The sequence below is a fragment of the Kwoniella shivajii genome, chromosome 6, assembly GCF_035658355.1.
Source record: "Kwoniella shivajii chromosome 6, complete sequence".
Lineage (NCBI taxonomy): Eukaryota > Fungi > Basidiomycota > Tremellomycetes > Tremellales > Cryptococcaceae > Kwoniella > Kwoniella shivajii.
This window is the reverse complement of record NC_085913.1, coordinates 1-541903: the sequence shown is the minus strand read 5'-3', so window position 1 is coordinate 541903 and position 541903 is coordinate 1. Positions and strand designations below refer to the sequence as shown.

The following is a 541903-nucleotide window of genomic DNA, read 5'->3' as shown; positions in this document are numbered from 1 at the left end:
TATCAATAGGAACACGTACCTGTCGATCACTTTGGTATGGCCCTGAGAATGCGTCTCTTCGATGGCAAACATTCCGCTGAACATCACAATATGGCATGGAAGCCACTATCCGCTTGAACGAATCTGCTACAAATCGTAAAGAAAGGACTGATATTCTTTAGGAAACGCCTTTATACATGGCTCAGACGTACGGGAACTTCTAAAAATGGATCTGATACACGCGTGCAGAAAATACAATGCGTAATATCAATCTTCCAAAAACGTAAAGAATAGCTGGTGGAAATTGTGAGATTTACGTTGCAGCGTTCGGGGATAGGACAGCCATCTCCCCAATCAAGATGAGGAGAGTGCTTATGTAGCATTGAGATCTCGCTCAGATACAACGAGGCATTGAGTCCACCTAAGAATGCTATTTTTGCTCGTGGCAGCAACGTTGTTTACGTTCTTTACTGCTCTGCCATGTTTCTTCCCAAAGTTTCGGAACAAGTGGTTACCCTGAGTGAATAACGTTGTGACTACTCAACAAGGAAATGTTACGCCGCACCCGAATAAGATGAAATGTCCTATCGGTGAAACATTTTACGGATTTGGTTCATTTTTAACAATTCAGGGTAATATGTATGTCGATCCCATGGAATGGCCGATTTTATATCATTTTTGATGAGGTATTCAGCACTTCTTTAGAGTTGTTCGGGCGTGTACCTGATTCAAGGAATTTTCATACAGGCCTGAGCCACCGCATAATCTGAGTGTATGTCAACCATGTTCTCTTGCGAAGCAGTAGGACTAGAATGATCAAGCAATACTATATTACGATCGAGAATTCAGTCGCTCCACGAATCCGCCCCTCAACTTCGTCAACTATAAATATACAGGTACCCATTTGTCGATCCTCAGAAATATTCAATTGTACATCGCTGTGATTGATCACCTCCCCTACTATTGAATACTACATCGCTCAACATGGAGCACAGGAGGTGAGTTATCAGTTTTCAAAGAATATTGGCATTCGCTGATCGGCCGTCAACAGCCAAAGAAATCAACAGTCTCGATGGGCTCATCAAGGTCCAACTCTTACTCCAAATACTACCAAAGCACTGATAGCTTCTTTTGCTACTGAAGTACCGTCGTCTACCACTTCGCCTGACTCCTTATATTCAGCCAACTCACCAACTTTCCGATCTCCAACTTTTCCAAGCGATGCAGCTTTTGAGTATGATAATAGTCTTGAGGAAGTGCAGGCTGAAGCGTACGACGAGATGAGAGAGCCTATCGATGTGGACGATGATGAAAACTTTGATAGCCCCCGATGGACCGGACAAGGTAATAGACGGCCTTCATGGGCTTTATCGGCCGTAGGCTCTGTCATTTCACTCTCACCGAGAGGCAGTTTCAGTGGAAGTATAGATAGCAGAAGAGGATCGGTACCAAAAGCACCTAAGATACCACATGAATCACGAAGACCATCGACTGCAAGTTTCCTAGGATTTGACCTGGCAAGCAACAGACGGCCGTCAAGTGCGAGAAGCTTTTCAATGAGACGACGATCAAGTGCTTATTCTGCTGGCTCTGGATCCCTTTTCGACCCAGTCGAAGATTCAAGGCTGAGAAACATAGCAAGTCTCGAACTATTGCGCAGAAGGTTCTCAGAGGTCGTCGACGTGGTTTACTCGAGTGACGAAGAAGAAGAAGTCAGAGGTGCTTGGGCATATCAATGGTCGCCTGCTACCGAAGAAACAGACTATGATGAAGACGATTCCGAGATCCACACGGCTCCTTATGTTCCAACGCCTGATTTGCGTACTGGATCAATACCTTCTTTGTACTCGAATTTCCCACTCGAATCAGTGGCAATGGTTCCTGCTCATCCTCAAGAGGACAATGAGTCATCCCCGTTGGACTCATCACCGCTTCTACAAGCACCTCGATTCGCTATTCCAACAATGCAAATGATTGGTACACCCCCGCCTCCAGCTCAACCCAACGCGATTCTAAGAAACAGGAGTCGGCCTGTCTTGAATCGTTCCGCTACTACCTATGTTCCACCTCGATCTATAGGTGTTCCACCTGGTGCGGCGCCTCCTCGACCAGGACTAGCTAGATCAGTATCAAATCCATTTTTCTCCTCCTCTACATCCTCTCAAGAGGCTGCAAAAGCCCTTGAGATAAGAGCAGCAGGATCGTTTCCCATAGCCAGAGCCACTCCACTCGGAACTTCGCCACTTCGAGAATCTATGAGACGCCAGTCAGTCGTTTCTGATGGTGAAGCTCTCAGAAAAGGCTCTCTAGATGACCGCAGACGAAGCTCCCTTGCGCCGATAGGCCAGCGAGATCGGAGAAGTGGCTCAACTACTTCTGATAATGAGGCTACTCGACGCGCTTCGTTGGCGGAAAGAAGGTTATCCTTGGTTAAGGAAAGTGCTCTTCGACGTATGTCAGGAGATGTTAGGCGATCTTCGAAAACCACGCCAAACTCGCGTAAATCGTCTGAAATCAGTTTAGGGAAGCAACAAGCTCAATACGATTACAAACGACCGTCAAGAGATTCAAGAAAATCCTCAGTGGTCAGCATTGGTGAATATGGATATCTAGCTCCCCAGATCGTCATCGATGCCCCGACGATATCACCTCCCCTGCAAGCCACACCAACGGTGCCGTCTACAAATCTAACCAGTGAATTACCCCGACTACGAGCAAATGCACCTCCTTCAATCGTTCTCCCAGCTTATACATTTCCATCCCCTGCGTCAACATTCACAACGAGTCCCAGCAGTAGTACCCCCAGATTTCATCCTTTGGCTCATTTCTTAAATAATGCTTCACCAACATCATCCAGCCCTCAAGATCCATTGACTCCTAACACTAGTAGGGGGTTCTTCCCGGCCGTAAACACCACCTCTCCCAAGCTGAATATGATCAATCGAGGTAGACCGATCGCTTCACCAGAGTTCGCATCGTCATCTTCATTGCCCTTCCGGTCACCTCAACCACCTTCCCCCAAGTCGTCGCCAGTCATTCCTGTCCAGGATGTCCCTCCTCTCCGCCGACCAGTGGAAGCCGAACAACCGTCCCCCAAAACTGTTGGAACTCAGCGCAAACCCGTTCCACAATTATCCAACGAGGATTTGAGAGCGAAACGAATGGAAGAAGAGAGATTACGCTCGCCTAGTGGAGACATGGCACTCAGACAGCTTGAAAGTAGGAGAGGAGCGACTTCTTTTGCTGTAGGTCGACAATTGGCATCATCCAATGAAATAGCCAGAGTCAAAGGAGCGGATCACCGAAGAACCATCAGTATAGAAGATATGCACCTGGTTTTAGCAAATGAACGGTCAGGTGAACTGGGGGACACGACACGGCCGAATTTCAGGAGACAAGCTACTTTATCCCCTCAAGCGAATAAAATTTCGAGACCAACAATGACCAGAGGTATCTCTGTTCCTGTACCGATGGCTTCTGACTATACTTTCCCTTCTCATTCGTCTTCTTCCGAAATCAGACGCGAGAGAATAGCGGGAGAACCGCTGTACCAATTTCCTCAGCCATTATCCAGGAAAACCCAGGGCATCAAGTACCCTTCACAACACCTACCATTGGATCAAAGAAAATCTATAACTTTTGTTGAACCTCCTTCACCTAGAAATCTAAGCGCGAAACCAAAAATGGACAGAACATCCTCTTTCACTAGATTTTTCCAGTCTATGTCCAAAAATCATTCGTAGTAGCGGTTATTTGCTTTCATCCATTTCTCGCAGATCATTATGTATGTTTGTAGTCCTTGTATTGAGCCTTGTATGCAACATCTGTGTATCAAGATAGTCTCGATAACCGTATGCATGGGGTTACAAATCGGAACCTGATGTACAATTGACGAAAATCCCTCTTGACAGCCTCTCGCGACTAAGCTTTATACAATTAAGGGGGAAATCGCAGTTCTGGACATTCATTATATTTCATTAAACTCGTATACCCTTATTCCTCTTTTCGGTTCCTCCTATAGCTTCACCATATCCTTGCGTTGCTTTACTATTATGCGGCTCCGATTGTTCTGCATCATCTTTCCCAGAGTGAAGTAATTCTAGTAAACGTGGCAATAAACTATTCTGTCTGCAAAGTAAAACCAATTCTTTCCCAGACTGGATGTCTAACAAGCCAGATTGTCGGTCCAGTAAATGATGGTTGGATTTAGTCGGTAGCAGGGGTCCCAAATCGGATTCTTCTTTCAATGCGTTGGTATATGATATACTAACACTGCCAGAACGTCCTTTGTCGTTCGAACCTCTCTGGCTTGATCCTACTCGACCACGCATTGTTCCAGGAATACCTTCGGCGGTAACAGATGAAAGAGATTTGTCTTCAAGTGGAATCAAGGCGTCTCTAAGCACTTGTATAGAAACGTTTTCAGCAGTTAGCCGGATCTTTTGTTGCAATGTTGTAGCCGAGACATATTTTGACTGTTGAGTCGAGGTGATTTGACGTGACAGCATTTTACCCCATACTCTTCTGGTGTCAACATCTGGTACACTGAAACAATACTTCCTTCTCAGACCAGTATGAGAGGTGAAAGAGACATGAAAAGTATGCTTCATGAAAGCTCTCTCAACCGTGAATAGCCTTGTATTCCCTAGGTTACCATATGATGCGCTGAGGAGTTCATCAGCTCGTACACGGCCCTCCTGCGAATACATCTACTTACGCATTGATTCCAATTCTGTTGAATAACAGTGGATGTATGCCCAGGCTTGTTCCCCTGACTCGGAAGCTCTGTTCTGGTGTATGTGCGAAATCTAATACAGGGGGATCAAATTCCAAGCCCTGCCCATGAAGTTTGACTTTGAAGGAAGGATCAGGTGATGGTATCGATACAAGTATCTCTTCAGACCAGACATTATAGGTAAGTTTAGATGGGATTCTAGGAGTGATCGAAACTGGTTTTTCTAATTGGTTTTCATCCGACTTTAATGCCTGGACAAGTTGAGAGGTTGAAATTGAATCGAAAATATCACTTAAAAGCTCGGTTGGCACTAATTGTTTTGGATCCTTGGATTTGAATGCTGATATGAACGTGTCTATGTTTATAGAGTGGTTTGGTAAAGCGAAGCCAAAAGTACCATACAACGCATCGTTGAATTGCATGATCGCTAAAACCAATTCGGAAGCTAATTCACGGTCATAGGAGATGTGGCTGTGGTTCGCTTCGAAATATCGATAAGCGAATCCTCGTAACAAAGCTTCGCATGCTATTGATTCGGTAGGTAATCGAATTGATAGTAAGAACATTCGTAAAGCTTCGTCAATCCTTACATGTAAAAAGTTGAATCGACCGATGAAATGTCGCATGAGTCTGTCATTGTCCGCCAGAAGGTGACCGATTTGAGCCCGATCCAATTCCGGTGTCTTGAAAATCAAGGAAGCGAGAGTAGCAGTATCGACTTTTGGGTTACTTCTCTCTACCAGATAGGAACAAGCGGAAACCGGATCCTGCGCGAATTGATCGATGAATTTGGTAACCACAGGGTGACGAGGAGGTTCTTTAGTTGGTTCCTCAGTAAGACCAGAGACTGCAAGCTTATCGAGGTTTACAATGGATTTTACGATATACTTCATGTCAAGGGTGGCATGAATGCCGCGTGTTATCATGGGTTTAGCGATGACTAAGATGTCGTTGAAGAGGAAGAGATACCGATCCTTCACGGTCTGTAGAACGAGTTCGTGGTCAGCACGAGATAATGAGAAATCTGTTCGGTACAACAGTAACTTACGTGCGCATTGACGACCTGTAAGATCTGTGTCGACAACAACAATTTCCTTGGTGGATCATCCAGGATGTCTGGTCTATCGGGATCATCAGGACCTAGAGCCAAAACGGCGTCCATACGAAGTAAGACGTCTTTAGACTTCTTCGTCAATCCTTCCTCTTCTTCTTTGGAGACAGCCAGGGGTCCATTTTGTCCTTTCATAGAAAGAAACCTTGTGAATCTGGACCCTTCTTCACTGACTTCTGGGACGACAGACACGGTTGGAGAAGCAGATCTGTGTCGAGCAGGCTTGACTGCTAATGTCTGAGGAGGCGAAGATGGTGCAAAAGGATCTACGTCTGAGGATATTATCCGAGCACCTTGGCCCAACGTACGGGACTCTCCAGCAACGTCGAGTATGGAGCTCTTGCGTGAGACACTACCTGAGGATCGAGGGGAAGTTGGATGGCCAAATGCTTTGGATAACCAGTTTCGCTTAGTGGCACTGTCGGCCGAGGCTCTTCTATCATCGGGATGAGTGGGAAGAGGTAGACTGTAGATCGATTCCTGTGGTGCTGCGCGTTGTATAGGAACAGCAGAATCAGACTTTTGGTGAAGGAGTTTCGGTGCTTCTCCCACAGTCAGGTTTCCATCTACATGCTTACGTTCAAGCTGAGCAATACCAGGGAAAGGCGATAGCTTCGGACTCATGATCCGAGGATCATTTAGATTGGCTCTTGGAAGAAATGAGACTTGTGATGGATCATTTGAAAGTTGATGTTGGAATATTGATGTCGCCTGAGTATCGGACTGATCGACTGATGAAGCGGCCAAAGAGCTGACAGAAGGTTGGTGTCTGGGTACATGCTCTTGAGAGAAAGAATGAGAAGCAGATGATTCGGAACCTCTTCGAATGAAGCTACCTGGTTGATGAAGCATGGGACTACCTGGTGGGCTCTGAGTGAAACTACTGATTGACGTCCTGCTTTTGTTCCTCTTTTTCATAGCAGATCTCACGCTACCTTTGAGTTTAGCAGAGAAGCTACCTGTCTTCTGGTTATAGATGTTATCCGATGGAACCCGTATTTCTTGATCGTCTTTTCCTCCCACTTCTTCCCAAGACATCACACTGTCGGTGCGAATTGTAGATCGGGATGGCGATGTATGATCGACCTCGTGATCTGACGGAATCCCATCAGCAGAGGATAGAGCGTGATCAGATCCGGAGGGGCTGCGAATAATGGGAGAATCGTTGAACGTTGCTTCTGTAGGCAAATGACGATATCAACATTGCCTCTTTCTGCAAAGAGGATGACTGTCTCGAGAAGCGATGACAGAACTCACGATGCATGTCTTTAGCAGGCGTACCCCATTCACTGCCATCAAGAATTTCTTGTGGCCATGGGTGAGCGTTCGTTCGCGGTCTCAAGCCAGCTGAACCACCCATGATGAACATCATTGAATCCAAACCACTTAGAGTGGATCCGCCAGGAGAATGAGGACTTCGGATGGTACTTTGAGTCGACGTTGAGCTATGGGGCATGTGACCACGGGGCGGTGTGGCATAATGAGGCTGCGGAGGAAGTAAGGGTTCATCATCAATATGAATGACTGGATGAGATTGAAGGCCCGAAGCATGACCGTCCTGTTCGGTTGTAGTGATCACAGGTAGTGGGTCTTCTCCACCCGTACCACCTCTAGCTGTGCGACTTGACAGACTTCGCCTAAGATGTGATTCATATTCGAAGGGTTCCTGGGAAGATGCCAATGTCCCTCTTGATATCGGTCGATCTGCCGTACTGAGATTGAGTAAATCGGCTTGAGGTCCAGGTGGAAACGCAGATTGATGTGGTTCTTGAGGTGAATGTCGTTTGAATGAAGGGATCTCGTCAAACATTCCTTGAGGTTGAGCGCTGTGATGAACGCCCAAATCGTTGACATATGCAAAGTCCTGCTGATGTTCATCGGATTGAATCTGATGTTCTTCGTCGAATTTTGCCTCATATGATCCTTCCGCGTCTTCCTGCGCAGCATCATTGTCCTCAGATCTCACTTCCTCAGTCTCGAGACCGACTCTTCTTTCTTGCCATAATCTCCTGACTTCTTCCTCTTCTTTCTGCCTTGCTGCTCTCCTCTCTGCTAATCGTTCCACCATTCTCCTGCCTACAGCACTCCTTCTTTCCTCTCCCATGTTAGAGGAAGAAACAGTGAAGCTTCTTTGGAGCCTTGGTCTTGCTTGTGTCAGCGCCAGAGAAGGAGAGGCCAAATAAACAGGAGCTTCAGCAGCTGGAGGCCTATTTGCGGCTAGATCCAACATCCTAGGTCCACCCAATGTACCCGCTCTAGTCAAGTTGACGCGTGTAGGTGTTGATAACGTAAACTCATCCTCGGCTGGAGTATCCCTTCCACCAGTAAGCTTAGACATTGCTTTAGCTCTTGCAGCATTGGAGTTGGATCGCTGGAGGGTAGCGAGCTCACCAAGAGTAGGCAAGGGACTGGGGGTATTTCTGCCCGCTCCAACACCGATCGGGACGGAATGGGGGTAAGGATTGGGTGACAGACCCGTTGGTGTCAGAGAAGGTAAATAAGACTGAGCAAGTTGCATGGGCCCCCAGTCACCTACCGGTGGGGTATTGGGTTGATAAGGGGAATTGAGTGGCATAGAAGACGTCATATGGTAAGACGAAGCTGGAGAAGCGGAACGCTGCATTTGCATCGGCGTTGCTGAAGAGTACACGTTTGAGTGATCGAACGACGTTGCTACAGGTGAAGGGGAAAGGATTTCCTGAGTGTCTGACGGGCTTGGAGATACGCTGAGCGAAGAAGGTTCAGCAGACTGTGGTGGTGGTGGCTTGTTCGACATGCCGACTTCGTCAGGATGGGTTGATGGAACATCTGACTCGATGGCCTGTGCGAGAGAAGGTCTTCTGCCATCCGGGCGACGAGGTAAGGAAGCTGCTCTTTTGAGCTTGGCAACTGCTTGAGAGCGTACTTCAGCTGGTGTAGGTGGAGATACAGGTCTAGAACCTGACCTGGACGATGACCTTGATGCATAGAAATATTGTTTTGTTGGTGAAGAGGACATGTTGAGTGAAGGTGAAAGGCGGAAATAAGATTCGGTAGGATGAATTGGGTGGTCGTCGCGTCAGTGCGAGATTTGTTTATACCATATTATGAATCTTGAGGCTGGATTCAAGGTCGCAAAGGTGAGAGCTGTTAGATGAGTACAGAAGGATTGCAAAGGGAAAGAGATAGGTAGATCAATGCGGTTATATAAATGATTTCTATGTCAGATACGATGAAAAAGGCGAAGACGATCCCGCAAATGGTTGAAAAAGAATTAAAATGGGTAAGTAACTGTTGTTGTCTCAGGTTTTATGTTATATTTTACAGGAACAACCGATTGAATCCCTTATTCCTAAAACCTTTCTTCTTTCACCTCTACATTTTGTTGAATAACTCTAATCAGGCTATCGTCCAGACTCACCTCGACGATACAGCGCATAACGATCTTCTTGCAGTCCAGACAGAACGACCTCACCTCGACTCGTAGAGTGCATTCCTATTTTGGCGTGCTCAAAGGACCGTCACTTGAGGTATGATCACTCTTACTCCCCTCTCGTCCTCAGCTGCGGCCTCGTCCTCGTCTGAACCAGTATGCTATCTCTTGGAGCTGGATGACGCAAGGATCCTGTTGGATATGGGACAAAAAGACTATCGTACCAGCTCATTGCAAACCTCATGGGACTACGAAGAGAAGGTCAGAGAGTAAGTTGTCACTATCTTCCATTCCATATGGAGCGAAACTCAACGACTCATGCGTGTCCCTGCTTACTCGAAACTGCAGACTTGCGCCTACACTATCCCTCGTACTTCTATCACATTCTCCTACCACTTATCTTTCCCTTTATCCTTATGCAAGAGCGAGATGGGGTTTATCCTGTCCTGTATATGCTACCCAACCCACGGTGGAGATGGGCAGAGTGGTGTGTTTGACAGAAGTGGAATCATGGAGAGCAGAATGCCCGGTGGAAGATGCGTCTGATATCGCAAACGGTAATCGAGCAGAAGGAAGTAGACCGAACAAAGGCAAAAAGCCACTGCGAGGACCTTTTGTTCCTACCATGGAAGAAGTTCACGAAGCATTTGATTGGATTAAAGCAATTAGATATAATCAGCCCTTACATCTCGGAGGTATGTAAGACATGGCGCTTGCTCGAGAATTTTCTGTACTGAACACTGCCCGTTTGAACAGGTGATCTGTCACATCTACTTCTGACACCATTCCCGTCTGGACATACATTAGGGGGAACGCTTTTCAAAATCCGTTCACCAACTTCAGGTACTATCTTATATGCTGTCGGTATCAATCACACTAGTGAAAGACATTTGGATGGAATGGTTGGCGGTAAGTACATGTCACTGGTAGTGGATGGAATTGTCTGACTTCACACATTTGTAGGACAAAATGGTCCAACTGGGTATGCCGAAGGCGTTATGCGACCCGATTTGCTTATTATCGAAGGTGGCAGAAGCGAGGTGGTGAATGTCAAGAGGAGAGATAGAGAGACTGCTCTACTGGGTTGGTATTCGCGCCTTTCATCCGAGTTGCAGAGCTGAAACTGGCATCTAGATCTTGTCACCTCCACACTTGAGTCAAATCATTCGGTCCTTCTCCCGTGCGATCCTTCACCACGTCTACTCGAGTTACTCGTATTATTAGATCAGCATTGGACATTCAAGCTCAATCCTACTACCAAGCGTCGGCAAACGAGTTCAACCGATCCATGGTCATATCCGCTGTGTCTGGTCAGTAGGACAGGGCAAGATATGGTATCTTTCGCTAGAAGTTTGATAGAGTGGATGGGAGGTGTAGTGAAAGAAGCTGGAGGCGAAGAAGTCGTGGGTGATTTGGCCGGTAATAAGAGAGGTGGAAAGAGGAGGAGAAACGCAGGTGCTACTCTCGGCTCGGAGTATGGAGCTTTGGATTTTAGGTGAGTCACTTGCCATTTCCTTGAGAACCGCAAGAATGTTCAACTGATGAAGCCGTAGACATGTTCAATTCTTCCTATCACCTGCGGATCTGCTTCAAGCTTATCCATTAATGAAGCCAAAACTGGTCTTGGCAATACCATCGACCATGTCTCACGGCCCTTCGAGATTCCTCTTTACCACGATGGCGAGTACCGAGGGGAACGTAGTGCTTCTGCCCTCTAGGGGAGAAGATAACACTTTAGCCAGAGATTTGTACAAGCGATGGGAAGTGGAGCAAGATGAGGGATCCAAGTGGTCAAGAGGTAGGATTGGAAGGACAAGCGGATTGAAAGGTCAACTGCAATTGAAAGTGAGCCACATCCGTCTCAAAATATGGACATGAATTGATGACGTTCAACACAGATGGACTTCAAAGTCCCGTTAATCGGTTTAGAACTGGAATCACATCTAGAATCTGAAAGACTTGCCAAAGAGAGAGAAGCTGCACATCAAGCCGCTGTTGATCGATCAAAGCGGATGTTGGAAGCCGACGATCTTGATGAATCTGAATCCGAAGGGTCCGAAGATGGAGAAGAAGCAGATGGAATAATAGTCAGGAGGCGTGATGAGAATGTCAATGCAAACGCATTTGCAGGAGATGGAGAAGATGTCAAGACAATGTCTTTTGACATCTACGTGAAAGGTCAGCAGATGAGGGTCAACAGAGGTGTCCCAGGAGAAATGACGAGGTTTAGGATGTTCCCTTTTCTAGAAAGAAAAGGTAGAAAGGTCGATGCATATGGAGAAGGTCTCGATATCGGCCAATGGGTCAGAAAAGGTAGAGAAATCGAAGAAGAAGGGGAAACTGAAGAAGTCAGGGAGAAAAAGAAACAGAAAGAGGAAGAAGAAGAAAGACAAGTGAGTTTGGAGTTCAGTCATCCCCTAAAAGCGGTGTCGTTGAGCTCAGTTTGGTGCTGATATCCGTATCTGTTCGGACCACGCAGAAAGTACAGCCCGAAGCCCCGTCGAAATACATATCAGAAACTTTCACTCTTGACTTAAAAGCATCAATCTTCTTTGTGGACATGGACGGTTTACATGATGGTCAATCGATCAAAACTATAATAGCGGATTTGCAACCTCGTAAACTAGTGTGTACTTGATCTTTCTTGGTGTTGGTATTGGATTACGGAAGTTGATAGTGGGCTGATTCACCAATCCACTCAGATATTGGTTCGATCGAAGGAAGAGTCTACTTCGTCCTTAGTCAAATATCTCAACTCTACCTCGGGCATAACGAATGACATTTACAGTCCGTCTACAGAAGAACAGATTAAGATAGGTGAACACGTACAGTCGTATTCCATTACTCTAGGCGATAGCATCTCTGTTGGATTAGCTAAGAAGTGGTCCAAGGTAAGATCGATCGTTTCCCAGCGTACCCTGCCGTACCTGATCGTGAAGTGTTTGGGCTGATCAAGAACGCACAGTTCGAGGGATATGAAGTAGCTATGATAGATGGTAAAATCGCTTTTGCCCCTGGATCAACTGTACCGGTCTTAGAAGCTGCAGAGATGGTCAAGCCACTGCCCATCGAGACAGCTCCTGAGGAAGAGCAAAATGAAAAGAAAGTCATGGTAGAAGCTTCTTCGATGGAAAGGAAAGATGATGATGACACTGAAATGACAAGCGAACCAGCAAAAGAAGCTACTGTGGAAACCGCTCAAGATGAAGCCAATAACGTCTCAACTAAATCTGAACCGGATGTCGCTGAAGAAGCCATAGACCATACCAAACTTACAATTGCTGCCCCTCAATTGCAACCCGTGAAAGTCACGCCTAGTCAACTGCCTACGTCATTATATATAGGTACATTGCGACTGTCCTCCCTCAAATCATACTTGTCAACACTAAATCCCCCTATACCAGCTGAGTTCGCCGGTGAGGGTATATTGCTATGCGGTCCAGGATTACAAACAACCGAAGGGGAAAAAGTCAAATCTGGGAGTATAATAGTTGTCAAGAAGGTCGGTGAAGGAGGAATTGTAGTCGAAGGAACAGTAGGAAAGGTATATGATTTGGTCTCAAAAAGTGTGTCTGAACAGCTGGCCAGAGTCAATGCTGCTTAAATCATGCATCCCTCCAGTAGTAGAAATCTTAGTCCTGCTCAGAATGCCTAAAACTAAAGTATTCACACCCCGTCATGCGAATGAGGAATCTGTATTCTCCCTGTACTTTCTCTTTGTTCGCCAATTGACGCCGGCATCATTTCTTTCTGTCAGTCCGTCTTTTGTAACTATATCACACTGAACAGTTTTCTCTCTCTCCTTTACATCAGCTTCAAACATCATCTTAGCAGTGGTAATTATCAGAGCATCTCTGTCTATACCTTTTGTACTGATCAGCTCCTCTCCTTTCCCGATTCTGATCGCCCCATTCTCGCTATGTGACCCTCCGGCAAAGGCATTTGCTGAATTCCATAAGGCGTCAATATAAGCCGTATCAACTGAGTTGTCGATGGTCGACATAAATCGTTCCTTCGCTGATATACCTGCAGCTGTACCGATCGTCGAGAACTGAGATAAGTAAGACTTGAATCTGCTGGTATGCGATTCCGCAGTAGGCGAACGTGCCGTTTTAGATCGACCAGCGGAACCCTTTTCGTGCCGATATATTCGCGTTGAAGTTGAGGGTAGGGCCCGGGAACATTGAGTCAAAGTACTGCAATGACCATGCAGACGATCTCTAAGGCGAAGATAAAAACTAGAATTCATAGATGGAGTACGTCTGCGTTTTCTACCAAATGTCGAGGTTGATAATCTCTGGGATTCCTTGGAGTTGCTGATCGTAGAAGGTCGATCGCTAGCGGACAATGTGTCAGAACTCGCATTCGAATCATCCTTGTCGATGCGATCGAACCACGAAGGATGCTGTCGCCTCGATAATCCAGACGGTTCTGTCGATCTGGAGGGATGAGATGATATGCGCCTCTTTCTCGATGAAAGCACTGTACGATTTGGTCTTCTGAACATGGTGGCGAATGCTGTGAACCGTTCAACCGACTTTGATAATAAGTATAACTGGTTCAAGTTGAGTTTCTAACAGTGTGGAAAGAGATTTAGGAGGATAGGGACGGTAGGTTTGAGGTCTTATATAGAAGCGCTCCACCAGGAAGCTAGGTGACCGCTACTCCCTTAAAGGATTCACATTCAAAGGATGATGAAATCCTTTGAGGGACGTCATTCGCATAGCCCTATCCGTTACATAGAGAATTGCAACTTGCTCGAGTCGATCAGGTCTTTGAATGGCGAAGAAGGCCCTTTCCTATGATAGCATGCCTCCACGTCCTTAAAAAAAAGGTGTACATGCTCAACACTTTCCTGATCTTTAAGTGAACAATACTACTAATAGATATTATAACCTGTTCAAATTCTGATCAGCATCGGATCCTAGATTTATGATTGTCTCAAACTCACCTCCGTCAATGACCAGATCACTTCCAGTCATAAATCCAGCTCCAAGTCCTCTGTCGGCACACATCATAACTACGCTATCTCCGACCTCCTTGGCTTCTCCGAATCGATCTACGGGAGTCATGTCATGCCATTTCTGAACCCATAATTCTTCTCCTGGAGGTGGATTGGCAATCATGTCTGTTGCGATATATCCTGGAGATATCGTATTCACGGTGATCCCATATTTGGCCCATTCGCCAGCTAAAGACTGAAACAGCATAGTCAGCATTGCATTCTTTCTTATATTTATGAGCATTCGGGACGCGAACTGTTTTTCGTTCCATCTGGGATGGAAGAACACGAATCAGGCTAACGACTCACCTTGGCAAACATTGTCAACCCAGCTTTGCTAGCATTGTACGCTGATTGAGCCTGAGGAGTCATAGCTACTAGGCCAGAGATTGATGAAATGAATATGATTTTCTTCCCCAAATTCAGCTTTTCGTCCCTCTTTCCTCTTTCCTTGGATTCTGACGAGATAGCGATGGGCAAATCAAGCCAATGTCTGACAATGGCTCTAGATAGGTAATAAGGAGAGAAAAGGTTGATTTGCATGATTTTGTCCAGTTCCTCTATTAGCATTCAACTTATTAGCAAAGCTTCAGAAGAACCGAAAATCAAAAGGAACTTACCGTCAGTCATATCGATGGCTTCTCTCCACAAGCTTACGCCTGTTCACACATCTCAGCTTGAATAGCTACTGGAGTAACATGTCCAATTCACTCACCAGCATTGGCAATGACATAATCTATTTCCCCTACATCCTGCGAAATCTTTTGAATTAATTCATTGTTGCGAGAACTATCTTCCGCTGGACAGTGATATACATGAACGGGTGACTTGAACTCCTTGGATACAGATTCTGCTACCGATGATGGATCCTTGGATGTATAGGTGATAACAACGGTTGCTCCAGCTGAGGACGAGCAAACTCGTCAATATCCATAGTCGACCCGTTCAAACCGGCTTCAGGCAAAAGGGACACATCGAAATCTCACCTTCTGCAAGTGCACGAGTGATAGCTAATCCGATACCTCTTCCACCACCTACACCGGCTCAGACTTTAGCGTTAACACAACGTGAAGGAGGTGATTTCAAGCATACCAGTCACCAAGGCTACTTTTCCCTTGAAGTCTATACTGATCATTTCGATGTGCTCGTGTTGAAATTGTGTTGCAAGGAAAAAGGTGAGCGTTCTCGAGAGACTTCATGTTTATATATTAAGAATAAAAAACGCTCCGGCAAAAATAGCCCGATCTTTCCGTTTGGTGTCACTGAATTCCGAGAATGCGGAAGGCTGCAATCCGAGCTTATGAACCCTCAATGTACTTCGTGACAGATCTTAAAAATTGAAGAATACTAGATAAGTTAAGGAGTGTACATACACGATAGCGTTGATATGATACATGGTACAACGAAGCTGATACAATGCTTCAACTCCCCAAAGCAGACGCGAGGTGAAAGTAGAAATCGGACATGGCATTATCCGACATTTGCCTTCCTCCAGTAAGATTATACGGGTCGTCTCCATTGCCGTTCCATGTCACACCCGCCGTATTGCCGGATAACCCTGCTGATGGAAAGACATTCCCAGCCAACGGCTCGGTAGACAAAAAGCTGTTCCACGTCGTGTTCTGCTGGTGTTCTGTCGCGGTGTGATGATTAGCGCCTTCAGGTCCGTTGGACCATTGCAAAAAGTCGGTACTTCCACTAATGCCAAGAAGCTGGTCGATGTCGCTAAAAGGTTGCGGAGCTGGATCTGCCATTGAATGCAAGTTCTGTTCGATGTGATTCTCTTCCATCATCATCGAGTGGTCGGACACAAAGCTAGCACCTTCGTTGTAGTGGACATTCCTCATATCATCCGAAATTGGTCCAGCGATGCCACGATCCACTTCTTTGCTTAGGCTATTTGATGTCAGCCAAGTAAACTCAATGAGAAAGATTACGAAAGCGTACCAGAGCATGTTCAGTATCTGATATCCGTTGTGTGTGGCGTAAGTCATGACATCCTCCTGCCTTGGATCGCCCGCTAGCCTCAAAGCCACCCTCAAAATCAAATCACGTTCTTTCGCTTCCTTGCCCGTCAGCTGTAACAGAATAGCTGCGGCGAAGACGATGGGTGAAGTGGGTCTGAGCATATGCAGGGATTTCTCGTGAGATAGACATCCTTCCATGAGCTCTGTAGAGACCAGTACGAGATCCGTTTTCATCTGGTCCGTCCAAGGACCAGGATGTACTCTAGCTTTTGCGACACGCAAGATGCCGACGAGGCGCGAACGTATCGATAAGTAACGAAACCACCATTGGCGAAGGGGATCAGTCTGAGGTTTGACCCATGTATCCTCCCAAGAGGAGAGATGAGTTCGAATCCAGATCCGCTCGCTGTCCATCGCGATTGTTGATCGAGTGGTTTGGATAATGCGAGAAAGCCTTTCCTTCGATTCAGCCTGGAAACAGATCAGCCGCGTACTCATACACACATTGAGCGAATGTCGGGCTATTTTTACGTACTTCGAAACGATACAAAGCATAATCACCAGCCATAAGCGCGATCGCACTCAAAGGATCCGAGCGATCGAGCTCTTCTGCTTCAAATTCCGTCAGGTCAAACCCCTGGCACGAGATTTCCTGCCTATCAGCAATTGATTCCCACCTAAACTTTGGTCAATACAGTATCGCTTCTCTCAGACATGTTACATACCTGCTCTCCACAAGCACCAGGGATAGACGGGTACGCAGATCATTCGTATTCGATTGTTCACCAGGACTTTTCCCGTGATGTTTGGCCAGCTGAAGCCCAATTTGACCCGCCATTCGCACAGCCATACCCAATCTTGTTGCCCGCTGATCATCAACTAATCTTGGCGACCTCAATGCCCACATTTGTGCCAGCTTAAGGAAACGCAGTGTCATCAGATTATCCCGTTTTGAAAGGCAGCCCAGACTCACCAACATGCCTTGAACAATCTCAAGCGATTTAGCTGCCGTAGCGCAGATCACTAATTGTAATTTCTCAAGATGTGCCCACAGCTTAAGAGTCAAAAGACGGTCTTGAGGAGTGGATATTGGGCTGGTGGCTGCAGTAGTCGCACCTAGCGCGAGTATGACCGTGAACAAGAAGGACGAACGCGATCGTACAAACGATGGGGTGTGAATGTTTCTATCCAGCATTCCGCATTGCACATGAACGTGACAGAAGTAGCTGTACATCATGGTCAGTCCCGCAAGCGGCAAGCTGATAAGCACTAGACATATCGAAGGTTGCTCACCTCGCGAATAGTTCTTCAACCTGTTCTTCTCGTATTACATTCTGGTATACCGGATCCAAACCAATACTGACGTCTCTCTTGGTACCATGAAGACCATGCTGAAAGTACTTTCTCTGATCGGCCATGATTTTCCCCAAATTTTCCTTTGACCATCTTCCCAAACGGATAGCATCATCCAGAGGCAAATTGCTTCCTGGAGCAGGCACGATCATTGGATCCCTCCATTCTGACGCGTCCGAAGCATCCCACCCTCGCCGCGCACATTCAGCCAAAAAGAGAAGTGGATTGTGCACATCTTTTCCAGTGGAGAAATCGGCACGAGGTACAATTTCAGATAGTGACCGATCAGATCCCGTTGGGAAAGACCCTGCCATAATCTGGACGGTTCTGCGAGTCATCCGATTTTGAGCAGATGGTGGATCCAACCCATGCTCGCGATGTTGTTGATGTACGGGAGTGACCAGTCCAGATGTATTGGATACAAAAGGGTCTAGAGGACTTTGAGCGCGTGTTGCAGACACCCCTACACTTGCAGGGTGTAAGCTCTCTTCGACCTGATTCACGGAGGGTTGAAGACCTGCCGTCCAACCCAAACCCAAATCTTGTGTTATGGGTTCGATGCTGGAACCTGTGGAACTGCCGTTCCTGTAGACATTGCGATCTCTATCCGCGAGCTTCTGCAGAGTTTTTCGGCTACATCATTCAGCAACAATCCGAATTGAGACTGACTCACTTTTTACTGCCCTTGACTCTCCCGCGACGAGCAGCAGTGAAAGTACATGAGATAGCCGCGCTTTGACAACGGACACATATTCCTATCCCAGAGATGATTTGACAACGGACTTTAGCCTACAGCAGGGTGAGCTCGGCATTGACAGATAGCAATCAACAGAAACCACGTACGATGCGACACCTAATCAAGCGATTCAGATTAGCGAGATAACCCGAGAGGTGCTTGTAATCTGATTGTTCAAAGCACAGCTCACGCAGTGCAAGCTTTCAGTCCTCTTTTCTCCGTCAGGACTACGGTGGAAGGTCCCGCTTCAGATTGCATATCCAACAAGAGTTCTTCTGATTAATCACAATCTGATCAACCCAAAGACAGGTTGAATTGATGAGCGAGCTTTGGTCTACCGGTTATAAGAAAAGTAGTGACCGTTTCTTCAGATATGGTTTTCTTGTTAGAATTGCTCGTGTATATATATACATGAACCCCGGGTCAGACCTCCACAATCTCGTTGTTGGATTCTTCAGTTGGCCTAGTGAGTTCGCCCTTGAATGTGGTTACCCTGAATTGCAAATTAGATTTCCAGCCCAATCTTCCGCCTGATAAACATTGTTCCGTGATAGCTCATACAAAGGAGCTGCCCCTCACGGAAGGACCCCTTGGATCTCCACCCCAGGGTCAGATTTGGGCATAGCAGACATTTGCAGCGAGAGGGAACAGCGAGTGGATGCGAGGTTCATCAAGCAAAATAAATTGATAAAGTCAGAGCTAAATGTAGTATTTCGGACCGCGTGAACAAATCTAATTGCCGAGAGTTCAGACAGCCAAAACGTCAAGATAAGCGGTGAACGCAATTGGGTTCTGTCGAATAAATATGGGTGCACTTTAAGATGACTCGGCGATGCAACAAGTTAGTACAAGGTATTATTATCATCAGCTTTTCATTGACAACCAATATCAGCAACTTTAGTAGCAAATATGCCTGTTCCCACAGATACTCCAACGATAGTTCCTCTTTCTGACGAAGAGCGAACCACTGGTCAATTGACCAACGCTCACCTCTTCGATGCGGTAGACGCCCTCTTTAACGATGGACTCGTTGTCCTCCAGAACGCGATTGATATCGAAGTCATTGACAAGCTGAATGAGAAGATGAAGTCTGATACCGAAAAGATCGTGAATGGAACCATCAAGGTGCATTGGAAGTGAGTGCGATGATAATGCAGATTGCAGAAGGTCAAATGCTTACAAGACACAGCCAAGGTGAAGACAAAGGCAATGTCTCTCAAGTTCCTCCCATATTAGAAGGTGAGTAAATATTAAAGTCGACCAAGCTGATATGTTTACAGAATACCTTTTCCCTCAGATTTACGCAAACAAGCTTGCTTCTGCTGTTCTGTCCAATGTACTCGGCCCACAACCGGAATTACATTACATTAGGTCTAACACTCTCTTAGGAAACACTTCCTCTCGTCAAAAAGTACACAAGGACGTCAGAGGAAGACACCTTTCGCACGCCTACGCTATCGCTATGAATGTTTGTCTCATTGATGTCACTCCAGAAAACGGATCTACTGAACTGTGGCTGGGAACTCATAACTCATCTCCTTGGACCGACCACGAAGCTATGAACTTAGGTTTTGTGAGAGGAGACAAACTAGAGGAAAGGCGACAAGTCAGACCTCCTGTTTATGGCAGTGTCAAGAAAGGTAGTTTGATCTTGAGAGACATGAGAATGTGGTAAGTTCGCAATTCCGATTTATGGTCATCAAATAAATTTAAAAGCTGATTTGAGGATTGCTCAGGCATGCTGGTATGCCAAACCATACACCCGAGACCCGAGTTATGCTTGCGTTGGTATACATGGCCAAGTAAGTCTTTGCCTTCTTCAGCTCGGACTTTTGTTAGCTTTGTTGACCGTACTGCAGGTGGTTCGATAATCAAATGAAGCAACCTTTCCCACGTTCTCTGCAGCCCCTTATCGAGTCATTCGAAAAGGATAGTGACACTAAAATCGTACTAGACTATGTCGACGATAAACTCGTCGAAGATTATCTCAGTGTCGAGTTTTCAACCCAATTCCAATCACCTCATCATCCTACGCAAGAGGTAGCATAAAGAATATGTTTTGTATTTTGTGTTTAATATGATGTATGAATTTCGTCTGTTGCATCACCGAAGAATCGCATCTCTTCCTTGGATCGGAGAGCACTAATGAGGAGTGCGCAAACAAAACCCAGTATAGGCTTGGCTTCGTGTTCAAGCCCAGGGTCCAACATCATGATTATTTCACCCACTAAATAGGCCCAGGTAGCTCTGGGTGTCGATTTCACAGACTGTTTCCGTACCCGACGCCGCGGCTTGCAGCGTCCAGTGGTTGCGCAAGTGTTAATTTGATTGCCCAAAAACGCTGGCTGCCATTGTAATGAACGAAATGATAACGGCCCTCTCGATCGGGAACAATTACCGAATCTGATTGTAACGTTAGCTTTCTCACTTGGAGAGGCGGATGAAATTATTCAGACTTCTACTACAAGGGTTAAATGAGGGACAAACACGTATCTATTTTCTCTCCGTCATGCCGGAAATCACTTTTATAGATTGTGCTCGATTAGGTAGGTGATCGCGTCGTTTCCATCCCAAAAAGTCCTCCGGTTACTAGACAATTGGCAAAACAGAATTTCATATCTTTGTAGCCAATCGCCTGAAGGGAAAATACTCGAGTATCTCTCAAACTTATTGGATTTGCTCAGGTCATGTGAGTCAACCTTATTTTATGCATCAAATAAATTGAATTTCCTTCGACGTCTATCAGAAACATCTCTTGCAAAGCTCTCTCTTCATAAGCGTAAACGCAGAGATTTTGCACGGTTCTGGAGAGTATCTATAATCTGAACTTCCGGAAATCAGATATGTATTTGGCTGGATCAGGTAAAAAGCGTTATCGTCTAAATTTAACGGTCCGGGTACTATTTGTTATCACCCCTGCACGATTGGTTCTTCCCCTCATCTGAGGAGAATGAAGGCTTAAAAAGGGGTTAAGCTATCGAATTACCTCTTCTTCGTTTGGAAATCGCATCGAAGTCGCCTTTCATACGCATCCTTTTCACGATAATATACACGATGGCTGACCTCGAAAGATCCGAAACCAAGAAAGAAGATATCCAGACAGATACTCTGGATGCCAACAAGGGCGAAGCATATAACGATCATGTCACGGCCTTTGCCGGTTTATCACGGATCCAGGCTATGCGCAAGTTCTGGAGAGCTTGTCTGTTTTGCTTCATCACCGCATTTGGTGTCATCATGGACGGATATCAGACGTCATTGCCAGGTGAGTGGGTCCTCCTCGTGTCAGCTTTGCTAGGGGAGCAGGGCAACATAGGATCTTTGCTAAGACGGGATTTTAGGGAGTGTGCTTGCCAATGCTGGGTTTATTAAGCAATTCGGAACCATCGTCAACCCTACAACCGGGAAGATAAGTGTAAACGCCAAGTATATCTCTATGTGGAGTGGTCTGGTAAGCCTACTTGCCATGAACTGTACACAAGAATGAACTGACAGTTTCTGACATCCTCCTTCGAACAGGCATATCTCTGTCAATTTATCGGTAATTGGTTGGGCGGATTCATCAGTGATCGATTTGGACGAAGATTCACTCTTTACGCGCTTACCGTTGTGTTTATTGGCGTAAGTTCGTCATAGAGACAGAGTCGAGCGTAACCTGGATTGGGTGCACAATGTGCTAATGGTGTTGGATCGCATACAGGGTGTTATCACCGAGATTGTAGCGAGAAACTATAGAGATTGGCTCGCCGCCAAAATGCTCATGGGTCTCGGTCAAGGTCTTATCCAACAAGGTGTCCTTACCGTGAGCAGTTTAAGTTTATCAAGGAGACTTCATGAGCTGACTCCGAAGGAATCAGTACATTTCTGAGATTGCGCCCACTCAACTTCGGGGTGCACTGATGAGCACCTACGGCTGGTCTTACGCTTTAGGTCAACTCTTTGTTTCTATCGCTCTCAATGCCTTGAACAAGGTAAGTAGATATTGTCGCAGCCTCGACTGTGCCACAGCATACTGACAGCATTCGCGCACTGCAGACGGACCCAACCAACTACCTCAAAGCTATTTACTCTGAATTTGTATTTTTGGGTCTTTGGATCATCGCACTTCCTTTCCTTCCTGAAACACCATGGTATTACGCCAGAAAAGAAGACGAGGTCAATGCCAAAAAGGTCATGTCCCGGATCTACAAAGGCGTGGAAGGTTACGATACCGAGAGAGAGTACAACGCCATGTTGCTCGAGATCCAGGAAGAAAAGGAGAAGAGCCATTCAAACTCTCAAGTAGCCCTCAAAGACATTTTCATGGGTCCCCATCTCGTGAGTCACCTATTGTATTTTATGGCACAATTGGGTCGAATGCTAATCATTTTTGCCGATCGTCTATCAGAGACGAAGTTTCGCTTCCGTCTTTGCTTTAGTAATGCAGAATTGGTCAGGATCTCCAATTATCTTCAACTACACCGTGAATATGCTTTTTCTAGGCGAGAATATTTTAGACTTCAGCTAACCAGAATAACAACTTAGACTTATTTCCTTCAACAAGCTGGTCTCCCTGAACCGTTCCAAGCCTCTGTAATCATCTAGTGAGTCTATCACCCGAGATCCTGACTCTTGACTTGTATTTGAAGGATGACTGATCTTGTTTTGCACAGCTGTATCCTGATCTTTTCTTTGATGGTCTCTTTCTATGGTATTGAAAGGCTCGGAAGAAGAACCTTGATTCTCACAGGTGGTTTGGCTTGTACAGTCTTCAACGTGGCCATTGCAGGTTTAGGTTTCGCCAAGAAATCAGACGCCACTGATAGCGCTACTCTCGCTTTCATCTGTCTTTGGGTTTTCATGTACGCTTTTGGATTCGCCGGAACAGGATGGACGTGTGCTGCCGAGATTGCCACACCCAGATTGAGAGCAAAGACAACAGCTTTTGCAGCTAGTACCAATGCTATATCCGGTGCCATCTTCAATAGTACCGTACGTCTAATCATCTTGTTTAGATCGGCTGAAGTCCTTCTACCTCACAATCGTTAGAGAGATGGAAAAGCTGATGAAATCAATCTCAATTCGTAGGTTCCTTTGATGATTTCCGCCACTTCAAGGAATTGGGGTGTGAAAACACTTTTCATGTTCGCTATTTTAGGTGGATTCGGTACTGTCATCAACTTCTTCATGCTTCCCGAGGTAAGTACATATCCTTTATATTTACTCAGTGGAATTCCCTTATTTACTGATTGGTTTTTGATCTTGTAGACCAAGGGAAGGACTTTCGCCGAGATGGATGAGATGTACGATCTCAAAATCGCACCAAGAAAGATGAAATCGCATGTCACTTCCCTCGAACAATCTGGTCTTAAGAACCATTGAGAAGATTAGACCTACAATACTGTATCTTACATAGAGGTGGTGGAATAGTATATAACATAGTTGCAGGAATACATTTAGCTTCGTAGCCTGATCTGATTTGTAGGGCGCTTAGAAGGAGCATGATGGCAGAGTACCGTTTCCGAATTTTTGCCGGTGTTATTGGTAGATGGCTGGATGTATAGCATGTACATAGAAACCACTTGAGTCGCACAAACTCATGCTTTACATTGCAGTCCATATCGTACAGAAATGATATTAGCAGTAAATGGGATATTCTTGTGGGGACCGACAAAATGTGACAAACACGTGGCGCGATGAGGATACCACGTGGGATCATTCGGTTGTCTAAAAGTTTGAAACCAAAAGATCAAAATAAATAAAATCAGGTCTGCTATATGAGAATCTCCATTCTATACGACTAGTTTTACCCGCTCACAGATAGCTCGAAATGCCTAAAGCTACCAAGAAGAAGAAGGAGAAGCAGGCTGATTTCACTGTAAGCGTCAGCTTCAGATATGCTGCCGATCTTGAATACATAGCTGATCGTGTCCGGTTTCATGTCTCTTGTGTAGAAAGCAAAGCTAAAACTTGGTAAGGGGAAGAAACAAGCTAGTAATGCTACGGATACTTCTTTCAAAGCAAGATGTGAGTTGAGGTCTCACATATATCATTACGAGATTCACAGCAATACCTCTGCTGTCTTAACACGCTTGCTAATGGTGTCATTGTTGTGGCTAGCAATCGCTTTACCGGGTCAACAGAGTGTCTCAAGAGCTATTCTCAATGATGAAGGTCAAGGTCCAACAGAACCGACTACGGCAAATGGCTTGACGCTGGAGGACCTTTGTATACGTTTCCGACATCCGAATGCTGGCGTGAGGAAAGATTCTATCGGAGGTGTCAAAGATATATTGGGAATCGCTATTGGACGAGAAACTGGAAAAGTCCTTAGGGCTTTAGGAGGTTTGATATCTGATGATGTAAGTGTCATGGCACTCTCTAGATCGACTGAAATACACAGAAGGTTTTCCAGAATGAAGGTCATGATACTGACTACATTACTACTGGATAGGATGCAACCGTACGAAAAGCCTTGCTTGGTTTACTAGCATGGTATTTACCTCAATTACCTGTTGTAAGTGTTTCTAGTCCTTGTCCAGGTGTCGATAAAAAACCTAATCATCTTCCTCTTATCTATGGTTTCAGACAACATTATCCCCTCATCTTCCCCTATTGATACTCCAGACATCATCTTCACTATCGCATATCTTTCCGGAAATCAGGTTGGATGCATGTAAATTGGTCCATCTCCTCCTCAACCATGTCCCATCGCACGTTGTAGGTGATTGGCCCCGGGAATCATCAAACATCTTAGAAGGCTTGAGATTGGCAGTAGGGCTGGGAGGTGAGAAAGGTGTTAACAGTCAAATTGGAAGACTGACTGGTGGAGCTAAATTGGTCACTTTAAGAGCTATGATGGAATTCGTTCGAAAAGGTTTGGGAAAAGAGGAACTGGAGGAAGAATGGCTAGAAGGATGGATCGAGAAGAAAAATAAAGGCAAAGGTATAGAAAGAAGAATGAAAGGTGAACCTACTCTGGAAGATCTAGCTGAAGAAGGCTGGGTGCTCGGATCTAGCTTGGATTTACATAAGGAGAATGAAGATGTGTGGGAAGTAGGAAGATTGAATGGGCAAGGCAAAGAAAGCGAAGATGGCATCGTATCAGTGCTATCCGTGAGTTACTAGCTTATCTCCAATGGTATTACCAGGTCAAAGACTGACTACTGCGTTTTTTCGCCTTAGCAATTATACATATCCCTCCATCCACTATTACTATCAACATTCCTAGAAAATGCTCCTACGGCTTTCTCACCTTCATCGACATCGACTTCTTTATCTTCAGCAGGAGAGGACATTCCCTTGGCGTTATGTACAACTACCGCTGCACTTACCGAACTACTTGCGCGAGCAATCTTCACTCGATCACCTACGAACCCCTCATCCGAGATTAGAGAAGTGCGAGGATGTGTATCTGATTTCTTGAAAAGAATGGCAGCTTGGTTCCCTTTTTCGTCACACAGGTTATCAGTGCCAACTCCAAGTGGATTAACAGCAGGTTTCGAATTATCATTGGTGTATTCCAACTTAGCTGTATTACTTGCCCCTAGACCTGTCGAACTCATCTGGCCGAAGGAGAACAAGAAGGAAATCAGCTGGAAAGAAAGAGTAAAAGCTATTGAAGTAGCTTGGGAAAGTATGAGGCAAAGAGAGAGGAGTAAAGGAAAAGGAAAAGGGAAAGGAAAGGGTGACGGAGCAGATGAATGGGCAATGGAAGAAGTTGCGTCATGGGTTGTGGATATATTAGTGAGTCATCTCATTCCAATTGCCAGGCATATTGTAGCCCAATTCATCTGCTGAATGTGATTTTTGATAGGCACCTAAGAAAGATATATTATCGCCAAATCTCACTCCAGCGGCTTATACAGCTATACTCCCGATAATATTCGCATTGGTCACTAGACCGCCATCGTTGTCTCAAGACGAAGAAGATATTCCTGTTGTAGTAGGGGAAGCGTTCCTATCTCATCTTTTACGGACGAGTTCGACTTCGTCAATACGTTCAGTCGGTGATGGTTTCTTGATATCTCTCATCAAATTGCACGAACAACGTTATCCTTCTTATCCATTTTTCATCCTGCCGTCGAACATGGAACTGAGACAGAAAATAGGTGAATGGCTAGACAGTCTACCTAAGGTTTTGTGGGAATTGGGTAATAGGGACGAAGAAGCTACCAGTAAATTACTGGATTTCCTACTGTATTTAGGATTGAGAGGGAAAGGGTCTCTGGAACGAGGATATAGTATAATTAATAGCGAGGTAAGTCTGATCTTTATATGTTACTTCTCCCTCAACACAACCGCTGATAGATGGTGAACTCAGACATTCCCTTCGTTAGCATCCAAATTGGCTCCCTTCTTTCACCTGCAACATCCTTCCAAAGGGTCGATACCCGGACCTTGGTCAAAGTTGACCGATGATAAAGTAAGGAGATTAGGTCTGGATGTTGCGAAAGTATGGGTCGAGTGGGATGATGCGAGACTGAAAGATGCAGTGCGACAGGCAGTTAGGGGAGGAGAGTGGGCAGAATACTGGAGTCGTTGATACTAGAACGAACTCAATGACATATACAGGATGTATGTAAAATCAACAAACCTGTTCTGATTTGGGGCATACCGTCTTCCGCGTTTGTTAAAGTATGCGCTGTTACATGCCGCTATGCAAACAAGCGAGTCTTTCTTCTCTTCCTTCTCTCCAACTTCATCCAGATGCTCATGAGTTGAATCTGTGCATCTGGCCTTTGTAATCAGCAATCACCTTGGGGGAAGGGGGTTTACAATGAAAGTATGACGTATGTAGATTGATTGACGCGGACCGGCATTTCCGATCGTCATCCGCCGCTTATCTCTCCTCCTCCCTCACATCCCAATGCATATCCTCCCTCACACGACCTGTAAATCGGTTATTCATCATCTCTTGTCTGTCTATGATCACCACCTCAAGAAGGAAAGCACAGCAGAAACAATGGTAAACTCAGAAGTGTTACATAAGCAAGCAGTTGCTGTCATCACTGGAGCTGGGTAAGTTCGTTTCTCTCGTGATTGAACGTGGTGTCGATCCTTTCATGTATGTGTCAACTGGGTCCAATGTAAGATACAGGTAGGAAGTAGATCGAAGGTCATGGTGAATGAAGATGATGATGATGATGATCTTTCACGCCGTATCAATCATAGCCCAAGGGTTTTGTAAAATATACTGCCGTCAACCGCATGCTGACTCGCTTTCTTATACACAGCTCCGGTATAGGTTTAGCAGCAGCCTTGAAATATGCCAAATATGGAATGTCAATTTTCTTAGCAGATATAGATGAAACATCATTATCGTCTGCGATGGAAAAAGTAAAATCTATAGATGGAGTTGGAGAAGTGTTCGGAGCAAAAGTTGACGTCAGTGAGATTGATCAAGTCGTAGGAATGAAAGATAAAGTTTTAGAAGAATTCGGCGAGGTAAGTGTCCCCTAATACAATATTCAGCCAAATAGTCAGAACATCTCATTTTCATCCACGAAAAAAGTAAGAAGAAAGATTGATTAATGACTTGATTGATTGATAATCAGATTCACATCTTGATGGCAAACGCAGGAATATCACGTCCTACACCTGCTTTCTCGCTTCAAACTTCTGTTTCAGATTTACAAGATCAATGGCATCAAGTTTTAGATACTAATTTCTTTGGAATCTTGAATGTCTGTCAAACCTTCGCTCCTATCATGGCAACACAAGAAAACGCAAGTGCGATCATCACAACAGGTAGTAAACAGGGTATCACTTGTCCACCGTAAGCTTTCTTTATACGATGAAAAGATAGTAGGTGAAATCGTAACACAAGCTAACATACAAATCTCATAGTGGTAATGCAGGATACAATGTGTCCAAAGCAGCAGTCAAAACATACACTGAGCAGCGTAAGTGATCACCTTGATAATTTGAACTTGGACTTGCTCAGCTAAAAGGTTTACGTCATTCGTCATTTCTAGTCGCCCATGAACTCCGTAATGTTCCCGATAGTAGATGTTCAGCTCATCTCTTTGTGTAAGTACCAATTTCCTGGGCTTCTTGATTGTCGCCAAATGATTTCTAGTTGGTCCGTGCTGACGCTTACATGTGTATGTACGTACAGCCCAGGATGGGTACATACCGGTCTCACGGGAGCTAGTACGGGGAAACCAAAACCTAGCGGAGCTTGGACACCAGAACAAACTGTTGATTACATGGTCGAAAGGATATTTGAAGATGGTGACTTCTACGTTATTTGTCCTGATAACGATACCAGTTCAGTAAGTCTTACCTTTCAATCATACACACCTAAATATATTGGCCATTCTGCCTGTGTCGATATTTGAATGATACTGACTTGATTTTTGGGTAATCTCGTAGGCTTTAGATAAAGCTAGAATTCAATGGAATTTAGATGATATAATACAGAATAGACCTGCTTTATCAAGATGGCACCCAAATTGTGCGTACCCCGTTCTCCTCACTTTCCTTTACAATTTCACTTAGATGACCCAATCTTCCTGTACCGTCTCCATACCTCACGCGACTCTTGGGTGAAATTTGACTAATTGTTGACGTATCGTATTACAGATCAAGCTAGATTCGACGATTTCATAGCTGCCAAACAAGGTTTATCAGCTGGAAGAAGTCGATCAAGAGGTAGAAGAGATGTTGGATCTCGGGAAGCAGGATTTCCTACTCAGGCTGATCTGTCTAGGTTTTAGACTGTGATGTCGGTGAATAAATTGGGAGTATTTGGCAGGTAGTAGGTAGTAAGTCGTGAGAGGTTGTACAGTGCATGTTATCGTTGAGTCGGTTGTATAACTCGAGGACTTGGCTATGGAGATGAACGTGATGAAAGAGCATGATTTATATACATAGTCACTTGACGATGATATATATATAGAGATGCATCACTTCTATGGTATGTAGGAGAATGTCATTGTGTGTTATGTTATATTCCTCTTGACTGTGACTGTGATTGAGCCCAATCATACATTCTTTTCTCCTCATCATCAATTTCTTCCAATCTCTTATCGATTTCTGTCCTTTTCTTTTCCAAAGTAGATATATATTCTTCATTAGTTAATTTCCTAACTGGTAATATTTTAGTCAAAGTACCCATCATCTTTTCAGGGAATGAAGGATTATTGTTATGATTGATATCGTTGGTATTTCTGAATGTTATTGGATTAGAAGACTTGAGTATTGAATCGTCTTGAAATTGTCTTGATATATCTTGTGAATGATCAATCTTTGATTGTTCTTGGATTGTCAATCTCGTTTGATCGACTGTTGACAAGGATGATTGAACATGTTGATTTTGATCTTGATCTTGAACTTGGACAGGAACAGGATTCAGATCCGTTCGTTTAGCTAAAGCTTTTAAACGTATTACGCGAATTTCATTGATGGATAATTGTAATATCGTTGCTATTATTGATGAAGTTAAAGTCGCTCTAGGAAAAGTAGCTCTTCCTCCTATACCATCAATACCAACATCAACATCAACATCAACATCAACAACGATGCTACGTTTAGCATGAACCCTCCCACCCCATGACAGATTTCCAGGAATTAGAAGATACCGGTTTACTCACTGAATGCAGAAGACAAGATACCACCCGTCAATCCACCTGCAATAGCAGAATCTGATATCCTATCCCATCTCACTTCGGATAACGACGACGACGACGACGACGACGACGATGATGATGATGATGCAGTAGTAGGACTGACGTCGGAAGTGGAAGTGGTATTGAAAGTGGAAGGTAATTTCCCAATCTGATTTTCTGACAATCCTTGTTCGTAATATGATTTTTCTAGTAGATTATTGAATCTTTTCGAATGGGATGAAGTAAGTTGTAAAGAAAGTAATAATGGTGATACAAAGTATTCTCTTATACCTACGATAAAATTAATTCCCATATTAGCAGGATTTTCACACAATTTCGTTCAACCGTGATATCGTATATGTCAAATTGATACCTTGAGAATGGAAAATCAAAAAAAAAAAAGACGGTTCACTCACTGAAAAAAGTCAATCCTGCTATAGACAAGTTAACAGTCATGTTAATTGAAAGTGCAAATGGGTTTTTAGACTGAATGACTCCTATTGAAGCTCCCGTGATAGCTCCCAATGTACCTATCTCACATCTTTAGTATCAGCTGCACAGATCCCAGCAGGTACAGCGGGTGATTCACCTGTAGTCACAACTCCCTTGGCTACCAGAAGAGGTGAATTAGGATCGAATGGAAGGAAGAATGAAGATGCATTTCGATCTGAGGTGGTCGGGTAACTGGTTGACGAAGTTGAGGACGATGATGCTGATGCTGACGATGAGGTGTTCATGTTTGATCGTTCCGTTATCTTCTAGATGCTCCCTTCACTGAACATCTGTTGGACTTGTGAGATATCCATTCGACTACTACTGTCTACTTGTAATTGAGCGATGAAATGTTTTAAACGCAATCTTTCAAAGTGGAGGTAATTTCCTCATTTGGTAATTTGTGTACCACGTGGTCAAAGCACGCGTCAGTACGCGTTCAAAAGCTGATGTAATTCAAAATGATGAAAACAAACAAAATCTCATGAGTATCTGAACCATTTGACTTGGGTTCAACAATGACAGATCACTCGATCACTCTATAGTATTCACGAAATATCATTGCTGAACCTGCCCAGATCAGTACGCTGTCTACTGCCATACTTCTGTGCAACTACAAGTGGACATTCCGTTTCGACCATAGTATTTAACCGACAACACAGCACACTTCTCACGATGGACACTTCAGCTTAAATCCTACGCAACACATCACCCCTTTAGAATATCTCTTCAAACCCATCAGGCGGAATAACAAAGATGGCCCCGTCGTCCATGGCCGCACTGATGGCTTCTCCAGCTACTTCAGGCGGAGATGCGACTGTCCTAGCTCACGGACAAACCCTACCTGACATATCGTTGGGTTCATTGGGGTCAAGTTTCAGATCAGAGGATGAGGAAAGGGAAGAAGCTGAGAGAGCATCCAGAAATCAAGCTGGAGCTAGTAGGAATTCAAGAAGTAAGCTCAAGCAGTTCCATCTCTACCAAGGTTAAATCTGTATGTTGTATATAGCTAATATTCGCTCAATTAGCACAACGGTTCTCAAATCGGTCACCTGATCCATCATCTTCTTCTTCACAACTTTCCCCACCAAGATTACCTTCATCAGCTTTATTGTCACTTTCACCTCCCACTACGGTCCGTAAATCATCTTCACATTCCGTTTTACCTGAATCACAAGCACCCAGACGTTCAAGAGTATTGAAACGGCATACATCACAATCGAGCGTATCTTCTTCATCTGATATTGATGGTCCATTAAAAGCTAGATATGGCGATGGTGGAGACACAGATGATGAATCCACTTTATCTTCACTGAGTCTAGCTACCAGTCCACAGAAAATGGGATATGGTGGGGGTGCACCTAAAAAAGAGTCATATCATGGTGGAATAAGTAGAAGAGGTGGTAGACATAGTGTCGCAACTGGCGATTTGGGTAATGGTCCCATGACACTACGTGATCAAGAGAAGGTGAGTCGGCCGCTCACTCATTAATACACTGTCACTCCACAGTCTCACTATCGTTGCAGAAGAAAATAGCTAATATCCGAGTAATTGTAGCAACTCGAAGAATCGAAAAAAGAAGTATTCAACCTTCAATTAGAGAATCATTTCCTGAAAGAACGTTTGTCCAACATGGCACCCGAACACATCGAAGCTGCTTTGAAAGAAAACGTAAAGTTGAAACTTGAGATACTGAACTTATCTAAAGAGTTGAAGAAACTCAAGAAGTTGGTCTTGCAACAAGATAGAGATTTAGCTTTTGCCTCACGGAACGGTCATGGAGGTGGTGAGGGTGGAGGAGGTGTCTCAAGTGGGGAATTGAGGGAATTAGAAAAAATGTGGAAAGATGAGAAAGAAAAACGTAAATCTCTGGAAGAATCTCTAAGGAAATTGAAAGAACAAAGATCGGTTGAAGACAACGACGAAGTAGAAGGATTGAAATCACAATTAGAAGATATTGAAGCATCTGAAAAGGTATGGAGATCAAAAGTCGATGAATTAGAGAACGAATTAGAAGATTCCAAAAATCAATTAGATGATCAAAATCAAATTATATCGAATCTACAAGATATTTCAGATAGAGCGAATGATCAAATTGAAAACCTGAAAGATGAAATTGAAAAAGTCAAAGGATTAAATGAATCTGTTGGTTTAAGTAAAGGGAGAGAAGGTAGATTGGCTTTGAAAATACAAGAACTTGAACAGGTATTTTCGTTCCTCTTCTGTTCCTTCATGACGATATGAGTATTCTGGACTAATTATCTTTATGTTCGCCTTTTTGTGATTGTAGGATAACGCTTCGCTTCAAGCGGATTTATCAATGGCTAAGAAAGGTGCTTTATCAGAATCAGATGCTGAATTACTCGAAGAAGTGAGTGAGCCTCTGATTTGATTGAACGACACTCGTGACATTACGTCTCTGTTTACATCGATAACCCAATTTGTCGCGTACTGATTCCATGATATCTACAGAAACTGAACGAACTTCAAGATCAATTGGCAGCTGCTCAACTGGATGTGGAATCGCGTGATAGGGAAGTCGATGAACTGAACAACGAACTCGATGCGAAATTGCGTGATCATGAAAGAGAGTTGCAACAGGTCGAAGAAGAGTGGCGGGATGAAGTTTTAGAAGCTAGAGCGCAGGTTGATGAGCTGAAAGATGTAAATGCAGCGTTCTTCTTCCATGTCGAAACAACCCGTGCGCTAATATATGTGATTGACTAGGCCCTCGATTCTCGTGAACAGGACACGAAGGAAACTCTCGAAACTCTCCGTGAAAGAGAAGAAGAACTGGCTGTGGCTTTGGATAAGATACAAGATCTTCAAGCTGTACAGACTGAGACTCACGATAGACTAGAAGAGACTTTGAGGAATATCGAGAACGATAATCGAGAGAAAGATGGGGAACTTTTAGCTGCTAACAGGGAAGTGGAAGAGGTCAGTGATTTGCATTACGCTGCAAGGTACATCTCACTAATTCATTCTTCATGCAATGTAGCTCGGTCAAAGGGTATATGAGCTGGAAGAAGCGCTTGAAGATCATCGACTCAAAGAAGCGGACTTGAACGCAGATTTGAAATCTGCTGATGAAGCGTTCGAGAATGCTAAATCTCATTATGAGAATCTGGTCACTGCCTTGAAGGAGGCAAGAAGAAAATTACAGGATGAACGTGATCAAGCCATCTCAGGAGGAGAAAAGGAAATCGAACTCCGAAATGCTGAATTACATAAGATGGATAGAGACAGAAAAGGTGATGAAGAGAAATTCAAGCGGGCGTTGAAAGAGAAAGAACAAGTGAGTATGCTTTCTACGTCGTATCAGCTGCGTCACCACATCAGTACCGGTCTGAAGCTGATCATTCGTGATTAGATGGTATCTCGTTTGCAATCAGAACTGGATTCTGCACGTGATAGAGTATCACAGAGAGATCAAGACTTGGCTTCAGTCGAATCTGCTTTGAGGTCCTTGGAAGATGAGAGGAAGAAGATTGGCGATGAACATACTTCTGATAGATTCGGATTGGAACTAGAATTAGAGAGAGTAAGAAGAGACTTGATAAGAGCCGAGGAAGATTTGGAATCACTGAGAAGAGAGTTGGCTGATAGGGAAGAAGGTCTAAGAGAGAGAGATCTGGATCTAGCTAGAATGGTACGTACCAATCCTACTCGTTGGATCGAGACGGTCGACCGTGCCATTTTACTGTTCCTTAGGGAACGTGGGATGTTATGTTGACGATCGCAGCTGATTTTTATGTCGCCGTCACAGCTCGATAAACAAAGAGATCTCGAAAATCGACTCGCCTCAGAACGTCAAGGCAGATTACACATGTCTGATAAACTTGATCAAACCAATAAGGTGAGTCATCTGTTTTGCATACCCAGCTTGATTGTGGCTGATGGGTGTACGATTTGAAAGGCTGCCAAACAGCATGAGAGAGAAGCTACGAATCTCAGAGAACGAATTGAAGAACTTGAACCTCTTTTGACCGAAACTCAGCAAGAAAGATTCGCACTGCAGAAACAATCCGAATCTCAAAGACAGGAAAGAAGCGAATTGCTCTTGAGAGTTTTCAGGGATGTCAACAAGTTCTTAGGCAAGGATGTGAGTTTTGGGTTTCATCGATAGGGTGCAAATCATATTTGAGAAGATTTTGGGGGTCTGCAGAGGCTTTATCACTGATGAACATTGATCATAGGATTCTACAACGCCTGCCAATTTCACGATCTTCCGTGATACATTAGTCCAAAAGTTGAAATCTATGATCCAAGTTCGAGTGGACTTTGAAAGAAAGATCAAAGACACCGAATCTTCAGTCGAACAACGCATGGCGTGAGTGATTATTTGAGAATCTTGCTCAACAGGGGGTTTCAGAGGTGGTTCGTCGACTGATAATCCTCTCGATGCTGCTATTCAGTGCGTTGAAGAAACAACTCGAGCAAAAATGGCGTGCTTTGGACAATTTCGAAGCTGCAGTCAAGAAATTAGAGTTGACCAAATTGCAATGGAAGAGTAAACTCGCTATGAAAGAAGGCGAATTGGATGCGGTCAAGGTGAGTCTGGGATTGCTACTCTGAAGTGGTGAACAATTGTACGGAAAGTTGACCAACATGGTGATTCCCAGGCAAAGAATCAAGAACTTTCTTCTCAAATGACATCGAATCGAACTTCTACAATAACATCGTCTTCATCAGAAATCCGATCATTGACTCAAAGGGCAGAATCGGCAGAAAAGAGAGCCATGAACTCATCCAATCAATTAGCTCAATTGGAAGCTCGATTGGCTGAATTGCAAAGTAAATCAGGTCAAGCGGAGAACAAATGGGAAGCCAGAGTGAAAGAATATGAAAACAGATTACGGATAGCAGGTGAAAAGATCAAAACTGAAAAACAAGGTGGTAAAGAGAGAGCTCTTCAATTAGAGGCTCAAGTCAGAGATCTAGAAAGGCAGATCACTGAAACCAGGAAAAGGAATCAAAGGGTTGAGAACGTTGTGGCTACCACTGCCAATATACCTGAATCTGATCAAGAGTATAGAAGGAGATGGTAAATCTCATCTGTGGCTATTCATGGTTTGGGAGTGATGTCTCTTTTGTGTATAGTACGAGTAGTGGTCCAGTTATCGGGGTGTGTTATGTAAGAACGACTACAGAAGTATCAAAAGTTCATTCCGGGATTATTAATTCATGGGTTGACGATGCTATGACCATGTATACTCCAATTCACTGGAATCTAATTTAATAGTCCAGACCCCCGTTCTTATTAGTAGTGGGTGGTCCGTGCATCGGAGAATTCACCCTTTGATAAAACTCCACCCCCAACCCTTTGACGTCACCGCTCGTTAAATAATTCATCGATGAGATTATAATAAGGATTCAAACGTCACATTCGTAGAGGGATAAAGAAAGTATGCGAAACGATGTCTTGTCTTTCTTCTTCTTCTTTTTTACGAGTAAAAATCATAAGTAGATCAGCATCATCAACATCGTTCAGAACGATCAAACAACCACTGCGAATACTCACACCAAGACTCAACACTACCACAAGACAATTCAGTAGAACTTTAATCAAAATGGGTGACGATAAACCAACTGTTATTACCGCTTACAAGGTGAGTACGCACATATCAATTTTCTTCCTTTTGCTTTGGAGTCTATCAGGATGATCTTCTTTCGATTGTCTTTCCTTATTCGGGTCATATTTATGTGAAGTATTCAGGTCAAAATGTTCTTCTGCTGATCATGTCTCTCCCTTATTCTGGTTCGTAGGAGATGAAGGAGATCAAGAAGCAGGAACAAAACTTGCCTGGAAAAGATACCGCTATGGATCCTTTGGCCGAATTCACTCAGCTGGAATGTTGGGATGATGAAGGTAAACCATATCTTCAAGAGGTAAGTTCAATCCTTTTACAACGGAAAGAAGGCTGAGCTGACGTGATCATGCTGTAAACAGTACAAAGGATCTGGAAAATTGAAGGGCAAAAAAGCTATCATCACCGGAGGTAAGTCACAAAGGTCATCTCCATCCTCACGCAGACCGGTCTTCCAAAGAATTGCAACCTTACAATGTTGCTATTGAAATTGTATAGGTGATTCTGGTATCGGAAGAGCCGCAGCCCAACAATTCGCAAGGGAAGGTGCAGATGTTACCATTGTATACTTACCTCAAGAGGAAGAAGAGTAAGTATATGAAAGTCTTGGTGTTGGACGGATGATGACGCTGACCTGTGCATGATTTCACCATTCACTTGCCTTCTGCTTCAACCATCGCGCAACGTGATATGATCTGTTGTCATTTTCCCATTACAGTGCTCAGAGAACAAAGAAAGCTATCGAACAAGATGGACAAAAGTGTCTCACACTCGCTCTCGATTTAATGGTAGCTGAAAACGCAAGGAAGATAGTCGAAGAGCATATCAAGGCATATGGTAAACTCGATATCTTAGTTAATAACGCCAGTAAACAAATCATGGTCAAGGATTTGGCTGACATTGACGTAAGTGTACTCACTGCTTAGTAGAGTTGTTCCGCTTGAGAGCTAATGTGGTTCCCCCCTCGTCAGCTCGAGAACGTTGAAAGTACTTTCAGATCTAACATCCTTGGAATGTTCGCCCTTACCAAGTGAGTCCGGACGTACCCTTGTGACCTATTAGTGTATCCAATCTTTCCGACATATCATCCCCACAGAGTATATGCTGACGCTACCGTTGCACCTACAAGATTCGCCCTTCCTCACCTTAAACGAGGAGCTTCCATCATCAACTCTTCCTCCGTTACCGCCTTCAAGGGTTCTCCTTCCATGATGGACTACTCTTCCACCAAGGGAGCTATCGTAACCTTTACTCGATCTTTGGCCATGCAATTAGCTCCTAAGGGTATCAGAGTCAATGCTGTTTGTCCTGGTGGGTTATGTTTTATCGTTCACGGCCGATATATCTCGAATCGCGCATTTTGATGATGAGGCTGACTTGACTTTGACTCCATCAATTCCAGGACCTGTATACACTCCTCTTCAACCCGCTTCTAGACCCGCTGAGCAAATGGAGGAATGGCAACTCGGTGCACTTCCCCTTCACGGAAGAGCTTCTCAACCCGCTGAAATGGGTCCTGCTTATGGTGAGTCAACGATCCCCATGTTCTTCATGGCAATATGAGCTTACTTTGACATGAATCTAGTGTTCCTCGCTTCACCAGAATCAAACGCCATGACAGGTCAAATGATGCATCTTGTGAGTATGGTGGACTTGGCTCTTGGCGATCTTGAACTGTCAGCTAATTCAATCATGCTTAGAACAATGGTCAATGGATTGGTTAAATCTGTGAACCGGACAGAAGAAACGAAGAAAACGGGTGTAACGCGTCCGTATGTAGCCTAATGATAGTGTATGAGTATAGTCAATTTATAGCACTGAAGACTGAAAAGGAGAACCATGCATCGAGTGTTTGATATACAGCTGATTCTTCTGAACCTGTTATCCTTTTCCCTATTATCCAAATCGATACATATACATGTGCATTCTCAGTCAGAAAAGTATCAACAATCAGTAATCGATCAACCTGGTTGGTGTGGAATGACTTGAATACAGTCTCTGTATAAATCGAATGAGTGTAAAGTACAAGAATTTCCATTGTGTCGACCTACCTTGCGATTCCCTCGTCAACCATAGTCCCTCCTTCTTTGTTTGCTCTCTGGACCGTCAATTATTTTTAAATTCCATTCCCATTCCGATTGATAATTCACATTGACACTATTGCCATTGAAACCAGTTATGAATCAGATGCTGCGATACATCTTCAATTTCGAGACTGACACCCACGTTGGAACACGAACAACAATATGAGAAACCGTCTTTACATTTTTCCCACTTGTTCTTGATCCATTCGTCCTTCTTCTTTGTTTTTCGCTCAGGGGGCAAATCAGCTGACGAGATTTCTTTTTTTTGGATTTAAGAAAAAAGTATTTGTGAGTTTCAGCTCTGTGTAATAATCAACATGGGAGAGTATAAGGGGGGAGGAAGATGGGACTTACCCATTTGGGGTATCGTATTTGGCTGGGAGATGATTGTGGCATTGGTTGGGGGAGTAAAGTGATGTGTAGTTGAGGTCGATGTGGAAGTTGAAGTTGACGAAGGCTGGGAATGGCCGGGTGCGTTGTTCATGTCTGGTACATTTGATGGGGGGAGTAGTGGTAGTAATGGAAGGTGACGGAGGGACGAAAATAGCTATAGGTGAAGATCGATCTGGATCTGAAGAAGTGAAGACCTTGAGAATCGAGTGGACGGGCTGTGATACTGATAGTGGACTCAAAGTAAGTTCGGTGGGAGTAGAAGGATTTAACGAAGGTAATCTAGCATTTGACATGGTCAACATACCTGCTTATCAGCAGTGAAGAGCGGGAAGGGTTTCTGTCTTTTCTCTTCTCTTCTCAAGTGATTGAGCACTGTCCATAACATTGGGATACATGTACGACTCAATGAGTTTGAAGGATCGATTGCTCAATCTTTTTGAAAAGCGATACGACCCAATAGCTGTGCTCGTTGTTGTGAGGAAAAGGTACCACCATCCATAACATGCAGTGTTTGTTTGTTTTCGTTCTTCACTCGTTATGAAAATGGTGCCTTTGACGGGCACATCGGCGATCACAAAGAGGTTGATACAGTAATCGTAATCTAAGATCAATCTCCAACTGATGACCTTATCGACCCCCTGAATCAATAGAGCTCCGAGTCCATCACTGCAGTGATCAAGCGAAGAATATGTCTTGTGCGGTTTTGGTCCTACATACTCGATTGTCGAGAAGATGTCAGAAATGCCTTCGAGCTTCGAGCCAGGTTCTGACAATGGACATTATATGGGCCTTCTGTTGCAAGTCAGATGGTGATTACGAACCTAATGGCGTACAGTTGCCAAAGAAACCTCTTACATCTGGTCAAACAGACTTTCTCACGAAGGCACGGTACTTCGTTCGATTGATGTGCGAACAAGTATTATCAGTACTTCCAACGGCCAGAAGGGAAATACAAAGGAAAGAGTAGTTGCAACTCATCAGACAAAGAGCGCTGGCTTGGTCCAAGAGGTTACATTCCTGGATTCCAATACATGTCCGATGTCGTCTCAGTGGGCTTACAAGGGATGCGCTTTCAGTGTGTTCGAGCGACAGTACTAATTGCACCTTCTCTGGTAGACCTCATCTTAATGATTTAGGGAAGGCTTCAATGCATGGCGAAATGGAGCGTATTTGGGATTTGGGATTTGGGCGGCAGAATCGCTATCATTCAGTCTCAAGTGTGCTTAAGTGCTCAAACAAGTCACTTAGAAATGTCGATCTTAACGTATACTTTAATCTCTTTTCATCTTCATACAGTCAAATATCTCATCGGCTTTTTTTAATCTCTCCTCATATCTTATAGACACATAGACGATACATCGCTACTGTTGAAAACCTCTGCTTCATGTCTCGATCGACAGCCCAGTCTCGTACTTTCGGCACAATTTTAGGCCTAGACAACAGTCGTGAGTGATCCTGCTTCTTTTCCTGATTTTATTGGTTGAAAGGGCAGTATACTACTGTGTGTAATCATATTTCACTAACTTACGACACAATGCTGTAGGCATGGTCATTTGTACACTACATATGCTGTGTCAGGAAAGGGGACTCGACCGCAACAGGGCACAGCCTGCAGAAGGTTCTCTTACGCCTGATGGGAGCGGTTCTGAAAACAAGGCATGGTGTCGTTTCTTGTGATGCCGACTTGGCAGGTATCATGATTGATGTACATATGCCCGGCAGACAGAACGTTCGGAGGCGAGTACATGTTGAATGCAGACAACGAGCTTATCAAAAAATGCTTTTATCATCCCAGTCCACCGGATCTGTTAGCGGTGTTCGCATTGCACTGCATGGGTGCCACTCGTGCGTGCGACACTCTTCAAGACAAAAACGCTGAGAATTTGAAAGGTAGCTCCGTTGTGAACATGTGAAGGGAAGGTATGTAAGTCAATGGAAGGATATGGAATAATTCTGGCACCGCAAAGAAAGGTACTGGACGTTCTGTGGGCAATCTTATGAATACTGTGCCAATTGAAAACCTGTACTAGTCTTTGACAGCCTCAAACAGATTACCCACCTCAGCCATTCACAATCAATACTGCACTCATCCTGCTAACCTTCAATACGATGTCTGCTGAGCCTTCGAGATCAAGTCTTATTGGTCCCGACACTACTCCAGGGGCTCTCCCGCTTACCTGTGTCTGTGGCCATGAGGCAGGAATGACCGCAGACCACAGACAAAGAGGCGTCAACATGCACGTTGTCAACAAGCAACCCAATGAGGTTTTCGTAACTGAGCTTTCATCGTGTACCTGTAATCAATGTGTCACTCCCGGATCTAGGTGAGTACATTTCGTATATTCGAGAAAGTTATAGCGACTCTCTGGATCGCCACCGATCCTTGATACAAATACTGTATCTATCAACTAATGCCATTGCCATTGATGCCACTCTAGTGAGGTTCATTACTATAAAACCGACCACAGGTCTTCCGGTTTGATCCTATCTACATACTGCCCTCAAGCCTTATCGCATCTGAATCTTCCTGATATCGGAGGAAGCGCGGAATTAGCTCGAAGATTCCCGAGAAGCTTCGCAGCTTTCGGCACACCCATCCCAACAGCTAGCGAAAACGACTTGCGAACGTTCCTGGAAGAGTTACACATAGACATGTTTGCTTGTCAAGAGAGCCATGAAGATCCTTGTCACACGTGTGAACAATTTAGGCTTTGTTGAATAGTGTACGAGTTGCATATATAAAGAGAGAAAGAGAGAAAGAGACTATGAAAATTTTAAGTCGTACGTGCCCGCGCAATCACATTTCAACAGGCTTTTGTGAGTCAACTTGCAATTATATCACGGGTGACGCTGAAAAGTCACTTTGATCACACCTCTAATTGATCACCATATCGTAGAGACACCATGGTGTCTGATGTACTACAAAGGAGCAACGCCACCTCCTCCTGCCTCAATGGTATGTGACACGAGTTTATACGTATATTGCTCTGAAAGCCTTAGTCAAGCCTAAAGCTTGATCGCATTTATCACTTTCTCTCTCTTGTTTTGCGTTGTGACGGAGAACAGAATACTGAATACTCACTTCCTTTTCCCCATCATGTCAATGCATCGTCACCTTTTCTCGCCCCTCATAAAATTGTACCATCCATAACGAGATTTCATTCTTGAGCGGCAGATCTTCGTATCAAATGATATGTCGATTGACTAAGCCCATCCGAAATACATCACGTGTGATCGAGGGTGGCTTTGCGAGATCATGTACTGTCGAAGGTCTTCGGCATATTCGTTTGAGCACTGTAAGGCTAAGGGAACACCTGTTGGGTTGAAATCCTTCAAAGGCAAAGCAGCGTATACTGCTCGTTGTATATTCGGAGAGACCCACTCCGGAAAGATCAGATCTGAGACAATCAGAAATGGTTCGAACGGATCAAGTGAACGCTAAAGCACACAGTGGTATTTCGATTTTAGCTTCTTGTTTTGTGATGGAATGACTTACTGGACGGGTTGTAGCTTTTATAACTTGATCAACGAAGTATTCCACCAGGATCCATTCATATGAATGAAGATAAGCAGCAGTGGAAGGGGGAGAAGGATGTGGCGGGAGTGACTTGGTTCTTCGTAAGCCACAGCACATTTTCCGGACAGCCTATCGATGCTAGATTCAAGTATACAAACCAGCAGAATAACGAGCATGAATGATGAAACCGTGGATGAGTTGGTATATGAAAGAAACTCGACTTTGATACAAGCACGTAAAATGCGTGAGGTCTCAGTTCATAGTAATCATGACTCTCAACACGCGGAGATAACATCTCGCCAACACGACTTCAAGGCGTGATTTCACTAATCCATAACAGCACCAGGGTGTTGTGGCAGAATCGTATACGTCATGTGTGTCCACTGGAAATAGTGCCCTGCATTTGAAGGAACAGCATACAATGACTGTGTATACCTGTGCATAAATGGACATGCAGATTTAGTTAAGGTCCAATGTCACGGGAAATCGATCTGGGAGATACTACGTCTGTAGAACGTCGATAACGTTGTAATTTTGATGCTCCAACATGAAACTTCCTATATGTGTTCTCGCATCTATACTGAATCTTCTTGTTCGAAAACATTAGCATGCAACTACTCTGCGCTTCATAAACTCATTGTGACCACCTTCTTTGCGAAAAGAGAACACTCTTCAGCTTTGACAGGTTTCAGAGGCAAAGATTACCGTGTGTTCCGTCACTGGTTGGACACCAACAATCCAGTATCGTTCATCTGCTTTGTTGCCACAATTTCTCGGGTGCGGGGAGGGCCTAGATGTTGGATTATTACGAGTATGTAGGCATCTTTTCGATATCTTCAACCCGTAAAGCTCGCTGAATTTGACCTCGATCCTGCGTCTCTCTGTACTTACACGATGAGAAATTGACCAGCGCAACCGACCCTGTTACAGCAGCTAGAACCTCGCTATGGATCTCACGGATGGAAGATTCCAGGTTCAGGAAGCAGAAGAAACTCATTGCTCCTGTTTCGTCTGCCGCACAGCACTGAAAGAGGATGTTGAGCCACCTATGACTGCCTAGTGAGCTTCTTTGGGTCGAGTGCTTACATATATGATTTGCAGGTACAGATGTAGATCTACAACATTTACCGAAGTCGATGGTTCCCGTGATGGTGCTTCGAAGCGGTCGTTCAAGAGCTGGATTCCTAGCACTAAGTTTTGTACCGAGGGTGGTGAAAAGGACCTGAATCGGTACTTGGAACGCATGGACGCAATGCGGTCAGTCATCCAGTTGCGAAAATAGGAATTTTGTATTGATTAGTATCACTTCGATCATACAGTAGCAGTCTCGTTTCTTTGAATACTAGTATAATACTAGTATTCTCTCCCTTATCCAATGATTTATATGGGGTACGCCTGTCTTATTCATTTACTCATGCATATACTACTTCCTCGATTCCGCTTATATCATGTGACGTCAACCTTGCTACAGCATGATATATATGTTCGGTAGATCACAGGTCTTGTCTGGACAAGGTCCCTCAATAACCTCCTAATCAATCGAATCTCGCTACTCGACGCTCGAAGCCCCTACCAAGCCTACCGTTCAGGCAATGAGGGCGACAGGAGCGAGGTACCTGTATTAATGCCCAGCCACGGTCAGCGTACTGTCGCCCTGAACCTGTCGTCGATGAATCGTGAGAACAATCCAGGATCATCACGCCCTGGAGAACCCCGATGTGGTTCTGGGCTTTTGACATGCACGTCGATCGCCTATTGGCGAATCACCGGAATTTAGAAGTCTATCGAAGGCTCTTTCATTCCGCTATCGTTCACTCAAAGGAGCATGCATTGAAAGTAGCTACTAATCGATTTAGCAATGTTACATAGATTTGCAGAAGATCTGCTCACCGCATGGTCCCGGTGTTGTCGCAGAAGACAGATCAAAGGAGGTTACAATCTGTCTATAGTAAGATGAAAGGATAGAATGCAAGGAGTTGCTGAAGATAAGCTATGAGAAAGGTTTGCAAGCTTGCTCATCTCTCGCGAAAGACTATAGTAACATAAGGATGAGTTTCCGCGATCTTTTCATGCACACTGTTAACAATCTCAGCATTCCAACTCATAGATTTCACTTTAATCCCCTCCATTTCTGAAAAAAACGGTATCAAACTCAACCATGATGATGTCTGAGCATACTGAAAGTCCCAATCAGGACGGAATGACCTCGAACGTGAACTGCAGCGAGTGTGCCTGTGAATCTCGAAATGCTGGGATTCTGACTGTCAATACTTGTCCGACCATGACGCGACAATGAATATTATGAGGGCTCTGAAGCAGACGCCACTCTCTGCACTTGCTTATCATGCGGAACGGAAGACAAGGAGTACGTCATCCCAATTGTCATTGCATTCACGTCCAGTGCTTACACTCTGCTCGCAGGAACAGATGCAGATTGGCAAGATTCACCCAGAGGGCGATTCCGGTCTGAGCAAGTCCAAGCGCTCGCTATTGAATTGGGTTCCCTCTCGTGAGTTTTGCAGTAGAAATAGCATCAAGAACCAGAGGCTCTACCTTGAGATACACACCCCATCGCTTTCTGACAAAAAGTCGCAAGCTTGAGCAATAATCCCAGTCCTATCCAAATCAACGGATGTTGAAGTTATACATGCCGCTTCAAATGGAAAAGTCTATTTTGTGTCTGAATATACCAGTATGCATCATGACTTCCCAATTTTAGCTGCTCTGTACATACCACCTATTATGCATCTCAGATATGTCTTCAAGTTCTCTGCTAGTCTGGTCCTCTGTTAGGAGTGACGACTTACGAGTAATTACCTCCTCCATTGTAGTTGGCTAACTGAAATCTGGTAAATAGTCCATACCATCTCGACGACCTCCCTCAACGGCGAGAGCTGCTTGGACTATCGACATCATCTTCGGCAGTTGGAAATGGCTTTATTGAGCAGGCAAGATCAGGTGGTATATTGGCCTGGCCTCATCGGCAGATGAGCATATTTTCCGAATACACCCCTGTCACTGTAAGTGGCGGAGAAGTGGATCACAAAGAAGGACCTCGTTCTGTATTTTAGTCTGTCCATTAGCATTAGCATACAGTACATCGTTACAAACAGCCATGACCGATTCTTATACGATAGGTCATATTTGCAAAATGAAGCTTCCGTATACTGATAGTGAGGGCTTCTATCTATAGTAGTCTTACCAAACCGAAGGAGAGCGATTGAGTGTCTGAACGACGCATGTATGTCATGTTCATTATACAGTACATCAGAACTTCTTTACGGGTCCATACTACTACGTGGCGTGTAACGTTTCTCCTCTCGAAAAGCGAATAGTAAATATCATCTTGCCCACCGTGCAGCCATATCTTGGTCTACCTCTTAGTCATATCCTTTCTGTATCAGTATCTCAGGCCGTGCTAGATACTGCAGACATTTGCTGTTTTGGCACGGGAGGGTACAGTAGACATTGCTACGTCGTACATACCGCAAGGGGAGCAGACTTTCAGGTCTTAGCTCATTGATCTCGAAAAAAGGCTGGGCTAGAGTCCTCTCAGCTTGATAACCGGCAACGCCGGCCGATATCTGATACGTTAACGAAAAGAATGTCACTGTATCAGATAAAGGCAAAGTCTCTCTGACGTAATTGCCGATGAGCCGTGGCTTCATCCTCAGCCCAATAAAAGACGAAGAGGACGTCCCGTGCAACTATACCTTAGGATTACGATGTTGCATGATTCGTAGTGTATTACAAAGCCGTTTCAGCCGGCAATACCGAGATTCATCTGACATCATCATCATGGGGGTCGTTTCGTGAAGAGACCTCTGAAAGGAGCAACGACATGAGAGCATTTCGTAGGGTAATCAAAGGAGCTGAAATACTGACTGACCCTAACATATAAGAACCACAAGCTCGGCCAGAAACTGGATATGCAACCATCATCTCATTTTCCATACTTCCGCCTCCCAAGTACACTGCCACTGTCACTGTCACCGTCACTGTCACTGACCACAACCTAATTGTCCCCTTTGATTCTGCCAGTCACGAACCGTGTGCGCCTAATATCAATAGCGATGTCTGAATCCGAAGAATCACGAACCTGCCCCAGCTTCCTCACTGTTTCTCACTGTCCTGGGGGAAGTTTCACGGTTGCCATGTCAAAGATTCCAAATTTATCTCACCAAGGTTTCTTTCGCGGATCTGAGAGTGGAGTAGCACAGCCCGCTCAAGAAGGACGTATCTTCTGCACATGTGACGGTTGCTCAGAGCTTGATCTTCAGTGAGTATATATTCCTCTGAAGCTCAGTTATCTTCTACCTATCATCATAGTACAGTCAGAAAGTTAGTTACTATGAATGGTCCTGCCCGGGCACAGAGGAGAAGGGTTTCAGGTTCTATCCAGCCGATTCTACCAGAGGAACGGCCGCCCAGCCTCAACAGACCGACACATCCTAACTGGGATGGATTATCGATCTACTAGCTGCTTGCGGAAAGCTATGGTGCTCTGTAGTCTTTTTTAGTCTGCTTCATTGGTTGCTTGTAATGTGTCACGTGAGCTCATAGGGAGTTATCGAGTTGTTTCGTGGTCAAGGAATGGGTTGAGGGAAGTCGGCGTCATGCATTTGTTTCTGTTACGAGATTGTGTACAGTAGCTCAATTACAGTATACTGTATGTATGCCACTGTTAGTATTTTCCTATTCTTGCAGATATGTGCTGGAAATAGCCTTTCCACAGTATTTGCCTACATGGTGGGCTACTATACTATGTTCGGCAAGTCCCCGAGTAGTAGCCTTTGAGCCCACCTTCAAAGTATGACTGTTATTGCCCTCCCTATATTTTACTCGTGACTCCGTCTCTAGCGGCATACTCGTATTCCACAGTGGCACTGCCATCTGTTGTGCAATATAATATGTTTATACCGCTTCGTTTTAAACTTTAGTTCGCATTCTCAAGAAAGGAGAGCAGCAGTTTTGATTTATTTTGAAAGTATCAAACCTCACAAGCTCGTTCGGTGCGTCGGCTGTACATCGGGGTCAAATGGGAATACAAAATAGGCTCGACATTCACGAACACTAAATCGGGCCATTCAGGTGATTACCCACTGGTCAAGACCTGGCCTCACGTGCTGGGAAGTGTAATTGAAATGAAACGCAAGAGAACGATACACGTGCGATGTTGTTTCATATCAGCTCGTAACTCATGGTCATCAAACGCCTGCGTGGTGTAGAGAGTGTGTGTTGCATGTTATCTCCCAAATCGGCAATGCTCTGACGATCTAAGATCAGTTTCCAACTGCTTGCTGCACAAAGGGCGATGACTAGATCCATGAAAGGATATATGTTGTCTTTAGTTTGATGTTTCTGCTGGTGTACTTTGCCGGAAGGAGCATTCGTATTGGTAGAAAGTGTTAGCTTTTCCCCATCTAGTTGAATCCTTTTTTTTCCAAACTCCCAACTCCATTTTGTTTATTTCCCACAAGTAAGGGAACACTTAGCAGCCGTAAATCTTGTTATCAGGCAGATCATTCTCATCAACAAAGATGCCTACCAAGGGATTATCAGACGTATGTCCCAGTTTTGGTACTGTCTCCGATATCTCAGGACACAATGTTACTATCATAGACACAGCCGGTATGACCTTGACCCACAACAACACCTTCAGGAAGGACAACGAAGGCACTCGACGCCGGGTATATGCGGGAACCAAATTCTGCGATTGCGTCAGCTGCAAAAACACCAACTACCAGTGAGTTTCCCAGATCCACATAAATTATGTGCTCCCGGAGAGCTGATAGGAAATGGAGCAGAGACAAATCTTACTTGACTATCATCAGGTGTCCTGGTACTGACTTACAAGAATCCCATTATTTCCCTTCAGCATCTCTCAAACCCTTGTACTCCGAAGACTCTCGAAGAGGTAGCAGCACGAATTAGCGGTTCTCAGGCTGAGATGAAGGTGTCAGCAACTCGTATAATTGCTTCTTCAACGTAAGGTACTTGATCTTTTCATATATGCCATAGTCTTAGGTGAAGTGCTTCCATAATGAAAACGGTAAGAACGTATTCACGTTGCAAAGGGGCTCTGTGACATGTCTGATCATATGTATCAACGATCAAAGACATTTGCCGGTTCACGTCCCAGCTTTCCTTGTGCATCTTGTGGGTGACATTGCTATTGTCAGTAACCAACTCGTAGAAATATGCCGGTAGAATACCGACTCATCTAGCCTGCATGGTTTTGCTAATTCTTTCATCAATCAATGTTACAACTTTTGAATATTCTACTGTACATGCTTTGCCAACTTATGAAACTATACAATACATGAATGATATCCACCAGCTCCTGGTCGCCTCCCAATCTGATTAGTCGAAATCTTCCTCATCTTCAAGAGCAATAGTTTCATCAGCTTCCTCTTTCTCTTCCTCTCTACGTTTTTGACGTCTGTCAAATTCGTCCGCACGTTTTTGAAGACTTGGATTGGCCTGTGAAAAACGAAGTCAAGGTTTTGCATTAGCCTTTTTTGCAGATCGTCAAGTTGCTGGCTCAGGGCACCCCGTCAAAAGTTCCATTGCTTCCGCCACCAGACTCGACAAACTTTTCACTCACCTTCAGATCAGTCTTATCGAGAATAGCTGAACATCCCGTCACAGGACATTTTGATGCTCTTTTGGCCTTACGCATATTATCTATCAGATTCATTATAGCTTCTCGAGAATAGTTGTGACCACATTTAGAACTGAAAGATGAATCAGTAATCAGATATCGATACCGAGCGGATCGCAAAGAAAAGGAAGGGACCCAGGGATTCAAGATCATAAAACTCACCTGGTAGTAGCGTCTTTGAAAAGCATTAGAGTGATAGGACATTTATAACTTTGAGTAGCTCCACCCATATCGAAATCATCATCATCCGACTCTTCATCCGCATCTTTTTCAAGCCATTGAGATACAGGTGGACATGCTGTCGTATGGTTAATTTCCTATGTTCCACATCGTCATGATATCAATATCAGTACAACAGTCAGCAAGAGAGGAACAAGGAGCCAACTTACCCATAAAGCCGAACGGAAATCCGCATATTCTTTCAAATTCTTGTCTATTGAAATCAATTTCGTTTCGTTAAAAACGACCTGATTATGCACTGGAAAATTGAAGGCCTGACGACTTACATTTCGCTCGTTGTGATTTAGCCATATATTCAGTTTCTCTCGTTGTTACCACTTCCTGATAAGCAGATTCTATATCTGACTATATCCAAGGGCTCGTATCAGCTATCACACTTGATTCCACTCCAACGCATTGGACGGAGAGATGCATACATATTCTTCCCCTGCTCTGAGTTGATTGATCATATCTTCCAAAATCTCAATCCTGATTTGAAGTAATTGTCTTTGATCTAAAGCTCGAAAGAAAGCAGTTTCCACTTCTGCTATAGACTGTTTACATGGCAGAAGATCAGCTCCTACGAGTAGTACTCTCGAATTTACGGGTTCATCTTGTTTCGAATCTTCCAAAGCTACAGCTGTCTCCTTTGCATTGTCCAATCCTTCTTCTATACGACTTATAACATCCTTCAACTTGTCCATCATTCCTCTCAGCTATTCACATGTCGTCAGCTTACAGCGATGCTGCGAAGGCTACGCGCTAGCTGACATACCATAGGGATAGCTGCTGTGGTATTCTTACTTATCGTTCTGTTCTCGAAGGTATCTCTAGTCCAACCTTCCTCTTCGATCAGTTCATCCTCCTCATCTTCAGATGAGGCTGGTGCTCGATGAACCTGCGATTTTCGTGATGGGCCAGCTTCTAGCGATGACGCTGGCGACGATATCCGAACGGGCATGATTCCAATCGTTTGGACCTTGTGCTGATGGATCGAGCGCCTTTTCTTTAGAGATAGGATATGTAGATTGTTAAACAAAGATGGTCTCTATACCATCAGTCACCCGAGGAAGCGTATTTTTCTCTACGCGGGGTAAAATTGATTCCGTTCCCAACATTACTATGAAAAGTTGACGCGTCGAAACATCAACCGAATCACGCGAATCCCACCATACAACGAGATGAAAAGTTGACTCAACCACACATTTCTCATCTTTCATCATCTTCACCTCCCATTGCTCGTAGCATTCACATCATCGCCATTCTCGCTCACCTTCCACTCGCCCCAACCAAAGTACAGAGCGCGCGAACATCATGGCAAGTCCACTCACAGCTGGTTTCTGCGAATTGGTGTTCAACTCCGCAGAAGCGCCAGAAGGTGTTCAACCTACTCTTCAAGTATTAAGTGTGAAGAAGATCAACGCTCCTGGAGCTTCTGGACAAGACAGATATAGGTGAGTGTACCTGGCAGCTGCCAGATCTACCAAGACTTAAACGTAGCTGACCTGGTGTCTCACTCTCAACGTAGACTCATATTGTCCGATGGAAAACACTTTATTCAAGCTATGATTGCCACTCAGCTCAATCATATGGTAGAGTCGAAAGAACTAGACAAGAATGTTCTGATCAAAATGACTGGATATGTCACAAATGCTGTTCAAGGAAGAAAGTGAGTTTTCTGTATCCCCAATCTCAATAGCAAAGCGATGAACATCAGCTTACGTTCGATTCAATCAGACTGGTTATCATACTTCAATTAGAAACAGTTCCATGGAACGGAGAAAAGATCGGTAATCCCACTAATCTCGAACAACAGCAAGGGGCAGGAGGGACCTCAGCACCGGCTGCAGCTGCAGCTGCACCAAAACAGGAAGTAGGAGGATTCGCCGCTAGACAACAGTCAAGCGCTGGTAGAGGTGGTGCTGCTTCTAAACCTGGCGCAAGAGGAAAGCAAGAAGTTGGTCCTCTTTATCCTATAGAGGGATTGAGTCCTTATCAAAATAAGTGAGTGATCAGTTATCTGAATTTGCTTCATGGGTGACTCAGCTGACCAGGACTTCTCAGATGGACTATCAAAGCTCGTGTTACTCAGAAGTCAGATATTAAACATTACTCCAATCAACGAGGAGAAGGAAAATTGTTCAGTGTTACATTTATGGATGAGACTGTGAGCTGCATGATAAAGAGGCATCATTATAAACCCAGCTGATTATGAGTTTCAGGGAGAAATCAGAGCAACAGGTTTCAATGAAGCTGTGGACAATTTCTACAACATGCTCGAGGAAGGAAAGGTGAGTTATGGAAAATCAACAAAATATCGATGTAACTAACGTATATCGTGACCTACTAGGTGTTTTTCATCTCTCGAGCACGTATCAATATTGCGAAAAAGCAGTTTAGTAACGTAAATAATGAGTATGAAATCATGTTTGAGAATCAGACTGAGATCGAACCTGTAAGCTCCTGTTTTGCAATCAAACAAAACAAGCTGACGTGTCCTCATCAAGTGTGACGACGATACTGTGCCTCAAGTGAAATACAACTTCAAAGGAATCGGTGACCTAGGGGAGTTGCAGAAAGACGAGATCTGTGGTAAGTTTGTTGTGTAAAATGTCATGCGATGTTCATGAGAACAGGAGTACTGATCGAACACCGCGCAGATGTTATTGGTGTAGTAAGAGAAGTTCATGAACTTGGATCAGTGACGTCAAAGGCTACCAACAAACCTGTAAGTCAGCTTTCAGAGAACCGATGACCATAGAGCTGACACTGTAGTTACGCAGTTTGCCAAACGAGATATCCAGCTTGTTGACTCTTCGGGTCAAAGTGTTAGATTGACGTTATGGGGTAAACAAGCCGAAACCTTCCAAGCGGATGATCAACCTGTCATTGCTTTCAAGGGCGTCAAAGTCGGTGATTTCGGTGGCAGATCGCTATCAATGTTCAGCTCTGCTACGATGTCGGTCAATCCTGATATTTCTGAAGCTCATCAATTAAGGGGATGGTGAGTGCATTCTACGGACTCGTCATTGATTTCCTGTGGTACTGGATGGAAGAAGGGAAAAGCTAAGAGCCGATTTCAGGTTTGATGCCGAAGGACATAATACTCAATTCCAAGCATATACCAATCAAGGCAATGCCAACTCTACATCTGGAGCAGCACAAGGAGCCAAACCTTCAGAATTAAAAACAATCGGAGAAGCTAAAGATGAATCGTTGGGAATGTCTGAGAAAACAGATTATTTCACTACTTCGGCAACAGTAGCTTTCGTCAAGCAAGAGACTTTCAGTTATCCAGCTTGTGCCAATCCTGAAGGCTGTAATAAAAAGGTGGTAGATGATGGTACTGGTTGGTTATGTGAGAAATGTGATAGGAAATGGGATAACCCAATTCATCGGTGAGTACCCGGGATACATGATTTGAAATGTCTCGAAAGCTAGACGATTGATCGTGTAATACGGTCAAGCAAGATCGACGAGTCAGACATCAATATGCAATAAAGGACTGTACTGCGAGATAATACGCGGAACGTAAGCTGATCGCTCAAATCCCATAGATACATTCTTTCGATGAACGTGATGGACCACACGGGATCGTTCTGGATCACCGCATTCAATGAACAAGCTGAACAGATCATGGAGATCAGTGCAAACGATTTGATGAAATTGAAAGTAAGCTGGATGATTACATCGCTTACATGGACCTTATCAAGCTGACTCGTGATTGCTAGGAGGAAGGAAGTGATATCAACGCACCTTTCCAAAAAGCTACTGGTAAAACATATGCTTTCCAGATGATGGCTAAGCAAGATTCCTTCAACGTGAGTATAATCATCTCAACCATAAATTAGCTTTTGTCTTTTCATCCACCGCGGTCGCGCAGGCTGATAATTGTTCGTCTCTGCGGTAGGATCAACCAAAAGTACGATACCAGTGTAGAAGGGTCTCTGCACCTGATTATGTATCCGAGAGTGCTCATTTGAGTCAATTGATCAATCAAATGAATGTATAGGATTGTATATGGGCTTCTTAGTGTAGATTGAATCAGGAAGGGTACTTAGGTATTCAGTGGACAGAAGGACTTAGAAGGTGACCAGTCATTGAAAATTGATCAATATACATCATTATTATGTGTAATAGTTCTTTCTTCTTTTCGCAGTCCTGCAATATGATTATGAACGTGAATGAATATTATGTCTTTTCGTATATATGGGTATGTACATGACAAGTGAACAGGATATTGAGAGCTAAAAGTTACAAAATGTGAAACGTTGTTTTTCTTTCGACTTTCAGAATGAGGTGTGCCAGATGACTATGCCAACAGCTTTCCATCTCGAATCGACATTGAAAGATGTCCTATGCTCACACACACACACCCTATGATGATGTCTGTCACCTTCCGGGTGCTTCCGTCTTACTAGACCCACCGACCTAGTCCCATCAGACTTTCCATCTCTCCATCCTCTCTCTTAAATTTTTGACTACTTCTTCATGCACTTTCTCTTGCACTTTTTTCTGTTCCTCTTTCGATACTCCACCTTCTTCTAATTCCCTTTCCACTCTTCCGGGCGTCAGGGAGAATGGATTAAATGAAATGATTCGTCCGTCACTCAGTTCAACATTTGATAAAGGTTCATCTGAATCTTTTTGTGTGACTTGAGGTATGGGCATTGCGTTTGGGTTTATTGATTGTCTGAAGATTAATGAAGGACCACGTTTTTTCTTCGATTTGTTTGAATTGCTTGATGATTTTGAATGCGGTGTTTTGGCGAGTAATTGAGCTTCAAGTAATTCAGGATCAGGTAATTCGTCTGAATCACCACTGGCATCATCATCATCAGATTGGTGATTTGAGTCGTCATCTGAATCTGAAGCTGATGTACGAGAAGGTGATGTGAATTGGTTGCGCATGGAAGGTTGAGATAAAGGTGATGTCGGAGGTCTTGATTTATTTGAAAAGAATGGTGTGGGTGGTAAACTGGGATTGAAGATGTGATTTTGAGGTAAAGTCTGCGAATGATTTAGTCAGCCTTTCATCTTGGGAGATTAAGATCTCTGATATGGAAAAGACTTGTTCAAGTTGCAGGAAGGACACTCACACTTGGTCCTTTTGACGAACTAGAGGACGAGGGAGCAGCAGGTTTACTCTTTTTCGCTGCTGACGTAGGAGCTTTACTTCGTGTAGCTGATGAAGGCGCTGCTCTCCGTGTGGAAGAGGGTGTAGGGGCGTCTCGACGTGCTATCGACAAAGGTAAACTGACAGTTCTAATGCATCGTTGGGTAATGATGATGGAACTCACGGTTTTTACCCCCTCTTTCGGGAGAATTATCAGCAGTGGTAGTACCATTTCGTTTCCTGATTCATAATTGACAAGATTCAGCGACCTGTTCTATTCAGTGTCGCACCAGAGTTTGGGACTGACCGTTTGCCTTTAACGACCTCTTCCCTTTCTTTCTCCTGTATATCCTCTCTTACTTTTTCTTTCTTTTCGAAACTTTCCCTTCTAATCTTCTGCAACGTCCCTGCCCAACCACCGCCCCATTTATCTTCTAATTCCCCTAGAGTCATTCCTCGTAATTCCCTAGGAATGGATAATATCTCTGATTCTTCTCTCATTCTGAATGAAGCTAATGTCCGAGAAAGGATTGAACGGAAGAATAACGTTTTGTCGGCGACTATTTTATCAGTTTTCATAGAGCAGCATCGAGTCGAGAAGAATAACGTTCATGGGTTGACCAAACAGATAGACCAATGGAAGAGACAGTATAGCAAGTAGACATGGTATTTGTCAGTTGAATACAACAGTAATAGATTAACAACGAACCTTCAATATCGAAATTCGCCAATAAACCTTGTTTCTCAATCTCACTATACATACTCTTGTTATTCCTACTCTGAGGTGGGGGTGTAGACATCATCACTCCTTGAGGAGCAGGTCTTCGAGTTTTGGTAGATGCCATCTTGGGAGTGTTGGCTTCACTATCAATACCAATAAAGTCAAGTTGTTTGCGGGTGTTGCTGAACAACGCTCTATTGTGTACTTGAATGCAAGGAATCTTCTCGTTGATATATATATTTATACGCTATTCGCTATTCACCGTCTACTCTGCTGTGGTGTCAATCAATGGATCTATGAGGATTTGAGAATGCGGGAGTTGAGAGGTGTGATATGCTTTTTATATCCTTTCAAAGTGATTTTATATGGATTGAAAGTCGCGCGTGTTTATTGATTTTTGTTTTCATACGAGTATTATGTTTGTTTGATCTTGACAGGGACACATATTACGTAATATGTTCATCTCATCGTACTCTGAGATGTTATGCGTTTATACACTTCCTGCTTTCAGAGGTGAGTATTTCATCTCATCACACTACTATCAGACATGACCCAATACGAGATCGAACTCATGCATGGGCAAAATTCGACACTATGATCGTAAATCTGTATGGAGACCGGTGGTCATGTTCACTCTTATCACAATTATCAATGAGTGCATGGCTATCCTCTCAGTGCAGCCCAACGATTCTCTTGACCGAAAACATGCCTGTCATATACTTCTTTTGGGAGAATTCCTGTATTATCATAAGGATCGCGTGTGGAGATATCTCATACCGACTGTATACACAGCAGCAGTAGTTGAAAACCGCCACAATCCCGATTTCTGATTGTGAACAACAGAGACCATATGATCACTGGTCTCTCTGATTTGTGGTAGTATAGTATAACATGTCGAAGATAACAGGATCTGAAGGGACAGCTTCACCCTCTCTATCTCTTTATCACATGATGCATATGTGACGTGGTAGCATTATCGCTCTTTACTTCTTCCCATGAAAATTGATGTCGGACGCGTTCCATTCCAACATGATTTCTTTCTTTGTTACATGTGATTTTGTTTCCCTTTTGACGCGTTTGATCGTTTTATAATAATAGTTTATTCACCCCTGAAATTAATGTCACTGGGTAACTGTACTGCACTCTCTCTCGTATTGTTCAGGCATTCTTCCATGTACATTAACAGCCTGGATGAAGTGAATGGTGCATAGCACACCATCTAGACCAAGTATATCATAGCTAGCATCACATCCAGACCACTACAAGGCTGGTCCTTTCATTCGATATACTTTTAAATCATCACTATCACAACGGAGGTGGCTTGTGTGTAGTGTAGTCCTGCAGTCATACGCTCGAGTCCCTTTGCTTCGACTACCTTCCCCCCCCTTGAAACATCCAATAATCATCAACATATAAATTATAACAGCATCGTAAACTTATCTTGGTATCACCGTCTTATCTAGCAGAATATCCCTTCTGAACACTTCTTCCGCCCTGTCTTTTCGAATAAACCAAATAACTATAAACCCTCGATGGTCTTCCGATAGTCGACGTTCAACCTTATCAAATAATAACATACGAAATTTGACGATCATACATACCATAAGTTCGCTCTAGTTTTCAGTCGGCTATCTTCAATCACCAAGAACTCACCTATCTATTACGATATAAACGGATGGGTTTCTAGCTGAATTCTTCGCGACTCTCGATCGACTAGAGAAAGAAAAGTGGGGTTCGATAAACGGACTACAAATGTCATTATTCAAAAGAAAACAATCAAAGGAGAAAGATGTCGGAGGAGGATCAGGAGGAGGTGATATGGGTCCGGGACAGAGTCAGCCTACACAGTGAGTGACCAAAAATCAGGATCAGATAAAGTAAGGTATACAGAGGGAAAGAAAGCCAGTCTTCGAGAGGAATGGAATAAGAGCATTTCAAAATTAGAAAGAGGGAGGAACCGTGATATCGACTTGGGTAATCCTCTGCTGTCTGTTTGGAAGATCTGAATGGGGATATGGTCTCAGCCTCTTTGGGAGATATGGCGTCGTATCTAATTGATTAGAATCTATATCCCATTGGCAAATCGCGTCGACCTTTTCTTCATACTGGAGCTCCATTCAATGTCTCACTCATGACCTTGAATGCTTTACTCTCTTTGATTTATGACCCTTGAGGACGATAGGCGAATGAGAACCCAATAGCTAATGGATTGTTGTGTCTTTCTATCTTTTCTCATCTTCACCATTTGTCATCTGTGATCCGCATTCACCACCACTATCACAACTCGCCGTTCGCCTGGCCAACATGACAACTCCTTCACCACGACGTAAATCTTTTTCGAGATATAGTAATCCTTCAACGATGAATGGGATGCCATCACAACCTCAACGACCGTCCGTTTATGCTGGTCCCGGACCTGGACCTGGGGCTGGGTCTCAAGGACAAGCTACACCTCCTATGGTAAATGGAAGAAGGATGACTTCTGGTCCTGTAAGTCATTTTACGTCATCGAATCTTGCACAGTGGTGGGAGCAGGACAATATGTGGACTCGTAACTAAATTTAATCTGTATAGATGGCTCCTGGTCAAGCTCCAATGATGAATGGACCAGGATCACATCCTAATGAATCTTCACCACAAATATCCCAATCAGGACAAGGACAAGGACAAGGATACTACTCACAATCACAATCACAACAACCACAATTCCAACAACGTATACCAAGTAATGCGTCTTCATCGCCAATAGTAAATTCAAATACTGGTAATAATCCGAATCAGTATCCATCTGCTTTAGTCAACAATACTTCATATCCATGGATGATCAGACCATTAAGATTGTATCATCCACAAACATCACCACCATCCGCACCACAATCACCTTTTCCAAGATACGGATTGAGTGTGCCTGCATTCCCAAGTCATTCGGGGCATATGTTGATTTTCGGTGGACTGGTACATGAAAGAGTTAGAAACGATTTATGGTCAATGGATATTAGAGGATGTGAGACAATGCCAGTTAAAACAAAAGGTGATGCACCTATTCCGAGAGTCGGTCATTCTTCAGCTATGGCAGATAGAATCATGATAGTTTGGGGTGGCGATACGAAAGTTAATGTTGATGATCCGCAAGATGAACGTTTATATATCCTTGATTTGAGTGAGTAACACTCGTCCATCTGGCTCTCAGGGGAACGAGGTGTAATCATCTGATTAATGCTACTTGCAATGTATAGGATCACAAGAATGGACTTCTGTCCCTGTACAAAGAGGTCCAGTGGGAAGATATGGTCATGCCGTTTGTTTGATAGAAGGGAAATTCTACGTTTTTGGCGGTCAAGCAGATGGAGCTTTCATGAATGATTTGTGGATGTATGACATCAAACAATGTAAGTTCACATTCCCTTTTTGGCCCGCATTGGTTCCGTTGATTTGATCAAACGGAATGGCTGCAGTGTCTGGAACAACGCATAAATGGGAACAGATAAACTATTCCACCCCTGCACCACCAAGAAGAACGGGACATATCTTAGTTGCTGGAAGTACTGGCAAATTATACCTGTGAGTTGTGGTCCTTGGAATACAATACGATTTTCAATTGACTTATTTTGGTAGGTTTGGTGGTACGGATGGTAATTACCATTACAACGATACTTGGTCTTTCGACGTCGCTACAGGAGCATGGACAGAGTTATCTTGCATCGGCTATATTCCCTTACCAAGAGAAGGTCACGCAGCTGCTATCATTGATGATACAATCTATGTGTTTGGTGGCAGGGATGTTAAAGGGAAAGATTTAGGAGATTTAGCTGCTTTCAAGTTATCCAGTAAGTCTAAGATCGTTTTCCCGCTGCTTGGTAGACCAATTTTGATGATCAAAAACCTTTCAGACCAACGATGGTATATGTTCCAGAACATGGGTCCATCTCCTTCACCAAGATCAGGTCATGCGATGGTTGCTGCTGCTGGCAAAATCTTTGTCGTTGGTGGTGAAGCGAATCAAGCTTTGACTGATATCAGAGATGATCCCAACATGATACATATTCTCGATACTACAAAAATTAAATATCCTCCCGATACGCAACCTCCAAGAGGACCATCAGCAGCATCAAACCATCAAATATCGACTCAGCCTTTGCAAAACATATCACAACCTCATCCTCCAGGTCACATCCAAGGACATGCACAACCACAGCCACCACGACCAGCAGCAAGAGAGGGATCTCCACCGAAGAATCCTCTGCAGAATGTCGTTGTCAATGATACCCCTCAATCTGTAAAAAGGACTTTACCAAACTCAAGTTCAGTGGATAGTCTCGCTAGAGCAGCTTCTCCTCCTGCCATTGGTGAAAGAGCTGCATCAATTATCCCACCTCTAGCAGCTGCTCTACCTCGATCTGAATCAGGTGATTTGGGCCAGATCCCTCATACAGCTACACCTCGAGCCAATGGTGGACCGCCCCAAAGACCTCGAAGAGAAGGCGACGAAGAATTTAGGAGAGCTTTATCACCTATAAATGGACCTACATCACCTTCTAATCCCAACTTCCCCAACAATCGAGTGACTTCCCCAACTCATAATGGTCCTTCCTCGCCACCGTCTAATCCTAAAACAGGTTTCAACCCGTCCATCCTGGGAACCAGAAGTCCTTCACCAAGACTGAGGAATCTGGATTCCGAGAGACCTGCTCCGCCACCCGATGCTTTCTATTATGGCAGATCGCCCACTTCCAATGGTTTCGGGAACAGACCTTCCTCGTTGTCAAATGTCAATGATCTAATGAGAGAATTGAAAAACAAAGAGAACGAGATTGAAGTTGGGAAGAAGAGAGAGTTATCTCTGAAAGTCATTCTTGCTAGAGCAGTCCAGCAAGGCTTTGTAGCGACCGAAAATGAAGACCTAGATCTGCCAAACAGAAATATAGAGGACGAAGGAAAAGATACGGAATTGATACATAAGTTGACAGATGCGCTGGTCAGGCTGAAACAAGAGAAAGCGGTCATTCAGGTAAGTCAATCATTCGATTAGGTAACAAGCACTCGAAACTGATGAGAATTTCACTTCCAGAATGATATGATATCCCAGATTCGATTAGCATCTGAAAAAGCCATGGAGGCTGAAAGACTTCGTCGAGGAGCGATACAAGAGGCTGCCTTCTATCGGGCAAAGATTGCTACTTTAGAATCAAACTCTCCTATCGATTTGGCAAGAGTCGAGAAAGAACGTATCATCGAACTGGAACGACAAATTGGAACACTTTCAGCCACTCACGCTTTCACTCAAAAGGAATTGGAGACAAGTCATAAATCGATCGAATCAACTAAGTCGTTGCACTCCGCTGCATTAGAGAGAGAATCTGAAACTCTCAAACGTGCTGAAGAAGCTGAAGAAGCCCATCGTGAAGCTGTAGAAGAAATTGAACAATTACACGAAAAAGGATTATCGAACGAACAGACGCTCCGTGAACATACAGAAAAACTTATCACTTTGTCCTCGACTGTTCAACAGAGAGAAGCCGAGAAAGATCACTTGCATTCTCAATTGGAAGAAGCTCAAAAAGCTAGAGATGAGAATATCAGTCTGATCGAACAAGCTCAAATCGCGATAAGCGCAGCCGGTGCCAGAACATCAGAAATGGAATCACTATACGAGAAAGCCAACTTGAGAGTCTCGGCCTTGGAAGAGGAATTAGCAGAAGTGAAAGCTGAATTAGACTTGAAATCCCGTGATGCGGAATCTGCAGAAGAAAGATATCATGAAATTGAAAAAGCGTGGACACAATCACGTGAAGAAGCAGATTCATTGAGATTGGTGACTACTTCCAAGTTAGGTGAATTCTTGGATTCACATAAGGAGATGAGAGCGGATGAATCCAGACATACAAGAGGATATCAAGATCAGATTCGAGCATTGGAGCAAGAAGTTGAATCTTTACGAAAAATGTTGAAAGAAGCTGGACAAAGAGTAGATTCTGCAGAGTCTGGTGTATCCAATCATCGATCGAAATCAAGAGAGCTCGAATCCAAGTTACAATCTCTACGCGTTGAGTTGAGAACATCAAAGACTAAATTACTTTCTCATCGAACTGAATTGAACAAGTATAAAGATTTACATGATTCAAGAGATAATGAATTGAAAGAAAAAGATATCGCTTTAACGGATATTGAAACTCGTGCGACTGTGTTAAGGAACTTATTAGCAGATCATGGAATTGCCATTTCAGATAACGATTTGGATAACTCTTCTGCCAACATCTCTTCTTCTGGCTCATCCGGTAATTCAGGTCAAGGACCTAATTCTTCAGGTAATGGTTCGAACGGAGATTCTATCCGACAATTGGAAAATCAATTGAGGGATAAAACTAGATCGAACGAGATTGCGCAAAGGGAAATTGAAGATTTAAGAATAAGATGTGATGAAGCAGAAGATAAAGTTGAATCTCTAGGTAGATTGATTGAAAGAATCAAAGATGCAAGATCGCCAACTTCATCCTCAATGAGGTCACCTACTCCGACTGGTGATCGTGATCAAGATAGAAGAGTAGGTGAATTAGAGAAAAAATTGATGGATATGGAAAATCAACATAAAGAAAAAGTTAAAGCTGTTGAAGCAGATTATCAAACTGCTGTTAGATATGTCAAAGGTACCGAAAAGATGTTGAAGAGGATGAAGGTAGGTTGATTTTCTGTTTGAGCCATTTTGTCATTCGGCAGGAGTTGCCATGATCAACTTCACGACGGGACTGAAAAAGCTGATCAACGTGAATTTCTGAATTAGGACGAGCTGAATAAACAGAAAGCAACAAATGTGACATTGCAAACGGAATTGGATTCGATAAGAGGTCAACCTGGAAATCGATCAAGAGATCTATCAGGTAGATCAACACCTTCGTCTTCAGCAGGGTTGGAAGGTGAATTGACTAGGAAATTGAATTTATTGACGAATCAACACACTAAATTACAAGAGGATTTCCAAGCTTCACAAGATGTCTTGAATGCGCGTAATAGGGAAGTTGAATTACTTAGAATGAGAATTGAAGAATCGGAAAGGGAAATCGAAAATTTAAGAGATGATTTAGATCAAGCTAGACAAAGAATACACACTCTTTTAGCTGTAGGTGTGACTAGTGATAATGAGGATCATGATCATGATAGATTGAATGGAATGGATGATGATGATGATGATGAGAATGATGGAAGTGAAGAAGCGAGTATGGCTTTTGATAAGGTAAGTTAGAATGTTCTTTGATCCTGGTTGTCGGACGAATTCTGTCTTCTACAAAATTGTGTAAAATAAGCTGATTTCGTTGAATAAAAACAGTTCACGAAAGAATTAAAACAATGGGAGAGATCAAGATCGCCAGGAAACGAAAATGACATTGAGAGAGATAATGAATCAGATGACGATACTGCTCAATTACCGTCACTTTCAAATCACTCAAATGGTCACAACAACGCTGCCGCCGCAACAGCGGGATCACATATGAACGGTACTGGTAATGGTAATCGACATCAAAGACATAGTTCGGAATATTCAGGTGATTGGGTACAGTAATATCCCATGACGAGTGAGGTCTTTCGTGACTTTATAAAATGATAGAAAATGATTTGATATCATCAATTCTTTCCTATCTCTGCGTTCTTTTTTTTTGTCTTTTTATTCTTCTATAGGTTTATTGATTTTTGTTCGTTGTTCCCTATTCCTCACCTATATATCTTTGCCGTTTGCGTATCTTCTGCTTTCGTTTCTGTCTCATCTTTTTTTTGTTTTTTTGCTTTCTTTGTGTCAAGTTCTGAGCTTGCTTTTTGGATGGTCTGATGATTAACGAACGATCTTGGAAATGAATACATAAACTATCAGTATATATATATATATATATAGGCATATACATATGAATGAAAATGAATTAGTTATATTTGATGACTCGACTTGGGCAAACAAAACGAATTTGTGCATTTACATCCAATTCAGTCTCCATGTAATTGTCATCCGTCAATCGTCAATTCGAATCGATTTCGCGGCGTATGTTATTCGAGATCGACCATTCATTCAATTTCAGTAGCACAATTTTTCATACAAGAGAAAAACAATCGAAATATTCAAGCTTTTCCAAAAAAAGAACTAGAAATCTACAACCTAAATGACTAAATCTACAAACAAACGGTGCGACCTGGATTTTTTTTTTTTTTTCGATTTGAGTATTATCGGTGCGATAGATCTGCTGAACTCGATCATAGAGAAAAGAAAGAAAAAAGAAAACAACGAAGTACAAACAAACCAGGATGACTGACACCCAGTATTTGCCAATGTAATTTGTGGCAGACGGTAGACTTCGATGAGGAACGAGGGATAAGAAGGATCGATACACATCCTAAGGTACTTGTTTCCATCCTTTACCTTCTAGACTTGATCTTCCATTGGTTTCCGTCTGTTCGTGATGATTGTGGGTGGTATTGACAGGTGGAGCTAGATCCAATCCATTAAATGAGTGATCAACTTGATTGACTTGTACATTGACGTTGGCGTTTTCTTCATGTTCAGTCTCTTGTTTACCTTCATCGCTCAAAACGAATTGAGGTCTTTCATTAATCCTAGTGGTATCGCCATTATCACTCTCGATATCGTCTACATCTGCATCTGCATGGGCTGGTCTCAAGGAATCAAGCATCCTTTCTGCTCCATCAGGTAACGTAGGTGCGATAGAAGGTGCTCTCATTGACCTGGCTGTTCTGGTAGTTCGGACTGATGCAGCTCGAGACGGTACTCTGCTCAATTCGTTTGTGGATGGTTTATCCGATTCAGGAAGTGCTAATCGCAGCAACGATGTGTATGCTATCATAATCAAAAGTCAGCTTGATATTTAAGTGGGATGTTCAGGTATAGTTCAGGCTTACGCTGTCGACACACGGGACAATACCATCCCTTGACCTTCTTCTTTCTTCTCTCCCTTCCTGTTGTGGTCGTTCCGCCTGCGACTTGCGGTTGTCCAGCAGTGGTTGCAGTAGTGCCTGCACCATTCGCGGCAGTGGTGCCGGTACCACCATTTGATGCTTCTGCTCCACCTGCAGTTTCTCCATCTTCTCTTCTACCTACTTTACCTCCTGCACCATATTCTACCATTCCAACCGCACAGTCTCTACAGACTACCAGATGTCGACAAGGCAATAAGACAACATCTCGAGGTGAAGTCAAACAGACAATACATTCATTCGGTGTGGATGCATATGGATCATCTTGGGTTGGTGGATATTGCGAATTGGAAGACGAGGTAGTCGAGGTTGACGAAAGTCCATATATTTCCTTGAGGAGGAAAGTGTGTGAACCAATCTATTTAGAAAAAGAAGAAGATTAGCTCGAATAAAAACGGACTGGACGAAAAAGGGGTTTTCATTTCACTCACAATAGCTTCTCTTCGAGCAACTTTGACGACCCATACTCTCTTACCAGCAGATGTGGCTTGAACAGGATTGATTGAAGCAGTAGCTGTATTCTCAGCTGCCCAAGTGCCACTGATGAGTATATGAGTGAGTTGAGCGTTTTTTCGTGGTAATGCTTGACCTAAGTGTCAAAAGAAGCGACCGGTCAGTCCTCTGCTTAATAATGACGAATGAAAGAGCAAATCTTTCGAAAGGGCATATCTGACATACCTTCGTTTCCCACACCATCAATCCTGATCAACAGTCTCATACCTCTTTCGTTTTCTTTCTTCTTTTCAGCCTCGTTTTGGTGTTGACCTGGAACGTCATTTATCCCATTTTCATTGTTGATGATAGGGTTGATAGGTTGACCATTTTCATCGAGACGATTTGTTGTGTTTGTCATTTCGATTCCATTTGTACCTGATTCCAAATCATCTTGTCTGTTCCTTCTGAATAAACCTCTTCCCCATCTTGATTGATTTTCGTCATTTGAAGTAGTCACTGGTGGCGGCACTTGACTGTTGGATAACGTGGTACCATTATTACCATTTGAGTTGTTAGTTGTATTCTGTAATTCAGCTTCATTCTTCATATTCTGTTCTTGTTCTTCTTGAGGGATGATAGCTGAGCTTAAGTCCAATGCAGAAGTATGAGGTAAAGTGAAAGATTGATTAAATCCACCATTATGTACACCTGAATAAATGATTTTAGGTTCATGATCTTCTACAATCGATTCTTTACCTTCTATAATAGCAAGTTCGGGTTGAGGAGAAGGATAAATCTCCAATTGAATCCTTACTTGAGGTGTTGTCGCATCATATTTGAATGTTAAGGTGTGTAAAGGTGTAGTAGAAATTGTCGAAGCTCGTTTTCTAGGACTTGAAATAGATATGGGTGATGAAGATACTAATGTGATGTCTTGTTCTTCTTCGGTTGTACTTTCAATGGAAGGTCGACCACTTGCTTCATCAGAAATCGGTTGTTCAAGCTGTTGCAAGAGTAATGTAGGCCTTTTAAGGTTTACAAGTGCTTGGAGCGTTGTTGTTGCGTGAAGGCCCTGTGTTTGTGAATAGAACAGTCAGCATGAGTTTCCTCTATGGTGTTTACACTGAATGTGGTATATAGGTTGGCCTCCTTCCCAAGCCCTTGCCCTTATATAGATGGAGACTTACCTCTTCATTCTTACTTTTCTCTACCCATTGTTTGATCTTCTCGACGCCAATCTCTTGACCTTTATCTTCTGTCCACCCAGGTTCGTCGTCTTCACCCACGTCTGGACCGAATATAGTCTCCCTTCTTCTGACATTTGCGTTATCTTCATTGTTGTGATTATGATTGTGTGCAACGTCAACAACCAAAGTCTGTTGTACGGGTATGACGGTAGGTCTTCTACCTCCTGGAAGTAAAGAAGGTGCTCTCAATCTACCTGATCGGAATGGGCCGGAACTGCGATGACAGTGTTTATCAATATGGTAGAATCAAAAATGCATGGGATCAAGAGAGGAGAAGTGGAAAATGAGGAAACACTGAAAAAGTAAAGTAGAAAAGAACTCACTAAGCATTCGTATACCATCCTGAATTCAATACGGCCCCAGAAGTGACGGCTGCACCAGACATCTTGAGATATTATGAATCGTACTTGATGAAGTGTTTTGACTTGTACGTTTATGTTGAATGTTTGATTGGCTTGAGTGGATTTGGTGAACGATTGAGCTTTTGTGAAATACGAGTGGGATGATTATTCGATTCGAGGTTGAAATGAGAAAATGAACCAACGATCGATTGCTTGATCTTTTATTCGGTCGGTCCGGTGTGATTGAGGACTACTCGACTAGTACTTAGTGATCCGATGACCGAGAATCCGGAAAGTGAATAACCAGTAGGACAAGCAGGAGAATCGTTTACTCTGGAACTGTATCTATATAAATACAACGACAGCAATGATACTACTGTTCAGGTGGGAGATGATGGATATGAAGAGTGATACGATGATGATGGTGATGATGAGTGAGCACATGCATGCATATATTTATTCTAATTGAATAGATCATATCGCAATCTTCCCATACTACCTCTCTCTTCTCCCTCCTTCCTATATTCTTGTCATTTTCATTATTGTCATTTCATTCCCCGCCACTCGATTGATATTGTAGAACTCAGTAGTTACGTAATTCCTCTCTATATTGCTCCGGCTGACATAAACGCCGGAGTGGCACCACTTTATATATCATGGGATGGGATGCATATATATATATATACAAAATGAAATGGGATGAATATGTTACAAGTAGAAGGACAGGTGTACAAAAGGTCAAATACAAAGACATATGGTATATCATACACAGATGGATAAATCAGAGTACAAGTAACAATGACAAGCAGTCGTGACAAGCAGACTCGTACAGCTAGATCCATTCAGAACCATCATCATCCAAAACTGTATCGATACAGACGTCAGCTTAATGGCACACACAGTTCTCGATATCTAGGAGAAACATTTACTCACCTGGCTCAGATCTACCTACGACCAATCTGGCACCACCTAAGCCTTCATCGTCGTCACTCTCCTCTTCCTCCTCTTCGTCATCATCGTCATCATTGTCATACGCATCACCTTGAGCCAAACTTTCACCTAGTAAATTAGCGAATTCATCTACTTCTTCTCCTTCTGCGTCTCCTTGAATTGATTCAGAAGCTGCTATCTCCTCATCTGAATCTTCTATATATTCAGCGGATTTGAATTTAGTTGGCGTAGCAGGTTCGATCGTTTTCGTAGTTGAGACTTTTTTACCTCGTCCAATTGATTTTGGAGTAACTTTCTTGGTAACTTTTGCTTTACTGGATTTCTTTGCGGTAGTGGAACTAGGTCCTGACAAGACAGGTATAGGTGCGGATTCCATTGGCTTCTTTCTTGGTAAACCTTTACCACTTTTTGTTGCTCTGGGTAATATGGGAGGTGGTGGAGGTTCGATTGTTGAAGGATGACTTTTCTTTTTAGGTCTAGGTGTATCGTCTTCTGCGGCGACATTCTCGTCAAGTAAAGAAGAAACTTCATTTCTTCCATCGCCTGATGAAAATGAATCATGATTTTGACTTTCTTCGCCATCGTGTTTGCCCCTTTGTTTGGTATTAGGTTTTGATAATGGTACTGAAATTGAAGAGGTAGTTGAATTAGTTGAAGATGATATTGAGGCTGCTTTGTTCCTCGTGGCACGATTGAGGGTTAGATGAAGTGTTGATGGGAGTGGGTGAAGAGTAAAAGACTACATGAATAATGTAGGTATCAGCTTGGAGAGCATCTCGAATGCATGCAAGCCATAGCTACTCGTGTCTCCCTTCTTTACTCCATAAGAATGCAGGTCTCAAAAGTCACACATACTCACCTTGGTCTCGTCATTATATATCAATACACATTCTCTAGGCTTGGAAGATTCCTCTCTAACGTCGAATACTTGTTGACCGCCCTGTTGTGCGAAATACAGACATAAAATCAGCGACAAGCGGAAATTTGTTAGTCAGCTACAAAGTAGACTCACACTAGTATCGAACACTACTTCTCCACCATTACCTATTCCAGCTGAGATATCATATCTTCCTGGAGTTTGTTCGTTCACAGATCCAGGTTTGAAATTATCTACAAGTTCTCGATCATTTAGTAAGCTGAATCTCTCATGATCGCTTTCATTGTGAAAACAGGGTGTCCTCCAGATTTCAGAGTTGACTAAAGGCGGAGATGGGAGTAAAAGATTAGAGCTTACATCGAAATGCAACAATTTCATTTTCATCCCTTCTGCGTTTCTTATTTCCCCATTGTGAGGATAATGAAGATGAAAAAGAGAGTGGGAATGTCCCTTTAGGTATATTCGTAGTCATATCGAATGTAAGGCCCGTTTTAGTCCAAGGTCGAGTTGAACTTCTCTCAATGAGTATGTTCAAGTCAAACTTGACGATGATTGTTGGAATACGAATGATGAAGTTGTATCCCGGCTGAGATTGGAATGTGGCTTATATATATATATATATATATATATAATATATATACGTACTTACAAAGGGTAGCATCTCCGCTTATCATGTTATTAAGGTTGATCATCTCCACGTGGCACTTATTACATAATATATGTTCAATCCCCCTAATTCAATCCCTGAACGCGTCTTTGATGGTCCACTCATCCTCTGCAAATAGAAAAAGTTAGAAATTCATTTGTCTTTGGACAATTTCGACTTCAAGCAGCTTCATCTCATTGGTCATTCTGAAGGAATCATCGGCTCAAACTGACTATTACAGCGGTGTGGGGTGGGATAATACCGGTCTCAACCAATCAGCTCCCTTAGGTACTCTGAAATCGTTCAAGGACTATCTTCCATCAGCTCATCCGCCACTCATTTTTCAATCTTATTGACCTGTCCATCTCACCTCCATTTTGACAATTAGCGGCAACGACCACTTGAACCGTCGTGATAACCTCGTAAACTTATCATCTCGTCACCTTTTACGTCCTTCTCGTCAAGAATCCTTTCTTTCCATTGTCCATTCGTAACCTCTACTCAACGACAACACAACTTTCGTATATCCACCTCATCTAGCTGGATAGGATGCCACCTCGTCCAGCCTCAGGTCCAGGTATGGCCTCCAAAAGGATCAAAAAAGAAATAGCAGATCTATCAAAAGAGAATCTAGGTTCAATAGCATTACAACCTAATGAATCTAATATATTTCAATGGAAAGCTGTATTACCTGGACCTTCTGGAAGTCCATACGAAGGTGGTTTATTCGAAGTTGAAATCAAAATCCCAGAGGATTATCCGTGAGTCCCTCTATAGATGATTGAGTGCAAGATGGCTCCTTCTTGCGAGGAACGGTCAAATAGCAGCTGTCTGCAAAAATCACTCAACACCTCTCGAGATACCCGTCCCATTGGGAGCTGTGATAGAATATCCTTAATCAATCATTCGCTAACACTGTTCCTAGATTCTCTCCACCACATCTACATTTCATAACTAAAGTATATCATTGTAATATATCAAGTACAGGTGCGATATGTGAGTGCGAAAAGGCTAAATCACCCTCGATTGTTACTGTTCAAGTCGCTGATGATGTTTGATGCTCGCTTTTTTAGGCCTGGACGTAAGTTTTTCGCATTACTTTACAAGGTCGAAGGACCTTTCGTCACAGTCTTTATTACTAGTTCATATAAGCTGACTTGTCATGTTAAGTTACTGAAACACGCTTGGTCACCCGCTTTATCCCTTTACAAAGTAGTCTTATCCCTATCATCCTTACTCACCGATCCGAACCCTTCAGATCCGCTGGTACCTGCAATAGCTCAAGAATATAAGAGGGATAGGAAGAAACATGATGCTACCGCTCGAGAGTGGGTAAAGTTGTGAGTAAATCATGATTACTACTGGTGTGAGACTGCTTCGGCGAGGAGAAAAGTGGGGACACAACAGATTCTGTCCATTGCCATACTCTGCGGAGTCATCCATCAACGTCTGCCATCCATGTCACCTCTTCCTCGTCTCTCGTTTCTCCTCGTGATCAATGAGCTGCATTCGTGAGAGGGCTGACCCACTGCAATTCTAGATATGCTACTCCTAAACCCGTCCCAGCAGCAATACCAGCCAAATCCTCATCTTCATCATCGCGCACTCGCCCACGTCCCACTACGAGACCATCGACAACGCAATCAACTCCTGCACCTGTACTGGCGCCAATACCACCAGCTCAAATAGCAGGTACGCGTCGAACCATATCGTCGAGAGATCCTATCGATTTAGTCAATTCCGAATCGGATGAAGAAGGTACAGTACAACTTTTACCCGCGGGAAATAGCAGACCGTCAGTGAATGGTATAATACCTGGAATCAACCGTGGAGTGAATGGCGGGGGTGGACCAGGGGAAAGAGCAGTCAAGAGAACAAGGTTGACAAATCCAGCATCAACAGCAGGAGGTGGTGGAGCAGGGGCGAGTGTTGGAGACGCGATAGTGATTGACGAATAACTCAAGTGTACGACATTTCAAGGAATAGACGTAAGTAGCGCATAGGGGGGAGATATCAGCAGTCTTAACAGACGGGGAGGCGAGGTAGAATCAGATGTTATTGGGTATCTTGTTTGTAATATCCACTCATTTCTGTTTCTTTTGGGTTGAATCTGATCTTAACGAATTAATGTACGAAACGTTACATGTCACGTTATCTGTTATTTGTTATCTTGGCACTCTATCTGAATCGGAATTAGAAGTACAAGTATTCATATTATCCCAATTACATTACACCGACGGCCACCTCATCGAGTAATCTATCGAAGCAGCAAAAGAAATACAGAAAGCATTTCAGTTAATCGCGAAATTAAAATTAAAATCTGGAATCTGTTTTCCCTCGTTTCGCCCATCTATCAGTACAATAGCTCAGGCCATTCAAAAGATCATCGATGTGACATTTCATATTCACTGCTTGTCGGTCTTTCACCTGTAAAAGGAGGAGGTAATCTCCTTTTCGGATGGGTAGGTGGTGGAGGAGGTACATAACGTGTTTCTGGCTGTGATTGTGATTGTGATTGTGATTGTGATTGTGGTGTTGGGAGTACTTGACTTTGGGGCTGAGTCACACGCTGCACGGTGGGATTGGCCTGATTATAATATTGCGAAGTGGGTGGAGTTTGTTGTGCTGTATGAGAAGGACGATTAGGTGGAGGGGGAGGGGGTGGTAATGATCCGTTCGAAGGAGGTAATTTCCCTTGACCGATATTCGATGCCCATTGACGTCTCTCGTTTTCCAATTTCAGTTGTTTGGGAAGGAAATACAATCCTCCGATATATGCTATTGCTGTTATCTATAACAAGGAAGTGAGATGATCAGTCCCGATAACCACTGATTGGAAAATGACAATATACAGCGTATAGCGAATCAATGTGGAAAGAATATGTGTTCCCTCTTAACCCCTAGATCTTGTACCACTCTCTTCTCTGTTCAATCGTGGCGATGATACTTAGAACTTACAGCTACGATCAAACCCCATCCAACTTTCCAACCAACATTAGGATTTCCAGAACCTGAATATTGGCCCCATTCTTCTTGAATACCTTTCCATACAGTACCAAATCCGATTCCTACGATTGTTAAACCTAAGATTATATGTAAGAAATTTGATGGACCTCTTCCACTTGAGGTTTGAAATTTATGATTAGGTTGCCAATAATGTGTCAATATTCCTAGAAGAGTCTGGATTAACGCTAAGATGAATAAAGTCAAACCGAGTTTCTAGACGAGTTCACAAGTTAAAACAAATTCGAAATCAGTGTTGTTCTACACGGCTAGATCATTATGTATCAAAATAGCAAATGCAAATGCAAATGCAAATAAAGTACTCACTCGATGGGTAGAATTGAAACCACCTTCGAACTTGGAAACAGCAATTGCGAAAGCAGCCGTGATCAATCCAAAAGCGATTATCCCATTCAAAGCTCCATGGAGAGGGAACCACCATCTATCTATAGTGAATGCTCTAGCGATTCTAGGGACTAGGATACCTATAGGAAGAATTGCCATTGTAGCTAATGATCCACAAACGACATGTGCTATCAACACTTTTTTGTTCGTACCACCAATAATACCTGATCCTGAACCGGATCCAGCACCGGAATTAGAATTTGAAGTTGAATTGGAACTGGAATTGGAACCACCGTTCGTTGATGTGCTTGAATTGTTATTTGTCAGAGTTGCCAAAAGTGATAATTGAGTATTTCCACTCGCTAAATGTTGGGTAAAACTTGATGAAGAAGATGAACTTCCAGGATTCTTAGTACCATATGCCCAAATGATTGAAGTACTATTCGTATTAGAAGATGATGGGAGTGTAAACGTTATTGATGTTGTGGTTTTATCTGAGAATGATGATGAAGTGTCCAAAGATGCTTTTCGAGGTGGATTTGAATCGACTAAACACGTCCTGTAAGCGAATGTAGAGTCCTTATAGATGACCAAACAAATTCAATCCTTTCTCCCGAGGTATGTTGACTTGCGTTAGGACATCGACTTGGAAAGTTAAACTCACCGGTGGGAGTTACGTGATTAGTAGCTTTTCGTTGTGAGAGCGTGATGGATCCATCTGAATTAGGCCACACTATCACCATGGGACTGTTAACTGTAAATGGACAGATATCTGGCATTAGCAACTCTAACCTTCCGATCGGATGTACGTTGGATATTGCTCACTCATGGTACTGCCGAAACCACTGAATGAAAATCCAGATTGAATGTGAATCAGTACAATATCCTTCTTTCCTTCCTCGATTTTCGGATCCGATCCGAACCCATCCGAAGTACTTGAAAAATCTCAGAACTCACATCGCTATCCATCCAAATGAACTTTGTGGGATGTTTGTCCCGCTTGGAGGTTCAAGTGTATCTACATACACAACAAAGTATCTTGTTTAGCAATTCTCATCAACAAAGTTAGGTTTGGAATATAGTATTTTTCAGCAAAAAGGTTTGTATACATCGTACTCACATGTATCTATATTCTTCACATTATCATGTTTACCCGTCACGCACATGTACTAATGAATTCGATGCAAATCAGCAAAGCCTGTAGTAGAAGTAAGGAGATCGCTGACCTTGTTACAGTATTGTTGGCCCGTTATGGCCGCTTGAACATTGACGATCAAGGTGAGACCCAGAAATACGAGGTAGAGAGTGATTGAATTGTTCTTCATCTTGTCTCGAATGTAGATGGGTAGATTGGAAATGATGAAGAGGTTGGAGGTTAAAGTCAAGAGATGAAGATCACCAATATATAATGGAGTCCAAGTATTTAGAATATGAGATATTGAAAGACCGAGTAGTTATGGCTGAGTCTTAAAGTGACATCAACGCATATCTCACTTATTGGCGTTTCACTTTGACTGAAGAAGCAATGAAGGGATTGGGATGGGGTTGTATGTTTTGCTTTTTGTATGGTATCAAATGGTGTCTGGGCCTTTGAGTCTGGCCTTGTAATGCACCACTGAATGTCACTGCTTGTGATACTGATGAGTTTGAATGTTTGCCAAGACCTTTAGCAGTCCCGTGAGATTATTATGTGAGGGAGATGGTACGTATTCTCACCTTCCCGATGATAAATTATTAATATTATTGATAAATAACACAGCAGCCATTCACAGACACGCGATTTACAATAAACATTAGTCACATTAATATTACGTAAGTAACCTTATTATATGATTTTTCATCCTGAAAGAGGTGGAGGTGTCCGCTATTATTTCACTTTTTCATATTGTGATTCTGTGATTTCGGCAAGTTATCTATCGATGGTGCTTTGAACAGTAATCAATCTTGATATAGACATCTCCTCGCTATCCAGCGCAGCATCAATCTAATAGAAAGGAACTATCAGACGTCCGTCACCTGAAGCTTGAATCATTGCCAATTTATAACAGAGATAACCATCATTCTCTATCATGTCTTTTCCTGCGTCATTGAAACCAGCAGCAAGATCAGCATATCGATCTATGCTTCGAGCGTCTAGAATAACGTTCCAAGGTGAGTGAAATCACCTGCAGACTGAGCTGGATGTTCGTGTGTCTTGTACTTGTCGGTGGCTGACGTCCGTTGCACGAACATGTAGGCGATCCAATAAGACATGTACAGATGTTATCAGTTTTACGACAAACTTTTTCTTCACCTTCTCTAACACCGCCTTCGCCTGGTTCAGCAGAATTATCAACACCATCCAAAGCTTCGTTTGACCCTATAATAGAGCAAGATAAAGTGAAAGAAGATGAAATTCAACAGAGAATACAAGAATGGAATGAAGCCGCTAAATTCTTAAGGCAAAACGTCGTTCAAGGTGTTCAAGATCAGGATGGTACATGGAGTGAGTAAATCCTCTTATCGACCAATCAGAAAGGGAAGATTGCAGTGCTGATGACATGGATCTTCTGTATTCAGAACTAAGAGTAACGGACGAAACTGAATTGGGAAATAACGAAACTATAAAAGAACCACCTCAACTACCTACAACACCATTCCCAAATAGAAACAAAAGAAGATGTTCAGATTCCTAATTGACTTGACCTTCCCAGTGACACGAGTTGATAAATAGCATTCGCATAGCATAGTACAGTATATAATGACATATACCCAGATCTCACATCTCATTCTGTGATTCTTTCGGATTGCAACTTTAGCGATTGGGCTACGTCCAAGCAAAGGTATGGTACAATCCTGATCAATAAGCTAACCTGGACTGTGACACGAAAGTGACAATGCTGAGCCTTAACAACAACACCACTGAAACCAATCATGGTCAGCAAATACTAACCTGTTCTGAGGAGCAGGGTACTCACGTCGCAAAATAGGAAGGTACAACACTGGACATGTTCAACTGATTAGCGATTCACTTCGATACTCGGGTTTAATCACGACTAACAAATCGACTTGTTGTTGTTATATTGGAAATCACTTACACCGCAAGCTAGGGCGGATAAACATCCATGACAACCACCTCTTAATCTGCCTACGTCAGCTTCGTTGGTTTGCTCACTTTCTGCAATGGAAGGTTGAACACCTGATATGTTTGAAACGAGTTGTTCACAACATGGTTCAGGGTCTCGTTCTGTAATTCACCGAGAAGAAATTAGGGCTCACTCATATTAGTCTTCCAGGCTGGTTGCCGGGTTGTAGCTTCCATGTTGGTAAATCAGCTTGGTACTTTATGATAAATGAAGAAGGAAGAATATACGTATCGTCCAACATCAAAGCGAGTGCACAGAGAATGTTTATCGCCACTTTTTGCTGAGATGACTATTGATTACTCTCGATTGAGTCGATGGTAGATGAAAAGAGATAGTACGTCATGAGCCCACTCTCCTCCTTTGACGGTTCTGCTCATCATGATGACTACTTTATAGGCCAGGCCTGCCCTCCTTTATTGCTCTCAGGTCATGTATCACAAAATCGTCGGACGAAACAAAAGGGTTCCAGGTCATCAAATACGAACCTGTTTCGACGATTTCTTCATTCAACATCCTTCATGTTTGCTCGCCCCCATAACATACAGTCTCCCTCTTTTGGTGACTTGTTTTCCCGGTGATGAGATATCGCGAATTAATAAAAGGATTTTGACTTTCCCCCTGGAGCTTATCACAATCCGAGATGGACTTCCAAATCAAAGGGTACTTTTTCCAGTCACTTCTTTTCTTCTTGGACTTGGAGTTCTACTCGACGATGATATGCTTTGAGATTGTAAAGGTATTCACAGAACAGGTATATGTGCTCTTTTCCAGGCAAGATCCAATCCCACATATCGCACTTCTCCTCTCTCAGATTATTAGCCAAATCTACCATATAAGCTTACTTGAGATTGGAAGGTGGCCTCTTCAAATCATATCACAATCCAATGCCTTACTTCAGCACTCTTATGCTTTCATCCGATACTTCCGTGGTACTGGCCACTACAGCTAGTCTGGCTGTTTTAATTACTTATCTCTATACTCACAGTTGTACGATCAAGGGAACGAGATTTAAAATCGGTCGATGGTCCGCTGTGTTCACACATTCCAATATACCTACTTTCACTTTGACTCGAAATGTCAGTGCGTGGGGAACAGGTCCCGAAGAAGAAATTACACATCATATACTTTTATCGAAATCTGAATGTGAGAAGAAATCAGTCAAGAATGAAAATACCGCTTTGATCAATCGAAAAGGTAATCCTATCGTAAAGTGGGATACGAATAGCCTACCTGGAAATATAAAGTGCGAAGATGAGATTTCTATTGATCTCCTATCAAGGTCTGATATTCTCACACTCAGAGATGGTGAAGAAGGTGTTATCGGAAGAATAGCAGAAGCTACATTTATGATCATTCAACACTGCGTGTAAAGGCGACCTGAGTCGTCATTATTGGAATCAAAACCAGAAACACGTTCCAATTTCAAAGTATGTCCCTTGAGACCCGAAGGCGTCCTTTGATTAACTCATCATTCTGTCGTCTACATTGACGTAGTATGGCATATAACCAATCATCCTTTGTCTTGCCTTGACGTATATAAGTCAGCCGAGAAACGTTGCAAGTGATTGGTGTGAATTGTTCGTTCCATGGGAACCAGCATTCATTTCATATATTAAGATCTAGACCGAATCAACTATCCGTTTCTCATCATCGTCAGAATTCACATCTTCTCCTACCTAAACCGAACTCTGCACAATGACTATTCGCCGTTATTCCTTTTTCTGGGGTACGTTCGCTCTCTCCTCGTCATTGGGACTAGGTTATCTCCGCCGAAGAGGATTGACCCAATTTGACAAAGAACAACCTCGGGCAATCGAATCACCTTCTCCCGTATCAAGCTTGTACGAATTACCACTACAAAGAGATATCAATCCTGGATTACAATTACCGCCGAAGATAGCTCAGAGAGCACAGGAAGAAGATACTTTGATTGAGAACCTGGTTTTGTATCTTGGCTGAAATTGGGTTTGTGCATATGGAGATGGATAAGATAATTCGGTAGCGTCTTGTCATTATGTGTTCATTCTGTATGAGAGAAATAGTGAATGCTGCCATTCAAGGTTAAACAATCGAAAGCGAAAGTTGGACGTTTATGGATCACAATGGATTATGGTGTCCTGATCGATTGTGGTTGAAGTATTGTTCAAACGTAACCTTGCCACAATTTACACCCTCCAGATCATTGTGATTGCACTTTGTTCATTTTGGCAATCTCCGTTACAAGAGATACATGAATCCTAACTTACAGTACTCTCTGAATCATGTGAAATAAATGACATGTGTATTCTGTTCTTGGTATCCTTTCCAAATTCCGTTATGATCTATATTGGATTTGTAGTGAAGTAGTATGCAGCCCAGATCCAGCCAGTTCGCGACTCTTATCGTCTCGTACTAAAGAGCGATCTTGCTCCGTCTTCTCAGCCACGGTCCCGCACGATATAAAGCGAATCTACGTAGACCGATCAATCAGAATCTCACTTTTATTGTAAACTGTCATCATCATGAAGTCGGATGATATACTCACGGTATGGGTATCATGCAAACTGTCAAGATACCAATCAAAGTATTTCCCCAGTCTATTCCGAGATTTCCAAATAACGGATGAGCGACAACGGGCATTCCGGCACCTATAAATGGAGCGTCAACCCATGTCAATATAGTAACTCGTTCGAATCGTCACTTGTTAGTGAAGGGAAGTATACGTATGGATTGAGATCTCCATGTTTAGACTCACCCATCATTGATCTGAAGAAGTCATTTGACGCCAATGCCGATGCCGCATATTGGGGGTATGCTAGAGGAAGAAGAATTCACTAAGTGTTCGGTCCACGAAACGTTTGCAAGAGATTCCTCACCATACGGCAGATACGTCAGAAAGGGATTGAACCTGATTGGTGAAGACATTGCTTTGGTCAGCGCTCCTACTCTGCTGGAAGGTTTGAGCTTTATAAATCAGCATACTCACACTAAGGTAGATCCTATGCCAAACGGTATTCCAGCTGAGATAGGGACGATCCAATGTGTTCTCACAGCTGTCCATGCGAGCAAGAAGATACATACCTATGATTGGAACTGCTTAGTCCAAATTACAAGTTCCCAATTGTTGCAGGAAGGGAAGTTGAAATCTCGCAACTCACAGGAAAGCAAAAGGCTCCAAACAATGCCAGGGGAAGACGAGTTTCAGGAAGAGACATCGAAGTTTCTTTCGGGTCATAGGGCTTATCAATGTATATCCTACGTTATGTGGATTCGACCTGGTCAGCTTTTCCCTCTCGAAAAAATTTGCGATATTGACGTATTGTCAGTGGTGCAGTAGGAGACTTACCAATTCCATGTACAATATATCGTGAAACCAAGGAAAGAACCTATGAATAAAGCTGCAAAAGGTAAAGTGGATATACCCAGATCCCATCCATAACCGTCTTCATAAAGTAAAGGGAAACTCTCGAAAAAACTATAGAGAGTGGCATATACTAATCCGATATAAAGATTGATGGCGATGATAATAGGTTCTGTAAATGTCAACGAGAGAGGACGTAGGAGGGATTTGAACAAGATATCGGAGAAGGATAATGATGAATGCGTTATTTCAGATTCAGATTGATATTTGGAATTTCCAGTTTTAAGTCGAATTCGTTGAGCTCTTCGTAATAATATCGTATCGGGAGATGTCTATCGTAGGTGATTTAAATCAGTGAGCAAGTGGCGATGACATGAATTAGATCAGAAAAGATCATAAGGGAGAACGAACGAGATATCCTCATAAACTTACTTCTGGTAAAGTGAAGAAAAGAACGATCAAACAAAAACCTGACAAGAAAGTCATTTCCCAAAATGCCCATGTCCAACCTTTAGCTTCGACAGCGAAACTTGATACTATAGGTGCTAAAGCCGGTGCTGCTTCGGCTGATAAACCCCATAATCCCATTGAATAAGCCAATTTATGAGCTGGAAACATATCGTCTAGTGATGCGCCTGTACATAGATCCCATCAATACATCAAACTCATCTTTCAGTAGTTGGTAATGCCAAAATATAAGGATATAGAGAACTCACCTCCTGAAGCAAGAGCCGGAGAACCCATAAAACCAGCTATAAATCTTAATATACAAAATCCAGCGAAATTGTTCACTGTAGCAGTAAGGATTTGTACAATCAAAAAAATAACTAAAGTAATTATATAAATTGGAGTTCTACCTATAATTGGAATTTCCGTTATACCACTCAAGAAAAGCGGACCAATACCATATCCAGCTACGAAAAGTGATACACCCAAAGAACTGACTGTCGTTGATATATTGAAGAATTCAGATGCACTTTCCGAAGCAGGTGCATAGATCGCTGATCCAAGATATACAGTTGATGTCAATAACATTATCAATGATGTTACATATGATTTCTTGAACAGTGACCTAATGGAAATAACAGTGAAGCAGTCAGTATATGCTTCAACAAACAAAATGTCGTGCTAAACTTCTCGCATGTCTTGACTTGAAAAGATGGGATAAATAATTCACCAATTCCTTGGATTCTCATTATCGTTATCAGCATACCATGTCACGATCTCGGTACTAGTATCAGGAGATGTATTGTTACAAGACGATTGATCAACACTCGTGTTCTCCGCAGACCCGTTTGCCTAAATCCGATTCAATCAGCGAGACCAATCACTATCGTGCTGTATGGATGAAATTCACCGATCGATCGAGTTTCGGTGTAACAAAGTCATTTCGTTCTTCGATATAAGACAGACGATGAGGTCTGGTCACAATTCGAAGCAATAATCCAAAGGACTGAAGCATCCAATCAACCAAGATATTCACTGCGTTTCATTCCATATGTTGACTTACCGAGTCCCTTATCGTCTCCATCATATCCTGTTGTACAGTCCGTTACAGCTTTACTCGCTAGTCGACATGCGTATACACACAATACAGTTCCGTCTACCCAGCAGATATCACACCCATTTTAGGCTCCTATATATACGTCTGCTAGCTGAACACAAAGTGAGTAACATGAAGGTCGTCATGCTCGATTGATTGATAAGCATGTGTCTTGGTGACGACCAATTTACACGCCGGCGTTCACGATGACGACCTAGAGATAAACGCGAGTGACGACCACTCGAATACCGATCACATTGTTTCTGGCGGCGTTTAGCGAGAGTTCCAGATACTGAGACTGATATTGATTCATTAGGAATAGTACTAGCCTCATGAACAAGAACAAGACAGGGTGTGGACAGCTAATGACTACACATGACTGTTTGCTAATTGATGCATGCATATGCAACGATAGTCTGCGTCTTCTAATCGACGTTTTTTGATAAAATCCCTCATTCTTCACCTTTATAATTTTAACCTAGCAGATCGGCATTACCCGACGCACTTATAGCGATGATAGTCTATGTACAACACGACAAGTCAGCCTGTGCCCAAAATACATCGACCAAATTTGGCAAGAAGCTGAGAATGATATGCTATACTCACCTCATCTTCCAGATACTTGGCAACTGCGATACTATCACTCAGACCCTTTCTTCTTCTAGTTTTCAATACTAAATCTCTAGCTAATGATTGACCTGTTGCAGGCTCCAAAGGTCGAAGTTGGATTGAAGAATCAGTTGGATCTCCAGGAACGACTGACCAATGGTCAAAGGACATTTGTACAAATGCTTGACCCATCGTAGCTGTTCTCAGATCAGTTTCGAACCCGTTGGCGTCTAGCACGGGTATGTGAGCTTTGACTGTATATAGAGGTGAGCCGGGTTTGGGTATATCTCGAGTCACATGACCTCTTCGACGTGATAAAACAGTATACACCGCTGCTACACAATCTGCTGGCGCTTGAACCTCGACGTAGTAGACAGGTTCGAGAAGACGGGGTGTCGCCTAGCACGATCAACCTGATCAGTCCCCGAACTCTGCGACGATAGAGAGACGATCTTAACTCACAAGAAGGAATGATGAATAGCATACTCTTCGAGCAGTCGGAATGATTTGACCTCCACCACGATATATTGGCTCTGGTGCTAAATTCGCATCGAGAATCCTGAATTTGACGCCTCGAATAGCTGGATGGCAAGAAGCGTCTCAATCAATCAGCTCCGCATTTGCAAACGTCGATAGCCAAGCTGACTTACGTTCATCACACAGTGGTCCTTCCCTGGTTCCCCATTGGAAACCTTGTTTGACGCTCTCTCTTACGCTGCTCAATAGTTTTGTGTCAACCTAATAAAATATCGATGTTAAGCTCATGATGCATGGCCCAATAGATCTTGGAAACTCACCTCAGAAGGCAATGTGTCATTAATCAAAACGTTCGCACCATTCTCCTCAGGACCGAATGCCCATATATTCCTAGAAGCTAACAAATCCCACTGATATTTGCTTTCAAAGAATTTTCCTCTTTCCTTATTGGTCATCCGCATTGATACCTTTCCGGATTCAATGTCATTTGCAATTCCAGTTTCGAGAGGTTCAGAGATCATGGTGAGTTTATTTCTGTAGAATCGATAATTTGTCAGTTGTTATGTATTGACCGAGAAAGGAATGCAATAACGTACTTTTTGTTAGGAGTTTCAGCATAACATTTCAAGGCAGAAGTTTCCACCACAGTCTCACAGAATTTAGTGACAGGATCTGATACTTTGATTTCGATCTCCGAGAACAATTTTCGAAGGTCGTGTAAGACACAATCCATGTACAGCTCTCCCGTACCGAGAATTATGTGTTCACCTGATTCTTCAACTTTGGTGGTTACCAGAGGATATGACTTGTTGATCTTCCTCAACCCTTCTAACATTTTAGGTAATTCTGATGGTGAGATTGGTTCAACGGCAACCTTTAGCACAGAATTTGTGATGTGTTTGATTGGTCGGAAGATATACAGGTCGTCTTCAATGCCTTTTGAGACTATCGTAGCGGTTTTTGATATTGACGCATCTACACCAGAGAGTAAAACTAAATTACCAGCAGAAGCTTTCTCGATGTCCAATGTGTACCTGTTCATAGACGTCAGCTTCTATATCTCGACGCCTTTCCCATAATATAGTTGTTCACCTTGATTCGTCGATCAAGACACCCTCTACTACGGCAGATACCATATCTTCCTCGTCTTCAAGCGAATAGCCCTCCCCTAATACTTTTACAGATTGTCCGACCCTTACAGTTCCGCTCATAACTCTTCCAAACGCTCTGAAAGTCTCGGCGTCTGTTGTATGATAAAGCTTGGCAACATGCACTACGGTGGGGCCTTGAGAGTCACACTTGACCATTGAATCAGCAAGGTCAGACGTCAAAGGGCCGGTGTAGGTGTGCCGTATCTGCGGAATGAAGTTAGCTTTCGCATGATTCAATATGCGAATACTATCTTACCTTTTCTTCCGCATTTGCTACCGGTGAAGGGACAAACTCCGTTATCATATCTACCAATCCTATTGAAGGTCCAAAGAAAGCCTCCAATACCACTTTCAGTAAAGGTCTGACATCCATCTTGTAAGCGGAAGGTTTTAGTGTTATCCTCAGATCCGCTAAGGTTTCTTTCAGAGTCTCTGAATCCTCACTTAATACCTATACACCCCAAATATACACCAATCAGTAAATGCTCTTACTTGGGAGTGAATACTTACCTGTGTGTAAAGTTTATATAGTGGTTCCAAGATGAAATGTACGAAAGATCTCTTTGATTCCACATCTACGGGTTTACGCGTGAACTTTCTCTTTTCGCCATCAAAGTAGATATTGCCCCATAGCCTTAAAGCAAATTCATCAATATCGAAGGAACCGAATGTATCCGAATACATGGCAGCGAAAGTCCGAAGAGTGAAACACCATCCCATTTGAGTGGAAGCAAACGCAACGTTTCCTCGTTCAGGTGATAGTCGGTAAGAATCGTCTGGATCGATAGAGCTGTTCGTGAAGTGTCAGTTACGCTTTTGTAAAGGACAAATACGTGGGACTCACGCTATAATAGAGTTCACCTCCTCGATTGTATGTTTGATTTTGAAGAAAGCTTCACTTGGTGGTAATCTCAACTCCAAGATCAATCTATCCATTTTGTTCACCACCAGAACTATTTTCAATTTCTCCTGCATAGCATGTCGAATGATTTGCTCTGTTCCGTGCATGACACCTTCGACAACATCTACGACGAGTACTACACCATCCACAAGTCGACCGATAGAAGCTACCTCATCAACGAAATTTACATGTCCTGGCGTGTCGATGATATTCACTAAACTAGATTTGCCTTTTGAGTTTTGTAATACTAGCGACATGGGTCCTGACTTGATGGAAATTTCTCGAGATCGAGTGAGGGTGTGAGTATCAGTGTAGCGGACCTATTTTATACTGCTTTGTCAAAAACGATGATGCAAAAGAAACGATATTGAACGGTCGAGCTTACGGGTTTATCAACATCATACGTCATTTTATGAGTCTCGAATACCAGCATATCTAATAATGATGTCTTTCCATGATGAATATGTCCAGCAACCATGACGTTTCTGATCATATCTGGATAATTCATAAGATCAATCATAAAACTGCAAAATATCGATCAAATTTAGCTGCATGATTTTTCTTTTTGACGAGGGATCGAGCTCACTTTCTATCAAATCTAGTTTCTGGTAGACCCTTTTCTTGCAGTGTGAAAGCTTTGACTTTTATAGGAGCTACTATAGGTTCAGATAAAGGTTGCGCATCTTCTTCTTGAACCATGGCTTCTACATCTGCTCCATAAGTCTCTTCTGCTGTTGCATAGTACTTCTTATCCTCATGTAGAATCACCTGGTTCCCTGCTGTGCCTGCGTTTCACGTCACTATCAGCTGGGATGTTCGTTCGATGTTAGACCAATGTAAAAGTGAACTTGCCATCAACACCATGCAAAGTCATCTCCATCCCCGTGTCTTCATCCATATCCTCATCCTCATCTTCTAATCCTTCTAATGGCGCGTAACTTTGCGAAGGCCCAGAAGGTCCAGACGCTGAAGGGGCAGATGGCGCAATCTCCACATCGGAATCGTCATCGGATTCGAGATCTCCACCAATGTAATTACCAAACTCTGAAGAATGTGTCAGGTCAACTGGCAACATTGAGAGAAGCAAATCAACTTACCATCGTAATCTTCCGTTGACATGATGAGCAAAATAAAGATGGAGAAGGTTGATTTTCGCGCAGTATAGGATTATCCTTGAGCTGTGAGGGCGTGCTCGAGGTTTTTGTGATAGAAGAATGAACAACCGATCAAATGGACAGTAGCCATGTACAGAGATGATTTGATATTGTTGCAACTAGCAAGCACAAGAGAGGTTTCAACAGAAGAGAGAGAGACAGTATTATTAGACAGTTGTGAATGTGGCACTTTTCGATAAAAATAAATGAGTGACTTTTATTCCCTTTTATCCCAGAAAGTTGGGGGAAATATCACCACCATAGCGACCACTGTGAATGAATGATCCTCTATCAGCATATGCATAGATATATATATATTCCAACAGATCATACAAGATTATACATCATTCAGAGCATCAAGCACGTCTTCAACTCTAGACAAAGCATCGGTAGCGAAATGTCGTTTCGTGCAGCAACTCTGTTACTCCGGTCAGCACGATCAGCCAACTTCCGAACTCTTCACACCTCGATTTCTTCCTTCAATTCCGCTGACTTACCCCCTACACCGAGTTCAGCCGAAGCACTGGGTTTCAAGACGCAAAATAGGCAGCGTGTATTACCTGCAGATCTGAAGATCAATATCTCAGCTTCCGGTAAAAGGGATCTGGTCCAAGATAATGAGAAAAAACCTGTATGTTCTGCTTATCATGAATGTAGAAGCAAATTATCCTCTTTTGGCTTGCTGACTGTTCAACGATTTTTTACCGCGTGAGCAGAGACATGACAACAAAAGATCTGGTCGTATTACTCTAGTCCCTCGGCCGCAAAAGGAGGTTTTTAATTCCTCATCACAAGAAGCAGATTTCTTCTCTGGTTCAGATCTTACTTCGACTTCTACTCCTGAATCACGACGGTCGTCTTCATCCGCACCAAGATCAAGACGAGCTTTGAAAGGTGTCTCTATGGATGTGGTGGATTCCGCGTTACCTCCGGATGTAGCCCGACGTCAACGTCGCGAGAACAATTCTCAACAGAGAAGTCGACCCGGGCAAGGAAAAGGAAGAAGTGCAGGTGGTAAAGATAGAAAATCAAGGGATGTGGGGATCAATGTCAATTCAAGAGAGAAGAGAGTAATGCTACCTAGAAGACAATTGACTTTGGATGTAATGGACCATTCGGAACAAGGGTTATTTGGTAAAAACCCACTTGTCATTCAGTCTCAAGGTAATGGTATCTTTAGTACTGGATTAGGTCATCGTAAGTCTAAGCTTACCTACATGTACTATTCATGACATACAATAAGCTAATTCGAAAATTGTTATAGCCCGTAAATCTTCGTCTATCAGACAAACATCTTCTACTTCCGCATTCCCAACATCACCTATTCCTATATTATCTACTATACCGGCTAGATCAACAGAACAAGCTATTCAGATCGCAAGCTGGTCAGCAGCTCTGAATGGGTCAATAGCTCCCAGAGTCAAATCAAGATTATCAGATACCGTTAAAGCTCAATTGGGTCGATAATATATACAAATACTCCGTAATTAGCGGGACTCGGATGATTGGATCCAATGTCCATGTAGTTCACTTGAATATGCATACGGTTTAATCGCCACAGTGTCGAATGTAGAACCGAATTTTGCTGTAAATACTAAGTGGCATGTGAGCAAAAGCGGTCGTGCTTTTGACGCTTCCACAGGTAGAAATCATTAACTGAACTGGTGGGTTACCGCAATGTTAGAGTATCTGAAATAATAATGGTCCCAAGGTTATTTTTGGATCAGGTACATATACCCCGAAGGGATGACGGAATGACGGATTAAGGCGAACAGGTAGCATGTGGGCAACATTAATTGCTATCACCAACGTGGGCAAGATGCAAGTTGACACTATGAGTGATACAGAAAGCATCAAGATTGACATTTGATGCATTGCTGATCGCTTTGTTGCACAATTTGTAGCAATTGACCGGAGAGCAGAAAGAAACTTTTGACGCAGCAGAATGAGTCACAAAGCGCCCGAACCGGCTGTGTTGATGCCATCCCGAAAGGCATCTTATTCCCGACTTTCCAGATCTGCAGCAATCGCCCTCGTAGCGTTAGGTGTTCTGTTCACGGTCATCTTACCTTCGTCTGGTATTTATAGACTGGTCACTGATCGACTCGTCAAAGGCAAGAACGGGATCTCAGACAAATCATGCGAACAAGCTGAACCTATACTACCATCTTTCGAAATATACAATACTTCGACTGTGTGGGATCACAAAGATAGAATCATCAAATGGCATCAGGGCGCTGTCAGAATTCCTACTCAGGTGTATGATGATATGGATTTACCAGAAGTAGATGAGAGATGGAAGATATTCAATAAGTTCCATCAATGTTCGTGAGGATCCCACTATCACCATCCGCGTCTGTCCGGCTAACATTGGTTTTCCTTCGATTCCTTCAAATGAGAAGATCTAGAAGATACATATCCGAATGTGTGAGCTTTGCCCTCTTAAGTTTTCACTGGCCTGAGCTGAATTGTCCTGAATGAAAGCCATCAACAACTTAAAAGAACTAAAGTCAACACTTATGGATTAGTCTACGAATGGATAGGCAGTGATACTTCGCTACAACCAGTTGTGTTGAACGCTCATCAAGGTAAAGTTGTACAGTCAGGGTTCTTGGCTTGTATGTCTGCTAATTTATCAAACTTCTATTAGATGTGGTGCCTGTTTTGCCTGATACCAGAAACCAATGGTCCCATGATCCCTTCGGAGCTGAGTATGACGGAGAATACATCTGGGGCAGAGGCAGTGAGGATGACAAAGCAACTCTCACTTCCATCATGTAAGTTGGGTCTCCTTATTTTGGCTGATCTGAATAAGAAGCCGGAATTGATATTGATCATGAATCCTCTGCCTATAACGAATAGGGCCGCTATAGAGCTCTTATTATCAACATCAACCTTTCAACCTCGCCGGACAGTCATACTCGGATTCGGATTTGATGAAGAGATCGGAGGGCCAAACGGAGCTCCAGCCATATCTAAATGGCTAGAGGATAAGTACGGTCCTAATTCTATGGCCTTATTAATTGATGAAGGTGGTTATATCGATAAAGTGTGGAATCAAACTTATGGATTAATAGCAACAGCTGAAAAAGGAGCTTTCAATTTGAATTTGACCGTATCGACTTTAGGCGGACATTCATCTGTTCCACCTAAACATACAGGTATAGGAATATTATCAAAATTGTTATCTGATTTAGAAGATAATCCGTTTTCTCCAACTCTAAAGAAAGATTCACCGATCTGGGGCTTCCTCAAATGTGCTTCAAGTTTCACGACTTCAGGTTCAGATTCCACTTTACCAGAGGAACTGAAGGGGAAAGTTAGGAAAGCTATCAAAGGTGATCAAAAGAGCTTTGAGCAGATACCTGAACTGTTCATTAAAGATAATCTGGGTTTACAAGTCGATAGCCCCGCTGGTTCAGGAATGGGTAATCATGCTGAAGCATTGTTGACTACCACACAAGCTATAGATGTTATATATGGAGGTGCGAAAATCAACTCTTTGGTAAGTTTCTTTTTGTTATTATGTCTTTGCAAAAGAAATGACTTGATTGTTAACGTCAATCGGTCAGCCTGAGTTAGTGAGCTCCTCAGTCAACTATAGGATTGACGTATCATCTTCCATCGATGCTACCAAAAGTCATATCTACTCTATCATTGAGAAACGTGCAAAGACGCTTGATCTGTCTATTTCAGGTTTCGGTAAATTCTGGTCTCCTCCTAATGGTACTTCCATCAAGGGTCATGTATATCTAGATTCGGTCTTTGGTCAAGGTTTGAATCCTGCTCCCATCAGTCCTTCGTCCATTGAATCACCAGCATGGAGAATCCTGGCTGGGACAAGTAGAGGTTTATGGGCCAGTAGGAAAGCAATCAGTGAAAATGGAGAATTAGTTACAAAAGCGGAGGATCAATTGATTATGACTCCTTTCATGTCCACAGGAGTGAGTGTATTACAGAGCTCCTCTTCTTTTCATTGTGACCGTATCAAGTCAAATGAGTTTTGTGCAGATCAGCTAACCCTGAATCTTATGCTGTATTTTCAGAATACTGATACCAAGGCTTACTGGAACCTTACCCGTAACATATACAGATACGAACATGTTATGGAAGGTGACAGTCAAGGTGTAAGTAGAAGTTCCCGATATATCTCGGAAATGTGATCCGTATTTACTCACACGCTTTTCTTCGTCCAGGAACATACTGTCAACGAGCGCAACGTAAGTGTCCAAGGCTTGATCGCAATCTCCTCCATGAATGTTATTGACTTGAGCCTTTGCAACGCTATACAGAAAGCAGATTCCATCATAGAATATACCAGATTCTTCCAGGCCTTGATCTTGAACGTCGATGCCAGCGAAGATTTGTAGGCATCGCCTCGAGAAAAATGTACATCAATCGTTCCAAGATGAAGAGGGCAAATTTTGCAGGGTATATAAAACGCAGGGCTGACCTGATAGCTTCGTCGATTACGAAAGTTAGCAATCTAGGTTAGAATGGACTATTGCAATGCGTCGGTCAGCTGTCTCTTCTAAACACAGCTTTGTTTCGGTACAAAAATCTACATCATTAAGTACATAAATAGTACTACATCTTATTAGTCGTAATTTACATAATGTCATATCGTAACAAGTGAAGTCGAGGGAAAGTCGTTCACTTCCGGTTATGACTAATCCACATCCCCTCCGCCCTCCTCGTCACTGGCCTCGATTTCGTCATCTGCTGACGTCCTTCCTCCCTCTCTCCTGTTCTGTCCCAGAGTACCAATCTGTACTGTCTGTTGCTCATTTGTCATTTGACCTTGTCGTTGATGGTTCGTGTTGGGTGATTGTGGTTCGTCGTATGTCTCATTTGGGACGGGAGCGTCAAATCCCTCGTTTGGTATTACGGGCGAAGATCTCTGGCGCTCGATCAGCCTACGTAGGTGTATTGATCTTGGCGCAGGTATTGAAGAGGGATGTAATGCTGGTGAAGGAGGTGAAGGAGGTCGTTTAGCTCCCTGCGCATGATTTAACCTGTTAGCATTGGATTCTCTGTCAAATACTTGGTATGATTGCATTATTTGAAGTTGAGATTGTTTCCGGAGGATGACTTATGATGAAGGGAAGACTGTGCATACTCACGGCCATACCTGGGGGTACTTCTCTTCTACCTTCTTTCTCTTTAACATCTTCCAAGCCCCATTCTTCCCATCGTTCTCCTCTCCCTCTCCATTCCCCACCTCTCATATCCATCCCACTTCCTATTGTCCCTAACAAGTTCCCAACTCCTCTTCCTTTACTACCCTTCTTACCCAGACTAAGCGGTCTGCCATAAGGATAAGAAGGATGCATTTGACTTGGTAATGTCTCATCTGTATCAAATCTGGGCGGTTCCAAATGGGGAGGAATTGATAGCGATTCGTCAAATCCTGGCATTACTGACCATCCAGTCTCTGCAGGTTCATCGAATAACAATGATGAGGTGTAAGAAGGGGTGTGGTGAATGACATTATATCGTGCATCCTATAAAAGACTCAGCCGGGCTTCATGATTGTAGTTTGAGTACTCGGCAAGACCATGTCCGAGAAACTTACTGTTATACTGGTAGTCATTCCAACGATCTCAATTCGTGTCAACAGCTCACATGTAAGATGCACTCAGAAAAGATGCTTGATGAATGATTGCCTATTTGGCGCATAGCATGCGATCAACTTCCCGAGGTTGAACAATCAAAACACGCGAAGTGGAGGCAGGTGCCGCGAAAACCAAAGTGGCATTTCGAAGGCTTCGTCTCATTCATCGATTTGACAGCTTCGCGCTGGAATGTTCAGTCCACATATGCAGTTTTGCTGAGGATTGTAGAGCTGCAAAGACCGACATGATCCGGCTTTGGGTGGTATAGAGCGTTGAAGAATCAAGTGTGGAAGTAACGACACTGACAGAGATAACCATTGGACGTTGAAGAGGCCCCAAAAAGATAATGTTTGGCCCAAATAAATGGGATTGGAAAGAAATTCGAACGCGGGTTCGTGGGACGAATACACGGTTTACTCTAGTAAAAGGCGAGAGTATAATACGACTTGTGTTCAACCCCCCGGTGAAAGAGTTGAAGTGAGCTGTAACTTTATATACCCATTTTTACAAAAACAAGCCTCAACATCAATGCTGAAACTAACATCAATGCTGAAACTAACATCAATGCTGAAACTAACATCAATGCTGAAACTAACATCAATGCTGAAACTAACATCAATGCTGAAACTAACATCAATGCTGAAACTTGTCATTCCAATGGCTGAGAACAGTTCAATGGATTCTATATGAATAGAGAAGCGAATGTAAGCTCACAAGGAGTGGTATAAGGAATGGTCTCTATTGACAGCTAATCAGTAGAAGGTACTTGAGACGGCAGAAAGGTGAAATGTAGTCAGAGCGAAGGGGGAGATGTTTGGAAGTTTCTATTTTGCAGCATGGCAGCAGGGCGCTTCGAAACACTTTTGATGCCGGGGCATTACCATGATAAAAAGATTGCCATATTCGATCGACAAAAGTAGCCCCCTGTGCGATTCTCTGATCTTGTATGAAGTTGTTGTGGTCATCACTTAAGAGCAGGTGGCCCGATGTCCTGACTCGAGATTCGTGGTGAAGCTCTATACTGGAGATCATTGACGGCAGAATTCTTATGCTGCTCCATGTCACAGTGGCAGAATTCTGGTAGCTTTGCAGGTACAGGTGATGACGTGACTTGGGTTTTCAAAAATGCACTGCCCTAGCAGTGATGATAGACTCACATACGCAATTTTGCAATCTCGCCACTTCTGGAATATATCAATGTTCATACCTTCTCGCTCGTCAAGTTACACTTTGAAGTATGAGCTTGACATAATCTAGCGAATGGCTGTATCCCTTGCACGCCTTCGCCAAAGCTGCCCCAAGTATTTAAAACAATGTAGTAAGCTATCGCAGTGGAAACCTAACTGGCCAAGATTTCGACGCCCACATTTCTGGTGCACCAGCATCATGATGTTAGTGATAGATACATATTACATGCATTGTACACACAGGTTCCACCGCCCTCGCTCTTCTAGATATCTCTCAACAGACCCTTTCCAGCTCTTCTCGATAAAGATTCTGAGAGGTTCATTCCACTTTGTTGCTTGAAGAAACCAGCACTAGCTTGTTCTTGTCCATATTTAGCTCTCATTTTCTCGTCTCTTTCAGTTTCGCGCTGTTGCTCTTCTGCACGTTGAGCAAGCGTCTTGGTTCGTTGATCGTACATTTCAGTAGCGGAAGATTGCATTGCTGCTAGTCTAGCCGCACGCATCTCGTCGAGAGATTGACCACTTCCATTGGTCGAAGAACTACCATTGGTAGGTACAGGACGAGAGGAGGTCGGACGGTCAGCCATGTCCATTGCTGACGGTCGTGTCGGATGGGGTTTGATATCTCTTGATTCGGACGAACCGTTAGGGTAAGGTCGAGGTGGTGGTATTCGAGGGTCATCTCGCTCTCGATCATGTCGATGATTTGCCATGTCCTCATCGCGTCTTCGATGTCCATCTCGACTTCTATTCCTATCATCTCGTTCATAATTGTTCTCTCTAGACCCATTACTTCTCCTAGGACTGTCATCTCTGTGGGTTCTTCTGGATGACTGATCTCTCCTGTAATCTCTTTCATCTCTTTCTCTCTTCGGTGAAATTGATCTGGACCTATCCCTGTCGTAATCCCTTCTCCTTCTATCATCCCTATCATAGTAATCCCGGCTATACTTTCTATCCCTATCCCTTTCGTCTGAGTAGTCCGACCTAGGGGATCTTCCATCTCTTCTCTCCCTCCTATCATGCTTCTTTGCCCTTCTTTCGTCCTTTTCAGCTCTCTTCCTAGCCCTTCTCTCCTCTTTATCTTCCTTACTCTCGGATTTCTCCTTTCTGGCAGCTTTGAGTTGTTTTCTAATGTCAGGTCGATTCATCAATGCTGCTAGAGCCGCTTGTTCTTGTTTCCTTATGGCCAATAGGGGATCTTCTCCAATCTTGGAAGCGGTATCTCGAGCTGAATTAGCGTTCTGTACAGCGATAAAATCTTTGTGTGTTGCACCAACCTGTAAAGGATTTCGGTCAGTTACAGTAGAGTCGAAGAGACTGCTAGCTAAGCTTACATCTTTGTCGCCTCTTGCCAAGACTTCATCTACTCTTTTCTTACCCAATAGATACTCTTCCATCTCCCTCTCACCTAGTTTTTGGCCGCCTAACGCACCGCCTTCGGCACCCGGAGCAGCGTACATCCAGTCCATCTTCTCTACTCGTTTCTTTCCAGTTGAGGATTCTTGAAGCCTTTGTAATTCCGCTAGTTGCCTTTCTTCTTCCCTCTCCTTACGAAGCTGCGCTAACATCTTCTTCTCTTCATTCGCGGTTTTCTCAGCTTTCCATACCCGCTCTTGATTGACTAAGAGCACTGGGTGCCAGGACTTTTTCCTGCGTTAGAAGCATGGTCAGCAATCGTTTGGTGACAGACTTGGATATGCCTGCGTTGGAGTGAAACTAGCACCTACATGTTAAGATCTCCACCACCCATTTTGCCTGTTCTCTTTGGTGTTAGTGGCCGAGCCGGATGAAGTTTTCAGACTTGATGATGTAGGATATACTACAGCCGCGTGAGAGCGGTTGATGCAAGAACAGCTCGCAACGAGTTCGTCGTGTGATAGATGAGAAGAATGAAGAACAAGAGATGTGAACTATCATGGGTTTTTAGTTGTTGAATTGTGGAAATCCAGGTGGCAAACGGCCGTCTCTGCTTGAAAAACCATGCGCGCCTACACGCATGTCGTAACCCCAGCTAGGCACGTGTAAATTAATGAATGGTGCTCAATAGGGAAATGATTACATTTCTTGTACAAATACAATTAATTTCGTTCACTTAAACGTATACAAGACTGACGATTTACTACATCCGAACGAGGGTTATGAATCGATATTAACGCCATGCTCGGACAGGACCTATATTAAGTGAAAGCTCAAATTCAGCATTGCGCATTGTCATGGTATGTCACAGAGACGTCGACTCACTTGTCGAATATGCGCTTTTGTATCTTCACCTATATTGGGGTTTCTCAGAGTAGCTTTGTGCGTTGCGATCATAACATCCTGTGGGTGACATCAGCACCTAAACGACACCCAGGCCAGATTGACGTGGTTGTGATCACACTCACCTCATCCCTGTGTCTGTCGTCAATATTTTGTTTTTCGTCCAATTCATCAGTATCTACGAGTTCGGGCAGGACCCTACAAATTCGTGACACCATCTTAGATAACACTTGACCCACTTTGAAACAAGCAATGCCTTTGGACTTACTGCTTGGAATTATTTATCGACGGTCCAGGATCAGAAGCATTATTCAGAGCGACTGTGTAGCCAGTAGAAATTTGTTTAGAAGACATGGTCGAAGCTGTTGGTGGTGCTGGATAGCTACGGATATAAGAAACGACCACAAACTCGACTGTCTGTATTAAGTCTTTTCCTCTTCCTGAGGAGAAGATCTCACGCCATATAATGGTACTGTGATCGAGATGGGTGATTCATGCTTATAATTCCAACCGGAATAAGTCTGACTAATCGCCCTTTCTAACGTTATACCGAGAAACTTTAACACTTTTGTAGTTGGCACAGCCTGCAAGGGTTCCCGTCATATTTGGTATACCTGATGTGAGAGGATCAGAATCGAACAACTTGAAAGGTGATCTCATCATCCGATCGATTGGATTGCGATTTCGGATGACCCCGAATAACGATGCCGTTGATCTGAACCCTCAAGAACGACAGTATGGGGATCGGTCGCCAATACGTGATGTGTTTTTGGGTTAATTTAGTTTCGTTCACATGCCCATGTTTCATTCAAACCTCGAAAGCTGCCGGCGGAGATCCATCACACTCGACGCCGAACACAGCGATTCTGGGTTGAACATGGTATCGTCAGTACAGAAAGTTAGGCCGAAAGGTGTACATCTTATAAACGATGGAAGTTGTTGTTTGGCACATTGCAACAAGGTTGATCAAAACAACAAAACCCAAAATTCTGAAGTGCCATAGAGACCACCAAAGCATTCTACTTCAATGTGTTTCTACCCCGATGCCGAGGTTTCGAAGACTCGTTCTACAACGTTGACGATAGACTTGTATAGATAATATCGGAAAAACTGATATGGATATATTTATTCCGTGGACGTTATATCAAAAATCTGCGTTGAGTGGGCAATGGGTGATGAGTGACATAGATGAATCCTCGCATCGCGCATGAGTTCAGTCGTCACCCACTAAGCTAAGTACTCTTTGACGGCATTCTCTACATCTTTTTTCTCGGCTTTGATCTCTCCGCTATCCACGCCTTCAATAACTCTCTTCACGGCAATGGACTCAGAAACCGTCTCCGTCTTGAACCATACCCTGCCATTAAGCCCAACAGCTATTTCGAATGGGACAGAAGCCGCAAGAGCAGGAAGTAAGGGGAAGTTAGGGTTGAGCAAACTGAGCGAAAATACCACGGTATCAACTTTGACTGTTCACTACCTTGGAAAAAGGCGAAAGAATTCTCCGAAACTCACTGTCGACATAACTGAAGTGAGCAAGTAAGCATCAAACCTCCCTTAAGTTCTCCAAATCCTTCTGCTTTTCCGGTATTGGGATCAAAACATTCTATCTCCGGCTCCATGTCTCGATTAGCCAAAGATACTCGAGCGTATACCAGTGTTCCGACCTGTTTGAGCTTATCAGTATACTCTAGAAGGTTGATAGATTAAAATGTAAAATAAGACTGACCTTGAGATTGGGCTTGCTTCTCTTTGTTGCTCCCTCAAATGCTAATCCTTCCAAAGAAGCCATGTGTGCAGATCCCAAATCCACTCTGAAACCTTCAGCGTGCTTAGCTATGATGGTTCCGAGTACCATGTCCTTCTGTGCTGGTATATACTGTTTGCACAGGTCAGCGATTTGCGATGCGTGAGTGAACTGATGGGATAAGTTGAAGTTGCCGTTTTTGAAGGACGATCAACTCACCCTTTTAGAGCTACCTTCTACCCAGACTTGCTCGCTCTTCTCCTTGCCCTTCAATGAGCTCAGCAGTCCTAGCCTAGTAGATATACATGTAGGTGTTGTTCCCATATGAGGTGCTTGAATTCGAGAAGAGGATGCGGCGATACCTGGACCCAAAATGACGGATTTGGAAGATGAGGGGAGAGGGATTGAATCGCCAGGGAGAACAAGAGTCGAAGACATTTTGGCGGATCTTGGTAACTGGTATGCTCGAGTATGATCTCTTATGTTGCCGACGGGTGAAAACTGCAACTTCCTTTTGTAGATTTGATTTCGATGATGATGATCGTAGAAGGAGAGGTTTCTTGAAATGAGAGGATGAAAGAAATGAACCGAGCGAGAATTCAAGGATCCCCCCGCTAAATTTGCTTCCGCCGGAAATAAAAGCGCAACCAAATGCACGTTCGCAGAATGAAGTTCATCATGATGATCAAACAAAGACAGACTGTACAATATCAGTTCACTTGTGCATACACAGTTGACTAAACGTCGCTACAGGTTGACAGTGGGAAACAATATGGACTGTTTCTGTATTCGCTTTCTTTGCCTTAGCCTAGAATCGCAACGTGATGTGGTACTTCTCGACCTTGAAAATTTGAAGATCTGGAATCCACTCAAGGCTTCCAGTAAGTGTCGAACAGCTTGACCTACACACTCAAAACAGGCGAGGATGGCTAGATTATACGCCACTTGACCACCAAATCGACGCCTATGACTGAATACAAAGGAAAGCCGCAAAGGAGTGTCAGCTCTTACACAACCAGGCTAAATACTGACGAAAGCCTGAAGATGCGAGAGCAAAAGGTCATTATTTCGACCAAGAAGACCTTGTCCAAAGGGTTTGAGACTTCCATACTATTGCTTCTGCTGTGCAGTGATCCCTTGTAGCTCCATCGTGAACTCTTCACTGCATCATAGCACCGTGCCCCTCTTTTCATGAGTGGAACTTGTCAATGGAAGGATATTTCGGTGGTCAAATGGAAAATCGAGTCGAAATCATAGCATAAAAGGCGCTCCGGAAAGGTTACAACAGTCGTCTTTATTTAAATTCGCCACTATATCTCTTTCCCTCTATCACTTCACAGCTTGACATAACAACAACTTTCCCACTAATCACCTTGAAACAATGTCTACAGCTATGGTAATTGCTAATCCTGCCACATTTGAAGGTTCTTCTCATGCGACAGATTACGATCCGTCTGGCTATTCCGAAGCCGATTATTCTCAACAATCTCGCGGTCAAGATATCTTGTCCGAATTCGATCGCTTGACCAACCAACTAGGCGCCAGTGCGAAGGACGATGCTACTCGAGAATTCACCAAATATCTAGCCAATCGTGTCGCTGATTCCATCAATGGTCAAGAGCTCACCAATGATCCGACCATCAACCAAAACTTCCAGAGATGGTCAGAAGTGGACCGTCAAGGAGCTGATACTGCCAGCGGAGCTTACGATGGTCTCTTAGCTATCAAAGACGAAATGCGAGCAGTCTTAGGTCGTGCACGTCTTTCGGTGAGTCCTCTTCTACTCCTCAACGATAAAGAAGATACAGCAGACCTGACAATTCAGTTTCAACTTATCTTAGTCCGCACAAGACAGTCACGCCCTCACCGGTCCACTCCCACAATCTTGGGAGACCCCTTCCGGTACTTCTAGTGAGATGTCCTTAGTTCCCAGAGGCAGGGCAGTCGAGGAAATTGACGACGACCCATCTCAAGGTGATGAAGATACCATAGATGAGATTCAAGATAGGCTTAAACAAGATCTACGAATCAGAGGATATACACCCCACCCTAGTGTATATGGTCAGGGGGACGGCTCAGATTCGGAATCCATGATTACCAATGAACCTCACTCTGTTCAATCAACCTTCATCGTTCCGAGATCACCAGCCAACCAAGCAGGACTCCATTCGTCAAACAAATCGCTTCTAACCCAATTCCCCACCGGTCGATTAGCTCAGTATATACCTGGAGTACCTAGACCCCAATTCAACAGAAGTCAGATTGGATCAGAGTTGAATGACCTGATGTCCAACCTTCCTTCCGGTAATCAGTCTAGAACCACCGCTGGGACAGGAATAAGTGCATCTCCTTTCGCTTCAGACTTCCAATCTCAAGCATCTAATATCTTCAGAGCCCTAACAGAACAAATGGACAAGAAAAGATCTGACATTGTCGAAGTTAAGGACGAATTACCCCAAGGACAAGGTACAATCAGCGCTGGTCATGCCAGTGGTTTCTTGGAAAACGGCGCCAAGAGAACAGTCTCATATCAATCTGGGGCTAGCAAGGATGGGACTTCCTATTCTTACTCCAGTATGACTACCACTGGACCTCCATCAATCGCTTCTTTTGCATAGTCTCCTGATAGCGTCAGAAAGATCATGCTCAATTCTCATTCCGAAGATAATTTTTTGTGTATGCGGTTACTGTAGATTAGGAAAGCATGATGAGATGTTAGTTCACGTACTTTACTCAATCGGAAGTGCAGTATCCTAAGTATCGAATGGAATATGGAGTACAAATATGCATATAGGTAGAAAACTTGATATTCTTGCTTGTAGACAAAAAATCAAGCGTAGCCGTGAAGTGGAAGACGAATTGATGAACAAGCATCTCGCTATACCAGTCAAAATCTGACTCAATCCATCCGTCTCCACCAAATATCATTATGCTGTCTTCACCGGGAAAGCCAAAGAAAGCATAAGGGAGTGTGATGAACGAAAAACCCTTGTCCTCGCTACGGGAAGTGTTATCCGACAAGATAGCGTCTTCTTGTTATGTGACATCATTGCAGTATCTCGTCGACGGTGTTTCCAGTTACAAATATGAAAGGAGCCAAGATCAAACGAGTTGGAAGTCACTATAAAGGATGTGTCTTCGTGTCTCTTTTTGACATACATATATATTCTCCCTTCTCGAAGTTGGCCACAGGACATTATGTAGCTGGGGTTAATCGTACAGCGCAAATCCTATCAAACAGTCTTCACCAATTCCTTCAGGACACATTGCTACTTCATACTTCAGCATACCATAATCAACATGAGTTCCACCTGCCTATCATTGAAGTCACGAGCCCAGAGCATGATCCCCAGGATCGTAGCGGCTTCAGGTATGAACCAGAGTGAAATAGCCAGATTTGAAAAATCTATACATACCCTTTCTAAGTATGGGGAATACCTTTCCGGTGCCAGTGAGATTGATATAGATTACCTCGAACATAAAGCTGCAACTGCACTTCACGATGAAGGATACACAAATCTCCCAAAAGGAAGATTAGCTGCTCGAAACAGAATGTTCGATGAGTCCAAAGTTACCCAAACTGCGAAAGATCTTGAACGTGACGTTGGAACTTTCGTAAACAGTTTTAAGGGAGTCTTCTCAAGGATGGATCTCGACGATGAGAAACATGGAGATCTCAAGAGAGAGGTCTGGAATCTGCTTGCTGATGGATGCAAGGCAAGATACCGAGAGAATGATGATCGTGGGAGCGAGAGTGTAAGTGCTACTAATCCCGCTCGTCGTGATTGGATAGCTTACAATGCCTGGAAACCTTTGCTGCAGAGCTGTGCGGATAATTCCAGCGATTGGTCCTCGATTGATTCTCCCTGTATCCCAAACGATGTCACTAGCTCCTCGTTATCCATCCCCGCAAGTGATTGCGACACGTGCAGCGATCATGGTTCAGGCAACGATAGCTGTCCTTCTTCATTTCCTAGTTCCCACTCCACAATCACAGTTTATTGATATGCTGGTAAGGTTTGCCATCATCGCATAGCTTCACATTTCATTAGTCATGCATCATTCATAAAATCCCTTCTATCCCTTAATCCCTTTTAATGCTTGCAGTCGTCTTTGTGTTTCTTCCTCTACGACCTTAGCCTTTTGTTGTACATTCTTCTCCTCCTTTTCATCTCCTTCTTGTGCCGCTGCTAATACTCTATCAATAAGGTTGTACGGTATGTATGTTGAGTCTGATTTGCCAGGTGGAAGTAATTCAGGTGGTGTGGCCTAGATTATGGAAGGTAAATGATCAGTCTTTGAGCTGTTTCGAATTTTCGTGAGAGGGAATAACTTACTTTTCGCAACAAGTCTATTGTCCATGATAATGCTTCTTCTATCCAACCGAATTTCAAGGCTTTTCCAATCCATAATTCCGGATCTCTATCCATTTCCCACTGTGACAACCAAACTGGCATTTGCCATCCTTTCTTCTTATCCTTGTTCATCTCAAATAACGTATCTGCCACCACTTGTCTATATTTCCAATTCGTTTTGGCGGAATCGTGCCGATTTAATGCCGATTGTAGGTATTTCATAGATAATGCGGAGGGTGAACCTCGAAGTCTCGCAGTGATCGGTGATGATTGGAGGAAAGTAGCAGCGGAGAAATCACTAACAAACATATCTTCAGCTGATGACCATGATATCACATAAGTTTGTCCATGAGCTAACTTACCCGTTATGTGCTGATAAGCGGGATAATTCAACACATCTACCTGCTAGAGCTTGAAAGAGATCTGTCATGTCCACTTGCAGTGATGCCGCTGCTGATTGGGCAATATCGAACATCCCTCTCTGAATGAAAAGTCCAACTACTTCTTCCGGAGAGACAGTGATACCTAAAATCACTCGAAATCAGCGGAATGCCTGTACACGTCAAGATGAAGGATTACATACCATGTTCATGCAAGTTAGGGATGTGACTGGACAACTTCAATTGCGACAGGACAAGAGTATACTCCATTTCGATATCAGCCAGTGAAATGATATCGACTGGTCTTTTCTCTTTGGTGAATTTTTCTTCCGGGATATAAGACGAAACCTTTCTTCGCTTGATACCCTATTAATTCGAAGTTAGTCTGGCTTATACAGCATTAGATTTGTACTCACTCTTAACGCTTTACTTGGTGCACCTGGTACAGATACCCAGGCATTGCGTTTTTCTACTAACGAGAGAGCGTTTATAGCGGCAAGATAACTCCGAGCTTGCATAGCAGATAATTCAAATGCTGGTATTTTCGAGCTACTGCCTTCTGAAAATCGTCTACCTTGCAAATACATGATCTCGCCGGCTACACAATATGAGTATCAGCTTATCCGGTGAAATGCAGCGGCTTGATGGTAAAACTTACCACTCCGATAATCTCCTCTAGCAATATGCCACGAATATAGCACTTTGTAATAATTAGGGAATCGGAGCGGATCCGAGTTTCTAGCTTTAAATCGAAGCATTTCCTCCACGTCTTTCTGGAATCCAATGAAGCCCAAAGAATTAAGCCTTCCAACTTCATTATTCTCGCACATAACCGAAATGAGTTGGCCGAGGAAGTCTCGTTTGCTTAATAATCCAAATCAGCATCACAGCGCCCCTAAGACAGATCACAGAGGAAAGGGGAGACTTACAGATCCATAAATGGGAGACTTGTCAGTATAGAGTACGCATCCTCGTACCTTCCGAGAGCGATACTGGCAAGGAATACTTTTGTCCACAAGTCTTTGGTCGAAGCGATGTCGCCTCTATTTGACTGTATGGCTAGCTGACCAAAGTATACTACAGGCTGATCTGCACCTTGCTCATCGAAAACTCGGCAGATGTGACGGTAGTATTCGCTCAATCCGTTGGATCCTGAAGTCGAAGCTAGTATAGGTTCAAGAGATCCATCTGACGGGATCATTGAGTCAGTGTGTCTTCCTCTCAGGACCGCGAGTGAAAGTCGACAAACCTTTGCAACCGGCGGCAGCTTTTTCCAGATATTTCACCGCTTCTTCTATCATACCACATTCCAGATAGGCTCTTCCTTTTACATATGAGATTCCGGATGATAGAGGGTACAAGTCCGTGAACGCTCCAGCGAGTTGAGCATGTCCATCTACCAGTATTCTGTAGGCAAGTTGGATATCAGACATTTGAGCGCCTACGTCTGTTTGTCCGGGTGATATAAGATCGATTTCGGATACGAATCCAATGGCAGTTTCCAGTAGTCGATTCAATGTACCGGTCGTCACTGGTTGAGGTGATTGTCTTGCGAGTAAAGAATGAAGAAGAGAATATCCCACGTCAAAGGCATCTGAATCCAATCCAAAGTCTTCATCGCCTTCCCGCATTTTCAAACTTCCTAAACCTTCAGCCAAGACGTCATCTCCACCATTTACTTTCCGTTTATTTGTGCGTCGAAGTTTGTTTCTTTCCCTAGCTTCTTCCCCCGTTTGATCTGCCACCCATTTCAATACTTTATAACGGTGAAAAGTGGCCATCGCTCGTGCAAGAATTTCGATGAGCTCTTCACCTTCGTCATCTTCGTATGAAGGATCTCGGGACTCGAACAAATGGAAGAAGGAGATCAGAAGGACATTGCGCGAAAGTGAGAATCTATACTCTATGTTTTGGTCTATGGTTGCGGTGAGAAGAGCATTCCCTGATCCAGACCATTTCAGTTCTCCAAGCTTAGGCGATGTTATAGGGAATGACGGTTGTTCGAGGAGTTCGAGGGATTCATTCAATGCTCTAGTTGTCGAGGCACTCTCGGATAAGATACGTCTGACGGAAGCACGATCCTCCTCACTTAGTAGCTCCTCCACGTGGTCATCCCAGATACCTCCAGCAATGACTTCGGGTGGCTCATGCGTGTTGGTAGCCAGCCTCTCCGCAGTAACATGGAGGAAATCGTCTAAGGCAGTGCCGGTACCTTCTGCCGCGTCATGACCTTTGAGAACATTGCTGATGTAGGTCCCGGACATGGAGATCGCGATAGCTGAAGCTCGGGCTTTTGGAGGAGCGAGAGTTGGGTACAATTTCCGTATAGCACCTTCACTCAATTGAAGGAATTGATTTGGGTCAGCGTCAGACTTGCCGAGTCGATCAACCAGTCCGACTGCATCATCAGGTATAGGTGCTGAAATACCCTCTCGAGCCAGGACGAGTATATCGTCATTGAGAAGAGTGGCACCGACAGGCCATCGTGCTTGTTTATCAAGATCCCTAACGTTAGCCCAAACTCCAAGCCAATCCAACTTGAGGTTCTTTCTATACACATCTACGACCGGGGCACCTGTTTGCGGACTAAACTCCATTTCAACTTGACTTCCAACCACACCACCAAAACGTTTCGAGAGAGAAGCATATGAAGTTGCCACTTGTTGTGCTTGATTCTTCCTCGAAAGCTGATGGATATAATCGTCCAGAGCAGTAGTGAGGGTGAGAAGGGAGAATCGACCGGGATGGAAGAGATGCTGAATGAATGCTGCAGGTATATCGCCATTATCTTCGGGATCAGCAGGATTCGGTGGATCTGAGCTAAGGATGTTGTCGAAATATGCTGCGTCGAAATTTTCTACACCGTTACTGAAGGTTGCTTGTTGCCAGTCAGATAGTATTTGCGCATCATTTGTTCCGATATACGTGGTGAACTGGAAGACATCGTCCATGATAATGTTTTCGCAGAATGTCGAACCTTTCTTATCCCATATGGCCCATAACCTCCACCCACTATCTATACCATCTGATTTGACAGGCGGAAGGATTTCAAATCCTCTTAATTCAGCACCGACAGATGAAGACGAGCATGATCTGTTCCCCACTAAAGCAAGATCACTAACGTTGTGACTTGATGTTGTCGCTCGATATATTACGAATGAACCTGCCGACGAAATGCTGTATGGTGTCGATTCGAAAGCTATTACCAAATGAGAATAACGGGATGAATTTGATGGGTGAGGTATTACTCGTATCATATTGACTGAACCATCTTCTGTTATAGATGAACTGGAAGCTTCTTGAGACCCTCTTACAGCCATTTCTTGCGAAGCTGTTCTAACATCTACTGTTCTCAAACAAGCACCGGTAGAAGCATTCCATGTTCGCAGTTTTCGATCGCGAGAAAGAGTGTAAAGTAAAGGGATATGATCTGATTTGTTGAAGTCAGCAAAAGAGATGATCTGTTCATCTGTATTTGCAGAACGTGAAAATAAGGAAGGTAAACGGAGTCTGGATGAAGCTCGATGATGTGATGCTGTCCAATGTCCAGAATCTGACAAAGTCAAAATACAAAGTAGTTAGGTTAGACTCGCTAGGTTATGGGAGAGAATCTGAACTCACCTGGAGACCAATGACCAGATCTATGTATTTTGACAATACCACCATCTCCACCTCCTAGGATAATTGTATTTTCATCTAAAGCTGTCCATGCTCCTGTACCATTACAAGCTACAATAACGTCTTCAGGTACTTCCCATTCTTCATACCAATCATCCTGTCCCTTAGTGGTGAAGACAAATCGATCTTCAGTGTCAGGTCTGAACGTTCCAAGTGGGAAATTCAGTCTATATACGATATTCACTTGTGACACCAATGTGATAAATAATCTTTTATCCTTCCGAGAGATAGTGATACTTCCTTGAGCTAGAGGTCGTAATTGTTCAGGGAAGAATATCCTCAATATCTCTGATCCATCTAATCCTCTAGGTCTTGCCTGACCAATGACAGGGTTGAGTGATCTCATTTCAAGTACATGGCCGTTGTAAATGCTTCTCGCTAGGATATTGGTTGACTGGTCATGTATCACCGAAACGGCGTGATCAGGATGAAGGGGTTCGGCATAGTCCTCATCGGTCAGAGGAATAGCCTGATCAGAGACGATGCGAAGTTCCGGGATGGCATTGGGCACTGAAGGAGGTGAGGGAAGATGAGCGTGAACTAGATGATGGGGTATAAAGGTGCTGGGCATCTTGAAGGGAAAACACCGAGAATTCTTTGGACTTCGCTCTTTCCGTATGAGTGCCGCCAGGATTAGCGGAGCTGTACAGCCTCAGGGGGTACGAGGAGGGTCGGGAAGGCGTGAAAGAAGGAGATGGTCGAAAGATGTGAGTTCGATTGTACTAAGCTGGAGAACACCAAAAGAAAAGACAGAAAGAAAGAAAGAAGAAATTGGGAATTGAGTAAACGTTGAACCGCGTTTTTTTTCCTGGTGAATAGAATTGATCCTCGTAGAAAAAGTCAACTTTGAGCATTCACTCTTCATCTACATTGTCATCCAATACATGAATCAAGACACAAGACAGTGATGCATACAAAGACTCAGCAATAGCAACATCACAACAAGTTTTCAAGATCGTACGAAAGAAAAGGGCGAATAGAAAATTGACAAAATGGATCCTCGAAGGCGTAATAACAACTACGCTCGACCCTCTCCTTCATCCTCCCTTCCTCCTGCCCCTGTCCCAAACACATATAATCCTCCTACGAACCAATATGGATCTATACCTCCATCAGCAGATCCCCGAGGATACGGCGTACTACCACCGCCAACATCATCATCATCATCTCAATCATCTTTTCCACCTTTTCCTCCAAGTAGTAATATGCAATCTCCCTTTCCTGGTTCGACAGGAAGTTCGACTCCCCCTTTGCAAGGTATAGCATCAACGGGAATTGTCGATCCTCGAACGATGAGACCTCAAGATCCAAGAAATCGTTATAGACCTCCGCCTCCTGCTAGTACACCTACTCCTCCTCCACAATCTTTCGCTACACCCCCTCCTCCGTCATTTTCAATACCCACGACTGTACCCCAATCAGTAGATGTCAAGCCCAACGGAACAGCTTTATCGGCTGCAGATGGAGATATAGCGAATGGAGGGGAAGCTTATAAGGGTAACCGAAGACCGTTATTCTGTGTCGTTTGTGCAAGTAACAATGTGAGTACTCTTTGTGGTCTCACTCATGTACAGTCGAGCTGACATGATCATTCCTCAGAATCGATCAATGGAAGCTCATATGGTATTAGAGTGAGTCTCGACCGGGATTCATAAACTAGATCTTTCAGAGATGTGCATAATCACAAGAAGCTGACAATACCTAACTCATCTTTCTTCTATTTTACTTTGACCCCATTATTCGCCAATGGTCTCACAGCAAAAACGCCTTTCGAGTCATATCAGCAGGAACAGGTTCCGCAGTCCGATTACCTGGACCAGCAGTTGATAAACCAAATGTTTATCGATTCGGTACACCATACGATGATATTTATCGTGATTTAGAATCAAAAGATCCAATATTATATTCAAGAAACGGTTTATTACCAATGTTAGATAGGAATAGAAAAGTTAAAAAAGCGCCTGAAAAATGGCAAGAACTGAAATCTGTTAATGCTGATGTTGTAATTACTTGTGAAGAAAGATGTTATGATGCTGTTTGTGATGGTACGTCTTTCTTCTTCATCCCCATTCCCCTTCCCCCCTATGACCTGTTTCCTTCTTCTCCTCTGGCTGCAAGTTCATCTTGAAGAGGATCATCCGAATGAAGAGTAACTGATCTATATCCCATCTTCCACAGACCTACTTACTAGAGGAGGTGAATACAATCGACCAATACATATCATTAATTTTGAAATCAAAGATAATCCTGAAGAGGCTTTAATTGCAGGTCAATCGATTTTAGAATTAGCTAGATCTGTGAGTGCTCATAAAAATCTAGCCTATTGTTAACCTTGTACTAACGTGAGTTATATTTGGTTGCATTAGATTGAAGCTGCGAATGATATAGATTCAGAGATAGACGAAATCCTTTTATCTCATGCGGATAAACATCCCCATGTCCTCTTACATACCGTAGGGTTTTATTGAAATATTATCGACGATATAATGACATGTAAATGAAGCATATAGTCTTTTTCAGTGCAATCAACGGATACCAAGCATGGTTTGGCTTCATGTATACGACCTTATTACATATTATTATTTGCATATATGAGATTTGATTAGATTTTTTATTTGTACGAGTATATTATAAGAACAACAGTTGAAGTCACCAAAAATAGATTGTAGATTTAAGTTTATTCAGATATAGGTAATTTTCAAGTCAGGTTGAATGACTTTGTTTTGGGTTTTCGAGAGAGAAGGAGATTGACTGTTCAATGAAGAAACGAGATGATTTAAGGCGAATCGTCGATTAACGAACTGGAGTCGCTGTGACAGCTTCAGTCTCTTTATCTCCAATTTTACCAGTCTTATGAATTTGAGATCCCTCAATGTCGTTGACGGTATCTTTAAGACCCATTCTATTTTATTCGAAACAAACAAAAAATCAGCTTTGAAACGGTGTTTAATGAAAGATATCTTTGAACTTACTGAGAAGTGTCGTACCCGTTAGCTTCCAAATATTCCCTGAAGAGAATATCCTCGTCGTGCATGGCATCAGGTTTGATATTGGGGATGAAGACCAGAGTGATAGCTGCTGAAACGAGAGCTAATCCACTACCCAACCAGAACACACCGGTACTGTTTCCGTATGATCCAGGAGCACTATATGAATTATGAAAGTCAGTGTGGAGATTTTCATACTGAACCCAGTCTAGACATGTACAAGAGGAAGAAAGAAGAAAGACCAAGACATACCCGAAACTGGCTTGGATTTGAGGGAAAGTATAAGTTCCAATGAAAGCTCCAACCTTTCCAACAGCAGCTGCAATACCGTACAATTGGCCTCTGGTAGCTGTAGGGCCGATAGCTTTTGAAGCTAGAAGACCGAGGTTGTCTGTGGAATGGAACGCATATTAGTTTTTACAACAAATGTATGAAGATGGGTAATCGAATTCAAATACTCACTTCCAGGACCAAGTTCCTATCCATCATTGACAGATCTATCAGTCTGGCGATCCTTCACGATTCGTCAAAAGCGGGCAATGAGTTTGACACTTACACCGAAAGATAAGAAAAGACCATAAAGAATGGCGAATCCAGCAATTCGTCCAGGTTCAGTCAACCTACTCAAGCCATAATCAGTAAGATGAAATTAGAATGATCATTCGCGATGTATTGCAACACATACAAATTGTAAGTACCTGAGAGGATGAAACCGATCAAAGCTTGACAACACAAACCAAAGATCATGGTGTATTTGGGACCCAGATAATCTACCACAAAGGCTCCAGCTAAAGTACCGGGCTATATAAGGGTCAACCGGGAACAGTCAGTCATGATACAACCAAAGACGATGTTACACTTACAACGTAGAAGAAATTGATAAGTGTTCCCCATCCAATGGAGGTGTATAAAGTACCGTTAGGATCGGCTACATCAGTGATAGGCGTAGCGTATAAACCGAATGGATAGGTGATCCAATCGTATAAGAACCACTGCATATGATCGTTCAAATAAGCTCACGTCAGAAGCACAGAATACAACACGCGCTTACGGTGATGGATACAGCAGCGAGTTTCACCCAACTTCATGACTATCAATACCAGGTTTTTTTAATCACAGTCGAGGAAGAACTCACTATCTCTTGATAATCAACCAATAACTACATTCCAGGTGATAGATCAATACTTCTTCAAGATCGTCGATGGAATTGCATGAATACTCACGGAATAGAGGTATGTCTCATGGAGTTCTTAGCGTATGCTTCAGGCTCTTTCATCTTCAATCGGAAGTAGAACAAGAACATGGGAGGTACCACACCCAATCCAAGTGTAATTCTCCAGACGGCATTCAGGTGGTTCATGCCGAAGATCCATAAACAAACGAGACAAACGAAGTAGGCTATCAATTCTACTTTATCAGTCTGGCACCTTTTCCCCTAAATTATGTTACTATCAGAAAACTCACAGATGACGAAAGCAAAGTCAATCATTGTGTTGGTAGCTGTTTGAAATGTAGAGTCAGCCAGAACAATGTTGCAATGTCAAGATCCTCACATACCCAAAACGAATAACCTTTGTTGTGTCTTTTTGGGAATGTCAGGATCTTCGGTGTTTTCGGCAGCAGCTACTGAACCAGTGGGATATTCACCACCAATACCAATACCAACGAGGAATCGATAGGCTCTACAGTACGTAAGGGTAACCGTTGAGTGTAAGAAGAGATATGGAGCAAAGGTTGGAGCCCATGTCAGCAAAGTCGCTCGTGCAGGCCCTACCGAAGTTTTCCAATTTCAAAAGTCACATCGAGAGAAAGTGCACTCACAACAAAGCATTGATAGTTCCTTGATCTCCGGGACCCTTTGAAGCCGCTTGAAGAGCTGAAAACACAAAGACGATGCCGGTACAGAGAAGCATACCGAACTGCAAAAAGCAATCGACATCAGCGCAATATACGAGCACCCAGTCATCACCGCCCCTCTCTTCTTTCCTCATTGTGATAGTATCCGCAACCTTAAGAGATGCTAATTACTTGAACAGCTCTCTATTCTCCTCGAGCCGTTCAGCTATCAGCTTCTCGATGATAGCTTGGGATCGCTCGAGCATCCCTTTGACCACTTTGATAGCCTACACTCAATATTTGACGTTATCAACTCACTTTTCTTCCAATCTTATCACTGATCCAACCAAAACTCAATTGACCAACAATGATACCAGCGAAAGCAATGGCAGGCAACAACCTTCCATTCACAGGATTGTTCTTGAATGTATCCGCGTATATGTAAGTTTTGATGATTGTTCCTGCGGGACCGATAGCGGCATTGGCGTAACTACGATGGTTATTCTTGGTCAGCCATGTACTCGCTCACATGACCGCATGATATGGATCTCCCGGCTTTGAGCTTCGTTTGGGCCATCAAACATCAAAGCACTTGATGATGATTGTAGGGAAGGATGGTGTCAAACAAACAGAACCAAAGATTCAAATCACCTACCCATCGGAGAAGAGCGATGCTCCCTTTTCATCATGAAGTTTGATCTGATTAGCACCATGATTGTACGGGATAATGCTGAGTTGGGTGAAGGAGCAGGTGTACTTACAGCAGCGAAAATGCTACATTATTCCCAGAGAAGAAATCAGCACGCAATTCCAAATGATGAGTTTCTTCCATCCTGCTCGTTTTTCAAATTGGATTACGGAACGAAAAAAGGACGAAAACATGAACGAGGGTGAATAGACTCACGCTCCCTTCTTACTAAGACCCAATTTCTTTTCAATGATGTTGGAGTCTTTTGGATATTCACCGGTTGTAGGTTCAAGATCTGCATTTTTCTTGGACCAAGGTAATCTCATCTTAGATATGAATATGTGATGTATTCGCTTTCTTCCTTGAGATACAAAGTTAGTATATACTCAGATTAATAAATAAGAATGATTGCTGTCTGAATTATATAAACTTACAAGGATTGTTTACTTGCTTTCGATGAGAATGATATGCAGCAAAGAGACCGACACGGAAAAAGAGAAAATTTCTACAGAAAGAGTATTTATTCACTTTCTGTTTAACGTCGACTTTTTTTACCCGCTGATTTTGATACTGCATCATGTGGTAGATTTGCATTTCTCATTCATTTCATCAGAATAACATATATATCTCAGGTAGGGGATCATCCCAACTCTGCATCAGGAACAAGACCTAGTTCCTTGCATCATCACAAACAGATAGCCAATAGCATTTAGCATGTAGCTTGGAACCATATGCGCTTCCAAGGGCGGCTGATATATATATGACGAGAGGAAGAAGCAGGGCGGGGACAAACACGATCAACCTGCAGGAGAAGGAGATGGGCTATGGGGTGTTTAGACATATACTCGTAATCTTTCACCTGGGTCCTGAGTCTAGATAGGGGAGGGAAGTGCAATCTGGAGAAGTGAATAAGAAAGGGAAATTGATGACGCCACTTTATATTTTTTATCATTTTTACCATCTCTTTTCCCTCTTTACGTACCTGTCATGGAAAGTACTATTTTTGGACAAGGGAACGTGTGGAGAGAAGACACCAAAGCAATATTACTGTGATTAGCTAATTCCCGAATCTGATACCCAGGTCAGAATCTATTTCGGTCGAGGAGCGAACATGCATACGTTCGTATCGTTGGGCAGCTCAATCTTTCTTTCAATTCTATCATTTGAGTGGATGCAAACGTGCGTTCTATTATAAGCGACGACGATCTCCAACGATTCGCGTCCATCGCATGCATCCTCAAAGAAATTTTAGTGGCCAGCTCGGCCTTGGATTCCAGTGACGACGAACGTGCACATAATTCACAAGAACATCTTGATTTGTGGTACGACAGACGAGTACATGATTACACAATCCTGCAATAAACCCAGAATCACACAATTACACATAACTCTCTACTCCTGAATGAATGAATATTTCGGCAGGGTTGGAAAGGGAACATTTTGCTACGTCAGAGGAACCATACACTAAGACTACTTCCCATTCTTCAGACCTCTGATAACCAACAGACCACCAAATATCAATATGCCTGTGAATACGTAGAAAACTCTTCCCTCTCCTTTTCTATCACTTATGGGATCTCTTGGATCCACTGGAGTGGATAAGAAGTCTCGAAGAGGTAAGAACAAGAGTGCTATGAGGAAGTTGGTTATCCAATTGGTCGACACCGCCAAACATGAAACTGCCGGTATAGCCTGGGAACACAATCAGTCAGTTTCTGAGAGTTGCACACATATTCATTCTGGACGTAGTATAGGAACCGTGATAACGATTACTCACTGGAGAAGGTACAAGTTCTGAAACCAACAAAAACGGAACTGGACCTAATCCGATAGAGAATGAAGCGATGAAAGTGACTATTGAGACTGCTGATAACGTTTGATGTCCACTATCAAGACCTATAGCCAAGAGAGTACTTGTGATTGCCATTCCAGCTATCGAAGCTAGTAACAAAGTCTTTCTTCCCAAGCGCTACACATCAGGCATAAACAAACCTGGTATCAGCTGAGCTCCTCATTGCAAGTGCAAGTGAAATTCACTTTTTCGAGGGAACGAGGGTAACTCACGTCCATCAAGAATATAGCTGGTAAAGTCATTACAGCATTGACGACTGTGATACCTATACTCATCATTCCAGCTGAAGCGGGTAATATCGGTTTGAGTACAGGAGTAGAATAAAATACCACAGCGTTGACCCCTGATAGCTGTTGGATTGCCATGAACGTAGCTACTAATATTGCTGGACCTTTGAGTGTCCGGTTACCAAGTATGGAATGAAGGGTGAGCTGCTCGGATGGGTTGACTGAAGAGGTAGATGAAGATGTAGATGAAGATGGCAAGAGAGGTGAAGCTGCTATACGCCAAATGTATATTTGATGAGCATTTATTCTACATCGCTTCCTCAAATAGGTGATAAGTAGAGCTTAAACCGACCTTCATCTGTCTCTCTGGTTCTTGTCACGTCACCTTCTTCCACGTCCCCACCTTCAGAGTTCGGAACGACATCTGCGGGTTTCTCATTAGGAGCGACGATCTGTCCTGCAGTAACGATCTGTACAGCAGCTACTATTCCTGAGATCGCAACGACATATCTCCAACTTCCAGGAACGTTTCCTTTCTATCGAAGTGAGATTTATCATCAGCCAATGTTTTTGATACTGATGACACGCCTACAAAGCGACTTACACTTCCAGTTAAAATAAGTCCCGCAAATTGAGCTGAGAAGATACCTAATACAATAGCTAATTGATTCATGGACCCTATTTGACCTGATTTTGCTGCTAATTCGGGTGATGATCGAGCTATCATAGAAAGGTATGGTGGGACCAAACATATTGCTATACCTGATGATATCCCTACAAGTAATCTATCATGATGATCAATGCATTATAAGCTATGATCTTGTGCAAGTGTGACAAGCAGCTTACCTTCCTAGAGCAAGTAAGATCCAATGAGGTGCTATACCCATTCCTAATACTCCCATCAAATTTAGATAACCTGTTAAAGCTATGCCACCTTTGATCCCCTCTTTCTCAACGATCCACGAGCTCGCTAAGCTTCCTATCAGTCCCCCAACAGTGAAGATAGCCGTCACCACGCTGTACAACGTCGCATCTAGGTTCAGACATAGGGGTAATCTTGAGAGTGGAGGATAGGCGGGCGTTATACATGTGAGTGAATCTACAGGGAAGTTCAATTCGGACAGATGATACCCATCTAGGTTGATCAGGCATCCGAGTCAGCTTTCAAGATTCGTCCGTTGGAAGACGTGGTCAGAAAACTGACTCACAATACCATGATGAGCTATAAATCCCTTCGATTATCAGCAGCCATACTATCTGTCTGATGCGAAAGACAACTTACACACACGCCCAGATGATGGAATAAATAGCAGCCTTGTCGCTCATCTTACCAGGACTTATACGCAAGGTGTATTCCTCTCCTGATCTGACCGTCTTGCGTTCACTGTCCAAGGTGAATATATGTTCATGAACACCTTCTCCTTTCTTTATAGTTTCAGACATTAACTGTTTTCATTCGTTCCGGGTAATTTAATAACCAGATCTAACCCATTGCCCCCCCCTCCAAGTGCCACATTCGTTATATTCCCGTTCATAACACCGCTGCAGTCATCTTTCTTCGCTTCTTCGCTCCTACAATCCCTTCCGCTTCTTCAATAAGATCGTGTTTCTACTTATATTCATCTTCCTTCAGACCTTCACTTCAAAGCACAGAACCACGACACACAGCAAACAATGTCCGACCCCAACGACGGTATGTTCTCGCTTTCGCTTCGCTATATCTCAGCTCTTCAGCCTTTCGGATAAGTATCACAGTCGAAGAAGACGATTTCAACTTGAGTCTCACGCCACTTGCAACTTTACGCGTCTGTCGCATTTCCTCATATTGCTCGTCGTTCCTCTATCGATATACCTCGCTTTTATCATGAAATCAAAGGATCTATCTGCCTTCATCACTTGATCACCCATCTTCATTTCGATTCCATTCAGTTCAGTTCACGTCTCTTGCTGGTCACCAGTCAATTCGGGCGGTGAATTGAGGGGCCATAGCGAATGTTTTCCTGTTCTCTCTCAACTTCGTTGCAATGAAAGACATTTTAACCCGGCCTCGGCCTCTTCTACCGTTCCCTTTCGCTCGGTTCAATCGTTATTCATCACAAGAAGCTCTGTAACGCCTTATTTGGATTGTGTTCACCCTCATGCTCAAATTCCTATACTTCACATCTTCTGGCTCTTTTCGCCTTTTCAGCCATTGCACCGACTAACCGACTCAATCAACTGACACCAACTCAATTTCGACAGTATGGCAAAACTCTTCTCGAGACCAAGAAGGTTCTCCCCGTCGAGATGACGGTGGTCGATCTCCTCGAAGAGATAGATCAAGAAGTCCAGCTGCTAAAGCTAATGGTAACGGTGACAACCGAGGTCGGTGAGTTATACTTTCCCCATACACTCAGTGTAATACAGCGACCCCATGTCGGAAGCTAATGACTTGTTTTTTCGCCAATAGAACCGAAGATGGAGCTACTCAAAACCCAGGTAACAACCTTCATATTAGTGGTTTGTCCAGATCCGTAGACGAACCCAAACTCAGGGAGGTTTTCGCCTCTATCGGTAAAGTGAGTCCCAGAGTAGTATGTGACGGCGTAGAGTGAGCTGACCGAAATGAACTGTAGGTAACTAAGGTTCAAATCATGCTTGATCCCCACAGTCGTGAGTTCTATCTGCGCCTATAATGCCATGAAAGGATTATGGAGTCTGACCATATTGTTTTCACAGAGGAATCAAGAGGTTTCGGTTTCGTCATGATGGAGGCTGGTGAGGATGCTCAAGCTGCCATTGAGAAACTCAACGGTCAACCCCTTGAGGGTAAGACCCTTACTGTCGCTCATGTGAGTAACACTTTCCTGAACTAGCCAAGCTGGATATTAATTAATCTTTTCAATGTGTTTTAGGCTCGAAGAGGTCGTGCACGAACCCCTACTCCTGGTAGATACCATGGTGTCAAGGTTGATTCTGCTCCTCGGTCTTACGGTGGTGGTGGCGGTGGTTTCGATAGACCTTACCAACCTCGATCATATGATTCTCGATACTCTGACCGAGGTCCTCCTCGAGGCGGTTGTAAGTTGACCTTTCATCATTCAACACTCATGATTTTATGCTGACTGTGATGTATCATTAGACGATGACAGAGATAGACGATATGAGGACAGACGCGTAGACGACAGACGATATGATGACAGAAGATCTTACCGAGATGATCGAGGTGGCAGGGACGATTATCGACCTAGAGAAGCACCTCCCAGAGATTCGTGAGTCTTCTATCTCTACTCTCCCACAAATAATGTGGTTTAAATAATTCGTTATTTTCGGACACTGAGTGATATCGTTTCTTTACGTCGGGATTTACCTGACCTCGCAGATATTATTCTTACCGTAGTGAACGAGATGCTCCAAGAGGTGGTGGAGGTTATGAGAGAAGAGAAGAAAGACCTCGTTACGAGGAAAGACCTCGTTATGACGAACGACCTAGATATTAGGTCAAACCTCTCAGTTCATGTAGAAAGTCCATGTAGGATGTGGTCCCTTGCGAAATAGCATTCTAAAAAAGTGCTTGCGGATCACGTTTCTTATTCCTTATGAGTGTCAAAAGAAACGGTTCATGTGTTATACCTTTTACGTTTTCTGTAATTCATCATATGGCATGCAAATATGGATACTTTTCATCTGTGTTGCAATAAGTTTCCGGTATAAGTTGGTCCAAACTGAATACGGACGTTCGAAACTGATCTCTTGACTTTACCGTCAAGAAATTCAGACGGATTGGTTGTCACCGTTATGTGTCTCTATTCGATCTTGTGAACTTGTGTGAATGTGTATACGTGGATACAATACACGTATAGATGAAAGGTAGCTCTACAACGAAGAGAATCATGGAGGTAAAACATACAAATGCTTTTCTGCAATGCATGAAATGTGATGTACAACTGTTACATTATTTCGATGCAGTACAACTTGTATTTCCTTTCGGTTCTCTTTTTCCTTTGTCATAAGCGATAACCAAACATAATGCAGTTATAACCTCTCCTCTATACCTCTAAAAGGAGGAACTGATTTAGCTCTAATATTCATGTTCATTGCTCTTCCATAGCCACTTCCACTTCCAAGTGCGATACCTAAAGAATTATGATATTGATATCCCAATTCTTCTTGATTCCTACTATTATTATTACTGTTATTACTGTTATTGTTCGTGCCAACAGATGTAGTACCAAATATAACATCTAACAAACCTCTTTTTTCTTGAGGTAGCTGTTGTGGACTATCAACACTTTTCACTTCTAATCTACTTTTTGACGATTTCGATTTGATTGAATTGGTCGATTTGGTTTTATTCGAACTACTATTCGTTGATTGACGTGATTTCGTCTTGTGTAAATGATTGGTTAGGGTTGATATATCTTCTTTTGATCTTGGTCTACCTCTCAACTCTTCTTCTTCTTCTTCCTCTTCCTCGTTATTCCGATTTCCATTCACTTCAACTTGTTCGAGATCATGTTCTTGTATGATTATCTTATCGGGATTCAATTCTCCAGTTATTCCGACCTTGATCTTTCCCTCTGGATCAGGGATTTGATCATTCTGCTCATCCGTTGGAGATACAATCAAACTCGGTGCTAAACTGTTTCTTCTAATTGTCATAGGTGACAGTAATAGTAAATCATCATGTTCAGTACTGCTACTGTGATTGTTGTTCATCTTATATGGGAATGGGTTAACGTTGAAAGCTTTCTTAAGTGTTTGGAAAGATCGTGGATCTGACAAATGTATTATGATCTTACTTTCGTGTTGACTGGAACCATATCCATGAGAATGTTGGTGATGGTGATGATGTTGGGAGGGGACTAGACCACTTGTCGATCTTCTGGATTTACTGGAGGCTCTACTTTGTGCTCTTGAAAGGGGTTCCATCGGTGTCGGTGGAGGAGAAGGTGAAGAAGCTAAAGATACTTGTCGACTTAAAGGTGATAAAGGTGGAACGTTGATGTTAGACATAGTAGTCACCCTGTTGAAGGAAGGTCTAGTAATTGATAGAGCAGCAGCGTGGGAAACTGATCTTCTATTTGCAGGTCTATTGTTGTTGTTAACAGGTCTGGTAACGGAAGAAGATCTGACTGGGTATATATAATTCTTTCTTGCTGTTCCGTCGCTGTTAATTTGGGGTTGATTTTGAGTCGATGATGATGTATTCGTTTGTGTACTCATATTCGTTGTAACAGGATGCAAAGGAGTTAAAGTATTTCCCCAGCCATCTTTATAAGTCTGAATAGTTTCCAATGAACCTCTTCGTTTATCAGTCGAAATCGAAGGCGATATTTGATTTACAAATTCAAGTTTGATATAACATCTTAAAACCTTTTTGTTGGATTTAGATGTAGTGTCTTTATTTGGTGAGATGGGTGGTGTAAGAGGTTTTTCTGATCTTTTGGAAGGTGGCAATGAGACTGATCGTTGTTGAGGTGAAGTTGAAGGTGTAGGTGTTTTTCTATGAAAATTGAAGAAGGAAGGAAACCAACCTGTTTGAGGATCATTTGGCGCATGAGTGTGTTGATGATGGGAAGATGAATCGATAGGTGTATCCGGCATGTCTAGGACTAATTGCAGTATGGTATCTTCTTTCGAAGTGGTAATGGTCTCGTTCCCGTTTGAAGAAGCTGTCGAAGAAGCGCTACCATTCATTATTGATGATGAAGATGAAGGGGGTGGTAAAAGGTGATATAATACACCTGACGAACGTAATAGATATTTGATATAACTTTTACATCGTCTTTCGCTTTCACCTTGAGGATTTCTCAGTGTAATAACGTTTTGATTTTGGTTTTGTGTTTGAGTTTTGTGGTTGTTTCGCTTCGGTCTCGATTTATCATTACCACCATGACCCAAAATACGATGAGATGATTCGGCTTCTCTATAATCATGTTCAGCTTGATCATCGTTATCTTCTTCTTCCGATTGATCCAGATAAATAGGTAAAGTATATTTGATTTCAGTCTCGATGAAACTAGTAGATTTAAACCTTGTTGAACTTGAAAATCGGGTCTTTTCATCTTGAATCCAATTGTTTACTCTTTGATTTATCTGTTCACCTAACGTATAAGCATTGAAATTTGACATCCTCTTCTTGCCGTCCAATTCGAGGAAATCTCTCATCGCATTTCTAACTCTTCTCCATTCTTTTCGTTCAAATTCCAAATTCACCACGTTACTGTTCGCAGAACCCGAACCTGAAAAATCATTTATACGTGATGATCTTGGCGGTTTCCAAGGTGAATGACGTGGATACATTTCATCAAGTTCTTGTAATCTATCCCTCACCCTTTCTCGCATTACATAGGTGGATGTATGTTTAGGTCCAAGTGGGAAGCGAACTTGAAGTAGTAAAGAGAGAAGCGTTAATGCTATACACCATATGTCTAGTTCAGGTCCATAGTAAGTGATTTCTCCTGGCGGGCGAGAGAGAGCATGTACTATTTCAGGACTCTGCGAAGATAGAAAACTGAATCAGCTGTTTTCTTCACTATACCACTGGTAAAGGTCAATCTACGATTCAGTTACTCACATGAAACGCAGGACTGCCGCAACAGGTGGTTAACTTTGGTTCACTAGCTGAAAATCTTGTCGCTAGACCCAGGTCTGCATCGAAGACAGAACATCAATAGACGCCTCTTAACAAAAATTGCGAGCTCACTCACCGAGAATCAGAATTTCTCCAGTCTCCACATCAACCAAAACATTGTCACCTTTCAAATCCCTGTGACATACTCTTCCTTTCTCATGTAATGTATCTCTGATGACTGAGACCAATTGATCTAAGATATATGCCGCTCTTGAAGGCTGAAGTGGTAATGGATGAGCAGGCAGAGGCACGTGAGACGAAGCGTATTGTTCTATTGTATATAAAACATATTAATCAGACAAATTTTCCTCTGCATACGGTTCGATAAGAGAGATAGCTTACCGATGAGATAAAAATGACCTTGGGTTCTTACCCATCCTTCAACGCCTATCAAACAAGGATGACTCGGTAATTCAGCCAATAAAGTAGGTTCTCTTAGTAATCTAGCTGATATCAATGGATGGTGAGGATATAATGGCGTGTGTTTTAGAGCATACTGTATTTGAACAAATAAATCAGAAACCACGTCGACCCAGATTATCCAAAACAGTAGAGGAGGGGGAAAGGTAAATTAGCGACTCACGTATGAACCATCTATACCTAAGACTTTATAGACGGTACTGAATTTACCTTTACCTAAGACACCTCCTGAAGATATTGGAATAAAAGTATATTCCGTTATACCATGTTTCAATAATGAATCTGGATTAGGTGCGACAGTAGGATCTTCATGATACTGATACTGTAGCCGCCAAACATCGTTTAAAAGGTTAGTATGGAATCCTTTTACTACACAAAAACCTTCGTCCATTGGAGAAAACAAGTACACAAATGTTTGGAGTACAGGAACTCACTTTGATGAGATCATCCCACTTGGTCATAGGTAACCCAATTGGAAAAGGGGAACCATCTCTTCCTCTCTCCTTTTTGGATATTCTTTCTTTCGAACCTAGTTTGGATCTTGATCTTCCTGAACCAGAAGGAGATGAACCTCTTCCTGATCCATAGACGTAGAAAGTCCCCGCACCAGGATGTTGGATCTCTTCTCCTCGTGGCATGATGATTTCTATCCTTGTTTGTCCTATACTACTACACTATCCAATCTTCACACCGGAGATAGATTATATCGATCGAACAAGATTGATGTACGTTATATTAGAAGCCTCATTTTTTTTGGAGCCATCTTTCCTTTGATGTTTACTTGTTGAAAGTCAAAATCGACCTGTATACCGGTGAATATGGGACCTTGGGAGAATGAACCTTTGTTTCTTATATTGAGATAGTATGATTTATGTTGTTCCAAGTTAATTACTTGACTGTGTATTCTCGTCTTCTACGATCTCGTGAAATTATTACAGCTATGTTTGCTGAAAGGTAGAAGTGTGAAAGAAAGGATCGTCTAATAATCTTTCACGAGCCTAGAACTGGGAGGTAAGGTTAAATCGAGGTTCAACGAATCAAACCAAGTCTTGACATGTGATAATAAGCGAAGTGTGAATCAAGATAACCTTGTCTTTCTCCCTTTGTTGCTTTACTCCGACGAAGTTTCCAAGCGAGAATCATGTATGTGTGGATGATTCGCTTATATGTTTGCTCGTGTGAAAGGTCGGTTATCGTCCTATCTTCGGTGAATTACTTGATTGTTGAAAGAGCGTGATCTATACAAGCTGAGATGTAAACAGTCATATACAACTACTGGTGATATGTGTGTGCACAGAGTTATGCTATATGAAACGAGATGACTGTCAACAAATGGAAGATTCCATGTCGCTGTTCTATGAGATCCATTATGGGGTTCTGTCTCTTGTCAATGCCGGCGTTACCGTTACCGAGACAAAGAAGGAGTCGTCTCTCTTATCTCTGGGTGCCAGTTGCCAAGCTACCATTGGTTTACGGGGTTAAGCGTTTATTTGGATCCTTATCTCTCTTGAGCGTGTGGGATTTCTCGTTTAAATGACGTATTTGAGCAGCTGAGACGTTCCTCTCCCATCTTCCTGTTCTGGTTTCCCAACGTCTGCGGCTTCTTCTTTCCTTACTGATCTGAACCCTGATCCAATTATCCAATTCACGATGAACAATAGTGATGTTCCACCCGGCACATTATTGGCAGCATCTGATTCGTCAGAAAGCAGCCAGGAATATTTTATACTTTTACGCCACCACAATAACCCATCGTTCCTGTGAAGGGGTCGGATCATGTTCTAGCTTCGGAGTAATGAAATTAAATTGAACCGAGAAGAACGGATTCTCGATCACTGACGGAAATCATATCGAGTCATTCTTTCGCATCACTTTCATATGGCTACGGATATATTTCTGCTTCTTACGATTCACCTTCGTGCGCATCTAGGCAGCATCTGCATGATGCTCTTTAAGGACTTCTTTAGCGTGTTCTTTAGCATCGGCGGACACGTTGGGGTTGTGTAAAGCGCTAAAAGTGACCATCCGTAACAGCTTATCAGTATATTCATCGATTTTCCAGGGAATCTCTAGCAAGTACTGAACTTACGCCTTGTATCCACCCAGAACCCTATGTTCGTGCTCGTCGTCCTTGTCCTCGGTTTGTCCAAGGACTTCTTTGGCGTGTTGTTTGGCTTCTTCTGAGACATTGGGGTTGTGCAAAGCGCTGAGGGAGGCGGAAGACTTGTAAGCAGGTGTTAAGGGGTATATTCACCAGCAGAAAGACATCCCCAGTACGCTAGCTTCTAAGCTACCACGAACAGGGAGAAGGAAACAAAGAGTAGGAAGACCAAAAGGGAATGAGACAATGAAGCCACAATTGAGCAGGACAAGTAGAACAACCCAACTCACGCTTTATAACCACCTAAAACCCTGTGTTCATGCTCAGAAAGTTGATCGTTCTTATGAGCATGACCATCATGAGCTTGGTGGTTCCCAGAGTGGGCATGACCATCATGATGTTTCTCGGTAGATTGATCGTTTACGTCGATACCATTTTCTTCGAGAATCTCGGCGGCATGCGCTTTCGCTTCGGTTGAAGCCTAAACGGTCATCTCGTGAGCTTTGCAGTACTCCAGAATGAAAGAGTGGGGCACGTAGAAAGGAAGGAAGGAAGTAAGTAAGTACAATGGATATAAATCGTTGTCAGCATGGTGAAAGAGAGGAGAGAAGGAGCTGACGAGAGAGATAATACTTACATTGGGGTTATGGAGTGTACTAAGAGACCAAATTTCAAACATCAGTATTGGTTCTATTCCTTCAAATACTTCCTTTGAAAGGACATTACATTCCCTAGAACATCAAAAGACCATCACTCATCACTCACGCTTTGTAGCCACCCAATTGTCGATGTTCGTGTTCTGAAGACATTGTGTTCGAAGACAGGTGTGAAAGTTCCTATTGAGTCGTCCGTTTGTTGCTCGTCGAAGTGATACGATGAGAAGGAAAGAAGAAGAAGAGAGAAACATTCAAGATGCAAGGTTATATATGTGTGCACTAATATCTCTCAAGGGTGACCACCGGTTGACTGGACTACCAGCAAGACCTAACATGGGTGATGATGGAAGATGACGTGTATTGATGGTGAAAGTTGAGTCAATGCGGTTCGTACGATGACGACATGATGCCCATGCTTGTCGAGAGGAGGTCCGTGTTGAAGTGTGTGTTTGTGTGTTTCATGTTTCAAGGGGAAAAGGCAGGATAATGCTACATGATGATGCATGAAATCGTAAATTCCTAAATTTATATTGTACAGGTACAACTCCTTCAAATGCAGACAAGCTTATCAAAAAGCAGTCATGCCACTACTCCATCCACCTCTTGCGCCTTCTCTACTCAGCTTTTCAGACTCAATCTTGCCAGTCAAGTATTCGAGCTGAGATGACATCTCGTTGAGTGCATTGTATCGATTCTTAGATGCGGCATTACTGATCATCATTGGAAAAACAAATCATGGAATCAGCCCGACACCATGGCAGTAATACAAAGGTTAATGCAAAAGAACACGTACAATCGATCGAGAATTAGGAGTCCGTTGACTTGATCTATCTTTCCTTTGATTTTGCCATCTAAGATGAGCGATACAACGAGTGATTCGACATCGCCTCGAGGTATGTTGAGTGTCTAAAGAAGTAAGAACTGTGAGCTGGGCAATTCGGCGGACATTCACATTATAGCTTACTTTGGCTAAAGACTCCAATTCCATCCTTGTATATGGCTTGATGATATCAATTATGTATTGAGTTCTCAACGATTTCAGAAGATCATCCACAAAGAAATTGATAAATGGATCTCCGGTAATAGTCGCTCGGTTCGCTACAAGACGTTAAAATTCAGTTTTCCGACACATACTAAGCATGAAGAAAGAACATTGTGCTAACCTTTCAGTATCTTCTCAGCTTCTTTGACGTCTCGTCTTTGATAAGCAGTGACCAAACTTGTCATGGCTATGATTTGCGGATCATTCTTATACCTAATATCAAGTTGTACATTAGCTTCATAGTTCGAGAACGATTCATAAACAGCTAACGGTTTTGTTTCTTGAGAATCAAACGGATTGATCTCGCTTCCCATTAACATATATGTCAACACTAGGTATTTGAGCACTTGTATACGTTGAGTAGAGCCTGATTCGTCATATTGTCTAAAAGACTCGAATAGATCTGTAGAAGCTTTCGTCCATGCCTCTGTACGTTTAAAATATTCTCAGCTTACCGTACTAGAGACGCTTCCTGAATGGCTGCTGACTCACTTTCCATCATCCACATTTTCCCTCCACATTCTTTGATAGCACCCATAACTCTTGGATGAGGAATAGCATTTTTTACTTGCATTGCTGCATTATATATTTCCTGTAGAGCAACAAGTCAGTAAACTGGGTCCCAAAGAAAGTCAGTCACGGATTTTTCTACCTACTTTGAGTTTACGGTTCTCTTTCAGATCACTGTACATCTGAATCTCGATTGCGTAAAGCTCGAGCACTATAACGAGTTATTAGCGCCCCATTTTGAAGCGTACGGCCTAGCGTAGCTCACGAAGAGATCCTTTCGATTGATCATCCGACGAACTTGAGCCACTCGAAGGAGCGCAGGTGGCATGTAGCGATCTCAATATCTGTTTAGGGTGACAGTCAGCTATTCAATCGCACTTTCGTTACCTTTTAGCTCACTGGTGCCAACCTATCATATTCCTTTCTATCTAACCATAATTTAGCAAGCTTGAGATTAGATTTGGTTGATAACCTCTATCATATGCCACAAAGTCAGCTCCTCCGCAGGAGCGAATCAGTGGGTGTTAAATGACGAACCTCATTTTTAGCTTCTTCACAAGCAATCCTAGTAGCTTCATAAAACTGTTCCAACGTATCTAATGGTACTTGAGGTGCTAAGGCAGCATGCTATAGTGAACAGATCAGCTTGATCCACTGCTCGTGATTGGTGGGCACGATAAGCTGACCTTTCCTTCACCTCCCACATAATCAAGTATATTGTTAATCGACTTTTCAGCGTAATTCCTCGTAACGTGAGTCTGATGCATAGATGCCATAGTCAGCTTTCAAAGTCTTTAGATCGTGGTAAGGGACAATAAACAGATAAGCTGACCTTTGTATAGCCTAGTAGTTCCTTGTATGTTTCGAAAGCTTTTTCAGGTTTATGAAGATGTAGGTAATTCATCTTGGTCATTTGCTTTAATGCTTTAAACCCCCTACTCTCGATATATAGGTATTTGTCAGCACAAATATCAGTGCTATCGGAATGAATCATTCAATCCAACTGACCATTCCCCCTTCTCAGATTGGTCTTTCACTATCTGTCTGAAAGCAATCAAAGCTCCTTCCGCGTCATCTTCTTTCAATGCTATATCCCAGTTGAAGGGGTTATCAGCTTACTGCCGCAGACCGCTAAGTGCAGATATCATGAGCTTACCTTTAGCTTTATAATACTGGTTCTCAGCATCACCGGAACCATCCATATCCTCCTCTTCTTCATCATCGTCATAATCGAAATCATATTCCTAAACGACGAATGAGCTATGTCTGAATGATAGCCTCGGCAAAGCTCACCTCATCATCTGCTGCATCCTAGAAGTGCTCTCTTGTCAGCCATAGATCGTAAGAAGTAACAATGAGCAAAGAAATAAGATTAGATGGAGTGGGTACTTGTAACCATGAAAGGGAAGGGGAGGCGGAAAGTGTAACCTACTTCCATCATAAACTCATCGTCTGACATTGTGGCCTTGTGGAACTCTTTTGCTACTTCTACCTAGCTTGCTTAATGACTGGTCCAGTAATTTTCGTTTGATATCCCGATCGTGAGCAGTATTTGAGCTGACACTGGATGTGTTGGCACGGTAGCTGCTTGCGTCAACTGTTGATGATATGGTGATGGTGATAGTGATATGAAATCAGGAATGTTGAATAATGAGATCAATTCAACGATACAAAGAGCGGGGTAAGCGGTATTCACATTTCAGGCACGCATCAATCATCATACGCAAAGCTATAAAGTGAGGGTGATAATTAGATTTAGATCCTGTACATCCGGCAAAGATAGGTTCGCTTAATGCCGCCATAGTGTATGTAACTATCTGTATCATCTCCTTCTCTGCCCCCCCCCCCTCTGTGTCTGTTGATATATAGATCCATCCACCTTCATCCTCTCCTCCTCATATCCTAGCCATAATACATCTGGCATGGCACCTCAATAATACATCCAGAGACAGAAGGACAAATACATCGATCTTGCCCCTTTTCAGATAATCAGTAATCTTCAATAATGGCTGAACCACCTTCATTGCCCTATGCTCGAGATGAGGGATCCACTTCTCAGCCACATTCTGCTTATCCACCTTATCCAGCAGAAGCCTATGAACCCCATGAAGGGTTCTTAGATGAGGTGGAAGAAGAACATATAGAAGTAGCAGCTGCGTTACAGTATTGGGCAGCAAAGAGACATAGAGGGAAAGGAAAAGCTAAAGAAGAAGAAGATGATGATCCATGTGAGTTGAAACGAAGACGTCCTTATCCCCAGATGCTCGTGACAAGCTCTCATACTAAGTGATCTCAATCATTTCATGCTAATTTGATTGATATGGCGGTAGCAACGAAAACACCTTGGAGACTTCGATCAAAGCTTAAAACAGTCACGGCAGGTTTATTCATCTGTTTGAATATAGGTGTGGATCCTCCAGATATAGTGAAGACGAATCCATGTGCAAAGACGGAATGTTGGATTGATCCTACTCAATTACCATCAAATAAAGCAATTGAAGCTATTGGAAGAAGTAAGCTGAGTCTCTACAGCTATAAACTCCAACCATGCATGAGGTTTAGCTGACTTTGGTGAGGATGTACCAGATTTACATCAACAATTCGAAACGCTAAACCCTAAAGTCAAATATAAAGCTGTAAGTTCACTTCCAATCTTTCCCTTTGAGAAATCATGTGTTGATATAGCGATCGTCTCGCAGTTCCTCGATCCATCAATAGAAGAGACAAAGAAACAGAGTATAAATATGCGAAGATCATCAAAGGATGAAAGAGTAGTATTTTACTATAATGGTCACGGTGTACCCAAACCTACTCCTTCCGGTGAAATATGGGTTTTCAACAAGAGTAAGTCATATGGAATTTTACTTTGTTTAAGATACGCAAGCTGATTTAATTTTCAAGATTATACACAATATATCCCGGTCAGTCTGTATGACCTCCAGGAATGGCTTGGATCGTGAGTTCCAACTAATCAAGCTGTTCGGGAAGAAACTCACTTGGAACTGTTGCTGATGTGATCACTGTAGGCCGTGTATATACGTCTGGGAATGTTCAGGTGCAGGGAATATCCTGAATAATTTCGCCAAATCCGCTGAGAGACGAGATAATGAGGCTAAAACAGCGCAAACTCAAGCTGGACATACTGATGGGTTACCAGGAACGCCTTACTCCGAAGCATTACATCTAGCGGCTTGTTCAGCAAATCAAATCCTTCCCATGTCACCAGATCTTCCCGCAGACTTATTTACATGTTGTCTCACCTCTCCAATCGAAACTGCGTTGAGACATTTCGTTCTCCAAGATCCCTTAAGACGGAATGGTGGATTAGATCCCAATGATCCAAGATCTAGAATAACGGTAGATATGGTTATGAGAATCCCAGGTGATCTGAAAGATAGACGTACACCTCTTGGAGAGTTAAGTTGGATCTTCACGGCTGTCACGGATACTATCGCTTGGTTGTCTTTCCCTAGAGATGTCTTCAATCGTCTATTTAGACAAGATCTATTGGTCGCTGGATTATTCAGAAACTTCTTACTTGCCCAAAGGATCATGTCGGCGTATCATTGTACACCTACGTCAATACCTGAAATACCATCAGCACACAATCACCCCTTATGGCATTCATGGGATTTAGCAGTTGACGCTTGTCTTGCCCAGTTACCGGAATTATTAGATCTCGAAGCGGCTAGAGAAGCTGGACAATCAAATGTAGCGCCTTTGAGCGTTTACAGACCCTCAACATTCTTTGCGCAACACCTACAAGCCTTTGAAGTATGGCTTCAACATGGCGGAGCTGTTCCTAACCGTCTGGCACCAAAACCGAAAAAGGATGTACCGATACCACGATCACCTCCTGAACAATTGCCCATTGTACTTCAAGTCTTACTTTCACAATCTCATCGTCTTCGAGCATTGATACTTATATCAAGATTCGTCGATCTTGGACCGTGGGCAGTACATCTATCCCTATCAATCGGCATCTTTCCCTATGTTCAGAAGCTGTTAGCTTCCCCCGCAGTTGAACTGAAACCTGTTTTGATTTACATCTGGGCTCGAATACTGGCTATCGATCGAACGTGTCAAGTTGACTTACTTCGAGATTCAGGTTTCACCTATTTCACGCAAATACTCGCGCCTTTCCCACAAGCGGGATCTTTGGTCATCCCGAATGCAAATGAGCATCGTGCGATGTCAGCTTTCATCTTATCGATCTTATGTCGAAATTTCAAACCTGGACAAACAGCTTGTCTCGGCGTACAAGTATTCGATTCTTGTGTAGCGAGGTTAGCTGAAGATGATTGGCTTCTGAAGACCTGGTGTCTCCTCTGTATTTCACAATTGTGGGCAGACTACGATGAAGCAAAGGCGTTATTCATGCAATCTCAAAGACAGAATGAGCTCCTCGCCGCATTAAGGAGTACGGCTGTGGAAGTTAGAGCAGCGGCATTATACGCTTTTGGAACACTACTTGGTGCATCGAGTGCTCCTGTTGAGATGGATGCTAAAGGCGGTGGAGGTACAGGAGCTCAATTAGGATTATCTGATATACAACAATTGGAGATAGAAGCTGGATTAGCATTCGCTTGTATGATGTCAGTGAAAGAAGATGCTTCGCCAATGGTGAGAAAAGAATTGGTAGTGGTGATAAGCTGCGTGGTCAGAGAATGGAGAGGATGGTTAGTGTGTGCCGCATGGGCATACTATGAACAAGAAGTTGCAATAGCATCAGCTGAATCAGGGAACAAATCTGCGAAAGAAGATAATGTTGAAGATGTAGTGGCAGAGGCTTTAGATGAATGGACCAAAAACCCAGATAGACAACCTCACGAACATCAACATAATTTAACGCTCTTGAGCAGTTTCAAAGTCCTTTTTGAAACCTTACTGGATCTATCGGTAGATCCACATACGGAAGTAGCTTTAATGGCATCGACAGTGGTAGATTACATAGTGGCTCTACTACTCGATTCAGCGTTCACAAGAGTGAAAGGATCCGCAATAAGGGATCTGTTGAAAAAGCAATCTAGACCCAAAGCATTATCGAGACAAATCTCGACGGCTTTCTCGGATGCAGGAGGAAGTAGAATAACTTCTAATGGTCCTATACCACCTCAAATGCAAAGATCAAATACTGCTCAATCGATAAATGGGAATACTTCTACAAATACAAATGGAAATGGAAGTCCAAGTCACCCAGGATCAAGTAATTTGAAACGAAATAGTAGTGTTGCAAACGCTTTAAGAAGTCTGGCGACTATGACAGGATTTATACCATCCGATTCACCAGATCTGAACAACAGTACTCATTCACAAAATTCTCAAGACACCTCATTCAAAGTAACTCAACCTTCCACGCCTACTTATCCAGGATCGAATTCAAATGGATATAAATCACCTTATCCAGATTCAACACATGAACGCATATTACCTGATACTCCTGGATCAACCTCAGGACCAGGAACATCAGGATTAGCATCAGGAATAAATCAAAGAGGTCATTTAGGTTTATTGAATAATTCGATAAGATCAAAGTCAAATTACGGTACAACAAGTTTATTATCTAAATTAGATCAATCTCTAGTCAAAGCTTCAAATGTATTAGAGGCTTTAACTCAAGAAGATATGGAAAGACTTCATTATAGAAGATCAAGGAATTCAGAAGCTAATCAAGATGAAAATGGTAGATTTGGAAATAATGGTTTAGCAAGATTGAATGATCTAGGTTTAGGTATAGTGGCTAAAGAAGTTAAAGATGATGTGTTACCTCTAAGAAGTGGTTTCTTCGATTGGGCCATGGAATATTTCAGAGAACCTCAAATGAAAGTGAGTATCAACGAACGCTATTTCACCTTCGATCCATTGCTAATATGCGTACTTTCAATTAGGCACCTGATGCAGATGAACCTGGATCGACAACGTATAATGAACAAGCTTGGAAACATCTTCGTAATGAGGCGATGGTAGAGAGCAGTAGAGCAGCAGAAGGTTATGCTGGTGAGCAAATCTTTGCTAACGGCTGTACCTCTCGAGGGGTGATGACCTTGATTGACTCGGCTGACATTTATTTTCTACAGCCACTCATGTCTGGAATGTCGAAGCCGGTACTTTGCAAAACGATTCATGGCCTCTTCAAATGGCATTCCATTCTTACGATCCAGTAATGGCTGTGACGGATGATGCTGATAATGTCTGGTAAGTCTTACCTTGCCTCTTCCATCCTACTTTGCATTGTCATGGAGGACTGATAGAGTCATGTTTTGCAGTATTTGGGATTGGCAAACCAAGAAACGGTTGAACAAATTCAGTAACCAGAACATAGCCGGAAGTAGTATATCTTCCGTTCATTTCATTAACGAGATGGCAAGTAGTCTGATGCTCACGGCCTCTAGTGAGTACCCATTACTATACGAGCTGGACTTCGCTAGTCTTCATTGAGTTTTGTTTATTCGAGGATTGGCTAAGTCCTTTTCGCTTGTCATAGCTGAAGGAAGCGTTCGGATCTTCCGTGATTATGAGACACCCAACGAGACTGCTTTAGCTTCAACATTCAGAGCCGTCTCTGAGATCCATCCTGTAGCCCATAGCAGTGGTGTTCTGACTGCTTGGGAACAACAAAAAGGTCATTTGCTAGTTGGAGGTGATATGAAAGTGGTTAGATTATGGGATGCGACTGTTGAAAGACATTTACGGGTGAGTCACGATTTCTCCGCAAATGTAGATCGATCTGTGAATACTTACCTCAATAATGCGTGTAACATCTCTAGGATATCGCCACTCAGGCAGGAGCGAATTTGACTGCTATATCATCCGATGAACCTGAAGGGAATGTATTCGTAGCTGGATTCGGTGATGGTGTAGTGCGACTCTTTGACAAACGTGCAGAAGATGCTGGTGAAGTCGTGTTGCGGACTTGGAGACAACATAAAATATGGATACAATCAGTTCACTTACAAAGAGGTAGTATGAGAGAATTGGTTACTGGAAGGTGAGGATTTGACTCTCCTGTCATTAGTATTAGGTGAAATTTGCCATGATGTGTGCTGACGATTGACTTTAGTATGGATGGTGAAGTCCGTGTATGGGATGTGAGAAAACCCGACGAACCATTATATACAATCCCAAGGAGAGACAAAGGTTTGATGGCTTTAGCTGTACATACCGGTGCGCCAGTCTTAGCGAGGTGAGTATCATCCATGTCATCTATAACAACACCTTCCTGTCGGATCTCTAATCAAGCACTAAAATTTGTGCTAATCGTCTTTTGTACTCCATGATACAGAACAACGGCTATAACATCACATTCAACAAGACAAGAACTTGAAATAACAGGATTCAGTGATCCTTTACATCCAATCAAATTAGCTAAATTAGGTATCCCATTATCACCTTCATATAACAATCCATATCACAATCACAGAACGACTGGATTCATGCCTTCTGCTTCATCACTAGTGTTCCATCCTGTGAGTATGGCTTTCATCACAATCACAAAATTCAACGATGGCGGGTATAGGAATGTCGTACTGATGAGAAACAATCGTTCCAGGTCGAAATGATGATCGCAGCAGGAGGATTCGATTCTACAGGAACTGTCAAACTGTTTAAATGTCCTACACCGAAAGCAGCGATTCAGACTTGGGAACAAATGAATGGTAATGCTAGTATAAGCTCTTACGCATGAGCTTTGAAAGAGAGATAGTCGGAGGAAGTCTTGAACAAGCGAAGGTGTACCTCGGAAGACTGGATGGACGAAGGAAGAACAGGAGACGAAGTGATTTCATCACAACAGCAGTGATGACAAGAGGGACAGAAACGGAGAAAGGACGAAACAAGTGGTTTCATATCGAACACCATCAATTCTTGGTGATTACGTTCCCATACAATGCGACAGGATAAGGAAATAGGAAAAGCGGTGAACTTGTAATGACTGGAATAAACACTGGATATATATCATCTTGATAGTCGGATCAAATTGCATGAAAAGCAGTGCCATGATGATGCATGATCATGTGTCACCAGCTACTTCCTACGAGTAATGATAGTAATACAAATAAGTTGTATTTGGCATTACAAATTCTCCCTGATTGTGTAATACCCCCGTTTCGTAATGAAATGATGCTCGTATTTCGGTCCATCCTGCCCTTTTCGGATACTGCACTCTTTTTTAACAAGGTTGGAGAGTGAACGTAGTACTGACCCCACTCACAACTATCCCGCTTAAATCTTAGATATCGATCTCATGGGCATCACTCACTCACTCGTATTGTGTATAGCATCACACATTCTCATTCTCATTCTCATCACTCAGTCCCACCATCATCAAACTACTACCCGAACGACACGTATAAGCAAGAGGATTAAAACGATACATTCAAGCGGGATAGGTATTTACATCACACATCGTAAGTTCTAATCTTCAGTCTGCAATCGACCCAAATCGAAATCATCGAAATCTGAAATTTGGGAGTGAGGAATCCTTTTATATTCATAACTTTACCTCACCTTTCCTTTCTATCCTCACTTCATATCCTGTATACATTCCACTCCATCTGGACTTCGTTCCTTACATCCTCCTACCCCCTAGACGCGTAGATCTTTTCATCTTTTTCAGTCTGATTAAAGGTGAATCTCATTACAACCATCTTTCATCTCATTCATTTGTATGACTTGTTGTTCCTTGTCTTCCAACCTTCATATTCAGATTCGGTAACCGGTATTTGCATTTCGGTTCGATCATCTCATCGCTATTCTTATAGAGAGAGAGAGAGAGAGGAAAAGGAAAGGGTTGAAAAAACACTCAATTCAGAAAATCGTCTTTCAAAAAAAAAACATTCCTGTCCTCCTGTGGCTTGTTACATTTCCACCCAGAGTATCAACGTGATACACACACTCAATCTTTCATTCCTGAATACCTACTACATTCTTTTTAGGGTTATACACATTCTTGGCTTCCATAGACTGAGGACTAACCCTATCGTTTGATCTTCCCGCAGAAATACATTCAACACTCGACAACCAGCAAGAAACGTTGTTCATGTTCATGTCATAATTCCATCAACCTTCTTTTCCGACAACCTTAATATCTCAAGCCGGTATACGCCACCTAAGCTCGCATACGATTTGGCCACTTTCAATCTTTCTCGAATATCTTCACCACTTCTTCTCGTCATCTAAAATCAATCAGAAATAGAGGGAAAATCGCTGTGTTAAGGCGGTTTCACGAAGGCTGCAAAGATGCCAGTGATTGATCTAACGTCTGATAAGAATCCTTTCACATTAGACACTGCTCTCCTCAACTCTCCTCCTCGCCATTCCGAAATCACTCACTCACAACCTATCGATGATGGACAGTCGAAATTAGGTATAGATACTGGAATGAACGCGGGTGATAATTATCCTACACCTACTTCTCCTTTACGTCAACCAAATCACAATTCTCACCATCACCATCACCATCACGAAAATAATCATGGAGATGGACATGCTCACACCCATCATCATCACCACGAACTTGGACATGAACATGAACATCCACATGCTGGACCTTCACATGGACATAGGGCGATACCTCCTCCACCGAATCCTAGAAGACACAGATCAGGGATCCTGATGTCAAGGGTCAGAGCCGCATCGAGTGGATCAGCAATCAAATTCGGATCAAATACAAGTGGAAGTAAAAGTCACGGAGATCTAGCATCCTTCGGTGGATTTACAAGTCTTAATGATGAAAAGGATACCGAAGACGATGATTACGATTGTATAAACAATGAAGAAATAGATGATGAACCGCAAGATGAAAGAAGACGGTACAGGACTTTTAGTAGAGATGGATGGAAAAGACATGTCAGCGACGGTCAACAATCACATAGAAAGGCTAGCGTGGATGAAGGTGGTGAAGATACTGTCTGGGATAATTCGTAAGTCAATTTATTGATGACAGACCTTTTATATCGAAATTCTGAGCCAAGCTCATAATCAAATATAACGCAGCGCACGATACTATCACCATCTTCACTCTCGCCCACCTTCTAGATCTGGATCAGCAGCTACATCACCTGAACATTCCCCAACACTTCACGCTAGAGCTGTCTCTTCCCCTCAGACTTCTCCCATCTTTGTACGGCGAAATCTGACTTTACCTACGAATGGCCCAGGACCTCCTGCTCCAGGTGCTGGCATGTCGAATTCCCTCTCACCGAATCAACATTTCTTGCAAACACACCTTCCTCCAACTTTTCAACACAGCGGATCAAGTCCCGAAAGTTCCATCATAGAACACCACCATCATGCTTCTGCTATGGTTTTCACCCCTACTACTCAAGAATGGAGGGAATTGCAGACCACACCTGAATGGCAGGAAATACATACACTTGGCACCAAAACCTCAGAGATGGAACCTTCCTTTAGTGGATCAAGTTCTGAAGATGAAGGGAAAGGATCAATGGATAGCGGAAGTGCGAGTGGCAGTGGAAGAACTCGATCTGCATCGTCAAGTATGCTTTTTCGACCTGACAGTCACAATTCGCCTCAAAAGCAGTCCAATCGACGTCCAGGTTTACATACTGCTATATCTGTGGATTATCTCGGATCGGAGAAACAGCATACACCTGATCCCGGTTCCCCTATCCTGAGCCCAGCGGATGAAGACGAGGGTACTGGATCGCCTGGTCGAGCTGGTATACCTATCTTCAACCCTATCATCATCGCTCCAAGCCCTATTATGCCCGTATCTGAGAAGGTAGACATAGCTCTGGAATCGCCAACTAAGCAAAGTACACAATCTGCTCCGGTTACACCCTTGATCGCAAATCCGAAAGATCACGGAAATGTTTTTGACAACCACGCAATCGATGATGAGGATATCATTTTGGCCAACCCTGATTCAGATAGCCCAGCCCGATTCGCTTCAATCGGCAGACGGGATAGTTTGCGTGCTATCAAAAAGCCTGGTGACCCTCCACCTTTACCTCGAACCAAGACCAAGCGAGAATTGGAGAGGGAAAAGCTGCTCTCGATGGTCGATGAAGAGCTCGAAGCCGACAAGCAATCGCCGACGCTCGATGAAAATAATAGATGGGGAGGCGGTGTCCACGAGATTGGCTCAGGACTCGGTTTGGGATCAACACCACCTGTATCTTACTCAGAAGTCAGGATAGATCCAGATGTGACCACTCGATCTAATTCGGCCGATCCAATTTTAAACGGTAAAGCAGAACCCGTCAACCCATTCGAAAGTACTTTTGCCCAAATGAAAAGTGTTTCGTTGCCTGGGAAACCCAAAGGCCCGCTAAACGTCCCATCTTCAACATTCAAACCGTCACCATTACAAGCTTCACCCGTCAATGCTCCCCTTGGACTTGAGTCACCATCATCAGCGAACACCTCACCCGCAGAAACACCCAATAACGTGTCTACTACACCCACTGCCATGCCTGGCCCTTCAACTTTAGCTTCTATAAGGGATTACGCAAGAATCATATCACGCTCAAGGCACCCATCTGTAGAGAAACATATCAACAAAGACGCTTCTCCACCTATATCACCTAGATCCCCTCGAAGAAGAGATACAAATCGAGTATCCCTTGTAGCTGGAAGAGTCGTCCAACCATTCGCCATACCGCCTTCAACTTCCCTTCCGCCTACAGGTACCCATATGGACAAGCAACCATCCTTACAATCTTTCTCACCTTTCAGATCACCAGCTTTATCTCCTTCAAACAAGTCGCCAAGCTCATCTAGTATCCCACAATTCCCTCGTTTAGACTCGACCATCTCCATCGCTCCCTCCATCTTTGCGCCCAGTGGGAACACCACTCCCACAGACGAGACTGCTGGAGGAATCGGAGGAAGAGGAATAGAAGATTACGTTATTCTCAAAGAAGCCGGTAAAGGTGCTTATGGATTGGTCATGAGAGCTAAAGTTAAAGGACCGAAAGGGGAACCTGTAGGGGTGAGTTTGTACAAAGTCATCAGCGTCGATAGTAACTGACGATCGAGCCCAGGACGAGGTCATCATCAAATACATTATTAAAGCAAGAATCTTGGCGGACTGCTGGAAAAAGTGAGTCCAGCTTCGACGTGTTTGATTCTCACAAGCTGACCCATGTGGATAGGCATAAAGTGCTTGGACCCATCCCAGTAGAAAGTGAGCAATACCAACAATTAAAAATATCAGTGTGGGATCTTTGCTGATCTTGTTCTCTAGTCCACGTAATGGATCAACTCCGACACCTGCTCTACAACAAACCCAATCAACCCCTCCCTTGGGACCCATCTCGAGCTCGTTCAGAGTTCTCCCCTGCCCTTCCTACAGCAGATAGCCCTTCAAGTCAAGGTAGTTCAACTTTCAAGACTCCCGAGACCAACTGGGACAATGCTCATTCAGATAAAATCGTTGATCCGTTTGTTTCTACTCAAAATTACATTGCAGCGGAAATCAAAACCAGTCCGGAAAGAGGCCATCCCAATATCGGAAAATTGTTGGATTTCTTTGAGGACAGGGAGTTTTACTATCGTACGTGCCATCTGTTCACCGTTTTTATAGGCTTCGTGGTATCGAGCCACAGCTGACCTGACTATATCTATCAGTGGTAATGCCTCGATTCGGAACTGGGTTAGATCTGTTTGATCGAGTCGAATCATCTCCCACTGGGTTGGAACCATTTGAAATACGATCATTACTTGGACAGTTATCTGACGCGGTCAAATTCTTGCACGCAAATGGAATTGTTCATCGAGATATCAAAGATGAAAATGTGATTTTAGATGGTAAAGGAAGATGTCAACTGATTGATTTCGGTTCCGCGGCACATTGGAGACCTGGTAAAAGATGGGATACATTTTCTGGAACGTTACATTATGCTTCACCTGAGATACTTCGAGGAGAAATGTATGGCGGGAAAGAACAAGATGTATGGGCATTAGGAGTAGTTGGTTACGTTCTATTAGTTGGTGAAACACCTTTCTCAGATCTACCAGACGAAGTCCTAGAAGGTCTTTCGGAAGAATCAAGAGCTTCAGAAGTGTTAGAAGAAAGGTGTGGAAACGGTCATCAAAATGAAGGTACAGAAGATGATCAAGGAGGTAAACTTTCTGAGGCATCTGATTGGGTAAGAAGATGCTTGGAATTGGATACCAACGAAAGACCCTCAGCGGAAATACTATGCGAACATCGATACCTTAAAGGAAAAGGTGGTTGGATAGGTAAGAAAGGTTGGTTGAACGCGGGTGTGGCGAAGTAAACTGAGGAGGAGTAGAAATACGTCGCAAGATGGAGTGAAGAAGTGCTTCACAGGTTAGAATCCAAACAACTTGATTTGTCTGGAACATGTAAACGCGATAAACCAGCAACCGAAACAAAATAACACTGCATTTCAAATAAATCTCTCAAAAACCAACACATTTTCTTGTCGGGAAAATTCATCATAAATCACAGAATCCATGTCCTTCATACTAAATTGTTTGACTTTGAAATCAAATTGTCTGTTACCTACTTCATCGAGATTCCATGAAATACGAATTCATCATGTCATTGTCTATGTCTCATGTGAGAGAAGGAATCGCATATTCCTCCTCGACTTGCGTTTTCTTTACCTGATATACTGGTGTCGATTTTGTTATACATTTATACGTCATGCATTGGATCTCTCATATTCGCTCGAGTCTACTTGCTTCTGCACATCATAGTGTTAATAAAACTGAATATGCGACATAACACCGATGCAGGATGGGCATTGCGAACTCTCATACATATACATACATAGAATCTATACACGGAAAGCTACACCTTCTCGTTTCACCTCTGCCCCACCAGCAGCTGCGAAACCTGTACCTTCTTTACCTAAAGGTATTCTACCATCATCGTTTATTTTAGCTTCACAAACACAACATCTACCTTGAGGTTTAACTATTGTATCTGAACAAGTTTGACATATTACATGACCACAAACGAATGGTTTTTCATCTTTATCTTTCTTTTGTTTCTTCTTTTTCCTACTAGCCTCGCCATCTCCATCCTCCTCCTCGTCATTCTTGACGATGGTTGAAGAGGATAGTGGTTCGCGCGATGAAAGGAGTATGGATGATGTCGAATTTGACAATTCCTTGGTACAAGTTGGGCAGATTGGTTTGGATGATAAAGGCGGATAAGTGAATATTACAGGTAAGAGTGTTTTTCGACTATAACCGAGGAAGAAAGGAAGGATCATTAACATTTGATCACTTATCAATGCACATTTTGACCAGAGATGCAGTCAGGATTCTGAGAAAATGGATGGATCATGGACGATTCACTCACGAAATAGGATGTGGTAATCCACCCATATGACAAAGCGTTTGCAGTTTGACATCTTTCAATGGACCTAATTTCGCTTCAGGTGTTAAAGAAGGTAACCAAAAAGCAGCTAGTTTTGATTTTCTAGATTCAATCTGTTCAATTTCAATTTTAGCTAAAGCTTTCGATTCTGCTTCTGAAGCTGCTGTCTCGACGTGATTTTGATTCAATTCGAATTTTCCTAATCCTATTCCACTTCCATTTCCATTTCCATTGGTTGACTTTCCTTTCTCTTCTTCGCCTATAGGTATTCTTTTGATCGTTGATCCTCCTGACGATGTAGAAGAACCATTTAAACCTAGACCCATTCCTTTTTCAAAATCAATTATGACTCTTTCTCTTGCTCTTAACATTGCTTCTTGTTTTTCCAATTTTTCATTTTCATCCCATTGTTCCATTTCTCTTTTCTTTATTTCGATTCCAGCTTTTTGACTGATCAAATCTGATATGCAACATCCTTTACAATATACGTGACCTGATTGACACGCGACTGGATCATCGACTGTTGATAGACAAAGATAACATGAATCTAACGGTTTGAATGAATCTCTTCCTAATCTCCTTGCAGCTCCATCTTTACGTAGAAGTGTACGTTCGTAATATGATAATGTCGATTGAGTCGTATTGTTCTTTGCGTCTGTGAATCATCCGAATCAACTGGGGGATCCCTGAATGTCACGAGCGAGTTCAGAGAGTACTCACGAGATCGGGTCATTGTACTTGCTGATTTCTTTCGCTTTGAAAGATATGCAATGAGGTTAGCAGATGTTCAAGAATATTCACGGAAGAACAGCTGAAGACATCGAAGAATCCAAACGTACAAGGTGAGCCTGATAAACAATCCACCAAACAAGGAATAATATCACAACGTCATCACTTTCTGCCCTTCTTTCGATTCCGTCACTACTCGTATCCACTGGCGAAATATATATCCTTGAAATCGTCTCTACCTTCAACAATCTCTCATACACATTCACAGCATTGCATAGGGGCTCGTCAAGTGGGCAAGAGATACCCGATATTAATATGTCTTCCACCAAGAAAGCGATCAAATCAATCAAAACACATTTAGAAGCAAGAGATTCCGAAACAGCGTTATACGAAGCGACCAATCTACTTAAATCGATCGGGGAAAGTGCACCCGAAGCAGCTAGCGTGTAAGTGTTGAAGACTGTCGTTCAGCATTCAGCTTCTCGTCCAGAGGAGAATGGTCAGATGAAGCTGATAGTCTTGTGATAGGTTGATATTCAGAGGTTTAGCTCTTACTCAATTGCAACGCAAGGAAGAAGCTGAAAAGGTGGATATCATTACAATCACTATCTCCTGTCATAGCTCATCTCAGATCTGACACCTTGTGTATAGTCGTACCTTCATGCATACAAATTACAACCAACGAATCCGTTAGCATCCGTAGGGCTCAGAAAACTGTACGAAAAGAATGAAAGCTGGGAAAAACTGGGATCGTTCCTGGAAGTACTGGTACAAGCAACTTATGACGAGTAAGTTTATCTGTTCATTCCTACAGACAAGACAATGCTCATAAAACCCTTGGTACAGTGGTGATGGAGAGAAATGTGCCGAGGCATTACAAGATCTATCGGAGCTGAGAGTCAAGCATGGGCCACCGGAGAAAGTAAGCTGGATTAATCGCCTTCCCGATCGACTGGTGCTACGATTGCTGACCGTGATCTAACATATAGTTGTATATAGCATTGGATCAACTTTTACCTTCCTCGCCCCTTGTACCTCTTCTACAATCTTTGCCTCCTCCTGGAGGCTCATATGTCCCTTTCCCCGCTCCCATATATCCACCTGCATCAGCAGCTATCTCTCCATCCCTTCCAACACCCTTACCACATGCATTACATCTAGTGGCATCATTACCTCTTTTAACCAATCTCCTCGTTCGAGCCGAATCATCAGTATACACAAACGTTGAAGCAAAAGTCAAAGCAGGAAGATCCAGGATAGGTGGTGGAACGGAGAAAGAGGTTAGACGAAAAGTGGAAGCTGAAGTACTTGGTGGTGAACTGGGTCTGAAAATGGTGGAATTATTGAAAGAAGTGGGATCGCATCCTAATGTGGCTGAGGACGTAAGGAGAGAAGTTGAAATTAGAGAATTCAATTTCTGGAGAAAATTGGGTTCATGTTTACCGTAAGTGAGCTTGCTTTCTTCAGTATTTTTCCTCACTAACCACAAAAGTTTGCAGACATAAAAAAGACGATAGGTCAGCACCTACAAAACCGGCCAAAAAGCCACCAACTCCAAAATCAGAGTCGACAGATTTGACTACTCCAGCTCTCTTTCAGCCTAAGGCATATCCACCATTCAACAAGGAAGACGCCCTCGCACGAGCTAACAATCTCGCTAACGGATTCGTTCTCCTTGAAATTACCGGAAAAGGAGCTGAAGAAGGCTGGTCATGGGTGTTGGAAGGAAAAGACGAACCTACCCTTTGTGAGTTATTATACATGCTCTGGCCTTCACAGTTGGTGTGCTGACATGATTCAACTCGTTAGTCTATGATATTGAGCTGCTACATAAATATGCCAAAGCTTTCCCCGAATCGAAGATGACAGATTTCATCGATGATTATTGTAGATGGTTCAAACTGCCTTTACCGGACCCAGAGGAGGAAGCGGAGGCAGTTGCATCGACTGCAAATGGAGAATCTGCCCCTTCCAATGTCAAGCAAACCAGAAAGCCTAGGAACAGAAAGGGAAGAAGTGGTATGAACGCAAGGGAGCGTCGTAAAGCCCGTAGAGCCGCCGGTAAAGAAGGTCTATTGACGGAAGATCTCGATCAAGAGGAAAGAGAGGAGTTAGTATCTGGAATGACGGTGAGTACAGATTGATAATTCAAGGGATGCGGATGATGCTGATCGCAAACGCGCAGAAACTGCTTGATCAATTGCCTCGTTCGATATTTGCTCATCGAGTTATGGCAAGAATCTCTTTACAAGAGGAAGACTGGTCAAATGCAATCGCATTCGCTGACAAAGGTAGACAACTACTCAAAGAGCTCGAAAGTGAACGAGGAACATCAATGGCAAAGTGAGTACATGCCATAATTAAATTTCATTGCGATGTGTCGCTGACGTCGATCTCCCGCAGTGTTCGAGCATCACTTGAAACCAATCTTGGTATGGCGCTCGTGCCGTACTTTTCTCCAAAACACCATCCTCGTGCAATCCGACTGCTCGATGGTGTTCTCAAGAGCTATCCGAGCAATGCCGAAGCGCGATTTGCAAGAGCGCAGATCCACCAAGCTGCTGGCAAATGGGCATATGCGAGAAAAGAGTTCCAGACCCTCCTTGACTCTGGCGGAGATGAAAAGGATGTGGTTTCCTCAAAAGAGGAGCTGGGTTGGTGTTTTGTGAATGAAGGCGAACTCGAAAAGGGTCGTGAGGTATTGGAGGAAGTAGTAGAAATAAGGGATGCAAGGAAGGAGGAGCAAGAAGGCAAAGATGATGAAGCATTTGCACGAGCGAGAGCATGGTGGAGACTTGGTAAAACCGAATGGATGATAGGAGGTAAGCCTTTAGGGAATTTAGGGGGAGAAAATTGGCTTGGCGCTGATATTGTGCTGGACTTAGATCAAGAAAGTCGTCAGCATGCAGAAGAATGGTTCATGGCATCTATTCGGGCTTTACCCACCTTTCCCTCCGCGTATACATCGCTCGGTATATGCTATTCATCGGCAATTCCTCCAGATGAAGAACGAGCCCTCAAATGTTTCCAAAAAGCTTTCGAATTAGATGCTACCGAGACTGAAGCTGCGCACAAGCTCGCCATCGGCTACGCCAATGAAGACGAATGGTCACTGGTCAGAACGATCGCGGTCAGGGTCATGGAAGGTGAAGGTGGTGTAGATGGTGTGGCAGGTGGTGAGGTCATGAATGCCAAAGGAAGGTTTGCGCCTCAAAACGGTTGGGCATGGAAGGCGCTAGGTTCGACAGAGGTGGTAAGTCATTCGTACCTTTCAACGACTCGTTTCTGAAGCTTTACATTAAATAGCATTACAAAAACTATGCCAAAGCCGCGCAAGCTTATCAGATCGCGCTTCGAGCGGATCCAGATGACGTCTCAATGTGGGTTATGCTTGGGGAGTCCTACGTCAAAAGTGGTCGACATGTCGCAGGTTTGAAGACTTTGACGCATGCTTTGGAACTACAACCCGACAATTGGAGAGCACTATATAACATCGGTGATACTCAAGCTCAGCTCGGCGTCTTCGATAAGGCCATAGAAGCGTACGAAATGGTCATAGTATTGACTGGAACCAAGGAGGTCGGGGTTACTGCCGCTCTTGCTCAGGCAAATCTGTCATTGGGTCGTCAGTCTGCTTCAGGAGGGTTCAGACAACGATCAAGAAATGCTTTACATTCTGCGATCCACCTAGCTACCGAAGTGCTTAGGGATGGACGAAGTCATCGAGCCTGGGCATGGAAAACCATTGGAGACGCGGCATTCGTGCTCAGTAACGAGGAGTCAAGTCTGGACGAAGCCTTAGCCTCATCTGAAGTGATACAACCTGTCCTCCAGTATCTCGTCGAGGATGATACAGATCGACGATCCCAAGTTGTGGGTTTAGGTCACGCAGCTAACCTACTACAAACATCCCCTGACCTCGAATATACCCTGAAGACATCTATATTCGCCTTCGCCTATCGGGCGTATCTCCTAAAAAACGAACCTCGAGTGGCGGACCCTGCGCTATACGACTTGGCTTCCTCCCTTCATTCACTCGCTCTGAGATTATCCGATGGTGAGACGAAGATATCATGCCTGAAAGCAGCTATTTCTGCTATTAGGTTAGCGTTGGAACGAGACGCTGGAGATGAGAGGCTGTGGAACGCATTAGGTGTCATTTGCGGTACAGCTGGACCTCAAATCGCTCAACACGCCTTCGTTGTGTCTTTGGAATTGTATTCTAAAGTGAGTTGCTCTCCTCTCCCTTCAAACTATGTATGTGAAGCTGATTCGTCACGATTAGGATCCTGTCGTGTGGTCCAATCTGGCGTATCTCTATCTGCGATTGGACGATCACGAACTAGCCAATCAATGTTTCCTCAAAGCCCAAATCACCGATCCTGATTATGCACCCGCATGGTTTGGTCAAGGTATGTTAGCAGAGAAAAACGGTGAAAAAGATAACGCAAAAGCACTCTACTCTCACTCGGTTACTCTGTCGGCGGGATCTCTGGTGAGTCAGGGTCTAATTCTCCGGTATGAGGGGTTGAGGCTAATTTACCAAAACTACTCTGCAGCTTGAAGCGGATCTTGCTTTGGCAATAACAACTTTCGAAAAATTCCTCATCCCCGGCGTCCAAATCGAAACTCATCTCTTGCACCAGCCTGCATTTGCTCTTCGTCACTATTGCCACCAAAGGCCAAACGATTTCGCTGCCGCTCACCTTTACGCGCTGATATGCGAGCGACTCGGACTGGCTGATGAAGCTGCTACAACGCTTGAAAGAGCCGCTGGACTGCTCGAAGAAGAGTTTGAAAGAACTGAATCTGATGATATCGAAACCAAATACGCAATTGCACTGTGCAATCTTGGAAGGCTACAACTCGCTGCTAAAAAATATCAACCTTCTCTGGAAACGCTCAACAATTGCTGGGAATTGATATCTGAGACTACGGATGGGACTATCGCCGCACTAAAAATACAATGTAAACTGTTACAAGGTTTGACGTATTATTGGCTTGGTCAGATTGATGAATCCCTTGAAGCGTTTCAAGGTAGTTTGGACGAAGCCTCTGCATCGCAAGATATCAAGTCAAGAGAAGAAGTGGCTGTACTTCTGAGTAGGACACTATGGGGTCTTGGAGGTGAAGATGCTAAAGAAACTGCTAAGAGCAACCTAATGGAGTGGTTAGTCTTCCTCATACCTTGATTTGACAATTGTTCGGAAGGAAAGCTGACATCGTGTATCTGTCTTTGCAGTTTATCGCAAGAGAAGCCATCCCTCAAAGTCATATCTACCTTGGCTGCGATTTCGATCGTTTCTTCTGATGCTGATCTTGAGGAAGCGGCAATGTCGGAACTTCTTTCACGACCTCTCGAATCTCGCATACGAGAAGATCCAGCCGGACAGTCAGATCTGGTACTCTACCTTCATGCCTTACTGGAAGGTAGAGCAGAAGAAGCTCATGAAATTCTTGAAAAGGCTCTGCATGCTTCTCCGACGAATATCAAAGCCAGAAACAGACTTGCAGAAGCTCTGATTCAAACTGGACACGCCAAAGAAGCAGTTACTACACTGGAAAACAGCGGGAAAGTAGACGAGGTGGAAAGTAAAGCCAAGATGGAAAGATTGAGAGGAACAGCGCAAATCTTGGATGGTAATGATAGTGGTATAACAAATTTACAGAAGAGTGTCATGGTCACTCCTTGGGAAGAAGACAGTTGGAATGCTCTGGCATGGGGCAGGAAATTGGCAGTGGAAGCTGACGGAGAGGAGGATGCTTAGCCCATTACCTGACCGTTCACTCCACGATTAATGAAGGTTGAAATATGCATATTCTCATGGCCTCATGACTGCTCCTGTTTGACTTGAATACTGCCAAAGCTGTGTTGAGGACTCTGTCTCTGCGTCTTCCACCCGACGGCTTACATGAAGTACGATGAATCGTTATCTGGGGTTTCACTATGACTATGATAGCTTCTTTGTCGAATGGGTCATAAGCAGCAGGTTCGAATGGATCACTACTTGGTAGTTGTTCAAAAAATTGAAAAATCGTCGAAATTTACTTTTCCCTCAAGATTTACGAATTCCTTCTCTCTCTTTCGATCGATACACTGATTTGAGGAGTTTGGACACTATGCGGCAAAATTGGTCAATACATGATCGACATCAATTACAAGTCAGTTTGGTCGCGAAATCCAATTCAGTTGGGAATGGAATTGGAAACGAAAGACTCGATTTGCCGTGCGGAAGCAGTAGACATGATAGGTTATGGAGTGATTTTGAAGCTGAGGAACGCGGTGATCGAGGATAGGATGTATTTGGATGGAAAAACTGTAACAAGAACTCACAGAAATTTTCGCCTTCTTCGCTATTCCTTCACATCTCTTTCGATTCGATCTCGATCAGCGTCAAGCATGAAATGGAACATTTGATGGTGTAATAGCTGGGCTGAAGGCATAACAGCTGAAAGTGTCGAGGAGACCTCTCCCACATGTTTATTGCACCTCGTCCTCAGAAGCCTCAGTTATTTCCTGATTCAGAAACGATTGAGGGTATTGTAGGACTTCTTGCTTTAGTTCTAGTTCTTGCAAAAGAAGCATCCAGTTGCATAATCCATATACAGTATACCAACTGACAAGTATGATGTTTATATACTGTACTCCAGTACATATGGGTATCTACTGAGAACAGCTTGTAAGTCCAGAGGATCATATATCTCTAGAGTCTCTGTAATACTATAGTATGTTTTTTCAAAATTCTGGGAGATGTCCTCAAGAGCCATTGCGTCGCCACGCAATGACAACATCTTGGTCGGAGAGAAACTGTAACATGCCTGAGCGATTATGTCAATGTACAATCAACATCAAGAACTGGTCCACACTCACTGTTTTAGTTCGGATCGTGGGTACTGGACACAGTGGATATGATTTTATAGTGAAGAACGAGAGCAGTTTTCGTGGAGCTGGTCTGCACTATATATGCACGAGTCAGAGAGTATCTGATCGGTGAGTGGTGAAGTCCAAATTCAGATGACGAGGACATGAAGGATTGGCCTGGAAGGATTGGCATTTCCGTCATATGATGGAGCCAGACAGCTTGTAGGAAGCTTCGAGACTTTCAAATGATATTTATGGCGTCATGTGTTATACTGGAATCGACAAAGCAGCTGAATGACGCACATCACCGGTGGAGTCGGACGTCTACGCTTGATAGAGAGTAGGGCGAGACATAACGGGTTATGAGATGGTATGAGATGGTAGAACTGATTGGAGTATCAAATCAGCGCCGAGTTGTTCATAGAGACAATCGGACATACCAATGTTGATATGTCTTCTGACCGTTGTGTGAAGCAATTTTCGAACCTGTCAAGTCATTTCAGTCCTGTACATGTTCTCTAACGAAGCAGCTGCAAGTAGCATAATGGAGATAGTCATCGAAGTGAGCCTAGGAGAAATATTCTTGCACTGAAAAATTTGGTACTGCAGATGAGGTGCAGAGTCTACAGGCCAATCGCTATTACCCGACGTGGTGATTATACTTATCTTCAATCATGGCAACAGCATGTTTACTCGTGCATAGCCCTTTGGGTATGAGATTGATCTAATGCCAGCTTGTTGCGATCCACGGATCACAGCATTGTATCCACAGGGGCCAATTAGCAGTTGTGCATCAATCCAGGCTATTCGATCTATCCCCATCAATCAGGCAACGAGTATATAGCAAGAGGAGATCGAGACCGCGCCTCTACAGCAGTTGTTCTAGCGAGTCATGGCGCACAATGATGAGATACAAAACTGGAAGCGTTACATATATATTTATAGCTTTTTGACCCTTTCTTAAGCTGATTCTTCTCTCAGCGTGCGTAAAATCCAATTCTTCCCATCTATACTATTCTTGAACCTTAGTCCCCTGATTTTCACTAGATGAGCATATTTTATGGGGGCGTGTTAGACCTCACTTACCATGCCAAGGGGAAGCAGTGCATCTGGCCTTCTGCAATATACCAATCGCCTGAAACCCCCGAGGTATCGCATTTTCTCATAAATTTCATTGCATCCGGAGCAAGGACGTCCCATGTCCCGATTATACCATTGACCTTGATGCCATGTTCCGCTAATACCGAAAGATCCGCTCGGACCGGAGAAACGATGGGATCAGTCGCTGGTACATCGGCTCTCCACTTATCTGCGATTTCACGACATGTTTCCGCTGTCACTACGGGATCCACTTTATCTACCACCTCCATTTCTGGGTTGTCGTTTACGCAATCCATGACCGGAGAAATAAGACACAGCTGGTTTGGTGCAATACGAGTTTTCTCCGAAGGAGGCGTCGTACGGAGGGTATATAAAGCCACAGAAGTTGCGATATTACCTCCAGCACTGTCACCCATAAGAATGACATGCTCGTCATCTAGTGCCGACTCGGACAGTAATCGAAGGTATGCATTTGCTGTGTTGGGGATAGCTGTAGATGGATTCGCATGTTTACCGAGAGGCCAAGAGATGAGTGTAAGACGACAATTGGGCGTTTTTCTCACTATCTCGGCGATCAGACTCCAGTGAGGGGGTCCTGCCGCCCTGAACGATGATGGACATATTAGCATTCAAAGACTATAGGATGATTTTGTGATCACTTACATTTGAAAAGCTCCGCCTGCAAAACTTCAGAGAAAAGTCAGCTTGACTGATAGAGCAAAACGGAAACTCACTAGAACACTCTTTTGACTTGTTTCGATGTCGATGTATTATCCCTGGACTTCGACTTGAGATCTACATCATAGCACCAGATATCATCCACACTTCGTTCTGTGATTAAGAGCTCTCCTTCCATACGAGTTGGAATGTTTAGACGAGGGGACCCGACGCTGGACCATTCATGCTTGGGCCATTCCCGCTTCGACGGCGCATCGTCTTGAGGGGGTTTGATCAGTTTCCCACGAAAGAGCCGGAGCACCGCCAGGAAAGCGCGCATCCAAAATGTCCGCTCCGAGATAGGGTGAATAGTCACGTTGATCATCTTTGTAAATGCACTAATGATTTCGATGTTGTGGAATCACCGCGCAGAAACATCAATTCTATTCTTGCATGATGTGTAAACATATATACATAATCTTGTAGCATTCAAGAATGTTTTTCGAACTGCGCGGTGTCTTTTTGACACACACCGGGTTCTGCGCAGGTATAAATGCCGCAATTTACTGTTAGCGCGTGATGTCATCTTCCATGTCCCAAGGTGATGAGTCTTATCAGAAGTAAATACATGGTGGTTAAACAAAAATACACATTCATAATTGAAGGCTCGCTGAATATATCTCACAAGAACACGAGGGACCTCTCCTAAGTATTTAGCTGGAAGCTAGATTTCTTTCACGCTTGCTATTCCCTACGAGAGTGTGCGTAACGACCACCCATTTCCCTCACGCACTTGGGTCTTCTGAGACAGAAGCCTGATCCTCAGATAGTAAATCACCTGATCCAGCTCGTGCTTTGTTACGTTTACCACAACAGCAACTCATAAAGCCAGATAGAGATTTGAATCCAGGAGCAACATCGATATTCTCTGTATCAATCAGTGGTGTTTGAGAACCAATGGAATTAGCAGAGCTATTGTGCGACTCGTCTTCTTCGTCATCAAGACTGAATGGAGTCGCGGATGGGATCCATGTAGGAGCGTTCGATTCCAAGGCTTGGTTAGCACTATCGATTAGATATCGGGATAACCAAAGGTTACTGTTGCTGAAGAGGGAGTCCTCCGGCTGTGGGTTCCGGTGGTTCTCAGAGAGCAGTTTCCAGTGCTCACTGCATTGCCACAAGAGTGCGTCGTCAGGATCTGGTGAGTTCAAGGTCTCACTGGTATTCATACCATAAATGTGAGGGATCGAGATATGTGGATCTGTTCCAGAATAGATATCCTGAAATGTCCGTCGAATGCTTAAAAGTATATGTGCTTTGACACCTAAGTCCGTCAAAACTGGCTCTGTGACGGCCGGGGTCCTTGTGGTAAGTGTTTTCAACACAAGAAGTGCTTCTTCATCTTCTGGAAAATACATTCCTTGTGATTCTAATGCATTCGTTCGTTCTTCTGGTGAAGTTCTAGCCCAATCATCTACCATACTACTCCATAACATAGCTTTGGGCTGTTGATTATCAGGCTTGGTGAGATAACCAAACATCAACCTTGCAGCATGGGCTTTAAAGGCGTCTGTTGTATCTTCCTTTCTGCAATCAGTAACCAGGGCCAACTTGCATAAGGGTTTGTATTCCGCATCTGATATCGTATAATCGTAATGCCGTAGGAGAGGCGAGGTTATATCGTAGAGAGAGCTGATCTTATACATGGACACATCACTACTCTTCCTCAGCTCGTCCCGCCCCGCCACTGATTCCTCTTCAGAGAATGCTGAGCTTGTACCTTATAACCAAAACATACTTATTAGCCCAACGGACCGTTGATATACGAAGCAAGGAGTCTACTCACCAGGTTGAATGACACTCGACATCTCGGTATGCAAGTTTACTAACGTGAAATGACGTTTAGACTGTGTAAAGGAGTGGCGCGTCTTTATCTGGTGATTATGAATGAGAGCAATGTATAAGTAGAGGTAAAGGCAAGAGTTCAGCACTTCATCTGATATGTATCCAGAACTATTAAGGGTAGCTTAAATGGTACAAGCAGACAGCATACTGCCTTGGACGATCCTTGGACGATCTTTGGACGATCCTTGGACGAGAAGCCAAAATCCTCCTTTGTAATCTCTTTCCTTTGACATCCATGGATCCCTACACCCTTCACCTGCGTTTTCACAACCCTACGCACGATACAAAGCTTATATAGGAAAGTATGATAGTGTATCATCAGTAGAATGTGGAAGCACGGCTTAAGGTGATCTGAAAGGCTCGAAGGACCATGCCGATGCTCGCGGAAACCATTGAAACCCCTTATTTAGGGTCCATGCCCCCATCGAACGAGTACACTCAGGGCTCAGCAGTGACCTTTACTCTGTTTCTGATGAGGAGCGAACGGCTTTTCTCTCGCAACGAATTCCGGACTGAGCGAAGTCCTCTGGAACTAAGCATTTGATCAAGGTAAGGATTTCATTCTACCGAGGATGCCCATTTTTATGCCACCTTCGCCAATCTCTCAACCGTCGGTCATCATTTGATTTCATTTGCCGGAAAATAAATCGTATCTCAATCGAGATAAACTGAATTCATTTGATTTTTGTACGCTTGTTGTACTATCTGTCATCTTGTTTATCACCCATTCCACAGCATAATCATATCACAACCCTTGTCACTCCTTCCACCTGTATCTGGAATATACATTAAGCAAGTGCAATGTGTAAAAGAGTAGATTGTCCTAACGACGGTAAACCAACATGGTGGGGATGTGGTGAGTTACACTCGAGGCCCGGGCCCTTCCTCGATTGTCCAAGAGTCGTTGCTGACAGTCATGCCATAGGCGCTCATATCGAAATTGTCAGTATTACATCTTTATTTGTCTGCACTGAACTGACCACCAAAACTGATATACGTGTCAAACAGGCTTTAGCAGGTGTCGCAGAAGAAGAGAGATGTCAATGTCCCCATGTACCAGTAGAAGGTCGACCTGGTGTTTACGAAGTGCAGAAGCAAGAAAAATGAGTAGTTTGAGGGATGGTTGAATTTATATCCGAAATGGCAGAAGCTAAATCTTAGAGTGGAGGAACCTTGGAGAATCAACGGGGGTCCATTAGAATAGGTTGGATAATCTGTAGCTGTAGTTGTGGTAAGTAAGTGCACATGCATCAGACAGGGATACACGATGTCTTCTTTAGGCGGATCTGAGTACGTAGACACATATTCATGTGAAATAGGATTGAATGAGTTGTCGATAATATATGGATGGCTATACTCGACTTCATACAGACGCTGAAATTGCGGATTGCGTCTGCAATGTTCATGCTAATATCAAAGTATACATACATTAATCTATTGTACATACATAAATATCTTTGTCTCGTTGTATCTCTTGCCCCCGATGTATTCAATCCATACTGACGTAAGATCTATTTCACCTCAACTTCCATTTCTTTCTCTGACAATCCGGTCCAATCTTCACCTTTACCTTCTACTTCTCCAGGTAACGGAACACCCATGCCCATTTCCTCCGCTCTTCCTTTCTTGGTCACTATTATCTCTCCGTGAGGTGATATCCTGATATGTTTGAGAAGATCAAGATGTGATGCGCTCATCGATGTATCAGATGTAAGCCATGTATACATCAATCGTACGGTTGGTGCGTGCGTCAAGTCTGGGACCTCTATAAATGCCATAGATGAAGTAAGCCTCTATCCCACTCTATCGAAGCTCAATAGTAGATATACTCACCCATTCCCGTCTCGTACTCCTTCGTCTCTCTGTGTTTGATCTCCTCTAATTCCAATAATTCCTTTGGCTTTGGCCTACCAGGTCTCCTGTCCGCTATCAACTCATTGATCCTACCATCGTATCTACCCAGGTATACTTCCGTTATTAGTGACTTGAGAGAAGGGAGAGACAGTGGATGGGGTGATGATAGTGAGTGCAGGAAGAAGAGCGGTCTTTGAACTGTAAAAACACAATATATTAGCTTAAAAGAATTCTAGTAAGATATTGTTCGGCTACTTGTGATAGAGATGCAATTCGACTCCGAGATACTTACGTTTGGCGTCAGCATGATCTTTCCTTGCCTTTGTCTGTCCTTTCAACTTGTCCATACGTAAGTTCACCCTCGTAAGTTGAGCAGCTACAGAAGATCCAAACAGAAAAGTCAGATCTCTTCGTGCTGCAGTTGATGATTTAAGAAGTCAAAAGAGATGATCATGACTCACCCTTCCTTGACGAGGGATGTAAATCCGCTTTTCCCTTGATAGCTTTCTTAGTCAATCGTCTATTTCCCATCTTTGCGTTTCTTTCCAACGTAGCGATACTTTGTAGTAGACAAGTGAGGGATGGGAATGATCTGAGAGGTAACGAGCTGACTTTGATGAAGTCTCTTTCCAAATATTCAGGTGGACACAAATAAATCCAACTTTTGATGAAATTTAAAATGGTAGTCATAAATAAGTTTCACCGTTCAAAAAGGGGTTTATTTCAACAAAAATCACCAATATTCATGTCCTTTTCCTGTCGATGAATCCGGCCGAAAACATCATTAGGTATACACGATTGTCTTATCTGAACAACTGTCTGAACATCGTGATACTGCTCGTACACTCCCTACGTCTAGACGTATCATCTGGTGGAAAAATCAGGAAAGATGAAGCTGTCGCTTCACATACAAAAGTTGGCTTCTACGCCCAAGGGAGCTTTTCGGTGAGTGAAAAGGTTTTCCCCCAAAATGACATTCGTAGCACTTCACTCATGCTGACAACTACCTCGTAGCGTCACGCCTAGCCTGAGTGTTTCTCGCCATGCTTCTACATCCACTTCCACATCTGCCTCAACAGCGTCAACGACAACAGCGAGCAAAGACCTCACATCCACATTTGTCCGTGACCAAACACCTCATCTGACTACGACCGAATCAGTATCAAAACCGTTACCTAAAATATCTAATTCAGATTTTTTCAACTCTTCTTTACCACCCAATTTCCCAACCCCAAAGGCGAGTGAACGTGAAAATGATGCTTTATTGGAGTTACAAGGATTGATAGCTCTGCCGCCAAGCTTTAGAACTGAAATTGGCTCTGCCAAAATATGGCAAAAGTACATATCACTCTCACCTTCTTTTAGACGTTCATTACCCATCGATTTCCTACAAAAAGTGTTTCAATATGTTATACCTAATCGAAAACATGTCAAAGACTTATCCTCATTACCTGAACTGGAAAACCCGAAAGATGTATCGATATCCAAAGGTTCAGTATTGAGAGAAAGGTTGAAACATCATTCATCGTTAGGAAGTAAATGGGAAAGAAGGTTAAGGACAATCGCCTCTGATATCCTATCATCACCACTATCCAAAACTATCGATCCTCAAATATTCATCAATGGTTTATCTAAATTAGCTATGGTAGGTGATAAACAAGGATGTGAAAGTATAATAAGAGAAGTCATCATTCGATATGAAGATAAATTGACTTTTAGACAATCAAGGATAATGTATGGATATGGTTTAAGATCCGTATCAAAATGGTTAAAAATTCATGGACATCGATTTAGAACAAATCAATCAGAAATTCAAGAAGCTGCTGAAACTTCAAAGAGATTAATCAGATCAATGCAAGAGAAAAACGTTAAACCAAATTCAACAACAGCTGAAAATCTTTTGAATATATCCAGATTAGTTTCATCCACTTCCAATGATCAAGAAAGCATTAAATCTTTTGATAATCTCACAGAAGCAATATTGACTAATGGTTATTCATTAGATTTGGCAAATCTGTCGTTTGAATCCGAGGAAAAGATCTCACAGTTGAAACCCAGTGTCAAATTAGCTATCATCGATTTATTAGGAAGAAAAGGAAAATTATATGAGATGGTGGCTGCTTTTGAGAGCTTGTTCCCAGGTGACATAGATAGATTACCAAATAGATCAACCGATGATTCGATATTAGGACGAGGAGAAGAAGAAGAAGAAATACCGACGTTGTCAAGGTTAATTGCGGCTGAACAAGCTGAAAGGGCTGAGCGGGGTTGGTTTGGTGTAAGAACTGTCAGAGAAGACGAATCTTCAGGTGAGTTCTGTATAAGGATCATTCTATTAAAAATGCGGAGGACTTATCTTGTTCTCTCAATCCCATAGATATCTCATCAAGTCTTCTTGACGATCAACCTGGACCTCAACCGCGTCAATTCAATGATTATCTCCCACCAATCCCGACACCCTATGAAATCATCCACCCATCCGCCCTTTCATCTTCTTCGTCACTACACACATCCATACTTCATAACATACAATCAAGTAGCTCGACATCAAACTCTAATTGGGGCGTAGACGGAGAAGGAGCAATAGTTTCTTCAATCTTTTCTATGCTATCGAGAGCATGGCAATCGAAAATCAAAACATCATCGAATGATACAGTATACAAGGACATCGCAATACACACTCTACGAATAGCTCTTCGTGCGGCTCATACTGAGCAGTCTAGATTCGTGTATGCGCTGAAAGAAGGAAGTGAGGTCATTCCCAATGGACCTGCATTGAGAATCGAAGAGAACTGGTTCAAAGCTGTTTGGAGAATAGTGCGATGGACTAGAAGTACAAGTAGGAGAGGAACCAAATTCTCCAAAATTATCTTAGAGGAATTACAAGATGTCAAGCAAAGAATAGAGCAAGAACGAGTTATTCTTTCGTCGCTGTTATCCAGTCCAGCTGATCAAAGCGAGCTCCCAGAAGCGCCCTCCAACCCAATATTAGCTATTGACATTCCGAGGATAATCGAAGAAATAGAGAAATTACAGTTATCGTTGGCGCAAGTGGAGGAGACAATACAGACTAATGTGGGTATCGCCATCGAAAGAAAAGCAAGATCGAATTCTGCTCGTTTGGTAAAGCTCGAAGAAAGGAAAGAAGCTCTGCTACCGAACAAGGGGAGGAAGAAAGGAGGCCTAAGTGGGAATCTAATGAGCATAAATAAAGTCGAGAGGGACGAAAAGAGTTGGGCAGGCGAGGGGGCTCCCGTTATTGCTTAGATGAGGCGAGAAGCAAATGCATTATTGTGTTGTAGCACTAGATGTATACTGAGTATATCACGTTCGCAGGCATAATGAGAAGAAAGGGCGACAATTTTCACGTGTCACATTCATTGGATGATCATCTCGACATCACCCTGATCGACAGATGCATCCGAATAGCATCCGGGAAGAGCATGTGTATTGGTGTTCAATCCTTATTATGCCAATCACAGAAAGGTCTATGTCCAGGATGATGATCGAACTGACTCGCCTGTCCTCATTCCTTAAATTCATTTGCACATCATAAGCTTTTCAAACAACTGTATAAAAGACGAGGATCACGATGTCGAACGACAGATATAATATTGAATTAGAAACGAGATTAATGGATATTAGGCAGTGAGCTGGTTGGCATGCCTTGAAAGGGATCTTCAGTCAATGCAACAGACCTTGACGATCATCAACCATCTTGATAGCGTTCAGAAGAGAAGGAATGATGCCATCAACACTATCGAAGAGGTGAAACCAAAACTTGCGAAGGCCAAAGTGGAGAATAACAAAGACGATGTCTATGAATTTGTAAGTTGGACTTTGCTCCCTCCATTTCGTTGACATGCGAGAATTGACACTCGGTTCTATCTCTGTTACTTGGCACTTGAAACTTTGTGCTCATGAGGTGTTACAGAATTCTGAGGGATTCAAATCACTTACAATAGCTTCCGCAATGCAAGAAGATTTCAAGAGAAAATTAGCTCAACTAGCGCAGATAGTACAATACATTCGTGAGGACCCCAATCTAAAGGGAGAAGAGACCAAAGAGAAACAACTTTGGAATGAAGCAAAGGAGATGAGTGAGGATTATCGTTCGAATGGGAAACAGAAATTTGACGAAGATCTGAAGGAATGGAAAAAGACTTTTTCCCCTTGGTAGAGAGTATCATCCTTATCCCCTATGACAAGTCAGGAATGGCCAAAGTGATCAGAAATACCATCAATGGGGGTGTACATGGGCGGATGCTATCGACAAATCTGCATTGCCAAATAAGCATAGACTATAAGTCAACGTAAATCCAAGGATTTTTGGTATTCTCAATTCATAATTTGACGATTTTGATGAACATGAAAGTCATTCACGTCGTCCTTTACCACTTTGTCATAATCATATTGCGTGTGATGTCTTCCAACCAAAGCAAACACTCAAGAACACTGTGGAGTCAACCTCACAGCTGAGGCGTTCATCGCATGTACTCCATATGCATGCATAGATTCCGTATAACTGTACTATTTGACCTTTGTTTGGTACTGATCCGCTTGTGGGATCCAAACACGTGATTGCCACGCCACGTCGTAAGAGACGCGCTCGAGGTCATCCGTATCCGCCGTTGTCCATTCCAGGTCGACCATGAAATCATGAGACATGCAAGAGGTTTCGTCATAAAGATCTCATCTCATAGACCAGAACAAAGCCTGAAAGCGGAGAGAAGACGATCAGCTTAGTTAGAGCGGGCAAAAAGGATATCGTGTTTACTCGACATAAGATCTCTTCAAGTAAAGATCAGCCCCATATTCGATTCACCGACAGTCCGTTTTCCACGACATTTCAGTATCGATGAATTCACCATAATCACCTCAATCCTCAAGGTCTGACGCTTTGTTAACTGGGATCGTGACGACGATGAATCCTCCCACTCCCCTTTCATCCCTCACTGATCCTGCATCCTTATCTAAAATTACAATCTTACTTGTACCCGTTCATCAGCCTTCTTCACCAATCCCACAAAATATCTACACGTCCTATTCAAGCTTCATAAAGCGGTATCAGACATTACGAGGAGATGATTTATCTAGACCATTACAATCGCGATCTAGGACCCCAACCGGCTCGGCTGATCTACCTCCTAATCCAAGATTGAGATTCTTCCCTCCATCAACAGGAAATAGTATATCAGTTTCAAGAGGATCAACTACCAATCAACTGCATTTGACATATACTGGAAATGCACCACCAAGGCATACTTACCCTCTGAGTCTTCTGCGTATGGCAGGCTTCCCTTTGATAGTTCTAGGTATAGCTGTTGACCCCGCAGAATCACAATCAGGTGAAAGTGAAGGGTACCAACTAGATCTAGATGAAGAAGAAAACGGAGACATTGGTAATAGTACATCTTCATCTCAAATACCGACACTCTACTCGGATCGTGCTTCATCGTCTTCAACATCACATAATCCTGAACAGTCATTCGATGAATCAATTTCATCAGTCTTTCCACCTACTTCGCCGTTCCCTTTGGTAAAGAGATTATTGGTCGTACCTAATCAATTACCGAGATCACCTTCATCTCCCAGAAAACAGAACAGTCCACCCACGTATGAGGGAAGAGGTAAAGGGAAGGACAAAGGTTATATGCGGTATGCACCTGAAGATGGAGTCGAAAGCTGGATCGGAAGAGTATTGGGGGAAGTAGTTGGAGAATTGCTGGGAGAATTGGGCGAGATCGTAAGTTGGCATTGTTCATGGACGCGATAAACTTGGCATGGAAGTATAGTGTATATTTAAGTTGCGAAGGGATCGAGCTGAAAGCCTGAATTAATGTCTAGGCAACCGCTTTGGAAACACCCGCAGGCATGCGTACATTGTCTGCAACGCTTCTACCATCTCTCACGTCCACTCTCCCCCATCCAGGCTTGGACAACATGATTTCTTCTCATCGATCTTCTACACCTAATGAGTATCCTTCTCGACCAAGTTCATCTACTCCAGTTGGCCTACCACACTCTCAATCTGTTTCATCTCTCGAACAACCCAGTGGAATGGGTATATCTTTGACTCGAGCATTGACACCTGGAGGAAGGCCCACATCCATTCAACCACCTTCATTACCTCCCCTTCAGACTAATTCGATATCGCCTGCACCTCAGTCACAACCAGCAGCCTCCTCAAATCCGTTTCGACGGTCTACAGCCATATCCTCACCATTCACTCGAACTTCGTCTGCGACGTCTGCTCCCTCCTCATCAACTTCTGTACCCCAGCTATCTACAACGAAATATACCAATGCAGCCTTATCTGGTGTAGCCGGCGGGAGATTGATGAAGCTATTAGGAGATATGTATCTCCTCGCGGGGCTTTATGGGGATGCAATCAAGTGCTATGAAGAAGGAGCGGAGAGATGTAGAAGTGTCGGTGACGTTCTATGGGAAGGTATGGCAAGAGAAGGCAGAGCTGTAGCTGGTATCGGTGAAGCATGGGAAGGCAGAGATGGTTCGGTAAGCTATCCTTCGTATTCCCCGTGGTAAGAAAGCTCAATCAACAAATACTGCCCTCTAGAATATGGTACAACCGTTCCCCTCATCTCCCATACCGGTTGAGATCCTGTCCCATTATCTATCAGCACAAGCATGTCTCGCAAGATCACCTCTTCCTTATCCGCCGACCATACTCTCTCCTTCTCCTCTAGCAGTATCGGGATCAATATCTTTTTCCGCCCCATCAAACACAAGCCCTTCCAGTGTAGGAACAGGGGAAGGTCTATTAGCATATCTTCATACTAGTCTGTCCCTCAAAATAAGTCATTTCCTGTTACTTATATGGGCATCCGGAGGATGGGGTTCAATAGCTTTATCCTCACTCATGATTCACAACCTACCGAGAAGCTTTATCGCTCCACTCCAGCCACACGAAATGCCCGATGCCGTGTTGCGAAGAAAGCGTAATCGATCGCTGCTTCTGTTATCCACCACAAGTCAAATATCAAAACAATCAATCTTGGCTCATGCTGAAGATGCTCTGTCACCGTATCACAGGGCTATGACCAAAACTGAACAACTGGTCGTTCATAATGAGTTTATTTGGTTAGCTAGATGGCTAAATTTACCAAGAAAAGAAGCATCAGTAACTAGGGAAGTGATGAAACGATTAGCTATGCTTGTTGTGGAAGGCAGAGAAGAAACGAGAAAACTTAACGGAGCTGGATTCAATTCAAAAAGGCCGAAGTCCCCACCTCGAGGGAGTCTGGATTCAGCTCTAGCAATCGAAAATCGAAGTGATGCAGAAGCTGCTTCTGCTTCTGCTGCTGTAGGATTAGGATTGGGTTTATCAGTCCCAAATCAAACTGTTGCTGTCAGAAGGAAGGAATCTATAGAAGGAAACAATGGAATTAAGATTCTGTTCGAAAGAGTAGCTGGGATACTGGGAATCGATCTGTTGACCTTGAACAATGCAGATAGGAATCAGTCAGGTCATAGACACACTGAATCTGCGATTAACCTTAGTACAGAAGTAGAAATAAGGGAGAATTTGAAATTTGGTTGGCCGGAATTACAAGTCGAATTCATAAAAGAGGGAATAGCAATAACTGAAGCTTTACCTGATCATCCCTCCATCATACGTCTATGTCTCTCGGCATTGAGAAACCTGAGCGGATATTTGAATCCGCAAAGTCAAGCTGTGTTGAATAGAATGTATCCTACTTCGTTGGCAACATGCAGGAGAAGAGGTATCGACATCGGTCAAATACCTTGGTGGGTGGGTGGAAAATTAGTGCTGAGCGTTGAGATAGCTAGGTGAGCTGTGGTTTGCTCAATAACATTTCTGAGATCACCGTAGCTGACAATATTACACGACTCAGTCTCCCGCCGAACAAGTTCCCAATCGAACATTCAAAGGATGAAATCATAGTGAAAGAAGGGAAGAAAGATCCTTTCCTCTATAATCCACGTTTGAAAGCTGCCGAAGCTGGCAAGGTGAGTTTCTAGATCACCGACTCCCAAGTGTTACAGCTGATAAACGGTTCAGACGATACTTGTGGCGAACGAGCAAGTTGATATCTTCGTAACAGTTCGAAATCCCTTTGCTTTTGACCTTGAGGTTCAGGATTTATCTATATTGTAGGTTTGTCTCAAGACGGTAGGAAGTGTCAAGTTCAGCTTACGTTGTCGATTGACAGGACAACTGGAGTACCGTTCATCACCTCTCCTCTACCTCTTACACTCCCTGCTACCTCTGTTCAGACAGTTCGAGTGACAGGCCATTCTCCTGTTCCTGGTTCGATGTCCGTCAAGGGGATTTCCATCCGTCTGACAGATGGATCGTCGACCGAAATTCTTATACCCATCATCGATTCCAAGGAGAAAGATAAAAGGGATAAGAGGAAATCTCGTTTGAAAGCTGATTTGAGTAAAATCAAAAGACAAGGTATTGACGCTCGATATGCCTTGATCGAGAAATCGAAAGACGCTCAACGAGATAGCATAGAAGAAGGAGGTAAATGGTTAGAATGTAAAGTTGTTGAAGAATTACCACTTGCTTGGATCAAGAGAACCAGCTTGACTCACGGTACAGTAATGTTATACCATGGTGAATCGTAAGTGCGCCGCCTTTGACATAGATCAGGAGGGTCGAAGCTGATCCATTTGGATTTCATAGATCTATCATACGGATTACGATAGTAAACTCATCCTCTGTGCCAATCGATTTCATCAAATTGACTTTTGATGATTCCACCTCGCGCGATTCACAAGCTATTATCCAAGAGGGTGAATTGACACCTGAACAGGCATATGAAATCGAGTTTGACCAACTGAATAAACCAGTTTTCACTTGGGAAAAAGAACATCATGACCAAATTGATATCCAACCTGGTGGCAGAATGAACATAAATGTTAAATGCTTAGGAAAAGTCGGTTGGTGAGTAAAACTCATCACGTTGGACTTTTCAGAAATTGGGGAAGCGGAGCTGACGACTAGACCAATCTCGGTTGTTAGTACGGACGGTATGATCAGGATTGATTATGGAAATCTGAATCAAAGAATACGAGCCAGGTCACTTAGCATCAACGACTCAGGTTCTTCCCAGATTGAAGGGGATGGAGATCTTTCAAAGACGTTTTATACTCGTCAAATCACTTTCCCTGTATTATTCACTGTATACCATACGATCGATTGTCATTCCCTCGACCTCATACGACTGGGCTCGTCAGATGTTTCACCGGTCGCGCTGAACAACGTGAAAATCAACGGGTTGCTTCGACCTAGATTGGAAAGACTGCCCTCAACGTCAGCGGTATCAGAAGAATGTCTTCGGAACATACTAAACGATGAGAATGATGATGATCACTGTTTACTGGCATTGAGCGTGAGGAACGTTTATGGTGTACCGTTCGGAGTCAGTCTACAGCGAAAAGGGGATGAAGGTAAGTTCACTCACCTGATTCATGTTCGACCGTAATTAAGGAGGTATGATTTTTCTACAGCTGTTGAATGTACGAGATTAGTCCCTCCTGGCGCAACAGAACGGTAAGTCTTTCGATACCCAACATTACTTGGGAAATGGACTACTAATAGTAACGATCGGTCGGCTGTTCCAGGATGATTTTACCTCTTCCAAGGAAATCAATATCTCAATCACTCCTCTCACGTCCCATACCTTCTCTTTCATCGAAACAATACATAGTTGATAAAGAGAAGAAATCGGATGACCGATTAAAGAAGGAAAGAGAATTGTTCTGGTATAGAGAAGAATTGTTGAATTCGATTAAAGCGATCTGGACTGAAGTGAGTCACCTTAAGACTTTAGCAAAAACAACATTACGATCCTTGTAGCTGATGTGAATGCTTGTGAAACAAAATAGCCAGGATCAAATAGAAGTGGTGAATTGAACCTTAGAACTCAATATCTCTCTTCATCGTTATTGGACATAATCAGATCGGATCAGATAGAAATCAAATTAGCCTTGAAAGGTTTGAAGGAAAGCGGTGTTGTTGGACCAATGGAATTTATCGACGTGCAGGTTGAAGTTACTAACAAATTAGGTATGTTGAGCGTTATTCTCCAAGTTTCACACTTGCGCCCTTCGGAGCTGATAGCATTGTGGTTTTGTCTTGATTGAACAGAACGTCCATTTAGACCTTATTTACATGTATCACCACTACCTTCTTCTCCAACTGATCAATCCTGGACTCAACCAATATATAATCAAAGACACTCGATTCAAGCTATGAACACCTCTAGCATGAATACCAACGCCAACACACCTAAAAACGTTTTATTCGATGGACTATCCTCGGCTCCACTACCTCTTCTCCAACCTGACGAAACCATCACCTATAACATCGGACTGACGTTCTTGTGTCTGGGTAAATACGGTTTGAGAGCTGCCGTAGAAGAAATTCAAGATGAGGCCGTCAACAAACAGGTTGGAATACAAGGTCATGATGACATTGATGTGGAAAAGAAAATATGGTTTTCACCTGTTTTGAATGTTGACGTACGATAGAATCTGATTGATGTAGAGAAACTGAATTTATATACCTAGCATATGATACATAATATGACATGATTTACATACTCGTCTAATGTCATTAACGAAAATGAATCATCATTAGTCATTCATACGACTCTTGAGAGGCGAAAATTGCTTCTACGCTACGATTACACTTTGTGCAAAGGGCAGAAAATGAGATAGAAAGAACAGCGCGTGAAACCCAAATATAAAAACACAAACGGAAACTTGGCGTGAACATCATCGTAGTCATCTACCATTCTAATTTGCAGGTATGGAATGATTCTTTGAATATGTCTTCAAACACGCTGAGAGATCCCCATATCTCTTAGTAGCTTGTCTTGAATCAGGCACTACGTATACAGGGATGATTAGTCAAGGATCAGATTTCAATAGCAAGTACCACTCTTATCTCCCTATCTGTTGGCGCTGAGGTTCCGAAATGGAAAAAAAGTGTATGGTGCAACAATCCACTTACACCATGTTCCATTATTGATTATCAACACCTTCATTTTAGGATGGTACGTCAATCCGGTCAGTAATTTAGGTGTGATCAGGAAGTACCTAGAGAATAAAATGAATTGATCGTTAGTTTATTCGTTGGGCCATTCTGAATGAACATCCGTCCAATGAGAAAAACTTACTGTCCTGCATCTGCATCACACGTCACTTCGACCAATTGATTATGAACTGCTCTCTCAGCTCGTTGATCCATACCCTGTGTTATCACGGTCAGTTGTCAGTTACAATCCTCATAACGCATCAAATAACTAACCTGATTGATCTCATCCACTAATGAGAATGGGGTTCTTGACATCTCAGAAAGAGACATGAGATAAGTGACGGTAGCCAGGGAGCGTTCCTATATACGATCAGAGTCAATAGTTAATTTTTGCAGATGGATTGCAACCGATGTGCAGTCTGATTTCCTATTAACAACTGAAGTGGAGAAAACTCACGCCTCCAGACTGATGTGAGCCAGTCAGGATAGCCAAGTTATCTTCATCTCTGTAGGACACTAGGATCTCAATTCCCCATGCTGCAAAATCACCTTCTACTCTTCTTATCCTTACTTCACCCGTGCATTTGACACCTGGAAAGCACTGTGAGCCATCATGGTCATGTTGCGATACGAATGATAAAACTTACGAGCAAAAGCGGCTGAGAACTTTGCGCTAACAGCTTGCACGAGAGTCTCGAGGGCAGGATCGAACATGTCCTGTAATGCGCAGAGATGCCATTAGCATTGGCTCATTCAATTCGGACCAGCAACTTACTAAAGTCTTTTTGATGTCCCTCTTGAGACCGTTCAATTCACTTTCCTCTTTGTCAACAACACCTTGCGCTAGTTCAAGCTAGGAAAACACCATTAATCAGTGGTGACCAATCAAGATACTCATTGCAGCGGGATGGACCTACTCTATCCTTGAGGTCATTGTATCTTCCGACGACGTTACCAGGTATGTTGACCGCTAATTCCAATTGAGCTCTTAAAGTTTGAAGAGAGTTTTGAGCTTCCTCGAGCGAAGGCAAGTCCTCGACCTGAGTTGGTCTTCGTCAATTCGGATTCTGTATTCTTACTTGAAAACTTTCAGTATCAGACTTACTACACGAGCCCTGTTCCTCACTTCTTCTTTGATTTCCTGAGGTGCACTGGAAATTGCAGCTGTCATTTGGGTCCATTTGTTCGCTGATCGAGCCTTGGCATCCGTGTGACGTCCAGCAGCTGAACAAAAAGACATCCATTGTCAGTGATTCGATATGGCTGCACAATGTTTTAGGAGTAAAAAATGGAGTTGGCGATAAACTTACCAGCTGTGTATTCCCTGTGAGCTTCGTTCAGAACCTCATTGCCTTGATTCAGTCTTTCGGAGATAGCTTGCTTATTAACAGATCCTTGCAAAAAAGCACAATTGGCTGTCATGAGGTCTGAGCAATGACTGATAATATCGTCGCAGGAGGTCTACCACATCATTAGTAAACGAACACGAGAAAAATGTGAAATCTTATGACTCTACTCACAAGGCATGAATCAAGGGGTCGCAATCTCGCTTTGGCATACTTCAGTTTCTCGGCCTTTAGCTTTGAACGCTCCTCTTCTTGAGAAGGTTGTGCTTCAATTTTTCGAAGTCTTTCTCTGAAGGACTCTGCGATTCACATTGTCAGCATCCAATTCTAGGTGTCGTCTTGAACAACGTGACAGGTCATACGTACCGATGTCTGTAGCGGCCTTTTGATATCTCCTGAGCTTTTCCTGTAAGTCTTTTATTCGTTTTTCGACTTCTCCCTGTGAAATCCATTGCGATAAGCCGTGCATTTGAACTCAGATCGTAAGCAGGACTTACCCCTGCTCGTCGGATTCCCTCTCGTTCGTTTTCTATCTCGTCCATCTTGTCTTTGAGAGCAGAATGAGGAGCTTCGCGATCCATTTTCGTTTTCTTCTTCTTTGCGATTTCATCTACTATTCTTTTCACGGCATCTCGATCGACTGCACATGGGTAACATTGGTGAGCACTTTTACGTCAGTCTTGCCAGGAACATGGAGTATAAAATTACTCACCAGCCAGGTTGAAGGCTTTGGCTGGTTGTGGAGGATTCGTCCTTTCAACGAACTCCCTTCTTCCGTAAGAACTCTGGATAGCGTTGGTATTGGCATCTTTCGTAGCCCAGGAGGCGATACCAAGACTTGTGAGGCGTTTACTGTCAATCTCCATGGAAGTTTTCTGCGTAAGAGCCTTTGGTATTACAACGGATCAGCACCTCCGGTACGCAAGAAAGCATAGATCAGAATGAATGCCTCACGGTCAAGTGTAATCGTGCTTTGGCACACAAGTAGGCGATAACTGCGGGGGCAGCTTCCACGAAATCAATCGCATAACCATCCATACCGAGATCTCTCAGCTAGAAATGAATTCAGCAACGGGCTCGTGATGACAAGAGCTTTTGTCACTAAAAATGAGACTCACCGTCTCAGCATCACAAGGACGACGAGGATTGACTGTTGCGTCTGAAACTTCCTGATATGCCAAGAACAGAGATACTTTGCCTCCATCTACTCTCCTTCCATCGGATCTTATCCGAGGAGGATATTGGGTACCATTTAGCTCAAGTAAGCGATCGAAATCGGCTTGAGATGTACAGATGAAAGTCTACTAGTAGATTAGTCCTCGATCTTTCACACAGTACTAGGATATCGCACATACAGATCTATGTTGCCTGCTTGTGTTTTGCTCTACTTGCCACGCATAGGTCCTATTGGGAACACTGACTGATATCATAGGTGGTTTGTGCACTTCGCTCTCAAGAGTATGACCGTTAACTTTCAGCCAGTCGAGAAGGAACCCAATTGAGGGCTCCAGATCTCGGGCAGCATTCTCTTTTTGGATTTCAATGTTTTCAAGCATCGTTTGTCTACATTCAAGTCAGCACATTTCTAAGTCTTCGCGAATTATGGAATGACCTACCTTCTCGTCAGTTCGTCAAGTTCATGATTCAACTCATTAAACATCTTCTTATTGTCCTCGTATTCATCCTTGACTTCTTCGAGTTGATGTCCCTTTTCCCGGTATTTCGTCTGTAGGGCCGCCTAGGAGAGTTGTAACTTCAGCGGTATTCTCGCTAACGGCTGGATAGCAAGTTACTCACCTTCTCCCTTCCTTTGACTTTCATTTCCGAGTCGACTTCCTCTCGAGGTTCCTCCAAAATCTCTTGACACTTCTGAATTTTTTCCAAAGTAGAACGCTTATCGTCTTCTCTACGCTGAAACACCATTCTTAACATATCAAGTTTATCGTTGACTTGGGCACTTCGATCCGCCTTCAAGAAAGATTGTCAGATATCAATATACAAGCTGCATGTAGGAAAGCATATTAGAAGATTACGCACCACATCTCTAGCAGAATTCATCTTATTCCTAAGCTCTTTCATACCATCCTTGTATTTTCCTTCGACGGTTTGAAGTCGTATTTCAGCTTTGTATGCTTTTTTATCCCAATGCCTAATGGTCTCGTTAGCTTTACATCATTAGTCGCCTTCGACAATGATACTTACTCTTTCAATTCTTTGAGAGGTTGTCTTCTGTTGGATAATTTCGTGACTTTGGCTTTCCATTGATCTCTCTCTTTGAGAGCGGCTGTGACTTCTTCTCTTATGCGATTATGTTGAACGACGGAGACGATGTGTTGCATTATTTCGGCCTGCGAGTGTACACTGATCAGCGGTGCATTCGGCACGGATAGATAGACAATCCAACTTGCCTCTTTTTCCCTTGCCTCCCGTTCTTGTACATGTTCGACATCGGGCGCAAGGCCATCCACTTGGATTTGTAATCGGTCTCTTTGGTTGACGTGACCCTCCAGAGTCTATGCTAGTTCTCAGCTATGATGAGCTGACCTGTAAAGGCAGAGCTCACGATTGACAGATCCTTTGAGTTCACACCTTTTTCAACCAACGTTTCATGCCATTGTGTCAGCCTAGGATCTCCTGCAGCTCTCATTGTTTCTTTCAGCACTACCTCAGGTGCCATCTTGGCGAATTCCGCTACTTTGTCTTGTGGCAAGAAAGAGCTGTGAACAACCCTTATTAGCTCCCTAATGTCTGCTAGTTCCCGGGGTACCTGTCGAACACTAGCGAGACCTACCATAAGTTATTGGCTTGTATACCAAACCTTTGAACACATTCCAGCACTTCTTTTCGTGTGCAAGTTGAGCCTAATGGATTCAAGGATCAGCAAGACTCCAAGACAGCGGCTTTCTGCCATTGGGAGCGCCATCCGAGAATCGACTGGTACAGGTGAACATACCATTCAACTTCCACTCTGACTTTTCATCCTCTCTATTGAACTTTCTCCAGATTTTGGTATTTCTTTTCCCTCTTTTTCCTTTAAGTTCAATCTCGACTTGAGCTTCATCTGCACCTTGTTTTACATATGCTTTCAGTTCGTTTGCTCGACCCATGACCTGGATGATAGTAGCAATCAGCCAGGGTCGGAGATCACAGTAGAGCAGCGATATATGTAGGACTGCACTTACTTTAGGTGGGAAGCCTAGTCCAATAGCTATAGCAGCTGCTATACTACTTTTACCAGTACCGTTTGGACCTAAAATCATGTTAAGATGAGGTCCAGGTCGGAATTCGACATGATCATAAGTCATGAAATTAGTCATTTTCATCCCTGTTACGGATCCAGTGACATATCTGCAAACAATGAAGACCAAGATTGTCAGCTGAGATCGTTCCCGGTCTGAAGCGATGAGGCTGGAAGAGGAATCATGATTTACCCATCATCGCCCCGCTCATATTCAGGTCTGAAAGATACTTGACCTCTTACTACTTCACCTTCGACTTCGTTCCCATCCCCATCAACCGCGATGTCATCAGCTTCATCACCGACCAGCACTCCATCTGCGTCTGAATTCAGGTCATCCAAATCTGAATCTCCCCCTTTCCCTTGAAAGTCTTGTATGACTTGTTTCCTTTTTTTGTTCGGAGAGACAGATAAATTCGGGCGTGGATCTTCTTCGTCTTCGGATGAGTCGATCGCTTGTGGCCTTTTCCTGGAGGAAGAAGCGAAAGGCATTCTGAGACTGGCCTAATATCCTATCAAAGAGTATATGCCGTTCAGATGATTCTTGCTGGTATCACTGGAGAAGATGAAGAAGAAGAATGTGAAGAATGAGAGGAAATCACAATGTTGAACATGACGCGAATTGTCTTTCTTTGATTTTAACGCGTTATCTTGACCGGATTCAGGCACTCGCCACGTGGTTTCATTCGATATCTAACCCTATAAAACCACTCTCGGTCGTCAAGTCCACCTTGTTCTTCATCATCCAACGAGACATTCCGAGGGACATAACAAGCGATATCAGGATCAGATCGATCCATCCGCTCTCATCAATATCACTTCGGTCATAAGGAGATCCTTGCCTATCACCTCCGACTTCGTTGAGATCACGAGGGCACCTGGTTGCTCCGGAAATGTCATCTATACCACCACCTTCCCCTCACATTCAACACTCATCTTTGAACCATGCATCCTCTTCGAACAGTCATAGACCACCACCTGTCTCTCAGCATCTTCCATTCGAGAGGATAGATACTCACTCGATTAAGCAGCAACTACACGATTCACTGGGAGAGGACGGTCTTCCTTACTGGAAAGCTCTCAATGGGTATCTATTGGGTCAAATTGGTAGGGGAGAATTGGAAGCGATGGTACGGAGTTGGCTCAAAGGTGACAAGTGTGAGTCAGGTTTTCAAATCACGTATCAATGTATCCTCAACATACATGTATCCCGTTATATGACCTTATACAGAAGATATCTCCTGTTTTCATCTTATTTGAACAAGCAGGGAGTTAGACAAAAAGTCTCGGGCAAAAAGTCTCGGGTCATACTGCTGTATCGCCTACTCTCCATTTTGTTCTTCTCCGAGGTAATGCACCTCACGAATGCTGATTTACATGTCTTATAGTGGAACTACATAATACTCTCCTTCTTTCGCTACTGAATAATGCCTCGATCCCACCTACTCTATACACACCTATGACTCCTGCCAGTGCCAAGAAGAGGAAAAGAGTATCATACGATAATCCCGAGTTTGACATTGACGATGAACAGGTCGAACCTAAATCGAGGGTTCAAACTTGGATAATGGGTATGGGAGGTAGAGAAAGAGCCAGGGTCAGAAGAGCTATTTTTGGTAAAGCCACTGCTAATGGTGAAGAAGAAGAAGTCGATGATGAGATTGTTGGTAAAAAGTTAGGTGCTTGGAGTACTTATTCACCTAGTAAGTCTGACTTTCCGTCCTTGTCACCTTTCGATGGGTTTATCTGGGATCAGAAAAGTCTTGCTACCTCCATTTGTGTTCCCGTGTCGGGACATTGTATTTCTACCGCTTCGACGGGACAAATCCATCGCATGCTTTAAGCTGTTCATATCTCGCCTCATCTCGGTATCATCGCGATACTATATCGAATAGTCTATTTAGCTTACCTGCGGACTTTACTCAGGCTCCCTGATACCACCAATCGCCATCCCCTCAAGACACCTACCTTCATCTCATCAACTATCACTTCGACTATCACAATATGCTCAAACGCATTCTCTATCGCTGGCACAAGATACTTCTGATGAGATAGGAGATTTTCTAGCTGTAGGACTCGACACGCATGTGGAAGATATCTTACATGGTATTGTGCATTTGACTGGACGTGATAGACCTGGTATAGGTACTGTTCGGATACCCAAAGGTACCGTAAACGAAGTGACTTTGCCTTCAATTGATCATCGCAGTCACTCGAGCCTGGGCTTAAATGGTATAGACCGTAATATTGGTGTCGGCCATGATCCAAAAGGAGGACCAGATTTACCTAAACCAGATTTGCAAACTTTACATCATCTGTTATTGTTAAACCAATCTTTACAGCCTCAAGTCTCCCCTGCAATCTACAAATTAATGAATGGTCAAACGTTCCATGAACAGTACACAACCACACCGCTCCGATCACAATCGCAATCTGATCCTATACCTTCTTCAATCTCTCAGAAAAACAGGCGCGATACAAGTAGGATTGGAACAGCGAACGGGATGACAAAAGTAAAGATGAATGGAGAGGTGAAATCCGACCTGGTCATGAACGAATTGATGGAAAGTGGTTTATTGAAATTGGATAAAGCAGGAAGACAATCTGAGATTGATGGTGGTGATGGTAAGAAAGAGAAGAAACATAATCTGCATTGGAAATACGAAGATCCAGCTGTTATATTGAAAGATATTCTGGGGTAATTTGTGCTCCGAAATAAAGTCAACCTCAACAGTCTGCAGAGGCACTAGAATGAAAGGGAGTGGGAATGATTCGGTGAGAAGAGGAAACATCAAAGTAAACTACAGAAGACGTCAATGGAGGTAGGCTTGGGAGAACCAGGTATCAAAAGCCTTGGACAAGAATTCTGATGTGTGCGCGAAACTATTGTGCTCAAACTTCGATGTTGGAAAAGTGAGAGACATCGTTGAAAGTTGTATGATTTTCATTCTGATTGTAAATACACATCGATCGCGCATTCTGTTCATATAGCACATTTTGTAATCTGACTGGGATGTACACAGCATGGCATATATGTCAGCATACAGTGTCGACAACAGCTCTGAGACCTGACCATAGCATGATACACTTTTGAAACAGGCATCTGCAGTATTTGGCGGCGTCATCATGCGATTACAGATGTCATCATGCATACAGAAAATGTCAACCAGCTGCGGAAAGCGACGAGGTTGTCGGCGATAAATAAACGCCGATGACAACTCGTGCATGACAGTCGATTCCGCTGGAGTGCCACATTGGCTAAATCCTGTACTTTTCACCGTGGCGTTATCACTTGCCCTCTTGCCACCATAGCTTGATCCAGGGTTTTCCACTCTTCCATATACTCACTGTTTTGCTGTTTTGCCGTCTGGGTTGGGTTGGATCGTCCACGCTGGCTTTGCTGCTCACCGTTAATCATCATCTGCAAAAACCTTCAATTGTTTAATAACCTTCTACTTCATCCATCAACAAAGACACACAAAATGGTGAGTACTATACCTCTTGCATACTTACCGTGCTATCACAGTAATGATCAAAATGATGTGAAAGGAATGACCCGCTGATGTTATCTCTTTGACATTAACAGGAAGCTACCAACAAGCAACCCGTCAAGCTTGCCCGTGTTCTCAAGGTTAGTGATATTTCCGATTGAATAGGAACCGTGCAGCAGCAGTATCATAGTGATGGATAAACGTAGAGAAGAAACGGAGCTGGAATATACGGTCTATCAGGATGGAATGACTTTGGGTTAGGGATGTACAGGATAGAAAAGGGTTGATGGAACTAAAAGGGGCGAGAGCTATGTCTGATTGCCCATGTTTTCCTCAAACATGGGTGATTATGACAATGCCTAGCTGGCTTTCGTAGGCAAATTGGATTTGGAAGGCATGAGAAAGAAGTGGGAATTGCATAATTCATGAAAATCTGAATTTGTCACGGAGGGATGTTGTTTCGCACCATTGCGGAGGAGATGTGAACTCATAGGAAAGGGAATGATACTGCTGCTGGATGGAAGAGTCTGTTGAATTGCTTTAAGGGATCTTATGCTGACGTCTTATTATACTTGAATCAACTCTCATCATCAAACCTCAACTCGATCTCATTCGCTATAATGTCATCTCGAAATATACCTGTTATCCAACGTCGCTCAATCTATCCCTTTATCACTTTTCCATTGTCCTCACTTCGTCTACACCAACAGGTCCTCGGCCGAACTGGATCTCGAGGTGGTGTCACCCAAGTCCGAGTAGAATTCATGGACGAATCTAACCGATCTATCATCCGAAATGTCAAAGGTCCCGTAAGAGTCAATGACATCTTGGCTCTTTTAGAATCCGAGCGAGAAGCTAGGTGAGTTTTATGATTCCGATATGGGGAGAAGGTATCACCCGTACTCAAAAAGGTTTAATACGATCCTGGGTTTTGTGTGAAAAGACTGGTCGTCATCTCACATGGGAGTAGAGTGGAATTGGATCATTCAAGATAATTGCTAACTTGTTATCCCATTCACCATAGACGACTCCGATAAAAGGTTCGCCGTTGCAGATTTGGTGGAGAGGAAAGATGGGATGCTTTTAGAGACAGAAAGTGGTTTTTTCAGGTTCTCTCAAGAAAGGACTAGAGAAAAGAGGATGATTGTACAATCTCTCTAGGTTCTGTGATGACATTTTTGACACATTCATCTGGATTTATCGTAACGTTGAAGACGGAATCGAGATTTTGGGCTTCGCATACTTATTATGAGTGTCTGGATTTGGGATAGAGCATATAGGGATTGAAGGGGATGACAAAATCTCAGGAAGTGATCTGAGCGAAGCACTGAAAAGGACGAAGTTCGCCGGCGTGCTTCAATCTGCGATTGGGCGACGTTGCACTTTCGTTAAGTGCACAATCAATCGATTCTAAGACGAGCAACGATATTCCATAATTGCATAGCAGATTGTATTCCATATGCTTGTTTACCTCGGTTTTCCAAAAAAGTATGTGTAACATCGTCTTTTACGCGTTTAATAGAAAGTTATCCGAGATGTCTTCGCACGCAATGTCACTGCATAATCTGAGCGCGATATACATGTTCGAATATCCTTGCCCCAACGTTTGTTCGTGCTTTGCAGTTCGCATTCGACCTCAATGGATCTATGGCATCACAGTGTATACAGTCGACAAATAGTAAGAAGAACAACGACAACGTTACAGACTTCGATTAGTGACGTTCCTCAACGTAATTGGAAGAATTGAAGAAGAAGTTCATTTAAGCTGTTGTTGCGCCTTGCTTCTTTCTCTTTGCCTGCCCATACAATCTAGTGATAGCATTATGGCTCAACCTATCATCATCGACTCTAACGTGGGGAATTCGACAAGTGGTGAAGTAAAGACCTATTGGAGTTTACCTAATACCATTGAACCTGTAGAAGTATTACCTGACCGTGAGTGATATCTGTTACTCATATCTCCTATCAGAGATGGCTTTCCCCTACCTCGACGATTGAGCTGATACTCTGTGACTGTGACTGTGACTGTGACCAGGTTATACGAAATCTTCACAGCTTTTACCGGATAACATGAAAGGTAAAGAATCGGATCCTGGTAGAATGGGAATTTATGTTTGTTTACTTGATGGTAAATCGACATTTGATCTTTTTCTGGGACGCGATTTAAACATCAGTCATCGTACAGTCTACAAAGCTAAAACCGGATTGCATTATAGATAAACCACATCTACATCCATCACTTTCTGCACTTCATAAACATCGTTACAACATTCACAGGATACCAATACCGCCTGATCCTACGAATGATCTGCCCATAGCTCAACCTCAACTTCAACCTAAACCTAAACCTGATTCTTTATCATCTTCAGTAGATGAGATGGGTGATTCAGGAGTAACAGATCCAAGTGGGGATATACAAATGTCTCCTCCTCCTCCTCTTCCGTCATTCGTGATAAATCAAGACGTATCGACGAGTGGAATGGAGAATCGAGCGGAATGGTTCATGTGGAAATTCTCTGAAGAAGAGCTTTTAAGAAGGAAAAGTTATTTACCTCTTGCTTAAGTCTGAACTATTCACTCTGGTGTGAGAGATCTCTAATTTGTCAACAGATGCTGAGGCTGGATGAAAGATCCCAAATGATCAAATGTTGGATCTACTAAAACGTGTAATGTATATATGTATCAAGTTCCCAAATCCCCCTTCTGTAACTAATCCACCAATTCTTCCAGTGAACCTCTGTTCGATCCTTCTGAACAGTCAAATTAGTACGTCATCGACAGTATCGCAATCAGCCAGTAGATACCTGTCACTGTTGGCTGATTTTCATAAGCTTTAACGCTGCGAATCTGTTTCCGTAAACTTCTTGAATGTCAGAATAGGTGGTCTGGAAGTTTGATCTAGCTTCGGATTCTGCTCGTTCTCCAGAAGCTAGAATCCAACGCGCTCGTGCATCTCGAAGCTTTTGAGCACTCTGTTGAGCACCGGTATCACCTTGATCAGCAGCTAGAGACTCAAGTTGCTTACAAGTGTCTCCCGTGGTGGTTATGGCTGTAAGGTTCCGTTCCGGGGTGTCAAGCAGATTCAGCAATGTTGCGAAAGCCTCTGACAAATGACAGCCGACATACCTTTAGTGATGTTGGTAATCGTGGCGTGCGATGTCATGTTCGGCAGTCCTTGATGTTATGCTTGTAGCCGATTCACGTAAGTGGCAGATCAGATTGCTATGTAAGTGTGGGTGATTCAAGATGTTGTTATGATTACGAGGAGTTTTCAGCATATGAATCCTACTGTACTTATGATCACCTATAAACAGAGGGCACTGAGCCTGAAGGGTCGAGTCAATGTCTCCCACATCTGACTCGGAGCTTGACATTGACTGTTTGTCCTTTATTTCTATCCTTTCTCTCGCAATTCCGAAAAGCTATGTCGTTTAAAACAGAGTCAGAATTACGGCGGAAGGTGATATTGACGTCTGCTAGCATTCAGCACAGACTGGCGAGAAGAGCGAGAAGACGCTTGACCTGCGTCGAAGCCGTTTTTGAACGATTTCAGATATCATTATTCTCGATTCTCGCCTTCGACGACTTCGATCTCGACCGAACCGCTGTGGTTTTGGTCTCGGCCTTGGCATACGAAGACGCAACTATGTCTTGCAACACAATGAGTGCAGTGCCACAAATTGTTTGATAACAACGGAATGGAGAACGAAGAAAGTGCATACTCAGAGAGAAATCAAAATTTCGACTAGCTTTACATTTCACGCCGACTACCTCTTCTTCTGCCATCTCGGAGATACCAAGAAGCTGTGAAATATCATGGTAATGTGTGCCCACTTGAAAGTATTGACGTCTCACTAGGTGCTAAGACGTGTACTGTCGAAGAAGTATCTCACTGAGACTTATACTGGGCAGGGTTGCGGCAAAGTCCTCTAAGCGATTCAGAGAGAAATTTTTGCTGATACTTGTCGGCAGTGTCTTTTGCTGTGTCTACCACGTTATCCCAAAGCACCTCAGTCTATGAAGCTGTCTGGGCCATGTCAGACACTTTAGCGGTCCCAGAGGATTCGTCTGACTGTTTCAGCTCGTCCCACAATTTGTACTCCTTGAATGACTTATCGAATATGGACTTTTCAGTTCGAGCGCTAGTCAAGTGGTTGTTCCTGAAGAAATAGTCCCATTCGAGACCCAATTTGGCTGAGAGCATAAAGTGAATCAGACATACCATTAGTCATGTACAAGGCAGTCGCTCGTTCCTACACATGGATGGAAAGGAAGTTTGCTTACTACGCTCTGCCATGGTAGTAGGTCTAGAAGAGGCGTTTGTGTGGGTGTCAGGCATGTCGATTAAGTTTGAAAGTATGTCTTCAATGGTTGATGTAATTGTGTAAGTGATCGATTGCGACTGAACAAAATGGGTGTACGATGAGGTGTGTGGAGAGACAATCACAATCGAGAACCGAGGGGGTTTATATCTCTTCCAGGACGGAGGTAATCACTGATAAAAATGCCACTTGAAAAGTTGCTTTTTATCTGGGGGCGTTCTGGACATTTTGGATCCTTTGTTTCGTGTCATGTCTTGAAAAGGGTTTCTATTACCCTCTCTTCTACCTGTGTTCATCTTCTGAGCGCAAAGCCTTTAGTCTTCGCCGTTAATCGTCTTGCATTGTCACGCTTGGAAGCCCTTTCTAGTGGTCTTCGACTTGCTAGGGAAAAATAGAGCAACCTGTCCAAGACATGAGTTCCTTGCACGTTGAAAATACCTCAAAGACTAGGCCTAGTGGAGCTGTACATTATCGTGGTCTGGATGATATTGTCCACAATTTCTGGATCTTCTTGGGCCTGGACCTTTTCGACATTTCATCAGTCACTAACATTTGACTGGAGGTCTCGTATAGTGCGAAAAATTCATCTGATACGGCACGAACAAAAACGCCACATGCTTTCATCGGACCTATACTCCTTTGCTGTATTAATAAGAAATCATCCCGCGTTGTGCATCTCATCGTCAAAATCACCTTTCTCCCAACTGTATAGAGGTCAAACACCATTTCCAATAATCTAAGGTCGAACTCCAAAGTGCGCACTTAATACATCAACCATTGCAGGTCAAGGGGTAATCCGGCGAGTGGTGTGACATGATGAGATCCGTCCTCGGCTTCTGTGAGAGGCACGCCATATTTGGTCGAGGTTCCCACTAAGTTCTTGTCGAACTTGACGAGATAATCATGAAATCCGCTCATGTTCGATCGAGATCTAAAACTGACATCATACTTGGCTTTGTACAAATCGCTGAGTTCCTGGGAATTGGTAAGATCGACTTTCTGGGATTCAAGGTGCTTTTCAATGTTGGTATATTGTTGACAGCCTGTGTTTTCATTGAGGATAATTTCATGTCGTCCCGGAGTTGGATAATGGTTTCAAAGCATCGTTAGCTCAGCCACAGTACGCTGTTTGTACTTGGGGTCTCTTGAAGTAACCTACAATGTTTCGTGAGTCGCAACATATCTTGACGAGAATAGTACGGTGATAAACGCGTTGTGGCGTTCAGATGACTGATTTCGCCAACAGATAATGGTGAAACACTGTCGCCAAGATATGTAGAGAAAGTACGGGGTAAGTCATGTTTTCTTTCAAAGTTACTAGCTCTCAAATGAAAGTCATTTATTCTCTTGATTGAACCAATTGCACCTGGTTTGGTCATGCCGATGTCCCAGTAAGCTGTCTCCATTTCTTCCCCATCATTTCTCATCTGATCAGAGAGAAATAGACCATCGTCCGTCAACTCTTCCAATCCCGCGATGGTATCGTGAAGTCTGGTATCGCCTATACACAGTGTCGTATGAGTAATTCGGTCATAATCGCGACGGCAATCAGCGAGACGCAGTCCGGTTCACTGGAACATGAGACTCTTGTACGACAGACAGGGAAGGGATGAAGGCAGAGCTGATGAGTTACTTACAACTGAGTGTCGCTTTATTCCATTCGGCTTCACTCATCCCTGTAGGACCATGCCCGTCGATTCCTATGGTATTGGAACGACAACTATCTAATCTTGCATTGAGAGACCCGATTCGATCCTTGGTTGATTCGACCTTGTCCACGCCGTGGTCATCGGTAGAATTAGAAGTTGAACGACATTCTCCTCTAAGAGCAATATACTCTGCCGATGTGTCTGGGTTTAGTCCCAGTTCCTTGAATTTGGTAGCGATTTCTTTCAGCGATTCTTTGACTGAATCGGACCAAGTAAGCAAATAAGACATAGGCCGCAAAAAGTTTAGCGCCAGCAGTGGATTATTGGGTAGAATGCAGGAGCCGTGTTCACTCTTCACTCACCTGTGCTACGATAGGCCTTGGACCCGCCATCTCTTTCCAAATTGATGATGTCCCTGAATCGTTTCTTAAACGAGAGCTTCGTGTGTGCTTCACTCTCGGGGGAAGTCAACTGAGTGTCTCTACCATCCTGGGTGGTAGCATTATCCATCTTGGGTGCATAAATATACTGCTTATTATATAAAAAAAACCTGGATGAGAATAAGCGGATTCAATGAAAAATGGCAGATATCTATTTGGTCGACTTCAGTTCGGCAAGTATTTATAAGTCCCGAAGGGAAGAGCCAAGTGCAGATACAGCCTGACTTGGGAAGTTCGGCCTTCGATGATTTGCAATCCCCAAAGTTGGTTCGAGTAAGTATCCTTTGAGATCTGGTGACAGAATCGATGAGAAGGCAATTGGAAATTTTGGATCCGATCAAACGTCATACTTTGGGTACTTCTGGTAACCCTCCATACATTGATTGATGATGCGTCGAGAAGGCTCAATGTCAAGAGTGCTGTACGTACTGTACCATCAATTGATATACTGAGTGAGCGTGGGACACCCACATAATCCCATGCCATCAAGCTATTATCTCACTGGACTTCCGAAATCTGGAAAAAGCGAACAGAATAACGAGTGGCGAATGGACTTGCACGAGACTTTGCTCACAAGGCCACCATCCAATACGACACAAATGGAGTTCAGATACCTGATCAGGATTATACGAGTAGTACAGTATGCTAACCTCTACGTCACATTCTTGACTCCGACAAAACATGAAAGAACTCTTGTGGGATTTCGGGCATTCTCGACAGCCGAGGTGCTTCCTACTATGACGAAGTGAAAAGGGACAAATGGCTCGGTTGGCAATCCTGATTGTTCCAGACTTTCAGCAAATTACAGACCATATATCGTCTTCTACTTGATTCGATCCGGTTCTTCAAGTGATTGTTTCTTCGAATAATCTGTTGTCTTCGCAGACTCGATGACCAGCCACGACCGGACTTCATTTAAGTGTTCTACTCCCGCGCATTTTTATGGCAATTGTAGTGCTACCCTCACTGTAGTATTCATGTCCATCAGCTGAAGAGTATTCTAAGTAGTCCGTCTTGGACTATCCTCTGATATTTCCTATCATCTGATCTCTCGACTTTCTCAGTCAGTGACTTCTTTCACCTAAAAGAAAGCGGACGTGCCAAGTTTGAAGTAAAAGTACAGTCAGTAATGTATCCATTGATTGTAATGCATTCAATTCGCTTCCAGCTATGTATTCAAGTGGACCTATATGTCAATGCGAAAAACTTATTTTCCGTTATTAATCGTCATCATGTTTTTAAGCTTTGATACCATTTTTTTCATCATCAACTCTAGCTTCTTCCAATTTCTGCTTGAACAGCTTTTCTGCGTTGGTCCACACTGGTTCAGAGGTTCTTTGAGGGAATTTAAGCAATGAGGGTAATAAATCCGCTGAGAATTGTTCTGAAGCTTCTCGAGGTAACTACACATACACCATTACACATCAAGTCAGCTCCCATACTCAATCTCGATCACTATCATGCCTGTTATTGATGGAGTTGATGACTTACAAGAGTAGGTAAGTGGTCAATTGAAACTACAGTACATCTTCTACCTACACCCTTGGTATCAACCGCAACGGTAGGTTCAGGGAAAGTGGTGTTGATATCATAAATTGGGATAGGGTTGTGAGGGTTGGTAGTATCGCATGAAACGTCAACGACGACAGCGAGCTTTCGACTGTCTCCTGCTTTGGCCATGAATTCAGAAGTTATGAATTTAGGAATTGGCTTGGAGAGGTAGATACAGTTGACGAAAATGTCGACTGTAACACGAAGGTAGAATTAGCGAAAGATTATACAGACCGATATCCAAGAAGCTTACCATCAAGAATTTCTTGGAAAGGTCCACCTTTAGCAGTTTCAGCCATATCCCATTTAACGATATTTTCCCTACACATGACATCAACGCAGATCAGCTACCCAGCTATCAGGTGATCTGAAATAAAGCCATTTCACTCACTCAGTCAAACCGGCCTTTCTGAAAAGGTCAACAGCGCCACTTCCACATCTACCAAGAGCACCTATGACGAGCACTTTGACGTTGTTCTTTCCACCTTCTACGCTTTCTAATGCTTCGGATACTTCAGCTACCATAGCGTCTTCGTTCTTATAGGGCTTCAATCCCTTCAAGACACCTTTACCGCCATCTTTCTGCTGAGCTGCAAGAGCCAATGCACCTGCGGCAGCACCAGCGAAACCTGCATGGAAACCGAATGCTGCTACTCGTCTTCTGGATTCGGGATCTTCAAGAAATTCAAGATCGTACAATGTTCCTTTGCCTTGTTGGAATCTTCGAAGAACATCAGTCCAACCACCTTGTTGCTTGTAACAATGGGCGAATTGGATATGAGTGTGAGGAAGGGGGTCACTGTGATGAATAGACTGTCAGTATTGATTTCCTAACACGAGGTAGGTATATGTGAACAACAGGAATTGACAGTAATGAACGGATGAGTGATACGAGGTGAGGACATATGATAGAATAGCCTTATACTAACGTGGACTCGGGAAGCTCCTTCAAACCGATGATAGGAACTTCGACGGGGGCACTGGGCCATTCGTTATTGGGAACGAGCTTACAGCCGACGCTACACACATGAAACATCATCATCAGCTAAGTGCATCACTGCATCACTTGACATTGAGCACGGTAGCTTACGCTTCAAACTCAGCATCGTCGAAGATTCTTTGAGGATCTCTCTCGACAAATACTTCAAAGTTGTTGTCGAGTAGAGTCTTAGCGGTGGTAGGGGTCAAAGCTGATCGATGTTCGAAAGGTTTCTTCTCGCATCTCAACCAGATGGGTTGTCTAGGTTGGGTTTCGGCTGAGGTGCCAGCTTGTTCGGGGGCGGTAGCGGCCATTTTTGGATTTGATTGTAAAGCGAAGTGAGGGAACTGGGGAGTTGATGACTCTATAATATATAGCTTTGGACATCCTGGAAAAACCCACTTCTTTTTTGACCAAACTACTCTGAACTATATCGGATTAGTGCGTAAACCAAGCGAGTCGATCACCCCTTTCTAATTTGATCCCGTGATAACGAAATCATCGGATCTCGCCGCACAGGTTAGCATGACGTGGATATTGGGAGTGGCCAAGCTCACTTACGTAATAGAGTTCACTGACATCGTTAGCCGAAGTTTCAAAGTTGGGAATGACTCGTTAATGACATTACAGAGAATTAAGTGCTATCTATCTTGTGTTTCCCCTTGTCAGTCACATCTATAACAAGAACAAAATATCTAACATGTCGGAGCCAATCCCCACAGAAGCTCAAGCTGCTTCCACTCAAGCTGCACCACCAGCTGCTAGCGGTGAGGAATCAACCGCTCCAGCTCCTACAGAAGGTGATGCTCCCGCTGGTCCATCAAAAGCGGAATTGAAGAGACGAGCTAAAGAAGCTGAGAAAGCCAAGAAAGCAGCTGACAGAGCTGCGAGGGAAGAAGAGGAAAAGAGGAAAAGAGAAGCGAAAGAAGCTGAAGATCATGCCAAGCAAAACTATGGAAAATTACCGTTACATCAAAGTCAAGAAAGGAACGGTAAGTTGATTCACTTGAAATTCGAGCGAAAAGAAGGAGGATATGTGCAATAGCAGTGAAGGCGTCGTTGCGATACGATATGAATGACCAATCAACGGGGAAAAAGGAATTAATAAGCTGCTGGTTGAATGCTTAGGTCGAAAATTCCTCAAATTCTCTGAACTTTCTGAAGAATCTGTTGGTCAACGAGTAGTGTTCCGAGCGAGAATGCACAACTCTCGAGCTCAAGGTAGGTCACCCTTCCTCAGCTATCATCTGGGCTATAAGTTGACTAGCTGATATCTTTGTATGAAAACAGGTGCCAAGATTGTCTTCCTCAATTTCCGACAACAAACTCACACTCTTCAAGGTGTACTTGTCGTTTCTGGTGAAAAGGATGAAAATCAAGTTTCCAAACAAATGCTCAAATACGCTCAGCTTATTCCCGTAAGTGACAGCTTCTTGTCTAACGAATCCGCGAAGGACTAGCTGACGTAATTGCACAGTCTGAATCCATAGTCCTCGTTGAGGGAGTCATCAAATCCGCTGAAGTCAAAAGTTGTACCATCACCAACTACGAGGTTGGCGTTTACAAAGTGAGCACTATCAGCTGGACCGTCTTCAATAATGTAGCTCAGGTCAGCTGACTCTTGTAAACTCAGCTTTTCACTGCTGTCGAAGTCGGAGATCTTCCCTTCTCCATTGACGACGCTTCTCGAGCTGAAGCTGATTTCGAGAGAGTGAGTAGGAATAAGAGATTGATCTTACGATAGTTCAGCTGACAAGTTGTCTCTCGTCATAGGCTGAGAAAGACGAGAACCTTCAGTTTTCTCGAGTATCGCTTGTCACCCGACTCGATAATCGAGTTATGGATTTGAGAGTGAGCTGTCGGCTCCTCATTTTGAGAAATAAACAGCTGACAAAGGGCTAGACTCCATCCAATCAAGCTATTTTCCGAATCCAATCTGCCGTTGGCCAATTATTCCGAGATTATCTTAATTCTCAAGGATTTATCGAAATTCATTCTCCTAAACTTCAAGGTGCCGCTACCGAATCTGGAGCAAGTGTTTTCAAAGTACAATATTTCAACTGTTCGTTGAGCGTCCTGGCTTCCTTTGACATGGAATAATTTTAGCTAATGCGGTATCGCTATGAAATTCATAGCAACTGCTTTCCTCGCTCAATCTCCTCAATTAGCTAAACAAATGGCTATTGCTGGTGACATGGAGAGAGTATACGAGATCGGACCTGGTGAGTGATATCTGATCTTAGCGGTCATACATCTTTTATAACGTCGCTATCATCATCATCTGCCTTCAGGGGAAATTAGGCAAATTTGGAGAATGATACTAATTGAATGCCTATCTTTGCCCAGTTTTCCGAGCGGAAGACTCCAACACTCATCGACATATGACCGAATTCATGGGATTAGATCTCGAGATGGCAATTGAAGAGCATTATCACGAAGTTCTCGATGTTCTCGATTCGATGCTCAAAAACATCTTCTCAGGTCTTAAAGAGAAATACTCACATGAGATTGAAGTGATCAAGAAACAGTTCCCTCATGAAGATTTCCTGTTCTTGGATGAGACTCTCAGATTACCATTCAGCGAAGGTATCAAGATGTTGAAAGAGGCAGGAGCTAAAGGTAGTGACGGAGAGGAGTTGGGTGAATTGGACGATTTGAGGTGAGTTTTCGGTAAAGTGACAGACGCACCCATAATCGTCACTGGCTGATCGCTCGATACCATGTGGTCAGTACTGAGAATGAGAAATTCCTTGGCCGACTCGTTCGTGTGAAATACCAAACGGATTATTTCATTCTTGATAAATTCCCTTTGGCCATTCGACCGTTCTACACTATGCCTGATCCTGTTGATCCGACTTTATCCAATTCGTATGATTTCTTCATGCGTGGAGAAGAGATTCTATCAGGAGCTCAAAGAGTACACGATCCTACTTTCTTAGCTGAAAGGATGAGATCAGTAGGGATCGATCCTGCTACCATGACTGGTTATTTGGATGCATTCAGATTAGGTGCCCCTCCACATGGAGGTGGTGGTATCGGTTTAGAAAGAGTCGTAATGCTTTTCTTGAAATTAGGTAACATCAGAAGAGCAAGTTTGTTCCCTAGAGATCCTAAACGATTGAATCCTTAGAATTTTTTCACAGGTGACAAATGGATGGATTGTTCATTGAGAGTGCGATGGGTTTGTAGATAGAAAAATCATGGCTCATGCATTGATACCGTTTCACAATTGGATTATGAACACACTATACATGCATAGGTAATATAGGGATGTCGAATGATTGTGAAACGTATCAGAAATGCAAGGTATCAGTCAATGAGAGTGTATGTGTTCAGCCTATAGCAAAGCACCATAAAACTATGTGATAATGTACAAAATGTGGATTTCCGAAAAAATACAATAGAATACTGACCCACCCCTTAAAAGCTACTTTCTTCCGTCCTTGGATCGCCAAGAGTAGTCTAGCCGTAATGAGCTATCCAGTCTCTCGTGAGATATCTTACTCGACAGTATATCCAACTAGTTTACTTGGTGTTCTGACACTTTTGATTTTCCCATTTTCGTCAGTCTGCCATTGTACTTCTCTACACGTGTCAAAGACGTCATGAAGTCATCATCAGCTGTCAATTCGCTTCTGAGTGAACGCCAAACCTGAGAGAGGTAGCTGAAAGTCTCTGAGGGATCACAGACATGAGGTTCCACCTCTTCTTAATAAGGGAAAGTCAAATACACGTCAAAACTTACCGTAATTGATTCCTTGATATTTTCCTTTTATGTTTTGGTCTCTCTCCATGTCCACCTGTCGCCCCTGGTACTCCTGAAGTACCGGTAGATGTAGATGTAGCTGTGGTGGGAAGTCCTAGTTGAACATTCAGAGGTATGGGAGGAGGTGGCATTTTCTGTTTATCGATTTCTGATCTTGAATTTTTGGATGTAGAAGTTGAGATTGAGACTGATCGAGATAACGTTGATTTCTGTTGTACGATCCCACCATCTATTGAAGATATGGATCTTATTGTCGATGGTTGTTGACGATCATTATTCGATGTCGATGGATCATTCGCAGTGGTAGAAATAGTAGTAGTATTACTGGAAACGCCATTTTCAGAATACGTTCGCCTCATATTCTTACTTATCCCATTGCCATAAACCAATTCTCCCGCTCTACTCTTTACACCCGAATCATTTCGTTCTCTTGATTTATCAAGTCTCGATAAAGCCAATGGATCAGGTGAATCGTTACCGAATAACAGACCAGGCAGGACTTCTTTTGCTAATTCTCTAACAAGTACAGCGGTATCCTGTCTACTTAACCTGTCTATTATATCTGCTAAACCGAATCTGGAGACCAGAGTAGCTCGATCAGGATGAGCTTCACAAACCACTTTAGTCAGTCGTAATAGGTTCAACTTGATCACTGCTTTTGTAGATTTCTCAAGTGTCTCTGCTAGTCGGGCGTAAAATGGTGGATGTGATATGGAAGACGTCAAAGAAGCCGATAATCGAAGTATTTTGAGGAATCTGAGAAAAGGAAGGAAAGTTTTCAGCTAAGGTCACGCTCGACGTATGCAACCAGAGCATCATTCTTGAAGCTTCGTTAACTGCGAACTCACGGATCCAGAATCCCCTCGAAGGACACGCCGGAAGCTTGGACGAAACATCTGGCCAGGCTGTCCGAGGCTGACTGTTCCAGTAAGACATCTTCAACTCTAGCTGTTTCATCTTGCATCCTTGATTTACACAAGACGTCTACTCGTCAGCGCTCAATCAGCTTGGAGGATTGAAAGATAACAACTTACCAAGTCAAGATGGCATCCAGGGCAGATACTTGCCAATACGGATCTGAAAGTAAGTCGAGGTATACTGGAAAGCAAGGATCAGTCCTGTGCTATCGAGACCAGATAGATCGCCACGTGAAGATCATATACCTAGTAAATGGCTGCAAATTTACTCACGATTCATCCCTTCATATTTCCAAAGTAATCTCCTACTGACCTTACCCGCATTAGCCAGATCACAGAATATCGGTAGAGCGAATCCTTTTAATTGCGATTTCGACTGAACTACTTTCTTCAATAATGGTATTATACCACTTGATGCAGCTTCTTCTTGACGTGATTTGGACAATCTAGTCATTGAATAGATTGTTTGGAATAGGTTTGAACTTATATCCTAGTGGGATTGTAAATAATGTCGTCAGGACAATCAGCGCCGTGAACGCATTTGCGGTGAGAGTTTACTTACAGAAGAATGTACACCTTTCATATTCCTAGCTAAGACTCCCACTAAGACTTCCATGGCATTGGAATTTTGTAAGATCTCAATCAATTGAGGTGAGGTGGAAAGATGCTTGATAGCTTTGATAGCTGTTACCAAAGCTTTTCCGCTCAACAAATCACACGCTTTGAGCAGACCTATATTGTGATAGTGATCAGCATGTGCTGTTCCTCCCTTTCTCCCTCGCAACCTCTGCACAACCCCAGATCAAGCAAATCGCGGTATTACAAACCAGCAATTCCAAGGAGTAAAGTAAACGGTTTTATTTCATAGGCAAACGATCACTCACGGGACATTATACTTCTATTCGCGAAACTGTCTCTTACTCTCTGATCACCTTGAGCCACCTGACAAAATAGTAATAACGTATTAACAGTACGCGAAGAAGCGATTTCCAATTCTTCTTTCATGTCATCAGAATGTTCTTCTTTCACTGCGATGTCATCATCTTTGAGGATCGATAGGATAGCTGTAGACAGTGGATCCAGTATACCTTCTCTAACGAACATCCTTACGAAATCAGGTTTTGGCGTAGGTGACTGTAATTCGAACACTGATGATATACCTTCTAAAGAAGATAGCACGAGAGTTTTATTCAGAGCGTAATCTTCATCTAAAAGCTCAACAAGTATACGGAGTCCTCGACAGCTATTGATGTTACAAGATCAGTCAGATTATGATTGCTGTGAGCAAGTATCCAGGATAGATAGATTTGACATACGAGATGAACATTTGCAAAGTCAATGCTGAGCTAGTGAGCTGCTGGATGAAGGTTGAAGCTTCTAACCTCGTTTCCAGAGAATGCTTCTTCGATGTGAACGGCTAAATTGGATTGCAGGAATCGTCAACAAAGGGATGTGCAGCTGATCATGAGGGGAGACAAGTCGGTGTTCAAAAAGAGAGATACTTACGATGATGACGGGTATCCCACCAATGAGACAGAATGATTCTAGCATCTCTACATCTGAAGTGACGATCTGTGATCATGTCAGCTTTCAGTTTTTTGGCTTCCCGCCCGAAAAAAATCGATTGCAGACATAGCCTACGGGATACTCACCAAGTTGACGATTTTTAATAATCGTACAGCTACGTCTCTACTTAGTCTCGACTCAAGTACCTCGAGGATCCTATCCAACACAAGGTTATGAGCATAATGTAACAATTCTTCTTGAGAGTCTTGCAGTATACTCACGCTAACATTCCATGCTGAGCTACAAAATGAGCTTCCAGACCCATTTCACGGGGTGTATTCTCCAGTAATGACAACTAACATTTCAGGATTTATCGTTAATATCATACTACTTGATGTAAACCATCTGACTCACGAGTTCGTCACAGCCTTGTTTCAATACCATATGTGGGGTATTCGGTGTCAAGCCCGCTACTAGCTTGTTTACATTGGAACATAGTGTAGCTCTCTTATCTCTAAGTAAGATAGCTTCCAGGTCTTCAGTGACGAAATCATCTTCAATCTCGGCAAATGGATCTTGATCGTCATCCAATTCGTCTGATTCCCATGAGATATTTGATCTTCGAGTAAGTTGAAGTGAATGTGGCTGGACTTTTGAGCCTGCAATCATTCGCTATAATCAGTATAAAATAGGTTACGAATTGGGTGGTGCGAGTAACCCACCACTAGCTTGAGAAGGATGTACACCTTCGAATATATCTTCATAATCCTCTTCTTGTTCCATATATTTATTCAACTCTACTGTATTTTCACTAATCTCCGTGCCTCCAGGTGTGGTCGCACCCTTGCTTCTCAATGAATTTTGTCTTGAGGAAGGCGGTGAGCGCACTTGCGACTTAGATGTGGGTGTGGCATTCAGTGTGGTGTGCTTTGATGGCGTTGAAAGGGCTTTTTGGTGTGCTGACGACGGCTGAGGTGATAATGGTATTTTATGTATATCGTCAGGATGCATCAATCCTCTCCTTCCTTGAGATCTCAGCTATTCAAGGACACGATCAGCTTTGGGCTTACGCGGCATATCCGTATACACATTCAACTAACTTTCAGCTTTCTCAATTTACTTTCTAAACCAGATTCATCCTCTCCCAGACCGATATCAGAGTAATCGTCATCATGACTTTTCTGAGTGAAATCTGTGGTAGTTGTTATCGTATTTTGCCCTTTCAACGATAATGAAGAAAGGGGTTTCATAGGTAATACAGGTGATTTAGTAGGTCTCAAGGTCTTTTGATTGATATCTTCGTTTACTGTAGATTCTTCTCGGCGGTCTATGATATGGATCGCTTAGTCAGCGGAATTACCTTCTATGGCGTTGATCAGTGATACACTTACGACCTAATTTTTTGGATAGAGTGATATCTGAAGCGAAATCATCATCCCAACTTTCACCATTACTTTCAGTTTCTTTCGCTCTATTAAGTACATCGCTGACATGTAAATTTTTGCCCAACATACCAGATTGAGGATGAGAAGGTTGCGATTTCAATCCTGAACCTGAGTTTGATCCTGATGCTGACCCGGATTGAGGTAATTGGAATTGAGAAGATATTGATTCACCTGATGATCTTGATGGCAAAGCGAAAAAACCTTGTCCCATGGGAATAGGACCATTTGATTCACCTCTTTGACGTACGTTTGATACCGATTGTTTACGCGGTTGAGGCAGTGGTAATTTCCTCATAGTTGCCATGGCTTTTGGCGAGGCTACACGACCAGAATTTTGTATGTCAGCATCGGCTCATGGACATATCGCATTTCAGGGAAAGTATCAGTAGATTGATACACACCATTTAGAGCTTCATTCCATTCTTGAACTCTTTGAACAGCCTCATCATATACAGTCATAGGTTTCTTGGCTCTAACCGTTCCACCACCCCCTGATCCTGAACTGGATACATTACTTGATCCCGCGTTGTCGCGGTTCTTTTCCTCTTTAGATCGAACGGTATCTTTGCCTCCTGATGATATTCTTTGAGATCCAGCGCGGGAGTGAGGTCTGCTCCCATTACAACTAGCATTACCATTACCAGTAGTCACTGATCTGGGCTGCGAAGGGGGATTGACTGATTCGGTGGATCTCTTGACGCTCATCATCCATGGATGACGAAGTAGCTTTTTCGCTGATACTCGAAGATTTGGATCTTTCTGAAAACAGTGATACAGAAAATCTTTGACGATCTAGGGGTTTGGGGAAGGGTACATGGGAAAAAGTTGTTGAAAGATGAGCGTTCTGCGTGTAGGAACAAAATATAAATCACTCACCGGACTTGCACCATCAGGTATCTTCATACTTTCATCTTGAACGATTCTCCACAGAGCTTGCATTGGAGCTAGATCACCATAAGGAGGTTTACCTTGTAATAATTCAACGACTACACATCCCACTGACCAAATATCACTTGAAGTCGAAGCACCATTTTGTTCAATGACTTCAGGTGCCATCCAGTATGGTGAACCGACTACTTGATTTTCATTTTCTTTCTCTATATTTGAGGTTGAGTTTGAGTTTGAAGTTGAAATCGAGGTTGCATTTGGTGTTGAAATTGAAGTTGAATTTGTTGATGATATGGGTATTGAAGATCTTGAAGAAACGCCAAAATCAGCTAATTTCACAGAACCATCTTTGTTCGTTAATATGTTCGCTCCTTTTATATCACGATGAATGACACCTTGTTCATGTAAATAGATCAATCCTTCCAACACCTGATGTATGTAAACAGCTATCAGACTTTCAGGAAATTTACCGAATTTCTTCAAGATACTTTGCAGTGAACCGTTTTCACAATATTCCAATACGATGAACAGGTTTTCTTTATCTCTTGCGAATCCTTTGTATTTGACTATATTGGGATGATTGAGATTCTTCAATAAATCAATCTCTGACATGATATCATTTAGTGGTGATGATGGTGAATCAGACGATGATGTCGATGATAAAGATAGTAGTGAGATTGATTTTATGGCTACTGTCTCTCCCGTCAGAAAGTTGAGTGCCCTGTAGACCGATCCACTGGCTCCTCTGCCTATCACATCCCCCAGCTGATAATTCGACAGTGCGACGGCGGCGGCCATGTTGCATGCTGAGACTCCGAAGTCGTCGGGTGTGAGCTCAAGTCAGATGAGAGAAGAGGTAGTGGTGATATTTGAACAAGTCGAGAGTCGAAGTGATGACACTGGTAAGCAGTGATAAAAGTACTTTTCTCGTCGTCTTTACTGAGTGACCTCGAATGAAGAAGGAGGAATGAAGGACCGTGCGAATGATGGAGCTCCGAATTACGAGCGGTTTGAAGCGATGAATGATGGGCCAAGGAGTAGCGATGCGATGATGAGAGATGTGTTGGATGTGTCGGATGTCACAGCATCATGTCATGAGGTCCATCGATCAAGCTTACACTGCACTCAATTGTTGTGGTGTGACATGGTCAGGAGTGCAGACTAGAATATGAGGTTGAGAGATGAATGACAGCTGAAACATCATTGAATGGGATGTTACGCTACGACGCGTCCCAAATGGAAAAATCAAACGTGAAAAAGGCATTCACGTGTATTCGAGCGTATAAGAACAAATCTTCACATTAATACTACGAGCACTCAATGCAAAAGGGATGTGTTCTTGGATTGATAAGTGATGATTGCAATGCATGCTAATGTGGCTATTTCCCTCCGTTCATGATGTTCTTTCTCCATGCTATAATGTCTATCAAGACTTGCAGATATTTCCCAAAGCTTGAGCTATAGAAGGGGCGAATCGGAATGCACCTAACGTAGGTCCGAATTTCTCTCCTATCCGCCTGATTGCATTTTCGCATGCTGCGCAAGGATCGAGAGTCAGCTGTCAGATTCGCCATCATGACGGAATGCGCAACGTGATATGAGCGATAACTCACCCCCTCTAGCTATACTCAACTCTGTTCCTACTTCTCTAATGGCACCTTCCCTCCCTTGACCCAGAATACCAGCTTGGTAGCTCAATCTCGCTTCTAACGACATGATCGATGATCGTAATCGGACTATAGCTTCTAGGGAAGCAGGAAGCACTTGCTGAATATATCCATACGTATCTTCTTCTATTGATGCTATAGCCAGAGTGGTCATTACTGCGATTGGCACAAATGGTCAACATCAGCTCATACAAAACAACAATAGAAGGGAAAAAAAGTTCAAATGAACTACTTACTTTCAATTATTCTTTGAGCTAATAACCAATCTTTGGCATTGTTTTTCAGACCTCTTTTAGCCCAATCTTGACCTATCCACTCATAGAAACCCTTTTTCCAACCTCTAGTTTCTTTTAAAACGGTTTCTCCAATCGGGGTAGTTTCGATTTTACCCACTACTTGAGACTGTACTTGTTCGATTTTCGATACGGCTAAATTAGTCACTTCTGTCGCTTTTGCTATGGGTGCCGGAGGTATCGATTTTATAGGTCCATCTAATACTTCTTTCAGCCCGTATGTAGATTGTTTTTTAGTTATAGGTCTGAAGATATCCGCTTGTCTGATCGGGATTGATCTAGGATCTGGCGCATTGGGTCTTGATGGAGTAGACGAGGTTGGTGGTGAATCTTGAGATGGAATAGCCGAAGAGAGCGATACGTTAACTTGTCCTAGTTGGAGTAGAAGTTCTTGCCATAATTCGATGATGAGATTGGGAGATTTGGACACATCGGAGAACAAGGCCTTTCGATGTGAGGGGATGTGAGAGATTCGTAAAAGTTCCATCAATGTAAATTGCTAAGTGATAATTCGATCAGTCCAATAGCTTCATGGTTGATATGTGCTTATCAGCTCGAACTCACTAGGTAATATGGATCTTGAGATTTGAGAGCGGTGATCAGGTATCTTTCAGGTGTCAGAGGTGATTTCTTGTAAAAAGCGTCAAAGTTGAGAGGCTAATAATTTTTCCGTCAGCTGTCCATCGTCTAAACTTTGATTCTGAGAACTGACTTGAGTGACATAAGGCATCATAGCTTTCACCGGTAACTGTAATATTATCAAAGCTACTAGATCCAATACCAGTAGTTGAGGTGCTAACGACCATGCACCAGGAGCTCGCGTGGACGGTCTCGCAAAAGAGCCAATGAATGGTCTGTTCAGTCATAGTCAAATCAGTATCAAATAGTACGATATAGAATGATACAGTATGATTTTGAAGAATATCAAGAAAGCCATTTTTCCTATCAAGTGAATGCAGACAAGTGACGTACCGAAAGAACAAAGCCCATATTCTCCAATTAACCCATTTCCAAACATAGCTTCTTAGTACCAACTTGTAAGCAAAGGGAACGAGGGTTGACCATATGAGCGTTGTGGACAATGAGTTGGAAGTGTCAAAAGTGAGATTATCAAAAATGGAATTTTGGACTGCTCGAGCGAATGGGATCTATCCAAAAAGAAGGATTATCAATCGGTGTTTCAGCGTTATGATTTGATGCGCTTTCGTACTACGAGTTGAATGGACTAACCTTCTTTTGCGGCCAAGTAGGTCTCAATTTATCACCGACACCGAAGATATCTTTGCTTCCCAAGAAAAGGAAGAGGATCAAATTGGACGAACATAGGACGATCCTTCTTTCGTTTAAAGCGAGTTTATTTCGACTAATTTGAGTACGATCTTTTGCATCAGCTGGCTGACTGAGTGACTGAGTGACACGGGTATTGTCTTCTTCATGAAAATTGGGAACAACCTTGTTCCCGCCGAGCGATTCAGAGGATGAGGTGTCACTCACGTAGTAGGATTGAAAAGAGCTAGTTTGTCAGTGCCGACTAGGGTACACCATACGTTCGAAATAGTCAAGCTGTAAACTGCATAAGTGAATAAGAGTGTGATGGATCTTTCGTTCCATATTGAAGATATGATAAGACCTGATATCGTTGATCGAGGGATAGGTTTTGGTGGTTCTAATATAGCATATACAGAATTTGGGGTAAGCAGTGTACTTTACTGACTATCGAGTGATACTATATGAAGTCGGGAGTGAATGATTGGGTGGGCATCAAAGGATGGATGCGTAGAGATGTTATACCAAATTCGAGCCATCCAGATAGTAGTGATCACTCTATAATGATGGTTCTGAGCACTCACGGGTAATATACGATTTCCTAACCCTCAGCAATAGAGCTAGAGATACGAAAACAGGTAATGAAAACAGAATGGCCAAAGGTATTTTACCAAATGATCCTGTAAAACAATAAAACCATAGCACATGTCACATTAGCGATCTTTCAGATCTAATACATAATACAGTGAACCGTGTTATTCTTTTTGTTGCAATGAATCTCTAACTCACCTGTGTATAAGAATATAGATGATGATAATATTGACGTTATCCATATTCCTGATCTCCATGCGAATGATATATATCTTTTTGACAGGAATGCCTAATGGTAATTTGTTTCCAATCGGATTCGAATCAGATTAGCTATATAGTCGCAATGATTCGATATGTCTAAATGACTATTCTCTGTTACGAGTTTTTCGAAGAAAGACACAGTATCTCATATAGGTATATATGATACTCTCCCTGGTGTCGGTAAAGACAGTTCAGAAAGCAAGTCGACTCACCCTATATTGTTTTTCAATCTTCACCAAAGGCTAATCAAGAGTGTGCAATGAGTTGTGAGCTGATTTTGATAACACTCTTGTACAATTAGGTTCAGAAATGAAAATGAGCTTACTGAGACGGGCGCTGATGTCGTTCTGGAAGGTGCATTGGTAGAATCTCGTTGTGGTAGTGGCTGAGCTTGGATTAACGACATTTTAGGGCGATATGCGAATGAAGGAGAACCTTTTGGTGTCTTATGTTTTCTGTTTGGTGTTTTGTGTTTTGTGTCTTGTGTTCGTGGGGAGTATCGTGCAGGTTTTAACTTTCTCGGATTGAATTCTATGTCATTATCTATCGTTGTATCCTGGGGCTATGTGTTCCGCTTTCCGCTATGGGTACTTGCTTGGAAGCAAGTAGGAGAAGCTATGAGCAATGACAAGTGGGAAATGAGGCAACTTGTGCCAGAAGGTAAAATCAATGAAAATGTCCATTTACGCGTGTTTGGAACAGACACGGTGAAGTGGCAGTTCAAGTCATATCGAGAGCACTGATTGTATCTCTATGGATGCATGTGTGATGATTATCATTCTACTATCTATACGAGTCATGAGATGTGATGCTATCTCTAATTGGAAATGGTGTTGAATTATGACTATAAAAAGGATAATGCTAGATGGAAGTTGAAGTTGTATTATATTTGATTCGTATAAGAGCGAGATCCCCTTGTCTGTCTGTTCCTCTAGACCCCAACGAGATTAACGATCTCCGTTGATTCAGTGATGTCTTGTGTACAACCGTCACTGGAGAATATACGTCCTATTGAGCAACAGAAGCATGTCCATTCTGTTTATGTTTATGTTTCGAGTCGATCTTGAGCTTCTTTTGTTGAGCAGAAGATACGGGATAAACAACTGGGAAAATATCTTTTTCGTTGAACGTATATGCGTCTGGAGATACTTTTATACAGAGGTGCAGTACTGGATGGAGGGTTAGGGGTGGAGAAAGAACGTCAGCTCAATGTCGCAGTCATGTGTATTGTAGATACCTCGCGAGAGGTATTGGAATAGATAGAAACGATGGAGCAAGGATGACTCACATATCGATGCAGTGAAAATCAGGAACGATCCATATCCAGTCATCAAATGCCAATATGCGTGGCCTGGTTTTTTTTTTGTTTTTTTTTTCGATTTTTCGATAGAAGACAAAAGAGTATATAGGTAATCAGTGATCAGTGGTCAGTGATTAGTCATCATAACTTATGCTTTAAATACCAAGATACGAATAATTCACCTTCAACGAAAATACCTAGAGGACCTAAAAAACTCCTTATTTCCCTCAAATAAGTACAAAACAAATTATCGACATTCCAAATGGCGAAACCGACGGCAAAAGTGATCACGCCCCATGTCATTGTGTTACCGATTTTCGCCTTTGAAGGATGGTTTGAAGGTAATTGATAGATCAGATAACTCGTTCTGAACGTGGTTGATATGAGGATTATAGCGAATGCTATTTGATGATATACTGGATTTGGCAGGTATATACTATATTTCGATGAAGGGTTAATTTATATTTGGAACTTGGAGGATGTAAAACAGAAAACAGAAAATCACTCACTAGGAAATAGTAACGAATATATCCCATGAAATCATTATGGCAGCACCTATGATCCCGAATCTCCAGTCCATTCCTGGTGAAGTTTCCAATATGAGATAAGCGGCGTATGAGACGACGTATATCTGCCGGGGGGGTTTAATGGTTCATCAGCCTTCCGATCTGAATCGTCATTTGCTCGAGCTCGACTGTATCGATATGACCGTCTTCTTTTCCATATTCGCACTTGTCCATTCGTCGAGGAGATATGAGGTGGTTGTAAACCGCCCCCTGCCCACCCCCTTCCCAAAGGCAGAAACTCACCATGGGCAGCTCGTCCATCAACTGCCATTCCCACCTCAGACTCATATGAAAGCCGAAACTCCCAATCCCAATTAAACTTAAGCCCAAATAACAAAAAGCGAATCTTGTCGGTAAACCATTTTTGATCACTGATAAACAGCCATATAAACCTAGTAGTATACTGGGTAGATTCGTTAATGTATTTATCGTTTCTGCTATATAGGGTGTATGGACGTAGTTGTTTTCGCACCTAAACAAAAAAAGTTATATATGATCAGTGAGTGAATTCAAAATTTTGTAACAAATATATACAGTAAAAGACAAGACACATACCAATCTATAGTACTGGTATGTTCACCCCAGACTGGACAACGAACAGCACAAAGATCAGCTCCATCATCAATATCATCATCAACATCAACATCAACAGATCAATCTCTCTCTACACCTCAGACCGCGGCCCTCTTCGAGATATTCCACCAGTCCCAGCTATCCTCCACCTGATTCGAAAACACGGACTTACATCCGTGATTCACTTGATCCCCTCTTAGCGTATCGAACGCCCCATCAAAAGCTCCCATCGTTGAAGACTTGCAACTTTTCACCAATGCTATATGTGTTCAATCTTATGTGTTCAATCTTCTTCCACTCTTTCCCGTGTGTGAGGCCTTAATAGTTTATATTGAATATCTCTTTTGTTCTCGGTGCTTGGTCAAAGCTTTGAAATTCCAGTAAATGGGAGATGACGTAATCCGATATTCTGATATATGATTTATGTTTATTTATATACAATAAAATTATCCTTTACCAAGCCGAAGAAAGAGTTTTAGATGAGATGATGATGGCTATTATTGTTAGGTGAATATGTATCGTGCACAGAAGAAGAAGAAGAAGGAGAAGGAGAAGGAGAAGGAGAAAAGAGATCAAAGAAGAACAGAGTGATATGGGTATATGTGGTCTTATGTTTTAAAAAGAAAGGATACACAGTTGGAGTGTCCAATAGTAGTAACATGCCATTATAAATATGATTGGTACTGGACGCTGACTAAAACAAAGTGTCCCCTCCATTCCTATTCGGCCAACAATTTTGGACATTTTTAACGCGAAAATGACAAAAATAACACCCACGTAGTCTGCCAATTGGGAATTAATAGATATTGGGAATGGGAATACGAGGTTCCGGGATAACATCAAATGAAAAGGTGAGCGCCAAAAGTGCCTTGAAATCCCCCCCCCCCTCCCCCCCCCCCCCCCCTCCCCCCCCCTTCCATATGGGAAACATATCATGGACGATCATATCCTGAAAACACAAGTTATATACCCTTTGGTGAATATCATTTCAACCGTCGGTCATGGAGATCAACGGACAATAACGAACAAATCCCATGAATCGTTTCTACGTAAGCATTACAAGTCATACATATGTACGTAGACTGAAGTGACAGATGACCAAGGAACAGGGAAAAACACCAGATGCTATGACAACATCCAGTATCCGGTCAACATTATAAGTGTATTCATGTGATTCTGTATCTAAAAGGCTTTGGTCTGGTTCGGTTCGATTCGATTTGCAAGCTATTGAAAAAGGAATAGCTATATTTGAATATATATTATTTGAATATATATATATATTATAATGATATTATGCCTTTTAGATTATTTGTAACATTTTTCTCCTTGTCATCCTCCTCCTCCTCCTCCTATTGTTTGTTATATATCGCGAGAGATAGATAAACAACATTCGGGAGATTCGCCTAAACTCATCTTTATCAACTACCACAGCAATGTCCGTTTCAACTTTCTTCCTTCATTTTGGTTTATATACACCATCTGGCGCTCTTCTTTGCTATTGAATAAGACTATTGAATAGATTAAGCCAGTTCACCACTTAATCTATCACCTCGTCTGACGGCACCAATACCGATGAACAAGATTGCACCGAAACCAAGGGAGATCAAGATGGTTTCAATCCAACCGAAAGCTTCGGCGGAAACGTTTTGTGAACAATAAGTTAAAGTGGACGATCCACATCTTTGTCCACCTCCCAGAGCGGCTGTGAAAGATGCTGTGGAAGCGAGCCAGAATAACCAGCTGTGATAATCCAAAAGGTACAATCAGCTCATGGATGAATAGATCGTGATCGAATAGGATAGAGCGAGGGCACTGAGGATACAGGACACTATGGCACTGACCCCCAAATGTTCACTCTCATGGATGAAACGAGTACTCACGTTAACGCCAACCAAGCTAAATGACTGGCAATAGAAGCTACGAAACTCATGGAAGCAGTGAAGAAAGCGGCCTATCGAAATCGAAAGGAAAAACGAGTCAGCTAATCCACTCTAACGATCAAGACAAGGCCACTTGGGGTGCAAGACCAAAGGGAGACTTACAATGTACGCAGCAGAAAAGAAGACCGTCCACCATGAAACGAACACCAAGAACTTGAGTCTATCTCGGATAGAGTGGTTGGGGTAGCTGTCATTGCTGCGAGACGAAAAAGGATTAGCCCATGTCGTATGATGTAGGAAGTGTAAAGAAGGAAAGGAAAGGCGAGTGATAGGATTGAGCATAAGGTGTCGATCGGGATTTGAAATGATAAATAGTAACAGCCCAAAGAGCGAACCGCCATCAGCTCTGGAATACTCACTTGTTGTATTTAGAGACTGTATATGCAAATGAAGAGATTTAGATGATCAGCCATAAAATCATCTCTAATAGTCGGACACTACCTCGATAGCATTAAGAATCAATAACTCACCAAGCCAAGCGGTGATACAACCTTCGATGAAAGCGAAGAAGAGTAATAAACCGAAGAAGATGGGATGTCCTCTTTTGATGTGAGCGGACTATGGCGGTTGATTTGTGTTTGTGGTCACAAGGAGATCGGAAGGCGGGGACGAGTACGATGCGCAGGTGAAGGTTTGCATATGAAAGTAAGCGGAATGATCTCGCTCTAGGTGGCAATATTCATTTTGGGGTCGGGGGTCGGGGGATGGGGGCCAGGGGATATGACTTACAGTGTCAACCATTGTGATGTGATATTTGATGCTAGATTATACGGTTGTTTGTATTGTGTTTATAGTGAGGTTTGTGATGAGATTGCAGTAGAGAGTGATGAGATTGCAGTAGAGAGTGATGAAGTGATAAGAATGAATGTGAATGAATGAATCAGAACGAGAGAGAGAGAGAGAGAGAGAGAGAGAGTAAGACTCCACTGATGATCCCATAAGGAGTAACTTGGTTGTTTGTCGATGTAAACCCTGTAATTTTCATCTTTTCTTGTTGATAATTGTTAATTGTAAAATGAAAAGGGCGGGACGGAACGACGTCATCATTCCAAAATAATGACAAAACCCATACGTGGGAGATTTACGTAATCCCGTTCCGTAGCGTCTAAAATGAATGAATGATGAATGATGAGGCATTCCTCAATGTTCAGTGTGAGGACTACCCTACACCCTACACTGTTCACTGCTCACTGCTCACTGCTCACTGCTCACTGCTCGAGACAGAGACAGAGACAGACACAGACATAGAGAATACGTGTATGAATATGTGTATGACTGCAACTGGAAGTGGAACTGCGACTGACTTTATCCCGTCAATTCAGGCTATACCGCGGAATGTATACCGGTGACTGATGTTCTAATTTTCAAGTCATCAATCTTCTCTTAAACGAACGAATCGCTTTGTAATACCCATACGTCGCTTGGGTCTCAGAGTGCATTGACATAAGCAGGGTATCTCAAGGTGTTTCTTCACTTGATTCATGTAATCCCGTTTATATCAATGCATATGCTAAAATATCAATGAAGGCGAAAATACAATAAATTGACTGATCACATCCCAGATGATCAACGACTATACTATGATGACTATGATGACTATGATGATGTATTGGATGTGGATGACTTCGTGACTCGATTCCATCTCCTCCGCTCTTTCCTAAAAATCAAAGCCTGTTTTCCAACATTACCAATCAACGATTTCTTGATACCATTGTTCCTTTTAATGGATCTGATAATCCTCCTTCGTTCCCTACTTCTGACACGCTGATTTCCTCCTTCCTCGTGAATAATCCCTTCAACACCATCGCCAACTTCATCCCCGTTTTTATGTCTCGCACGTTTCCCTAATAATGCACCTTTGATTCGCTTTCTCAACATCTTGTTCAATCTTATCCACCTTCTGAATTCTATAGGTCTTGATTGGTCGTCATCCTCGAGCAGCTTTTCGGCTAAACTCAAGATTTCTTGATCAGATTTGAATTTTTCAATTTCTTTGATGGTTTTAGGTCTGTCATCTTGTTGGATCAATGTATACAGAGCTGATTGATCCTGAGGTTTCGTCGTTGAGAGTGTTCCTTCCAATATCAATGAGGCAGAGGAAGAAGAAGGAGAAGGAGAAGATGACAAGTTCAGACCTAGAACTTTCCGTTGATAATTTCTAATACCTTTAACGATCCTTCTGGTTATGGGATCTAACGAAGGACCATGTTGTTTCAACAAATCGAGACATGACTTGAAATCACCAAATCCCCTCAATGCTTGTGAGACTACAACGATAGCTTTTCGGTCTAACTTGATATCTAACTCTTTCAAATCCGTATAACAAAGTAATACTGATTCTGAATATTTACCACATTTGTTGTATACTTGGATCATCGCCGTTATGATCTCCAATTTCCTTCTCTTGTCGTCACCGTTACCACAGGAATACGGATTACCAACGGTATAATCATTGTGAATCGAGCTACCAAATGCTGGATATGATTCTGATTCCGAGTCTAAATCCATATCTAATAATTTGATTTGGTCATATACGATTTTGGCTTCTCTAGATCTCTGTAATTTACCCCAGCCAACCAATAGAGTGAACAACATTGATTTGTTGATTGGTATCCCAACTTGTCTAGCGAGTAACAATAAATCTTGAGCTTGATACATCAATCCAGCGTCTGAGTAACCTCTTATGAGAGCAACGATATGACGATGATCAGGTTTGAATCCTCTTTGAATCAATGAGTTCCATACGATTCTGGCTGAGGGTATATTCGAGATCTTAACCGATGTCATGGCGTCGAATCGAAGTCGATTGATTAACGATCTAGAAGACGAACGAGAATCAATTGATTCTAGGTATTTCAATATATCTTCTAACAATTTCTGGAATTTGGATGAAGGTATCAATCCAGCTGTAGATGAAAATGTATTTCCTGAAATGGGCGGTTCTAGTTCCCTAAACATAGTATTCGACCGACTAATGGCATCTATAGCATCTGCCACGATCGTATCCAGTAATGATTGGGTAGGTCTGACATCCGAGGATCTCATAATCGTATTAACCAAAAGAGCGAGTTCTTTAGGTTGATGTTGAGTCGAACTCTTGATATAGTCAACGACGATTTTCAGTGTTAGATCATCGGGTTTGACATCTCTTTCATGGAAGAGTTGCAACCCAGCTTCTAATCCTTCTAAACCATTTTGGCGTGCCAAAGAACCGAGTAAGAAGTTTAACGACTGAATTCCAGGTTTGACATTTTCAGGTAGTGACCATTCCGAGTCTGTCTCGTCTGAAGTAGTTGTTTTCTTCAAGATTGAATAAGTTTCTTCATGAAGACCAAGAGACTCCAGCGATCTTAAAAGTATTTTGATAACGTCATCATCTACTCTATTCGTTATTTTCATTCCCGTCCAAACTTGTTTCATTGTGTTGATATCACCTGTTTTACTTGATAATTGAAAAACTAATTTCGCAGTTGCTGATGTTGGTTTTACGCCCTTTGTTGCATTTACTTCTTGTTCTGCTTCCGAGGTAGATTTAGATGTAGACCAATCTTCTAGATTAAACTTTTTCAATAATCCTTGAGCACCTTTATAATCTTCACTTTCCATCCTTAATCTAATCAAAGCATTTAACAATCTACCTTGTAACGGTAAACCCAATGTCTCAATATCGTTCAAAACTCTTTTTTCCAAATCTAGATCAAACCCTAACGCGCGATAACCTCTCAATATTGATAATTGTTGAGTTGAGTAATCTGATATACCAGATATATTGGCTTTCTTAACTATATCTCTTGCGGTAGGTAGATTACCTGTTTCAAGAAAAGATTGTATGAGATGATTAAATGATTCTGGGGTGGGATTCAATTTCAATTTATTATATAATTCGAATATACGTGGTATTTTTGATCCTTGATGTATACCAAAATGAGCTTGCATATAGAACGCTATTATTTCAGAAGTAAACAGTTGATCTGGGAAATGTTCAGGATCGAATAGTTCTATCAATAATTTCCATTGAAACGTCCTCGCTAAATTTAATGCTAATACATCAAAATTGATTACATGTCCATCTCGCAAATGTTGAATGGATGATGGTGATGATGATGATGCCGATGATGATGATGATAACTGATGTCTTAGCCTTTCTTGGTAGATTGATTTGAATAGACGATTTTGATTTAATCTTAAACATAATTCAAAGAAAGTAGACAGTATTTTACCTCTTAGATAATTTCCTTTATAAGGGTCTTTTGATGCTTTGGCACTTGGTAAAGCGTATAGAATAGCTCTTAATATTCTCAATGATTTTGTCATATCATCTGAATTCCATCGATTGATGATAAAAGGTCTTGATCTCAATACTTTGATACAACCGTGCATTAATCCTTTCAATTCGGCATGCTTGATATATTGATAATCGGACGGTGATAATCTTGTTAACGTCAATAATGCTAATAGAGGTTGCGAAGGTATCAATCCACGGAAAGTTTCTAGCGGTGGTAAAGGTGATGGAGGTAAGCTTGATAAATCATACGTGTGTAACAACCATGAATCTAGCCACTCAGGTGAGGGTTTGTCGTTGATACTATCTCTATTCGAACGTGGTTGTGATGTGTATTCGTCTGATTCGGAATACGTTGAATTCTCTTTTCCATTCCATACACCATAATCATCTTGATCAGAATTTGGATCTTGATCTTGATCTTGATCTTGATCTCTGATATGAAGCCGATCGTACTCATCATTATCATTACTATATCTTGAAGACAGATTATCATTTCGATGGTGATTATTATCTTGAGATTTCAGTGCTAGAGCAGCTGATGAGGTGGCGCCTGATGAGATGCCTCTTGATTTCTTACTGGTGTGTGCATTATGATTACCGTCCCTGATGTTCCTCCTTGAATCCGATTGAACGCATCTCACTGAGCGGGATGAAGTAGCACTAGCACTAGCACTAGCAGAAGAAGCAGTGGCGCGTAGGAGAGCTTGTTTGGACGATTCAGCAGGGAGACCTGGAGGCAAGGATGAAACGAGTCGCCTCGTACATGCTTGACGAGCTGACGAGAGCATTTAAAAGGAAAGGGGGAGAGGAATGAGATCGTGTCTTTTTATATTCTGTTGGAAAGATGGGAAACTGATGTTAGATGTGTAATGGATATCAAGGATGAACCAATGAACCAATGAAAGTGGAGGGAAATACGATGAAATTCATCTTAAACTTTACCTTGTATAGCCAATCATGTGAATTTGTCCTTTCTTCGTTCTTTTCAATCCAATTTCACCTTGCTTGTGCTGTTCCAGATCTGAGGGACCTTCTATCTGTTATGGATCGTTGGTCGTTGATGTATGAAGAGGGTTGATTTTCTGTGATGATTTTTCAACTTTAAAGAGGGGGAACATGTCGGAAAAAGTCAAAATACGGAGTGGTGCGGCATTCTTTAAAATGGGTGACTGAAATAAAGTACCAGCTGGGGGGGTGGAGGGTGATCACCTTGGTCGTCGAGTAGAAGAAATAAGATGATGATGATGATAAAGATATCAATGATGATGATGATGAAGAACATATATCAACGAGCCTCTTGGTGTGATAGAGAAAGTCGTGCTTCCTCTGTATCAGACACATAGAAGGGTGAACTGTCACAGCTGATTCTTCAACTCAGAGTAGACCCTCAAAATATCAAAAACCTCTTAAAACATGTCCAGTATACTGAAGCGTCCAGCCGAAGAGGTAGAAATACCATTCTCCATCCTCGATACTGATTTATACAAGGTGAGCATGCAATTGTCAGGAGGCCCTTCAAGTTGAAGTCCCAAGCGCAGTGGACTAATGTAGCTGACAGCTCAATGTGCATGCCCCAACTAGTTGACAATGCAAAATGCTGTTTTACACCATTTCTATGATTCTCAAGTAGTGATCAAGTTCACCAATCGTGCGCCTCACATGTTATTCAACAAGGAATGTTTTGATTGGGTAGTGAAACATGTCAACAGTGAGCTGTTCTCTTGATCTCTTGTTCGTTTTAGAGAAGATGATAGCTCATTCTTATTGAACATTGAATGCAGGACTAAGTGAACTCCAATTACAACGTGAAGAAAGAATTTCACTCCAAAATGCATATCCATGGTTCAACGATAAATATCTTGATTATTTACAAAATATGAAGTTGGATCCTAAGAATCAAGTCAAGTTGACTTTTCATCCTAAACCTCGTCTCGATGACAATTCTGGAGATAACGATAATGAAGAATATGGTGAAATCGAATGTATAATCAAAGGTCCTTGGAGAGATACTATCTTATATGAAGTACCTATTATGTCAATATGTGAGTTTACCTTATTACTATATTACCTCTCTCTCTCTCTTTGTCCGATAATGAGAGAGACATTCATACGGCTGACCATGATCATGTCTGTATCGCCTTTTTATTATAACAGTGAGTGAAGGATATTTCAAATTCGTAGATACAGATTGGGATTATAATGGTCAATTCGGTGAGTCAAGTCATACATCTCGAACATACATTAAGACTCTTGGATCTGTGGGATCCGCTGATCTGTTGATATATCTGACAATACGTATTTCCACAGAACTCGCGAAACGAAAAGCATCGGACCTTCTTTCACCCCCAAAACCAACGAACCCACTTGTATTTTCAGAATTCGGTACCAGACGTAGAAGAAGTTTCTTTACGCAGGATACCATCATCAGAGGATTGATAGCCGGATTCGACGAATATAAATCGAATGGTGGACAAGGTGGTCTGCTAGCTGGTACTAGCAATGTAAATTCTCACCTCTGTCAGCTGGGAATAGTTATCTGAAGCAATCAAAGTAGCTGATGCTATCCTCATTATAGGTGTACTTGGCATTGAAGTATGGATTGAAACCTGCAGGTACAATTGCTCATGAATGGATCATGGCTATTGGAGCTACGTATGGATATCAAGGAGCGAACGGAAGAGCTATGGACATGTGGGAGCAAGGTGAGTTAAGATTCTACTCTGACCCTCGATTGATCGAAGGGGTTTCGATACATCTAAATCTAAGCTGACCGGTTCTGTTGAATATAAATAGTGTATCCACCTGGACCCGATGGAGCTCCATTGACGATGTTAACAGATACATATACGGCTCAAGCTTTCTTTGTAGATTTCATTTCATCTCCAGAAAGAGCATTACGCTGGTCAACGTTGAGACAAGATTCAGGTGATCCTTTCGCTTTTGTCCAATCGGCCAAAGAAGCTTGGAAAGTTATAGAAGACAAATCTGGTATAAAGAGGGAAGATGGAGTAGTGGCTAAAGGTAGAAGAGTCATTTTTAGCGATGGATTAGATATCCAAAAAGCTATTGAATTACAAAAAGGTTGTGATGAAATTGGGATGTCGGGTGAGTCCAATCTGAGCTAATCTGTCACTCGGCGAAGTATGCTTAGTGGAGGGAGAATTACAATACTAACCCAAACCTACGATGGCAAATTGCAGCTTCGTTCGGTATCGGAACTTTCCTCACTAACGATTTCAAGAAAGCTTCCAACCCTACAGAGACTTCTAAACCACTCAATATAGTGATCAAGCTCAATCAGATAGATGGGAAGAACTGTGTAAAGCTCTCGGACGATAAGGGGAAAGTCAGTTACACTCTCCATCTTCGACTGTGTGAGAAGGATGTAGAAGCTGACTTGTGATCTTGCAGTTCACTGGCGACGTGGAGGAAGTTAAGAGGGCTCAAGAGGAATTACATTTACCGCGTGATCATGAGGAGAAGAGGAGAGGATGAACGAGAATCTTATGATGACATGAAAAAGACGAAAGATATAGATTGAACGGGAATTGCATAACTGGCACGGTACATCATACATAATCAGAAGGAATCGATGACGTTGTATAGACTATATAGATAGATGAAGTATGTCCAAGTTGATACACAAACTGATTAGTCCTCTACCTATCTTGTATTCTCCAGTCTACCAATCAAGCTACGGGCTTGTACAGTTTACTCACGAGATCAACCATTGCGAAAAAAAAAGAAAAAAAAGAAAAAACGTCTTCCTAATAACGACGATCAGTCTCCATTCCCTGTGCTCTCCTATTCCTATGAAATTCATGGATCATCGTAGATTGATCACTACTAACCTTTCATTTCAAGATGAGATGCGCGGGATTGAGGGGAGGGGTCAAGATTTGCCCTTTTGCGTTCCGGGATAAGGAGATGCGGAGCATATTCACCAAGGAAGTAGTTTAGCACTCGTAGGGCTAAACCAAATGGTCCTTTCATACCTTACTGTATACACCTCAAAGGATACAGTAAATCTCCACAATCAATGATCAAAATTGTCTTCCACCTCAAGTCAAAAATAAGGTATATATATATATATATCTACTCTGACAGACGAAATCTTCAGAATATAGATTTTCCAACCAGTCTGTGACTGATTTACATTATATACTTTCAAGTATCACCGATTTACTATCAATTCGAATTACTTTCAAGAGACATTCAAACAATACTACAATATACTTAACTCAACCAAACTCGCCTCTTGTCAAGTCGGACAATGATCACTTACGCGCCTAGGACTTTTTCAGTCTATAGGTTATCTTCTTTATGTCGACAAAGGTTAGTCCCTCATTATCATCTTCATTATCAGTTTCATCTTTTGTGCCCTTATCTCCTCCGCACAACCCTTCTCCACTTGGCCTATACCATATCAGCTACACATACACCCTTCCCTCACCCTGAATCGATGACCCACCACAACACACACGGAGGTCTCAAGTTCCCTTGGCCGTTTGGTTGGCCTCTTCCAGATGGGAATCCCGATGCCAACGAAGGGGATCAAGGAGGACATTCACCTCTTTCCCTTCCTGCTCCTGCTCCACCGCCACCACCGCCACCAGAATTCAATCACAAGGTCATGGAAATAGGAACAAAGAGAAGGCAACTCCAATCCCAATCCCAATCCCAATCCCAATGGATCGATATTTTGCATAAACTCATTCCCATTCGATCACATATCTCGAAAAGAACCAGAGCTGACATGTTGATACTTTGATCTTTCCTTATCGTCTCTGTTGCCTGTCACTCCATTTAAAGACCAACAATCATCCATATTGATCATGTTCCACTCTCACACGGACACCGGATCTCACTCAATACGATCTATTCCGACCGTGGTGACAGCTTCACGTCCCCCGGTTTATCTTCAGCTGGATCAACTAGAGAAATCCTTGATCATCCTTGTCTAATCACTAAGTCTTTTTCTCATAATACCAACTTCAACGAAGGTGTTTTGAGAAATAAGATTGAAAGAGCCAGACTCTCGGGTTTGAGAAGAAATGGTTTGGCTTGATATATACGTTCCTCAAATATCGATTACGTTAGGATCATAGGAACATCTGCTGCAATCTCTAAAGGTGTGAGAATGGTCGTTTGTTCTTGAAGAATGATATTAGTACTTTAAGAAAATGTTGTGTACGTTGTAACAGTATGATTTGCCTGTATTATGTCGATTTGTCCTTTTTGAATTTCGTTGTTGTGATCGTAATGATATATGTTATGCATGATGCCTTGTACCTCTAAAACCTTTATATATGCAGTACTCGTACTCACTTTGTCGTCTTGATCCCAAAATAAAGTTCCTATAATTTCCCATTACTTCAACTTGATCGGATCGAGAATCATATTCTTTAAGCCAGGACTTTAGGTTCCCCTTGATCATTCAACAGACTTTCCTCCTTACTTAAAGTTCTGGGTCCATCTCCTACTTTTGTATGAATCAGACTTTTGACAGCGCCTTTTTCCCATCCACCTTGTCTTACTACATTTTCGTTAAAGTCGACTGGTAGTTCTTCTGGCTTCGTGTTGAATGGATCAACTTGATTATCTTCTTCTGTGGGGAAGAATTTCTTTATGGCGCCAATCACTTTTCCGATATTTTCTTGTAGAGAATAAATGACTGCGTTGGGTCCAGCATCAAAAGTGTATGCGGCGATAATTTTTCCCGACGATCTATTGAGTTCTTCTATCACTTGAATGATCGATTTCGATACATCATTCAGGTAAAAGATGGGTGGGAAAGTATCCAAACAAACTGAATGGAATGAATTTGAGTCTTTCATAGTTAGGATTGCGAATTTTTCGAAATTTTTAGATCTGATAGCTTGCGAAATATCATTCATTCTTGATGGGACCAGGTTTAACCTTTCTTTTAATAAAGTTGAAGTTTCTACCGTTCTTTGCATACCTGATGTTGATGAAGTACCTTTTTTAGCATCACTCACTACACAAATCAATGCGTGAATTTCAGGCCAATGCGTTTCACTTTCGATTTGTTCAGCCAATGAATCGGATCCATCTTTTTCAGTTCCTTCTCTCCATGCTACGTATCCACCGAATAGCGATCGACATGCTGAACCTGATCCCTGTCTCGCGATTATCGATAATTGTGATGCGTTTTGAGGTAATTGGAATAATTTAGCTAAAGATGCCACCAGTGCAGCTAATCCTGATGCGGACGAAGCCAATCCTGCTGCAGTTGGGAAATTGTTATAGGATGCGATACGAAGAGGCCATTGTGAGAGCTAAGTGATGTGATGTATAGCCATAAAGTCAGTTGATATAATTCTCTCCGTGGTTTAATACATCATTCAAAATTGCGAGATAGGGAGGAAGACGAAAACCAAGATTGAGTTCACTCACCTTGGGCAAACTGGAATCTTTGTCTTCTTCAATTTTCCTCCATCCTCTCAACTCTGAAATGCAGACACCTAATCTACCACCTTGCTTGATAGTTTCTTCTTTACCATTCAACCATAATCTATCTCCTTTCTCGAATGACTCGTCAGCTCTTGATGTGGTCGTTGATCTGAGATGATCTTGATCTAACGTGACTGAAAGGGACGAGTTGGTCGGTAATATCAGTTTGGTATCGCGTTTACCCCAATACCTAATCAACATGAAGAGTCAGCATTCAGTCGCACTCTTCGTCTGTCATTGAGCCCAGGAGGGAAGAGGAGAAGACCACGTCGGACTCACTTGATGCACGCGATATTGACTGGAGCGGAGACTGTAGCTTCGTACATATTGAATTAAATCCTCTTGTACGACTGTGTATATGTGTGAAGATAGTAAACGTGGTATGTCAAGATTGTATCGATACCTTGAAAATGTAAACAAAACAAACGAAAGAATGATGACTTTTTTTGGTCAATGCGGGTTACCGTACGATGAATTTGGTTTTCAGGGTTAGAAATAACGAAAATACGATTATGTGGCATCCAAATAACCAAGTCATTTGTGTACGGTATCGTTGCCTGTGTATATAGTAGTATACTCTATGCATATCATGGGATCCCTTTCTTATCTTGATTTACAGTCGAATGGAGTAAGAGACGCAATCGAGATGATTAAGAACTAATGTCGAAAACGATTCATCAGAAAACACTCAGCAGTCTGGTGTATACTGTATCGCGAATAAGGACTACAGTATTCTCGGAATTGGAATTGGAGGCTCACGAGATCTGATCGCGTAACGTCCATCACACCTAGAATGAGGCGACAATCCTCACTCAATAGACTCGTATGATGGGGTTCGAGAGAGTTGGCGCATCCCAAGACCCACAAACACGTCGCTTCTTTCAATTTATGACACCCACAACAAGGGGAATGTCGAAGCAGGAAGGGCTTTTTCTCCCTTTGCGATTTTTACCTTACTGATTCACCAATACTGCCGGTATCATAACGGACGCCTTCAGTTTGTTGGTCGTGTTATGCAGGAATTCTCGGACGATGATGAGCTATTGACAAGTCGGGTCGACGCTAGTATTACAATGTCCTCATTGCAAACACTGCTGACATTGCTTGTTTATAAACTTTCATTCGAATTTTTCTACGACTAAAACCCCGATACATTACAGATGATCTCTGTTAGATGATGGATTGGTTTTAATTAATTTTCTCTACTGTTTGTTCGACTATCAACGCTATATACAGTTTTTAAAGGAAGCGGAATCACCTTCAAATTAAGACAGCCGAATTGAAAAATTGAAAAATGAAAACTCGAAACATCCTCTTTCACGACCTCACCTTCCAGCTTTCAAAAGTATAAATAGCCCTTTATTGATCTTACCACCCACCAGCATCCTCTCCTTTTTCTGCAACATGCCCATTTCTGTTCTCACCTCGTTTGTCCCCAGTCATGGCATTCTGGGGGTTGTTCCCTTGCATCCCTACATCTCCTGTTTGATATCGCACAGATCTTGGCATCTCCGGATTATCGTTCTCATTGACAACTGAAGAGACGTTCCATCGCTCTTGATCTTGGGCTGTCAGAGCTCTAGTAACGAGTGGTGTCACTGTGGATCGGTCATTTGATGATTGTTGATTTTTGTTCGATTGCCAATGTCCATGTAACACAGTTAGATTCGATGTATGGCTGTAAGGAATGGGGTGATAAACTGGGTCCGGAGGCGAAGTGATCTGCCCTTGTTGAGACCACGGACGGATTGTGTGTTGAGGATTGAGGTCTTCGGTTGGCATAGGGAGTTCTTGGTATCGCTCAGCAGGACTGAACGGAATACGTGCGGGCACCGTTCTTGCCTCCGTAAAGAGTGGTACTGAGCTCGCCACACCCATCGATTTCTCGATAGCATTATCTAAGTGTCGCTCAATAGTCATGTTGATAGCTTCCCGTGGCTCTGCTGAACGAACTTCGTGTGTATCCACAAAGATATCCTGTTTCTGCACTGGATCATGTCCTCCACTCTGGATGGGAAGTAAGGTTACTTGTTCTTGCTTGATCTTGGATGAAGAGCTAGATGTCTCTGGTAAAGTGATGTTGTATTCGTTGCAATACTCTCTGAGATCTTCTGGATCATAAACGGGTCTGAGCATTCCTTCTTCATTTTTGAATCCAATTGGTTTGAGCTTGCTTCGTGATGACAGCCCATCCGGGATATCGAATGAAGGCGGAGAGTCTAGATCAGGTATCTCCGTAGGTAGCGGTACTGGAGTTCGAGGAGGTGTAAGGTTCCCGGTCGCGCCGACTGGAACAGTATTATCATCGGCAGCTGCTGGAGCATTTGTATGATAGGCAGGGTGAGGATAAAAGCCCATGGGTGCAGTGCCTGGAGGCAGGTAGCTGATACCCCAAGCAGCGCATAGCATCTGAAATGCTCGTCAGCAACAAAGACACTCTGGACAAGCGTTCGACACTTACTGGCAAAGGTATTTGAGAAGCTGAGCAAACCATTTGATCAAGACCAATGGGACCAGTAGGAACCGATGTCGTCTGAGGGTGAGGAGTGGTCACTCCTGGTTGAGGATGCTGAGGAAATGATTGGAGGCTGTACGGAGTGGGCATCCAAGGTGGAGGGTGGTACCATAAGCCGAAAGGTTGATGCGCCAATGAAGGATACATCGGATGCATGCCCGGGTGAGGATTTGGTGGAGGAGCAGGAGGGATATTTGGAAGCGTTGAGGGCGGGGGTTGAGAAGTGATCGTGGGACTATATTGGGATACCATCGAAGGGCTAACAGCTCGTCCATTATCGTCAATGTACAATTCCTTAGTCTGGAATAGCAAGACATTAGCAAGAAACAATGCATAGTTGGTAAGATCCTCGCTTACATGTACGTCCATTGGGAGGACTCTTCGGACTGCTACCATAAGTGCTGACCCAAATGAGATTTGGTTGTTCTACATAAACAGAACTTATCAGCTGTGGGTGCAAAACATCTTACAGGTAGTGTCATATAGGCTCACCTCGTGGGCAATCGCTCGGTCTGCAGAATCCTTATCTTGGTAGAGGATCCTTGCTGTCGTATAGACGGAAGGACTCGCTTGTGGGTTGTACTCAATCGTTGCCTGTATTTGCTGTTAGCTACTCCATGTTCATCACACCTAATAGAAAGGCGGGCTTACAATCTTTCCATACTTTTCAAATCTATTGAAGAGTGTTGATCCTGTTTCAGAGGTCTTGACTAGTTTGCCTACAAAGACTGCTCGTTCGTCGATATACTTAGGTTCGCTTGAGGTTATATCTTCTATAAGAGGTCGACCTTTGTAAGTATGAACCAACGATCGTCGAAGGTGTGGGTGATTTGGACTGTAACCGCTGGGCGCATAGCCATACTGTTGATTTGGGATTGGAGTGTGAGAGTTTGGGGTAGGACCTGAGTTTCCAAGCACTGTGTCCTTGTCTTCAGCAACGTGCGATGGTAAAGTCTCAATGGAAGTCTCGATTCGGGTGGGAAAGCTGGTATCGGCCATATTATGTTGGTGTTGGAGAGTATGCTTTGATGACAGACCCTTCATATCGTTGTGCATGCGTCGGATGGGAGAGATGAACTCATCCGCGACAGTGGAAGGGGCAACTTCAGGACCTTCAATCGGATAAACACCATCGGCCTCATCAGCCCAACGAACGAAGAAGCCAGGGATCTTTTGCAGCTCCTATGAACATCTTTAGTTTACCTCAATTCAGACGATAAATGCTGATATATCACTCACGCTCATCAAGTTTCGAGCATCAATAAATCCACTGACTGTCACCCGCCAGCCTTGGCCTTTCAATGTCGGAGGATATATTTCGCACACTTCGACAAAGTAGTCACACAATCGAGGTATGATCTAGGAGACAACCGTTAGCATGGGGGTCTCGGTAACTCGATAGAAGATGGTATATCCTAAACTCACATCCTTCTCCGGGAACCTCCTACTAAGATCGATCTCCCCAATGAATTTGGGTTCTTGACCTGTCTCTGCCTTTACCTTTCTCACATAAGCGTCGTGTTGTCTGGAATTGGGTGATCGGATCTTAGCCGACCATACCAGCTTCAAGCCGCCTCTAGCGAAGCGGGGTACAGCATCCAGCAGAAGAGAAGCTGGCAGCGTCGCCGTGTGATTCGGAAAGAGACGGTCGCCACTTTCAACAGAGGTCAATGTTTGTGGCTGGTAACGTGGGTCAATGGCAGGGGACGCTGAGCCTGATTGATCATCAACTCGAGGCCCAGTCATGCGGATCAAAACAGTTCGGCTCAGGTTGAGAGCCGAAGAAGGCTTGATGTCCAATTCAAGGAAGGTTGGGGCAGCTCTAGGCGTTGCTTGAAAAGTGCATTGACGTGAATTGGGATCCCTGAGGACTGTAACTACGCTATGTGCCTCCTGAGCAAGATGACAAGGCAGTCTGTCAGTTCTGAAATGCTTACAGGACAAGATGAAAGGAACCGATCAAAGAGATAGCGAGAATTCGGTCTTGTCTTCAAGCTGATGTCATGGAGATGGCCAAAGTCATTGGGGTAAGAGAAAAATACTCCTGATGTCTCGCTTACTTGGAAGATCACTACGCCCTTCTCGCAAGAATTGCCGACGGCTTCGAAGTGATATCTACCTTTTGTTCATTAATATTCGAAGTGGATTGTGAGATGATGGGGTCACTTACACTGCCCTGATTTCGCCATATTTCGAGAAGTGATCGGTCAAAGTTGGCTTCACGTGCTCTATGCGAATAGAACAAGGAAATCTGATACGACAGGTAAGCGCATTCATATGCAAGGTATGAAGAAGGCAAGCGACTTCACTTTATGTATATCCTTTGAGAGGCTAATGAGGGGCTGTACATCGGATGCGGAGGTCTCTTCCACCAGTGTGATCGACGAGTATCCCAGGACTTGTCTTTGCTGGTCCTTTGACCAAGAGCTCTTGGTTGTTGAGGCTCGCTCGTAGGACTCGATGGGAGTTTATTCCCTTTAGCGTCCACTGTCAGAATGTTCGGAGCCTTCTCTACCTTGATTCTGGTAGAAAAGGATGCAGGGTCGTTGACTTCACTCTGCTGGGGCGGAGAGGGGGAACGATTTGGGGAAAGAGGAGGTGTGGCTTCTCCGTGTTCATTGTTGGACTTTTCAGGATCTGACAGCTTTCCTGCACTGCCCGGTCGCGTTGTTGTATTATTGCCTTCGGAAAAGTTTACATGAGGTGAGTGAGGGGCAGATAGAATCTGAGAAGCTATGGGATCGCTAGGTGCTGAAGGATCAACAGAATTCACCCAGCGCTCGACATGGAGATCTTGATCCCAGGCAGCCTGAGAAGGACTGCCAATGTCACTCCACATCGGAGCTTGTCGATGATGAGAGACAGCATTAACGTGTTCCACGGGCGGGTTAAATTGACCTTCTGGATGGGGGTTAGCTTGGTTGCCCCATTGCTTGGTATGCGCAACAGGGATTCTATTGGCATCAATCAAAACAGCAGCTTGATTTCGGGGACCGCCAACGATTGGACCGGTATATGTAGGAGCTTGAAAAGAACTGACCTCTTCTGATCGAAGAGGACCATGATTGGGTGAAATGGTATGAGCAGAAGTACGAGCTTGAGTCGGTAATTCAGAGTTTCGAGCTTGATTGTGGATAACACTTGAAAATGCTCTCTGAAAGCTGCGAGAGTCACCCAATTGTATAGGTAGAGGCCTCTGACGAGCTTTCCCGACATCTTTCTCTCGGTGAGTGTCCGATTGTTCATACGGTCTGGAAGGGAAAGGAGGAGAATGTTCATTTGCATCGCTGTTTGATTGGGGGTTTATCTGAGAAACATTTTGTGAGTCGGATGGAATAATTGTGTGAGAATCGAATTGAGAGGAAAATGACATTGATGATCCTCTGTTGGTTGAGAAGGTCGAATCAGGTTGAGACATCTATTTGCAGACCTTTGTCAGCTGATGTGAGCAACGTTGGAAGGGAGAAATGCTACTCACATTGACTTGGTGGAATGGTTGGGAAGGAGGTGATGATATGGCCTCCTTGTATCCAGACACCCATCCACCATCGTCATTAGCATCGATTGATCGATGGATCTCGCCTTGTGCACCGTTATTGGTTGACAAGGAAGGAGGAACCTGAGCCACGAAGGAGTATTGTATCAGCCCGAATACAAAGGCGCCAGGAATGAGTAGCATAAGGACAAGAGAGATGGATGGGACAACAGCTCACAGGAAGGCCTGTGTCAGATGGCAATCGTGATTTTTCTTGGGACAAGCTCGAGGTAAGCTAATCGAAGTGATGGCGAGTCAGTCGTACGTTACACTTGATGCTGAAGGACCAAGTTCAAGCAGAGGATCCAGAAGAAAAACAAGTCTTGCGAAATAGTGGCGCCGACGAAAAGTGAAAGAAAAAGCTCACTCTTGCCTCGACAGGATCATCGATCTCGCTCCAGTTCAGCTGGATATGAAAAAATCTCGTCAGCTTTTAATCCATATATTGTGTTGACCAAAAGAGTGGGAACTGACCTTTTCATCAGCTTGATGACCGTTCCAGTTTTGTTGATGGTTATGACCTGCTTGATTAGCGGAGAGAGGCCGTTGAGATTGGTTTCCAACGCCAGCGTTAGGTTGATGTGGGAAGGCTTGGGTACGAGAGTGAGCTCTAGGATGAGGGCCGTTACCACCAAATTGGATGGGAGGGTAATTGCCGGACATTTATGATCGCGCGTTCTTTTTTTCCAAGTCGAGTGTTTAAGGCTGAGGGGATGTGAGGAAGCAGATGAGTTGAAGATGAAAGGGATAGAATATTGACCAGATAGAAAGAGATGGATCGATGAAAGGATGAAGATGAAGATACAGAAGACAAGAAGTAGGAACGAAATGGGCTTTTCTGTTGATGGGGAAATCCACATGGTGAACAGATGGATAGTGAGTTGAGTCAACCGTATCAGGTAGATTTAGTATACATGCCAATCATTCTGTTATCATTCTCAAGATCCACTTTGTCCTGATTCTTCCCATCAAAGTATGTTTAGACTACACACGAAGGTCAGTGCGTTATTCGTGACTTGATTTCAGTTGATAGGGGAATTTTGATGAATCGATTCTTGGCGAAAGGAGGGGGGAAAGTAATAAAAGGGGGATCAGTGCGTCGAGTGAGTCGTTTGATTGGATGGATCAGCTATGAGACATGTTGTTCGTCTTACTAGCATAAACAGCATTGCGACTCATCCTTATGCTCGAGGTTCATTCGGGATCATTCTTCATATCAAGATGACTGAGAGCCTTTGTGGGAGAAGAGGCCAGAAGTCGATAAGAGATCAATAAGCGATTATCAGCACGTCCACACCCAAAGGATCTTTCTGCAGTGATACATTGTCACCATCAAAAGCGTCAAAGCGACCATCACTCTGATGTCATAGATCAGTCATCCTCACCATGATGGTAGAGTCATACGTGTGATGAAAACGTGATTCTCAGAGTGATGGATGTATACAACAAACAGGATGAGACAAGCTAGGTCATGCACAATAGTCGTAGTTTCTATAAATCCGTATCTTATGGAAAGCAAATAGCGACGCGTGAACTTGGGATTCCGCTTGGACGTCTCCGACATGTGATCGACGCGTGTAACATCAAAATGTACCGGTACAAAGTGCTGAATTCAGTCTAGTCGATTCAAGATGTCTCAGATCTTATTTTTTCCATCTTTTTTCGAAACCTTCATTTCTTTTAAAGTCTACCGGATCGAGTATATTCATGTATGCTTATTTCGTACGATGCCACGAAAATCAGCCAGAGAAAGAGTTGATCAGTTCAAACGTCATTCTGATACCACTCTACAGTAGATCGAATGGGTATCCTGTCATTTCGCCTCAGAGATTGTACATCAAGGTGTTATCTATCAAACCGTGAATGAATACAAGAGTTAATCTCCGTAATTTACTGAATGCGAATAAACCATCAGTATCGTCGATCAGGATTCCAGGGATCTTGTCAGTACCTTGGAATCTAGATCGGATCATTCCGTTGTTCTGGGTTCTGCCTAGGAAACCAAGTGAAATATTACAAGAGTTGAATGTCTCTGAATTCCAACTATTCAGTTGATTACCTGATGGAGAGGCGTTAAAAAAGGACAATGATGGAGTGGCGCTCTTCTCCTTTCGTTCCAGAGCCAGGAGGAATGAGAGGGACCGATATACAGTTGATGGTGCTATAAATTGGAAAAAGGGGAATGCCCAAGGACAAAAAGATGTGACTGAATAGTCTCGGATCGCCTTGGAAGCTCTGGCAGAGTGATAAAGTGGGCTCTTGACCATGAATGAGTATTCAGAGGATATATATATATACGTTGCTGCAAAGTATCTATTGTATAGAAGGTTTATTCCCATCTTGATCATCCTCGTCCCGAATCGTTCTAGTTTTTCGTTATTTCCATTCACACTCTTTTAACATACATAATGAAATTTTCAACTCTCTCCATCATCTTCTTAAGCGCTTTACCAGCATTCTCTACTCCACTAGAAGAACGAAGTGAACCTCATTCACATCAATTAGAATCCAGAGCCACTCAATCTAGTCAAGGATGGTATGCTTACGGATGTTATTTTGGTGAGTGATGGGATGTTCTATTATCCATCGCAACGGCATATATATGTGTAAATCGGATTGGAATTTGGGTGACAGATCCTGATGCCCATTTTTCACCATGGTAGATTGCTACAACGGGATGAATCGTAGATTACCAATACTTGCATATGTAGACCCCAACAATAATCCAGATATGTGTGTTCAATATTGTCTTGATCACGGACACAAGTATGCTGGATTACAATGGGTACGTTTAATTCACAGCTCACAAGTCACTTCCCAATTCCAACTTGATCCTAATCGTTATCCACCTACTCCGGTCAATCACTGTCTCAAGTATGCTGACAAAATCCCCGTTTCATCGTTGATAGGGTAAAGAGTGTTATTGTGGAGATTCATTAGCTGGAGAACCTGCCAAACCAGATGAGTGTGATCACAAAGTGAGTCTGCTGTAACCTCGGGCATTTATCTGTACCTACGATGATGAGCGTTAGCTGACAAGTGAGTCAACCGGAATAGTGTGCGGATGGAAAGAATAAATGTGGTGGACCATGTAGGAATAACATTTGGTCAGCATTAAGAAAACCAGGTCATTAGTGATGATTCTACTCCTATTGAGGATCTCAATGTTTTAAGATGACTTCACTTTTCGTCTTGGTAGGACAGTGAGAGTTGACAAGATGGGACATTAGACACGCTCGTTTTATCAATTATTTTTCATATTTTTTGTATCGTTGTGGTATTCGGATATTTCAGGTAAATTGACGAAATTAGTCCATAGATAAACATGTTCATTTGATATATTGTTATTTTGTTATTCTGGGTGATATCCTCCTCCTACACACGCTCTTTTTGTACGACGATATTCTTGCTTTTAGTGAAATTCTTATATACGATATACAGTACGCTTCTATAGATGCCATGAATGAGTTCAACAGACAGATGCTATATACTTGCATGCAGTGACGTGGCATTTTCTGTTGAAACCCCTTTGAAACGAGATATTATCATCAGATGGAATAATTGATTCCGCTCATTTTAGAGATTTTGCGATTTTCTCGTTTTTTGAGGTTTGCTATCTAAACTTTGGAGACCTTCCTGTATGATCAATAGATCTTCAATTAAGACAAGCAAGAACCCATATAGACTCTATCACCCATCCACCTAACAGCAAATAATCACAAAAAAGCAAGATGCATTTGATGTACACCCTTGACGAGCGGGGAAACCGGTAAGTCCGCCAATCCCTTTCGGGACATATTGTTTGGAATGTCATTTACTGACATTTGATGTATGTCATAGACTCTATACCCTCAAAGTAAGTTCTCATAGTTTGCATTACGAACAACGTTGAATACTTCGATCCTGTCGAGATGAAGTCATGCTCGAGGGGTAAGGTATTCAGAACTGACTTTGTATATCTTGTGGAAAATAGAAAGTGACATCAGCTGGAAAACCTACCAAATCAGCGCATCCAGGTCAGTCTTTAGTCCATTTTCAACTCACATCGTTATTTTCACCTGGAAATATACCCATTAATCGTTTTTACGAAAAGTGATTATGCCCAAAATATACCTCGTACTGATCATGACGTTCTTTACTCCAAAACAGCCCGTTTCTCACCTGATGATAAATTCTCAAGACACAGAGTAACGATCAAAAAGAGGTATGTGATGCGCAATCCCTCTTGTTTCCCCGCAATCATACACTCGTTCAGCATCCTCAAGGGAGACCATCCTTCGTCAATTGAGAGCGAATTCTTCCCCTTCCTCTTGCATCAACTGGAATCACTAACCCATACCTCGCTCTATCAGATTCGGTATCCTCCCCACTCAACTCCCCAGTAAACCATTATAATCCCATTCCACTACTTTCTTCCATCAAACGGACAAGAGCAAAACATACTTTCAGGACAAGAACGGGTCAGACCTAAACAACTGTTCTGGAAGATGGAATGAAAATGTCCTAAACCTATAGAATTTGATTATGATCTCTGATCTTTGGTATATTTGGAAAATGCATGTTGTATTGATACTTTCCTTGGAACAATTCGGCGTTCCAAGTATATTCAAATCGTTCACTACTTTTGAATCCTGTGAATACTTAGGACACCAACTAAACATATATCATCCATGAGAAACCCCAATTATATGAAAATGATCATTATTCATTAAATCGTATATAGTACATTATTGAGTCTGATTATTGTTTCTATGCCAATGTGAGGAAGCCCATACGATCAACCGATTGGGCCCATATCAACTCTGGGCATCTTCTTCTGGAAAATAATTGGATTTCTCGCTTTGTTTGCGTGCATCCTTTCTCAAACCCTTGATTTCGATGGTATGTGATTAATCCAAATTACCACCTACATCCCAACCTAATTCTTTTTGTCTCTGGTGTTCTTTTTGAGCTCTTTCAGGTGTTTGTTTACCTTTTTCAATACTCAATCTAGGTGATATTCCATTGTCAACGTCGTATGGTTTGCTTGCATTTGACCATATTTGAAGCAACCTATCATGTTGTTGTTCTACCCATTCATCTAACTTTAACCAATCTATCATCCAATGTCATGATCAGCTTCCATCGTCGATGACATTACAGTTGATCCCAGATTACCCTTCCAGCTGATATGATATGACAATCGACGGATAGTTCACTTCGGGGAAGGGATAGGGAAAAAAGGCTCAACTCACGCAGAGCAACGGTTTCTATGCCAACATCCAATTGATTCCAATCACCCATAGTCCAACCCATATCTATCCTTTTCACTGGATCTGTTACAGGATCCAAATGTCTCAACCATTGACCGGTACGAGCGTCTTCAATTTTCATTATATGTGCTAAAGGCATGTCGGCGCTACCTATCCAAGAGACCTGTAATGATTGTTAGCCAGGTATACTGAAGTACGACGCAAATGGGTTCCAGCAGGATGCCCGATCCTAATCTGAAGGTGAGAGCCTCGGACTAGGCTGGCATACTCGAATATTCGAAAAATTTATCCCGATGGTGTCTAGGTAGCACAAGGGATCTCACTCACCAATGGCCAACTCATTGCATACGCTAATCCTCTAAAGTAGTCACCGAAATAATGAGATCTTCCGGCTGATGTACCCCAATAGATATTGTGCGCGCAATTCAGATCTTTGAATCCAGATATCACATTTGGCAGTACCAATATCGTCTATTGTCAACAGAAACGGGCGATCAGCGATATTCTTTACGGAGTGGAGTTTCTGCCCCGTCGATAAGGAATGTGATGCTCACATCATCGTCTGCTTTCCTGTTAGTGGATTCATGTTCTGTCAGTGAAAGAACTCTCGCAGAAAGGAAGTGCACTCAACAGGAGTTGCGACTTACATTATGAATTTAGGACGTCCCTTCACTCTTCCTTCTCCACTGTATTCTTTAGCTACCCATTTGAAATATTCATGAGTTTTACCTAAATCGATATTGTCTAACATCTATTTACACATTTGCATGTACTCGTTAGCAATGATTTTTCCCGGTATGATAGAGGATTGAGTGGACTGGTTGGCTGGTTAGACAAAGTGGATCTGAAACGTTATTACTTACCGGTAACATAACCATATCACCATAACGATCCATTTCAGCCTCTATTTTGTTCATCAACATACTTCTTGAAACAGCTTCTGGACCCAAGGGATTTTCTGGATAAGCCGGTATTCCTAAGATGAATTTCACGGTGAACAGATCTGGAGGGAAATCAGGTATTATCACTCGACGATATCTAATCAATCGTAATTTTATTTAGCACTTCAGTATCGGGATGGGCTAAACCTCCTCATGGTTTTAAGCGAAAATGGATGACTCACAAATCTCGTCTTTCCCTTTTATCAGCGGCGGAGAATATACCCAAAAACATGAATACACCTTTATCTTCACCTTCTAGAGGAACATCACATCCTATTTCATGAGGTTGTTTCCCACTCAAAAGAGCGAAATCTGGTTCTTCGAAACTTCTCTGTATTTCTTGATCGACCAGATGTGCGTCTTTCCCTTTTGCTACATCTTTTCCTTCTCCTGAATCCGCCGGTGAATCATGTGATGGAACAGTATTCACATCTGTTGGAGGCGTCGTCGACGGTGTTATCGTGGCATTCAAAGCTAAAATGACAAGTAGTATTATTGTTATTGATAATGTGTAGAGCGATGTTTTCAATCGTATTGAAGGCCGTAAGAGTAATTGTGGGGAAGTGAAATAACGTTGGATGGATGGTCGACTCAATGGATATGCTTTAGCTGGATGCGAGGATGTCATATTGAGAAAGATGAGAGAGCGGACAATGAGGTATCATGAAGAAGGTATACAATAGAAGAGAGATCGATAGGACTCCAAGGTCAGGGGTGTATTATGATTTTGTCGAACAGTACTGTTAACCTCTTGATGGTAAATAATCTGGTACAATAGGTAGGCGCATTAGCTTCGAGATTTGTGAGGTTTCAAGTGCTTTTTGATAATATCTGAAGTGTCCAGATGAGGGGTTTCGTGTTTCTTCCCCTTCACTTCTAATCACTTTGGTTATGAGCTGATCTCGGTGCCCAGAGCGTTTTTAACCTTTTCTCCTGAAGTTGACGACCGATGAGCACACCACGGATTTGTGTGAATCTTTCGTTTCAAATTAGAAAAGAATCTTGGTGGGTGTCTCTGCAACCATTCCAGACAGAGTAGTAGCAAATCGTAAAGTAGGTCAAAGATGATGTATACAATGAGAAAAGGATTTGTGGTCCTTCATCGGAATTACGAGATGAAAATGGGTTCAATAAGGAAAGGTGTGTACGAACAACATAACAGTAGTAGTGATATGATATTCCTGACAAAATAAGGGACGAGCGTCGGGAGGGGTCTTTGTTCAGAAATGATTAGGATAATTTCGTAATCATTGGTAATGAACGATAAATTGATACCGCTAATAAACCATTACAAATTATGGAGTCAATCGTAATTCTCCTCCCTTAAGGTTATCGTAACAGAAGCCCTGTTCCTGTTTCCTGAATGAAACCTTCAAAACCTCGAATTTCGCCAAAATGCTGTTCTTGGCAAAGTGCTACCCAAAAACTCTGTTTATGTTCTTCATGAAAGCGATGCTGATGGTCTTTGCACATGCAATACCTCCTCACTGGACCAATAATGTATCGCGATACCATCGTACGGATGTTATAGGTCCGACCTCGTGTCTGGTCCGGGTCAAGGTCACGAGACATGCAAGAGGACTGTGATAGGGACTATACTTCGCTGCTATCCTAATCGTCTTTGGCACGTTATCGATAGAAGTACCAGCTTGAACAGACCAGCCCAAAGCTATCTCACCCCAGCTGACAGTAGGACTCTTCAGTGTTCTATCAACAGGCGGGTGAGGAAGTGATGACTTGATCTCATCGATAAGATCAGAAATGACCATTTGTAAGGTCAGGTTCAGTGAGGCAGTGCAGACACCTTAAGCTCTCCGATACGCATCCCAATTAACGATAAGATGTAACTACATGTTATTCATTCCATCTTTCGCAGAGCAAGCATAAGGTATCATGCATCCACAAGAGGAAGCAGAAGCAACAGGAAGTCTACGTGATTGTTTCTCACACGTGATATTGAGCTGTTGAACGCGTTTTGACCTCCACTTTCTCACTCACCCACTTACAAACTCAATTCCCATTCGAGCTTGTTATTTCGACTTCTTCTTCGCATACTCTTGACCAATTTACAAAATCAAGTTCATCAACCATGTCAGACTCTACAGCTCAATCTATCAGACAACTCAAGATCAAAACAGGAGTTGTCAAACGGTAAGTCTGCTGTCACCTTCACCCTCTACTCGCAATCTTACTAATGTTTGCTTAATTGTTCTCTCTCAGCTTACATAAAGAAGAATCTACTTATATCCAAGAAGTGGTAGATCAGAAGAAGGTGGTACAGAAATACAAGGATGAAGGTAAAGATGGAGCTGATATAAGAGCAGCGGTAAGCTTACCGAATCTCTCTCACCGGGTAGAAAGCTTACAAAATATATTGATCAATAGGAGAGAGTTTTAAGAGATTCGGAAATGATGGTTCCTAGAACTAGGAAGCAGCTGGAAGAGGCATTTCAGACTCTTGAGGACTTGGTAGTGAGTTCCTAATGAGCAAGATCACCGCGACCCCTCTCATAGCCCTGTCGAGATACCTCTCTAAGACCTCGAACGCATTTATCCATGAAGGCTGTTTCTCACAGGTTGTACCCAAGATAAAACTGATGACTGCTCGCTATCGTCGTGTGAAATAGAACGCCCTTCGACCTGAAGAATCGATTTCATCCTCTCCAGAATGGCAAGATGCTTTCAGTCAATTGCAGCAAGTGGAGACCGCTTGGAAGTCCGAAGGCAACTAATTTTGTACTTGCAACTCATCCAAGTAATATGAATATGTATGATTTAAGGTCAATATTCGGTATACGGTGGTATGTGACCTTGGGTAGAACGATATCGACCTTCTGTGCAGTAGAAAACATGCAGCACGATGTTACTCAACATTACTGCATAAAATCGATCTGCGGAAATCCCTCCGCCTATTCCTCCCGCTGCTGGTTGATTTCATCGCTCAAACACGAGAGGAGCGGTTGCGCTTCATTTTTCTCTGAAATACATCCACCCTCTTCCGTTTTCGTCATGGTAGGTATCCACAAGACCTTCCGGCACTCGCGAAGTACCTGAAAAAGAGTGCCCACTGTAAGCCTTACCTTTGGGTGGAGCTTTCCAGACTCTGTACGTAAGAACAAATGAGTTTAGTCACAGTAAGCCATATTTCCCGGCAGGGTAGTCAAATTGAACATACTGTTTTGGGAGATTAGTGTAATCCTTTGTCTCCCCATTGCTGTTTACGAAATGTAGACTCGCAGAAATTTCCTCGTCTGAAGCATTATTCAATCAGGTGAATCGCGACACGTAAAAGAACTTACCATTCTTATTGTAGCATTTCGTCAATTTAGTCTCATCACAAGTATTAAGAGATTTGGAGGCATCGGTTTCTGTTCCAGCTCTGGAGTCGAGTGCCATTTTGGTACTGGCTGCAGTCTCGGTGGCGTTCGCGTTAGATGACATGATGTGAGCTGTCTGATCAAGTGAATGAAAAAGTGTGATTGGTGGTAATAAGGAAATATGGAATGGTATACAAAATTACAGGGAATTAGACAGGACAGTCACCCTTTATATACGCAAAAAGATCGATGAATTGGCGACAGTGGACTTCATGTTCATACTGTCCCTCCTTTCAAGACGCCTTCTATACTGTAGCAGCGAGGCTCTCCTTTATACAAACCTTCCGTTCATCGCTCCTGGGGGACATTTCAAATAATTTGACAACACCTTTCAAAATCTGAAGCACATTCGTGTCATCATTGTCAGAATATGCAATGCTGTTCATGTTCATACTGTCCCTCCTTTCAAGACGCCTTCTATATCGTAGCAGCGAGGCTCTCCTTTATACAAACGTTCCGTTCATCGCTCATACATAGGGGACATTCCAAATAATTTGACAACACCTTTCAGATCTGAAAGCACATTCGTGTCATCATTGTCAGAATATGCAATGCTGATAGCTCTCGAATGTGTCACCTCGGTTTACACATCATTGCGAAGATCATCCGTCAAAGGAGCGTAAAAACAGAGCTCAAATTGCATGTCAGTTTCGGTCTAGAACAGGCTCCTCTGTAGAAAGTACTCATGATCAGAATACTATGTACACTTCGAGCATTGGAGCTCTCACCAATCATGGCAGAAGAATATCCTGACCCATTCGCTTTCGATTCTCTTAGCTTCTCTGTTTTTGACAGTCCTGCTATATTTGGTCATATAATGTATACTGAAAGTGGTTTCGACATTCCCTGCGAATGATATTGATATACATTAGTATTGCTGTAAATTGTTATACGTAAGACAACATCATGCTGTACTTCCGAGATCTCTTGAGCACGAATTCCCTGGTCCCTCATGGCTTTCCTGCTGTGTGTCAACTTGGGAGTTATCGGTACACTCAGTCGCAGTTGCCTCTTCGCCATTAATGGTCGCTCCACAGGTCGAAGTCGGCGCATCGGCTAAGTCAAGTGGATCAGCAGAACACTTCGACTGTGAAAAATTGTTCCCACTTCGAGAAGCGCAAGAGCGCTCGCCATTGCTATATGTGCTGCCTTCTTTGGTTTGCACCTCTGATACTCGACTGCTCAACGAGGCACTCTACCATTTGATCGATGAGCCTTTTATTCGCCGGGTCGGATGTGGATTTTACTTTACTCACAAAATAATGACTGTGGCCCTTGGTCAATTTTCTTTCGACCATAATGCTCAATGCTAAATCAAGTGGATATGCAGTATGGAAAATGGAGCCTGTCAATGACTTACCAAAAAAACATATATGGACGCGGTTCAATTGATCGAGGCTTTATGTGCGTGTAAGATCTGATGCATTGATATGCAAGGATAGTTTTGTATACTCGTCATTCCCTGGAGTACCATACAGTACGATGAGGGGGATTATTGGTTCACTCTGCTACTCCCTTCATCGAACCGTATTGTGCTATTGGCTTCATACAAAACTCATTAACCACCCAAATTCTGATTTCCTTTCTATGCGATGATGCTCTTTTACGAAGCAAGGTAGTTTTATTTTATTCTACGTCATCGCATGGTCACTCGCTTCCGAGAAATCTTCTTGAGTAAGTTATGCCGCAATGCATCCGCACAAACCGGACAGAATCCTATATCAAAGTCGAGTCAGTATCTAGCCGAAAAAAAGCAGAAAGGATTTATTACTTACGTGGATAGGTGACGTTCCTCATTAAACATTCTTCATTCGTCTTATGGATTTTGTCACCTCATAGTCTCCTTATTGAAGAATGGAGGTGAGTGGCAAGTAAGACTTACTGGTCTCAAGGTCACTTTTCCATTCATTGAAAAAGTACGATATGCTCCTATGTGTCCTAAGGTGTGGTTAAACCTATGGTCGACAGACATATCAGTTGACTTCCCATTGTTCCTTTTTTCAAAGAAACAAAACAGATGACTAACCTTCCTTGTCCGCCGTATTCTATTACTTCCAAACTGGTGATCATCTTGCCTCCTTGTCCAGCTTTCTCTTTTCTGCCTTCTTCCGTCAACGATACCCTTATAACATTCTCTCCTAGTTCCAGCCCATCGAGAAGAGATATGTCTAGCCATCTTCTATCTAGAGAGTTTTGCCATTCCGTTGGGAAATAGTTCTTCAGATCAAGTGGTCTGCCGTTGAGTGTCAGATTTACGTGCGAAGGATGAGGAATAGAAGATAATGATGTACGGAGTAGAGCAGTAGGATATGACTTTGTATGGCTTGCGAAATCATTGAAAGACATAAAGGTTGAATTATAATCTCCTATATCAAGATCGTGCCATCTATACGATTCGCGTCAATCACATCCGGCATGATCATAAAGTTAAAGAGAAGAGAGAGCTCACGGATAAGCCTGAACAGCCATTCGAGAATCCTCTATTCTTGTCTCACCAGGATTTGCTAAGTAATTTTTCCACTTCAGATCATTTAGATACGTTATCTTATCTGAATTGACACCGGAGTATGCATATCCTGTTTCCAGATTCGATTCCGTTGTCAGCTCGATCGTCTGTCTCGCAGTCACATCACTCACCCCCATCATATTCCTCCCCTACTGGTATCAAGCTATGTCCCAGTTCATGACGAAGTACAAGGGGACCGTTGAGCTCAGATGCTGTGATGATACTACCATCATCACGTAATTCAGCTCTAGCTCGCACCTCGAGACCAATAAAGGCAATAGCACTCACGTAAATTCGCCTCCTAGACCTCCATATAAGGGATCATTTCCTGAGCGACATATCATCACTCGGTCAGCCAATCCGCTGCAGCTGTAGGAGTATTGGCTCTAACGTGATGCGGGCGGACTAACCCAATAGAATAGCCTGGTCACAATCTCCATCACCCGCACCACCCTCTCTGAACCACTTGCAAGCTGCTCTCGCTATTTCGGGGTGTTTCACATATACAGCTCTGAGTTCCGGCCCAGGACGATATAACCCTAATGCTGCACCTGGAAGGGGTTGATCATGAGTTCCTATACCTGACTAGATCAGAAGCAATCAGCAATCAGCAATCCTCCCTAGATAAACACGGCTTACGATACTGCTTAAATTGAATTCTATTGATGTCTCATATCAACTCACATGTTCGGAAGGGACGAAAGTCGCCCAGATATTCAATAAATCCGCTACGTGTCCCATAGCACCATGAGGTGAGATGATATCGTCTTTCAACTTGTTTACATCTGATTCGAATTTACCCAATTCCTGCATGGTATCTGTTTCTCTACTCAGTCAATGCTCCTGCCTAGCGTGGGTAGTGAGATTTTATAAAGCTCACATCCGTCGGCAAAAAACATCAAGTTGACTCGCTTGTCCTTATCACCTGAAATGTGGACAGCTTGAGTGATCATCCCTTCCGGAGGGGGAGTGGGATGCGACTCATCATCGGGATCGCATTTTTGGTAGTCTACCCTCGGTGGAAACAGAGAGTGCCCAGCGAGTGCGCTTGAGACTTGATCCGTCTTTAGTAATGATGACAATGGAAGCTGGATTTGTATGGCGTTCACAGGCGGCACGGATAGATGAAAGGTCAGGTATATTATTGGAATTCCTGTAAAGCTAGATCCTGTTCAGCGCAGCCCTGTTCAATGATTTTTCTCTATAACGCATAGTGTATAATCTCACATGGACAGCAAGCCAAACATCGTGAGGCGTTATCGAAAATCACTCAGATGAAACGAGATTTGGGAGAAGGATCTGAACATAAAATTGTAGTAGATGTTCAGGCCTGTTATGACAGCCTGCCCGCGAAGGCATATTACGTGATCGTCTTCGGTGATCTGCGACATCGGTAATGAAACGATCAACGCTCGTGACAAAGAGATTCAAGCCCGACAGTCGTGCAGTTTGTAGGCTGACAGGTGAGCTGAACGAAGGATTACTCCATGCTGCTGAGTGGACACAGTTGATGTCATGTCTCGGCGCAATATTCGGCAATTAGGAAGTAGAAGATGTGAGCAAGCTCAATTTCTTGTCGGGCCGATCGTGAGGCAACGCGGACCGTTAAGCGTCTATTCTTCGTGAAAGCATCGACTCCAGCTCTACCCTTCAACAATCGGACAGTGACCGTGAACATGCGATTGAGGACGTCCCGCAAGCAGTGAGGTCTTCCTCATGACAGGGTACAACAAGATGAATTAGGCTGGTACCTCACTTTATCGTTCATTAAAGTTCCCTACTTTCATGGTATTCTCTTTGTTCATGGAGTTTACCCGGTCAATCCTGCAAGGCTTTGATGCCAAGCGTAAAGCGCACGCTAATTTTGGAACGATATCTGAGTGATGTCAAGGAACACAGGAGTGACACAAGAGGCGTTCATACCCCTATGCATCATGACAGCGATTTTGACCTCGTGACCTGTTGTATTCCCAGAGACGGACCGCTAACGGACCGTTGCCCGGGGCCTTGTGGGGCTTCATGTGTGGAGGTTGTCCATTTCGTTGACGAAAATTAGCTCATGAGCATTGGGAAGTCTGGAGAGCCAAAAAAGTCCTTGAATCGCACCTATAAAACCAGAGCTACTCCCCTCTATTCATTCGCTTTGTCGATGAGATTTTAAAATACAAAACAGGCGTCACATTGATACTGAATCAACATGTTGACCGGTGCTCTTTTAACCCTACTTTGTCCCATCGCCACTTTGGCTGCCTATGCCCCTCATGGTAGATCATCCGAACCTCTAGTCAACAGAGCTGACGGTGGACAGACATGTACCGTACAATCCGGAGGTTCAAATTCTACAGATGACTCTGCAAGTTTCCGGGATGCCGCCAAACAATGCGCCAATGGTGGTCAACTTGTGTTCAAGCAAGGAGTAGATTAGTGAGATTATATTCTATCAATATCAATCCCTGCTTGGTCCCATCAACTGACGATCTTACTTTTCTTAATAGCTATTTCAATACACCTGTAAATGCTACACTCAATAATGTCAATATTCAACTTAACGGAAACATCCATCTTCCTCAAAACATCACTTATGTACAAGGTATCGGTAAGCTACAATCCTGCCATTCTCAGGTGTGAGGCCATGAGCTAAATTTGTGCGTTAGTGAACGGATCAACTGGTGGCAATGTCTGGTGGATCAACTTGACCGGTGATAACCTGAATTTCACAGGTACAAACAATCTGTCCACTGGATGGGTTCATGGTATGTAGCATTATAGCCTTCCTTCTTGAGGTGATGCTGATAGACGTGGAAGGCTACGGTCAACAATGGTGGGATGCTAATCCCAAAAACGGATCTGGTATCGCTTCTCGACCGCATTTGTGGAGATTCAATGTCACCAATAGTTACCTGAAAAATATCAAGATCAGGAAGCCTATTGCATGGTGAGTACAGTATGTGGTCGATTCAATTCTAGGTTATGATTGACTGACTCGCTTTGTTGTATTAGGGTAACTACCTTGAACGGGAAGAATATTGATGTGGAAAACGTATTCATCGATGCTTCTACCACTCCAAATGGCGGTTTCCCTTTCAACACGTATGTATCCTGAGACTTCACGCCAAATACTTGAAAACATCTGCTGATTCACACTTCAGTGATGGTTTCGATGTAGCGTAAGTTACATGGACCGCGTGTCATACCCGCCATATCGAAAGGACTGATCAAATATGTTTATAGTGCTAAGAATGTTCGAATCAATGACTTTACCATTTGTAGGTCTTACTCGACAACATCTTGATTCATCGCTGATCCGATTTTAGTCAACGGTGATGATGCGGTGACCATCAACAACGGTGGTGAGAATGTTACCGTGACCAATGGCTTCATTGGTGGTCCCGGCTGTCATGGAACCAGTATTGGAAGCTTAGGTCAAGCTCAAGGTGTATACCAGACCGTCAGGAACAGTGAGTTATATTTGCACCTGCACCAATTTGAAAGTAGAAGCTAATGTGCACAACCGGTCAGTCTGGTTTGAGAACATCAAGGTGCATGGTTGTGTCTACGGGTCCAGAATCAAGACCTACCTTGGTGGTCAAGGTATCGTAAGTGTAATAGCTCAGCGCCGCAACAAGATTGTCAGCTGATCGATCCCCAGGTTCAAAATGTTACCTTCGCCAATTATGATGTATCCAATACTACTTTCCCCATTTACCTCACTCAAAACTACTTCAAGTGAGTTTCTGTGTGTATTTACCAATAAACATGACGAGAACTTATATCGTTATCTCGTTTAGTCAAGGAAGTGCCCAAACTCAAAATGGTGCAGGTGTCCAAGAAGGAGGTAATTTCGGAGGAAGGGTTGATAACTCTTCAGTCCTCATCGATGATGTTACCTACAAAGATTGGATTGGCGATATTAATACGTAAGCTGGTACTTGTAAAATCCGTTTGAGAGTCGCACTGAACACTTTGGATAGTTACCACCCAGGTGATGGGTCTTGTGTTACCGATCCTGTAAATTTCCCATATTTTCTGAATATCTGAGTAACAGGATCGAGCTGACTTCTTAATCTTTCCTTCACAAGTGTTGGTACAATGTTCCAGGAGCCGATGGTACTCAGGCTATCGTAATTGGTTGTTCCAATTCTACTGCTTGTTCAAACTTTGAATTCCAGAATATCCAAGTTATTCCTCAGGTCAGTGGACACGATCATTCTGACCCATTACGATTCGTCAAGGACTACTTGCGTTTACCTATGAGAACATGAGATGCTGATATTCATTTCGACTTCACAGTCTTACGCTGATACCAAAATCAACTGCACAAACCTTGATCAAGGCAGTAATCCCAATCTTGGTATCGTCTGTACCAACGGTACTTTGATTTCCACATAGTAAAAAATCAGTATATCAGGGGAAAAGGTGAAGAAGGAAAGCGTGAACTAGGACATGTAAAATACATGAAAAGAGTCTATAGTCTTGCTACAGTATAATAAACAATCAAAATTGGGGCAGAATGTATCGGCCACTCACAGTGCCGTTTAGGCAGGAATCTAGTCTTCGTGGCTTCGATCAGCTCAGCCTGTACCTAACATCCACATTCAGGTTTGATGAGTGTAGGCACTCAAGCTTTGAAACGTAGCGACAAGGTCAATTGATTGATCGGACAGAGACACACAAGCTCTCGGTCTCGGACTTGGAAGCGCTTACCTCAGACAGCACCCCATGATGATGACCATGATGCTGTGTTCGATTATATCTTCTCGGTGAACTGGACAATAATAAAGACAAAGTAAGGGATTTAAGGGGACTCACGTACCTGTGCCGAGAGACAATAAATTTACTCATTGCTCGAGTATCTCTCTCACCCTGAAAACCAAACAAAAACGCCTCCACCTATAAAAATTTCTCTCAGCTTTCCTAAGATTACCGTCCGCACCGCTATCTGGGATATTCAAAAATATCAAACACTTCCCGCTTTTTTGTTCTCCGAAACGATATCATACCGACCCTAAACGTCATTGCTATTGCCCAGTCATCTGCGGTACATATGGGGTCTTTTCTGTTAGAGTCCCGCTTTTACAGTTGTTGACTGTATGTATTAACACCCGAGACATCTTGATACATCAACGTTCTTTCATCCTTACTTCTGGTTCACGCCGAAGCTCCCAAACGAACAATGCTGAGGGCGTATCATCAAGGTAAGGTACTGAACAGTGCCTTTATACTCCATTGCGATGCGATCCGCTTTTTAAAGCATCAGGAAGCATATTAGACCACATGTATTGTCACCCCTCACCCTCATTTCTAACCCTTATTCAAATTTTACCCATAAAATAAAAACCTTTCCAGGGGTTATGAACGGTGGTGTGTTTGAGCTTATTGAATAGACCTTTCTATTGTTGCTTTTTTAGGAGAGAGGGTCTGTGCGGGGTAAAGGCTGCACATCTATTCGCTCATCGACCGTTTTTCATGGGAAGAAAACAGAATCTAGACCCGAAACTGAGGTAACGTAGACGATGACCGAAGTTTCGCAGATATATACATAGCATTTGTTGATGAGTTGTTGATCTTCTTCCCTTCTGACATCAAAAGTAAGAAGCTTTCCATAACTGTATCTATCAATCAATAGAACCAAGTCTATAATCCGCCTGTGCAATTTCAATCAATCAATCACTCAGAATGTTATTTTTATACTCACTCAGTATCCTATTGTTGTCCCTATTCGTTACTGCTGCACCTATATCAGAATCTCCCAGACGACACTCGGCACAATCAACGACCTTCGAACCTTTACGCTGGTTGACACGCTTTGGTGCAAACATACCTGCAGACTCTACAGTGGATTTACAATGGGAAGGTGGAAGTGGACAAGGAGTTGACGTGTATTATATCCCACAATGGCCTGAACAGACTGATTACTTCGTGAGTGTCAGTGCACAGGCTCCTCGAATAATGGCCGTATCGCTACGTCAGGTTCGTTCAATGCTGATTGGTGGTGATGACATTATAGCCTGTCGAAATCATAGCTGGAACTACAGCAAATCATTTCACTTGGCATACACCTAAAAAGGACGCTTACCCAAAAGGTACCACTTTGTGAGTCTTGATTTCAGCATTCATGCGTTTCTCTTGACCAGAGGTTCGGCTATATAGGCATGATTGGCTAATCGATTTTACCTCGCAGTATTCTTGGTATCAATGACGCAGTAACATCGCTCTCATCAGAATGGTACGATATAACCGGAATGCTACACTTCGGCAACCATTAAATCGACATTCTTCACACAAGTTACCCGTTCTCTTTTTCCCATTCTTTCTGTGATGGACAGCATCAAACCTGTATCTACATTTCAACGCATTCATAACGATCTCATTCACATGGACATTCACGACAAAACAGTCTCTCAGCCTTCCCGTCATGCACTTCAACAAACAACGGACAATGTTGATTTTCCTTCAAAGGTCAATCAGATATACCTAGCATATACTATTTTAATCGTTTTTACATATATAGACGAGATGACCATAACCATATAACACATTGTCCACGTATCAAAGACGATAAGAACCGAGATCAAAGATATCGTTTTCTGAACTAATCACCAATTACTAACTAGCTTGGGTATTCCTCAACGTCAGTGTATATATATAAAACTCTATTTCTGACCAGATCGGTGTTTCGCTTATCGCTCTTCGTCCTACCTCTACACATTCGTCGCTCTGGAGACTTTGGTTGCTGGGTACGTGGTACTCCAACCCGGTAGAAGGGAAGTCCAAGACCAAGGTGACGTGGTCCCCCCGTTACCTGGTCCTGAACTGCTACCGGGTGCAGCAGTAGCACTTGCCGATGGATCCTGGGTAGCGCTTGATTGTGCAGATACAGAAGTAGCTGCCGTAGATGTGGTCTCAGTGGATCGCAACGGATTGCTTAGAGGAGTGGTAATGGCAGATGAGCTACCTGGCGATGTGGAGCTTGTTGAAGGTGTAGCTCCACTTGATGTAGAATCTGTTCCATTGGTACTTGCTGACGAACTTGAAGGTGATGTTGAACTCGCTGTGCTGGTAGAATTGGTACCCGTCGTTGTATTACCAGAACCACCAGTATGATTTCCGACATCAAATGGGCCATCTCCTAGACTGACTAGACCTTGCAAGAATATAAGCTGATGACTGTTCTGATAAACCTCTTCTAACGTGAACCCATCTGTATAACCCCAACTATTTCTTGCCCAGATAGTTTTGGTACCATCACTATTTTCAGTTCCGTTGTAAACTGCGTAATCATGATCATGACCTAATTGAGGTTCTGTTGTACCCATATCTTCCTTTGGAACAGTGTTGAATATCACAGGTGTGTGACGTTCTCCCGCTTGTTGACAATACCAAAAGAATGTACCAATATCAATTTCTTCTTTTAATTTGAAAGCAGTGTCATGACCAGTCAAAATCTTTAAACCGGTTTTAGCTGAACCTGAATTAGGATCGAAATCTGGGTTTTCTCCACTTAAAATACCATTTACTGAATCTGTTTTGCCTAATGCTTTGGCGCCTTGGCCTAATGCATCATGCCACCAATTCCCATCTGGATGATCTTCAGTTTGTGAAATCAGATTATGGTCAGCGGTGAAAGTTTCTTGTTGACCTGAATTGGGGTTCCATACCGTGACTTGTGAAGTGGAATCACTAGGCGACGCAATACCGATTATGGAAGTCCCATTACCTGTTCGAACCAATTGTTCTATCCATTTTTGAGATGACATGAGTACGGCAAGTGAACAAGCGGCCCACCAACAATTGAGTACCTTGACTGTTTTGCATTGAAGAGAGCGTGCGATGATTAGCTCGATTCTTTGACTCAATCCTGGCGTTACTCACGCTGTATGACATCTTGTACTCGCGGTCCAGTTTCATACCATATGGGTGCAACACCTCTTTTCTCAAGAGTTTCTGACTCAGATATCGGTGCGGAGGACACTATGTGTGTACATATAAGCTGACACCCGGGGAACGTTTGTGTTCAGGGCATGGTGGGTGAGACTTACCGCTTGCGATGAGGATCGGAAGTATCCCTAGTAGAATTGTGAGAAGACCTTTCATTGTTGTTCGCTGCATAGGTATTATAAGTCAATCATACAAAGAAGAGGAATGTCGATGAGGGAAAGGTTCGAGAAGGAAGGAGAACAATTGTCCGCGGATATAAATCAGAGAGAGAAGATAAAGAGCGAATTGCAATAATCGATAAAGAAATAAATGATCGACTGCTAGAGGTAAGTATACCAGTACTTTTGCGTATGAACGTAATTTACTAGCCAGAAATGATGAGGATGAGTTATTGATCATTCATGATACATTTTGTATCTTATGACCTATAGCTTTAGTCGGTAAGTAGAACAAAGGATAACCAACCAAGCCAGGGGTAAAATGGCTGATTGATCCTTTGGCACTTTTGGTTTGCAAGTAATGTTAGAAAGGGCTCAAAGGACACTTTGGTATACTAATACCAATGTAATTATCGTCAAATTGAGTGAAAGCGTGTGAGAACAATCCCACTTAAAGGTATCAAAGCTGATGATGCATGTCGTAGAAGATGATAATTGATGCAACTTTCTCACACCCGACATGACTCCGTTGATCAATGAGCATCGTTGATCGTTGTCCAGGTAAGATGATGTATGCCATCGTCCTGTTTGCTGTGCGGCCAGAATCTTGCAATTGTTATCTGATCGGCTGATGGATCTCCCCTCTCTTTAATCTACCTGGATGAATGAAGTCCACATTGGACTTTAATCTACATCAAGCTTTTGTTTTTATACCGACCAACCATAATGGACTAATCGTCCTACGAGGTCTATTCTTGATTTACGCTTGTCCTTCTTTTTCCTTTAATTGCATTTCTCGATCTTCTTTTAGGACATCTTTGATTTCGGCATCTTTAGACCAGCCTCTCCAATCCCCGTCCCAATCATCTCCTGCCCAACGTGGTAAAGGAGTCTCCCATGTTCCTAAAGAAGGTGTGGTATACCTTAGAGCGTGTAGGTATATGAAGAGAGTTTCGGGATCAGGATCATCGGGTAATGGTACGAAACATTCTGGACAGAATCCAGGTGGTAGGTATGCTGGTGCTTTCAATGGCGAAGGAGCGTGAGGATCAGGTAGAGGTGGTTTAGCTGTATATATCTCTGAAGGACCTCTGTTTGGTGGTATATATTTTGATGTTGAGTCGTCCAGTTCAATTTTGCTTTCGGTCTCGATTTCAAGATCATCTCGAGCTTGTTTCACTGAAAATATCACTTCTTTCCATCTGTGATTTGATCATCAGCATCAACCTGGTTGGGATCGCTCAAAAATCCTTTAATAGAGATGGATAACTCACTTTATCCAATCTTCAGCCTCATCTTTTTGTTTTCTTAACCTCCCTATTATACCTCTCGCTTGTTCACTCAATAAAATAGGACTAGTCAAATCTATATCGTCATGTTCCCTATCCACAGATTTAGATTGTGGAGTAGACGTTCCTACTCGAGCCTGTAATGCTTCTGCTCGAGATGTTCCAACTGAAGAAGGGGTAAGATCTACACCACCTCTACCCAGGTGTGGACCCCATATATCAGAGGTGGAATACAATGGATCATTCGCTATGGGATGTCCGAGGTATTGAAGATGTACTCGAATCTGGTGAGCTAAATTTAAGGAAAAGGTTTTAACATTGGCCACAGGGATACTAGGAAATACGACTATGACTCACTCCTTCCTGTCTGTGGTCGACCTGCAGTAAATATCGTACAGCATCAGCGAAGAGTTGCTATGACGATAGCGGATGCCACTCACACCTAACGACACTTTGATCCCTTTCTGCATCATACGACATTCTCTTGAATATAGTCACAGCGTCCTATGAATTGGATTGTTCAATGTTTATCGCGACATGTCATTCACTATATTGCAGCTTACCTTTCCTTCCGGAGTGATGATCACTAAACCCATTTGCCTGTCGACGGTTAAGAGTGGCTGATCCACTGTGACTTCCTCTCTGCGTATTATAGTCAGGTCCCAGTCAAACTCGTGTTTCACTCCCAAACCTGTAACAAAGTATAGAGAACGACGAGGAAAGTAGCACTCACTCCGGGAACCTTCCTTTCACTCTAGCAACATATTCTTTCTTCACTGATCCTTCCGCAAATTCTTTCGATATAAGTCCAGCTTTTTTCCCTGATAGAGCGAGAATCATAAGTCCTGAAGTGAGACGGTCAAGTCGATTGACAGCTATCCAAAGAATCAAGGTTAGGACTTCGACGAAAGCGTCCACATCTAATTTAAAATCCTGGAAGACTTGCAAAAACATTTTATTCCATAATCCAGTATCATCATTTCCAATATCGAATGTCTGAAATAACGTCCAGTAGCATGTACAGGCTACGATATGATTACTGTCAACTAGATCCTCACCCAGGATGCCAACAGGAGATGGATACATACCACACTCCCGGGTTTTGAAATTACGATAAATTCCTTCTTCCTATCGATATGAAGTACCAATATAGGATCATTCGTTATGGGCGGTTCATGACGATGTACAGTATTACTATAACGTCCCAAGCTTCAGTTTCCATATTCGCAGGGTACAGTGTAGTTCTGGTTATATGTCGAGCTATGACTCACTCTATTCTGTCTCCATTTCTCAATACAAAATCAGGTTTTGCAATAACTCCATTTACTCTTGTGACTCCAGAATCTAAAGCGTGTTTCTATAGGATTATATCACCCATAAGCTCGAGTACGACCGCGGAGCCTTCTATTGCCAAGGCTCACATAATATTCCATCGACCTATCTCTGAACTCGGTAGTAATAACTTCCAATAATTGTCGACCCAACCATCTGGATTCACCCACAACGTACCATATCAGTTTTTCCATTTGAGAAGGAATCCAAGATATAATGATATGGGAGAGGCGAAGCTGTTACATACCGTTGCTTTACAAAAGTCCTATAAGGCCACCAATAAGGCTTTATATATCTCAATTTCGGATTCATGCCTTTGGGATAACTTGATTTCGTTAATCCTACTCCTACTTCCGCACCAGGTGTCGATGTCCCACTTGACCGATCCAAGTCGTCGAGATTCTTCAAGTCGGCCAGTCGATTTATCAGTGTGTCAAGTTTTGGAGAGGACATTGTCGTTCCTCTGATATCGGCCCCTATATCGATGTTCTTGCTCAAGAATAGCTGTTGGATCCCATGTTGAAACACTTTCAACCCACATCTCATCTCCAAATTCGTCCTGCGAATTCGAACTTTTCCAACTTTTTTCTTGTTTACAGGGGCCCCGCGTACATTCCATCTTTCTTCAATTTCTATTTTGAAAATCAATCTCTTCGACAACGATAATTGTTGTTCTGCCTTTTTCATCTGATTCTTTCTATCATCTGAGCATCGTATCGCGATAGTATGGGTCCGAAGAGAGGCAATGAAGCGCCTGTGTGTCAAATATGCATGACCCAGCCATCGAAGTACAAATGCCCATCTTGTCCAGTACGCTAGTAAGCTCCTTTTTGCAGATGATTACCATGGACTAGCTGACGATTATTGATATAGCTGTTCCGTAGCATGTTATAAATCCCATAAAGGTTAGTTGACTAGCTTCATCCAGATGTTAGACAAGAATGGACTGATGTAATGACGTAGTATCCCATGAAGAGCCTTCTGCTCAAAACGATCAAGCTCCATCCGAAGCCTTACCGTTAACACTTCCGGCCACACCAACTGTAGAAGATCCTCAACCTCCAATCTTAGCAAACGAGGACGACGAACAGTCACAGTCACTACGTTCATTGACATCGCTACTATGGCCGCCAGAACCTGATCCGTCGATATTCACTGATCCCTTAAAGAAGGAAGATCCAAAGCCACTACGGCGGGAGGAACTACTGAGAATCGGTGAGTAACGTACTCACACTTGCATTTATTGAGCGCCGTACTCGCTTCGTTCCAAGTGATATGTCATCGGTATTGAGCCAAATAAGCGTGAGCTAATCGGTCGGCATGTCATGACAGCTACTTCTCCTTCACTTCGAGTCCTGCTTAATCAACCTTCCTTACCCCCCATTCTCCAAGCGTTAGATTCGCTCCCAAGTCATAATCGACATACAACATTATCGAGATTACTCGGATTAGATACTAAATCACTTTCGAATACGGATGGAAGTTCAAAATCATTCATAACAGGGAGAGATTCACCTCCACCTTTGGAAGATTTGCTATCTACCCTTTCAGGTTCAAAGGAAGATCAACACGTCGTGGTGGAAGGTGAAAATGGTTGGTGGTTGAATTACCCATCTCGAGAATCAGGAGGGGGAAGGGTCTGGATTGGCGAAGAAGAGAAGAAATTGGTTAGATTATTCGCTGGTGCAGTTTGTCAAGCTATAGATGGAACTCAAGAAGGTCAAGAAGAACTGAGTTGGGGTGAAGGTGCATTGGAATGGCAAGTGTAAATTTAGCCAAAATACCTTACTTCGGAATGTCCTCGTCATCTCAGTCAAGGCGATTTTCCGCAGACTTCGATACTCTCAGGATATAAGTGGATCATTTGTTGTACGATTACAATGTATTGGTACCATTAGCATCTCACGCCTCTGTGATTTCAACGATACCTGTCAAATGATTAAGAAACCACTCATCATTTGTGCAGAGTGCAGATGATCCTGCCTACGTCAGCATAACGTCAAAATGTGACGACGTGGATCTAGTTGCAGCAGAATACACTTATAACAAGTAACATCCCTTCTATTAATTTTCTACAGATATCAAATGTAAAATGCCAAGTTAAATAAGCTACCTATGGTTGGGAAGCTATAATCGATTATTGGGTCTTCCAATAACAGAGAAGAGAAAACATGATACCGTTTTTATTGTCCCTTTTTTCCGAATCGTGTTTATGGAAAGACAGAAACAGAAAATGATTGTCCATGGAATTAGGTATCTTTGAAATTGATTATAATTGATATAAGGGAAAACACGAAAAACATGAAGATTCGGCGAAACTAATGAAATATATTGTCCCTATTCCGTCAAATTAGAGTCCTCCTTGTTTTCTTCACATCTCGAGTTCTATGTCGAAAGAATGATATACAGTAACCTTGTGTGCTTAGTGTTAAGCCAGAATTGGTTGGACTGGATTTGTAGTTCCAGCATGAATGGTTTTATTTGAATCACCACTTCCTAATCTTTTAGGATCTTGTTCGAAATCTTCGTTGGTACTGTTATTGTTGAATGAATTGTCATCTTCAGGTGAAGTGATTGGGGTGATTGAAGTCATATGCGAACCGTAAGATTGGATGTATGAACCTGAATCACCTGAGGTTGAAGGTGTCACAGGTCCGAAATTCTCTTGAGTTTGATTTTGACCATGTCCAGCAAGTTCTGACGAATGAGTCATCACCGATGTGGGCCTTGATTTGTTGTCAGGCATTGGTCTAGGTCCGTGTAGCGAGTTTCTCTTGCGAGAAGGTGATGACGATGCTTGTTCACGAGAAATGGTTTTGGCGAGGTTGAAATTGGGTGATGAGGGTGATTGTACGTTTGGGTCAGAGATAGAACCATTATCTTCAGGTCTGATGGCTTGACTAATCGAAGTCGATGCTGTTAATGATTCACCTCGAGGTGGAAGAGCAGTCGCATTCGATGAGGCAGGTGATGTCACTATGTCAGTTCGCTCCTTTGACACCACCGGGGAAGAAGGGGTGGGTGGAAGCTTTGGCACAGGTGGAGCACTGCTATTGGATTGAGCTCCTTTGTAGTCGGATCCACCAACAAAGGAGAATCTCTTTTTCATGGTACCGAATAATGAACGTTTTGGTTCTATAGGCGGTCGGGTCGAGGAGGATGGGGTAGGAGGCTTGTTTGCGGGAGCAGTGGCATTGAGCGGCATCGAATGATGTGTTGCTCGAGGTGTTTCAACCGTATCGCGGAGAGGGATTTTGTAAGCGCTTTGAGACGATTGCGCTGGCTGAGGGAAAGGCGTGCCAGTGATGCTTTGAGCTGAATCGGTAGCGTCAGTGGTTGCCTGGGGAATAGGAATCGGAGTAGGAGCAGGTGGGTTACGAGAAGATATTTGCTGAGATACTGGTGGAGCAGTCTGCTTTGGTTGAATAGGTTGAGTTTTCGGTGGCGCAGCCGTAGCTGAAGTTGAAGAACTACTGGAAAGACCAAAAATACCTTTTCCCTTTTTAGCAGCTTTCTTCTCTGCTTTCAATCTAGCCTTATCTTCCTTCTCTTTCCTCTTTGCTTCTTCCCTTTCGGATTGTTTCCTTAACGCCTCTGCTCGAGCGGTTTCAGCTCTTTGCCTGGCAACTTTCACCGCCTCTGCTTTTTCAGCTGCTTTCGCATCTTTCGCCAGTTGTTTCTTGGACTTCTTGGTTGTCAAAGCAGGTGGAGGAGCGATGTTGCTGACGGGGATTGGAGGAGGAGGGGGAATTGCAGATCGTGAAGGGAGTTCCTCTGCTGTTGGTGCTTGTTGAACTAAAGGAGACCGACTGGGAGGTGTGGTAGAGATGGGTATAGATGGTCCGGAAGATGTTGAAGGGGCAGTGTAAGCTGGCGAAGCACCTTCAGGGAGATAACGAGTACGTTCTTCCGCCGTGGGTGAAGGTTCAGCCGAATTGATTGGTGGTGCGGATAAGTTGGATGAGGTAGTCGCAGCCGAAGCAGTAGCATAAGGTCGACCAAAGTTCTGAACAGACTGGTCAATATTTTTCGTCATGGTTACCTACATCGAAGTTACTTACCTCGCCTCCATCCAAACTCCATCTACCCATACCTGCAGATTTTGAAGGTGGCGCTCTTGAACCCATTGTCCTCGATCTACCATCATCTACTATTGTACTTCTCCTCTTCTCTTCCACGCTCATCGTACCTGCTGCACCTAGACCACCACCCATCTGTGCAGCAATGGCATATCCACCCTCTCTGGGCGCTAAACTGCTTAAGAAGTCTCTCGAGTAGTAGGTCGAGGGAGGTCGATTTCCGATACTAGAAAACGATTTATTAGGTGGTAAGGCTTGAGAAGTCAAAGAGGTAGAAGACGAATGAGCCGAAGATAAGACACCCATTCCGTTGACTCCCGGCGAATTGGGCATCGGTCCTCCATTGTTGTAAGGTCCATCGATATCTTTGGGCGAGGTCATATCGATGGAAGATTGACGTGATTTAGATCGACGCGACATCCTTCTATTTGACATACCCAACGAAGCAACATTTGTGAAAGATTTGGATTTGATAGACGGTGAGATCTCTTGTACAGGTGGTGCCATAGGCCCTATAAAGGTTGATATTAAAGTCCACTTCCGTTAGCTGATAGACTTTTTACTCGAGTTGATAACGCAAACTCACAGATTACATCTCCTGGTAATCCACCGTGATAAGTCTGATCTGATTTATCAACCATTCTGCTCATTCTTTTTACTGTGTCCAAAGGAGTTTCAGCAGCTTGACGCATGGGATTACTCATATCTGGGATATCTTGATCTTGACCTAACGCCCATAATTCTTCACTTGTCAAACTACTTAAATCTTGATTCAAAGCTATCGAAGATCTATTTGAGCTTGAGCCGTTTCCATTCACATTTCGTCTACGGAATGCAGGGTTCGGCAAAACCAGTTCGCCATCGTGCAAAGAGGTCGAAGAGCCATTTGGTGATTCATGTAAGAACATGCCATTCGGTAGACCCACTGGGTTCCGCATAGCTGCGGTAGTTGTCATTGTTAGATTGGACGGTGGATATCTACGATTATTACTGTTTATGGAATGACGAGATTTTACAGATGTTTCAGAAGGTGATCTTGGACTTCTTGAAATCGATGCGGAATCAACATCCACAGGTGAGTAAGGTTTATTTTCTACGTTTGTATTGATATTACTGTTTTGGTTTGGACTTCTAGATTGTCTAGTTGATACGGTTGGTCGACGTTTCCAAGCTGGAGGAGGCGATTCAGGATCTCCAGAAAGTTGGCGATGAAGTGTATTGACTGTATTCACTGGTGAAGGTGGACCTGATCCCCTTCGACGCGGGGAAGATGAAGAACGAGAAGCTAACGTTGTTTCGTAAGGATTGTCGGTGGTTTCTGTAGGCGAGGGTGATTGATGCTGTGAATAAGGAGGATAGTCAGCCTTCAGCGATGGTAAATGTATGCGAGAGGTGGAGATTGAAAACACATCTGACAGGTGTACACGAACTGCGGAGCGATGCAAACAAGCGCTGTGCACCCCAACAGCAACAGTGTATGTGAGAGTAGATAGCAGACGAAATGAATCAATACTATGTCAAAGAATGATGAAAATTTAGAGATGCGAAGGGGTTAATAGAGATTTAGCTTGGACGGGGTTGCTTTTTATAAACCATTTGAGAATGAAAGAGACCCCGTGAGGCCACATCACCACGAAGATGATAAGGGGAGATATAGCGGGACCCAAGGAATGAGAAGATCGCAGCAGGTAGGGAAACGGCAATGAGAGACCTAGAGTACCACAGAGCTGGAAAATGTGTCCAAGCAAAAGGGAGAAACTTCATTTAGAGGAACGTGTCTCCCGCTAAGACCACTTGGATTGGGATAGACAGTCTGCGCCATCAAGAGGTATACACCACTCCTCGACCGTCTTCCTTACATCTCATGAACCTCGACTGAAATAAAACTTTCCTTCCTGAGAACATCGACCTGATCTACTGCTTCCAAAAAATCAAAGGGCAATGACGACAGAAAAGGATTCACTCACCTCCTCGAACGGTTCCAGTTGACTTCCATATATATTTGACATGATGATATCTCAAAACCCAAAAGTTGATCTAATAGATGAATGTTGCGCTGTCCTCGCTATACAGTCCCACTCCTAGTCCGTATGTCGTTTGGCGTTTGATCTTTCCGAAGTACTTGGAATACGGTTTGTGTTGTTCGTTTTATCGAGGGTAAAAAGGTTTTTCCTCTCGTTACTTTGACGGTAAGGACGATGCTGTTTTACCCTGAGAAGCGGAAAGGTCAAAAGGTCCAAAAACAAGGGCGTATGCAGAGGAAAGGTGTTTTGTATAAGGGAAGACCAAGTTTGAACATGCATATGCAATTAATGTCGATAAACGAGCTGTGTTCGAATGTGGAAATGAAATGGCGAAACGAAATGTATGAGAATATTATTATCAGTGGTTATGAGCGTAACGTATAGACACTGATGTGAATGATTAGAATAAATGATCGATGATGAAATGATGCTGATCTGTAGTAACCCAGGGATGATATCGAAGGAGGGCGATGCAGGAAGATGCCGAAGTGCTGCAAAACAGAAGGAAGGGGAAACAAGGAAGGGGAAAAAAAAGGCTGGTGGTGATTCTCAACCGATAAGGGTGAATGTGAATGAGAGATATAAAATATTATGATAATAATAATATTGATGTGCTTGGCACTTCCTTGGTACCGAGGAATGGGAAAATTGTAATGGATGAACAACTACTAGTGAGATGTGATTTGGTAAAAGGTTATTGATTTGATGGTTGGAGGGATTGTGTCTCGGTGAATGCGAACTGCGGTAACACAATTTGACACTGAAATAGTAGCAAAGAGAGATGAATGGCTGTGCTAAAGATGATAGTATTTGGCAGCAAATAGATATAATAGGATTGATATCGAATTTAGCACGTTATAGGAACAGTCAGCAGATTCAATTGGTGTGTATATCAAATAGACTACGTAGGATTGCATAATTCAGTAGACATAATCCCTTCATTACGATTCCAATGTCACATTCCAGTAGGTTTTCTCTACATCTGCCATTCCATTCAAGGAAGATTCACACCGAGAATAGAATTCTGATACATCATGATTATCATACGAGTGCTTGTAAATAGCAAACGTGCAGGAACGAGGGGGTTTACATATGGCTTCCTATACCTCCTTCTTCTTTTTTACCCTATGCGATCCTCTCTCTCTGACGTCAAAATTCACCGTTCCTAGTCCGTCCGTCCACAAATTCCCTTGACGGCAAAAATAAAACATGTTGATTTCATCCTTCTTTGTTCCCATATCCGTAGAAGAATACATGAGATACTCAGGGTATCGTCTAACGCGAATGGGAATAGAGAAGATTGTGTGCGTTCGAATGCCATGTTTTGTGATATAAGTATGAACCGATTGCAGGAATTTGGTCGCAAGGGCGGTCGCTGTAGCCATGTAGCCTTTATTTATAGATGGCGTTCATGAGATACTCAAAGGTATGTCACAATAAAAAATGATAGAGAATTCGATATACCCGGATTCAGGAAATAGAAGCTTTTCGGACAAAATCACCGTACGTAGTTGACCATGGGGGCGTTTTCTTGGTAAATGTTCGCCAGTCTCCACTGCCGTTTTCTTGTGCTTAGATATGCAGGAAGAACATCTGCTCACTCTCTGTCTAACAAAGATCAGTCCACGTCTAACTGCAGTAGGTGAATGCGTTTCTTTGATACTTTCAAAACAGAGTACTAGTGATTGCTCTCTGGATTCTAAAACGGGTTTTACGGGATCTAACGTTGATTACTCCAGGATGTCCGAGATTCGCCCGCCATGATAGATAGTCCCGCAGTTGATTTTCATCATTACATAATCAACTGGATGGGGTATATCCACGTTCATCATATTTTGCACCTTCATCCGCTATATGAGAATGCATTCGTGCTTGCTAACATTCATCGACATCTCTTTTGTCAACGATGTCAACGATGCGTCCATTTGTATCCTCAGCACCATGAATCCTGTCAAGAGGGGTTCCAACGTTCGTCAGGGTGATGAGCGGCATCTGATCTGTAAATCAGCCTTTGCTTGTTAGTATATCTCAAACTAACGTATGAACATTCGACAGCAGAAAGCGAATTGGCTGAGCAAAGCTTGCTATATACAGTTCATCCAGTACTCAACTGGTCATAGTTCATCTTCAGACCCATTGTTGTTCATCTTCGCTGCCTATATCAACGTCAGCAGTCGTGATAATCACGAAATCCAACTGACTCCTATCTGCACCGAATTGGAAGTTCGGTATACATTCGACTTTAGTCAAACCGGCAAGATAGCTGCTTCAGTCCGAGAACAGAGGCTGACACATAATTGTAGTACATCAGATTTGGGTCAAGTATGGATCGAAATTGATTTCCATTATATATGATTAGGGCGTAGATGGAAGGGATCATTCACGAGCGGAGTTTCCTTCCACCGGAATGCGTTGAAAGCTTTCCAATAGGTCGGCTCATATGCATCTCTTCAGTGAGATATCGTGAAGAGCTCATGTAGCGATGCATGGAACATATGTCACACAGATTGATATCTGATGAGAGGACGCCTGAGATTGCAGAGTGCCACTTTGATGAAACCGCCGACATCGGATGTGCATCAGCGCGACAGACGAGGGGGAGTTGTTCGGACACGTCCACGGTTCAACATCTTTAGGTTATTTCGACAACAAATGTGATAGTAGCTTATTATCATCAACATATGTATCACTAGTCTATCTCTACTATCGCTCTCTGCTACCACACGATGGGCGACGCGCATCCAATAGAAAATGGCTCAACACATACTCCACCTCCCGGATCAGCAGAGGTAGTTGATGTTGGGGATTCTTCCCCCGGTTTGATGGAGACACCAGCAAGAGATTTACATGTAGGTTTAGGAATACAAAATGGACCACCTACACCTGTAAAAGAGCTACCTCCTGCTCCTTCCCCATCCATTCCTCCTAAGGATTCGGCAGAATCGCACATCAATTCGTCAGAGATCCCTTTGTCACCACCTCCACCCCCACCGCCTAAACCAGGACGAGGTATTCCTGTACGAACAAATAGTAAGGACACATTGGAAAATATCGATTTGAGTAGAAATAGAACTCCAGTCAGATCTGCCAGTGTTGTATCTTCACAAGTGCCTTCATCGGTAGGAAGGGATAGTGAAGGACCCATTTCTGATCCATCGACATCGACCTCTAGAAGAGTTTCGAATCCAGCTTCAACATCAGTAACGTCATTACAATCCATCACCTCAACTCCTTCATCCAGACCACGCTCCACGAGACCTACAACAGGAATGAGTGAAGCTTCACATTCACGTAGAACGAGTACAGCAACATTCGCCATGAGTCATAATATATCATTGCCACCTAATACACCTGGAACACATCAGTTATCGACGGTGATCATTATGCCTCCTTTACAATTACTGGTTGATTCTAAAGAAGCGAAGAAATCAGCATCGTTCAGGGCAGCAGCTCAAAAAGCATTAGATCTGTGTCAAGCAGGTGAAGGAAGTTCAAATACAGCGTATTTACACCCAAGAGACATCTTCGAACCTCTAAGATTGGCAATATCAAATCCTCAAACTACATCCGTACCAGTATTGATCACTTCATTGGATCTGTTGTCAAAGCTGATTTCACATTCCTTCTTTTCCGAACCAAATGGTCCTCCAAGAGGAATGTCACCTTTACCGGATCTGATCACTCACACCATCACACTTTCATATTCTGAAACTTCACCTCCTCAAGTAGCTTTACAAGTGGTGAAAGCTTTGATGGCAATTGTTCTTTCAACCGATAAAGGAATGTTAGTACATCAGTCTTCGCTATTGAAGGCAGTCAGAACAGTATACAACGTCTTCTTGCTGTCCAATGATGGTGCGAACCAAGTCGTAGCACAAGGTGGTTTGACTCAGATGGTACATCACGTCTTTGGAAGGGTAATAAGACCAGAAGCTAAAAGTGCTGGTTTATCGGGAAGAAGAAGTACAATGGGAGAGAATGAAGCTAGAAGGTTGGGACTGTTAAATAGGGAAGATTCGGGATCTCAACCGAGTACTTCTGCCCCAGGTCAAGAATCGTTCAAAGAGAATGGAGAACCTGAAACAAAGTTGACTCTGTAAGTATTTCCGAAGGTCTTTGCCCTCTCGTTGGCGCTGACACGCTCGTTCTAGTGAATCTTTCGCTGAACCAAACCCTAACGATGATATACCTACTGCCCCAGCTGTCATAGCGTCTGATGCAGAACCCTCCATGTCAACGCCATCCTCTCCTCCTCAGCTACCACAAAACACAGTATCGATTCCCGTGCCCAATGGTGACGCTCTAGATATTCCTGAACCAACCGATGCTGCACAATCCGCCCCAATGCAAAATGGCCAGACCACTGCTATGGACGAACAAGAAGGCACTTTAGATTCTCTGGGTCGACCCATCCCTACCGAAGAGCTATTTGTCAAGGACGCTTTTTTGGTGTTCAGAGCTTTGTGCAAGTTGACCATGAAACCTTTGGTCTCGGAAAGGTGAGCATAATAGTTATTTCTTGTGAACTTGGGCTGACCCGTTGTACAGTGAGAAGGATCTACGATCTCACGCCATGCGATCTAAATTGTTGTCCTTGCATCTCGTCTTGACAATCTTGAAATCTCATGCGGATCTCTTTGTCAATCCCCTTGTTTGCATTCCTTCGAACACCTCTGTGGAGATGACACCTTTCCTACAAGCCACGAAACAGTATCTATGTTTGAGTCTGTCTAGAAATGCTGTCAGTTCTGTCAACCAGGTATTTGAGCTCAGTGTGGAGATCTTCTGGTGTATGTTGAAGCATATGAGAGCGCAGATGAAGGTGAGGATCTTCACTTTTTAGCTGGGAACGCGCTGATAGGAATGTTCCCCGCAGAAAGAAATCGAAGTCCTTCTCAATGAGATTTTCATCCCGATACTGGAAATGCGACACTCCACAATAAGACAGAAATCGATCATACTAGGTGTGTTCATTCGACTATGTCAAGATCCTCAAGCGTTGGTCGAAATATACATCAATTACGATTGTGATAGAGCGGCCTTGGATAATATATATGAGAAATTGATGAATATCGTTTCAAAGATCGGTCAAACCCATTTTGCCCCGCCGAGCAAAGAAGAGCTAGGTCAAGGTGGATCTTCTAAACAAGCATCCGGATCGAATGGACCAGCTATCCCTCCGTCACTGAGTACGTCTGCTTTAGCTGGAGATCAAGGGCACAACGCCCCTCATTACGCCGGATTATCACCTGAGATGAAGCTTCGTCGACAATCACTCGAGTGTTTGGTGTCTGCCCTCAAATCACTCGTTGCGTGGTCCACCACCAATCCGACGACAAAGGCAATACAGGAAGACCAACCTAGAGCCAGTGAAGATGGAGTAGGACGACATCATGCTTCCGAGTCGATGTCAGGCTCAACCTCCCAACTCGCTGCTCCGACACCTACTTGGCCTACCGACCCCTCTGGAAGGAATTCCGTCTCTGGAATCGCGTCTAACGGCTTGAACACTCCAGACATTGGTGAAGATGATGTCGGTCGATTCGAATCCGCTAAGCAGCGCAAAAACACTCTGCAGGATGGTATAAAGAAGTTTAATTTTAAGCCTAAACGTGGTATCGCTTCTCTCATCGAACATGGCTTCATCCGATCTAAGTCCCCTCAAGACATCGCTAGATTCCTGCATTCAAATGAGGGCCTGAGCAAAACGATGATTGGAGAATACCTCGGTGAAGGTGATGAAGACCATATTGCTACGATGCATGCGTTTGTGGACATGCTCGATTTCTCCAATATGAACTTCTCCGACGCTCTGCGAATGTATCTCCAATCATTCAGACTACCTGGTGAAGCTCAAAAGATTGACAGGTTCATGTTGAAGTTCGCCGAAAGGTATATTCACGGTAACCCGGAGACATTCTTCGCCAATGCCGATGCCGCTTATATTCATGCGTTTGCTGTCATCATGCTGAATACCGATGCACACAATCCCAACATGAAGAAGAATAGAATGACAAAAGCGGAATTTGTCAAGAACAATCGAGGTATAAACGATGGAAAGGATTTACCTCAAGATTACTTGGAAGAAACCTACGACGAAATCCAAAACAACGAGATCAAGATGAAGGATGAAATCGAAGCGGCTCCCACTAATACTGGAGGAGGTTTATCAAGTGTCGGAAGGGATCTGCAGAAAGAAGCATATGTAGCTCAGTCTGAAAATATGGCATCAAAGACAGAATCTATATTGAAAGCGATGGTCCGACAGCAACGGAGAGGATTGGTCAGACCCACAGATCAATTTCACACTGCTTCAAAATTGGAACATGTTCAATTCATGTTTGAAGTTGCATGGATGCCTTTTTTAGCTGGAATATCAGCACCTTTACAAGAAACAGATGATTTAGATATGGTGAATCTCTGTTTGGAGGGATTGAGATGTGCTATTCGAATAGTATGTCTGTTCGATATGGAATTAGAAAGGAATGCCTTCGTGACGACTTTAGCAAAATTCACTTTCTTGAACAACCTGGGTGAAATGAAACCTAAAAATGTGGAAGCAATCAAGAGTCTATTGGATGTGGCTGTTACAGATGGGAATAACCTAAAAGCATCATGGAAAGATGTCTTGGTATGTGTCAGTCAATTAGAGAGAATGCAATTGATTTCAAGTGGAATGGATGTTCCTGATCTCAACCGAACCACGTGAGTTGGAAGTTACCATTAACACCGCGGAAAGCTGATCAATTTGACCGTAGTAGCGCCGCAGATAAGAGAAAATCAAGCGTCTCGACAAAGAAGAGAGCTCCCGCGGATGAGGTGGCCGAAGAGTCGAGATCATCTCAAGTGACTGTAGCGGCAGACATGGTATTTTCGATGAGTAAGAACTTGTCAGGTGTGAGTGAACTTGCGGGTCACGAAAGGTGGAAGCAACTAATATTCTCACCGACTTAGTCCGCAATCGTCGATTTCGTCCAGGCATTGAGTGAAGTTTCATGGGAGGAAATACAATCTTCCGGCTCTTCTGCCAGACCTCGAATGTTCAGTTTACAGAAGCTTGTGGAGATTTCGTATTATAATATGGGCAGAATCAGATTGGAATGGTCACACATATGGTCAATTCTAGGGGAGCATTTCAATCAGGTAAGCTGGCTACATTTTCTTGGGTTGACAATGAATACTGACGAGATATCGGATAGGTTTGCTGTCATAACAACCCCAATGTCAGTTTCTTCGCATTGGACGCATTGCGGCAGCTAGCCATGAACTTCTTGGAGAAGGAGGAACTTTCACATTTCCGATTCCAAAAAGATTTCTTGAGACCGTTTGAGTATACCATCGTGAACAACAAGAACTCTGATGCTAGAGAAATGGTAGGTCAACCATTTTCACTAAGATGAGACTTTTCGCTTATTCCTTCTCAGGTACTACAATGTCTTCAACAAATGCTCCAAGCTAGGGTACAAAACCTGCGATCTGGTTGGCGAACAATGTTTGGAGTATTTTCAGCAGCATCAAAAGTCTTGACAGAACGAGTAGCGAATTATGCTTTTGAACTAGTACAGTTGGTTTACAAAGAACATTTCTCCCTGGTGGTGAAATATGGAAGTTTCTCAGATCTCACAACCTGTATAACTGATTTCTGTAAAGTTTCAAAATTCCAAAAGATATCTTTACAGGCTATCGAAATGGTCAGAGGATTGGTACCTAAGATGCTTCAGTGTCCTGAATGTTTGTTACCTCAACCGACAACGGATGAAGACGGTAAAACGATACCTGCTCCAAGTCAAAATCTCTTACCAGCAGATGATCCAATGATCAAATATTGGTTACCCGTCTTACATTCCTTCTACGAGATTATAATGACCGGTGAAGATTTAGAGGTTAGACGACTGTAGGTTAACCTCGTTGGACTCGTTTAATGTGATGCTGATGTCTTGTGAATCATGTAGCGCTCTAGATTGTCTGTTCGACACGTTGAAAACGCATGGTACTGGATTTTCCGTGGAATTCTGGAATACAGTCTGTCAACAGGTCTTGTTCCCCATATTCGCCATTTTACGCGCGAAATCAGATGTCAGATTCAAATCTGCAGAGGATATGAGTGTGTGGTTGTCCACAACTTTGATATCTGCTTTGAGAGATTTAATCAATTTGTATACCGTCTACTTTGAAGTACTGCAACGATATTTAGACGGTCTGTTGGATATTTTGGTAGCTTGTATCTGTCAAGGTGAGTTGCCATCGCCCTCTTCAAGGGAGTGAGTTGATAGCTTACTTATTTCTCACTAATTTGGCAGAGAACGATACGCTCGCCAGAATCGGTACATCATGCTTCCAACAATTGCTAGAAAGTAACGTACGAAAACTCTCACCTGAAAAGTGGATGTCGATCGTTTCGGCGTTTGTGCAGCTATTCAAAACGACCACAGCTTTCCAATTATTCGATCCTATTCTACATTCTGAAGTGGAACCTAGCGGTACACTCGATGATGCGGATGGTGAGTCGACTATGCTCCAATCTTCTGACAATTTACTAATCACCAATGCTATAGCACCGTTCCAAAAGTTTGTTGCTCCTGCACCTCTTGAACCAGCAACAGATAACCCGCCTTCACTACAAACGATAACGTACGGTGAACAACGAAGGATATTCAAACAGATCATAGTGAAATGTGTGCTACAACTACTATTGATCGAAACTACTCATGAGTTACTCCAAAATGATGAAGTGTATAACACGATCCCTGCGGAACATTTACTCAGGTTCATGGGTGTATTAGATGATAGTTGGAGATTCGCTAGGAAATTCAACGCAAACAAGGAATTGAGGATGAAACTTTGGAAAGTTGGTGAGTATCAATTCGCCTCATGGATATCTGGTCGAGGTCAAGTAAGACGCTAAACCACCTTCGACTCTTTAGGGTTCATGAAACAATTGCCAAACTTGTTAAAACAAGAATCAAGTTCAGCGGCCACATTAATCAATGTACTGCTGAGGATGTACCGAGATCCAAGAGATGCCCATCGAGCAACAAGGAATGGTGTCTTGGAAAGACTAGTACCGTGAGCTGGCTTGGATGGATGCGTATATGAGGTGGAAGCTGACTCGATGCGATTTGAATAAATGTAGATTGGCAACTGAAGTCATCAAGGATTTCGTTGCTTTAGATCCTGAAACTCAACCTAGGAATATAACAGCTTGGACACCAGTTGTGACTGATATTTTGAAGGGATGTTATGGGTTCGAGAGCGAAGCTGTGAGTATTACACTCCTAAATACATCACTAAAGCCTGGTACTGATCAAATCTGACAAAATAGTTCGAAACACACATACCAACGTTTTATCCTCTGGTAACGGACATCTTAACAAAGGAAGTAGCTCAGGAAATGAGATTATCAGTTAGGGATTACCTAAAAAGAGTAGGTCAGGTTAAAGGTTTCATTGGACCTGCATGAGAGAACTTTGATCTTGCAGTTTAGTCGGTTTCTCTGGAATGTGTATTAGTAGGAATTTCGCCATAGATTACGTTTGAAAAAAAAGTGTTTCCTCTTCCTAGGCGGAGACACAGTAATGATATGACATCAAGTGCTTGACGATGGAACCTATTTAAAAAGTATATATGACGGTTCATCAATGAATATGCATATACATAGAGTTCAGCGTGCGCCATTTTGGTGCAAATGACCAAAGAGATTCTTCGTTCCGGTCAATCAGTACTACTCATAGCCAAAAGCCACATTGGGGTAGCAAAGCATTGTTATCGATAGTATGTCATTTTGTCCGTCCTCAATCATGATAGCGGCTGTGCCGCACTGAGATCGTCTTGCGAAAGTACCCCTGAGAACGATGATGACGATGTAAATGAGCTTTCAAGCGCGAAATCAAACTGATATGAGATATGATAGCAAGATGACGTCTGGTGTCGTCGGTATTGCCGTCGTCGAGACTCAAGATTGGATGATAAGCAAGTGTCTTTCGTGCTCTAGCGAGTCCTGTTGATCGAAACCAGGTGTCTTGGTAACGATATTTCAGGCATGGAGTTTCCGTCCTGAGGATAGGGTCGAGGTCGTATCGTTCCGATGACATCTCGCTTAATAGAAACACCTCCAAAAGAGTGTGAATCACTTTATTCCCCATGGAGAACCACAGGCTCGCTTGCAGGAATCGATGATTTCGGTATTACCGAGTGTTTTTCAGGTAATCCAAAGAGGCAAAAGCCGGTTATCTGCAAGAACCTGTCTGCTCCCAGATCTTGACTCTGAATATCGTGATAAGGGGGGATGATGTGCTCGTTACGTCAAGTTGACAGTTTCTGACCGGAAGGAAATTCCCTTAATGGGCAGTATAGATTCCCCCGATTTTCCCAGCGCGTGATACGGTTTATTCCGTTAGGAGTAAAAGAAACTTGTTTTGCCGCTTCTCTCCATTTGCGTCCTGAAACGATAATTAAGAGAGGAAAAAAATGGTAGCATGTGGAGCGAATTGATAATTTGGCGAAATCCGGATTGAGCGGGATGATCGCTATCAAACAAGAACAAACGAAAAGAAAAAACTGTTCATGCTTTTGTTACCGTGTAAGATTCGGTCCGAGCGATCGCATCAGCAGCAGCGAAGCGAGCTCCTAATGCATGCTGTGGGAGACCAGGCAATACAAAACCTCTCTAGTCTTTCTTCTGGTATCTCATAAGTTGCCGGCATCAATCATCGACGTTTTTACCGAATATCCAATGGAAACCTTTCACGACTTGAGATCCCCGCAAATTCGCTTAGCAAAAATCCTGAACAGAAGATCATCAATCGGGTTTGCCGTGGTCCTGAAGTTGTACCTCTGATTGAGACATTTCCTTGAAGGAACCTGTTTCATTGTGCAGTCAGATAGCTAGCTGCGATGAATGATTCAGATTGTTGAGGAACCGTTCTCAGCAATCGATAATGGGACACTGCGCCATCGTGAAATGCAGAAAGAAGTGAATCCACACAATGGTATCACAGACCATCAGTATGAAAACACTAGTCAAACCTACTGGCCTCCCTTCTTATCGTATGGGATGAATTAGACTCTCGCCTCATGAGCCTCCCCTTCTGTGGCCTGTATTTTCCCATTATATTTAGAACTCCGTTCTCTTGTCATTCAGGGATATCATTTATGTAAATCGTGCCTGTTTCTCTCGTTTCTCTGTCTGATCCAATGAAATAGTGAAATAAGCGAAATAGGTTGGATCACAATCAGCCCTCTGCTTGTCTTCCTCCCTTCGATTGTTGTTCTGGCCTTTACCGGTCTTAGCCTGCTCTTTTCCTTCTGGCATATTGCCTGTTGTGGGGTCGTCAATCACCTCTTATCTCCCGTTGTTACACTTCGTTTACGGCTTATCTTTTTCACTCCCCTTGTATCCCAAAAGCCCCCCCCCCCCTCCTTTCACTGATCGTTTTGCTATATATAACCCATATAATATTCAATTTATCCTCTCTTTTCCATCTCCCATCAATCCTTTATCCCCTTCCATCCTCCACGCCTTCATCATGAATCTCGAGCCCGAATACGACGACAAGAAGCATGGGGATGTTTACAACCAGCAGGTCGACGGCACCCATGTGCCACCTGTGTATGAGGAGGAGGTTGTCGCCCACCAGGGTCTTCAACGATCGCTCAAAGCTAGACATTTGGCAATGATTTCCATCGGTGGTGTCATCGGAACGGGTCTTTTCTTGGGTACCGGTTCTGCATTAGCCCACGGTGGTCCTCTTGGTCTTTTCTTGGGTTACGCCTTGATGGGTAGTATCTGTTATTCAGTCATGGTGAGTGCCACCACGTTTTGGCTCCTGGCTGCATTCACTGATCGTTTCATAGATTTCCCTCGGAGAGATGATCTCTTTCCTTCCTATCCCCGGTGGTCACATCAAACTCGCTGAGCGATTCGTCGATCCCGCTCTTTCTTTCACAATGGGATGGAACTATTGGGTGAGTCACTCGATCGAGTTGTCGATCGATTATTTGCTAACCCCTTTACTAGTACAACTGGGTTATCATTCTTCCCGCCGAACTTTCCGCCGCTGCCGTCTTGATCAATCTTTGGAACAAAACAATCAACAACGCTCTTTGGATCTCCATTTGTCTTATCGTTGTCGTTGTCATCAACCTTCTTGGTGCCGGTGCTTACGGAGAGGCTGAATTCTGGTTCGCTTCTATCAAAGTCCTCACCATTGTCGGTTTAATCATCCTCGGTATCATCATCTCCGCTGGTGGTGGTCCCAACCACGAGACCACCGGTTTCCGATACTGGAGAGACCCTGGACCTTTTGTTCAATACTCTGGTATCCAAGGATCTCTCGGTAAATTCCTCGGTTTCTGGGCAGTTCTCACCCAAGCCGCTTTCTCTTATATCGGTACTGAAATCGTTGCCATCGCTGCCGGTGAAGCCAAGAACCCCAGACGAAATCTTCCCCGATCAATCAAGAAAGTTTACATCCGAATCTTGGTCTTCTACCTTGGTGGTACTTTCATCATTGGTATCCTTGTTCCCTCCAACGAAGAAGGTCTCGCTCTTAACTCTGGTACCGCTCTTGCCTCTCCTTTCGTCATCGCTATCAGAAAAGCCGGTATCCCCGCTCTCCCCAGTATCATCAACGCTTGTCTTTTGACTTCCGCTTGGTCCGCTGCTTCTTCCGATCTTTTCACCTCTTCCCGAGCTATCTACGGTCTTGCCATCTCCCGAAAAGCCCCCAAGATCTTTGCACGAACCACCAAGAATGGTCTTCCTTATGTCGCCATCATCTTCTGTGCCATGTTCGGTGCTCTTGCCTACATGTCCCTTCAATCTACCGCCGGTAAAGTGTTCGGTTACTTTGCCAACTTGACAGCTGCCGCTGGTCTTATGACATGGTGGGGTATCTGTTTCACCTACATCAGATTCGAAAAGGGTCTTAGAGATCAAGGAATTCCCAAATCATCTCTTCCTTACACTGCCAGACTCAATTACCACGCTTTCGCCGCAAAGTACGCCATTGTTTTGATCAGTATCATCCTCTTCTTCTCAGCTTGGAACGTATTCCTCAAATCAGATACCGGATTTGACGCCGCCACATTCATCACCAACTACCTTCCTTTGTGGCTCTTCCCTATTTTGTGGGTTGGTTACAAGTTCATCAAGAAGACTCGATTCGTTCGATCAACCGAAATGGACTTTGTATCTGGTTTGGATGTCATCGAAGCTGAGTCATACGAGGAAGAGCCTCCCAAGACTATTGTAGGAAAGATCTGGGCTTCTATTATGTAGAGACTGGGTTGTGACCTAGTTGACTTGCATTGGATGGTGCGGATGAGGAGTTTGTTACAAAAAGTACCATATATATATATACATATAGGTTGTTTATCACTTTTAATGCTTATGCACCGACTTAGACATAATTTGCTGTTTTGACCTCTCCATGATCTACACTGACAATCGCTTTGTCTGGCTTTTCCAGGATGCCCAAAGTGGATCCTCTCATAGGTTCAACCTAAAACTTGGTCCAATCAGGCATTCACGACGGGCTAATCTCTCTTAACCAAACTTCAAGATCAGCTTACTCAGATGAAGGGGTTGCAATAAGGCACAAACAAGCATCAGAAGCTATTCCCGAGTTAGTTGCAAGTTATGAATAGAATGGAGGAATCCCCGAAACATCTGAGTTTGCTTTTATCTCCAGACCGAGCTACCGATTGCATATCGTATGACAGGACTCGGTATTGTTTACATGGGCAGGGATCATCAGGTGATTCCGTTGACGTCACCTAGTGTACATGCGGTATCAATGCACCTCGTGCTCTTTCAATGTGGGTCGAATTTCAATGTGGGTCGCAAGCATGTGAAGTCAATCTGGCGAATGATGTTTGATCGCGCAATCAGTCATGTTATCATAATCAGTACCAAGATGGATATCCATATCTATTTTAAGCAACCTCAACGAATCAGCTGTTGCAGATAAATATATATTTCAATAAGAATACACATGTAATGTGAATTTAGCATAAATTACCATATGGTGACTCGAACATACTGAGGTGCCAGAGGAACATATGCATCACAGTATGTCCGAGTGCCACTCGATCAGATTTGGGCGCCACCCGAGAGGAAATAACGTTAACATTACAAGTCCGCATGCGCTGATGACCCATGCGGTCGGGATTATGTTAAAGGTTTCACCCCTGTATTTTGCTTTGTTGTCCCGGACTTTTTGTTGTCCGGACTTTACGTTTAAGGCAGTTAAGCTACGCGACCTGAAAGTTTTAGCTTTTTTCAAGCATTTGCCACCCATTTTTTCTACTGATCTCTTCGGAAAAATGTTGCATCTCTCACTGAGTATTCATGGCACGGCGTGTCCTGCTTACTAGGACTATGCTTTGGTATATTCCTCCTCGCCCGCGCCCATCGCTTGAGGCGAAGTTGATTGGATTGCACTACGACGAGATTCGAGTGGACGAGCGCTGAGCGAAACTTCTTCGGCATGCTGAAATATAAAGTTGACGCTATATTTGGAATCACACAGTCCTTGGCACCAAGTGTCCAGCTGGAATGAAATGGCAAGGCGTCAAACCCAGAAGATCACAGAGCACATGCAGAAACGTAAAAGGAATTATTAGCTATGGTGATTGTCAAGACCATGCGGTTTCAGCTCGTTTCGCTTGAAACCCTTATATGACCCTATTTCATCACTCGGAAATATTTCGTTTCGACTAAACCAAATTCGCTTTACAAGTACAACTTCAGCGTAAAAAATACATCTTGACCTAGACGACTCCACCCGACCGACAACAAAAAAGCCTTACACATGGGCCCATTCAAGGGAATTGACTTTTGTCGCCATGAGGTTCTGGATACGGCATATGGGGTGAAGTTCTGAATGGTAAAGTAGATGAATCGACTCGGAAGACGCTGTCTTTGAATGAGGTAGCCTATCAGAGACAGTCCAAATGGCGAACCATGCGGATGCTGTCGGATATTACCAGGTGGAGCCAACGATGTCGTGCTGATAACGGATTGACTCGTAAATCAATCTGACCGAGATAGATGCCTGCTTTCTACATAAAGATCAAGACAAAGACCACTTGAAATTTACTGATCTCTAATCTTCCCTCAATAATCGTTTTGCCACTTGACGAAACAAAAGCCTTGAATGCAAAATGGGTAAGGATTTTAAGCTTCTTTCGTACCTTCGTACCTAATCATGTCGTTGCTGAACTCGTAAATACAGCTTCCCAACAACCTATCCTTGACATGGAGTCAGCTCCTATCCCACCCACTGGTCTTCCCGCCAGTACCACTACTCCCAACGATATGCACAAGGACAAGACTTCGCTCGATCCTGAGATCGCTGTCGCTGCTACTGGTGCTCTCGACTACGTCACTGATGACGTTGAGCCCACAGATGAGGAGTTCTCTACCTTGAGAAAGTGAGTCTGCTCAGTGTGGTACGTATATGCGCTGACGAATATGTAGGATTCCCGCCAAGATGAAGTGGGTTAGTGTCTTGTTGTGTGCCGTGGAATTGGCCGAGCGGGTGAGTGGAGAAGATGCCTGTAGTGTGGTTGCGTCGCTGACCTGTAATCTAGGCTTCATACATCGGTTGTTCAACTATTACCAAGAATTTCGTCAACCGACCACTTCCTAAAGGAGGTAACGGTGCTGGAGCTGTCGCTCCAGGAGAAGCCGGTGAAAATCAAACCGCTGGTGCTTTGGGTAAAGGTTCCGTCACTACAACAGCTGTTTACAACGCTTTCACTTTCCTCGCCTATGTCATCCCTATCTTGGGTGGTATTGTCGCCGACACCAAATGGGGTCGATTCAAGACCATCGCTGTTGGAACTGGTGTCGGTATCGCCGCCCACTTGTTATTGGTCATTGGTGCCATCCCCAATGTCATCCACGGTGGTCACGCCATCGGTCCATTCCTTTTAGGATTATACATTTTATCATTCGCCTCTGGATTCATCAAGCCTTGTTTGGCGACATTGATGTGTGATCAAATCCCAGTCAAAAAGCCTACTCTCAAAACATTACCTTCAGGTGAAAAAGTTATTGTCGATCCTCAAACTACCGTTCAGCGATACCTCCTTGTCTTTTACTTCTGTATCAACGTTGGTGGTTTCTTCGCCATCGCTTCATCATACTCGTCTCGTTTCGTCGGTTTCTGGCTAGCTTTCTTGGTACCAGGTCTCGTCTACATGGTCATGCCTCTTGTCCTCTTCATCTGTTACAAACGACTTTATAAAGCTCCTCCTCAAGGTTCAGTCACGCTCGAAGCTTTCCGAGTCATCAAAACTTGTTTGGCCGACGGAGGTTGGAAACATATTTGGGGAGGTGACAAATTTTGGAATCGAGCTAAACCTTCAAACCTCATCGCTAAAAACGGTTCAATCGATAAATCCAGAATCAGTTGGGACGATTTATTCGTTGATGAAATGAGACAATCATTATCTGCATGTGTCGTTTTCCTCCTCACACCTATTTTCATCATGGCCGACGGTGGTATCGGTGCTCAAGAGAACAACTTGTCTTCGTCAGTCACACTCAACAATGCTCCCAACGATCTCATCGATAACTTGAACCCTCTATCCATTATCGTCTTCACTCCAATCATCACTTATTTCTTCTACCCATTCTTTGAGAAGATTGGATATCCATTAAAACCCATGACTCGATTATCGATCGGTTTCATGCTCGGCTGTATCAACATGATTTACGGTGCCGTTATTCAATGGAGAGTATACAACACTTCTCCCTGTGGTTACGCAGCTTCGACATGTGAAGATGGTGTTTCATCTATATCCATTTGGGCTCTGGCACCACTTCAAATCGTTCCTGGTATCGGTGAAATCTTCGTCATGGTAACAGGATACGAGTTGGCTTATACTCGTGCTCCAGCAAGGATGAAGGGATTGGTTTATGCCCTTTGTCTTTTCTCCTCTGCCATTTCAGCCGCTATCGGTTTAGCTTGCGCGAACGCTATTCAAGACCCTTACCTTATCTGGCCTTACGTCGCCCTCGCTGTGGCTTGTTTCATCTGTGCTATTATTCTCCCAGTATGCTTCAGACATCTCAATGAACCTACTCGAGTGTTCGCCGATCCCGCTAGACAAGCTGGTGTCCTCCAACCTTCCGAGGGAGAGAAGACCGCCGTGGGATCTGTCGATGAGAAGATTTAGGGCTCGTCATCTCATGGGGGTTGATGGTTAATAAACAATTCAGTATAATCACATATGTCTCGTTATAGCCTCATGTTTGTAGTCGGAAAAGGATAATGGTAATAGAATTGAACATGTAAGCAAATTGCCTAGTTGGAGTGTTTGATCCATGCATTGTTACCTATCGTTTTAAATCGACTTTGTCATCCTACGTAGCCTGCTCAATTGTATATTCGTTATCAGGAAATACGTTATCCATTATCGCAAGGGTTTTTGAAACATTTGAAAAAATACTAGACCATAATGATCGTCGTGGGCTAAGGAGAACCGCGGACGTACTTAGTATATGTGCGTATCTGTACTGCATGTCCAGGCATATACGATCATCGGTCAAGAGTGTCTGTTTACGTCCCGAGGAATCCTTCTCCCACGACAGAGATCATAGATCTGTATCACTCTACAAGATTGCAACAGCCGACACTTTACCTGCTTACGCCCTTACATCTTCTCACTTCCCCATCTCCCCCTTTTTACAATTCCTCTTTCATCCCCCCTGCTCCTGCTCCTACCTTCCCCCTGCTCCTTCCGCCCCCCACTCATCCCTAAAGCAGTCTCTTAGGACACTTTCGATTAAGTTTCACGACAAGCAGCAACTCCTACCTATCGAGTCAGCGGACAAACTGACCCTTCTTATATTGCTAGGATCTTGTTAGTGAGACTTAGGTGTGAAATGTGCTACTTGGTATAATCAAGCACAACCCGGTGCGTGACAATGACCAGCGATCGCTCTTGGAGTAACGCACAACCCGAAGGACTTCGGTAAAAGAGTTCGACAAGTGAAGAGGTCCTATGTGTAGTGTAGATAGCTTTCATCATGTGATCATAAGAAGTGAATCGTAGTATTTCTTGTTATAGATATAACGCAGAGCATGTCCTCTATAATTTGAAAATGTATGTTGATATGGGTATGGCAAAAATGGTAAAATTGTCCGTAAAACATCCCCTTCCTTTCACATCCTTTCTCGACATCCAACATTCCGATATGTTACGCACACAGTCGATATTTCGCTCTCCTTGCTGATGGTACACAATACACTTGAAGATAACAATATAACCAGATTATGTACCACTTCCTGCGTTGCCTGCCAAGTTGGTGGCTGTGCCAGTCGCATCGGGATCAATACCATTAAGTGTGATTGCCCATTGTTGAGTTGGGTTAGGAACGGTAGTGAGCGATGCTGTAACTGTCGCCGTTGGTAGATCTAAGAAGTGCGGGTTAGTAAAATGCGCAACAACGCTTGATCGAAAAAGGATTATAATGTAATAATGGGTTGACAATGGAACTTACCAGGTGCAGTGTAATTGGCAGGTTGAGCGTCGTAGATTGTAAATCTAGGTGACTAAAACGAACAGAGTCAGTTTGCCATTTCGTCAATCCAGATCTCGCGAATGACAAAGCGACTTACTTTAGCATAAACTTCACCGTGATAGGTGTTCATGAAAATCAAGAAAAAACCTTCTCCAGTAGGTAAACCATTGACTAAATCAACTTCGATTTCACCACCGTAAATTTTCTTCCCAGGTAATTTCTCCATCGGTACTCTCAATGCGATAGGCAAGAAACCGACCATTATTGATCGATTGGAATTATGTAATTGAATATCGAATGATTCAATCCCTGTTCCACCTCCTGTTGTCCATGCTACTAAATTGTTATTTCCTATCACCCATGGATTCGTCGCTGATGGATTGGTCACCGGCCAGTAGATCGTAGAGAGTGAGAATGCTACAGAGAGAACAGAAAGTCAGCAAGAAAGGATGTCTACGCTCAGAAGATAGGAGGGAGAGAAGGGAATAACGCGTACCTATGGGTAAGAAAGGTAGAAGAAGCGATAAAAGCTTCATTTTGTGTATCTTCACTCGTTGTCCTGCCAATAATAGTTTGATCTGATACAAGGAGACTTGTGTCGATGAAGTGATATGATGTTGAATAAAGTGTTTCTCAAACGAATGGAAATGAATGACCCGCGTAGGTTCAACTCTCTCCCCCCTTTTCTTTTTCACATCACATCTCATCACAAACAAAAATAGATCACAGTGGACACTGAAAATTACCGCAAATGGCAATTTCATACCAGTCGCACTCCCATTTCATCCTTGACCGTAGCGCGTTTATGGTTTCCTCACTAATCATTCATATTCATATCAATTGAGATTCAAAGTGGAATGATATGGTTGCCATGATAATGATAGACAATACAGAGACAGGTATCATCTGCATAGCCGTCGTAGGATTGAAAGCGATGTCATCTGTCCTATCAAAAACCCATAATCCCTTGTATATTAACCATCCAACATGCCCGAGTGAGGCTGTGTCATCGCTTCTGTCATCTTGTATGCGGGATCTCCATCTTCCTGACACATGCATACGATTTCATGCCATGTCAGTCCACTTGTACGAAGGGGCGTTCGCGAGGAGATGAGATCCATGCATAGACCACAAAAAAATGCAGTGAGAATATGCACCAATGCTGTTCCTTTGAAACGAGCCAATGACCCGGTCAATAGGCGGTGCTCAACTATTCTTTCTCTCTTACGACATTCAGAAATCCCATTATAAACAAACATTCAAATAATTACATTCCCTTTCATTTCATCTCTGTCTCTCTTTTTCTCATATCTCTTCACTCTCATTCATAATACTCAGTCTTTCCACACGACACACTCTGACGACCTGCACGATCATCTAATCGACTTCCCACGAAAAAGACAATAACAATCATGCTTTCCAAAATTTTACTTCCTTTCGCTCTTCTCGCTATTGCAGCTCAAGCTATCCAAATCACCACACCAAACAACTCGACAGGATGGTCAAGCTCCGGTTCTCAAATGATCGAGTGGGACGTAAGTGAACTTCTATCGATGATATGGAAGCTGTCCATGATACTGATATTGCTTTATCCCCTTTTCTATTTCCTACCGATATGACATATCCGCATGACAACCCGCTTGAACACACTTGCCTACCATTCTTTTGCGCCGTCTCACTATGCGATGCTCATGATTACCCCTCCTGTCCGCATCCTGGACTGCTTCTGATCAAAACATCTCCTCATGAATCAACCATCAACCATCTGCCAACCTATCACCCACACTGTTCCCGTGTTAGTCCGTTTCCACTGACCCTGGAAACTTCTCAATTTACATCTCACAACCTGGCTCGTCAGCCAAACAAGTCATTCAAAAAGATGTCATGACTTCTGAAAAGTCGTTCATCTACACTCCTTCTAAAGATATCTCGCCTGGACAAGGATATCAAATCTCTTTCTTGGGTTCTTCAGATAATGGTATTTTAGCTCAGAGTAATCAATTTGAAGTCAAGGAAGGACAATCGTGAGTTATTCAGTCACTTTCGTACGGTCCAATTCTCAAAATCAAAGATCATGTACCTTCCCTTTCCCTGTCTTGATACTTGTGGTAATCATAAAACGGTTCGCTTAGCTGATTTTGATCTTCAACCATACAGTACTCTCAGTGCCACTTCAACCGCTTCACTCACCACTACAGCTGTCACTACAGCTTCCCCAACTGGAGGTGCATCAACCACTGCTGCTGGATCAGGATCTCAAACTTCAGCAGCTGCTAGTTCTGTGAGTTTCTCATACCTGCTTGATTATTGTATTATTGTCTCTTCTATGTCCCGTCTGCAGCTTCAGCTAATATGCCCCGAAACGTAGGCCGCTGCATCTTCTGGATCTACTTCCGCAGGTCAACTCGTTACTATCCCGTCTGGTGCTCTCCTTTTCGTAGCTGGATTACTTGGCATATTCGCTTAATCCTCTTCTCACCTTTTTACCTAGGTGATGAGCCTAAAAAGTGCTTTGAAATTACGGACTTTCCCTTAGATGTTCTATAGTTTATCAATGAAATGTTCACGTCGAACGTTGACGATCGGATTTGAAACTTTCTTATGCATTGTTCACGGACACGTTACTATGATGAGTTCCGTCCAGATAGCACATACGCCCGACAAAGGCTCAGAATCTATCACAGGTCGCCTTAACCGGAACCTATCACCCACAAGGACACGACAATACATGCCCAGCTTGCACCTTCCTCTAGACGTGGCCCAGTTTCACAGATCATATTCTCATGAGCTGAGCACTATACTGTGCCAGCAATCTACTTTGTGCAGTCTGCCAATTGAATTGAATACATCTAACATGTCATTTTTCGGACCGCATCTAACCGATGATACGAGATAATTCCGGTTTGATCGGTTCCTTCTCCCATTCGGCGCGATAAGATACCACTCTTACCATCGTTGCAACGTATCCTCGAACTGAAGCGAGTCATTGCAAAGTCATTCGAAAACGCATACCAGTACACGTAGGAGTACGCATATCAACCAACTAAAGCACATTGTGACACCGAAGCACAGGAAAACGACATCTTACCGTCGACAAAACAAACATCCACAATGTCATATACACCAAAACAAATTCCATTAGAAGAATTTGATTCTACCGTTAGATCAAACTACGTCGGTGAGTGCCTCTAACCTATTTGCTCTGTCTATCCGAAACTTCGTGGACCGGAGGTGGTTGGCTGATTGCTGTATGTGCATTAACTTGTTAGAGGTATCCTCAGCTGCGCTGGGAGGTGAAGTCATTGCGTGCTCTGATGATTTCTTCGCTGCAAAGGAGAATTTGATCAAACCCGGCGTGAGTGATTTTCATTGTAAACAGGCTAAGCAGAGGAGATATATATAAGAATATTATATACTGGTTGAAAGATGAGGCATGTCTATATTTGAGTAAGTTGCTGATCCCTTATGCTATAGCCATCAATCTCTCTCAAAGGTCAATTTGGACCCAATGGGGCTCTATACGATGGATGGGAATCTAGAAGACATAATCCTGAATTTGACTGGTACGTGTAGCCATTTCTCTTTCTAGCCCTACAATCAATATGCCGACCTCAACTCTTTCTGCCTTCTCGACACCAATGATGACCTCTTTGTGTATGCGCAACAGTAGTAGCTTACCTGACATGAATTCATAGGGTCATTATTCGTCTCGCTACACCTTCAAGTTCAATCTCATATGTGGATATTGATACATCCCATTTCAGCGGGAATGAAGCACCTCAATCTCAGATCTTCGCTCTATCGTCTTCTACTATCTCTTCCTTGAAATCAAAGAACAAGCCGGGGAAGATTACACCTTTTACTGAAGGCTGGGAAGAGATCTTACCGGTCGTAGATCTGGGACCTAACAGTAGACACATATTCGAACTTGATCAAGAAGGCAAAAAAGGTCAATGGAGTGTATTGATGGTTAGAATGATGCCTGATGGAGGTATGGTCAGTTCGGATCACTCCATTTTGATGATGATATGTGATACGAACAAGAACTGAAACCCACTGACTCTTCATTCTTGCGAAACGCTTTTTTAGGCTAGGTTCAGAGCATTTGGAATTCCAACTTCACTTGAAATACCAACTACCCTACCTGAAAACTACAAATCAACTGAAGCTATCGATTTATTGTCTCCTTTGATAGGAGGGAGGATAATTTCGTGTTCAGACGCGAATTTCTCTCCACCTCAAAATTTGTTATTACCCGGTAGAGGAATCGATATGTCTGATGGATGGGAGACTAGAAGATCACAACATCAACGTGGAAAATACTCTTCCTCTGGTCCATTGGCGAACCAAGAAAGGAAAGAATGGGTTATAGCTAAATTAGGTGTGGAAGGTTTGATCAGTTATGTTGAAGTTGATACTGCTTTCCATCCTGGAAACTATCCTGTTGTGAGTCGAGCACCTCGTTATAGAACAACCTCATTATAGGCGAACTCTGCGTTATCATGTCCATATCCTCTAACCCCGAAATCGCAATGTTCAGATTTAGCTGATGGATCACCCTAAAAGGCATGTGCAATCGAAGCTACATACATCACCAACGACACAGATATACTGAATGCAGAATGGACGACTATAGTCGAGAAGAAACCTCTTGGTCCTCACAGACAACATTATTTCGATATTGAGCGAAGCGTGAAAGAAGGTAGCGTATGGAGTCATATCCGATACACGATTTATCCCGATGGAGGCAGTAAAAGAGTACGAATCTTTGGATATCCATTATCACCTTCAGCAACCATCACGCCTAAAGATGAACTTGCCTTACCAGTCCTGCCATTAACAGTAGAAGCATTCAAATCGTTCGGACAGGTGATACAAGGATTCTCATTACCTACTTCAGCACCAAAAGGTATCCCTGTAACTATGGCCAATCAAGGTACAGCGTTTAAATTCCATCGAATGGGTAAAATCAACGAATCATATCCTGATGGAGTAGGAAAACCAGGAGGTGTATTTGTGGGTAGTGTCAAAACTGCAAACAGGTTAGATATCTCTGAGGGGGTTAAGTTCAAAATCGATCTCTTGGAAAGGTAGATATCCTTTTTCCACGCCGTCCTAGATACTGTTAAGCTGACTCGAATAATATAGACACCCTTACACAACTCAAGCTTTCATCCCACTGGGCCGATCTGCGAATTCACCACCTCCAGGATCTTATATCGTCGTAGTCGCACTGAATGGTACAGATGATAAACCCGATCTAAAAACTGTTAGAGCATTCTTGGCTACCGCTGCTCAAGGAGTTTCCTTCGATGCCGGTACATGGCGTGAGTGATACAATCCATACAATCCTGTTCCAATAAGTGTGACATGAAAGAGGAACTGACTGGCGTCAATGCACATAGATCACTCGCTCTTCACTGTTGGTGGTGTAAGTTATCTTTTCAGTTGCTGACATATGCACTCCACTCTTCCTATTCTGAATCCGAGGTCTGAGCGCTAACGTTTGAAATTTAGGATCTTGAATACGCTATCGTTGAGCGCGGTACACCCGATCCATCTAGTTTAGCCTATGTTGAGAAAGTCGCACCATCGATTTCTACTTACATACAGATTCCGCCGTTCCCACCCAAAACCGTCCCTTCACAAACGACATTGACGGCACTAGTCCCCCACCCTGCTACTGCTCATTTGAACGCTACTCTGGTCTCACCTGAAGTAATCATTCAAGCCAACGGTGTCTTATCATCAAAACCTCCTCAGTCTCAAAGATCGCTTACGAATGGGTCAATCTCGGTATCTGAGCCAGTCTTGATCACTCCTGAAAACTTCTCTACTTTCGGTCACATCATCACCACTTCACCTTCTTCTACTCACAAAGATTCCGAGTCATCTCCAGATGGTAAAACCACCAAAAACAATTGTTTAGCACCTGTTATCTCAACTTATCCTGAAGAAACTGGAGCCATCACCGGCATCTCCGTTTTCAGAGCTACGAAAAAAGTAGGTTTGGAAAGAGGAAAAGTATTCGATATCAGATATTTGGAAAGGCATCCATTTACAAGTCAAACTTTCTTGCCCATGGGCAAAGCTGAAGTGAGTGGTTTATATTGTTCTGTAGATAATGACGTTGTTGCTGATATCCATGAATCAACAGTGGGCAGGAAAGAGTGAAGAAACCCTGGAGACAGGCGGTGAATTCTTAGTTATAGTAGCTGAAGATGCACCAGGTGAGCCACATCGACAGTACAGTCCCGCCTGAATTCTAACACTTGCTGACGACGAACTCGGATACAGATGGTAAACCGGATCCCGAAACCGTAAAATCATTCATCTTACCTCCTAATATGGGATTATGTTATGCACCAGGTATATGGCGTGAGTGTCCCATTTTTCCAATATCACTTTCGGATACGGAACTAAAGATCCCATCTCTTGGATTGATCAACAACGCTGATTTCAACGATTGCCTCTCAGATCACCCCGTTTTGATACTTGACTCGACGATCGATTTGGCATGTATCGAAACTCAAATCGCTACAGGATTACATGATTCAGATGAACGAGATTGCGAATTATTATCCTGGGAAGGTACTGAGATATTCGGTCAAGTATCCGTACCACTTTGATAACAACTGCTTAGAGGGATCAAAGGTGCCTCATATCAGGTCAAGGATGAAACTGCATGCATATTTTGGACTAAAACGGTGACTTTACGTGTTATGGTTTGGAGCTAAAAGATATGAAGGTCGCATGTGTCGGAAGTACAAAGACGGATTTGAACGAAGATGCATAGCATGATTCAAGGTATATATACATGCTGGATGGTGATATGTGCTGATACAAGAAAACACAATATGTATGATGTGATGAGTATAAAATTGATACTTCTACATTTATGGTCATGGTTGATATACCATTCGTGAGCTGCATTCGTTAACCTGTCATATAAGAATAAGTGAAACCAAAAATATCGATAAGATTTGTGCATTCTCTCTTTATTTATGACCTAATTCCAAGTGAAGAAGTATTATCAGCGGATATATTCCTATCCATTATGATCATCAATTTTACATACCTATTCGAACTTTTGCTAAACCGCAATTCGTCTTCAACTACTTCTATACGATCTCTTGGATCATACCATTCCAAGAACCAAAAGAAATAATGTTGAACAGCTATTATACAACATAATATCGGACCGAAAATAGGTCCCAACGATAGGTATCTGTAAAAAAAAGCTGTTGATCAGCTCCCATTCTTCCCTTTCTCTTTGCTATAACAAGACACGGAGGTGCTGTTGAAGTAATCGCTGGCTAACCTAGATAATCTATCTGAGAGAGACTTCGATTCCGTCTTCGTAACTCTGTCGTAGACCAATTGAGTTCTTTCAGCTACTTTAAACCATGAATACATCGTTTTAACCCTCTCATGAGCTTTTAATGGATCATGTCGACCTGCTTTTATAGTATGTATAGCATGTGTTAAAGCTCGTATCACATCTACACTCATAATTATCAGCTACTGAGTGGTTAGAAAAATTGTTGTAAAAGTCACAGTAATCACTCACCCTCCTCATCTGCTCGAGCAAATTCGATCATATCCTCAGGTAAGATCTCAGGTACACCTCCAACTTTAGTTGCTACCACGAATAATCCTGCACATGCAGCTTCGATTATACTTATACCGAAGGCTTCAGTCAATGAATTGTTCAGATATATTTGGCCTCGAGTCAGTACCTGAGCAGGATCAAGAAGCATTGTTAATATCGCTCCAATTTCATCTTACATCGGAAGATAAGTCGAGGTGGAGAGATGATACCTCAATCTCACGATGATAAAACACTTACATCTCTAACGTCACCTGGGCGGATGGTACCTAATAATTCCACTTTATCCTGTAATTGATATTTCTCTCTCATCTGTTCAATCTCAACCATCTTGGGTCCATCTCCACCAACAACGAACCTGACTTCTGGGAAAAGAGCGCAAACATGTGGACAGGAAGCTATGAGTAGATCGATACCTTTTCGATAAGCAAGTCGGGATATGACCACGATTGTTACTATCAACGTGTCGATGCGATGTTTTCTTTAGCACTTGTCACTGGCATGCCATGAATTAGTCGACTCACTGTACTTTGGATCTACATTAGATGGATCAGGAGTGAAATCTTCTGCTACTAAAGCATTCGGTATAACAGATACTAATCGAGGATCTAATTGTGCTCTCAATACTGTATTCTCCCGACTAAGACACCCGAAAGCCATGTCATTTAGCCCAGATATTTCATCGGTGAGAGAGAAAGGTTACTTACCCAGTATTACTAACGCAGATTATACCTTCAGCAGATCGAAGTGCACCGACCAATAATTTATTGGTAAGTACCCCAACGGCATCTCCAAATCCAAATAAACTATGATCTGTAAATACACCTTTTACACCCAAAAGATCTTTATGAAACATAGCTTCATGAGCTAAAGAACTTAAAGATCCATGTCCATGAACCAGATTAATCCCTTCACTCAATATTATATGTCGAAAATAAGGTAAGAATAATAAGTAATTTGGTAATGTTGCTGAAGATGCTATTGGTATGTAAGGCAAGTAATATACTTTCAATCCAGGTGATATATATCGGATTCCAGTTCGATGTGGATGTGAATGTGTTATCACTATAACCTAGACATCACGAAGCGATAAATTAGCTTCTCAATTGTAAGTAGAACACAACTTTCGATGCCGCAACATATTATTCCGACCTCGTTCCGACTAATTCGATAACGCTTCCCACTCAACCCACCTTATGTCCCCTTTTCATCATCTCAACGCCTAGTGAATAGATATGACCCTCAACACCACCAACAACAGGTAAGAAGAAGTCGGATATCATACTAATCCAAATAGAAAAATGGAAAATACATTATAAGCCTGTGTGATGCATGATAACCTATAATATGAAAATCACTATAAAAATACGACTGAGCTTACGCTATGGAGAGCTTCTTTTTATTTCCTTCCTTCTTCCCTCTTTTCGGTTTTGAATTACTGTCTGAAGAAACTTCTGATTCAGATCTTAATGACACTTTACTTCCATCCTTTTTCAAAGATACCTTTGATCTTCCTGAATCTGCTTCTTCTTCACCTACAGCAGCTTCTACTGCTTGCTCATCCTCTACAGCGAAATAACTCGATCTGTTCTCCTGGTGTGCTAACAACGGGGCGGGTGATGCTAACACCGACGTTGGTGATGGAGCGGAAGAAGACGATATTTCCCGAAGCGTTTGTAGCATCATTTCACGTGTTTTCTCCATCAGATCGGGAACATCAGCAGCCGTAAGTCCGGTGGTAGGTATAGGTGGGAGCACTAGCACAAACACTGATCAGCTAAAGCGAAGAGAAAAGATACGGCCAACGTGATACTAACCTTTGATTTTCAGATTACCTCGCTTGAAACGAGTCTTTCCGTCAAACAGCCGGTGGTAGTTCTCGCACACAACAGGTACCACAGGTACTCCAGCTATAGATGAAGCGCTTCTCATCAGCTCTCGTCCTATCCAAGAAAGCCCACAGCCGAACGCACATTGTACAGCAAGGTAGAAAGCTCCTTTTTTAAATGACAGTAATTCGGGCTCGGGAGACATATGTCTTGTACCTTCCGGGAATATCCACAATGATATCTGAGCATCAAGACGTCAGCTTCACATTCATGTATGTGCTCAAACGATATTCACCCTCTTCCTCTTCATGTCATCTCCCGCTTGAGTCATACTTGCTACAGCTGATTTGTTGTTTCCTCGATTTATGAACACTGTCCCTGACATCATCACTAATCGCGATCCCAACATCAGCTGCGATCATGAGACATTTGGTGTTCACACTTACTCCACCATCCTAACCCAGGTATCCACTTGATACTTTTTTTCGCCATAATAGCAGCGTGTTTAGGGAATATCCGACCGAGGTAAAGGATATCGATCATACTAATGTGATAAAGCGATTTGATCAGCTCTCATACTTTTGGTTGCAAGAATATGCGACAGCTATACATGCGACACCTCTTGCCACTCACCTTTGATGGTTTCCAACCATCACCATACTTCTTCCCTTTTTCCCCGCTTGACCACCACCTTCTCCTTCCAACTTCCATAGGTACTCTTCGCCTTCGACATCGAACTTCCATCCTATTGCAGGCCCAGCTACACCATAGAATACTCTCGCCACGTAGTAGTTGGTATTGAGTCGCCGACCTGTCAAGGTGCATACCAGACCTATCAGGATAGCGAAGAAGGATACGGCGAGAAGAAGGATTGTGTAAAGTGCCAGGCGTAGCCTATAAACGATGGCCATTTTGAAGGAGTGACGATGTAGGGGTGAATGAGATTTGGGTCAGATAAAAGGAGTGTGATCTTCTCGAGAAGTGTTACTGGGCTATTGAGCCATTATTTTTGCGTTGAGCACAAGTATATTTGAGATGTAGTAGAGCACGGATATTTCAAGAGTTCAATAACAAATGTCGAGGGGTAACAGTGAAATTGCACGGATATATCGACCAACTTCGTCTGATGACGTTGTCATATAAATGCCACACTCGGCAATATGACTCACAGCATCAATGATAATCCCGGTAGCATGAACCGATGCCACATGGCTGTGAATGGGGGTCCGTGCCACTGTCCAATGCATTGCATTGCATGTCATCGTCACTGACAGCACCGTTATTCGATCCCATCTCTCATTTCATCTCCCTTTATCATCCTCTTGCTGCCAAAGTATAACCTGCGTTGCATCCCCTCGGAGGCTCTATCTCATCACTGTGGGCACCGGCAAGATGTCTAGCAACTACCCTTCTCTCTTCCGTAAGTCTTGGTGTTCCCGATTTACGGTGTATAACTGACATGACAATCTATCATAGGCTCGGAGGAGATGTCCCTTGTTCAGCTATATATCCCTTCTGAAGTAGCTCATGATACCATCTCAGAACTAGCGGAAATGGGGAATTTCCAATTTAAGGATGTCAGTAGACTTCTCCTCTTCCACTGTAGCAGATTAACCGACCCGCATCTTCATAGCTCAACCCGTCTTTGACCTCTTTCCAACGGCCATTCACACCACGTCTCCGTCGTCTTGCAGAGTCTTCACGAAGACTTCGGCTCTTCCGATCTCAGATCACTGGTCTCTCACCTACACTTGGCATCCCCCCCCTCGCTGCTGTCCCACCTTTCACCACTGTTGGCCCTCGAGCTCAGAATGCGTATGACGAGTTGGAGGATAAGCTAAAGGAGCACGAAAGACGATTGACCGATATGAACAAGTCATGGGAGGAATTAGGAAAGAGAAAGTCAGAATTAGAGGAGAAGCGATGGGTACTCAGAGAAACTGCAGGATTCTTCAACGAGGTGAGTCAACTCTCAATAAGAAATGGTTGATGGCAACACTGATTAAGATCGGATCAGGCCGAACATCGCCACACTGAAATCAGAACTTCTTTCGACGAGGGTGACAATGCACCTCTTCTCGAACACGCCGCAGAGTATGGTAATCTACCTGGTGAGACTGGTCTGTCAGGCTTCGATCTCGAATTCGTATCCGGTACAATTGAGAGGAGTCGAATGCCAACCTTTGAGAGAATCCTGTGGCGAGTCCTGAGAGGAAATCTTTACATGAACTACTCTGGTAAATTTCCATTCATTAGTCGAAGTAGGGGTCTTATTACTGACAGCAACCTGTGCTACAGAAATTGAGGAACCTTTCGTCGACCCTACTTCAGGCAAAGAGACCCATAAAGACGTTTTCATCATCTTCGCGCACGGCGAAGACCTTCTGGCAAAGATCAGAAAAGTGGCCGAGTCCATGGGTGGCACTTTGTACAACATCGATTCATCCCAAGATAAACGATCAGATGCTTTGCGAGAAGTCTCCGCTCGACTTGAAGACGTTGACACTGTACTGTACAACATGGGTCAAACCCGAAGAGTGGAGTTGAGCAAGATTGCGGAACAGCTAGAAGCTTGGTCAGATGCTGTTAGACGAGAAGAAGAAATATTCAAATCTCTCAATCTTCTCAGTTACGATCAAACTAGGAAAACTCTCGTTGCCGAAGGATGGTGTCCATCCAGAGATATCACCGCGATCCAACTCGGACTACGAAGGGCCATGGACACAGCCGGAACCTCAGTGCCCGCTATCCTGTCCGAATTGAGAACTCATCAAACACCTCCAACCTTCCATCGAACTAACAAGTTCACCGAAGGTTTCCAGACCTTAATTGATTCATACGGTATAGCCACTTACCAAGAAGTCAATCCTGGTTTGTTTGCCGTAATCACCTTCCCCTTCTTGTTTGCCGTCATGTTCGGTGATATTGGACATGGTATCCTCATGTTCCTGACTGCCGCTGCCATGATCTTCTGGGAGAAACAAATCGCAAAAAACGGTGTCAATGAGAATTTAGAGACTTTCTTCTTGTAAGCACGCGTTTATTCGTTTCTTGGTCACCGACTGATCAATTGGCTTCCAGTGGTCGATACCTCATCGTCCTCATGGGTACATTTTCCATTTACACTGGATTCATGTACAATGATATCTTCTCAAAATCCCTTCACATCTTTAATTCAGCTTGGGAATGGCCTCACAATGCTACCGGTCTTGTCGAAGCCATACCCACCGGCCATCGTTACGCCATGGGTATGGATCCCGGATGGCATGGGGCCGATAATGCCTTGATTTTCAACAATTCTTACAAGATGAAATTGTCAATCATCTTAGGTGTTATTCACGTAAGTAGTCTCATCTCAAGTCAACGTTATGAACGCTCACGAGCATGCGTCTTCAGATGACCTTTGCTATATCGCTGCAAGTACCCAATCATATCCATTTCAAGAAGTACATGAACATTTATGCCGAATTCATCCCTCAAATGCTATTCTTCCACAGTATCTTTGGTTACTTGGTCATTTGCATTATTTACAAATGGTCCATTGACTGGTCTCAATCCTCCACCTCACCTCCTGGTCTCCTGAATATGTTGATCTACATGTTCCTTTCCCCTGGTACTATCGAACCTGGAACACAACTTTTCGCCGGTCAGGCTTTCATTCAAGTTGTCTTGCTCTTAATCGCTTTAGTATGTGTTCCATGGATGTTAGCTCTCAAGCCTTACTTGCTTTGGAAGGAGCATAACAGGATCAAAGGTCAAGGATACCACGGTCTGACCGGACAGGAGAATGGAGAAGGACACTCTACTACCGAACATCTTGATGAGGAGGAAGAGGAAGTTGGGATGGCCGTCGCGGAGTCCACAGATGAAGACCACGTAAGTCAGCTGCCGTGCCTCTGAAGTGAGTAATCAAGCTGATGATCGCATTTATCAGCCATTTGAGATGAGTGATATCGTCGTCCATCAAGTTATCCACACTATCGAGTTCTGTCTTGGATGTATTTCCAATACGTAAGTTATCTTAAATCGATATCTGGGGGATGTTTACCTAAACTTACCACATTTTTCGATTTCAGTGCATCCTATCTTCGTCTCTGGGCTCTTTCGCTTGCACACGCTCAACTGTCGGAAGTGCTGTGGCAAATGACTCTTGATCTGGCGTTACAATATGAAGGTGGCGTGATCGCTGGGGGCTTATTCTTGTTTGTCATGTTTGCTGTGTGGTTCGCGGGTACCATCTGTATCCTCTGTGTGATGGAGGTAAGCTTTGTCATATTCAATGTGCACAACTCACAGTTCCGGGCTGACATATCGTTTTGTTAGGGTCTTTCCGCCTTCCTTCACGCTCTTCGATTACATTGGGTTGAGGCAAATGGTAAACACTACATGGCCGGAGGATATGTGAGTACAAAACTGATTATATCCAATTCGCACCAATCTGACATTCTTTCCGCTAGCCTTTCACTCCACTCAGCTTCGCCACCTTGGGCGAGGAAGACGAACAGTAGCAGATCCAGGCAAGGTTGATATAAATGACCGTGAATGCTTACACTAGTATGCATGATGTACGTCATCTGCAGGGATTCTCGTCGACAAGCGCAAGAATACTGGAAACTGAATACGCGTCATTTCAATGTCGACTGACTAATCCGCTGGTTGTGCGGACTATCGTACTGACTACAATACCGCGCGTGAAGAAGAATTACGCTGAGGCTTGTGAATATGACAAGTATACTCGCTTGGTCGATTTTGCAATCTTGCTTGATGCTTGAGGGGCTTTGCACGTCTAAACTTCACGAACGTACATCGGCATTTACTGGACGAGTGCGCAAATATTTCCTTCACTTGTGACAATGGATATGTTTAATGTCATGTAATCTTATTGGGTTTTTTTTTCTTTCCTCCTACGTTCTTAGATAACTGTTTGACCCACAAAGTATCGGTAGTCGCACTGCACTCTCTGTGTCAGATAGATAAGATGAGTCCAAGTCGTATTCCTCGACCTGGTGGATCCGCATTTGGGTCACCAACAATAACATCTTCACCCCTTTCTCAGACCACTAGACCTGCATTAGGTACATTAGTTCATACGAGTAAGAACCCTTTCGCTCAATTGCACAATAAACATACCCAAGCACAGGCGCAAGCTCAAAGTCAACCACCAGGTCATGGATCACCGACTCCTTCTAATGGATCAGGTAATTTGAATGGTCAGACCAACAATAAGAATCAGACATTACCAAGTAGAAGAAGACCCAAACCACCTTCACCTGATTTAGATGATGGATCAGTGTCTGGATCACCTGATCATACTAGAGGTACAGGAGGTACAGGAGGGCCGCGAAGAGCACTTCCAAATGGTGAAATAAAACCTAGACTACCATCTAATCCTGGACCTGGACCTGGACCTGGAATGGGACATCGATCAATTTTAAGACAACCTTCTACACCAGCATTAGTCTCGAATAGATCATCGCCCATCACACAAAGTCGACCAAGAGCATTATCATCCACAACCGTTTCCAAACCTGTCATAGTACATAGAAATATTACTCCATCGCAGGAGATTGACATCTCTCCCAATATCAACACCAATACCAATGGAAATAGCACTGGAGCGGGAATGCGATCATTACCTTCACAAAAGTTATTCGAATCTTCTTTTTTGGAAAGTCGTGAACCTCCTGTACCACCTCATATAAGAGTACGATTAAGATTAATTCATCAATTAGGAGTAGTACTAGGTATCGACGCAATTGGGATTTCGGCTAAAATTGATATTCCAGGTTTATTAGCTAGAGTAGACCAGGCTCATGATAGAGGATTATCAACAGCTACAGGAGCCAATATTAACGCTACTCCTTCACACGGGAATGAGATTACAAGTTTGAAAGCACAATTGAGTGGAAATGGGCATGGTCAAAATAGAGGTGTTTTAGGAATGTTCAAAAGACTAGGTGGTGGAAATATGAGGAAATCAGATGAAATAGGATCAATAGGAAATACGATCTCGCCTCAAGAAGGTATGTTTTCAACACTCTCACACGCCAGGTGGGAACCTCCTGCTTGTTCCATACTAATTGACTTACTACAGGTCCAGCATTCGGTGTACCGCTTTCGGAAGCTCCACCAGGAAGTTGGTGTACTTCCCTTATAGGCGGTCAGAAACATGAATTACCTTTGGTAGTCTTCACAGTTGTCGAAGAGATTTACAGAAGAGGTGCGTGATCGAATCTGCGTTGTTCGTCTAGAGAAACAATTATCACTTTTCAATCAAAGATCAGTAGCTCAACGCTGACTGCCTGATGCAATTAGGAATGTCGCAACCTGGTATATTCCGATTAGCAGGTGATGGAATTCGCATTTCTCATTTGACAAAAGTGTTCAATCTTCCACCTTTATATGGTGACTCATTAGCTATCAATCAAGAACCGATTCATAACCTAACAGGGTTAGTCAAAAGATACGTCAGGGATTTACCAGAACCCATCTTGGACGAAAGTCTCTTTCCTGCTTTTTTGGCTTTTTGCGTTGAGAACGATGAAGACAACCTCCATGATGGAACGAAAATTGGTGACCTTAGTGACAGCAATAACACCACAATCAACGAAAGCAAAGAAGAAGAGAAGAATGTATCGACCTCGATCATGGAAGACCTAACGAAATTACCACTAGAAACCAGGATATTAGCTGCTCAAATCCTGTTAAAGCTGTTGCCACCTTTACAATTTAGTTTATTCATATACCTCTTAGCCTTTTTAGGTCAATTACCTTTATTCCCTGATAATCGATTAAACATAGAATCGATATCGATCATTTTTGGACCTGCCATGTGCGCAGCTAGAGGTAAAGGTATTTCAGGATTGGGTCCAACTGTATCAGGACAGTCTTCAAGAAAAGATGGGTTTGATCCTGATCAAGTATCGGACTTGGTATCAAAATCACAGTCTGTCCTAGGCTGGTTACTAAGAAACTGGAGTGGAATAAGTGAGAAAGTTTTGGAAGAAGATGACTCTTTTTCAGCAAATCCAATCTCAGCTATACATGGCTTTGAAGATGTGGCTATAACCGAAAGAGAGAAAGAGAAGAAAATGAAGAAAGAAAAGTTAATAATTGATCCTAGGTTACTTAGTCCGATCGATTTAAGAGGTTCAAACGACGGAATGAAAGCTAGAAAACCTGATTCAAAGACAGTAGCCACTAAAAATGAGGATAGTCCAGTCCGACTATCTATCTCTAGAGGTTCAACTCCATCTTCTGAACCAATATCACCTATTTCACCCGTAATTCAAACTCCACATACACATATTCAGATGGGTCTACGTAAATCTACTTCTTCACATACCCTTAAAACCTCGCATTCTTCCTCGGCATTGAGATCGTCTCCTTCTTCAGGAACTGTAGGACCGGGAATGAAGTCTTCCCCATCATCCGGAGGATTATTTGCAAGAGCTTTCAGTTCAATGTCAATCTCCAGTCAAGCTCAAGGAGATGTGCCCAGCAAAGGTCCTAAGCGAAGTGCTAGTTTCACTAGCTTAAGTAGTTTGGTGAAGAAAGTTGGCAAAGACGGTAAACATTCTCACCCGATGCGTGAGTTGCTTTCTTCGCATATGATATTCTTGGTGATAAAGTGCTCAATTTAACATTGATTCGCCTCAAATAGCTACGAGATCCATTAGCGATGATAGGGATAGTGGTAAGTCTCTTTCGGTTGCTCTCAAAACTGATTGGCTTGAGCTAATTGTAGTGACATTTGCCATAGTCCACTCAAGTGTCAATCCTCAGATCACAACAGTCCTTGGATCACTCCATGATCTTCTTGTATCTAAAGACAAGCAAATAGAACGCGATGCGAGAGAACTGGCTTTACTTCGACACACATTATTGGAAATGGATGAAAAGCTACAAAGAGCAACTTTATCTTCACCTTTACCTGGACCGATTGGTATAAATGGATGCATATGTCCTAGTCATCCAAACGCTACTCCTTCAACAGTGATAGTAGATAAAGATGGTACACCACCTGAAATAACTATCACTTCAACACCTTCATCCTCGACTTTACCAACATCAAATTCAGGCTCAATCGTCAATTACAACAGTCTAAATAAGGAGATAAGCGATTTACAATCTCAACTGTCAACTTCTTTAGCAGGATTGGAAAATTCAAGGTTGAATACAAGGAAACAAGCTGAAAGGATATTGGTTTTAGAAGCTAAGTATTCAAGAGCTGAAAGTGAAAAGAAATTGGAAATCAGTAAATTACAAGTAGCGTTAGCGTTAGAACAAGCTAGATGTGTTGGATTGAGTGAAGAGAGAGATTTGGCTAGAGAACGATTAGAAAAGATTAAAACTACCTTATTCAGTGTCGCTTAGGCTTGAAGCAGATTTTTTCCCAATGCATTTGTCTGTTATCACTGGATGATTGGTAATTTCATCCATTTCAATATCGCACAATCTGGCTGTCTTCGTCGCTCCATACTAATTCGATGTCAGACATGGCCCATCTCCTTTTGACATACCTGCTTCTGATGAAACAGTCTTTTGTCCCATTTATTCGATGCAAGGAGCTGAATTATGATATCACTTCGTATCTGAAAATACAACCCGCTAAGTAACGTCATTGATAACGCATAGGAGCGCAAGCGATAGTAGAAAGCCGATCAAAGGAGTAGTCATGACCAACACCACAATTTGCGTAGGAATGAGAAAGGATGTCTTGACCTTCGATAGTATAGCGTTCCGATTAGCCTGTTCATCAGACTATCACTGCTAATGTCTGATAGCTACAGCTTTTTCGAGAGGTATATAAAGCACTTGCCAGCTCAATCGAATCAATACGAATTCATTCACACAAATATTCCCAAATAGCTATTTCTACCTTCATCGCAATTATCTAACATGTCTCAGTCACCTGGAAGTACTTTGGTATCCATTTCAAGATCGCCTACTGTTGAAGAAAGTGTGCAGGAGAAAGCCACCTTAGAACGCACTATCACAGGTGAGTACGTCTTCAGTCGGCCAACTTTCATTGCTTTGTATTGATCGCCTTGAGACGATGGGGGCATTTTAAGCCTTGCAGTTCATGGACGATGTCAGAAAGAAAATGCTCAGCGGCGTAACAACCATCAAAGAGAAGGATGAAGTCTACGACAGAATGGATCGTTTGGAAGAGATGTGCACTACATATACCACAGAAATGGGTACCGATAACGAAAGAAAAAACAGGGACAATTTTGACAAAGAGGTCCGTGCCCTAGAGTCAGAAAGCAATATCACGTTTGGATGGAGAACTAGAAAAGAAGAAGAAGAAAAGGACGAAGACTTGCTTATCAGTAACTTTGGTCATACATTAGACTGTAAACTTCCGTAAAATCACATTGTGATGGAACGCTTATACTGTGCGTAGTATCGTATCGTCTGGAGTATATGTAAACAGTAGCTGCACCTTGTCAGTCTTGCGCGCAAGTCGTCAAAGTATGCTATCCTGATCATGATCTCGACACGTGTGATAGTTGTAACTCTCTTTCTCCGTGTGTCTGTATGGTGAAAAGTGCAGATACATTTGATGCTCAGACCATCAGAAGATATTTGTAGGGACTCAATCGTGCAAAGGTGGGTACACGCGTGACTTCATAAATTGCAGAATATGGAATACCACAGTACATCCTCATCGCCTTGAACAGCGATCAATGCTTGGTCTAAAATGAGTCCGTATGAAGGATAAGCTTGAAATATTGGGCGGGTCACTTTGACTTCGATAAGCTGTATGAATCTCGCGAATAAGATTAGTAAAATTTTTCCTAATTTTGCCCCTCGTCATTGCTTATAAGCCCCGACCAGAGCGCCTTTCACTGAAGTCGAACAGAATTTTCAGAGAAGGCTGTGTCGGCCTGTGAATTTGAGCAAGAGCGAGTCTGCGAACTACAATGTCTTAAAAGAGCGATAGTAGAAAGCCGATCAAGGGAGAGACTACAACACGTTTCTACGTGGAATAGCAAAATTGGAGATCTGGATTCCTGGATGATACACAGTGACCAATGTTTCGCATGCCTGTCCGCGGGTTTCCCTCTGATGCAGGTCGACTATTTGGCTTTCTTGAAAAAGCAGTATACGAAGGACTGACCGACTCGATTGAATTATCAGCTTCTCATGCAGACAGACCTTTCCAGCTAACTATTTTGGCCTCAATCACAATACCTCCACACATTTTAACGTCTGAAAGTAGTGACATGACAGGTCCATCCTTTTTATTCTGATAAGGCTTCAACCCTAGACCTCAAGAATCTAGATCATCGGTATAAAGGATTGATAAAGATCGAATATTAGCCCTACTTCATTTCCAAAGCAGTGTAGCTTCTGATGCAATTAGAGAAATTGGACTTCTCAGTACCGGAACATTTCATCATTCATTCTCAGCTCTCGTACAATTTCAAGAAGAAAGGACGACTCTCTTTGATCGACAAGCTGTGCTGGCGTGTTAAAGGTAAGCAAGCCGGAGGTTGATAAGGGAATGAGGTTGAGATATGTCTACTAAAGAGAAGGCTCCCATCCTTTCAAGGGCTATATTCAAGTGCTTAATGGACCTTTGTCACGTATGCTTCCGACAATCGGCTCGGAATAGGTCATAGTGCGTTTTTTCAAGGGAGACCGGCCGCCGGCATATATGTATCTATCGGATTTAGAAACGATGCCTTCTCGTCGATTTCATTTGAAATCCCTTACTCTGATTGACGGTGTGTGTGAATTAGACCAATCCATTCCGCATTTCAAGGTATAAAGAGCTAGACTCTAGAGCGCACAATTCTGATTTTTCCATCTCTTTCACAGATATATTCAATCCTTAGCAACCACACCTTGACATTTCTAAACTATACTATAAACTAGCACGGCCAAAATGTCCGAAAATTTTGAACTAAGTGAGGTAGACTTGAAAAGTCTTGCCCCACATGTGCGAGATGAATTGATTTCTGGTGAGTAATCATCAGCTTATCTCTCATCTCCAAGCCCCTGGTCTGCAAGTCGTCCGGCAGAAGGGAGAGTCTTTACAGTAAGCTCAGTACTTATTGTATTGCCACAAAATGTGTTTAGTCCTCACTGCCACGTCCGAGCTTAACCACACCTTGGAGGCCGACCCTGAGCAGCTGAACAACCATTCGGAAATGCTGAGAGACTCTGTCAAATTCACTAACGCATCTGTAAGATATCTGAAAGCGCTTAGCACCGGTGAAAGAATGTCTACCGATACTGCCAAGCGTTCGTACTAATTACATAGGAAACAGCTTCGGCACAAGTACTGTGGCGAAGCAGCCCCATCAAAGGAAAAAACAGCCATAACGTCTTTCAGTGAGTCAGACCTCCCGTTCTGTTCTTCAGGTCATGCAAGCCTACCAGTTTGGAGCGATAGATTTCTAACGGAGCTAAGTACATCGTCTGTATCAGTCGATGAGAGTCGTCAGGACGTTCAGACATCGATGGAGAGGATGCTACGAAATCACACCACAAAAGAAATCATGGAACGGGACGATTTCAAGGCTTTCTGTGAGGCTGGTGAGACATGTAAGCAAGCAATTGGCTCAGAAATGGAAAAAGACCTCACAAACACCTTTATGAGCATGGCAGGAGAGCTAGCAAGGCAACACGATCTTTAGATGATCTCCCAGTGAGCCATGTTATCATAGCGGACGTTGGAGTCAGATAGATCTCAGCGAAGGATTAGAATTGCTACAAGTATTGAGGCGTACATATGTCAGAGGGGGTCTGAAATCAAGGAATTATGCAGATTGTACACAGGTGGCAAATATGTTTGTCTTCAAATCCTCGATTATGTGTCGGTCTCCCTGGCATCGTACTAGTCAACCCGCTTGCAATTCTGCCACGAGTGCGTTGTTCCCCGTTCCTTTTGCATGTTGAAGAAAAGTTTATATACTTATGATAAGCTGTCCGTAAGAAACAATTTATTCGTACACAATCCTGCGAAGCGACAGGATGGACGCTAGCCCGCTTCACAAATATCAGATCATGGAGATTTGCATTTCTACAATACTTCATCAGTGTCAAATAAAGAGATGAGTGCTTGATATAAATAAAGTGCATAAAGTCTAGGCTTAAAAGACCGAGTCGGTCGGCTTTACTTCGGTAAGCTGTGTAAATCTCCATGCAATGAGACAAGTAAAATTCTCCCAATTCTGCCCGTCGTCATCGCTCACGAGCCCCATTCGGAACACCTTTCAATGCTAAAGAAGTACACGCAAGTGGAACAGAACTCATAGAGAAGGCTCAAAGCTGTGTCGGCCAGTGAATTTGAGCAAGAGCGAGTCTGAGAAATACAATATCTGAAAAGAGGACCGCCGGCCGGATCATCTCGAAGCAGAGTATCAAGCTATGCCTTCGATACATTCTTACATCTCCAGAAGACTCGAATGGCAAAAATGCCTTTCAAATCCTAGCTTCGAGGTATAAGCAGTCGAACCCCTGCGTCTGAAGTCTACTTTGCCTTCATCGCCGCCAACACTCCACACATTACAAGCCCCCAATCATTCAGACTTTCAGCTAGCTATCTTGAAGTAAACCATAAACCAACGTAGCCAAGATGTCCTCGGAGTTTGATCCCAGCGAGATAGACTTCGATAAAATGACCTGTCATGAGCGAAATAGGTTGATATCTAGTGAGTCCCCTTTCATTTGGCACCTTCTCTTCGCCCCTCGACAGAGAACGATAAATGGCGAGCCTTGAACTGTGACTACCATGTAGACCTTGATGGTCATCAGGAAATATCTACAGCAATAGGCGAATACAGTTCGAAAGAAGCAGCCAGCCAGCTCGACATCTTAGCCGGAGAAATGACTAAGCTGATGTCAGCAAACAATCGAAATCGTGACGCCGTCGACAAAGCTGAAAGGTTATACAAGACATCCAGAAAAACCAGCTCACTCGCTTGTAATGTTCCCAGCACGACGCTCACAAATGGACAGTGGGATAAAGCCGCAGATGGTGGGTTTCCGGGTTCTCTTTGATCCGCTTTACCGTTGATTCGCCACGGTCATCCGTGGTTTATTGCAGATCGGTGATAACGCTGTGACTTCTTCTGTGACAGCCACTTACATCAAGCAGTCAATTCTCGGTTGGGTGAGGAACAAGAAGAGTTGGACACTTAACCAGCATGCTCAGGCGCCCGAGGATATCTCTCGCTTCGAGGTGATCACCCAGAATTATATTGATGGGATCGGCACAGCTTCTGAAGAGGATCTTAAAGCTAATTTCTTGAATGAGGTATCGAATATGCGTACTTCGTTCGGGGTTTGATCCAGTGATCGTGAGCCATAGTCAAACAAAGTGGTTAAGAGTGTCATCAAGGATATCGGTCTTACGAGCGAGGAAACAAACAGCTTGAATTGGAATCTTGCTCGGAATCATGCTATATTATTTAGGTGGCGTCTTCTCTCTGTTACAATTCAAGTCTCATTCGACCGCGTCGCCAGCGGTCCGATCTTAGCAGTCTGCTCTTCTGTGGCTTCGTGCTCGTTAAAGAACGATTACCACTTCGCATTTTATGTTTGACTTCTGAGCCAGAAAACTGACTTGCATCTCACGAGTCGGAATGTAAAGATCGTCTATTCAGACATGTAAAACCCTCGCTTGAACTTCTGCCAGTAATAAGATGTCCCCCTGTCCAATACCTTTTCATTCTCACATGAGTCATGTTTTTTTGAAAGTACTTGCTACAACCAGCTGTCGTATACCAGGTGACGGAGCCTCTACGGTCAAGTGAACAAGTATTAACCCGCTCGCTCGTTTATTCCTTCAATTCCAAAGCAATCGATAAATTGACTAGGTATAGAAGCGCTCGTCTCGCACGAGACACGCTGACTGAAAATATGTGCAGATCCACTTTTAACTGGAAGTTGTTCCTTGTGGCATCGATCGAGAGCGACCTTGAATTAGCGGTGCAGCTTGCAACATAAGATATCAGAAAAGGACACCGTCCCTGAAGGTTGGGTATACATGACGAAAGCATTAAAAGCTATGATGAGTTGGAGCAGCCGTGTCCAAAGTGTATAAAGGAAATCTACATGATTGTATCCGCTGTATAAATAAAATCAAACCTAGAGAAAGAAAAGAGAAATGTCTATTGAAACGAAGAAAGAGATAAAACAAAGACATATTTGACTATGACTATAATTCTTCATCCGTGAAAACTTCTTCTCCTCTCTTTCTTCTAGCCATTCGATCTTTCTTGGCTTTTCGTTTATCAGCAGCTGATACTTTCGCGACCTTCTTAGCTTTGGCAATTGGGTTACCAAGAGCATCGTATTCTACTTCGTCATCATCATCCTTCTTCTTGTCAATTCTCTCACCGGAACCTTGTCCCTCGACCCAGTTGTGTCCGGAAGCTTCAAGGTAACCATCTCTCATTGCCCACACTTCTGAACAGATAGATTCAGAGAATTCTCGGTTGTGGGTGATGATCAAGACACCACCTTCAAAGTTCTTCAAGGCAGCGATAAGAGCAGCAAGTGACTCTCGGTCCAAGTAGTTGGTAGGCTCATCCAAACAGATGATGTGAGGTCGTCGCCATGTAGCGGCACCGAGGACAACCTTGACTTTTTGTCCACCTGAAAGACCTCTCATAGAGTTGTGAGATACGAACTCGGACTCGAGACCGAAATCTTCGAAGTGCTTCTCGATTTCTCGTCTGACCAAAGGTCTCATGAGACCCAATCGTTGAGCTTCTCGGGTATCGAGCTCGATGACCTTCTTCTCGAAACCTCGGGTAACAAGTTCGTCTCGAGACAACCAGATGTTCTCGGCGGAAGAGAGACCCTTGAAAGAGACCTCGTATTCGTAAGACTGCTTAAGCTTCTTTCGGGCAAGAACTTCGTCGATGATCCTCTTGACACCTTCTTTGATGAAAGTAGCACCTTCCTTCATCTTTTGTAATTCCTCCTCGGTCATGACTCTGTTGGCTTTGTGCATCTCTTCCAGATCCTCACCGGTTTGGTATCGCCAAAGCATGTACTCGAGAGGGGTAGAGTCGAGATGGTTGTCGATGTGGTGGAAAGCGTGTTGAGCAACGTAACCAATGACCAAATTGGGGTGCTTCCATACTTGACCACCCTTGTTAGGTTCGGTCTCACCGGTCAAAAGTTTGACCAATGTGGATTTACCGGAACCGTTAGGACCGAGAATGGCGACTCGAGAAGAGAGGGAGACTTGGAGATTGATGTCGTAAAGTTGTTGAACGGGAGAACCGACATACTGGAAGTTGACGTTTCGCATTTTGAGCAAAGATTTCTCTTTAGTCTTGACACCGTCAAGAAGAGGAGGAGCAGGAAGCTTGAATTGGTATTCCTCCGCAACATCAAGTTGGAAGTATGCCTTAGCCTCGGGAACCATCTTAACGAAGGCTTCGAGGTTACCGGGATATCTCTTAAGCTTGAAGTTGTTCAAGTGGAGCACATCGGTGATAGATCTGTTCAAGAAGTCGGAATCGTGAGATACGATGATGGAGGTACATTGGGTAAGGGAAGTGAGGTAGTTAATCAACCAGTCGACGTTAAGGACATCCAAGTGATTGGTAGGCTCATCAAGCAAAAGAATATCGGCCTTGAAGAGAATGGCTCGGGCAAGAGCGAGCTTCATCTTCCAACCACCGGAAAGGGAACCGATAGAGTGCTTTTGTTTAACGGGGTCGAAACCGACAGACTCAAGGGTAGATCGGATCTCTTCCTCGGAAGCAAGTAATCGCTTATCAGCGAGGACCCAGTCGATAATGGAGATCTCAGCCTCGGAACCGTCGATATCGTGTTGTACGTAGAAAGTTCGGACTTCAGTGGGAGGGGGGAAACCATCGACTTGGTTGTTGATGATGGCGTTCATGAGGGTAGATTTACCGGTACCGTTTCGACCACAAAGACCGTATCGGTGACCTCGCTTGAGTCGCATAGAGGCGTGGTGGAGCAAGATCTTGGCACCGTAAGCCAAGTTGAATTGCTCAATGTTACAGAGATCCTCGCCCTCTTCCTCATCGGCGAATTTGATATCATCGGTCTCCTCCTCGTCAGCCTTCTTTTGGAGGAGTTCTCGAACGGCGGGAAGAGCATCGTAGGTAGGGAGAGCAAGTTTGATGTATTGAGGAAGAGTGGCTTCCCAAATTTGTTGTTGATAGTTGTGTGCGTTGACGAGAGAAGCAGCAAGGACACCAGCGTAAGCAATACCAGGGTTGGCTTGCTCAACGGAGACACCACCGAATTTCTTGATCAAAGCAACAAAGTTGGTGGCAAGGTTGGGACCTTCGGCGATTTTGAGAGGGGGAAGATCGGAACCGTCGGAAGTCTCGGGGACTTTACCGATTCGTCGAAGGGTAGCGATAGCTCGGTTAGCAACAGATCGAGCTTCGGGGTCGGCGATGGTCTCAGAACATTTGATAAGACCAGGGAGCAATCGAGGAAGGAAAGGTCGGACAGTGTACTCAGAGTCGACCAATTTGGACATGTTATCGGCGATAACACAGACCTTTCGCTTGGTGGCAGTGGGTCGTTCATCGAGACCTCTGATAAGAAGAGGAGCGATAAGGGAGATTGTGGGAGCAGTGACCTCGGAAACGAAGGTGGTAGCAGAAAGGAGTGTGATGGTCTTGGGGACCTCTTCGATGGGGTTAAGGAGCGACTTGATCAAAGCGGGAATGAATTTTTCAATCTGATAAACGTAGTCAGCGATAATTCAACGATGATGAACGAAGGCAAGAAACTCACATCTTTGTTCTCACATAAAGCACAAGCTTTTGTGAGGGTGGTCTTGGCAGCCTTCTTGACTTCGGCCTTGGTGTCCCAAACAGCTTCGGCAAGGACAGGGATAAGGTCAGGCATCGCTTGAGCCATTTGGTCGTGAGCTGAAGAGATGAGTTGTTGAAGGACGTCCAATGAACCAGCTTTGACTTGCCATTTACCGGCGGTCTTGATTTGGTTAAGCAAAGCAGGGAGGATGACAAAAGTGGCCCATGGGTTCATGCTTTGTACAAGAGCTTTTACAGCTGCGAGAGACGCGGCTTGAACCTCTTTAGCCTTGTCGGCGAAGGCCTCAAGGAGGACGGGGAAAGGAGTGTTGGCAGCTGAAGAAACGATGTATGGCTCAAGTAAAGGAGCGGCACCGTTCTCGAGAAGAGTGGAGATGGCACTAGCAGCACCTTCTCGGGCAGCAGCGGATTTTTTGTCGGTAAGAGCCTATGAAAGATCAAAGGAATACAAGTCAGCCGCCATGTCATCTACACAGCATAGGTCGGTGCAAAATTTCATTCGCGCGTCGCCACTGGAAAAAAAGGAATAGTTTCCAAACTCACCTTTACGAGGGCATCATTGAGACCGATTTGACCGAAGAATTCAACACCGTTCTTCTTAGCGGCGGTGGCGAGATCGACAGCAGCCTCATCTCGGGCAGCTTTGTCGGCGACGAAAAGGGTGGCGAGGTCGAAAGCACCGGCCTTGGAAGAAGGAGCAGCAGCGGCAGCAGCGGGAGCCACTACAAGATGATGATTGTCAGCACCAAGCTCATGGCTACGAACAACGCAGATTGTGGTATCAAGAGGATCAGAAATGAAAACTCACTATCGGAAATCTATCTATTGAATTGAAACGGGGAAGAAGACTATAAGAATTCTATTTTATGTCTTTTTTGTCTTTTATTTCTAGATCGTTGTGACGTCTAGAATGAGTCAACGGCAGGTCTAAAAGCAACGAGCGTTTGCTTTACGATGATACAAATGAGTCGTAAGGAAGTGATAGCCTGAAGGCTTGTATGAGGGATAGGGAGAAAAGAGAAAGAGGGAAAAGATGGAATGAGATTGTGAGATTGTGGATGATAAATAGATGGAGATAGTAGGACGAACGTGAAACTGGCAATGCAATACCAGTGGACTGTGTGATACGTCGGTTGGGATCCAAAAAAATCTGATAGCGGCGAAAATCAGAAAAAAAAAAAGTTTGAAAAAAAAAAAAGAAAAAAGATTTGGGTGAGCCCCCCATTGAATGGGTTGATTCAAATCCACCACATTCGGAAATATCTCTTATTATGCTCACACCGCTCGGCATTATCATGTTTGTGGCACTTTATGCGGAGATGCTAAAACCAGAGCTCGATCCATCCGCGGCCGGTGTCTCACTGTACGGGGAAATCTCCTCTCAATAGCCCTGTTAATCTCATATCAATCTCATCCTGTCGAAAAGGTACGCATCTCAGCGTGCCGATACTCTGTTGGAGAAGATCGGCATTGAATCAGTGAATTGAATGAGCTGATGACATCTCACGAGACCAATGTTGTCGTCCTTGCCTTGATTGAAAATATGCTGTCCTCTGTTCGCTTAAAGTTCGCATTGTCTGATCCTTTGACAAGCGCGTAGCCCTGCTACTCAAGATACTGCATCAATGCTATGCTATGCTACATACTAAAAGGTGCTACAATGACACAAACCACTAATATCGATGATACTTCTACTCATCCCCATTTTCTGACCTCCCCGCAGACCTCACAACTCCATCTCTCCGGTTCCATCGGACCACCTTGACAGAACCCGCAGAACCATCCTTGATCAGTTTTGATTCCCTCGCCTGCAATCTTGCCTGTCGGAATTGGACGAGGAGTGAGGCACGCTCCGCAAGTCATCGAAGTAGATGAATTGATCAGTGTGCATGCGGAGCAGGTCCACTCGATTGTTGTCGAATGCGGAACAGGGGTGATTCTGTTCAGTGAGCGAGACAAAGAAGAACGAGATTGTCCATAAGAATTTGAGGATGAGGTGTCTTTATGAGATTGTGGTTGTAACGTTCGGGAAGAAGGTGAATTTGCAGCTGTTCCTATCGACGGGATGACATCTTCATTTTTCACTCTGTCAGCTGAACTGGGTGTATCTTTACTTCCTGAAGCAGGAAAATCATCGTCACTATCTCCAGTCAGATCAATTACAGGATCCTGCCGCTGTTTGCTTTGTTGCTGATGATGTGATGTTGTGCTTTCTTCTTCTTGGACCATATTTGTATTACTGGAGAGATCGGAGGCGTTTATACCTATACTTTCTTTTTGGGCTTTTTGGATCTCTTCTTCCACTTCGACACCGTGCCCTGCAACACATGATTTATCATCTTTCAATCTTCTTTCCGCTGCCTGGTCACACGGGCGAAGTTCAGCGCCTGTCCAACACTCATACGATTAAAAACAGAAGGAGTATGATCGCACATACCTCTACAATCAATTCTTTCATACTTTTCCCTTGAACTGCCTGTCCACCTAAAACCCCACCTCTACCTATCAATCGCTGTTGATTCAACCTCTTCTGAGCTGCAGCTAAACCTTTTGCCTTTCCTTCGTATTCTGATACTCTCAAACCTGATAGATGGTTTCCTTCGCTGTGGAAACCTTCACCTATGGATATTGTCATGATAGGGATTAGCGAATCCGTCTTGTATATGGTTTATATTTGGGGAAAGACATCGTCGAGCGAGTAAAAGAGCAAAACCAGACCGGAAAGGCGTATTATGAGAAGTAGTCAACATACCTGAATAACCTTTTCTCTTTAGATCATAATACTCTTCTTCCAGCTCCCCTAACAGTTTGTAGAATTTAGCATCGTGTGGTCCATGCGTATTATGAGTGAGCTATGAGAAAGTTCATGTAAGCTCGACTCGAAATGCATCTTGCCATTTTAGTATGATAACTGGGAAGAGTTAGTTTCCCCTACACTCACCTCATGCAACATCACTAAAACCAGTTGATCATATTCATAAAAAGAATTTTCCGCTCCGGGTGGTCTTAAACGTAAATTGATTCTGTGCCCCGAGTCTTGATTTAATCCTAGCAATGATGGATTGGAAGGTAAGAACTGTTCGCAAAATGAGGATATACATTAGTGAATCAAAGGAACATTTAAGCGATGATAGGAACTGGTCAGAGGGAAAATGCAAGCTAAATTACCCACTTCTGATAAAGTACCAACTTTCCATCCTCTCTTTTTCATTATAGGTTTGACTTGACTCGCTATTTTTTCCAACAAGGGTCTTGAGAGAGTGGACAAAGTGAGCTATGTCAGCTTCGTGTAGCTTGACTTGTAGTGGATGCGCATCATTGTATCATTTGGTGAGGTATGTTATACAATCACTGCAACGCCTTACGAGAAATAAGTGCACTTACCTCGCTTCATCAGACTTAGGTCGCCCAGGAAGATGTTCGAATCGACCTATCAACGGGATCGTATCTGTATTTACCATTTTGCAATATGGTATCACTGATCGATTTCCTCAAAGTTTGTGATCAACAATGACACCAAACAAAGCTCTGAAAAGACCTGTTCAGAGAATCGAGGCTGAACGGTATATTCTGTGGACGATACTTTGCATGCTGACTAATGTAGGTAGGTTTTGATGTTCAGCTTGTAATGAACAGTCGATGATGAAATTACGCGTCGTCAATACAACGATGTAGTTTGGTCAATGACCGAGATCATCTGTACCTGAGACCGAGGATGTACGACATTTGATCCCGTTAGGACCATTTCTTAGGAAGGAAGTGGTCGATAGATTAGATGCTGCATTATAGGACATTATTGCACAAGCTGAGTACTTCCCGCTGAGTACAACCACTGCTGCACACAGCAAAAGAAGTTCGACCCAGGATGACAAAAGTCGTTGGCCAAGTACTGGTAGTGGTGGCTGTTTTAACTTTGGTTCATGGTAAGTTCACCAACCCTTCTTGAAAGGATCAAAGTACGATGGACTGATGCGAGGCCATAGCTGCATTCTCGACGTATGAATGTAAGTGAATGATCATCCATGCGATTGGCTATACTTTCTGATCGCGTACATGAAGATTGGACTGATGAATTGAGATGATCCAGATCTGTCGACTCTGAAAGCTTTGTCTAGACCAGCTACTTCGTTACCCGCCTCTGTGAGTCTCAACATTTCCCACATTCCTTCTAGTCACGACAAGAAGAGCTACTGAAACAATAGGGATCGTGACAGATCATCGTAGAGGCCTTGGTTTCGTTAGGATTGTTTATACCTGGAATAGCTTTATCTTCAGAAAAATTAGAAGACGTAACGTACCGAGGAGAACTAGCCAAACGGTGAGTCCGACAATCGTGCCAGGATCATCACGTAGGATGACCCACAAACCCTCCGATCACATCCAACCTAGATTAGTTCGCATACTGACCGGTTGAGTGACCTGATAGGAGCATAAACGATCAAAACGCAAATATGGCTTTTATGATCCCATCGAAACGTGGAAAAGCGATATTTGGTGATACACAATGAATGACTTGCGATATATAGATAGGACGTAATGCTATATCTCATCAAGGTATGAGATGGTGGATATACATGATATGAAATAGATAAATGCATATGTACCAAATAAAGCAACAAACACGTTACAACCATAAGGGATGGTATGATGGTTTCCTAGTCGTGATGAATGTGTGTCCGTGATTCCCCTATGATCCTCCAGCAAAGAACCAAATTATCTCTCCCTTAAAGCCCACTTCAATCCACCAAACCTTCTTCCATCTCTTTCCACACCAAAATTAACACTCTTCTTCCCACCTATTCTATCTCTTTGTGAAACTCCATTCCATCTGCCTCTCCCATCTACCCATTCTTGTACCCTCAAATTCGATGGTTTATTGGGATGTACAAGGAGGTGATCGGATGGTGAAGGTAGTTGTGACAAGGGCTTCGTTATTGGGAATGCAGATAAGGGCCGTAAGTGAGGTACGAGTGGGGAAGGCAGGGTTGAGAGTGGGATATATCGCGGCATCGTAATTCTATATTCTTGGATTTTTATCGACTATAGATACCATACGTATCAGCTTGATATTATGTTGAGAGATACGACAGGTCATAAGATAGACATGGTGGATACCCGGTAGAGAGGAAGGTATACGATACTCACCAATGCAGAGGTTGTCTATTGCACCTGAAATATGCCAAATTCAATCTGGTAGTGTTGAAGATGACTTTTCAAGTGTACTTGTGTTACGACGACGGATCACTATCTAGCGCAATAACTACTCTCCAAATCCTCAATACGTTCCAGTCTGCGTGATAATCTCTTGAGAGTGTTATGTCTGACTTGGAGTATGTGATTAGTGGTTGTTTTCTATATGATTATATGGGACTTGGTTCGACTTTCTGTTTTCTCATGTCTTCATCCTTGAGTTTTCCATCGTTGACGGGATCAAATTCTACACCGAGGCGGAAGTTGCCGCTAATCATCCTATACTCAAGTACAACGGATAAGGATTTGTAATGCCCAATTACAAAAGCAGATATTCACCTCCTATTCATCATCACTACAAATAGCAAATCCTCATTACAAAACTGATTAACTTACTTGCTCATGATTAAAATCGGTGACGTCGACCGCAAGTTTCCCGGACCTTTGCGTTGATATTTATCAGTTAGTTGACCGAATTATGTACAATTGGTGTGACATGGAGAATGATTATCGAGCCATATCGTCAACTTTTATTCTATTCACGAACTGAGACCGATTATTGTAGGAAACCAAAAGCTACAACTTATCCGCAGTCAGGGTTGCTTGAGAACATCTTGTATCTATACTGAAGTACGACAGCTATCGGCGGAGTGTTGACTACCCAGGTTCTTGCCGAACCTTCTTTCTTAGAGGCTCAATTGGCCAAAGTGGAGGATTAGCGATACTAGCTATTGAAGGGTATCATGTCTATAAGAATTAAGGTGTGTCGCTCAGCGAACCTTAGATGAGTATATCATATTAACCTTGTTTCATCTGGTAAGTCTGTCTTAGCCAATCTCTTACTCCTCTTTTACCATATATGACGAGTGGATCATTTGGTTCATCAGCGGAGGAGGATATATCAACGTTACTTCTCTCTTTACCTTTCTCATCTCTTCCTGCTATTTCCTGTTATTTCCTGTAACTCCAATCGTCTTGCTTGAGATTACTGCTGATTGATACTCATGCTCTTAGCTCGCCCATTTTATCCTCTACTCTGATGTGCTGAAAAGGCTCATCATAAGGGACTTCACATCATGATGATATCCGAAATTACTCCGTCACGGATATACCTCTTACCAATACTGGCCTTGTTTGTTTTCTCGTGGACATATAGTCTCTCCCAAATCATCAAATTCCCTTTCGCTCTCATCAATCAGATCGTTCATATAACATGGAGCATCATTTGTTTCAACGTCAAATGGTTCGTTTACCTTGCCATCCCGTCTCTTATACCGCAATATTACTTTCTATGGCCATGGATCATTCGACGTGTTCCCCGACTTCGCGCTTCTCGCTTCAGCGTCATTGGAGCTTTCAGAGGATTGGAATGGAGATCTTCAATCGGAGGTGCGGATGACCAACCTACTATCTATATAGAAAGCGGTGCTTGGAGATGGGGAGGGTTGAAAGGTGATGGTACTGGTGTCTTTATCTATCGTATTGAAGATGTCACCATAAGACTTAGAAAGAATGATTTGAATCAACCCACAAAGCACACACATCAATCTTCTGTAAGTCCTCTGTTTCCGGAATTATCGAAAAATGCCATAATCTCATCTCTTCATGGTAGTCTTCTTCTTTACCTTGGATCGTTAGATGTCCACTCAACAATGTTCAGACTTATCTCAAGCGGTCAAGGTCTCGTTTGACTCGGTCCATGACAAATCCTAATGGATACTTTGCCAGATCAGTAATATGGATTACTCAAGTGAACATTCATTACATCCCATGGCTCGCTAGAATAGTGTCATTAGAAATGAAGAATTGTCGTGTCATCTTTCAAGATTTAGATAACATGGAGCTTGTATTTGACGAATTTGGGTTAGGTGCAATGATTAATTTTCAAGGTGAAGTCGAATCGGATCAAATCGTACAAGTCCCTACTCCATCCTCTTCACCCAATCCAGCATTTGAAGCTTTCATGCGAGAAAATCCACTTTGTACTTCACCAATTGTGGAAAGAGGTCGATCAAACTTTTCCCCACCCAACTCTCCTCCAACCTCTCCAAACTTTTCGCCCACTACCTCTCCACCCTTATCACCCACATTCGGATCATTAGCTCCTCCTGATCACCCATTCATGTCTCCTTCACCTATGTCACCTATGCGAGGTGAAAGATCATCATCTCGTTTGGCCGATGCTCGAAGAAGGGCTTCTGTCTTGGGTACCAGTACCAGGACAACAGCCGCTTACATATGGAGTAGAGGTACCGGTCGATTGTACGGATCTCTCACAGCCACTGGATATCTAGTGAATCCCCGTGTAGTTCAACGCAAATCAGCAAATGCCCCATCATCGACTAGCCCATCCTCGGTCAGTCCAACTCATTCAACCATCACTCCCACTTCCATACGCTCGATACATACTCTTCTACGATCGAGTACCTCCTATGTCCTTCCGACACGATCTAGTATAGATTACGAAAGCCTTATCAACCTAGGTGGTCGCACGAGAGCTTCTATCAGTCTCACCTTCGGACCTAAGCGGGGTTTATTTGGGGAGGACACCCTAGATGCTGAATTGGAGTTAGGAGAACTCAGTAGTAGTGTTGAAGCAGTAGAGCAGCTGCAAGAAATGGCAAAAAGACTTACCCGGCGACAAGAAAAACGCCCTTCAGCAGTCGTCAGAACAGTCAAAGCTCCTTGGAGTGCTCGAGGATGGCAAAGGGTTAGTTGTTATCTTGTAGTGCTTTACCCGTGCTGACCTTACTGCTAGATCGGTCTTCGAGCCTTCAAATCTGTCGATGTCAATGTCCGTAACTTCAGCATTGCCCATCGTCTATCCTCAGTTTTCGGACCAGCTACTCAACCATTTCCGACTACTTTCACTTCATCCACGGACGAGAAATACACCGTCTCGCTTGACCTGAAGAGTGTTCAGCTCACGATCGCTGCTGCCGATGCTTCCAATAATGATCGAGCGAGAAATGCCTTTGGTACCAACTCGGCTCCGGAATCGAAAATCCGCGGTATAGGATTTGAGATCAAATGGGAAGCAATCAGTTTAGATTGTCTCGCTCCTCGAGAAAAGGTTGACGAGAAGAGCCAATTGCTGGTTGTTCGAAATGGATCCTTTGACGGATTCTCTTCTTGGCGACCAGCTGGGTGGAAGAGAGAAGAGTTGTTGTTCTCTTCTGATCCCAATCTAGCTTTAATAGTGTTCAGAGGTGAGATTGGTTCCATCAATACTGCTATCGATCTTCAACTACTTCATGAACTCGGGGCAGCTTGGCGGATCACTCACCCGAAGCGGAAAAACCAGGAGGACGGTGTTGCTTCCGCCAATATGAGGAAGATGTACGGTCTTCCGCCTCGATCGCGTGTGGTATTTGACATTGGGCATATATCTGCTCAATTGGCAGACCGTTTGTCAGACAATAAGACAACCCTGACTTTCGATTCAGATGGTGTACATTGTGGATGTTTTACTGGATTCACAGAGCTTTCTGGCCGAAGAAGAGATAAACCTACAAGTCGGAAGGCATTTGAAGACGAAGACAAGATACGAGAGCAACGCGCCAAGATGTCAAACTTGGATTACGCTCTTCCTCCTGTCATGCTTCCTCGTCATGTCAGACGCTCTGAAAATCGACCGTGCGCAACCCTCTCGGACGATTTTTCCATATCATTGAAAGGTGATGCCCAGATGAATATCGAACCGCTGAGGATCAAGATAAAATTGTCCGATGACAACTTTCACGACTTGGCAAATGTTGGTCGTATACATGGTACAGTATCAGGAGATGTCTTGGGTCGACATGAAGTGACCGACAGCAAGACAGAGACCGCTTTCTTTGATTGGACTTCTCTATCGTCTAACTTTGACATGGGTATCGATGAGGGTATCAACATAGAACTTTGGAAAAAGGAAGTTATTGAAGCACTTATAGTAATGGGGGAAGCGCACCAATCCAGCTCACCTCAAAATCCCCGATCTTCCCGATCTGACGATAAGAAGACTTTCAACCGCTTGCCATCCGGTGTATCAGCTCGTTTCTCACTCGGTACCATTAACTTGTTCATTGGTCATGAAGATATCAATCCCGCAATGAAAGGCAAACACAGTCCACCTGTACGAGGTACGTGGATCCAGACTTCCGCTATATTCGAGTATGCACTATACAGACACCAAGCCCAAGCTTTCCCATGGAGACACCATCTCACAGCGCCGCAAAGAGCGAAACTTCAACTTCCTGAAGATATCACTGTTCAAGCATTGGCTTTCGCTACCAAATACAGATCAGATGGAGGTACCGCAGCTCTCACTTCCCTTGTAGTAGAGGACTTTATCGTCAGACCCATCTACAACGGTAATACTTTTGTAGCCAACGGTGGCACGAAACGAAAGATGATGTTCAGCCCTTTACAGCCTGCCAAACACTTTGATGACACTCATTGTGGTGCTTCTCAGATCCTTCGCACGCGCCTCAAAACGCTGAGAGACAAGGAATTCCCATACACGGAAGAAGAGTTGAAGCATAACAAAAAGCGTCCCTCACTCGAAAGTTATATCCCCAAGCTTGAATATCCCGTACCTCCACTTGAAGTGGGCATTATGGAGCAAGCTCAACGACCTTGGCTTAGAATACGCAACTCCAGAGTACATCTGACAGTCCAACAGACCAGAGCCGATTCCGACACGGAATTCAAGATCACTAGTAGACTCGATAACGTGGCCTTGCTGAGCAATTACCCTCATCTCTACTCCAACCTTCACGCTGGTCTCACTGTCAAGAAACTCATGGACGCCTGGAAGAAGTCCAATAAACCTGCAGATGCACCTCGGCGAGAACACAACCTCAGTATCGGCATCTTGATTCCCAATCTTACTATCCACATGGCGTTCCCACTGAAGGAACAACTGTATTTTTACTCATCAAATGTATCGATCAATATGCCCCCATCGACGGGTCTATCATTCTCTGCCGATCAAGCCCTGGTTTACGTCCCCAGCTTTACTAAGCTTGGAGACTGGGAGGAACTCGGTCGTATTAAGCGATCATCTGTTTCTCTCTCTGAGCCTGGTATGCCCCTTGAAATCAACCCCAAAGTCGAAGCCATCAGAGTAAGGATCCCTTACAAGTACGAGATGAATAGCCTTGTCCTGGATGTCAGTGTCACAATCAAAACGCTGAAACTTTTATTCCGAAACTTCTTCGGGTATCGTGAATTTGTGGTTCGACATAATTCAGCAGCTGAAGCGCCTAAAAGAATCCCTAAATTTCGTTTCGAAATTGGTTCAGTGTCCCTCGAGGCCAAAGATGATCCAGCTGACACAAACTTGAATCTCATTTGGCGAGCTGGATACCACGAGCAGGCCAAGAGGAACGCTCTGGAAGATACTTTTGCTAAGAAAACAGCTCTTTTAGATAATTCCAACACCTCCTCTGAAGAAAGCTTACATGTCAATGGAACGAGACCGGATCCTAAACTAACCAAACGAGCCACAGTAGATCTGGAAGACGCCCGTGATAGACTAGATAGGTATATATCGGGTGTTTGGATCAAGCGAATGCGCTTGGCAATACATGAGCAAAAGAGAAGAGAAGCCGCTACGCTTCGACCGATGCATGGTTGCGGTCCCAACATCAAACTACCAATCAACATTTTACCATCGAGTCAGACTGCTCCTCTCTTCCGGTTTACTCTACAAAATGTTGATCTCACCATCTCTGATCCCGGCTTGAATCGTACCGAAATCATCGATTATATGGGCAAGGTTTCATCGCCTTTTGACGACGGAGTGGAGTTCTCACTTATGGTACCTCTCAAGATCGAATGGACAATGTCGGAAGCGAAATGTTCTCTACGAGATTATCCATTGCCCTTACTCCGAGTTCAGCCTACCGACAATGTGATTCCTGCTTTCCACATGTCAACGCGATTCATCATCGCTGAGGAATACGCAGACGACGACTCAACAGCTTTCATACCTGTTGAAGTATTGCCCAAAGGATGTGGTGGGTCAGATTATCCCGCATTCACAGTGGAAGTTGCCAAGACTATCATGCCCGTGAAAATGTACGGTGAACCAAGATTCAAGATTTATTCCAAAAAGACAACAGAGTTTGCTTGGGGTATGGCTTATCAGTTCGCTATTCAAGATTTCGCCAAAGTAGTAGAAACGTTTGGTCACGCTCCAAGAGATCCAAGTCCCAAACTTGCTTTCTTCGATAAGATGCGATTAGTTTGTCATCTGAAGCCTATCGTAGAATTTGAAGGACCTGTACATCTTCACTTGAAAGGTCAGTCAGAGTCCCACTCCCGTGAATGATTGTAATTGACTTGATACCCTGTATAGGTACATTTGATCCTTATTCAATCACTGGCCTCGGGGCGGGATTTGCTCTTGCTTGGAAAGGCAATACCAAGTTCTTGATCAATCAACCTAATGAACACCGTCAAGTGATACAGATTGTTGCGGACGAACTGCTTGTGGTCATACCAGAGTGAGTGATAGTGGCTTCTTCTTGTACACACCAGCTAAATAGCCTTGATCAGCTTGACATCATTGAGTGATGGTGCGGCTACTGGTTCACCCACTCGTTCGGAAGAAGCTGGAACGCCAGGTAACGAGCTCGACGAGTCAGATTCTTCTATGATCAGTCGTCGATATACCAAACCATGCGCCAAGTTCGTCAACGGTACGAGGGTAGGATTCGGTTTTGCTTTTGAGCGAACTTGCAGACCATGGAATTGTCAAGAAGGGTGTGGAGATACGGAAAATCACTTACATCGGAAATGTCGTTTCTTCGATTTCTTACCACATCAAAAAGTCATTCTCAGATCCGCTCAAGCTCTCAAGAAAGAGTCAGATAAATTAGGCAGAGTGAGTCAACATCATGGTTCTGTTGTCCATCCTTTTCAGATGCTGACTATCTGATCATAACTGCTCACAGAAAGTCGACTCTTACGAAGGGTTCCGGAGTGACTTTAGCCATTTCTCGGTTTCGCTGATTAGCCCAACTCAACATGTACCACCAACTCGACCGGAAAACGAGATTTCAGAACATGTTAGCAGTCTCCATTGTGCACCAAAGGCAATGTATCATTTCCTCAGATGGATAAAACTATTCAACCACGCCACATGGCTGCCCACGCGTGAAGGTGGTCAGTATGGTAGTTTGTATCCTGGATCCAAGCGAAAAACCAAACAGGAAAGCAAGCCACTTGCTACCATCAAGGTGAGTAAAGGATAAATACGAGCAATAGCTGATACGATGTTAGTATCATTTCAACCTGGCACCGCTATATGTGTCTCATGTGTATCCACAAGTAACCAAGGAATTATGGGCTCAAGGCAAATCTGAATCCTTGGGTATCAAAGTACGAGCAGGTCGGTTGTTATTCGATGCCCATCAACGATTGCAAGAACGGGTACAATTCCACGAAGGATACAACACAAGCAAGATTGTTGCACATAAAACACTTTACGCTGCCGACATTGTTGCAGACGATTTAACGATCAAAGGTCTCAGAGCTCATTTCGCTGAAAGAGTTAGACTTGATGCTCAGTGTCGTGATAAATCGCCTCGCGCTTCGGAACTTCCACAAGAATTGAAAGTTTGGTTTGATCTGATGGATTATATAGATGCAGATCGAAAACCATTAGATGAAGATCCTCAAATTGAGATTGTCGATTTTGGAGATTGTCCCCATGTTTACTTTTGTATCAGGAAAAAAGCTAAAGTGATAGCGGCGAATACCAATTTACAAGACAAGAAAGGTAATGATAATTTAGTCGGCATAGAAACTACTAAATTCGGGTATGAGAAAACACATCATTGTTATCTTGATGAAGCGGAAACTAGGCAGCAAGTTGAAAAAAGAATTGTTCAAAAAAGGATTGATGAACTTCAAGCAAGATTAGAGTGTTATCCAGTTTCACAAACAGGGGAATATCAGGTAAGCTTCTGATCGTGCATATCAAGGAGCCCATATTTGCTAATCAGACGTACCGCAGAACGATATGGCGGCCACTCAAAGTGGAATCAAGCGTCTACAACGTCATCTTGCGGACATCGATAGGGAGGAGAGTCAACAATTGGATAAAGATAACTTATCCCAACATGGTGCTCAAGGTGCAGCAGCGAAAGGAGCAGAAAAGCCCTTTGAAACCACAATCGAAATTCATGATCCCAGATTATCCTATAACACCTTGAATAGGGAGATTTTCTGGACTTACGTGTATTCAGTATCTGATCGAAGAAAGGAGGAGTATTATACTTCTCACAAGTCAGTCTTCCGACTTGCCCTAAACGCGGAGACTTTGCTGATTCATAGTTGGTACTTAGATATCTTCGGCAGTATCGCAAAACATTCCAAGAGCGTATGAGGCGACTATTACCTCATCCCGGGGATCACAGTAATTCACCAGATAACGATACTGTACCCAAAAACATGGTCGGAGAATTAGTCAAATCACTCACGGAACAAACACCTGCATCCCTCTTCCGGTTCATTGATCTCGACAATGAAGATACAGCTTTCAAGAGAGCTAATCTTGGTCTTCCCCCTGAATGTACAGTCAGACCCTCAATGCAGATTCTTGTCTACAAACCTCAAATCGCCTTACGAAGTGATGCCACAGAAAATGCGATAGTGCTACTTGCGGTTCAAGAAGCTTCTGTCAAGGTCTTCTCGGCAGAAGACACTAATCCGGTCGACAGTGTAACCGCAGCAATTCTGACCAGGTGAGCCCACTTCTAGCAGTTCTGTGATAAACATGTGGTGCTCATTATTCAATTATAGAAACTACGCGCAGATGAAAGAAGTTCAAGCATTCTACCCCACAACAGAAGCACTCAATCGAGAACGATCGCGTCATACAACTCGCGGTCTAGACTTTGTACCTCTGGAGATCTTCCTCGATGAAAAGAGTCAGGCAACGGATTATGATCGAATCCTTCTTAAGTCCAACCTGTCCGGCTCTTTTGACAAATTCAATCGTATCAGAATTCCTCAAGGTGTCAATTGGCCTATGAATGCTGTAAACGAAAATGGACAGCCTATCGAGCATCTCAAGATTCATCAGGTCAGTGATAAGCGGTGCTATATAAGAGGCGCTGTGACTTAGCTGATACACCTTGCAAAACGTTAGGACTTGATGACATTGATAACTCCCCAAATCAATCTGATTGCGACTTCCAAGCATTATGATGCGTTATACACAGTGGTGACGGATCTGCTTGTATATGTCGATCCAGATCATAGTCATCGAAATCAAGCGGTCAAAGACTTTAGTCGACAATTTGATACTGCCGATCGTGATCCCAATCGATTCATCGTCGATATTCACACTCTCCAACAGACCATGAGACACCTGATGGAACTGCAACGAGGCTACGAAACCAATCTCGAGCGTCTGGAAGAAGCCGGAAAAGATGAACTGTTCAAGATCCGTGCTGATTTAGCAGAAGGTTACGAGAGTCTCTACACGATCAACGCCCTTATATCAAACGCATTAGCTAAAGATGACGCCAGAGCCGCCTTGAAGAACGCCTTGAAAGTGGATATCCGAGTTCGTGGTGTCGCTTGGAAAATGCTCAAAGAAGATGCTGTGTCTTCCCTTGCCCAAATCGAGATTCAAAACGCGCTATTCTCCTACAATATGAATAGAAACGGTTCAAATGATGTAGCTGTCGTCCTTGGTAATGTTCTTGCTAACAACCTGGATCCAAACGCTTCATATCCGGAAATCGTTAGTAGTATCAGCAAAGAGACAATGAGTGCGACGGGGAAGCGAAAAGTGGTAAGTCAAATCCTGATCATTGAAGGCTGTACATATTGACTAAACCCAAAATACAGAAACCACCTTTTGCACAACTCTATTGGTCATCTTATCCCCCTATCGGAGGTATACCGGTATTCCCAAAAGTCGATATTGCATTTGCCGATGTCCGATTCAAAATTGAAGAGAAGTTTGGACATCAAGTCGTTGATTATATCTTCTCGGACAGAATCAGACGTCGAAAAGATAAAGTCAAGAAACAACAGACTACAAATGGGCATAGTATTACCAAGACAAACAACACCGAATCTCGATCTATGACTCCTACTTCTTCAACATTTCGAGGTACCGCTCAAACCGGTCCATCAACCTCGACTGAGGATCTCCAATTGCCACCTTCAAGGGGAGATCTGTTCCCATTGTCGAGATCGAAATCACAAGTCTCACTTGTTTCCCATACGGAACCTGATCCGTTGTCAATCCGAAACAATGGGGACACGCTTGAAATGAGATTAAGAGCTGCTACCAATAGGTACTTTGGGGAGATCCGACTACACCAGATGACCTTTGTTCTGACTTATACCGTGAGTTAAATCAAATTCGATAAGTAACATAGAGAATCATGGTATGCTGATACATATTCCTTTGTAGGCGGACGACACGAGAAAACACGGAACGCTGAGTATGCCGGACTGTGTAGACTTCAAGTTCAAAACGCCTAATTTAGTATATACTGGCGAGTATTGGGTAGTAGAAGAGATCTTTGAGCATGTCAAGAAAGGTAAGTCAACCGAGTAGTCAATTAGGGTTGTGATAAAACTTACGTATTGATAATTCTGAAATGTCTTAGATCTCAGAACGGCTGCTGTTTCTCAATGGAGAGATATCATATCTCAACTATGGGGCAAAACTTCCTTGTTCAAATCGAGAAAGACTTTGACCAAAGTTGCCGCCCAGAGTCTGCCTTCACCTTTAAGGCATATAACCACTCATTCCTCAACAGTGGCAGCGGCCACCGCGCATAAAGACGAATTCCAACCCATTAATGATATAGAAAGGGTGATTTCTGGCGGTCATAACCATAGTCATAATCACAATAACAGTCGCAGTCGATCTTCTGATATTGGCTCACCTCAACAAGCCTTGAGCCCACAAGTGATTATCAGGGATACAATCGATAACGGAAATGGCAATGGTAACTTGATGACTTCACCTTCTTCAATCTCGACGCTAAATACATCAAGTACTAAATCAGAGCACGATTCTGAGAATGATGAAGAGAAAGCAAGTGTAAGCGGAAGTAGCAGCAAACTGAAGGATTTCTTGGGCAAATTGAAGGCTAAACATGGGAACAATAAGCACGATTCAAATGGGAATGGTAATAGCAACGGACGTGAAACAGATGAGGTTAGTATTCTGGTACAATGTCACAATTGATCAGTCTCACTCTATTCAATGTAAAACTCAAACTGATGTGCGTCATGTAGCTCGCCAGATCGAAATCTAGAGGGGGGTCGATCGAGAGAATGCTTCATCAATCAAGCACTTCTTTAGGTCTAATCCATAATCGATCGAAGGATAGACTGTAGCTGTGTTCCGATGGCAATGTCCAGAGGGAAGCGGAAGGAGATCAGGATCTTTATTGCTGTCGCATGTTGGACTGGGATGGTTCTAGGTGTGATTAATTGCGTTTGCGATTGATTTGGATTATATACTTGCATTTTTTATACTTTTTCTCTTTCGACTTTGATTCGACTCATATTGGTTTCAATTCCATTTTTTTATTGCTTTTTTTCAATATGTTGTATATACTTTAGGATAGAATGGCATATTATGAAATGATTTGGTACATTCCAGACGAAACATCTCGATTTACAAATCTACAAACAGGCGTGTTCCTACAATTTGGCTTGAGTAGCTACTAAAGATCCTCCATCAATGGGAATAACGGTTCTGCATCGAACTATAAGTCAGTATGCCACGATCGTATGAACACTGATGCGAAAGACCATGTTGCTCAGGATGTCTTAGGAGTGTGTGCTTACCCTGTGACCCACTGCCCTCCTTTGCCAGATAACCATAAACAAGCAGCTGCTACATCTTCCGGAGCACCGATTCTTTTCATAGGTAACGAATCCGCTAACTCAGATTCAAAATTATCTAAAGTGAACTTCATCATTTTACTCCTGAACGGTCCTAATGCTAAAGTGTTCACAGTGATCGAAGGTCCCAGTCGTGTCGAAAGATGTTTTGATAATCTACCAATCGTGCATTACAGTGAGAAGGGCTTTAGCACATGTTCTCCTCTATTATAACGATTGTACGCAGCAATTATTGTTCGCTCATGGCAGCGAAGAATGTGGTAACTTGACAGGAGAGGTATACTGACTGATGAAGGGCAGCTTTGGAAGCTGAATATGCGTATGTCTCCAATCCAGGTGGCTTGATACCGTTGATTGATCCAATCTGCGACAGGTGATCAGCGTCAATTTATGCAGCATCATGACCAGAGGAGAGGGGTGGTAAAGGTGGGTCCGAGAGTGGGCAATGGATGAGGACGAGTGAGATCAAAGACAGCCTGCTCACATTGATGATTCTTCCCACATGACCTTGTTCTTTCGCATTATTCAGTAAGGGAATCAATTTCTGAGTCAAGGTGAATACTCTCTGTATATTCAGCGTGAGAAGTTTGGTAAATGCCGAATCAGGATATGTGGACAGTTCTTCTCCCCATGTCACGCCCGAATTGTTCACCTATTTGAATCTCACTCTTCAGCGTCGTTGATATCTGAGGTGCTAATTGACGATCACATACCAAGACATGTAAGACTAGAGACGTATGATCAGTGATCATATACACGAGTTATGTGCAAGTTGAAGATTTCGGCCTCAACTCACCCTCTTCTCTCTTCTCTAATTCCTTCACTAGCCTCTCACACTCCTCGTAAGTAGACAGATCTGCGGGTATCGCTATACATTTTCCTGGTCCGTCTTTCGTCAAACGCTGAGCAGTTGATTCACAAGCCTTGACATCTCGAGAGGAGATATAAACCTATTGTAGAGTAATCGAGGTAAGTATATGAAGAGCTGAGGAAGACCTAATCTTCAGGACTTGCCTTAGCTCCATTCAGCACATATCCAGCTGCAATCTATTTCATCCACCTTGTAAGCCTTGTAGCCTTGTATAGCCAAATCTTGGACTTTTACTAACCATCTCCCCAACACCCCTTCCCCCGCCGGTCACGAGAACAACCTACAACGAAGGTCACGGTCAGTACTAAACAGACAAAAATTCACCGCACATCTACCCTCACCTTCCCTTTCACATCGAAAAGATTGTTGAGATCCATGTTGCAGTACGATCTAGCAGACTGTGCAGTACGATCTAGCAGACTGTGGTGGCTGAAACCTGTAGACGGGTGCAAGTGTGAAAGAGAAGAGGATTGTACTCGTATGTATCTCGCTAGAACGAAGATGTTTTTCCATTCTACTCCTCGCACGGTTACTTCAGCAACCTGAATAACCGGTCAATTACGCTGCTCATCTTCACGACCACCCTTAGGATGATGAGGTGAGCGCTTTCTTACGGTTGTCTATTATACTCTTATGCTGAGAGGAGACGCCAGACAGTAGATTGACAATGGAAAACCTACTGAGGAGTGATGGAAAGACATATCTTTGCTCCTTTCTCCAGTGACCTGCACTTGTGTCTGTAAAATGAGCCAGTTATTTTCGCATCTTTCACCCGGCATTTAACACACTAAGATTGCATTGTAAGAAGGTACTGGAAACACAGCATCTGATACAATCGAGGTCATACATTTGTAAGAGGCACTACAGTTGCGAAACCTTCTTATCATGCTCCAGACGATGAATACGAATTCCCAAAATCCTGCCATTGTCCACTTTGTTCTCCGCTAAACATCATCCCCCATATATCTTGCATGTCGTTGAAGGGATCAATCCAAGGGACAGCGACGGTTGTAGTATCTATGTGAGATGGAGGATTGCTTCTTGGGATCTCGTAATCTGATTGAAGGGTGAGCAAGATATTTCTGGCGATACTAGCTTCGACCCATGTTAGACTCAATTGACCCATAAAATCGACCTGTCAAATCGGGATCCCGTTAGCAGCCCGCAAGAGCAGAAATCATGTGGAAGAAACCCACACATTGTTCAAAGTTTCCTTTGCTTTCATCGGTCGAATTGGCCAAAGAGGGCTCTGCAGCTTGAAGAAGGAATATTGTAGCAGCTCCGAAGATGACATTGACTTCAATCAATGGATGAGTTCCACTCTGACATCTGAATGACACATAAAAGGCGCACACAACTCACTCAGATTGTGATGGGCATAGCGCAGACCATGGGTTCGCTCGAAAATCTGCGGCCTTATAATAAGCCTCAAGACCTTTATGACAGAGAACTGACTTACTTGTAATGTACCAAGGATAGATTTTGCCGCTTGATTGCATTTTTCGGCTGATTCACGTCTATTCGATCTGTATAACGGTCGATGTACAAATATCATCGTCATGTTGTAATACATATGTAGTATCAAAATGTGGGGAAGTGGAGTCAGTTCCGCAGATCGAAAGGGGAATTGTCGATACCATTCATCCAAATTACGCGAAACGTTGGTTACAGCTTCGTCTTGCCTGCTTCCTCTTGCGGCGGGGGAGTACCTATTCGCTTACGGATCAGCCATAACAGATATTACGGATATTTCTACAGGACTCACAACGTCTCCAATACGACTCGACATACGTAAGCTAATCGTGCCGACCAATGAAATGTTGTGGATCTCATCGATCTGACTCCCACAGCGACGATTCCAGCAGGAGCATGAGATATCGTTGAGTTCGGGTTGTTGGGATTTATCCATGGGACATCGTCCATCTTATGGTCGATTGTGGGAAAAGGGACTCCCGATTGATCAACCAGCATAGGCTGTCGTCCAGCGGCCAAAGCTCGTAGCTACAAGTAGCAAGATGCGGTCAGCCTCACGTTTCCGGCTGGTCAAAAGTCATTTAGCTGAATAAATTTACAGTATCATGTATATATGTTGACCAGAAAGCATATTCTCGTAGGTTACGTTCTTTTTCACTAATCAAACCTCTACTGACGTAATCTTGACACTGTTAAACATCATCAACACGCGAAATATAGAGTAGAATGGGAAAAACGTACATTGATGTTCAGTCCCAGCTAAAAGACATTGTCAACCATCAACCAGGATCAGGAACGAGAGTTACGGTGTACTTACTGCGTGCACGCCAGCGATTGCCATGCCACTGTAGAGGTAACCAGTGGAAAACTGCCGTTGGCCTAAGTCTACTTGGGCTTCGTTTTTCGACATTCTTACGAAGTGGATGCATCTACAAAATGATCAGTACATAGGTGATCTGATACTCGACTTACGTTGAAAACAATCCATAAGCACGTAATGAGCTCAGAGCAGTGTGATCGCATTCCTCGAGTAGCAGCGTCAAGCAATGTGAGACAAAGATTGACTCGTACTGACTCATCAAGACAGGATGTTCATGTCTGACCAGCCGAAGTCCAAGGTAAAGCACGCAACAGTGCAGGAGTGGCGAATAACTCGCCGTGCGGGTTTGATTGGGTTTACTTTGAGTGGCAGCTCTGACCAGGTTGCATGTGTTCAGGTCGTAGAGGAAAGCAGGAATATCGACTGTCAATCCCCAAGGTGCGTAGAAAGCATCAACGTAGCTCATTACTTGATCGTGAGTGGTTCGACTGATGTTGAGCGTTGGGGGAAGACTGTGCGACCAATCGATCCAATCTCCACTTTGCAAATCATTAGCAGAAGGTAAATCTGATTGGTTTTGCCGAGGGCTTGTGACAGTCCATAGTGAAGTCGGGCCGTACTGCAGAAGAGCTCCGGCGGCAGTCCCGACCCTCTAAACTTATACGTAAGCTCTCATCGTGTTCAAACAAGGACTATATATACCTGAAATCGCTCATAGTCGTGTGTTCCGCCAAGATTCTTCAGACGCGTAGAAGCGACGGGTGATAAGCTGGTTTCGGGGTAGATGTACGTGCTAGAGGACGGTAAATTGGGAGCATGCTGATCCAGACTAGTATCGATAGTCCAATCAGGCACGGATATACGTGTACTCGAATCAGGTCCACTCTGTTCTACAGTAGGGACTACGATGGTATGATCACGAGCATTCGTGCTCTCATTGGCGGACGATGGCATGGGAGGTGGTACATTTTGGCCAACTGTCTGAGCATGTAATAACTCCTTGATAAGACGTTCGAAATTGTCCATCCGAGTGTTGAGGTCTTCCATATGCTCGGTGTGAGTCCTTTATCGAAAGGAATCCCAATTGAGCAGTGTTTCACTCAGCGTTGTTGAATAACGTGCTTACTTGCGTTTGTCCTCGTCTTTGTACTCGCAGGCGCAACCTCTTTCCTTGCACACTGTGCACTGTGGATACGATCCATCACATCGGATTTTCCTAAGGGTGATATCAGAGATATAAACAGACTATCTCGTGACGACTGCGATGACGCATACGCACCGCCGTCTGCAGCTATCGCATGCTCTTGACGTGTGGTTCACCGACCTCTTAGCTGGAGGCTGAATGGAACCCGCACTGGTCTCGGACTCCGTCGCTTTCCGCTTGTTAGCAGTCATTCCTATCTGTGTTCTTCAAACGGAAAGGAGGAAAAAGAACATCAATTAGAGTGATTGAGTCGGGAATCATGGACCGTTTCAATTGAGATAAGGCTTTTTCACGTTTTGTGCTTGTGGACCAGGGTGGAAAACGGTCAGCCGAAGCAAGTCCTTGCGTCTAGCTTCTCCAATGAAGAATGAATCTCTAGCAGATCGGAAACGATGCTCCGCTTGAACCAGTGTGACAGGATGACAGGATGACATAAGAGCTCTTACCCTGGGAACGCCTAAGTTGCCAGATACGGTAACACAAAAAAAGGGGTCCAAGCGCGAGCGGGTGGTCATCGCGGCTATCAAACCGTAGTTTCCTATGCGAAGTATTGCATAATTCTAGCTATCGGTTCTCTGAGCAGTTGTCTACAATCTAGAGTTATCCATCCTTCCAGCCAAGTCAGCCACTATGGCATCTCCGTTGATGTCACCATCGTGGCACCAGCCTTCTTTATCTGAAAGATCTTGGGGCTTCAACCCCTCTCGTCCTGTATCATCCGGGTTTCTGCCTTCTGGTCTCCATTTCCATCGTTTCTCGTCCTCTTCCGAAAGCTGTACATGCTCTTGTCAGTCGATTGAATGTATCTATGTGCAAATTGGGTTGACGCTAAACGTACCTTGCCTTCGATCAGATCGGCTACATATTTACCAACAATTGGAAGCATCTTGAAGGTATGTCCACAATCGCCAGTTGCCAAGATCAAACCCTTGTATCTCGGATCGTCACAGAGTAACCAGTTGCCATCGTATGAATCAGTACACCAACAGATAGCTGTGTCAAACAGAGGTCTGTCGGCGAACTGAGGGAAGCATGTCTTCATGAGCTTTCGAATAGCCAATTCTCCCTCCTTTGGGATTGTATCCGTCGGGTGTAAAGCGTGCGATCGGGGTACAGACATTCTGATGTCTTTATCTGAACCGAAAGGACGACATGTAGCCATTCTAGTGTAACCTTCGAACTCGTTGACGAATTTCATAACTCCGTGTGGGGATGGTTCCATGAAGAAGCCCTGATTATCTTATCAGCTACATAGCACTGAGACAGAGTTGAAGACTTACTAGCTCGCCAGTATACATAGAAGGTGTGCCTTGTAAAGCCTTGGTCTCCTCCGGAGTAAGTTGGATATGACCAAATTGCCAGCACTGCAATACACCCGTCAGTCGGTATATACAATCCCTTGGGCTAAACCGTTGACATACCTTGGACACACATTGATCTTCTAGGTCTATCAATGTAGGTGACCAAGCCCCTGTAGCGAGGATGACAAGATCTGCTGTCCATTCGGTACCATCGATGGTTTTGACTCCCAGTACTGTTTTACCGTCATCGTGCAGAATTAACGACTTGAAGGTTCCCGATGTACCGAACGCGCTCTTCACACCGATCTTTCTCAACTCCGCTCCAACAGCTGTTAAAGCGTCTCGAGCAGCAAGCCATCCAGCATCTTTGGCCCATAACCCTGTCCAGCCCTTGCAACAGACGAAGGTCAGAACAACGATCACGTAGCTGTGTGAGTACTCACCTCTATATCAGCATCTTTCATATGTGGACCCCTTTTCAGTATATCTTCCTTTGTTTCCAACCATTCAACTTTATCTCCTCGCCCTGCTGTTACACTCAATCCGTATTGATGTTTAAGGGTCTTGATTCGTTCCTTGTCATGGTTTGCCAAATCCAGCTACACGCGCTGGGTCAGCATGATTGCAAATTTTGCCGAGAAAAACCCAACCTACCCGTCCGACTGGATGTATGAACGGAGTGAAAAGAGAATCGCTCATCCATGCATCAAAAGTTTCCAAAGCCAGTCGACCCCATATACCATCCATATAATGAGTACTAATCATCTGAGAAGTTGGTCAATGAACGCGAATTCTTAAATGCATCAATTTCCAATATAGATTGGGTTATGGCTCACTTTGTTCATATCATTACCGGCTGAGTTGCTAGATGGCGGCTGAAACATGTCCAATATTCTTATATCGGTATAGCCTCTTCGCGAGAGGTGAAGCGCAGTTGAGGACCCCATTGTACCAGCACCCCCGACAACGATGATCTTGGCATCCTTCGCGACCATCTTTCTGCAAGTTAAATTATATTTGGCACACTTAACAGAGAGGAAATATGACTGATTTGTGACACGATATATCAATGCAGCTGAATGATCATCATATATATATATATATATATATCGACAAGTTGCAAGAGAAGAGCCCGACACAGCGGACTCGGAGACTTTGAAATTATAGGTCAACGATGAAGTCGCGGACTTCAATCCAGCACGGCGCTCAGAAAGGACATTTTAATGTGTTGTTCAACTGGGCGCGCTTTATTGTCAGAAGACCACATGTTTCGATACGTTATCCAACCAATTGGCTCCATTCATTCGTGACATCGTTTCCGATCCCACGGATAAATAGACTGATGATTACGTTCTCTACAACATTTCATGTAGTAGGACTTCCAGATCAACTCCACACAAGCTGCTATAACCACATTTTATCCTTATAACGGCGATGAGACGTCGGAACGCTGAGACGAAGTGATGAAGAAAGGGATCCATCTCATGGTAATGCAAAATCCTTCTTATCGGACGAAACATTGCTTATCGCGACAAGAAGTATTGGGCCGATTGCCGAACTGGAACTAGAACCCCAGACGTCAAGGTCAAAACCTTTTCCCGGTTCCTCGTCTCGTTTTTAATTAGGGTTTTCTAACTTTCGGTCCGTGTTCATTTCCCTGATGGTTTTAGGAGAGAGGTGGCAATGACACGGGAAGTGCATTCCGATTATTCCTGGTCATTGATCTCAAGTAGAATGTTATAAATGACCCAGGACAGCATTGATTGTTATCTGTTCCCTTTCAAAGTTCACATAATCATCGAGACACTGGAAGTCATGGCAACTTTACATGACCAAGAGAAGGGCGATGTCCTCGCTCATCAACATGCGATCAGCCACGTCCCCGACGAGCCTATCATTAATACCAAACATCTGGACGAGATCAAGAACGAAAAGGCGGTAAGTGATCTGGCGACACGTGATCTTGAGCACCGGCTTACATGTGAGTCGAAAGTATGACGCAGGTGCTCAATTCTTCGCCGAGCTTGCCAGCCGTCCAGATGCGGACGATCTGATGGCTCCTTGGACTGAAGCCGAAGAAAAAGCCATCGTTCGAAAGGTGAGACGACATTTGGCTTTTCTTGGAAAACAAAAACTGACCGCAATCCAAGCTCGACTGCATTATTTTACCTCTGACTATGGTTTCTCTACTTCTTGGTGGGCTGGACAAGGTCATCTTGGGCACCACGGCAACCTTTGGTCTTCGAACCGATCTGCATCTTGTAGGACAGCAGTACTCGTGGAGCAGTTCTATCAGTATGTTACTGATGTCATGCCCTGGATAACGAAGACATACTGACCGGTAAATGAACAGTCTTCTTTGGCGCGATGCTTACCGTGTTCCCCCAAAGTTGGCTCTGTCAAAGGTTTCCCACAGGAAAGGTGAGCCAATTTCGCTCCGAGTAGAACTTTCGTTTACGTCCGTCACTTTTAGGTTTTCGCTACGAATGTATTTTTCTTCGGTGTTATGAGTTTCGCTACCGTTGGGGTCAAGAACGCAGGACAGCTGCAAGCCGTCCGATTTATTCTGGGTATGTTTGAAGGTATGAACACATCGGGTGCCGGTCTTGTCGTAAGTTTAGTAGCTAGAGAGGACTGCGCTCATCGCTGATGTGACGCTGCACAGATTGGGATGTGGTGGAAAAAGTCGGAGCAGGGCTGGAGGACTGTGCTCATTTTCAATACGTTTTCTTCCGTATTCAACGGTCTCTTGTCGTAAGTGATATTTGATGGCATTGACGTACTACGCTGACGATACATAACCTGTAGTTACGCTGTACAGTTTTATCCTGCTACCGGGGCTTTGCACAAATGGCAACTCTTATATCTCGTGGTAGCGTAAGTCATACCGTTTTGGAGGGAAAATAATCCTACTAACTACGATCCCTTTTTAGTTGCGTCTCCTGTCTCTTCGGTGTCTTGGATTGGATTTTCTTTCCCGCGAACCCTACCAAAGCTTGGTGGTTAAATGACCGACAGAAGTTCATCGCTGTCTCTCGACTTGCCACCAACCAAGGTATGGTTAATCATCAAACTAAAATGTATCAAGTCAAGGAAGCTCTTCTCGATATTCGGACTTGGTTGTATTTCCTCATTTCTATCACCCTCAACATTCCTAACGGTGGATTAGGTGGTTTCTATTCCATCGTTGTGGCTGGGTTACACTTCAACGTCAAACAGTTGACTCTCCTCAACATGCCAACTGGTGTTTTCGGCTGGGTGGCGGCGATGTTCTGGATTACCCTCGCTAGATATACGCGACAGCCACTCTTGTGTGCGATGGGCTCCGTGATCGTGTGTCTCGTCGGTACGATTGTCCTCAAAGTGGTTCCACACTCGAACATTGGAGGATCCTTGGCTGGATTATATATCGTTTACATGTACTGGGCGCCTTACATGGTATTTGGCCAATTGATTATGTACGCCAACGTCGGTGGAACGAGTAAGAAAGTCGCTGTCTTTGGTATATCTTATCTTGGATACACCGTCGGCAATCTGATTGGACCGCAATCATTCCGTGCCAAAGAAGATCCTAGTTACCCTACAGCTTATACTGTCATGATGGCGGGGTACTGTGTTACTTTAGGGTTGATGGCTCTGTATGGTTTCTTGTGCTGGAGGGACAACAAGAGAAAGGTGACTCAAGAAGAACAGTGGCGGGCTTCAATCGCTGGTCAAGAGCAGGATGTTGGCGAGGAGTGGAAAGACTTGTCTGATAAAGAGGTATGTCGATAAGACTGAACGCTACTTAGTTTCACGACTAATAGTTCCTGCAGAATCCCAAATTCAGATACACCTACTGAAAGGTATCAGTCAAATCCCGAAGTCTTGTTTCCCTGACGAATCTTGACTGCTTGACGCTTTCAACAGCATTATGCACAGCTTGAACAAAATTAGGCTTACTACGGCTTGTGGTATATAGTAGCGTTGTGAAAATGGTTATTCATGGGAAAGTAGGCAGTTTGTTGAATGTCTTTCAATATTGTAGATCGGTTCTTATGCAGACCTCTGTGCTATGTAAATATTGCTTATATCTTCTCGGAACGTTGAAGTTGATCTCACACTCAGTTACTGACCTCAGCATCTGTTCTCTCGAGATCACTCAAGTTCTAGGACCACAGTCCCGCTCGCCGGGAGTCCACTCGGATGAGACAAATTGATATGTCGAAGAGGCATTGCGGAACGACTCGTCTCGTTGTTTCGATTCATACGTACGTCTAAAAAAGAGTAGTCGGTGTTGAACACAGACACAGAGGCGAGAAACACGACTATCGCAGATGGTTGTTTCCGCCTAGCTCGCAAATTTGGATGTTCAACTGTGAAAAATTCTAAAATGCATCACACGTATCATACACCTAATGTCCATTGTCTAAAACACACGTCATATCAATCACACTCAGCCTGAGTTTGTCCCCATTGCGAAACACTCCCATTTGCCCTTGTGAATGGAGGGGGTCGACTTGATGGTTTTGAAGACACATAAGGAAACGATGTACCTTGTAGTCCATTCACCTTATTGGGGGGAGTACCCCATCCTCCAGCTCCTGCTGTATGCACGATGAGCTTCTCGCCGGCAAGCATCCTATGCTCAGATTAGCGCATGTTATCTTTGATCAATTCTAGAAGTGAACTTACTGGATCTGATGAGCGGGCTTTAGCTTGACTGTTCGGAATCCTCCGGCTCTTCTTCTCTTGACGAGATATGAAGCTCCTCTAATTCCTTCCTCTCCACCTTCTGTTCCGTGGGGTGCGATGACCCTTCGTTGACCATCATGACTTGCGTCCATGTCTACTCGAGCTTCGTAAATACGCACGATACCGTCACCTCCTCTGTGTAGACCAGCTCCGCCGGATCCACGTCGGATACTGAATTCCCGTAAGATGGCAGGGAACCGGCTTTCTAACAGTTCCAGGTCACCAATTCTAGTGTTGGTCATATTGGTATGTACAGCGGATTGACCGTCCCATGTGGGTCCGGCAGAAGCACCGCCACAAGCTGAAGGCGTCGATCAGTATTGAGTAATATGTTAAAAGAGAAAACTGCTACTCACTGGTTTCGGCCCAAGTGTGTTTCTTGTACATGAGATGTGTACCGTTCATGGACCCGTGAGATCCAGACATAACGTTGAAAGCGGTGAAAACAATATCAGCTACTCTTTGTGCAACCTCACCATTTCTATAGTATTGTCAGCTGTATGTCATACCAGTGAGATTGACAGGTGTTACTTACCCTTGCGATACCGCAGCGTCTTCTGAGGCGGAGAGGACGGATGCTTCGGGGATTATGATGTTGAGTGGAGCAAGGACACCTGCATTCATGGGAATGTCGGTACCTGACATGGTTCGAAGACAATACAATAGACCAGACCGAGTAATGGCGGGAGGGGCATTGAAGTTGGCCAAAACCTCTGGACCAGTACCAGTAAAGTCGAAGGTGGCACTACCGTCTTCGTTGACGTCAATTTTGACCTTGACCTCGGTACCATCGTCGAAATAATCGGTCGCGGTGTAGCTTTTACCAGCGTATGGTCTAAGAGCATCTCTGGTGCAAGCTTCCGCATTGTTTCGAATAGCTTTACAGACAAGGTGCACGTCAGTCGACTGCACAACAAATGTTCACCATAGACTGACTTACCCTTCATATAGAAGTGTACAACATCCTTTCCGTATTCTTCGAACAAGGCATGTAATTGGGAAGTGCCGACAGCACAAGCTGAGCATTGAGCTTTGAGATCGGATAAGTTGTGGTCAAGTCGCTTAGTAGCTTTGCAGTTGGGGAAATCACCGGCTTTCATGAATGTGTCAACAATCTCTTTCTCGTTGAAGACACCGTCACGGACGATAAACATGGATTCGAACGAAACACCTTCCTCCCTTCGATCAATTTGATTAGGATGATGCGAATTACCCTCCAGACCTCCTATATCAGTATGGTGTCCGCGGGCTGCGACCCAGAAGACAATTTCTTCGCCTGCATCGTCAAAGACCGGTTGAATGACCTATGTCAATTATCAGAATTTAATTATACCATTGTACACAAAACTCACGGTGATATCAGGCAAATGTCCACCACCTGCTTCAGGACTATTGGACAAAAGGAAGTCACCAGGACGAAGTTCTCCCTTTCTTCTGTTTTTCTGGTAAGTGACGGCGTATTGCATGGATCCAAGATGCGCAGGGACGTTAGGGGCATTTGCTACGAGTTCACCTTCGGCGTCGAAAAGGGCACACGAGAAACTACCAAAGAAGTCAGATGCTGTCATCCCTAGAAATCTGATGCTAATGCTGTACTCACTCAAGTCTCTCTTTGATGGAAACTGATACAGCAGTTTTCTGTAAGGCTCGACACATCATCTCTGCCACACTGGCAAATCGATGGTTGAAAATGGAAAGCTGAATCGGATCAACAGACGACAAATCAATTGCCTTTCTTGGTCCCAGGCCAACATCGATGCTAATATCGCCTATGAGCTAAATGTCCGACATCTCTTGCAGGCGATACTTACAAGACATGTGATTTCAGGATTCTGGCATTATTTTGCGGATGGAGAACGATAGTTTGGGTGTTGTCCAGGATGACAGCCGGACCAGGGACTTTCATGCCCGGTCGTAAATCGTGGAGCTTGTACAGGGGAACATCTGTGAATTCGCCTAATTCTTCAAAGTAGATCGAGTTGGAGGCAAATGATTTGGGCTCCGGAATTTGGAGTTCGCTTGATTCGAGCTGTTGAAGCTCTTCGACCCAAGGAGATCTCTCGCTCAAATCACTAGAAGGGGATTTGGCGGTCGCTCTGACTCGTACTGCTGCTACCATTATGGGAGCATCAAGCACAAAGGCGAATTCTCGTCTGTGTTCTTCGATGAAAGCTCTAGTGAAGTCGTTGCCTTCCGGACGAAGAATCATGAGAGTCGTGTCCGAGCCTGCGTATTGCATGCTAAGATAGCAGTCATACACAACTAAGTCTGCAGATTCTCCTTGCTCTACCAGTCGACGAGTAGCTTTCGCTTTGAGACCATCAAATCGACCTTCGATCGTTGGGATGGAGTTTTGAGAGAACTCTTGGACATATGGCTCAGAGACATCAACAGCTACATCTGCTAATGCCATACCATACGCGGAAAGGATCGATGAGTATCTGGGATCAGGTCAGCATGTATCTCTCCACATAGTCATGACGCAACTCACTTGTGGACGATGACGTTATGCATACCTAACAACTGAGCAATGGCAGTTGCATGTTGACCACCAGCTCCGCCAAAACAACTTAAATTGTGGGAACTCGTTCGGAAACCCCGCTGTTCTGTCAAAGCTCGGATCGGTCGGGCCATCGAGGAATTGGCAACATTGATGAAACCAGAGGCTACTTCGGCAGCAGAAAGGTTTGATCCATTCTCCTTATTGATCTCGTTGGTGAGAGCTTCGAATTTCTCTTTGACGATGTCATAATCAAGAGGCATGTCCTCGCTCGGACCGAAGACTGCAAGATATTAGCCGAGTAGTGATTGTTTCAAGCGATAGCGGGCTTACTCTTGGGGAAAGAGTCTAGGTGGAGTCTGCCTAGGAACAAATTGGCGTCGGTGACAGTCAAAGGACCACCTTTTCGGTAACAAGCAGGACCGGGGTGGGCACCAGCGGACTCGGGTCCAACGTTGAAAATCTGGTTTCGATATGTAAGGATAGAACCGCCCCCTGCTGCGACAGTATTGATATCAAGTTGGGGGACCTGAATGGAGATACCGGCAGTTGTCGTTTCAAAGACATGCTCATAAGTCCCGTTGAATCGAGATACATCGGTAGACTAAGTACGAATCAGTCGGCGAGGTTCCTAGCGAAATTCGTAAAAGACTTACTGTACCACCCATATCGAAACCAACCACCGGAGATCCGTCCAGAGGGTCATATGATGTCCTTGCGAAACCAACGACACCACCAGCGGGTCCAGCTATGCCTGTTTGTCAGCCTTGTTCAATTGAAATTCTCAGTGGATGCGAACTTACACAATATGGCTCTCAAACCAGAGAACTTCTTGAAGTCTGCCAACGCACCATCAGATTGCATGAAGGATACTCTACAGTTGCCATCCTCAAGTTTTCCCTTGAACCCCTTGGCAAAACCGTTTAGGTATCGTTTGACCTCGGGAGTGAGATATGAGTCGGCTGTGGCTGACTGTCCACGAGCGATGAAACCAATTTTGGCTTCGATTTCAGCGGACACGCTGACGTTTTCGAAGCCCATGTCTTGGGCAATTTTGGCAACATGTTGCTCGTCCTCAGGCCATAGGTAAGAATGGGCTAGTACAATGGCCAAAGAACGGTATCCTTCCTCATATAGACCCTTAAGAGACGCGGTGACCTCGCCGATATCTAAGCTCCATCAGCACGAGCGAATACACTTCTGCACAACGGAATCTCACCAAGGGGTTTAAGTTCTCGGATTGTGACACCACTATTCGTCTTGATCAGTCTATCACCGTTATCCGCAACAGTTTTGCCTTCTTCAACGAATTCGTGCCATTCAGGAATAATCCTTTCATCGATCTCCACTACTTTGGAGTACAGCACATCAGGCTAGACAGGTTGTCAATTCGCGGATATATCGGGCTGCTTCACGCGGCTCACCTTCTTCACAGCAAGTTGGAAAAGGAAAGGACGAGTTTGAAATGCGATTTCCAGCGCATCGGCATGACCTTTGTTCTGGATGAGAAATCAGCTCTTGTCGGCAGAAATAGTAATAATAGAACCAATGGTAAAACCTACAATGAGCAAGGCACATCTCTCTCCCTTTCGCTCTAGCAAAGCATTCGTTGCTACCGTTGTACCCATACGCAGAAATTCAATTTTTTCTGTATCTATAGGTTGATTTCGAGGGATTTTCTCTCCGGTGAACCACTCCAGGACACGCCGCACACCCTCAGCAGGTGCATCTGGGTAGCTGAAGATGAAGCCAAATGTGAGCCAAAAGTCGAGAAAGTAAATATCTGAATGGACTTACTTGTCAGGATCCACACTCAGAAGCTTGACCAGATGGTCACCTTTCGTTTCACTTATTGCGATCACATCCTAATCTTGTTATCAGCGATTACCTCTTCCCCTCTGTACGGACAAGCGGTACTTACACAGAAAGTACCTCCTCTATCAATACAGATTTTAACTTTGTCACTGACTGGTGCTGGCATGATGTCAAACGTCTTTATTGACGTTGCAACGTATGGTATGAGTAGAGAATAATACAGTTTTGACAACGCTTCTCAAGCTGATATATGACGATAGCATCTGTAAGTTATGTCGGAGAACGGTTCCCGGCAAGAAATGACGGAAATGTTGTGCCCGTAAAGACGGGAACTTAAACTCCTCTCGTATGCCGCTAGCTGGATGCTCTTACTTGACACCGGTCCGGGCGACAGAAGTCCGTTTAGTCTAACCACATTTGTGAGAAGGGCACAAGATGAAGCGAAAGAAAGGCCGATGGTCGCTCGGACTGAAGAAAGGAGGACGAGACAATACGTCACGGTCTTCTCCGAAATCCTTGAATCGCAGAGCAGAACTCTGCTGTGATAGGTCAACATTGCGGCATGCGGTATGAAGGAACGCAGCAGACCTTCCATGGATTATCTCATGATCACAACCAGAAGCAACTGGTCTCTGCGGACTTGCTGCTCTACAACGCAATGCAGAATAGGAGTTTGACGCGAGCACATTGGACTGACATACAGATCGCACAAAGTCGGCGCATGGGCTGGTAGGACTCATCACTAAGCGCATGCATAGTTCTACATCAAGCTGACCCGTGTCCCGGTCCCTCTTCCAAGATCTCCATTGCCCATCTTTCCATCCCGTTCATTCACAAAAGATCGATAACTGTCAAATGACAGTCAGTGGCAGGCTCGACTGATTTATGATCCGATATCCCACTTACATCGATTGTAAACGCCTTCTATCGGCAATAGGGACTGAAGGTCTTGTGCTAGTAAGCGACCGCATGAGGTGCTCGTGCGTGATGAGTGGCTACGCCAAATCGTCAGCTTTATTTGAGCTCGGTGCTTGGAAGATCAATATACCTTGACAGTCTCTTTTCTCCGGTTATCCTCAATGGAATCCGTGATTCTGCGTGAGTTATTCTTTGTCATAACCTCGATCTGTTCGACTGTCAACTTGATACGTCTTGATAGAAGAAGGATGAACTCACTCTGTCTGACATTTCTGCTCTGATAGCTGCGGAGCCAGGCTCGCCGTCAGGTACAAGCTGTTTATACTTGTCTTTAGCTTGCGTTTCCACGCCATTTGCCATGGCTTTTCCTGTTTCCTGATTATCGGGTTTTCGATCGTCCAGTGTCGAGTGGATGACCTCCAGATGAGCATTGTAGACCACAGCTTGAAGATCTGCACCTGACATTCCCTCAGTTTTTTCAGCTAATTCTTCCCAGTTCACATTTGCTGAAAGATTCAAATTCTTGGCGATTGATTGGAGTATTTCTCTTCGATCGTTGCTTGAAGGCATATCACAAAGTATCGATTTATCTAGCCTTCCAGGACGAAGTAGAGCAGGGTCGATCAAGTCCGGTCTTGACGTGGCCGCCAATACATATACACCGCTTAGTCCTTGTGCACCATCCATCTCCGTAAGAAGCTGGTTAACTACTCTATCTGTCACACCTGTCGAATCGTGGCCTCTGTTGGACCAATCTCCGATCAGTCCTGGTCCGTAAGATTATTCCGCTGGCTGTAGCGGGGCGAGTAATTCAAGGTATGGCTTACCTTTTCGGTGCGACACTATCAAACTCATCAAAAAACAGAACACAAGGTTTCGCTCCAGTGGCTCTCTCAAACAGATCTCTGACGGCTTTCTCACTTGCCCCGATATACTTGTTGAGGATTTCCGGACCTTTCACGGATATAAAATTGAGACCACATTCTCGAGCAACAGCGGAGGCAAGAAGTGTTTTACCACATCCAGGATATCCGTACAGCAGTAAGCTGACAAAGGTTTCAGTTTGCCGCGCTCGAAAGTGGACGAGGAAGTTTACGCACCCTGACCTCAACCTTAACGGGCAACTAGCGAATATTTGCGCATATTTCGTTGGCCATTCAAGCGTTTCTCTAAGCACTGAACGGGGTTCATGCAGCCCTAATAGCGAGACACATCAGCTGAACGTTGCACGAAGGATGATGTACACTCACCGCCGATATCGCTCCATTGAGTATCGCTCTTCTGTAAACTCACACCTCTCAGACTGAGGGGTGTGAAAGATTCTTGAGCAAGAACGAAATCTTCCATTACGAGCTGCGCTGTGTTTTCAGATTTCGTAGACCGTATTATGCTTTGTTGAGTCGCATTTCCAACTAAATCCACTAAGTCGGCGATAGAGTATCCCTCTGTGCTGCCTCCCAATGAGACGTAATCTAGTCGCTCTTCACTATATCCGTCCACAACCTGCGGATAACCCAAAGGATTCCGCGTCTCAACTATAAAACGTATGACGTCTTGTCTGACTTCCTTTGTTAACGGCGGTATCTTCATCGTTCCTCCGAACAGATGTTTCGAATTCAAGATTGGATGAAGGGAAGTGCTGCTCGTTGATGTGATGAGCACCAGTACACCTGAAGGTAGATTGCAGCCAGAGAAAAGGCGGCAGAAGTGATCGACCAGTATGGCAGGATTGGAAGAGGAGTTCAGCTAAGATCAAAAAATTTAATGAGCTCTTCGAAGCCAGTCTTCGAGTGTCTCGCTTACCTCTGATTCTGGTCCCAGTAGGATATCCAATCCATCCAAAATCAGACAACACGGTGCTCTCGACTGAGCATTCTCTATCCACCCTGATATGGTCTCCTTGATAGTCCCCAATCGACCTCCAGGATCTAGTTTTCCAACGTCTTCATACAAAGTTTCTGTTGATCTTATGAGCTTAGTCACATACAGAAATGATCGCAGACGCTTACCAGTCAATGTCGTCCTTTCTCTTTCAAGCTGCTCGGCTATCTGTTTAACTACGGTTGTTTTTCCCGACCCCTTATTTCCTAAGATTAAAAGCGGTCTGTTCGATCCAGATGACTTGGGTCGAGAAAGAAAAGTGACAGCATCGTCGATAGTTTGCTTTGTGCCAGGTAAGACTGAGGTGGGCAAAGTTTCAGGCCTGAAATACGAAGTCAATAGAATGTCTCATGATGTTTGCACCAATATGTTTTGTTGACGCGATGTCACTCACAAAGCCGAGGCTACTTTACTTTTCCCGCCTTTTCTCTTTCCTTGGCCAACTTTTACTCTGACTTTTCCCCAATTGCTCTCCCACTCTTCTGTTCCACCAAGAACAGTCATACATCCATCCGGCATTTCCTGCCATCCGACAAGCTGAGCATGTGATTCTCTGACAGTATTTTCTTGGTCTGGACCGTCTCCAACAGGGACAGGGATAGACCTATCCGCCTTCTCTCCTCTATCGTTCTCACCGATCGAGGTAACTATGACATCGAGTACGTCACTGTCGAGTTTCAGTCTGCGCTTGATCGTCTTCAGTGTGCCAGGAGAACATAAGACTACTTTATCACCTGCGACTTTGGGAGGAAGGCTTAAGGCACCCCATCCAGAAGCTATACGAGGTGGAATCAATCTTATTTTCATTCCCTTATCCGTCTTTTTTATGCCGTTGACTTTCTCATTCTGTATCACAGTGTTATCTGAATTAACAGTCTTTGTGTGAGCCATTCCTCTTGGTCTGGGAGCGACATAAACCTCCGTGTCAATATTGACCAATACAGCATCTTTGATTGATGGGGAAGGACTGGTCTCGTCTATGATCATCAGTCGTTAGCGTTGAGAACCGGCAAGGAAGTTCCAGACAAACTTTTGTGCGGAGTAGAGTGGGACACTTACCGACTCTAATCCTAATCTTTGTCTTCCCCGCGACCCAAACATCGATTTCTTGACCTTTTTGAGCGGCTCGCAGCTGAGACAGAAGATGAGTCTCTAGAAAAGAAGCGTGTTGTTCCTATGTGGACCAAATGGTTTAGTTGATGTAGTAACATCATGACACACGCAACGCACGAGTATTTCCCAGTCATCTGATGTCAGCGGGGTGACCGAAACCGAAAGTGCTTTCGTCGGATTATGTATCACACTAATTTCGACCTACACCCAGTACCCATAAGTATCTGTTCGCATATGACGTGCAGGAGAGAAGCTCACCAGAGTACCTTCTGTCCATCCAAGTGACAAAGCTACCTCCGGGTCAATCTCGATACTTTCAAGTCCGTTGCCAGCTTGCGAGAGAGATGAAGAAGCTGCTAGACCTGACCATCCTAGATAAGCTGGTTTAGGTTGACGTGAGGAGGATGATGAAGGTGAGAGGGGTAATAGGTGCAGGATCAGAGATTGGGGGCGCTGTCGTCATAGGGCTTAGATTGTCAGCGCTTGTTCGTTTAGGGTCCTCCTCTAATTCAGCGGATTCTAACAGAGTTCCACGACAAGACAGTGATGACGAGTAGACGGACTTACCGCTTGTTGTTGAGCCAATTGAGCGAATAGCGAAAGGGGTAGATGAACGAGGTTTGACCGTAAAGAGCGGTATTTTACCGCTGCTTTCCGAGCCATTATGTAGGGTAGAATAGCACTTTGACCGGTTCCCTCCTATTCAGGACTTCAAGGTGTCTGGGATTAATCAAATTGACATGCTCTTGTAAGTATGGAATATGCAAATTGAAGACATCAACATCGTTTGTGTCTCGCTTCTGTCTTTCAAGCTAACTTCGGCAAATGGGATCACTAACTCAAGCGGACCACGTGGGATCTGATTCCGCCGATTCCAAAAACCACAGTGCGAATACATGCATCAAATGAAGACTTTCACATCGTACAGAAAAAATACATTGTCCGTTTATCGTACAGAATCAAAGTGTAATCAGGGGTAAATTGCAGGGGCAGAACTAGGGGCGTATCGTTGATATGAACATCACACAGAAAAAGAAAGGGACAAAGAGCGGCATTTCAAGGCTGGTATCCAGTGATCCCTTAGAAGGCGAACAAAGCCGCCCCTTTCTTTCGTCCGAAAGAGTAAATCAATAGACCTGAACCAAATAGACCAACCTGCGCGAATGATCACATTAGTCTACAGCTGCTACCACGCTCGATGGAGAAGGTTGTATCTTACGGTGATACCAATTGCGACTTGAACCATTCTGAAACCGATGATCAAACCTTGTGAATACGAATCACTATGATGGGGATTGGTCGTCATTGCTAAACCACCGGCAGCTGCTATACCGGACTGTCAAAGAAAGGAGTGTACTGTTCAGCTGGATGTTGTGGAAGCATCTAAATCAGCCTGGTGGAAAGACACTCACGGGAACCAAGAACAAAACACCGGGTACCATCGAAGTAAATGCTGTTCCTCCAAATACTCTCGAATAGATGTTACCCATAATACTATAATTGCATCAAGTCAGCCCTTTCCTGAGGTGTATATGCGACAGAGAAGAGATGGGTTTGTGATTAAACTCACCCGATAACGAAAGCACCTAGTGCAGAAACAACATCACTTCTATCGAAGATATAGTGATTTGCCAAGGCGTTGGTCAAATATCCAATACAACATATAAAGCACATGACAGGTAACTGCCTACTTCTTAGTGGCTGCATATTCCACATACTTAGCAGGACACTGAATATGGGAATGAACAAGATCAAATAGATCTGCGGCATTCCTTGTCTCCACCAAGGCCAATCTGGATCCCGTACACATATGACCGCTCCTTGGTTGAGGTTAGAAGTGATTTGATCCGTTGTCGCATTTGAGAATGTGAAGGTTCCATTGAACAAAGGCATTGGTAGACCGGTAGTATCCGATGTCATATTCAGCATCGTATCGGATAAAAATGATCCATGGATAGTCACGTAAGACTGTGCTGCTCGAGCAGCAACCTGCGAGGCCGTTCGAGCGGATTTGTCAAATACGTAGAACAGATCAGATCCAATCGTGATACCGAAACCCTGTACAGCAGCGAGTTCAGATTGCACAGCTCGACCGAGTATAGTAGAGGGATGAATAGCTCACCAAGAACAGGGAGTAGATGATCGCGTAAACCATTCGAACGGAACCTGACATGATATTTTTCGAAGCAAGTTCGAGCGATCCACATACTGATGTTAAGCGTCGAAAGTAGGGTAGAATCAGCGTCAAGGACAATTTTATAATCCAGTCCGCTCAGTTCTGGAACTCACGAATAGTATATCCGGGCAAAATCAGCACCACACCGGCCGATACTACAGCTTGATAGCAGAAAATACCGGTCGTTGATAACCCTCGCGCCGTGAATGAGACGATAGTTGCAATGGAGATTCTATATGGTATGAGTCTTCAGTGTTGCTCGATACGATTAAAGATGAATCACTCACTCGAAGATGTTGGAGTACATAGCACTCTTGCTTGCTACATGCAATTGCATGAAACTCAACAGGATACCCAAAGCACCACTGGCCAATCCGTCCACAAAACTTCCGCCAAAACCAACTGGAGCGATCAAACCGGAACACAAGAAAGCAAGTATCATCCTTTGCCAAAGATTATACTCCATTGGGGCTTTTATCAGAGCATGAATTAGTCTGGTACCTTCTGAAGCGTCCATCTCATCGTGAACAACGCTCTTGTAGATATTGTGGACTTTATGGAGTTTCCCTAATTCCAATCCACCTCCGTGAACTTTAACGAAGTGGGTCTCAGATGTTCTGGTGTCCATATCACCAAAACTTGCAATTACGATCGAAGGGAAGTGAATGAATTGGGCGTCAATTTCAAGAACCAATGCAGTGGCCGACAATTGTGATTCGATTCGATGGGAAGGTGCCCCAAACGTCATCAAGGCTTTGGCTAATTTCAGAACGAACTGTTGTCTTGTAAGGATATCTATTGAGTGAGAATGACTATCAATCATCCGTTCGGGTACACAAAAGTCAGGAGAAGTACGCACCCGCAACATGTAGTTGAATACTAGCTCTTCTTTTCTTCTTGCCTCCAGGGTAAAGACTATCATCCGTGTTGGTCCTCATGAATGGTAAATCCGATAAACTGTTTCTTCTATGTTTCTTCTTCTTTTGCCCAGTAACCCTTGGGTCATCGGGATCCAGTTCATCTTGACCATAGACAGTTGAAGCTGAACTGCCCAGTCTTCTTAAACCTAAAGATTTCATTGTAGGCAACATTCCTGGTCCAGAAGAGGCTCCGAAAGCTGATTTTGATGAAGCTTTTCTTTGCATCGTATTGGTTCTTCCAGTCAATCTCAATAACTGTGAAAACACTCCCCCTTTTACGTGGTAGGATGAAGTGTCATCATCATCGTCCTCCTCTAACTGTCTTGTAGTTCTTCTTCTCATTCCTCCACTTGCGTTAGGAATATTGAGTTTCGAAGAGTCGCTTAAGCTTCTTTGTCTTCTTGGGAGAGGTTCAGGTCCTGGGGAATTGACGTATTTCGATTTGACTTTTTCATCATACAATGTGCCTTCTGAATCACTTCTTTCCTTTTGATATCCACCTTCAGCCCATAACCTATCTTTACCAACATCATAATGGTCGTTTCTTCTTTCTTGGAACCTGGAATCTCTTCGATCAGGAGGAGGGTACTCCTCCAAATAAGGAGGTACAGGTGAATACCTTCTTTCACCGAACGTACCTCTATTCCCCGGTGAATATAAGTCATTGTCCTTATTACCTGGAGTTTGCGGACGAGGTGAGTTTCCTTTAGGGGATTGGGCTGGTACAGAGAACCTATGTTGTTCTAGCAATCTTCTGGGTGGAGTATAACCTATATTAGGAGCTGAGGATCTAGCTGTTCTGTTAGGAGTGAAAGGCGGTTCTTGTTCAACGTAATATCCTGCTCCTGAAGTCTCATTATTATTACCGGGTAGATGATCTCGTTGGACCAAGGAAGACCTCAAAGCTGATGAGGGTGGTCTGTAAGGTGATGGTGCATCTTCACGGTATGGTTGAGTAATCGAGTCTCTGGGAGAAGCAGAAATTTGTTGATGATATTCTTCTTCGGTGGAATGAAGTGTATCCAGTGTAGGTCGATGTTGAGCAGATGACCATCTTCTACTCCCAACAACCTTAGGTGGAGTAGATGTATATCCATCGTGTGCAGCCTGTTGCTGTTGTTGCTGCTGCTGCAGTTGTTGTTGTCTTTGTTGTAACTGTTCTTGCTGGAGATGTTGTTGATACTGCTCATCATGATATTGTTGTATCTCCTCCACCTCCGGAATCTGTCGATAGTAGCCTGGCTGAACAGGAGTTGGATCATCAATCGATTCGCTTAATTCTATAGGTTCAGAATGGAATGAATAAACGTTTGAATCGCAGTATTCCCCTTCTTGAGCATCCGAATAGGTAGATACGATCGATGATCTAGCAGGGACAGCATCGTGATTATGAGCAGGGAGGAAATCAGATGGATCGGATCGAATAGGAGCTAATTCTTCGCGAGAGAACCGGACTTTGGAATCTTTCCTGTCCCCTGGCTTGAGCGCCGGACGGGGTGGTTGCGACATTTTGAAGTATTGGTCAGGGGTTTCAGATGAGGTCGAAGCTCTATGTTGGTTCCCAGGATGATGAGGACACTTATAAGTTGTCAATTGTGGATTTGGAGCCTGATGATACGAAGAGTGGTGATCCAGATTTCTGTTAGGGTGATATAGAAAAGGAAAGGGGTGGATCAATCAAGGATAGGGAGATGAAAGAGTGGATCCAAAGTGATATAAACAGCTGTTTGCATCCCGATAATCTTTCACTCGGATAGACGATATCATTTGAGGCTTGTCATATTCCATGGTTATCAGCCACCTTGACCATGACTGGAGCAAGGAATATTATGATCTAGACTGGGATACTTGGCTTGTCACACTTTGCGTCACTCGTCAGCATAGTACGAAACCATAAGATACCCGAATGTCTCGGTGTCCCTCACATTCTTCAGATCATGCACATAGCTCGTATGTGTACATCAGATGGGAATGACAAGGAGAACAGACGATATGAGGAATAGAAAGTCTTCTTCTGTATCTGGCAGCGGGATCAGTTTGGTATTCTGATCATTGATTGTTATACATCCATATTCCTATGATTAGATCAAACCTACTCATGCGCCCTTCAAATCATACTTCAGTTCTTCCAACATATCCAGTTTCATTTCTGATTGCCTCTCTGCTCTTCTTTGCATATTCACTGCACCTGAAACCAGAGCAGGCATAATCCACCTAGCCATCTCACCAACTTCCATAGGTTCCATGCCTGCTCCTGATGATGGTAACGATAGGTTATATCGGATGTAGATGGCACAGACAGATACGGTAAGTTCAACCGAAAGCGTATAAAGATGAATATCAGGTGAAATCGGCTCGATGGGTAACCAACGTGGAGTTATTGAAAATGGGAGTAATAAAAGTTGGATGACTGCTAGAATACAGAATATAGGGTTTGGGGATGGCGTATGTTCAAAGAACTGCATTATCGATCTATGAGACGCAGGATATGAGGCATAAGTATGGGGACGGTCCCAAATCCATGAACGGGATGCTATCTCACATGATTGTAGCGATTAATACCCCTACATCCAAAACCATTTGAGCTTGTTTGTTGTCCATTGAGTTCTTTTGTCGCAGCAAACGAATCTCCTCACTTTGAGCTAGGCGATCGAAAGAGCACGTCAGCGATCAGCGAATTTCAGAGATCTTGCTATGTCAGCTTACTTTGTTCGTCTAGTACCTGACCTGAGCCCGTTGAGTCAGCGATCATGGCTATATTATGGAAATCTGAAACCCGCTTACTTGGGACTAAAGGCTCTTCCTCCTCGATTTGAGCATTTCGTTGAGCCTTAGTACGTTGCCTTACATGCTTGGACATCTTTCACCTACTTTGAAGATATTGCTTTGTGGGAATTCTGGATCATTGATCAGAGTTGAACAGCAGTCAAGTAATAGGTCATTTTCACCAAATTCGAACCAAACACAACGTAAGCGAAAATAGTTAGGCATGGGAAACTGGTTCAAGGAGAAGTCAGGGCGCCTTCGAGTCTCTTGCTCTTCAACGAGCCTAATTTGAACATATGCTAGCTTTCTCCGCATCATCATCGCTTCAGACGCGCGTCCACCGTACAACAATGAGGACAATTCTTACATTTCATGATGTTATACAGACAAAAGCATCTTCAATCTCAGTCCATTTCATCTCTTATATCATCAACTCATCATGTCAAGATCATATGACCGAGGTGAGCTCCATCTATCTTGATGTCAGAAGAGCTATCTGCAGTTGAAACCCGAAGAGTCCGCTAACGACTCTTGCTACGTTCAGCGTTGACCGTCTTCTCTCCCGATGGACATGTGAGTTGAGCTGGACAGTTTGTCCCACATCTATACCCTCTTACTGACAGTTGCCTGCTAGCTTTTCCAAGTCGAATACGCCCTAGAAGCTGTGAAAAGAGGAACATGTGCTGTGAGTTTGACCGTCATTCCCCGACTTCAACGTCCCATTCCATCGGCATCCACTGGATCGATAACCTATGAGTGCTAAGTGTGGACGCTGATCAATCATTTGTAGGTCGGAGTGAGAGGATCATCATGTGTTGTACTTGGAGTAGAGAAGAAGTCCACACTGCAATTGCAAGATCCTAGAACGGTTAGAAAGGTGGCCATGTTAGATGATCATGTTTGTGTTGCTTTCGCAGGTAAGTATCCCACTCATTCTCATATTTCATGATACATCGAACTGACTGGAGGCTGACGTGTTTTGGAACGTAACATAGGTTTGACAGCAGATGGTCGAATTCTGATTGACAAAGCAAGAGTCGAATGTCAATCTCATAGATTAACAGTGGAAGATCCGGTCAGCATAGAATATATTACGAAACATATTGCAGGTATCCAACAGGTCAGTGATTTCAGTCTGGTTGTATCACTGAAGTTCTCAAGACTGACTATGTTTTGGTGTGGCATAGAAATATACACAATCAGGTGGTGTTAGACCTTTCGGAATATCAACATTAGTAGTTGGTTTTGACCCTCATGACACCATACCAAGGTTATATCAAACTGAACCCAGTGGTATCTATTCAGCATGGAAGGTCAGTCTATCTTTTTCCTTTTACTCCTCTCGAAATGTGGCTGGGGATCTCATACAATGGATCTTGCGGACTGAACGAGTTCTCTGATGTATAGGCATGTGCGATCGGTCGAGCGTCAAAGACTGTCCGAGAGTTCCTGGAAAAGAACTATACAGAAGAATTGGCTCGTGATGACGCTATCAAACTTACGGTCAAATCATTACTTGAAGTAGTACAGACTGGAGCGAAGAATATCGAAATTAGTGTGATGGAGAAGTATGGTGTCATCACTGTAAGTAACGTCCCTTCTCCACGATGTCTTCCGGCACATCTGCTCTTTCTGTATGGTGTACCTTGCCAGCTACTGCTCTTTCCTGTTGCGACATTGTTTCACCCCTTTGTCTGTTTCACGCCTAGCTTTTCAAGTACTAATCAAAGTGGACATCCATATAGAACCTCGAACAATCAGAAATCGAGAAAATTGTAGCCACCATTGAATCTGAGAAAGAAGCAGATGCTGAACGCAAAAGACAAAGACTCGCGGCTATTCAGGCAGGTCAAGCAAGTATGGCAATGGGTTCACGAGCTTTATCTGGCAATCAAACTCCTACCGCCGGTGCAAGCGCAGACACAGGTGCAGGTGGAGAGGGTCACGCATCTGCTCCAGGTGAGGAGAGTGGTATTCAATAGAATTTGAATGATATCTGTAAATGTTCTGAGTAAGGTTCGACGCAAAATCGAAAGATGATAGAACAACATGGAAATGTCATCAATGCATGTAAATACAATATGAGAAATATGCGCTCTTGATTAGGGATAAGAATCCATCCGCTTAAGAGTTTCGTAAGGTTTCCTCAGATTCAATTTGTCGATTAATGTAGCTGGCATACAATAAACTGGATCTATATCTTGTAATCCTGGATAACCAAGTAATGATAGTCCTGTCAACAACGTGTTACAGTCAGCGTCAGCTCTCCTGTTCTATCGTCAGAGTCGGAGATTGATATTCACCTGCTACTCCGAAAATGGTATGAAAGACATCGACCCAATCTCCTGGTCTATCTGCTATTCCACCGTCTTCTAGATCCTACAGAATCACAGAATTAGCATGTTACTGAGTTAACGAGCAAGGGGTCTGAGATAGGAATTAGAAGTTGATGACTTACTTGAGCACCGAGAATGAATTTTATCAATTTATCCTTATTGATCCAATCCAATTTACCTATTATTGATATTGAAGCCAGACACCACCATGAGTAACAGACATCTTCTAGCTTTTCTGGACGTCCATTCAAGCCTCCATTAGGTAATTGCCTTTCAGATAACCATGCTCCCAATAATGGTACATCTATCAAGTCTTGTCTGTCCAATATAGATAATGCCGCTGTACAAACCCATACTACGTTTGAAGCAGAACATCAGCATAAGCACTCAAGTTGAATGAGACAGTCTCAACAAAACAGTTTACTCACCTTGTCCAGAATGACTTTCTGCTCCTGGAACTCTACCGAATCCGCCATCGAAATTCCTACATCTACTTATATAATCCACTATAGCTTCTCTCTTCTTTGTGGGTATGTAATTTAACCTTCCAAGAAGTGATAAGGATGACAAACAGATATAAGTAAATCTAGTATCTATCTCACCCCATGAATCGCCAGATACTGATCCATCGGGATTTATGCGTTCTAGTAGGACTATCAATGCATTAGCTTGACCCATCCCGCATTTCAAATGGCCTTGTGGGAATCATGACATAGTCAAAATCAAACATACATTTAGTAACACCTTCAATGTCTATACAATCGACTACATCTTGCATTAACATAATTTGTATACCTGACAAAGTAGCTAATATATGTCCATCGTGTCCCGGATGTGGCCCAAATGACCCTATAGATCGAGCAGCATTTCATTTCACAGGTAAATCGACCATTTCTTTACAAGAATATCAAACTGGGACCGACATTTCACACTCACCAGACTCGTGGTCCCAGCATGATAACACATATTCAATCACACCTTCTCTATCCAACGCGCTCGGTTCTCCCATGATATGCGAAGCCGTCAATCCCCAATATATACCATTTAGTCGAAGGTGGGATGTCAAGTGATACGCCAAGTCTTGTCTCTGTCCGTCAATGATAACGTCAGCAGGCAAGTCCAGCATGAGATGAGAAGTGTCTTGGGATAGCAGAAGCATGAGAATGTCTGGGGATGATGTGCCGTCGCTCACCTTGTCTAGATTTTGGATATACTTTATATGCAGTGGAGTATCGAGCTTCATAGCTGATGATGTCGCTGAGCTGTCACTTGTCATATAGCTCATGGTCGTATGAAAACGCTGAAAATGTGGATTGCAGATACCCAAGAAAGAGTCGTATTCATCTGGATGTTGATGATATCAACATTGTCCCATGGTGACAAGTGGAGGTCATCCAGCGGCGAAAAACATAGTGTGAGGAGTGAATTATCTATCCTCATTTCTTCCTCTTTCTCTCGTGATGAACTCCACATCAACCATCAATGATATGACCAATCGTATTCTCGATGACATGGTAGCCACCATTTGAACGATGGACCGGATAACTCCTCTCCCCACCCCTACAACGACGACGATCCGCTCTTCGCTGATCATACCTACATTTCCTCAAATCCTCTCAGAATTAGTCCAAAATTCTTTGGATGCGAATGCGAGATATATAGATATAGCACTTTGCCTGACTAAAGGTGAGGAGAGTATGAGGGTGGAGGATGATGGCTGTGGGATCACGCAGGCTGGTTTGAGGAAGATTGGAAAAAGGTTTAGTAAGTTTCCCCTTCATCATACAATGGGTGAAATATTGTCCGATATCCCTCACGGATTTAGCTAATATCGAGATGCAGGGACAAGCAAAACTCTCAACGAATCCAATTTGGGCTCAGTAGACTCATATGGATATCGTGGAGAAGGTGAGATTTTTAACTTCTAGGATGGGGTGAATGCCAACAAGTTCATTTTCTCTAATAGCACTGTCATCCATATCCGCATTATCTTTATTCACGATAACCACCCGTCCTACTTCATCCGAGACATCATATACGAAGATTGTCAAATCGTCCAAAACACTTTATATGGGTATCGATCCTTCTCGAATTGTCTCTTTATCTAGCGGAACAATAATCAATGTTAAGGAAATATTCCATAATATCCCCGTGAGAAGAGAGGAGTTGTCAAGCATGAATGGGGAGACTCTGATTAGACAATGTAAGAAGATCATCGAGGTTCTAGCTCTGTGCAGACCTGGTATTGGATGGACTGTCTGGGAGCAGAAAGATACTGGAGGAAGGAAACTGTTGTTGGGTATCAGAAGCGTAAGCTCACTTCTTCCGATTTTGAGACTCCGCAGAACTCATTTGGTAGACTTTAATAGGCAAAATCGAGCGTACATATCTTCCGATCCCTGTATGGCAATGCTCTTGTTCAGGTAAGCTGGCTTTTGAGGTTATAGCAATGCATATGAGGTATATTAAAGCTGATCTTTCGTTATAGAGAGTGCAGAATATTCGCGTTTCAGCAGGTACTAAACGTGTGGATGGATTCATCAGTCTTTCAGGCGATTTCACCAAAGTGAGCCAGGCGAATGTCGGTTGACAGAAGATTCAGCTGATTCGTACAACGGGTAGATCCATCAACATTTGTGTAAGCTGAGTGTAACAGTACCCGCACGGAACTAGACTAATTCCAATCATGGCAGACATCAATAATTATCCCTTAGCTCGCTCAGACCTACACCTAGCCATCTCCAAGAAGTTCTCGGACAGTAGATTCTCGACTTATGCGTCTGCAGGAGACAACGATTTGGAATATATCGCTGGCGGTAAGCTGCGCGGGCTAGAGGCATGATTGTCACAGCTAACATTTCTTTAGGACAGAGAAGATCGCCTAGGAGAATGGAGAGACATCCAATCTACGTACTTAATGTTTCTATGCCTTCTGATGAAGTTGATGTTAGCTATGAACCTCAAAAGGGAATGTTAGGATATAAAGTGAATTTATCTGAAATGTGAGAGTATAAACAAAGCTCACAACCATGTGTACGATAGGATTACTCGAAAGTCAGAAATCTTATCTTGGCTGTTGTGGACGAATTTCTCAAGAAAAACGGATTTGGAACCGCATCGACGAAATGCGCCTCTCTGAGTCCCACGAAGCAGGCTTCCACGTGTATTGGTCTCCATGGTAAATCACCTCTTGGTAAAGATGTAATTGCGCCCTTTGCGCCCAGCGGAAATGAATGGGACTTGACAAGACCTTCTCCCTTATCTTTTACGGTCGAACATCCGTCGTCTTCTCCTATTCTGCCACTAGTCCTCGATACAATTCTTCCATCAGCGGATGTCAGCATGTCTTCTGCGACGAAGCACTCTCTTCAATCGTCCAGAGGCGATCTACGGTGTCCGGCAATTCCTGCTATACCTTCACAAGCTTTCATAAACCAAAGAAGAGATTTACCTACTACCCATGTCAACTATTCTCTTATCATTTCCGAAAAACCAGTCCGCAAGTCTCAATGGATTACGGACTTGGAGACAACACTCGATTTGGGTGTTTTACCTATCGCTTGCGGTTTGAAACGGAACCTCGACATCCTCCAGGGCGATAATCAATGTGGGAGTTGTCCAACAGAAGGTCTGCATTCTTCGTTTGCTCGACCTATAAATCCGGAGCCCAGAACCAGGATGTCTACATTGGACATTCAACTCACGCGATCATCACTGTCTAAATCATATATCATAGGGCAGGTGGATAAAAAATTTGTTTCGGTCATATTACCTACTCCGAAAGGTGAAAGAGCTCTAGTCCTGATCGATCAACATGCGGCGGACGAAAGAATATCGATTGAAAATATTCTCTCTTCCTTGAGTGCTGGATTTCGAAACGATAACATACCTACTACAAGACTAGAAATACCGATTAATATAGTCCTGACTTCCTCAGAAGCAAGAACATTGTCTTCACCCGAAAACTTGGATATATTCCGGAGATGGGGGATCCAGCTTTCTTTACCTGATCTGAATGATATACAAGGTGATTATGTCCAAATTGGGGTTTCAAAAATACCAAGTCTACTGTCCAGCAGGCTGGGTAGGAAGGAGGGAACTGAAATGATCAGATTGATCAGAGGTTATATACCTTCTTTAGAGGCTGATATGGACGAAATCAAAGCTTGGATCAGATCTTTCGCTAATGATGAGATTGCGGAAGAAGAGGAAGACATGGGTGAACATGTAGGAAAAGTAAATGATGGAGCTGGGGAAGACTGTATTGGACGTGATCAAGAGGTCGCGGAAGACCCTATTCCACATGAAGATGAGGGTATTGGTAAAGACATCAGGTTCATGCCTCGAGAAATGTTAGAGTTAGCAAATTCGAAGGCTTGTCGAGGTGAGTGAGGTTTATCCAATGGTCACATCTTTCGCACAGTCTGTATGCTCAGGTCGACTTATGTATCATACTTCTACAGGTGCGATCATGTTTCAAGATCCCCTAAATCGCGACCAGCAGATTCGTTTAACTACTCAGCTCAGCGATACCAAATTCCCCTTCATCTGCGCGCATGGGAGACCGAGCATGATTCCTTTGATCGCTTTGAAAGGTCCTACAGGAATGGCAAAAAAGTTGTCGAAGAGGGATATCGATTGGTCAAACTGGAAGCACAAGGTGAAGGGAAGTTAGGCTGTTAACATTAAGATGACTTTGGTAATTCCAAGCTGTATTTTGGTGCATGTTTTGTAGCTTTAGTGATTGCATTTTTTGGTAGTGATACAGTGGTTGCTTGTTGTATGCATATTGTCTTGTATATCGATCGTAATGCTCATCTTTCTCGTCGCCGTTGCACTCCGCTTCAACGTCCTTCCAATTCACCTTCCGCTTTCAACTCCTCGAACCAATCCTTCTTTTGCTCCTTCAACCTTTCGACAAATTGGCCAACTTCCTCTCTACTCCTACCATGGTCATTCTCCCTTCTACCGAACCTCAAGACTATCCTAGCACTTTCCTTATCTGGCGGCGGTACATTGTCGATGCCCATTTCGTCGAAAATAATCATACCAGCTTCCTCCAATTGGCCATTTCTACATAAACATTCCAACCAAGAATCGTAATGTTTTTTCTCCCAGATCAAATTCCACCTTTTTGCCCAGTTCCAAGCTTTTCTTCCTCTTTGTAAGGAATAACTCCAACCGCAAGCATCTAAAACCACGTTTATCGAAGCTGCGTAAGATTGTTTGACTGTCGTGATTGATTCTCTTGGTCTGCGTTGAATCAATTCATCCCAAACTTCGAAACACTCCGAAAACGCTCCCGCCCTAGCATAGGAATCCATCAATGACGATAAGAGTGGTATATCAGGTGATATCAATGGATCCAACTTGATTAAAGTATGTATATCTCGAATTGATTGTCCTAAATTATCTAATTGTTCTTCTACGCTCAATTCAGGCCCGTCTTCGTGATTGATCGTAGATATTGATGTAGAAGATGTAGAAGATATTGTTGCCGATCTTGCTTTCCGACGTAATCTAGTAGCTTGATATCCATATTGTTTCAGTAAACCAGCTAGAATATGTGAGCCGGGTTGATATCCTGCTTTATGCATATCTTTTAGCATTCCAATGAAATACTCTGGCGGCGGATAGGGCGATCGCTCCCAAGAGAGGTTCAGAAAAGTAGTTAAAATAGCTTGATAGCCTGATTCATCAATTAATCCAGGTGATAAGGCGTAGAAATGTGCATATACGTTGAAAGCACTTGGATGATCTTCGGATGACTTCATTAACATTATCAATAATGATATCAAATTAGTCGAAGTGATCTCAATTTGATGGTTTCTCATATCTGATAATAACCTAATAGCTATAATGGTTGAAGGTGGTTTGGATTTTGAACAAGCAACTAATAAATATTGATAAACAGTTGAAAATCTTGATTTCTCTCTCCGATTATGTAAAGCGTTACTTGAAGATAGGTAATCATCATATATCCTCATAGCGTCTGGTAACCTTGACGTTTTTCGAATATTGCATAATGGGATGATTATATTTCTTGCTAGTTCTGCTGATACCTCGATTCCTCTTGATAGGACTTCATGATATACTTCCATGGCTATATCCAGTGAATCATGCGATTTGACTTCTGATAGATACAATCGTACGATTTCGGCCCATACATCAGATGAGGCAGGGATATCACAGACTCTTTCAGCTGACTCTATAGATCCAATGATATCAGAAAGACCGACTGTAGATTTTGAGCTGATTTGTGATTGAAGATTTTGCAAAGAAAGGAATGTCAAAGCTTTTTGCGGAGCTGAAAGACCTTTATCCTTCATCCTTCCTATTGTTTCTTCCACTAGATCAGTATCTCCTCTAGCGATGTAGAGTTCAGCAATAGCATTCCACGTCCCGGGAGAAGGGATATTTGACATATCCCAACTCGTCGCGATCTCATTCGCTTTTTCTAATTCACCTAAAGAGATATATAAACGCATCAATTCAGCTTGAGTAGACCAATCCAGTACGACTCCATTTTCTTCCAGTTCCACCAGTAGGTCGTCCAGCTTGGCAATGGTTCTGGACCGTGTTGAAGTGGAATGCGAGTTACGGATAGAGCGGATCAAGAGAGCATAATCTGTATGGTCGAGTGAGGAGTGTTGACGAGCATGAGTCGCAATAGGTTCAACAAGGGACGGATCGTGTTTCGAAGCTGTCTGAAGGAGTATTCGCCAATCCACAGACTGGGGAGACATGGTTTGAGCCCAATCGAAAGCATCATTTACTGATCCACTATTACATAGACTTGTGATCAGTAATTTTTGATGTTCAGGAGTGATTGCGTATCCGAATCCATCAGGTAGATCCTGATATATCCTCTGTAGAAGCCCTAATGACTGAGAGGAATTTAGTTCCATCAAAAACCGCATTGCTTCTATTAGCTGTTCTTCTGATAGATACTGTCCTGCGTTAGGTGATGAGATGATGACATTGTAGGCGGACTGCAACTTATCGATCTGTGATGACGCGAGCGATGAGGTGAAGTCGGACGAGGCTTGCTCGGGTGAAGGACCTGAGGGTCCCTTGACACGGGAGAAGAACGATGTGAGAGGTGAGAATAGTGATGAAGTGGAATTATGTCGAGCGAAACCAGTCGATACAGCTAGAAATGAAGAGCGATGATTTATTAGTTGCGGAACAAGAACATGAATGTTGTATATCGCTTTCCGTCATATTCTTGGAGGCCTCGAGAATAATTTCTTGCTCAACCGATGAGTGACCGTTACCCACTGGCATCTTCCGTGTCTTCACTGCAAACAACCTGTATCCTCTAAAAATACTCACGAGTAACGGATCCTGCATTTCCTCCTAATCTCGATCTAGGCACTATGATCCCTCTCCTTATGGCCAACAAAGCATTTTGACGCCTGACTAAGCATGTCGGATTACACCGTGCTCGAAATGGCATCTGTTTTTATGCTTGTTTTGTGAGACTGTACCGTGTGCAATGGTGATTGGAAATGTCGAAAAGAAACGAAATGAGCGAGAAATCGTCGGTCGAAAAAGAGGCAAAGGAGGCCCCGCGCGAAGGATGAGATAAAAGTATAAAGGTCGAAGATGGTCGACGATAGTGGCGAGGTGGCAGGTGGTATTCTGTGCAGTGTCGACTACATGGTCACTGATATAATGAGATCCACATGGTTCTCCTTGACGAAATATCCACAACAGTAAACTTCGCCCTATCGTGAAGGAAAATGACTGTGCAGAAAACGACTGCTTGTCCAGACTCAGAGACAACATTCACCATCCAGGCGTCGGTGTATACTGTAGAAGAGAGTATAAGTTGACTGATCCTCGAATGTCTCACCTGACATACGAGTATGAGTCATTTCGACCTTGGACCAACCTTATCTCTCTGACAGTATTTTTACGGATCCGAAAAAGAGTCTGTCTGTCGCAAACCTCCCTGTCGTACTGCATACATATAAAGGATAAATAGATGAAAATATTTACTTAGAGATACTTCTATTTTCATTTCAATCGCTGGACGCACCCTCTTCTGATACACAGATCTACCATGAAGATCCTACCCGCCTCTACATACGGACGAGCTGTCGTCCCTTATCATTATCCTAAATCAACTTCTGACCCCAATCCTACTTTGCCACCCGACATACTTGACGAGATCCTCGACATGTCTGTTGAAGCCAGCTTTGGCGATCTGAAGACTGCGGTGAGGTTGAGTCCTGATTATCACTCACGATACTGCCCAAAACTATACCGTCATTTGAAGATGACTCGATACTCTTGGCAATCCTTTCAAAATTACATCATCCCAAACGCTTCTGTGAACACGAAGTATTACACCAAGGAGGCCCGCAGATTATTTCTGGAGAATCATCAGAGAGGTCATCGACGCTGGGTATCCATTTGCCAGTCTGCGGTATATTTGCATCTCATCTACTCAGGGGCAGAAGTGCTAGCAGCCGCGCTATACGAACTTGACTATTACAGAGGAGCAGGACATGTGGATCATTGTAAACCATTAGCTCTATTCAAAAACGTCCGGGTTTTGGTTTTTGGTCCCCAAGCTATACCGCAATTCTATCGTACAGACAATGGATGGCCCCGTAAATCGCAAGACATCGTTGATCAGATCGCTAGATTTGTCAAACCCAGGGATATCTGCATTACATACCCTCCTACTACATGGGCCTGGACTTCCACTACTGGTCACCGTATTTTTGGCAGAGCAGACGATATACAAGAGAAAATGGACCTCTTCGATCAGACAATCCAAAGGATAACGGATCGACAAGCTTGCGGATGGTGGAACTTGGATTCCATCACAATACACGATTTCCAGCTTGATGTGATATCAACAAGGATTCACGGTTCAAATCCTATTCCAATACCCGAAGGACCGACAACTTTGAGGATATTTACTACGAGCAGTTACAATTACCAAATGGACTTGTTCTTTCAGCATATAATCGCTCGAAGAATGAGGCGAAAAGAGATGTACGGAGGGGTAGTTGTTCTTCTACCACTGAGCCTTCCAACCAGGGTAGAGATAAATAATTATACTCGTTTTCCATGGATGGTCTCCAAATACCTGCCCGATAACACGCATAGAAGACGCATGCAGGAAATCGTTGAGTACACAGAGAAAAAAGTGGCGGAGGGGTGTAGTTGCTGCGGTAAGAAATGAACCTTACGATTTGTATGAGCCAAAAAGATTGTATTTCCATGACTTTGTCTCTCTTACATGCATGAAATCGTGTCCTCGTCTCTCTGCCGTCAACAAATTTAATCCTGTATATATAGAATCACCCTCATTGTCGGGTTCGCAATCAGATCTGACTTAGGTGACCTTTCGTGCTCTGGTGCTTTACTGAGCGCAAGAGCTACAAATAAGAGTTGAAAACATTTCGCACATACCTATCGTATTGCAATTTAAGAGATCGCAGAGATCAAATCTTGGTGACAGGGTACCTTATTCCCTGATCAACACCATGGCATACTCAGACATAGAGTCGTTCCTGCAGTATGTGCACATACGTGTACAGAAAACGGTATAAGTACATGTACTCATTCAATGTGAATGCACATATGTGTGTCCACTGCATATCTTCCACGGATCCGCCCCCGTGTCTCACCCTACGAATATGAGTTATTTTGTCTCATGTCCAACCTTATCTCTTTGGCAGTGATCCATACGGATCCGAGAAGTAGCTGGTATGTGAGGTCATCCCCTCTGTGCTACAGAAATTAGATAGATAAATAGAAGAAGTGAATTTGATACACTTTCATTTTCATTCTTTTTAAATCACTCAGCACTCAATCTCGTCAGTACACACCGTCACAACTATGAAGATTCTCTCAAACACTTCATATGGGTTTGCCTTCCCATATAGTCATCCTAAATCTACCTCTGGGCCGAACCCTACTTTGCCACCAGACATAATCGTCACAATCCTTGATATGTTCGTCGCCGCTAGTTTCACTTCGCTGAAAACCGCTACGAGAATCAGTCCTACCTATCATTCACGATACTGTTCGAGGTTGTACCGTCATCTCAACAGCGGATTTTGGCGAATGGACAGATTTATCAATCCAGACCCGTCAAACATCATCGATCGTCGGGATTGCAAGAAGGACCGCAAGGCAGCCCTTGAGACCCATCGAAGGGGTCATAGAAGATGTATATCGATTTGTCAGTCAGCTGAATATCTGCACGTGGGGTGCTCTGCAGGAAAACACATAGCCTTGATGTTATATAACCTTGATCGATATGCAAGGATAGGATATGATGTAAATTGTAAAGCTTCAGAGTTGTTCAAGAACGTTCGGCACCTTGAGTTTGGCGAAGATTGGATAGACAAGAGCTATGGTCCCAGCGACGGATGGCCTCATAAGTGGCAAGACGTTCTGGATCAACTCATCAAATTCATAAAACCAAAGAACATTTGCCTTTCATACCCTTCTCCTCCTAAGGTGTACAGTCCTGAATCCCACTACTACGACTTTTGGCTCTGTTACGAGGACAATGAAGAGACCGAAAGGAAGGATATAGAATTTTTCAACCAAATTATCCAAAGAATCACTGATAGACACGCTTGTGGTTGGTGGAACTTGGACTCGATTTCTATACACTCTTTCCAGCTTTGCCTCAGTTCGCGACCAACTTTCGATTCGAACCCATTTCCAATATCGGTTGGACCGACCACAATCCGGATTTTTACAGAAAAGTCGCATGCCTGTCGAGACACCAACACCATATCTTTCCAACATATTCTTGCACAGAAGCTCCCCCGGAAGGAGATGCATGGGGATCAAGCTCAATTTGAACAGTTGACCCTTCCAGATGACGTGGAAATAATCGGTTATCGACCTCCGCCGCTGGTCGCCTTGAATTACCTACCAGATCTTACGCACATGGATGATATTAGGAAGATAGTCGTTTACAAGGATAGGAAGCCGGCGAAGCCGTGCGCCTGCTGCAATAGAAAGTGAATTTTATACTGTAGCTTCAATTGACTAGTTCATCTTGCACAATCTGATTCCACTTCGCATGCCATGTGAGTGAAGATGTTTGTATGCATGATCGTGTATGGTGTTGTCTTGTACGCCTCTAAAAAAAGATCTACAAATTTCTCTATTTTTGAGATCGGTTTTGGTACGGCCTCCCGACTACATGTCCAATCTATGCTGACTGAAGCTAAGCTTATACAGGCGCGTACTTGAAGCCATCACTGTAGCCTGCAGATGTATTCAGTTTGATGTGTCAGTAGAATCGATCTTCGTAACACTGATGCGAACTTGTACTAATCATAACTGCCGGTTTACGGAAGCTGAATTTGGGAGCAGTAGGCGGAGGTCATAAGAAGATCAATATCCATTCTTTCGCCTGCACTTGTGATATGAGCCAATGGTAGATGGTAAATCAGACCGGTATGAGATATAACAGACGTTGACCTGATGCTAAGACTCGGAACATCTGTGTGCGAAAGAGGACAGATGTGTGTACGAGTTGATGCAACCTCTCAAGCCCGTGTGCCTCAACAAAAAACTTAGGACTCGTGTTATTCACAGTCAGGTATCGCGCTGCTGTCACCGATCACTATTTTTAACGCATGAATGGCAGAAATTATCACAACGATGCATCTCAAATAACGAAGCCAAAGCTGCTTTTACCTTCTCTACAAGTCCCTAACCAATGAATACAACCAGACACAGATTAAAGTTTGTCGTAGAAGTGATCGTATAAAGGTACGTCGGGTTTGAGACCTTTTCGGGTTCGGATCTTGACGGCAAGGTCGTTGGTCTTGGATCCAACTTCAGTGGGGTCACCCTATGAAACATAAAAGATAAAGTTAGCGAAGCTTTTTGCTGTTCAATGAAGAATATATAACGTACGTTGATCAAAGCGTAATGGTCAAATACAGCTTGAGGGAACGCTTGTCCACCGGTAGCAGCTCGCAAGTCGGCGTTGAAACCGAATGACTCGGATACAGGAAGGTAGGCCTTCATGGTGTACATGGGTGTACCGATTCTTTGTTCGGAAGAGAACACTTGACCTCGTCGGACGTTCAAACATGACTAGTAGGATATATCAGTACAGAATCAAATAGTAAAATCAAGTGAGAAACACTCACGTAGACACCACCTTGAGCAGATTCGGGAACGGCGATTTCGACCAAGAACATGGGTTCTTGAAGTCCGGGTTTGGCGAGCAATTGAGCAGCGTATGTTACTCGTCGACATGTGGGGATGATTTGACCACCACCTCTGTGGATAGCATCGGCGTGTAAGGTACAGTCGAGAATGTTGAGTCGAACACCTCTCATTGGCTCTTCACAGACACCACCTTCTTTGGTAGCCCATTGGAATGCGGCAACACATGAATCTTTGATTTCGTTCATGTATTGAACACCCTTGGAACCGTCTAACATGACGTTAGGACCAGTGGTGTCGGGACCGAAAGTCCAGATCTTTCGTGCATCGGTAACATCCCAACCGTAAGTGTCGGCGAGGTATCGAGCTCGGATCTTGGGGTCGTCTCGAGGAGCGACTTTACCGGACTCGATATCCAAGGTAAGTTCCTCATCAAGAGGTTCAGCCTTGACGTAAAGTCTGTTGTGCTTGTTTTGAGATTTGGAAAGGGCGACCATGGAAGATTCGGCAGTGACGGTCTCTCGGTAACCGACGACAGGGTCGGATTTTCGGAGAGGGACACCAGCGTGGTCGTTTTCGAGATCGTTAAGACAGATTTCCAAATGGAGCTCACCAGCACCGGCAACAATGATAGATCCATTCTCGTCCATCCAAGTCTTGACACAAGGGTCAGATTTGGAAAGTCGTTTAAGACCTTCTACGAGTTTGGGCAAATCGGCGGCGTTCTTACATTCGACAGCGACTTGAACGACGGGAGATACGGAGAATTTCATGACTCTCATGTTGTGAGCAGTGTCAGAGGTGGTAAGAGTACCGGATTTGAGCAAGAATTGATCGACACCGACAAGACCGATGATGTTACCGGCGGGACAGTCCTCAATAGCCTCGGTAGATCGACCCATCATGAGAACAGTTCGTTGAATAGACTTGACAACGGAATCTTCCTTCTTTCCGGGGACGAAGTTGGGACCTTGAATTCGGACCTTGGGACCGGAAGAGACGGTACCAGAGAAGACTCGACCGAAAGCGTAGAATCGACCTTTATCAGAGGTGGGCACCATCTTGGAGACGTAGACCATCAAAGGACCCTTGGCATCACAGTCTCGGATAGCGATAGCGGACTCGTCATCCATAGGACCCTCGTAAAGGGTCTCTACTCGGTATCGTTGAGCAGTAACGGGGGAAGGAAGGTTGATAACAATCATTTCAAGAAGAGAATCACCTGCGGGTAAGAACTTCTTCATGACGGTCTTGAGGAGTTGTTTACCCTCGAGGTCTTTCTCGTCACCGATAAGTCTGATTTCGAGTTTCTCGAGAAGGGTGGGGATCTCATCCTTCTTGTAGTTCATGATAGAGTCGAAAAGTCTGAAAATAGGGTCAAGAACGAACATGTTGAAAGCTCTCTCACCACCGCCGGCAGCAGTGGTAGACCATTTCTTGGTTTTGGCGTTGAAGTAGTTGTCACCCCAAAGTTTAGGCATGAGCTTGTTCTTGTCAACACCGAATTTCTTGGAGTATCGACCGGCGAATTGTCGGAGGGAGAAAGCCCAACCGTGGAGACCGGAACCGAAAGCGACGGTACCTTTTTCGGGGTAGACTTGAGTGTCACCAAGGACGGGGTCGGTGTAGGTGGAGATGATGACGTTGACGGACTCGATGGTTCGGCAGAAAGATTGGTAGAGATCTTCCTTGGAGACTTGCAACTCGAGAAGAGCTCGGTCGACCTTGTTGATGATAAGAACAGGCTTGACTCGCTCACCAAGAGATTGTCGGAGCACAGTCTCGGTTTGAACACAAACACCCTCAACACAGTCAACAACGACAAGGGCACTATTGAGAAGACGGTATCAATTCATGCTCGGGTCCACCATGAAAATAGGATAACTCACCCGTCAGTGACTCGAAGAGCAGCAGTAACTTCTGATGAGAAATCGACGTGACCGGGGGAGTCGATCAAGTTGATCAAGAACTCGTTTCCTGTACAAAAAAATCAGCTCGGTTTCTGATTTTTTCCATACACTTTAACTCACCCTCAGTCTTTTGAGCGATGTCATCTACATCCTCTTTGGGGAGGGGGAAGTACATGGAGATAGCAGTTGACTTGATAGTGATACCTCGGTCAATCTCATCTTGACTATTGGAGCAAACGATGATCAGCCACCAGACTCCATCTTATTTCGGAGAAATCCGCCATCCCAGTGCCACCCTAGATCCAAGAGGTTTTTCGTAAATTCAATCACTCACCGTGTGTCGGTAAATCGCATCTCACCAGCTTTGGAAGAAGCAATGATACCGGCCTTTGAGACCAAAGAGTCGGTAAGGGTAGATTTACCGTGGTCGACGTGAGCGATAACCGACATGTTTCGGATGTTGGTGGGGTGGTCTAATCATCATATCAAAAGAAATCAGCATGTTTTTCGACCAAATTTGAAGCTTTTCCTCCCGTTTTTGCGAGTCAAGATGCATAGATCAGAGGCAGAACTCACCCATGAGACCTCTTATCTCGTCCACTGTGAAGCTGTGGGATTTCCATGCATTGATCAGCGAAATAATTCATCAAACGGACGAGAAATGAAGGAGATCCGTCGAGAAATGACCGAAAAAACGACCGAAAAAACGATGTTTTGTGTTCCGCCACACATTAATGTCCTTTCTTCCATTCCGCCACACGCATCTGTTGCTCGCTCGTCGTTCTCTCTGGGCTATATGTACAATGGTGTAGTAGATTGGGAAGAGACTCACTTGACCTATTAGGGAGTGAAAAAGCGGCGATTAGTCATGACCTTTCAACTAAACAGCGGCAAAAATTTGTGTTGGAGCGGATCCAAGGACTCACCATTTTGTCTAACTTTTTTTGGGGTTAAGTTTTAATTGAAAAGAAGAGTGAAGGTATGGAGGTGGAAAAACAAAAGAATAACTCCTTCACTGAAAGAGTATCGGGGATGAAGAGGGAGATGATAGAGAAGATGAGAAGTGAAAGATTTCTTTTCGATGAAAGGAGGAGGAGATGGGGTGGTGGAGTGGGTGGACCCAAAACGTGAGTGGTGGAAACTGCATATTTTTCGGTTCCGGGAACGATTTCAATAAGGGGAAAAAAACAGAAAAATAAATAATAGTCGGTATTTTTCGGTGTATAAAAATCAGAGCTATTCGTGGCATCCGACCACGTGGCAGAGGAAACCACAGGTCGAATCCAACTCGAAGCAGCAAAAAACATTTGGGTCGCGAGAGAAGGGGAAGGGGAAAATGATATCGCTGCGTATTGAGTGGCATTGTCTCATGCATTTTATCAGCTGATATGAAATTAAGGGGCTTAACTCGGGTGCCTGCTTTTAGCAAGGGGGAGATACAAAGTCAATTCTCAAATCCCATGAGATCTGATGACAACTTCTGTCAATTACCCATTCTTAATCGCTGAGGACCATGTGCCACCTCTGCCACATTCGTCATATTGACCAGTCAGAGCTCCCAGCTCGTAAGTTTCTCTGTAGAAGATATCGGGGCAGCCGATATTGCGTCCTTTGCTGCGTATTTGCTGCATTTTGACCACTTCGTCACATTATTTGGTATCTACTATACAACGTGTGAATGCATACAACATGAGACTACAAACAACTAGTTCCTCTTTCCCCTACTCTTTGACCTTTTGAGCCCCTCGACTGGAGAAGACACAGCCTCGTCTCCTTCAATAACGCTGGCCTTTCCTTTGCCTTTTGTCTTCTTAGCAATTGGCACCGGAGTTGACGAAGCGCTTTCTCCAACCGTTTTCCTTTTCCCCCTCACGAGAACAACCTCTTCAACAGGCTCAATCTCCTCCATCACCTCTGCAGGCATTTGCTCCATCTTTTCGACTGGTTCAGGTATTTCTTTACCATCCATCCAACCTCCATTTGTAGCTTCCCACCAACCTTCAACGCCTTCCATTCCATCAGCACGGACATCCTCCTCTCCTCCGAGCCACCAACCACCATCGTCATATTTATACCTTTCCTGCAACAACGCTTGGATATGCTTGTACCCTTCTGCTGTGGCGTATGGAATCATAGTCGTAGGGTGTCGATATTTAGCTGGCAAACCAGTGAAAGCGCATATTGGTGGTTTTCGATCTGCAATTGAGTCAGCTTGCATTTCTCACAGAGAAGGCAGAGCTTACTTATTGGCCTGTTACGGGCAGGTATATACATCACATCATCCCATTCTACGTGACCTCCAAGTATCAGTCTCAGTTCTTCTGATAATCCTCCAGGTACCTGAGAAAGGATCAAATAATTTCTAGTATATTTGTTCTCCTCATTGACTGGTTCCGTGACCGCAGGCCGATTGATTGAAGGTGGGGCCACAGTGGTACCGCTGGGACGCGCAATCGCATGAGAAGGGTCTGAAGAGGAGGATGCGATAGGTGGGAGGGCGTCGGGAACAGCAGGACCTTTAGGTACAGCAGTATCCGATATTTGCTTTGAAGGTGAAGTGGGCGATTCTTTGGGTTTGTCGGATCCAGGAACAGGTGGAAAAGTACCTCCTTCTGCGTTAACAGTAGATGGCTCTTTCGCAGAAGTAGAGGGATGGGATTCGGACAGAGATTGGGATTCTTGTGTTGATGCATCTTCCGTACCAGGAGGTTGAGGGGTAATCGTAGGATCATTGGCGGTTAAGTCAGGCGCGGCTATCGACTCGTCAGCTTTCTGCTCGATGATCGACTTCATGGATGCTGATGCCGATGATCCATCGAGAGGATCGGCAGCCGGTTGGTCCGTGAAGATGTCGGCATGAACAGCACCGTCCGGGTTCAGCAGAGTTTCGTCAGGAATAGGCAATTGGTCCCGTGCTGTGGTGATATCACCTTCGGATTGTACTCCTTGCGAATGTGAAGTATCATCTCCAGCCAGCTTGTCCGTCGTGATTGCATCTTTCTTCTCTTCTGCATTTCCACCCGTCGCTGTGCCTTGTTTCACCTCTTCATCTACTGTGGTGTTCCCTTCTGGTAAAACGCTTTGCTGATCTGTGGTGACTGTCATCGAAGGTTGATCCATATTTTTCTTTTCTTCCGCTTTCTCTGCTCTTTTCTCTGTCGCAGTGACCTCCTTCACCACATTCTCCTCTCCGATAACCTCAATCAGCCTCTCGACAGTTCTACTAACCCAAGTCCATCTTGGTCCTTTCACTCTTTTCCTTCCTACTCTTCGCAGTTCCCTTCGTTCATCTTCCTTCTTCAGCCAATCTCTTAAAGCTTCTTTATTTCTCTCTTCCTCTTCCAAAGCAGCAGCTATCAATTCATCTTGAGTCATAGGTCTTGCACCCCTAACTTCCCCAGTTTCATGTTGTGCTCTTCTTCCCTTATTCCCACGATTCGCTTTCGCTTGTGCCTCCCTCTCTACTATCTCCTTTTCAGTCTGTAGGGTCGATGCCCTGAGATTGGAACGACGAGCTTCAGACCGTTGTTCACGTTTAGCCTCTCTCCGTTTTCTGCGCAACGTTAAGATCAAGGTGGAAGGGGCCATCCGACTGGCATCGATATTTGGATCGAGAAGGGACAACGAAGGATCAGATAACAGTTTGTCGGTGGTGTCTGGACGAGATTTGGAATTGGATTTGGATATTTTCGCAGTAGGATCATATATAGCCTTTGATTTGCCTTTCTCCTGTGATGGTATCTGTCAGTAGACGCAATGTTCCCATGCTGGGTTGAATAAGATGGACACACCTTCTTCCTTTCTTCACGTCGCAGTGCTCTCTCCTCGGCTTCTTCGTCCATCTCCACCTCCTCATCAGTATCCGCGAATTCGTCCAGAAACACATCTTTCACCTCCTCTACGCATTACAGACACAATAAGCGACCTTTCTAGCTGTCTGCAATAAGAAAGAGCTTACGAGGGGCGGTAAACTCCTCATCATTCTCTACCTCTTGAAAAAGTTCATCGTCGTCTTCTTGGTGTGCTCGCTCGAGCAGCTCACGCATACTACATCATCGTCAGTGTTTTCCATTTCGACGGGGATAACCAGTTCAAGAAAGGCAGATAGATGTGATACAGCCTCGACTCACCGGTTACCTGCCGTGCTACGCTTCGCACGGCCAGTAGTGACCGTCTCATGATTCGACATGATCCTACTTACGCCTCCATGGGCTTTTGCGGTTCAAATGAAGGATATACTCTGCTCATTTACTATTTTTGTGAATTGTAATGTTGCTTCAAAGCATCGATGCGCGTCAAAACCAGTTGCCAAATAACGGAATTAAATTACTTGTAGTTGCCACGTGGTGAATCCCCCCTTAATATTTGACTCGAAGGCATGATGATGATGAAATGAGATCTTTCCCGACTTTTTTTTCGATTGAGTAAATGGATCATCGTTGAGAAGGATTTGACGTATCACAATCCACTCAACAAGACAAAAGCCAAAGATACCCACGAAATGTCAACACCACCCTTCTTGGCACTACTTGATCCATCCGGATCCACACTGCTCCCTTCCCTCGCCCTCCTAGGACCCGTACTCATCCCGGCAGCCCTAGTTCGAGCAGCTCTCCCGACCTTGCCATCTCAGGCAACCTATTACGTCCAAGCTGAAAATTCGTCCGAAGACCTGATCTCATTCCTCGATAATGGTGCTCAGAAGATTGTGGTATCATTACAACAACTCCAAGAGCTTGGTGGTCAAGTACCGAAAGAACGATTGATCCTGAAGCTAGCTGAAGAGGAGTTGACAACGGCGAAAGATCTCGTACAACAAGTCTCATCAATGTATCTTGTCTCTTCCCAACCCCACACCACCAAATCACTCGGTCTAAAAGGTGTCGAGGTGTTCGTCCAAAATGATACAGCCAAACCTGCTGAACTACTCGAATTGATCAGAACATCTCGTCCAGCAACATATGTTATCCCTACCGAAAACCTTGCAGCTTCCCCTCAAACCACCTCCACTCACCTTTCCATCACCGAAGCCTTCCTCGCCCCTATCATCTCCGATCGACCAGATGGACTGTTCCCAACCATCGTCTCATCATCGAGTCACTCCATCAAGCCACTTGGTCTAGTCTATTCCTCCAAAGAATCGGTGTCTGAAGCTATACTCACTCAAAAAGGAGTATACCAATCACGTAAACATGGATTATGGAGAAAAGGAGAGACTTCTGGTGCTGTACAAGAACTTGTATCCGTCAAAACAGATTGTGACAGTGATGCACTTGTTTTCGAAGTGGTTCAACATGGATCTGGATTCTGTCATCTCCCTCAATCAACGTGTTTCGGAAACTTTACCGGTATCTCTAAACTCGAAGATACACTCAGATCGAGATTAGAATCTGCTCCTGAAGGAAGTTACACAAAGAGATTGTTCACCGATGAAAAGCTATTGCGAAGTAAGATAATGGAAGAAGCTGAAGAGTTATGTGATGCTACCACCAAAGAAGAAGTCGCTTTCGAAGCTGCCGATTTGGTATACTTTGCTCTCGCTCGATGTATATCCAAAGGTGTTTCATTGAAAGATGTTGAGAAGGCTTTGGATTCGAAATCATTGAAAATCACAAGAAGAAAAGGTGATGCCAAGCCTAAATGGGAAGAAAAGATCAACGGTGGAGATAAAGAAGTTAAAGCAGATTCAAAACCAACAGAACCTATACCGAAATCGTTCCCCGAAGTTGACGAAAGCAGAATCAAGATGAGAAATGTTGTCTTGTCTAAACTCAACAAGGAAGAGAACAAGAAACTATTACTTCGACCTGTTCTCAACTCGCTAGCTATGATTGATAAAGTCAAGCCTATCGTTGAGAGAGTACGAAAAGAAGGTGATGATGGGTTGAAAGCAATGACCAAACAATTCGATAAAGCGGAATTATCATCAAATGTGATGTTACCTCCTTTCGCTACTCCAGATGAAGATCAACTCCCTCCAGATGTCAAGGCGGCTATCGATGTGGCTTATAACAACGTCAAGACCTTCCATACTGCTCAAGCGGAGAAAGAACCTCTGATAGTTGAGACAATGCCAGGTGTTCAATGTTCAAGATTCGTTAGACCCATTGCAAGAGTCGGAATATACGTTCCAGGTGGTACTGCAATCTTACCATCAACAGCAATCATGCTTGGTGTGCCTGCTCAAGTGGCAGGATGCAAGACCATTGTCTTGGCCACCCCACCTAGACCAGATGGATCTATTTCACCGGAAGTACTGTACGTTGCCAAATTAGTTGGAGTCACCTGCATATTGAAAGCGGGCGGTGCTCAAGCTGTAGGAGCAATGGCTTACGGTACCGAGGAAGTACCTAAAGTGGACAAAATCTTCGGTCCAGGTAACCAATGGGTAACGGCAGCTAAAATGTTGGTGCAGAACGATACAGATGCTTTGGTTGCTATCGATATGCCAGCTGGTCCTTCAGAAGTACTGGTGAGTATTTTCAGACCATGACAACTCGTTGTTACTGCTGACCTGAATCAAACAGGTCATTGCCGATCATACAGCCAACCCCGTTTTCGTCGCATCCGACTTGCTTTCCCAAGCAGAGCACGGAACAGATTCTCAAGTAGTGTTGGTCGGTATCAGCCTTACTCCCAAGCTTCTTGAGGAGATCGAAGAGCAAATTGATATTCAAGCTAAGGCATTGCCTCGAGTGGCCATTGCTAGAGAAGCAATTAAGAAGAGTGTCATTGTTTTGGTAGACTCGCAAAAAGAAGCGATCGAATTCTCTAATGAATATGCTCCGGAACATTTGATCTTGCACTTGGAAGATGCTGTTAAAGCTGTAGATGGAATCGAAAATGCAGGTAGTGTCTTCGTCGGTGCTTTCTCTCCTGAATCGTGAGTAAACATCTTACCATCTCCCGCGCTCTGTTTCATGCACAAAATACCTACTAATTGTTGGTTGTGAACAGATGTGGTGATTACGCCTCAGGTACGAATCATACCCTCCCAACCAACGGTTTCGCCAGACAATTCTCAGGAGTGAACACCCTTTCTTTCCAAAAGCATATCACATCTCAGCTCGTTTCCAGTGATGGATTGAGAGTTCTTGGTCCCAGTGTGGTAAGATTGGCCGAGAGGGAAGGGTTGGAGGCCCACGCCAATGCTGTCAGAGTTAGATTAGCGGTATTGGACAAATAATCGCAATCGGATTAGATGAGAGTCATAACATGCATTGAATAACTTCGACTGCTGAGGCGATCATCAGTATTATCCAGATGCCACTGATCTCAACGAAAATACTTCGGAACGACAGAGTCTTATTGTCTCAGACCTGGTCAGAAACCTAACGTACTAAGACTTGTCCCTCAGAGCCATTATCTCCTCGTACCCTGCCGGTTTAGCAACCCTCCCTCCCAGTTTCGTTCTGCCTTGGCTCGCAGATTATTTTGGTTTGCTTCGGTATTGGTGGGGTGGGTACGAGATAGTCTCGAAGTGGTTCTGCTGACTTTCGATGTGGCAGTGGCGGTCTTGCACTGTGGAGCTGCATCAGACGATCTGTTTGTACGGGAACCTTTCGCTTTGCTTGTGCTGGAGCTTGTTGATCGAGATTCGATATGCTTCCTTTTCCAACAACCTAAAATATTGAAGCTCTGTTGAGTGGATTCTCGCCGTAGTCGACCTTGACGATCAGGTCCAGGTGGTACTCTGAATGCAGCTGAGCAATTACTGGTGGAGGAAGTGTTATCCGACATGATGATTAATGATAGTTGTCCAAGAGTAGTGAAATGTAGCACAAATTGAAAGTGAATTCCTTCTTCCCTTTGGTTCTCTTTCACGCGGTATCGTGTCGACGGATGTTGCTCCTTCCATTGTTAAGCAAATGATACTTATGCTTTCTTGAGGAGACCGTTGCTTGATACGTTGCGATCAATTTCCTTTGAAAGAAGGTGTATCCTTTCACACTCATTGACTTGGCTATGATTGACAAAGGACACCAGCTCATGAGGCAGATCGCAACTATACTGTACGAAAGAGGGAAGTAGGCAGAAGAGAATTACAGAAGAATTGTATTGGGGTGACATCAAATGCTGTATACTGTTCTTCACTATATACTATCTCGCGAAAGTGTCATTATGATAACCCGCACTTTCACATCCACACTTTGTGGTCTCTTGCAACGGAGAAGTATGTGAAAGTGATCAAAGATGTTTTAATTTTTCTGCAAACAAGATGTGACTGAATACTATAAAATGTAATTCTAGGACTCGAGTCACTTTTCATTCTGTATCAATGTGATTCATTTGTGTGCTCTATCTTCCTACAGACTTAGCAATCCATCCTCCAAATCCTTCATTGACATTAATGCGGACTACACTCTGAGTGGATCGCCGTTCACTCGAGCGAGCCTTTTCAGTTGATTTTGAAGCGAAATTACTGGACGTCGACTCAGTAGAGACTGCATCGGATTTGTTCTCAGAAGATTTGGAGATACTGGAGTGTTTGGATGTACCGATGGACACTTCAGAAAACGAGACTTTTCTACGTGCAGTATCTTTTGTTCTACTTGCGACATTTGTCCCAAATGCTGATGTCCATTGCGATTGGTCAGACCTTAGAGGTTTGTCACGGTGAGGTCTTCTTCCTGCAACGGGAGAACCTTGAGAATCATGTAGACTTGAAGTAGAGGCTTTCATTCTTGAGCTCTTGGAGATTCTACTGGAGCCGGTATTGGAAGTCTGGTCATCTGTACCTTAATCGGGCATTATGAGTAGAAAGTATGGATGTTACAATAGCGCTGATTGTTGTTGCGATGTCTGATCCTGATGGTCTGGTATGGATCTGATCACTGTAGACTTGTAGGAATTTGACTGCTCACAAGAAACTTATGGGCGTATATATAGGTGAGTATAATCCATCATCAAGTCAAGTCAAGCTGCGCTCGTCGGGGCGTCTATCAAAGGATCATTTGATGATGAAATGGATTATCGGAATGTCGTGAGGCTTCGCGTTATAATGAAAGACGATCTTTAACTCTTGGTGTGGATCAACTCGCAGCATTGCAGTACACGGAAGCAACGAGACCTTTGATATCTCAAATTCCTTCCAGGCTTTCAGACTTGCACATGAATTACAAAGAAGAATTAGCTCAATCCATGAAAGACGTCGATTACTATTCTTGAGAGGACTGACAGGCTTTACCTCCTTCACATTCGAAGCTCAAAATCGTTCTCTCTTTCCTTTCATTCTCCTTACAGCATGCGTCACCTTCGTGTGCTACTTTCCCTTTGAGAGACTTCTTTTCAGCTAGTCTCCTCTTAGAAGACCATATCCCATCCTTATCGGATGACCTTCCCCAAGTCTTTCGACACAGCGGAACAAAATTATATCAAGCCATGTGATAGTCATTACCCTCTCAGATATTTTCTTATTTACGTTCGCTCATCGATTACCATAATCGTTCGACGTACCAGCCGACCATCCAAACGACAACCAGACAGGTTTCCTGTCTCTGCTAATCTAAGAGCTTCTACAACGACACGTACAGGATATCCGACATACACCTGCAATCCGTGTCGAAACCTCACATGATGCCATTTCATCAACCGTTTGTCACCGACGGGGATGAAGACAACGAATGGGAGGAAATTAATGCCTCCATGTTCCGTGAGTGCAGTGGCCACTGCCTGTTTATGTCAGTTTCAACTGTTAATGGAAAAGCCATTACATCTAGCATCCACCCTCAGTGGTACAGGTAAGTTCCCCCTGGCAAACGGTAGCAAAGAACAATAACCCCAAACTGACTTTTATTCCATTGCAAGTGGCTCATACCGATTCTACCACTGCAGAATCCACCGGTGGAGCGTTTACCCTTGACGATTCAGAATTCAGTAAAAGGGACTCTATAGGTAAGCATTTCCACACCAAAGCGTCATTCACCGGTGCGGTCGGGAGTCACTTCGGAGAGCTGACGTTTAGTATCATAATTCGGTATATCTGACTGATTAGCAGAGAACTCGGCAGGTAGATCAGCACTTGCTACTGCCTATCAACGAAGAATCAAGGAATTGGAAAAGGAGAATGCCACTTTACGAAGTGAGAATGCCACCTTGAAAGGAGAAAACAAAACTCTTTTCGAGAGTAAAACAGGTCTCGATCTCAAATTAATTGAGGCTCAGAAAAAGATCAACGAATTGACATGTTCTTTAGCATCAAAGAGGAGCGGTCACATATACGTCTCGCCCAGTGCTCATGATTCATCTAGGCAGCACAACGGGAATATGGATAAATTTCCCCCCGGGTTTTGGGATAATTGATTCCTGGCTTCTCTCATACGCCTACACTACCTACATTACGAGTTATTTATGGGAAGTATACCATTTGGTAGTAATCATTGGCTCGGATGAATAGGGGGACTCGGATGGACGGCTTTGAGTTGATTAGACGCGATGCAAGGTACGGAGTTATGATAATCCTATTCAGTTGTGTATTATTTTGTGCACTATTCCTAAGCCTGATACATAGTGACGGTAGCGCAAGACATACACTCGTAAAGTACGAGTATACTGAGATTGTCTTGTCTTTCCTGCCACTGAGCTCGCCCGGCTTCATCACACGTAACACTAACTCTGTGCGTTGTGCGTTGTTGGTTATCGTCTTCTTCATCGTCATCGCCTTCTCTGTGCTCGGAATAACATTCGGTCTCTCATTCCAGTCCTTTTACTTCGCTTCAAACAATCTCTTCATACTACTGTCTCGTCCTGAGTATCCTTTCATGTCGTCCCCGACCCGAAGGCTATCATCCGTTATGGTCGGATAACAAGTCTTCTGATCGAGCTCAAGCTATATCAGAAGATATCCAAACAAGTAGATATATCAGACACATAAGACGGCGACCTTCCAATATTGTACTTCTATCTAACACGACACCCGACATACTATAGTACTTTGGTAGCAACATCGAAGCTTTTGAATACCTGTATTCATTTATTTATTAAGACTTTTAACCTTGAACATGACACACGAACAACCATCTGTTGAAGACGGGAGCGAGGCCGATTGGGATATGGTCGACTCTTCCCTTATGTTAAGTTCTATTAGCTCAATAGACGGACACATCCTCATGACCACTGATGACTTGATACTTGACTCTAGATAAATCCGGAAGCGGTACAGGTAAGCAGCTAGAGTTCAGGACCTAAAGTAAGCTCTGTGTATTGTTGACTGTTTACATGCTATTCTTTATTTGTACCAAAGTTACTCCTTCAGTTTCCACTACTGCAGGATCCGGCAATGACATGAGTGGGGGAAACTCCACATGTGAGTAAACTATCAGCTTCTTATTCAGTTCGACGATATCAACAAAGACTGACTGGATTCAACTCATATCTAAAATTGATAAATCACATCAAGATGAGCAATCAAGAATTGAAAGTTTAAGTGGAGAAAATCGTATTTTGAAAGAAACCGTTGAAGAACTCACGGCGAGCTTGGCCCTCGCTGAGGAAACAATCAGCCAACATCAGAAAGTCATTCGAGAATTGACCGAGAGTCAATCATGGTCCGGATGTACTTCCAGCGATAGTTCCCCTCAGATAAATGGAAATATCGGTTCTGGTGGTCTACCTCCAGGATTCTTTTCATGATGAGTGGACTATTGGTTTATCTCAAGGTATTATCGAGTTGGTATTCCCATCTGTTTCCATTACAGTCCGAGAAAAGATCAATAAAGATTCACATTAGTTAAATTATCGATGATGCATTTTGTACATAGGTGGACATCATGTTGTTGTATTGTAGCACTGATGATCTTCTCGAAGTACCGAATTCTTTCAGCTCCAAGCTATTTGACTCATCGCACCATTATTAACTTACAACTTCTGACGCTCGATTGGCAATGCCTCATGCAGGCTTACTCTTCCCACTGGGAGAGTTAATTGTCATTACACGTAACGTCGACATTGTGGTTCGTAATTCAGTCTTCTTCACGTAGATAATCATACTCCTTCTATCTTTTCTTTTACTTCTCTTGGAACATTCTTCATGTCATTGCCTCATCCTCAGCATCCTTTCAAAGCGTCTTCCCTTTGGAAGCCTCAATCCGTCATGATTCGAATACTCCGGTTCCGGTCAAGCTATACTGCACCAAATTAGTGCAAAGAAGACATATAAGCCAAGAAACATAGGTAATATCTCGATAGGTCTATCTCCGTATGCATTTTTGTAATCTTTTGTTGAGTTTTTTTCGATGATTCGTCTGACAATGATGATGAGAGACGAGAACAGTATAGGTTCACAGTGATTGGTTAGTCGGTAGAGTAATGCATATTGTACATAGGTGTTTGGGATTGAGTCACTGGTGATATTGTTGCAGAGATGACTTTCGCTGACATACCAAATCCTTTCCACTAAGAGCTATGTAATAACGGTTTTTATCATACCTTTACACTTTCGAACACGTCAAACTTATTCATACTATACTTGAATATTTCCTTATATATCCTGAAATTTGATACTAAAATACTTTGATAGATCCTCCTCTGTGTCTTGCTCTTTTATCAACCTTTTCTCCAGTTCAACCACCCATCATCCCCTGTAAATGACGAAGCGTCTCATTATTCATCTTTCTCCTCTGCTTTGATTCCTTCGACGTTGATCACCATGACGCTTTTATTGTGTAATCCACATGCAAGATGTTTCCCATCTTCTCTCCAAGCCATAGCCAACTATAAACGAACGTTCAAGATTAGCTTCTATACCACATGGAAAAGCGGGATACTCACCATCATAGGTTGTTCTCTGAAACTCTGCTTTCTAGCATCTTCTTCTATGTCCTGTTGTAATATGACTTTTCCAGACTAGTCGCAAGGATGTCGTCAGCTTTTCCGACCCATCTTCACGAAAGCTGAATCTCAACTCCACTCACTTCTATATCCCAGACGAATAAATGACCATCCCATCCTCCAGCAGCTAAAGCACCTAATTTGCCACCGAAAGATAAAGGAGAAAACGCTAATGATCCTGTACCACTTTCCAATCCCGTCAAGGTATGCAGACATTCCCCCGAAAGTGCGTCGAATACTTTAACTGTCGAATCTTGTCCCCCACTATTCACAAGTTACATAATCAGCACCCATTATCGTACCATAACATGCTAAGAAGTAGAATCATCTTATACTCACGCGGCTAATAACATTCTACCGCTCTCACATGCAGGACTCCATTCTAAAGTGTTCATACGCTTGTTTTCACTTCCTGAGACGATGTTGAGTCGATGTAAACAATGATCTACTCCAGGTACAGGAGTTCCACCACCGAAATAATCGTCCTCCGCTGAACCTTCTTTCGCTTTTATCGGACTTGTACTCCTGCTATTGCCACCCCGTGTTGATACTTCAGGATACGATGGTAGTCGCCATATCATACAGTTCCCGTCATCTGATACGGAAGCAAGAAGACGAGTGGTCACTGGTTTTCCAGATTGAGCTGGTGACCATTTGATCCGTGTGACATCATCTGAATGACCTTTGAAAGTGAAACGAGGTCTTTTGTCCGTGGCGCGGTGCACAAAGATGGTGTGATCATTACCGGATGAAGCGAAAACATCATCATCCAACCAGTCGACATCGTTTACTTCCTCTGCTCGGCAATTCCAGCATCAGCGTTGCCAAGCCTAACAACGATGAGTAGAATTGTAAACTTACTGGTATGCGCGTCGAAGCTGAGTTTGACCTCCATATTCCCTCCAGGTCCTATGGCCCACTTTGACACCGTGAAGTCATCCTTCGCCATGAGGATCGCTGAACCAGATGGGTTCCACTTCAGTGCATTTATAGCTCCTCGACCATACGTCATGATACCTTGCATATTTCCACTGGGAGTGAATAATCTGCCAACTCCGTCGTACGACCCAGTAGCAAGCATTGTTCCATCAGGATGCCAACATACTGCTGTTACATTTTTCTTCGACGACTCGATTGATTTGTGATGTATAACAGTCGGTTTCTTGGCCATGATCATATGCGACGTAGAATTTGGTGATGGAGTAAAGTCCCACAATCTGGCTGTACCGTCTCCTGATCCTGTAGCTAAGACGTCTCGATTCTTGGGGTTCCAAGCTACGCAAGAGACCTGAAAAATATACGATCAGTGATACGAATGGTATACTCGGCTTTCAGGATTAAAAAGGAGAACTATTCCAGCAACCCACAGCATCGCGATGTTCCACCCATTTGCCTACTCTATCGTTTCCGTCTCTCTCGTCAGGTAAATCCTTGACCTTGACTGTTGGAGAGGGCTTTCTAGATTCTGGGGTTGGAGCTCTTGATCCACTTGAGCTTGCTGGTACTTTCAAATTATCTTTTTTCTTTGGAGAAGCGATTCTGAGTTCTTTTTCTTTCGTTTCCTCCTTCTCTTCGTCAATGTCCATATTTACATCGCCAAAACCGTTACCATTTTCACCCAGTCTGACTCTCTTTTTCATTGCTCTTTTTTCCTTTTTAGCGGGATCTTTTTCAGGTGCTTTGGCTTTATTTATTATAGCAGGAGAATTTGATCTCTCCGGAGAAGGCTGACGTGAGTTTGATTCGGAGGATTGTTGACGCGTCTTCCGTTTATTGCGAGGTTCGATAGTAGATGACTTGCTTGGTCCGGCTACTGGTTCTGGGGGAGGAGGGAATGCTTCCGGACGCTTCGGAGGTGGTGGCGAGGAGGATTGTAATGAATCGGGCAAGGGAAGTGATGGATTTGAAACTGAGGATGGGAAGGAAGGTGGGCATATATGAGGTATCAAGAGGTGAAATGGATTTGGGCATGTAGGCTTGTATGGTTCCTATTTGGGTGAGGGAGCAGAGAATCTCTCGTCAGCCAGTTTTCTTCGATTGACCTGTTCTTTTTCCTTTCCATTTGTCGGTCGTACTCACTCCATTTGATGCGACATGTCTTTCCACTTCTTCCCATCTTACAGCTTTCCATAATTTCCTTACCAATTCACCTCTTTCGATTTTACCTTCAGCTTTACCGAAATTCGGTTGAACGGGTGATTTAGAAGTTCCTTGCATTGGAGTAGACCCATTTGGTCTACTTGATTTACCATTGTTTAATCCAAAAGGTGTGGGATATGAAGGATTGAAGTGTTGAAATAATGATGTTGAAGGTAGATTGGTTTCGGAAAGTAAAGTGAATGCTGTATGAGTGAAATTTGATTCGAGTAGATACTAATTGATCACATATTGTCAGCTATAAATCCATATCTCATGGCATCTATAGTAATTTTATGGAGATGAATAGCTGACTCACCAAATAGATAAGGATGTTTACTTCGACACTCGATAATTCCACTCCCGGTGATTCATCTTCACTTCCCATGTCTACATCATCATCTATACTCATAGATGAAGGATCGAAATCCCTACTCGAAGGTTTTGGCGGTTCTGATGGAAGCATACCAGATGAACTGAAGTTATATCAACATGTATATGGATGTAAATTGTTCAGAAACTAGGATCAACCGAAAGTGATTGGATGAATGTGCTGACGAGAGATTTGAGATCCCGGCTCAACTCTAGTGGTTATCTATACTTTCTGGATAATGATGAGGGATTCGATGACCCCAGATGAATGCGATCTGTCTGTGAGCTGTGGGGTACAGAGATGTGCACCAGTGAGTGAGGAGAAGAGGCGAGATAGATGGGGTAATAGTTGTTGTAACGAGTTGCTATATTATTGTGCTCGTTGAGGTATGTTGTGTAACACTATCCACTGTATTTTAATTTTGGGATAAATGACGATAAAATGATCAATATAAATATTAGATAGTTATATTCATGCAGAGACGCGTCTCTCTCTGTTTGTTTATTGATTTTTTCCATTCTCATATCCCCCTGTCTTCCCCCTCTTCCCGCTTCTTCCTGATACCATCCCCTATTCTCTTGGTCTAATCGGTACCTGACATCGTTCGACAGTGATATCATCCACTGACTGGATCATCATCAGCTTAAGAAGTACCGAAAGGTTTCGAGAATACTTCAATCACCAGGTTGCAGCCTCGATCATCAAGGATAGGGACATAGAACACTCCAAGCAAAAATGCCAGCAATATCATTCTTACCATTCTTATCTTCAATACCTCTAGGTACGAGATTAATAACTCTCACCGTAGTCTTATTATCCGTCATTGGACAAGGTTTATCTTATTTGGCCTTGGAGAACTCTGCAAATCCAGGATCATGGGGCAGTCAATTACCTTGGTTGGTAATGAGTCCAGGTGAAAGCATTTGGTATCCTTGGACGGTGTTGACTGCTGGTTTGGTCGAATTGGGTATAACTGGGGTGAGTCAATTCGTTCCTATGATGCAGAAGGGGAGGACGACACACAAACGCAGAGTGGAAGGGAAATTATGAGGGAGAAGTCACGATATCCTCCTAGAATAATTCATTCAAGCTGATCATACCAACTCTGAATAGCTCATAGTATCAGCCATATCAATACCATTGGCATGTCGATATCTGGAACGAGTATGGGGTATAAAAGAATTGATCAAATTCAGCATAATCACAATTGTCGGATCTAATGTGATTGCATTCGGATTTAGTTGGATCGTATGGTTCGTTCTAGGTCAAGAAGAAGCTTTGTAAGTACATGCCTCGTCAGACACTCCATAACGTTTGATATGCGATACAACGAGAGAATATAAGCTGAATGGAGTGTCTCGGTATAGATATGGAATGCCTTATCATGGATTATCAGGATTGCAAGTTGGTTTCTTAGTCGCTTTCACCCAATTGATCCCAGAACATCAAGTTCAGATATTCGGTAAATTCAAAGTACGAGTAAAGGTTAGTTTCATTTCTTTCCTCATTGACGATGTACTGTAATACGAATAATGCTAACCGACCTCCACTTGTCTTGCAGTCCCTTCCAGGTATTCACTTGCTCATTTCGAATGTAGCAGTATTGGTATTTGGTCCTTCACCCTATATGTTGATCCAATTTGGATTCATAATAGCTTGGTGGTACCTTAGATTCTTTAAATTATCTGAGAATGGTGAATTCAGAGGTGATAGGAGTGAAACTTTCGCTTTCCAATATTGGTTCCCTCCTCCTATCAGGTGAGTTCTTTGGCTCTGGATATCAGCTGGCATATTCCATAGATGTGCAAGATTAGCTGACATATGGGAATATCTGGTGTATCTGTATAGACCTTATATCGCCATGGTCGGTAATCAGATATTCAAATTGGCTGTAAAAGTCAAACTCGTTCAAGCATGGGATGAACCATCGAATTACGCTCTATTACCTGGTCCAGGAGGTGCCCGAGCTGAAGCAGAACGAAGAAGGTGAGTCACGTATTCCATGACCAATCTCGAGCGCGGAAGAGAAACGATGTGTGAGGCGTGAAAATGAAATCTGTGGACTGATGAGTTCGACCTTGATGAAATAGAGCATTGGCACTTAAAGCTTTAGATGCAAGATTAGCTTCCACCTCTCCGGTTCCAGGAACTGCCACTTCCCCAAACTCAATCTCAAATCCTACGGTGCCAACATCATCGGTACCTCCCACCATCCAAGCGACCGCCAGCAAGAGCGGTGTGGATGCGACGGTGTAGTGTGAATTCTAGCGCGGGAACAAGGTATACATCTCAAGGAAAGGTCAAAGTGTGAACAGTGTAAATGGTGCTGAAGAGTATATGTCTTTTGTCATGAAACGAGTCATGCATCTTTACGACCACTTGGGTTTGGTGTGATTAGAAGATGTGAACAATGCATTCAACATTTGTGATACTTGTATCTCCCATTGATGATGACGTGTCATTGATCTGCAAGTGTATCTTCCAGGTTGGTACCAGCCACGTGGGTTATCAGTGATACGCGAAGGTGTTTAAATGGATGATTCAGGGTAAAAACCATTTTTGTATGGTGGGAGGGTATTTTATTTTCCATCGTTACTACTGTTGTGTATTATTTATTCAGAGATTGGAAGGATAATGACAAAGTTCGGAAAAGGAAAAGGGAGGAAAAAGAAATGGGATGGATGGAGATGACCACCACCAACCAACCACCACCCCCCGGCCAAACCCCCAGGACGAAGAACAAGAATCAGAAATGAGAGAACAATCATGCATTCCACGTATTCTGAATTCAATACACCTGATACACGCCCCATCGCCACCATTTGATAGTTCATCATCATCCTCATCCAACGTGAATTAAACCTCATAGTTACTGGTCTACCGTACCATTATTACTGTGCACAGACTTTTGAACGATTAACGATTAACGATTTCAACGATGCATCACCAACCAAGAGACTGAATTGAGGTTCGATTAGAGTGCACTTGATTGCGTTTTTGTATCCCCAGCATAATAGCATGTTATAGTGAGTTCATTCGTGACACTCTGCATGCAAGTCGATATCAATGCATATACTGTCAAGGGGATTGCCAACCAAGTAATGCTTTGAATCACTCTTAGGTTCTCGTATACCCAGCTCATAATCTTATTCTCGATAAAAACGAACGAACGAACACGTCACCTAGTCGTCAATCACCAATCATCAATCATCAATCAAACAACGATTCATTACACTTATCCAGTCAAGCCCGTCACATACCCATTCATTGAGACCCTTTCTTCACCGTCTTTCTCCCTCATTGCATCCTTCGTATCGATAGCATAGCATCATGACGGAACATAATCATCAACATCACTCTCATTACACGAGGAGACCATCTTCAAGTTCGAGTAGAAGCCCCACGAACAGAATCGGATTGAACGGGACTGCTGACAGAAGGATTATGGAGGTGAGAGATTTTAGTTTTGACCCATTGTCCTTCTCCTCTCTTCATGGTATTCATCAGATAGGGGGATGAGAATTCTGTTGTTGAGGGAACGAAGCAAGATATCTTCTATCTCGTCATACAAGCCGTTCTTTTCACTAGATCAATCTTCGACACTAGCAAGCTAATGTCATGTTGCCCTTCCCTTCACGTAGCTATCTCCACCACCACGTCCTACACCATCATCACGGATGTCCCTTTCAGCATTGGTCAATCCCTCTCCACCCCGAAACATCATCCCCAGCATTGACAGTCGAGAGCGAGAGCGAGAACGAGAGCGAGAGCGGGAACGAGATAGGGATATATACGATAGCGCGATATATCCTGCATCATCGTCCACCTCATCCAATCGATATCCAACGAATAATCGTACATACGAATCAGGAGTTGGACCCTCAACATCAACTGAAATTTCCATCCCTAATCCTAAACCCAATCCTGGCAGTAGTACAGCAGCATATTACGATAGAGTTTATGATGACTATGAAACGGGATTTGGAAGACCGAGATCAATCGTTCCTTCCTATGCCGACGCTTCTGGATCTATCGTGGATAGGGGAAGAGATATCGAAAGATCAAATGGGAATGGAAATGGAAATGGTAAAGGGATTACAAGTGTCATAAGAAGCCATGAAGGTTTACCACCACCTTTACCTGGACACGTATCTAAACTCGCTCTTGATCGTACACGTGAACGTGAGCGTGAGCTTGATCTGCCTACAAACATGGATGACCTTGAGCTTGAAAGGGAAAGGGAACTACTGGAATATTCAAGGGGAAGAGATTATTCAACTTCACCAATTAAGAAATCAAATTCAAATTCGAAATCAAAATCAAAATCACAATCAACGTCCCGATCAAACATAGATTATCCACCATCGGATATATTTCAAGTACCACCTCAATCTCATATTGATACTCATACTCACACTCACGAACCGCGATCTTCATTATCAATGTCAATATCACCTGTTAAATCCTCTATTCAGCTTTCACGAGCATTAAGACCAGATGATAGATTATTAGGTAATGAAGATATTTGGGAATTGGGTTTGAAAAAATATCAATTGAAAAGAGAAGATGAAGTGGAAGAAATCATTAAATTCGTTCAAGTTTATCAGGTATGTAAAATATTTCTTTTCTTTCCTTTCCTGTCCTCAAACCAAACCCCGTCAAGTGATATTCGTGTCTTTTACCTGTCAACTGACTATCTGATTGAGGGACATAAACACTGACAATTCTTTTGCACCTGCTTTAGCCACCATTCAATGGAAATGGAAAAAAATCAGCTCGTAAATCCATCATGAACTCTGAAGAACCGCTCAACCTTCCACAAATGCCTGGTCAAGTCATGGAAAAAGGATCATCATCTAAACCTAAAGCTAATTGTAAGTCAAAAGTCATCGACCCTTGCGGTATTCTTCTAAGCCCATCTTGTCTTGACTTACACGCTCATGTGTCTACAGCAGGTAAACGGAAGTACAATCGCAAGTCGAAGGGCGGTAAACCCTTCAATGCCAACCTGGATGACGAATTACTTGGGTTAGCGGGTGATGAAGCTGTCTCCAGTCCTGTTCCCACTCATTTCGGATCAGATATGGTCGATCCCTTCTCAAACGATGAAGATGATGATCAAGATGAAGATGAAGAAGGGAAAGAAGAAATCCTTCAAGGTGATCCCACTGATCCTGAAACGATAGTCAACCCTTGTGGACTGACGAGAGCTGAAGTCATCAGAAAAATTGAGTCTAATGATATAAGTGGATTGACGGAAGATGACGTAAAAGCTGTTCAAGATGAAATGTGGTTGAGAATGAAAGAGAAAGACGGTGGCGCCCCTGTAAATAAAGATGGTACAGTGAGAAAGAAACCAGGTCCAGCAAAAGGTTGGAAAAGGATTAGAGGAATCGAAAGCAGAAGAGGAAGAAAAGGTTATTCAGGTGTGGGAGATTACGATGATTCAGAAGCTGGTGACACATCAATAGCAGATGGTGAAGCTGATGCTGATATCGCCGCTTTATTAAACGATGATTCCGCCCTAATGTCAGGATCAGAATCTAAACCAGGTCCAGGTCCCAGTAAAAAAGGAAATGGAAAAGGGAATGGAAAAGGAAAAGCGAAAGCGAAGAAAAGAAAATTAGATGATGATCAAGAAGAAATCAAATTCGTCGATTCAGATGATGACAATGATGAAAGTCATAGACCGTCAGATGGATTTGGCTTTGATTATTTGGATGAAGACAGATCAATTAGAGCGAATTCAGTTGGGGGTTCAAGTAACATCGATTCTACTACAACTACATCAAAAAAGAAAAGTAAAGCTAAAGAACCTGGTGTAGGTAAAGGTAGATGGACAAGACCAATGAAATCTGATAAAGATGGAGGTGAGAATGAGATGATAGAGAAAGAAATCACCAAAGAAATCTCAACTCCAAAGGAAAAAGGAAAAGGATCCTCTTCAAAAGTCACAAATAATAATAAATCTTCAAAACAGATCAATGTCACTCCACTTCCAACTGAACCTTACACCGTCAAAGATCAGGATGAAGATGTCAATTCGATGTTGGATCTTCCATTTGCCACAACTGAGGTATTACCTGAAATTCAAGAGAAACCTCCTGGACCAGCACCCAATTCTCACGACCCCAGAGGTATAAGTGAGAATGAAGCGAAAGTGAGATTCGATCTTGTTGAGGAATTCCAGAGACAGATCTGGACGCTTGTTGTTAGAGATGTACCAAAGGTGAGTGACGGAATACCATCTGGCCAGAATCGCATCTCTCACTAACCTTCTTTCACGTATTCCCAGGTGTACAGAGTTTACCAAGGATACGATACCACCGTCAAGCAGTCTGCTGCTAGACGTATTCAAGCTGCCGTGAGGAATGGACATGGTCAAAAGAATTTGAAGATTACTCAAAGAACTAAAAATGCTAGAGATTCCATATCGAAGGCCAAGCGGGTTGTGAAAGAGGTAAGTGGACAACCATTTATTCCTGTTCCTTATGTCTTTTCACCGGCTGTTTGGAGCCACGCTAAATTATCGCACAGATGCTCGTTTTCTGGAAGAAGAACGAAAAAGAAGAACTCATTGCCCGAAAGAAAGCAGAGAAAGAAGCTCTGGAAAAAGCCAAACAAGAAGAAGAAGCAAGAGAATCCAAGAGACAAGCGAGAAAATTGAATTTCTTGTTAACTCAGACTGAATTGTACAGTCATTTTATAGGCAAGAAAATCAAAACGGTAGAAGCTGAAAGACCGGATGATGAAGCGCCAAATGATAAACCTCTCAACGAAGATCCTCATGGTCGAGATGAAGATCTTGCTTTGGGTGAAGATGGTGAACCCTTACCGGATATCGACTACGATGATGGTGAGTTGTAATGGTGTGATCGGATCAGGGGAAGACCCATGACGGGAAGAGTAAGACCATTCAGCTGACTAAACTTTCATCCACAGACGATGAAGAGAATCTGCGACGACATGCAGCCAGGGGAGCACACGCAGCTGTTCAAGCTGCTAAAGCTAAAGCAGCAGCTTTCGATCAAGCCAATGCTGGACGTGTAGTTCAACAAGAAGATGATACCAGTACGTTTCTCCTTTGGATATGCTCACGCAATTCCTACAAATGTAATAGTGCTAATTATATTGGACTGTTATAGTGGACGGAGACGAACTCAATTTCCAGAATCCATCTTTAGGTGAAAACTCGGTTACCATTACTCAACCGAAAATGCTCATGGCTCAATTGAAAGAATATCAATTGAAAGGTTTGACTTGGTTGGGTAACTTGTACGAACAGGGTATCAATGGTATTCTGGCTGATGAAATGGGTTTGGGTAAAGTAAGTCATAAGCTTGGAGAATCATTCTGTATATCAAAAAAGGATTGTGTTAGCTGATCATACTTTTCCATCCAACAATAGACTATCCAATCCATATCTCTCCTCGCATATCTAGCAGAAGTCCATAATCTCTGGGGACCTTTCTTGGTCATCGCACCCTCATCCACATTGCATAATTGGCAACAGGAATTAGCAAGATTCGTCCCTCGTCTCAAGGCGTTACCTTATTGGGGTAGTCCGAAAGACAGAGAAACGCTAAGAAGAATCTGGTCCAGGAAAAACCAAACTTTCAATGAGGACTCGCCATTCCATATCCTTGTCACAAGTTATCAACTTGTAAGTTTCTCTCGTCTCTGTCAATCTACAATTCCAGTGTGATTGTTGTGTCGGTATGGTCTGAGCTGATCTACCACTTTTCTACAGGCTGTCCAAGACGAGAAATACCTTCAAGGGATGAAGTGGCAATACATGATTCTTGATGAAGCTCAAGCTATCAAATCTTCTTCTAGTGCTAGGTGGAAATCCTTACTCTCGTTACACTGTCGAAATAGGCTACTTCTGACCGGTACACCAATCCAAAACTCTATGCACGGTGAGCTGTAATCTCCCACAAGCGTTGGACGAAGCAGCTGATTCTTATATTGTAGAGCTCTGGGCGTTACTACATTTCATTATGCCTTCCTTGTTCGACTCTCACGAGGAGTTCTCCGAATGGTTCTCCAAGGATATCGAAAACGCCGCTGGGGGTTCTGGAGGATCCCTGAAACCTGAACAACTGAAAAGGCTGCATATGATTCTGAAGCCTTTCATGTTGCGACGTGTTAAGAAGCATGTTCAGAAAGAGTTGGGCGATAAGGTAAGTTGTCCTTCTTTGCAATGCGAGCCATGTCAAAATGTTGATATCTTGTTAGATCGAAATCGACCTTCTTGTCGATCTATCTCAACGTCAACGAAACATCTACACAGCACTTCGACAGAGAGTATCTATTTCGGACCTTATTGCTCAGGCCAATAATGCTTCCGAAACTTCTGGTACAAAGAACTTGATGAACCTGGTCATGCAATTCCGAAAAGTATGTAATCACCCGGATCTATTCGAAAGAGCCGATGTCGTTTCACCATACATGTTTGGAACATTTTCTCAATCTGGTAATCTCGCAAGGGAAGGTGATCAACTATACCTCCCGGTTTCAGCCAAAAACCCCATCGAAGTCAAGATTCCCAAGATTCTCTGGACAGACGGTGGAGTGGTCGACATACCCAGTGAAGAAAGCTTGGCAGGAAGTGATTCTCATGTCATGAAGAATCTCATGAATATATGGAACGAAGATTGGATCAATCGACAATCGAAAGAGAAACAGAGTGAATTTGGATTCGTCAAAATACTTGATAGATCACCATCTGAAATCGCTAAATCTGCAAAAGCGCATCCTCTCATCACCCTTCTACAAGAAAATGATTATTCAAAGAGGAAAATATTTGATGGACCATATTTGGATGAAAATGATTTATCAGCCTGTACGAAGAAACGATTTTCCATACCCCCGAAAATACCTCACGCTTCTATACCAGGCGGAATACCCTTGAGAGATATCACTACCAGGACATGGAATCAATCGTTCTTTTCCAGACCGGATGCGAGATTCGTATCTGATTATGTCATAGCACCACTAATCAAGCCAGTGGTTTCAGATCGATCTTTCTTAAACGCTCAAGATAGATCATTAGATGATCCATTGGTCAAAGAAATCATGTATGGATTATCACCATCCGAACGAAATGACCCATTGTCCTATAAGAGATTACAGAACCTAGTCAATGCAAACGCAAATGGAGGTTCAAAACTATCAGTTCCTCCAGAGGGTTTATTTTCTTCTGCGCCATATGAACAACAACCGATTTCAACCTTGAGATACCCACCAACCAAAAGGTTGATTGTCGATTCTGCAAAATTAGCAAGATTAGATGATTTGTTGAGAGAGTTGAAAGATGGTGGACACAGAGTCTTACTTTATTTCCAGATGACTAAAATGATGGATCTCATTGAAGAATATCTGATCTTTAGACAGTATAAATACCTTAGACTGGATGGTAGTTCTCCTATAGGTGAAAGGAGAGACATGGTTACTTCCTGGCAAACAAAGTGAGTAATATGACAATATATTGAAAAAGAAGAAATCATCGATCAACAGGTGCTGATGTTATTATCTGTTACTAGTCCTGATATCTTTGTATTCTGCTTGAGTACAAGAGCTGGTGGTTTGGGTATCAATTTGACTGCTGCTGATACTGTCATCTTCTGTGAGTCTGACTTGACCCTTGTGTAGAGTTTCGCTGACGTCCAAGTTAATTCAGACGACCACGATTGGAATCCATCATCAGATGCACAAGCTATGGATCGAGCACATCGAGTCGGACAAACCAAACAAGTAACGGTATATCGATTGATCGCAAGAGGAACGATCGAAGAACGTATATTGAAAATGGCTCGCGCCAAGAAAGATGTACAAGATATAGTCGTTGGAACTAAATCGATTAATGATGTGGCTAAACCAGCTGAGATAGCATCATTATTCATGGATGATGAAGAATTAGCTGAAAGTGTAGCTAAAAGGAAACAAGCTGAATTACACGGATATATCCCAACTTCAATCACGACCAATGCGAACACCAAATCGAAATCTGCATTTGGGGATGGATTACGTATTGAAAATGATGATGATGAAGATGATTTCTTCAAGAATCCAAATAAAGGGACTGGAAATAATGAAGATGAAGATTTCGGTATTGCGGATGATGGTCCAACGATGACTTCAAATACAACAGGTACAGGTACAGGTACGAATACACCGAAGAATGGAGCTTCATCCAATGGAAAAAAGAAAAGCAATGGTGGTGGTGGTGGTGGATCAAAGAGAAAAGTGCCTCCTGAAGGTAAGTTAATTTCAAGTCAGTCTGACTTATGAGTAATTGAAGCTGATATAAACTCCAATCAATAGGTGAAAGTGGTAAGAAGCCAATCAAGAAAAAAGTCAAAATCGCTTTGGGTGCAGATGGTTTACCTATTTAGTCGTTTGCAAAGACGAGTTGAGATCATTGAGAGAGGATACCTATGGAATGAGAGATGAAGGTGACTCACCCCTAGAGATACTAAGTGTGATATACATGAGTCTGTCAATTTACTTACTTAGCATGGATGTTATTTCGACCTTGTAATTAATCCAAAGATGCTTTGGTAGTATGAAGTTCAACTGTTTCAACCTGGGTATACATGTGCGTGGTATATATATATTTATATTGCTCTTCTATTGCTCTTCTATGTTCGTTCTAATACATAAGCCCATACTCCAGTTTCAGGCTCGTGTACCACTCTCTCCATACCTGATTTGGGATCTTTTATGATTCGTCCACTTGGTATATAAGTGGTATCTATCATTTTCTTAGATAAGACTTTCCAGCCGAAATCGATTTGTTTTCCCTCATGTTCATTTTGAATGTTGAGTGTGTGACTAAATCTCGCAGGGGGCAATGAGGAAGAGGAAGATGGAGGTGACTTGGGAGATGAAATGAAGTTGTATCTATCTGTAGAATAGGAAATTGATATCCACCTTGCACCTTTCCCAGTCACTTTACTTAGGTTCCAAGCTAACCTCTCTACCGGATCGACTGGACTTTCACCATATATCGGATGTTCGTGATTAGGTAAATGTGATGAACAGGATATAGCGTCTGAAGTGGATTTATCAATTAACAAATCCCATTTTTTGCAAAGTGATTTAGGCAAGGTTTTCAATAACGATTCGATCGATAAGACATCTTGTAATATGAACGGGACATCATCACTGACACTGTTTGTCGTAATCGTACTCGGAGTCGCAGAGGTCGTAGAGGTCGACAGTACAGGTACAGATTTAGGTAGTGGAACGTAATCACTATCATACACTTGAAAATTCGAATGCAAATTCAAATTCAATTTTCTTTTTCTTGATAAATTCGTATCGTTTAAATGACGATGCAGAGTCGAACCAAGTGATGAAGTGCCCGAACCGAAATGTAGTATATCAACATTAACGGTATCTTTTGTTCTCCCATCCAGGCTCTCCTTCATGCCGCCATCTGTCACCTTGCCATTGTCATGATCTTCTGTGTCTGTTTCTTCTTGGTCTTGATCTTGTTCTTGAGTCAAAAGCGATGGAGGTAGATTATCTTCTATGAAACAAAGTAATTTTTCATCAGATACTAGCCATTCAAAAGACGCTTCTGTATCGAATCGCTTCGACCAATATTCCGCAGAAGAGAAATCAGTTCCGATGTTTGCGGTAGTCGAATTGGTATTGGGTAAAACCATGTGTATGTTTAGGTCGATAGTTTGGATAATGATGAGATGCGATGAGATTCTACAGAACAATGGGGAGGAATAGCCCAACAATTTTTAAACGTGTACTCGTAGAAATGTTCTAACCTCTATTGGAGCAATAAAATCATTCACGCAGACGGGGATTCATACCATTTACAGTTAATTCAGATCAGGATACCCCTTTTGTTTGTGCACGAATTTGGGGTACGCTCAATAATTAATCAATAATTACGAGTACAGTTATAGTGGGCGCTTAAAATATCGAACGCCACTGGAATTCCCACATTTGGTTTCTGTTATTACTCGTACTTACCCCTGAGCTGAGGAATGAGAGATTCCATCGCAGTGACTGGCAACTACTCAGCGTATCAGATAAGTTTAAACAACCGGCCGAAATAGAGAAAAAAGCAAAACACAAAGTGATATATGACATTCAACTTTAAAAATTCACACCATTACCAAGACTACGAGTGTTGTCAATCGCCCATCCTTTGGACGATTCCCTTATCAGATTACGGCTTTCAGTCTTTTCTCAAATTGGAACGCCTCGGGCGGGGACTTGGCAATACGAGTACAGCATCTTTCGGATTTTCGGTCGAATCAAATCGTATACAAAGTATTATATACCTCGTTGACAATTAATACGAGTAGCAAATATCCTAATACATGTGGTTCAAAGTAGAGTAGTAAACCCGAAGAAAGAGCTGCGAGATTGAGGGACTGGGCAAAAAAAAGAGAGAGATGTTAAGAGATGATGTATCACATGGTCAGTCATTAAACTTCGCAGACTCTTTTATGTTATCTGATAAACTCACCCCATATCCATATTTTAACCTCTCTTGGTCTCGCTATATTATCCTCGCCTCACAGTAATGACACCTTCACAGTCATAAACGCTTTTCTCCTCTCCTTCCTCGTCGTGTTCATAGTTTCCGTCGCTTGACTTTTGTCTGTAATGGCACTCTCACTCTTACATTCTGGTCATCTCTTCTATATTCCCACACACTCATCATAACAAGCCATATAATACTAAAAAACCGAAGCTGAACGATAATTCTCCTCCAATATGACAGACCACGATCCACAAGAAATCTTCACTATGCCCTCCTCATCCGATGAATCGATAACGATCACTTCATCGATATCGATGCCATCACCGACGTTATCGTCTTCTCTCGATCTCTCTTCATCATCGACTATACCCGACCATGGCCAACCGACCAACGGCACACGACATGGACATGATAGTGATGGCGCAATAATGTATAAAGCTTATGTGATGCCTTATAGTTGGTATTGGATAATTAGCGTGTTTCTTTTAATGGTAACTCTACATCTGTATAGGATAACAAAACATCATTATAGGAAAAGGAAAGCTTTGAATCGAAATCAGAATGATCAATCAGTATCATACAAATCACTGAATACAACGGATCGAGATGATCAAGATGATGACGATGAACAAATTCAATTATTACATTCACAATCACATTCACGTCCACATCTACGATCACAATCGTATCACCAATCGCAACCACAATCTCGATCCCAATCACGATCCCGATTTTCACCACAATCTCAGTCTTCAACTATCATAGATCATGATCAAGTCAGATCTTATTGGATAAGAAGACTAATAACAGGTCTATCAGCAACTTTTAGAAATATAATGTATTTGAGATCTTTTCCTTGGTGGTTATATGGCCCAGAAACTTTGATGGATGCTTCATTTACAATATTATATGTCACGGTATATCTTTATCTATGTTTTCATTTAACAGATTGTGAGTTGTTTTCTTTCTCTTTCTGTTTCTTTTCTCAAAGACAGATAAATGAATGATAAGTTCGCTAATTGAGTAATGTGAATTCGAAAAGCTTGGTGGCCTCTACACAATGATAATATCGCTAATAGGATGGGTATATTGGTGAGCTTATCTTACTTTGATCGATATCTACTGTTATTCGCTGACCATCTTCAATCATAAAATGTGACTTAGTCATTCTCACAATTACCCATTATTCTTTTATTGGTCAGCAAGAATAACCCAATTTCATCACTTACCGGAATCACTTATCAAAAGCTTAATTATCTTCATCGTGCAAGTTCAAGAGTGTGTTTAATGACAAGTTGGGTTCATGCTATACTTTGGACACCTAGAGTATGGGCAGTCAAAGATTTTAGACAATATCTCTTATGTGTGAGTACTCCGTATGAAGCATCATGATAGTTTCGTATCTGTATTTGGCTCGCGAACATACACCAATTTCAACTTCATATGCTGATAAGCTTTGCATCGTGTAGGGTATCGCTGCTCTTTTTGGATTCACCATGCTTTGGGTGACAAGTTTCAGATTTGTTAGACGGGTGGCATATGAATTCTTCTTGGCTTCCCATATAATTTTTACCGTGTAAGTTCGACGGGATTCATTTCTAGCATATTGTTGGTATACTGATGAGTCGCGATAATGCCGTAGGATGTATCTTGTTGGAGCCTACTTTCACTGGTATTACCTCGGACAATGGGTATTAGTGAGTTGATTCTCCACTTACTGGAATTTAATCCTATTTGAGAACTGTCTCCTACAGTTCACTGTTTCAGTGAGCTGATCAAAGCTTACATGTACAGCCCGCACTGGCTATTTGGATATTTGATCGACTGCTACGATTCCTCAAAGTATTATATCAGAACAATTTCCATAATCCACGAAAATGGAAATCAAGAGGTGAAAGTAAGATTGAATTGCTGGATCATGATGTGATGAGAGTGACTATACGGCGAGACAATTTTCATTGGAAAGCAGGTCAACATGCGTAAGTTCCAAATCCTGACACGCGAAACGAAAACAAGGCGAATCTTAAGATTACATGTGATCGTATCGAATGTGCGCAGAAACGCTAATTGGAGTCGCTTTCGGATATAATAGATTCATCTCAGCTCCTTCCATATCTGGAATGCCTCATGAATCGCACCCTTTCTCCATCGCCAACGTACCCACCGAGTCTGCCAATGATACCATCTTCTTGATTCGTGTACATACCGGTGAGTTCAGATGCAAAATCCTTGCAAATCATCTATCTTTGGTATATCACGGCAAATATGACCGGTGCTGAAATCCTCACTTCATCATCAGGATTCACCAAAAAACTTCGTACAGCCCTATCATCTGATCTCACCACCTCTGTCCCACTGTATATCGAAGGACCATACGGTTATGCTCATTCCCTCGATTCGTATTCCACCGTTTTATTGTTGGCAGGTGGAACGGGCGTTACATTCGTATCTGGACATTTCCTTCAAATACTGCAAAATGTCAAAAAAGGTAAATCGGCCGTGAAGAAACTACATCTTGTGTGGCATATAAGGCATGTTGAAGATATAGAATGGATCGCTCCTCTATTGAACGAAGGAATAAAGGAATTATATTCCAAGGATAATGCAGATTCAAACTCAAACGAATCTTCTTCGATAAATGTTGATCACGATATCGACATTGAGATTGATATATTCGTTACGAAATCACATTCATCAGATGAACCTTGGCCTACAGAATTGAACTTGCACGATACAATACAAGAAGTGACACCTAGAATACTGAACGAAGTGACACCTAGAATACTGAACGAAGTGACACCTAGAATTATGGCTTTGAGAGGAAGAGAGGCTGATAGGAGTTGGGATGAAGGATGTATGACTTGTTCAATACCAGGAACACCAATTAACGAATCAAGAGACGAAACTTATTTTTCACCCAAAAGGCAAACTTTATTAGGCAGATATGGTTTGCTCGCTGAAACTGCCGAGAAGATAAGATGGAGAAAAGGTAGAGCGAAACTAAATGAAATCGTTAAATATGACGCGGAGAACTGTATAGGTACCATGAATGTTTCAGGTGAGTAATCTAAAAATTGGACACATTATTATCATTCTCTTCCACAATCTCATTTTCAATTTCATACTGCCTATATGGTATTGGTTTTTGGTATACGCCCGAGAAAACAAGATTTCGTAACTGATCAAGTACATCATAGTATGTGGACCTGTTCAATTACTCAAAGCTGCAAAATCAGCAGTAAGAGAAACATCCAATTTGAAATCTTGTATGGATGGTTTATCAAGCATAGATTTTTTTGAAGAAACTTTGGGAGCATAACAACACGTTCGTTATCGTCTTATCATCCACTTGAAAAGCCAATCCAATCCGATCGTAACATCACTATAACATATATCTTTTTTCTTCTTTTGATCTCGAATAATCGCATGGTGCATTGTAAACAGTACGAGTACTACTCGTAGTATTGATATAATTAGAATTGTATTTTTAGTCATACAGATCTAAGGATGCATATTTAGGAATGCTTGATGTTCTTAGACTGAGATTGATTGAGATTGACGTTTTACCTCATTTAGTCAGACAGCACACAGTCTAATTCTGACGGTGTGTTTGAGAGCATTGAGCACGAACACCTTCCCATGCTGATGGACTAAAAGTGATTCTACTAAGGAGGTGCAGGTCAACCGGAGGTAGATCAAGCAATACGGTACATCACGTCAGAGGCGCTTCTCGACTATGTAATGGCTTCCTTCCTTAGCTAGCTTAACGTATCTGATAACATGTTTCGGATGCTGCAAAAGCTTTAGTGGTACTTTCGTGTATAAAATGTAATTTCGTATTAAAATCTTGAAATAACTTTAATTCGTCCCATCCCCCCTTGCATTTACGGGAATATGAGACGGCTTTGTCCCGAAGTGTAAAGTGGAAGATAAACTACAGGTTCTGCCATGATATGTGTGGGATGAAGGTAAGTAAGTCTGAGGTGATGGGTGATGAGAGACTACTCTAAGAAGCTTGATGATCCCGCTCAAAGCAACCTTTTTAATGCCATACCTCGAAGCAGATTTCAGTCCTTCCGTGTTCATCCGTCGGACTCACTCAAAGGCAAGAGAGAGTCTGGAATATGGCATGGCATCATACAGAGAACAGAGGGAGGATGCACTTTGCTCACACCCCTCGAGAAATGAGAGTTTTAGGGGGTATAATCATTGACCTTCCCGTTTGAATAATCGGGTAACGTTGTGCCTGACCCGCGCAACAAAAATCTGTCTCTCTTCCCACATGAACAAAATCCAGAAAAACGTAATACCCAAAATACCCCATTTCATCATCCTGGGTTGGTGAGCTGCGAGCTGATTCCAGAGTTCCAGATCCTTATTCGCCCCTAGAGGGATTGAATGATCTACCTCTAGTAATCTGGGGAATAGGCTTACATACCATGCTAAACTCATACAAAGTCCACTGGGTAAAAAGCAAGACGAGAAACAGGAACCAGAAGATCTCAGATGGAGGGGATGTCGCCTCATTACTCTTGTTCCTCTTTGTCGTCTTTCTTTCTTTCTTTCTTATTCGGTCGATCGTACTCCTTTTCTTCCGAATATCAAGCTTCGATACTAGGTGCGGAATCCTTTCAGGATGGAAATGGGAAGATGGAAAACAGCGGGATAAGTTGAGTTTATACAAATGATTATAGATGCACATGAAAGGAATGAAGTGAAAAGACAATATTTGAGAGATTGACCGAAAAATTCAGAGAGTATGTAAGTTATGTATATATGTATGTGTGTGTATAAGAAGAATTCAATTGTTTCTCATACTAAAGTAAAGTAATTCTCTCTCTCAAATAACGATACAACATATTCTTCATTTCGTTCTTCTCTCCTGCTACATTATCTGTTGGCGAATCAAAGCATATCAAATCATATCACACAAAACCAGCCATAAAATACCAAAAGTCTACAAAATCGTCAATCGCTGAATGCTATACAAGTTGAATCCAACTCGATTCAGTATGTTATCCTCAATTTTCTCTTCGACTTTAATAGGTTCATGGTGGTTAAGTCATTTCATGGGACTACCCTATACATCTACATATACTACCCATGAAGTCTCGGAATCACAATGTGAGATTGGGGAAATATCATCTGATATAAGTGAATTAAAAGTGAATCTCAACAATCAAGGTATATCTTGTTTGGTGAGTGGGTTTTCCTTTTAAATTCGTGCATGATCATACATTACCTTAACTAATACTCGAACAAATAGGAATTCTGCAGTTGTAGTGAATACATGTACGAGAATTCGAATGAATGTCAATGTTCAAATTCACCTCCGCCACCTTATACATGGTATATAAGAGGGATTGACGCTCAGTCTAATTGTCATGAACCGAATTACAATGTAAGTATCTCTTTGCTACCTATCCCCGATTCTTTACACCAATTCGCTCTGGATGGGACGAATGGAAAAAAACAAGTACAAGTTAACTGATACTCTCTTCGCTTGATCGGATTTTTTCTATTTTGGAAATTAATAGGTGACAAACGTTCATGACGAAAATGAATTGAAAGGATGTACGACAGGTAGTTTTTTGCAGAATAGATTATCGGAAGATTGGAGATTGGTCAAATCGAAACCTAGACAATCAAGATTCAATCGTGCGGTGGAAATGATGGACATCATGAGTTTAGCTTAATATCCGAAATCCAAGCTCAAGATTGAAATTCAAGTTACTAGTTACTGGCTGGAGGTTGTTCGATAAATCGTGGATTCTTTTTAGGATTTAATAAGGATTTTTGGTTTCTCATTTTTGGGTTTTGGCTTTTGGTTCTTGGTTTTTGGCTTTTGGGAAATTGAAGATTATAATGAATTGGACGGATACCTAATTAGTCCCAGTGAGTTGATTATTCAGATTACATCCAAGGACATCTGGCTTACTTTCGAACCTCGTCAGAGTTATGGATAATGTAACAACATGACAAATGCATATGAAACGACCACCTCAACCCCATCCGACTGTATCAGAATACTATATACAGACTCATCAACACTCCCTATGTCATATGTCATAATTGTACTTCTTTCGTTAGGTCAAGCAATCACTTTTTGAGTTGAACGCTTAGGACACTTGTATCATTGAGTATATATTTGGGGGAATAATCATAATTGTACTTATACACAACCATATATACGTAAAATATAGTATGAATTACGATTAAAAGACTTTTGAGATATTGCGGTTTCTGAGGCGTTCTGTATCCGCAGTAATTCATATGCTGTGATCCGCAGCTTCAATAACAGGTCGAGACGCGACAAGTCCACGCAAGAAATCATTCTTGACTGTCAAGATTAATCGTCAAGAAGGTTCAACTACTATCAATGATAGACTTGTCCAATTAAAATATCTAGATTGAAAGCCCTCGACGTTTCCGGTCAATCCAGCTATTGCGGTCTTTTTGTTTGTGTTCAGTCACTCAATCGTTTTTGGTACTGTTCTACAAGTTTTAATCCTTTGAATGCAACTTCCTTCTGATGTTTTTGGTATACCCATATGTATACATGGGGAGAAATCGTCAAATACGCACTGTCTCCGATTCCTGATGCATGGAATCTTCTGTTCGTCAAGGGTGAACTGAATTGCACTAAACACGTAGAACAGTTTTATGCTTTTGCACCACAGCGAGGAATGTGGCACATGCACTGCTGTAACAAAGCTTGGATCCACTGTTCGATAAGGGAAAACAATTCACTCTGTGTGTATAACGTTGAATGATCAACAACTCATTTGTATGGAATGCCTCCAACACGAAGAAAGAAGAACATGTTACGTATACTATAGAAGGGGGGTCCATGGATGGATTGTATGTTTTGTCTCGTGGTCATGCAGAACACTCGTTAACACTTCCTCTACCACACGATAAGGTATACTTGCATGATGAAGAATGGACAAGAGCTGAATACGTATTGCTGTATATATTGACATGGTCCGAGCGCATCAACCCCCCACACACAAACACACACACACTTGAATAAACATATAATTTTACCCTTATTTTCCCCCTTTACACACACACGATACATGTGTTTCATGATCACCGATAGATGTAAACAAAGTAAAACATTCCATCTGTCATATTTCATTTATCACTTCCACTCTCTCTTCCTCATCTATCACTGGTTCATCCTCATTCACCTCGTTCACACTCCTCTCCACCTCAGACTGATACCTTCTCTCTCTTTCCGGATATACTACAGAGACACTGCTTCAGCAGTGATTCAACTCCTCCCTCTTCCAAATTATCACATTATCTTTCCTCCATTCCTCTAGTAAAATCTCTTCTAGCTTCGAGCTATCGTGCGATCATCTTATCGATAGGCTTTGTTGCTGTTATAGTTGGTTGGTGCTCCTCTCTAGTCATATAGAAGACTCTTGACTGATTCGCACTACTCGATAGAAGTAATCAGATGGCGCCTCAACCACCAAATTGGAGCGTGCTTCCCTACCCTTATGAGGAACATGTACATGGTATGACATATCATCCACCACCATTACATCCTCCACCTACACAGCAAAATTCCTGGGTCAATTACTATCCACCTCGACCACTTCTTGAGCATATCGAAGAAGATGATACTACGGATTCCTACCATGACTTACCCCAAGATTGTGAAATTGAAGGAGAAGATGAACTGGAATTCGATCCCATCATTGATTGTCGTCCAAACCGGAGAAACAAGAAAATACCTTCTGGGCAAGGCCCTACTGCTCGAAGCTCAACAAGCGTGAAGTCTAAAGGGAAAGCTAAAACTAAAGCTACTTCCAGATCTAGAGCGACATCGATTATCAACCCTGACACTTTCCCTATTGATGATACCCCTGGTGATGTCGACGTTACGAGTACTATGACTGCGATCTTTCTCCCTGATCCCTCTCAACCCCCTATCCAGTTGAGAGGAATGAGCAAGAATGGTCTATTGCCTGCTCCTGAAGGATGTATATTAGATGTAAACGATCTTCTCATCCTTCATCCATCAAAGAAGGAACACCAAGGTCTGAAAGGTCATACAAGTCAATACGAAATGTACACTTGTAGAGTATGTTCGAAGACTTATGATGGAAAGAACGCTAGAAGTGTAGCCAGAAGACATCTGCAAGATAAACATGGTGTTCCTCTATCAGTTCAAAAGAGGAGAAGTAGATGGGATTATGGTAAGTCAGCTAACTCATCGTGGATTTCCGCTCCAGGATTATCAGCTGATTATAGACATTTAGAACCTGATCGACCAAAGTCTGAGAAAGATGCAAAGGAGCGAAGTTTGAAGTCTAAGAGAGATTGGGTAAATAGACATCGGTGAGCTATTTTAATGGTTCTGAGAAGAACATAGCTGACACGTTCGTAGTCAAATACAAAAATTGGAAAAAAATCACGAGCCTTTCCTCGAGCGATTCGGTCCAAATGGTATCATCGCTCCTTGTGGCACAAAACTTGTGGCCCCGATGTTTCGTGGAGAAGTGGAAGCGCCCACAAAAGGAAAGAACAAACGATACCTTGATGGTACTAATGGTAATCTAATCATACCCGAAAGTATATTGAGAGGTCTAGATTCAATAATGGATAGTAAGAGTACACTAAGATCATCAGGAGATATGGATACGCAAGATCCACCGGATGAACAACAAGAGGTTTCGGTCAAGACCATTCAAAGTAAGGTAAAAGCAAGAAAGGGACAAGGGAAAAAAACGTCAGCCAAAGGTCGTGAGCCTTTAACACTCCTTGATGCCCAAGAAAGTCTAGCGTCGAGAACAGAAACGCCACTTCGAGCATTGTCTTCGATATCGAATTCACCCGATCAACAGTATCCAATGCAGTATCAAGACTCTGCCACCCCAATCACTTCATTCCGCGGCTTACCTTCTCATCCACCTCACATCTACGCCTTGCAAAACAGTCAACCCCTTCAACCAGCTTCTATGGCTTTCTACAACGGCCAGTATCATTTCACATTCCAGCCCACGTTCTCTCATGATGTTCAACAATTTCAGAGTTATGGAGAACCAGACGAAATGGAATCATCCCAAATCTTACCTAAAGAGGAGGAATCTGTTCCTTCTTCGCCTGAAGAGATGGCTCCTATGCCGGAACAGCAATGGGTAGCTTCTGATTCTTGGACACAACTCCAAGTGGAATGCCATCCAGTCGATCAAGCGTTGGATATCACTCAGCAGTGGCAAGGCCTTCAGCCATCCAACTGGTCTCAAGAGGAAGCGGGAGGAAGTGTAAATGGTGACCTGAAAGACGGAAGTACAGAGACTGAAGGTGAAGGTGAGGCGGTGGCGGCAGAAAGTCTCCTCAACCTCCATAGTACACCGTCCCGTGGTCCAGATGATACTGGGAGGAACGACGTCCAGCTTGATCGAGCTCAAGTGCAATTCAATAGGCTTCCAAAAGCGGTTGAAGATGTGAACACAGTCCCAGGTGTTGATGCAGGTGATCCAGCTTGGTCCTCTCAACTTCTTTCTGCACCCACAATTAAGTCACCTACTCGACCTCGTGCAGGTAGATCTTCGTCTTTTATCCAACCATTCCGAGATCCTAGACCTGAAGTAACTCGATCGCTCTCTTTTGATGCTAGACCAAACCTAGAAGACCCCTTTGTCCTTCCTGAATCGCCGACAAGACCATCAAGTGTCAACGGTTCCAATAGACTTACACCACTTGCTAGTATTAGAAGAGCTAAAAGACACACAATATCTTTACCTAGTCCATCACCGTTAACAACATCATTAAAAAAACGTAAAGAAGCTCCCACATCGCCCGTAAATAGAAGAGCCCTGAAACCGGTTTCGACCAACTTTACTTTCAATTTTAGACCGAATTATAGTGGATCATTCGCCACTCCCATCAAGCCATCTTCTGCTAATTCAATTTCGAATTCGACCTTCCCCCAATCAGTCACTAAGGAATGGTTACAATTCTCTTCACCAAATAATGCAGATGCAGCTATGAGTTTAGGATTAGTCCCTACTCATTTAGCGCCAGCTACACCGGGATTAACAGGCATCGTAGGTGCCGAAACTCCTGAAATGACTATTTTAGAGGCTAGAGCTAAGAAGAGAAGGAGTGAAGCCGGTACACCAGGTCTCGGGATTGGTTCGGGATTGAGAAGAAGGTCATAACTTATGAAAAAGGAGCATAGCAATCAGTGGTAAGGAGAGATAGTATAATACTCCCAAAGGCAGCGTAGTGATAGTATGACTCAACTGGTAGTTGCATGTGAATATAGATATCATAGTGATAGTCGGAGTAACAAACTAGTAGATTTAAGGTAGGACTAGTAATTTGATGGTGTCCTTTATATTAGTAAAATACATTTTCAATAAATTCTGTTTACGAGTAGCGTAATTATGGACAATGAGCTACGTATAGCTGAGATCAGATAGATTAGTGCTTATGATATGCAGATGAAATACAAGTAACATGTACCACGGACAGAGGTGCAGGTCTGCTACATGCCGCCACCTGTGTTTATCAGATGACTCTCTTGAGTAGTTTCCTTTTGAATATTGCTATTAATCCAGACTTCCTCCAGTTGCACGAAGGAGAATACACCTAAAATTTCACTTCTATAATTTGCGAACATTTTGATATAACATGTTCTTCTATAATGACTTCTCGATTGCAATGTAGTACTCTTCTTTCACCCTCTAACCTCGTCTACGCGTCTGATTCAAGTGAGTCCTTGTAACATCGAGTCAAGCCTTGCTCCACAGCGAGAAGATATCATAAGTTAACCTTTCAGCTGAGTCTGGCATTAGGAAATGTCAAAGGACCACATTGATCTTCTAGTCACATCACGCATTTCTACGTCATGAGGTATGTCTTTTGTATGCCTCGGTGATGCAAAATGATCGTTCTATAAATGCAGTGCATTCACCTTTCATTGCTCTCCTATGATGCGGTTTTACAACTGCTCCTTTCGCCTGACTCCGAAAGTGATTTATTGATCGAAAGTGAAGACAAGGATCACCTGTGATAGATATATAATGATGATTGATGTGTGTAATCGAGTTGTCTTTTCCCATAACCTCATTTCTCAGACTCCTATCACAACAATTCAAGACCATATTACACATATATTACTTGTAACACTCAACTGACACGAAGGGAGTACATCAAGTTATGCCGTCGACCGATATCGATTCGACCAATAAGATCGTGAGAAATTATCGTAGACCATCCATCTCGAGAACCAGTAGCGGTTTTCATCAAGCTCCACTCTTAAAGCGTAGAGCATCACTAGCTCTACTCGATCATTTTCGACCTCTCGAAGAATCTTTTACTGGTACTGCTACTGCAAAATCGAACAACAAGGACTGGTTCACTGACCCTTCTTTCGTGAATACAGATCACGATACCACTTTGCTTGCTGATACGCAATTCGATTTCGAACCTACCGCAAGAGACGGTCCCACTAAATCTGCAAACTCAACTATCACCCTTCCCAAAGGATGCTCTTGGATTGCTGGTGGACCCGGATTTCACATGCCTAAGGGAACGAACATGACACAGATAGAAGGGTATGATGTCGATGCCCATTATGATGTGAGACCTAGCGATCTCAAGAACCCCCGTATCGTGCACTCGACTGATACGACTAGACTTGGCGAAGAATCTGTTGTTGAATAACCTCAATCATTAGGCACGTACTATCTTTTTGGGATCTAATCCAGTCTTCTCTTACTCTCCCTTCTCTACTAAGCTTTTCAGCTTGAGCGTCCGAATACAGTAGTCCCCTGTCCATACTTCATACGGAAGTGTCCGTTTGTTCGTACAGCAATGTTTGAGTCGTATGACTGAACTACTATACTACTATACTTATGTACACATGCACATATCCTTCACTTCAACGAACAGTTGGTGATCTCCTTGTCATCTCGTCCTTCACCAAGCTTTGAGATTACTGGGCTAGCGTTCTCATGAACCTGCTTCCACGAATGAAATCAGAATTCTCGTCTTTCAGTGTGGCGTGTGGCAAACTTTCATAGTTCAGAGTAAGGTCATTTGGCAGAATGAGAAGTCCAAACAATCAATTTCTGAAATTAGCATTCACCTTATCTCTCCCCACGATGTTCACTCTGTGTCCTAGCAGCTACTATATGACCGTAACGGGTCTTGACCTTATGGTATATCACTATAAATGAACATTACTTAATACGGACATCCCTCCATCCTCTTGGTTCCTACCTTGTTTTGTTTCTCCTCCTTTACTCACACCTTCATCCGCGTTTCCGTCATTTCTGACTGTGTTGTCATCTCTCAACGTAGACCATAGTAACCCAAACCAGCCCTGAGGTTGGTGAGTGACACTGTGAATAGTATTGGTTCTTGGTGGCCTATTATTTGCTCGGAATCGCTATTCGAAACTTTGGTCTCCAGAGTTAGTCGATGCTTGATCAGCAGCACGAGATGCGGGGTAATGGCTTTTGTTGGTTGATTTTGATGAATTGGAAAAGTTTGAATTGATTGTACTGCTTCTTGTTGGTTCATGATGAATCGTGTTTGTATAGATGAATTCACCTTTTTGACCTAAATGAGCAGGCAGGAACTCGGATGGAAAGTTCGTGTCAATGTTGATGGAGGAATTGATTGGTGGATCAGTATCGTACTGTGAACCATCAAGATATCCCTTTGAATGATCAGTTGTCGTTTGGTTGAACACGCTCATATAGTAACCAAGTATGTGGGACTGATACTACTCTGGACAAAGTGTGAGACGGTATTCTGTGAGAGTGTGAAGAGTGTAATTTGTCGAGGGATGTATGAGAAGTCTGAAGATTCGACTTTCAAATCATTCTTCTCACTCTTTCCGGGTTGAGTATTTTCACAAAGAAAGATTGGTCATACTGCACCATGGGCGCAACTGGATACCACGATTGACAATGGATGACGAACGATCCATTCACTGGTTTCGAGATACTGCCGGGTGACTAAGGATCATCTTCAGATCCCTTCAATGTCATCATCACCCTTTCATTGGGCAGTCATAAAAGGTGAAGAAGTGCCACTAAAAGCCACATACGATATGAAGAGATCTCGGTTATATCCGTTCAATGAGCACACCGTAGCCGCATGGGCCCATGGGTGTTTACGTAATTGATCCCTTTTCCGGCGCCGTGGTTCAATTTGAATAATCCTTTCAATCACTTTGGGAAGATCAATTCAATTTGCCATCTCAATCCATTCATATCAGTCAATAGCATCTGTAGCTCAACACACCCGTTGTCAACGCTCATATATCCTGGTATCATCAACCCACTCTCTGATCATAACAGAGTGCAAGTAAATTAGAGTCAAATATGCCCTCTCCTATACCGACGCCTTCCAAAGGTAATGAACCTAAATCGTATATATCTTCCTCATCACCAGTGGTAGCTCGATCATTGTCTCGAAACATAAGCAACGCTTCACCCACGCCAGGTTCTGCTGCAGGTAACGGTAACAGTAATGGTAATGGAATAGGTATAGGTACACCTTCAATACCTAACATACCACCTAGATCAGGATCGATATCATTACAAGCTAAACCATCTCTATCAACTTCTTTCAAATCACCTTTAAGTGGTGGCGGCGCATTTACACCACCTATCAACAGGAGCTTTGGTTCATCTTCGCCAAATCAACAAGGTATAAACTCAAAACCAAGGAATAAAGATTCGTTGGATAACCTTAATCTATTAGGAAGGAAAACATCGATATCGAAAAGTGTGAATGATAAATCATCAGCATTAACTGCTGCTTTAGGTACATCTCCTAAACCAAATTCCAGTTCAACCAAAGGTGATATCTCACCTATACCTACACCTGCATCTAAATCAGGAACGAATTCACCTTCGCTATCACGTCAACATTCAGGTAATATCAGTACCCGACCAACTTTATCCAGAGCAAGTTCAAGTACAGGTACTTCGACTCCATTCAAAAATAATGGAAAAGGAAAAGAAGTTGAAGGTGGTGGTGGTGGTGGCGGTGGCGGTGGTGATGCAGGAGAATCGAGTTTCTCCAATTTGGCATTAGCAGAAATTTCGAATGAAGAAAAAGCAAAAGTTTTAAGTAGACATTTGGTTTCTGCTGAAGAAAGAAGAGAAAATTCAAAAGTTCCTTCTCCAAGTCAAACTCCAGGTGAAAGTTCAATTACAACTCCAACTCCCCCTAAAGAAGATAACGTGGATGAGGCGCAAAATGGAAGTGGAGGAAACGATAGTAGTGTATCAGGTTACGGAAGTACAGATATCCATGTGAGAGAAGAGAGCGAACAATTTCCAATCCCATATGACGCTGTGGGTGGTGATGTTACGTGAGTGCTCCCTCCCCACAATGCTTACAGCCGATTGCACAAGGAAGTGTTTGTCCTCATCAGGCCCGGTGATCATTTTCTGCGACACCCCAAGCTGACAGCACATATCTTACAGACATGACTTATACAAATGGCAACACTCCCATCGACCCCATCAACCAGTCAGATCAGCTTCGTTCTCCCATGTCCCTCTGGATAGATCAGCGATCCTCGACCCCACTCTAGCTCACATCAAAGAACCCGGAGGGTTCAGGAGAAACTTTGTCTCTACCAAAGCTGCGGAACAAGGGCTGGAAGCTCCTAATATGGTCAGGAATGTAGTCGACTTCTTGTTCCTCTACGGTCACTTTGTAAGTCGCGCTCCAGTCCTATAGTGCACTGACACCCCCTTCTGTCATCCTGATATTCGAGTACTGAACCGTTGCATGTTATAGGCTGGTGAAGATCTGAACGAAGATGACGATGTGGAAGAAGATGATGAACAGGAAGACGAGGAGTCTTATCCTGCAGTAGCGTCAACTTCTAATGGAACCTATGCAAGGAGAGGATTCACCTCTGAAGCTGATTCTGGTCTACCTCAAATCGCAAGAGGCGAAAGAGCGCCTTTATTAGGTAGCACAAAGAGAGGAATGAGTATGACTCGTCACAGAAGAACCAAATCTGGCGCCCATCAGGGAACTGCAAGTACGACTCAAGCTCTCTTAATGGTAAGTCAGAATCTTCAGAAAAAGGAAAGCAAAGTTGATGTTAACGTGCAACGTGTAGTTGCTCAAGGGTTTCGTTGGAACTGGTATTCTATTCATGGGCAAAGCGTGAGTCGATTGATTCTTTATATCATTGAATGGAGCACCCATGACTGATTTCTACTCTTGTTGAATATTAGTTTCTTCAATGGAGGTGAGCTATAAATGAATATTCCCTCAGTGAAGTATTGGCTGACATCGCGGGAATAGGTATCCTTTTCTCTGCTATTGTCATGCTTGCTATTGCCGCTATATCACTTTGGTCCTTCTTATTGCTCGTTCAAGCGTATATGAAGGTTCCAGGAAGTTTCGGAGGTGAGCAGCTAAATATTTCCCGCTATATAGTGAGGGTAGCTGACATCAAACATCGCAGATATCGGTGGAGCTTTGTATGGTAATTACATGAGATTGGCAATTTTGATCAGTATTGCTGTTTCTCAAATCGGTTTTGTAGCTGGTGAGTGATCATACCTCAAACGCAATAGCGACTGGTTATCGTGTCGCTGAGCAGTACATCTCATTAGCATACACCATCTTCATCGCTGAGAACTTGCAAGCGTTCTTTATGGCTGTCACTGATTGTCGAATGTATATATCTATCAAATGGTTGATCTTCGGTCAATTAGTCGTTTTCTTGCCTTTGGCGATGATTAGGAACTTGGCGAAACTCAGTGGAACAGCATTGATTGCTGATGCGTTCATCTTGATCGGAAGTAAGTGAATCCAATCAAGCCACTAGAGCTGCTGCTGATGCAAACGTATGTCAGTTATCTACATTGCCGTCAATGAAGGATCGGTTCTCTCTAAGTATGGCGTGGCAGACGTCAAGCTCTTCAACCAGGATTCGTTCCCTTTGCTTATAGGTACAGCTGTATTCGCGTTTGAAGGTATTGGACTGTAAGTTCGATCTTCTGCGAGTCTGCTTTGGATTTCAGCTCCGTTTCTTCCTCTGAACACGATCACTGACATAGCCGTTTTCCTATTACAGAGTTATCCCGATCACCGAGTCTATGCGAGAACCACAAAAGTTCCCAAAACTGTTGTCCATCGTCATGTTCATCGTCGCGGTCCTCTTTGCTGGTGCAGGTGTATCCTCCTACGCTGCTTATGGCAGTGATATCCAAACTGTTGTCATTGTGAACTTACCTCAAGAAGACAAGTTCGTTCAAGCGGTACAGTTCTTATGTAAGTTCAACTCGTATCAGCTAATCGTCAATCGACTGTAAAGAAAAGCTGAACGATGCCCCTTTTCTCACCTCATAGATTCCGTCGCTATCCTACTCTCCATCCCTCTTCAACTTTTCCCTGCCGTTCGAATCATGGAGAATGGGATATTCTCTCGATCGGGTAAACACAACTCTTCGGTGAAATGGCAAAAGAATGTTTTCAGAAGTGTGATTGTTCTGTTCACCAGTTTGCTGAGTTGGGCTGGGTCGAGTGAACTGGATAAATTTGTCAGTCTCATAGGATCCTTCGCCTGGTAAGTCATATCTCTGTGCTTGAGGTCGATGCTGTGAGAACGTAGACTAATGTCCCCATGTGTTCACTACGTAGTATCCCGTTATGTTTCATTTACCCACCGTTATTACACCTGAAAGCATGTGCCAGAACTCGAAAAGCTATTATCATGGATTACACTTTAATCATCTTTGGAGTGATAGTCGGGGCGTATACAACAGTCCAGACTGTCAGAAGTTTGTTTATACCAAGTGGTGATTCGCCTAAACTCGGTAAATGCGAAGTGCCCAATGGGTTATAAGGGTGGCAGGGGGGTGGGGGAACAGGCAACGGGGCAGGGGAAGTAAAAGGAAAACAGCTCACAAAAGTGATCATCGCTCATGCGAAATCTCTGACACGCATCGTGAAATATCCATGACTGAAAGATGATAGGCATCGAAACGGATCTAGAAGTAGGATTAGGTAGACAAGGTAGAAAGAGACTTCATACTGTTAATATCGGTGTGATTTGATCATTTAGGAAATGTACAATTACGACGGAATTCCATGCATGAATCATCCCATTACATTCGCTGATCTTTATCGCTCCTGTTCTGCCCTGTCCTCTCCATCCTATGCACCTTCCCCCTTCGTCCCAGGGAGCATATCATATAGAATCGGGTGATACCGCCGGCGGGTGATGTCGTACACTGGTAGTGGTGGTGGTGGGACGATGAAATACGAGCGATCTGTGCGCTGTTTTTCTCTTTTGATTTTTTGGTGCGTGCCTGGGCTACATGGAAACGAAAACAAAAAGGTTTGAAGATCGCACTCCATGTTGCATTTCAGTTGTTCTTCATTCCAATTTCATCCATTCATATATCACACATACATACATACCACCATCCAGTCTTGTTCATTCTTCATCCTAGCCAAGTCGGCAATAGATAGCGAGCCTTATATCTGTCAAAGACATTCATTTCCTTATCGGGATTCCACCTTACAACCTGCAATATAACCAACATGTCAACCACTCCCGATGTCGAAGTAGCCAGTTCCGGGTTAGATCATGTCTCTGTGAGTTTGGAGTGGTCCCTTGTGCAAGCAAGTAGAGTACAACAAGAAGTGGCTCATGCTGATACCACTATCTTCATATCACTGCCCCCACTCTATCATCCACGCGATTTCTATTCTTATGTACGACCATTTTTACCTCGATGACTTTCCTTATTCCATTCATTCGCCTCTTCACCAAAATGATCCGTCAACCTTTCCTTCCCTTATTTGGACAAACATAGCTCCATTCCCTCGAACCTGAGATTATCATAATAGGAGCAGGAGTAATCGGATGCGCATTGGCCTATTCGTTATCCCAATCAGGTCGAAAAGTAGTTTTATTAGAGAGAGACTTATCTGAGCCTGATAGGATAGTAGGTGAATTACTTCAACCTGGAGGTGTAGCTGCGTTAGAACAATTAGGGATGCAAGATGTACTTGATGGGATCGATGCGGTTCCTGTAGAAGGTTATTGTATCGTCTCAGGTGAAAATCAAGTCGGTTGTCCTTATCCCCTACTTGAAGAAATGGCAGGTCTACCTTCACCTCCTTCTTCTTCTTCTTCCATCGATACTTCGACTGTCGTCTCCAAAGAAGAAGCTGCTCAAGTCAGCGACGAAAAAACGTGGATAGATAAAAAAGGAAAATGGCATGTCGAATCTACATCAGGTAAAAAAGAAGGTAGATCGTTTCATCACGGAAAATTAATCTCATCATTGAGGAGAAAAGTATTACAGAACTGTAAAGGTGTGACAGTCTTGGAAGCTACCGTCAAAGATCTGGTATTCTGTGAACACACGAATCGAGTGATCGGAATTTCAGCTTCGTTCAAACCTTCAACTTCATCTTCTACTCCCACTTCCACTTTCACTTCCACTTCTACTTCAAATGGTACTTCGGATGAAACAAACACGAACCAAACGGGCCCAACAACAACAAGTTCGAATGGAATGGTAAGGAAATTATATGCACCAATAACTATCATAGCAGATGGCTGTTTCTCTAGATTCAGATTAACTCCAGGAACGAGAACACCAACACCAAAAACCAGAAGTCATTTCGTTGGAATCATAGTGGAAAATTGTAAATTACCTATACAAAACATGGGCACAGTTTGTCTTACACCTCAAGGACCTGTTTTACTCTATCAAATCGGAAATCAAAATGGGGAAATTAGAATGTTGGTTGATGTCAAAGGTAAATTACCAAGTGTAGGTGATGGTAGTTTGAAAGTGAGTAACTGAATTTATCTATCATTATCTTTCTGTTTAAGAAACGTTTCTATACTGACCATCTATTACTTGAACAGCGACTGATTGAAGAGAAATACGTTCCTCACTTACCTGCCACTTTACAACAACCTGTGTTAACGTCGCTTGCGACGCAACGCTTACGTTCAATGCCCAATACCTTTCTCCCACCTTCGATCCAAGGCCTCTCGTCTACCCTGTCAGGTGCCATCCTCTGTGGGGACGCCTACAACATGAGACATCCTTTGACAGGTGGAGGAATGACAGTAGCTTTCAACGATGCTATAATCTTGACTGAGAAATTGAAACCTTCACCAGAGTTGCCGGCAGGAAGAGATGGATTGGAGAATTGGGATGTCGTGGGTGATAAGTTGAGAGAATGGTTTTGGGAAAGAAAGAAGTTGAGTGGTGTGGTGAATGTTTTAAGTATGGCTCTGTATAGTCTTTTCGGTGGTGCAGATGGTGAGTACCACTCGTTCAAAACGCAATGAAATGAAGAGGACTGGCTAATTGTCATTCTGACAAAATCGTAGAACCAGAACTCGAAGTATTGAGAGAAGGTTGTGTGAAATACTTGGGAATGGGAGGTGAAAGAGTCGCAGGACCAGTTGGATTATTATCTGCGTATGTCAGTTCCAAGATCCCACCTTTCATTTAAACTTTATGCTGACCTTTGTGTATTGTGTCGTTGATTCATAGTCTCACTCCGGCACCTTTCATGTTATTCTATCATTTCTTTTCAGTGGCATTCTATTCGATCTTCTTATTATTGATCAAAGGTCCACCTAATTCTTCTTTGAGAAATAACAAGGGTCTTTCCAATCCTTTATTGGTTTTGTTATCATTACCTCTAAACTTGATCTACTCGATCAAAGTCGTGAGTTCATCCAATCTCCCTTCCATTCATATCCAAGTTCCTTCGCTGCCTGCCTATCCAACTGGGAGATCAGCTAATATTCATCAAATCATGAAAATAGTTTTGGACAGCTTGTGTGGTTTTGTTACCTGTGATTTATACTGAATTTAGAATATAGATATCCCAAGGACATTGGTTTGGTTTGTGTTTATTATGATTTGAAAGTCTCATCTGATTTAGAAATGTATATAATATAATGTTCTTTCGAATCGTTTCAGAGGTATCCGGTAATTTTCACTACAGATTGCAGATGGTGGTCAATCGTCAGATCTTACCATGTTGTTGACTTCTCTTGTGAGATGTTAAGTGAAGAGATCTACAGTTCTTGAGAATTAATTATCATCAATCAAGCACAATTGGCTGTCACCTATCTCCCATACATGATCACCTGAATAATATCAAAATCCTATTATTTATCTCATTTAATAGTAATTCATAGATAGTATTAAATCGTCGTAACACTTTCACTAATGACCGTTATAAACGCAGCCTACGAACGAGTATTAATAACCTGATCATAGGTCTTGCGCGTATGTGAAATATAAACGTTTCCTCGAGATGATGAGTACAATCTGCGTAAATTCAAATTCGTGATATAAATAAAAGGCGACCTCTAGAACTGAAGCCGATTTCGATTCGAGACAACTCCAGTTCGTTCTTGCAAATGCAAACCCGTTCAAGATTCAGGATGGAATTTCTTGACCACATCAGCCACTGCAGATTTAGCCATATAAGTCGCACTTCTACCTCTTGTATTTTGACCTGGAGATCCAGATTGGCTTGAATATGAATATTGTCTCTGTATAGATTGTGGTTGGGGTAATTCTTTCTCTAAAGTTATATTTGTACTGTTCGATTTTTGAGATAGAGTCCTGCTTAACGATCGTGATACTCCACTTTGCGTTTGCCCTTGAGCTTGAGTTTGAGATTGGTTTTCTGATATCGAAGCAGCTGGTGTAGGTGGTTGTTGGGTTATAAAAGACACGTTACTCTTCTGATTCTGAGTTTGTTGTGGTTGTTGAGGTAAAGTAGGACTTGCAGGTGTCATTCCAGCATTCGGAACACTGTTGTTTTTACCTCTGATTTGATTTAATAAAGCTCTAGTAGCTGCCAACCACTTAATTTCATCTTCTTCACTTGGTGCACAGAGTACATAAGTCCTTTTAGCAGTGATCAACCTGAAGGTGTTTTCTTCACCGTGTTTCTCCACATTGCCAGCTTGAGAAGGTGTTTTCTTTGGTGTAGACGATGATTGTATACCTCCCGCTCCTCCTGCTCCCATACCATCGTTGGAAGATAATCTACCCCTCATGGCAGTAGTGAAATTCTGTTTGGAAGGTGGTGAGGTGGATGTGGCTGCCGCGTGTGATGGATGATTGGCTGGGTTATGTGCATGGGGATGGAAAGGATTATGGTTGTGCGGATGAGCTGAAGGAGGTTGATCATCTTCTGTACCCGATGATGGATCAGAAGCGTCCACTTCAAGTGCATCCAGTATAGATGTGAGAGGTATAAATCGAAGTGCTCTCGTGTCCTGTAGTAAGTGAAATCGGTTGCATCAGCTGAGTCTCGCACATGCAAGTATACTCGTCGGAAACCGTTCTGACCCAACTTACCATATGGGATTTGGTATATGTAACACCTTGACTAGTTAAGACGAACCATCTTTTCCTCCATACTTTTCTTCCTCTACCTTTTGATCTTTTCATTAGATAAGCTGACAAGATGACTTTGTTAGGATCTATTGGGGTTGAAGGTAAATTTTGTTGATTTACGATATCTTGATTCGATTCAGCCAAATCAATATCGTCTTCGTCTTCAGAACTGACAGCTTGATTTGATTGGATATTCAAATTTGCACTTATATTTCGATCACCTGAAGAACCTATACTACCTGCTGAAGGTTCTCTCCTACCCGATGGATCGGATCCTGCACCACTCACTGATCGTGAAGGTGGAAGGGAAGTTGCAGAAGACGGGATTCTTGGTGATATCAAATGAGAAGCTGGAGCTTGACCTTGACTTTGTGATGATGGATTTCTAGATTGTGTTTGATTTGGAATAGTCATTTTAGCCATTTGTGAGGTCAAAGAGTTCGTCGTATCTAATGGACTTGAAGGTGGTATATGGATATTGCCACTTCCGAGAGCAGGTGAAGTTGATCCTATCTGAGATGATGCTATTGGTCTATGGACGAAATAAGATCCTGTAGGACTGGTAGTATCCATTGTTCCTTCATTTGTTCTTTCTCTTGACGATGGTATAGGTATAGAAGTACTTTTGACATGATGTTGATGTTCACTCTTCTCTCTTCTACTTCGTTCTTCTTCTTCTCTTTCAGATAATTTACGTCGAACGCCATTGATAGCTCGAACCCATTCCTCTATATCATCACTCGAAGAACCCTTGGCAAAAAAAGTTCGTTTAGGAGTGACCATACCGAATGAATGAGGATGTTTCTTCACTGTTACAGGTGCGACGGTGTGAACGTCATGTAAGTCTACGACTCGTTTGAGGGAGTACTCCTGGTCAAGGTCAAGCGAAAGTCATGGATATCAGCATTTACTCATCTGACGACTCAAAGACGAGAGAATGAATATACCTTTTCATCCTTGTAATAGGCTATTTTGCCGGTACGGAGAACGAACCATCTTTTCTTCCAAGCCTGAATATCGAGACGAACGTCAATTCAGAGCTCCTCGATTGAAACGATAGTGAAGAATGGCTCACCTTTCTCCTCTCTTGCTTTTTCCATAAATAGCCACTTTTAATAACCCTTTCACCTTCCATACCTCGTTCTAGGCCTTCTAGGCCTTCATCAGCTTCACTTCCACTTTGATCACCATCACCTTCTCCTTCTCCTTCTCCTTCAGCCTCTTCTTCTACATCTTCCAATTCCATCTCATCTATGACCTCGCCTCCGAACTTGTTACGTTCTGCAATAGCGCTCAAACCACCTACTGAGGTAGTTGCGGGAGTTAGGATGGGTGAAGTCGGATTGGGTGAACCGACAAATGTAGTTTGAGGAGGTTGTGTGGATGATGTAATGGAAGATGAGTCTGATTCGTTACCAGATGTGGTAGATGGGTATCCATAATATCCAGCGTGAGGTGGTGGTGGATGACTCGGTTTCTATGGGGATGAAATGAGAATGTGCGATAGTACTACCGGTCAGCTGATGTGAGACTTTCCTTCATGGAAGGGCTATTTGCTAGTGATACGTACCTTCTTTTTAGGCGATTCATGTTGACGAGTTGAAGTTGCTGATCTGAATGACAACTTACGCTCAATCTCCAACCTTGATGGTGGTTGAGCAGGCACAGGTTGTGCGAGAGTTGGTTGCTGACCAGTATTAGGGGTTGTAGCTATCATACGAACCATAATCAGTATTGATCGAACAGCAAAGTATGCTCATCGTCGGATTGGTGAACAGATGATAGTACAAGTACTCACGCTGTGACATGATGATAACGAGATAGGATTCAATCGAGGCCGATGAGAGAGGTGGGAGAGTGATTCGTATTGTTTAGCACATTAAGACTCCGCGAAGAAGGTCCGATGGCGAAGGACGCCAAGATACAAAACGATTGTCGATGAGTTCCTGCTGAAATGATGGAGGGGAGGGGGGTGAGAGTCCCGTGATACGAATGTAAGCTTCTCCAATTATATGTTCTCGCTGTCTGGCTGGGATATGACTACTGATGATGATGATGTTGAGGTTGAGGTTGTGGGATGGGATGTGGTGAAATGGGACAATAACAAATTGAATGAAATACATGCTGTCAAGAGTGATTACGTAATCTGTCCAAATGGTTGAGTTTATCAGAAAGAAAAGTTCAAAAATGATCAATCGAATACATATCCTGTTATAACGTTGTATTACACATTCCACTGCAGTTCGAGTCAGCAACATCATCGCATTGTCCTACGATGTCATTACCCAGAGCGGGTCCCTCGATCCGACCGATATGTCGAAGATGTCTCTCACGTCGATCGCTGAACCTGTCATCGGCTTCCATACGACATCTGTCAACTACGATCCCTCTTGGAAGGGCTCAAGCGATCCGTCAGCAACCATTCGCTGTGCCAGCATCATCAATGTCAAAAGAACTTACCATGCCCAGGAGTGAAGCGATGCCTAGGTTACCATTACAATTGACCGTGGATGATTTTGATGAAAAACCATTACCTAAACCAAAACAAATCGTAAAAGCAATCTTACAACGATTACCTGAATATATAACTTCACCAAGAGCGAAAGAGAAACTTCAAGCATATGGTATATCAAACGATATATCCAATAAGATATCCAAAGAATGGATAAGGAAAATGGAAGATGATTTGATAGGTTGTGAAAGTGATCAAGAAGCTACAATAGCACTTGAATCAGGTGGATGGAATACCCAAGATTTGATTATCGCAATGCATCAAAGTAAATTGATGTCATCAATCGAGTCATCATCTTTAAGAATATACTTGAATCATATACTGGATCTCAAGAGTCAAGATTCGAATATGACCAAGGAGATATCAATGGAATTATCAAGACATATAAAAGGAATTTTAGATGTAACTGATTTAACTAGATTACCGTATTCAAGCGAATTCCTATCAGCAAGATCAATGAAGAGGAATTTTCATCTACATATTGGACCTACGAATTCAGGTAAAACATATAACGCATTGAAAGCTTTATCAAAAGCTAAATCAGGTGCATATGCTGGACCATTAAGATTATTAGCACATGAAGTGTGGGAAAGAATGAATCTTGGTACAGTGGGTGAATTGAATAATCAAGGTAGAAAATGTAATTTATTAACGGGAGAAGAAAGAAGAGTTGTTGATCCGGATGCAGGATTATTGAGTTGTACAGTTGAGATGTTACCTTTATCAGGATTAGGTGGAAATGGATTCGACGTTGTTGTCGTAGACGAAATCCAAATGTTGGGTGATGAACAAAGAGGTGGTTCTTGGACAAAATCAATTTTAGGTATATCAGCAAAAGAAATTCATCTTTGTGGTGATGAAACTACGTTAGAATTGCTACACAACCTGTTATTACCTCTAGGCGATAAGATAACGGTTCACAGATATAATCGATTAACTCCTTTGGAAGTGTCGGAAGAAAGCTTGAATAATGATTGGGAAAAAATTCAACCTGGAGATTGTATTGTTACTTTTTCAAGGTCGAATATATTCGCTGTGAAGAAAATGGTAGAATCTACTGCTGGGAAGAAATGCGCAGTGGTTTACGGTGCTTTACCACCTGAGACAAGAGCGGAACAAGCTAGAGATTTCAATGATGAGAACGGTTTGAGTCAAGTTTTGGTGGCTTCTGATGCGGTAGGAATGGGCCTGAATCTGTGAGTTTACTCGATGACCTTTTTTCTTTGTCAGCTCGATATCGGGATGAACCCTGTAAAAGCTCTGCTGACTACTCCATCGCTTCCGCCTATCAATAGAAAAATCAAACGGATGATTTTCGAATCACTTTCCAAATACAACGGTAAAACCGAAGTCCCACTTGCTCTCACCCAAATCAAACAGATCGCAGGTAGAGCAGGTCGGTACAAAACTGCCAATGACGACACCAGTAACATCGCTACACCTGATGAGGCTCCTGCTACAGGTGGTTTGGTGACTACGTTACACAAAGCTGATTTACCGATTTTACGAGAATTGATGAAACGTGATTTGCCCTCGATACCAAGAGCCAACCTAGAAGTACCTTATCCAAATCTAGCTGAATTGGCTTCATTATTACCTTCAAATACATCGTTCGGGTCATTATTAGAACATTTCGCAGTATTGGCGAAACCACCTGCTTTCACAACTTTATCAGCTTATGGACATAAATTACCTTTGGCAGATTTGATTGAACCTTATAGAGACCAATTGAGTTTACAAGAAATCGATTTGTTCTGCTTCGCACCTCTAAATCTGAGAGATGAAAGAGCTAAAGCAATATTCAAGAATTTGATTGAAGATTTTAGTGAAAATGGTTTAGTTGAATTAGAGAATATTTTCGGTCCATCAAGGTTATTACATCAATTGGAATTAGTTGAAGAAACTTTACGTACTTTACCGCCTCTCCCACCCATCTTAGGTGTCGGTAGAAAACTGTTGACTCCACCCATCATCATATCGTCAATACCGATGTTGGAGACGTTACACAAAAGTTTGGTATTGTATATATGGTTATCGTTTCGATTGGAAGTTTCATTCCCTGATAGAAATAAAGCTGTTGAATATAAAGAAAGAACTGAATTGGTTTTGGATCAATGTTTGGAAAGGTTACCCGGATTGAGACAGAGGAAACATGCCAAAGGTGAGAGAGGTCCAGAAGTAGATAGGGCAGTAAGAGATTGGAGAAGAGAAAATGTAATGCCGAATGGAACTAGGAAGGTCGAAGGTGTACCTAGAAAAGGTCTGACTTGGTTAGAAAGGAATGTGGCTCAAAGAGTCAAAGAGAGAAAAGTATGGAGGAACGTCAAAGTGATCGGGGACGAAGGGGAGCAGATGAAAGAGGGGCAATAGATACAGGGAGCGACAGCCTTGCTGGGAGGTAAGGATACCCTTGAGGTGGACTGTAGCTAGATAGACAACATCAGTCCATCAAGATGACAGCCAATCGAGCAGATTAGATGGACGAAGAACGACATTGATAGGACCTTAGCATTATCACATACATACCAACACATAGTATACCATTCTCATTACCCACAGTAACTCACATCTCCTTATTATATACACTGCATGCATGATACCGCCATCTCTACTTTCGTTTGTTGTTGTACATCTAACAATAATGTTTTATTCTTTTTGGGGGAATGTCATATTGTTTTGTTTTTGATTTTTCCTTTTCAGGTAATTTTATTTGAACATTTCGCGTCGAATTTCAGACGTCAACAAAAGAAAAATGGGAACTTTGGGATGCTTTACTTCTTCATTCCCTCCCTATCTTTCAATTGCGTATCCAATCTCATCTTAGCCGAGGTAGAATCATCTCTTGTTCATATAGAGATTGTAAACGACGACTCCCTTGGCTTCACCTTCTTACTGTACATTTGGTCCAGTCGGAATTAGAATCACAAGCGCAAAGAATCACCAGATCAATTGTCGTTTGAAAGACGCAAGAATAAAACATGTCATTATCAAAATTCATCGATTCTATCCCGTCTTGGGTACCTGGACAAGAACTTCTTCATCCTCATTACAAATATGCTTCTGCCGGACCTGCGTTATTCGAGTTTGATAAGAAGAGTCTTTGGGCTTTCGTGGCTATGACTGCTTTTAATCCTATTTTTTGGAATACCGTTGCTAGGAATGGTGAGTATCTTGAACTCTTTATCAGGAGGTGTTGTGATGTGAACAGAGAGGAGGAGATTGATGAGAAATCGAGCTTGATACTGGAAGAGATGTTGAGTAACCTGAAAGGACAGAAGGTGGGAGCTCCTAAAGTCGTCATGAGACATTCCTCGAGGAAGCAAATGGAACGAAAGAAAATTCCTTAATATGATGGACGGTATTGCCGTCCTTCTTTCGTCGTAGCAACAGACTCATCGTCCCCCCTTGATTGTATCTTTAACACTGGTTTCATATGATGTCACCGAAATTGTGCATTCTTGCTGATACGACTTTACATCCTCACCCGTAGAATACCGAAATAAGACCATCACCAAGATAGTCGGATCGCCTCTAGTCGGTACTTATTTCTTGGCTTTGACTATTTTCTCAATAAGTGCATTTAGGGATCATCTGTGAGTCAGCACATCTCTCAGTTCTGATAGAGCTAAATCGCTGATCATGCACCATCCACCTGGTTTCTCCTGTCACTCATATATTTTCCGACCATACCCAATCGCACATAAAAACATTCCGCCCCTGCCGCTCTAACCCTCATTCATAACGTAAACTTTCGCCATTGCAATGCAGCTTTCTCAACGCTGTCAAGAATCAACCCTCGCTCCTTGAACTTGATAATACAATTGTCAAATTGATCGCAGTCGCTCTTTTCGCTGCTGGTCAGACTTTCGTCATTTCTTCCATGTGGGCTTTGGGAGTCACCGGTGAGTGACATTCGCGATCTTCCTCCTAATGGCTGTCCCTAGGATCTTCATACCTGTTTATTCAACGATAAACGATTGACTCTCCTGGTGGTATGCTGACCTGCATATCTCTTCCGCTTGCGTTTAGGTACATACCTCGGAGATTACTTTGGTATTCTCATGACTCACCGAGTCACCTCTTTCCCTTTCAACGTTCTTTCCGACCCGATGTACGTCGGTAGTGCCTTGACCCATTTAGGTACTGCACTTTGGTTCCAATCACCCGTTGGAATCTTATTAGCCGGATGGATTTGGATTGTTTACTCTATTGCTCTCAAATATGAAGGGTATGTGGATACCATCTTCATTTGAACGGGAAAACCTATCATCCAAGTCTCTCTCCAAAGACACTACTTTCGTTATCAAGTGTTCATTAGTTTTTAAAACGTGGAATCTAACTAACATCATGATTGTAGCCCATTCACAGATAAGATCTATTCCAACAAAGCATCTTCTTCATCCGCTTCCAAGAAATCCACCGACTCCTCTTCTGATTCATACGCTACCGTAACTTCATCTTCCATCCCCGCCACACCATCTAGAAGATCAGGTAGGATCGCATCTCGAAAATCATTAGCCGGTACATCCGATGTCGATTCCTCAGATGCTGAAAACAAATCAGTCGGCGGCGGCGGCGGAACAAGAAGATCTAGATCATCAGTCTTGAATCAAGAATTACATAACGCAGCTGGAAGTGATGCGAAAGGAACTCCAGGAAGATTGACTCGGTCCAGAAGTAAACCCAGAGTAATTGATGATTCCGACTAGTCTGGATGTAAATAAGACATGGGGGTGGAGGAGATCAGAGGAATGTCGCGGGGGAGCTGAGAAGAAAGGCAAGGCGGAGCAGTCAGTGGATGCGAAAATGGAAAGCGGGTGAAGCTGAGAGAACAAAGTGTGGCAGGGCCAAGCTATGGTGTTTTGAAAAAAGATATTTGGCCGGTGGAACACGATACGAGGTTTGGCTGATAATGGTGTCAAAGCGAAAGGAAATGGAGTAGTGATTGGAAATGGTTCAAGAGTGTGTCTCACATAGGAAGGATCGGCTGAATGGATCGATCGATAGCGATATCATCTGATCAAGGTGTGTATGGAGGTGAACGTAGACGGGCGAATAGAATTCAGGTTCAGGTTATTTTTCCTGGTCTTTTTGCTTCATTGAAGAGTTTACAAGGATGATAGAGAACAGATTTTTAGTATACCCAGGGTGTCTCAACGATACCACAGCTATTTTCAATAAAATTTCTTATACCAAGGGCGCAGCGCATTCATCTGCGTGAGATGTAAAATACTTTCAAAAGTCCCAATCAGTAGTGTTGGAAAAGTGGTAGCATATTACTGATCATTATACTTAACGATTGGAGAGTTACACGAAGCGTAAAAAGGGTACAATAATCAATCGATTGATTACGGAATGAAAACAGAATGGAAAAGTAAATTATGAGCAAAATTGAATCCTAACAGAGTCTACTGACGAGATTTTAAAAAGATAGGAGAACTATGTCAGATGAATAAATCTCAAATAGCTTATGGATTTACTGGACAACTGTTCTTCATGATTTATGGTTTGAAATCAGGATCTTCATTGGCGATACCTGCAACTGGACCTTGTCGACTTCCGATTGGGTCTGCGAACGGATCCTGTTGATGGGGGTGATGATCACTTGCGAGAGCATGAGAATCGTGATCGTACGAATGTAAAGTCGATTTCCACATCTGGGTTTTCACATTCACATTCAACGACAGTCAGTAAATACGGTATCAGACTTGTTTGAGTTTTGAATGATGAGAAATGCAAGCTCACGGAAATACCCCTTCTCGTAATTAAGTAAGCCAAATAACCAGACGTGATAGTCAAAATCACGAAACCAATCCAAACGAATGCTAATTGAGCTTTAACGTCTCTACAAGTTGACTTGAATATCTTCTTTGCCAAAGCTATGGAGATGAAAAAAAAAAATCAAAAAAAAATCAGTCAGCACTTATGATGATTATCATTTCCGAAATCCCAAATCTGTTGATGAGTTGGAAATCTAGATGGATGGATGGATGGATGGACGATCTCTCTCACCTATAGCATCTTGATCGGCATTTTCGAATTCTGGTAAATCGAATAAATCATCTATGTGTTTACATACTTGTCTATCGTCTTTCGTATGATAAGTGGTACTTGCAGCTGCGGCTGTATACCGGACGATAAAAAGCATCAGCATAATTTATAAACACAAGTAATGCAGTAGTGAAGCTTTTGCCGCTTGGAATTGAGATTAGATTACAACAGGAATAGAATGGTTGAGAATCACATACCAAGCCAAAAGCTCCATAAGATAAAAGATAAGATAACTTCATTGAATAATGGTATCCAAGCAGGTTTAACAAGTCGAAGGATGATGATAGCGAAAAGTACGACCAAGGTATAAGCCCCAACGAAAGCATCGAATGTATATGTCGAACTCTTATATCCGATCTTACGAGTCTGTTTTGCGGTAGAGTAGATCATAAGTAGATCATGATATCAGTGATAAATTGGTATTGGGGTATTTGAAAACCCCTTCTGTTATCATACAGATACTTGTACTTGAATAACTCACAGTATGTTCAACATAAGCTGCTATACCAAGGACTACACAACTACAAATTGCCAAAACGGCATTGCTGATCAAGACGTTTATCAATGGACGAGGCATATTGAAGTTGATTGTATTACTATGATTGATTTCAAGGAAGAATGATGGGAGATGGGAGATGGGAGAAAGAGGGGGGAATCAGTTTACAGTTCAGTCATATATGTCGAGCGGTAATATCATATGCATCTTTAGTTATCCACAGTGACATCTACATCCCACATCTGCCCTCGTTGTGGTTCGGCATGAGATGTACCTTTTATGATGCGATATCCTCGGCTTGGTTCGCCTTGGCTCTCACGTTGACTGGGAATCATTGACATAATGTTCACTTGCTGCTCCTACACCTTCTCTCGCTTCTCCTCTCCCCTTCGCGCTCTCTGAGTGTCGTGCAGGTGATTTACTTTTGGTCATGGGGTCAGAAGGCGAGTTGACGAACCGAAACATCTTGAGCCTTTTAGATATGAAGGATATATAACAGTCACCCTGCACTAACCGATAAAAGTAAATATCGCTAGAAGATAGTCGAGTAGGACCTAAAAATAAACATGAAAAAGGGCAATAAGCCCGCGGATGGATACGAGTAATTAAGATTATGTTGTCAGATATTCCTCCTATCTTCGGCCGTTAACGGTAAGTTGTACCTTGTAAAGCTAAATCACCCTTGTCACCGCCTCGAAAAGGTTCAGCTCTTTTAACCTTTGTTCAGTCATCTCGCTTTGGTTGTCACAGGTTGATTAACCATGAACCAAGATAAACGATTCCACCGGACTAGTCAGAAGGGTTAAGCCATTAAATTGGAGCTTTTCGAAAGGGCGGATCGTAACGTTCTCGTAAAGAGAAAAGCTGTGCATCATCTATTCAAGTTGCTTGGCATACGATAACATAAACTTTAAGCGCTGTCTATCTCTGACATCATTGAGATGGAAACGATACCAAGTTCCAGTAATGACAAAATACCTAGTTCAAATAGCATGATTTCTGCGGATCGGAATCGGTGTCTTTGAATCCTCACAATCGGTTTTTCATCTGGTCAAAATGTCTTCGGCCGTAATGAAGGAATTGCACTCATTCTACTTGTGTGGGTTATTCGCAAGTGATAGATGCATTCATTAATATGTGAGTTTAATTCAATCTAGACAGGAATGGTCTTTTGTTTTGGTATCTTTATCAGATTCACCTATTTTCACATATTTTGACGTTGATCACGATTGATCTTTACTTACGACAAAGAAACTAACTGACCAAATTGGAATGGTATCTCTCACGGTGTTATCTCCATGTATACAATACACCGGTACCAGATATCCGTCAACAGGAGATGTTTTCCTGGAGAAGCAAATTTGGGCTTTGAAAAAATGCACTGTACTATATAACCTTAAGTCGGAGCGAGAAAACGTAGATCGGTTCCCATGTAATCACCCCTTGTGTTGTGTCGGTTTGCGCGGGGGGGTGGACTGATTAACGTAAATTCAAGTTTCAGGTGGTTTTAATGCTTATAGTAATACCAATTACGCGTTAACGACCGCAAATTGTGATGTGTCATCAGGATATGCTTTTGGTACTCCACCAGTAAACCCTTCTGGGACTTCCGCAAGAAGAGCGAGAGCAAGAGCTTTAGCTATTAAAAGGGAACAGGAAAACCAACTTTGTCCAAATGGAAATACAGCTTGTAAACTACCCAACACGAACACTTACGAATGTATCGATATTTTCTCTGAACTGGAATCATGTGGTGGATGTGTCAACGGATTATTCGATGATCAATATCAAAATGCTACAATCGGTATAGAGTAAGTCAGGTTGATCCTCCTTTGCTGTTGTTGAGATGTGATGTTGACCTTCAGACTTGTATAATCAGTTGTACAGCCGCTGAGGGGATAGCTATGGGAGCCGTCACATGTACTCGAGGTTTGGGCGCTACATTTGCGTGTGAGGACGGATATGTCCTGGTTGGTGGTATTTGCGTTATCGAACACTTGGCTTAGATCGATCGCCAAATTGACGACTTATCTGATCGTGGACGAACAACCCTATGTTCATGGGATTTAGCAGATTCCAGATTCTTTTACGCTTTTGGGTCTTTTGTGGGTATAATGCATGCGATGTTATTTGTCTATATACATTTGAATCGTATTGATACATCTGTTCGTGTTGCCTTACTGCTTTTTTGTTTGGAAGACAAACCGACTAAGGTATTGCAGGACTGCAAGTATAGTAGACATGTCATTAACAAACAGTATAATACAACGACTGTATGCAGGTGAAGCTCATTCAGAACTCACTCCTATATACCTTCTGGTTTTGCGACTTTCCTCTTCTCTCTCTTCCCGGTAATTTCATCTTCCATTTCTTGGTACGACACCGGTACGAGGGGGTTTCCTGCGTGAAAACAAAATGCTATGAGTACTTTTGTACTTATGACATTGACGTGTTCGGAAAACTAAGTGGACATACCTCCTTCTGAGATGGCGTATACGACACCTAATTCGTTCGCTGCTGTTGAGAGATAATAACTCCTTGCGTCGCCCAAGGACAGCTATTAAACACATCGAAGAAGGGTGTCAGTCCATTGACAATGCCGTGGATCTATCGAGGTGAAAGAAGGCAGCCTTTCGGGATAGAAGGAAGGGAATGTGAGACTTGCAACTCTAGCTTTGACCAAATCACCCAATCTGAAACATTCTCCAATTTTCACTTTATCCCTCTCGGTCAATCTGACGTCGGCGATCCTGATTACTCCTAAAAATTCTTCGCTGGTCTCTGGTAATGGGCGATCATTCGATGTCGTCAAAGTTACGTGGGCTTGTTGTGTTGTCAGACGGGATATCTACGGTCATATCAATCAGTCAGTTCTGCACTGAGTGTGGGATGGACTTGAGCTGATAGAAGAGATGTGTATTCGGCATTAAAAGAAGTTTTAAATTTGGGCAAATTATATAGAAAAAAGATAGACTATCATGAGATTATAGAGTGGAGTGTTTGGTAGTGAATCACTAAGCTTACTGTTCCAATAACCTATCGTACAGGCAATCAGTCAACCTGTTCTGAATGCTAAGTAGTCCGGACAAGAACTTACAACAGATCCAACATCAGGTGTGTTCCCAGTCTCTTCTCTGCCTATCACACTAACTATCTATCTCACCGATTTCTTGTTCAGCTTCCCTCCACGCACTCGTAGGTATTTGTGGTAAGTGCGACTTACCGATCCATCTCTCTTTGGCTTGCCAATCACACTAGCTATTATCCTACCGTTCAATTCGTAACAACCTGATCCGCACTGAGGTAAAGGAGGAGCAACTAAATTCGCTGGGAGCGGTTGTCCGGGTAGTAACATTGCTGAAGTTGACATTGTTTCCGATCTGGCCTGCTTCTGTCTGGGCCTTTGTGGTTGTGTGACACTGCGTTATAGTACGAGAATGGAAGTGATGCAATGTCTATATACTAAAGCTGTTGATTGCATGCATTTATACTCGAAAATCGAAAAAACATTCGATACGACCTCCACCTACGAAAGATTCTGTTTACATTTGCTTCCGTTGCTGATCTTATTACACGATATTTTCTAGCGATCATTCGGAAACACTGTTGTATCTTTCGAGACTAGTCCATTTAATGACAGAGACAGAGACGCAGAATACGTGCAGCAGCAGATCTCATCCGATCATGATCATGATAGTGCATTTGTATCACCTAGACTAAAAGAGAAAAGAAAAGTATCAAAATCACAACCATATCCATATCCAGAACTATTCAACCCTTCGTCCTATATGTTCAACTTCATTCTAAAGCATAAAAGTCAAAGGTTGTTCCATGTAATCTTTGAATGCTTTCAACCATTTGGCACCTACGGCACCATCGACAGTTCTATGGTCGGATGATAAAGTAGCTTTCATAACTTGAACTGATTTGAAGCCTTTTGGATCCTCAGGAGCTAATTCTAATTTTGTTGCAGTTTTTCCAATGGCCAAGATACATGATTGTGGTGGGTTGATAATGGCAGTGAAGTTATCAATACCGAACATTCCCAAATTTGATATGGTGAATGAACCACCTTGATATTCTTCAGGTTTAAGTTTACCGTCTCTTGCTTTTGATGCTAATGCTTTGGTCTCAGCTGAGATACTTGCTAATCCCTTTGATCCAACATCTTTGATTATAGGGGTGATGAGACCGTTGGGGGTAGCTACGGCAACACAGATATCGGCTTTCTTGTATTGTCGAATGACATCTCCTAACCAAGCAGAGTTGGCTTCTGGTACTTCAGCAAGAGCGAGAGAGGCGGCCTTGACGACTGTGCATTATGATCAGCTATATGCGAGCGAACGAGTGGATGAGAAAGGACTTGATCACGTATACTCACTGAAATCGTTAACTGAAAGCTTGGTCTTTCCCTCACCAGCCTTGTTGAACATTTCTCTGAGTTTCAATAATCGGTCTGTACGAAGTGAATCGTCAGTGAATCCCACTATAACTCGTAGGGGAAACTATCACTCACCCATGTTGATCTCAACGGTCAAATAGTAATGAGGCAATGTTTGCTTGCTCTCAGTCAATCGTTTACCGATAGTCTTTCTCATGTTGGTGACGGGGATATCCTCGTACTCTGCTGGTGCGGCAGGGGCGGGTTTACCTGGGGTAGCGGTAGCACCGGAAGTAGGGGTAGTAGCGGCGGCAGAAGAAGATGAACCTCCCTTGTATTTCTCAACATCGGCCTGAATAGGTGCAATAGATGATCAGTGAATTTGTTACGCTGATACGAGCATATGACGATAGGTATATTTCGGAGCAGAATTCGTTAAAGAGTTTTTACTCACCTTGACGATTCTACCTTCTGGACCTGAACCTTTAATCTCGCCAAGAGGAATACCTTTTTCAATAGCTAATTTCCTTGCTAAAGGAGAAGCGAAGAATTTTGGTTTTTCACCTTGACCGACTAATTCAGGTACTTTCAAGCCTTCTGTTCCAGCGTTATTTGATCCGTATTTAGTTTCATCCGCTGGTGTACCTAATACTGGTGTTTTAGAAGATTCTTCTTTTTTATTTGATTTGTTAACTGAATCATCTTTGGCTGAAGTTGATCCTTCTGATTCCGATTTTGGTTCAGATGCCGGTTTCTCTGATTTGGTTTCTGATTTCTCTGGTGATGATGATGATGATCCTGATGATCCTGATGATCCGGATGAAGATTCGCCCCCTTCAGAAGCTAATTTATCTGCTCCTGATAAGTCGTCTCCCTCTTCACCTAAAATAGCGATTGGAGTACCGACTGGGATACCTTTAGCACCGTCTTGAACCTGTATTTCACTCATGCCGATCAGCATTGGAATCTTTCACTGGAGAGAACTCTAGATCGGTCATGAGACAATAAAGGCTCTCAGCACGCAAAATTCCAACTCACCATGATCTTAGCTAAAATACCATCATCTTGAGCTTCGACGTCGATAGTAGCTTTATCAGTCTCAATTTCGATCAAGACATCTCCAGCAGCGAATGAATCTCCTTCTTTGAGTTTCCATCCGGCGATACCTCCTTCAGTCATGGTAGGGGACATTGCGGGCATCGCGAATTTGCTCAAAGCGGATGAAGGGGCGGAAGTTCGGAGGGCTAAATGGCATTGGGATAAACCAATACGGAAGCATGGTAGTTCGTTTGTCGTGAATGGTTGTGATAGAAATCAGGGCATCGCATATTGTACGTCAGTATATGTTTCGTTCATGTTGTCGATCTGCTATAATCTAAAGTCGAAAGATCTGTCACTCACATCTAGAGGAAAGCACTTGCTTCCTCATACCAGCCGCAGCTGAACGCTTAGCCACCTGAGCAAAGGACAACATCTTATCCACTTTGTCTAACTGATTTCTGAAGAGAGAGGGGGAGGTAGAGGTAGAGAACAGAGAAGAGCTGGGTCTTTTGAGTTGGGAATTGAGCTATCCGATGTATTTTATTTTCTGTGATAATTGTTGTTGGGGAAGGGATGGGATGGTTATTTTGCACGGTCAAAGACGGTCCGTCATTCTTGAACGGGATCCGAAGTGCCACATTCAGAAAACACCGCGAAACGCCTCAATGGGATATTATGGATTGACAGCGGATGTCGCCGCTTTATCACCATTGAGATTGATCTTGATAAGAAAGCACTCCCTGATCATGTTCGAGTGAATGATACAACCACAGCCAGCTCATCTTCATCACGACGTAGGAAGTATCCCGAGTACCTAAATGACAATTGGGAGTATTTCAATGATACGGTAGGCATGGTTCTGGGATTCCGACAATGTGTTTGTCCAGTTCGCTACTACCGATTAGGAATATCGCGTGAATGACGCCTAATATGATCATTTATGCCATGTTCATGTTACCCGATCAAGTGTGAATCTCTCATGCTCAAAAGATTCTCTTGGCAATCTTCTCAGATATCTTCACGGGTATATGAAAGTGGGGAAGAAGCAACTTTGAATATTGAAGGGATCGAATTCCCTTGAACTGGGTTTAATGTGATTTGATCTCTTCCCTAAACACACTTCATAGCGGCACCGAGTAGATATGATCTCGATTGAACAGGCAGAATTGATCTACTGGTCTAACATATGTGATCAATCATGGCCTGCATCCACGTCCTCTGCAGTGGCTAGTCTAGGGGAATCATTTGATAAAGTTTTGATTGGAAGAGCTGACTTGTACCAATTCGACTTCGAACAGGTAAGCTGATTTACCCTCTCACAGCCTAATCATCGTCTCATTACTGCTCAATCCGTACTGATTCTACTTCGTACATTTCAGGCGAGACAACACGTACCCTGTCATTTTTGATAGAGCTACTACAGCTGTGCCAGCTACTACACCCGCAAGACGCAAAGCAGCTCAAACTACAAATGATGAAGATCAAACAGTTGCTACGCGTACAAGTGTGACCAATCATGCTGCAGACACAGCTTCAAATATAAATCCAAATACAAACTCAAACTCTACCAATGGGAATTCACAAACACTCACTGGAAGCGGGATGACCACAACCCACCAGTCATCTGCCACTGCATCTGCATCGGCTCAAACTACCATTATCGCCACTCAGAAACTTAGAAAGAAGACAACCAAAAAGTGCAGTGGTAGCTCAAAGCCCACAGTCGGAACTATCCCCGGGTAATACGTCGGGAATGACGAGTCTAATTTTAGGTGCAAGTATGATGTTCATCTAAAAGATCATATAGTCTGTCTCTTTTAGTCAACAATAATCATTGACAAAGCACAATATCCGTATGCATGTGAATCCTAATTGACCTGACTTGCATTTGGATTTCCAAGAGAATCTCTACTCCTCTTGATCTTGTTTCAACAGATCATCGACTAATCTTTCATTTTCATTATCCAACTCCATTCCAGGTATTTTGCCGAACTCTTTCATCCATAGAGGAGCTTCATCATCTCCTGCCGTTGTTACGGCATTCTCGTCTTGGGGATGCTTCATATCATCGTCCGCACCGCCATGCCAACCACCTTCATCGTTCGCTTTGTCTGTCACTGCAGGTGCACCAGCATCAATGCCAACTGGAGCTCTTGTATCTTCAGCTAACGGTGCTTCTTCCAATTCTGATCCTGCTGGTGGAGAATCAATTGTTGATTCTTGCATTTGAACTTCGTTTTGAGGTCCAACAGGTGCCATTGTCTTTTCTTCTACTGGTACTTCAGCTGCCTCGAAAACGTTTTGTATAGGTTCAGGCGCTTCCTCCTAATGATTCGAAAGGCATGTCAGTCAATGACCCCAAGATGAGAACTATGGTCCAGCCAAACTCACAACGAAGGTAGTAGTGATACTATCGCCTTCTGGAGTGATTGCTCCGTCGATCTTACCACTTGGTACGGCGGGAATACCTTTATACATTCCGAGGTCATCATGGAAGTCGCCACTACAGTCAAAGTCTATGTCAGCTGACACTTCAGATTGTGGCATTATGTCCTTGCAAGCTCTAGTGTTAAAAAAGGCCAATATGTGAAGGTAGACTCACCAACTGAAATCCCACGATTTGACCCATTTGCCTTTCTCACATTTGTTCTTCGTCCATGGTCCAGCATATGTAAGTGGACTCCAGTGGTTCCAACTCCAAATAGCCATGATAAGAATTACCGCCGCTACCTGTATTCTGGTTCTAGGTCGAATAGCAGAAGTGATATAATCGAATACCGTACAGAAGAGGAGCACCGCGAAATATAATGCAGGTAGGTAATGATGTAAGAAAAGTTGTCTTTGCATTAAGAAGAATGGCAGATAGTGTAATGCCCATGAGATGACCAGGTAAGAGCACACTTCATCGTAGAATGCGATCTTGGCTATAAGAACGCGATGATAGGAATTAGCAAAGAAATCCCTCCCCTCATAGGATACTTTCTATTCAGCATAGTGCGACCAAACTCACGCTGATGTAGATCCCTGAATCCTCTTTTAGCACGGAGTACCATTAAACCTCTGATACCAAGATAAGCTACAATGGCCAAAGTGCTCGACCACCAGATGATAGGATTTCCAATAAGGTAAACTTGTCTGTGATTTTGAACCCAGAAGTTCTGTGTGAACAACGTGTCAGCTGGGAGAGCAAAATGAGTATTGCATAAGCTGGGACCTCATGACTTACGATACCTCGACGCAAGACGGGCCATGATTGGGGCCTTGAATCATAAGCGTGTCTATCGGTAAGTCCAGCGTTGGTCTTCCACATGACTGCGTTGAGCTCGAAGAATTTGTCAAAGAACGATGGTTTCTCGTAATTGATCTTCTCGGCATCAAAGGGTACTGCGGTCACAAGATCATGGTCAGCAGTTTGTTTCCCCGTTTGCTTTACTTAAGCCGCGGGCTCAGACTTACATTGAGGATGCTCGTTAGTTTCAATGTACCACAACGAATTCTCCCAGGTAGGGTTCTTGTTACAGGTGACCTAATGGGCATTTAACACGTCAGATATTGGACAACGTATTCGAATGGAAGGAGATTGCTCACCTCTTGTTGTTCGAATCCCCAATCAGGTAGTTTGACCTTATGCGAGAACAGATAACAACCAGTTAAAGCGTGTCTCAGCCTAAATTGACTTCGAAGAGTCTTCAACCTATGTCTTGCTGATCTATCTCTCTTCCCTCTTGTTCTTTTAGCTATCTCAACTACGAAATCGTCATTTGCGTCTCCCGCAAAACTATACCACACGAATCAGTGATTAGCTTGTTCCCATTCAGGAAGTAGTCAACTTAACTCACCCTGGGAATCCATAACCTGAGACTTCATTCTGGAAATCAACTTCACTGACGGGCGGTCTAACGTCATGCGAATGTAATCTTTTCTCAGTTATAACATGTTCCAATCTAATTTTTGTTCCTGTCAAGACGTATTCGATGGGTAACTCATCCCAAGGGAAAGAAGCTGGACCGTCTGCGGAAGAAGCATTGACTATTCTCCAAACGTTGTTATCGTCTCGATGGGGGTAAAGGGTGATTTGTTGTTCTGCAAAAAAAAAAAACATTGTGAGCGATGTTTCTTATACGACTTGAATGCTAATCTGTTCCACAAGTCTTGCTGTGCAAACATGATACTGATCAACTTACGCTTGGAGCCACCTGGGTATGCATGGTTGTGTGAATGGAGATATCCTCCTTGAGTATGTACATGTCTGAGAGCGACTTTTGATCCGAGGGATACGTCTGTGTGCGAGTAACTCCATTGATCAGCATAGTCCACTTATCTCGCATGTCCTTGCTTATAGGATGTGAGTCACTGTATCGTGTTCATGCCAGGGAAAAAGAGGAAGAATCCACTTACCAGCATAGGTATCTTCCATCCCATGACCTTGTAACGTATGTTGAAATTCGGAACTCATGAAACCATCACCATCGCCCGATTCATTTAAAATCCAAAAATGAATTTTGAACATGAACATATAAAAGCCAGTTGGTATAACGATTAAACATAATGTTCTAGCTGCGAAATGTTTCAACCATTGTCTTGGAGTTACTTTCAGATTACCAAGTAACAACCATAGCTGTCTTAATGTCCCTACACCGACCATCGCGATAGTGAATAATCCGACCCATTTACAAGATACTACTGCACCTAATGATATACCGGTTAAACCCAAATTGATCCACCACGGTTTCGTGAATGCTCTTCCTTCCAAATCGTGTGAACTAAATCGAACCCAGAATAATGTCGTAAGGGCAGTGAAGAAGACAAGGAATGAATCCAATAATATCAATCTTGATTGTGTTATTAATGCGTTTTCAAATGCGATTAGTAGTGATCCGAGTATTGCTGTGGCTAATGATAATCGAAGTGAGATGAGTGTAAGGAATGTAAGTGGGACCAGAGCGAGACCGAGTATGGCAGGGAAGAACCTCATCGTGATGTATGGTACACCAGGTTCAATATAGTCTCTGTGAATTGAGCAAAAGTAGGGATAGATCAGCTTCTAGCTCTGTCATCGTGACCATTCCTCCACTTTGAAATCCTGCCAAACAGTATATCACTCACTTTCCGATATCTTTGAAATCGAAATTACCGTCAAATCCTCCTACCCAAGCACTTAGCGTGATGAGCAGCTTGGCCAAGGGAGGATGCACATCCATGAAGAATCTTCTTTTCAGGTATTTAGTCGCAAATCCACCAAAGTGAACCTCATCGAAGCTGTCCATATGAAAGTTGCGTTAGCTTGTGATTGGCAAACATAATCATATCCCACGAGGGAAGATTACCATGTCTAGCCACGAAGGCAGAGGAGACTGGGTGACACACAAGTAAGAGAGATATGACTCACACAACACTATCCGGTCTTCCTAATTTATACAGCCTAACCCACCAAGCTACCACTAAGATTCCACCTAAAATTGCATATTCCCTCTTACCCAATTTGCCCGTTGACGCTCCTCCAGCCGCAGAACGTCTCTTCCCACCGAATGCAGGAGGAGGCACTGGACCTTCTGAGTGAGATCGAAGCTTGGTATCTGCATCTGATTCAGTCCTGCTTTGACTAAGAGACTGGGGTTGGGCGTGGGCGTGGACTGGGTGAGAGGTAGGTGCTGAGATTGGTGCTGACAGTGGAGTCCGACGAGTCAATGGATTGGTTGACATGGTGAGGGATTACTAGCAGGTTGGTGTAAAAGTAGAAGGACGAGTGAGGATTCAAATGTATCTTGACTGCGATATATCGAGTGGGTTGAGGTTGAGTTGTGATGAGTTTTGACTGGAACTATTAATGCTTCCACGTTCTACGGAAGCAGCTACTGATGAGCGTTCCTTTTGTCCTCTACCTAGTAGTCCGTCGTTACTTTGCAACGGCCCTTCCTCTTAGCAGGATAAAGGAGTATTCTTCCTTCAAGAACAAAGGTTATTGATCTGAAATATCTCTTGAGTATTCCTTTCAACGTGTAACTTTCAAACCTCTCACTTTCATTTCGCAGCGCGTCAGATCATACGAAAGGCACCACGTGGCAAGTCAACATCTGCTTGGAGGTGTCGACTTCCGCATCTGTATCTACATCTACACTTGCATCGACAACATTGCATCTACATACATCTACATGACCTACTCCAGCACCGACTACGGATGATCTTTCGAGACCTTTGATGCTCTTGGAGGTATGACGAAAGAAGAGATGATGTGAAATGTTGGAAATGCAATGATACAGCGTCCAGTATACCACTATGGAAAAGAGCAATGCAAATTGTCCGAATAAAAACAGGGATCTATGAGGAAAATGTAGACATATGCCGGTACTGAGATGTTACAGGTTGTGAAAGCATTGTGTGGTCGTAACAAGGTAATTTCGATCGAGTGTTAGTGGAGCCGAATCGAAAGTCGTTAGACAGGATTACAAGTATCGATTAAAGAATTCTTCTGTCAACGCAAATCGATTCGTCAGCAAGATTTTCTCTACATCTTTCCGTAATTCAGATGGTGGCAATCAGCTGGAAAGCAGTAACTTACAGGGAAAGCATATCCAGCAGCATCCCATGTTGTTAAATTAGCATCACTATAGACATTAGGATGTCTGGCGATGTAATCTGCCGTTGGTCTATCTGAAGGATCACATCCTATTTTACCATCTGTCCTTTGATAGACCCTAACGTAATCTACCAGCATTTTGGCAGGCCACTCAAGATGAGCCCAATCCACAGCTTGGAAGCCATCTGACATTCCAAAGTTAAGAATCTATTATAGGAAGTCGACATGTCAAAATCAATATGTCACCAGGTAATTCAGTACGAAGAGAGCGAACATACCATTGACATGGGTTCTTCAGGTATGATCCGCTGTCCAATCTGCATAGATGGTGAAGGACCAACAGCTGGAGGGAATACGGTCCATGTTTTGGCTCCATTAGCTACCCAAGTGATGCGTCCTGAGTCTCTGTCGTTAGGGTTAGAGTACACTTCGATGGCTGTGAACAAAGGAAGTCAGCGTTCTAGGAAGATGAGTACTTCGCGCAATCAACGTAATGACACCTTGTTGGCCACTTTCGACTTCTTGATCCGTTGTTCTAGTCTCACTAGACTCACCATGAACACCGTAACCTCCACCGGCTCCTTGATATCCATTACTATCTACATGGGTTAACCCGGAAACCGCTTGCTGGTATATACCTCCAGTATAAGAGTTGAATATAGTGATATCGTTATCGTAAATCTCTGCCCCTTTGGATGAGTTCAACCATGCGTAACTTTCGTCAAATGGTGCCACTTGAAACGATTGTGAAAGGTGACCTTTTCTGACTGACAAGTCCAGCTGACCTTCTAACACGTCAATTTCGGGTACACCCCTACCGTATGATTCAGCAGGTCCAGGATGGTCTTCTCCCGGACAGGTACACGCCGAGAGTCTTTGGCCTGGCAAGCTGGAATCATAGTGAGAGGTCAGCTTATGCCGTTCGGGCAGAGAGACACAACAATGAGAGGAGGACGTCGGTGGATACACTAAAGGCAAGGAGGGACTCTTAGACTCACAACGAGATACCTCCTCCTTCAGGTCCAGTGGTAAGAGCAGCTTCAGGTCCGGTACCTTCAGCGTTGGTTTGATTCTTGAGTGTACCGACATCGCATGAGTCGTATGTGTAAGGCCACATTCCTTCCGTCGAAGCACCAAATCCTGCTCTACCTAGATTACCCATAGTCCAAATACCCGGCCAGAAACCTGCTATTCGAGTATTTCCAGGTAATGATACTCTAACTTCTAGGTAATATGAATATTGAAAGCATAATTGATTCCATGATTGTAACATTCCGGATTTGAAGTTCAGATCATGAATTGGTTCTTGTGTCATTGTGATTACTAAATCGCCATCTTTCGTAGTTATTGCCGAAGGGTCGTACCATTCGTAATCCCTAAAAGTAGAGTCAGTGAGAGCTATGCACTCTACGGGACCATTTTTAGCTCACCCAGTAGGCCAGTAATGAATATCTCTATGAAGCACAACTCTCATCAGTAACCCCTCTTTATCAGGAAGGAACATACTCACACAGCAGTCCAAAAGGGGTCATCTCCCGGGAAGAATGTCCTACAGTAGGCATCGATTGTTAGCGCTTACCCGAAGTGGATAACTATGCCACCAATCTTGGTAATAGCCCTCTGTCTCCGTGTCAATCCTATTCCAAGTATATCTTTGACACTTGGGTACCTTGACTCTCCTCTTGCTATATTGAAAGTCTATTTCCCCGGTATATCACTCACCTCCCATCTTTATTGAATTCATCACTGAAAACCAAATTGTAATCCTCTCCATCAAATCCAACTCTACTGTAAGCATCTTCTGGCGTATCTGAATCTATCAACGATGGGAAATTCGATATCAGAGGAACTTGACCAGTTGAGTTTATTCCACCTAGATTGAATGCACCATTCCGTTTCACTTGCACTCCAGTATAGTAGTCCACTATTGGATATCCAGCAAATAACGCTACTATCCCTATTGCCAAGAGTGATAGACAACCGATATTGATACATCCTCTCGCTGTAAAAGGGGATCCTCTTTGATGCTATATAGCAAACCAAGTTTCAGTATCGTACCTTGTCTCCCTTAGCGAGACTAGAATACAAGAGCGAGACTACGACACAACGTGACGACTCACTCTGCCATCTCTCTTTGGATCAGGATTATGTAGCCAATCGTCCGCTTCTGGATTCCCATCAAACGCAGCATATCCAACAGCTTCTCCAGTTCCCCAAGGTCTTTTGTCCCCTACTAGCTCCGCTCCAGCTATCGGTTTGGCGGGAGGTAATTTTGACGGACCTGGGACTGGGTCATTTGCAGCTGATGGACCATATCGCCGTCTCACATCTGAAGGCTGTGGCTGTGTAATCAAAAGGTATTATAAGTTAGAGGAAAGAGGGATTAGCGTCAGCCTCGACCTTTTTGCCTCGCAATGTTCAGACCGGATCACCGAGTAATCCCCCTAACGTCTCCAGGGGCGAGGAAGAGGGTGCTACCTACAGGACGTGCTTGTGATGGTCCTGGTCGACCATCCTTCTTTGGTGGAACAGGCGGTGGTAGTTCTTCGTTCATTGCTACTGCTTGGTATGACATGATGAGTAAGTTCAAGCCAGAGTGAGAGTCTACCAAATAACAGATATGTATGTGAGATGATACTGGTTTACTCTATCGATGAAAGGAGTGTCTAAGATGTATAAGTGCAGATGGCGAATGATTGACTACTCCTAATGAAAGATGATGAAATGATGAAAGGAAGAAGGAGAAAGGAGGAAAAGACAGTGGTATTCAGTATCTCGGTTGATGCATGGGTTGAATGTTTACACTGTTTCTCCAGTATGAAGTAGTTTGTGTATGTTGTCAGTTATGTATATCTGTCTATGCTGTGCACTGATCCCCCTTTATCCCAGAACCCTTCCCTTTTCATTTCGCTCCCTTTCCCTTCATCCCATCCTTGCGTCGCTTACGCTTGACTACTCCCCTTTCAGCATGCAAAGAAGTTTGACCTGTATATCAGAATGAGCATAACAGATTGATCCATGCGTCTAGGAGAAAGAATGAAAGAAACAAAGTTGAATGAACGAGAAAACATTTTGTTTGTTTGGTAGGTAAGTACGGTACGGTGCGGGATAAGCTTGAAACCAGGAACAAGGGGTAAAATAAACTGTTTTACCATGTTGCATTATTATACTCCGAATTCGCCTATACATATCTTTGAAACTTCCTGAAGCGTTATGAGAAGGATTGTCTGTGATCTTGCTTGATTACGTCTATCTCTCTGAAAGAAGTCCTGCTGTTTGCGATATCCGCACTTGGTCACCAAGCTGAGATTGGCTGTTTTTGAGTCAAGCAGAATGCACCCATACCGTTCTACTTGACCGGTTGACCGAAGTCGATCGTGACCAACCAATAGCGCCAGCGATGTGATGACCTAGAGAGAGCTTCAATCATTTTCCAGCATTCGGATTCATCAAGGCCGACTGCAACATGGTCAGAAAGGGGATGTCACGTTGATGCCTTCGCGGTTTAGCAGGAATACGAAGTTTCCTTTCCGATTGTTCAAGGACTCCTCACCCTTCCTTTTGATTGAAGACGGTCAAGTCGCTCACCATCGATATGAAAGAGGGAGGTGAGTATGAACAACTGAGTGGGCAAAAGGGTGAGTCCATAGAAGGCGGAGTAGCCGCCAACGTGAAAGATGCGGGTGTCATGGTCCATTTGATCAGTTGGTCGACATATGAAAAGGCCCATCCCAAGCCTACTTTTTAAATTATAGCCATTCCAAACCACAGCTGTGCGAGCTTGAGGGAAAAGAGGGAGGTATTGAACCTATAGCAAAGGATTGGGGCCGTGTCGATCAAATCCAGAGATACGATTTAGGATGATGAGATGATAAAGTGTAAGAGGTTTGTAATTATACGGCGCCGGTGATGTATGACTAACCTCGTGGATCTACGCCTCCACATGCTCAGAATGTGTCAGATGGCATCGTTTGTGAGGCTTGATGATCGTCTGACTAGTTTTTACCAGAGGACAAAACACCAAGTCTTTACAGGAATAGAAACAGATGTCCTAAACAGAAATAACAAATAACATCATAAACCTCCACTCTGCTGGATCCCGGTCTCCGATTGACCGGCCCGCTTTCATCCGGAATATCATCGTACCGTCCTGTCTTGTCTCACACTGTAGATGGGTCTCTGGTCAGAATGTACATATAGTCCAGACCACCTCCTTATACATGTGAGATGTGACTGATCGACTGAACTGTTTAAAAATAAACTTTCGTCCAACATTGACACAAAGAGATAGAATCTACACGACAAGATGGCATCTGCTACAAACGGAGAAGCTAAGATGACTGGGAGAGTGGGGATTGTAGGAACTGGACATCGGGCTAGAGTAAGTAACTTCTTGGGTTAGAAGTATGATCTGTGATCGACATGAAGAAGGGAGTGGTGCTATATCCAATTCATTTTCTTGATATTGCTCTGGCGTCAAGGGTTGCTGTCCGACAAACATCGCAGAAGACCAGTGCTGACTTCACGATGATTAGCTCTATACCAACTCCGTCGCCGTTCGACCTGGACTTGAATTAGTAGCTTTATGCGATACTAATCCTGAACGAATGGATGTGCACAATGCTTTGCTCAAGGGCCACGGTAGATCAGAAGCTAAGAAGTATGCTGCTGTAAGTGTCTCCTCCTATGAACTTTTTTGCGATAGGTTATGCAGGGAGAAAGGGAGAATGGCTGCTGACCAGATATTTTGCTTTGATAGGAAGATTTCGATAAGATGCTTGAGGAAGAGAAGCTGGATATTTTAGTAGTAACGACTATAGATTATACCCATGATCTGTATATCGTTCCTGCAATCAAAAAAGGTATCAAGGTGTTGACTGAGAAACCAATGACTACGTGAGCACACTTGATCAAACCTTCTATATGCCGTCTTCGGCGGAATATATGCTAACTGAAGGAAAATGACAGCGACGTCGAGAAATGCAAGAAGATCCTTGAAGCTGTAGAGGAGTACAAGGGTTCAGTCCAAGGTGAGTGATGGCATCTGATGACTGTTTGAGCTCTCGAGTGCCTTCCGATTTCCCGTACTTTAATGCTAATATATATTTACATTGTTAGTTCTCTTCAACTACAGATATAATCCCGTTCACTGGAAGATAGCAGAAGTGATCGCTGAAGGAAAAATTGGAAATGTCAAATCAGTTCACTTTGAATGGTTACTTGTAAGTCGGCATATCCATCTTATACGCTCAGCGAGCTCGAAATCACCTTGCAGACAGTAGCAATAAGCTGATTGCCATCTCTAGGACACCGTTCATGGTGCTGATTACTTCAGAAGATGGCACAGATACAAGGATCGATCAGGTGGCTTGATGGTTCACAAATCATCTCATCATGTGAGTCTGGCAGTCTTTAGACACAGCCTTATTCTGTATTCCTCGGCGCTAAATGCTGATTTTCTCGTTCAGTTCGATTTGGTGAATTTCTGGATACAATCTAAACCCGAGTCAGTATTTGGTCTAGGTGCATTATCATTCTACGGTACCGAACAAGGAAAGAAATCTGGTTGGGCAAGAAATTACGATCGAGCTAGAGGATCAAAAGAAGCTGAGGATGATCCATTCGCTATCCATTTAGAAGATGAACCTGGATTGAAAGCTTTGTACCACGATGCCGAACATGTCGGTGAGTATACCACTTGAATACAGCTCAGCTGTATACCGTAATGTATGCGAGCTGATCACATGGCTTTAGACAACTATCATCGAGATATGAATGTTTTCGCAGATGATATCACTATCGAAGATGATATGTCCGTTTTGGTACACTACGAGTCAGGTGTTAACATGACATATCACCTTACCGCTTACAGTGTAAGTCTCCTTTATCATTTCACCTTTACCCCTCAATTACTGCTTGTCAATTTGCTGATGTAAAACTGGTCTACAGCCATGGGAAGGATACAGAGTAATGTTCAATGGTGATCAAGGTCGATTAGAGCTTGAATGTGTTGAATCCACTCATCGAGTCCCAGCGACTAAAGGTGGCGGTGCCGACGGTGTTGTTCACGGTGAAAAGGCATTAAAGAATGAAGGTCACAATAAGATTACCTTACAGAGATTATGGGAGGAGAAACAGGATGTTCCTTACGTTTGGGCTACAGGTGGTCATGGTGAGTAATGATCTCAAATCATGAAAAGGGCAATGAAGAGGAAGGAAGTATGTCCAACTGATGCGTAATTGGTATCGTTTCATTTAGGTGGTGGTGACGAAGCGATGCTTGATCAGATATTTGGACCCATTCCAGGACAAGAAGAACACAAATCACCTATTGAGAGACTATCCGCCGATCAAACAGATGGAGCTTTGGCAATGGCAGTAGGTTTAGCCGCGAACGAAAGTTTCAAAACTGGTAAACAAATCTCAATCAAGGAATTACTCGGAAGACAATTGTAATAACGTAACAGGATGTAAGATACAGAGAAGTTTGAATGATATATGCATCTTTTGCGCTCTCAGGTTGCCTTCATATATGAAGACGCTGAGGAAGAGAAAGACTATACTATGTGGATGGATACAATGACATTTCGACCAAATCTGGGTCCTAGCTTTCTGCAACACTGGATGACCAGTCACCCGTTACGCCCTTCTGTATGAAGAGTATTGAATTTACAGTAAGTGCTGAACTAATCTTGGGTTTCGTTTTGAGTCCTGCTTGAAGAAAGACATCTTCCCACTCTTCGCCTATGTCACACCCTCTATCTACTAAAAAGAGGATGTCACTCAAACACAACCTGTTCTCAACTCAAACCATATCTCTAGCTCTTTTTAAGCTGATTACAGTATACAGTATATCAAGAACGTCAACAATACCACAAGAATCCGCTGACGTTGGTTCCGCGAAAACGACTCTTGATCACGTTCCAGAATCGTACGAGGCTGACGTGGAGTGAGATGCCTGTTAGTAATTGGAAGCAGAGATTTTGAGAGGAGAACGTCGCGACAGCATGAAACCTTACAGCGATAAGCGGATAAACTACGAGCTTGTATATCCAGAGTCTCCCATGCCCATAGAGAGATCTTCTGATGGTCAACGATGGCATGATCACAAGAACTGGACACGTGTAGGGGAAAGGACTCGTTGGTGGGTAAACCAAGTTAATCATTGTCAATATTGCGAATTCAGCCAAACCATTGGTAAATACAGCTAATGTCATTTTTGGTAAGGTTCTCGATCTTTGCAAACAATGAAAGGGCGTCCATTATGAATACTATAATCTTTGTTATTCGGACTAATTGTAGGGCGTCATGAACCTAGTACAGGTAAGCGATCGATAGACCTCGGATCACCATGGATGAAGGAAACATGCGAGGAGTAAACTGGTGTAAAAGCGCTGTTAATGATTGTATTTTGCTTACTATATAAATATGCTCATCCTGGTTGGCACGCTTCAGTGAAAAAGGGCGTACCGCAGAAGATCTTGAGAAGATACTCAATGATGAAGATCGTCGATTGCTCAAGATCAGCAAGAACAAAACTCGGTCAGTGTCGAATATGGGCTGTCTGAGCAACCTATCTCAACGGAAGGAGAAGATTCAACTACAGTGTTAGCGTCTGACCTAACGAATCTCAAATCGACCTTCTTCGAAACGAGAGATGAAGGTGGTATTGACAGTCCTCAGTAGATGACTTCCCTGGGAGTTCATAGACCAATTGCTTCTATCAGTAAGTGTATAAAACAGGTCGATGGGATGTTATCTGAACGGCGATGATCATGTGCCACACTCTGTAGAGCGCTGGCCCATTGCGGCATTTCGGCTTTATGTGAAACTGACTTTTTCTCGTCAAATTCCGAAAATTCAACTTCCACGTGGCTTTCATCACCCTTTCCACTGCTCTCGTTATACCATCCCTTTTTTTGTAAAAATTCGATGTTTTCTTCTTCTTCTTCTTCTTCTTTAACCCCAAACTCTTATACATATCAAAAAGCACCGTTTTGCTGAAATCAGTAGACACAATGGTGCGTTTCTTCCATCTATCCATCCGTTATCGTCCTATGCACCTCATCTCCTTCTGCTTTTCTGGGCTCTGTTCAGCATAAGCATCAGGGAAGAAGTGCAGAAATGGATCGTCTTGATTAAATCGAACATACGAACTAACATCTTCGCTCTGATTTACTTTCTCATTTAGCCTAAAGCCGCCGCCTCCAACAAAGCTGCCTCTTCCGGCAAGCCCCTCCACAAATTCTACGTTGACGCTGCCGTCCCCGTTAACGACAACGTCTTCGACTTGGCTGCGTTCGAGAAATTCCTCCACGACAGAATCAAGGTTGATGGAAAAGCCGGTCAACTCGGTGATGTTATCCAAATCGCCAAAGAGGGTGAGTGCTGTCTTACCACTTGATTGCAAGCACAGGAAGAAGCGGATTAGGGCGAGGTAGTCGAGCGGGGAGGCAGGCGATGGGTCGTTCCCGTCGTCTCTGCTATATCCGTTCTTGCTTGAACTTCCGCATACTTGCCTACTATCTATTCCAACTCGACACATAAGCATGAAACTGATCATCCTGCATTTTCAGGAAACAAGATCGTCCTTACCTCTTCCATCCCCTTCTCTAAGCGATACCTCAAGTACCTTACCAAGAAGCACCTCAAGAAGAACTCTTTCGAGAACTTCCTCCGGTAAGTTTGGTTCTCCTACATCCATTTCCAATTCACGCTTCAGCTATCCTTCTCGTACTTGATGACCCTTATGACGAAATACTAATCTTCGTCATCCTGTAGAGTCGTTGCTACTGCCAAGGACACCTACTCTCTTCGATACTTCAAGGTTGACCAAGATGAGGTAGAGGATGAGGAGTAAACGTTAGCTTAATTGCTGGACGTAGAACCTCATTGTGGAGTGGAGCATGCATTATAATGGTGCAAATTTATATTCATTGCCTGATTGCACCACAAGACAGCATTATAAGATATATGCGAGTCGTCCGCTAGCAAACAGTCAACTCAGCTTTGTCCTGCAGAAGAATGATATTCGATGCTGTGTAAATTCCATGGGATGGTAAATCCGATTCATACCACATCGTGTGACACATGTCACCATCATTTCTATCATAAAAAATATCTATATAAAGTCTTAGAACGAGAGTACGATAAGCCTGAAAAGAGATATAACAAACAACAAATTCGGAACTTCTTAAGTACTGTATCTGAACAAAGGACTGTACTCTTCCAATGCACTTAACTCTTCTGGGGTATGAGTGGCAAGTACTTCATCCTTGCTGATCCTATCTCTTCTGGCATTATCACGTCTGAGCAACACGTAATGGATTGTTGCAGGAATCATAGCACCTAGGAGTGTCGCACCGACTGAAAAGCCGAAACCAAGTGGATAATAAGGAGCCTTTGTTAGGGAAACGCTTACGTCAGCGTAGCTTCTTCATTTCATACAATCGACAATAATGAAACTCACCTGTTCAGCTAAGTAGATGTTGGATCCTATACCACCACCGCCAACACTTCCTAGAACCATGAGGAACCTATTTAATAGAGCCTACGTAAGCATAAAACAATTAAGAGAGGAAAAGGTCAATGAATTGGCTTACCCGATAGCAGCAGCTCGTTTCGAGGGATTAGGTACATTATCAGATGTCCAAGATCCGACTATAGGTGCTTGTGCGTTGTAACCTGCCGCAGCAAGGAAGATGGCAAAGTAACTGACACCAGTCAAGTGTTTGTGATGGACTGTGATCCAGAGGATTATGATACCGCTAAACCAGTATTATCAGTCATTGCCATCGAGATCTGAAAGAGAAGAAGACTTACATTAAGCCTAAAGTGTATGCGGACATGATTGCAAAATATCTTTGTCTGAATCGATCGGAAAGAACACCACAGGTGACACAAACGACTGTAGCGAAGATGTACGGAGGTACAGTCATAAGTTGAGCTTTGATAGCTGTGTAACCCAAGTTCTTTACCTACAATGACTCAATTCCATTAGCCAAACCCCAATAAGTGACAATTTGGAGTGGAAACTTACCATGGTAGGAAGAGTATAAGAGAGGGAATAAGTTGGAATACTTCCACCCCACCAGAACATCATCATCATCAAGTAAGTTTTCCTATCTTTCAAAGCGTTGATTACGTCACTCCATTGGAAAACATAGGTTGGAGGATGAGGTCCATTGGCGTATTTAGTTCGAAGTTTGGCGTATAAAGCCTCGTCGGGAGTCAACCAGGATTTTTTGGTACCGGTAGCAACTTCGTAATTGTGAGGGAAAGGTGGGAGTAAGAAAAAACTTAAAAGACCAAAGAAGACAGTGATCAAACCTTCGATCTATAGAAATGTACACGATTATCAGCTCATGCCTCCATGTCACTCAAGCTTGGAAGACCGACGCACAAGGAATAACCATCTCCAGGCTCGCCAGCCATGGACACCATCGAGTTTACCGATACCATAAGCGATAGCACCGCCGAAGGCACCAGCTGAAGTGTTGGCACCGTAGAAAATGGCCATTCTGGTCGCAAGCTCTTTTGGCTTATACCACATACTGAGCAAGAGATAACCACCAGGGTAAATTGTCGCTTCGGCAGCACCTAGAGCAAGTCGAATAGCGATATATCCACCGTAATTTTGGACAACACAAGTGACAGTAGTGATCAAACCCCAAGTCTAGATTCAGAATATTCCAGATAAAAGTAAGCTTGCGCATCTTAGTTGATGGTCGCTTTTCATCGATGACTTACAGTGACAGCAATTGGGAACCAGATTTTGGGACCGAACCTTCGAAGAGCAATGTTACAGACAGGTTCCGATAAACCATATGTGAAGAAGAGGACTGTCAAAGCCAAGTTGAATTGACTTGATGACATACCAACGTCTTCGAGAAATCCGAATAATTTGGCATTACCAGCATTTGACTTGTCGAGCGAAGCAAGCAGATATAAAACCGATAACGATGGCAAGAGTCGGAAATCGACTAAACAGTGAGATACTCAATCATTAGCATTTATTCGAATCGTCTATAAGTTCACATTACTTACGTTTTCTCATGAGTCGTTTGTGGGGAGCACCTGCCATTCGTTGTTCCAAAGCGAGATATTGTTCATATTCCTCGCTGTGGGCCTCGACGACTTCGGCGGAAGGTAAACCGACTTTCTCTTCGGATGAATTTGAGCCCGACATGATTTGATATTATTGGAATGTAGGAAGCGTAAGGAAAAGAGCTTTCTTTCTCTCCGACAGAGCCCTCCTTTATATGCCAAATGTAGCGCGTAGCATATATGACTGATGAGCAAGATGCAGGTGAATGGAAAGATAAGGATCGACTTTTTTTCGGGATACAGTCGGCCAATGGAAATTCAAAGATAGCACTTGAGCGGCATCGGAGTTTGAACCGCTTCAGGGAACACCAAATGTTAAAAAGTTAAAGTCGATCACTGAAATGTTTACTCGAGTATTTATGCGTCACCCGCATCGTCCTTCCTCCCACCTTGCGTGACCCACACGGGCCGTAGCTTTGTTTCAGTTTGAATAGGACCGATGCCGCTCTTCCAGCATTGGGCCAAGTGAGGATATGAAGAGGGAAGAGCGGCACACACCCGCCGATCGTTTAGCCACTCAGCGCTCAAAGGGATACTTGAAGGCGGTCTTATCTTAAGAATTCTTCTAACTTGATGATCCAGAACTTAGCAAGACTTCCCATTCATTATAGCTTACAATTTACAACACCAAAAGCAAATCAATCAAGACAATCAATATGCCCGTTGCTGTCCCCACCACCACTACTCATACCACAACAGCCTCCCTCAAAGGGATAGCCAAAGCACATTTATCAAGACCCAAAAACGATGATGGTTCTCCCTTATATCCCGAGTTCATGCGTGAGTGATAGGGCATCCTATGATTATTGAACATATATGGGTGCTGACGAAAATGTAATTAGCTTTCTATGACCCTCTAGAGAAGGTAGAAGACCTTGGTGAATTTGATCACTTCGACCCTGGTCATCGAGCAGATCCAACTTTCCCAAATCTCATGAAAGATGCAACTAAATCTGTAAGCTCATAACGTCACATCCAAGTCGGATCTCAGCTGACATATAGCGTAGTTCGATCTTTCTCCACATGTCGGTACCGAGTAAGTTTGAATGGCGCGATTCTTTGCTATGCTGCACCACTTGCTGACTATGATTACAGAATTCTTGGCGTACAAATTTCACAATTGAACTCTGCTGGATTGGATGAATTGGCTCTGTTGAGTGAGTCTTTCCGATCTCTTGATAAGTGTTTTTGCACTAACTCCTATTTTAGCTGCGCAAAGAGGAGCCTTAGTGTTCAGAGATCAAGATTTCGGTGATCTTGGATTCGAAAAGCAAAAGGAGATTGTACGACATTTCGGTCCTTTACATATTCACGGTTGGGCACCTCATCCTGCAGGAGGTTCCGAAGAACACATGATCATCTACGACCACAAAGAGTGAGTTGCCTCGACAGTCATCTATGACTATTCAGGCTGACTCTGTTGTAGTGATCTTCGAGTACGAAAATCCTGGGCTGGTAGATCACCTGTTCAATGGCACACTGATCAATCACCTGAACCTCAAACTCCGGGTACTACTTTCCTGTGTATGCTTGAATCCCCTTCTACAGCAGGTGGTGATACCCTTATCAGCTCGGTAGGTTCTTCACTCTCCGATACGATGTCCGTAGCGCTAACAGGCTGTTTAGTCTGTAAGAGCGTACTACGCCCTATCCCCCAAATTCAGGAAAAGACTCGATGGTCTTATGGCTATACACAGTAACTCTGATGGTGTTCAACAAGAAATGAAGAATGCCAATGCTGTCATGAGAAGAAAGATGTTGACTACTGCTCATCCTGTCGTGATCGTTCACCCAGTCACCAAGCAAAAGGCATTATGTGAGTTGACGATCCAGCTTGGAAAAATCTTGATAAGACCAAATTGACTGACGCATTCCTTTATTGCGTAAATAGATGTCAACCCTGTATATACACAAAAGATCGTCGGATTTGACAAAGAAGAATCCGATTATTTACTCAACTTCCTCTATGACCACATTGCCAAGAGACAAGACTTCTCTTGTAGAGTTCGATACGAAGCTGGAACAGTCGTGATTTGGGATCAACGTGTAACCAACCACTCTCAAACTCTTGATTATCCAGTTGGAGATCGAAGACACGCGTTCAGGTTGACTCCATTGGCAAACAAGCCTATTCCAGCACTTGTAGAAGATGATCAAGGAGAATGCGCTGGGGACGAACAAAGGGTACAACTGAACCTTTGTTGATTGTTTTTACGTACTTTTCTTTCTCGTATGGCATGTATTGTGATTTTATACTACTGGATGCAGTGTTCTTGGAGTCTAGGAAGTAAATTTCCGGTCCAGCAATGCGTAATGGATTGGTAAGGGCCTTTTTCAAAGAGTGCTGCTCGCACAAACTGAGATTCACACCCTGAGGTTTTTGTGCGTGAATGTGTTCTCTTTGAAAAAGTTGATGCAGATCACAAGCTGTCCCAAAAAGCCTTTCGCGTGTCGATTAAATGCATGCTACAATATGTATGTTTTTATGAAATTCTAACTGAGCACAACGTCTTGCCCCTGTTCTAATTTATTTTCAATATCAAGGATCCGCTTGATTGCGGCGTTGTCAATCAGTAGCTTGTGAGCCTCTTCTTCTGTCATTTCAGGTAGAGGGGCTCTAGGAAGGTGTCCGTATCCAAACAGCTTTTGTAACAACCTCTTCATCCCAGGGATCTAGAAAGAGGAATTAGCCAAAGTAATGCTCTTCCCCAAACAAGATATTCAACGTACGTTTGCATTGGAAGCTGCCCAGTCGGCTCTCGAGACGACTTCTTGCATAGCTTGCGCTTCCTTCATGACTTCTGGTTCATGTAGATCTGCCGAAGTACATAGTTCCCAAAGCCTCATGCATGTCAACTGAATTCAGACATAGTCAGACATCAGGAGGTATACCTTGCTCGTAGCTGGGTGGAGGCTTACAGGTGCGAAGTTAGGTACACCGGTGATAGTTCCAGACGCTCCTGCAGACATGGAAGGAAGGAGGAAATCGATGAAACCATCGATGACCAGGAAACTACACAAATATCAGCTTTGAGCATATGGGAGGTGAAGTGCACACTCACGGCGCATTCGGGTCCTTTCTGGGATAGTCTTTGATGAAGGAAGGGCTGTTCACGAGGCCAGCAATCCGAGTGAGTTTTCCAACAGCACCACAACTATCAGAACACAAGATCAGCAAATGTCTGCATCATCTATCTCACTTAATGGGAGAGATATACTACTCACGTGAGTTTGATACCACATGTGTTAGGAGCAGATTTAGCGATATCTTCCACTAAATCACTTGTCATATCTATACCACCTGAAACACCAGGGAAGTTGTATAACAAGCTGATACCGTGCTCAATCTCAGCTTAAATGATCTCGTTTGTGATATTATGATTCCCCTTACACAGGTATGGGAGAAGCTTCTGATACATCTACAAAGAACTTCTTGATCGCTTCAGGCTTTTTGATCAATGCACCAGCGTAATATCCTCCTGTGATGAGAATCGCATGATCTGCACCTGCCTCGGCAGCCCTAAAACACAGTTAGAGAAGATTAATGGTGCGCGGACTTACTCTTTCGCGAGGACAATACTTTCTCTCGTACTGGCTGCTCCTATTCCAGCCATTATAGGCACATCAGACAAACCAGCGGTATCTAATGCTCTTCGCGCTGTTTTGATGAGGGATACTCGTTCTTCGTGAGTTAGATGCACTGCCTCCCCCATTGAGCCACATACTACAGGAAGTATCCCAGCTTTGGCGGTGTCTACGCACAGAATCAAGCCTTAGTTCAGGAGTTCAATAGATACTATTGTGGATTACTTACGAGCTACGTGTTTGGCATAGCTTTCAAGGTCCAGATCCTCATTCGCATCGAAGAAAGTAGGAAGCGGGACGTATATTCCTGGTCTGAGTGTTTTGGTCATTGTAGTTAACTGTCTGATGATTTACTATATCCACAATGTTAAGAAAATGTCAAGTATCGAAGATTAGACCTAAACATTCACTCCATCTAGTACATCCATCTGAAATTTCTTGATTGGCTATTGATTATCGCCTTTGTTACTTGTCAATTCGGTCTATCATCGACATGAGCGGTATAAGAGCGGGTAGCTCACCGCTCTTCATAAGTTACTTTCCGAAAGGGTTTAAACCCGAGATCTGGTTGTGAAGACTTGTAAATCAAACCTGAGTGACGTAAAAAACGGTCCATGCGTTTTCCGGATGAATCCCGATAAGGAATCATTCCCCCAAGTACGAGTTAGACGTAGCATCGAGGTTGTCTGAAGATCGTTTGTTACCATTCTCATGGGATATACCACAACCACGACGAAACTCACCTTTCAGCTTCTTTGTAGAACGATCGATATGCAGACCAACTCTGAAGATTATGGACCTCGTGATTTAGTGGGGTATGGACCTAATCCTCCTAAGCCAAAATGGCCCGGAGGCGCAAAGATAGCTATCAGTTTGGTGAGTCTATTGAACCCTTCGTCGAAATGCAGCTGCTGATGTTCTCGTACAGGTGCTCAACTATGAAGAAGGTAGTGTGAGTCTTTGAGAACATCAACGATGGCGATTAAGATGCTAACCTTGGTATCACGTAGGAACATACACCTGTGAACGGTGATAAGGTCACTGAGACTTTGGCCAGTGGTACGTCAATTTGGACGATAGGAAAGCCTATTGTAGCCTTTAGCTGATACCACTGTGGACTTGTGTAGAGCTTGGACCTGGCGTGACACCTCATATAGGACAGAGAGATGTGAACATGGAATCACTTTATGAGGTGAGCCAATACTTTTCCTAGGTTCATCTGAAGTATCAAGCTGACATTGAATTTAGTATGGTTCCCGAGCAGGTGTATGGCGTATATTGAGATTGTTCAAAGAGAAAGCCATACACTGTACTGCATATGCTGTGGGTCAAGCATTAGAAATGAATAAACAAGTTGGACAAGCTTTGAAAGAAGGTGGACATGAATTCGCTAGTCATGGTTGGAGATGGATTGACCGATCATCATGGACTGAGAATGAGGAGGAAGATAATGTCAGAAAGACAATAAAAGGTTAGTCAATAGTGTTCACTTTTCTTGAAGTGAATAATTGATCAAACTGGTTTAGCAATAACCGATGCGTCGGGAGCGCCTCCAAAAGGTTGGTATTATGGTATGGTAGGATCGAAAGTGAGTCCACACCTTCCTTACTACCAAATAAGAAAAACACGATTGATTTTCGATTATACGTAGGCCAGTCCAAGGTCGAGATCACTCGTAGCGCGTGTTTTCAGAGAAGAAGGTATACCCTTAGAATACTGGTGCGATGATTACAGTGATGATTTACCTCATTGGTGAGTGTACCGACTTTTATCATTCGTCCCCAGACTTACAACGCTTACATACTCAAAATAGGATACCTATGCCAGGTGGCAAGTCTGATGAAGGATTACTCGTAATTCCATATGTAAGCTACCTCCTCTGTGAGCATCTCAGAACGAAAGAACAAGCTTATATGATCCTTCGCGGTTTAGGCACTCGATACGAACGATTATAAAGAAGCTACTTATTTAGGATTTATAACACCTGACGCATTCTTCCAATATCTCAAAGCTGCGTTTGACGAATTATACGTGGAGGGAGAGGCTGGATCACCAAAGATGTTGTCTATAGGATTGCATTGTAGGATTATCGGACGTCCTGCTAGGTTGGCTGGATTGAGGATGTTCATAGATTACGTTCAAGCAAAAGAAGGTGTTTGGTTTGCTAAAAGGGAAGAAATTGCTGAACTTTGGAAAAATCAATTTCCCTACCAATCAAAGTGATTGTAATCTTGTGTGATCCATATTGATACTTCAAGATGCATATTGAATGACTTTATATGGTATAACCTGAATCCCGTAAAAACGCCCAATCTTGACCTGGATCCAGAAGCGCATTTAACATCTCATCTATACCTGCTCCAACAGCGTTTATGTCGATTTCTTGAGCTTTATATTGACTCAGAGTGTGTAAAGCATTAGCTACGATAGATCGATATTGTATTGCTGGATGATGAGTCGCTCCTTGGCATATTCCATCGAAGATCGTAGATGCGAATCTGATTATACGATACAATCTGGATGACTCAAGCACTGGTGGAGGTGATTCAGAGCTTATATACGGATATGGATTTAGTTCAGCTATCATTGACACCAGATCAGCTAGTAAATACTTGACAAGACAGGTAGATGATATAAGATAACGTACCATCGATACATCCTCTATCATACACCAGAACCAAAAACACCGCTGCATAAGCATGAGTAATCCAGTATGAATCAACAGCAAACATGAATGAAGACCTATACCATTCGATTAGTCCAGTGAAATTCTGATCCGATCCGCGAATGTTTCACTCACAGTGCCATAAAGTTCATGGTGTACCCAGCTGAACTTGATGGAACTCCTCTTTCTGGTCTTTCAGAAGTAGCCTCAGAAGAATACTGCCAGATAAGTTGGAACGCAGCTTCTACACAAGTACCTAGTGCTGTGGGTGTCGGAGTCATGAGATTGCCAGATACTTCTCCTAGAGCTACTCCTATGGGGATGGCATTTAAGGCTAGTCTATACCATCTCAGAGCGGTGAATGGCATTTGTTGTCGAAACGTAGGGGCTACCCATCCCAATCAGTACCCATATCTAGAACCTCGTTTTTATATCACTAACCATTGTTGATCCCTAAAATCAATGACCACTGTTTCTCCCATTCGTCGAGCTCCAAATTGGCTACTTTCAAGCTTATTGCGTCTAATCTCCTTAATGATACATCACCACAAGCTTGAGCTGCTCGATGGACTATAGAGACTAATTCGGATAAACCAGCCAGTTTGAGATCACCAGACTGCGCTTTGGGGTGACTACCAAATGCCCGAACAATATGACTTGGTGGAGCTTCGAGACTTGCTGGTAAGCCTGCTGTGAGCGTTAAACTGAGATTGCAGAGTACGATCAGCAACTGTTCTGGTTATGTCTTTCAGTTGTCAGGAAGGCAATTGACTTACTGTCTATCAATGGAGATCAAGTTTAACCAAATTCTCATCTTGGCCAAAGAGTCTTCATCCACATTCTGGTCCGAATAGTTAATTTCCGTACAATCATTTAATCCTATATATTTGGCAAATCTAATAGCTATGCCAATCATCAACCAAGCGTAAGCGTCGTTGAATCTACTTTTGACCGGTGAATCTCCCATGTAGCCGTTTCCATCGGTATGTGATTCGATGTCCAAAGCTGGCCATTGGATTGATAAGAGGAGTGCTTGTATTGTGGAAAGGTTAAAATCCGATGAAGAAGGTTTCAGAAGTAAATTACGGATGTGTTCATCTGATATTGAGACTAAATCTGAATATCGAGGATGTAACCAATTACGAGTTGAGCTGACTCTGTAGCATGGAACAAGGTGAGAATAGTCAGCTGGATGACGAAAATGGGTGTCCAGCAACCGTCACTCGAAGTTGTAAGTACGATTACATACGGATCATCCATTTCCCAATATCTAGCTCCGATCAAACATATCGAGGTGAATAAAAACGGACTACGTTGCCGAAGGTCAGACGCGTTGGATTGCGATTTTGATGATGAACAAGGTGCAAGCTCGTGACATGCCGCGAAGAAGCTGATTGACACAAGGTGATTTTTCGTTAGCTGCGATGACTTTACGGAAAAGGTGAAAAAGGACGCACATATCGAATAACCTTTGAGCTTCCTGTGCGCTCAATACACCCCTTGAAACAGGATCTAGAGCTGGACTTCTTCGTCTAGCTTGTGTATCTAGGTTATTGACACCGTTTGTACCGTGTTGTGGTAGAGTGGATGGGGGCACAAGCGAAGAGGGCGAAGGAAGCAGTCCATGTAATGTCTGAATGGGAGCGTGAGAGAATCTGCCATTGATCAAAGCTGCCGGAGACAGAGCTGGGGGATTGGCGGGCGGTACTTGAGTTTCTGGAACGTCGTATCTAGCAATGCAGGCTTCGTAAATGCCTGCTCATTCTTGGCGTGTATGAATAGTCGAAATCACTTACTGCATAATTTGAGCAACGGGAGATCCAGCCCTAGCCAAATTATCTTGTCTTGCTGACAGCCCTCTTTCAAGATGTTGAATCCTTCTTTGTGCATTCTCCATTCTGAAATGTCTTATCAGGCCTATACTCTCACTGGGACCAAATTCGGAATCCCATCTCGCGGAAATAGCACATTCAACCAATAACTCACTCTTTCCTCAATATATCCATATCATCTTTCATGCCCTGAAGTACCTTTGCCTGCCCAGAACCCCATTTAACTTCCACCCCATCGTTTTCTTTCTCGCCTTCTATGATGCCATCAAGTAGGAAAGAACATTCCTTCCCGACTCTCTGACACCTTTCACAAGGTACAGAAGCACCATCGCATCTTTGTTTACGCTTACGACATTGTAAACATGCTCTCGAAGTTCTACGATGTCCCGATCCCGGACTCAAGGTGCGTCGATTCGATGCTGAAAGGCCAGTAGGAGGAGAAGCTGATCTTGATGTCAGTCGGGAAGAAGACATGGTTGGTATGGACACCAAAACCCCAGTTTGTGAGGAAAAGAAGAAAACATAACAATTGTTAAATCGTGATACCGTTCCTTATCGGCACAAAAACCGATATCCCGCCCTTTTATTCCTTATCTACGGGTCCTTTGGGTTTTGCCAAATCACCGTCAATCAATTACTGCAATGCATCATTTATCCTTATCGATTTTACAACTTATTATAATGAGATTCACGTCATTGCTGTTCCATTAGATCGTACTCATACATATTGTACTGATTATATTCATCATTACTCATTTCACTCCCTTTTATCTGGATGGGCATTTACTACCATTAAGTTCTCTGTAACACCTTCCAACTACCTTGCAACCACCTTTTCGCACCATACAATAATCCAGCAGCGAACAAAGCCATCCCACCACAAAATCCAATACTGATATAATAAGCTTCTGCACCTGATCTTCCAAGATGCGAAACACTATAATCCAATAAAGCGATTGCGATCGGTTGACCGACTAATGCGGGTATCACTAATATCAACCAGAATATGGATAATGCTGAAGCTAAATCCTTCACTCCTACGACTTTAGCTACAACCGGTGTAGCTGCTGACCAAATCGTTCCTCCTGTCATACCTTGTACGAGAGCGAAGAAAATCAATACACCAAATGATTTCGCTGGTAACCAAATTGCTAATGAGGAAATACCACATATGATATAACAGATCATGGTGAGATTGATTCGACCACCCGTATCGAGGAAATAACCCCAAATTGGTCGACCGATCATTTGTCCTGCTGATAGAATAGATTGGAGAGCTGCTCCTTGCGTTTGAGAAAGGTTGAGACCGGAAGTAGCGAATGAAGCGAGGGAGTAAAGGGCGATGAAGTAAGCCATCACTGAAGGCAAGTGTCGTCAGCATATGCGCAATACACAAACGATACCTTTCAATGCCTTCTCGGACTCCTCCTGATTTACTGTGCTCGTTGAATGTCGTTGAGACACAGATCCCACTTTTCTTCATTTTCCAAATGAAGATCTGCCCGGCAGATGGGGTATGAAAAAGTCTTACTCACTGGTAAAAGCAGCCCACAACCAAACCCATAAAAACCCAGGATGCCATAACCATTTGAGTTCTAATGGAGCTTGTCTCGCTCCTATAGCCTTATGTCTACCTTTCAGCAGTATGATAGCGGGCACCAAGCAGACCAATGATATAATACCGTTTATTATCAGTGCCCACTTGACGTTGATTCGATCTATGATTAGACGTGTGGTGTTCGAGAGGATCAAGCCGCCTAGTCCTGAGCCGGAAGTTGCTATCCCCTACATCGTGAGAATCGTTAGCGTTGACGTCGGTTCTCAGCCGTTCAAATGGTCAGGAGATGACACGGAGATATCAAGCAGGACTTACCTGCGCTAAAGCCAATCTTCTCTTGAACCAATGTGCTAGTAAAGGTTGACTAGGAACAAGCGTGAATCCGAGACCTGGAACCAGGTTGCTTAAGGTCAGCGCGAAGCTCCTTCGCACTCATGCTCGACTTGAAATACAATGAAAACAGGCTCAACTCACCTGTGCCGAACAGGATACCTTGACAAAATAGGAACTCTCCGTATGTTCTACATAACCCTGCCATACATTGGCCTAATACGACAAATGCTGTACCTAAATGACAAGTCCAGGTTTAGCGATAACTTGTGCTTTTTCGTAAAATTTCCCCCATCTATGCTCAATTGGGGACAAATGTGGGCACAAGGGGAAGACTAACCAAACATCATTGTTGTTCTGAAACCAAGCCATCTACTGATGGCGTTTGCCAGTGGTCCGCACAGTAGACAAGTTGCTACACTCAATCCTCCAACCCAAGCGTATTTCAATGTTGATCCGCCTTCAAAGTAGTTGTTTGAGAGATAGTACGATGAGAACACTCCATATGTTGTATTTATACCTAACGATCGGAAGATATTAGTTGCAGATTGATAATCGGCGAATAAAAACAGTGGGCCTTTATTAAGTTGTGGATCCACTCACCCCACGTCACAGCATTCATAGCTATTAAGCAGCCTACTATGACCCAACCATAACCACCATCAGGTATATCGTCCTCATCACCGTCTTTCGGTGGTTGAGCGCTACCTTCTTCACCTTGAGGCTGTGTTGTTTTCTCTCGTGAACCTTCGTTCCCCGATCGAGACGGAGGAGGATAGTCTGATGCGGATCCTCTTTCCATATCTGTACTTCGATCCTTATTTTCCTCCGATTCTGGGCGAAGGGTAGATGATGACATTTTTCGATGTTGCCAAAGGCTTCTATTGTGTACTCTAATTATACTTTTATGTTTATTGTTCGATTCCTTTCTATTATACCTTCTCGCGAGCTGTATGTTCTCGTTATTGCTATTCCCTCTTATATGCCTCCTCACCCATCTCCGCTCCGTTGCTCTATTGATGTCGATGAATAAGCTTAGTTCACTGATGAGTAAGACCTATGTTTTGATTATCAATACACATCTTCCTATCCTTCTTAGCCTATGTACACTTGTATCGTATTCGACGTGACAGCTGTTGAGAAGATGAAGCTAATGCGATGGATAAACGAGAGGTCGATGAGAAGGAGTGGAGGTATTGCTCTGGATTTATAATTGTATTTGTAACTAGTCCATTAAGCGGTGGAGAAAAGTCAAGAATAGAATCGCTTCAACATCTCATTTCCGTTTTATTTCCGGCGATTCCTGACAGGTCACGAGGTTCTTATTCATGCTTAAAATTACGTCTTGTGACGCAGCTTCCTAAACTGGCAGCTTCATGCACCATTCCAGCTGGGTCACATGCGGACGATTTCATGCTAAAAGATACCTGACGTGCATATGAAATCGACAGTTGGTAAAATGTGAATTGGATTCACTCACATCACAACACTATAGTCCGAGAAATACGGCCGAAAGCCAAGGATGATGAATAAGCCGAAAGGTAAAATGACAAACAAGCTTCTTATTGTTTCTTGAAACACCCCTTGAATTGGCAACCCTCTTTGTCACGACGATGCTTTCACTATTTACCATTGACCACAAGCAAAATACATAGCATGAGAAGGGTATCGATAACCAAAGCGTATACAAGGTTTCTGGGTAATGATCAGAGGGTATAGGAGAAAAGATATTGGTACAATGTGTGGAAAATGAAAGATGAAATCACAAAAAGATCCTCCTCTGAGGGAGCAGATCTCAAGGTCCATGATCCCTTCCGACGCCTCGTTCTCTCTTGCTCAGCCCAAACTTGCTCTGCAAGACTCGACTGACACCACTCACACTACCCTCACTCCAATCTTCGATCCTGGGTTGGAAAACACTATCACTAGGAATACTCCACGCGTTTGAGGATGAACTTGACATATGAGGAAGAACGGGTAATGGCGCTGAAGTAGACCAAATAGAGGGATCATAATTCACCGCATGAGTGTGAGTTGCTGATTGGCCATTTCGTGATGTGTGTCTCTTGTTGGGGATGAAAGGTTCAGCATTGGGGTTGAGTCGTTTCTTACTTGGTAAAGTGAACGAAGCGTCTGAGAGGGATGAAGACGTAGAGAAGGATGATGAGGTGGAAACAGATCTAGGTGTATCTGATCCTAATACATTGGAAGCTGCTGAGAGCGATGAAAGGGATACATTGGATCGATGTTTGTTGAGTGTGTTTTCGAATTCTGAGCTGGTAGTGGATCCAGTGGCAATGAGAGACGAGGTGAGGGCGGTGACCTGTTTCCATACGCAGTCAATTAGTGTGATTAGGTACTGAAGGGCAACAATGACTCGGCGAGGTAGTGAAGGACATAACGCGTAGATGAATAGTAGGAAATGGAATGTGATCATCATGTGAAGTATGAGTGTGCGGTGAAGGTGATGATCAAGGATGAAAGCGGATTGGAAGGCAATCAACTTACCTCTTGAACCCAATCACCAACTCTTTCACCCTCTTTCCCTCCCAAATACTCTTTCATAGCTTTTACTCTCATCAGAACTTCATCTCTACGTTCTTTTCCAGCTTCAACTTTATCTATGAATTTTCTCATTTTCTCTCTATCGCTCGCGCAGAAGCGATTCATCAGATCAGTCCATCCTGATCTTCGTCTGAAGTTGGTCAAATCACTATCAACCTTATTCTTGGTGATACCAGCTGCTTTGGCAAGTGTTTCTTTTTGAGATGAAGTAGGGTATGGGTGTGAGATGTGGTTGAGGAACCATGATCTTACCACGGAATGATCAGGTTCTTTGGTGCCATTCGGTCGATCGGAGGGCGGGTCGGATGGAGTAGGTGATGATGCGCGAGTGATGGGTGTTAAGGGTGTTGAGATCGATGGAGGGCGCTGTCTTTTGGAGCAGCGGGGTGTCGATGGAAGTGGAGATAACGGGAGGGAACGCTTTCTGGTGTCAGCTACCGAATCTTTGTTAGCCCAGGCTTCATGAGTGAATTCAATCGCGAAACTTCTCACGCACTTTCGTGTACCAGCAAGTTTTTCATAGCAGCGGTGAGTTCATCAACAGCAATAGCCGTTTCGACCTCTAATTCTGAGGCCTTTGTGGCTATTACCCCAATGTTTCGTGCTACTGACCATATTGTGGATGCTGTTCTATGATCGGGTGGCATACCTTGTCGAATCTGCTTGTGCAGGTCTGTCTCATAATGCTGCAATTGAGTCACGCATGATGACCATTCCCTCTCCTGCCCGACCTTGGAAAGAAAGAATTCATACAGATTGAAAGTGGTGTCGACGAGATAATGCTGAGTCATTGACATTGTATTGACTGTTGTGTGAATTGCTTAATGTTTCGAGATTGGATGGATATTTATGACTGTCTTCAGAATGAACTGTTTTGAACCGTGGATTTGCCTACCAGCTGTTCATAAATGTAAGAACAAAAAGAGATGCCTGTTTTATGTATATTTGTAACTATCATGCTTGTGTCTGTATATCGAGTAACTGGCTAGTGATGGTGCACCCCCTATCATGATAGTAAATGTTTCGTAACTTACAATATAAACATCTTTATTGTTCTCCGTGAAGCATTCTTTTGTATGACCCTGACGCACAAACACACATTGAACGATAGGGAAGACCGTGCTTCCGTGCCAACAATGTATAATAATAAGTCGACATGGACATATCAGCATAGATCAATCTTAAAGTGCATTACATTCATCCCATAGCATACAATGACTACTGCTCACTACCTCCAGAAGCTTATTGCAGCGTCAGACGACATCCTCTCGATTTGCCGGTCGTCAAGTGCTCCTCGTTTGCTACAAGCTGTTTCTATACTCCCTGATCTCACCTTTCCTTCTCAAGACTGGTTCATACCACCGGAACTCGCAGATGCGATAGGCCCATCGACGATCACGACTTTATGGTCTAGCACTTATTCCCACTTGCGACAAGACAGAGAAGCAACTTTTGATGCCTACACCTCAATCTTGACCAAATGGAAATCTTTGGAGGAATATGGTGCAGCTTCAGACAAAGATGTGCAGAAGCAAATCTGCGCGGTGCTAGAAGCCTCTTTCAACTCGCAATGTAACAAGATCAAACAGGTTATCCGAGGAGTGCTCATCCGTAACTCTTTACTACAGCTGCCATCTTGTAGGCGGCAAATTCCTTTCTCCTCAGTAAGTCTAACAGCCACTTGGTAGCCTGACATGGGCATTTGCTGACACCAATTGCAGCGAGCTCTAACCATTCTCGAAGCGGCTTATTCCCGTACCAAAATCCTCACCACCGCCGAAACAGCCATCATCGCAGAAGCAGCAGGCATAACTGCTCATCAAGTGAGTACATTTTCCTCTTCTTCCTCACTCAAACCATCTGTCTCTTCGCTATCTTCACTTTTTCTTTACTCAAGCTGATACACTGCTTTACGCGTTGTAGGTCCGAACTTGGGTGAGTTTTCTCTTCCTCTCTTGCCACCCATTTCTGTTCATTTTCCATCATGAAAAAAGAGGGTTGTAGCCACGAGCATTTTTTACTTTCTCACATCACAAAATATTTCTTATTGTTCTTTTTCGGGTACCCCTTTCACTTCGCGTCATCTCATACGCATTGATCGCCTTTTTTACCTTGTTTACTATTGCACACACACACACATACCCAGGGTACAATTGCTGATATTCTTATTGTTCTTGAAACCCCCTTTTGACATTCGTTACTCCGCCACTGTACCTCTCAATAACAACGAACAACAATAACAACATCTCTCTTTCTTACGTCATTCCCTTCACTTCCTCATCATCTATTATACTACAGTTCCAAAACAAACGAAACAGAGGACCAAGAAGATCTCAACCCACTCCTACACAAACATTCAATCGACCAATCCAATCATTACCCAAACGAGCACAACAAGCGAAACTGGCATCGCCTTCGATTGAAAGAAGACAAGTCAGATCGTTACCTCGTCGAGCTCAAGGTCAAGCTTCTCACAATGCTCCCGCTACTCCTATCCTCGAGTCCTCACTCGGTAATTACCCATTCGATAATGGATTCCCTGGTGACATCCAAGGAGAAAGGATGCACAGATCGTCATCACTCACATCGACAATATCATCATCAACTGAACCTAATGGTGGATTCATCTCGCCATTCCATATGCATCAGGTGGATAACATGCCTCAAATAGCTGTAGAATGGGGTGCGGGAATGTTGAATGTACCAGTAGAAGTATTAGAAGGAAGCAAAATGCCCGTGTTCAACTTTACTCCTTCAAGTCCACTCAATCTCAATTTCAATTCCACCTTCAACCCTTATCCCAACCAAGACTATCAAGGCAGTATAATGGGCTGTCAGGCGTACGATACGCCAATCGAAACAAGGACAACATCGTTCAATCCCTTCGAGAATCCAGACTTTGACTTGGCAGCAGGACTAGAATCTATAGAATCAATGTTATCTTCAGCTTTATCCGATCCCTCTTCGTTCGATAACTTCTCAACTCTAGCTGCTTCTCCTCAGATATCACTTGATTCACTCTCGCCTGGTTCAGATACGATCGAATCATTCACTTCTCTTGAATCTCTTGTTTCAAGTCCAGGATGGTCGGCAGGCGAAGCTCTAGATGGAAACTTCTTCCAAGCCCTAGAAGGATTGCTCGCTTCCCCTCAAAGCGTGAGTGGAGCGGTCGAATCTGGTAACCCTGTCGACATGAATGCTACCGCTGGACCATCAAGGAGCTTAGCGATGTCAAGCACATCAAGTGATGGAGATATGGGTGGAAATGGTCTCATTCAAGCCGCTGAAGGAATTGATCTATCTTACATCGCTTCTATACCCTTACCACCTTCACCTACAATATTCACTACCACTCTGCCAACTTTCGATATTTCCGACGAATACAAGCTACAAAGCGGGATGTGTACCCCTTCGTCAACCACTTCAGCTTACCCACTCATAACTCCTACTAACACCAATGCCGAATCTATAGTAGAGCTAGATCAAGCTCAGTGGGAATGGATGAGTGGTGTTCTTCCCTTCGATATGGTTGGAATGGAAGTTGAAATGATGGAATATGATATGGACGAAAAACACGAAGAGGGTAGTTGGATGATGAATAATGGAATGAGAATGACTGTTGGTCAATAGCAAATCTCAGAAAGTTGGCGAAGCGGAACGCAAGTGTCAAGGTAGTAGTCAGATTGTGCAAGGATGGTTATGGGGATGTGCAGATACAGAATTCGAAAGAGACTGGTCATCGTGCTAAAATTAAGTAATATCATTTTGTAATTTTACATCTCATATCCATCGAAAGATGCAGGACATCTTGTCAGATCTTTGTCAAAACCATATGCAGTTCATGAGATGTTCACCTGAAATAGTTTCTTCGAATCACAGCTCCAAGGGAAGAGGTGCTTGTACATGACATTTAACTTCACATTCGTTTGCATCTCATCTTGAACGTTCACTTTCTCAACGATCGGCGCCATCTATTCTACCGGAGAAATTTCGGTTTTACTCAATAAATTATTTTTCAATGTGAACCCGAAGTATCAATGTTGCTAAGCTTCCGGATGCATTTCTTGCTGTTCTTTACAACGGTGTAAGAACACTGCAGAACGTCTACTGATAGAGAGAGGTCGAGCTGGACATCAAAGATGGGAGATGATTCTCGACGTCCGAAATGATTTTCATTCATAATCTTCTATTCTATTTCTCTGTTCACATGTCAAGTGGATCTCGAGCTTTACGGCACAGATAAGGTTTTACCGAGAAACTCATCAGTTTGTCCTCCACGGGTATCCTGCTGAGATGGGCGTATTAATCCCTGCGTCATAAGCAAGAGGGGATATTGCGATCTCTGATTTCACTTGGTGTTCTTCCAGATATAGGCCTAAAGGCGGCTTCAAGCGGAATTTCGGACCAACATCAACGCGAACTTAACGAAGATGAAATGGTCAACCTCTCATTGGAATGAGGGATGATTTGTAATCCGTCATTCCGGTTCAATGTTCTTGCGGATCACCATCCTTTTCTCGTCGCTTTGTTCGGTTCCATGAACGTGATCAACTTGTTGATTATGTATGCCACCCCCGTTCATCGGTCCGAATCCGATTGCAACATTTCTTTCCCAGTCCTCTTAGTTGAGTCACTGACGATGGGAAGGAGAAGTGCGAATTCATCTCGGTTGTAACAGTATACTTAACCGAGATCATCCAGATTACCCATGTTGGCGGTAAACCCTCTGTATTTACGCTCTGGTGGAATCTCCTTATCTTGTTCTCCCTTGTCGTGATCACCTGAGCTAAATGAAGGTTAAAAGCAGCCACCATGTAATCTGTTCATGCTATAGGCGCTCTTGCAAAGAGTTGTCCAATCGGTAAATTCGATATCAGGAATACATGAATATACATAAACCCCCCACCGGTCCCCCCTTTTGCCCCACGATCCCCCTGATTGTCCTGATTTTCTATTGACATCCTGTATCGTTGATATTCACCTACCTACCACTATTGGATCAATTGTGGGATAAGTCAAGATGTCTGCTAGGATAGAAGATAAAGCTGAGATTCAACATGTTGATCGAGTTATCCACACTCACGACGATATCGTAGATCAAGAGAAACAAGATGTACATAATGGAAAGATTGATGCGGAAACTGCTAAATACCTTGATCCAACTTTGGTGATTGATGATGAACTTAATACGAAGATTAAGCGAATGGTATGTCTTTTGACCGAGATCTAAGTCAACAAGGGCGCTGAAGTTTGAAAATATAGGTCGATAGACGAATTTTACCGTTCTTGATTTTGATCTATTTCTGTCAGACGTGTGAGTATTGATCCTCCTCATGAAAAGATGTCAAAGTAGAAGCTGACATGTCCAATAGTCGACAAAGGTATGTCTGCTCTATTTGACCAGATGGAAGCTCTGTTGACAGCGACCTAGCTACTCTCGCATTTTCTTCTATCATGGGTCTTCGAGAGGACACTCATCTCGTAGGCCAGCAGTATAGTACTTTGGGAACGATTCTCTATGCTGGTTATCTCATTGGAGAAGTACGTTTAGTGATCTTCTTATAATAGAATGGTGCTGAATGGTGGAACAGGTCCCGGTCAATCGAATTATCCAAAAAGTCCGCTTGGGTAAATTCATGGGTGGTCTCGTCATCATATGGGTAAGCTTCTGCGTTTCATCAGGTCTGAGAACGAACATTGACCAGCTTCTAATAGGGTACGATCGTATGTATGCATGCTGCATGTAAGAGCTTTGGAGGTCTCTTAGCCGTTGTAAGTTACGTTAATCCTTGTAATGGGAAAAAACGTTTGGTTACTTACTTATACCTTATACTCAGCGTTTCCTTTTGGGATTATTTGAATCCGGTGTTCAACCTGCTCTCATGACATTGACTACTGTATGTCCATCTTGTGTTCACTCGTGCACTTGTTCGATACTGATTGAATGAAAAAATCATCAACCGATATACAGATGTACTATCGCCGAAATGAGCATCCGACGATCATCTCATACTGGTATGGCCAACAGGGTCTCCGTAGGTTGATTTTCGATTCTTAAGATGCATTTAAGCTGGATCCATCAGATATACAACTGACACTGACTTTATCAACTAGAGCTCATGATATCTGGTCTCATTGCTTTTGGCCTTACCTACGTAAATCATCCTGGAATCTATACATGGCAGATCCTTTTCATCATCGTTGGAGGTAAGTCTAGTATCGTTACCCCGTTAATTCCTGCTGATGTAATTTGGGATGCAGGGTTTACCGTCCTGGTCGGAGTAGCAGCTTTGATTTTCCTTCCTGATTCTCCAATGAAAGCGAAGGTGAGTTTCGGATTCAGGTGGTTTGTGCTGATTGGTATAGTGTTGGAACGATCGAGAGAAAACTATGGTGATTGAAAGACTCCGAGTTAATGAGCAAGGTGTTCAGGACTCCAGATGGAAATGGGAACAATTCTGGGAAGGTGAATTCTCCCACTTTTTTCTACGGTTTTTGCACTTTCCGCTGATAAGTGTCGTTGTAACCAGCCTTCAGAGATCCCGCAGTATGGTGTTATTGGGTCATGCAAATCTCAGGATTCATAATTGTGAATGGTCTAGCTGTATTCGCCAATATCATAGTCAAGGGATTAGGATTCACTGTTCGACAGACTCAGTTGTTAAATCTCGCTCAAGGTGGATTTTCTCTGATTATCTTTTTCGGTACTGCATGGGTAGCAAGATGGACCAATCAAACTTTACTCGTTCTTGTTGGAACGATGTGTAAGTGAAATTCTGCAACGAGGAGGATTGAGTTTACTTAAGCTTATTCACTTTTCTTAGCCATCGCACTCGCTGGTACTGTGGTACTCTTGACTGTTCCCGTATCAGCTAAAACCGCACCCGGTTTATTGCTCGCTTTCTACTTTGCAAACTTCGTTATTGGTGCTGGGTCTTTGCTATACAGTGTCGTCACTCGGAATATCGGTGAGTAAATAAACTCCTCAAAATGTTTAGCATCGTACTGATGAGTATTATAGCCGGTCAAACTAAGAAAACTTGCGTGACTGCTATGTTGTTCGTGACTTATGGTGCTGGATGTATCATCGGTCCACAAGGTGAGTTGAATGCATATTCAATATAAGATCAATATAAGATTGTACGCTGACATCGATAATAGTATTCCGTGCTAAGGATGCCCCTCGATACAAACTCGCTTTTGCAGTCCACATTGGCTTGTACGGTGAGTAATTATAGTACATCATTTAAGAGCTTTCGTTCATCAGCTGACTGGTGCTTAGCTTTCTTCATCGTTATGACTTTGATCCTCCGAGCGATCTTCATGAGGAGGAACCACGTTCGTCGAAGAGATCACGAAGGTGCCGAGCTTACTGTGCGTATCTTTCTCGCTCCTGCTCATTCGAAAGAAGAGTAACTGATGAATGTTTTAGGGAGCTGAACAAATCGATCACGATCAAGCTTTCGCCGATTTAACGGATCTTGAAAATAAAAAGGCTTTCAGATATGTATACTAGGCTGGAAAGCAGAGGTCATGCGCTAATGGAGGAGGTCTAATTCGTTCATCTAAAGTTATTGTTCTAGTTGAGCAGGTCATCCAATCATGTATCGATTCAAGATGGCCGTACGAGGATATATATATTAATATTTGTTTGCAAAAATGTTGAGTTTATAGGCCAATGTCTCCCTGAATCGGAACGATGTATTCCGTGAAAAGGATTCTCGGTTCTTTGTTTTCTCTTTCGTGTTCATGTTTCTGCCTTATTTAACGCCATTTGACAATCGCGCACATGATCTCGCATCTTTTCGACAACGCCTCGCAGTCTGGAATATTCGCTTGCATCTGTAGTCTCTCTTGCCCACACCCGCAATCTCTGGATTGATTCCCTCACATCTCTCCGTAAAAACGGGAAACTATCCCCCGGTCTTTGAGTGGTGGTTGTGTCGGCCCGACCTTACCGCCGTTACCACTGTTCTCCACAAGGAACACTAAAACATTCCAACGTTTTGTTAGCTTTTAGGCTATTCGATACACCACTCCGAAGGTAACATGTGCTGAAGAAGCACAAATACAAATATACATATATACATGTTACACGAGGATGGAAGATGATGTATAAAACATATATTTCAACATCAACGATAAGTTTCTTCCAATCAGTCATTCAAACATCATAAAAGACATATTTCCATCATGGTCCTCGAAGCCACTGCTGTCCAAGCACCACCTCTCAAATCTCGGTACGAAGAGTACTACAATCCTCAATTGGTTCTTGACCATCCAGAATTCCGTATTTTGGACAGCGATGCTCCTGAATTGAAAGACAAGAATGCCAATGTAGCTTGTGCATATAACGAGAAACATGAAGTTCATTTAATTCATAAACCAAAACCTAAAGCTGGTCCTGGAGAAGCTATAGTTCACGTTCGATCAACTGGTATCTGTGGGTAAGTCGGAATTAACCCCCCTTCTTCCTCTTGTTGGTTCTCTACCTCGTCGTCTCAGGCGTTGGGCAAGGAGGTGATATATACTGACGTTTGATGGGGGGATCAGGTCGGATGTACATTTTTGGAAACATGGTCAAATTGGTCCTACCATGATAGTCAAGGATGAGACTGGATCAGGTCATGAATCAGCAGGTGAAATCATCGAGATTGGAGAAGATGTGAAGAACTTCAAAGTGGGTGATAGAGTAGCTATTGAAGCGGGTGTTCCATGCGGTCAAGCAGATTGTGATCCATGTAGAACAGGAAGATACAACGCATGTAAGTGAAATCTTCTAGGGTATACTTCCACACAATCACGGCTTTCTTAGTCTGCCTTAGAGAAACCTCACTGACCAATTCTCGGGCTTTAGGTCAACGTGTCGTGTTCTTCTCTACTCCTCCTTACCACGGTACACTCACTAGATTCCACGCACATCCCGTTGCGTGGCTGCACAAAATCCCTGACCACGTTTCATTCGAAGAAGGATCTGTGCTTGAGCCATTGGCTGTAGCGTTGGCTGGATTAGAGCGAGCAGGTACTAAATTAGGTGATCCCGTTGTCATTTGGTATGTTTCAATGTTTCATAACATACGCTCAATCCCCCTAGCGTTATACTGATATTTGGTATAAATATATAGCGGTGCTGGACCTATTGGACTCGTGACACTTCTCGCTGCTCACGCATCCGGTTGTACACCTATCGTGATCACCGATCTCGTCGCATCCCGTCTTGAATTCGCCAAAAAACTAGTACCTACAGTCAAGACCGTCCAAATTCAACGAGAATGGAAAGCAGAGGAAACTGCTGAGAAAATCAAAGCTGCAGCTGGAACTGGAATTAGGGTAGCATTGGAGTGTACAGGATTTGAGAGTTCCATTAGAACTGCGATCTACGTGAGTGATCGCGGGTGGTCTCATACACCAGACCTAGGTTGATTCCTCGATAATTGCAGTCCCTACTATTCGGTGGAAAAGTATTCGTGATAGGTGTTGGTCCAACTGAGCAAAGTGTGAGTATTTTGATGAAATGGCTATGAATGTAATTGACCATCTCTACAGTATCCCTTCGGTTATTGTTCGGCCAACGAGATTGATCTTCAATTCCAATATCGATATGCCAATCAATATCCCAAAGCAATCCGACTCGTCGCAGGAGGTTTGATCGACCTTAAACCCCTCGTCACCCATCGATTCCCTCTCGAAAAGGCCGTTGAGGCTTTCCACGTAGCTTCTGATCCTACTCAAGGTGCCATCAAGGTACAAATTCAAGATTAGGCCATGAATGATCAAGGTGGTTCAGATGCGAGGAGGGAAACGGACATTACAACAATTTTGCATAGTTTTGGGGGATTTCACCTGGCAGATAATAATGGATGGTGTCTCGTCGATAACATAATGAATATCTCTCGCATGTCAGTTTCGACCACTTTCATTGCGCTTGACGATGTCTTTTGAGAGATGTTGAACTAAAATCATTGCAATAATATCACTACCAAATGCGCATCGCTTCTCTTCATTTGAATGTGTACTCGAGCACATACCACCTCACATCGTTATCACCCCCTTACCAAAGTAGACTATGCCTTACGTAGCGGGGTGGTTCCCCTAATTAAATCGTGCCTGCTATTACCGTGACCGCCAAGGTTTTCTTGTATATTTCTTTCGGGGTGTGACTTAAACGAAGCTCACGGTAACTTAAATGATCATTGATTGGCTGACTGACGATCTCAAACAATTAGCTCATCAACCTTTCATAAAGATAAGAGGCATGCAATGACCGTGAACACATGTTCTTGGGATCGAAATTCCTGCAAAGCAGTTTGCAAGCGACGATATCAAAATGGATGAAGCGGAGGTAATCGATTTGGTGATCATTTGTCTTTTCCCCGAACTCCTGATTGGCAAGTACGTACTACTAACCTTTTTAGTCGTCTATGAAAATAATTCCGTTTTACTTGGAGCAGTACCGCTGATCCTCATTGGTCCAATGCATGCTATACTCATATCTATTTCTTCTGTTGATGTATCTATCAGAGATCTCGACCTTAAGCGACGCCAGAGGTAGATGTACAGCTGAACTGAAATTTTGAAAGATAACAGATATGTATATAAGTTAACGATGCAATGAGAGAGATAGGTGGATCATATTGTCCTCCTCATTCGTTTTCCGATACCCATCACTACTGATCACCGAACCTTTGAAGATGTCGGACCAAGCTGAGAAACGTCTAGTACGCAAGCTTGACTTGCATATCATGCCATGGATCATCGTATCCTATCTATTGAAGTGAGTATTCCATGCCTTTCTACCAAAATTAGGCCGCCATAATAAACTGACTTGGGGGCTGTAACAGCTATTTGGATCGAACCAATCTTGGTAACGCGTAAGTCTGTCAGTGGTTCCGGTAGGGCACTAGCTGACATGGAACAGTCGTACACTCAACAATGATAAGCCTGGAGAATCGCTGGTTGAGACACTCAAGCTTGCCGGTGATAAATATAATCTCGTAGTAGCGATCTTCTTTGTGTGAGCTTTTGCCCGAAGTCTTCTTCTTCAATCGATCAATCAAGGATTGCAGCTGATAGATAACGAATCCATAGACCTTATGTGATTTTTGAATTTCCCAGTAACATTGCTCTCAAATACTTTACACCCAGTAGATGGATTGCCCGAATCATGGTTTCTTGGGGAATCGTTACTATCTGTTCAGCCGCGGTGAAAACATACACGGGAATGATCGTTTGTCGAATATTCTTAGGTATTGCAGAAGCTGGATTCTTCGTGAGTACATTTTCTCTTGGCAATATTTAGTATGGACACTGGCTGATGTGTTATACTATAGCCTGGTATCATGATGTACCTTTGTTTCTGGTACAAGCCATCTGAACGAGCGACTCGAATGGCGATCTTTGCAGCTTCCATCGCTGTAGCAGGAGCTTTTGGGGGTCTTATTGCTACTGGAGTTTCCTTCATGTCTGGTAAAGGCAATTTATACGGATGGCAATGGTTATTCATCCTTGAAGGTATTCCAGCTGTCATAGTTGGAGTATTAATATACTTCTTCTTGCCCGATTTCCCCGAAACTGCCAAGTTCTTATCCGAAGAAGAGAGAGAATTGGCTGTTACGAGATTAGGTCCTTATGCTCCCAAAGGTCAGTCGTGCAATACTGAGGAAGAGATAGATAGACCGCTGACGTATATTTGTAGGCACTGATAAACACTTTGACAAGGTCGAATTCATCGCCACTATCAAATCTTGGCACTTCTGGGTTTTCTCGTGAGTTCCTATTATAGTGTGTATCTTATGGAACAAAGTGATTCTAATTTTTGTTCAGGTTACAATACTTCTTCATGACCAACTCCCTCAATGCTTTCGGATACTTCGCACCTACGATCATCTCAGCCATGGGATTCAAAGGATGTAAGCTTTTACTTTCGATTATTGAATAGCACACGTATGGAAGCTGATCGTCGCTATGTCAATAGACCAAGCACAATTGCTCACTGTCCCTCCAAACGCATTCGCATTCTTCGTCATCATTGGAAATGCCATGTGGTCCGATAAACGAAAAGAACGACCCACGCATATCATCGGCGGACTTATCCTTGTCGCCATAGGATATATCCTTTTAGCTACTGTCAAGGGTGTTGCGGGTCGATATATCGGTACATGTCTCATCGCTTGTACCAACGCAGCTGTCATTCCCTTCATCGCGTACCGAACTGCTACTGTTACAGGAGCTACAAGTACAGCTATAGCCACAGGAGCTATGATTGCTATCGCAAATTGTGCAGGTGCTGTTGCTCCTTATCTATTCCGATCAAAAGATTCACCTCACTAGTGAGTACTGTCTCAAGGATTGATAATGAATACAATGCTGACGAATACATTAGCTACCCTGGACTCTGGACTTTGTTTGCAATGCTTGGTGCCTCCATCGTATTGACTGGTGGATTGTGGTACAAGCTCGGCTCTTCGAGTGAATACAGAGACAGATTGGAAGAAGTAGAAGACGAAGCACAGTATGTCGGTCAAGTCAAACTGCCTCAATTGGGACGAGGTGGAGCAAAGAATGACGAAGAAGCCGCGGATTACAAGACTCCTACTGCCATCTAAGCTAAATACGTCAGACTTGAACCCCATAAGATTCGCATATGTCGTGGTTGAGAGATTTAATCAGGTTTTGTCGTGTCTGTTTAATGCAGGTATATTCTGATACATATAAAATACATACTCTATACATAGAATCATAGAACCGTTGTCATCATGCAGCGGCTTGGAGATGTCGAGGCACAAAATGAATTGCTGAAGCTACTTTATCTGCATCTTCCAATGCTGCTTTTTTAGCGATTTCAGCAGATTGCATTCGATTTTTAGCCATTGCTTCAGCGATAAACTCTCCGCCAGTCTAATCCAGGAAAAAAATATGTATCAGCATTTGTCTTTTGTTTTATGAACGATCGGACGACTCACGATGGGAGGGTATTTCTTTTGAGGTCCTTGAATTATTGAATCAGTTCTAGCTTGATTGAAAAACGCGATGGAATATCTTGGTCCTCTACTTTCTTGTCCTTCAGGTAACCTAACTCTATGATAAGTTGATTTTAATCTATCATCTGACCATCTCATTAATTGATCTCCTATATTACACACTATCCTATCCTGTCTAGCTTCTACAGGTAACCAATTTTGGCCCATGCCGAAATCACCGACTACTTTTCGTCCAGGACAAACTTCAAGTCCACCTTCGCCGTCTCTCTGGAACAACTACGAATACCTTAAATCAGACCAACATCCCATTTCAGCGCTGAGGTAGAAGATAACGTACCATTGTGAGGACATCGAAATCTGCGTGTGCTCCAGCTCGCCAGAAGTTTGATCCAAAGGTCTTTCCTTCCGTAGAATGATAGTGTAGTAGTCTCAAGACATCTTGAGAATCACCTACTCCTGGATCAACGGTCCCTTCAGTGAAAGTATTGAGGGGAAGTCCAAGACCTTCTGCGAAACATTCCATTACTTTGACGGAAAGGCTGAGTGCACGATCAGCTTATCAGTTTTCTCTGACAAGTCAAATTACCGGCTATACACGTACTCTCGTATTTGACGCATGAACCTCTCTGCTTTCACTCTGAAATCAGGAATGTCCTCATCGGCAGGCCAAAGTCCTTCCATTCTTGCGAATTGTAATTGGATAGATTCTTTTTGGTCTGCCGTACCTGTTGAAGGTCTAACTTGAGTGTTTTTCTCCCATCCTGCGTTCTTTCCATTTAATGGAGTTTTAGATTTTACTTCATCGGGAAGAGCGAAGAACTGCTTAGATAGCTCGAACGCAGTCTGTACATCTTCAGGAGAGATACCGTGATTTGCCAATGTACTATGAGCAGAAATTAGTCTTGTATTTCCATGTCTCTCTAGCTACCACGGTGATCAGCTGGACTCACAAGAAACCAACGTTTGTAGATGCATCCATCAGTTCATCGATGATTTCTTGACGACGATTGTCGAAATCGTGTAAGCTGATAGTAGGAACTGGCATACTGTTTATTTGTGATTGTGATTATCAGGTGTGTGATAATTTTTGAGCTTGGATTTCATGATCATGTAGAGTTGGATTCACTCCAACACTATTTTATACTCGTATGCATCGTAATCCCAAAATACTTTACAATTGCACCAATAGAAGTCTTATCATTGCCGATACAATCGCTTGACCATCGATTCCGCCGACGTCTCCGAAGTCCGCCGATTACGTCAATGCACGTCCGCCTTCGGTGGAGACTGCATCTCGTTCCCAACTTCAGCTTTTCTAAATTTGTGTATCCGTCTCGACGAGCTCAACATCATAGTCAAAAGTGAACCTGGTTGTCTCCTCTCTCAGAAGTCCTACCCTAGTCATACCGTGTCAAAATGTTCAAGCTACTCTACACCCTTCTACCTCTCGTTGTACTCGGCTATCAAGTTGAGATACATCCGGAATATCAAGCTGGATTAGCTATCAACGATGTACCTGCAGAAAGGAGATTACATTGGATGAGAGTTGCCAATGAAGCAGTCTACGCTGATGGACATCCTTGTCCTCAAGCACCATTCGGTACGGCGATAGTCAATACCACATCAGATGAATTGGTTTGTGTCACTTCTAATAAAGTCGGAGTGACTGGAAGTGAGTGATTCCCCTTTCCAAAAACCCTCATTTCTGACCTGGACGCGCAAAGCTGAATTTAAGGCGAATCGCAGATCCTGCTATGCATGGTGAAATATCAGCTATCACTCATTGTACGGATGTCTTGACACAAAAGGGTCTATCACCTCAGGAGATCTTGGCATCATGGAAAGATTTCAGCTTGTATACCAACGGAGAACCGTGAGTCATGTTTTTGGCATCCACAAGTCCCATTGATACTGAGCTCGAGCTGGAATGCAGATGTCCAATGTGCGCATCCGCTATACGCTGGGCTGGCTTCAAAGAGGTCATTTATGGATCTAGTATAAGGACAATCGCGGAGAGTGAGTTATCCAAAAGAAAAGATCAAAGCTCATCACTTGAATTTCAGATGGTCGAAATCAAATTTACATCCCTTCATCCCAGATATGGGAGAAATCATACTCGTTAGGTCATGCAACACTCATGTATATTTTCAATGCAAATCGGATCGATAGTTGGACAAGCGCTAATTGGTTGATGGTTGATAGGCTTGGAAACATTTTGACTGAAGAGACAGATGTATTTTTCGCTCATCAATTCAACGAATCAGCACCATGTCGTGAGTTTCCGTTCATGTCGCATTTGTCGCGTTGCTTGAAATCGAAATTGACAGGCTAATTGAATTGTGAAGCTACCGGTTGTGAACGGCAAGCTGTCCCTGGAAAACGAGTGCATGCATGTACGCCAGTTGACAATTGGCAAGAAGTAGTCAAGAAAGCAGGAAAAGGATTAGCGTTAACGCAGAGTCAATCTCAAGGACATGATGAGCTGTAGAAATATTATATTTTATACATGCATGCAGAATTATGCATCAACTCCTATACTTCAACCCGATTTCATATAGAGAGATCCCAATTAGATAAATCTCTGTATCAGCCGTGCATGTGGTATGCAGCAGCTGATGTTTCGTCATCAGTTTCTGTCATCCACTGCCATTTCGATCGTTACAGGGAGCATCGAAAAGATACTCAAGGTACAACTGTATGTGATCCGATTCGCTGAATTTAAAACCCGATGATATCGTATCCCACAAATTTAGCACTAGATGGTTTTGAGTTTGTAATTTCCTTATCTTTGCACTTGGACCTATGGAACCCTGAATCTCGTAGGCGGGGTAGAGCCAAGACGTTGGTCTCCACCAATGAGCTTTTACTATACGACTCCATCTTCTCCTTTTTTTTTGGTTGTAATACCAGCAAACAGCTTCTTAACGTTATTCAAATCTTTTAATCCATTCTTGCTCCGCCGATATCCGACGAAATTTCATTCATTCACGGGTTGACGTATGACATGTTTGCACTAAAGACATTCCACTGGCGGTGATTCTCTTTTCCCGCCGGTCATCAAGGAGCGTTTAAGCGACGACATCCTAAAAGATAAGCAATTTTATCAATATTATTCACTTGGTTGAAACCGATTTCTTCGGTATTGAGATTTATGCATTTAGTATATAAAACACGAGCTGAAAGATCCAATTTATGAGATCTCTTTTCCTTCCCTATCCCAAAAGCAAATAAAAGCTGATCACAACAGAAGCACCTGAAACGGATCGAATCATCTTCATTTCAACGATTAAAATGTCAACATCACGTAACATCGAACCTGAAAGTTCGTATGACAAGACTTCTATGCCAACGGGTGTTCAAGTCCAAACTCTCGAACAAGAAGAAGATCTGGCACATGTACCGACTTCCAGAAGAAGTCGGTTCAAAGCAGGTTTGAAATCACTCACCACTAAAGATGGATGGTTAGGAGACTATGTGAGTTTCAACCAGATAGCCTACAAGAAACGATCAATGCTGATTTACCTCTTATCATCCAGGACTATGGAGCTCTCATGATTCCTAATATTCCTTTTGTCACGAAGAACAGAAGAGAATTACCTTTCTATCATGTCAACCAGAAATTGCCTCATCTTTTACTCTTCATCCTGGGTCTTCAACAGTACGTCACCGTTCTCCTTTCTTACTTACGCTTATTAAGCTGATTAAATGTGTGTGATTATAGTGCTTTGGCGATGGTCGGTGGTTTAGTCACTCCACCATTACTTCTAGGTGGTCCAGCAGGTGCCAACTTGGGTACAGATGCTCAATTATACCTCGTCTCAGCTTGTTTGATCTGGTGTGCTTTCGGTACTGCCATTCAAATCTCTAGATTCAGGATCCCTAAATCTGGATACTACTTTGGAACTGGTTTGATCAGTGTTACCGGAACTTCTTTCGCTTTCACCAATGTAGCATTAGCTTATCTCAGTCAATCAGTAAGTGTCCATCATATTCAAAAGGATTAATACGATTTGCTTATCATTTGTTTTTGCAGTACGCCAATGGAACATGCCCTATGTCCGCCGATGGTAAAACCAAGCTTCCGTGTCCTAAAGAGTTCGGAGCCATCTTGGGGACAGCCACTATGACCGGTATCTTCGCTATTGGATTATCATTCGTTCCCCCTCGAGCTATCCGAAAGATGTTCCCTCCTCTAGTTACTGGAACCATGTTAACTTTTATCGGAGCCGCTTTGGTCAAATCAGGAGTAACCAATTGGGCAGGAGGTTCAGGTTCTTGTGCCACTGATCACACTATCAAATGTGTCGCTGGTACACGAGCGGAATTCTGGGGATCAGGTGCTTTCTTGGGATTGGGTTTCTCATGTTTCATCACTATTATCATCTGTGAGATCTTTGGTTCAGCATTCATGAAATCAGCTTCAGTCTTCCTTGGTTTGATCGTTGGAATGGTCATTGCCGCCGTCACCGGTTTCTTCAACAAGGCAACGATCACAAATGCGCCTGCCGGTTCATTCCTCTGGACTCATACTTGGAGTCTATCAATCAGAGGTGAATTGGTCTTACCTATGATTGCCGCTTGGGCTGTCATCGTCGCCGAGACTATCGGAAACGTCACTGCTTCATCGGATGTTTCAAGATTAGAGATCACAGGAGAGACTTTCATGACCAGAGTTCAAGGTGGTATGCTTGCCGGTGAGTGTGAACTCTGTCACTTTAACAAAACAAAGCAAATGCTGACCGTCATATAGATTCGGTTATGGCAACACTCGCTGGACTCGCTACCGTACCTCCACTTACCACCTTTTCTCAAAACTCTGGAGTCATTGCTTTAACTCGGAACGCTTCTAGATCATCAGGCTATATGTGTGCTGTCATTCTGTTCTTGATGGGTGTCATTGGAAAATTCGGTGCCATCTTCGTAGCTGCACCATCAGCAGTCATCGGCGGTTTCACCACATTCCTTTTCGGTGCGGTAGCTACATCAGGATTGAGGGTATTGGCATACTGTAAATGGACTAGGAGAGATCGATTTATCGCCACTGTCGGTGTAGCTTTAGGTTTAGCAAGTTTGACTGTACCTACTTGGTTCTCTTACTTGTTCACTTACACAGGTACAAGTGGTGAGTCTATAACAATCGTTCTCGAGTACGCCAAGTAATGTATAGCTAATCATTGGACTCGTTTGTTTCATTAGCCGGAAAGAAGGGTCTGATCCAAGCTATCGTCCTCATTGTGGAAGAGCCTTATCTTATCTCAGCTATGGTCATGTGTCTTCTCAACGTCGCGTTACCAGACGAAGAAGCCGAAGCTGGATCAAGTTCCACCATCGAAGAGAAGAAAGAATGGAACGAACCTGGAAGTTTGGCAGGTGGACCTTCCACAAGTGCCCCTCGGCCTCTTACTCCAGAGCTTGTTTAGAATAGTACCAGTGATATCTTTTGTATGTGAAAAGTCAGCGAAGGATGGCAAAAGATTACCTATATAGTTATAGTTGTTCACGTTTCATGATGAGTTTGGTTGTTCTCAGTGTTAGTCTCGTATGGAAAATGCATTTTTCCCCTTCATCTATGATCAGCAATTCTTCATCACAAATATGCAGCGGGCTTTGAACATAAGTGTGCAACCAAAATGATCAGTTGAAGCGATGACTGCAGTGCATGAGCCACGTCCACCCTAAATCAAGATGGAGCACCAAGAAAGTCAAATCCGTAACTACCTAATGAACCATCAAATAACCTGCCTACATCCGGTACGGTCTCCTGCAAACTGGCCAATAAGCCATTCATATCTTCTTGAGACCAAGTGAAAGGCGATGTCAAGTCGATCGCTGTGGGCTGGAATTGAGTCGAGGTCGGAGTAACCATTTCGGATTGCGGTGTATGTGCGGTTGAGGGAGGAGCAGATTCAAGCAGGACATCTTCTGGTCTGTTTTCTCATTATTTTGTCAGAAAATAGACACGTCTTACGATTCTGGTTCGCACTCACAGTCTAATTTTCTTAACCATCTTAGCCATACCTGCCTCACCTCGTTTCCTCTTCTTATCACCCTCTTTAATCAAATCTTCAAGTACCTGTAAGCCCCTTCTAGCGACTCTACTAGTAGGTGCTAGTCTTTGCAACGCTCGTCTAGCTTTCTCGACCTCTCCTTTCCGCTTATTCACGATCTCATGGTTTCCCTTATTCTCTATCAGGTCTAGGGCTAGTACGACACCGGCGGCTAAGGTATGATATGGGATAGTCCATAGTGCTTGTGAACCTGATCGAGTGTCCATTTCCCCGATGATAGATTGGGCAGCTTTGATGCATTCCTTTTGCGCGATAGCTCTTTCCGAAGCAGATCCGCCGCGAGCGAGGAAGGCTCGATAGATGACCAGGATTTTATGAGAAGCAGAAATGACAAGGTAGTGAAGCATGTTAGATGTCCAAGAAGGGGTGGATGAAGATAATTTGGGTAGTTGAGAAATTAGTCGTAAGATATGACCAGCCGATTCGTTGACCAGAGACAGAGCAGAGGAAGGATTCGGAGAATGACGAAGTCGATGAAATGTCTTTTGCAATATCGATGCGGTTTGGGACGAAAATCGGGATTTACTGAATGTTGATATTTCAGTCCGACGCACGACTATCCACTGAGTACAGATCGAAAAGAAATGCGCACTTACAATGCCACTGTAGGCTGTGAATCGGGATGAGAAACAATATGACCATTGGCTAAGTCTTCATCTGTACAATTGTGCGGAATAGGTGTGTTGAAATGATCAGGGTGCACAGCTGATTCATCAAGATATCAGCTCAAGGATAGAAAGTACGGATAACCGGATTTCAGTGACTCACACCACAGTCCACGGAAAGGAATCGCAAACCAGTCCTGCAAAAATGTCAGACAATTGTCAGGATGGACGTTGAGAACGAAATATTATCACTCACTTCCATCGTCAAAGACCACCAAACCCTTTTACCAATCTGCCAATCTATAGGCGTTTTATCCCTGACTCTTCCCAATGAATGCAGGTTCAATGATTGTGCCATTTTGATACCGATCGCCAAGAGGGACGAAAGCAAGTCTGAATCACACACATTATGTCCACACAATGTGAGAATCGCAATTGCTTGACACGTGAACATGGATGGACTAGAGAGGAAACTGGCATGGTGAAGTGCTGCCATGGAAGATGATATGAGTGCGGTAGGCAGAACGTATCGGTCGGCTGTTTGGGGGCGTTTCAACATTGACCATTTGATGAGATACATTTGGGAAGGACGTGTCTACTCACCTTCATTTAAGCCACATGCCACGGCTTCTTCGTCTACCATTTGATGGACGGCTATAGCTTGCAATACGTAGAACAGAGCTACCCACGCGCCGTCCAACCTTGCCCATCCCTCGCGGTTAATGACGTCGTAGAAAACATGGACTTCTTCCCAGAAATGTGGAAAGTAGACGCAGGCATGTTGCCAATAGACATTATGCTGGTGGAAATTCAGGATGGAATTGACGATATGTTGAGGAAGAAGCGAATCTGTGACTGAATCAGGTGGTATGCGACCGGGTTCCGTAAGGATATGACGATTCACGACTGCTATCAAGGATGTTTGTTGAGTGGAGATGGTTTCTTCTCCTCCTAGTCTACGATCTAATCCAAGAGCGAAGAATTCCAATGTAGTAGCTGCGTCTTCTGGTCCATCAGGTTCTGCTGATTGAGAGATGCTGTCCCCTTTCTGTCCTACAGTCTTCTCCAACTCCGTTATTCGCTTTCGTAAAGTATTCAGCTCGTGATGTAGACTCTGCCGCAATGCTTCGATTTCTGAGCTACTTGTATATGACTGGCATCAATTACCCTTCGAAACATTTATGCTTCCTGGCGAGCGGATGCATTGACTCACACTGGATGGTCATGTCGAGGTTCAGGTGAAGGGACGATGTACTGTGATTCCAGTCTGCATGATTCTCTCACACCGCGTCTAGTGCATACGTCACATGGTATTTGTTTGTTACATCTGGTTTTTCGTCTGATACATTCCGTACAACTGGACAAATCGCATCACGAAGAGATAAGCATGTTATCGTTTGTCATATTGCTATCACCGTTCGATCACGATCATCTCTGACGCACCTCTTTGCTGGTCGTTGTGATATCCTGATGGGATGAAGTGGAGTTTCTGCTTGCATTTAGAGGTAGATCATGACGCGAAGGGGATGATGAAAGTTTTTGACAGTAGTATAGATAAGAAGATGTGACAGTGGAGCGTTGTTGGTCCTCAGTGATCAAATGAAATGGGATGGAATCAAATTAAATGTATCCCATTGAAATGACCGATAAGAAAAAGGTCCCGCTAAATCAAACAGGTTAGTCTGGATGTTCAGGAACCGGGCGGAGCTTGTGTTTTGTGATATTAGTATGATACGATCACAGTTTATGCACCACGCGGTGTGACACGTCAGAATAAGTCATTCGAAATAAAAGAAATGAAAAATGCCAAGACATTCTCAACAATCGTTTAATATGCACTTTTAGGCGAATTTCATTAGGGTTAGTAAAAAACCTTCATCTATCTTTTGCCTGTCTCTCTTCCCTCTCTTCCCACATCTTGGCTCTCCATTTCTCCCCTCGTCGCGGTGCCTGAATCAAGTGACAGATAGAGTACCAGGATGATCATCTTTCTAGATAAGCCTCTCTCTCTCTCTCTCTCTCTCACCCTGTGGGATCTGTGCGCCAACGCATAAACACAGGGAAAAGCAAGGAGGGAAGAACATATTCCCAAATTCGAAAAAAAAACAAAGATATCAGAATGACAGATCAAGCCAATCAACTGACAGACAAACAGACTCCATCTCACTTGCACTTTGCACTTTGGCAATACTACTCGTATTAATTCCAAATCAAAATCCCTTTGCCAATTTCAATCTCCCCTTTTTCTTCTCTTATCTGCTGATCAAATCTCATTCAAACCAAGAAAACAGCGCACGGTGCACACGACCACAGTAAAGAGAAAAATACAAAACCCCCCCTCTGAAACTTCCCACATCTTTTCCATTATTTCATTTTACCTGTTCATTCTCTCATCTCCTAAATAACACATTTCCGTTCAAACGTCACAAATTCAACATGACGATTGAACGATACGATGACTCCGCGCCTTATGAGCAGCAGGAGAAGAAAGATCTTCCCGCTGATACCTATGCAGGGCCAGCAGGGGAGGAGATCCAGCCCAGAGAGGAGGAGACCCATAGAGCTTTGAAGAGTAGACAAATCAGTATGATAGCCATCGGTGGTGCCATCGGTACGTATCACCCGTGAGAATGAGTGTTTCGCAAATGCTGATTTTATTCGCATAATCTAGGTACTGGTCTTGTCATTGGTTCTGGTACCAGTATCGCTCGATCAGGTCCTGGTTCAGTGTTCGTCGCGTACTGCATCATGGGTGTCGTCTGTTTTGGTGTACTCTTGGGTGCGTATCTACTCCACCTCGATGATGTTTCGCGACCTGCGAGATTACATTTCTGATGATTGGAATTCGATAGCTCTCGGTGAAATGAGTACCAAATACCCAACCAAGAAGGGTTTCGCGGGTCACGGTACAAGATGTGTCGACCCTGCTTTCGGATTTGCTACTGCCGTCATCTATCTTTGTAAAGTGAGTATAGCATCTTTATGGTACTCTGAGCCGAGCACATCACCTTACTCTTTCTTTCTGTGCAGTACCTCATCTTATCTCCCAATCAAATTGTTGCCGGATCTTTGGTCATTCGATACTGGAACGCCAAAATCAATGGCGCCGTTTTCGTTACCATCTTGATTGTGTTCGTCATCGCTATTAACACCCTAGGTGTTAAATGGTTTGGGGAGGTCGAATTCTGGTGAGTTATGTATTCATACAGATTCCTGTACGTGACGCTCGTTAGCTTACCACCCTCATCATCAGGCTCTCTTTCATCAAGATTCTGACACTCACCGGTCTCATCTTGCTTGGTTTGATCATCGATTTGGGAGGTGTTCCCGGTCAAGATAGACTCGGTTTCGCTTACTGGAAACATGGAAAAGCCTTCAAGCCATACAAAACCACTGGTACCGAAGGACAATTCCTCGGTGCGTCAACCAAAGCTTTCGTTCTGTGAATAAGTGACTGATATTGCATACAGGTTGGTGGAACGCTATGGTACTTGCTCTTTTTGCCTACACTGGTTCGGAGTTAGTAGCCATTACTGTTGGAGAAGCCAAGGTAAGCGTGTTTCAAATCCTACCTTTTTGGAACCTTTTATTCATAATCGATCAACCTGTACAGAATCCAAGAAAAACTGTACCAGCGGCTATCAAGAAGACTTTCTTCCGAATTATCTTCTTCTACATCTTCTGTATCCTCATTGTCGGAATGATCGTCGACTCAAGCTCCAAGTTACTCGCTCAAGCAGCTGCCAAAGGTACAGCTGGTGGTGCGTCCGCCTCTCCTTTCGTTGTCGCTATTCAAGCTGCCGGTATCAAGGGTCTCCCTTCTGTTATCAATGCCTGGTAAGTCTTGTGTTATGTTTGCGGGTTCACCCCGTGCTAACCTTATGTCGCAGTATCTTGATCTTCACTATCTCGGCTGCCAATTCTGATCAATATGTTGCTGTAAGAATAAATTCTCATGTCCACTCCACTTTTGCTATTGTATTTACTGATCAGTTCACGCACAGACGCGAACACTCTATGGAATGGCCAAAGACGGACACGCACCTCGAATCTTCACCAAATGTACATCTCGAGGTGTACCTTGGGTTGCTTTCATGTTCACCGGAATGTTCATGGGTCTTGCTTACCTCGTCGCTGACTCTGACGCTTTGGTAATCTTCAACTACTTTGTCAATACTGTTACCATTCTTGGTGGATTGACTTGGGTATCCATCTTGTCTTCTCACGTTGGTTTCATGAGAGGTGAGTTTTTACACAATATAATGGGACAAACATGTTCTATTAAAGTCATCATATTGCTGGTGCTGAATCAACTGTTGCGACACAGGAATGAAGGCTCAGGGCATCTCGCGTGACACGCTTCCCTACAAAGCACCTTTCGAGCCTTACCTCACCTACTTCTCCTTATTCATGATCTGCCTCGTTTGCCTCTTCAAAGGTTTCGACGCATTCATGCCATTCAATTACAAGAACTTCATCACCAACTACATCGGTATTCCAGTCTACGTCATCTCATATTTCGGTTACAAAAGTGAGTTTCGTTAGATCGTATGGGTAGCGTACTAGACTGACTAATTCTTTGCCTTAGTCTTCTACCGAACCAAGGCCGTCAAGATGCATGAGATGGATCTTACTTCAGGAGCAAGAGAATTCTACGACATTGATGACGACGTCGAGGAAGAACAAAGATACACTTCTATGACCTGGAAAGAGAAGGCCTTATTCCAAATTAAGAACTGGTAATCCAAGTGACAACAGAAATAGAAGTCAGGCGTCAGGAAAAAATATTGTGTTCTGGCCACTACTGCAAAATATATAATAATAACGTTCAAAGGGAACACTTGTCCCAAAATAGTTGATATGTGATTGATATGTTTGTGATGGACCAGCGCCTAGTTATTATATATTCACTTAATTTGCATACCCAATATCTCATCAATTGCTGGCCTTGTGGCGGAGCAGGAACGACCTGTAGTCTTCCATGTCTGGGAGTTCTTGTCTGATTTCGCTGATAGGAACGTTGTAACCAGTTTCGTCAAAGAACTGGGTTATTGAAAAGGATTAGCTTAATTGGGGTTGTTCTAATTACGAGATTTGACCGTGAGAAGTCGACGTAAGCACGCTTACCTTAGCGAATTGTTTCACGATTGGCACAAACTGTTTAGCTGTCCAAGCCATGAATGACGGAGCAAAAGGCATTTCTTGACCCATGACTTCCTTGTATACTTTCTGAATCTCTGCCACTGTCATTTCATCTCCTGCTAATCTGATTACTCCACCTTTCCATTCTGGACCATCGATAAATGCTTTAGCGCCTGCTTTGCCAATATCCCTACTACTGATCAACTGATGTTTCCTCTCCGGATGTTTGTAATACGTATATTTGGCCCACACAGTTCTTCCCATTTTGAATTGAAATGGTGCTGCAGGGAGCCATATGTCCATGAATTGGACGGGTCGGAGGAAGGTATGAGAGATTGGCAGGGAAAGAATGTGGTTTTCAACTGTGCGTTTACATTCAAACCTATAGCATCATGAGGCTCAGTTCAAGCAAACCTGCAAGCGTCACATACATGATCAAACCACACTCACGTTGAGAAACCAGTATCGTCCAAACCACCGAAATCCGTCGAAGAGTATACGATGTGCTTGACTCCAAACTGAACTGATGCATCTGCAATAATTTTACCTGAACTACGCGTCAAGATTCTGTCCGAACGGGATACTTCAGTACTGATTACTCACCTTGCTTGATCATGGTATTGTCGTCTACGTATGATTGAACGCTAAACACGCCATACACGTCTCCCTTCTCGAGGCCAAGGGCGGGGAAGACTTTGGAAGGCTCATCCATATTATCATCGGCTACTTTGACTACTTGAACTCGAGGAAGTTTGGCGAGTTGTTGAGCGGATCCAGAGGTCGGATTGCGAGATAGAGCAATTATCGAGAAATCAGGATTAGGTGAAAGGGCCTAATCAGTTGGCTGTCAGCTTCGTTTGCAGTGTATGTTGTCGGAGGTTTTATATACTTCTATGAGAGCTGTTCCTTGTAGACCAGTAGAGCCGAAGACGACGATAGTCTTGCTTGTCAAAGACATCTTGATCAAGTGCTCTTGAGGGATTATGGTGGGAGGATTTCGTTCGTTTCCTGCTTACATTCTCACCACTCCTACCTTGACCCTCACCATTATTTATACATTTCAAGACGATAACATCGCCGAGGCGAGTGCTTGCAAGGGAAGAATACATGTCATGGCCGAGGACAATCATTATCATCTAATAACGCGGTCATTTATGGCCGCGTGCAGTGTCAAGATTGGAATGACAAGGGTGTGTGGCTTCTATGCAGGAAAGTATGGTCCGTTGAGACCGCTATGGACCATGTCGATATGTTGTTGATCAAGAGCCTCGAGATGTACAACTAATCTTATGCATTGGTGAGGTGTTGCTATCAACGACATAGTATTCTGTGGTAGCTGTATGGTCCAACTGAAGCTGGACTCTGCCGGTCGTAGCGATCGGTGACACACCAAGTCAAAATACTTCCGAGATCAGTCTATAATTAAATCTGTACTGCAGATCGTCGTTTGCACTTAATCCCAGGTTGTTTAAATCCCACACTTATGGTCCCCACATTTTTGGGCATACGAAGACGTAAAATCCTGTTCTTGACCCTCAAGATCTGGGCGTTTATTTCTGGTAATTGACTTGACCGCTACCGAGATCACCTGATCTATGATACAACAATTTCCATTAGATCGGACAGGAGTTGAAAGTTTCAACGAGACACAATTTCTAAGCGAGACTTCGCTTACACGTTTGAGGGGCCTCTTGTGATGTGGTCGACAGTTGTGACGAACATGACTTGGTGAGCATCATTTAGCTTTTCCAAACGCGCTGTGGAACGCTGAAATAGTAGCAAAGCATAACAAAGTCAAACGCCCTATGCTTACCACTTCATATATCAAGCGGGGGACCATTAAAAAAACGAAGAATGTTTGAGAAATTAATCTCGATCTTCCCCGCCCTATAAAATTATTGTCATAGGATAAGTTACCCCTCCATTTCGAGGACATCAGAGCTCCCATATCATTATCTATCAACTACATTACGTGAGACCAAAACAGTGTGAATATCGACAATGTCCGTGGGTGAACTCGATGTTCCAGGAACAGCTCGAATATATCAAGAAGAAGGCGAAACAGTGCAAAATGCAGTTACACTAATTCCGACACCAAGTAAAAATCCGGATGATCCACTTAATTGGACGAGAAAGAGGAAATACCTCATGTTATCTTGTGTAGTGTTGTAAGTGTGCTCTTGGATTCATGGTGTTTAAACAGATTTAGGGCTAAGCTACGAATCTTCCTTATTTGCATAGCTACACTATCACGGCTACCATCCTTTCATCCGATCTTTATTCTGTGTTTGATCCATTGTCAGACTCTACTGGATTATCTTTGGATCAGCTGAATGTCGGAACAGGGTATCTGTACCTTTTCATCGGTGTGTCAACTCTAATAAGTCAACCGGCTTCTTTGGCATTTGGAAAGCGACCAACATATCTTGTATCTGCCTTCGGAGCAGCCCTGGTGAACATCTGGACAGCTTTTGCGAAAGGTAACTCGCAATGGATTGCCAGTCGATTATTGCTAGGATTTTTTATCTCACCATCCTTCACTTTGGTCGAAGTTTCCATTGCCGATGTAGTGAGTAATCGTGTTTTTTGAAGAGGCGAAAGGATTCGTCATCTGACGCTTGCCCAGTTCTTTTTGCACGAGAGATCATTTCCTATCGGACTGTACATCAACTTCCTGTTCGGCGGTGTCAGTCTTGGCCCTATCCTCAGTGGTTACATATACGAAGGTGTAGGGTGGCGAGCTATTATCGTGAGTCAGCAACTCATTCTTCGTATTGAATGGTGAATGCTAACAGATATTGAGTAGTGGTTATCGACCGGCTTGACCGTGATTATGGGCATCGTCTTATTCTTCTTTCTTGAGGAGACCACGTTCGAGCGAGAGCACGACACACTGTCATCGATCACGTCACGGAACGACGCAGAGGTGGAGCAAGAGGAAAACGATCCCAAAACAACCGATAAAGGCGACAAGACGACTACGTCTGTTCAGAACGAGCATTCGCAATCTCGTCGACTCGAGAGCATGGACATTACGGATGCTACCCCTTTCACACCAACTCCTTGGCCAGGTCCAAGGTTCTGGAAGTTCATGAAACCTCACAAGCATGCTCTAGGCATCATGACTAGAGGTTTTCTTCAACCTCTGGCGATGTACAGACTACCTCTGATTTGGTGGAGTGGGTTGATGTACGCTACATATCAGATCTGTTTCAACTGTAAGTGTACCGTAGGATCGATGAACTCGGGAATATAATGCTGAGAACTATCGCAGTGATCGCCGCCATCTCTTCTGGTATTCTCGCTGCTCCTCCATACAATTTCTCAACAAGTGCTGTTGGACTCACTTTCTTATCACCTTTCCTTTCTGCTATACCGGGGTGAGTTTGCACCTTCCAGATCGACCTGTATTCCAGCTGATCAAAGACGATCAGTTCCGTATATGGTGGATATATAACGGACAAATTCGTTCTTCGACAAGCTAAGAAGAACCACGGTATCGCCGAAGCTGAACATAAACTCAAGCTATACATCATTCCGGCCGCATTGTGTCCAATCGGATTACTCATGATGGGTTTAGGACCCTATTATGGTGCTCATTGGATTGTGTACGTCCTCGGATGTGCAATCGTCAACCTTATTGGTCCTCTCGCGACCATCTTGACAGTCTCCTACGTGTTCGATTGTTATCATCCTATCCGCCCAAAGACTGAACACGGTGTGCAAGCTTGTGCTCAAGATATGGCACCTTACCTCTTAAGTACAGTACTGCTCGCAATGGTGTTCACTTTCGGTTTTGTGAGTTTAAGATACCCCTCTTATTTCGTGTATAATGCTGACCAACTGGTTTGATAGAATTATGTCATCACACCTTGGTGCTTCGGTTGGGGTCTTAGGAACTTTGCAATCTCATCTGCATTGATCATCACCGTCATCAACGCCACAGTTCTTGTAGTATTGAAGTGGGGTAAAAGGCTTAGAAGAAGCGGAGAGCGTCATTACCGAAAGATCATTGATTGGTAGATATTGTAGGGACAAGAGATAACAGCATTGTTTGAAAGCTTTTATACCTGAGAAACGCTTAGCGTATGTAGCAATGAAGGTCTTAGTTGAAATGTTCAAAATGTGTAACCCTTCAACCGTGTCTGGTCATGTGATATGTTCCATCCCGCCCGTGATTCAATTTAGCTAGAGAATGGATATTGCGCTGTAGTAATAACAAGTCATCTAATGACCGCGATTGGTTCATCCCAAGATCTGCTCATAATGATACATGCAATCACACAGCACTGTTACAATTCAGTTCCATTGTTTAAAGAGGCCATTCCCTATCAACAAAACGTAATCAGCTTATGTTGACAGCCCAAAGAACTGTAGATTCCGGAGCATGACTCACATGGTCTGGGTCAAATTTTGATGTACGGCTTTGACCTGTTGATATGCCTCTAAACCGTATGTTCCCAGCTCTCTTCCAATACCAGAGTGCTTGAATCCACCAAAGGGCACACTGGGGTGAAGGATACCATACTGGTTGAGCCAAATTGTTCCGGCGTCTATAGCTGTAGCGAGTCTGGTTTGTTGTTTAGCGTCATTTGTGAAGATTGCTGCAGCTAAGCCATATATCGAGTTATTGGCCAATTCGATGACTTCATCCTCGTCTTTGAATTTAGAAGCTACGATAACGGGACCGAAAATCTCTTCTTGAACGACCTTCATACTGTTGGTAGTATCGGCCAAGATAGTAGGTTCGATCCAGTATCCACCGTTGGAGTCAGGCCATTTCTGACCACCGGTCACTACTCGAGCACCCTCAGATTTACCGGATTCGATATATGACAGAACCTTGTCCCGTTGAGCTTCGGAAATCAAAGGTCCAAACGAGGTAGATTCGTCCGATGGTTGTCCGATAGCACATGCTTTGGCTTTGGCGGCAAGAGCAGTGATGAACTCGTCGTAAATACCTTCTTGCACATACAGCTACGGTAATAAGACATTATGAGTTTCAGGTGAAAGTGGGTGCAGAGGTGAGCGGATTCAAAATGGATGATAAGGTAAGGGTTGGAAGTGATTGTGGTCAACCCTTGTACTCACCCTACTACTGGCGGTACAATCTTGACCAGAGTTGAACCAAATACCCATGGCGACCCACGAAGCAGCCTCCTCGATATCTGCAGAGTTGAAGATGATAGAAGGGGATTTTCCTCCGAGCTCAAGAGTGACTTTCTTCAAGTTGGATTCTGCAGCAGCGATGGAAATCCTTCTTCCGGTGATAACAGATCCGGTGAAAGCGACCTATTTGAGCATTGCTATCAGCCAAACGATCAAGCTCAGGTTCATAAGATTTTACATAGAGGATACCCACCTTGTCGATATCCATATGTCGAGAGATAGCATCTCCAGTGGTAGCGCCCAAACCACCCACAGTGTTGATGACACCGGGGGGGAAACCGGCTTCTTTAGCCAAATCACACATTACCAATGCGGTAAGCGGAGTGAGCTCGGAGGGTTTCATGACAACGGTGCATCCAGCAGCAAGAGCTGGGCCAACTTTCCAAGCCCACATCATGAGAGGGTAGTTCCATGGGATGCTATGTAGAAAAGATGTAAGACAAAAGCCAGGGAAAACGGAGCGGCATCTAGATGATTAAAATCAACATACATTTGACCACAGACACCGATGGGTTGATGAAGCGTGTAAACGAATTTTTCTTTGCCGAAATGGTTCAGAGTTTGTCCGTGTGATTTATCGGCAAGACCAGCATAATATCTCAAGGCAGCGATGGAATCTCCAACATCGAATTCACTGTTATATAATTGTCAATTGACGTTTTGATGGCGGAGAAGATAAAGGGGATATTTACCGAGCAATTCGTACACCCTTTCCAGAGTTCAAGCTATTCACAGTTGTACATCAGGTATGCAAATAAACAGGAGATTCTATGAGCGCACTCACGATTCCAGAGCACCAATTTTGGCGGCATCTCTCTCGATCAAGTCTGCGAACTTGTTGAGCACTACGTCAATCAGGTCAGCCCATGCAGTTGTGAATACAGTGAAAGTCTATTTAAGATGATGGTATCAGAAGGAAGGAGACGATTCTCACAAGCAGCTCTTTCGGTCGCAGCGACATTGTTACCCCAAACGGTCTTGAAAGCCTTTCTAGACGATTTGACCGCAATGTCCACATCCTCCTTCTTGGCATGTGCAAAGTCTAAGAATGGTTTACCGGAAGCGGGGTTGACGGTGGAGAAGGTCTCTTTGGAGACAGATTCGACCCATTCATTGTCACTGATTGTTAAGCCCGACTCAGCTTGAATCGTCTTACATGATTTACCGACCAAAGACTGAGAGACTCACATGAAAAGACCTGTGGGAACCTCAATTTTTCCGAGGCTAGGTACTTCAATAGTAGCGTGAGTAGGCATTGTTCTGATGACACTGGTTGAGAATAATCTTAATGAACGATGTAGTTTCAGTGTTGATAAGAGTGTTCTTTGCAACATTCGACGCTGGTCAGAAAGTCGGGGTAAATATATAATGGTGCAGCTGGGAGAGGAAAGAATCGTTGCTTGTTTGAGGAGGGAAAGGAAGTGGTGGTGAGCGCGGTAAAAAGCATGGGAGGTTGAGGCAGAATTAAACGCCGGCGGTTCGCCAAATTCAGGATAAACACACTGAACTTTCTCCTCGATTTGGCTTGGTTACGCGAAGGTAAGTAGAACAGCAGCAGCAGCGTGTCCCAAGATGCAAGCGAGAAACGAATGTTTACCTGCAGTAGACATAAACCGAGAGCTGATGCACAACATGTTTCATACGCTTATATACAATAGACCACCTGTGGTTCCCTTGAGCAGCCTTCAAGCTGTTGTTCCGTCATTGCTAGAACCCACTTCCAAATTCATACTGCAATGGATCTTCCACATCCAAGTGAGGTCTCAATATGTTGTCCAGCAGTGCTTGAGTCTCCCGGTCTAATTCAAAGCCATTGGGATTCCAAGCTGTATGAGTATGATGATTCGTAGCGGGGTTTACACCTTGATTTGGCATAAAGCCGTCCAACATGGACGGTTGAGACGAGGCTTCGAAGCTGGAAGAGAGAGCATCGATGGGATACCTGTGGGGGTCATCAGTTTTCCTCTACGGACAATTAAGTTATAAGGCTCACGCAGTTTGACTCCCGCTACTACTCATCCACGCGTTGAGTTCGTTGATCACTCCTGTTGACGGAGCAAGCGTCATACCCAACGGAGTGGAGGGAATATTTATGGGATTAGGATAGTTCTGTTGATATGCGTGTTGTGTATTTTGGACTTGAGGGGGATCTTGAATAGTCATAGGTGATTCATTGACCCTTGTAGCAAGATTCTGTGTAGTGTGTGGAATGAAATCGAAAGGAGGCTCCTCTTTCGCAAGACTGATCTTCTCTATCTGCTCAGTCAGACGCTGAGAGCCTAAGGACAAGCCATATTCAGACAACAAATTCTCCAGCAAAACTTGCTGACCACGAGCCGCTGGCCAAGAAACTGCCATCAGCTTCATCAGCCGTATACATTCTTGCGCCCGGCCCAGTGCCTCGGTTTGTTTCTTTGGTGCTTGAGAGCTGGCTAGCGACAACAAATGAGTAGTTCCAGCGATAAAGCAACATTGGATGGCGGTTGGAGGACAAAATCGGAGATTGTGCAGTCGGTGCCAGATCTGCAGCAGCGTGATCACCTGCAAAGCCGCTCGATCACATTGCTAATGAAGTAGATTAGCCGAGCACGTGAATGGTCCACTCACCTTGACTGCCCACGCAGCTGTTGACGACCCTGGTGGAATCGCACCGTCCGAGCTAGACCCGGACGGCAGACCGGCAAGGGGCCGATAGAAAGGTCGATGAAGCAGTATGACAAGCCAAGCTTGTGAAAGATGGAGCATGAGGATATGAGGCAATCCATTCTTGGGAGCGTGATTATGAAAAGTCAAAGCCGGCGGAAGTGACTCCAGCCATGTGCTGAGAGAAAGACTGAAACGCTTTAGCTAAGCCCGGATGATTGGTGACATACCTTATCTCGCTGATGACACCTGTCCGGAGCAGGGTCGACATGTCTGCTTTGATACCATACCTATGAGTAGTCAGTCATGTCCCCGTATATTTCGCTCACAATGTGTTCATGATCCTCTCTCCTATCCTCATCAACTTGACAGTGTGCACAAAGGTTGTGCTGATCATTCCAGGCTGAGGTCTCAATGGACAGTCTGTACCAGTGGGAGGGTCCTCGGGGTTCCATATATGATTATCGAGCTCGTCGTCAATGGTGGGAGGTAAAGCCGTGAACTCTGGCAAAGAAATAGATCGTCCAATATATGGAGCCCATAATCCCTCCTGTATAAATGTAGTCCAGAACGTCACATTTCGCTGCGTGATCAGCGTATGTCCTTTGAGGCCAAACTTACTTCTCTAGCTTGCACTGCCGTGACATTCCCTTTCCTCAATAACCGTGTATCATCCATGTTGAGGCCCACTGTTCGTCAGTTATCTCCAGTACTCTAGTAACTCACATGCAACACCGGTCCTCAGCGCCTGTCCTATGTACAACCAACCAAGATTATGCTCTGCTGCTAAGCTATGATACGATGCCAGGTGTGCAAATGCTTGTACAGTTGCCACCGCCGGATTCATTCCCTCATAATCGATGAAATCTTTGGCTTTCTTAGCAAATATCTTCCTTGTGTCGGATGCCCGAAGATATGGCCACTCGCTAAATCCGAGAGCTATGGCGAGGATAGCATTATGAAGCATTGGGGAGTAATGAGCAGTTTTAACAGGACTATCGGTATGCAATGCTGTTCGCATGTCTTGGCGGAATAAGATGGGATTGGTACGTTGGCCTGTTGGGCTCAGCGATGTAACAGTTCAGATGCACTCACCCCAGCAGGCATAAAATGTGAAGAAGCGATCAATAGCCTGGTCATGCTGAACTTCATTGAGATAGACGTCTTGAGGGAGATACCGAGAGTAACCGAACGGAAGGCTTTCAGGGGATTCCGGTGACATTTCATGGTTCAAATCTCTGGACCCTTCGTGATTGTATTTACTTAGATGACGGAAAGCGGAAGTGGGACCATGAACTTGCAGTTCACCAGTTTCTCCCTCCACCTGTCACATTAGAGATACTGTCAGCCATGTCGAAGCCGATACCTATCGCACAGCTCACCAGGTGATCCTGCGACCATTCTCTCATATCTCCGGATGATTCAGGCTCGACATTGTTTCTATGCTCTCCTCCTTCATCCTCAGACCCTGCCCGTTCAGTATTCCCAGCCGTTCCTGGGTCAAGACCGTGCTCTCGAAGTAGTCTTTCGAGATCTTGCACTCTAGTTGTCAGAGCTTGTACCTGTTGGCGCGATAAGGGTTTCCTGTAGTCTTCTCTAGGCTCCCAGTAGCACTCATCCTTGCACATTGTCAGCAAGATCGTAGCGAATGGTCTTACATAAGACGTATGGCTCACCTTATAGACGGCACATGTGGTGCAAGATGGCTTGATTCCGTCGCATTTACACCTCCTTTGGACAAAGCGTTAGCGGAATCGTTATACTGAGATAAGCCAAACCATACCTTCTTCGACATGGCTCGCATGCCTTTCCAACATTGGTCCTTTTCTTTTTGGGGCGAAAAGAAGACGAAAGATCTGCACTGAGAGGTGTCGAGGAGCCCTCTGCAGACATAATAGGGAAACAAGCTTATGTGTAGGGACAATCTATGTAGAAATCAAACACAACGATGTAGGCAAAACATAGTAGAATTGAAATCGGATCGTTTTTTGCCGGGATAGAGCAATGACTTATTCGGGAATTGTCATTTAAATGCGACCACAGGCACTGAAGAAAGAACCTCGCTTAGACAGCAGTTACCCTTGTTTGGGTAATCCGCCCATTCTCCATTGGCTGGGGATCCCATTGTTTCTCTTTTCTCAGGGCAAGTCTAAATTCATGGTTATATAAATTATATACATGATCGCTGTTCATACAGTACATAGTCTCCTATAAATCTATCAAGCAGTGAGGGTCATCACCACTTGACCTGGGTCCAGAATTGTTCCAGGCGGTGAAACAAGCTTCTTCACAGCCTTCCCGTCCATACTAGCGTCCGCGCGTACAGCTGAGATAACGAAGTTAGCAGCATCCAACGTTCACATATAAGCTGGCGTACCGATCTCCATCTTCATCGCTTCCAGGATTGCTAATACTTGACCATCTTTGACGTTATCACCCACGTTCACGAGGACTTTCCAGACGCTGGATGTCATGGGTGCGATGACATTTATCGCTTCACCTGCATGGTCAAGTCAGCGACTGTCGTATCGCAAAAAGGGCAGCATACCTTCGGAATCACCGTCATCTCCGTTTTCAGCGGCTACTTGCGCTTGCTTCTCTCGCCATGCATGAACCAGCCTATTTTCTTCCTCTGTCGCAGCTTCACTAGCCAAATTTCGCTTCTTCACAAACTCTTCAGTCTCAGCAGAGATGGAATCTAAGAATCTACCATACGCTACAGGATCAAAGGTGGTCTCTTCGATTTCAAAAGTCATTCTCCCGGTCTTGAATGCTTCGAAGCATTCATCGAACTCTTCCTGTGAAACTTCATAAAACTGAATTTGGTCGAATTCTCGCAGCAACCAAGGGTGCTCGAATTGAGGTTTGGCGGCGTGGGGCTAGCAGTGGCATAAGCGAGCGGTAAAAGTGTTATTTTGCAGAATGAGACTTACATCCCAAGTGGATAATGTCCGACCCCAAAGCTGATAACCTCCAGGTGATTCAAGTGGATAGACTGCACGACTGTTAGATCATTCTTTGTGCAGAGCGGATATGCCACTCACTGACGACCAAAGGTCCACCAAGACCCACGGTACCCTCAGCCGTGAAAGCCCTAACTGGGTTGTATTTTTGGGCGACATATACCAGCCTATTTGAGGAATTAGCCTTATCCTCGCATGTCAGGCAGCATGAGAACTAACCGAGGGTCCAAAGGCAACATCAAGGGAGTTCCAGCCAAGAAGCTCACTTCTACTACTAATTGCGGACAAGCTACGATTGACTTCGCTGCAGTGTCTCGATCTGAAACGCCATTTGCCTTGGCGATGTAATCCATATTATCTGGTAGATAAACTGCCGAGTCTCGAACAGTCTCCATGTAATCAGTTACGGCTTTCTTGGATAGGGGATCGTCTAACAATATGGGGAATTTGAAGATACGGCTGGGTAACGGTTGAGGTGATGATCCAAGGCTTTCTTCCAGGTCAATGAGCCTTCGGAGCATGTCCTTTTGAGTTGTTCGGAGGGAATCGAATTGAACACAGTATGCTATGTGGATCTTCAGCATGAGTAGCAAGTAGGAATTTGCCTGGTGTCAACTCACAACGAGCACAACCAATCACCGCCACTACACCTTTGACGTCTCCCGAGTTCAGTCCATTCAATCGATGCTGAATATGAGCTCTGGTAAGAGCGCTGGCGGTCATAGGCCCATAAGTCACATGGATATGGCAGTCTCCCGCCTGAATGTCCCCGTCAGTGATATTATCAACAACAAAGTTGGAGATCGCTCACCTGCCTGTACTTGATCTCTACCGTCTTTTTCGTGTCGTGTGCTGGGATTTGATGCAAGATGGTCTCATCCCAGTCCTCTGATAGGTCGACGTTGATAGGAACAATCTCTGCAGAAGATTTACCGTTTTTAACGAAAGCTTGGACTTGCGAAATGTAGTCTTCGGTTCGACGTCTGAGTGTAGTCGCTGAATCCCATGAAATTCTCTTGAATTTGATGGAATCACCGGGCCGACATTGCCCAAGTCGCCAGAAATCTGCTCGGACGATGGTGGTAGTAGTAGCAAGACCACCAGCCATGGGAGCATCCTAAAGATTAATTAGCTTGATTTAGAGAAGAGAGGAGGGGAGGGGGAAGTAGAACGTACAACGGGAAGTACCACTGGGTCATCTCCATTCCAGTTCAGACCTCCATACGAATATGGTTCGTCGATGACGTTGGCAGGGTGACTCCCTCCTTCACCACCGTCTAATCGTGCCCAGTTGAGTCTCGGCCCCTTGAGACGATAACCAGAACGAGTCGCGTTGTGTGAGATCTTCCATTCGGTCTCGTAGAGAATCTTTCGATCTGAATGATATCAGCGATGGACTGGAGATGTCGGACTCACCTTCTTCCGTTGTGAATTCAGGCTCATCATGGGGACCTGGCATAACGTAGAGCTCCCATTTATTTTTCCACAAATTGTCAAGTCGGGAACTTTTGGGAATATTTATTGGTTGATATTCTTGACTCCACTGTTCGGTTCTTGGGTCTAAATCCAGACTATCATTAGGAAGTAAATGCCTGCCCTGAACACCACCTAGCTTGAGTGTCGTCGTAGTGGATTTGGATCCAAGATAAGAGGGTACAGCAGGGAAACCTCCTCTGATTGCGATATAACTTCGACATCCAGATGATACCATTCCCAGTTTTAGTTTCTTTCCAGCAGGTACCAGAAGACGAGAATACATATCAACCTTTTCACCATCGATAGTGACATCTACTACACCACCAGTAACCGCAACGACGGCAGGTGCGTGGAACAGCAATTCAGGTCCAACGAGGGTGACCTCTAAAGCTTCGACATTCTCATCATTACCCACAATGATGTTTCCCAACCGGTAAGAAACAGGATCCATAGGTCCACTTTCGGGTACACCATTACCTACACCCCTTCTGGCCGGTAGATCTTGCACTGTAGTGTACGCCCCACCAGAGATCACATCAACAGTCATGGGGGAGAATTTGAAGTGATCGCTGGTGAGGAAAGCTGTAGTGGTATCACCAATCTTGAAAGCTTCCGAGCCGACAATAGACGCCAAATACTGAAAATTGGTGGGACAGCCTTGGACTTTGGACTGAGTCAGAGTCGCCAACATCTTTTCCGTGGCTTGGTCATGGGAGTTTCGGTCCCATACAATGACTTTGGCTATCATCGGGTCATAGAAGGGCGAGATATTGGTGCCAGACTGTATCCAAGTGTCGACTCTGACACCTTCGGCTTGATACCACTCAACATGCTGAAGCAAACCAGGTGAAGGTGCGAAATTACGAGAGGGAACTTCGGCATATACCCTTGCTTCGATCGCAAATCCTGTAGGTTCCGATTTTTGCAATGCGCTTAGTGCTGCAAAGTCCAATCCTCCTTTTCCTCGTGCTTGCATCTCTGCTTGTTGAAGCATGAGGGATACAAGATCAACATTGTAGCACATCTCTGTGATACCATGCTCTACCTGCAATCGTGTACTGAGATGATCAGTGCTCGCCCGTCGATCTGCGACTCACTTCATCTCCAGGAAGTAGAATGACCCATCGGTGTCGTCGACGAGAAACCTGCAGACTTGAGTCAAGCGATGTCCAATTAGGGCAAGAGAGAGAACGTTAACTCACTCAACAGTACCCGCACTTCCGTAACACACGTTGCTAGCCAGTGATACAGCGCAGCTCGTTAGGCGTTCTCTCATTTCTGGTAGAGAACGTTAGTGAACGGCACCAAGAGAGTTTGCTTTGATGATACTCACCAGGCTTTTTATGCACGAAAGGAGAAGGACATTCCTCAACTACCTTTTGGTGTCTCCGTTGAATACTACACTCTCGCTCGCCGAAATGTACAGCACCTCCTGTACCATTACCAAAGACTTGGACTTCAACATGTCTTGATTTGGCAACGTACTTTTCCATGAACATTCCGGTGTTCTTGAACAGCGTCGCCCCACGAGCATGGACAGAGTGGAAAGCCGCTTCTATTTCCGACTCATTCCAGCAAATCTGCAAACCCATGCCTCCACCCCCAGCGGTCGCTTTCAGCATAATCTGGTTCCTTGTCAGCACAAGAGCAAAAGCACATTGGGCCAACTTACAGGATAGCCGATCTTGTTGGCCGCTACCAATGCTTCTTCAGCGGAATTTAACAAATCCGTTCCAGATATCACGGGTACCTATATTGCGATCAGCGGGATAGATGTGTCATCAGTCAGACCACTCACTCCCGCTTCAACAGCCAGCTCTCGAGCTGTATGTTTCAATCCAAACTTCCGTATCACTTCCGAGGATGGCCCCACCCAGGTCAATCCAGCGGCCTCTACTTTCTCCGCAAACCCGTCGTTCTCCGATAAAAAGCCTGTTGATAATGTCAGCATGTGCATTGCAAAGATCAAAAGACACACCCACCATATCCAGGTATAATTGCATTTGCCCCACTCTTCTTGGCGATGTTCAGAACGTCTTCTTCAGTTATGTATGCAGTCTGATCATTTCCAGGTAGCAACCATGCCTCGTCCGCTAATCTCACATGGGCGCTCGATCGGTCAGCCTTTGAATAGATTGCTATGCTGACAAGACCAAGCTCTTTACAAGACTTGATGATACGACATGCTATCTCGCCTCTGTTGGCAATGAGCACTTTACGTATGCGCTGGAACGAATCGATGGTGAGCATGATTTGTGTTTTCAATGAAGATAAAGCAACGGAACTCATGGAAAGAGGAAGCCGGTTATTATCTACACTGCAAAAACGAATTTATTGATTGGATGATCCTCGCTTAACGCTAATACGCTCACGTTGTGCCTTGTTTTCCGGTCAGTTTCCGTGGATTATCTCCACTGGTCTCCACTTTGGTCGCTTACACCCTGACCCGATTGTAAATACCCGAAAACCATGCATTGATTTGTGATTTCCCAAATTTATGGATTCTTGATTCTTGTTTTTATTTTGAAAAGTTCTCTGTTCCACATACTTTTGAATAGCACCATGGTTAACAGCACATCTAGTCGCTCTCATCAACTACAAAAGGTCGAAATCAATGTCGACTGTGGCGAGGCGTTTGGTCTTTGGGAAGGTGGACCCGATGAAGAACTCATGCCGCTGATTGATGCGGCCAACATTGCGTGTGGAGGTCACGCAGGGGATCCAGTCATCATGCGGCGGACAGTAGCCCTGGCGAAGAGATATGGTATCAAGATTGGAGCTCGTGAGTGATCAGGCATCAGTTGTCTACTTGGCCGCTGATTCTGACGCAGATCCGGGGTTTCCTGACAAGACTGGGTTCGGCAGACGCTTGATCGCAATGAGCCCGGAACAGGCTTATGCAGAAATGTAAGTCTGTTCGCCGAGCAGAAGGGATTCAGCTGACTCTGCTCAGGCTTTTCCAAGTCGGTGCTTTGAAGGTATTCTTAGATGAGGCTGGAGTCCCATTGAATCATATCAAGCCGCATGGGATGTGGGTAAGTGATAATCTGCTCCCAAAGTCGAATACAAAACAGTACGCTTACCATCACTTAGTATATCATGATGCAAGACGACGAGGAGCTCAACGACGCTGCCATGCGAGCAATCAGTCATTTCAAGGTGCCCGTATACGGACTTCCTAATACCCTCCATGAGTCTGGAGCGAAGAAATATGGCATCCCCTTCATTCCTGAAGCGTTTGTGGACGTAAACTACGATTCCAAAGGCAAACTTTTAGGAGTACCAGGGAGTAGAAAGATGACTACCGACGACATAAGTCAAGCAACTACATCGTTAGGGAAGAAGGGTTTGGTGCCAGCAGTTGATCTCAGTTTAGTGGACGTGGGTGTGAAGGGAAAGCCTTTCACTATTTGTTTGCATTCCGACTTCAAAACATGTAGGGAGAACGTCGCAGCTGCTAGGAAAGCAGTCGACGAGGTTAACGAAGAGTTGTACAATCATTTGTAGTTATTAGACCGGTCTCATGCAGGCAATCATCTTTGTTTTGCATCGCGTCGCATTGTCTATCATGCTTTCGTCCAGATGACTTTCCACATACTGTGCGCAACCGCGTTTGTGGTGTAGACATTCCCTTGCGGCACGCTTTCCGTGTTCCTGCAGACTACCGATAAAGATAATTCATCTCTTCTCCATTCCTGCCAATATCCGGGCAGTCTTCCCCGGACCACGGAGTCGATTCATTTCCATTCACATGATACGAGTAATATCTTAAAAATGGAATGACAATTGCAGAGATAAACTGACAAATGGAAGGAGAGCGCTATCTTTGGAAATGCCGTAAGCAGGGCCGTCATAACCCTGAAACCAAGATTGCTTTTGGAAATTTAGTCCCCGGAACTTGAACGGAACAGCTAACTAGCGATATTGCAGATCTGAAATCAATCAGTATCGTTGCTTGCGATAAGGTGGGGATTCCACAAATGCGTTCAGCTATATAATAACTTGGTCTCATCTGAGAATCTCAGGTATTCCTTCACACCTTCCAACATCAGCATTACAGATAACACAATGAACGACTACGAGAAGAATGTCAACGGTGACGTTGGAACTGGAAGTCTAGAAACATCGACGATACCTGTTCCAGATGGAAAATACGATATCAACGACCCCGAACATGATGCTGTCTTTGGTGAACGAAAGGAGGGAGCTGTCAACTACAGGTCTATGGGATGGTGAGTATCATAAACATCTCGGACCAACGCTTACTCATATCGCCTTTTAGGATGCAAGCTACTATTGTCATGTTGAAAACCATCATCGCCTTGGGTGTTCTTGCGATGCCTACTGTGCTTTCTGCAACTGGAGGTGTACCTGGGTCGTTGAGTGAGTTATTCTCTCATACGTCATGAACCTGTGCTGATGAAACTATTAGTTATTCTTGCCATTGGGTACGTTTAGAGTCTGAGTATAAAATGGTCGTGGACTGATTTTTTTTGCATAGTTTGATCACTACATGGACGGGTCACGTTGTCGGTTTATTCAAAAAGAACCATCCTGAAGTTTACTCGATGGATGGTGTTGGATATATTCTAGGAGGCAGATGGGGTCGAGAGTTCTTCACCGTCGCCTACCCTATGTTTATGATCTTCTTATCTGGTTCCGGTTTCGTCGCTATATCTATCGCCTTCAACGCTGTCACGGCTTACGGCACATGTACCGTGGCCTGGGTAGTAGTAGTGAGTTTGTCAATCTTAGCCAAGTAGGACGTCTCTGACATATCATATCAGGCCATGGTGGGTACCTTTGCACTCGCCTCAATTCAAACCTTGAACAAGGTGTCTATTCTTGGTTGGATCGGTTTTGTTTCCGTCATGTCTGCTATTTTGATCATCACTATCGCCGTCGGCATCCAAGACCGACCGACCACCGCCCCTCAAGTTGGGGCCTGGGACAAAAAGGTCTTTGCCGTCAACCATGAAGGTACTTTCCTTGGTGGTATGGGTGCTGTCAGTACTGTTGTATTCTCTTACTCTGGTACACCAGCCTTCTTCAACGTTGTCGGTGAAATGCGAAAGCCTCGAGATTACGACCGAGCTCTTTACTGGTGTCAAAGTATCGTTACCGCAACCTATTTAACAATCGGTATCGTCGTTTATTACTTCTGTGGACAATACTTGGCGAACCCTGCTCTTGGTTCCGCTGGTGTGATCGTCAAGAAGGTAGCGTATGCGGTTGCACTCCCCGGATTGTTCGTATCCGTCACTATTTACACGCATGTCGGTGCGAAAATGATCTTTGTTAGACTTCTTCGGTGAGCAAAAAACTCTTACAATTGAGATACGCTTTGACTGACCATTTTTTCAGAGGATCCGAGCACCTTACCGCTCACTCTTTCGTTCATTGGGCTGTGTGGCTCGGCACTGTCGCATGTTGTGTTGTCCTCTCCTTCATCTTGGCTGAATGTGAGATTCAATCTTCCAAATTGTTGTAAACGGACCGCTGACGTTGGTTTTATTTAGCTATTCCTTTCTTCGGTGACCTTGTCAACTTGATCGGTGCTACTCTCGGTACATTCATGTGCATGATTGCATGCGGCTGGATGTGGTTACACGACAACTTGCGTCGACGCAAGGAAGACAAGTCACTGTACTATAAATCTTTGGTTGCCTGGAATGTTTTCATCGTCCTCGCCGGTGTCTTCATCGTCATCACCGGTACTTGGGCGGCCGTAGTTGGCATCAGGAACTCCTACTCTACTGGATCGATCAGCAGCCCGTTCTCATGTGCGGACAACAGTAACTCTAGTTAGAAGCCTTTTCCGTGTAGATTGACTTTTTGAATTCCGATAGACATCCAACGTTATATGAGTATATAGGTATATAATTAATGATTCCAGTCATGTATCACTTTTTGCATATCTGAAATAAAGCCATCACGGTGTGCTCTGGAGAGAACTCTATTTGCGAGAGTTTCAAGGATATCGTCAATCGCAAAGACAGGAGGTGGTGGAAGGTACACTCTATGTGGAAAGGGTTAAGGTGGTATCATATTTCATGTTCTGATCATGATCATCTCCCTATATGCACATGAAAAATTTGAGCCATAAACTCGTATTGGAGTAGCTGTCCTGGCATGAAGGAAGCTGATGCATTCCAGGTACCTCAAGAGGCCTTGTTTAGATATATGATGGACCCATAAATCCTTTTCTCTCCAATGAGACTTGTCACACACTTCATCAGAAAGATGCCATCTTGTAGGCAAGTATGGGGGTCTGATAGCATCATACAAGTGAATCGTTTCATTCGCGAACCCCAGTGGTAATCGAGATATACATGGCAATGAGATCCGACAATGACGTATCTTATTTGGGAAAGTGGAGGTGGACAAATCAGAACAAATCAGGCATCATTTCCACCAGCCTGGTGTATCTCCAATATTTCCATTTCATAGAATGCCCGTTAGGCTTGTTGGCAGACGCTAAACCAGGTCATCCTTGACATTTTGTACGATGCAGTGACCACGTCGTCTGATTGTAAGATAATTGGTCATGTTCCTACGTAAGAAAGAGCCATGCTGATCTACGGAAACGCCTTCGACTAAAGCATGAGGGACTGAATCTGTGACTGCAAGTCAAGTACCTGTAACGGCTTTCAGCTATAACGTCGCGCTGGCGTATGGAGTACATGACCGCCCGCCACTGCGAGATGAGGGTCTTTGACAACGTTCATTCAGACTGACGATATGAAGACTTTCCGACTTGTCATACCTGGATCTTTAGATGTGATCGATCCTGCAGGCCCAGGTAGAGATATTTACAACTAATAGATTGAATGCCGGAAATACCTAGTAGACTTGATCCACTGCTCGAACACTTCGCTGACCTGTATCCTGTAGATAAAGCATACCCTTGACGTCGTTCCATCTCCTTATCGTGCTAACTGTACCTCTAGTCCAAACAGAAGGCGACCTCAAGCTAACGCATGTACCAAATTCATAGCAGACGCAAATCCCACTAGCGGACACCGTACTATGAGAGCCTGGTAAGGTTACACAAGGCGCGTTATAGCCTCAAATCACTACTTTCTCATCAAGCGGAGTTTCAGGTGTAGAATCTGATTCGCGGATCCGTTTTTCGTCTTCATGATTACCAAGAAGTCTCGCTCGCTTTTTATCCCGGTTGTCAAGGTAGCCAATCGCTAACGCTGTGACGAGAGCAGCAGCAGCGAAGCCAGTAGTGGCAAGCATACCCGAGTTGACGTACGGCTGCTTACTTGTGGGAAAGGTAAGAATGGGAACCCAAGCGGTGAATATGTAAGCGAAAGCGTTCATCTATGGAGCGGTGTAGCAGATTAGCGGGCGTAGAACTCCTTATAATGGCATTCGGCTCACCATTGCGCTAACGTAAGCTCGCTTCTCCGGATCATGTCGACTGGTTTCGTTAACAAAGGTCCATGTCACGCCAGCAGCGGTACCGGCTAGCGAGGTAAGGTCTGAAAACACGTCAGTCCACATATGTACTCCTTCCACCTACAGAAAAGAGCCCATCGAGTGCCTCTGTTTGGTGGATGAACGGGGGTGGACCCCAAAGCCGCAGGTATGATAACGCCGACAAGAGCAGCGAACACCATAGATGGCCAACGAGCAGAACCAGGTAAAGAATCGGAAATCCAAGAAGAAGTAAGGGCTCCAACAATAGTGATGATGTTGATCTACGATGGATCAGCTTACCACATACAACCTCTCTAATGTGAGATGCTTACACCCAAGGGTATGATATTGATTTCGGCTACGGAGAATACTGGGGTCTTTCCTTTTACATTATAGCTTTTCACCCAGAAAATCACTGCAGACAGCACTTAGCGTATGTCGAGTAGCTGGTGAAAGCACTCACTAGAGCCACCTGCTTGTCCAATCTGACCGGCGAAAAGAAAGTATGCAGGGACTACAAATCGTCAGTGGATGAAGCCTATATTACGATACTCACATAGGTATACATGCCATGAATTGTGCCAACGCTTGATGTCCTTCCACTTGAATAACCCAGTGAAGAGTTTCTTCTCGGTCGGCATTCGTGCTCGCGCAAGGTCGATGTCTTCCTGAGTGAAAACCCTGAGTCGCAAGTTTATATCAGCACAGCAATCCATGGGCAAAAAACACCTACCAGTTAGGTTTGGCTCTACCAGGAAGCTGAGGCATAGCAAAGAAAGTCCAAAGGGCGCAAGGAAGAGAGATGGCTCCACAGATACTGCTCAAAGAGTCAGATACATATCCATTGACGCGGTAAGCTTGACAGCTCACATGTACATCCACCTCCATCCGGGCCATCCTCGAACCCCGTCCAGACCTTCATACACGGCAGCCCTGCATGATATCGTCAGCAGACTGATGCAGCATAGGATTCTAAAACCAGGGAACTACTTACATCAAGAACCCCGAAAAGAGAGGTCCGACGGAAACGAAGATTTGAATGAGGGAATTCCTTCTGGCTAGTTCGTGAGGTTTGTAGTAACTCGAGCAAACATACATGACTGCAGGGAAATGACCAGCCTCAAAGAGGCCGACGCTGGAAACAGAAGACGAAGAGTTAGCATATTTGGGCGTCTTCAATTGCTTTCATCAATGGTGACTTGCAAGAATCGTACTGCGTAGAGCTGGTTGGTTGTTTTTACGGCACTTGTACCGAAAGTGAAAGCTGTCCATGCGAATTCCAAGAAAGCAATGTATCTAGCTGCGTTGACTCGGGTGAGTAATAAGTTGGAAGGGATTTGACCAAATACATAAGCAGCACTCCAAAGTGCGTTTGCGAAATTCAGCTCGTTTCCGTATAATCCGAGGTCTTCCTTCATACCGCTGTCTGAAGATGGTAGAACTAGATTCAGCGGGGACAACCATCGAAAAGAGAGCTCATGACTCACTGAAAGCATTTGTAATGTTGACCTGATCAAGATAACGAATCATAACACCTAAAGCGGCTGAACTGATAAGAGTGACATCTAACTTGGTCAGAAATCGAGCTTCGTCCTTGGGAGCGTCCAGTGTGGACCAAATGTATGACTTCCATGTCTTTTGCGGGATAGCATAGGTGTCAGAAGGAGCCAGCACTTCATTTGGCAGTCCCGGCTGATTGAGCGTAGCTACTAGAGCTGAAGAAGGAGCTATTTCTTTCGCTTGTGGATGGCTCATCTTGGTGCTTTGCGGTCAGCACTGTGCAATGAGCTCAAACGTATTCTTTATAAGGGGATTATAAGTCGAAAATGGATCCCTTGGGGCTGATCAACATTTGCGAAATAGTCAGAGGATCTCGGATCTCAATACTTCGGGTATGGCGCCATCGTATGAAATGATGGGCTGGATAGCCATGGCCAGAGCGCAAAAGTGCTGGAGATCTGTCAAAGATTCTGACAAGACGTATTAAACCTTGTAGAACTGGCTGATCTGAAGCCCCATCACTGCAAAGAAAGCATATCAAGATGTCGTGATTTTAGACGGAAATGGCGCCACTCGGGCATGTCCGCGTCCTTGCGTCATAGCTCATCATCGCGTGGAGATGCTTACGATAAATGCTTGTATGCATGTAAACATGAGGGATCGACAACGTCGTGATTATAGAATATGGTATCATTGCGAATTGGTTGCGAGATTTATGCAAGATTCAGAGATAGCTCGTTAGGAAATCATTAGTCGTAAATTGGGAGTGGTAATATTTTGTCAGACTGTCATCGGTTTTAGATCAGCTCTCGTTCATCGGAGAGCAGGATTGCTTACGTTGAAAAGGAAGTTATTCGCAAGATCTTCGGCTTCCATGAAACGAGTGGGGTATATGACTACCCGATAAGAGTTAATTTGATCATCCCGATGAAGAGCTTACTCACCTAGGTGTCCTCTTATTTCTCCTAGAAGTTCTTCCATCTGATCCCTCTCCCACTCGGACCAAGCTTCATCAGGGGCACTAGGCTTCTTCTCTCCACCACCCATGCTCTGCTGTTCATGACTATCTAAAACAGAAGTTCTCGTCGCGGATGGAGAGGCAGGTTCGTCAGGATGGGATCTCCCATCCGGCTTGTGACGGTCATTGGGTTTCCCATTGACCACATCGGAACCTCGTGTGTCAGCACCCTTTCCTGGAACAGCGCCTCCACCGTCTCCTCCGCCGACTTGTCCTCCCCCGCTACCTCCACCACCGGAGCCGTGAGTTCCAGGTCCCTCATGTGTGACCTTGATTGGTTCATCGTGACCTGGAGCAGCGACGTCGGCGGGACTCTTGTTGAACTTTTCAGCGTGGTTCGCAAAGGATTTGTACTGGGCCCAGGATGTCACTAGGTCGTCGGGCTGGATTTGAAAATAAGCGTAATTCACCTTTCTCATAGTATGGAGACCAGACTCACGATACATCTGAATACCTTTCGGAAAATCTCGGTCTACACATATGACATTTAGCGACATCCGGAGAAGAGTTTCACTTACATTATGTACCGCGACTGCCACCCACATATCTTTCCAGAACCTTTCATCTAGTGGATCATGAAATCTATCCGGATTGATCTTCGGGGTAGGTGTTGGCATATTCCAAGGGGACACCTGGACCTTGGCGTGGAGATGTTTCCGTAATGTTTTTCTAGCTTTGATAGCCAGAGGCTCTTCTTTATCTCCTGATCTTCCTGTGTCCCGAGTAGGTAATTTTGAATCAGACATGTGCGCATTTGCCGGAGCACCGTAGAATTCTTCTTCTCCCGGTTTACTCTGTATTCTAGGAGCACCTGCTTTTTTAGCTGATGGAGAATCTTCCGCGATTAAATTATCCTTCTTTGCACGTTCTGGAACTTTGGCTTCCTCTTCGACATCTTGTCCTTCACCACCTTCACCTCCTTCACTTTCCTCCAAGACGTCGAAAAGAGGTTTCCCATTGGCGTGCGTACCGGACGGTCTTCTTTCAAAGATCGTCTTCTCTTCCAAGGTGGGTACAATCGAACTGGCGAACCCAGCAGTTTGTTCCCCTTGACTTGGATCGAAGTCTTGTCTTTCACTAGGATCTCCGTCCTCTACAATATGATGAGCAATAGTTTGTCCACCAACGGCAGCAGCTATAGGATGAATGACTTTGTCGGCAGCTCTCCGGACGTTGGAAATAGCATTTTCACTCATGCCCTTTGTGACTGGAAGTACTGTCAGTGGCATAAACACATGGTGCATCAACCTACCACTTGAAAGTCCAGAATGAACTGTTTGCATCAATCTGTCTCTTGCAGGTCTAGCCTTGATTTTGGTGATACCCGACCTCTGATCATCATCGCTGTCTTGCTCATGATCTGGATCCCAAGTTTCCACTTCATCAGCTTCCGCAACAGGCTCTCGAGACATCAGTTGATCCTCATCAATTGAATCAACGTCAACGCCGACGTGTTCACGCATCAGTCTGATTCGAAGGGTGTGAGCGAAGCGGCCGACTTTGAAAGGGCGTCCAGCCATAGTACTGTGAGAGGGCTTCAGCAATGGCGACGAAGTGGATAAAATACACCTACCCGTCGATCATATCTGTATCCCTCACCACCGCAAGGAGTTCCGAATCTCTGTCTCCTCTTTGACTCCTTTCGTTTATGTTCGCGGAACCACAAAGCACAAGTCCTGGTTGAACGTCAGCCGCACGTCCCCGGGGATAAGGAAAGTTGCTCACGGTCATCTACAATCATCGTCTTTCCATGAATGTATACTTGTTCGGTGGTGAGAACTCCGGATTTGAACTTGGCCCACCCTCGTAAGGAGAAAAAGGTGATGTATTCATCAGGCTGAGTCACCATCAGCAATGTCGGATCATTTGAAGACTTACATCGATACCTTCTTTCCTCAGTCTCGAGAAGATGGAATTGGTACCTCTACTGATCGTCCTGTTCTGACACTCTAAGATTAATCTGACCGAACTGGCTTCTCCTGAATCGATTGGATACGTATAGCCTGGTAAGAGAGGGATCACGATACAAGCTTTCCAAGGTGTATCTTCCTTGTGCGCGCGGATGATTCGGTTTACAAGAGCATCGCCAATCTGGTTTTCGATCCGAACACCATCAACAATAGTGGACGTAATGAAAAATTGGTTCTCAATGTAGACAAAGTGTTCGGATAATTCGATAGCTAAGTGTGAGCGTCATCTGAATATATGTACTCACACTTGACGTAAGCATTTTGTATACTATGTTCGATTTTCGTCAAAGTTCCCATGCTCCAAGGACCTACGCTCCTACAGATCTGGACTTCACAAGTACCTTGTAATTTCAAATCCTGCAGCTCCCTTTCAGTGAAATCGGCTGCTGGAAGTAAGAAAGGCATTTGTCTCTTGTGGTTTTTGGTTCGAATCAACAGATTCCATCTTTGAACGAAATGTCTGCATAGATCTCGAGCGGGCTGACCGACGATTTGAAGACCCACATCATGCCTACAGATCATCAGCTCGTATTACGTATGAGGGGAAGTAACCTACCAAGGCATACGAGGCACTCTCGTCCTATCAAACATGTCTTCAAAAGGCTTGTTCAGATTGGAATATTCCATGACTCGCTCATTCGAGTAGTCCTTTCCTCTCCACACGGGTCCATCGGGTCCATCAGGAGCACTGTGCTCATCGTCCGTGAGGATATGCTGTGAAGTGTCCCATCGACCGTAACAGCTGCGACGAATCAGCATTGAATATACTTGAGCATACTTACAGATCCAATCCACCCATGAAAGCAATAGTTTCGTCGATGACACAAAGTTTTTCATGCTGCGATGTCAGCTCTTCCCCTTCCTGTGGATAACTTACGTGTGACCAATAAAATGTTCCCGTTTGGAAGTGCGAAGGAGATCTCTGTACCATGACATTTGGGTGTAGTCCAGTCAGAGTCTTCTTAGTGTATAGACTGTCGACCGGGGTCGTCTTGTCCGAGACCTCGTTACTGCGATAGCCGATCAGTTTGCGCTTTAGCTGAAAGAGAGGACTCACTAGATGATAATGAATATCTTGACACCATCTTCGGCCTTTCTCTTGAGCAGATTGTCCAATCTGTACCTCTCATCTCCAGGCCTTCGCAGGTAAAGCTCCGGTGAGATCCACCAGTCATGAATATAGATTCTATCCTTTGCCATGTTTATAGCTCGAGACAGATTCCAGAAGTAATCTCGCTATATTCTTGATCAGTAAGAAACTTTACACCAGGGAAACTACCCACTCCGTCTACCAGCCACTGAGCAGCAACGTTGACTCTCAGGGGAGCGAACGAATCAAATCGATTTCGACCCGTCCATATACACTGTGCGGCGATACGTTCCATCGACACGATGAATTGATGCATTTGACGCTGGGGTAAAGGGTAAGCGGGGTGATCAATTCTGAATACCAAGACTTACAGCATTCTTGGCTACCAGTTTCATTCTCCTTTGACTGTTGCTTATAGTGAAGGTATGTTGACTTGCATGGTGTTCACCTTCATCGTGCATCGATTGGCCCTTTGATCCCTTTCCCTCACCAGAAGAAATAATGAGCTCTCGATTGAAAGGATTATCCAAATCGATGTCATTTGGATTATCGCCTTCTGCGTTAGCTATCAGGTCCCCTTTATCTCTAAGCTGTTTTGCAGGACCATGACTCGACAAGAGGTGTATACCAGTTCGATAATATCGCTTGGGTCTTTCGATGCTGAAGTCTGAATCGATCAGGAAGACATCGTAAAAGTCGGTCTTACAAGGCAAGGTCAGTAGAGACGATGGAGAGCAGGGAGATTGCTCACAGATTCGGGACCATCCGTGGCAACAAAGTATGAATCTCTAACAATGAACCACTTGGGTTTTCTATGTGCCGCCCAGGTTGTCGGTGCTAATCCAGGTTGATTGGCTCTTCTGCTAGCATCCCATCCTGGTATTTTCAGAAATCCAGCTTTGCCTTGGAAACCACCTCTTGGAGCCAGTTGCAGTGTGAGTGCGGAAAGTTCGAAGAATTTACATAATCGGTTGGATTCTGGTCGGAAAATCTGGTCCAAGCTTTAGTTGTTACGTGAGGGAGATGACTTACAACTGCTCTAATCAAGTCCACCAAGTATCGCTGTAAAGCATCTCTACTAGCTTGCGCGTATTCCGCTTTTCCAACAGGCTTTTGTTTCTCTTTGTCTCCTCCTTTTCCTTGTCCACGTACTTTGTTGAGGTAGGGAATCGACATTTTGGGGAAATCGGGAATTTCAACTCTACGAGATGCCCTGAGACCGGCGACGGAAGTACCAAAGTTGGCTGCTTTATAGTGCGCATGGAGGGATAAGAAATCTCGCAACTCTCGATAGATCACCTGATGTCGTCAGTACGACTACACACACGATGACTCACCCATTTCACGGCGCCATCACCATACTCGCATTCCAGCTTGAACATCTCCTTTCCCGTCTCCCCGCCAGGTCTTAGGCCAACACTATCGCCCACTCTAAATCTCAAATTTCCCAGGAGTACAGGTACAGCCTTGTGACCATCTTCATCCCTGTCCAACCAAGTTTTCATGATCATCACGGGTAATTGGCCGGCAAATAGTTCAGTCGTCACTGGTAGACTCGCGATCACTGTCGGAGCCAAGGCTGAGACTTTTCCAGGACCAATTGAGCCTGAGGTAGTAGACTTGGAGGGTAACACTCGATTTCTTAACATTGACCATCTTTTTTGGGCATTCTCGTTGGTGGGTGAATTTTCATCTTGATTACTGTCTGAACCACCTTCATTTTCTTCGGAATCAATGTAAGCTGATTCTCTGAAGCTGCTGAATCTGGCATTGGGCTTGCGTCGACCGTGAGATTGTGAGCGTGATTCACTCATTGCGCTTCTCCAAGTTCCCTCCTCCAGGGTATCACCTATTCCACGTTCATACGATTCGATATCATTACTAGCGTGTGAGATCGGCCGCGAAGATGAAGAGTGTTGTCGAGAGGGGAGTGGAGTCTCCCCTGGAGGATATTCACCTTCTCCGTCTGCGGTGACTTGGAGGATAGGTCCGAGCTTCAAGCCCTCGACAGTTGGTTCACGCCGTTGATGATACTGGTAGGAGAATAAATGAGTATGGCGTAGAAGCGCACCGAGAATTTTAAACTATCGTACATAGGGGATGGTGATGGACGCGAGAGATTTACTCACATGCATATGCGATATCCTGGGGTCTAGCACGATCTCATTCCTTGGCCCTGGTCCTTCCTCCTCTTTGACCGCATCCATAGCGTCAGGTCTTCTTCCAAGCTCATCCGTTCTTTTCCGTGCTTTTTCCGAATCCCTTCTTTCTGCCTTTTCCTCTGGATCAATGTCGTATTTGTCTCTATTTATTGTCAACGAGTCCACCTTTTTATGTGCGCCATTCTGCTGTGAGACCGAAGGTGGATTTTCTGTAGTCGGTGAGGATTCAGGTGAGTCGGTAATAGCGTGACCGTTAGATATGAATCTTTCATGGTTCCCTGGACCTTTCCCTTCTGGACCTTCTTGGCCTTTGATCCGTTCTTCTTCAGTACGACCATCTTCGTTACCGGTAGCATCGTCAGGTATTGATGATGAAGACGAAGCGCTACTATCACTCCTGTTCTTCCTTGAATGCTGCGCCTCTTTCCATTCCTTTGTATTCCTTTTCAGACCCGTGCTAGGCAATCCTTTACTTGGTGTCGTACCGTCGATACTCAGAGCAGAGTCTCTATCGTCTTCTGTTTTCTTCTTCTTGACGAGATTAGATACTATGCCGGAGAAATTGCCTGTCTTGTTGGCACCTGAGCCTGCTGGGCCGGACATGACTTGCTGTATTTTTCAAAAGGTGTCGGGAAGTGGTGATGTGTGATTATAATTTCCCCTTGACTTGATGTTCTTTCTATGTTGCTCTATATTCTGTCATGCATGCTCGTGAATCATGGCAATACAAGAAGAAGAGTTGCTTCGAAATGACGAGTGCGCGAAAGAGAGATGAATGGCTCGCTTCTTTTGGTTTGAGTTGAGTTGTGTTATTATTTTTCAGTTTTACCAAACAAAAATCAGGGGTATTCACCCAACTTGCGTCATCTATAATTTGCCTTTTGTTGACCATATATCCACTGTTTACGAGAGGCAGGTTGGTTCCGGGTCCCAGAGTAGAGAGCCAAGACTATAAACCAGTATTTATAAGTTATCTAGGAATATTCATGCTAGGTTATTCACCCAGGGGTAAAGCAGAAGCGCAGTCAAAAAGGTAGATACACCTTCTTCCACACGATCAACACACCATGCATGTTACAAGAGGGATCACTTCTTTTGAGCATTGCTTCAGATTCTTCTTCTCATATACATATGCACAATGTGTACACTTCACAAAGTGCTACTTCACAAAGGTGGTTTGAGATTGGTTATACACCCCAAAGCAGACGGTAATTACGTAATCGGACCTAAATCGCGTAAGATGGTGCATTCGCGCATTTCATTCACCTCATCACATAAACAATGTACTTGAACTTCATACCCCCTTCTTCATACCACTTATACCCTTTGTCAGATTACCCAACATGCCCAGGCTGAGGGTGACCAGATCTACCGGGGTTCTGGTCATAGTCGGCTTGTTGTTCGTGTCTTTCTTCTTCCTCTCATCTGGACCTGAATACGATTTGAACTTTGATGAATACTCGGAGACGGGGGGACCCTTGGATAAAGTCAAGAGTCATCAGAAAGCCTTGAACCAATGGTTATCTCAGACGGATCCTGATTTGCCTCGGGGACTGGAGTACACCGAAGACGGATATGTGAGAGGCTGGGAGAGAGTGCATCATTTATTGAAACAAGGTGGATTGAAGAAGAAAGATAAGAATATGTTGAAGCAAATCATGGAGATGCATCCGATCTTCAAGCTCATGGAAAGAGGTGAGAAGAGGTGGACGGAGCTGTTAGAGAGGTATGTCTGCGCGACTCACGCGAATTCAGGATCGATGCTCACTACCAATAGACAATCAAAAACACTTCCACAAGCGGTGACAGAGTATAGACATAGATATGGTAGAGCTCCGCCTAAAGGCTTCGACCAATGGTGGCAGTTTTGTAAAAGGAATCAGGTGAAGATCGTAGATGATGTAAGTGCGACAATGGTTTCTCGAGCTGATGAATAGTATGATCAAATATTCAGAGACATAGAACCGTTTTTCGCCCTTTCGCCTCAAATGTTCAATGAGAGGGTGAACGCGCTGACGGAAACACAACACGCTGCGTGAGTACATTGCAGTTGACCAGAACTGATCCCGTGTGACCAGCCAGATAACATTATCTCCTGATGGGCCGTCTTCCATATATGGTCAAAGAGCTCATTCTGCTCGACCTCGGCTGCTCTTCCAGCTTCTTGAACCCATCGCTCAGTACCTTTCTAGGGAAGTAACATTCACGATCTCGGATCACGATCTCGGATCTTGGATATTGGGTGATGATCAAAAACAAGCTGCGTCTGATGCGATTCGTGAAGGAAGATATCTCAGTGAACAGGATCTCAAGGTCTTGGAAAAGCGAGAGGGTAGACAGCCTGTCAAAGGATTGGTATCGGCTTGTCCGGAAGGAAGTCCTGGATGGGAAATAGGGGTCGCCATTCGAGATAACCTACCTATAGATGATGAGATACCCACGGGTGAGTCAAGACCGATGGGCGGTGCCACTGATTTGCTAATCCAGCTCTAGAATCCTCATTCATATACGATCCACTCCAAACATACGATTACTGCTATAATCCATCTTTACTCAAAACCCACGGATCGTTATCATTTGACTTTTGTAGGGAAACGGTCCTCCGACCCATATTCCAACTATCGAAATTTGTCAGGAATCCAGAACTGTTGACTACACCGTTAGAAGCGTATGAGAATTTCACTTCGACTGACGCTCAGAAGAAATATGTGCCGTGGGAAGAGAAGACAATATCCAAGCTGTTCTGGAGAGGCTCGACCACAGGTGATTCGTACTCGAAACGAAAAGACTATACATGGCATCAATCGCATAGACCAAGATTAGCTTTAATGACGCAGGCGAAAGAAGGTTTGAAGAATGTTTGGGTGAAACGAGGTAAGGAATGGGATAAAGAATCCTGGGGTATATCCAAATTAAACGAAGCATATATGGATGTGGGACTTACAGGTGTCCCTCATCAATGCAAGAAGGAAGATGGTACATGTGACGAAATGGCAAACGAGATCATATTCAAGGATAGGGTCAGACCAGAAGAGGCTGCCAAGTACAAATGTGAGTATCTATCATATACACTTTTAGCCATCTGCGATAAACCACGATGCTGATTCACGACTTCAGACGTATTCGACATCGACGGTAACGGTTGGTCATCTCGTTTCCACCGACTCATAATGTCTGGAAGTGTAGTCGTGAAAGCGACAATTTACCCAGAATGGTTAAGTGATTGGATGACGCCTTGGGTGCACTATATTCCGTGCAAGATTGATTATTCCGACTTGTACGACATAATGTCCTTCTTTGCTGGGCCGCCAGATGGTAGAGTGGGTGGACACGACGACCTAGCACGAAAAATCGCAGAACAAGGTAAAAAGTTTGGTGAAGAACATTGGAGATGGGAAGACATGCAAGCGTATATGTTCAGATTGATGTTAGAGTGAGTTTTGAGTTATTCCAACTGAATATTGCTTCTTTCACTCCTCACTCCTCCCTCAACCGACAACGGACTCTACTTGTGCATCTCGTCTTCCAGACTGTCATTAGGTCAAAATCATGACTGACGTCAACTATTCAGGTATGCTCGACTACTAGCGGATGACAGACAAGAATGGTCCTATCAGAAAACATACGATTGAGGTCTACTTGAATGATAAGTATGTGCGCTTTAAAAACCAAAAAAACCAAAAAAAACAACGACCAACCGTAACCATTGCATTTCATGTTCATAATTTTGGTATTCAGTAGATTTCATCGTGGATATAGTGGATCATCTCAAAGATAACAAAGATACAGGGTGTGTTTATATGTGATCGCAGATATAAGCTCAAAGACATGGCAAAGGTCTAGGGATATTCACGCATTCACAACTAATCCTCATCCATGCAGAATCAATATAACGAACAACGACATCCGTAAGCCAATCACAGTTTTCGATGGATCTGTTGCAGCGGGCAAGCCGAAAATGATCCTAAAGCCAAGTACTAAAATTTTGTGCATAGTCACGGGATGGGCACACACCTGAAGCAACCCATGTGGCTGTTGTTATGACGAGTCATTGTGACATTGAATTACAAGATTCTGATTCCGCGAACGGAAGGTTCAATTGAGACCTTTTCCCACAGCCGATACATTGCAGTCATTAGTACTGTTGGGCATCGACATACATGCAGATACAATACAAACACTTCTATTCTATGGGGTGATATACCTTCTACATGACACTGCGACTGGAATCTAGGCACTCTACTCCATCTTCTCAGACATTCCGTTCCAGGCCTGTGAATCACTGGAGGTCCTGCGTATAAGCATATCTCCGTACGGAATAAACATTGAGAGGCTCAGCTCTCGCAGACACTCATAAAAGCGAACATCCATGCTTCCAACTCAGGATCAGGGAGCAGGATTGATGTATCTACCGAGCGCTGGACTAGCGCCAAGTCTTGAGTGTCTAAATGTGCTGGTGGACCTTGTGCCCTTTCTGCTCTTTTGACAGTGTCACCGATCCTCTTCAAAGCATGAATAAAGCTGCCCAAAGATCATAGTCAGTGTCGACTCTCATCAGATCGAAGTTCGGCACACCTTTCGTGGGATCCAGCAAACGACCGGCGATCTTCGACAGTCTCAATCAGGAGTTTGATCGTTCTCGCTCCTATCCGCGCCGCACGCCGAACCTGCACTCGAAGAGATTGTGCGTAGTGTTGAAATATGTGATGTACGTTTCGAATTAGTTCATCTTCCAGGTGCTCTTTCGCCGATTCAGGTGTATACCAAGAGCTCTGTACAAGTACGACTACGGCTGACTGTTAGTAAGACTGTCAGTAAGTTGGGTTGATAGCAAGCTTGGCGTACTCACTTGAAGATGTAAAAGGAAGAAGCTGATGATATATGAGCAACTTCAACGTAAAACATTACCAACCTCACGAACGTACCTGCCCCGAGCTAGTGGAGCACCAAGGCGGAACAACTCGGTGGCAGCGATCATGAGGCCCTTTGCAGCATCCTCCACAGCATTGCGGAGTGATATTTGCGTTGGGCAATTTTGGCGCGATCGAATGACTGGGACAAAGTAAGCCGCTGACCGAGGATATTCTAGGAGAACTACTCACATGGACGATGAAATCGCATTCGCCTCACATGGAGATTGTATACGGAGATGAGCTTCGACCAAGTTTTCTGCCTGTTCTCATCGGGAGGCATGTCTCCAAGAGCATATCGATTGTGTACTTGCCTGTATACAGGTCAGCCTACGTACGTATAAGAGGTAAGACCTAGCGTACACAAGCCTTTGATCGATGTCCAACAATACCTCATCGCTTGGTATCTTGTCCCTTCGGACGACATCGAGCCATTCGCGTTGCATTTTCGCGGACTCATACCTCAATATATCAATCGCTGATTCCGTGAGCGATGGTGCAGGCCGAGGCACATCTTCTGTATCAAAGCTGAGGTGATCATCATCATAGTTCCCCGGAAGACCGCAAGTGACTAAATGATAGTGGGCTCAGCTTAAGTGTTGTTTCGTACAGACAAATTAAAAGCTTGACTACCCACCATCAGAAGGATCCATGAACGGCCTGTGCCGATGCTGCAGAAGATCCAGTGTCAAGCAGTTATAGAACAGTCGGAGTGAAATCTCTCGCTTTAGCAATGATGGTCGTTGTGGGAATGCAGGATCAGGTAGAGGCATTTTGGTGGGGTCATCGGACAGCAGGTGAATTCCTAGCTCTTGACACATTCTCATGGCACAAATGCAATACAGTCCCAGCCTTTCGATAGCACTTGGAGCAGCGTTGAATATCAGGTATGTACTGAGTAAAGACAAAGCCTTGACGAGGGTTCGGTGGTTAGCATGCAGAAGCCCAAGAACATCACAATGGAATGCTTACTTGAATAGAACGTATGCGAGCCTTTCCCAGCCAGTCTCCACACTCCAAAGCTGATCCCGCAGCTCTAGCAAACTGATCAGGTAAGTCCGCCAGATCAATGGCTTGGAAGAACATGCCTGTAACTTCATCAACCTCGTCAAATGAATTGGCAGCATGAGCCAAGACCTGTAATGGATACATTATCAGAGGAAAGGAGGAACGGTAAATAAAGTTCCACCTACACCGAACAGGCAAGCGATCCACAGAGGGTCCACCTGGGGCAGTTCACCTCGATCGAGCAGTACTCCAAAAGCTTCATATTCTTCCAGGAATGATTGCCGGTGTAAAACTGAAAACTTGTCAGTTCACAGCAGCATATTCTCGAAGCACGAGCTCACTATGCCAATGCCAAGCTACGTTCGAGAAGTACCTAGCTACCAAACAGTGTAAAGCTTCCTTGCGATTGGGCAATGAGTTGAGCACTTGGTCATAAAGAGAACGATGGGACGAGATACATTGCTGCGCCGTGAGACGTTCGATCACGCTCTCAGAAGGGGGGAGCACGGACTGACTGTCTCCTTCATTGTTTTGAGACGATAACGTCCATTTGGCAGACATGGCTCCAGCAGCTATCAGATAGTCAGATACCGCATCTTCATCCTACAGAACCATTGCCTCACTGAGATAATCCTCCATGTCCTTGACGGCATGTTCAGTATATCTTCCATCAGATCGATCTTCGCTGGGATTACCCCGATCTTGCCAAGACCTCCCATTGCGAGAAAGAGAGGACGATATGGATGATTCCGGCTCAGTCCAGTCGTGCTCGCTTCGTTGTCTCTTTCTTTTGACTCTGGATGATATTTTAGGAGAAGGAATTTGGGAGAATTCGGCATGACGTGACGGCGAAAAGGTTTGATCGAGACTGGCAGGGAACAGGCATTCCTTACGCTTTGAGCGGCTTTTACACGCTCCGCAAGGCTTGTTTCTATCACATTTCACTTTTCTACGAAGCTGTCAGCAATGAGAGGACAATCAAAGGACCTACATACCTTCTTATACATTCTGTACAGGATAGAAAAGGTCTAATTCGAGTGATCTTGTGCCGCCTGGAATCATCTTCCTGTTCTCCTGGCATTGTCTATCAGTTGTCTCTAGTCCAGCTGTATCCACAGCAGCGACATTGGCATGATTGAACGTTTATTCCACACATCATCTTCTCACCCGTAAAATATGTCTCTATATCTACGCTTGGTCTATGAAGGGTAACGTTCGAGGGCATAAGAGTGATATCCAAATTGGAAATTGTGAAGCTCATATTCCCCGAGAAAATAAAAGCCGATCCGAATGTCGCAATTCTGGATTGCGTGACAACATCTTGCGTGTTCTCTATCTGGCCATATCCCGAAAAATTCTCTCGCCCGTTTCGACTGAGAGAGTTCTCACGATATGGAAAATGCTAGCTTGACATACAAGTCGTCTGAGGATTCGATCATGCATTTCGCAGACATCAACACTTGACTCGCGGTAACATCGTATTGCTCCTAGCTGTCATTCAACGACTACATACGATGCCAAAGCCGGAACTCGAATTCAAGCCTACTCATCAGTTCCCATGGGACAGGAAGCAAGGCTTCGCACAACAGATCCTAGCGCACGAGTAAGCTCGATCTTTACGGGATGAATGAAGAACTGAATTCACACTGGCTGGCTATAGTTTTGAGACCGGTGACATTACCAAGATTGTCTCGCGAGATCCAGGTCACGAACAGTTCGGTCCTGCACAGGTTCATGAGGACTTCTGGTACGTCCCATACCCCGCGGTCAGACCGATGCGAGACTGAGAAGAGTGTTCAGGGAAGAGGTTTATATCCTTTCTGGGTCCATTTACGACAAAGCGTTGAAGCAGTGAGTTTTGTCCTATCGATACGATGAACTAGTACTGACGAAGTTAAAGATGGTTCACTGCCGGTTCATATTGCTGTCGACCGCCTGGAATGGTAGGTGTTGATGTATTAGTCAGACCAGAGACTGACACCATGCATATAGGTTCACGGTCCATACACTTCATGCCCCAATGAGTGAGTCAGTTCGGTGTGCTCTCGTCGGATCTGACTGATCCTAAAATAGGGGTGTGAAAATGCTCGTCAATGTGCGATATGTACGTAAATCAGATCTACCTGAAAACTCTTGAATGCGGCAGATGAATGCACATGTTGTTAATGACCTGTACCATATCATGCAACTTGACTGTCGTGATCTAATCAATGGATTCTTTTCAGTGGCTAAGTATGCACTCAATCTTCAGTCCATCATAAAGCGGAAAGATCGACCACGCGGCATACATCCATGACAAAATGAGCGCCCCCCTACAAATCATTTACGAGTGGCTGGGATGGGTCTTCCCCCCAGTGGGGTGATCCTGATCATATGTCGTCGCCTGTCATGAGGTGTATCCAGTGTTGCAGAGTGCTGAGCTCGTCTTTGATCCCATAGAATCACCGTACCCTCTGCGGACAAGAAGAATTTATCAGATTATGCTTCCTGCTTCAAGCTGGCTACTCACCTTCCCATTTGACCCTAGCTTGAAAATCTGCGCCTCGAGCAATGTACGCAAAGAGAAATCTTAGCAGATTGTCTGATTCCTCGACCTTCATACCTTCGATGGAAGTTGTGAATACCTCGTTGACAAATAGCACTTCGTCTCCTGTCACCTATTCGGACAGCGTCAGATAAGGGCAGCACAGAGTGATAGATGACACTCACTGGATGTCGAGTGACAAGCGGATGAGATGTGTTAATCGCTTCTCGACGGAGAGCATCTCCACTATTTGTCTCAGCCGAACGTGTCATGCAAATATAGCTCACTCTTTTTTGGCCTTCAGTGATAAAGCGTTACTTGAGTGGATAGCTCTCAGGTCAACAAGCAGATTCTGCATGACAGGTGATAGATGACTGAACGCTTGAACTGAATCTGACATTATCGTATCACCTCCACACCATCCCTGTAATTGCCAAACATCAGTCATCAAGTGCTAGGCCATCAATGGGCGGTCTGAGCTCACTTGATTCTCCAACACACCAAAGAAAGTTACCGCAGGTGGTTGTCTCTCGTAAGTCTGATCGGCATGCCAATTCACACCTGAGACGCGATTTCCCCAATAGTTGCTTTGAAAAGAATTTGTCAGTTCCCAATCAACACTCATGGGACCGACCTACATCCTTCGAACCTCTGCTGCAGACTGATATATCACTGAGATCTCTGTCTCAGTGGCAGGTCTGGGCTGAACAGGATGTTTGTGAAGTGGTCCAAAATGGCTGTCTCATGACCGTCAGCGAGACAATTCTTCAACTGTAAGAAACCTTACCGGGCGATGTCCAGCTGTTTCTTAAATCCGGAATCTTTCCAATTTTGATTTCGGAAAACGGCGAAACCTCTCTGAGCCACTAGTAGGCCAAGCTCGTCTAAACCTTCTGGCGACAGTTCTGTCAACTGAATACCGCAGATTTCTGATCCGAACAAAGGGGTTACTGGCTTGGCTACAGCCTTAGAGCCAAGTAGATTCGGAAAAGTCGGGTCCGCCCTCGAAGCAGGATCGTCGTGCTCGAATGGTTCATGCCTGTTATGATCAGCTACAAGCAAATGAGACTGAATAGGAGCATAGGATATATTTCGTACTCTGGGAAAATCTCGTTGGTCAAAGTTGGCATATACGCCGGGTACAGAGGCTCGTCCAGCTCTTGCGGTGCTGCTATTACTGTCATGATGGGAAAATGAGATTGTCGCAGCTTGGGTAAAATTCTGACGAGCACCTAATCATCTTGATCTTGCGGGACTAAGATATATCGTGCGATCTCGGTGGTACCGCAAATGTTAATTCATGCTCAAGCTCGTCATTCAGTGAAATCTCTTTTACGGATGAGAAAATTCCGAATGGCGCAACATATTTCGGATGAAACAACCTAAAACCCGACAATGAGAGTGACGTGCTTGATCTCATGTACGGTGAACCCCGAGAACCATTCGCCCGTTCTTATCCCCGTTTTTTTGTCAATTTTCTACAATTGACGTGATCTGTCAATCCTGTCATTAAATTTGACGATCATCTTCGTCTATCAGGATGTAACAAACTGATACCATATATAAACGTAGGTGTAGCGGTGACAAGTGCAATATGCTCCCCCGGTTTTCCCACTGTTTTGGACCGTCACAACAATGCGATTCTTCTCAAGAAACAGGAACGTGTCAACTGCAGATCGCGATGAGCATAAAGTTGCCAGAACCGCATTGGTCCGAAGATTGGATTTCTTCCTAATGACATATGTCTGTGTTTCTTACTGTAAGTATGCAAAACGTTGAGACTGAGCTACGAAAACGATTACTAATGGTATTCATGCAGGTATGAAATATGTGTGTACGCATCCCGTTCTATCGAGAGCTAGAATGTCAACTGACCCGGAATATAGATTGACCAACAAGCACATAGTAACGCGTCAGTGCTCGAATCGTTGTATAATCAATTAGCATACACTAACATGGCATGACAGATACGTATCTGGTATGAAAGAAGAACTTCATTTCCATGGCAACCAGTACAATTGGGTTGGGACATTCTTCTCGATTGGGTGAGTGATCAGGACCTCTCGCAGGGACAGTTAAAGCCTAACAGCGACCCGTAGCTATACGATCGGTACAATACCCAGTCAGTTTCTCACAGCGCGTTTTCGTCCTAGTGTTATTGGTAAGTCATTCCAATTAAACAAGACATACGCTTACGACGCTATCGTAGTGCCTATCTTTGAAATCAGTATGTCATTCCGATTAGCCGTAACACCTAAAATCACTGATACCTGATCGTTTTCAGCTTGGAGTATCCTGATCATGTGAGTCACTAGTGGCTATCGGATGTGGTAAGGAAAAGACTAACGCGTTTCTCAGGATCAATGCGGCTGCCAAGAATGTCCAGCTCATTTTTGTAAGTGACTTCGTTTCGGTTGCTCGATATGTACTGACCAATCTTGGCGAATAGGGTATGCGATTTGTACGTGATCCTGTCACATTGGATGTGATGCGAAACTTGCTGATACCTGGTATTTCAGCTGATTGGTCTCTTCGAATCGATCGCATATCCAGGTTTTGTTAGCGTACTCGCGTCTTGGTAGTGAGTGTTATGGACTTTTGTTATAATTGCGGACCTGATTCTTCCCTCTAGCACGCCTGCAGAGCTTGCCAAACGAGTGGCGTTTCTTCAAGCGTCCAGTGCGGCTGGATCTATGTTCTCGTGAGTTCGGTCAATATGACAACAGCGCTGATTTTACAGTGGTTATCTTCAAGCAGCCATCTACAAAGGATTGAATGGCAGTCATGGTCGTGAGCTATAATCAGAAATCGTTTGAAATCTAGTCTCACTACCTATCCTACAGTATCCAGATGGAGATGGCTTTTCATCATCGACGGAGTGAGTAGAATTGGGCCGTCTGAATAATTGATGGGCCTAACCATGTCTCCAGATTATCTCCCTTCCTATTGCAATCACAGGATTCTGGCGTAAGTCTCAGTCTCACTTGGGGATCTGAGCCAGACACTAACCAATGACTAACAATAGTCATCCCTGATACTCCCAAAACATCTCGAGCGATCTGGCTCAAGCCGCATCACCTGGAAGAGGCTGAGGAACGGATGAAGGAGATCGGTCGAGCGCCAAAAGGCACACTCACAATTGGCAAGGTCATCGCTGTTTGTAAGTTGGTTATGGCTATGCTTGATCCACGAAGTCTGCTAACTACGATACAGTCAAGGAATACCCAGCTTGGTTAATCATGCTTTGCTACCCTCCTTGCATACTTGCCGGTCAAGGTGAACACCCCATCTTCGTCTGCAAATGCAGCCAATGCTAATGAAATTTCACCCAGCCATTTCGTATTTCAACCTGTACCTAAAGAGTAATCCTTCTGGACACAAATTTTCAGTATATCAAGTCAATCTCATCCCTACTGGAGGTCAGGCTCTACAAATTGTAGCCACCATTGTATCTGCTGCACTCTCTGATTACTTCCAAGCCCGAGTAGCCATGATCTGGATCGTCGCTGGCATTGGAATGTTGGGTCATATACTCTTGTCCGTCTGGGATATAGGTTTCAATGGACAGATCGCCGGTACGTGATGTAATGCCCAACTTGCTTCCACATATATATCGTTACTGATGGTAAGTATAGGATACATGCTCATTTACTGTGCTGTTGGCTCTGGCGCTCTCCTACTCACGTGGTTTTCCGAGGTCAGTACCTTTGACACTGTTATGTTTGACCCATGCCTGACAATCCACTCGATCCTAGCTTTGTAGCGCGGATGCCGAGGTGCGAACTCTCGTGATTGGTCTTGCCAATGGTATCGGTTACGCTTGGATATCGGGATTCCCGTTCATCATGTATCCCGCTTCGCAAGCGCCTCATTGTAAGCAAGCTCAAAGAACAGCCATCGGAAGTCAGCTAATGAGTTCTCGCAGACAAAGTTGGGTATCAGATGGGAGCCGGGTTCTACGCTATAGCCATCACAGGTTGTACCATCATGGCACTGTTGGTCAGACGGTATGGCCTTCCATATCAAAACGTGCCAAAATCTCACGACAGAATCCGCTCTGGTAGTAGCCCTGAGACTGGTAGGGATGAGGAAGAGAAGACGCAAGGTGTAGAGGAGGCCGTGAACCGCCTCTCGGCTGGTTCGACCCGCTAAGACTGAACGATATGTTGTGCGCAGGTGGTGATTACAAGAATGCCATTCTATCGTCATGTCACTCTATGCATGTTGACATTCACGTCCACTTTCCGATCAATGACATTGCGAATATGCCGAGACCTAAGGCAGTCAAAGCGGATGCGACCCTAGCGTTTGACGTGTTTCTCATGTCGCCGACCACCCATTCAGCGTATAGCAACTGACACAATGCGCCTTCGAGAGAGTTAGCACGATATCGATGTATGAATGGCACAGCGTCTCACTATATAAGAGGATACCTGCAGATATGGAGTTGAGAGTACCAATTGCTAGCAGCTCTGCTCGGCCGTTCTCATTGAATGACTCATGAGCCCCAATACCCTGGTTATCATCAGTCTCCGATCCAAACCTCGTCGAGCCCGGACTCACTATTGCAATACCAACAGGGGTGATGATGGTATAAGCCCCACACATGACCCATTTCGTGACTGAAGCACCTTTCTTACCAACCCACACCAAGGCTCCTATTCGTGCCCCTAGACCTAAGCCCTCGAATAGTTGGTGGAACACAAGCGCTACACAAGGTCATCAGATAATCGAGCGCACGGAACGATATTTAGAAATAAATTACCGGCAAAAGTGACCGAAAACCCGTCACTTTGCGCGCCCAAGGCTACGCCAATCATGATCGAGTGAAACACGATTCCACCTTCCAATAACTGAACGTCCCAATGAGCCCTTTGTGAGGCAGGGTCTAGGTCTTGCAGAGGTCGACATCCGGTTTCGCAGCAGAGGTCCTGAAATATGGGCTTGGTATCGCTATTGGGGGATGACTCCAGAGGAGTTTGGGTGTCGATTTTCGCTGATCCATCCGGTACGACGTCTGGAGACTTTCGCCGAGCAGCCTTGTCATAGATTAAATCAGTCGTTGCCCATCACTCTGAAGCAATACATACCCAGCGAGCACCAAAGTAGTCTACTAGCCATATTAGAAGCATAGATCCCATAGCGATGGCTGGCGCAGTAGGCTCGTATGCCATTTCGCCAATGCATTCACTGTGAATCCACATCAATTGATGATGGTATGGATATATTGTACCGACTCACTTTGAAAACGTCTCAAAAGAGTCTTGCAAAAGATGGCAGAATCTGAAAACATTGTCAACCTATAGCAATCGGCTGAATGACTTACGCTAAACTAATGATTATACCCGTTCCAAAGTATTTCAGAACGAAGAACGCTTTATGGAAGAACGCATTTCCACTAGACACGGAACCCATCACAACAGGTAGGACAACTCCAAAGCCAGACGCGACTAGCAAGATAAACACTGATGCTACATGTAGTGGTAAATTGTAAGTTTCAGGACTTGAGCTGATGCAAGAGTCAAGATCAGCCGAACTGTCGGTGTAGTCAGCCGCAACGACGGTGATCGTATAGGCGAGAAAGATATATGCTTGTAGCATTTTCGGTTGGTGCGCTTTCACGTACAGATAAAGCAGACCCACACCGGTATTTTTATATATTGTCGAGCAACCGTGATCTACCCAGTACTCATAAACCGATTGTTGTGAGTAAGAGCTATTTTTACCGTGACTGCCGAGTCCTCATTTGAGCAATTTCGCAGGCGACCTGAGAACAGGCGTACTCTTTCACGCCGACTCATGGCTATACTTCCTTCCCAACAACATATAGACGAAGGGTCACCCCAAGCAGTTCCACATCCTGATAAATGTATAAGTTAGGCCCTCAATAAATCATAGCTGACGCAGGTTTCCTTCCACAGTACCGATTTATTCCTGGCACTACTCGACGCCCTAGATGTTTGGCGACTGGAACTGATCTTCCGATGACCTTTGCAGAATCTCTGTAAAAGTCGCATTCAACGTGGGGAGCTGCTTGATGTATGGGAGATACGTAGAAGAGCATAGCAGTACCACTAATAAGGCAATATACATTAGTATTGATGTCTGCCTGGTTTTTTGTAGTTAAAATGCAGTTTCATGCCATGACATCATTGCCCAGAGCGTCACCTGCTAACCCCGGATATAGTGACAGTATTACTACATTAAGTAATATCATATAGTAAGAAACGTGTCTCACGATCGGATCATACACGAAGGTGGTAGTAACCATGGTCATATCGTCATGTGTTTATATATATAAACCTCATTCCTCAACTCCATAGTTCATTACTTCTTTCAACTATCACCAGCCTCAATTCAAACAAGATGTATATTCCCAACCTCCAAAGTATCCTCGCAGCTGGTCTTGCCCTCACCGGTGCAGTCACTGAAAGTGAGTCTTCCGTCCGATCTTGCCACCTCTTGGCTTTCTGGCATCACCTCAACGCTTATGGCTTGTTCCGTAGTGAGCGTAGTCTCTTCCGGATCCATCAAGGATTTTGCCGTCGAGAAATGTATCGATGCCGACAAGAACCAACGGTGTTCAAAGCCCTTCCCAGTCACCAAATCCACCTGTTACAACATCAAGTGGTCGACTGATGGCACTCTTTCCCATACTACCGTAGAGGTCAAAGACGCGGGCAGTGATGAGATTGTCTTTTACAGAGATACTGATGGAGAATTCACTTCTAAGAAGAACGAGGTAAGTGTTTCAAGCGATTTCACAAGTTTCAATACTGCTCTATAAACTCGGTGGCGAGAATTCGCAACGCTGACGCAAGCATCGTGGTAAAGCTCGTTTACGTTGACTTCAAACCTAAGATTGCCGGACAAGGCAACAAAACTGTCGATTACGAGATTACTACTTGCGAGTAAGGAGTAATCAACTCAGTTGTACAACTCTCAAAGGGGGAAGATTGTGTGAAGGACCATTGTATTGACATCAGTATGCATGTTTTATAGTCAGACTTCCGCCCATTAGACATAACATCTATTGCAATCCTCTTATGACTAATCATGCCTCATTATTGTAAATATCGTTATATTTTGCCAATGACCTCTTTTCTAGGATAGCTTTATCTTCGACGCCTTCTACCCCCTCAAATCTCCTGGGATCAAGATCCTTCCTGAGGTAAGCGTCTTGCTCCTTGGATACACCCAAAATCATATCTGCCAGCAGTCTTGCACTTCCCGCAGCGTGTGTTACCCAAACGCCAACGGCACAATATGACCCTGCTTTCACTTCACCAACTAACGGCAATCCATCCGGTGTTACTGAAAACAATCCATTGAATTTCCTGCCTTCATCGAACTTCTCCGCAATATTCTGTGGTAGTAGTGCATATCCGTCCGACAAAACATCGTTGAAGCTGTCTTCCCAAGACCCATATGCTGTATCTCCATGGTTTTCCTTCGGTACTTTGATGGGCGCATGCGCGTAGGACCCTAAGCCATCCTCAAGACCGTGATCCCTCGCGTAGACGTGTTTTTGCGGCCATCGTATAAACGGAGATTGGGTGGGCCGTGCCTCGTGGGGAGTCGAATAGGAGTATGGGTGTGAAACAGTCACAACAGAATGTTCGAGGCGAGGGAGCAGCTGCGATGCCCAAATCCCAGTGCAAAAGACCACTTTCTGCGCCTCTATGAGACCTAAAGGCGTCTTGATTGACCAGCCGTTGACGCCTTGATCATAACTAGTCACGTCAGCATTAATAAAAATAGCGCCATTGGCTTTCGCTTTATCTTGCTCCGTATGGGTTACGATCTTAGCATTCGCTGTTCCATCAGCGGGGAAAAACAATCCCGCATTTCCTTCTTTCGCCAAGTATTCTTCCCTTACGAATATTGAAGCCAAATCCAATACCTGTTGTCTATTCAGCAGCCTACTCTCTAATCCAGCAGAATGTGCCGCTTCAGCTCTTTTTGCCAATCCGTCTCCGATTTCCAGACCCCCAACGTTTTGGAACCCCATTTCACCTTGAGAGGTATAATACGAGACTGATCGTTTGGCAAGTTCTGTGAGAGATGGTATTTCGTTGTACTGCCCAACGAAACCCGGCGCATGACCTGTTGATCCTGGCAGTCCGCGTATATCCCTATCAATTAGGATGATCCGAGAACCTAGGGATTTGGACAGGAAGGATGCGAGACATGACCCGACTATGCCTGCGCCGACGACAATGATCCGGTCTGACGGCGGGTGATTGAAGACAGGAAGTTCCATTGAGTCAGTGTAATCGGAACCTATAGTGAGTGGCTCAGCGTTTGGAACTTGTTCTCAAAAGACAACTGTATTTGATTACCAAAATTTACCTACTTACATGAGTATCCCGTGTTTTGATCAGATATCGACTCATTTAACCGAGACCGCTTGTCGGAAGATCCGGCCGAGATCCAATTGCACCCGAAGACCACTCTTTCCGCGTCAGACATGGACGTGGAGGGCCAGTGATAATCACAAATTCTGATCATTCAGATAACATCGTCTCGCATATTCATTGACTCATACAGTGACGGTTGAACTCAGTATGGCAGATGTATCTACTACTCTGCCGCTTGAGCCGGACTCCATACGCCATGCGTACAGTAAAATCCACAGATACCTTCACAAGACTCCCCTTCTGACCAATAAGACGATCGACCGAATGGCATCGTTCTCACCCGACACTGATCAATCCCCCAAGTTTAATATTTACTTCAAATGTGAGAATTATCAGCGCATAGGAGCTTTCAAAGCCAGGGGGGCATTCTATGCTGTCATTCATCTGATAGAAGTACTAGGATTAGAGGAAGTTCGAAGGAGAGGTGTGGTCACACATTCTTCCGGTAAGCTAGTTCTCCCTCTTACCCTTTCTGACACTCCACAGGCAATCATGCTCAGGCTCTCGCGTTGGCGGCGTCCCACTTTCAAATACCCGCTCACATTGTCATGCCAACAATCTCAACTCCGTCGAAAATCGCTGGAACACAATGTTATACGAAGAATGTTCGTTTCAGCGGTTCAACAAGTACGGAACGGGAAGCTGTAGTAATGGAAGTTATTGAGGAGACCGGAGCCATTCTCGTTCCTCCATATGATCACCCTGACATTATGTTAGGACAAGGCACTACAGCCTTGGAACTTCAGGAGCAATATGAAGCGGAAACATCGAATCAAGATGAGAAGGCTGGACTGCGGATAGTGTTAGCCCCTTTAGGGGGAGGAGGACTTTTATCCGGAATCTCCATCTTTTTTTCGAATAAACCTGAAATTGCGGTTATTGGATGCGAACCCTCTTTTCAAGGCGGGAACGATGGAGAGATTGGTCTCAATTCGGCTCCCCCTCGACGTATAGAAACGGTCAAGACACTTACAATAGCTGATGGACTCAGGACACCTGTCGGAGAGTTACCCTGGAAGATCTTTACAAGTGGTTCTGAAATCAAGAAGAAGAACCTCAAGACTATTTACAGTGTCACGGAAGAGCAGATTAAGAATGCGATGCGTTTAGTCTTTGAGAGAATGAAGGTATTCATCGAGCCTAGCTCTGCTGTTCCCCTAGCCGTTGTTTTGTACAATCACGAGTTTAGAAAATGGGTCCATCAACAACAGCAGGCGGAGGGCGGGGCAGGATGGGACATAGCAGTGGTCCTCTCTGGTGGCAATACCACTATAGACGCAGTAATTGGCCTTTTCGGTGGACCTGACAAGGACGTCAAGAGAGCAGAAGGTATCAGCGGCCTGGACGGAAAATCGGTTGTGGAGAATGTTGCAGGATAAGGGGAGTACAAACGGTCAGTGTTTGCGCGGTGTATGTCCCTCTCCATCTTGTCGTATTCACCAGTACACGTAGCTGTGGTAGCTGTATATACACCAACGAAAGGTGAAGTCACATTCACAAGCTCTGCCAATTCCGTTTTAATTATAAACAGCATATTCCCGATAATAAAGCTGAGGGTTCACTTTCTTCGATACGATCAACTTGAGTCCATGTCTTGTCGCTCATGTCACCTCTTATGAGCTCCGCACAGATCAATAGAGAATCGAATGTGACGATGGGATGGTTTACACTCAAACAAGGAGCCGAGAGTGAAGAGTGGATCCCATGCGTCCAGCTGCGTGAGATGCCGTGAAGGTCGCAACACAGGAGCTGGTCACTACGAGTAGAGTACCCGTCTCTGAACAGAGTCCCTTTGTCAGCAGATCGCATAAGGTAGTGGAAACTCCGGTTTCTGATATCGGCAAAAGAGACCCGGAATGTGTGAAAGCTTTGTCAGCAGTGTTCTTAGATCGCACCATTATGCAAGCTGACTCAGCAGAGAATACCGCCTATCTATAAAAACGCGAGCCACAGGCATTCTGTTCTTAGCTCACATGTGAATACGCACCCAGTATGACCTTTTACCGTTCCACCTCGCTCGAAACCGGTGTTCAGATGGCCTATGCGGAAGCTGGAGACTCTTCCAAGCCCACCTTGCTCCTTCTTCACGGTTTCCCTTCATCGTCACACCAATATCGCAACTTAATTCCGTTACTGTCCGATCGGTTCCACATTATCGCTCCCGACCTTCCAACTTTTGGCCTTACAGTCGTTCCCGAAAACTTCCAAGCAACGTTTGCTGCACTGACGGATGCAGTCACCGGATTACTAGACGCCCTTCAGATCAGCAGTTTCATCCCCTACGTTTTTGACTATGGTGCTCCGGTCGCTTACCGGTTGGCGTTACAACGACCTAAATCATTTGCGGGCCTGATTGTGCAGAACGGTAACGCCTATGAAGAGGGTTTGTCACAGTGGTGGGATCCGTTGAGAAAATTTTGGAAAACAGAGAAAGGAACGGAGGACTGGCACAAGATCAGAGAGCAGCTTCGAGACGCAGTCGACCTTGAACAAGCCAAAAGTCAATATACTTCGGGGTTGTCATCCGACTTGATATCTCAGATCGATCCAAACGCTTATCACCTGGACTTCCTACTCAATATGTCGTCTGAAGATAAAGTCAACAACCAGTTGGACCTCTTTTATGACTACCAGCACAACGTCGCACTTTACCCTGAATTCCAGAAGTTTTTCCGAGAATCCCAATTGAAGACGTTGATATTGTGGGGCAAAAATGACATATACTTTCCACCTACCGGGGCTGTCGCTTATGAAGCAGACTTGAAGGATACAAAGCTCAGAATTTTCGATGACGGCTCACATTTTCTGCTAGAAACGCATGTCGTGCAGGTTGCAGAGGCTATAAAAGATTTTTTGCCCGAAACGGGTCGTTAAGGGAGGAAGTGATAGTTTGCTAGCCCTGCTTAGATTCATTATGCATCTCTCGATTTTCGGAGTGTGATCGTAGAGCGAAGATGTTTTAACATACGTTACAGGTGCCCTTCCTCCGGCAATTCCTTGGCGCGCTGTCATTGATCTAACGAACTAGACGCACACACGTTGACGCGACATAGCTTTTGCCGTCTCCTTTGTCACGAACGTAATTCGGTCTCACTGGTACACATCTCGTTGTAATGTCGCAAGCAGACCCACATCTCAATACTTAGCGGAATCATTGGCTCCGCCGGCCGTCCCCCTGTCTCATCGCTCCTCTCTTCGGTCCGCATTGGCGCCCACAACCCTCACGTGACGTTCAGCGAGCAATGACGCAACCAGAAGCTCGGCCCGAAAAATGGGCTTGGCGTATGGGGCACAACCGCACGGTAAATTCCAACATCTTATAAGAGCTACCATTAACTCGCGCACGAGCCAAATAGCTTGTGAACATACCTTCACGCAATCACATAACAAGCATACCTCACACCACCAAAATCCAATGAGATATGTATACCTGCTGGCAGCTCTCGGTGGGGCGGCAGCCGCAATCCTTCCTAAGTTGGAAGAACTGGCCCGACGTCAGTCTGCACTCTCCTCGTCAAGCCAACCTGTGCCCTCGGGATACACCACGACTGCTGTCGTTACCTCCATATTCCCAGAGGGTGTTCGAAACGATGCCAGCTCTGAGGAATCCACTCTACCAATCCAATGTTTGAAAGGCTGTTTCATGCCTGCGGGTACATACTTGTGAGTCTCTAAATACCATGCTCACCTTCGTTATGCACGTCACACGTCATCTTGATTTAAGTAGGCCCTTCATAGCTGAAATTGACGCACATGTCTCGCAGCTCTTGTTACGTCACATCACCTTTCCAAAACGGCAGCTTATCTGATCCGGACAGATGCAATCAGTATCTGTGCAACTCCACCATCTATGACCAGCTCTTTGAGTGTCTGAACTGTATCATAGCGAACGGAAACGAGCGACCGTTTGGCTATCACACTAATAACTCAATCACCGCTACCCCAACAGGAGGCACAGCCAGCATATCGCGAAACCCGAATGGGCTGATCGATGAACAGCAAGCCAATGCAGTTTTGAAGAATGTGACGGACCGATGCCAGAGTATTGGTCAGGCTGTCACGGCAGGAGGTATTTCGATTACAGCCAGCCCAACCACTACGTGAGCCAAGACCTATGAATCCTGGAATGGCGGAGGGAGGCTAATTCCATTCGTCCCATCTTAGCGGACCGTATTACACAACGTGGACTAAATCTGCGACGGTCGAATTTCCAGATTGGACAGGGCTGACACGTTTCATCTCTGACCTTGAGGTCACATACACAGTCACCGTTCCAGTGTCGACAGGGTCTACCACCGTAAGTACTCACTAATGAGCTTGATTACGCACTCTATCAAAGTGCTGAGAAATCTGTAGCAGAATTCAAACGGTAGTGGAAGTCAGGCAGCCTCGGCTGCGGCCAGTTCAGGCAGTAGCAGCTCAGCAGCGACTACTACGGGCAGAGATAGCACTTTCAGTAATACGTTGGCCGGAATCGGATGTTGGCTGGCTTTGCAATATGTTTGGTAGGAGCACATAGCGTGCCAAACAAACAATGGTAGTACAAGTATTACCACCCAAAGCAAGAATCAGCGACCAGTAAATACGTAGTACCTGTTGTATTGACCGAACTTGTCACGAAAATATGACATATATTTCCTCAAGTTAGCTGAGTTGCCCCTCTGCCCCTCTCGTCCAAATGAGCCCTGTCAATCTACGTCGGTTACAGCCATTCCTTGGTATCGTCTCGTTCTGCCAGGACTCGTTGATAGTTCCATGTACGGCAAGGGATCCACATCCCATTTCCAAGCCATACTGCGTTCTTCTCGCCTGTCTGTAACGGTCTATACCACGCCATCATGCTATATAGATCGCCTGTAGAAAATCTAAGCACCTACCACGCAAATAAACAAGAAACTTTACCTCTATCAGATACGGCCCCAGTCGGCCAGCTCGAAGGTGGCTCAAATTTGCCCCACACTTCAAGGCGCTGGCAACCTTCCCTTGCAGCGGTTTCCTGAATTACTTTCCAAGGTATATCACCGACCATTTGAGCAACACATAGTGTCTTGCCCTTTTTCTCGAAAGGTGGATAAGAAACAGCGCTGGTGCTAGGGTAGTAGACGAATAACGAACCGCCCTCCGCATTGAAAGCTGCGAATGCGGTGGGTCGAGCTGGCGGGTATTCGGGAGGGAATGGCGGACGAAGAAGCAATCGGTTGTGGTGCCCGCTGATGATATCACTGCAGAGTTGTCAGTAGAAGCACACGCTATTATCAACTCACTCACCTGGTCGGTAAGATCGTCACTCTCGAATCACCGCTTGCGCGCTCGTGCTGTTTCACTGCCTCATCCACTGCAACGCTGGCTGAACCTTGCAGTGCCTCCAGCGAGGATATCCAATTCCAACCTTCTATGTCAGGTCCAGCCACTTGACATCTCAGGTCTCGCAAATCCCATTCGGTAATCGTACTACCTTGCTCTTTCCATCCGGGTTGGTCCGTTCCGATTGTGCAAGACTCGTAATACTTGGTCCCAATATCGCTGTTAAGGACGCTAGCGGCAGCATCACCTAAAACGATAGGCGGAGGTGAACCCCACTCTTCTGGAAAAGAAGGCAGGTACTGCGATGCGCCCAGCACGTAGTGTCCTAGCTGGAGAGCAAGCCGGGCGTACCCCTTCCGTCGGTGCTGTTCTGGAGTCCAAACCGTACCTATTGCATATACCGATGTATGTTGAGGGGTATCATACGAAGTTGAAGAAGAAAAAACGGCTGGCAGACGATATGTTTCGAAATGAGAGTATATCGTGTCTGAACCTGCGGATGACGTGATCGGACAAGTCGGCAAGATTGAAGAGCGGGGAACGAGAAGCCTTGATTAAACATTAGGTTTGTGTGCGACGATTAGAGCCCTAAGACAAATGTATTCACCACGTAGTCATCCGTTTGTGCTCCAAGCCGCTCTGAGAATCAATCACAATCTTCTCATCCTGATGTTCCCATTCCGTTGATGTTAGGTTATCCCACTTGCCGAACCAACCTAGACCATCGTTGTCTTAGCGCTGGTCAAGCATCCCGAACTCACTCAGGGTGTTCTTCCTCACGAGTCGAGCTTGTTCAGATGTCGCAGGTATCAGAGTAAGAAGAGCGTGGTCGATGGCAGGTGTATTCATGTTCCTGACTCTGGAATAGAGGTCGAATATTTGTCTTGTGTTGATCAAATCTGTCGACAACAAAGAAATCTCACACCGGGTAACCAGGTAGCAATTGACGCGGTCAGCCGAACCCTCCACCATACGATCAATGTTAGATTAGTACTCCACTCGACCCATACTTCCGTAGTGCATTGTCAACCGATGTTCGACCCATCAACCATCGCCGTATCGGAAAGAGTCATCTGACATGCTTAAAGTAAATGTTAAGCCGTGAGTGAGGCTTTCTCTTGGTCAATCCCGGTCTGACTCCATTGTCTAGTGCGTGCTTGCGATGCCGTTCTCGCAAGGTAAGTTCTTACCGGTGTCCAATCATTATTAACTTGCATTCGGGCAACTGACAACTTCCAATGTCATAGTCAAAATGTTTAGGTAGATCAGAAGGCAACGATTGTCAAGGCTGTGTATCGGCTGGAGTTCAATGTGAGATAGTCCCCCACAGAAGGGGTAGGAAAGTCGGAACAAGGTGAGTTGTCGTTTGAGCTGGATGACAAGTTAAGGATCTTAGATCGCATAAACAGACTTTCGGCTGGTGTGCGAGCTCGGATAAAACGCAGAAGAGCCCAGTCGTTGCATGATGGGGAGAGCGACATAGCGCCGAATGCCAGACGTCCTGGCCACGAGAGAGTCCAACATCCTCCACCGCATTTGATACGGCCTTACGCCCCTATCGTCGCCCTTCCATCTCCTACATCCTCAATTAGAGTTACGTCGCAAGAATATACCGATATAGGACCCTCGGTAAGACGCACATCGTCTATCGCAAGGATTTTCTCGGAGAAAAGACATGAGGAAAGAATAGTGAGGCCTGGCAATTTGCCGCTATGGAGGGAAGATCCTATCATTTGTGGGTATATCGATGAGAAAATGGCTAGGAGTTTGTTCCATCTGTGAGATCCATTTCTTTCTCATCATAGTAGTTCACAACTGTCTTTTTGGTCCTGATCACACCCTTGCCATAGCTTCATGCGAAAGATCGCTCCGAATGTTTACATATTTGACGAAAGTCTGCATACATACGGTGACTATCCCGCTTTCATCCTTACCAAGCGGCAACCAACTCACAATGAACTTAGAATATGTACAGCGGACATCTTCGTTCTTGTTCTGCGCTATTATAGCGATAGCGGCAAAATTCTCGCCAGAACAGACGACCCTCACACTCAAGAAATGTTCTGCCCTCGCCAAAGATCAGATATTGAGAGTATTCGCAGATGACATCAAGTCAGAGGAGACTGTTCAAGCATTGTCAGTATCGCAGGAGCGCAACATAAACGGTGAAGTATCTGCTGATCGTGCAGGGAGCTTGCAGATTTGTCCTGACCGAGTATAAGGAAGCGGATGATGAGAACGCTTTTCTTCTGCTTGGTATTGTAAGTTCATCCCAAAGTCAACCCCCAGACGCCCATTAGACTGATCACTGGTGTCAGGCTTGGTAAGCTCACTCTAACCAAATTCTTTCACTCATTGGAATTTTACAGTCGAATGGCAGTGGATCTGGATCTGTCTATTCCTCGACCAGGCTATGACGAGAGGCGCAATCGGAATCGCCAACGAATATGGCTGGCGTTGTATGCAGCGGATAAGAGGCAGGTGTTATTTCATCATCATGTCCCCTTATAACGAGTATCAAGTTGACGTTCTTCGTACTTGTCAGATTTAACTATTGCGGGCAGACCGCTAAGCCTAGTATGATGCCAGAGGACAGTCTGATACGTTCCAGGTGAGTATGGGTGTCGAGTGCTATGTTTGACGATCCGATCACCTAGTGAATCCTTTATTCTATCTCCTATCTGCATAGCGGTAGATTTTCGACTAGCCAGCAATGTTGCTCTGCGGAGGGTTTTGGCTGCTAGCATAGAAGCGATAGACAAGGATAATGAGTTTGGGCCAAGCAACTATAAATTGGATCTGCGATCGGTATATCAGACTTTTGAAAAAGACTCAGACGCTTGGGTACAGGTACAGACTCAACGAGGTACGTGAATGACCCGCCGCTGATCTGGTCGTCACTGACAACAGCTACAGACCCACATATAGCAATCCATGCGAACCTGACAGCATTGCATGCCAAAGTCATTGTGCGTACTATTCGATAAATCACAGTTCTCATCTTAATCACATAGATCTCACATCGATGGGTTCAACGGTCTTTCCGCAATCCTAGCTCTGCTGGAGATCATGTCATAGAGCAGAATCAAGACAGGGAAAGGAAAGACGCTCTAGCAACCTGCATCAATGGGTCGCTAGGGATATTGTCGACCATGTGTCTGCTAGAGGACGATTTGTTGCGATACACATGTGGTGAGTATTTCAGGTTTGTTGCAAAGGCAATTGGCTGATATGTCGTTAAGACTCTAAACACCTTTACTTTGCATACGCATCGTTTTTTCTATACAAGGCACGTGATTTCAGGATGCACATACTGACACTCAGCTGACATATCGCTTCATCAAGGTTATCGACACCCAGATTGCCACGAGAATGATTGATCCTCAGTCTCTGTCCCACTTGTTTGATACCTTCCATCGCTCAGCAGACAAACTTGAACGACTAGCCCTTTCACCGAGTCACACCATCGCTTTCCACGGTGCATTTCTCCGAAGACTTTCGGAGAAGGGTGGGAGGCAGTCTTCTGCATCGCAAGACGACAGGCTAGGGGGTGATACCGAATTGTTGCCCGATGTGACAGCAGGACTGAAAGAGTGAGTCTCCTGGCGGTGTTGAACGTCATGCGACTGAGCGATACCCCTCCCCGAATAGTAACGCTGCGTTGCCCGTGTTATACGGCCATCTGAGTCCGAATCTTCCTGTCGATCCGCTCGCTGTCTCAAGCAGGGTTGCCGACCCCTTTGTAGATGAGACACTCGGTGCTGATATAGATTGGAACGATTGGTGGCCTTTCGACGACAGTACGTGGGACTTTGGGAATACAGCCAGTACGATAAATGATGCCGACTGGCAAGGCGCTGTTCATTCACTGTGACGCACTGTTACGCCATCATATCTACGAATGCATGAAACGATTTATCATATACATACGAACTTACAGGGCGAATCAAGGTTGACAGAATGTATTATGAAGAGCGTCCTTCGATCACTTGAGACACCTTTTCGAGGTAATCCCACTTCGTATCATCCTCAATCTGGATACTTCCACCGCCTTTTGGACTCAGAACCTTGACCTGATTCCATTCAGTCGTACCGTATTCCACAGGTCGCCAATTGATGAAGTTTGCCTAACGAAAGTGGTGAGATATTGTATCGCAAAGGTCGCAGACCACTCACATAGTCTTTGATCCACTGACGCATCAGCCCCTCTTCGCGAGGATGTGGTCCGTGGAATATCGAGAAATTCTACAATGTCGATCTCAGTCGAGCTCCAATCTGAACATCCTTTGGCCAAAAAGGACCACTCACATGTATAGGTCTATCCATAGCGTGAGTTACCCCGAATTTAGGAGGAGCAAAATTCATCACAAAATCAGGAGCCCACGCGATTATATACCGGTGAACCGAGTCCAAAGGTACATTGGCGTCTCTCAGCTGCCTCGCGAAGGATCGACTTGGAGCTCGAACCTGTCCGTCACTAATGATATCTCCAAGCACTTTAGAGTAGTGATCCACTTCTGGATTAGGATCCGGGCTAGAGTCGCTGTTAGCGTGTTTCACAGCGAGCACATGGCGAAGGACTCACTGTTGATACGGCTCTTTAATTTTCTGGTTCAAGTATAGGTCAATCATCTGATTGACCACAGTAGCTGCCACCTTCAAAGTCAGCCATCGAATTCCCGCCTCGATCATAATTACTCACTCGAGTAGTATTGATTTACTGCCTTGTACAGTGATATCTCATCGGTGACGTGGAAACCATCTCGATACAAGGTTTCCTGGTGGACGATATAAATTGGATTGCATTTGAACGACATTTTGACCCACCTCATCCTGAACCTCACCGATGATGACCGCCATGTCCCTCTTTTTGAACTCTTTAGCAAGCTTTCCGTCATACAGCCATGTTTGGCTTGTGGCTTTGAAAAGATTGAATGCGCTCAGTTGGGCAACAAGTCTTAAAGGCTAGACTTACGGAAGAAAACGCCATCCTGAACAGTCCGGAATGTGAACTGATCGATCGTCATCAACTTTCTCGTCAGAGTGTCCGGGGGAACATCTCTCAATCTAGCCAAGCGCTCGGGTCCTGACAAAGACAGAGGGATATCGAGGACCTTCAACAGTGACTCAAACTGGGATTGACACTCTTCAACCGTTTTTGGCACGCAGGGGATGGCCTACACTGCATATAAGCTTTAGGCTTCAACTCCACGACCGCAAATGACACCTGTCTATGTATGACTCACGTTCGATATCCTGTGACACGTTAGCGAGTGAAATCGGACGTCGTTATAATGAGAACTTACATGATGGCACGTTGAAAGAGACCGTCGTCTGTCGGCTTAGCTTGTAAGAGCTCGTACACCATTTGAGCGCTAAAGTATCCTTCAGTTATGGCTTACTGACTCGGCGATGATACTGACTGTGTGGAATACGCTCCCGCAGAACGTCCTCCAAGAACAACTTTTTTACGATCGCCTCCCAGCAAAGAGACATGGTTGTGTATCCACTCTAGAGCAACTCTTTGATCCCAAAGACCGTAGTTACCCACTGAACCGTCAGGGGATTCATCCTTTAGCTCCTTGCACGCCAGAAAACCAAGGGCGCTCAAGCGGTACCCGACTGAGATGCTATCAGAAGTCATGGATCACTCAGCTTCGAATGAACCACTGAGAAATGCCTCACAAGATACAATTGAGTCCACCGGTTGTGATGAGCTTTAAGGTCGTCAACATGTGCAGCCAATGAGGCCATGACCAAACTCACCTCTGTGGGATCCATTTTGGGGTCGATGCTAGGATCTCCAATCTGCAGCCATCCACTATATAGTCGCATCAGCTCTCAGCTGGTCGATGTAACAAATATTGAGCATACCCATGCAAGTAGGCATAGACCGAGTAACCGTGGGCCGGAGGGGGTCCAGCTGGCATCCATATGTTCATCTTCAAACAATCTTCATCATATGGATAGGCTGAGCTCTCGCCATCATCTTCTGCGAGTTCGGATACTGGCAGAGAAGTATAAGTGGGCTGCGGACAGGGCAGCCCAAAATCGACAGCATTTCGCGCCTCACCGTCTGGCGACTAACACAGACGAGATGAGTGAACAATCGCTCGGGCTGAAATCCAACTCACGTAGGAATACCCCTTAGGCAAAGCTCTGGGCCGTTTGAAACGGTGACAACCAGTAGGTGGGAGAGCATAAGGGACATTAACGTATCTCTTGACCCTGTGTGAACAGGATCAGCTCACACTTCCATCGTCGAGCTAGAATACTTACTTTCCATCAATCAGCGATCCCTTCAGCTTCCCCAGATCACCCAAATCGGCGGTGCACTCTTCATATGTGTACTCTAGACAGAGCGCATTAGCCGATTGACAGCATCATGTACACAAGTACAACCCACTTGGTGATAGAACGTTTCCCATTTTTCAATCCTATGGTGTTGCGATATTTACAAGGTGTAGATACAACTGCGATCAAGCAAGGTTTTTGCGCTGTTGCGTTCTTGAAAGGCATGGACACGGCCAATCAAGGTATTATTATCGGCGTTCTATCGTACCCGGGCAACACCGATGCCATTTTCATGATTGGCCGGTTCGGGATTTCCGACACCTTCGTTCTCCACCACGGTACTCCATTTATATCCCACCGTTATCAAACTGTTTGCCAACCGGCGATTTAATCAAAAACATTTCGGCGACCTAAAGTGTTTCAGCGAGCTTCCTTTCTGAACTGTGTATAAAAGCTGTCAATCTCGATGGATCCTGTGGACAGTAGCGCCTTTCCCAAACACCCCCAGCCTATCCACAATGTCCTATGAGCTACCCGTAGTGCCCGTTGAAGGTCTCAAGCAACAGCAACCAGTGGACGATCTTAAGATCACCGAGGTGGATCGTTCTGAAGCTGAGATCGACCCCGCAATCGAACGTCGAGTTCTGTGGAAGATCGACAAGGTCATTATGCCATTGGCTATCCTGGTGTACTTTTGCCAGTATTTGGACAAACGAGGATTGGCATTCGCCGCCATCTTTGGGCTGAAGAAGGATCTCAATCTGACCGGCCAAGCCTATTCGTAGGTGTACTTGGCATAGCAAAATACTCTTTGCTGACGTATCATGTAGTTGGGCTTCGAGTATCTTTTATTTCGGGACACTTGCCTCCCAGATTCTGGCTGTGAAGATTTTGCACATGTTTTCCATCAAATTATATGTTGGAGGTGAGAGCTGTCACCGCACTGTTCGAGGTCGAACGAGACTTATTCTATGAGCTACAGTCACCGTTGTATTATGGGGTGGCGTTATGATGGCCCAAGCTGCACCGCAAAAGGCTGCCGACTTGCTCGCGGTGCGATTCCTGCTTGGGTGAGTGTACAGGATAGGTCGGAATGTTACTGGTGTTAATCGTCCCATGTTAAACAGGCTGATGGAAGGGTCCGCGTACCCCGCATTCGTCTTGATGATCTCCTTCTGGTATCGAAAGGCAGAACACCCGTCGCGATTCGCCTTGTTGGCTGCCGCCGATATCTTTGCCCAGGGGCTTGGTGGTCTGTTCCTCTATGGATTGAGTTCCATCAAGGGACACCTCGCTGGCTGGCGTATTGCTATGCTCATTGCAGGAGCAATATCGATTTGTATCGGTCTTGCATTTGCCTACTTGATCCCCGCAGACATGGCTGGAGCTTGGTTCCTCACCTCCGAAGAAAAGCAGATAGCGCACGATCGAGTTGCTCGGGAGCACGCAAGTGCACACGAACGCCACTTTCAATGGGACCAGTTCTGGGAGACGATGAGGGATCCGAAATTCTACTTGGTCTTCTTCTGGGCATTCCTCCTTTGCGCCTGTACGGTTCTCAATTTCGGAACCTTGATTTTGAATGGGCTTGGCTATTCGACCTTCATAACCACTGTTTTGCAGCTTCCCGCTTGTGGTATGCAGGCTACCTGTCTCATCCTTGCCGTCTTATCCTGCAAAAGGTTCCCAAATCATAGAGGATACATCCAAGCCATTTGTGCTGTGGTCCCATTGATTGGCAGCATTTTGCTTCAGGTGCTGCCTTATAAAAACAAATGGCCACTTGCAGGTGCCCTATGGATGAGTGAGTCAACCTAAAAGACAAGTATACTAGTCGTCAGGGCGCTTATGCAGTGACCCCTAGCAACTTGCAACTACCACATTTTATCTGTCAATCTGTCCATCATCTCATCCAACATCAAAGGTCACACGCGAAAGACACTCTTTTCGACTGTTTACTACATTGGCTACGCTACAGGATGTATCGTTGGACCCCGTAAGTCACCTTGAATATGATATATACGCAAACGATCACTCATAGTACCACCGCAGAGCTTTTCCGTGACAAGGAGGCACCTCTTTACAAATCAGCCATGCGGGCAATTTCGGCCATGTACGGCATCTACATTGTGTTCATGCTCCTCTTTATGTTCATCTGCAAATGGGAGAACGCGCGCCGAGATCGATTGGCGGCGGAAGGCAATGAAGAGGCGATCCCTCGTCCAGCTGTGGACTATGATAATAGGACCGATGTGAAAGATCTTAGCTTCCGATATGTTCTATAGTTTCAGTATGAGAAGTAGGAGCAGAAGCTTGCTCATCATTAGGAATTCTGTAGATACCAACTGGGCTTTGTACAGTAGACTGCAGGGAGACCGCATTAGGCTTCACATCCTCGTGATCAGGATGCAACTGGTGAAACTGTCTGCCTCTGAGCTGCACAGAAGTCAGCAGCAGTAACTCCATCGTACATTCTGCAGCAGCACTCTCCGTCCTTTGTAGACTGGGTAAGTGTTTGTCATTAAATCGTTACATTGTCCGGTTCAGAGACTACACTAGGTTGCGTCTACAAATCTGTCATTACCAGAGATGCGGCAGGGCATCTCGAAACAAATGCCAGCCGCGCCAGTACGCAGATTCGTCGCTTTCTACTTCCAGATCTGGATCATTCTGGTCGATACGGTGATCGTCGAGTCCGGGACAATGCATCGATCGCTTTTCAATTATTCGACCGTTCTGCATGATCCATATCACGTCATTACTGGTGAAGGGCTTTCAGCTTGTACACCTTCTCGTTCCGAATGTCAAACTCACCGTTCGTCTGGATAGATTTTGTTAGCATTCGAAGCCCCCAGTGCTGTCGCAATGCCGTTCAGATCTCGATGTTTCTGTGATGAGGTCAGTGCCAGGTTGTTGTCATAAGGTACGTACCCAGCTAATAAGAATATCCGCGTCGGAATCCTCCACAAAGCGGTTTACGTGCGAAACTACACAACCGTATTCTGAGTTTGCGCTATAATGCAAACGTCTCGTGATTAGTCTAGACCCAGCAGTTGAAAAGGAAAGTTCACCTACCACTCTATGTCAATCTCCAATCCTAGATCATTCGCCAATGGAGCCACAGTTGCGTATGTTCGCTCAGTCTCCTTTTCTTGCGGAGTTCTAGGTGCGGCGAAGATTAGACCAAATTCGAATTCAGATTCTCTGCCAAATAACTGGAGCAGTGGAGCGTAAGTACATCGCGGGGGTTATAGGCGATAGACCAAGCTTACTGTACGGATATACTGAGCTCTCTCCCTGCCTTTGTCGCTCAAGCCATTTGGCATCCTACCAGGACCACCGCGTCTGGGAGCATGACGCCAAGGTGGCCAGAACAATGATAACAAACTCGATTGTCCATCGCTAGCCTTCTTCTTAATTTGATCTGGCGCGAATCCTTTCTCTGCATGTCGGATAAACACTATCCTATTCGAGTAAGATGGCTGATAAGAAGGCGTGGGGTTGGCATATACGGAAGAAGTCAGAACGAGAAGTCCCAAGGGTACCGCCAAAGCTAAAAGCGTTTTGAACATCGAAAGCATGCTTGATGGTTTTAATCGAAGTGGGTAGAGTCGTAATCGAGCTAGAGTACAGGCTGCTTTTATAAACCTGCTGCCGCTGCGCGAGAACGTTTTTGCGGAAAAAAATCAGCTGCGACATTGCTGCGGAAGCTGTTTCGGCCGACATGACGCGTATTCGAATACAAGAAGAAAATTATATCGGGCTGGGGGTCATCTTATCTGATAAGACTTTTTTGGCATCACCAGGCAACTCTCATCACCCTCAGGTACACCGCTTCCATCGAGTGAAGCAAGCGGCGCTCATCCAATTAACAAACGTCTGTCTTACCACCCATATTTACGCAGTTCAACGCCACTCAAATCTCCCTTTTATAACCTCTCAACTCTATGGAACTTCATACTCCCCGTTCGTATGAAAAAACGCGTCCGTCCCAATCCCTAACCTGCAGCTATACTATCTTCTATGGCGAGGCCTTTCTCATAGCTCAGGTCACAGAATCTGCATGCGGATCATGAAATTTGTGTATGAATCTCCGCTAGAGCCATCTAAAACAACACCCCTTTGACCTGTTTGACCTCCGAAACCTTGATATTCTTGATCGCAGCGACACAGAACAAGGTAACGACCATGATACAGGTACCAGCAATTAGCATACGCTTCTGACCGACGGCGTATGCATCTATGATGGCTGTCCTAGTGGGATCACCGATTGGGTAGGACAGCTGTAGATCGAGGGATTCATAAATATCGTTGAGGAGGTCGACGGATTCCGCGGGAAGACGAGAAGCCAATGCTTGAGGCATGGTGTGTGTCCAAATAGCACCGGAGATCGAACTGCCCACAGCCCCTCCGACGTTACCAAAGGTACTCAAAAGAGCAAGAAGCGCAGCGGAATCGTTGTGGTTTCCAGCCGCAAGGACTGCCACCTGCATGCAGATGATGAGGGCACCACCAGCGAGTGCAAGGAAGATTTGACACATGACGTTATAGCCCACCGATTGGCTGGGACTACGGAAGTAGATGAGTAGACCTGTACCAAAAATGTAAAGAGCGATACTAGGCCACAAGAGCCACTTGAAGTATCCGGTTCGCCTGATCAGGAAACCAACTCCGATCAACCATACTCCGTTGACCACACTCGAAGCACTATTGATATAACCAGCGGTCGAGATTGAGACATCGTAGACCACTTGTAGATAGGAGGTGTAGTAGCTCTGCCAACACGAAGCCGCAATGATGAAAAAGAAGTCGAGGAGACAGGTTCCAAGCACTGTTCGAGATACCAAAAGATTCCACGGTAGAAAAGGTACAGGAGCAAGATATCGCTCGTAGAATGCAAAGCTGATAAGCATCAGTCCACCAACAACGATCATTACGATGATAGCAGGAGTCTTCCATGAGTCCGCAAAAGTAGCAACTATTGAGAAGGGAAGAAGAAAAAGGGCCAGACCACCGGCAATGAGGAAGATACCGAAGACTATTCAGGAGGCATATCAGACATCAGTGATTTGTAAATATCCTCGTACTGGAACACCTACTATCGAATTGCACAGCGTAGTACCAAAGACTTTGCAGAACGGTTCGGTCGATTTTCTGAGAAGGGGCAAGTAGACCTTGCTTCTGGGCCTTGTGTTTGTGTAAGAAGAGAATGGCAATGAGTGGCGAGGCCACGACGGGAAGGATGATGCAGAATGCTCCATAACCCCAACGCCAGTTGGAAGCGTAAAATCCCTCCGCAGCCTTGGACCCTCCAAAGGCACTGATGATATATGGTGAGGAAGTGAAGGCATATGCAAGACCCCTATCTTTGAGTGATGACGTGTCCGCGGTAATGATGTCTACACAAAAGATCATACCAGAAAATCCGATGGAATAGAAGATCTGCAGTACTGTTAGCAAGATTGTCTAAACCCAGAACGGAAACATGCTTACCTGAGCTGCGGCATAGGTGGCAACGTTTCGACAAGTTGCACTGAGAATCATACCGATTGTAGCAAGTGCGACCAATACCACAAAACCTTTTGATCTTCCCCAAACATTCACCGCACGGGCAACAGTAAGATAAGTCACGGCTCCCATTATGTCGGCCACGACAGATATGATAGGAATGAGAGAATGAGCTGAGAATCCCGAAACGATGAATGGTCCAAGGTTTCCTGTTATTGAGCCTTCAAACGCTCGGACAAGGTAGATAAGGAACATGCTGAAGAGGAGTTAGTCACCAAGTCATCAGATATGAAGATTGCACTTACAATACGTAGGCCACAATCAACGACGTTCTTGTCCAGGTCAAGGTAAGTGCTTCAGCTTCCCGTACACCTTCTTGAACGTCTTCGTCCGGTTTGTCTTCGCTCTTCACCTGATTATCATATTTATCGTGAGAAAGATGTGGCAGACTCTGTTCTTCAGTCCCAAGATACTTGTCCTTCTCGTGAGTCTGGAGACCGTCAGACTCTGGGTGAGAACTCGTGTCATCCACGCTGGTCGAGGCACGTTCACCTTCAATGCCGTTTGGTGACATAGTGTGGTAAGTCCTGTAATCGGTCAAGATGGAAGACGAAAGTCTTGCGAATCAAATTTTATCTGATCTATATGTAGCGTGAAAGACTTTCGCCAGAAAAAAAAGTTTCAGATCGAGGGGGCGGCCGACACTTAGCGCTCGGATCGCACGCTTGTGCACTTCTTCATGCCAAATTTGCGTTTCAAATTTTCCATTGACAACACCACAAGGGGGCGTATCAGGATTGGTGACGAATTTTGGGTTATCTGACAAGGATTCAAGGGAAAAATAAGTGACGGACACCTAGGAACAAGTCCAGTCGGCCGATTGGGTTGAATACCTTGTGGATTACTATAACGTCATTCACCTACTTCTTATACACCCCCACATATTATACAGTTTGCAGATTCTCACCTCATGCATGCATCACACCTGTTACAAGACTGGGGGCCTTGGAACAGGAGTGGGAGGCATCTAGCTATGAGTAGGAGCTTTCAGAATGCATGCATTGACATTGCTAGAACTACAAATTTCGCTTCTGTGAAACCCTTTTTTCTGCTGCAGAGCATGCATCTGTCCATCTGGAGACACATAAAAACCTGGTGTATATCTTAGCCTGTCTAGCATTCCTCCCAGATGACAAAACTAGGGAGTTTTGAAGCTAGATATTGCTGGACAGATCAGGTGTAGATTTGTATGGGAATTTCATGATGATTTGTATGGGACTGTATAACAAAGGGGGCTGTATAAGAAGTAGGTGAATGACGTTATCTGCTTGAACGGCGATCCCGCCAATCAGATAAACTGAGGGTTCTCGGAAATTCCCGTGCCAGGTTTTGCGTTTTCCAAGGTTGCGCGCGGCGCGTCAGCTATCTTACTTGCAACATCCAGTATTGTCGTACCGCGCTGGGCGGCTGAAGGGTTGGAAAGTCTTTGGGAGCGTCGCCAAGACAATTGACACGGCCGAAGTCGAGTCTAGATTGATGACACGATGAATAGTGGAATCCATTCACATAGGGCTCACTGGATGCACATGATCCACGTGTATCAGTCTTGTGGTCGATCATTATCGCTCGACTCGCAACGAACATGGCTTCGAGGCCCGCGTGCTGTCGTCCCCATAACCGCGACTTAGCCATCTAAAATTACCCACCAGCCAATTGGCATTTCTTGTTCTCTTTCTTCATTCCAGATAGCAAAATCGTGTTCTTCCAGAGCGTGCGAGCCTATCACTCGCACTCCGAACCTGATCTTAAATACCTTTAACATTACCCTCGTTGCCAAAAAGAAAAAAGAGAAACGTGTTCAGAAAGCATGCTTCTATTTTTATGAGTGAAAGAAGAGCTCGGCGGCAACCTGACCGCTTTGTCTATTTCACGCTTCCCTCGTAATGTGTTTGCTTAACAGATCTTTGGATGCACAGAGCTCTGACGCCAGATAGAAGAACCCGTTTTTATACAGCGTAACCGACAGAATACTATGCTTTGTCCCCAAAATATCAAGCATATAGCAATTAATCGAACGAGCTAGAGACAAGTTCAGAATATTTGATGCATTTGCTATAATATCTATGGCCTATTGGTGTTCCGGGACCTTTATAACAATCAAATCAGCTGACACGCATAACGTCGACCGAAGTATCACAAGAAAGTATCACAAAACACCTACTATGTTAGGCAAAGCCTCTCGATTCAAGGCTGCAAGGATGTTGTCCAAAACCATTAAAGCCATCTTATCTCGACTGTCCCACGTCCTAAATTCTCCCGCTGTGTTAGCATAATTCTTCGTCCGTCCCGATAAGGTAGCGAAAGACTCACTCCGTTCCCATATGAGGGAGTATTGTCACATTTGGATGTTTGAACAGCTCCACATTTATGGCTGGTTCATTTGGGAAGACGTCAAGACCTGCCCCATGCAATTTACCCGATTGCAGGGCTTCTAGAAGGGCAGTCTCGTCTACTAAACCGCCTCTACAGAATGAATGATCAGCTTCGGAAGGTGGTCAAGTGATTGTCATGTGCTTACCTTGCTGTGTTGACCAGAACGCTTTTTGGCTTCATAGCATCAAATTGAGCTTTACCGATAATGTTCTTGGTCTTGTCGTTTAGCTAAAAGAAAATTATATCTAGGAACTCGATGCTTCTCGAGATTGATGGAGCTGGAGGAGTGGGAAGGAAGATAGACTAACGGGAAGATGGACTGACACAACATCCGATTCGGCAAATAGCTCATCCATGGTAACCTTGTATTCTACCGAAAAATCCTGAGGAGGATTCGCAATTTGACGTCGATTGTGATAAAGTATTTTCATACCCCATCCTAACGCCATCCGTCTAGCTACTACTGTACCGATCCCTCCCAAGCCGATTATACCTAGTGTTTTGTGTTCGGGGTCCCGGGCGAGTGGCAATCCTGTCTTCCATTTTCCTGTTCGTATAATAAAATAAGTCTTAGCTTTCTTAAAACGCCAAGATAGAATTCACCTTCTCGGCAAGCTACCTCAGCTCTGGCGAACTGGCGCATCGCTGAGATTATCAGATATGTAGCTGTTGTTGCTGTCGCATCATCTACAGCGGAAGGTGTGTGAGTCACCTACCGAAGAAACATGCAAACGTGAGTCATGGAGAACCAGGCCTACAGAGGAAGCTGTACTACTTACGGTAACGCCATACTTTCTGGCTGCAGCGACATCTATGTCATCGTAGCCAGCTCCCACTATACGCATAATGGACGTCAATTATCTTCACTCAACGACATGAATGTAGGTTCATTCACGATGACAAATAGTCTTGCATGTCTTCGGTAAACGACTGAAGAATTGTTCACCCAAGTATCCAAAGTAAGTCCCGGGATCACGATAATGGTAGATAGCAGTAAGACCTCGATATTTCGTCTTGAGATCTTCCTCGAATTCTTGCATACTCTTTGATGAAAGCTCTACAATTGTTGCAAGAGGTGAAACTTCGGCGAAAAACTGTTCGCGGACATAGGGCATAGGGCCTAATTAGTGGGTTTGGATTAGCTGAGGATTTCCTCATAGAAACGTCATAATACTGACCCATCAAAAGTACTTTACGGGACGACATCTGAAAATGATCGTGGTGTGCAGCGCGGTAAGACGAATAATTGCAAGAGCTGGAGTGCAATCCAAATGCTAGAGGTGTAGATATACGAAGTTCTCACCACACGAGGCATACTTGTGTCAACACTTGTACTTGTCAACACTGTACTTTCAAACCCTCCACTATCATGATGATGCGATCATAGCTGATACGGAAATACGGACGGACATACAAGCAGGATCGACAGAATAAGCGACGGGAGTACGGATATACGGCGAGCTGTAATTGGACCGGCGCGACGAATTCCCCAGAACCCGAAGCCCGGAAAATGCTCAACCAATCTTCTCCACCCGATTGAACTTGCATCGATTTTGTCAATTTTCGTAACTAATACTTCCATAACTCTACAGTCGAGACGTTCATATTCACGATTGAAACTACTGAATCAACATGATAAGTTCACTGCTGCAAAGGTCGCATCATGCAGTCAGGAATATCACGAAGGTTGCTCGCGTAACGAGTGCTTCAAGATCGGCATCGCGGTACTATACAAGCAGTTCGCAATCGTCCTCCAGGCAGCCGTTAGGTAGTCGATCGCTTATGTTGGCAGTGGCGACAGGCACCATCACTGTGAGTCCTATCATCGGACCTGCTGTAAAACGGCTGACAATGGTGTAGCTTGCGCTTCTTACCCGCCCGGTTCTTGCCGATAGTGGAGTTGATGTGGAAAAGGAACAACAAGAGGATATAGATGGTGTTGTGTCTGGCGCAAAAGGCTCCAAGAAGCAAAGAGAACAGTCCGATGTCGATATCGCTGAGGACTTACGTGAGAAGTACGGATCAAATGCTGAGCTACATGGCGAATATCTTTCATTAATAGAGGTCGCCAGACATAATCTATCTCAGGACGCGTGGGTGGTAGTAGAAGGGAAAGTCTTTGAGTGAGTCGATCTTCCTTGGAGGACATAACACACAGGACGCTCATAGATATATCTCCAGACTGCTGATGTCGTTCGGCTTCCGTGTAGTGTGTCCGATTTCCATAAATATCATCCTGGAGGGTCGGCGATAATTGTGGCCAACGCCGGACGAGACGTCACGTGAGTCTTCTCCACTATGTCAGTGTGTGACAGAATTGCTGATATGTTTCACTGTGTTAGTGAGCTTTCTAAGCCGGTTCATCCCCCGAGGACTCTTGAGAATAACCTTCCTCCCGAGAGCTTCAAGGGCTATGTCAATCCCAAAGAAGTGGCTGCTGTAAGTTTAGAATCAATCTTTAACCTCTATCATAAACGGAGTTGACTAGGGTGTAGTCAGCAGCGGCAGTAAAAGCGGAACAGGATCGAGTGGCCAATGCACGGCTGAAACTTCCTCCGCCGGAGACGATGTTGGGACTGGATGAAATCGAGGTCAGTCCATAATTCGGCACGATGATTCCCCTGGTGCTGACTTATATCATGAAGGAGTCGGCAAAGTCATTCCTGAGCCCCAGAGTCACCAATTATTACAGTGCATCGTCACTCGATGGTTACTCTACAGCAGACAATCGCAACGCTTTCCGAAAATGTCGCTTGCTGCCGAGAATCATGAAGAACGTCAATACCGTTGCTCCGCAGACGACGATTTTTGGCATACCGTCCGCCTTACCTATCTATGTATCTCCTTCCTCAAACGCATTACTGGGTCATCCAGATGGAGAATTAAATATAACCCGTGGAGTACGTTCGCTGCTGTCGAGTTGCAGACAATTATTTGAGCTAATTGAAGGAGCAGGCAGCGAAGACAGGAATCGTACAGGGTGTTTCTGCTGCTGCATCATTCCCCCTGGAAGAGATTCTGGATGAGAAGGATCGTATGGACGAAGCGATCGGAGAGAAAATGGGATTAGTCTATCAAGTGTATCTACAGAAAGATCGATCGAAACATGAGGCACAAGTGCGCGAGGCGGTGGAAAGGGGCTGCCAGTGAGTTTTCATTCCATCGTGACATGATTGTCTTCTCTCTCCTAACGCTGCATCAGGGCATTGCTTCTCACGGTGGATTCCAATGTTGGTGATCTTCGACAGAGCACCGAGAAGCTGAAGGGTACCACAGGTGACCTAGAACCTGGAAGGAGGATGGAGCCGTTCACTGATCCACCAGGATATCACGATCCCACGCAGGAGTGGGAAGATCTGGCGAAGCTGAAAGAGCTGGCTTCGGGTGTTCCTATTTACTTGAAGGGTGTATGCCATATTGACGTAAGCTTGCAATACCTTTCTTTATGCTTGTGCTGATATACCATTCACGTACCCCAGGATGTGAGGAAAGCAAAAGAGGCTGGCTTAGCAGGATGTATATTCTCAAATCATGGAGGGCGTCAACTCGATCAGTAAGTCCTGTCATTATGTGCAATGTACCCAGATTGATATACGATACCTCGTAGGGCCCGAACTGGTTTTGACAGCTTACGGCAAGTATACTATGAGGATCCCAATCTATGCAAAGAGATCGAGCTGTATATCGATGGTGGTGTAAGGCGAGGATCGGATGTTCTGCAAGCTTTGGCGTTTGGAGCGCGCGGAGTAGGTTTAGGACGGCCTTTCCTATACGCTCAAGCAGCGTATGGGGAGCAGGGTGTTATCAGGACTGTGCGAAGTATGAGCTTCTTTTATTCTTTGCATAGACCACATGACTGATCAGGTGTCGTAGTCCTAGAGAACGAAATTCTGAACGCAATGCGTCTCATGGGTGTTACCACGATTGAAGAAATCAAACCCAGCATGGTGGAGTGCCTCCAGGAGATATGGAAGTGATTTGCATCTGATTCTTCTGCTCCTACTCATTGCATAGTAGATGAAAATGTATTTTTAGGCGCTCGTCCTAATGATGTCGCGATCAATCGTTGCCGAATTAGCGCCCAGTGCAGAGTCACAGAGTAATTACAATCCACATCGGAGAGTTGCGGACGTCTGGGTGTAAAAGTGTAAAGTGCCGGAATGACAGTACCCATCAAGTATCCCAGACGCCTTTAAGTTGATTCTCACACATCAACATCAAAGCCTTGATAACCGTCGATTGTGATCAAGTTGCCACTGTGAACATAAGCAAGTCATGACTTGAACCTCCAAAATGCAGCTTAGTCGCGTTACAATGTCTCGACTTCCTCAGATCGAGGGGCAGGTGCCTCAAGATTTCACTGTCACAGCTGTCAAAACAGCAAGACCAGAAATAAGACAGTCTTTCTGTGTTGCAAGCTGTGGACTGTCTAACCCTGCTCGAAGACGTCCAGCTTGGCGGTCTGCTCAATCGCACTGATAGTCTATAGCGTTGTAAACAACCGAGTGGAGTTGCGACGGCGCGCATATACTGTATACGAGGAGTCTGTAATACATTGATCTATACCATTTTGGAAGTTGAATATCGTCCAGAATATACTGCAATTTGGGAAACAAGATCTTTCCACTTTGGTCGACATTTGTACCTCCAGAGACGAAGAATGGGCGTTTGATATACATGCACACATCGATTATGAGTTAGGGTTGCGCACAGTCTTCTAGGAATCGATACTATAGCAGTGTTGCCTCTTCAACAACACATCTAAGCAACTTCCCGCTCCTCTATTTCAACCTTATGGTCCGAGCCAAAGTGTTCTACAACACCGGTACTATTGGCTCTTCTGGCAATTGCTGCCTTCCTTCGTTGAGTTGCGAGTCTAGGAGTAGCGAAGACGCCGGTCGAATCGATAAAGATCTGATCGATTTCCTCGACGGACATATCAGTCGTTTCGGGATAGAAGAAGTAGACAACGAAGAGAATGCTAGTAGCTGAAGCACCCCAGATGAGGTAGTATTTCCAGCCAAGGGAAGTGAAACCAAGAGGAGTGGTAACTATTCGAAATGTCAGCGTAGAAACCACTGGGGTTTTGAGCTTTGAGCACGCACGAGACACAGCGAAGGAGGTCAACCAATGAACAGCCGTAGATACACCAGCCACAGGAGCACGGTACCGTGTAGTAATGATCTCTTGACAGAAAAGCCAGTTGACTCCTAGGAAACCGATAGGATAGAAAAACACGTATAGAAAGGCGAAAACAATACCGGCGTAACCTGCATGAACAGTTTTGGGTACTTGAGAGGCGGATGCAGCGAGAGCGAACTGCCAAGAGATATTCAGCAAAGACTCGTGGCAGTATCTGCATGTGACTCACCATACAAACCGCCATGCCTGCGCCAGAGATTAAGAATAATTTCCTTCTTCCTGCAAGCTCAATGGTTGCGAAGGGAATGAATGCACAGGCGGCTTTGAAAGTGAGGACACAGGCCGCCATGATTTTGGACGTTTGACTGTCCAGTCCAATGTTGGCAAACAATTGGTTCGAGTAGTATGTGATCAGACCAGAACCAGCCATTTGAGAGTACCACTGGACAGAGCAAGCGAGCAAGAGTCGGTATAAGACCTTTTCTTTGCCCATTTTGAAGATAGAGAAGAATGATGCGCCTTCCGCTGCTTCCTCGTTGGCATGCTGGATGTTTTCGAGCACTTGGGCGACATGGACAGAGTCGATCTCCTCATCATATACTACAGCCAGAACGTCACGAGACTTGGCGTAATCTCCGGTCAAGGCAAGCCATCTAGGCGATTCGGGGAAAAGCGTGGCAGCAAAACCGGCGATGACACACATAATTCCTGGAGTGATGCTGACAGAAGATCAGTGAGACGCAACCTGACAAGGTAGGTGAGCTGTCGCTTACGCCGGTACTCGCCATTGCCAGGAGGATGTTCCAGTTACATGAGAAAAGCCAAAGGTAGCCCAGGAAGCTAACGCGATACCGAAACCAATGGTGATTCCATCGGCGATGACATGATGGCCTCGTTTGTGTGTCCTACTTGTTTCAGTTTGCCAGGCTGGCACGGTACTGGATGCCATACCAATGCCATACCCCAGGATGACTGTCGATGAATGTATTAGCAGAGATTCGCCCGTGTAACTGATGGGAACACTCACGCCGGGAGACGATCAATTGAGCGAAACTGAAAGCAGTTGCATGGAGAATGGTACCAACAACCGCGATTATGTTACCGAGAACCGTGGTCTTACGACGACCAAGCTTGTTACCGACGTACATACAGGACAGACATCCTGCGACTGCTCCTAAATTAAGACATGCGTTGACTGTTCCTTGAATCAAAGAATTGTGTTCTTTGATATCTCCCTTTGTAGTCGAAGTGTTGACTTTGGGGAAGAGGTCATAGAACGACGGGTAAGATACCACTCCACCAAAGAAGGACTGACTGAAACCCATGGCGAGAAAGACTGGCACCACAACGGTGAACATCATGAGTTGCTGCAGGGCTTCGCCCCGCAAGTTATAAGGGGTTCTGATCATGGAGTTAGTCATGGAGAGCGGCGAACGAGGTTTAAGCTTGTGAGGGTTTGATGAAAACCAGGAGTTACCCAGATGCAAAGCAGCCCTTTTTATGTGTCTTCTTCTCAATAGGACCCCTTGATTGTGGAGATACATCCGGGGGTGTTGGCGCCCCTTGGGGGTTATTGGAAACCCGTAATTCCACTCTGCAGTGTGGTGAGGTCGAATTCGTGTCCGACGAAGCAATCCAAAAAAGCTATGTATATCCGGAGATACGTCACCTTCGCATCATCGTTCGGGTTCTCTGCTCATTGCCCAAAACTTCTCGTCGCAGGGCATATGAGTTGAATCCGATTTTCAGTTATGACATTCGAATGTGATGTCTAGAATGTCTATTTTTAGATAGCAAACGGGAAAACCTGTACCTCCACTTGGTGCAAACAGTGATGCTCATTGTAAATCCGGGGATATCCCATTCCTAAATGATGGTGAATGCCACTTCCATGATGGCGAGTTCAGGTTTGGATTTGTTCAGTAGTCGCTCATGACATTTACGAGTTCGAACCAAGGGTAAGTAAGACCTTTGGAGAATGAGAATCGGTTTCATCATGTAAATCGCACATATAGGCGTGCGAGATAGCCAGGAAGCCTTAGTGTGGACGTTATGTCCGGGATTAAAAAGAACATCTCGGATATAGAGAAGGCAAAGACGGGACCAAAATGGATCTAGGTATCACCAACATACGATTATCCGTTCCTCACATCCATGCAAACATCAACTCTTGCACACTCACCTCTTCCAACTATTCTCGGTTCCTCAATATGAGCACTACGAATCGGAGCTTCATCGGCGATAACACTAATGGTGATGCAGATTCCCGAACAAATATAGCCGCTATCGATACTGGTAGTATCGTTCCACCGATCACCCGCGTGAGTCGAGCTTGTAAGTTTTGCAACAAGAACTCTCTCAAATGAAGTCTAGTGAGCTCAAAGTGGTCCGACAGGTGAGCCTTGTCGTATCAGGAAAACAAAGTGCGACATAGCGACAAAATCGGTCTGTGGTGAGTGTATCAGAAGGAAGAAGGAGGGAGAATGTGTACTTCGTGAAAAAGCTCGCCCGGGCAGGTATGTGCTGGTGTCTGTAAACATTTCCTGACTCGAATCGTCAGGGATCGGCTTAGACGTGCGTCGAAGAGGCCTCTCTCACCGATACTATCTGCGACAGCCTCTGCGTCCTTGCCTGGTACAGCGCACCGGTCCATCCCCTCACCTGTATCCCAGCCATTACCATCCCCGCGTTCTGGTCAGCAGATGGGTGATCACTCTTTTTCTGTTACCTTCGACACTTTGGATTCCGTTGATATTCCAAGCATACCAACTCCAGACTACAACTCGAACGCTGCCCCTGCCCAAGCACCATTTGGCTCGAGCGGGTCACCCAGGTTTTCGAGCACTGCATCCACAGCTGAAAATACAAAGGCATCAGCAAGCAATGCTGTTAGAACGGTGGAGAAGATTCTGGAACACATGACAACAGAGCGCTTCGGTGAGTACTCACTTAATGAAATTCGAATCGTACACCTAACCACATTTCTTGGATTGCCTAGGATTAAGCATTTCTCTTGCAATCCCCTCTGAGCACATCTTTTCTATTCGCTCCACGCCCCGTATGACTTTGCACCAAATTGGCCTTGCCCCTGGTACAGCGACGTCAATCATCAAAGCACGGGAATGGATAGGCTCGCACTTTGCTGCAATTCATCACAACACGCCCTTTCTACATCTTCCTCAAATCCATGATATAGCGACGCGCTTCTTCAATCCACCATCCCCGCACGTCGATTCCATTGATCCCCTGGGCACAGCAGGTCGAGTGGGTAACGACGAGGCAGCGCTGCTTCTCGCTATTTTGGCCCTTGGAAGCTTTAGGCGGGAGACATGGGACGATCAACGCAAGTCATATCGAAATTTCCATTCCTCGACAGGCAGCGCTACTACCACTACAAGTGATATGCCAGGCGACAGAGGGCCCAGTGTCAATATGGTTGGCGACGCTTCCCAATCTGGAGTTGTACCACTCACGTTGTTCCGACTGGCGCAAGATGAGCTCGAGGAGTTGGAGTATCCATCAGAAGCTGCTGTCCAGGCATTATTTTTGCTTCACACGTTCGTGAGCAACACGTCCATGGGAAGAAGATCACGGGATTTCGTCGCACGAGCGATCATGATGGCTCACGAGATCGGGTTGAACCGTACCATACCTTTGGATCTAGACGTGTCTCACACTGAGGGCAATCGCACGCAGGCGATATCAGATACCTCGGTGACACGGAGGAGAGCGGTTTTGTATCTCTACGTGTATTTTTCTGATGTGTAAGTGAATACTTCTTGACAATCGCTTACATCTCTGTTCTTGAAGTTATTTGGCCGCTTTGGACAACAGTCCACCCTTGATCAAACGTCATGATTATTCCCCTGATTTGTTCGACCCTATTCTTAATCCCGCTTCAACATCTGGCTCGGAAACGCCATCAGGTTCTACAACAACTTTGGGTGCTTTTGTCGATCTGGTACGGACTTCGGGTGAAATGCTCGAAATTCTGCATGGCAATAAGCACCGACGTATGCGTCAATCATTCGAGAGCTCTACTCCGGGTGACGAGAAGGGCGACGGAACATCCGCAGAATTGATACTGCAGTTGGATGGCCAAATGCTCAGTCTGCGTGACCGGCTCGGTACTGGCACATTCGACATCGCGTTAGGCGGGGAAGTCAATGTCGACCCGAGCACCAGAGGTACCACTGCTGGAAAGCTGCTGAGGCAAATCCATTATAACTGGTAGGTTGTCGATCAGGAAAGCCTCCGTGGTGTTGCACATGTTTACTCACGCTTGGGCCAAACACGCAGGTTTCGTATAGCTTTGAGAGCACCGTTTCTGAATCACCCACTACTCGGACACTCTTCACTTGCTATGTGTGCTAGCAGCGCTCTTTCCCTCCTTCATTCACATCGCTACGTGAGTTACAATCCAGAATAGTCAGACCAGTTGCTGAATTCCGATTGCAGGTCATAAATTCTGGCTTGTTGAACCTGCCATGGATGCAGCTTCGACGAATTACTACGGCTATCCATATCGTATTCATCGCCTATTGGAAGGGAGAGATCCCATACACCTCGGCCGCTACTGCGATCAATAATGCGCTCACTCTCTTGACGATCATGAGCGCTCGGTGGCAATCCGCTCTGAGTATTGCAGTGCTCACCATCGATCTTGCCAAGCGCAGTGGTGAGTCGTAAAGATCGACCACTGAGAGCATACTGACTGTTTTTCCAGATCTACCAGTGCTACAGCTAGCACATGCGGCTAGTCTATCGGCCAACGAGCTCCCAGACCCACCGCCTCTTGCTTTCCCTCCAGCTGCTAACCCCGAGGCGGATTTCGGAACCCTGTTCCAGCTTGCTTCCACCTACATGGAACAAAATAGGCATGATCAGGGAGATCTGGAGCTATCGCAAGGACTAGCAAGGGATGGTACATCACTGTGAGTCAGATCGACATTGAAAATGTCACCGCTAATAGCTCACCGTCAGAAGCTCGGCCTGGCTTTCATCATCCACCGCCGAAGACGTCGTATGGCCTGACACTTCGGTGGACTTCTGGACTGATCTGATCGGCCCATTTGGATAACAACAGCCGTCAACTCACTAGGGACTGACTACATGTGTTTGCTTCATGACCGGTGAACAATCGATCGTTGTACATTATCTCTCGTTTCGGTTTCGTACACTCCAAGAGAGCGTTCGCTTGCCGGATACCTAGGTTTGAACCGGACAAGGCTGACATTGGATGCAGTAGAGCAGAAGGACTATCTCGAGTTGTAAAAAATGTTACTTTCTATTGTAAGCTCTGGAATTCCGTGATGCTAGGGTTGTTCGAAGTTCGCACAAAACTGTTGCTGCTCAAAATGGATCAGCCGAATTGTAAAAGAGGTCTATTTTGGCCAAATCCACCTGGGCTTGCAGCTTACACGCTTGTTTGCTGTCACTCTTGCAAGGGTTCAGTCTCTTGGTTACCACCTGAACTGGATGCACGAATAAGACTGCTCTGCTTGTGATTCCGTGCGTCACTCAGCTCATGGCTCAAAAATCCAGAGGCTTTTGAGCAATGCATCTTGAACCAGAAATGCGGCGCCGGAATTACTCAAATGGTCGATCTTGCGTGCACGAATTCGGAATATTTTCTCGTAAAAGAATTCAGACATGCACAACCCAGCTCATAATAGCGTAACTCCATGGGGTGTCGATAACAAACAAATACCTGCTTGATTTTGTGTGAGCTAGTTGTGCACTTCCGGAATCACGGCATACATCCGTATATCCTTACATCCGGCGTGGAGTCGCCGTTTGATATCCCTTGTTAGTATCTTCTTATAAAAAGAATTCTTCAACCAAGTCTGCCCAATTGCATCATGACAACGCCTCATCTGCAACTGATTCCCAACACACAAACCATGTCTATTCGTACTGCCGCTGGAAAATCCCGCGCTCTTAGGATCGCTGTCATTCCTGGAGATGGTATCGGTCAGGAGGTTATGCCGGAAGGTTTAGCTTGTTTACGTGCTGCGGCCGACAAGTGAGTGTGATTAGTTTTTATCTTCGGCACACCATCTTGCTCATTGCCTACACCCGCAATAGATTCAGCATTGACATCGAGCTTGACGAACAATTCAAAGATTGGGCAACTTGCGAAAGATACCTTCGAACCGGAACAATGTTACCGGAAGGATGGAAGGAAATCTTGGCACCATATGATGCCATTTACTTTGGTGCAGTCGGTATGCCGAGCCTCGTCCCGGATCACGTTTCACTGTGGGGATCCCTCATTCAATTCCGCCGAGAGTTCGATCAATACATCTCACTTCGACCTTGTCGTCTCATGCCTGGTATCGCCTGTCCATTGGCAAACAAGAAAGTGGGAGATATCGACTTTTGGGTAGTTAGAGAGAACACTGAGGGGGAATACTCTTCGATTGGGGGTAAAATGTTCCCTGGCACGGACAGAGAAGTCGTAATTCAAGAGACCGTAATGAGTAGAATTGGTGTAGATCGTGTTCTCAAATACGCTTTCGATCTCGCACAATCCCGGCCTAAAAAACACCTCACCTCAGCGACTAAATCGAACGGCATCAGTATCACGATGCCATATTGGGACGATCGATGCGCGGAGATGGCGAAAGGATATCAAGATGTTTCAGTGGACAAATACCACATCGACATTCTCACCGCCTGGTTCGTACTCCGTCCTGAACTTTTCGATGTTGTGGTAGGTTCCAACCTCTTTGGAGATATTCTGTCCGATCTTGGACCCGCTTGTACTGGTTCTATAGGCGTTGCTCCTTCTGGCAACATCAATCCCGAGGGCACTTGGCCCAGTCTTTTCGAGCCTGTTCACGGCTCTGCTCCTGATATCGCCGGAAAGGGTATCGCCAATCCTGTAGGAATGATTTGGGCTGGTCAGATGATGTTGGAACATTTCGGCCACAAGGAGGCTGCGGATACCATGATGAAAGCTATAGAAACCGCCTTGGAAACAGGCGGCAGTCAGGTGATCACACCCGATCTTGGAGGTACAGGAACTTGCGAATCATTAGGCGGTCATATCGCCAACCTGATATCAAACTTGTGATCAGTATACGTAAGAGGGTGTGGGGGATTAACACTAGATCCTGGATTGGTCTTAATCCTAAACGCTTTATTGAATGCATGGCATATATTCTCACTATGTTAGCGGGGTTCTTTTCTACAGATTTCCAAAGAAGGTATATTATTGTCCTGCACAACATACATGCGCTGTTTAGAGTTCCGATCCAGGAAGCTTTCGCTTGTACAATCGTGGACAAGACTGCAGCGGTTTAGTTGTACACAAATGAGCTTGACTAATCGCTCCGAACCAGCATGACCAAACTGATAGCTATCTCGCTGCCGCACCGGCAGAGCGACAAAGGGTCTGCCCCACCGCAGCCAACATCTGTACCTACCTGTAATCAATGCCATATTTCGTTCAGTATATAAGCAGGTTCAATCTGGACCCCGTGGATTGAATATTGTACCTTTTAGTCAGCTACTTCGTGTAGCTGCTTATGCACGACCGTGAAAATTGTATCATGTATTTCGCACGACCGAGATGTTACAGTCCGTATCGTGGGAGAAATATCACTGCATTTGCCCTTTGAAACACCGCGCCACTTCCTACTTGCAAATGACGCCAATGATACTCTTGACGAATGCGTGGTCAAGCGAACCCAAGATATTGTGGATATTCCAGTAGAGACTTCGTATATAGGAAAGCGAATATACCATACTTCCAGCAATTTCTCCTTTCAGTTGGCATGTCTTGCTCGCAAAGCCGATACTAATAGTCTTTGACTACTACTGCCTCTCTTTCAGACCCATAAACCAACCTCAAGCCATCTTTTGCCTCTCTCTCTTTCCCATAAGTTTCAAAACAAGACATGTAGCGATCCACTAACGATCTTGTTTCTTCGTCGACAATCCTAATACCCCTCATCCGATGTTCCTTGCTGTAAAGTCCAATCCAATCCAAAGGTGTTATCGATCTCCTTATTCAACGTAGTAAGGTTATCGTTCATCTGAAGTATACTCTCCAAATCATGTTTGCTTGCCGTTCCCCCTCCTTCCGATAGTCCCCGAAGCCTATCTTTATTGAATAATCGGAAATCAAAAGACCAACCTTCTAACATGGATACGTGTATTTCAAGGGGATCCATTGAAGCACTCGATTTCGAACGATCCCCACGACCATTGTATAGACTCTTCTCGAAGATTGGTCAAGCCACTGAGGAGGAGCTTTGGGCTTGGGGCTTCGTGAATTGTTCAAGCGGAATACCAAGACGTCCAAGATCGTGTATAGCAGGCCGCTTTCAATTCAGTCTTGTAAGATGTCGATCATGGTATGGACTCCTTTTGATATGGCCATTTCGTAAGGTAAGAACTGGTCTCTTGCTTTCGTGTCTTTTTTTTCGTTGTTTGACCCTTCACTCCCAAGAGATGGCTGGTCAGCCATTCAGAAAATCCGTGAAAGCAGTTAATGGTAAAATTGGAACTTGAGCAGCGGGAGGAAGTCCACCATCACCTAGCTTTCGCTCCAGATGGATCGGATATCGTGCATGATCAGCCACCGATGATACATAGATTCGCGCTCGGAGAGATCTGAGATGAATGTTCATGGCGACAACTCTTGACGTCATCGCGTGCCTGGCAAACAGGCAACGGTTATTCCAGCCTACGGGCAGCGGGCTACCGAAACCGCAAAACCGGATGGCAGATCTAATCACCTCGAAGTCGTGTTAATCCACGATGTATATAAGATTATGTAGTATCAACCACGCCCAGCACTCGACACCACAACATTTGACGAGCGACAATCACGCAGCATGCCTTCCCCCCATGTCCTGATCGTTGGAGCCGGTCTTGCTGGACCCGCCCTAGCACTCGCCTTGGCCAAGCAATCGATCAAGAGTACGATCATCGAAAGACGCCCTGACATGCAAGATATTGGCGGAGTCATCATGCTGGCCCCTAACGCGATGCGTGTCATGGACAAGATCCTCGATATCGGTCATAGCCTTCGGGCCAAGGGTTACTCGTTTGAAGCGATCAACATTCACCTGCAGGAGGCGGACAATAAGCTGGACCATGTTGGGGGCTTTAGAGTCAGCGATGGGGCGACCAATGGGCTGTCTATCAGTCGACCCGTCCTGCACGAGGCGCTACTTGCGGCTTGTCAAGAGGAAGGAATGAAGGAGCTAATCGAGCTAAGATACGGAGCCAAGATGGAGCATATTGAAGAGACGGATTCTGGTGTTGAGGCTGTACTGGAAGGAGGGGAACGAATCACAGGTAAGTTAATCACGCAAAAAGCCCTTTACCTCACCAAGATTCCACACCCCACGCTGAAGACCGACACTCATCCCCTTCTGCCTCTTCCTCCCTCAGGCGACATCATGATCGGATGCGACGGGATCGGATCACGAGTACGAAAGCATATCCTTGGAGACGCCAACCCCGAGCCAGTGTACAGTGGTATTGCAGTCATAGGTGCCGTCACGCCCGCATCCACTGTCACATTCCCTTCCACCGTTCAGCTCCCAGCGTTCTGCTACACCCAACACGGTACTTTCCTCTCCTTCGCCATGGATCAGTCCGGCCAGGAACTACAATGGGCCACGTCGTTACAGGTGCCCGAGCGAGATCGCAAGACGGGCTGGGACGAGTATCGGATGTCTGGTGATGCGGTGCGTGATGTGAAGCGGATCTACGCGGACACCACTGTCGAACCGATACGGAGCTTTGTGCATGGCCTGAACAATGAGAACGTTAAATTCTGGGCGCCATATCAGATGCCCGACCTCCCCACGTGGCATACCAGCAGAGTGTGTATTCTGGGTGATGCGGCTCATGCGATACCTCCGTCGGCAGGTCAAGGATCTGCGCAGGCATTCGAGGATATTGGTCTGCTGTCGAGACTACTTCAAGGCGCGCAGCCGGGCAAAGGTAAAGCGGAGTATAACCAACTGTTTGAGTACTTTGAGCGTACGAGACGACAGAGGGTCGATGCTGTGCGAAAGATGACAGCGGGCGCCGAGTCGTCAAGACGGCCAACGGAGAACTCTTGGATGTGGTGGGTGAAGAAGATGGGCGTACGTGCGGTGTTCCGGTTTATGGGAACGAAAGGGTATATACAGGGAAGTGCTATCACTAGGTATGACGTTACAACGGAGAGTTTAAGCTTCCGATAGGTGTCTGCAGAATCAAGTTCTCACTAGTGTGTGATCTCATCGGAACCAGCGTTATTCTCGTCCGCATAAAGGGGGTGTCATGAATTATAAGTATCAAGTTTAGACTATGAAGACAGAAGTTTTACAAGGTTTCTCTTACCTATCTCCCAGGTCCAAGGGTTATAGGGAGATCCTAACTATCTCCCAGGTCCAACCCGTCCGGATGATTGAATTTAAATTCCCCCTCAACCCGGTCAAAAGCGGCGAGGGCCGCGCGCGTCTCATCTTCCAAATATCCTATTTGGGTAATTCCCTCCGGGTTGAGTCTCTCAACCCAGCAATTTAGATACCCCAGGTTCTACCCCACACCTCTAAAAAAAGGGTTAAAGGGTTATAGGGAGGTCCCCTCTTGGGGTTTTGCCCTTAGAGGTTGAATTTTACCAATCTGAAAGATCCGGCAGATAGCTGCTGAAGATATAAGAAAACCCCAGGAAAAACATCCTGGAAAGGTTGGATATTGCCTGAGTTATTCAACTTTCAATCCAAGAGGTCAAGATCTCAACTGATCAAAGATAAGTTTAAGTTCTTTTATGAAACACCTTGTGATTATTTTTCAATTTGAGATCTCCTATATTAATAAATGCCCTGAACCTCCACCTACATTCAGATTACTGATACAACCCTGGGAAAGTAACATATATATGCATACATCTCCCCTCCACGCCTCATATGTTTATATGCATGCATATAGAACAAATAAGGGATTACATAATCAAATCTCCAATGCTTAGCAAGTCTTGATCAGGTGATATCCCATGGAGCCCCAATCACGCTGTCCATCATGTCCCATACTCCACCCATTGTTACTTCTCATATGATCTAATTTTCCAAAGCTCCAAGCTAGACATTGATCCATATACTGCTGCTCCCTATTACCCCATCCACCTATCCATACCCTCATCCCCTTAGTCTTCACCATATCCAACAACTGCTGCTGCCTCCTGTTCAAAGCTTCACTCATTCTAGGGTTAGGGGTTAGGGGTTAGGGGGTTAGGGGTTAGGGGTTAGGGGTTAGGGGTTAGGGGTTAGGGGTTAGGGGTTAGGGGTTAGGGGTTAGGGGTTAGGGGTTAGGGGTT

The 541903-nt window shown here is 43.8% G+C and overlaps 185 protein-coding genes across 185 annotated transcripts; 92 read left to right on the top strand and 93 right to left on the bottom strand.

Moving 5' to 3' along the window:
* Nucleotides 1-963: 963 nt before the first annotated feature.
* On the top strand, nt 964-3722 carry IL334_004685 (uncharacterized protein; the record flags this gene model as incomplete). Its single annotated transcript, XM_062936402.1, has 2 exons — nt 964-977; nt 1031-3722. 2 exons carry the CDS (start codon nt 964-966, stop codon nt 3720-3722), a joined length of 2706 nt encoding a protein of 901 aa, XP_062792453.1.
* Nucleotides 3723-3956: 234 nt separating this feature from the next.
* On the bottom strand, nt 3957-8823 carry IL334_004684 (uncharacterized protein; the record flags this gene model as incomplete). Its single annotated transcript, XM_062936401.1, has 4 exons — nt 3957-4644; nt 4697-5697; nt 5763-7003; nt 7083-8823. The coding sequence occupies 4 exons, from the start codon at nt 8821-8823 to the stop codon at nt 3957-3959; spliced, it is 4671 nt and encodes a 1556-aa protein (XP_062792452.1).
* Nucleotides 8824-9336: 513 nt separating this feature from the next.
* On the top strand, nt 9337-12841 carry IL334_004683 (uncharacterized protein; the record flags this gene model as incomplete). Its single annotated transcript, XM_062936400.1, has 10 exons — nt 9337-9506; nt 9586-9932; nt 9994-10146; nt 10201-10320; nt 10372-10732; nt 10791-11082; nt 11136-11630; nt 11717-11863; nt 11940-12128; nt 12203-12841. The coding sequence occupies 10 exons, from the start codon at nt 9337-9339 to the stop codon at nt 12839-12841; spliced, it is 2913 nt and encodes a 970-aa protein (XP_062792451.1).
* Nucleotides 12842-14116: 1275 nt separating this feature from the next.
* Nucleotides 14117-15374, bottom strand: IL334_004682 (uncharacterized protein; the record flags this gene model as incomplete). Its single annotated transcript, XM_062936399.1, has 7 exons — nt 14117-14133; nt 14189-14435; nt 14549-14799; nt 14860-14898; nt 14955-15143; nt 15226-15273; nt 15332-15374. 7 exons carry the CDS (start codon nt 15372-15374, stop codon nt 14117-14119), a joined length of 834 nt encoding a protein of 277 aa, XP_062792450.1.
* A 286-nt stretch (nt 15375-15660) lies between these two features.
* Nucleotides 15661-18553, bottom strand: IL334_004681 (uncharacterized protein; the record flags this gene model as incomplete). The annotated part of the gene is made up of 8 exons (XM_062936398.1): nt 15661-16677; nt 16742-16883; nt 16932-17122; nt 17180-17432; nt 17500-18144; nt 18233-18348; nt 18403-18412; nt 18486-18553. 8 exons carry the CDS (start codon nt 18551-18553, stop codon nt 15661-15663), a joined length of 2442 nt encoding a protein of 813 aa, XP_062792449.1.
* Nucleotides 18554-19204: 651 nt separating this feature from the next.
* IL334_004680 (uncharacterized protein) lies at nt 19205-19542 on the top strand (the record flags this gene model as incomplete). Its single annotated transcript, XM_062936397.1, has 2 exons — nt 19205-19431; nt 19485-19542. 2 exons carry the CDS (start codon nt 19205-19207, stop codon nt 19540-19542), a joined length of 285 nt encoding a protein of 94 aa, XP_062792448.1.
* Nucleotides 19543-19565: 23 nt separating this feature from the next.
* Nucleotides 19566-20344, top strand: IL334_004679 (uncharacterized protein; the record flags this gene model as incomplete). Its single annotated transcript, XM_062936396.1, has 3 exons — nt 19566-19966; nt 20032-20097; nt 20155-20344. The coding sequence occupies 3 exons, from the start codon at nt 19566-19568 to the stop codon at nt 20342-20344; spliced, it is 657 nt and encodes a 218-aa protein (XP_062792447.1).
* A 1005-nt stretch (nt 20345-21349) lies between these two features.
* Nucleotides 21350-23656, top strand: IL334_004678 (uncharacterized protein; the record flags this gene model as incomplete). The annotated part of the gene is made up of 11 exons (XM_062936395.1): nt 21350-21560; nt 21637-21746; nt 21815-21916; nt 21996-22097; nt 22153-22266; nt 22331-22612; nt 22683-22757; nt 22820-22878; nt 22948-23266; nt 23363-23473; nt 23543-23656. 11 exons carry the CDS (start codon nt 21350-21352, stop codon nt 23654-23656), a joined length of 1599 nt encoding a protein of 532 aa, XP_062792446.1.
* Nucleotides 23657-24104: 448 nt separating this feature from the next.
* IL334_004677 (uncharacterized protein) lies at nt 24105-26819 on the top strand (the record flags this gene model as incomplete). Its single annotated transcript, XM_062936394.1, has 8 exons — nt 24105-24152; nt 24229-24301; nt 24395-24636; nt 24729-24791; nt 24863-25390; nt 25460-26020; nt 26091-26534; nt 26598-26819. 8 exons carry the CDS (start codon nt 24105-24107, stop codon nt 26817-26819), a joined length of 2181 nt encoding a protein of 726 aa, XP_062792445.1.
* A 420-nt stretch (nt 26820-27239) lies between these two features.
* On the top strand, nt 27240-28995 carry IL334_004676 (uncharacterized protein; the record flags this gene model as incomplete). The annotated part of the gene is made up of 8 exons (XM_062936393.1): nt 27240-27295; nt 27511-27721; nt 27832-28052; nt 28124-28179; nt 28252-28306; nt 28395-28551; nt 28652-28733; nt 28862-28995. The coding sequence occupies 8 exons, from the start codon at nt 27240-27242 to the stop codon at nt 28993-28995; spliced, it is 972 nt and encodes a 323-aa protein (XP_062792444.1).
* A 230-nt stretch (nt 28996-29225) lies between these two features.
* Nucleotides 29226-30623, bottom strand: IL334_004675 (uncharacterized protein; the record flags this gene model as incomplete). Its single annotated transcript, XM_062936392.1, has 4 exons — nt 29226-29752; nt 29872-30177; nt 30303-30416; nt 30476-30623. 4 exons carry the CDS (start codon nt 30621-30623, stop codon nt 29226-29228), a joined length of 1095 nt encoding a protein of 364 aa, XP_062792443.1.
* A 511-nt stretch (nt 30624-31134) lies between these two features.
* On the top strand, nt 31135-35430 carry IL334_004674 (uncharacterized protein; the record flags this gene model as incomplete). The annotated part of the gene is made up of 13 exons (XM_062936391.1): nt 31135-31333; nt 31407-31846; nt 31937-32584; nt 32670-32750; nt 32852-33043; nt 33107-33319; nt 33381-33677; nt 33753-34031; nt 34149-34238; nt 34299-34484; nt 34579-34712; nt 34798-34933; nt 35005-35430. 13 exons carry the CDS (start codon nt 31135-31137, stop codon nt 35428-35430), a joined length of 3321 nt encoding a protein of 1106 aa, XP_062792442.1.
* Nucleotides 35431-35952: 522 nt separating this feature from the next.
* Nucleotides 35953-37694, top strand: IL334_004673 (uncharacterized protein; the record flags this gene model as incomplete). The annotated part of the gene is made up of 10 exons (XM_062936390.1): nt 35953-35991; nt 36149-36271; nt 36333-36381; nt 36469-36559; nt 36689-36875; nt 36942-37000; nt 37100-37281; nt 37373-37495; nt 37556-37608; nt 37671-37694. The coding sequence occupies 10 exons, from the start codon at nt 35953-35955 to the stop codon at nt 37692-37694; spliced, it is 930 nt and encodes a 309-aa protein (XP_062792441.1).
* A 710-nt stretch (nt 37695-38404) lies between these two features.
* IL334_004672 (uncharacterized protein) lies at nt 38405-38749 on the bottom strand (the record flags this gene model as incomplete). The annotated part of the gene is made up of 1 exon (XM_062936389.1): nt 38405-38749. One exon carries the CDS (start codon nt 38747-38749, stop codon nt 38405-38407), a length of 345 nt encoding a protein of 114 aa, XP_062792440.1.
* Nucleotides 38750-48327: 9578 nt separating this feature from the next.
* On the bottom strand, nt 48328-49808 carry IL334_004671 (uncharacterized protein; the record flags this gene model as incomplete). Its single annotated transcript, XM_062936388.1, has 8 exons — nt 48328-48447; nt 48572-48701; nt 48791-48945; nt 49018-49061; nt 49135-49213; nt 49285-49401; nt 49453-49563; nt 49623-49808. 8 exons carry the CDS (start codon nt 49806-49808, stop codon nt 48328-48330), a joined length of 942 nt encoding a protein of 313 aa, XP_062792439.1.
* A 353-nt stretch (nt 49809-50161) lies between these two features.
* IL334_004670 (uncharacterized protein) lies at nt 50162-52859 on the top strand (the record flags this gene model as incomplete). The annotated part of the gene is made up of 13 exons (XM_062936387.1): nt 50162-50301; nt 50376-50516; nt 50585-50851; nt 50912-51014; nt 51070-51138; nt 51198-51302; nt 51355-51439; nt 51508-51575; nt 51631-51851; nt 51931-52245; nt 52405-52519; nt 52579-52668; nt 52758-52859. The coding sequence occupies 13 exons, from the start codon at nt 50162-50164 to the stop codon at nt 52857-52859; spliced, it is 1821 nt and encodes a 606-aa protein (XP_062792438.1).
* A 428-nt stretch (nt 52860-53287) lies between these two features.
* On the bottom strand, nt 53288-54808 carry IL334_004669 (uncharacterized protein; the record flags this gene model as incomplete). The annotated part of the gene is made up of 5 exons (XM_062936386.1): nt 53288-53857; nt 53947-54086; nt 54148-54203; nt 54271-54523; nt 54673-54808. The coding sequence occupies 5 exons, from the start codon at nt 54806-54808 to the stop codon at nt 53288-53290; spliced, it is 1155 nt and encodes a 384-aa protein (XP_062792437.1).
* Nucleotides 54809-56988: 2180 nt separating this feature from the next.
* On the top strand, nt 56989-62239 carry IL334_004668 (uncharacterized protein; the record flags this gene model as incomplete). Its single annotated transcript, XM_062936385.1, has 9 exons — nt 56989-57174; nt 57259-57844; nt 57921-58073; nt 58140-58245; nt 58300-58511; nt 58575-59692; nt 59753-61357; nt 61463-61912; nt 62006-62239. The coding sequence occupies 9 exons, from the start codon at nt 56989-56991 to the stop codon at nt 62237-62239; spliced, it is 4650 nt and encodes a 1549-aa protein (XP_062792436.1).
* Nucleotides 62240-63056: 817 nt separating this feature from the next.
* On the bottom strand, nt 63057-65721 carry IL334_004667 (uncharacterized protein; the record flags this gene model as incomplete). The annotated part of the gene is made up of 6 exons (XM_062936384.1): nt 63057-63517; nt 63580-64012; nt 64086-64243; nt 64333-65161; nt 65277-65550; nt 65660-65721. 6 exons carry the CDS (start codon nt 65719-65721, stop codon nt 63057-63059), a joined length of 2217 nt encoding a protein of 738 aa, XP_062792435.1.
* Nucleotides 65722-66509: 788 nt separating this feature from the next.
* Nucleotides 66510-67977, bottom strand: IL334_004666 (uncharacterized protein; the record flags this gene model as incomplete). Its single annotated transcript, XM_062936383.1, has 5 exons — nt 66510-66541; nt 66611-67367; nt 67488-67568; nt 67641-67738; nt 67863-67977. The coding sequence occupies 5 exons, from the start codon at nt 67975-67977 to the stop codon at nt 66510-66512; spliced, it is 1083 nt and encodes a 360-aa protein (XP_062792434.1).
* Nucleotides 67978-68700: 723 nt separating this feature from the next.
* Nucleotides 68701-70109, top strand: IL334_004665 (uncharacterized protein; the record flags this gene model as incomplete). The annotated part of the gene is made up of 5 exons (XM_062936382.1): nt 68701-68912; nt 69077-69147; nt 69225-69232; nt 69322-69491; nt 69692-70109. 5 exons carry the CDS (start codon nt 68701-68703, stop codon nt 70107-70109), a joined length of 879 nt encoding a protein of 292 aa, XP_062792433.1.
* Nucleotides 70110-70534: 425 nt separating this feature from the next.
* On the bottom strand, nt 70535-72824 carry IL334_004664 (uncharacterized protein; the record flags this gene model as incomplete). The annotated part of the gene is made up of 8 exons (XM_062936381.1): nt 70535-70942; nt 71110-71370; nt 71482-72047; nt 72164-72253; nt 72325-72344; nt 72457-72517; nt 72620-72668; nt 72726-72824. The coding sequence occupies 8 exons, from the start codon at nt 72822-72824 to the stop codon at nt 70535-70537; spliced, it is 1554 nt and encodes a 517-aa protein (XP_062792432.1).
* A 744-nt stretch (nt 72825-73568) lies between these two features.
* Nucleotides 73569-74174, top strand: IL334_004663 (uncharacterized protein; the record flags this gene model as incomplete). Its single annotated transcript, XM_062936380.1, has 3 exons — nt 73569-73650; nt 73736-73984; nt 74059-74174. 3 exons carry the CDS (start codon nt 73569-73571, stop codon nt 74172-74174), a joined length of 447 nt encoding a protein of 148 aa, XP_062792431.1.
* Nucleotides 74175-75508: 1334 nt separating this feature from the next.
* On the top strand, nt 75509-75994 carry IL334_004662 (uncharacterized protein; the record flags this gene model as incomplete). Its single annotated transcript, XM_062936379.1, has 1 exon — nt 75509-75994. The coding sequence occupies one exon, from the start codon at nt 75509-75511 to the stop codon at nt 75992-75994; it is 486 nt and encodes a 161-aa protein (XP_062792430.1).
* A 325-nt stretch (nt 75995-76319) lies between these two features.
* Nucleotides 76320-76583, top strand: IL334_004661 (uncharacterized protein; the record flags this gene model as incomplete). Its single annotated transcript, XM_062936378.1, has 1 exon — nt 76320-76583. One exon carries the CDS (start codon nt 76320-76322, stop codon nt 76581-76583), a length of 264 nt encoding a protein of 87 aa, XP_062792429.1.
* Nucleotides 76584-77015: 432 nt separating this feature from the next.
* Nucleotides 77016-79498, bottom strand: IL334_004660 (uncharacterized protein; the record flags this gene model as incomplete). The annotated part of the gene is made up of 12 exons (XM_062936377.1): nt 77016-77073; nt 77149-77251; nt 77359-77418; nt 77480-77511; nt 77590-77684; nt 77762-77858; nt 77950-78296; nt 78397-78599; nt 78681-79036; nt 79142-79263; nt 79322-79417; nt 79475-79498. 12 exons carry the CDS (start codon nt 79496-79498, stop codon nt 77016-77018), a joined length of 1593 nt encoding a protein of 530 aa, XP_062792428.1.
* Nucleotides 79499-79980: 482 nt separating this feature from the next.
* IL334_004659 (uncharacterized protein) lies at nt 79981-83764 on the bottom strand (the record flags this gene model as incomplete). The annotated part of the gene is made up of 14 exons (XM_062936376.1): nt 79981-80028; nt 80114-80515; nt 80579-80697; nt 80767-80854; nt 80914-81127; nt 81190-81627; nt 81686-81948; nt 82001-82195; nt 82255-82534; nt 82589-82965; nt 83031-83169; nt 83232-83430; nt 83498-83689; nt 83743-83764. The coding sequence occupies 14 exons, from the start codon at nt 83762-83764 to the stop codon at nt 79981-79983; spliced, it is 2976 nt and encodes a 991-aa protein (XP_062792427.1).
* Nucleotides 83765-84196: 432 nt separating this feature from the next.
* IL334_004658 (uncharacterized protein) lies at nt 84197-85266 on the top strand (the record flags this gene model as incomplete). The annotated part of the gene is made up of 3 exons (XM_062936375.1): nt 84197-84430; nt 84516-84996; nt 85064-85266. The coding sequence occupies 3 exons, from the start codon at nt 84197-84199 to the stop codon at nt 85264-85266; spliced, it is 918 nt and encodes a 305-aa protein (XP_062792426.1).
* A 478-nt stretch (nt 85267-85744) lies between these two features.
* Nucleotides 85745-88169, top strand: IL334_004657 (uncharacterized protein; the record flags this gene model as incomplete). Its single annotated transcript, XM_062936374.1, has 9 exons — nt 85745-86123; nt 86202-86226; nt 86284-86387; nt 86450-86576; nt 86662-87304; nt 87372-87743; nt 87846-87926; nt 87996-88019; nt 88092-88169. The coding sequence occupies 9 exons, from the start codon at nt 85745-85747 to the stop codon at nt 88167-88169; spliced, it is 1833 nt and encodes a 610-aa protein (XP_062792425.1).
* Nucleotides 88170-88468: 299 nt separating this feature from the next.
* Nucleotides 88469-89392, bottom strand: IL334_004656 (uncharacterized protein; the record flags this gene model as incomplete). The annotated part of the gene is made up of 3 exons (XM_062936373.1): nt 88469-88798; nt 88923-89303; nt 89375-89392. The coding sequence occupies 3 exons, from the start codon at nt 89390-89392 to the stop codon at nt 88469-88471; spliced, it is 729 nt and encodes a 242-aa protein (XP_062792424.1).
* A 1472-nt stretch (nt 89393-90864) lies between these two features.
* On the bottom strand, nt 90865-92354 carry IL334_004655 (uncharacterized protein; the record flags this gene model as incomplete). Its single annotated transcript, XM_062936372.1, has 3 exons — nt 90865-91881; nt 91939-92254; nt 92332-92354. 3 exons carry the CDS (start codon nt 92352-92354, stop codon nt 90865-90867), a joined length of 1356 nt encoding a protein of 451 aa, XP_062792423.1.
* A 386-nt stretch (nt 92355-92740) lies between these two features.
* Nucleotides 92741-93217, bottom strand: IL334_004654 (uncharacterized protein; the record flags this gene model as incomplete). Its single annotated transcript, XM_062936371.1, has 4 exons — nt 92741-92776; nt 92846-92923; nt 92989-93061; nt 93132-93217. 4 exons carry the CDS (start codon nt 93215-93217, stop codon nt 92741-92743), a joined length of 273 nt encoding a protein of 90 aa, XP_062792422.1.
* An 873-nt stretch (nt 93218-94090) lies between these two features.
* IL334_004653 (uncharacterized protein) lies at nt 94091-95048 on the bottom strand (the record flags this gene model as incomplete). Its single annotated transcript, XM_062936370.1, has 4 exons — nt 94091-94301; nt 94379-94530; nt 94593-94742; nt 94830-95048. 4 exons carry the CDS (start codon nt 95046-95048, stop codon nt 94091-94093), a joined length of 732 nt encoding a protein of 243 aa, XP_062792421.1.
* Nucleotides 95049-95991: 943 nt separating this feature from the next.
* Nucleotides 95992-97228, top strand: IL334_004652 (uncharacterized protein; the record flags this gene model as incomplete). Its single annotated transcript, XM_062936369.1, has 2 exons — nt 95992-96378; nt 96452-97228. 2 exons carry the CDS (start codon nt 95992-95994, stop codon nt 97226-97228), a joined length of 1164 nt encoding a protein of 387 aa, XP_062792420.1.
* Nucleotides 97229-97910: 682 nt separating this feature from the next.
* On the top strand, nt 97911-98470 carry IL334_004651 (uncharacterized protein; the record flags this gene model as incomplete). Its single annotated transcript, XM_062936368.1, has 2 exons — nt 97911-98366; nt 98453-98470. 2 exons carry the CDS (start codon nt 97911-97913, stop codon nt 98468-98470), a joined length of 474 nt encoding a protein of 157 aa, XP_062792419.1.
* A 217-nt stretch (nt 98471-98687) lies between these two features.
* Nucleotides 98688-103594, bottom strand: IL334_004650 (uncharacterized protein; the record flags this gene model as incomplete). Its single annotated transcript, XM_062936367.1, has 9 exons — nt 98688-98879; nt 98948-99263; nt 99328-99490; nt 99549-99711; nt 99762-99943; nt 100004-100209; nt 100275-100533; nt 100595-102898; nt 102967-103594. The coding sequence occupies 9 exons, from the start codon at nt 103592-103594 to the stop codon at nt 98688-98690; spliced, it is 4413 nt and encodes a 1470-aa protein (XP_062792418.1).
* Nucleotides 103595-104015: 421 nt separating this feature from the next.
* IL334_004649 (RNA polymerase II subunit A domain phosphatase SSU72) lies at nt 104016-105491 on the top strand (the record flags this gene model as incomplete). The annotated part of the gene is made up of 5 exons (XM_062936366.1): nt 104016-104564; nt 104623-104654; nt 104782-105068; nt 105202-105320; nt 105390-105491. The coding sequence occupies 5 exons, from the start codon at nt 104016-104018 to the stop codon at nt 105489-105491; spliced, it is 1089 nt and encodes a 362-aa protein (XP_062792417.1).
* A 325-nt stretch (nt 105492-105816) lies between these two features.
* IL334_004648 (uncharacterized protein) lies at nt 105817-108860 on the bottom strand (the record flags this gene model as incomplete). The annotated part of the gene is made up of 17 exons (XM_062936365.1): nt 105817-105925; nt 105996-106169; nt 106263-106401; nt 106473-106488; nt 106567-106630; nt 106696-106811; nt 106874-107002; nt 107062-107092; nt 107146-107169; nt 107234-107408; nt 107475-107510; nt 107568-107692; nt 107832-107929; nt 108165-108336; nt 108502-108545; nt 108608-108620; nt 108751-108860. 17 exons carry the CDS (start codon nt 108858-108860, stop codon nt 105817-105819), a joined length of 1575 nt encoding a protein of 524 aa, XP_062792416.1.
* Nucleotides 108861-110004: 1144 nt separating this feature from the next.
* On the bottom strand, nt 110005-111939 carry IL334_004647 (uncharacterized protein; the record flags this gene model as incomplete). Its single annotated transcript, XM_062936364.1, has 8 exons — nt 110005-110226; nt 110312-110503; nt 110599-110885; nt 110966-111149; nt 111218-111398; nt 111460-111748; nt 111822-111835; nt 111896-111939. The coding sequence occupies 8 exons, from the start codon at nt 111937-111939 to the stop codon at nt 110005-110007; spliced, it is 1413 nt and encodes a 470-aa protein (XP_062792415.1).
* Nucleotides 111940-112287: 348 nt separating this feature from the next.
* IL334_004646 (uncharacterized protein) lies at nt 112288-114092 on the top strand (the record flags this gene model as incomplete). The annotated part of the gene is made up of 8 exons (XM_062936363.1): nt 112288-112306; nt 112855-112981; nt 113063-113171; nt 113229-113265; nt 113332-113444; nt 113508-113673; nt 113735-113864; nt 113993-114092. 8 exons carry the CDS (start codon nt 112288-112290, stop codon nt 114090-114092), a joined length of 801 nt encoding a protein of 266 aa, XP_062792414.1.
* Nucleotides 114093-114627: 535 nt separating this feature from the next.
* Nucleotides 114628-118287, bottom strand: IL334_004645 (uncharacterized protein; the record flags this gene model as incomplete). Its single annotated transcript, XM_062936362.1, has 6 exons — nt 114628-117093; nt 117173-117246; nt 117306-117500; nt 117572-117725; nt 117813-117971; nt 118084-118287. The coding sequence occupies 6 exons, from the start codon at nt 118285-118287 to the stop codon at nt 114628-114630; spliced, it is 3252 nt and encodes a 1083-aa protein (XP_062792413.1).
* Nucleotides 118288-119178: 891 nt separating this feature from the next.
* Nucleotides 119179-119427, bottom strand: IL334_004644 (uncharacterized protein; the record flags this gene model as incomplete). Its single annotated transcript, XM_062936361.1, has 1 exon — nt 119179-119427. The coding sequence occupies one exon, from the start codon at nt 119425-119427 to the stop codon at nt 119179-119181; it is 249 nt and encodes an 82-aa protein (XP_062792412.1).
* Nucleotides 119428-119575: 148 nt separating this feature from the next.
* Nucleotides 119576-120559, bottom strand: IL334_004643 (uncharacterized protein; the record flags this gene model as incomplete). The annotated part of the gene is made up of 5 exons (XM_062936360.1): nt 119576-119660; nt 119739-119855; nt 120041-120231; nt 120388-120406; nt 120516-120559. The coding sequence occupies 5 exons, from the start codon at nt 120557-120559 to the stop codon at nt 119576-119578; spliced, it is 456 nt and encodes a 151-aa protein (XP_062792411.1).
* Nucleotides 120560-120974: 415 nt separating this feature from the next.
* IL334_004642 (uncharacterized protein) lies at nt 120975-123417 on the bottom strand (the record flags this gene model as incomplete). The annotated part of the gene is made up of 16 exons (XM_062936359.1): nt 120975-121116; nt 121200-121312; nt 121371-121504; nt 121570-121661; nt 121719-121875; nt 121941-122040; nt 122105-122169; nt 122224-122302; nt 122358-122432; nt 122496-122585; nt 122645-122716; nt 122791-122893; nt 122967-123045; nt 123115-123202; nt 123252-123269; nt 123391-123417. The coding sequence occupies 16 exons, from the start codon at nt 123415-123417 to the stop codon at nt 120975-120977; spliced, it is 1434 nt and encodes a 477-aa protein (XP_062792410.1).
* A 546-nt stretch (nt 123418-123963) lies between these two features.
* Nucleotides 123964-129642, top strand: IL334_004641 (uncharacterized protein; the record flags this gene model as incomplete). Its single annotated transcript, XM_062936358.1, has 14 exons — nt 123964-124186; nt 124289-124471; nt 124545-124594; nt 124658-124802; nt 124860-124914; nt 124985-127784; nt 127847-127955; nt 128036-128153; nt 128225-128349; nt 128443-128651; nt 128726-128946; nt 129019-129141; nt 129241-129424; nt 129508-129642. 14 exons carry the CDS (start codon nt 123964-123966, stop codon nt 129640-129642), a joined length of 4680 nt encoding a protein of 1559 aa, XP_062792409.1.
* A 1553-nt stretch (nt 129643-131195) lies between these two features.
* IL334_004640 (uncharacterized protein) lies at nt 131196-135202 on the top strand (the record flags this gene model as incomplete). The annotated part of the gene is made up of 6 exons (XM_062936357.1): nt 131196-131878; nt 131952-133911; nt 133964-134022; nt 134075-134106; nt 134167-134475; nt 134550-135202. The coding sequence occupies 6 exons, from the start codon at nt 131196-131198 to the stop codon at nt 135200-135202; spliced, it is 3696 nt and encodes a 1231-aa protein (XP_062792408.1).
* Nucleotides 135203-135727: 525 nt separating this feature from the next.
* On the bottom strand, nt 135728-137008 carry IL334_004639 (uncharacterized protein; the record flags this gene model as incomplete). Its single annotated transcript, XM_062936356.1, has 3 exons — nt 135728-136139; nt 136258-136930; nt 136996-137008. 3 exons carry the CDS (start codon nt 137006-137008, stop codon nt 135728-135730), a joined length of 1098 nt encoding a protein of 365 aa, XP_062792407.1.
* A 311-nt stretch (nt 137009-137319) lies between these two features.
* IL334_004638 (uncharacterized protein) lies at nt 137320-142772 on the top strand (the record flags this gene model as incomplete). Its single annotated transcript, XM_062936355.1, has 14 exons — nt 137320-137450; nt 137533-137590; nt 137656-137792; nt 137851-137926; nt 137994-138448; nt 138504-138751; nt 138814-139133; nt 139190-139347; nt 139408-139826; nt 139890-140257; nt 140311-141231; nt 141290-141499; nt 141564-142174; nt 142247-142772. 14 exons carry the CDS (start codon nt 137320-137322, stop codon nt 142770-142772), a joined length of 4638 nt encoding a protein of 1545 aa, XP_062792406.1.
* A 2054-nt stretch (nt 142773-144826) lies between these two features.
* Nucleotides 144827-146009, bottom strand: IL334_004637 (uncharacterized protein; the record flags this gene model as incomplete). The annotated part of the gene is made up of 4 exons (XM_062936354.1): nt 144827-144899; nt 144953-145570; nt 145631-145654; nt 145702-146009. The coding sequence occupies 4 exons, from the start codon at nt 146007-146009 to the stop codon at nt 144827-144829; spliced, it is 1023 nt and encodes a 340-aa protein (XP_062792405.1).
* Nucleotides 146010-146409: 400 nt separating this feature from the next.
* IL334_004636 (uncharacterized protein) lies at nt 146410-147492 on the bottom strand (the record flags this gene model as incomplete). Its single annotated transcript, XM_062936353.1, has 2 exons — nt 146410-147404; nt 147471-147492. The coding sequence occupies 2 exons, from the start codon at nt 147490-147492 to the stop codon at nt 146410-146412; spliced, it is 1017 nt and encodes a 338-aa protein (XP_062792404.1).
* A 1548-nt stretch (nt 147493-149040) lies between these two features.
* IL334_004635 (uncharacterized protein) lies at nt 149041-149914 on the bottom strand (the record flags this gene model as incomplete). Its single annotated transcript, XM_062936352.1, has 4 exons — nt 149041-149294; nt 149363-149581; nt 149676-149759; nt 149845-149914. The coding sequence occupies 4 exons, from the start codon at nt 149912-149914 to the stop codon at nt 149041-149043; spliced, it is 627 nt and encodes a 208-aa protein (XP_062792403.1).
* A 358-nt stretch (nt 149915-150272) lies between these two features.
* On the top strand, nt 150273-152650 carry IL334_004634 (uncharacterized protein; the record flags this gene model as incomplete). The annotated part of the gene is made up of 3 exons (XM_062936351.1): nt 150273-150328; nt 150398-151692; nt 151761-152650. 3 exons carry the CDS (start codon nt 150273-150275, stop codon nt 152648-152650), a joined length of 2241 nt encoding a protein of 746 aa, XP_062792402.1.
* A 420-nt stretch (nt 152651-153070) lies between these two features.
* Nucleotides 153071-153563, top strand: IL334_004633 (uncharacterized protein; the record flags this gene model as incomplete). Its single annotated transcript, XM_062936350.1, has 2 exons — nt 153071-153211; nt 153318-153563. The coding sequence occupies 2 exons, from the start codon at nt 153071-153073 to the stop codon at nt 153561-153563; spliced, it is 387 nt and encodes a 128-aa protein (XP_062792401.1).
* A 744-nt stretch (nt 153564-154307) lies between these two features.
* Nucleotides 154308-159907, top strand: IL334_004632 (uncharacterized protein; the record flags this gene model as incomplete). The annotated part of the gene is made up of 12 exons (XM_062936349.1): nt 154308-155129; nt 155231-155899; nt 155961-157195; nt 157261-157375; nt 157428-157519; nt 157579-157995; nt 158058-158318; nt 158397-158824; nt 158885-158927; nt 158999-159185; nt 159263-159443; nt 159525-159907. The coding sequence occupies 12 exons, from the start codon at nt 154308-154310 to the stop codon at nt 159905-159907; spliced, it is 4833 nt and encodes a 1610-aa protein (XP_062792400.1).
* A 267-nt stretch (nt 159908-160174) lies between these two features.
* Nucleotides 160175-165491, bottom strand: IL334_004631 (uncharacterized protein; the record flags this gene model as incomplete). The annotated part of the gene is made up of 27 exons (XM_062936348.1): nt 160175-160266; nt 160392-160477; nt 160558-160631; nt 160689-160775; nt 160873-161006; nt 161063-161132; nt 161191-161268; nt 161333-161455; nt 161521-161639; nt 161726-161876; nt 161936-162060; nt 162128-162200; nt 162259-162401; nt 162474-162648; nt 162716-162814; nt 162880-163062; nt 163117-163324; nt 163378-163499; nt 163559-163729; nt 163799-163910; nt 163964-164109; nt 164170-164274; nt 164325-164478; nt 164553-164622; nt 164715-164871; nt 164944-165109; nt 165193-165491. The coding sequence occupies 27 exons, from the start codon at nt 165489-165491 to the stop codon at nt 160175-160177; spliced, it is 3522 nt and encodes a 1173-aa protein (XP_062792399.1).
* Nucleotides 165492-165892: 401 nt separating this feature from the next.
* IL334_004630 (uncharacterized protein) lies at nt 165893-167701 on the top strand (the record flags this gene model as incomplete). The annotated part of the gene is made up of 3 exons (XM_062936347.1): nt 165893-166157; nt 166388-166702; nt 166926-167701. The coding sequence occupies 3 exons, from the start codon at nt 165893-165895 to the stop codon at nt 167699-167701; spliced, it is 1356 nt and encodes a 451-aa protein (XP_062792398.1).
* A 780-nt stretch (nt 167702-168481) lies between these two features.
* IL334_004629 (40S ribosomal protein S28) lies at nt 168482-169353 on the top strand (the record flags this gene model as incomplete). The annotated part of the gene is made up of 3 exons (XM_062936346.1): nt 168482-168484; nt 168586-168630; nt 169201-169353. 3 exons carry the CDS (start codon nt 168482-168484, stop codon nt 169351-169353), a joined length of 201 nt encoding a protein of 66 aa, XP_062792397.1.
* A 960-nt stretch (nt 169354-170313) lies between these two features.
* On the top strand, nt 170314-171053 carry IL334_004628 (uncharacterized protein; the record flags this gene model as incomplete). The annotated part of the gene is made up of 3 exons (XM_062936345.1): nt 170314-170425; nt 170526-170618; nt 170707-171053. The coding sequence occupies 3 exons, from the start codon at nt 170314-170316 to the stop codon at nt 171051-171053; spliced, it is 552 nt and encodes a 183-aa protein (XP_062792396.1).
* A 244-nt stretch (nt 171054-171297) lies between these two features.
* On the bottom strand, nt 171298-171653 carry IL334_004627 (uncharacterized protein; the record flags this gene model as incomplete). Its single annotated transcript, XM_062936344.1, has 2 exons — nt 171298-171539; nt 171617-171653. The coding sequence occupies 2 exons, from the start codon at nt 171651-171653 to the stop codon at nt 171298-171300; spliced, it is 279 nt and encodes a 92-aa protein (XP_062792395.1).
* Nucleotides 171654-172505: 852 nt separating this feature from the next.
* Nucleotides 172506-172829, bottom strand: IL334_004626 (uncharacterized protein; the record flags this gene model as incomplete). The annotated part of the gene is made up of 2 exons (XM_062936343.1): nt 172506-172684; nt 172775-172829. The coding sequence occupies 2 exons, from the start codon at nt 172827-172829 to the stop codon at nt 172506-172508; spliced, it is 234 nt and encodes a 77-aa protein (XP_062792394.1).
* A 745-nt stretch (nt 172830-173574) lies between these two features.
* IL334_004625 (uncharacterized protein) lies at nt 173575-174971 on the bottom strand (the record flags this gene model as incomplete). Its single annotated transcript, XM_062936342.1, has 4 exons — nt 173575-173855; nt 173972-174313; nt 174450-174719; nt 174824-174971. 4 exons carry the CDS (start codon nt 174969-174971, stop codon nt 173575-173577), a joined length of 1041 nt encoding a protein of 346 aa, XP_062792393.1.
* A 1168-nt stretch (nt 174972-176139) lies between these two features.
* Nucleotides 176140-177745, bottom strand: IL334_004624 (uncharacterized protein; the record flags this gene model as incomplete). The annotated part of the gene is made up of 6 exons (XM_062936341.1): nt 176140-176304; nt 176393-176646; nt 176706-176773; nt 176844-177251; nt 177382-177471; nt 177543-177745. The coding sequence occupies 6 exons, from the start codon at nt 177743-177745 to the stop codon at nt 176140-176142; spliced, it is 1188 nt and encodes a 395-aa protein (XP_062792392.1).
* A 386-nt stretch (nt 177746-178131) lies between these two features.
* Nucleotides 178132-180561, top strand: IL334_004623 (aspartate-tRNA(Asn) ligase; the record flags this gene model as incomplete). Its single annotated transcript, XM_062936340.1, has 10 exons — nt 178132-178423; nt 178560-178652; nt 178722-178849; nt 178909-178998; nt 179065-179142; nt 179205-179282; nt 179334-179493; nt 179567-179653; nt 179778-180090; nt 180162-180561. 10 exons carry the CDS (start codon nt 178132-178134, stop codon nt 180559-180561), a joined length of 1719 nt encoding a protein of 572 aa, XP_062792391.1.
* A 370-nt stretch (nt 180562-180931) lies between these two features.
* On the bottom strand, nt 180932-186751 carry IL334_004622 (uncharacterized protein; the record flags this gene model as incomplete). Its single annotated transcript, XM_062936339.1, has 17 exons — nt 180932-181016; nt 181177-181953; nt 182046-182162; nt 182232-182295; nt 182388-182604; nt 182677-182846; nt 182999-183357; nt 183431-183531; nt 183621-183686; nt 183767-183836; nt 183902-183975; nt 184035-184279; nt 184343-184658; nt 184721-184947; nt 185012-185383; nt 185467-185857; nt 185942-186751. The coding sequence occupies 17 exons, from the start codon at nt 186749-186751 to the stop codon at nt 180932-180934; spliced, it is 4461 nt and encodes a 1486-aa protein (XP_062792390.1).
* Nucleotides 186752-187379: 628 nt separating this feature from the next.
* Nucleotides 187380-190437, bottom strand: IL334_004621 (uncharacterized protein; the record flags this gene model as incomplete). The annotated part of the gene is made up of 12 exons (XM_062936338.1): nt 187380-187489; nt 187567-187776; nt 187857-188412; nt 188478-188570; nt 188626-188767; nt 188886-189061; nt 189144-189276; nt 189408-189579; nt 189764-189859; nt 189969-190059; nt 190244-190273; nt 190357-190437. The coding sequence occupies 12 exons, from the start codon at nt 190435-190437 to the stop codon at nt 187380-187382; spliced, it is 1890 nt and encodes a 629-aa protein (XP_062792389.1).
* Nucleotides 190438-191039: 602 nt separating this feature from the next.
* Nucleotides 191040-192700, bottom strand: IL334_004620 (uncharacterized protein; the record flags this gene model as incomplete). Its single annotated transcript, XM_062936337.1, has 7 exons — nt 191040-191200; nt 191320-191382; nt 191514-191767; nt 191841-191962; nt 192141-192369; nt 192453-192483; nt 192643-192700. The coding sequence occupies 7 exons, from the start codon at nt 192698-192700 to the stop codon at nt 191040-191042; spliced, it is 918 nt and encodes a 305-aa protein (XP_062792388.1).
* Nucleotides 192701-193990: 1290 nt separating this feature from the next.
* Nucleotides 193991-195151, bottom strand: IL334_004619 (uncharacterized protein; the record flags this gene model as incomplete). Its single annotated transcript, XM_062936336.1, has 6 exons — nt 193991-194210; nt 194351-194421; nt 194513-194606; nt 194770-194785; nt 194881-194968; nt 195140-195151. 6 exons carry the CDS (start codon nt 195149-195151, stop codon nt 193991-193993), a joined length of 501 nt encoding a protein of 166 aa, XP_062792387.1.
* An 855-nt stretch (nt 195152-196006) lies between these two features.
* Nucleotides 196007-199483, bottom strand: IL334_004618 (uncharacterized protein; the record flags this gene model as incomplete). The annotated part of the gene is made up of 1 exon (XM_062936335.1): nt 196007-199483. One exon carries the CDS (start codon nt 199481-199483, stop codon nt 196007-196009), a length of 3477 nt encoding a protein of 1158 aa, XP_062792386.1.
* A 625-nt stretch (nt 199484-200108) lies between these two features.
* IL334_004617 (nicotinate phosphoribosyltransferase) lies at nt 200109-202190 on the top strand (the record flags this gene model as incomplete). Its single annotated transcript, XM_062936334.1, has 9 exons — nt 200109-200183; nt 200277-200403; nt 200477-200737; nt 200850-200906; nt 201003-201196; nt 201271-201397; nt 201489-201800; nt 201896-202041; nt 202107-202190. 9 exons carry the CDS (start codon nt 200109-200111, stop codon nt 202188-202190), a joined length of 1383 nt encoding a protein of 460 aa, XP_062792385.1.
* A 967-nt stretch (nt 202191-203157) lies between these two features.
* IL334_004616 (uncharacterized protein) lies at nt 203158-203466 on the top strand (the record flags this gene model as incomplete). Its single annotated transcript, XM_062936333.1, has 1 exon — nt 203158-203466. The coding sequence occupies one exon, from the start codon at nt 203158-203160 to the stop codon at nt 203464-203466; it is 309 nt and encodes a 102-aa protein (XP_062792384.1).
* A 634-nt stretch (nt 203467-204100) lies between these two features.
* Nucleotides 204101-205495, bottom strand: IL334_004615 (diphosphomevalonate decarboxylase; the record flags this gene model as incomplete). Its single annotated transcript, XM_062936332.1, has 3 exons — nt 204101-204994; nt 205113-205359; nt 205449-205495. 3 exons carry the CDS (start codon nt 205493-205495, stop codon nt 204101-204103), a joined length of 1188 nt encoding a protein of 395 aa, XP_062792383.1.
* A 1042-nt stretch (nt 205496-206537) lies between these two features.
* Nucleotides 206538-211882, bottom strand: IL334_004614 (uncharacterized protein; the record flags this gene model as incomplete). The annotated part of the gene is made up of 14 exons (XM_062936331.1): nt 206538-207578; nt 207631-207984; nt 208042-208110; nt 208177-208278; nt 208336-208866; nt 208924-209043; nt 209110-209577; nt 209745-209799; nt 209855-209935; nt 209994-211102; nt 211163-211303; nt 211398-211454; nt 211587-211625; nt 211694-211882. 14 exons carry the CDS (start codon nt 211880-211882, stop codon nt 206538-206540), a joined length of 4356 nt encoding a protein of 1451 aa, XP_062792382.1.
* A 1745-nt stretch (nt 211883-213627) lies between these two features.
* On the top strand, nt 213628-214354 carry IL334_004613 (uncharacterized protein; the record flags this gene model as incomplete). Its single annotated transcript, XM_062936330.1, has 4 exons — nt 213628-213778; nt 213883-214004; nt 214129-214197; nt 214277-214354. 4 exons carry the CDS (start codon nt 213628-213630, stop codon nt 214352-214354), a joined length of 420 nt encoding a protein of 139 aa, XP_062792381.1.
* A 1754-nt stretch (nt 214355-216108) lies between these two features.
* Nucleotides 216109-218040, bottom strand: IL334_004612 (uncharacterized protein; the record flags this gene model as incomplete). Its single annotated transcript, XM_062936329.1, has 7 exons — nt 216109-216314; nt 216454-216634; nt 216799-216942; nt 217026-217041; nt 217119-217222; nt 217335-217509; nt 217595-218040. 7 exons carry the CDS (start codon nt 218038-218040, stop codon nt 216109-216111), a joined length of 1272 nt encoding a protein of 423 aa, XP_062792380.1.
* Nucleotides 218041-219501: 1461 nt separating this feature from the next.
* Nucleotides 219502-220144, top strand: IL334_004611 (uncharacterized protein; the record flags this gene model as incomplete). Its single annotated transcript, XM_062936328.1, has 4 exons — nt 219502-219563; nt 219633-219738; nt 219798-219884; nt 220040-220144. 4 exons carry the CDS (start codon nt 219502-219504, stop codon nt 220142-220144), a joined length of 360 nt encoding a protein of 119 aa, XP_062792379.1.
* A 235-nt stretch (nt 220145-220379) lies between these two features.
* Nucleotides 220380-220853, bottom strand: IL334_004610 (uncharacterized protein; the record flags this gene model as incomplete). The annotated part of the gene is made up of 3 exons (XM_062936327.1): nt 220380-220515; nt 220588-220663; nt 220712-220853. The coding sequence occupies 3 exons, from the start codon at nt 220851-220853 to the stop codon at nt 220380-220382; spliced, it is 354 nt and encodes a 117-aa protein (XP_062792378.1).
* A 1572-nt stretch (nt 220854-222425) lies between these two features.
* Nucleotides 222426-224248, bottom strand: IL334_004609 (uncharacterized protein; the record flags this gene model as incomplete). Its single annotated transcript, XM_062936326.1, has 10 exons — nt 222426-222505; nt 222565-222604; nt 222672-222744; nt 222816-223175; nt 223239-223365; nt 223427-223518; nt 223584-223623; nt 223706-223880; nt 223980-224113; nt 224176-224248. The coding sequence occupies 10 exons, from the start codon at nt 224246-224248 to the stop codon at nt 222426-222428; spliced, it is 1194 nt and encodes a 397-aa protein (XP_062792377.1).
* A 1244-nt stretch (nt 224249-225492) lies between these two features.
* IL334_004608 (uncharacterized protein) lies at nt 225493-227684 on the top strand (the record flags this gene model as incomplete). Its single annotated transcript, XM_062936325.1, has 14 exons — nt 225493-225719; nt 225791-225891; nt 225950-226048; nt 226092-226230; nt 226296-226385; nt 226445-226462; nt 226527-226561; nt 226610-226753; nt 226815-226891; nt 226945-227021; nt 227084-227212; nt 227267-227303; nt 227375-227485; nt 227586-227684. The coding sequence occupies 14 exons, from the start codon at nt 225493-225495 to the stop codon at nt 227682-227684; spliced, it is 1383 nt and encodes a 460-aa protein (XP_062792376.1).
* Nucleotides 227685-228971: 1287 nt separating this feature from the next.
* On the top strand, nt 228972-229561 carry IL334_004607 (uncharacterized protein; the record flags this gene model as incomplete). Its single annotated transcript, XM_062936324.1, has 3 exons — nt 228972-229214; nt 229303-229388; nt 229477-229561. 3 exons carry the CDS (start codon nt 228972-228974, stop codon nt 229559-229561), a joined length of 414 nt encoding a protein of 137 aa, XP_062792375.1.
* A 435-nt stretch (nt 229562-229996) lies between these two features.
* IL334_004606 (uncharacterized protein) lies at nt 229997-231389 on the bottom strand (the record flags this gene model as incomplete). Its single annotated transcript, XM_062936323.1, has 3 exons — nt 229997-231099; nt 231168-231266; nt 231335-231389. 3 exons carry the CDS (start codon nt 231387-231389, stop codon nt 229997-229999), a joined length of 1257 nt encoding a protein of 418 aa, XP_062792374.1.
* Nucleotides 231390-232151: 762 nt separating this feature from the next.
* Nucleotides 232152-234465, bottom strand: IL334_004605 (uncharacterized protein; the record flags this gene model as incomplete). The annotated part of the gene is made up of 11 exons (XM_062936322.1): nt 232152-232593; nt 232666-232972; nt 233038-233058; nt 233121-233184; nt 233244-233322; nt 233414-233555; nt 233627-233705; nt 233769-233874; nt 233952-234037; nt 234102-234168; nt 234260-234465. 11 exons carry the CDS (start codon nt 234463-234465, stop codon nt 232152-232154), a joined length of 1599 nt encoding a protein of 532 aa, XP_062792373.1.
* A 273-nt stretch (nt 234466-234738) lies between these two features.
* On the top strand, nt 234739-235781 carry IL334_004604 (uncharacterized protein; the record flags this gene model as incomplete). Its single annotated transcript, XM_062936321.1, has 4 exons — nt 234739-234830; nt 234886-234917; nt 234976-235227; nt 235345-235781. 4 exons carry the CDS (start codon nt 234739-234741, stop codon nt 235779-235781), a joined length of 813 nt encoding a protein of 270 aa, XP_062792372.1.
* Nucleotides 235782-236440: 659 nt separating this feature from the next.
* Nucleotides 236441-240100, bottom strand: IL334_004603 (uncharacterized protein; the record flags this gene model as incomplete). The annotated part of the gene is made up of 4 exons (XM_062936320.1): nt 236441-238018; nt 238074-238603; nt 238678-239431; nt 240059-240100. 4 exons carry the CDS (start codon nt 240098-240100, stop codon nt 236441-236443), a joined length of 2904 nt encoding a protein of 967 aa, XP_062792371.1.
* Nucleotides 240101-242841: 2741 nt separating this feature from the next.
* On the top strand, nt 242842-249575 carry IL334_004602 (uncharacterized protein; the record flags this gene model as incomplete). The annotated part of the gene is made up of 14 exons (XM_062936319.1): nt 242842-244211; nt 244267-244614; nt 244664-244937; nt 244992-246820; nt 246874-247012; nt 247070-247258; nt 247315-247488; nt 247540-248009; nt 248068-248348; nt 248416-248616; nt 248671-248967; nt 249040-249181; nt 249249-249375; nt 249438-249575. 14 exons carry the CDS (start codon nt 242842-242844, stop codon nt 249573-249575), a joined length of 5979 nt encoding a protein of 1992 aa, XP_062792370.1.
* A 2065-nt stretch (nt 249576-251640) lies between these two features.
* IL334_004601 (uncharacterized protein) lies at nt 251641-253394 on the top strand (the record flags this gene model as incomplete). Its single annotated transcript, XM_062936318.1, has 3 exons — nt 251641-251916; nt 251969-252079; nt 252132-253394. The coding sequence occupies 3 exons, from the start codon at nt 251641-251643 to the stop codon at nt 253392-253394; spliced, it is 1650 nt and encodes a 549-aa protein (XP_062792369.1).
* A 1980-nt stretch (nt 253395-255374) lies between these two features.
* On the top strand, nt 255375-257302 carry IL334_004600 (uncharacterized protein; the record flags this gene model as incomplete). Its single annotated transcript, XM_062936317.1, has 3 exons — nt 255375-255550; nt 255597-255657; nt 255710-257302. 3 exons carry the CDS (start codon nt 255375-255377, stop codon nt 257300-257302), a joined length of 1830 nt encoding a protein of 609 aa, XP_062792368.1.
* Nucleotides 257303-258400: 1098 nt separating this feature from the next.
* Nucleotides 258401-259186, bottom strand: IL334_004599 (uncharacterized protein; the record flags this gene model as incomplete). Its single annotated transcript, XM_062936316.1, has 4 exons — nt 258401-258543; nt 258630-258681; nt 258748-259067; nt 259147-259186. The coding sequence occupies 4 exons, from the start codon at nt 259184-259186 to the stop codon at nt 258401-258403; spliced, it is 555 nt and encodes a 184-aa protein (XP_062792367.1).
* Nucleotides 259187-260062: 876 nt separating this feature from the next.
* On the top strand, nt 260063-261117 carry IL334_004598 (uncharacterized protein; the record flags this gene model as incomplete). The annotated part of the gene is made up of 4 exons (XM_062936315.1): nt 260063-260185; nt 260451-260674; nt 260808-260931; nt 261019-261117. The coding sequence occupies 4 exons, from the start codon at nt 260063-260065 to the stop codon at nt 261115-261117; spliced, it is 570 nt and encodes a 189-aa protein (XP_062792366.1).
* A 644-nt stretch (nt 261118-261761) lies between these two features.
* On the top strand, nt 261762-265279 carry IL334_004597 (allantoicase; the record flags this gene model as incomplete). Its single annotated transcript, XM_062936314.1, has 12 exons — nt 261762-261828; nt 261920-262005; nt 262125-262213; nt 262346-262646; nt 262740-263096; nt 263217-263740; nt 263799-263977; nt 264056-264081; nt 264168-264746; nt 264808-264880; nt 264948-265028; nt 265128-265279. 12 exons carry the CDS (start codon nt 261762-261764, stop codon nt 265277-265279), a joined length of 2514 nt encoding a protein of 837 aa, XP_062792365.1.
* Nucleotides 265280-265652: 373 nt separating this feature from the next.
* IL334_004596 (uncharacterized protein) lies at nt 265653-268999 on the bottom strand (the record flags this gene model as incomplete). The annotated part of the gene is made up of 13 exons (XM_062936313.1): nt 265653-265878; nt 265972-266152; nt 266221-266389; nt 266500-266714; nt 266784-266899; nt 266967-267331; nt 267453-267543; nt 267641-268016; nt 268077-268169; nt 268233-268329; nt 268384-268478; nt 268535-268632; nt 268722-268999. The coding sequence occupies 13 exons, from the start codon at nt 268997-268999 to the stop codon at nt 265653-265655; spliced, it is 2400 nt and encodes a 799-aa protein (XP_062792364.1).
* Nucleotides 269000-269480: 481 nt separating this feature from the next.
* On the top strand, nt 269481-272596 carry IL334_004595 (uncharacterized protein; the record flags this gene model as incomplete). The annotated part of the gene is made up of 11 exons (XM_062936312.1): nt 269481-269508; nt 269565-269665; nt 269722-270048; nt 270106-270325; nt 270387-271116; nt 271170-271428; nt 271485-271964; nt 272023-272099; nt 272165-272348; nt 272412-272489; nt 272546-272596. 11 exons carry the CDS (start codon nt 269481-269483, stop codon nt 272594-272596), a joined length of 2535 nt encoding a protein of 844 aa, XP_062792363.1.
* A 470-nt stretch (nt 272597-273066) lies between these two features.
* IL334_004594 (uncharacterized protein) lies at nt 273067-276464 on the top strand (the record flags this gene model as incomplete). The annotated part of the gene is made up of 5 exons (XM_062936311.1): nt 273067-274111; nt 274183-274308; nt 274404-275678; nt 275752-275784; nt 275851-276464. 5 exons carry the CDS (start codon nt 273067-273069, stop codon nt 276462-276464), a joined length of 3093 nt encoding a protein of 1030 aa, XP_062792362.1.
* A 525-nt stretch (nt 276465-276989) lies between these two features.
* On the top strand, nt 276990-277461 carry IL334_004593 (uncharacterized protein; the record flags this gene model as incomplete). Its single annotated transcript, XM_062936310.1, has 2 exons — nt 276990-277089; nt 277163-277461. 2 exons carry the CDS (start codon nt 276990-276992, stop codon nt 277459-277461), a joined length of 399 nt encoding a protein of 132 aa, XP_062792361.1.
* A 4803-nt stretch (nt 277462-282264) lies between these two features.
* Nucleotides 282265-288345, bottom strand: IL334_004592 (uncharacterized protein; the record flags this gene model as incomplete). The annotated part of the gene is made up of 9 exons (XM_062936309.1): nt 282265-284787; nt 284844-285311; nt 285428-285606; nt 286615-287245; nt 287322-287503; nt 287637-287736; nt 287826-287960; nt 288057-288135; nt 288269-288345. The coding sequence occupies 9 exons, from the start codon at nt 288343-288345 to the stop codon at nt 282265-282267; spliced, it is 4374 nt and encodes a 1457-aa protein (XP_062792360.1).
* A 404-nt stretch (nt 288346-288749) lies between these two features.
* On the top strand, nt 288750-289392 carry IL334_004591 (uncharacterized protein; the record flags this gene model as incomplete). Its single annotated transcript, XM_062936308.1, has 5 exons — nt 288750-288807; nt 288868-288888; nt 288972-289024; nt 289099-289202; nt 289311-289392. The coding sequence occupies 5 exons, from the start codon at nt 288750-288752 to the stop codon at nt 289390-289392; spliced, it is 318 nt and encodes a 105-aa protein (XP_062792359.1).
* A 205-nt stretch (nt 289393-289597) lies between these two features.
* IL334_004590 (uncharacterized protein) lies at nt 289598-289894 on the bottom strand (the record flags this gene model as incomplete). Its single annotated transcript, XM_062936307.1, has 1 exon — nt 289598-289894. One exon carries the CDS (start codon nt 289892-289894, stop codon nt 289598-289600), a length of 297 nt encoding a protein of 98 aa, XP_062792358.1.
* A 1256-nt stretch (nt 289895-291150) lies between these two features.
* Nucleotides 291151-301435, top strand: IL334_004589 (uncharacterized protein; the record flags this gene model as incomplete). Its single annotated transcript, XM_062936306.1, has 15 exons — nt 291151-291627; nt 291687-292784; nt 292833-296361; nt 296418-296565; nt 296618-296945; nt 297016-297300; nt 297344-298021; nt 298080-298351; nt 298411-298809; nt 298868-299150; nt 299217-299867; nt 299924-300430; nt 300498-300627; nt 300697-301253; nt 301334-301435. 15 exons carry the CDS (start codon nt 291151-291153, stop codon nt 301433-301435), a joined length of 9444 nt encoding a protein of 3147 aa, XP_062792357.1.
* Nucleotides 301436-301744: 309 nt separating this feature from the next.
* On the bottom strand, nt 301745-303196 carry IL334_004588 (uncharacterized protein; the record flags this gene model as incomplete). Its single annotated transcript, XM_062936305.1, has 9 exons — nt 301745-301799; nt 301892-302104; nt 302236-302312; nt 302433-302600; nt 302662-302675; nt 302745-302898; nt 302963-302995; nt 303058-303099; nt 303161-303196. The coding sequence occupies 9 exons, from the start codon at nt 303194-303196 to the stop codon at nt 301745-301747; spliced, it is 792 nt and encodes a 263-aa protein (XP_062792356.1).
* A 506-nt stretch (nt 303197-303702) lies between these two features.
* IL334_004587 (uncharacterized protein) lies at nt 303703-306507 on the bottom strand (the record flags this gene model as incomplete). The annotated part of the gene is made up of 12 exons (XM_062936304.1): nt 303703-303954; nt 304016-304116; nt 304182-304227; nt 304279-304528; nt 304585-304820; nt 304892-304981; nt 305034-305051; nt 305110-305221; nt 305265-305764; nt 305815-306175; nt 306239-306328; nt 306392-306507. 12 exons carry the CDS (start codon nt 306505-306507, stop codon nt 303703-303705), a joined length of 2172 nt encoding a protein of 723 aa, XP_062792355.1.
* A 396-nt stretch (nt 306508-306903) lies between these two features.
* IL334_004586 (uncharacterized protein) lies at nt 306904-308612 on the bottom strand (the record flags this gene model as incomplete). The annotated part of the gene is made up of 7 exons (XM_062936303.1): nt 306904-307089; nt 307155-307547; nt 307597-307680; nt 307738-308007; nt 308061-308216; nt 308272-308382; nt 308454-308612. 7 exons carry the CDS (start codon nt 308610-308612, stop codon nt 306904-306906), a joined length of 1359 nt encoding a protein of 452 aa, XP_062792354.1.
* Nucleotides 308613-309432: 820 nt separating this feature from the next.
* IL334_004585 (uncharacterized protein) lies at nt 309433-311459 on the top strand (the record flags this gene model as incomplete). Its single annotated transcript, XM_062936302.1, has 9 exons — nt 309433-309555; nt 309611-309715; nt 309768-309912; nt 309971-310038; nt 310091-310228; nt 310283-310371; nt 310426-310494; nt 310551-311379; nt 311433-311459. The coding sequence occupies 9 exons, from the start codon at nt 309433-309435 to the stop codon at nt 311457-311459; spliced, it is 1593 nt and encodes a 530-aa protein (XP_062792353.1).
* A 583-nt stretch (nt 311460-312042) lies between these two features.
* IL334_004584 (uncharacterized protein) lies at nt 312043-316832 on the bottom strand (the record flags this gene model as incomplete). The annotated part of the gene is made up of 17 exons (XM_062936301.1): nt 312043-312238; nt 312292-312652; nt 312708-312832; nt 312887-313229; nt 313292-313655; nt 313704-313893; nt 313952-314110; nt 314163-314792; nt 314843-315134; nt 315185-315455; nt 315508-315599; nt 315655-316020; nt 316071-316224; nt 316276-316350; nt 316414-316588; nt 316649-316716; nt 316773-316832. The coding sequence occupies 17 exons, from the start codon at nt 316830-316832 to the stop codon at nt 312043-312045; spliced, it is 3921 nt and encodes a 1306-aa protein (XP_062792352.1).
* A 594-nt stretch (nt 316833-317426) lies between these two features.
* Nucleotides 317427-321241, bottom strand: IL334_004583 (uncharacterized protein; the record flags this gene model as incomplete). Its single annotated transcript, XM_062936300.1, has 14 exons — nt 317427-317514; nt 317573-317661; nt 317715-317792; nt 317843-318326; nt 318412-318630; nt 318685-318781; nt 318835-319330; nt 319388-319542; nt 319594-319787; nt 319860-320442; nt 320525-320639; nt 320696-320779; nt 320837-321031; nt 321146-321241. 14 exons carry the CDS (start codon nt 321239-321241, stop codon nt 317427-317429), a joined length of 2973 nt encoding a protein of 990 aa, XP_062792351.1.
* Nucleotides 321242-321658: 417 nt separating this feature from the next.
* Nucleotides 321659-325183, bottom strand: IL334_004582 (uncharacterized protein; the record flags this gene model as incomplete). Its single annotated transcript, XM_062936299.1, has 9 exons — nt 321659-321733; nt 321798-321914; nt 321991-322072; nt 322149-322636; nt 322701-322786; nt 322868-322986; nt 323042-323549; nt 323614-324802; nt 324890-325183. 9 exons carry the CDS (start codon nt 325181-325183, stop codon nt 321659-321661), a joined length of 2958 nt encoding a protein of 985 aa, XP_062792350.1.
* Nucleotides 325184-325770: 587 nt separating this feature from the next.
* IL334_004581 (uncharacterized protein) lies at nt 325771-326534 on the bottom strand (the record flags this gene model as incomplete). The annotated part of the gene is made up of 4 exons (XM_062936298.1): nt 325771-326146; nt 326217-326316; nt 326381-326401; nt 326459-326534. 4 exons carry the CDS (start codon nt 326532-326534, stop codon nt 325771-325773), a joined length of 573 nt encoding a protein of 190 aa, XP_062792349.1.
* Nucleotides 326535-326879: 345 nt separating this feature from the next.
* On the top strand, nt 326880-328422 carry IL334_004580 (uncharacterized protein; the record flags this gene model as incomplete). Its single annotated transcript, XM_062936297.1, has 8 exons — nt 326880-326901; nt 326985-327013; nt 327075-327125; nt 327231-327357; nt 327436-327560; nt 327628-327753; nt 327848-328024; nt 328186-328422. 8 exons carry the CDS (start codon nt 326880-326882, stop codon nt 328420-328422), a joined length of 894 nt encoding a protein of 297 aa, XP_062792348.1.
* Nucleotides 328423-328542: 120 nt separating this feature from the next.
* IL334_004579 (uncharacterized protein) lies at nt 328543-330061 on the bottom strand (the record flags this gene model as incomplete). Its single annotated transcript, XM_062936296.1, has 7 exons — nt 328543-328673; nt 328744-328819; nt 328899-329131; nt 329205-329429; nt 329509-329625; nt 329713-329863; nt 329969-330061. The coding sequence occupies 7 exons, from the start codon at nt 330059-330061 to the stop codon at nt 328543-328545; spliced, it is 1026 nt and encodes a 341-aa protein (XP_062792347.1).
* Nucleotides 330062-330308: 247 nt separating this feature from the next.
* On the top strand, nt 330309-333451 carry IL334_004578 (uncharacterized protein; the record flags this gene model as incomplete). The annotated part of the gene is made up of 10 exons (XM_062936295.1): nt 330309-330540; nt 330619-330684; nt 330743-331086; nt 331146-331199; nt 331265-331342; nt 331399-331414; nt 331470-331592; nt 331643-331761; nt 331819-333160; nt 333240-333451. The coding sequence occupies 10 exons, from the start codon at nt 330309-330311 to the stop codon at nt 333449-333451; spliced, it is 2586 nt and encodes an 861-aa protein (XP_062792346.1).
* Nucleotides 333452-333620: 169 nt separating this feature from the next.
* Nucleotides 333621-336235, bottom strand: IL334_004577 (uncharacterized protein; the record flags this gene model as incomplete). The annotated part of the gene is made up of 2 exons (XM_062936294.1): nt 333621-335929; nt 336112-336235. 2 exons carry the CDS (start codon nt 336233-336235, stop codon nt 333621-333623), a joined length of 2433 nt encoding a protein of 810 aa, XP_062792345.1.
* Nucleotides 336236-340507: 4272 nt separating this feature from the next.
* On the bottom strand, nt 340508-343434 carry IL334_004576 (elongation factor 2; the record flags this gene model as incomplete). Its single annotated transcript, XM_062936293.1, has 7 exons — nt 340508-340621; nt 340687-340869; nt 340926-342774; nt 342834-342921; nt 342975-343078; nt 343189-343327; nt 343431-343434. The coding sequence occupies 7 exons, from the start codon at nt 343432-343434 to the stop codon at nt 340508-340510; spliced, it is 2481 nt and encodes an 826-aa protein (XP_062792344.1).
* A 1125-nt stretch (nt 343435-344559) lies between these two features.
* On the bottom strand, nt 344560-347043 carry IL334_004575 (uncharacterized protein; the record flags this gene model as incomplete). The annotated part of the gene is made up of 5 exons (XM_062936292.1): nt 344560-345050; nt 345098-346583; nt 346646-346752; nt 346813-346901; nt 346985-347043. The coding sequence occupies 5 exons, from the start codon at nt 347041-347043 to the stop codon at nt 344560-344562; spliced, it is 2232 nt and encodes a 743-aa protein (XP_062792343.1).
* A 312-nt stretch (nt 347044-347355) lies between these two features.
* IL334_004574 (histidinol dehydrogenase) lies at nt 347356-350040 on the top strand (the record flags this gene model as incomplete). The annotated part of the gene is made up of 3 exons (XM_062936291.1): nt 347356-349326; nt 349382-349737; nt 349812-350040. The coding sequence occupies 3 exons, from the start codon at nt 347356-347358 to the stop codon at nt 350038-350040; spliced, it is 2556 nt and encodes an 851-aa protein (XP_062792342.1).
* A 1112-nt stretch (nt 350041-351152) lies between these two features.
* Nucleotides 351153-351536, bottom strand: IL334_004573 (uncharacterized protein; the record flags this gene model as incomplete). Its single annotated transcript, XM_062936290.1, has 1 exon — nt 351153-351536. The coding sequence occupies one exon, from the start codon at nt 351534-351536 to the stop codon at nt 351153-351155; it is 384 nt and encodes a 127-aa protein (XP_062792341.1).
* An 891-nt stretch (nt 351537-352427) lies between these two features.
* On the top strand, nt 352428-353156 carry IL334_004572 (uncharacterized protein; the record flags this gene model as incomplete). Its single annotated transcript, XM_062936289.1, has 4 exons — nt 352428-352506; nt 352574-352594; nt 352689-352748; nt 352849-353156. 4 exons carry the CDS (start codon nt 352428-352430, stop codon nt 353154-353156), a joined length of 468 nt encoding a protein of 155 aa, XP_062792340.1.
* A 2298-nt stretch (nt 353157-355454) lies between these two features.
* On the bottom strand, nt 355455-358284 carry IL334_004571 (uncharacterized protein; the record flags this gene model as incomplete). Its single annotated transcript, XM_062936288.1, has 8 exons — nt 355455-355565; nt 355623-355697; nt 355766-355946; nt 356022-356478; nt 356544-356970; nt 357050-357670; nt 357762-358055; nt 358138-358284. The coding sequence occupies 8 exons, from the start codon at nt 358282-358284 to the stop codon at nt 355455-355457; spliced, it is 2313 nt and encodes a 770-aa protein (XP_062792339.1).
* A 642-nt stretch (nt 358285-358926) lies between these two features.
* IL334_004570 (uncharacterized protein) lies at nt 358927-360447 on the top strand (the record flags this gene model as incomplete). The annotated part of the gene is made up of 6 exons (XM_062936287.1): nt 358927-359169; nt 359305-359471; nt 359559-359676; nt 359753-359949; nt 360040-360177; nt 360282-360447. 6 exons carry the CDS (start codon nt 358927-358929, stop codon nt 360445-360447), a joined length of 1029 nt encoding a protein of 342 aa, XP_062792338.1.
* Nucleotides 360448-361521: 1074 nt separating this feature from the next.
* Nucleotides 361522-368588, top strand: IL334_004569 (uncharacterized protein; the record flags this gene model as incomplete). Its single annotated transcript, XM_062936286.1, has 16 exons — nt 361522-361641; nt 361833-362798; nt 362936-363065; nt 363144-363743; nt 363789-364420; nt 364487-364651; nt 364729-365047; nt 365134-365262; nt 365337-365518; nt 365600-365854; nt 365942-366110; nt 366166-366374; nt 366430-367661; nt 367737-367819; nt 367874-368452; nt 368518-368588. The coding sequence occupies 16 exons, from the start codon at nt 361522-361524 to the stop codon at nt 368586-368588; spliced, it is 5841 nt and encodes a 1946-aa protein (XP_062792337.1).
* Nucleotides 368589-368834: 246 nt separating this feature from the next.
* IL334_004568 (uncharacterized protein) lies at nt 368835-369866 on the bottom strand (the record flags this gene model as incomplete). Its single annotated transcript, XM_062936285.1, has 1 exon — nt 368835-369866. One exon carries the CDS (start codon nt 369864-369866, stop codon nt 368835-368837), a length of 1032 nt encoding a protein of 343 aa, XP_062792336.1.
* A 1075-nt stretch (nt 369867-370941) lies between these two features.
* IL334_004567 (uncharacterized protein) lies at nt 370942-374027 on the top strand (the record flags this gene model as incomplete). Its single annotated transcript, XM_062936284.1, has 9 exons — nt 370942-371659; nt 371751-371800; nt 371873-372073; nt 372178-372284; nt 372351-372405; nt 372503-372687; nt 372801-372916; nt 373008-373766; nt 373906-374027. The coding sequence occupies 9 exons, from the start codon at nt 370942-370944 to the stop codon at nt 374025-374027; spliced, it is 2313 nt and encodes a 770-aa protein (XP_062792335.1).
* Nucleotides 374028-375720: 1693 nt separating this feature from the next.
* IL334_004566 (uncharacterized protein) lies at nt 375721-376404 on the top strand (the record flags this gene model as incomplete). The annotated part of the gene is made up of 3 exons (XM_062936283.1): nt 375721-375906; nt 375975-376109; nt 376246-376404. The coding sequence occupies 3 exons, from the start codon at nt 375721-375723 to the stop codon at nt 376402-376404; spliced, it is 480 nt and encodes a 159-aa protein (XP_062792334.1).
* Nucleotides 376405-378173: 1769 nt separating this feature from the next.
* On the top strand, nt 378174-380886 carry IL334_004565 (uncharacterized protein; the record flags this gene model as incomplete). The annotated part of the gene is made up of 3 exons (XM_062936282.1): nt 378174-378918; nt 378982-379060; nt 379110-380886. 3 exons carry the CDS (start codon nt 378174-378176, stop codon nt 380884-380886), a joined length of 2601 nt encoding a protein of 866 aa, XP_062792333.1.
* A 1003-nt stretch (nt 380887-381889) lies between these two features.
* Nucleotides 381890-382396, top strand: IL334_004564 (uncharacterized protein; the record flags this gene model as incomplete). Its single annotated transcript, XM_062936281.1, has 1 exon — nt 381890-382396. One exon carries the CDS (start codon nt 381890-381892, stop codon nt 382394-382396), a length of 507 nt encoding a protein of 168 aa, XP_062792332.1.
* A 1670-nt stretch (nt 382397-384066) lies between these two features.
* Nucleotides 384067-387566, top strand: IL334_004563 (uncharacterized protein; the record flags this gene model as incomplete). The annotated part of the gene is made up of 13 exons (XM_062936280.1): nt 384067-384511; nt 384587-385064; nt 385180-385414; nt 385499-385771; nt 385830-385876; nt 385948-385961; nt 386018-386122; nt 386181-386264; nt 386332-386520; nt 386575-386704; nt 386796-386992; nt 387071-387287; nt 387362-387566. 13 exons carry the CDS (start codon nt 384067-384069, stop codon nt 387564-387566), a joined length of 2619 nt encoding a protein of 872 aa, XP_062792331.1.
* Nucleotides 387567-388267: 701 nt separating this feature from the next.
* Nucleotides 388268-390584, top strand: IL334_004562 (uncharacterized protein; the record flags this gene model as incomplete). Its single annotated transcript, XM_062936279.1, has 6 exons — nt 388268-388321; nt 388543-389532; nt 389610-390012; nt 390084-390174; nt 390250-390427; nt 390528-390584. The coding sequence occupies 6 exons, from the start codon at nt 388268-388270 to the stop codon at nt 390582-390584; spliced, it is 1773 nt and encodes a 590-aa protein (XP_062792330.1).
* A 558-nt stretch (nt 390585-391142) lies between these two features.
* IL334_004561 (uncharacterized protein) lies at nt 391143-393929 on the bottom strand (the record flags this gene model as incomplete). The annotated part of the gene is made up of 6 exons (XM_062936278.1): nt 391143-392000; nt 392083-392991; nt 393069-393131; nt 393197-393598; nt 393692-393831; nt 393920-393929. 6 exons carry the CDS (start codon nt 393927-393929, stop codon nt 391143-391145), a joined length of 2382 nt encoding a protein of 793 aa, XP_062792329.1.
* A 467-nt stretch (nt 393930-394396) lies between these two features.
* On the top strand, nt 394397-397003 carry IL334_004560 (uncharacterized protein; the record flags this gene model as incomplete). The annotated part of the gene is made up of 2 exons (XM_062936277.1): nt 394397-395829; nt 395929-397003. The coding sequence occupies 2 exons, from the start codon at nt 394397-394399 to the stop codon at nt 397001-397003; spliced, it is 2508 nt and encodes an 835-aa protein (XP_062792328.1).
* A 608-nt stretch (nt 397004-397611) lies between these two features.
* IL334_004559 (uncharacterized protein) lies at nt 397612-399342 on the top strand (the record flags this gene model as incomplete). The annotated part of the gene is made up of 5 exons (XM_062936276.1): nt 397612-397795; nt 398124-398226; nt 398402-398535; nt 398663-398861; nt 398991-399342. The coding sequence occupies 5 exons, from the start codon at nt 397612-397614 to the stop codon at nt 399340-399342; spliced, it is 972 nt and encodes a 323-aa protein (XP_062792327.1).
* Nucleotides 399343-400134: 792 nt separating this feature from the next.
* Nucleotides 400135-401261, bottom strand: IL334_004558 (uncharacterized protein; the record flags this gene model as incomplete). The annotated part of the gene is made up of 5 exons (XM_062936275.1): nt 400135-400290; nt 400379-400512; nt 400646-400756; nt 400882-401050; nt 401166-401261. The coding sequence occupies 5 exons, from the start codon at nt 401259-401261 to the stop codon at nt 400135-400137; spliced, it is 666 nt and encodes a 221-aa protein (XP_062792326.1).
* Nucleotides 401262-402452: 1191 nt separating this feature from the next.
* On the top strand, nt 402453-403186 carry IL334_004557 (uncharacterized protein; the record flags this gene model as incomplete). Its single annotated transcript, XM_062936274.1, has 3 exons — nt 402453-402612; nt 402676-402991; nt 403060-403186. 3 exons carry the CDS (start codon nt 402453-402455, stop codon nt 403184-403186), a joined length of 603 nt encoding a protein of 200 aa, XP_062792325.1.
* Nucleotides 403187-403485: 299 nt separating this feature from the next.
* IL334_004556 (uncharacterized protein) lies at nt 403486-404550 on the bottom strand (the record flags this gene model as incomplete). The annotated part of the gene is made up of 6 exons (XM_062936273.1): nt 403486-403580; nt 403656-403737; nt 403846-404028; nt 404205-404216; nt 404278-404334; nt 404404-404550. The coding sequence occupies 6 exons, from the start codon at nt 404548-404550 to the stop codon at nt 403486-403488; spliced, it is 576 nt and encodes a 191-aa protein (XP_062792324.1).
* Nucleotides 404551-404983: 433 nt separating this feature from the next.
* IL334_004555 (pyruvate dehydrogenase complex dihydrolipoamide acetyltransferase) lies at nt 404984-407035 on the bottom strand (the record flags this gene model as incomplete). Its single annotated transcript, XM_062936272.1, has 6 exons — nt 404984-405492; nt 405562-405636; nt 405697-405913; nt 406016-406495; nt 406600-406805; nt 406963-407035. 6 exons carry the CDS (start codon nt 407033-407035, stop codon nt 404984-404986), a joined length of 1560 nt encoding a protein of 519 aa, XP_062792323.1.
* A 1475-nt stretch (nt 407036-408510) lies between these two features.
* Nucleotides 408511-412305, bottom strand: IL334_004554 (uncharacterized protein; the record flags this gene model as incomplete). Its single annotated transcript, XM_062936271.1, has 12 exons — nt 408511-408927; nt 408994-409105; nt 409205-409526; nt 409613-409760; nt 409829-409986; nt 410059-410128; nt 410191-410380; nt 410442-410685; nt 410787-410882; nt 411001-411611; nt 411709-411861; nt 411992-412305. The coding sequence occupies 12 exons, from the start codon at nt 412303-412305 to the stop codon at nt 408511-408513; spliced, it is 2835 nt and encodes a 944-aa protein (XP_062792322.1).
* A 730-nt stretch (nt 412306-413035) lies between these two features.
* IL334_004553 (uncharacterized protein) lies at nt 413036-415754 on the bottom strand (the record flags this gene model as incomplete). The annotated part of the gene is made up of 10 exons (XM_062936270.1): nt 413036-413071; nt 413162-413386; nt 413458-413615; nt 413734-414068; nt 414178-414555; nt 414610-414633; nt 414690-414728; nt 414902-415206; nt 415300-415521; nt 415662-415754. The coding sequence occupies 10 exons, from the start codon at nt 415752-415754 to the stop codon at nt 413036-413038; spliced, it is 1815 nt and encodes a 604-aa protein (XP_062792321.1).
* A 1731-nt stretch (nt 415755-417485) lies between these two features.
* On the top strand, nt 417486-419635 carry IL334_004552 (uncharacterized protein; the record flags this gene model as incomplete). Its single annotated transcript, XM_062936269.1, has 10 exons — nt 417486-417560; nt 417715-417849; nt 417939-418075; nt 418148-418209; nt 418298-418401; nt 418486-418575; nt 418648-418864; nt 418934-419052; nt 419129-419351; nt 419439-419635. 10 exons carry the CDS (start codon nt 417486-417488, stop codon nt 419633-419635), a joined length of 1359 nt encoding a protein of 452 aa, XP_062792320.1.
* Nucleotides 419636-421197: 1562 nt separating this feature from the next.
* IL334_004551 (uncharacterized protein) lies at nt 421198-422039 on the top strand (the record flags this gene model as incomplete). Its single annotated transcript, XM_062936268.1, has 4 exons — nt 421198-421200; nt 421371-421560; nt 421756-421858; nt 421961-422039. 4 exons carry the CDS (start codon nt 421198-421200, stop codon nt 422037-422039), a joined length of 375 nt encoding a protein of 124 aa, XP_062792319.1.
* A 333-nt stretch (nt 422040-422372) lies between these two features.
* IL334_004550 (uncharacterized protein) lies at nt 422373-424367 on the bottom strand (the record flags this gene model as incomplete). Its single annotated transcript, XM_062936267.1, has 8 exons — nt 422373-422579; nt 422649-422715; nt 422782-422946; nt 423002-423156; nt 423219-423515; nt 423582-423854; nt 423929-424161; nt 424226-424367. 8 exons carry the CDS (start codon nt 424365-424367, stop codon nt 422373-422375), a joined length of 1539 nt encoding a protein of 512 aa, XP_062792318.1.
* Nucleotides 424368-424941: 574 nt separating this feature from the next.
* IL334_004549 (uncharacterized protein) lies at nt 424942-426490 on the top strand (the record flags this gene model as incomplete). Its single annotated transcript, XM_062936266.1, has 8 exons — nt 424942-425065; nt 425128-425240; nt 425293-425321; nt 425381-425442; nt 425495-425660; nt 425712-425859; nt 425912-426101; nt 426177-426490. 8 exons carry the CDS (start codon nt 424942-424944, stop codon nt 426488-426490), a joined length of 1146 nt encoding a protein of 381 aa, XP_062792317.1.
* Nucleotides 426491-426778: 288 nt separating this feature from the next.
* On the bottom strand, nt 426779-428199 carry IL334_004548 (uncharacterized protein; the record flags this gene model as incomplete). The annotated part of the gene is made up of 8 exons (XM_062936265.1): nt 426779-426958; nt 427016-427141; nt 427205-427298; nt 427348-427440; nt 427511-427615; nt 427677-427795; nt 427861-428039; nt 428100-428199. 8 exons carry the CDS (start codon nt 428197-428199, stop codon nt 426779-426781), a joined length of 996 nt encoding a protein of 331 aa, XP_062792316.1.
* Nucleotides 428200-428641: 442 nt separating this feature from the next.
* IL334_004547 (uncharacterized protein) lies at nt 428642-430093 on the top strand (the record flags this gene model as incomplete). The annotated part of the gene is made up of 9 exons (XM_062936264.1): nt 428642-428746; nt 428799-428822; nt 428881-428929; nt 428998-429062; nt 429119-429341; nt 429397-429446; nt 429522-429622; nt 429684-429735; nt 429803-430093. The coding sequence occupies 9 exons, from the start codon at nt 428642-428644 to the stop codon at nt 430091-430093; spliced, it is 960 nt and encodes a 319-aa protein (XP_062792315.1).
* A 52-nt stretch (nt 430094-430145) lies between these two features.
* On the bottom strand, nt 430146-432841 carry IL334_004546 (uncharacterized protein; the record flags this gene model as incomplete). The annotated part of the gene is made up of 9 exons (XM_062936263.1): nt 430146-430450; nt 430518-430612; nt 430671-430923; nt 430977-431239; nt 431312-431692; nt 431785-431925; nt 431993-432265; nt 432332-432463; nt 432522-432841. The coding sequence occupies 9 exons, from the start codon at nt 432839-432841 to the stop codon at nt 430146-430148; spliced, it is 2163 nt and encodes a 720-aa protein (XP_062792314.1).
* Nucleotides 432842-433159: 318 nt separating this feature from the next.
* IL334_004545 (uncharacterized protein) lies at nt 433160-435114 on the bottom strand (the record flags this gene model as incomplete). The annotated part of the gene is made up of 6 exons (XM_062936262.1): nt 433160-433725; nt 433903-434152; nt 434241-434314; nt 434400-434492; nt 434596-434775; nt 434859-435114. The coding sequence occupies 6 exons, from the start codon at nt 435112-435114 to the stop codon at nt 433160-433162; spliced, it is 1419 nt and encodes a 472-aa protein (XP_062792313.1).
* A 936-nt stretch (nt 435115-436050) lies between these two features.
* Nucleotides 436051-437467, bottom strand: IL334_004544 (uncharacterized protein; the record flags this gene model as incomplete). The annotated part of the gene is made up of 3 exons (XM_062936261.1): nt 436051-436578; nt 436764-437254; nt 437317-437467. The coding sequence occupies 3 exons, from the start codon at nt 437465-437467 to the stop codon at nt 436051-436053; spliced, it is 1170 nt and encodes a 389-aa protein (XP_062792312.1).
* Nucleotides 437468-438034: 567 nt separating this feature from the next.
* On the top strand, nt 438035-440450 carry IL334_004543 (uncharacterized protein; the record flags this gene model as incomplete). Its single annotated transcript, XM_062936260.1, has 4 exons — nt 438035-438484; nt 438542-438643; nt 438744-438755; nt 439119-440450. The coding sequence occupies 4 exons, from the start codon at nt 438035-438037 to the stop codon at nt 440448-440450; spliced, it is 1896 nt and encodes a 631-aa protein (XP_062792311.1).
* Nucleotides 440451-441840: 1390 nt separating this feature from the next.
* On the top strand, nt 441841-444336 carry IL334_004542 (uncharacterized protein; the record flags this gene model as incomplete). Its single annotated transcript, XM_062936259.1, has 17 exons — nt 441841-442026; nt 442083-442134; nt 442193-442201; nt 442252-442361; nt 442412-442480; nt 442536-442592; nt 442658-442717; nt 442792-442855; nt 442935-443027; nt 443082-443146; nt 443253-443286; nt 443351-443584; nt 443645-443788; nt 443842-443919; nt 443982-444044; nt 444103-444194; nt 444253-444336. 17 exons carry the CDS (start codon nt 441841-441843, stop codon nt 444334-444336), a joined length of 1494 nt encoding a protein of 497 aa, XP_062792310.1.
* Nucleotides 444337-445013: 677 nt separating this feature from the next.
* IL334_004541 (uncharacterized protein) lies at nt 445014-446582 on the top strand (the record flags this gene model as incomplete). The annotated part of the gene is made up of 6 exons (XM_062936258.1): nt 445014-445267; nt 445374-445585; nt 445678-445873; nt 445946-446201; nt 446261-446317; nt 446367-446582. 6 exons carry the CDS (start codon nt 445014-445016, stop codon nt 446580-446582), a joined length of 1191 nt encoding a protein of 396 aa, XP_062792309.1.
* Nucleotides 446583-447511: 929 nt separating this feature from the next.
* IL334_004540 (uncharacterized protein) lies at nt 447512-449425 on the top strand (the record flags this gene model as incomplete). Its single annotated transcript, XM_062936257.1, has 9 exons — nt 447512-447594; nt 447662-447691; nt 447739-447834; nt 447909-448089; nt 448151-448460; nt 448516-448585; nt 448644-448729; nt 448795-449149; nt 449203-449425. The coding sequence occupies 9 exons, from the start codon at nt 447512-447514 to the stop codon at nt 449423-449425; spliced, it is 1434 nt and encodes a 477-aa protein (XP_062792308.1).
* A 148-nt stretch (nt 449426-449573) lies between these two features.
* Nucleotides 449574-450845, bottom strand: IL334_004539 (uncharacterized protein; the record flags this gene model as incomplete). Its single annotated transcript, XM_062936256.1, has 5 exons — nt 449574-449717; nt 449783-450076; nt 450138-450339; nt 450402-450683; nt 450751-450845. 5 exons carry the CDS (start codon nt 450843-450845, stop codon nt 449574-449576), a joined length of 1017 nt encoding a protein of 338 aa, XP_062792307.1.
* Nucleotides 450846-451216: 371 nt separating this feature from the next.
* On the top strand, nt 451217-452288 carry IL334_004538 (uncharacterized protein; the record flags this gene model as incomplete). The annotated part of the gene is made up of 6 exons (XM_062936255.1): nt 451217-451472; nt 451547-451673; nt 451734-451816; nt 451864-451939; nt 452003-452073; nt 452146-452288. The coding sequence occupies 6 exons, from the start codon at nt 451217-451219 to the stop codon at nt 452286-452288; spliced, it is 756 nt and encodes a 251-aa protein (XP_062792306.1).
* Nucleotides 452289-453091: 803 nt separating this feature from the next.
* Nucleotides 453092-455220, top strand: IL334_004537 (uncharacterized protein; the record flags this gene model as incomplete). Its single annotated transcript, XM_062936254.1, has 6 exons — nt 453092-453274; nt 453337-453458; nt 453522-453774; nt 453834-454494; nt 454551-454922; nt 454997-455220. The coding sequence occupies 6 exons, from the start codon at nt 453092-453094 to the stop codon at nt 455218-455220; spliced, it is 1815 nt and encodes a 604-aa protein (XP_062792305.1).
* A 260-nt stretch (nt 455221-455480) lies between these two features.
* IL334_004536 (uncharacterized protein) lies at nt 455481-457972 on the bottom strand (the record flags this gene model as incomplete). Its single annotated transcript, XM_062936253.1, has 8 exons — nt 455481-455727; nt 455788-456393; nt 456465-456573; nt 456637-456670; nt 456730-457010; nt 457077-457612; nt 457687-457830; nt 457917-457972. 8 exons carry the CDS (start codon nt 457970-457972, stop codon nt 455481-455483), a joined length of 2013 nt encoding a protein of 670 aa, XP_062792304.1.
* A 937-nt stretch (nt 457973-458909) lies between these two features.
* Nucleotides 458910-461216, top strand: IL334_004535 (uncharacterized protein; the record flags this gene model as incomplete). Its single annotated transcript, XM_062936252.1, has 11 exons — nt 458910-459084; nt 459145-459252; nt 459326-459438; nt 459504-459661; nt 459727-459890; nt 459944-460023; nt 460087-460310; nt 460364-460412; nt 460478-460715; nt 460801-461004; nt 461062-461216. 11 exons carry the CDS (start codon nt 458910-458912, stop codon nt 461214-461216), a joined length of 1668 nt encoding a protein of 555 aa, XP_062792303.1.
* Nucleotides 461217-461408: 192 nt separating this feature from the next.
* On the bottom strand, nt 461409-462573 carry IL334_004534 (uncharacterized protein; the record flags this gene model as incomplete). Its single annotated transcript, XM_062936251.1, has 5 exons — nt 461409-461516; nt 461601-461997; nt 462066-462162; nt 462219-462447; nt 462505-462573. 5 exons carry the CDS (start codon nt 462571-462573, stop codon nt 461409-461411), a joined length of 900 nt encoding a protein of 299 aa, XP_062792302.1.
* Nucleotides 462574-463616: 1043 nt separating this feature from the next.
* Nucleotides 463617-465638, top strand: IL334_004533 (uncharacterized protein; the record flags this gene model as incomplete). The annotated part of the gene is made up of 7 exons (XM_062936250.1): nt 463617-463783; nt 463857-464184; nt 464242-464364; nt 464422-464833; nt 464890-464995; nt 465050-465413; nt 465471-465638. 7 exons carry the CDS (start codon nt 463617-463619, stop codon nt 465636-465638), a joined length of 1668 nt encoding a protein of 555 aa, XP_062792301.1.
* A 369-nt stretch (nt 465639-466007) lies between these two features.
* On the bottom strand, nt 466008-468040 carry IL334_004532 (uncharacterized protein; the record flags this gene model as incomplete). Its single annotated transcript, XM_062936249.1, has 8 exons — nt 466008-466592; nt 466707-466907; nt 466978-467203; nt 467275-467418; nt 467477-467509; nt 467569-467629; nt 467719-467903; nt 467973-468040. 8 exons carry the CDS (start codon nt 468038-468040, stop codon nt 466008-466010), a joined length of 1503 nt encoding a protein of 500 aa, XP_062792300.1.
* Nucleotides 468041-468491: 451 nt separating this feature from the next.
* IL334_004531 (uncharacterized protein) lies at nt 468492-471320 on the bottom strand (the record flags this gene model as incomplete). Its single annotated transcript, XM_062936248.1, has 10 exons — nt 468492-468726; nt 468778-469349; nt 469392-469605; nt 469757-469977; nt 470049-470116; nt 470196-470450; nt 470523-470751; nt 470810-471046; nt 471104-471158; nt 471211-471320. 10 exons carry the CDS (start codon nt 471318-471320, stop codon nt 468492-468494), a joined length of 2196 nt encoding a protein of 731 aa, XP_062792299.1.
* Nucleotides 471321-471646: 326 nt separating this feature from the next.
* IL334_004530 (uncharacterized protein) lies at nt 471647-474842 on the bottom strand (the record flags this gene model as incomplete). The annotated part of the gene is made up of 10 exons (XM_062936247.1): nt 471647-471753; nt 471805-471927; nt 471976-472306; nt 472361-472422; nt 472472-472557; nt 472610-472955; nt 473011-473149; nt 473202-473507; nt 473567-473667; nt 473807-474842. 10 exons carry the CDS (start codon nt 474840-474842, stop codon nt 471647-471649), a joined length of 2637 nt encoding a protein of 878 aa, XP_062792298.1.
* A 117-nt stretch (nt 474843-474959) lies between these two features.
* On the bottom strand, nt 474960-476116 carry IL334_004529 (uncharacterized protein; the record flags this gene model as incomplete). The annotated part of the gene is made up of 6 exons (XM_062936246.1): nt 474960-475011; nt 475069-475144; nt 475200-475491; nt 475539-475616; nt 475665-475798; nt 475849-476116. The coding sequence occupies 6 exons, from the start codon at nt 476114-476116 to the stop codon at nt 474960-474962; spliced, it is 900 nt and encodes a 299-aa protein (XP_062792297.1).
* Nucleotides 476117-476428: 312 nt separating this feature from the next.
* IL334_004528 (uncharacterized protein) lies at nt 476429-477373 on the top strand (the record flags this gene model as incomplete). The annotated part of the gene is made up of 4 exons (XM_062936245.1): nt 476429-476648; nt 476698-476773; nt 476820-476901; nt 476960-477373. The coding sequence occupies 4 exons, from the start codon at nt 476429-476431 to the stop codon at nt 477371-477373; spliced, it is 792 nt and encodes a 263-aa protein (XP_062792296.1).
* A 561-nt stretch (nt 477374-477934) lies between these two features.
* On the top strand, nt 477935-479675 carry IL334_004527 (uncharacterized protein; the record flags this gene model as incomplete). The annotated part of the gene is made up of 7 exons (XM_062936244.1): nt 477935-478098; nt 478149-478249; nt 478299-478314; nt 478368-478602; nt 478654-479177; nt 479231-479328; nt 479386-479675. 7 exons carry the CDS (start codon nt 477935-477937, stop codon nt 479673-479675), a joined length of 1428 nt encoding a protein of 475 aa, XP_062792295.1.
* A 1259-nt stretch (nt 479676-480934) lies between these two features.
* On the bottom strand, nt 480935-483049 carry IL334_004526 (uncharacterized protein; the record flags this gene model as incomplete). The annotated part of the gene is made up of 11 exons (XM_062936243.1): nt 480935-481195; nt 481256-481341; nt 481398-481575; nt 481627-481709; nt 481758-481808; nt 481851-481975; nt 482028-482111; nt 482165-482227; nt 482289-482429; nt 482498-482720; nt 482782-483049. 11 exons carry the CDS (start codon nt 483047-483049, stop codon nt 480935-480937), a joined length of 1563 nt encoding a protein of 520 aa, XP_062792294.1.
* A 494-nt stretch (nt 483050-483543) lies between these two features.
* On the bottom strand, nt 483544-489637 carry IL334_004525 (uncharacterized protein; the record flags this gene model as incomplete). The annotated part of the gene is made up of 19 exons (XM_062936242.1): nt 483544-483579; nt 483632-483690; nt 483739-484195; nt 484252-484284; nt 484331-485019; nt 485065-485336; nt 485386-485488; nt 485538-485556; nt 485691-485815; nt 486028-486293; nt 486339-486470; nt 486565-486792; nt 486840-487018; nt 487066-487194; nt 487244-487573; nt 487624-487863; nt 487905-488156; nt 488210-488905; nt 489002-489637. 19 exons carry the CDS (start codon nt 489635-489637, stop codon nt 483544-483546), a joined length of 4881 nt encoding a protein of 1626 aa, XP_062792293.1.
* A 740-nt stretch (nt 489638-490377) lies between these two features.
* On the top strand, nt 490378-492666 carry IL334_004524 (uncharacterized protein; the record flags this gene model as incomplete). The annotated part of the gene is made up of 7 exons (XM_062936241.1): nt 490378-490760; nt 490812-490917; nt 490972-491069; nt 491113-491477; nt 491522-492085; nt 492152-492467; nt 492606-492666. 7 exons carry the CDS (start codon nt 490378-490380, stop codon nt 492664-492666), a joined length of 1893 nt encoding a protein of 630 aa, XP_062792292.1.
* A 702-nt stretch (nt 492667-493368) lies between these two features.
* Nucleotides 493369-496033, bottom strand: IL334_004523 (uncharacterized protein; the record flags this gene model as incomplete). The annotated part of the gene is made up of 12 exons (XM_062936240.1): nt 493369-493555; nt 493610-493830; nt 493884-493905; nt 493960-494086; nt 494137-494258; nt 494308-494515; nt 494582-494855; nt 494917-495081; nt 495138-495244; nt 495294-495524; nt 495576-495901; nt 495948-496033. The coding sequence occupies 12 exons, from the start codon at nt 496031-496033 to the stop codon at nt 493369-493371; spliced, it is 2076 nt and encodes a 691-aa protein (XP_062792291.1).
* A 433-nt stretch (nt 496034-496466) lies between these two features.
* Nucleotides 496467-497089, top strand: IL334_004522 (uncharacterized protein; the record flags this gene model as incomplete). Its single annotated transcript, XM_062936239.1, has 6 exons — nt 496467-496555; nt 496613-496699; nt 496753-496803; nt 496853-496895; nt 496945-496976; nt 497026-497089. The coding sequence occupies 6 exons, from the start codon at nt 496467-496469 to the stop codon at nt 497087-497089; spliced, it is 366 nt and encodes a 121-aa protein (XP_062792290.1).
* Nucleotides 497090-497271: 182 nt separating this feature from the next.
* On the bottom strand, nt 497272-498660 carry IL334_004521 (uncharacterized protein; the record flags this gene model as incomplete). Its single annotated transcript, XM_062936238.1, has 8 exons — nt 497272-497405; nt 497462-497609; nt 497662-497722; nt 497875-497900; nt 497961-498063; nt 498115-498213; nt 498264-498515; nt 498575-498660. The coding sequence occupies 8 exons, from the start codon at nt 498658-498660 to the stop codon at nt 497272-497274; spliced, it is 909 nt and encodes a 302-aa protein (XP_062792289.1).
* A 451-nt stretch (nt 498661-499111) lies between these two features.
* IL334_004520 (uncharacterized protein) lies at nt 499112-501628 on the top strand (the record flags this gene model as incomplete). The annotated part of the gene is made up of 20 exons (XM_062936237.1): nt 499112-499235; nt 499296-499306; nt 499363-499388; nt 499444-499521; nt 499576-499637; nt 499686-499703; nt 499761-499779; nt 499835-499871; nt 499926-499937; nt 499996-500057; nt 500109-500171; nt 500217-500266; nt 500320-500354; nt 500407-500443; nt 500502-500636; nt 500690-500752; nt 500809-501051; nt 501112-501173; nt 501232-501349; nt 501402-501628. 20 exons carry the CDS (start codon nt 499112-499114, stop codon nt 501626-501628), a joined length of 1482 nt encoding a protein of 493 aa, XP_062792288.1.
* Nucleotides 501629-501707: 79 nt separating this feature from the next.
* IL334_004519 (uncharacterized protein) lies at nt 501708-503077 on the bottom strand (the record flags this gene model as incomplete). Its single annotated transcript, XM_062936236.1, has 7 exons — nt 501708-501844; nt 501895-501991; nt 502040-502185; nt 502242-502515; nt 502567-502666; nt 502718-502759; nt 502803-503077. 7 exons carry the CDS (start codon nt 503075-503077, stop codon nt 501708-501710), a joined length of 1071 nt encoding a protein of 356 aa, XP_062792287.1.
* Nucleotides 503078-503842: 765 nt separating this feature from the next.
* Nucleotides 503843-504391, top strand: IL334_004518 (uncharacterized protein; the record flags this gene model as incomplete). The annotated part of the gene is made up of 3 exons (XM_062936235.1): nt 503843-503909; nt 503983-504218; nt 504311-504391. The coding sequence occupies 3 exons, from the start codon at nt 503843-503845 to the stop codon at nt 504389-504391; spliced, it is 384 nt and encodes a 127-aa protein (XP_062792286.1).
* Nucleotides 504392-504530: 139 nt separating this feature from the next.
* Nucleotides 504531-505739, bottom strand: IL334_004517 (uncharacterized protein; the record flags this gene model as incomplete). The annotated part of the gene is made up of 1 exon (XM_062936234.1): nt 504531-505739. The coding sequence occupies one exon, from the start codon at nt 505737-505739 to the stop codon at nt 504531-504533; it is 1209 nt and encodes a 402-aa protein (XP_062792285.1).
* Nucleotides 505740-506043: 304 nt separating this feature from the next.
* IL334_004516 (uncharacterized protein) lies at nt 506044-507275 on the top strand (the record flags this gene model as incomplete). Its single annotated transcript, XM_062936233.1, has 2 exons — nt 506044-506349; nt 506397-507275. The coding sequence occupies 2 exons, from the start codon at nt 506044-506046 to the stop codon at nt 507273-507275; spliced, it is 1185 nt and encodes a 394-aa protein (XP_062792284.1).
* Nucleotides 507276-507888: 613 nt separating this feature from the next.
* IL334_004515 (uncharacterized protein) lies at nt 507889-508770 on the top strand (the record flags this gene model as incomplete). The annotated part of the gene is made up of 1 exon (XM_062936232.1): nt 507889-508770. The coding sequence occupies one exon, from the start codon at nt 507889-507891 to the stop codon at nt 508768-508770; it is 882 nt and encodes a 293-aa protein (XP_062792283.1).
* A 541-nt stretch (nt 508771-509311) lies between these two features.
* IL334_004514 (uncharacterized protein) lies at nt 509312-510405 on the top strand (the record flags this gene model as incomplete). Its single annotated transcript, XM_062936231.1, has 4 exons — nt 509312-509559; nt 509661-509996; nt 510061-510193; nt 510256-510405. The coding sequence occupies 4 exons, from the start codon at nt 509312-509314 to the stop codon at nt 510403-510405; spliced, it is 867 nt and encodes a 288-aa protein (XP_062792282.1).
* Nucleotides 510406-510598: 193 nt separating this feature from the next.
* On the bottom strand, nt 510599-512049 carry IL334_004513 (uncharacterized protein; the record flags this gene model as incomplete). The annotated part of the gene is made up of 5 exons (XM_062936230.1): nt 510599-510750; nt 510799-511118; nt 511165-511749; nt 511808-511916; nt 511962-512049. 5 exons carry the CDS (start codon nt 512047-512049, stop codon nt 510599-510601), a joined length of 1254 nt encoding a protein of 417 aa, XP_062792281.1.
* Nucleotides 512050-512278: 229 nt separating this feature from the next.
* Nucleotides 512279-513500, top strand: IL334_004512 (uncharacterized protein; the record flags this gene model as incomplete). Its single annotated transcript, XM_062936229.1, has 7 exons — nt 512279-512301; nt 512351-512378; nt 512448-512554; nt 512646-512978; nt 513051-513109; nt 513165-513336; nt 513401-513500. 7 exons carry the CDS (start codon nt 512279-512281, stop codon nt 513498-513500), a joined length of 822 nt encoding a protein of 273 aa, XP_062792280.1.
* A 73-nt stretch (nt 513501-513573) lies between these two features.
* On the top strand, nt 513574-515074 carry IL334_004511 (uncharacterized protein; the record flags this gene model as incomplete). The annotated part of the gene is made up of 8 exons (XM_062936228.1): nt 513574-513659; nt 513746-513811; nt 513858-514066; nt 514117-514169; nt 514215-514392; nt 514443-514489; nt 514546-514793; nt 514852-515074. 8 exons carry the CDS (start codon nt 513574-513576, stop codon nt 515072-515074), a joined length of 1110 nt encoding a protein of 369 aa, XP_062792279.1.
* Nucleotides 515075-515165: 91 nt separating this feature from the next.
* IL334_004510 (uncharacterized protein) lies at nt 515166-517628 on the bottom strand (the record flags this gene model as incomplete). Its single annotated transcript, XM_062936227.1, has 16 exons — nt 515166-515327; nt 515377-515445; nt 515509-515734; nt 515786-515849; nt 515903-515978; nt 516028-516119; nt 516176-516377; nt 516447-516456; nt 516507-516575; nt 516624-516830; nt 516886-516917; nt 516967-517021; nt 517075-517283; nt 517335-517428; nt 517480-517552; nt 517607-517628. The coding sequence occupies 16 exons, from the start codon at nt 517626-517628 to the stop codon at nt 515166-515168; spliced, it is 1662 nt and encodes a 553-aa protein (XP_062792278.1).
* Nucleotides 517629-518012: 384 nt separating this feature from the next.
* Nucleotides 518013-519779, top strand: IL334_004509 (uncharacterized protein; the record flags this gene model as incomplete). Its single annotated transcript, XM_062936226.1, has 6 exons — nt 518013-518275; nt 518325-518419; nt 518477-518564; nt 518622-519298; nt 519359-519490; nt 519547-519779. 6 exons carry the CDS (start codon nt 518013-518015, stop codon nt 519777-519779), a joined length of 1488 nt encoding a protein of 495 aa, XP_062792277.1.
* A 295-nt stretch (nt 519780-520074) lies between these two features.
* IL334_004508 (uncharacterized protein) lies at nt 520075-521075 on the bottom strand (the record flags this gene model as incomplete). Its single annotated transcript, XM_062936225.1, has 5 exons — nt 520075-520255; nt 520309-520382; nt 520426-520507; nt 520570-520709; nt 520767-521075. 5 exons carry the CDS (start codon nt 521073-521075, stop codon nt 520075-520077), a joined length of 786 nt encoding a protein of 261 aa, XP_062792276.1.
* A 525-nt stretch (nt 521076-521600) lies between these two features.
* IL334_004507 (uncharacterized protein) lies at nt 521601-523576 on the bottom strand (the record flags this gene model as incomplete). The annotated part of the gene is made up of 4 exons (XM_062936224.1): nt 521601-522532; nt 522594-522936; nt 522988-523258; nt 523308-523576. The coding sequence occupies 4 exons, from the start codon at nt 523574-523576 to the stop codon at nt 521601-521603; spliced, it is 1815 nt and encodes a 604-aa protein (XP_062792275.1).
* A 1554-nt stretch (nt 523577-525130) lies between these two features.
* On the bottom strand, nt 525131-526550 carry IL334_004506 (uncharacterized protein; the record flags this gene model as incomplete). Its single annotated transcript, XM_062936223.1, has 8 exons — nt 525131-525148; nt 525224-525308; nt 525373-525525; nt 525581-525663; nt 525744-525982; nt 526039-526147; nt 526215-526270; nt 526331-526550. 8 exons carry the CDS (start codon nt 526548-526550, stop codon nt 525131-525133), a joined length of 963 nt encoding a protein of 320 aa, XP_062792274.1.
* Nucleotides 526551-527067: 517 nt separating this feature from the next.
* Nucleotides 527068-529412, top strand: IL334_004505 (uncharacterized protein; the record flags this gene model as incomplete). Its single annotated transcript, XM_062936222.1, has 11 exons — nt 527068-527247; nt 527296-527558; nt 527646-527717; nt 527778-527874; nt 527931-528026; nt 528081-528335; nt 528391-528581; nt 528638-528857; nt 528915-528988; nt 529043-529254; nt 529309-529412. 11 exons carry the CDS (start codon nt 527068-527070, stop codon nt 529410-529412), a joined length of 1764 nt encoding a protein of 587 aa, XP_062792273.1.
* A 784-nt stretch (nt 529413-530196) lies between these two features.
* On the bottom strand, nt 530197-531938 carry IL334_004504 (uncharacterized protein; the record flags this gene model as incomplete). Its single annotated transcript, XM_062936221.1, has 5 exons — nt 530197-530486; nt 530541-530754; nt 530807-531296; nt 531351-531549; nt 531605-531938. 5 exons carry the CDS (start codon nt 531936-531938, stop codon nt 530197-530199), a joined length of 1527 nt encoding a protein of 508 aa, XP_062792272.1.
* An 849-nt stretch (nt 531939-532787) lies between these two features.
* Nucleotides 532788-535657, top strand: IL334_004503 (uncharacterized protein; the record flags this gene model as incomplete). The annotated part of the gene is made up of 9 exons (XM_062936220.1): nt 532788-532911; nt 532973-533093; nt 533150-533514; nt 533576-534341; nt 534388-534807; nt 534877-534985; nt 535036-535255; nt 535304-535511; nt 535564-535657. The coding sequence occupies 9 exons, from the start codon at nt 532788-532790 to the stop codon at nt 535655-535657; spliced, it is 2427 nt and encodes an 808-aa protein (XP_062792271.1).
* Nucleotides 535658-536480: 823 nt separating this feature from the next.
* On the top strand, nt 536481-537655 carry IL334_004502 (tartrate dehydrogenase; the record flags this gene model as incomplete). The annotated part of the gene is made up of 2 exons (XM_062936219.1): nt 536481-536602; nt 536665-537655. 2 exons carry the CDS (start codon nt 536481-536483, stop codon nt 537653-537655), a joined length of 1113 nt encoding a protein of 370 aa, XP_062792270.1.
* Nucleotides 537656-539423: 1768 nt separating this feature from the next.
* Nucleotides 539424-540788, top strand: IL334_004501 (uncharacterized protein; the record flags this gene model as incomplete). Its single annotated transcript, XM_062936218.1, has 2 exons — nt 539424-539889; nt 539986-540788. 2 exons carry the CDS (start codon nt 539424-539426, stop codon nt 540786-540788), a joined length of 1269 nt encoding a protein of 422 aa, XP_062792269.1.
* Nucleotides 540789-541903: the final 1115 nt, after the last annotated feature.